General features: G+C 42.3%; 1 protein-coding gene across 7 annotated transcripts; it reads left to right on the forward strand.

The window, feature by feature from the left end:
- The first annotated feature begins 35,089 nt into the window (after nucleotides 1-35,089).
- ptprub (protein tyrosine phosphatase receptor type Ub) lies at nucleotides 35,090-446,332 on the forward strand. 7 transcript variants are annotated; one of them, XM_014169409.3, is made up of 31 exons: nucleotides 35,090-35,343; nucleotides 146,070-146,201; nucleotides 242,154-242,425; nucleotides 260,244-260,325; nucleotides 265,298-265,413; nucleotides 277,971-278,145; nucleotides 287,304-287,597; nucleotides 294,491-294,808; nucleotides 297,286-297,395; nucleotides 299,250-299,451; nucleotides 308,643-308,745; nucleotides 308,923-309,196; nucleotides 337,837-337,873; nucleotides 347,532-347,670; nucleotides 354,671-354,700; nucleotides 354,864-355,021; nucleotides 367,446-367,633; nucleotides 371,522-371,645; nucleotides 393,227-393,303; nucleotides 394,802-394,819; nucleotides 399,037-399,073; nucleotides 399,622-399,719; nucleotides 400,411-400,527; nucleotides 410,645-410,799; nucleotides 411,189-411,324; nucleotides 411,626-411,775; nucleotides 427,323-427,637; nucleotides 428,556-428,681; nucleotides 429,980-430,137; nucleotides 439,696-439,831; nucleotides 442,497-446,332. In XM_014169409.3, the coding sequence occupies exons 1-31, from the start codon at nucleotides 35,274-35,276 to the stop codon at nucleotides 442,563-442,565; spliced, it is 4,416 nt and encodes a 1,471-aa protein (XP_014024884.1). In that variant the 5' UTR covers nucleotides 35,090-35,273; the 3' UTR covers nucleotides 442,566-446,332. The 7 variants fall into 7 exon arrangements, with proteins under 7 accessions (XP_014024884.1, XP_082819933.1, XP_014024902.1 ...); XM_082963807.1 differs by having other exon boundaries at nucleotides 146,073-146,201; XM_014169427.3 differs by lacking the exon at nucleotides 394,802-394,819 and having other exon boundaries at nucleotides 35,091-35,343.
- Nucleotides 446,333-468,134: the final 21,802 nt, after the last annotated feature.

A 468,134-nucleotide genomic window follows, 5' to 3' on the forward strand; every position in this document is an offset into this window, starting at 1 on the left:
GAGAGGGTCCAGATTGTCTAGCCCAGCTGATTTGTAGAGATCCAGATTTTGCAGCTCTTTCAGAACATCATCTGTCTGGATTTGGGTGAAGGAGAAGTGGGGGGGGGGGCTCGGGCAAGTTGCTGCGGGGGCTGCAGAGCTGTTGGCCGGGGTAGGTGTCACGTCCTGACCAGTATAAGGGGTTATTTGTTATTGTAGTTTGGTCAGGACGTGGCAGGGGTGTGTTTGTTTAGAGTGTTTAGGGGTTTGTTGGGCTGTGTTCTTATTTAAGAGGGGTGTTTGTTTAGAGTGTTTTGGCGTTTGTTGGGTTATGTTCTTGTTAGTCTATTTCTATGTTAGTTCTAGTATGTCTATTTCTATGTGGTGTTTGTTGGGTTGACCTTCAATTGGAAGCAGCTGCTCCTAGTTGCTTCTAATTGAAGGTCCTATTTAAGAGGGGTGTTTTTTCTATGGGATTTTGTGGGTAGTTGTTCCTTGTATAGCTGTACGCGTTACAGGACTGTTTATCGTCGTTGTTTTTGTATACGTGTGTTTTGTTTTGTTTTTCCTTCTTTCTGCCTAATAAAAAAGAAGTTCAGTATACACACTCCCGTTGCATTTTGGTATTTTGGTCCAATCCCTACGACACCCGTGACAGTAGGGGTAGCCAGGTGGAAGGCATGGCCAGCTGTAGAAAAATGCTTATTGAAATTCTCAATTATTGTAGATTTATCGGTGGTGACAGTATTTCCTAGCCTCATTGCAGTGGGCAGCTGGGAGGAGCTGCTCTTATTGTCCATGGACTTTACGGTGTCCCAAAACTTTTGGGAATTAATGCTAAAGGATGGAAATTTCTGTTTGAAAAAGCTAGCCTTAGCTTTCCTAACTGACTGTGTATATTGGTTCCTGACTTCCCTGAAAAGTTGCATATCGTGGGGGCTATTCAATGCTAATGCAGTACGCCACAGGATATTTTTGTGCTGGTCAAGGGCAGTCAAGTCTGGAGTGAACCAAGGGCTATATCTGTTCTTAGTTCTACATTTTTTGAATGGGGCGTGCTTATTTAAGATGGTGAGGAAAGCACTTAAAAAAATGTTTATACTTTGTTTTTATTGTAGGAACACAAAGAAAGTACAAATAAAGTAAAATAAAAGAACAACAAAAAAGATCTGGCAGTTACAGTGCACGTCACACCATCATATTAGTTACATTGACATCTTTGAATTAGACCTTTTTGAAGTACGAAACCCATTTTTCCCAGTATTCCTGACCTCTCTCCTCTTGTGTTCTTAAAGCAAAGGTCACTACGCTCCATGTGGTGTATTTCTTTTACAATGTCTATCCATTGTGTCACTGTGGGAGGGTCTTTTTGTAGCCATTTCCCAGTGATAGCCTTTTTATTGGCTGCCAATAGGACCTTCAAGAGGTACTTTTCTCTATTGTGTAAGTTACCAGGTATTTAACCAAGTACAAAGAAATGAATGTTTGTTCTATGTCAAATCCCATTATTTTTCCAATGTTAGATCTTATTTATCCCCAGTAAGTTTCAATTGCTGGGCAGGTCCAAAAGATATGAGAGTGATCCACCCTCGATAGACCGCATTCTATCCAACAAGCATGTAGGGAGCCAGTCTGTTTTGATTTCAGTTTAGGTGTTATGAAGAAACGTATAACATTCTTCCAACAGAATTCTCTCCATGACCTTGAGTTGGTGGAGCTTTGTTGAGTCTCTAATATGTTCAACCATGTTTCATCAGTTCTTTCAATGTTAAGTTCCTTCTCCCATTTCTTTTTAATATAGTTTGTAGAATGTTTCTTTGAGAATTGAATACCCAAGTAGAGATTTTAAATCTTTTTTTTTGTTACTCCCCAAGTTGTATGCATTAGTGAATACTTTGATACATTTTTGAGGTGCTCGAGGATCAGTCACTCTTATCTCCCTTAAGAAATAGTGTCGAACTTCTGTATCTGTAAAAATCTTGTTTATCCAAGCCATATTTTTTACTTAGGTCCTGGAAGTTATCTAGGTCCCCATTCCTTATAATTGTACAGAATGATGTGATGCCTTTCTGTGTCCATTGTTTAAATCTGCTGTCCTGAGTTGTAGGGATGAAGCTCGGGTTGTATGCAGGCCAACTCAGCAGTTTGATCTCTCTGTCTAAATTATTTCGTTTAACTACCCTAAATATCAATAGACAAAATCAGTGGATTAATTTCTCTCTGAAGACATGGTTTAGCCATGTCTTCAGAGAGAAATTAATCCACTGATTTTGTCTATTGATATTTCTATTACCATGCCCTTATTTCCCAAAACTGACTGTATGGGTATCTCTGTCTCAAGTAGTCTCAATGTCTTTCCATTTGGATTCGTATTCTGAATTGCACCAACACACCAGAGGTCTCAATTGGGCTGACACAAAATAATCTTTTAGGTTTGGTTAGGCCATACCCCCACAGTTTTTTGGTAATTGTAATGTTGTATATCTAATTCTTGGTCTCTTACTGTTCCAGATAAACCTTGTTATCCGTTTATCCCATTCCCTAAACTGTTTAGGTGGGATTTCTATGGGCAGTGATTGGAACAAATAAAGTAACCTCGGCAGGATTTTCATTTTGATTGTTTTAATTCTAATACTAAGATCTAAGGGAAGTGAATTCCACCTGTCTAGGTCATCATATATTTTCTTGTTGATGTGATTGTAATTCATGCAATAAAGTTTGGGTGTATCTTTTGGTAGATGGTATCTAATGGATGAAGAGGTCCAGTGGAAGTTACACCTACTCTTCAGCTCTTCCTGTGGGGTATAATTATATACTAGGACTTGGGTCTTGTGAAAGTTAAGCACATACCCTGAATATGTTCCAAATGTTTGTAAAACATCCATCAATCTAGGTACACTTGAGCCTGGGTCTTTAAGGAATAACAGAATGTCATCAGCATACATGCATATCTTATGTTCACTGCCTCTTATTGTTATTCCCTCTAAAGTTGGGTCCTGTCTCATTGCCTGTGCTAATGGTTCGAGGTACAAGGAGAAGAGCTGGGGTGAAAGATTACAGCCTTGTCTTGCCCCTCGCTCTAATTTTATCATTCGTGACAAATGTACATTTATCTTTATTCTAGCGGTCGGACATGAATACAGTGTTTTGATGCACTGTATCACTTCTTTGTTGAAACCAAATCTTTCCATAACTTGGAATAGGTAATCCCATCCCACTGAATCAAATGCTTTTTCTGCATCTAGACTGATAAATACTGCACTTGTCTTATTCTGAGTAATGTGGTCCATGACATGTAGTGTTCTCCTTATATTGTCCTGTGTTTGCCTATTTTGTATGAAACCAGTTTGATCTCCGTCAATCAATTCTGGGATTATGTTCTCCATTCTTTTGGCTATTATTGATGCATATAGTTTATAATCCGTGTTAAGAATTGCGATAGGTCTATATGAACTGCATTCCTTCTTATCTTTACCCTCTTTTGGGATTACAGATATGATGGCCTCTCTCCATGATGGTGCGAGACCCCCCTCCCGCAGAGTCCAGTTAAAACAGGCCTTAAGTAGAGATGTTACTTGTTCTCTGAAGGTCTTGAACCATTCTGAAGGGAATTCATCAGTTCCTGGAGACTTGTTTACTTTTAGTTGAGATATTGCTTTATTCATTTCTCCGGTGGATATTTCTAAATTCAGTCTATCATTTTGCTCTGTCCCAATTGAGGGGAGATCAAGTGAGTTCAAAAAATGCTCTATTGTCTGTGCATATGCCTTCTCTGGTTGCTTGTACAGATTTGTGTAATATGATTCAAATGCATTCTGTATTTCATCTAATTTGCATGGGATCTTCTTTGTTTTGGGGTCTTTTATTTTGAAAATGGTATTCTGTGCTTGCGGTTTCCTGAGTCTCCATGCTAGTAATTTGGTTGCCTTTGAACCTGCTTCATAATATCATTGTTTCAGGAACCTGAGCTTTTTCTCTAATTCTTCTCTATAAATCTGGTAAATTTCCTGTTTTACCTTTTGAATCTCTCATAATATAAGAGGATCTTTGTATTGACTATGAGATCGTTCTAAGTTTCTTAGTGTTTCCTGTAATTTCAGCAGTTTCTGTGCTTTAATCTTTTTCTTGAGAGATGATGTGGCTATGATATTTCCTCTAATAACCGCCTTAGCTGCATCCCACAATGTAGCAGGAGATACTTCCCCGTTATCATTATTCTCCAGATAGACGTTCAATTCTGTCTTTATTGATTCCTTGAATGCTGGATCATTCAGCATGCTTGTATTAAGTCTCCATATAGTATTTATTGGTTTACTATCAAGGTGTAGAGTAAGGTAAACTCCATTATGATCTGATAAGTCGCTCTGCCCGATCCTACAATCCTTAAGCCTGTGTCTATCTGCATTGTACATGAAAAAGTAGTCTAACCTGGAGTGTTCAGTATGGCGGGCTGAGTAAAAAGTATATTCCTTATCGGTCTTGTGGGTGTCACGCCATACATTGAGCAGTCCTAGATCCTGCAATATCCTATTTATCTTTTTAGCAACTAGACTCATTTTCCTATTTTGATTTGTGCTGTTAAAATCCCCTCCGTAGATAAGAGTGCCAGAGGTTTCTGTGGCAATTAAATCAAACACCTTCCAATAGAAGACCATGTCACTCCCTGGGGGTGCGTATACATTAAATAATGTAACTTTCTTGTTATCCAGTTTACATTTAACAAGTATAAATCTACCCTCTTGTCTTTTATTTCTGACATAAACTCAAAATGAACTGAATTTGGGATCAAGACTGCAACTCCCCTTCTACCCATTTGGTAAGAAGAAAAAAAAGTATTCCTATATCCCATTTTCTTGAGTTTCTCGTGTTCAGGTGTGGATAAGTGAGTTTCCTGACAGAATAGTATGTCACCTTTCTCCCGTTTCATCTTTGCTATTACCTTACTTCTCTTGATGGCACTCCCCAGTCCGTTTACATTGAGACTTATGACCTTAAATTCCCGATGATGCATCGATATGAATAAAAAAACCTGTGCACCATATCTGCCTGCTTATAATGAGCCTAAAAATGAACGAAAAATCAAGAACGATAATAAAGTAAACCAAAGTGGGAAAATACTTTGGTATTTGGACTCCCATGTCCGAGGACTGTCTCTTGCCTCTGGGGTTTGATGGGATGAGCCTGTCTGCAGTGGCTCCTCGCTCAGATATGAAAATGCGTGATGTAGTCACAAACAAGACCTGTTGGAACCGAAAATAATAAGGGCGCCTATTTCGTCGCTTATACACATCGGTTAATTATAAGTGTGTCACGTTACACTTGGATAGCAGGAGGGGTGAAGTCAGGCGCAGGAGACTGAGGTCCGTGAACCACACGTTTTAATATATATACAGAAATGCCGCAACAAGGCAGGGCGCACACGCACACACAAGTAGGAGAACAGCTCCTAATACAGCGGAACGGGATGCAGCCCGGCAACCCTAATGCCTAAGAAAGCACAGCGTAGAGAGGCTAAACAATACCCCTTCGCTCAAAAGGAATGACAAAAATAATCCCGCACAAATCCCCAAACGAAACAGGCAAACTAAATACCCCACTAATTAACTAACACAGAACAGGTGCAGACCTAAACAGACATAACCAAAAGGACACAGAAACATAGATCGGTGGCAGCTAGTAGGCCGGCGACGACGACCTCCGAGCACCGCCCGACCGGGGAGAGGTGCCACCTTCTGTAGACGATGTGACAAAGTGAAAACTATATCGGTCATGCGTGCATATCATGAATCTTCCCCTTGATATGCCCTTCTGTCACCCCATTGTCAATGTGTCATTAATCCTTAGCTAATATATATGTTCTTAACGTGACGCTACTTAGTGTGTTCCTAAAGAACACATACTTTTGGCTACTCACCATTGGGGGAAAATAGGGGAGATATTTTACCTATTGCAATGTCAACCGTAACAACCCAACGTCTTAACAGCTCACGGTAACTATTAATTCTGTTAAATCCGATTCAGTGTCTTCCATCTTCCCAATTGGAAATGCCTGAGTCTCTCTCGGATGTGAACGTCCTCTCGCCGAGGTGGTTTCCCTCTTTTTCCATGACTCTGCTTGTCGACAACGATCCATGGGATAGCCTGCTCGAGTCTTTCCGCTGGTGATGTCGCCTTTCTCCTGGCGGTATACTCCACTGGGATGCCCCTCGACTTCAGGTCCTCAACCGCCTCGTCTGCATGCTCGTATGTAACCGGGCCATTTTCCAGAAATACCCGCATTTTTGCCAGGAATGGTGTTTGGAAGCGAATATCCTTCTCTTTATGTGCCTTCTTAATGGGGGTGTATTCTTTCCTTCTTTTCAGTATCTCTCCCGCGTAGTCATGACCAAAGAACACTCGTTGGCCTTGGAAGTTAACAGGCTTTTTCCAGGTTGCATGTAAGACTTTCTCTTTGACTGAGAATTTTAGGAAGCGTACTACTATGGATCTTGGTGGGGCGCCATTGGGGGGTTTTGAGGCCAGAGCTTGGTGTGCTCTCTCCACAAATTTGGGCATAGTCTTTTTCTGCGCACTCTACTACTACTACGTTATAAAGTATAATGTTGTTTCGCCGTGAGAAACCTTTGAGTTCTGTCACTTTTGCCTGTAGTGGGTGTTGGCTTTTCAGTGACTGTTCAAGCATTTCCTTGACCGTTGTGTCTATGTGTCCGTTTCCCCAATGCACTGTTCTGCATCCCCCATTCTAGTAGATATGCTTTGAAGTTCTTCTTTTGTTTTCTTCAGGTTTCTGGTTAATGTCCTTCTTGAACTCATCTAGTTATTTTCTTACATCTTCTCGAAGTTCCTCTCGTAAGCATGTGAGCGCCTCACGCAATTCCTCCTTAATCACCTCATGAAATGAGGGTTCTTTTGCTGCTGCTATCTTATTTGCGCTAGCATTAGCCATCTCGGGTTCATCAACGATTATATCTTCTGCTGTCTTGTTACGGGCTGTTGTTGTAGCTCCACAACCTTTTCCTATTTTCCCCTTTCCCATTTTGCGTAAGTTATTATAATGCTCAGAGTAAATACTTGAATTTAGGGGGGGAAATACCCAACCGATGTGCAGTACGAAAAACTCAGCATCCATTTCCTAAGTTGCGTCACCAGAAGCCCGGAGGAAAGCACTTTTAAAGAACAACCAGGCATCCTCTACTGATGGGATTAGGTTAATATCCTTCCAGGATACCCGGGCCAGGTTGATTAGAAAGACCTGCTCGCTGAAGTGTTTTTGGGAGTGTTTGACAGTGATGAGGGGTGGTCATTTGACCGCGGGCCCCTTACGGACGCAGGCAATGAGGCAGTGATCGCTGAGATCCTGGTTGAAGACAGCAGAGGTGTATTTAGAGGGCAAGTTGGTCAGGATGATATCTATGAGGATGCCCATGTTTACAGATTTAGGGTTGTACCTGGTAGCTTCCTTGATAATATGTGTGCGATTGAGGGCATCTAGCTTAGATTGTAGGATGGCCAGGATGCTAAACATATCCCAGTTTAGGTCACCTAACAGTACGAACTCTGAAGATAGATGGGGGCAATCAATTCACATATGGTGTCCAGGGCACAGCTGGGGGCTGAGGGGGGTCTATAACAAGTGGCAACATTGAGAGACTTATTTCTGGAAAGGTGAATCTTTTAAAGTAGAAGCTCAAACTGTTTGGGCACAGACATGGATAGTATGACAGAACTCTGCAGGCTATCTCTGCAGTAGATTGCAACCCGGCCCCCTTTGGTAGTTCTATCTTGATGGAAAATGTTGTAGTTGGGGATGGAAATTTCAGAATTTGTCACGTCCTGACCATAGAAAGATGTTATTTTCTATGGTAGAGTAGGTCAGGGCGTGACAGGTTTTTTCTTCTTCTATGTTGTCAGGTTCTAGTTTTGTATTTCTATGTTGGGGTTTTGTTTGGGATGATCTCCAATTAGAGGCAGCTGGTCCTCATTGTCTCTAATTGGAGATCATACTTAAGTAGGGTTTTTTTCCACCTGGGTTTGTGGGAGATTGTATTTTTGAGTCAGTGTATGTTTCACCTCTGCGTCACGGTTTGTTGTTTTTGTTCGGTCAGTTTATTTGTGTATGTATTGCAAAGTTTCACAGTGTAAATAAAAAGTGGAACGACACACACGCTGCACTTAGGTCCGCTTCTCCTTACGACAACCGTGACAGAATCTTTGGTGGCCTTCCTAAGCCAGGAACCAGACACGGCTAGGACATCAGGGTTGGCGGAGTGTGCTAAAGCAGTGAATAAAACAAATTTAGGGAGGAGGCTTCTGATGTTAACATGTATGAAACCAAGGCTTTTACGGTTACAGAAGTCAACAAATGAGAGCACCTTGGGAATAGGTGTGATGCTGGGGGCTACAGGGTCTGGGTTAACCTCTACATCACCAGAGGAACATAGGAGGAGTAGGATAAGGGTACGATTAAAGGCTATAAGAACTGGTTGTCTATTGCGTTGGGAGCAGAGAATAAAAGGGGCAAATTTCTGGGCATGGTAGAATAGATTCAGGGCATAATGTACAGACAAGGGTATGGTAAGATGTGAGTACAGTGGGGGTAAACCTAGGCATTGAGTGACGATGAGAGAGCTTGCATCTCTGGAGACACCAGCTAAGCCAGGTGAGGTCTCCCCATGTGTGGGGTGTGTGACAAAAGAGCTATCTAAGGCATGTTGAGCTGGACTAGGGGCTCTACAGTGAAATAAAACAATAACTAACCGAAACAGCAGAAGACAAGGCATATTGACATTAGAGAGAGGCATGTGTAGCCGAGTGATCACAGGGTCCAATGAGCAGCAATAGGTGAGCCCGCGAGCCGTTTGGTAGTCCCTACTATGCTTGGCGAGCGGGAGGCACGGCATTCAAAAAGCTAGCGGGCCGGGGCTAGCAAATGGGTCTTCGGTGATAACACAACGGAAAAGCCTGTTGAAACCACATTGGACGATTAAATCGGCAGGCCAGTCGTGATGGATCGGTGGGGCTCCATGTCGGCAATAATGGGTCCAGGCCAATTGGCAAAAGAGGTATTGTAGCCCACGAATTACCGAGTACACCTCTTCGGCTAGCTGGGAGATGGGCATAGATTGATGCTGGCTCAAGGCTAACTGGTGCTTGCTTTGGGACAGAGGCGTTAGCCAGCGGTAGCCACTTGATTGCAGCTAGCTAGCTGGACTGGAATCCGGTGATGTGGTGGAGAAAAGCTGTCCGATATCGAGCTGTGCAGACTGGCAGGTATTGACCGAGCTAAAGCTGGCTGGTGACCGAGCTAAAGGTGAAGACCACTAGCCGTGGCTAACAGTGACTACTAGCTACTAGTTGACTAGATTCTGGTGAAGGTTCCAGTTATAACGTATTTAAATAGCAGATTCTTACCACATTGGGTGGGGCGGGTTCGCAGGAAAGTATATTTAGATTGTAGGTGGAAAGTGAGATTAAAATATATTCGGGAAAAAAACGATGAGACCGACTATTTACATGGGACAAGACGGGACAAGACAAACACATGTCCGACTGCTACGCCATCTTTGATATGTTGATGATATAAAGAAAATTTGCTGGTCTGTGGTGTGAAATGAGGAGCAATCAGAGGCTGCACTTGACACATTTATGAAATTGCTTATTCCAGATACTAATAAGCATGCACCCATTAAGAAAATGACTGTAAATCTGTTGAATCCTTGTGGATTTATGAGGAATTGAAAATTGATATGGTTGAGAAGGATGAGGCAAAAGATATGGCAAGTAAGTCTGGCATCACAACCGATTGGCAAATGTACTGCAAATTGAGAAATCATGTGACTAAACTGAATAAAAAGAAGAAACTATACTATGAATCAAAGATAAATTAATGATAGTAAAAACCTTTGGAGCACCTTAACCCTTAACACACACACACACACACACACACACACACACACACACACACACACACACACACACACACACACACACACACACACACACACACACACACACACACACACACACACACACACACACACACACACACACACACACACACCTCACTCCCCTTCTTGGCTTCCATGGCAACCCCTACAGGAACCGTTAACCAATAGAATCTTTCCCCCATGGGAACCACACCTGTTGGCATTCTCACAAACCATTGCAATATTGTTTCAATAATATATATATAACTTTTCTCACAGCTCTGGTATATAAAGCTTTTTTGAGGCCTTGCTCACAATTCATTATGTGGCAGCACAATGACCAAAGAATATAATGAATGTGATGCTCTTGATCATATCTTTGATCATGACACTGGTGAGGAGGAGAGAGACCAGGGAACTGACAGTGAAGATGCATTAGAGGAGGAAGGGTCAGAAGTTGAAGACAATACACAATATGATCCAGACCAAGAGACAACCGATGTGGAACAATCCAGTGATGAGGAAGAGGGCCCTGCTTGTTGTTACATTCTGGTCACAGAATGGGAATTTGTACTGGTCTTCATCCCCACCTGAGAGGAGAGGTCGGCTGTTGGCTGAAAATGTTATCAGGATGACCCCGGGGCCAACGAGATACGCCATATCCCGGGTTGATGGCATAAAATCCTGCCACTATTTAAACATTTGAAATGGTTTCAAAACAATATGTCCTTGTTAAACTTTGACACAAAGTAGTCTGTGATAAATAGCACAGTATGTTTAATCTGAGTATTTGTTATAGTCAAAATAATCAACACATTATGCTTTTTTTACTCAAAAAAGAGTTGTATGAGCTCAGGTCAATGAGGCCTACAGGCCATAAATAGCAAATAGAAGTTCAAAACTTGTAATGGTCACAAGAACTTGAGTTGATAAAAATATCTAACACAACATTAGGTGATACTATATGTATTATTATGGATTTATAATCAGCTATAATGGGGTGGCCATTTTGGACTGGGAAACCAGAATGAATTAACATGAAACGAACACAACAGGAGGGTTAAATGATATTTTGGACAAAAAGGAAAACTCAGCTCCATCATTCATTGAATCAGACCAAATCAAATTGTATTTGTCACATGCACTGAATACAACAGGTAGAGTCACCTAACAGTGAAATGCTTACTTATAAGCCCTTAAACAACAATGCAGTTTTAAGAAAAACAATATATATATTTATAACTAATAATTAAGGAGCAGCAATAAAATAAAAGGGGAGAGGCTATATACAGGGGGTTCCGGGACAGAGTCAATATGCGGGAGCACCGGTTAGTCGAGGTAATTGAGGAAATATGTACATGTATGTAAAGTGACTGCATGGATAATAAACAGAGAGCAGCAGCAGCATAAAAATGGGGGGAGACAACTAAAAATATAGGTTAAAAATATGATTATTATTTTTTTAATGCAGATAGTCTGAGTAGACATTTGATTAACTGTTCAGAGTCTTATGGCTTGGGGGTAGAAGCTGTTAAGAAGCCTTTTTGACAGACTTGGTGCTCCGGTACTGCTTTCCGTGTGGTAGCAGAGAGAACAGCCTATGACTAGGGTGGCTGGATTCCTTGTCAATATTTTGGGCCTTCCTCTGACACCGCCTGGTATGAGGTCCTGGATGGCAGGAAGCTTGGCCCCAGTGATGTACTGGGCCGTACACACTACCCTCTGTAGTGCCTTGCGATCAGAGGCCGAGCAGTTGCCATACCAGGCAGTGATGCAACCAGTCAGGATGCTCTTGATGGTGTAGCTGTATAACTTTTTGAGGATCTGAGGACCCATGCCAAATCTTTTCAGTCTCCTCAGCGGGAATAGGTGTTGTCGTGCCCTCTTCACGACTGTCTTGGTGTGTTTTGACCATTATAGTTTGTTGATGATGTGGACACCAAGGATCTTGAAGCTCTCAACCTGCTCCACTACAGCTCAGTTGATGAGAATGAGGGCGTTTTCGGGGCTCCTTTTTCTGTAGTCCACAATCATCTCTTTTGTCTTGATCACGTTGAGGGAGAGGTGTTATCCTGGCACCTCAACTACCAGGCCTCTGACCTCCTCCCTCTAGGCTGTGTCATCGTTCTCAGTGATCAGGCCTACTACTGTTATGTTGTCTGCAAACTTAATGATGGTGTTGGAGTCATGCTTTGCCATGCAGTCATGAGTGAACAGGGATTACAGGAGGGTATTGAGAACGCACCCCTGAGGGGCCCCTGTGTTGAGGACCAGCGTGGCAGATGTGTTGTTACCTACCCTTACCACCTGGGGGCGGCCCATCAGGAAATCCAGGATCCAGTTGCAGAGGGAGGTGTTTAGTCCCAGGGTCTTTAGCTTAGTGATGAGTTTATGGTGTTGAACGCTGAGCTGGGCACTATGGTGTTGAACGCTGAGCTGTAGTCAATGAATAGCATTCTCACATAGGTGTTCCTTTTGTCCAGGTGGGAAGGGGCAGTGTGGAATGCAATCTCACTAGTATAAAGACCTCCTCCATTCCTGCCATTATTGAAAGAGATTGTGATACCTCACATCTCAAAATTGGGTTACTTAATGTTAGATCCCTCACTTCCAAGGCAGTTATAGTCAATGAACTGATCATAATCTTGATGTGATTGGCCTGACTGAAACATGGCTTAAGCCTGATGAATTTACTGTGTTAAATGAGGCCTCACCCCCTGGTTACACTAGTGACCATACCCCCCGTGCATCCGGCAAAGGCGGAGGTGTTGCTCACATTTACGATAGCAAATTTCAATTTACAAAAAAAAAAACAATGACGTTTTCGTCTTTTGAGCTTCTAGTCATGAAATCTATGCAGCCTACTCACTCACTTTTTATAGCTACTGTTTACAGGCCTCCTGGGCCATATGCAGTGTTCCTCACTGAGTTCCCTGAATTCCTATCGGATCTTGTAGTCATAGCAGATAATATTCACATTTTTGGTGACTTTAACATTCACATGGAAAAGTCCACCGACCCACTCCAACAGGCTTTCGGAGCCATCATCGACTCAGTGGGTTTTGTCCAACATGTCTCTGGACCTACTCACTGCCACAGTCATACTCTGGACCTAGTTTTGTCCCATGGAATAAATGTTGTGGATCTTAATGTTTTTCCTCATAATCCTGGATTATCGGACCACCATTTTATTGCGTTTGCAATTGCAACAAATAATCTGCTCAGACCCCAACCAAGGAGCATTAAAAGTCGTGCTATAAATTCTCAGACAACCCAAAGATTCCTTGATGCCCTTCCAGACTCCCTCTGCCTACCCAAGGACGTCAAAGGACAAAAATCAGTTAACCACATAACCGAGGAACTCAATTTAACCTTGCGCAATACCCTAGATGCAGTTGCACCCCTAAAAATTAAAAACATCTGTCATAAGAAACTAGCTCCCTGGTATACAGAAAATACACGAGCTCTGAAGCAAGCTTCCAGAAAATTGGAACGGAAATGGCGCCACACCAAACTGGAAGTCTTCCGACTAGCTTGGAAAGACAATACCGTGCAGTATCGAAGAGCCCTCACTGCTGCTCGATCATCCTATTTTTCCAACTTAATTGAGGAAAATAAGAACAATCCGAAATTTATTTTTGATACTGTCGCAAAGCTAACTAAAAAGCAGCATTCGCAAATGGAGGATGGCTTTCACTTCAGCAGTAATACATTTATGAACTTCTTTGAGGAAAAGATCATGATCATTAGAAAGCAAATTACGGACTCCTCTTTAAATCTGGGTATTCCTTCAAAGCTCCATTGTCCTGAGTCTACACAACTCTGCCAGGACCTAGGATCAAGGGAGATACTAAAGCGTTTTAGTACTATATCTCTTGACACAATGATGAAAATAATCATGGCCTCAAAACCCTCAAGCTGCATACTGGACCCTATTCCAACTAAACTACTGAAAGAGCTGCTTCCTGTGCTTGGCCCTCCTATGTTGAACATAATAAACGGCTCTCTATCCACCGGATGTGTACCAAGCTCACTAAAAGTGGCAGTAATAAAGCCTCTCTTGAAAAAGCCGAATCTTGACCCAGAAATTATAAAAAACTATCGGCCTATATCGAATCTTCCATTCCTCTCAAACATTTTAGAAAAAGCTGTTGCACAGCAACTCACTGCCTTCCTGAAGACAAACAATGTATACGAAACGCTTCAGTCTGGTTTTAGACCCCATCATAGCACTGAGACTGCACTTGTGAAGGTGGTAAATGACCTTTTAATGACGTCAGACCGAGGCTCTGCATCTGTCCTCGTGCTCCTAGATCTTAGTGCCGCTTTTGATACCATCGATCACCACATTCTTTTGGAGAGATTGGAAACCCAAATTGGTCTACATGGACAAGTTCTGGCCTGGTTTAGATCTTATCTGTTGGAAAGATATCAGTTTGTCTCTGTGAATGGTTTGTCCTCTGACAAATCAATTGTACATTTCGGTGTTCCTCAAGGTTCCGTTTTAGGACCACCATTGTTTTCACTATATATTTTACCTCTTGGGGATGTCATTCGAAAACATAATGTTAAATTTCACTGCTATGCGGACGACACACAGCTGTACATTTCAATGAAACATGGTGAAGCCCCAAAATTGCCCTCGCTAGAAGCCTGTGTTTCAGACATAAAGAAGCTCGGACAAAACTCGGACAAAACAGAGATGCTTGTTCTAGGTCCCAAGAAACAAAGAGATCTTCTGTTGAATCTGACAATTAATCTGGATGGTTGTACAGTCATCTCAAATAAAACTGTGAAGGACCTCGGCGTTACTCTGGACCCTGATCTCTCTTTTGAAGAACATATCAAGACTGTTTCAAGGACAGCTTTTTTCCATCTACGTAACATTGCAAAAATCAGAAACTTTCTGTCCAAAAATGACGCAGAAAAATGAATCCATGTTTTTGTTACTTCTAAGCTGGACTTCTGCAATGCTCTTCTTTCCGGCTACCCGGATAAAGCACTAAACAAACTTCAGTTAGTGCTAAATACGGCTGCTAGAATCCTGACTAGAACCAAAAAATTTGATCATATTACTCCAGTGCTAGCCTCCCTACACTGGCTTCCTGTTAAGGCAAGGGCTGATTTCAAGGTTTTACTGCGAACCTACAAAGCATTACATGGGCTTGCTCCTACCTATCTTTCCGATTTGGTCCTGCCGTACATACCTACACGTAGGCTACGGTCACAAGACGCAGGCCTCCTAATTGTCCCTAGAATTTCTAAGCAAACGGCTGGAGGTAGGGCTTTCTCCTATAGAGCTCAATTTTTATGGAATGGTCTGCCTACCAATGTGAGAGACGCAGACTCAGTCTCAACCTTTAAGTCTTTACTGAAGACTTATCTCTTCAGTAGGTCCTATGATTAAGTATAGTCTGGCCCAGGAGTGTGAAGGTGAATGGAAAGGCTGGAGCAACGAACCGCCCTTGCTGTCTCTGCCTTGCCGGTTCCCCTCTTTCCACTGGGATTCTCTGCCTCTAACCCTATTACAGGGGCTGAGTCACTGGCTTACTGGTGTTCTTCCATGCCGTCCATGGGAGGGGTGCGTCACTTGAGTGGGTTGAGTCACTGACGTGGTCTTCCTGTCTGGGTTGGTGCCCCCCCTTGGGTTGTGCCATGGCGGAGATCGTTGTGGGCTATACTCGGCCTTGTCTTAGGACGGTAAGTTGGTGGTTGGAGACATCCCTCTAGTGGTGTGGGGGCTGTGCTTTGGCAAAGTGGGTGGGGTTATATCCTGCCTGTTTGGCCCTGTCCGGGGGTATCATCGGATGGGGCCACAGTGTCTTCTGATCCCTCCTGTCTCAGCCTCCAGTATTTATGCTGCAGTAGTTTATGTGTCGGGGGGCTAGGGTCAGTCTGTTACATCTGGAGAATTTCTCTTGTCTTATCCGGTGTCCTGTGTGAATTTAAATATGCTCTCTCTAATTCTCTCTTTCTCTCTTTCTGTCTTTCTCTCGGAGGACCTGAGCCCTAGGACCATGCCTCAGGACTACCTGGCATGATGACTCCTTGCTGTCCCCAGTCCACCTGGCCGTGCTGCTGCTCCAGTTTCAACTGTTCTGCCTGCGGTTATGGAACCCTGACCTGTTCACCGGACGTGCTTGTTGCACCCTCGACAACTACTATGATTATTATTATTTGACCATGCTGGTCATTTATGAACATTTTAACATCTTGACCATGTTCTGTTATAATATCCACCCTGCACAGCCAGAAGAGGACTGGCCACCCCTCATAGCCTGGTTCCTCTCTAGGTTTCTTCCTAGGTTTTTGGCCTTTCTAGGGAGTTTTTCCTAGGGAGTTTTTCCTAGCCACCGTGCTTCTTTCACATGCATTGCTTGCTGTTTGGGGTTTTAGGCTGGGTTTCTGTACAGCACTTTGAGATATCAGCTGATGTACAAAGGGCTATATAAATACATTTGATTTGATTTGATTTGAATAGAGATTGCATCATCTGTGGATCTGTTGGGGCAGTATGCAAATTGGAGTGGGTCTAGGGTTTCCCATTACAACATTTACCATGCTGGTAGAAATTAAGTAAAACGGATTTAAGTTTCCCTGCATTAAAGTCCCCGGCCACTAGGAGCGCCGCCTCTGGTTGAGCATTTTGCTGTTTGCTTATGGCCCTATACAGCTCGTTGAGTGTGGTCTTAGTGCCAGCATCGGTTTGTGGTGGTAAATAGACAGCTACGAAAAAGATAGATGAAAACTCTCTTGGTAAATAGTGTGGTCTACAGCTTATCATGAGATACTCTAACTCAGGCGAGCAAAACCGTGAGACTTCCTTAATATTACATTTCATGCACCAGCTGTTATTTACAAATAGACACAGACCTCCACCCCTTGTCTTACCGGTGGCAGCTGTTCTATCTTGCCGATGGACCCTGGATCAGGTTACAGTGGGTCCGCTCTACAGCGCCCTCTCTCTCCCACAGAGGGGGAGAGGTGGAGGGGGCCGCTTTATGGCGGTCGTAAAATACTCTGCTTCTGGCCTCTGTAGTATTTGAGATTGGAATGTGACTGTGGAACACAGAGATACACTTGGACATCAAAAGGTTGAGTAATTGAAAAGTATTTCTATATTCCAAGCAGTTGGAGAGGTCCTTGGACACTTAATGAACAGTCATGTCGAGTTTGTTTCATTTGGTGACCTCATGAAGGACAGGAAACACACGTCACTGTTTCTTTGTTTGTATACACTTCTCAATTATGGGGTTTGCATCTGAATGTTGTATAAAATAAATGATGAAGCATAAGAATACTTTTGGAAAGATAACAATGTGATCTTAGTCTTCTAAATGAGAATTGTTTTTCATAGTATCTTGTGCTCAGTCAGTGGCCATGTCTCCTTGAGCACAGACACTATACCCAAACGTCATGGAACGCCCTTTTCCACAGAGTTAATAAAAGGACTCTTGACAAAATGTACATTTAGTCACAAATGCAGGGACGGGAGTTCCCACGTTGAAATGGCTAAGAAATCTACAAACTAAAGACCAATTATTCAGGCTGCAGCTGTTTAAGTACTTTAGTCTAGTAAACACAACCTGTCGAACGACCGAATGGTACTCTGACGTATCCATTATAACAAGCTACAACTACGAAAGACTTTGATCTCTGGTGGACAAACCATAGACTTTCTGTCAACTGACTATCCAGCAGACGGACTGGCGGTCACAGGGAAGGACAACAAAGGCATACACTTGTAAATATGTAAATTGCAATTTATTTTCGAATGAGCGGCTGTTCATATTCAAAGTATTAGCATTTCCATGAGTGTAGTTAGCAACTGTATTACAGTGGGTCCGCTCTGAGTTTCCCACTCTTGAGCTGTCCCCACCCCTTTCCTTTTTCTACCAAGACGTTATATCGGTTTCGTCCACTAGGGACTTTTCTTTGTGTCAGGATAGTAACCAATGTATAACTATTGTGTGTGTGTTTATGTAATTCTGTGATTGATTAGTTAGTTAGTAAATAAATAATGAAGCCAATTTGTATATCGCTGATTCATGATTTATGATGCTAGGGTTGTTTTTTTTAAATAATAATTTCACCTTTATTTAACCAGGTAAGCTAGTTGAGAACAAGGTCTCATTTACAACTGTGACCTGGCCAAGATAAAGCAAAGCAGTGCTACACAAACAACAACAACACAGAGTTACACATGGAATAAACAAGCGTACAGTCAATAACACAATAGAAAAAAAAGAAAGTCTATATACATTGTGTGCAAATGGAGTGAGGATGTAAGGCAATAAATAGGACATAGTAGCAAAGTAATTACAATTAAGCAGATTAAAACTGGAGTGATAAATGAGCAGATGATGATGTGCAAGTAGTGATACTGGTGTGCAAAAGAGCAGAAAAGTAAATAAAAACAATATGGGGATGAGGTAGGTAGATTGGGTGGGCAATTTACAGATGGACTATGAACAGCTCCAGCAATCGGTTAGCAGCTCAGAGTTAGTGAGGGAAATGTAAGTCTCCAGCTTCAGCAATTTTTGCAATTCCTTTCCAGTCACTGGCAGCAGAGAACTGGAAGGAAAGGTGGCCAAAGGAGGTGTTGGCTTTGGGGACGACCAGTGAGATATACCTGCTGGAGCGCGTGCTACGGGTGGGTGTTGTTATCCTGACCAGTGAGCTGAGATAAGGCGGAGTTTTACCTAGCATAGACTTATAGATGACCTGGAGCCAGTGGGTCTGGCGATGAATATGTAGCGAGGGCCAGCCGACTAGAGCATACAGGTCGCAGTGGTGGGTGGTATAAGGGGCTTTGGTAACAAAACGGATGGCACTGTGATAGACTGCATCCAGTTTGCTGAGTAGAGTATTGGAAGCTATTTTGTAGATGACATCGCCGAAGTCGAGGATCGGTAGGATAGTCAGTTTTACTAGGGTAAGTTTAGCGGCGTGAGTGAAGGAGGCTTTGTTGCGAAATAGAAAGCCGATTCTAGATTTGATTTTGGATTGGAGATGTTTGATATGAGTCTGGAAGGAGAGTTTACAGTCTAGCCAGACACCTAGGAATTTGTAGTTGCCCACATATTCTAGGTCAGAACCGTCCAGAGTAGTGATGCTAGTCGGGCGGGTGCAGGCAGCGAACGGTTGAAAAACATGCATTTGGTTTTACTAGTGTTTAAGAGCAGTTGGATGCCAATGAAGGAGTGTTGTTTGGCATTGAAGCTCGTTTGGAGGTTAGTTAACAGTGTCCAAGGAAGGGCCAGATGTATACAGAATGGTGTCATCTGCGTAGAGGTGGATCAGGGAATCACCCAGCAGCAAGAGCGACATCGTTGATATATACAGAGAAAAGAGTCAGCCCGAGAATTGAACCCTGCGGTACCCCCACAGAGACTGCCAGAGGTCCGGACAATAGGCCCTCCGATTTGACACACTGAACTCTGTCTGCGAAGGTTTTGGTGAACCAGGAGAGACACTCATTTGAGAAACCAAGGCTATTGAGTCTGCCGATAAGAATGTGGTGATTGACAGAGTCGAAAGCCTTGGCCAGGTCGATGAAGATGGCTGCACAGTACTGTCTTTTATCGGTGACAGTTATGATATCGTTTAGTACCTTGAGCGTGGCTGAGTTGCACCCATGACCAGCTCGGAAACCGGATTGCACAGCGGAGAAGGTACGGTGGGATTCGAAATGGTCAGTGATCTCTTTATTAACTTGGCAGATATCCAAGAGTTTGCGACATTCAGGAAGGAGACTGATGAGGTCATAATACATTAATAGAAGACCATAATCGATAATAAAATGTCTGAAGAGTTATATTTGAGAAATTGCAACTCAATAAGCAACATTTTCCTGTGGTGCCCCAACATGCTAGTTACTTACTATTCCGTAATTCATTAAAAAACATAAAAAAGACATTACAAACAATGCAAAAAAACGTACAAAAAACTACTTTCATGATTTTTTTTATTGGCAAGATTAGCAAACTTACCCATGACTTGCCAGCAACAGACTCTGACACTACACATCCAACTATATCTGATCAAATTCTGAAAGACAAGCATTGTAATTTCTTATTCCGTAAAGTGAGTGTGGAAGAGATGAAAACATTATTGTTGTCGACAACTGTCACGGTGTCACGGTTGTCGTTGGTAATGGAGGACCAAAACGCAGCAGGTATGTGTACGCTCATCTTGACATTTATTAACTCAGAATGAACACACCAAAACAACAAAACGAAACGAACTTACGAACAACGAAACAGTCTTGAAAGGCACACTCAGCAAAACAAGAAACAATCTCCCACAAATACACAGACAAACACACCCAACTAATATAGGACTTCCAATCAAAGGCAACACCACACAGCTGCCTTCAATTGGAAGTCCACCCCAATTAACTCAACATAGAAACAGATTACCTAGACTAAACATAGAATTACATAAACAAGGAACAGTGCCCAAAAACCCCGGAATACATAAATCAAATGCCCTTTTTTAGAAAAACCACCACCCCGAACCACATAAACCAAATACCCTCTGCCACGTCCTGACCAAACTACAATAACAATTAACCCTTATACTGGCCAGGACGTGACAGTACCCCCCCCCCCCCCCCCCCCTAAAGGTGCTAACCCCGGAAGCACCTCAAAAATAACAAAAACCCCAAACAACAACAAAAAAATCCCCCTAACTAAAGGGAGGGAAGGGAGGGTGGCTGCCGTCAACGACGGCACTGTGCTACACCCCCCCTCCCCAACCCACCTATATCTGGAGGTGGCTCTGGTTCAGGCAGTTCCGGGCAGACGACCCACCCCGGCAGCTCCGGGTAGACGGGCCACTCTGGCAGACCCGGAAGACAGTCGGGCCACTCTGGCAGTCCCGGAAGACAGTCGGGCCACTCTGGCATCGCCGGGCAGTCTGGCATCGCCGGGCAGTCTGGCATCTCCGGGCAGTCTGGCATCTCCGGGCAGTCTGGCCACTCTGGCATCTCCGGGCAGTCTGGCCACTCTGGCATCTCCGGGCAGTCTGGCCACTCTGGCATCTCCGGGCAGTCTGGCCACTCTGGCATCTCCGGGCAGTCTGGCCACTCTGGCATCGTCGGGCAGTCTGGCCACTCTGGCATCGCCGGGCAGTCTGGCCACTCTGGCATCGCCGGGCAGTCTGGCCACTCTGGCATCGCCGGGCAGTCTGGCCACTCTGGCATCTCCGGGCAGTCTGGCCACTCTTGCATCTCCGGGCACTCTGGCATCTCCGGGCAGTCTGGCCACTCTGGCAGCTCCTGACTAGTGGGTGGCTCTGGCGACTCTTCACTGACGGGCGGCTCTGGCGATTCCTCACTGACGCGCGGAATCGGGCGACTCTTGACTGACGGGCAGCTCGGGCGACTCTTGACTGACGGGCAGTTTGGGCGACTCTTGACTGACGGGCAGTTCGGGCGACTCTTGACTGACGGGCAGTTCGGGCGACTCTTGACTGACGGGCAGTTCTGGCGACTCTTGACTGACGGGCAGTTCTGGCGACTCTTGACTGACGGGCAGTTCTGGCGACTCTTGACTGACGGGCAGTTCTGGCGACTCTTGACTGACGGGCAGTTCTAGCGACGTCAGACTGGGATGACGCACTTGAAGCCTGGTGCGTGGTGCTGGTACTGGACGTACCAGACTGGGAACACGCACCTCCAGGCTAGTGCGGGAACAGGACGAGTCGGACTCGGGTGATGCACTTCCGGGTACGCACGAGAGACATGAGCTGGAAACTCAGGGCTATGGAGGCGCACAGGCGGTCTTGATCTTACCTCCTGCACAACCCGTCCTGGCTGGATGGAACTAGTAGCCCTGTACGAGCAGGGTGCTTGTACAGGGCAGACTGGGCTGTGCAGGGGCCTGATGGTAGCCGTGCGTAGAGCGGGAGTTGGGTAGCCTGGTCCTCGGAGGCGTACCGGCGAACAGATGCGCTGCGCAGGCATCCTCCTACCAGGCTGGATGCCCGCTCTAGCACGGCACCTGCGAGGGGCTGGAATAACGCGCACCGGACTGTGCGTGCGTATGGGTGAGATAGTGCGCTCCTCAGCGAAACATGGCGCTCTCCACCTCATACGCTCCTCCATATAACCACGGGTAGCTGGCTTCTGGCTCTTCCTATGCCTAGCCAAACTACCTGTGTGCCCCCCAAAAAAAAAATCTTGGGGGTGCCTCTCGTGCTTCAATGCCAGTCGTGTTCCTCGGAAACGTTCCCGGTCCATACCAGCCTTTCGCCTTTCCTCCCTCTCTCTTACCACCTGTCTCCATGGAAGGCGATCCTTTCCTGCTTGGATCTCCTCCCAAGTGTAGGAGCCTTCTCCCCTCAAGATCTCCTCCCAAGTCCATCTCTCACCATAGTCCAACTCAAAATCCCTTTGCTCCTTCCTCTGCTGCTTGGTCCTTTGATGGTGGGAGATTCTGTCACGGTTGTCGTTGGTAATGGAGGATCAAAACGCAGCAGGTATGTGTACGCTCATCTTGACATTTATTAACTCAGAATGAACACACCAAAACAACAAACGAAACGAACTTACGAACAACGAAACAGTCTTGAAAGGCACACTCAGCAAAACAAGAAACAATCTCCCACAAATACACAGACAAACACACCCAACTAATATAGGACTTCCAATCAAAGGCAACACCACACAGCTGCCTTCAATTGGAAGTCCACCCCAATTAACTCAACATAGAAACAGATTACCTAGACTAAACATAGAATTACATAAACAAGGAACAGTGCCCAAAAACCCCGGAATACATAAATCAAATGCCCTTTTTAGAAAAACCACCACCCCGAACCACATAAACCAAATACCCTCTGCCACGTCCTGACCAAACTACAATAACAATTAACCCTTATACTGGCCAGGACGTGACACACGGCTGTTCGAATGATCGGACCAAAATGCAGCGTCGGTTTCGTTCCACATATTTATTGGACAGTGAAACTTAATGCGATACAAAAAATAAACTGAAGGAACAAAACAACAAACCGTGACGCAGGAGGAACAAACACACTCACAAAATATAATCACCCACAAAACACAAGTGGGACAAACATCAACTTAAAATATGGCCTCCAATTAGAGACAACGACAACCGGCTGCCTAATTGGAGGTCATGCCAAACAAAAACCAACGTAGAATTACAAAACTAGAAACTAAACATAGAAATACAAAAATGGACAAACACCCCCTGTCACGCCCTGACCTACTCTACCATAGAAAATAACAACTTACTATGGTCAGGACGTGACAACAACAATAACAAGCCACCGGGGTCTGACAACTTGGATAGAAAATGACTGAAGTTAATAGCGGACGATATTGCCACTCCTATTTGCCATATCTTAAATTTAAGCTTACTTAAAAGTGTGTGCCCTCAGGCCTGGAGGGAAGCAAAAGTCATTCCACTACCTAAGAATAGTAAAAAACCCTTTACTGGCTCAAATAGCTGACCAATCAGCCTGTTACCAACATTTAGTAAAGTTACAGAAAAAAATAGGTTTGACCAGATACAATGCTATTTTACAGTAAACAAATTGTTTACTTTCAGCGCACTTATAGAGAAGGACATTAATGACTTTTGATTGGCTGAGAGAAATTGATGATATAAATATTGTGGGGGCTGTTTTGTTAGACTTCAGTAGAGGTTTTGACATTATCGATCATAGTCTGCTGCTGGAAAAAACATATGTGTTATGGTTTTACACCCTCTGCTATATTGTGGATAAAGATTTACCTGTCTCACAGAACACAGAGGGTGATCTTTAATGGAAGCCTCTCCAACATAATCCAGATAGAATCAGGAATTTCCCAGGTCAGCTGTCTAGGCCCCTTACTTTTTTCAATCTTTACTAACGACATGTCAATGGCTTTGAGTAAGGCTAGTGTGTCTATGTATGGGGATGACTTAACACAGTACACGTCAGCTACTACAGCAACTGAAATGACTGCAACGCTAAACAAAGAGCTGCAGTTAGTTTCAGAATGAGTTGGAAAGGAATAAGTTAGTCCTAAATATTTCTAAAACTAAAAGCATTGCATTTGGGACAAATCATTCACTAAACCCTAAACCTCAACTAAATCTTGTAATAAATAATGTGGAAATTGAGCAAGTTGAGGTGACTAAACTGCTTGGAGTAACCCTGGATTTTAAACTGTCATGGTCAAAACACGTTGCTACATCAGTAGCTAAGATGCGGAGAAGTCTGTCGATAAAAAACTCGCTGCTCTGCCTTCTTAACAACAAGGCAGGTCCTACGGGCCCTAGTTTTGTCACACCTGAACTACTGTTCAGTCGTGTGGTCAGGTACCACAAAGAGGGACTTAGGAAAATTTCAGTTGGCTCAGAATAGCACAGCACAGCACCTTAAAAGTACATGATATGTGATATGCATACAATGATATTCATGTCAAACTCTCAATTCTCAAAGTGGAGGAGAGATTGACTTCATCACTACTTGTTTTTGTAAGAAGTGTTGACAAGCTGAATGTACCGAGCTGTCTGTTTAAACTATTAGTACACAGCTTGGACACCCGTGTATACCCGTCAAGACATGCCACCAGGCGTTTCTTCACAATCCCCAAGTCCAGAACCGACAATGGGAGGCGCACAGTACTTGCAACACAGACTGAGAGTCGAGAAGCAGGTAGTACATTTAATAAACCAACAAACATACGTAGACGACATAGCAGTGGCGTCTTCACATAGACGAAGAAACAATACTGACTGGGGAAAGAACCTATGGGAGTGCCAGATATAGGGGAAGTAAAGTGACAGGACATTAAAAACTGTAATATCTTATGTTTCACCGAGTCGTGGCTGAACGATGACATGAATAACATACAGCTGGTGGGTTATACACTGTATTGGCAGGATAGAACAGTAGCCTCTGGTAAGACAAGGGGCGACGGTCTATGTATATTTGTAAACAGCTGGTGCACGATATCTAAGGAAGTCACAATGTTTTGCTCGCCACCACAAACCAATGCTGGCACTAAGACCGCACACAATGAGCTGTATATGGCCATAAGCAAACGGAAAACGCTCGTCGAGAGGCGGCGCTCCTAGTGGCCGCGGACTTTAATGCAGGGAAACTTCAATCCGTTTTATCTCATTTTTGAATGTGAAACCAGGGGGAAAAGAACTCTAGACCAACTTTACTCCGCATACAGAGACGCATACAAAGCTCTCTCGCTCTCCATTTGGCAAATCTGACCATAATTCTATCCTCCTGATTCCTGCTTACAAACAAAAACTTAAGCAGGAAGCACAAGTGACTTGGTCTTTAAAAAAGTGGTCAGATGAAGCAGATGCTAAGCTACAGGACTGTTTTGCTAGCACAGACTGGAATATGTTCTGGGATTCTTCTGGCATTGAGGAGTACACCACATCAGTCACTGGCTTCATCAGTGACTGTACGTACATACCCCAACCAGAAGCCATAGATTACAGGCAACATCTGCACTGAGCTAAAGGGTAGAGCTGCCACCTTCAAGGAAGCTTATAAGAAATCCCTCTATGCCCTTCGACGAACCATCAAACAGGCAAAGCATCAATACAGGACTAAGATTGAATCGTACTACACCGTCTCCGACGCTCGTCAGATGTGGCAGGGCTTGCAAACTATTACAGACTACAAAGGGAAGCACAGCTGCGAGCTGCCCAGTGACACGAGCCTACCAGACGGGCTAAATTACTTCTATGCTCGTGTTGAGGCATGTAACACTGAAACATGCATGAGAGCATCAGCTGTTCTGGACGACTGTGTGATCACACTCTCTGTAGCCAATGTGAGTAAGACCTTTAACCAGGTCAACATTCACAAGGCCGCAGGGCCAAACGGATTACCAGAACATGTACTCCACTGACCAACTGGCAAATGTCTTCACTGACATTTTTAACTACTCCCTGTCTGAGTCTGTAATACCAACATGTTTCAAGCAGACCACCATAGTCCCTGTGCCCAAGAACACAAAGATATCCTGCCTAAATGACTACTGAGCTGTAGCACTCACGTCTGTAGCCATCAATTGCGTTGAAAGGCTGGTCATGGCCCACATCAACACTAATCACACGTTTCCAGAAACCCTAGACCCACTCCAATTTGCATACCGCCTCAGCAGATCCACAGATGATGCAGTCTCTACTGCACTCCACACTGCCCTTTCACACCTGGACAAAAGGAACACCTATGTGAGGATACTATTCATTGACTACAAACAGCTCAGCGTTCAACACCATAGTGAACTCAAAGCTCATCACTAAGCTAAGGACCCTGGGACTAGACATCTCCCTCTGCAACTGGATCCTGGACTTCCAGACGGGCCGACCCCAGGTGGTAAGGGTAGGTAACAACACATCTGCCACGCTGATCCTCAACAGGGTGGCCCCTCCGGGGTGGGTTCTCAGTCCCCTCCTGTACTCCCTGTTCACTCATGACTGCTTGGCCAGGCACGACTCCAACACCATAATTAAGTTAGCTGATGACACAACAGTGATAGGCCTCATCACCGACTACGATGAGACAGCCTATAGGGAGGAGGTCAGAGACCTGGCCTTCAACGTGACAACAACCTCTCCCTCAACGTGATCAAGACAAAGAAGATGATTGCGGACTACAGGAAAAGGAGGACCGAAAATGCCCCGATTCTCATCGACGGGGCTGTAGTGGAGTAGGCTGAGAGCTTCAAGTTCCTTCGTGTCCACATCACCAACAAACTATCATGGTCCAAGCATATCAAGACAGTTGTGAAGAGGGCACGACAAAACCCTCAGGATACTGAAAAGATTTGGCATGGGTCCTCAGATCCTCAAAAAGTTCTACAGCTGCATCATCCTGACTGGTTGCATCACTGCGAGGACAGTTAATGGGTGTGGGCTCCCTCTCCAGAGCCTGGCAGATGTCCACATCTACAGCCCAGACCACAGGGGCTATGACTCGGGAGGATGGGATTATTGGTGCATTCTGGACAGGACCCTCTTCCGAATTGTAGAGACGGGACAGGGCATCGGCCTTGGTGTTTTTTTAACCTGGGCGATGGGTCAGCGTGAAGTCAAATCTTGTGAAGAAAAGGGCCCACCTTGCTTGGGGCGGATTCAGCCTCCTTGCTGTCTGTATGTACTCCAGGTTCCGATGGTCGGTGAGGATGACGAATGGGTCCTTGGTGCCCTCCAGCCAGTATCACCACTTCTCTAATGTCAACTTCACCGCCAGGAGCTCTCGATCACCGTAATTCCTCTCTGCAGGGGACAGTTTCTTAGAGTAATATTCACACGGATACAATTTCTGTGGATTACCTTGTCGTTGAGACAGAACTGCCCCCACGCCCACCTCCACCACAAAGGATATCCTGGGATCTGGGTGTTTGAGCAATAGGGCGGAGGTGAAATGTCACTTGAGTAGACAGAAGGCCTCGTCTACTCAACCAGCTGATGCAGGACTAGTGGACGTGCGACTTAAACCTTGTTGGAGGCCTCTTGGATGTACTCCTCCATGGCTTTGGTCTCAGCCACTGACAGAGGGTAGATGCGTCTGCATGGGGGCTCAGAACCTGCAAGCAGGTTGATGGCACAGTCCCAGTCCCTGCGATGAGGAGGAAGACAGGTGGCACGGTCTTGGAAAATACCTACGGGTTGTTGGGCTGAAGGGCAACCACAGGACTCTCAACTGATGTGGAACCACAGGGGATGGGGAAGCAGGCCCTCTGGCATTTGGGTGACCAGTCTGTGATTCTCATCCTCGACCATGAGATGGTGGGGTTATGGCGTTGAAGCCAAGGTAGGCCGAAGATGATCTTGGGAACTGGTGATGAAGGGGATGTTCTCCTGATGAATGGACTCCACGGTGAGGGTGAGTGGTTGGATGATGTGTGTGAAGGTACCGGAGAGTGGGTATGAGATGATGTTCAGAGAGGAGGCAAGGGTCTGGTCAATAAAGTTCCCCGCGGCACCGGAATCCGCTAACGCTGTAGACCCAGTGCATGAGGGACAGTCAACTAGTGTGATGGACACCAAAAAGAGTTTAGCAGAAAGTGATGAAAAGGGAATACTCACTCTTTCCCCAGGAGGTGGAAGATCACGTGACCGTCCCTCTGCTCTTGTGGATCCCAGGTTGGGAAGTACCGGACACCGCTGGAGCTGGTGTCCTCCTTGACCACAATAAAGAGTCCCTGAAGGGCAACCACAGCTGTTTACACAGCTGTTTACACTATTTACATTGACCCCCCCCCCCCCCCCCTTTTGTTTTTACACTGCTGCTACTCGCTGTTTATTATCTATGCATAATCACTTTAACCCTAACTACATGTAAAGATTACCTCGACTAACCTGTACCCCGTACAATGACTCGGTACCGGTACCCCCTGTATATAGCCTCGTTATTGTTATTTTATTGTTTCACTTTTATTTCCCTTAGTTTATTTAGAAAATATTTTCTTTAATCTATTTCTTGAACTGCATTGTTGGTTAAGGGCTTGCAAGTAAGCTTTTAATGAGCACCCTATGGCCCTTCTCCTCCACCTGTGGGATACTACTCAGCATCAGGTGGGGCCTCATCCTCAATAACCCAGTGTGTGGATTATTCGTCTACGTTGGAGTACAAGGGAGTTGCAGCGCCATGTACATCGCTGCATACGCCATATGGAGAATAGGATGCCTGTTTTTACACTATTGAGCAGAATATACAATCTTCACATTATGCAACAGAAGACCAGATCCGGGCTTCCTCTTGTCAGGGGAGCCCTCTTCAACAGGTTGCAGTGGAGAACATGGGACAGTCATATGGAGGACAGCAGCTAGAAGTTGCCTCCAGCCTGTTGTCAGGCATGGCTGCAACTGAGACCGGGGAGGGACATATCATGTCCTCGGCCCCCGCTAGTCCTCAGGAGTTGCCTGCTACGGAGACTGAGCCCACACTAGATGTCCTTTCCCATCTTCCCTCCACTGCTGTGGAGTCTGGGGGAACCTTCTCCTCGGCTCGGGTGGCCTATGCGGATCCAGCAGCATTGCCACCAAGTCATCACCAGCCAAAGCTACCCGGCGAGACGTTGACTATACCGGTCACAAAACTTTCAGTCTCCTTCAAACAGTGGCAGAGAGCACCATCGCTTGTCTGCCAATCTCTGGACTTGTGGGATGGTGGTGTGTGCCCAAAGTGAGCTGTGTGACATTGATTTAATCTAGTCTTTACAGTACCAGTCAAATGTTTTGACACACCTACTCATTCAAGGTTTTTCTTTATTTGTACTATTTTCTACATGGTAGAATAATAGTGAAGACATCAAAACTATGAAATAACACATATGGAATCATGTAGTAACCAAAAAAGTGTTAAACAGATTCTTCAAAGTAGCCACCCTTTGCCTTGATGACAGCTTTGCACACTCTTGGCATTCTCTCAAAAGGTTATTGGTCACATACACATGTTTAGCAGATGTTATAACGGGTGTAGCGAAATGCTTCATGAGGTAGTCATTTCAATTAACAGGTGTGCCTTGTTAAAAGTTAATTTGTGGAATTTCTTTCCTTCTTAATGCGTTTGAGCCTATCAGTTGTGTTGTGACAAGGTAGTGGTGGTATACAGAGGATAGCCCTCTTTGGTAAAAGACCAAGTCCATATTATGGTAAGAAGAGCTCAAATAAGCAAAGAGAAACGACAGTCCATCATTATTTTAAGACATTAAGGTCAGTCAATGTGGAAAATTACAAGAACTTTTAAAGTTTCTTCAACTGCAGTCGCAAAAACCATCAAGCGCTATGATAAAAAATGACCGCCACAGGAAAGGAAGACCCAGAGTTACCTCTACTGCAGAGGATAAGTTCATTAGCGTTACCAGCCTCAGAAATTGCTGCCCAAATAAATGCTTCACAAAGTTCAGTAACAGACACATCTCAACATCAACTTGTGACGGCCCTGAATGTTTCTGAACCGTCTCAGTGCTTCTCCTTCCAATAGGGCAATTTCCCTTTAATTCCCAATTAAATAGCCAGCATCAGCTGCGCAAAAGTGGGGTTGTGATGGAAACGTGAATGGGGATGTGTTCAACCCTCAGTTCTGAAGCTTCTCTCTTCCGTTTGTTGTGTTGCTTTAAAAGTGTGCTTTGTGTAGCCTAATAGCAAGTTTTACCCAGGATCGGATCCACTCTTTGCATACGTGGACTACACCTCTCCGTTGTTCTTCGTGGCCTTTCTCCGCTGGAGATCTGTCGGCGGATTGGCTTGTCTGACAGACCGACTGACTACAACCTTTTTTGTATACGGTATTTCATTTGTTTTGGTGTGATGTATACCGTGATGATTTATGTAGTTAGTTGTAGTTGAGGACTTATTAAGATGTGATACGCTTTACAGTTGTGTGGTAAAATATTTGTTATTTTGATTGTATGATTGACACTGAGTTTACGCTACACTGGGATGAACGGACAAACATTGCGTGACTAAGGTCACTTGAGTTCCCTGAACTTGTTTACCAGGCTGGACTCTTTTTAGGCCCGAGGTACAGGACATTTCTGGAGGAACCAGAGCTGTTTAAAGCTCATTATCGTTATATTGTTGTGTGTGATCATTTATGTTGTTAATACAACCACGCAAAAGAATACAGTTGTTTTGTAAGTTCTTTCCAATGTTTTAAGGGTTTATGAAAAGTGTATTTCCATCCTGACTTTTACATGAGTCCTTTGTATTGGTGTAGACTTGACGGACCAGATGGGACTCATTCCCTCCCAAACTAAAAGGAGAAACCAATATTTTCTCTGGTAGGCACAACCTACCTGGCACCCCTATAAATGATAACCTCAAGTCAAAACCGTTACAAACTGTTCAGAGGAGACGGCGTGAATCAGGCCTTTCATGGTCAAATTGCTACAAAGAAACCACTACTAAAGGACACTAATAATAAGAAGAGACTTGCTTGGGCCAAAAAACATGAGCAATGGACATTAGAACGGTGGTAATCTGTCCTTTGGTCTGATGAATCCAAATTTACGATTTTTTGTTCCTAACATGAAGCATGGAGGAGGAGGTGTGATGTGTGGGGGTGCTTTGCTGGTGATTTATATAGAATTCAAGGAATTTAAGGCACCAGCATGGCTACCACAGCATTCTGCAGTGATATGCCATCCATGCGCTTAATGGGACTATCATTTGTTTTTCAACAGGACAATGACCCAACACACTTCCAGGCTGTGTAAGGAGAGTGATGGAGTACTGCATCACATGACCTGGCCTCCACAATCACCCGACCTCAACCCAATTGAGATGGTTTGGGATAAGTTGGACAGCAGAGTGAAGGAAAAGCAGCCAAAAAGTGCTTAGCATATGTGGGAACTCCTTCAAGACTGTTGGAAAAGCATTCCAGATGAAGCTGGTTGAGAGCATGCCAAGAGTGTGCAAAGCTGTCATCAAGGCAAATGGTGGCTACTTTGAAAAATCGCTAATATAAAAATGATTCCATATGTGTTATTTCATAGTTTCAATGTCTTCACCATTATTCTATAATGTAGAAAATAGTAAAAATAAAGAAAAACCCTTGAATGAGTAGGTATTTCCAGACTTTTGACTGGTACTGTACTGTTCTTAATAGTTGTTGTTGCATTATATACTGAACAAAAATATAAAAACAACATGTTAAGTGTTGGTCCCATGTATTATGAGTTGAAATCAATTATCAGAAAATGTTTACATGTGCACAAAAAGTGTATTTCTATAAAATGTTGTGCACAAATTTGTTCATATCCCTGTTAATGAGCATTTCTCCTTTGCCAAGGTAGTCCAACCACCTGGCAGGTGTGGCATATCAAGAAGCTGATTAAACAGCATGATCATTACACAGGTGCACCTTGTGCTGGGGACAATAAAAGGCCACTCCAAAATGTGCAGTTTTGCCACACAACACAATGCCACAGAGCTCTCAAGTTTTGAGGGAGTGTGCAATTGGAATGCTGACTGCAGGAATGTCCACCAGAGCTGTTGCCAGAGAATTAAATGTTCATTTCTCTACCATAAGCCGCCTCCAACGTTGTTTTATAGAATTTGGCAGTATGCCCAACCGGCCTAACAACCGCAGACAATGTGTAACCAACCACCCCAGCCAAGGACCTCCACATCCGGCTTCATCACCTGTGGGATCGTCTGAGACCAGCTACCCGGACAGCTGATGAAACTGTGGATTTGCACAACCGAAAAATTTCTGCATAATCTGTCAGAAACCGTCTCAGGGAAGCTCATCTGAGTGCTCGTTGTCCTCACCAGGGTCTTGACCTGACTGCAGTTTGGCGTCATAACCAACCTCAGTGGGTAAATGCTCATCTTTGATGGCCACTGGCACGGTGGAAAAGTGTGCTCTTCACAAATGAATCCCGGTTTCAACTGTACTGGGCAGATGGCAGACGCCGTGTATGGCGTGTTAGTAGCGAGCGGTTTGCTGATGTCAACGTTGTGAACAAAGTGCCCCATGGTGGCGGTGGGGTTATGGTATGGGCATGCATAAGCTACGGACAACGAACGCAATTGCATTTTATCGATGGCAATTTGAATGCACGAGATCCTGAAGCCCATTGTCGTGCCATTCATCTACCGCCATCACGTTTCAGCATGATAATGCAAGGCCCCGTCACAAGGATCTGTACACAATTCCTGCAAGCTGAAAATGTCCCAGTTCTTCCATGGCCTGCATACTCACCCATTGAGCATATTGGGGATGCTCTGGATCGACGTGCATGACAGCGAGTTCCAGTTCCCGCTAATATCCAGCTACATCGCACAGCATTAAAGAGGAGTGGGACAACATTCCACAGGCCACAATCAACACCCTGATCAACTCTATGTGAAGGAGATGTATCACGCTGCATGAAGCAAATGGTGGTCACACCAGACACTGACTGGTTTTCTGATCCCCGTCTCCTACTTATTTTTTAAGGTATCTTTGACCAATAGTTGCATATCTGTATTCACAGTTATGTGATATCCATATATTAGGGCCTAATGAATTCATTTAAATTGACTGATTTCCTTATATGAACTGTAACTCAGTAAAATCTTTGAAATTGTTGCACTTTGTGTTTATATTTTTGTTCAGTGTACATACTGTATCAGGGTACTTTTATCCTTATTTAATGTAAAAAAGCTTACATCACAAAATGGCAACTACTTCTAAACATATAATCAATACACATCATGGATTGGTGATAATCCCTGTTGAATTCATTATGTGTTCTGGTCAAATCAGATCACAATGTGTTCTCAACCTCAATCCAATATTTAAATGTAGTTGATTATTAGTCAAGTATAGTTTTCAAACTCGATAGTACCGAAATTAAATAACTGTTTACTATCTTTCTGAGTGGTGAATATAGGTTGAAATCTCATTGATCAATGTCTCTACCAAATATTACCAAGTTGAAATGACGTGCTGTGCCCAGTGGGATGCTGTTGCCTTGTCAGCACTTTTCAGCTTCCTAAAAGATTTAACTTGAATTATGAGTCACAAGGCCCATGTAATTCCAATATAAATATGTGAGGACACCATTTATATGTGACAATATGTGGCAATTCATGAAATAAATCACATTGCAATGTCTTAATACATGTTGCTGTATGTAATCACATGGCAGCAAACAGGTTGGCTGGCAAATGAACTAATCTAAACGTGCCATCATGCCTGACTTAATGGTCCATTAAACTCACAAGATTATCCGTGTCCATGGCTTTGTGTTGAATCAATGACATGTTTGAAAATAGATGTCAGGTGAATGACTGGTAAGAGTGACAGACCAAGCATTCTCATTTAAGTGTCCTTAACCTGTATTGAAGGATTAGCTAAGGGCTAAAGTGTCTGATGGAACATGTAACAATGATTTTGAATCACTAAACAGACCAGACAAGAGAAAATACTTCAATTTGAGACTTTAACAGATCAGTAACATGCAGGAATCTTCTTCTTCAGAATAATACATTGGGAGAATCTCAACGGCCTACTTCTCACGACCTCTCTCCTCGCCTCCTTCTCAAAACCTATTGGAAAAGAAAGCTCCTCCCCTCTGACCTTCTCCTCCAATGGATTTTGAGAAGGAGGTGAGGAGAGAGGACGTGAGGAGCATGCAATTGAGATTCTCCCATAAACAAATGTATTTGTATTTTTGTATTTATTATGGATCCCCATTACCTGATCTTTTAATGTCTCAAATTGAAGTATTTTCTCTTGTCTCTTCCTGGGATCCAGCAATATTAAGGCAGTTATATACAATTAAAAACGTTACATTACATTTCACAACAGATTTCACAACACAAATGAAGGCAGTTATATACAATAAAAAATGTTACATTACATTTCACAACAGATTTCACAACACATTGTGTGCCCTCTACTACCATATATCTACAACAACAAAAATCCATGTGCGTCTGTCTGTGCATGTGTCTCTTCACAGTCCCCGCTGTTCAATATGGTATATTTTTATCTGGGTGCATCCTTTATGGAGTAAAGATATGCACCTCTGAACAAGTCACACATACCCATAGCCTACACAGTAGAATGTCATAGAGACTGAGCTATACAGAGTACATTTACATTGATAGATGGATTAATATTTGGATATCTATGTCCCTTCCCTTCCCCAAGTCATGACATAACAGCCAGCCACAGTGGTTGGCTCCTCACAAGCTACTCCTATTCATGGGTCAAAAGGTACATGGTCTTTTCTTGTGTGCTAAAAAAAAAATGCCTTATCCACTCAGCCTGTGAAGCTGTTAGGATAATTAATCTGTTTCCCATTCTGCAGATAGACTGACAGACTATGTCCATTGTTGCAGATCTGCTCATCTCACCTGTGATCATAAAGCCACCAGTGAATCCATTGTTGAGGCTACTTTGAGTGGATCTGGTGTGACATCTTTTGGGAGATCATCAGGTGGATAACCTCAGCACCCAGAACCAATCAGCTACTATATTTTGATGGAGACTAGGTGGATGTATGTGAATGCTTGGCGAGACACAGACACACACGCACGCACAGAGAGACATGTAGCGAGTTCAATCTCACCTCAGAAAAATCTTCAAGCGCCAGAATAGTTGCAAGAAGGCGCCACTTGGAGGCGTCCGTCGCGTATTTTTAATCACACACATATCGAGACAGAAAGTGTGCTTGGGGGGAAGAGAGAAAATGTTTTGTACTGTTTATCCTGACGTCAGTTAGTACGGCTTGCACTACTGCGGTTGTCTCGCAACTACGTTTGAGCAAGAATTCGGGAATCGATAGGCTGGAGTCCACAACTTGCAAATCGTTCCTCGAGGAGTCACTGAAATGATTTCTGCAGATATTCCAAACTGGACTAAAACAACACAATGAACACCTGTGCTTTTCTGCTGCTCCTGGCCGTTCAAATCTACGCCGAAGGCATAGAGGGACCAACAGGTAAAGAGCCCTTTCTTCCTGTTTTCAAGTCACTGCGCACTTGGGAAGCGATGCATCCAGTTTGGCAAGCTCTAAATCGATGTGTTGAGCCTGAAAAGGGGTGTGAAAGGTGTCGCAGTATGTTTTCCAGTTAACTTTATTCATAGGCGACTGAAGGCTCGATTTATTGCATAATGAAGAGGGCTTACTGAGATAATGGGCTCTTCATAAGAATAGACAACTTTGTTATGGAAACGTGTTTTTATTAGATTGCTTCGAATCTGAGGATAGTGCTTGTTTTGTGAGAAAGACTTTCCCCTCTGCATTCCAGATCAGAATCCACTACGTATTCCCGCTTTTTGTTATACCTTTATGGTATGTAAAGGGACGGATAGTCTAGGGTATGTTATTCGTATATTCGCCTAATCGTTTAGCCCGTATTTCCCCCTTGGAAGTAGGCTATTCAAACAGTGCGTCGGCTACCCTGTCATGATAACGCAATGGTATTGTTTGCTACTTTAATTCTAGATTAACATTTCTGGACCTGAAATCCCGAAATTGCATTCCAACGTGTAAATGTGGATACAGCTTTACCGATGTTTTGTGTTGAGTTTTAAAGCCTCTTATCTGGTGGAAATATGCAGACTGTGGGAAAGTCATGCTTTGATTGAGAACATGTGCTGGCAAGTGTCTATACTGACATGTTCAACCTGACCCAGTCTGTAATACTTATATGTTTCAAGCAGACCACCATAGGCCCTATGCCCAAGAACGCCATGGTAACTGTCTAAATGAATATTGCCCCATAGCACTCACATCTGTAGCCATGAAAGGCTAGTAATGGCTCACATCAACCCAAACACCCTGGACCCATTCCAATTCGCATACTGCCTCCACACTGCCCTCTCCCACCTGGAGGAACACCGACACTATATATACAAAAGTATGTGGACACCCATTCAAATGAGTGGATTTGGCTATTTCAGCCACAACCGTTGCTGACGTGTATACAATTGAGCACACAGCCATGCAATCTCTGTAGTCAAACATTGGCAGTAGAATAGCCTTACTGACGAGCTCAGTGACTTTCAATGTGGCACCGTCATAGGATGCCACCTTTCCAACAAGTCAGTTCTTAAAATGTTGAACCACTAGGCTACCTGCCACCCCCAGATTGGGCTACGATCTGAGGTGCAGTTAACTCTAATTAATTTATCCTCTGCAGCAGAGGTCTTTCTTTCTTGTGGCAGTCTTCATGAGAGCCAGTTTCATCATAGCGCTTTATGGTTTTTGCAATTGCACTTGAAGAAACGTTCAAAGTTCTTGAAATTTTCCACATTGAACGACCTTCATGTCTTAAAGTAATGGACTGTCGTTTCTCTTTGCTTATTTGAGCTGTTCTTGCCATAATATGGACTTGGTCTTTTACCAAATAGGGCTATCTTCTGTATACCACCACTACCTTGTCACAACACTGATTGGCTCAAACGCATTAAGAAGGAAAGAAATTCCACAAAATAACTTTTAAGAAGGGACACCTGTTAATTGAAATGCATTCATGAAGCTGGCTGAGAGAAGGAAAGCAGCCAACAATGTGGGAACTCCTTAAAGACTGTTGGAAAAGCATTCCATGTGAAGCTGGTTGAGAGAAGGCCAAGAGTGTGCAAAGCTGTCATCAAGGCAAATGGTGGCTACTTTGAAGAATCTAAAATATAATATATTTTGATTTGTTTAACCCTTTTTGGGTTACTACATTATTCCATATGTGTTATTTCATAGTTTTGATGTCTTCACTATTCTACAATGTAGAAAATAGTAAAAACAAAGTAAAACCCTTGAATGAGTAGGTGTGTCCTAACTTTTGACTGTTATTTTATACTAAATAATAGAGTTGAAGTCGGAAGTTTACATATACCTTAGCCAACTACATTTAAACTCAGTTTTTCACAATTCCTGACATTTAATACAAGTAAAAATTCCCTGTCTTAGGTCAGTTAGGATCACCACTTTATTTTAAGAATGTAAAATGTCAGAATAATAGTAGAGCAAATTATTTATTTCAGCTTTTATTTCTTTCATCACATTCCCAGTGGGTCAGAAGTTTACATACACTCAATTACTATTTGGTAGCATTACCTTTTTAAATTGTTTAACTTGGGTCAAATGTTTCGGGTAGCCTTCCACAACCTTCCCACAATAAGTTGGGTGAATTTTGGCCCATTCCTCCTGACAGAGCTGGTGTAACTGAGTCAGGTTTGCAGACCTCCTTGCTCGCACACGCTTTTTCAGTTCTACCCACAGATTTTCTATGGGATTGAGGTCAGGGCTTTGTGATGGCCACTCCAATACCTTGACTTTGTTTTCCTTAAGCCATTTTGCCACAACTTTGGAAGTATGCTTGGGGTCATTGTCCATTTGGAAGACCTATTTGCGATCAAACTTTAACTTCCTGACTGATGTCTTGAGATGTTGCTTCAATATATCCACATAATGTTCCCTCCTCATGATGCCATCTATTTTGTGAAGAGCACCAGTTCCTCCTGCAGCAAAGCACCCCCACAACGTGATGCTGCCACCCCCGTGCTTCACATTTGGGATGGTGTTCTTCGGCTTGCAAGCTCCCCGTTTTTCCTCCAAACATAACGATGGTCATTGTGGTCAAACAGTTTCATCAGACCAGAGGACATTTCTCCAAAAAGTACGATCTTTGTCCCCATGTGCAGTTGCAAACTGTAGTCTGGCTTTTTTATGGCGGTTTTAGAGCAGTGGCTTCTTCCATGCTAAGTGGCCTTTCAGGTTATGTCGTTATAGGACTGGTTTTGCTGTGGATATAAATACGTTTGTACCTGTTTCCTCCAGCATCTTCACAAGGTCCTTTGCTGCTGTTCTGGGATTGATTTGCACTTTTCGCACCAAAATACGTTCATTTCTAGGAGACAGAACGCGTCTCCTTCATGAGCGGTATGACGGCTGCATGGTCCCATGGTGTTTATACTTGTGTTTTATTGTTTGTACAGATGAACGTGGTACCTTCAGGTGTTTGGAAATTGCCCCAGGGATGAACCAGACTTGTGGAGGTCTACAATTGTTTTTCTGAGGTCTTGCCTGATTTCTTTTGATTTTCCATTGATGTCAGGCAAAGAGGCAATGAGTTTGAATTTAGGCCTTGAAATACATGCCCAGGTACACCTCCAATTGACACAAATGATGTAATTTGGCCTATCAGAAGCTTCTAAAGCCATGACATCATTTTCTGGAATTTTCCAAGCTGTTTAAAGGCACAGTCAACTTAGTGTATGTAAACTTCTGAACCACTGGAATTGTGATACTGTGAATTATAAGTAAAATAATCTGTCTGTAAACAATTGTTAGAAAAATGACTTGTGTCATGGCCAAAGTAGATGTCCTAACCGACTTGCCAAAACTATATTTTGTTAACAAGAAATTTGTGGAGTGGTTGAAAAACAAGTTTTAATGACTCCAACCTAAGTGTATGTAAACTTCCTGACTTCAACAGTATATATTACAATTATACACTTCAACAGTGTTTACCACTCCTGCTCCTGGGACATCAACGATTACACATTGTGACTATGCAATAGACTAGAAACTAGAGGTCGACCGATTATGATTTTTCAACACCGATACCGATTACTGGAGGACCAAAAAAGCCAGTACCGATTAATCGGCCAATTTTTATTTATATATATATATTTTTGTAGTAATGTTAATAACAATAATACTGAATGAACAATGAACCCTTATTTTAACTTAATATAATACATCAGTAAAATCTATTTGGTCTCAAATAAATAATGAAACATGTTCAATTTGGTTTAAATAATGCAAAAACAAAGTGTTGGAGAAGAAAGTAAAAGTTAAATATTTGCCATGTAAAAAAGCTAACGTTAAGTTCCTTGCTCAGAACATGAGAACAAATGATAGCTGGTGGTTCCTTTTAACATGAGTCTTCAATATTCCTAGGTAAGAAGTTTTAAATTGTAGTTATTATAGGACTATTTCTCTCTATACCATTTGTATTTCATATACCTTTGACTATTGGATGTTCTAATAGGTACTGTAGTAGAGGTCGACCGATTAATCGGAATAGCCGATTAATCAGGGCCGATTTCAAGTTTTCATAATCGAAAATCGGTATTTTTGGATGCCAATTTGGCCTATTTAAAAAAAAAATATATATAATAATAATAATAATAATAATAATAATAATAATAATAAAAAGTATATATATTTTTTTAGACCTTTATTTAACTAGGCAAGTCAGTTAAGAACACATTCTTATTTTCAATGACGGCCTAGGAACGGTGGGTTAACTGCCTTGTTCAGGGGCAGAACAACAGATTTTTACCTTGTCAGCTCGGTGATTCAATCTTGCAACCTTACGGTTAACTAGTCCAACGCTCTAACCACCTGCTTTACATTGCACTCCACGCGGAGCCTGCCTGTTACGCGAATGCAGTAAGAAGCCAAGGTAAGTTGCTAGCTATCATTAAACATGTCTTATAAAAAACAATCAATCAATCATAATCACTAGTTAACTACACATGGTTGATGATATTACTAGTTTATCTAGCCTGTCCTGCATTGCATATAATCGCTTAGGTACACGTTGCTCCAACCATAAACATCAATGCCTTTCTTAAAATCAATACACAAGTATATATTTTTAAACCTGCATATTTAGTTAATATTGCCTGCTAACATGAATTTCTTTTAACTAGGGAAAATGTGTCACTTCTCTTGCAAACAGATTCAGGGTATATGCAGCAGTTTGGGCCGCCTGGCTCGTTGCGAACTGTGAAGACTATTTCTTCCTAACAAAGACAGCCGACTTCGCCAAACAGGGGATGATTTAACAAAAGCGCATTTGCGAAAAAAGCACAATCGTTGCACGACTGTACCTAACCATCAACATCAATGCCTTTCTTAAAATCAATACACAGAAGTGTATATTTTTAAACCTGCATATTTAGCTTCAAGAAATCCAGGTTAGCAGGCAATATTAACCAGGTGAAATTGTGTCATTTTGCGTTCATTGCACGCAGTCAGGGTATATGCAACAGTTTGGGCCGCCTGGCTCGTTGCGAACTAATTTGCCAGAATTGTACGTAATTGTGACATAACATTGAAGGTTGTGCAATGTAACAGGAATATTTAGACTTTGGGATGCCACCCGTTAGATAAATTACTGACAGGAAAAAAAAAATGTTTTCGAGATGATAGTTTCCGGATTCGACCATATTAATGACCTAAGGCTCGTATTTCTGTGTGTTATTATGTTATAATTAAGTCTATGATTTGATAGAGCAGTCTGACTGAGCAATGGTAGGCAGTAGCAGGCTCGTAAGCATTCATTCAAACAGCCCTTCGCAATGCATTGCGCTGTTTATGAATTCAAGCCTATCAACTCCCGAGATTAGGCTGGTGTAACCGATGTCAAATGGCTAGCTAGTTTGCCGGGTGTGCGCTTATAGCGTTTCAAACGTCACTCTCTCTGAGACTTGGAGTAGTTGTTTCCCTTGCTCTACATGGGTAACGCTGCTTTGAGGGTGGCTGTTGTCGACGTGTTCCTGGTTTGAGCCCAGGTAGGAGCGAGGAGAGGGACGGAAGCTATACTGTTACACTGGCAATACTAAAGTGCCTATAAGAACATCCAATAGTCAAAGGTATATGAAATACAAATCAAATAGAGAGAAATAGTCCTATAATTCCTATAATAACTACAACCCAAAACATCTTACCTGGGAATATTGAAGACTCATGTTAAAAGGAACCACCACCTTTCATATGTTCTCATGTTCTGAGCAAGGAACTTAAACGTTAGCTTTTCTACATGGCACATATTGCACTTTTACTTTTTTCTCCAACACTTTGTTTTTGCATTATTTAACCCAAATTGAACGTTTCATTATTTATTTGAGACTAAATAGATTTTATTGATGTATTATATTAAGTTAAAATAAGTGTTCATTCAGTATTGTTGTAATTGTCATTATTACAAATAAACCCCCCCCAAAAATCGGCCGATGAATCGGTACTGGCTTTTTTGGTCCTCCAATAATCGGTACCGGCGTTGAAAAATCATAATCGGTCAACCTCTATACTGTAGTATTGCCAGCCTAATCTCGGGAGTTGATAGGCTTGAAGTCATGAACAGTGCAACGCTTGAAGCATTGCGAAGAGCTGCTGGCAAACGCAGTAAAGTGCTGTTTGAATGAATGCTTATGAGCCTGCTGCTGCCTACCACCGCTCAGCCAGACTGCTCTATGAAATCATAGACTTAATTATAATATAATAACACACAGAAATATGAGCCTTAGGTCATTAACCTGTCTGGGAACCTGGGACGTTTGCGTCCCACCCTAGTCAACAGCCAGTGGAATCGCGTCGCGCGAAATACAAATACATCATAAATGCTATAACTTCAATTTCTCAAACATATGACTATTTTACACCATTTTATAGATACACCTCTCCTGAATCGAACCACGTTGTCCGATTTTCAAAAAGGCTTTACAGCCAAAGCAAAACATTAGATTATGTTAGGAGAGTACCCTGCCAAAAATAATCACACTGCCATTTTCAAAGCAACTAGCATGCATCACAAATACCCAAAACACAGCTAAATGCAGCACTAACCTTTGACAATCTTCATCAGATGACACTCCTAGGACATCATGTTACACAATACATGCATTTTTTGTTCGATAAAGTTCATATTTATATATAAAAACAGCATTTTACATTGGCACGTGACGTTCAGAAAATATTTTCCCTCAAATGCTTCCGGTGATCAGCGCTACAATTTACAAAATTACTATTCGAAAACATTGTTAAAATGTAATATTGTCATTCAAAGAATTATAGATTAACATCTCGTGAATGCAACCGCATTGCCAGATTTAAAAAGAACTTTACTGGGAAATCACACTTTGCAATAAACGAGGTGCAATGCTCAGAAAAATAGGCTAGGCGATACAGGTTAGCGCCATTTTGGAACCATCTAAAATCAAATATACTATTGTAAATATTCCCTTACCTTTGATTATCTTCATCAGAAGGCACTTCCAGGAATCCCAGGTCCACAACAAATGTAGTTTTGTTCGAAAAAGTTAATAATTTATGTCCCAATAGCTCCTTCTTGTTAGTGCGTTCCGAAGGCTACTCATAATGTATGAGGCGCGCGGGACTTGTCGTCACGAATGTGCAAAAAATATATATTTACGTTCGTTCAAACATATCAAACGTTGTTATCCTCTTGAGGATACCGTAGGATAGGGGGCGCCACAGCGCATTTTGAAAAAAAATCGTTCCCATTTTCAACGGCCTACTAATCAAACTCAGAAGATAGGGCATGCATATACTTATTATATATGGATAGAAAACACTCTAAAGTTTCTAAAACTGTTTGAATGGTGTCTGTGAGTATAACAGAACTCATATGGCAGTCAAAACCCCGAGACCGATTGAAACAGGAAGTGTAATTCTGAATTGTGGACTCGACTTCATCACTTTGCCTATTAATCACACCGTGAGCAATGGTTCACTGAGCACTTCCTATTGCTTCCACTAGATGTCGCCAGTCCTTTCACAGTGGTTTGAGCCTTATAGAGTCAAAACTCAGTGAATGACACGAGTTTGAAATTGGTCACAGGGGATGGGCCATCACCATTATGACGCCGGCGGCCATGTCTGCCCCCACCTTTGGATACGGTTTTAAAGGCCATGACATCATCCCCCTCGAATCTTATTGGCTCTCTTGGTGTTAGAGGCCCTGAAGATTTATTTTATACAACGTTTGACATGTTTGAACGAACCTACATGCGCGAGGATTGCATTTATTCTGAACTTCAGAGCTGCGCTTGGAGAGAGCCATAGGACGCGCTACCAACATCAGGCTAATGGAACGTGAAGTATGGACTTTTTGACCGAAAATACATCTGTTGTGGACCTGGGATGCTTTCTGATGAAGACAACTAAAGGTAGGCGATTATTGACAATATTATACAAGATGAGATGGTTCATGCTATTGCGTCCAAGATGGCGCCGAGCTCTGTATATTAGCTCATTTTCTGAGTATCGCATCTCCTTTTATCGCAAAGTGTGATTACCCAGTAAAGTTAATTTAAAATCTGGTATGACGGGTGTTCTCAAGAGATATTCATCTATAAATGTTAGATTGACAATATACATTTCAAAAATCGTTATAGTGTAGTAATTTATTGAAATGCAGCATTGTTTACCGGGACGCTTTTGAGGGGAAATAATGAAGTCAACGTCAGACAGAGATGTAAAATGCTGTTTTTATATATAAATATGACCTTTATTGAACAAAAGAATGCATGCATTGTATAACATGATGTCCTAGGGGTGCCATCTGATGAAGTTTGTAAAAGGTTAGTGCTGCATGTAGCTGTTTTTTGATTATATGTGATGCAAGTGGTTGGTCGGAAAATGGCTATGAAGCTGCTTTTTACGATGGACTCATCTAATATAATCTAATGATTTGCTTTTCCTGTAAAACCTTTTTGAAATCGGACGACGTGGGTCGATTCAGGAGAGGTGTATCTATAAAAAAAAAATATATATATTATTTTTTTTTTTTTTAAATTATGATTTTTTTTTTAATGCTAATTGGCGATATGATTTTTCGCTGGATTTTGATCCCGCTAACGGGATCAGATGCTGAAGAGGATAACATAAATCTTTAGGGCCTTTTTCAATCAGAGCTTCAATAATATTCAAGGCGGACGATTGCATTGTCTTACTAAAGGTTTCAGAACGAAAGGGTACCCACGGGCCCCTGCATCATAGTAGTAATGGCCCTTCCCTTATGACCAACTTTCCAGGCCTCTCATTCGGTCAGTTTTTACCGGATAAGACTCAAACCACTTTGTAAAGGCTGTTGACATCTAGTGGAATCCTAACTCACGGTGTGTTTCACAGGCAAAGTGTTGAAGGTGATTCTTCAAATCAGATTTCCACTTCCTGCATGGAATCTTCTCAGGTTTTTGCCTGCCATATGAGTTCTGTTATACTCACAGACATTATTTTTAACAGTTTTAGAAACTTTAGAGTGTTTTCTATCCAAATCTACTAATTATATGCATTTCTCTTTAATAATACTTCCTGTAGACCCGACCAAGTGACATCTCAACTATGATCATGCTGTGCCCTCTGTCAGCCAGTTCAGATGCGGGAGGGGTTAACCAAAACAGCTGATTTTAACCTAGAGGATTTAGGGAGAAGGGGGAGAGGGATGAAGTGAAGAAGAGAGACTGTTATTGTGTATGTGTGGTCTCACCTGGTCTCCACACTGTGGCTACAGAGTACTTTATGCTGAAAAACAGACGCATGAGGACAAACAATAAAAGATAATGTCAATAGAAGATACTGTATGTGACGCAGACACCTATCAGAGTGTACCTGAAACATTTAAATATAGAGTGCTATGTGTCTCACCGCTTGGTTATTGCAAAGCTAACTCCCAGGGAAATCATGATTTGGCAGCAACAGATGACAACAGATAGTCCGGTGAAAATGGCTGTGTTTATGTGGTGTAAATCTGAAAATTGGAAACAACTTGTGTAGAAAGTAAACATCTGCACCTCGATGGTGTCAACTGTGCTTATGTCTGCGTAATGAAAAAGTAAGGGGGAAAAAAACTTCAGACTATTTCTGGTCTAGCGATCAATGACAAACGAGCACACTGCCCAGACTTACATAATTACGAAGAGGAGATTGTCCTGACCTAAAATGGTGCCCGACTTGAAAAAAACTAAATATACACAGTGAGATATTTGGCGAAATAGACCAGCGTGCCTCTCCATAGGAAAACAATGGGGAAAGCTCAGCGTTCCAAGGGCAAAACGTATTTTGGGGCTAGCATTTGATGACAATCGAGCTAGCTGCCCAGGCTTACATTTCCCCCATAGGAAACAATGGGAAGACTGCCGTTGTAAGGCCAGAATGCTCAAATCAATCTACTCCTAGGCCCGAACGTCCAGTGTGAGCGAAATGGTCTGAATTTACAAACTGACAATCTGACAATGCTCTGAATTTATGAGCGTCACATTGTACAGCACCATATTTTCTGTTTCATCCTAACGGAAACCCAGACGGTTTTTCATTTTTCATGGAGTAGAAACACCATAATATTAATGAAATTAATTAAGCAAGTACCAGTCAAAGGTTTGGACACACCTATTCATTCCAGGATTTTTCTTTATTTTTACTCATTTCTACATTGTAGAATAATAGTGAAGACATCACAACTATGAAATAACACTGGTCTCCTGCGTGCCCTACATTCTGTAGTACAGACATGGCCTGCTCTCCCTTATTTAAGGAATTAGGCACTTTCCCATGTTTACTACAGTATGTATTGTAGACTGCACAGTAGCCTAATAAACGAATAACCACATTTCATTAATAAAATAAAGATAAAAAAATACTCTTTCAAAATGCAGATTTTGATTTAGTTATGGATCCGTAACGAATTACTATGGGAATAAATGTCACTGATTTACAGAAATATTAGAACAAAGTTGTCTAATGAAGGCAAAGAATTTAGAATCCTCTAATCCTGTAGCCTACTCCCGACCGTCACGTTGTACAGCGCCATATTTTCCATTCCATCCTAATGGAAACCCTTAAGGTTTCGTTTTTTGTATTTTTTTTTCCTGAATGGAAACACCATAATATTAATCACTGTATATGCCATGAAAATGACTTTTCAATGTTATTAAGATAGATACAACACAATAGTGTGTCATACACAACACACATATGCAACAAAACCATGTTTGCAAATATGAATTGTTATGAGGCAAATCATTAAGAGGAATGGCTTGAAATTAGAAAATGATTAAATCACATGCAGATAATTAAAAGAGCTCAAAGGGAACTGTGACGCTTCACTAGGAACATCTGATTGTGTCAACAGAGATTTACATGCTATTTATTATTTAGTTGGTGAACTGGGATGTTGCAGCGCCCAACATCAGCATGATTTTCTTCCAATAACCAATTACAGTGGTGTGTTGTCTGTGGATCATCATACAAGTGATTGGACTCCCCCACACTTCTCCATGTGTGTCTGCTGGTTGCACAGATGAGGCGATGTTATGTTGATTCAGCCTTGACTTTAAAGCAAGGGTTGGAACTGGTTCTGGGAACAGAACAGAAAAACGGAAAATAACTAAATTATTTGACAAACAGAACCCGAACCGGAAACTAAAGTATACAGTTCCGCAACAGAACCGTTATTTTATTTATTACATTTATTTAACCTTTATTTAACTAGGCAAGTCAGTTAGGAACACATTCTTATTTACAATGACGGCCTACTCTTGTTTAAAAGCTTGGGAGCCAGTTAATAATGTTCTTATTAACATTTTTTTCAGTCCCACAAAAATTACAACAAAGCGCCTATGCAAAGCCCTCACTCTGCCACGCAGAAACTTATTCCAACGTCTGCCAGGCAGCTGGAAATCTTTGCCTGTGTGTGTGTGTGTGTGTGTGTGTGTGTGTGTGGGCTACCTGCCCCTCCCTTCTGAAGTATAGGTTACTGTAGCCTACTGACAATGTTACAAGCATGATTCAGAAATTAGGGAAATATGTTTATTAAAAAAATTGATTTTACTTTTTCAATGCTAGTTAAGGATACTATACTGTAGTTCTCACGTTTCACATTGGATTTATTAACAACAAAAAGGTAAGTTGTGTTTTTAATACTAGTCCTGCTCTGCACACACAGGCTTGTTAGCTATCAAGCTAATGTTTGCTCTGGTCCAACTTTAAACTAGCTGGGAAGTTCAGACATTCAAAGTTCCTCCATAGAAGCCATTCCAACGTAGGTATAATTCTGTGGGACTAATTCAGAATAATGCATGTCATAACAAAATGCCCAGCGCTTCAAGGCAAGCTTCCTCCATCCTCTCTTGCTCTCTTCTCAGCCACAAAATTTCAGTTGCATCTCACACCCTACACCATGACTGGCAGCACAGTGTACAGTCTTTCATTATGATTAAACCATGCTGTTACGGCAAAATACAATTTGCTCTTAACGACTTTCCTTTACAGATTAAATTGCTTACCTACTCCATAGCAAGCTGTTCTAGCCGCACTGATTGGTGAAGTAATTTAATGTCGAGCTAAATGTCGATTTCAGAGGTTTTTAAAAGAAACAGAAAGGAATGATATAAACCAGTACTTTTTTGGGGTTCAAACCGGTTCAGAACTTTATTTTGCTGGTCGGAACAGTGGAACGAAACCAAAAAAAGAATGGTTCTGTTCAAAATGAAACAATTGGAAAACCAACAACACTTTGCATTCTCTGGGTAGCCTGGCTACTCAGGCTATATAAAATAAGCTGAGAGTCAGAGACAGAGAGGAAGATGAATGGGGCCCCTGGCGAAGAGCGTGCCTGCCTTGACGGGGTATACAAATCACAGCACTTGGTGTCAAGCTGAAATTCATAAAAAACACACATGGATAAGTTAGATTTTCCGCTGCCTGTAAGATGAGTAACCCAGTCGGGGTCTGGCACATTCACGTAGCCCTGCCACATTAATATATCAGTGGGAAGGGGAGCAGAGACAGGACTGCAGAGCACAGCACTCCTCGCATAAGTACATTGCTTAATCACACAAGGCTGGGGAGGACGGGAGGAGAATGGTCTGGGGGACACCTAGGGGGTTACAGCACCACACTGAGGACCCGCTCTGAGACAAAACTGCATGTCACTCTATATGACAAAATCACTCCCTCTGTCTTTTCATTGGCTATCCACAATTCCACCCAGGACCACACAAATAGTGCTGCTTAGATTAAGAGGGAAGTTATCTGATCTGTCCAGGACAAATTGATTTCTCTCTCTTCTCTTGCTTTTCTCTCTCCCTATCTCTCCCTCCAGATGTTGGTTGGTCTAGCTCGTGGTGGAAATGTTTCCCCTCTGTGGGTCCAAAAACAACATTGATAGCTTTTTATTTTGTAATCATTTGTAACCACCTCTCTTATACTTTTACCTCTATTATTAATTCACACTCACTGGTCTCTTTGTAATAGTCTTGAACTAAATTAACGTCTTTCAAAATTAACCCAATATGGCTACAGACCCAGCTGACTCTGAGGCCGGTATCTAAGCTAAACGTGTAGAGTATGATATTCAGTGCATATTTCATAACCCACTCAATCAAGCTCCTCCCAAGAGAAACATGAGTGGATACATAGCATGCGTTTAACTGGCGTCAAGGGGTTGCTCTCATCTAAACTCAGCAAAAAAAGAAACGTCCCTTTTTCAGGACCCTGTCTTTAAAAGATAGTTTGTAAAAATCCAAATAACTTCACAGATCTTCATTGTAAAGGGTTTCAACACTGTTTCCCATGCTTGTTCAATGAACCATAAGCAATTCATGAACATGCACCTGTGGAACGGTCGTTGACACTAACAGCTTACAGACGGTAGGCAATCAAGGTCACAGTTATGAAAACCTAGGACACTAAAGAGGCCTTTCTACTGACTCTGAAAAACACAAAAAGAAAGATTCCCAGGGTCCCTGCTCATCTGTGTGAATGTGCCTTAGGCATGCTGCAAGGAGGCATGAGGATTGCAGATGTGGCCAGGGCAATAAGTTGCAATGTCCGTACTGTGAGACTCCTACGACAGCGCTACAGGGAGACAGGATGGACAGCTGATCGTCCTCACAGTGGCAGACCATGTGTAACAACACCTGCACAGGATCGGTACATCAAAATATCACACCCGCGGGACAGGTACAGGATGGCAACAATAACTGCCCGAGTTACACCAAGAACGCACAATCCCTCCATCAGTGCTCAGACTGTCCGCAATAGGCTGAGAGAGGCTGGACAGAGGGCTTGTAGGCCTGTTGTAAGGCAGGTCCTCACCAGACATCACCAGCTGCAACGTCGTCTATGGGCACAAACCCAACCTCGCTGGACCTGACAGGACTGGCAAAAAGTGCTCTTCACTGACGAGTTGCAGTTTTCTCACCAGGGGTGATGGTCGGATTCGCGTTTATAGTCGAAGGAATGAGCATTACACCGAGACCTGTACTCTGGAGCGGGATTGATTTGGAGGTGCAGGATCCGTCAGTGTCTAGGGTGGTGTGTCACAGCACCATCGGACTGAGCTTGTTGTCATTGCAGGCAATCTCAACGCTGTGCGTTACAGGGAAGACATCCTCCTCCCTCGTGTGGTACCCTTCCTGCAGGCTCATCCTGACATGACCCTCCAGCATGACAATGCCACCAGCCATGCTGCTTGTTCTGTGTGCGATTTCCTGCAAGACAGGAATGTCAGTGTTCTGCCATGGCCAGCGAAGAGCCTGGATGTCAATCCCATTGAGCACATCTGGGACCTGTTGGATCGGAGGGTGAGGGTTAGTGCTGCATTTAGCTGTCTTCTGGGTTTTTGTGACATTATATGCTAGCTTGAAAAATGGGTGTCTGATTATTTCTGGCAGGGTACTCTGCTGACATAATCTGAATTCGTCCCACCTACGCAACAGCCAGTGTAATCCCGTGGCGCGATTTTCAAATACCTTAGAAATGCTATTACTTCAATTTCTCAACATATGACTATTTTACACCATTTTAAAGACAAGACTCTCGTTAATCTAACCACACTGTCCGATTTCAAAAAGGCTTTACAACGAAAGCAAAACATTAGATTATGTCAGCAGAGTACCCTGCCAGAAATAATCAGACACCCATTTTTCAAGCTAGCATATAATGTCACAAAAACCCAGAAGACAGCTAAATGCAGCACTAACCTTTGATGATCTTCATCAGATGACACACCTAGGACATTATGTTATACAATACATGCATGTTTTGTTCAATCAAGTTCATATTTATATCAAAAACCAGCTTTTTACATTAGCATGTGACGTTCAGAACTAGCATACCCCCTGCAAACTTCTGGGGAATTTACTAACAATTACTCACGATAAACGTTCACAAAAAACATAATTATTTTAAGAATTATAGATACAGAACTCCTTTGTGCAGTCGAGGTATCCGATTTTAAATAGCTTTTCGGTGAAAGCACATTTTGCAATATTCTGAGTACACAGCTCAGCCATCACGGCTAGCTATTTAGACACCCACCAAGTTTAGCCCTGACCAAACTCAGATTTACTATTACAAAAGTTTGATTACCTTTGGTGTTCTTCGTCAGAATGCACTCCCAGGACTGCTACTTCAATAACAAATGTTGGTTTGGTCCAAAATAATCCATCGTTATATCCAAATAGCGGCGTTTTGTTCGTGCGTTCAAGACACTATCCGAAGTGTAAATAAGGGTCACGAGCATGGTGCAATTCGTGACAAAAAAATTCTAAATATTCCATTACCGTACTTCGAAGCATGTCAACCGCTGTTTAAAATCCATTTTTATGCCATTTTTCTCGTAAAAAAGCGATAATATTCCGACCGGGAATCTGCGTTTAGGTAAACAGACGAAAGAAAACAAGGCACACGCCTGAGTCTCGCGCCTGAGTCTCACAGTACAATAACCAGCCACTACCCAAACGCGCTACTTTTTTTCAGCCAGAGCCTGCAAAGCCACGATTCAGCTTTTTGCCCGCCTTCTGAGAGCCCATGGGAGCCGTAGGAAGTGTCACGTAACAGCAGAGATCCTCTGTAATGCATAGAGATAATCAAGAAGGGCAAGAAATTGTCAGACAGGCCACTTCCTGCATGGAATCTTCTCAGGTTTTGGCCTGCCATATGAGTTCTGTTATACTCACAGACACCATTCAAACAGTTTTAGAAACTTTAGGGTGTTTTCTATCCAAAGCCAATAATTATATGCATATTCTAGTTACTGGGCAGGAGTAGTAACCAGATTAAATCGGGTACGTTTTTAATCCGGCCGTGTCAATACTGCCCCCTAGCCCTAACAGGTTAAACATTCGTTTTTGAGACAGGGGTGTCACCGAAGTGGAGTTGTATTCATTAGGTTTGTTGTAGCTAATTTCCTGAGATGCATTATAAGCTAAAAAAAATTTAACAAAAATAACCATTATGACAATCGCCGTTGCCATGACAATTAATCGTAAATTCCATAATCGTCACAGTATTTGAAGTAAAAAATACTTTAAAGTACTTAAATCGTTTTGGAAGGGTATCTATACTTTACTACTTATATTTTTGACAACTTTTACTTTTACTACACTACATTCCTAAAGAAAATAATTTATTTTTTAGTCCATACATTTTCCTTGACACCCAAAAGTACTCGTTACATTTTGAATGCTTATCAAAAGAACATGCCTGATCATCCCTACTGCCTCTGATCTGGACTCACCAAACACACACTGAATCTGTATAGGAAAGTCATTAAGAGTAAATTGTATTTTTCCGTAACAGCCATGGTTTAATCATAATGAAAGACAATCACACACTGTGCTTGCCAGTCACAGTGTAGGGCGTGAGATGCAACTGAAATTTTGTGGGAAAGGATGGAGGAAGCTTGAATTAGAATTCTATGGCTTCTATGGAGGAACTTTGAATGTCTTTGAAATTCCCAGTTGGTTTAATGTTGGACCAGAGCAAATGTTAGCTAATAAGCTTGTGCGTGTGCAGAGCAGCACTAGAATTAAAAACACATCTCACCTTTTTGTAGTTAATAAATCGAATGTAAAATGTGATAACTATAGTATCCTTAACTGCCTTGCTCAGGGGCAGAACGACAGATTTTTACCTTGTCAGCTTGGGGATTCGATCTAGCAACCTTTCGGTTACTGGTCCAACGCTCTAACCACTAGGCCACTGATGTTTGAGTTTGTAAGTGAAAAAAACATCAGCCCCCCCCCCCCCCCCAAAATAGCCATGTCCTGCTCCTTCCTTGACTTTTCCTAAATGTTTGTATTTTACACTGCTAATTTGTCAGAATTTTGAAATCACAAACAGAAAAGTATTTAGAGCTTTTTTACCAGTTTTTTTTTTTCACACCTATTCCCAACTTAATCTGCCAAGACAATGTGCTGTAGGACATTGGTACCCAGTCAGGCGCTAATGCGTCTCTCTCTCCTCAGTGAATGAATGATATAGATGAATGGGCAATTATTGTGCACCTTACTTCACAATTTAATTTAAATTGGGCCTAACTGAATGATAAGGAGGGTGAAGAGGTTGATATAATTTCGAAAGACACTCGTGTAATGGTGAATTTGTGTTATGCCTATTTATCAGCAGCAAATGTGACCATGTGAATTGTGGGTTGATACATTCTCTTTTATGTTTTACTTTGTAAAAAGAAGCTGTTATGGGACTGTTTTATTTACTATAACTCTATTTTCTAATCAAATTTATTGTAAGGGAAATGAAAACATGCTACTATGCATACCACCATAGACCGATGCTGGCACTAAAACCACACTCATTGAGATGTATACCTCCGTAAGCAAACAGGAAAACACTCATCCAGAGGCAGGGCTCCTAGTGGCCGGGGACTTTAATGCAGGGAAACTTAAATCAGTTTTACCTAATCTCTATCAGCATGTTAAATGTGCAACCTGAGGGAAAAAATTGTAGACCACCTTTACTTCACACACAGAGACGCGTACAAAGCTCTCCCTCGCCCTCCATTTGGCAAATCTGACCATAGTTCTATCCTCCTGATTCCTGCTTACAATCAAAAATTTAAGCAGGAAGCACCAGTGACTCGGTCTATAAAAAAGTGGTCATATGAAGCAGATGCTAAACTACAGGACTGTTTTGCTAGAGCTGCCCAGTGACACGACCCTACCAGACGACCTAAATAACTTCTATGCTCGCTTCGAGACAAGAAACACTGAAACATGCATGAGAGCATCAGCTGTTCCAGACGACTGTGTGATCACGCTCTCCACAGCCGATGTAAGACCTTTAACCTGTCTGGGCTAGAGTATGACCGATTATGATTTTTCAACGCCGATACCGATTATTGGGGCCCAAAAAGGGCCGCTACCGATTAATCGGCCGAATTATTTATTTATTTATTTATTTATTTATTTATTTATTTGCCATTTATTTATTTATAATAATGATAATTACAACAATACTGAATGAACACTTATTTTAACTTAATATAATGCATCAATAAAATCAATTTAGCCTCAAATAAATAATGAAACATGTTCAATTTGGTTTAAATAATGCAAAAACAAAGTGTTGGAGAAGAAAGTAAAAGTGCAATATGTGCCATGTAAAAAAGCTAAGGTTTAAGTTCCTTGCTCAGAACATGGGAACATATGAAAGCTGGTGGTTCCTTTTAACATGAGTCTTCAATATTCCCAGGTAAATTTTAGGTTGTAGTTACTATAGGAATTATAGGACTATTTCTCTCTATACGATTTGTATTTCATATACCTTTGACTATTGGATGTTCTTATAGGCACTTTAGTATTGCCAGTGTAACAGTATAGCTTCCGTCCCTCTCCTCGCTCCTATCTGGGCTTGAACCAGGAACACATCGCCAACAGCCACCCTCGAAGCACCGTTACCCATGTAGAGGAAGGGAAACAACCACTCCAAGTCTCAGTGAGTGGCATTTGAAACGCTATTAGCGCGCACCCCGCTAACTAGCTAGCCATTTCACATCGGTTACACCAGCCTAATCTTGGGAGTTGACAGGCTTGAAGGGGTGGGTATAATTTGTGGAACGTTCCAACAGGAATCTGTTCCAAAAAACATAAAGTAAAAGGTTGCCAACCAACGACGCATACAAAGTAGCAACGCATACAAACCTAGCTAACTAGCTGCCGAATAGGCATCAACTCACCACGTAGCTTATTCTTAATGTTTGTCTATAGGCAACCAGAGTGAGGACAGACATTTTTCGGAATAAACGTGATGAGTGAAAAACGCAATGAAATAGACCACTCACTACCCGGTATCTTATTCTGCCGCTATACAACTTTGCATGTGTTGTTTTTTGGCAACCTTCTTATTTATGAAGTTTTTGGAATAGATTCCTGTTGGAACGTTCCACAAATTATACCCACCCGGTTTGAAGTCATATGCAGCTTGAAACACAGCGAAGAGCTGCTGGCAAAACGCACAAAGGTGATGTCTGAATGAATGCTTACGAGTTATGTTATGTCAATGTTATGTCATAATTACCGAAAATTGTGGCAAATTAGTTCGCAACGAGCCAGGCGGCCCAAACTGTTGCATATACCCTGACTCTGCGTGCAATGAACGCTAGAGATGTGACACAATTTCATGTTAGCAGGCAATATTAACTAAATATGCAGGTTTAAAAATATATACTTGTTTATTGCCTTTTAAAGAAAGGCATTGATGTTTATGGTTTGGTACATTGGTGCAACGACAATGCTTTTTTCGCAAATGCGTTTGTTAAATCAACACCCGTTTGGCAAAATAGGCTGTGATTCGATGAGAAATTAACAGGCACCGCATCGATTATATGCAACGCAGGACACGTTAGATAAACTAGTAATATCATCAACCATGTGTAGTTAACTAGTGATCATGTTAAGATTGATAGTTTTTAACAAGATAAATTTAATGCTAGCTAGCAACTTACCTTTGCTTCTTGCTGCCCTCGCTTAACAGGTAGTCAGCCTGCCATGCAGGCTCCTCGTGCGTTGGATTGGATTAGTAACCGGAAGGTTGCAAAAACGAATCCCCGAATCCCCCCTGAACAAGGCAGTTAACCCCCATTCCTAGGCCGTCATTGAAAATAAGAATGTTTTCTTAATATGACTTGCATAGTTAAATAAAGGTGTAAAAAATAAAGTTATTTTTAAAAAAAAATCGGTGGCCAAAAATACCGATTACCGATTATTATGAAAACTTGACATCTGCCCTAATTAACCTGTTGGGTCTAGGGGGCAGCATTTGCACGTCTGGATAAAAAAAATGTACCCGATTTAATCTGGTTACTAATCCTACCCAGTAACTAGAATATGCATATACTTATTATATATGGATAGAAAACACTCTAAAGTTTCTAAAACTGTTTGAATGGTGTCTGTGAGTATAACAGAACTCATTTGGCAGGCAAAACCCTGAGACATTTTCTGACAGGAAGTGGATACCTGATGTGTTGTATTGACTTTAAACCTATCCCATTGAAAAACACAGGGGCTTAGGAATATTTTGGCACTTCCTATTGCTTCCACTAGATGTCACCAGCCTTTACAAAGTGTTTTGAGTCTTCTGGAGGGAGATCTGACCGAACAAGAGCCATGGAACGATGATGTCCCATTAGACACCTGGCGCGCGAGTTCATGTTGGGTACCCTCGTTCCAATACGTTATAAAAGAGTATGCATTCGTCCACCTTGAATATTATTCATGTTCTGGTTAAAAAAGGCCCTAATGATTTATGCTATACAACGTTTGACATGTTTGAACGAACGGAAATATATTTTTTCCCCTCGTTCATGACGAGAAGTCCGGCTGGCTTACATCATGTGCTAACGAGACGGAGATTTTTGGACATAAATGATGAGCTTTTTTGAACAAAACTATATTCGTTATGGACCTGTGATACCTGGAAGTGACATCTGATGAAGAGAATCAAAGGTAATGGATTATTTACATAGTATTTTCGATTTTAGATCTCCCCAACATGACGTCTAGTCTGTATCGCAACGCGTATTTTTCTGGGCGCAGTGCTCAGATTATTGCAAAGTGTGATTTCCCAGTAAGGTTATTTTTAAATCTGGCAAGTTGATTGCGTTCAAGAGATGTAAATCTATAATTCTTTAAATGACAATATAATATTTTACCAATGTTTTCTAATTTTAATTATTTAATTTGTGACGCTGACTTGACTGCCGGTTATTGGAGGGAAACGATTTCCTCAACATCAATGCCATAGTAAAACGCTGTTTTTGGATATAAATATGAACTTGATAGAACTAAAAATGCATGCATTGTCTAACATAATGTCCTAGGAGTGTCATCTGATGGAGATTGTAAAAGGTTAGTGCATCATTTTAGCTGGTTTTATGGTTTTGGTGACCCTGTCTTTGACTTGACAAAACATTACACACAACTCTTGTAAATGTACTGTCCTAACATACTCTAAATTTATGCTTTCGCCGTAAAACCTTTTTGAAATCGTAAAACGTGGTTAGATTAAGGAGATGTTTATCTTTCAAATGGTGTAAAATAGTTGTATTTTTGAAAAATTTGAATTTTGACATTTATTTGGATTCAAATTTGCCGCTCTTGAAATGCACCTGCTGTTGATGGAGTGCACCACGGGTGGCACGCTAGCGTCCCACCTAGCCCCAAGAGGTTAATCGGCCATTACGATTTAATCGGTCGACCTCTAATCTGGGCTAGGGGGTAGTATTTTCACGGCCGGATAAAAAACGTACCCGATTTAAACTGTTTACTACTCTTGCCCAGAAATGAGAATATGCATATTATTAGTAGATTTGGATAGAAAACACTCTGAAGTTTATAAAACTGTTTGAATGGTGTCTGTGAGTATAATAGAACTCATATTGCAGGCGAAAATTCCAAGCAGGAAGTGGCCTGTTTGAGAATTTGTAGTTCTTCTTTCTAGTCCCTTTCGAAACTACAGTATCTCTGGGGTTACGTAGCACTTTCTAAGGCTTCCATTGGCTCTCTAAAGCCTTCAGAAAGCGGATTGAGGTGTCTCCTGTCACTGGGCAGAGTATGGTAGCTCAGTTTCTCAGTGGTCTGCCTGGTGACTAAGAGATTGGATATGCGCGTTCATGAGACCACGCTGTTTTTTCTTTTTCTCTTTGAATGAATACACTATTGTCCGGTTGGAATATTATCGCTATTTTACGAGAAAAATACCATAAACATTTATTTTAAACAGCGTTTGACATGCTTCTAAGTACATTAATGGAACATTTTGAATTTTTTTGTCTCGAAATTTGGTATTTGGACATAACTATGAATTATTTGGAACAAAAACAACATTTGTTGTGGAAGTAGCAGTCCTGGGAGTGCATTCTGACGAAGATCAGCAAAGGTAATACAATTTTTCTAATAGTAATTCTGAGTTTAGGTTGCCCCGAACTTGGCGGGTGTCAAAATAGCTAGCCGTGATGGCTGAGCTATGTACTCAGAATATTGCGAAATGTGCTTTCGCCGAAAAGCTATTTTAAAATCTGAAATAGCAATTCTATAAAGCAGTTCTGTATCTATAATTCTTAAAATATTGTTATGTATTTTGTCAACGTTTATGATGAGTAATTTAGTAAATTCACCGGACGTTTTCGGTGGGGATACATTTTCTGAACATCACACGCCAATGTAAAAAGCTGTTTTTTGATATAAATATGAACTTGAACAAAACATGCATGTATTGTATAACATAATGTCCTAGGAGTGTCATCTGATGAAGATCATCGAAGGTTAGTGCTTCATTTAGCTGTGTTTTGGGTTTTTGTGACATATATGCTTGCTTGGAAAATGGCTGTGTGGTTATTTTGGGCTATGTACTCTCCTAACATAATCTAATGTTTTGCTTTCGCTGTAAAGCCTTTTTGAAATTGGACAATGTGGTTAGATTAACGAGAGTCTTATCTTTAAAATGGTGTAAAATAGTCGTATGTTTGAAAAATTGAAATTATTGCAATTTTGAGGTTTTAGTATTTCGCGCCACGCTGTTCCACTGGCCGTTGAATAGAGTGGGACGGTCCCACTAGCCCAGAGAGGTTAAACAGGTCAACATTCACAAGGCCGCAAGGCCAGACGGATTACCAGGACGTGAACTCCGAACATGCGCTGACAAACTGGCAAGTGTCTTCACTGACATTTTCAACCTCTCCCTGTCTGAGAAGACCAAGACAGCCGTGAAGACGGCACGACAAAACCTAGTTCCCCTCAGGAGACTGAAAAGATTTGGCATGGGTCCTTTGATCCTGAAAAGGTTTTTCAGCTGCACCATTGAGAGTGTCCTGATGGGTTGCATCACTGCTTTGTATGGCAACTGCTCGGCCTCCGACCGCAAGGCACCACAGAGGGTAGTGTGTACGGCCCAGTGCATCACCGGGGCCAAGCTTCCTGCCATCCAATACCTCTATACCAGAAGGTGTCAGAGGAACGACCTAAAAATTGTCAAAGACTCCTGCCACCCTAGTCATAGACTGTTCTCTCTGCTACTGCACGGCAAGCGGTACTGCAGTGCCAAGTCTAGGTCCAAGAGGCTTCTAAACAACTTCTACCCCCAAGCCATAAGTCTCCTGAACAGCTAATCAAATGGCTACCCAAACTATTTGCATTGCCCCCACCCCCCCACACACACTGCTGCGACTCTCTGTTATTATCTATGCATAGTCACTTTAATAACGCTACCTACATGTACATATTACCTCGACACCAGTGCCCCCGCACATTGACTCTGTACCAGTATCCCCTGTATATAGCCCCGCTATTGTTATTTACTGTTGCTCTTTAATTGTTTGTTATTCTTAAAACTGCATTGTTGGTTAAGGGCTTGAAAGTAAGCATTTTACCTGTTGTATTCGGTGCATGTGGCAAATTAAAATTTGATTTGATTAAAATGCAAAACATTTCCTTGACTCTTATTTTCAATGACGGCCTAGGAACAGTGGGTTAACTGCCTTGTTCAGGGGTAGAACAACAGATTTTTACCTTGTCAGCTCGGGGATTCGATCATGCAACCTTTCTGTTACATGTCCAATGCTCTAACCACTTGGCTACCTGCGCCTTGCAGGTTAGTACCATTCTCTAACGTTTTAGTTTGTAAAAATAAGCTGTTACAGGACTTTCATTTACTGTAACTCTATTATGAATTACATTTGTGATTCGTTTCAGGAAACTAGGCGTATGTCGCACGTCACTACTTCACAAGAGTGCCATTTGAACGTATTTTTTTATTTTTATCAAAATGCGTTTTTTGTCAGAAATGCCTTCTGGAACATGTGAAGTTTCATGTGCCTTTAATAACAAACTTGTATGCCATCTGTAAATACCAAAAAAAAATTACAATCACAAGCCTAGTTGGTTTAGCGTTTGAAAAAGGCAACAACCTTGACGCGATCCATGATTGGATGACTGGATATCATAAGGTGAATGCACCAATTTGTAAGTCGCTCTGGATAAGAGCGTCTGCTAAATGACTTAAATGTAATGTAATGTAATGTAATGGATGAGATAATGAGTGGGCTGGACATGCCGAGAGATGAGTTTGGATTGGTCTGCCATGTAGGCGCTTCTGTCTATAATATGAGCTGGTCAGTATGTGTAGGTAATCCTTTCTAACGCTTTTTTTTAGAGAGAAAAAAAAATATCACGTAGTAGAAGTGACCAAGTTTTGAAATCAGTGGAATTAGAGTATTTATTTATTTATTTATTTATTTCACCTTTATTTAACCAGGTAGGCAAGTTGAGAACAAGTTCTCATTTACAATTGCGACCTGGCCAAGATAAAGCAAAGCAGTTAGACACATACAACAACACAGGGTTACACATGGAGTAAAACAAACATACAGTCAATAATAGAGTAGAAAAATAAGTCTATATACAATGTGAGCAAATGAGGTGAGATAAGGGAGATAAAGGCAAAAAAGGCCATGGTGGCAAAGTAAATACAATATAGCAAGTAAAACACTGGAATGGTAGATTTGTAGTGGAAGAAAGTGCAAAGTAGAAATAGAAATAATAGGGTGCAAAGGAACAAAATAAATAAATACGGTAGGGGAAGGGTAGTAGTTTGGGCTAAATTATAGATGGGCTATGTACAGGTGCAGTGATCTGTGAGCTGCTCTGACAGCTGGTGCTTAAAGCTAGTGAGGGAGATAAGTGTTTCCAGTTTCAGAGATTTTTGTAGTTCGTTCCAGTCATTGGCAGCGGAGAACTGGAAGGAGAGACGGTCAAAGGAGGAATTGGCTTTGGGGGTGACCAGAGAGATATACCTGCTGGAGCGCGTGCTACAGGTGGGTACTGCTATGGTGACCAGGGAGCTGAGATAAGGGGGGACTTTACCTAGCAGGGTCTTGTAGATGACCTGGAGCCAGTGTGTTTGGCGACGAGTATGAAGCGAGGGCCAGCCAACGAGAGCGTACAGGTCGCAGTGGTGGGTAGTATATGGGGCTTTGGTGACAACGGATGGCACTGTGATAGACTGCATCCAGTTTATTGAGTAGGGTATTGGAGGCTATTTTGTAAATGACATCGCCGAAGTCGAGGATCGGTAGGATGGTCAGTTTTACGAGGGTATGTTTGGCAGCATGAGTGAAGGATGCTTTGTTGTGAAATAGGAAGCCAATTCTAGATTGAACTTTAGATTGGAGATGTTTGATGTGAGTCTGGAAGGAGAGCTTACAGTCTAACCAGACACCTAGTTATTTGTAGTTGTCCACATATTCTAAGTAAGAACCGTCCAGAGTAGTGATGCTGGACGGGCGGGCAGGTGCGTGCAGCGATCGGTTGAAGAGCATGCATTTAGTTTTACTTGTATTTAAGAGCAGTTGGAGGCTACGGAAGGAGAGTTGTATGGCATTGAAGCTCGTCTGGAGGGTTGTTAACACAGTGTCCAAAGAAGGGACAGAAGTATACAGAATGGTGTCGTCTGCGTACCAGCAGCAAGAGCGACACCATTGATGTATACAGAGAAAAGAGTTGGCCCAAGAATTGAACCCTGTGGCACCCCCATAGAGACTGCCAGAGGCCCGGACAACAGGCCCTCTGATTTGACACATTGAACTCTATCAGAGAAGTAGTTGGTGAACCAGGCGAGGCAATCATTTGAGAAACCAAGGCTGTTGAGTCTGCCGATGAAGATGTGGTGATTGACAGAGTCAAGCCTTGGCCAGGTCAATGAATACGGCAGCACAGTATTGTTTCTTATCGATGGCGGTTACGATATCGTTTAGGACCTTGACCTTGACCTCGGCAGATAATTTTAGAAAGCAAGGGTCCAGATTGTCTAGCCCGGTTGATTTGTAGGGGTCCAGATTTTGCAGCTCTTTCAGAACATCAGCTGACTGGATTTGGGAGAAGGAGAAATGGGGAAGGCTTGGGCGAGTAGCTGTGGGGGGTGCAGTGCTATTGACCGCGGTAGGGGTAGCTAAGGAGATGGAGAAAATTCTGTCATTTGATTGTAAATATGCAGATGAAGTCTAAAAGAGAACACACAGAAAGATGTTGTATAAAATACCTGTCTCCGGATTACATCTTCAAACTAAGGGAAACCATGGCATCCGTGACAGAGAGGGAGAAGCGTCCATCCATGTATACGGGTAAGAGAGTCTAGAGTCTACATTTTCAGATATTATACATTTCTAATTTTGTCAGAAAGTGATTTAATTTCAAGTTAAAGCGTACTGTTAGCTAGCTAGCTAACATTAGCTGGCTAGCTAGCTAACATTACGTGTATGATCTGTGTAGTAATATTATTCGTATCTCAGAACCATTTGCTTTGCTAGTTATAGCCTAATGTTAGCTACCTGCAGATTCAGGGTAGTAACGTTATGAGTTGGGATTATAGTTCATTGTTTTGCTAGCTAGCTAGCTTCTTGTCTAAACAAAAGACCCCACAATGCAAGTAAATATTTAAATAGAATGTTTATGATGTCATTGCGACAACTGTCGATAGACAATTCACTCTGGCTATCTACTCCAATTTCAGAGCACTCTCGTCTGAGTGTGCCAGAGCGGAGAATAAATGATACCTATTGAATATGGCCAGTGTCAGTAAATGTTGGCAAAAAAGCGTAATCAAATTGTTGCCAGCAGCACAGTTGCAGTCACCAACGCTCTGAATAACATGAAAACAGCCTAACCAGCTCTGCTAGGGCGAGTAAAATGGTCAGATTGTTCTCTCATTTGTGTCTGGAAGTAGCTAGCAAGCTAGCCAACGTTAGCCAGTTAGCTTTGGTACTTGACTGCTGTTGTTAGGGTCAGAATGCTCGGATCAACCCTACTTTTCCCCCCAGAGACGTCCAGTGTGTACTCTGAACGCTCCGAGAGTGAAATGCTCTGAATTTACAAACGGCCAATCTGACAACGCTCTGAGATTTCACACTCTGGCATTCCAGATTAAATTTACGAACACACCCATAGTATAAACCAGCCTTTAGTCTTGAAATCGTTGGTTGTTTAGTACATAGCCTCACATGTGAATCCTTAAAGAGATGGGTGGGGCTAATGCTGGGTTTGAACAATTCTGAAAGGGTGTAGACAAAGAAGAGCTTCCCAGTATGTACCAAAACATTTTCTCAAAAGTGAGGTTACAAGTTTATCAATTTTCAAAGCAGGATTACTTTCCCATTGTTCCTCAACTGTAGTGTATGATATACCATTTTCTAGCTCGGAGTGTCTATTTTTATCCAATGTATAAAACACCATTTCAAATTTTGCTACATTAGACCGAATCGATCCCGTTGGTCACATTTATTTTAATGAAAACATGCTATGTGTTGCAGTAGGCCTTTAGAATAATGCAAAACATATCCTTGACTCTATCCAAGTTGATGAGAGGGAAACAAACGATGCTTGTCAGCCTGTACAGCCGGCCCATCGAAACTATACCGAAACTAATTTCACACAAAATAAGAGTTACCCTATAGACAAGATTAAATTGACAATAATAGTAATCTGATCTAACATATTAGGCCTATCAATTGTACATGAAGAGATGGGCACATCTTGTAATTGACAGATTCAGGGAAAGGAACATCCCTTTATCAAATCCTCCTTCAGAGTCACATGCAGATAAAACTTTTGGATTTCCCTATAGTATCTGGAAGAGCATATTCTGCTGTTTCTTTGACACCTTGTCAAATAACTCTCAAAATTCAGGTGCAGGTCTATTTCCAAATTTCACTATTTCCAAGAATATATGTCCTGTCCATGCATTCAGCACATGACCACTCGCACGGCAGCATTGCTCTGGCTACAAAGCAAACACGAGTAACATAATAAACTTACAATTAAAATATGCTTTTCTGTCATCATATATGTTTTTTTTTGCCTGGTCACAGACAGCTGATGTGTTGTGCACTGAGGTCCACAAGCGAAGGGAAAAGGTTAGGACAGGAGATCACGTAGATGCGGAAAGGAATTCTACATCGATCAAAGGGATGCCTAGTTAAATAAAGGTTAAATAAAATTTAAAAAATCATGCTTTTTGTATGTGGCTGCTATGAAAGTGAAGTGTGTTTACATGTGATCAGGGCTGTATTCATTCCGCTGATTCTGTTTGTCCAATAGAAACTCTCGTTTGCAGCTGTTGGACAAATGATTACACCCCAGATTCAGCTAGATGCAGGCAAGAGTGTGCAACACGGTATTGAATGTGTCAATGTGTGTCACCTTTATTACTCAAATTTTTCTCGACCTGTTGTCAACTTTAATTCATAGGCTAGGTTGTAGCAACCTCATGCTGGGCATAGGGAAAAGTTGAGTATCATGTAGTAGCCTAAACCTATCGAGGTTACATTGAGCTGGGTGAATGGAATATGAATGACAGTCATCTGATATGCTGTAATAGAAAAAGGCCATTCTCATAAAAAAATACATTTGTCCTCCTACATCTTAAACGTCACGGACCGCCACTAGTGTTCAGTCATATCAAAGCCCAGGGGGTAATTCGACAGGCCAACAAAAGAGGCTCTGAAAGGAACTACTCTAGGGAAGAAACGGAGGAGATAATTAGACGTGGCGCTCTTTATCCTGCCAAGGTCACTTCAAATGTGAATGTATTATGGAGGGGTCAAGAAACAAGACCGGTTTCTCTTCACAAAAGAGTTTAGAGTGTGAAGTATTAGGAGACACCAGATGTTAGGATAGCAAGTTAGCAATACTTTGCACTGAATCCTGATGTGCTGCTGTTGCCATTAGGTTGTCAGCTTTGCCTCAAGGTGAATAAGAGAGAGGCAGAGGAAAATTGTTATTAAACTATTGTTTCATCAGTCTTCAATGGCATGCATAAAACATACATGCTGTCATAAGCCTATAGATATGGTTTCTCTACTCATTATGCATTTTGACTGACTGCCCTTCAATTACAATAGATTTGGCAATAATCTTTCCTCTATCTTTCCTACTCCAATAGTTGTGGATTTTCAGCTGCCCTTTTTGTTGCTGTTTTTTAAGGTGATTTATGCCTTTTCTGTTTTTGCTTGCACTGCATATGCTTATTTGGTATTTGAACAGTGTCGCAATGTTTATCACAGTGCATGCATGTGTGTGTGGCGTGTGCATATACTGTATGTATGTGTGCTCTCACAGGGATTTCCTGTCCTCTCCTCCCTGACACTGATGCTTATTATAGGGTGCTGGAGCTCATGGGCAACTGGCTCTACAAGGCCCCACACAGCCACTCACAGCCCCCTGTCAGAGCTGCCAGCCTGGGGGTAGATTTACTGGGCCCCTCTTCACCCCCCTCTACACAGTCATTGCAAGAAAGCCAGCCTTCCAGCACAGCCATCTAGGTGATATTCATGTGGTATTGATCCCAGGGCCCCGGCAAGTCCATTTCACTTAGATTTCATCCACAATGTGAGCCGGCAGCTTGATGTAGGAGTATGAATTAGACACCGGAGGGGCCGTGAGTGACTGTTTGGGGCCTTGGCGAGCCAGTCGCCCAAGAACTCCAGCACCCTATAATAAGCATCAGTGTCAGGAAGGAGAGGACAGGCTTGCCTGAGTCATTCATGACCAAGGAACCCCTGTCATAGCACACATACAGTACGTAAAGTATATGCACACACATGCATGCACTGCGATAGACATTGCTACAGAAAGACATCTACCTTTGAAATGCTTTTCTATGGCATCATACTACACAGAAAGACATCTACCTTTGTCATACCAAACTGCATTCATGTTAGCAAAAGCTTAACCTGGTAGGGACCAGGTTAGCTCCTTGCTAACATGAATGCAGTTGGGTATGACAAAGGTAGATGTCTTTCTGTGTAGTATGATCCCTTAGAAAAGCATGTTTAGAGATTAATAGAATATTCTGAAATAATCACAGACAAGGCACTCTAATGTCTTTGAAAAGTACTACTTTGGACAACTCATTAAAATAGTTTTAGTTGTAGATGGTGGAGAACTCAATAAAATTATGGTAATATATGCATACATACTAAAAGTGTGCTGCTTATTATGCTACAATTATTGACAAGGTAATCAACATAGTTATTTGATACATTCCACCATCTGCTTCACAGCCAAAATAATACTGGTGGTGGAAAAACTCAATTGTCTTACTTGAGTAAAAATAAAGATACCATAATAGAAAATGAATCAAGTAAAAGTGAAAGTCAACCAGTAAAATACTTCTCCAGTAAAAGATTAAAGGTATTTGGTTTTAAATATACTTAAGTATTAAGAGTAAATGTAATTGCTAAATAAATAATAAATATATAATAAATATAAATAATTTCAAAATCCCTATATTAAGCGAACTAGACGCCTCAATCTTCTTGTTTTTTTTAATTTATGGATAGCCAGGGGCACACTCCAACACCCAGACATAATTTACAAATAAAGCATTTGTGTTTGAGTCCGCCAGATCAGAGGCAGTAGGGATGACAAGGGATGTTATCTTGATAAGTGTGTGAATTGTGACGATTTGTGATAGTTTGTGACCATTTTGCTCAGTATTCAAAATGTAACTACTACTTTTGGGTAGTAGTTGTCAGGGAAAATGTATGGAGTAAAAAGTACATTATTTTCTTTAGCAATGTGGTGAAGTAAAAGTTGTCAAAAATATAAATAGTAAAGTACAGATACTCAAATAAACGAATTAAGAACTTTATACCACTGAATAATACCGATTCTCCATCCTCCAACAGAGGAAACATCCCTCATCTCAAATACACAAGATCTGTGTTTCTCTCCCTGAAGCAGCAAAAGAGGGTCTGCAAGACAGATGCTTCTCGTGCTACTACTTCTCACCCCTACCTAGAGGGAGGAGACTCTCTCGCCTGTGTTTATTTTTAGCATATTGGCTGATTTTGTAAAAACCTTATACTGCAGTTTTTTCCCTTTTATAAATAATCTAATATATTCTGATTCTTGACTGTGATCAGCGTAGTGGCTCGCCCTCATGTATGTACGGGTCAGTAAGGTCACAGAAAGGTCAAAGACCAGTGTTGCAAGATCATGTTATGATATTTTCTGGGCTATAGAGCTGCCCTTTTAACATTCTGTATTGAGATACCGCCACAGTGAAATATGAAATCGACACACTCTCTTGAGACCAAACAGCTACTTGAGGCCTTTCTGTGTGATGGATGCAGGCTTGACATGCCTTGACATGGAACCCTGTCCTCTCTGGGGGCAGGTGGTATTTCTGGTTGGGCCAGTATTTCTGTGGGCAGTGCTAAACACATACAGTATTCTCTATGAGATTCCATCTCCACAGGCATTGTGCAATGGCAAGATTTGAGATGTGTGAAGTGAACTTGGCCCAAGATCTGTTAATGCTTCTCTCTCTCACTATCCCTCTCACTCCCTCTCCTGAGTAAGAGGTGGTGGGGGCTGGGAGTGTGCAAGGGACGGAGGGGTGCCACCCAGTGTGACAGCCGGCTGTGGCAGGTGATGGGCAAGTCATGGCTGGTTCGGTGGCTCCAAGTGCCAGCTGGGAGTAACCTCTCTCGACCTCCAACTGGTTGAGGAATGGGAAAGTGGCGAATTCAAGGCAATGTGTCACTTGTAGTGTGCTAGATTTGCCCACGTATGACTGAGAAAACATGCTAGAAACTTTAGATATGGATCTGTTTCAATTTTGAAATGGAATGTCTCATGAGATTAGGTTGCAACCCCCAACTTCAGCACATCTAGTATAGTGTATATAACCAGCCACAATCAGGTAAGTACAAATGGACCATGTATGGGTTGAATTGAGATGCTTAACGTAAATAAAGAGTGGAAAAGGGCATTAAATATGTAAAGGGAGTGTGAGAACAGAGCGAGCACGAGAAGCTTTGTTCACAGCCAGGTGTGGAAGGGAGACCGAACGAAGGGAGGTCTATCGATTTCACATGCAGGCTGTCAGATGCAGCTTATAGGCTTCCCTTGAGCCTCTCTCTTTCTATCCTATGTCCTCCTGACAAAATCCTCCTGACTTTGGCATCATTCCGCTATCAATCAGAGTAGCCTAGCGGCAGGTAGCCTAGTGGTTAAGAGCGCTGGGCCAGTAACTGAAAGGTCGCTGGTTTGAAACCCTGAGCCGACAAGGTATAAAAAAAATCTGCCTTTCTGCCCTTAAGCAAGGCAGTTAACCCCCAACAACAACTGTTCCCCGGGCGCTGATGACCTTGATTAAGGCAGCCCCCTAAACCTCTCTGATTCAGAGGGTTAAATGCCGAAGACACATTTTGGTTTAATTAATTCAGTTGTGCAACTGACCAGGTATTCTTTCTACCCTTGGCTGACGCATGTAACAACCTGCTTTTTAGTTTGGTTTCGAATTGGGTATAGGTAGTGTGAAAACATTGGTTCTTAGTGTGTTCATAAATGTTCATATGACACATTACGAAGTGTCGATTTCTTTTCACAATGTCGTAGTCTTGCCTGAAGCACAGGAGGATTTCAGACCATATCTCTGTCCGAACTTTAACTTTGTGATGCGCTTGTTAGTGACACAAATCTAGAAGGAAAGGGTCTAACTGGGAGCATCTGGTGTCCTGTATCTATCCATCAGCGGTAATGTACAGATGTAGGCAGCGATAAAGCAAACACTCAATCGTGCCCTTTCATAAGACACTATGCCATTCATGCCTCCAGCAAGCTCATGATCAATAGGAGAAGGTGCCCACATGGCATGCCCCAATGGCCCACTCTCTCTCTATTTCTCTCATGTCTCTATCTGGACAGCTGCCAGGTCCTTGATGTAGGCTGGTGGAACTGTGGCAGTATATTGTTAGTGTCTCACATTAGCATTAGCACAAAGCCCCTAAGAATGCAGGAACACCCCTGTCCTGCGGCCCACAGGGTGCTGTTGACAAAGGGATGGGTCCACAAAGACAAACGGAAGATTATGAGAGTGTGTGTGTTTTGATATTAGTCATGTCATTTGTAGGCAGAATTATTCCCACCTGAGTGTATGGAAATATTTGGGGAACTCCGTGGGACAATGTGAGCATGTGAATCATTGAGAAATGTAATCTTAGTAAATGTTTGGGTTAGCCTTTGGTTGGCTTTATTTGAAGAATATGTGAGTAATTTGCACACTAACAAAATGTACATACCACATGGTCAACCACATTTGCCTACAGAAACACTAGGCCCAAAGTAACCAGCACAGGAGTCTGCTGAGGGGATATTGGCTGGAACGGAGCAAATGGAATGGCATGTAACCATGTATTTGATACCATTCTGCTCCATATTCCATTACCACGAGCCCGTCCTCCCCAATTAAGGTGACACCAACCTCCTGTGGTAAGCCGTCTCTGTAGTCCATCTGAAAGGGTGGTAACAGATCACAGTGTGTGACAATGGCCTGCCTTTTCCCTTTAAGGAGAAAGCAGAGAAAAGCCCTCTGTCTTTCCCATTGTCTGCTTGGTCAGATGGCCCAATGAACAATCAGCTTAGGCCCGGATTATGCATGGAGGTAGGCGGATCACAGGGGAAAGGAGAGAAGGCATTAGAGGGGGAATGGTGGTTAATATGGGTCTTAGTGTGCTTAGGTATGGTATCATGTGACACTGACACAGCTGACAATGGAAGCCTGTTGATGCTGCTGAGTTCTGCATTGAGGCTTTCTTATAATAGGCTTTACCTCAGATAACTGTTCACATGCAGTCCGAGAGTACCCCTCTCTCTCTTAGTCTCTCGTTTCTCAAATTGTCATAATTCGTTTTTACCTAATTGGAACATGGTAATATTTTGCGGTACATTTTTTGACTACATTTTAGTCATTTAGCAGACGCTCTTATCCAGAGCGACTTACAGTAGTGAATGCATACATTTCATAGATTTTTTTTTTTTGTTCTTCCCTGTACTACACCCTGAGGTATTTTAGCAGTGCTCTAAAGTGTTTGGCACAGACGCGCACGTGAGCACACACAGACATGCGCACATACGTATGCACCCACCCACGCACGTACGCACAGACATACGCACGCACCACAAGTAACACACACACGCGCACCTTTTGAGATATTTTGGGGGAATGTAATTAATGTTCTCGTTTGTTAATGTGAATGAGCTGAAGGCAGAATTTAAAGCATGATACCCATGGGGCTGGGGAAGGGAGAATCTCGATCTCTGTCTCTCCTGTTTTGAGAGGATTAAGGTGGTGCTATTGGTTTGGCTTGAGATCCAGACAAAAAGAGGACTAGTGGTCATTTCCCAAAACAGACACATGACCATATTTCTAGTATCTCTGTACAGTTTTTCCCAGTATTTATTGTGGCATATTAGTCTGATCCACATGTCATAGTAATATGATCCATACAGCCTCTGAATCACCTCTATAAGTCAAGCCATAAAAACGGACCTTTAGACAGGATATGGCATTAAGCCAGTCTGAATAATAATGGCCCATGTAGAAGGTTTATTCAAACACAGAGTTTGTGTCCCCACATCATGCTATCCTCATCTAATGTACTGTACAGGGATTCCCATCTCTTTATTTACATTTTACATGAGAGGGATGCAAACAATTTAGGAGCCTGATAATTGTTTGACTCATTAACGCATGACTCCCAGGCTGCCGAGGGGCGCAGCGGTCTAAGGCACTGCATGTCAGTGCAAGAGGTGTCACTACAGTCCCTGGTTCAAATCCAGGCTGTATCACATTCAGCCTTGATTGGGAATCCCATAGGGTGGCTCACAATTGGCCCAGCGTCATCTGGGTTTGGCCGGGGTAGGCCGTCATTGTAAATAAGAATTTGTTCTTAAATGATTTGCCTAGTTAAATAAAAAAAATACTGAATCACGGCATTGTGTAACATTAACCTTAGAGAAGGAAGGATAGAGAGAATGAAAGAATGAAAAAACTTTCAGAGAGAGAGGTGGCACTTGTTTTCCATGACTGATCTGTTAAATCCCCTAACTAGCCTTATCCCTTCAGAGGACCTGTAGAGTGTGGTGCCCTGACAGAGTCACCTCTGAAGTAATTGGGCCAGAACAGAACACAACACCATTCAGACAGGAATGTGTTTTTGTGGCTGCCTGGCTAACTTGGCTTTATTCACTGTCTGTATGTGCTGTACAGGAAAATGGAAAATGTCCTTCCAGACAATTTAATTCCTTACCCCTGAGCCGAAACGGAATAGGGAGGCTGAGTCTGACTCTGAGTTGATATGTCGGTGAGAAGGTGGGTTTGGAGGGTGGTGGTAATGGGTGGGGGAAGGAAGGGGAGGGGGAGCATGAATGATCGGCTTAGGCTGTCATTACACTGCAGGGGCAGGATTAACTTGGGCAAGTTTTACCTCAATTGACGGGCGCTCCCTGGGCCTCACTCCATTGGCCACCGTATCATTGTGGTATTTAGAATGGTGATTTCCTGTGGGGCTAGCTAGCTAGGTTCCTGGCTGGGGAGCAGGCCCATTCAGTAGTGAGACAACAGTCCTCGGGATTTAGCCCAGTCCAGTGAGCCCCAATGGCGCCAGAGGTTCTGCTGCTGAAGTATTTAAGATGGGTTCTGTCTGGGGGCTTTGGACCTGACACACAAACTGGAGGGATATTCTGAAGCCATTCTTTTCAGTTAGTATGTGATAAATGTCTGGGTCTGACTCTGTCTCCGTGCATGGATGTCTGAGTATGTGTTGGTAATGAATGAGTTAGTGTGAAGAAGTGTGTGAGGAAGATTCTCACACACGCTAATAGTCTCGTGCTGTCTGGGGATTTGTCATGAGGTTGCGCAGCAGGAAGCCTGTCTTAGTTTCTACAGTGCTGTTGAACTGATGAAATATAGGAGTCCAGCATACATTATTTCTCTTTGTCCTTTATCCCCACATTTTGTCTATCCCCCTCCATCTTTCTTTCTCTGCTTCTCGCACTTGCGCTTTTTCTCTCTCTCCCTCTCCCCCCTCCATATCCATCTCTCTCTCTCCTCCCTCCTCCTGTCTGTCTGTGGGTAATATGCCCCAGTGTTTCGGAGAAGGGGTTGCCATCAAATGGAAGGTGTGTTTTCCCTAAGGCTACAAGGTAAAAAACACACACACGTTGAGTTTGAAAGCCCCACTACAAAGTCATAACTCCACTCCCTTAGACTATGGGAGAGGGTGACTTCATTAGCCAGCTCTAGCATCACATTAACTTGATTACACTAACTGAGTTTAGATGGTGACATTGGTACTGAGGACACAGCTTACACCTGGAGCTATTGTTTTATTGTGTTTATACTGTGTATGTGTGTGTTCGCGTGGCAGTGCTTGAGGGAGGTCTGACACCTGGGACGTTGGCGTCTCTGTAATCAGTGAGGTTTTATGATCTACAACATAATGAGCAGGTGTCAGTCTGGGAACCCTCTATAATTACACTGAGACTGATGGGGGTAATACTCCTGACACACACACACACACACACACACACCCACACACACACACACACACACACACACACACACACACACACACACACACACACACACACACACACACACACACACACACACTTACTTACTTATGGTTTTCCATCAATGTTGATGTTGACGTTGCTCCTGATTGTTGTGGGGGGGCTTTCTTTGTGCCATTGTATGGGTCTGTGCAGGCCAATTCGAGAGCCACAGGTTTGCCACATGAGGGACAGGTGAATTCAACAACAGAGAGGGGTGCCCCTGCTGCACACTGATGCCGTTGTGCTCACCGTTCAATTCTCCTCTTTGAGATTGTGTCCTGGAGGTGTGTGACACGCAGGTGGAATGCCAGGTATGGCGGTTGTTGTTGCCAGGCACTCCATGTTTACAGGCTGGATCTCACAACGCTTCAGGAGGGTCTTGCTGTGGTCCTTTATGCGTTTTTCTTTTGTCCCCCGGCAGACCTCTGACCATTTTCCAGGTGGCCATAGAGGATCTGCTGGTGAATGCGGATCATATGCCCCAGCAAATGCAGGTGTCTCTGAGCAAGAAACGCTTCAATGCTCATGTTTCGGGTTTGTCTGTTGATGTAGGGTACCCTGTCCTCCTATGTTAGGCCCAGGATCCGTTAAAGGCACTGGGTGTTAAAGGCCTCAAGGATGTTAACATCTTATGGGCAGCGTCCCACCTGGCCAACATCCGGTGAAATTACAGAGAGCGAAATTCAAACTACAGAATTATAAATATTTAACTTTCATAAAATCACAAGTGTAAAACATCAAAATAAAGCTTAACTTCTTGTTAACCCAGCCACTGTGTCAGATTTCAAAAAGGCTTTACGGCGAAAGCACATCATGCGATTATATGAGGACAGCTCCCCGCATACAAAAAATAGCGATATAGTAACTGCCTTACCTTGGATTATCTTCTTCTGTTGGCACTCGAAAAGGTCCCAGTTATATCACAAATGGTCATTTTTGTTCGATAATGTCCTTCTTTATATCCATAAAAACTCAGTTTAGCTGGCACGCTTCAGTCAATAATCCACCCGGTTTCCCTCCATCAAAATGCATACAAAATGAATCCCAAACGTTACTAATAAACTTTTCCAAACAAGTCAAACAACGTTTATAATCAAACCTTAGGTACCCTGATACGTAAATAAACAATACAATTTAAGACGGAGAATTGTTATTGTCTTTACCGGAGAAAAATGCCAAAGAACGCGCTCTCATTCACGCGCTTGGAAACACTATAGCCAAAATGGGAGCCACCTAGTTAAACGACCATTTCTGGCAAATTTTTCTAAAAACATGCCTGAAACTCTTTCTAAAGACAGTTGACATCTAGTGGAAGCCCTAGGAACTGCAATCTGGAAGGACTTCACCTTATAATAAAAGTGACAACCATTGAAAATAGTGGTAGGCTGAATTTTTTTGTTGGGGGGGATGGTTTTTCCTCGGGGTTTCGCCTGCCATATCAGTTCTGTTATACTCACAGACATTATTTTAACAGTTTTAGAAACGTTAGAGTGTTTTCTATCCAAATCTGCCAATTATATGCATATCCTAGCTTCTGGGCCTGAGTAACAGGCAGTTTACTTTGGGCAGTTTACTTTGGGCACGCTTTTCATCCGGATGTGAAAATACTGCCCCCTTACCCAAGAGAGGTTAATGTGTCTTCTGTACTGTGTCCAGGCTTCGGAGCCCAACAAAAGGGTAGACCTGTTGAGGACAGACGTTCCGCTAGCGGAACGCCTCGCCAATATCCAATGGTAGAGTGTGGCGCGAAATACAAAAACCTCAAAAATGCTATAATTTCAATTTTTCAAACATTCAACTATTTTACACCATTTTAAAGACAAGACTCTCGTTAATCTAACCACATTGTCCGATTTCAAAAAGGCTTTACAGCGAAAGCAAAACATTAGATTATGTAAAGAGAGTACATAGACAACAATAACCACACAGCCATTTTCCAAGCAAGGATATATGTCACAAAAATCCAAAACACAGCTAAATGAAGCACTAACCTTTGACGATCTTCATCAGATGACACTCCTATTGGTGTTCCCCCCAATATTAGGGAGGTGTTCTTAATGTTTGTTATATTCAGTGTAGGTCACCTGCTAAAATAATAGTTCCTGTCTGGATTTGATCTAATATAGCTTGAATTCTGTCTACAAACACAAGATTTGGATATACAATGAGGGGGAGGGGTGCAGTTCATTATTGGGAAGGTGTTGTAATGTTTTGTACACTCAGTCTATGTATTTCTAACATATTACATCACCTATTTACACATACACACAACTAGAAATCTGCCCACACACCATGCCCTTTTATATCTCTCAAGTCAAACCTGTTCTGACCTGGGTGGCCTCTTGTAGGTCTCTGCCATGTAAGGTAATGGGACCGGAATGGGGGAGTTGCTGTTCGAGTGCTCTCTATACCTCTTGATCTCACCTGTTGTTCAAAGAGGCAGTGAATCATTAGGAATATGGCTCATAACACTCAAAGAAAGCAGTTCACCATACATTCTCTACGTTCTTACTTACCAACATTGATCAAAATTAAGAGGCACGTGTTTTCTCAAGGCTATTAGATTAGAATCGTCTAAATCTGCCATCTGATGCCGCATGCATCATATTAAACACTTTATCCCCTTATAGTCCAGGTAGCAGATGATGGACCTTTATCAGATATTTATGTACATGTAGTTGGTGATGTATATTAGCTAATATACATAGGATAAAACTTATTTGCAGTTTACAATTGCACAATATATGCTCCTTGCATATAAAAACCACTACAATCTTGCGTTCGGGGCTTTCTGGCAATTTCTGTGACTCACACGGTGAAGGAACATATTGCCTGTAGCCTCCTGTACATGGTAAACTGGTACTTTTAAATATTTTTTTTTATTTAACAAGGCAAGTCAGTTAAGAACAAATTCTTATTTACAATGACGGCCTACACCGGCCAAACCCGGGTGACGCTGAGCCAATTGTACGCCACCCCATGGGACTCCCAATCACGGCCGGTTGTAATACAGCCTGGATAGTATAGAAAAACGGCTGCGAGGAAATGTTGACAACATATTGACACGATTGTAGAATAATAATCTAATTTAATCTATTACATGTGGAAAAACATATTTGAGTGAAAATTTGCAAGCCAGCAGCAGATGGAACCGAAAGTGAATTCTCTCCTCCCTCTCTCCCCGGTTATAGCTTGCGGCTATCACTGTCTATCTAGCTAGGTTTAGGATATTTTCTAACTCATACCAGTGAAAAACCTAGCTATGTTATTGACATATGGCAGTACACAAACAAAATCTAGTTCACTTATTTTGCCAGCTAAAAAGAAATGGCCACAAATTAATTCAGAAATGGAGGAAGAGTATAGCTAGCTAACATTATGTGCTGCCTCTTCAACAAGAAGCAAATGTGACCACATTGACGCTAAGAAAAAAAAAAAAGACATTCCTATGGAGCAAAATCCCCAATCCCCACTCCAAAGAAAGCATGGCTCCGGGGCGTCTCCTAAATGCCACCCGATCTGCGATCGGATCAATGTCCGGAGCGTCACGTTTCAGTTTAGCCTGCGCTCGGCAGGCAGTATTCCGTTGCTAAAATCTGCCCTAGCCCATAGCAGATGTCAGAATAAAATTCTGCTGGTGTCCATCAACCCGCGTGGATCCATCCGACGAACCATCCACACACACACAGACACACGCACACAGACAGACAGCCAGCAGCTCCCAAAACACAATTCACGGCTCCAGCAGTATACTTTCCCATTGACCAAAATCCACCCCTCCAAAGAAAGCCTTGCTCTGGAGCTTCTCCCAAATGCAGAAGCTTCGCATTTCAGTTCGCCAGGCCGCATGGAAAACTCCCCAGAGCAACAAAACAACGAATTACCGCAACGTGCAGGCACAACAAACACCTTGAAAATGACTCTTTCCCATAGGCTTGTTACTATCAATGACAGCATCAGCCATTAGATACCAACAGCGGGCACACATTTACATTTGGTTCGTTTTATCAGTGTTATTTAGCAAACGTTAGCATAGTGGTAGCAAGCTAGCAAGCTAGCTCTTTAATTTACCCTCTTCACTTCCATGCATGTGATAATGCTTGGTCTCTGCTGGGGCTGTTGGCTATTTGAAATGTGTTAGAAGCCATGTTAATGGAAGGGACAGCATCCACTTTGAGAAGCAACTTCTTGCTGAAGCCTCCTTCCATTGTTGATAGCCTTGGAAGTTCTCAGAGATGAAATATGACCCGGAGATTGAGGAGCAGATGCCCAATTTGCCCTCCTCATTATAACGCCTTTATCACACTTTGGAGAACCTTTGGAGAACCTCAAACCCAACTTTTTCATATATATTTTTTAAATGTTTTATTTAGCCTTTATTTTAACAGGGAAGATATATTGAGACCTAGGTCTATTTTCAAAATGTGCCTTGTTATAGTACAAATAAATATACACTATATATAGAAAGATATGTGGACACCCCTTCAAATTAGTGGATTTGAGTATAATATTGCGCACACAGCCATGCAATCTCCGTAGACAAACACTGGTAGTAGAATGGCGTTACTGAAGAGCTCGGTGACTTTCAACCTGGCACCGTCATATGACGCCACCTTTCCAACAAGTCAGTTTGTGAAAATTCTTCCCTGCTAGAGCTGCCCCGGTCAACTGTAAGTGCTGTTATTGTGAAATGGAAACGTCTAGGAGCAACAACGGCTCAGCTGCGAAGTGGTAGACCACACAAGCTCATAGAACGCGGCTACCGGGTGCTGAAGCGCGAGGAGCGTAATAATCTTCTGTCCTCGGTTGCAACACTCAATACCGAGTTCCAAACTGATTGGAAGAAACGTCAGCACAAGAACTGGTCGTCGGGAGCTTCATGAAATGGGTTTCCATGGCCAAGCAGCCACACACGAGCCTAAGATCACCATGCGCAATGCCAAGTGTTGGCTGGAGTGGTGTAAAGCTCACCGCAAATGGACTCTGGAACAGTGGAAACGCGTTCTCTGGCGTGATGAATCACGCTTCACCATCTGGCAGTCCGACTGACGAATATGCATTTGGCGGATACCAGGAGAAGGCTACCTGCCCGAATGCATAGTGCTAACTGTAAAGTTTGATGGAAACGGAATAATGGTCTGGGTTGTTTTTCATGGATCAGGCTAAGCCCCTTAGTTCCAGTGAAGGGAAATCTTAACACTACACCATACAATGACATTCTTGACGATTCTGTGCCTCCAAGTTTGTGGCAACAGTTTGGGTAAGGCCCTTTCCTGTTTCAGCATGACAATGCCCCCATGCACAAAGCGAGGTCCATACAGAAATGGTTTGTCAAGATCGGTGTGGAAGAACTTCACTGGACTGCACAGACCCCTGACCTCAAATCCATCGAACACCTTTGGGATGAATTAGAAACGGCGACTGCGAGCCAGGCCGAATCGCCCAACATCAGAGCTCGACCTCAGTAATGCTCTTGTGGCTGAATGGAAGCAAGTCCCAGCAGCAATGTTCCAACATCTAGTGGAAAGCCTTCCCAGAAGAGTGTAGGCTGCTAAAGCAGCAAAGGGGCGGACTAACTCCATATTAACGCCCGTGATTTTGGAATGGGATGTTCGACGAGCAGGTGTCCACATAGTGATAGTTAGTTAGTTAGTTAGTTAGTTAGTTTTAGTTAGTTAGTTAGTTTTTTATATATATATATATATAAAAAACTATATATATATAAAACTAACTATCTCGTTCAAAAGTTTGGGGTCACTTAGAAATGTCCTTGTTTTTGTCCATTAAAATGACATCAAATTGATCAGAAATACAGTGTAGACATTGTTAATGTTGTAAATGTTTATTGTAGCTGGAAATGGCTGATTTTAACCTCCCTGGGCAAGGTGGGACGTTTGCGTCCCACCTAGTCAACAGCCAGTGGAATCGCGTGGCGCGAAATACAAATACCTCAAAAATGCTATAACTTCAATTTCTCAAACATATGACTGTTTTACACCATTTTAAAGACAAGACTCTCGTTAATCTAACCACATTGTCTGATTTCAAAAAGGCTATACAGCATTAACAGCATAAACATTAGATTATGTCAGGAGATTACCCTGCCAAAAATAATCACACAGCCATTTTCAAAGCAAGCATATATGTCACAAAAACCAAAACCACAGCTAAATACAGCACTAACCTTTGATGATCTTCATCAGATGACATTCCTAGGACATGATGTTATACAATACATGCATGTTTTGTTCAATCAAGTTCATATTTATATCAAAAACCAGCTTTTTACATTAGCATGTGATGTTCAGAACTAGCATACCCACCGCAAACTTCCAGTGAATTTACTAAATTACTCACGATTAACGTTCACAATATACATAACAATTATTTTAAGAATTATAGATACAGAACTCCTTTATGCAATCGCGGTGTCAGATTTTAAAATAGCTTTTCGGCAAAAGCACATTTTGCAATATTCTGAGTACTTAGCCCGGCCATCACGGCTAGCTAATATGACACCCACCAAGTTTGGCCCTCACCAAACACAGATTTACTATAAGACAAATTGAATTACCTTTGCTGTTCTTCGTCAGAATGCACTCCCAGGACTTCTACTTCAACAACAAATGTTGTTTTGGTTCCAAATAATCATAGTTATATTCAAATACCAAATACGTTTTGTTTGTGCGTTCAGGTCAGTATCCGAAGGGTGACGCGCGAGCGCATTTCGTAACAAAAAATGTCAAAATATTCCATTACCGTACTTCGAAGCATGTCAAACGCTGTTTAAAATCAATTTTTATGCTATTTTTCTCGTAAAATAGCGATAATATTCCAACCGGGCGACGTTGTATTCATTCAAAGGTTGAAAGAAAAAAATTGAGAATTCTCATGAACGCGCATCTCCAGTGTCACTGTTCCCAGCCTGACCACTCACAAACAGAGCTGCTGTACTTTGACCAGAGACTGCAGACACCCCATTACACTTCCTGGCGCCTTCTGAGAGCCAATGGAAGCCTTAGAAAATGTCATGTTACAGCAGAGATGCTGTATTTTTTATAGAGATGCCACAGAAGGAGAACAAATTGTCAGACAGGGCACTTCCTGTATGGAATCTTCTCAGGGTTTGGCCTGCCATATGAGTTCTGTTATACTCACAGACACCATTCAAACAGTTTTAGAAACTTTAGAGTGTTTTCTATTATATGCACTTTCTCATTTCTGGGCAAGAGTAGTAACCAGTTTAAATCGGGTACGTTTTTTATCCGGCCGTGCAAATACTGCCCCCTAGCCCCAACAGGTTTAAGGGAATATCGACATAGGCTTACAGAGGCCCATTATCAGCAACCATCACTCCTGTGTTCCAATGGCACATTGTGTTAGCTAACCCAAGTTTATCATTTTAAAAGGCTAATTGATCATTAGAAAACCCTTTTGCAATTATGTTAGCACAGCTGAAAACTGTTGTACTGATTAAAGAAGCAATAAAACTGGCCTTCTTTAGACTAGTTGAGTATCTGGAGCATCAGCATTTATGGGTTCGATTACAGGCTCGTAATGGCCAGAAACAAAGACCTTTCTTCTGAAACTCGTCAGTATATTCTTGTTCTGAGAAATGAAGGCTATTCAGGGTGGGTGAGATGGGAGGGCAGAGGTGACTTCACTAGGGGGGGTCTCTGTAGGGCAGCCCTGGCCAGTCAGATGGAGAGTGGCTACATGGTGACGAGGCAGTGGTACGACAACCAGGCTGAGGAGTAGAAAAGGTCTTAGAGTGTGACCTATCCAGGATATCCAGACATATATTCCTCAATTTTCAGTTTCCAAATTGGACTTTTGGCCGGTCAATAGTATCCCGGAACTGTGCAAAGTAGGTGCATTTCCAAGAAATGATCACCGTAGTCTCTGAAGGTGGTAGCCACCAAACTGGAAAAAGTCACTTTCCCTGTATGGTGGAAAGTGGTAGATGCCATTTTGGAAAAAGTCTTCAAATCCACAAAGTAGGTTGGTGAGGAATCAGCTAAAAGTCAATCACTCCACACAGTTTGTAGGACCACCACAGTTATAGGCACGAAGGCCGTGTTACCAGTGTGATAGCCAGGAGAGAGGCACCTTGGAAGGGATGGAAGCCGGGAGGGAGGCTAGCGCTACACCGGGCAGAGAGAGAGTAAAAAATAGCATATCAAATTTTATTTGTCACGCGCCGAATTCAACAGGTGTAGACCTTACCGTGAAATGCTTACTTACAAGCCCTTAACTCTATTTCTTGAGCTGCATTGTTGGTTAAGAAAATATTTACTAAATAAACTGAAGTAAAAATATAAAAAAGAACACAGGAAAAGTCTAGTACAATAACGAGGCTATATACAGGAGGTACCAAGTCTGTGCGGGGGTACAGGTTAATCGAGGTAATTTGAAAAGTGACGGGGATGTGGCCATTTGATTAATTGTTGAGCAGTCTTATTGCTTGGGGGAAGAAGCTGTTGAGGAGTCTTTTGGTCCTAGACTTGGCGCTCTGGTACTGCTTGCCATGCGGTAGCAGAGAAAACAGTCTATAACTTGGGTGACTGGAGTCTGTGACAATTTTATGGGCTTTCCTCTGACACCGCCTATTATATAGGTCCCGGATGGCAGGAAGCTTGGCCCCAGTGATGTACTGGGCCGTTCGCACTAACCCCCTACCGAGCAGTTGCCATACCAGGCAGTAATGCAACTGGTCAGGATGCTCTCGATGGTACAGGACCCATGCCAAATCTTTTCAGTGAGTGAGGTGAGTGAGGTGAGTAGGTGAGTGAGTGATCTGTGCACAATAACCAGATTTGTTTTTGTTGAGTTTGCATAATTCATGATTTGTTTAACAGTACTGTGTCCACACACAGTAACAGTGCTTTTCACAAACAAATAATAATGTCCAGGGAATACGTGTTGAAATTTACCTAATTGTATTCATCATTGCCTAAATGAGGCTCTCAGACACATTCATTTTTCTTGTAGATGTGTTTTTAAACTAAACATATTTAAAGCACAAATGACTTTCCCTTACAGACGCTAACAAAAATGTATGCAGCTTACCATTTACTCTTGGGAAGACTTAACACCTAACCGACAATTTGATTGATAGGGCCTGGACTTATATAGGCCTATCAGATATGTGTGTTTGAAGGGCGCACACAGCGGTCTGTCTGTATGCAGTGTGTGTATTGGCCCTGTATGGAGCTATGGGCATAGTTTGTCATTAAGGGCAGAGTGGGCTTTCACCTCCCCAGAGACGGGCTCTATAGCCCAGGCCCTCGCTCCCAGGACTAGCATGCGAACACACACTCCTGTATGTGGCTCATAAACAATTTCAGAAATGTCTTTTACGATTCTGAACAGATTTCTCTCTGTAGAGATCCACTACTCTCAACATTATGACAAGTTTGTTTATCCAGCACAGATGTGTGTGTCTGACGGATGTGTATGTGCTGAGTTTTAGTGGCCATTGAGACAGTGCTCTCCCCATTTGTTGTGACATGCATTGCCATTTCTATAGGCAGTTTGAAGTTTATTGTCATACATCTTTCCCTGGAGGAAGAACTGAGCGATTTCTGCTAGATGGGCCAGCTGCAAAGTCAAAATTAGCTTTTTGGTCTTTATTTAAGGTTCGGGTTAGGCATTAGGGTTAGGGGTTAAGGTTGGGTTAGGTTTAAAATCAGATTTTATAACTGTGTGGCTGTGTCAGCTGGTGACCACTCTGCAGAGCTGCCTCCTGGGCAAGATTCATGACAATAAATGCCAACCTCCTTTCTACGGTGTTGCTCTTCTTCCCATGGGGTCAAATAAAATCACAGAAGGGTTTTGGGGTAAAAACATAGTTGTAGCTATCTCCTTTGACAGGTAGATGCTTCCCATAGCTTGTGAAGACGAGTGTCTGTGTAAGCAGTAGCTTGTGAAGACGAGTGTCTCTGTAAGCAGCTGTAGTTGGTAAACTAATAAACATGGCCATAATTACTGTAACCTCTGGGAGAACATGTGACTCTCTTGCTCTCTCTCGCTATTTTATGTGTGTGTGTATAAATATTGATGGTGGCGACATTTCTGTCCTGTCAGAAGCGTGTGTGGAATTCCCTGTTAGGAGGAGTAGCAGGCATAAGGTCCATGTTTAACCACACACACACACACACACACACACACACACACACACACACACACACACACACACACACACACACACACACACACACACCCACACACTCAGGGGCCAATGACAGCCAATGGTGCACACTGCACTCTGACTTCCGCCAGGCTCTGTCATATAACTGTAATTCAGCCTCCAAGCCCAATAACTCATATCCCTAATTCACCTATGTCACTAGTTAATATACTACACCACTAATATATCCAGCTGGTAACACTCTCTCACTACTCTGGTTCTTACCTATATCACGGTGGCTCACTTTCAGACATTTAAAGATATGTCACAGCCTAATAACACTCTTTTCACTCATCTTACCATGCTCAAGCCTTACCTATGGTCCTTCTATCTTTTCATTGTGAATAACTGAGTCATTATGCAAGCAGGGCTAGGGGAAATAGTAATTTGGTATATTGGTAGGCCTATCTCGGATCTCTGCTGTCCTTCTCATGTATTGGATGAGTTAACCCAATGCCACTTCTCCCTGACACATTCCTCTCAAACTGTCGTGCTCTTACAGGTCAATTATTTCCACCGCTAGCTTCGAGGCAAAGACAATGTGTTGATCAATGGTTTAATCTGTGGGCTATGTTTTCCTGCGTTCTCTCTCTCTGAACTGACAGCAGTTCAGGACAGTGTATTTCTGGGGCCGGCTGGATGAATCAGAGTGGAGTAAATAACACATTTGGAACAAGGAGGCGTCAGCTCCACGCAGGGGACTGGGCTTTATTCGCGGCCTCCATCATTGGCTTATTAGACGTGCGTTTTTTCCTATCGACCTATAGGGCCTGCTGTTGCACCGTTCTGCCCTCCTCCTCTTCTCCCTCTCCCTCACTTTCTACTGTATCTCTCTCCATCTCTCTGTTCTGTTCTGCCAGCAGCCTGCTGTTTCTACATGTGTGGAGCACCAAGTCTGTTGGGTTTTGCACAGTGATGGGATGCCACAGGCTGAAGGTGTGAAGTACATGTAGTTGTGATGTAATTTGAGGATGTGAATGGGGTTGATAAGACACAAGTGAAGAATGGAATCGGAGCTGGTATGAGCTTGTAGGTTTAAAGACATTCCAATTGGAATTGGGGTATTGGACTCTCTCAAGTTTATACTACTGTATTCATCAATGATTGTGTACACACGGTCGTTTAGGTAGGAATTTCAGACTAATGCTACCGAACCACACTTCTGCGTCGGTCCAAGTCTGTGTGGTATGATGTCAGTACTACCACAGAGGACTATGTGAGCCATACCACCAGTCCTACTCACACACACCTGTCCGCCTGTCACAACAGGCCTGTCTGGTGCCCAGTCAAACCTGTCTGGGACTGGGGGACGTGACTGGCTCTGACAGGGGGACCCGTCACTGTGAGGACACGCTGTGGCCCCGAACCTGACATTTGATTGACAGGCTGTAAACGCTTGGCGACAGGGTGAGCGCTGTAAAAAGGCATTAAAAGACAGTGCCACACCAGAGGGGTATATGTGATCACCATGCTTTATTTATGGATCTATCAACCTCGGTGGTGTTTTGCTTTAAGTCTTCTTTACTGCTGAAGATTTTAAAAAGGCTAATTGATCATTAGAAAACCCTTTTTGCAATTATGTTAGCACAGCTGAAAACTGTTGTCCTGATTAAAGAAGCAATACAACTGACCTTCTCTAGACTAGTTGAGTATCTGGAGCATTGCAGGCTCAAAATGGCCAGAAATAAAGACCTTTCTTCTGAAACTCATCAGTCTATTCTTGTTCTGAGAAATGAAGGCTATTCCATGCGAGAAATTGCCAAGAAACTGAAGATCTCTTACAACAGTGTGTACTACTCCCTTCACAGAACAGCGCAAACTGTCTCTAACCAGAATAAAAAGAGGAGTGGGAGGCCCCGGTGCACAACTGAGCAAGAGGACAAGTACATTAGTGTCTAGTTTGAGACACAGACGCCTCACAAGTCCCCACCTGGCAGCTTCATTAAATAGTACCCGCAAAACACCAGTCTGAACGTTAACAGTGAAGAGGTGACTCCGGGATGCTGGCCTTCTAGGCAGAGTTCCTCTGTCCAGTGTCTGTGTTCTTTTGCCCATCTTAATCTTACATTTTTATTGGCCAGTCTGAGATATGGCTTTTTCTTTGCAACTCTGCCTAGAAGGCCAGCATCCCGTAGTCGCCTGGGGTGGCAAGTCGCCTAGTCGTTAGAGCGTTGGGCCAGTAACCGAAAAGTTGCTAGATCGAATCCCTTAGCTGACATTGTAAAAATCTATCGTTCTGCTCCTGAACAAGGCAATTAACCCACTGTTCCTAGGCTGTCATTGTAAATAAGAATTTGTTCTTAACTGACTTGCCTGGTTAATTATTTCTGATAAATTTGATGTTATTTTAATGGACAAAAAAAGTGCTTTTCTTTCAAAAGCAAGGACATTTCTAAGTGACCCCAAACTTTTGAACTGTAGTGTATATTGCTCTCGAAACGAACAACGTCACCTGTATTATTGGTTTGTGAAAAAATGACCTCACCTCATGGTCCCATTCTCATTGGAATCATTTTCCCTTGGGATTTTATTCATGTTTATAGGCAGTGCCATCCCCAGAATAACCTGGATAACTGAAGTACGTTCTCCCCCACATGGTCTACCTGTATCTTGCTAGCTAATTAGCCTTTAGAGATGACTCATCTCTTATTTACCCAAATAGGAGACTAGTATTAGACTATTATTACCTTTCCAGGCTCCTGATTGGCTGTCTCAGATGACTGACGTTGACTCTACTTAGTGGGGAGTGGTGACTCGGAGCTGGGGGGCGGGTTTGATTACCCCTCTGTCACAGGCAGGGTTGATGTAATTGCAGGTGCCTGTTTCCCCTGTTAGGCCCCCTGTTCGGTGCTTCTCTGCACGGCTGGTCCCAGACGCAGCGCTAATTACCAACCATAATGGGTAGGAAGAGAAAGAGGAACACAAACCAACCTAAAGTAGAGCGTGTCAAATGGGTGTACATAAATTTACATTTATGAGAATACAATTTCCAGGATCCTGTTGTCTCCGTTTTCATTTCGCTGTCTCTCTGCCTCGTCGTGTGGATCCAGAGATTGCCGAAGGCTGGTATTTATAGCATGCTGGAATTGCCATGGGTATGTAAGTTTAGTGTTGGTTTGTGTGATCCTCTCACTACGGTTGTTTTTGCTCCACCACCACCACCCATAGAGCTGAGAGGTTTTTCTGAACAGGAGAGTACCTATTGCAACATGCCACATTTTACAGGGCCACCTTACTACTCAACTCTCTTCCCACGTCACCTTGTCTATCACCAAGCTCTAATTTCTTGCATTATTGTTCTTTTCTACACATACTACAATTTGTGAAACAGCTTGAAAGGATATGTAATCACAGATAACATATTTCTCATCTTTAGAAACTGTAATGTGTCTGTTTCTTGTTCATTATGCTGGCTGCAGCCTAACAAACAGTGTTACAAAGTGGATTAATAGTGTGTAATTTTAATCAGACTGTGTCTCATAGCACAGCAATTAAAAGTTGTTGAAGAGTAATTGGCCCAAATAAGTTCTTCTCCATTGAAAAATACCTTCTCCATTTTTACAATTTGGTGTACCAGGAATTGGTTTTATGTAAAATGAGTGTAATATGAAGTAGAGGTACATTTTTATTGAATTCTCAACAAATGTCTTTACAACCTAACCACAGGTTTAGCATTGCCATTTTATAGTCCGAATCTTCAAATTCACACTTTTAATTTAACCTTTAGTGTAACAAGCAGTGCTTGGTATCAGCGTCTTTGGAATAATATCAATGAATTTCATGGTAGACTGATGAGTGATCTTTTTGAATGATAAAGTATCAGTAAAAGAGAAAAAGTCAGATTTTTGTTGTTGCATTTTCAGCTTTGGGATTCATTCCAATAGTAATTGAATATCTTGAAAAAATAACACCTGAATCACCCTTTGTGATAATATGTGAGGGCATCGTATTTCATCGTGCTCACCTGCAACATCTGCAGTGCTGCTTGTGGCAACGTCATATCGCTGAGTCGAAGTTTGATAAAAACATTATATCAATGCCGACATTTCACAAAGCCATTTCAAACTGTAAAGAACCTGTAGTCATAGTAGTTTCTCAGCAGCAGTGGAAGTGAGAGTTTGTAGGATGCTTCCTTTGTACAGGGATGCTGACAAGGAAGCAAGTGCTCCGAAGTCTAGACTTGCAATCTCAAAGAAAAGGACCTTCCCCTTCCTTCTCACTTGCCTCTCACCACCACCACTTCTCGATTAGTGTTTGCTCTTGGGCAAGCTAATGATCATTCCAAAACTGACAAACATTCCCCCATCCCCTCCCTGAAGACTAGAGGCCAGGGGTTAGTCTGAGAATAGTACCTCCTAAGGCAGGCCTGGGCAATTATTTTCCATGGAGGGCCACATTAGAATATATTTTTGCTATTGCAGGCCAGAATCATATTACAGGATTATACATCATGTGTATGACTGACTGTGTTGACAGATATATCTACAGCAAATCACGTCCAGATATGCTACTTATTTTACTTTTTTAACATGCACAGAAATAAACCACATCCATGTTCTGCTTTTGCTAGGTATTTTCATTATTAAACATGCAATGAACTACACGAAGGGTAAATTACACTGTGCATTCAGCACCACGGACAGAACTCTTGTTAACGGGTATGCACAAAAACACAAGAAAGAGAGAGAGCTCAACATTACATTGACTAGAGCAGTGAAGTTCGGTATAGTTTCTGACGTCGCTATGCGCAGGATTGCTGAGAGGTGAGAGTTAGTAAGAGATGATCTGTGGCTTGACTTGTTATATTTCATCACTGAAAATGTCTGTTCACATACATAGGTTGACCCAAACAATACAAACATCCTTCTGAGCATGACTCCTAATCTTTGGAAAGTTTTGTTCACCGAGGAGATTCATAGAACATCATCAGTGACATTGTTTTGAATAGTTCTCCAATCACTGCATCAGACTGAAGATCTATAAGCTCAAGTTGCAGGTCAGTGGGAGCGTTATCCACATTGAAGGTGAAAGGAGAGGAAACCAACAGCATGTCATTTTCCAACACTTTGAAATCCTCACCAACAATGAGAGAACTCACCGTTCAAAGCACGCAGCAGCGATGTATAATTCTCCCACTGGTCATCTGTTAGGGAACAGACTAGTGGTGTCAGAAAGTGGGTGAGATTGTTGGCTTCTACTTGGTGGGTCATGAGGAGTAATTTTCCCTTGAAGGCTTTGACAAGCCTGTACATCTGATGTGCAAAAAGGCCCTTCCCTTGTAGTTTGGAATTCAGTTAATTCATGAGGGCCATGATGTCAACAGTGAAGGCAAAATCAGCCAACCATTCTTTCTTGCAGTTGAGGGAAATCCACATATGTTCCTTTCATTTGCAAAAACTCTGAAATCTCCGACTTCACGTCCCACACCCTTTTAAGCACCTTCCCCAAACTCAGCCATCTCACGTTTGTGTGGTAGGGGAGATCTGAATGACCCAACTCTGTCTCTTCCAACAGTGAGACAAACTGCCTGTGGTTTAAAGATTTTGCTCTTATGAAGTTTACCACTTTAGTGACTGTATCCACAACATGGTTCATTTTCAGAACACAATTACAGAGCACCTCCTGATGAATAATGCAATGCAGGAAAATCAATTTCTGTTCTGGGTTCAGCTCAACTACTTGATCTTGTATCCTTTTCAAAAGGCCAACATTTTTTCCTGTCAGGTTTGGGCACCCATCAGTGGTCACACTGGATAACTTTTCAAAACTCAGTCCCAGATTTGCCACACACTTATTAACCTCCTCCATTGACTGCACTGAAGCAAGCTCCTCTTCTGAGGCAAGCTCCTCGTAAGAATATCAACAACTGTGCCATATCACATGCGTCACTGCTATCATCCAGGGCCAAGGAGAAATAGGTGAAATAATTTACCTTGTCTGTCAACTGTTGTTCCATATTCTCTGTGATGTCCTCAACACGCTGTGTCACTGTTCGTCTTGACAGGGAAACATTTTCAAACTGCTCTTTCTTGTCAGGTCAAAGTATTGCTGCAGAGTCAATTAAACATTCTTTAATGAATTTGCCCTCAGCGAATGGCTTGCTATGTTTAGCAATTTTGTAGGACAGTACATAGCTAGCTCTTGCAATTCCGTCGTTTGCTGAATGCAGTTTTGTGAAAAGTCCTTTCTGCTTTTACAACTGAGAAAGCAACTCTTGATGCACTTGCCCTCTGCTCAGAAGACATATTCCTATATTTCTATGCATGCTTTGTCTGGAAGTGTCGGGACAAGTTCTAGTCTTTCAAGACAGTGATGCTCTTTTTGCACACTAAGCACACAGCTTTCCCTGATACCTCAATAAATAAATATTTTGATGTCCACTCTTGCTGGAACACCCTACATTCATTGTCTACCTTCCTTTTCTTTGAAATCTTTGTAAAACACATTTTTGTGCAATTTATAGCTAGCTATTATTTGTAACTGTGACGTGTGTGTCAGCCTGTCAGTCACTGTCTGTCCTCGTGCAGTTGCTATTTATAAGTGCCTTCAAAATAATTGTCCCACAAGCGGTGGGAGTTTAAACATTACACAAAGGTGAGTATTCATTGGGCTTTTAATTTGGATAACAAATATGTTTTTCAAAACTTTACTATTGCAAAATCTTTTATGTGATTTGAGCATTATTCCGCGAGCCGTATTGAATCAGGTCGCGCCCCGCATACGGCACCCAGGCCGGCCTTTACCCAGGCATGTCCTAAGGCCATTTTCTCTTTTCTCCTAAATATGATTGAGTTCCCCCTGGTGTTCTGACTGTGGTAACTACAGTTTTAGCATAGCTAAATTTGACTACAGGCATTTTTCAGGGCAGAAATCTGTAACATAGATTTTTTTGGTTGATATGGGTCCCATATTGGTTGATATGCATTGACTGACATTTAGTGACTAACACTGGTGACACAATTCTGTAGGAACATTTATTGAAGGAATATGAGTGACTGACTTCCTCTGTAGCTACAACTATGAACATAAATAGACTGCTTTTTGAAGGCCCTCTGTGGTACAAAGGCTATTTTTTTATGAACAAAGGGAAATGGCAAACCACACAACCTGCTGGAATGGAAAGATTCAATGCAGTGGACAAACAGAATGTCTTTGTGTTCACCTTAGATTGTGACTGCAGCTTCCTGCAGAGGCAGAGCAGGAGCAGCCAGTAATAACGTCACATACTGACAAGCTGGGAGGATTTCATGCAGTGCATTTTTAACCATGCAAACTCTGGCAGGTAACAATTTGTTTGGTTTGGGGCTTTGACACTGTGTTTGAATATGGAAATGTGTGGGGTGGAACAATATTGGTTGTTACAATCAGGACTTTGGATCAGAAGATAGTCTGTCACAAACAGCATCTAGTATGGTCACCACAATAGTCCCAGCAGCCATATACAGTAGGTGTTGAGTTTCTCGTTGTCCATACAGAGGTCTGGGTGGCTGCCTGTCACACATCCAGCTCCTCACAGAGAATGCATGGGGTTATGCCACAACATCCACCCCATACCCTTTGTTCATGGTCTAAAGCCACTCTAATTTTGGAGGTGACTCACTGCTCCCCAGATTAAATTATGAATCATCCCCTTGGCTGACAAGGAGTCTCGGTGTGAAGCGGAGAGGTGGACTTCTGCGCTGTGTCCTCCACTAACAGATGGCATAAATCATTCTCTTAAATGCTGCATTAAGAATTAATCATTCTCAGCGCTGTTACACAGTTCGCTTGGCCACTCCAAAGTGTGATTAATGGTGTCGGAGATTTGAGGAGCCACGCTCACTGGAGCCCCCTCCCCTTTACCCAGCATCTCTGCCTTCCTGTGCCGCCGGACAGAGGGGGCACCTCCACTTCCAGGACGGTGATCTCAGAAAGGTGGCCAGATGGATCACTTCCAGATAATTAGCAATTTTCTCTCTTCCCTGAAAGATGGAGCACCTGAACTTAGTCTCACTACCGTCACATACGTTTACTGCTGTGTGGAGGAAAAGTTGACTTTGGCTACTGTATGTTGGTTTGGTTTTAGAAATTGATGTTGCGTTGTAGTTGGTTTGCTTTGTGAATATCTTCATGATATCCAATTGCTTTGGCAGGGGGATTTATTCATGATATCACATTTCTATAAGATTAACAGTACTCAGAATTGAAGAAGATGCCCTTCAAGGACACTCAAAACACATATATACAGTATAATCACAACGGAAACTGAAACATTATACTATTTTAAATGTGCAAATATAGCTTATGATGACAAATTTATTGACATGTTCTTTCAGTCCTGCCTTTGGCACCAATTCCGGCACACATTATGCTGTGGTCAGGTGCTTTGTCAGTGTGTATTATCTCTGTGACGAAGCTATGTGACCACCCCTAAGTGTTGGCCCTCTGACAGCCCCCGCATGACAACTCCCATCCCTTTTTACATAATCAAACAAACAGGCGTTTGGTTTACATAAGCTGTGCCTGCATCTCCTACACTGTGATAGTTATGCCCAGAGGCCAGACAGGCTTTACACTCCGACTTCCAGGACTGCAGGCTTAACTGTCACTGTTGCTCCTCCTTCTCAGCCTCACATGCGTCTTGTTCGCTTCAGTTAACTTCCGTTTTCCTATCTTCACGGAAAGAGTTTTGCTAAAGAGGAGATTGCTGGAAAGGCCTAGGGACTTTATCTGTGCTTTGCTATAGTACATTTTAATGATCTCATTGGCCAGGATTTGTGATTCCTTCTGTTTTATTTATTTTTTATTTAACCTTTATTTAATTAGGCAAGTCAGTTAATTACATATTCTTATTTTACAACGACGGCTTACCTCTGCCAACCCCCCCCCCCACCCCCCACCCCGGGTGACGCTGGGCCAATTGTGCACCGCCCTATGCGATACAGCCCGGGATCGAATCAGGGTCTGTAGTGACGCCTCTACCACTGAAATGCAGTGCCTTAGACCGCTGCCCCACTCGGGAGACCAAATGCCATTGGGTGAAGGCAGGTTTCTCTCAATATGAATCATTCTATTGCCCAAATTCAAATCATATCAAACTTTATTTGTCACGTGCGCCAAATACATAATGCTTACTTACAAGCCCTTAACCAACAGTGCACTTCAAGAAAGAGTTAAGAAAGATTTACCAAATAAACTTAAGTAAAAAATAATATACAAGGGTTACAGGTGAGTCGAGGTAATTTATAATAGGGGGGGGGGGGGGGGGGGTTTCAATGTAAAGGTTATTTCTACCCCCATTACTTTTTTGTTATTGTGTACACTCTTAGAACAAAAGTTGCCATCTAGAACCTAAAACAGTTCTTCAGCTGTCTCCATAGGAGAACGTTTGAGTAACCCATTTGGTTCCATGTAGAACTCTTTTTGGATTCCATGTAAAACCCTTTCCACAGAGGGTTATACATGGGACCCAAAAGAGTTATACCTGGAACCAAAAAGGGTTCTTCTATGGGGACAGCCGAAGAATCCCTCAACTGATGTTTAGTGGCAGGACTGGCTTTTTGAAAACATTTTTTTATGCCTCTCCGCTCTTCCCCTCTCTTGCCACCCTTGCCCCTTGGTGCCTTAACTCTGCTCAGCTCTTTGCCAGTGCCCTTCCGTTGATGCTAATGTGAGGCGAAGGGGCACTCGCCACCCCCCACAGAAGCCTGGTATCCCGCCTCAGCTACGGCCTCCTCCGCTGCTACTGGGGCCATAGACCCAGAGACAGTGCTGATGTGATCATGCATGCGAGTGTTAGGGATGAAAGATATAATTATGGTGTCCGACTACATCCGTTCGAGACAAGTGCCAGGAACGTGCCACTCTGCATCCCCCTGGGTGCACCATTAGTGAAATCAAGGCTTGCCCTGTCACATTCTGTCCTGACTTCAGCTGATGATGGGCAAGTTGTTGTTGGTTTTGTTCAGTCTAAGCTGTTTCTCCTCAGAAATACTTGTCAGAGAAGTTGAGAGTTGAGTCTCTCACACACAATATTCTATAAAAGTTATTGCATTCGCATAGGTCATTATTGCATTTTAGGCTCAAATATCTGGTCTGTGATGCACTCTATTCTTCAGATTTATTGTAAAGCATTTTCAACTGTCTTAGAGTAATGTCCTAGTTTCCATCCAAGTCCTTGTTTAAGATATGGATGAGGAGGACTGACTCTGTTGTCTTGTGTGCTAGTCTCATGTGACATCATGGCACCTTGTGACTCCTCTAATGTAATAACCGCTATGGCGAGGCGAGGCAGAAGAACATTTATGAATTTAGTTAAGAAATTCTCATGTTCCACCAAGACCCTACGGCGCTATAAGCAATTAACCTTCAAAGATAAAGTCTGGTAACTTCTCAGGGATTATCTCCTCCCCTCAATGTCGGCACTCTTGATGTGTGCTTTCGCAATTAGGCCATGGACACACTTCGCTATTTCTGGTGAAGATGACTCACTAGGCCTGAGTGCTCCAACCGTAAGACAGCCACAACTTCCGGCTCGGAAGCTGATGGCTAAGTTGACATGGTGTTGTCGGGCAAGGCCTTTTTGTGGCATTAATGAGGACTAATCGGCTTTATATGTGGAGACTGCAGACAAAGCTAATTAGCAGTGGGCTTTGAGATGACAGAGATCATGCACAAAGCACAAACACCACAAATTATGATTCTTACATTGATAGATTGAATCAATAATTTATTTTCAGTGGTGTAAACTTGCAATTACTAGGCTATACTGGTATCGCCTGTCAGTAAATACATTAAGTTACTTAAATATGAAAAAAGTATTGGTCATAAACATCTTTTGAACATTCGTGTAAAGCTGTAGTGGCATTGGTTTTAAATCTTGAACCTCTCAGCCTCCAGACATCTGAGAGTCTAAGAACAGCATAACTGGGGAGGGGAGGGGAGACTCCATTGATTTGCCTGAATTCTACTGAAAGTGTTATCTCATTATGAACTAGACAGACCCATGCTGAGCCAATGTGGGCACTATATTTGTGCCTCGGCATATGAATTGGTGCCGTTTTACATTCTCCCAACCAATTGTGCAATTTAGTTATTTTTTTGCCTTTTGTGTAACTTATTTTTTTAACTTATTGTGTACATAATGTTGCTGCTACCGTGTCTTATGACCGAAAATAACTTCTGGATTACTCACCGCGGACTGGAAGAAACTTTTTCCTTTAACGAATCCGACGAGAAGGATATCCTGCTTTCACTGGAACAGGCCCAGATCCACGCCTTTTGCATAGAGAAAAGACGCCGGAAAAGGGGACGCAGATCGGGGATCCTTCTGAGAATCCGTCGGCGAGCAAGTAAACTCCCAATGCCTTATATTCTTCTTGCTAACGTGCAATCGTTAGAAAATAAAATGTATGACCTACTATTAAGATTATCCTACCAACGGGACATTTAAAAACTGTAACATCTTATGTTTCACCGAGACGTGGCTGAATGAAGAAACAGATAATATAGAGCTGGCGGGATTTTCCATGCACCGGCAGAACAGAGACGCTACCTCTGGTAAGACGAGGGGTTGGAGTGTGTGTCTTTTTGTCAATAACAGCAGGTGCACGATGTCTAATATTAAAGAAGTCTCGAGGTATTGCACGCCTGAGGTAGAGTATCTTATGATAAGCTGTCGACCTCACTATCTACCAAGATAGTTCTCATCTTTATTATTCGTAGCCGTCTATTTACCACCACAAAGGGAAGCTGGCACTAAGACGGCTCTTAACCATCTCTATAAGGCCATAAGCAAAGAAGAAAATGTTCACCCAGAAGTGGCGCTCCTAGTGGCCAGGGACTGTAATGCAGGCAAACTTAAATCAGTTTAACCAAATTTTTACCAGCATGTCACATGTGCAACCAGGGAAAAAAATAATCCTACACCACCTTTACTCCACACACAGAGATGCATACAAAGCTATCCCCCGCCCTCCATTTGGCAAATCTGACCACAATTCTATCCTCCTGATTCCTGCTTACAAGCAAAAACTAAAGCAGGAAGTAGCAGGGACTCACTCAATACGGAAGTGGTCAGATGATGCGGATGCTACACTACAGGACTTTTGTGCTAGCACAGACTGGAATATGTTCTGGGATTCATCCAATGGCATTGAGGAGTACACCACCTCAGTTATCGGCTTCATCGATAAGTGCATCGATGACGTTGTCCCCACAGTGACTGTACGTACATATCCCAACCAGAAGCCATGGATTACAGGCAACATCCGCATCGAGCTAAAGGCTAGAGCTGCCGCTTTCAAGGAGCGGGAGACTAATCCGAATGCTTATAAGAAATCCCGCTATGCCCTCAGACGAACCATCAAACAAGCAAAGCGTCAATACCGGATCAAGAATGAATCCTAGTACACCGGCTCTGACGCTTGTCGGATGTGGCAGGGCTTGAAAACTATTACAGACTACAAAGGGAAACCCAGATGCGAGCTGCCCAGTAACACGAGCCTACCAGACGAGCTAAATGCCTTTTTATGATCGCTTTTAGGCAAGCAACACTGAAGCATGCACGAGAGAACCAGCTGTTCTGGATAACTGTGATAACGCTCTCGGTAGCCGATGTGAACAAAACCTTTAAACAGGTCAACATTCACAAAGCCGCTGGGCCAGACGGCCAATAGGGAGGATGTCAGAGAACTGGCAGTGTGGTGCCATCACAACAACCTCTCCCTCAATGTGAGCAAGACAAAGGAGCTGATTGTGGACTATAGGAAAAGGTGGGCCGAAAGAGGCCCCCATTAACATCGACAGGGCTGTAGTGGAGCAGGTCGAGAGTTTTAAGTTCCTTGGTGTCCACATCACCAACGAACTATCATGGTCCAAACATACCAAGACAGTCATGAAGAGGGCACAACAAAACATTTTCCCCATCAGGAGACTGAAAAGATTTGGCTTGGGTCCCTTGATCCTCAAAAGGTTCTAAAGCTGCACCATCGAGAGCATCCTGACCAGTTGCATCACCACCTGGTATGGCAACTGCTCGGCATCTGACCGTAAGGCGCTACAGAGGGTAGTGCGAACGGCCCAGTACATCACTGGGGCCAAGCTTCCTGCCATCCGGGACCTATATAATAGGCGGTGTCAGAGGAAAGCCCATAAAATTGTCACAGACTCCAGTCACCCAAGTTATAGACTGTTTTCTCTGCTACCACATGGCAAGCGATACCAGAACGCCAAGTCTAGGACCAAAAGACTCCTCAACAGCTCCTACAACCAAGCCATTAGACTGCCGAACAATTCCTAAAAATCGCCACCAGACAATTTACATAGAACCCCCCCCTCTTGTACACTGCTGCTACTGGCTGTTTGTTTGTTACCTATCTATAGTGACTTCGCCCCCACCTACATGTACAGATTACCTCAACTAGCCTGTACCCTTGCACACTGGCTCGGTACCGGTGTCCCCTGTATGTAGCCTCGTAATTGTTATTCTTTTTGTGTTACTTTTTATATTAGTACTTTTTATTTTAGCCTACTTGGTAAATATTTTTCTTCTTCTTGAACTGCACCGTTGGTTAAGGGCTAGTAAGTAAGCATTTCACGGTAAAGTCTACACTTGTTATATTCGGCGCACGTGGCAAATAAAGTTTGATTTGATTTATATCTGGGAGAGGTCTCCACTGTGTAGGGGTAAGTGGACCCATGTAGCGGGTACACAGGCGAGGCGCATAAAAAAACCTTAAGGCCCTAAAACCAGATGTTCACGGCTACTCTACCCTTAGCTCTAACCTTCCATGGCCTAACTTAGGTTTTGTTTTATACAGATATTTGTGCTGACAGTACCTGTATGCAGGGGCGGAAATCCCGGGGGGGACGGGGGGGACACGACCCCCCCCATCCTGGGAAAAATATGATTTGTCCCCCCCAATATATCACTGAAACATAACTATGTAATTTAATTAATATTAATAATACGCAATGAAAGCAATTGTGCTGATTATAGACACTTAATAGCGCGTTTTTAAGTTTCAAACGATTGCGACCCCCCCACCCTTTGCCTCACAATGGTTTGATCCACTGCCAGTTCCTTAGCTTGCTAGGTAACGTAGAGGTCGTATCTACTGTCTGAAAGGCACTCAATGCACGTAACTGACGTGAGGTTAATCCAGTCAATCGCGCACACACACTAGCTGAATATGCAGAGCTAGCACGCAAATATTAACTATTAAGCTAGCTAGTACCTATTCCATTTATGTGGCGTCGTCAAAGATGGAATCTTTGCTATCGTCAATTTATTCCAAGATCAGCATGCATGTAAGTTAGTGCTTCAAAGTCCCTGTGATAAGGTTAGCGATAAACTGAACAGAACTACACTCTTCTACCATTGTTTTAAATATATTTAATGGTCTCGTTGCAAAAGCTAAATTGTCGCAAGGGAACTTTTATATATTTTATTTCACCTTTATTTAACCCGGGTAGCAAAGATTATAGCAAACACCACTGAATTGGTGCACGCTAGCTTTGCAAATTCATCTATTGTTAGAAGCCAGCCAATATGAAACAAACGATTAAAATTACAAAAGGTTGCAGCATATGTTGTGTAAATGGTGAACTCATACAGCTGTCAACTCTTGTCACTGCAATCCGTTTCACATTTGCTAGCTACCTTTTAGATCAAAGCCCATATAGAATGATAGAAGATAAGATGATAGAAGCCCATCTCCTACTGTAAATAACCTACATACTGTGTGTGTGTAGCCAGCCAGGTAGAAAAATGGCAGAAAAATGGCAGAAAAAAGACGGACATCAGAGTATTTTTAAGTACACCAAAACGCAAAGTAAGAACCCTAGTAGCCTAATATCTCAGACTAGTTGATAAAATGTTCATAAGAAAGAAGTGAAATGCTAATGGAATGTTTCACAATGATGTCATTAGGCAGAGCAGGCAACAGATGGCACACAGACAGCAGAGTTGGGGACAGATATGCAGGGACAGACTGGCAGAGACAGGGAGTCTCAGGTAAGTTTGTTGAGTCTTTGTTTGGCAACATTATGAAAGGTTCTACATTTTTTTTTACTTGTAAAATAGGAACATAATTGGAAAATGCCATGGATACCCCCACTCTCAACTTAAACTGGTGACTGAACTAAGATTTGTTAAAGGCAATGGTATTGCTGTTGTGATTAGTTGTGTAGTTTTGGGTACCGGTAGTTAGGAGTACGGCAAACACCTTATTTCTTTGGTTCCTAAATTTACCATATTGCAACGTAGGCTATGTGTTACAGCACTACTTGTGGTGTCCCCCTCAGGAATTGCTCTTGAGAAAATGTAATGTAATTGTCCCTTCCAAAGTTGATATCAGATTTTCGCCCCTGCCTGTATGATGAGGTTGTTAAGGTTAAGAGGAATATACCTCGTTGGTGACCGTCTCATTATGTTTTCATGTTCTGGTTGGTCGTCACAGCCTTTCTGGTCAGTGTGTTTTAGAAACTGCATAACAAGAGGTGGCATAGTCAAACCACTGAACATAATGGCACATGTTGGAGGAATAAAAGCAAATAGGCATGTACATTTCAATTTTATTTTGTCTGTCTCTTGTGTCAGACGAAACATTGAATTGGTTCTGGGTGCTGACATTACCCGTTTGTTGACATTGAAGAGCTTCTAGCACCACCATTGAGCTAAAATGTCCCTTTTTCCATATTCTTTCGAAATGCTTTTATTCGCTTTTTATTGAGTGGAGAACGCCTAATACAATTGTGTCGTATATGTACATGTTGGATACTTAGTGAAGTGTAATGTTTGGGAATCACACGGAAGATACTATATACTTTTACAAATTCTAAATTAAGTTGTTTTCTTCAATGATGTACTTTCACAGTACCAAGGGGCGGCAGATAGCCTAGTGGTTAGAGCTTTGGGCCAGTAACCAAAAGGTTGCTAGATCGACGGACTTATAAATAAAACAATTCTAGTTTAATTTGGTGATGGCACATGGGTCAGACTCTCTTTACACACTCATGAGAATGACTGCCAGTTCATCTGCCTAAAATAGGAGTGAGTCCATGCCTTGTATTACTGCAGCAGGAGAGAGGCTCTGTTTTCTAAATAGTGGGCTGATTGGGTATGTGAAAATAGGAAGTTATATACAGTATTATGTGAAATTTTGAAAATGTAGTATGCTTAAAATGCCAGGATGTCATACTCATTTCTGCTTTTTACCCCCAAGCCATAAGACTTCTGAACAGGTAATCAAATGGCTACCCGGACTATTTGCATTGTGTGCCCCCCCCCCCCCCCCCCCACCCCTCTTTACGCTGCTACTCTCTGTTTATCATATATGCACAGTCACTTTAACTATACATTCATGTACATATGTACATACTCCCTCAATTGGCCCGACCAACCAGTGCTCCCGCACATTGGCTAACCGGGCTATCTGCATTGTGTACCGCCGCCCACCACCTGCCAACCCCTCTTTACGCTACTGCTACTCTCTGTTCATTATATATGCATAGTCACTTTAACCATATCTACATGTACATACTACCTCAATCAGCCTGACTAACCGGTGTCTGTATGTAGCCTCGCTACTGTATATAGCCTCGCTACTGTTTTTCACTGTCTTTTTACTGTTGTTTTTATTTCTTTACTTACCTATTGTTCACCTAATACCTTTTTTGCACTATTGGTTAGAGCCTGTAAGTAAGCATTTCACTGTAAGGTCTACACTTGTTGTATTCGGCACATGTGACAAATAAACATTTTATTTGTATTTATTAGGGATCCCCATTAGCTGCTGCCAAGGCAACAGCTACTCTTCCTGAGGTCCAGACATATTAAATCACTTACATTACATATTAAACAAAGGATAAAACAGTACATCATTTAACATTATTACAGCACTACATATCTACGTTACATTTTTTTTAATAACACCAGATACAACAATATAACAACGTATGCGTATGCATGTGTGTGTCCCTTCACAGTCCCTGTTGTTCCATAAGGTGTATTTTTACCTGTTTTTTAAATCTGATTCCACTGCTTGCATCAGTTACCTGATGTGGATAGAGTTCCATGTAGTCATGGCTCTATGTACTACTGTGCACCTCCCATAGTCTGTTCTGTACTTGGGGACTGTGAAGAGACCTCTGGTGGCATGTCTTGTGGGGTATGCATGGGTGTCCGTATTTTAAACAGACAGCTCGGTACATTCAGCTTGTCAACACCTCTTACAAAAACAAGTAGTGATGAAGTCGATGTCGATTATGGCAGCCCCCCCACACCTTTCTGATTCAGAGGGGTTGGGTTAAATGTGGAAGACACATTTCAGTTGAATGCATTGTTGTACAACTGACTAGGTATCCACTTTTCCTTTCCTTGTTGTTATTAGTCCCACCCTTCAGCTCCATTCAACCCCTCCCATCTATCTCTTAACACCATCCACATTGTATTTCTATTTGCAATATATTCTTCAACTGTGCTGTGACGCTTCACAAAAGTGCTGAACCTTTCTATTCTCATAGTTTCTACAGATTGTAAATTAAAGATACATTTTTTTGCTAAAATAATTATATTATTGATCAATTGACTATGACTTCAAATCACCCAGTATTGTTATCTACAGCGTTAGCTTTAGGTAAATGTTGCAATTCTTCAGTCATTCCTGGACCTGTGACCAAAGACAAGCTACATATGGACAGTACCAAATGAATGATCTAATGATTTTGCCTCCTCGCAGCAAAATCTGCAGAGCTGGGAAGGTTGTATCCTCTATATATATATATACCTAGAATACCTAGAATATATATATATATATATATATATATATATATATATATATATATATATATATATATATATATATATATATATATATATATATATATATATATATATATACCTATTCCATGGCACATGGTTTATGAATTGACATGCAAAAAAAACGCTAGATTAAAAAAAAAAATCAATTTAAATTACACAAAATTCTTGCAACCAATAGAATAGAATATATATATATATACCTACCTAGAATATATATATATTCTATTCTATTCTATTGGTTGCAAGAATTTTGTGTAATTTAAATTGAATTATTTTTTTAATCTGGTGTTTTTTTTGCATGTCAATTCATAAACCATGTGCCATGGAATAGGTATATATATATATATATATATATATACCTATTCCATGGCACATGGTTTATGAATTGACATGCAAAAAAAACGCTAGATTAAAAAAAAAAATCAATTTAAATTACACAAAATTCTTGCAACCAATAGAATAGAATATATATATATATACCTACCTAGAATATATATATATTCTATTCTATTCTATTGGTTGCAAGAATTTTGTGTAATTTAAATTGAATTATTTTTTTAATCTGGCGTTTTTTTTGCATGTCAATTCATAAACCATGTGCCATGGAATCGGTACATGAAAAATCTCTTCCTGTACCGAGTGCGCTAAGAGTCGGGAAGCAAGTACAGGGAATGAGTGATTTAATAAGTAAACAAAACAATAAACACAAAACACAAACAACGCACCGACATGAAACAGAGTCAATAACACCTGAGGAAAGAACCAAGGGGAGTGACAGATATAGGGAAGATAATCAAGGAGGTGATGGCGTCCAGGTGAGTGTCATGAGGCGCTGGTGCGCTTGACTAAGGAACAGGTGTGCTGGATAATCAGCAGCCTGATGACCTAGAGGCCGGAGAGGGAGTATACGTGACACTTGCCAACAATTTTGCAATTTATATGGCAGAGCTGTCAATTTACAAAGATTATACTGTTTTTAACTTCTCTAGGGTAGGGGGCAGTATTTTGACGTCCGGATGAAAGGTGTGCCTGTAGTAAACTGCCTGCTACTCAGGCTCAGAAAGTAGGATATGCATATTATTAGTAGATTTGGATAGAAAACACTCTGACGTTCCTAAAACTGTTTGAATGATGTTTGTGAGTATGACAGAACTCATATGGCAGGCAAAAACCTGAGAAAAATCCAACCAGGAAGTGTGGAAATTTGAGGTTTGTAGTTTTTCAAGTGATTGCCTATACAGTATACAGTGACTTAGGGTTCATTTTGCGCTCCCTAGGGCTTCCACTAGATGTCAACAGTCTTTAGAACATTGTTTCATGCTTCTACTGTGAATAGGGTGAGAATAAGTGCTCTTGGAAGTAGACGACTGAGAAAATGACATGAGCTCAGTGGCGCGCGCTCATGTGAGAGTTAGCTGTGTTCCTTTTCTTTTTTTGAAGACATTGGAATTGTCCGGTTGGAATATTACTGAAGATTTATGATAAAAACATCCTAAAGATTGATGATATACATCGTTTGACATGTTTCTACGAACGTAAATATAACTTTTTTTGACTTTTCGTCGTGACATTTTGCGTGCGCTTCCTGCATTTGGAGTAGTGGACTAAACATGCGAACATAAAGGAGGTATTTGGACATAAATGATGGACTTCATCGAACAAAACAAACATTTATTCTGGAACTGGGATTCCTGGGAGTGCATTCCGATTAAGATCATCAAAGGTAAGTGAATATTTATAATGTCATTTTTGTCATTTCTGTTGACTCCAAAATGGCGGGTATCTGTATGGCTTGTTTTGATATCTGAGCGCTGTACTCAGATTATTGCAAAATTTGCTTTCGCCGTAAAGCTTTTTTGAAATCTGACACAGCGGTTGCATTAAGGAGAAGTGTATCTATAATTCTTTGAATAACTGTTGAATATTTTATCAACGTTTATGATGAGTATTTCTGTACATTGATGTGCTCATTCACCAGAAGTTTTGGGAGGCAAAACATTTCTGAACATTACACGCCAATGTAAAATGTTTTTTTTTATATAAAAATGAACTTTATCGAGCAAAACATACATTTATTGTATAACATGAAGTCCTATGAGTGCCATCTGATGAAGATCATCAAAGGTTAGTGATTAATTTTAGCTGTATTTCTGGTTTTTGTGACGCCTCTCCTTGCTTGGAAAATGGCTGTGTGGTTTTTCTTGTCTAGGCGCTGGCCTAACATAATCTAATGTTATGCTTTCGCCGTAAAGCCTTTTTGAAATCGGACAATGTGGTTGGATTAATGAGAAGTGTATCTTTAAAATGGGATATAATAGTTGTATGTTTGAGAAATTTGAATTATGAGATTTTTGTTGTTTTGAATTTGCCGCCCTGCTATTTCACTGGCTGTTGAATAGTGTGTCCTGCAGGTGGGACGCTAGCATCGATTTTATCGAAAATCGAATTAGTATGTTTGAGTTTAACCACAATATTTGTTGTATTATTTGTTCTGTCTTTTCAGGTGGATTAAACTGAAATTGCAACTAACTTTCTATGGCTTGTTTAAAAAAATTATGACATTTTGGATATGATTTCGTTTTCAAATAACCGAAAATGAGCGGTTGTAATCTGAATAAAGGGAAAAAGGCCATTCTTGAACATGGGGTGAGACATTCTTACAAATTTGCTAGAGAACCAGTTTGGATTTAAGTATAACTTTTGTATGACTGACGCCTTTAAGGAGAGGTCTAATTCTTTAATATTTAATAATTACTGCCCTCCGAATTCATATTCATTACATAAATAGGTCCTTTAAATTTTGTCAGGCTTGCCATTCAAAATAACATTTGATATTATTTGCTCATATAATTTAAAAAACAGGTCGCTAGGTGTAGGCAAAACCATAAGCAAATAGGTAAACTGAGATGTGACTAAAGAGTTAATCAGGGTGATTTTCCCACAAATTCCTTTCCATGGTAGTAAGATCTTATCTATTTTTGCTAACATTCTATAAAAATGTAATGGAGTGAGATCATTTCTTTGTTTCGGGATATGTATACTGAATATGTCCACATCCCGTCAGAATTTTATTGGTAAACTATACGGTAATGTAAAAGTTGTATTTTTTTTGTGAACCAATATGTAATATTGGTTATCATAATCATAGTTATCGTAATACACTTATCATAATTTGGTTTTAATCCATAGAGGTTACAGAAAGTATCTAGGAAGGGATTCTAATTGTGGATTTAAAAGAACATGAATCATCAGCATACAATGATTTTAAGCCCTGGATTTCTAATCCCTTAATATTATTGTTGGATCTTATTTTAACAGCTAACATTTCAATGGCAATAATAAATAGATATGCCGATAGTGGGCAACCTTGTTTTACTCCTCTTGACAGTTTAAAACTTTCTGAGATGTAGCCATGTAACATGATTTGTTAATTTGCAGTACGTTTGCCAATCAGTTGGGCTGCCAGACCATTTGCCTCATCCCTCTCAACCATACAGTTTAATTCCTCATCAATCCAAGGGGATTTAACAGTTTTTACAGTAATTTTATATATGGGTGCATGCTTATTAGTATCTGGAATAAGGAATTTAATAAATGTGTCAAGTGCAGCGTCTGGTTGCTCCCCATTACACACCATAGACCAGCAAATATTCTTTACGTCATCATCATATGAATCACTACGAAACTTATTGTATAACCTCTTATACACTACATTAGGCCCAGCATTTGGAACTTTGGTTTTCCTAGATATCGCTACTATATTGTGATCACTACATCCTATGGATTTGGATACTGCTTTAAAGCGCATTTCTGCAGCATTAGTAAAGATGTGATCAATACATGTTGATGATTTCATTCCTGTGCTGTTTGTAAATACCCTTGTAGGCTGGCTGACTGACAACCTGAACCAGGTTTCAGGCACTGGTTACAGTTTGAAGTTTTTCTTGAGTGGGCAGCTTGATGAGAGCCAGTCAATATTTAAATCAAACAGAAAATATATTTCTCTGTTTATATCACATACATTATCAAGCATTTCACACATATTATCCAGATACTGACTGTTAGCACTTGATGGTCTATAGCAGCTTCCCACAAGAATGGGTTTAAGTTAGAATTTGCTGCTCACTGTTGAGGAAGAGAATAGTCTTTTCACACCCATGTGTGACAACAGCTGATAAGAGGATGGGCTGTAGCAAAATGAACAAATGGCGTAAAACAACGCAATTACGCATTAGAGGATGCATTCTCAGTGTGGGTGAGCCTAGTATGTTTATTTTTTGCATACTTTTTTAAAAACACTACATTCGAAATAGTCTGTAGTATGATTAGTATACCGTTTTTGTAGTTTTAGTAACTAGATGGCAATACTTTCTCTTCTGAGTGGAAGGGGTAATGTTACTCATTGGTTTGAAAAGATTCAACCAGCATGTTCAGGTACTAGGAGCACAACTACAAACATTTCATGAACTGTGTGTAATGGTGTCCCTGCAACTGCGTTATCTTTTCACTCTTCTATTGACAGCAGACTATGCATTGTAACTCTTCATTGTTGGAAAAGGACTCAGAAGTAAGCATTTCACAGTTAGTCTACACCTGTTGTTTACGAAGTATGTGACAAGTAAGGCAAATTGCTCAACCGCTATCTCTGCCTTCTTTTTGTTGTTGGGTTTGTCCTCCCTTGATACACAATGCCGTCATCTACCTCGGTAACTTTAGCATAGATCAGTCTGAATATAGCCCATAGCCAAATGTTTCATCTTTACTGTGGCAATTTGTAGATCTGCCACTTCACAGGACACTGTATGCTGTTGATTATGCCTGTGCCGCAGATATGCAACATTAACGTAAAACCATTAATGACAAAACATGCAGTTGAGCTAAATCGTCCTAAACTTTTCGGTTACAGGCAGATGTAGCAGGGAAAAGCACCAGACACCAGTCTATGAATAGCAAAGTGAAATCATTGTAGATAGGCGTACTTGCCCACAACTCTCTTTTTCGGTTGTCTAGTCAAGTCTCTTAGTTCGAGGGTGTCACGTCCTGACCAGCAGAGGGCGTAATGGTGTTAGTTTTGGTCAGGATGTGGCAGGGGTTTTGTGTGTGTGTGAATGGTTGTGTTGGTGATTGGGACTCCCAATTGAAGGCAGGTGTGTTGAGTTGCCTTTGATTGGGGAGTCCTATATAGGAGTGTGTGTTTTTCTTTGGGGTTGTGGGTAGTTGTTTTTGCACTGCGTTTAGTTAGCCTGCAAAACTGTTGCTGTCTTGTTTATTGTTTTTTCACTGTGGATGCTTTACTCTTTTGAATTAAACTGAGTATCCACATTCCTGCTGCGCCTTGGTCCATTCTTGAAGACAGCTGTTACAGAGGGCGTCTTTATAACTTCTAGTTCTCTCCTCAAGTGCCCTATAGTTTCAGTGGAATATTTATGGCGGAGTTGAAACATGCCTGCACTGTCTTCCCCCAGCAAGGGCGACCCACTGGGGCATGATCAGAACTAAAGTACTGGCGTGGGCAGACATATTGGAAGGCTATGCATGCTGATGTGTACGCCTCAATCAACAGGATTGTAGCATGCATTTATACTGTTGACTGAAAAACTCCCCAAAACAATTAAATATTCATCATCAGAGATTTTTTCATAGAATTAATTAGTCGATAATCCTGTTTGGTTTATCTTGAATTGCAGAATGTAACTAATCTATCTTCAATTACGAATCATAATTTGATTTATCAGATCTCTTCTGATTAAAAAAAAAGACAGCAGGGTTTTCTCTGTCACATTTCCATTGTCGTAGCTCATTCATTTTGTACATGCTTGATTTAAAACAAACTGATTTACTCTGAAACAGAGGACAGAGATTGAGTTTCCATGTCATGTTTCAATGGTAATCTTCAAAGAGAGAAGTGAAAAGAAAAATATACTTATAACTCTTATTGCCCTTCTTATATATCACAGGATGACTTTCACACTAAAAGGCACCATAGAAACACTGTCCAGATTTTAACTGCTGTAGTAATTCCTTTTGTTTCATATACATTACAAGGAGCCAGACAATATCCTGCTGGGCCTAAATCCAGATTAATACGAGCTAAAATAAAATAAAAAAAGTTATGTGGAGGGGAGGGCAGAGTTAATAGTTGTAGGGGATTAGTCCAGCATGAAAGTCTCAGTGTGAATGGGAGTATGGATTCCTCATATGAAGTAAGACCCTTAGCTCGCTGGCCAATGGCGATACATTGTCCAATGCCAAAGCATCTTCTAGACCTAGTTTATTTTCTCTTATCTGGAGTTTCTTCGAAATCCCCAAAATAGTCTGCTCAGCAGAGAAAACCAGAAAAAGTTTTCAAAAGAAAAATAGAAGGGAGTGGAATAGAACCTGCCCAGTGCACACTTCATGCGGTTTGCTTTGATAAGGTCCAAATATTATGCTGGAGGAGTGAAGACAGAAACGTGAACATGAAACGTAGAACATGAAAAGTGGTTGCAGCATAGCGCGGTACCTCAATGCACGCTGCTCAGCAGGAATACCATCTCCCTCAGTCTTACTGTTTGCTTTAGTGTATAGAAATTATTTTACAGTGTACACAAAGGTCTGACAAGCCTTTGTGATGAACTCCTTTCATTTCTGCACGACACGCTTTCTTATTACTAAACGTTATATTTCATATTTTGTGTGCCTAAAAAAAAACCCAAAGGTGTTCTTTTGGGTTTTGAAACTTTTTGAAGTCCAAAAGGCAATACACATTGTTTACATAACACAGTCGAAGGACTCACAGTTACACTATTGGCATTAAAACTACAAACAATAACAATAGTAGTCTACATGGGATCAATGATTTATTATTTGTTTATAATCTTCACAACTATCATGTTATGGGGTATCTCAGGATTGTTGTGTCACCTGTCTGTCATTCAGCTCTTATTCCCCTCAGGCTTTAATTAGCCAATTAACCCCTGAAATAAAAAAATACAGATGTCTGCCAAGCTCGTTGCAACATGTTCCTTGTGCTCCATATTTATTGATGGTCGCCGGTTATGCTGTTGAAATTCATTCTCTGCTGGGCATTTGTGTTCATATTATTTCTAATCTCTGTTATGGGTGCACATCTGTGGAGGTCACCCTGCCTCAAGAGGGCATTTATGGACCAATTGAATTGATTGAAGCTGGCTACATGATAAAAAGGCTTGCTCTTTAAACCCAGGTTTTGAGTTAGTGTTTCAGACAGAGTGTGAATGTGTCAAAAAGGGAAAGAGAGGGGCAGAAAGCAACAGAGTAGGAGGGGTAGAGGTAGGGAAATGCTTTTTAGGCCTGTTAGAGTCAGAAAGCTGACTGGTGAGCGTTGGGCTCTTTGAAGTGAAGAGGGGCTTCCTGGGGTGAGTGCTGGCCTGTGCTTCAGCTTTCACCTCTCACACAGGGCCTGTAGTTTAATTAGCTATATAACAGCAGGTCTCAGAGGCCTCAACTATCCCTCTCCCCCATCAGGACATCACACTGACCCCTGCTGGCCTCCCGGTCTTACACAGAGATTCCCTCCTGCCATACGCTCTCTCTCTCTCTTTCTCTCTCTCTTTCTCTGTTTTTCACTTTCTCTCCATCTGCTTTTTATCATCTCCTTCCTTGCTCTTTCTCCCTTGGCTTACTTTGGTTTTAAGAGTTTGCCCTTCATTGGTGCATTTTTAGGATCTCTGACACAACTGTCATTTGTTCTGAGACAGCTGCCGCTATGCCCAATATCCTCTAAAAACTAAACTAAATAAGTACTGCTCATCCAATCCACCAGACTGCTGTATGGCTGGAATGGGAGACAAGGGGACCACAGTTCAGGGGCATTTTCCACCCAGGGAGCTCAGTGTTTTGACTGGTGCATGGCTAATCACTTTAAACATGCCTTTTTGTTCCTGCTGCCTCCACTCAACCTTACATGAATGGAACATGGTCCCATCCCATCCCCTTCTCTATTCCTGGCTGTCTACCCATGTCACTGTGGCAACCCAATTTCTCCTCCCACTTCAAATGGAGTCAACAGCAGATGCTCTGTCAGACTCGGAATCTCACTGATTAGGCCCCTGGAGACCAGCGCTAACTCCGACTAGCTGACTTTTTATTATTACATTTGAACATACCCTCCCCCAAATCAGCCACCGCAACTCCCCAGATTATGTTTGTGTCTGTTTCCCCTCACTTTTCTGTCTGGAGCTCATCGTGGTTGAAAAGTAACCCTCCCTCCGACTGATGTGGAATGTCAACTGTCTGCAAAGTTCTGAAGCCTTAATAACAAAACAGGAAGGGGGATCACTCAGAGAGCTGGCTCCACATCTTGCTCTTTCCATCTCCATTGTAAACAAAGGTCACATCTCTCTCTCTCTCTCTCTCACTCTCTCTTTACCTTACTCTTTATTTCTCTCTCTTTATCTCACTCTTTATTTCCCACCCTCCTTTTTTCTCCTTACAGCTGTCTCACTACTTCATTCTCACACGTCTCATACTTTCTCCTCTGCTTTTCGCAGGCTTCCTCTTCTCTCTGTGGTTTCCACACTTCCCCTGTGCCTAAATAACCTATTTCACTATATCAGCAGAAGCGAAGTGGTGCGGGAGAGAAAAGGAGTGCAGAGAGATGGAGAGAATTGACAGGGGAGAGTATATGACAAGACGCATTGTGACTCCTGGCTGCTTGTTTGGTGTCTGTGTGGTTGCGTCTCTAGCGAGCCAGCATATGTACATAGATATTCTTGTATGATTCTTGGGTGTCCGTTCCCATCTGTCCATCTCTGCCTGCTGTGTGTGCCCTACGTCTACCATCAATCAATAACATGTATTTATAAAGCCCTTTATACATCAGCCGATGTCACAGAGTGCTGTACAGAAACCCAGCCTAAAACCCCAAGCAGTAAGCAATGCAGATGTAGAAGCACGGTGGCTAGGAAAAACTCCCTAGAATGGCCGGAACCTAGGAAGAAACCTAGAGAGGAACCAGGCACTGAGGGGTGGCCAGTCCTCTTCTGGCTGTGCCGGGTGGAGAACAGAACATGGCCAAGATGTTCAAACGTTTGTAGATGACCAGCAGGGTCAGATTATTATAATAATAATCACAGTGGTTGAAGTGGGTGCAACAGGTCAGCACCTCAGGAGTAAATGTCAGTTGGCTTTTCATAGCCGATCATTCAGAGTTAGAGACAGCAGGTGCGGTAGAGAGAGAGTCCAAAACATCAGGTCCGGAACAAGGTAGCACGTCCAGTGAACAGGTCAGGGTTCCATAGCCGCAGGCAGAACAGTTGAAACTGGAGCAGCAGCATGACCAGGTGGACTGGGGACAGCAAGTAGTCATCAGGCATGGTAGTCCTGAGGCATGGTCCTTGGGCTCATGTCCTCCGAGAGAAGAGAAAGACAGAGAGGGAGAATTAGAGGGAGCATACTTAAATTCACACAGGACACCGGATAATACAGGAGAAATACTCCAGATATGACAGACTGACCCTAGCTTCCTGACACAAACTATTGCAGCATAAATACAGGAAGAATTCTCATTATATCTAGGACTGTGTCAAGCCTCGGTGCCTCTCAATGCACATGTACACACACACACACACACACACACACACACACACACACACACACACACACACTATCCAACTGTGTTAACCTCTATGGGCTAGGTGGGACGCAGGCGTCCCCCCCGTGGTGCACTCCATCAACAGCAGGTGCATTTCAAGAGCGGCAAATTTGAATCCAAATAAATGTCAAAATTCAAATTTTTCAAACATACAACTATTTTACACCCTTTGAAAGATAAACATCTCCTTAATCTAACCACGTTTTACGATTTCAAAAAGGTTTTACGGCGAAAGCATAAATTTAGAGTATGTTAGGACAGTACATTTACAAGAGTTGTGTGTAATGTTTTGTCAATTCAAAGACAGGGTCACCAAAACCATAAAACCAGCTAAAATGATGCACTAACCTTTAACAATCTCCATCAGATGACACTCCTAGGACATTATGTTAGACAATGCATGCATTTTTAGTTCCATCAAGTTCATATTTATATCCAAAAACAGCGTTTTACTATGGCATTGATGTTGAGGAAATCGTTTCCCTCCAATAACCGGCAGTCAAGTCAGCATCACAAATTAAATAATTAAAATTAGAAAACATTGGTAAAATATTATATTGTCATTTAAAGAATTATAGATTTACATCTCTTGAATGCAATCAACTTGCCAGATTTAAAAATAACCTTACTGGGAAATCACACTTTGCAATAATCTGAGCACTGCACCCAGAAATATACGCGTTGCGATACAGACTAGCCGTCATGTTGGGGAGATCTAAAATCGAAAATACTATGTAAATAATCCATTACCTTTGATTCTCTTCATCAGATGTCACTTCCAGGTATCACAGGTCCATAACGAATGTAGTTTTGTTCAAAAAAGCTCATCATTTATGTCCAAAAATCTCCGTCTTGTTAGCACATGATCTAAGCCCGCCGGACTTCACTTCATGAACGAGGGGAAAAAATATATTTACGTTCGTTCAAACATGTCAAACGTTGTATAGCATAAATCATTAGGGCCTTTTTTAACCAGAACATGAATAATATTCAAGATGGACGAATGCATACTCTTTTATAACGTATTGGAACGAGGGTACCCAACATGAACTCGCGCGCCAGGTGTCTAATGGGCCATCATCGTTCCATGGCTCTTGTTCGGTCAGATCTCCCTCCAGAAGACTCAAAACACTTTGTAAAGGCTGGTGACATCTAGTGGAAGCAATAGGAAGTGCCAAAATATTCCTCAGCCCCTGTGTTTTTCAATGGCATAGGTTTAAAGGTAATACAACACATCAGGTATCCACTTCCTGTCAGAAAATGTCTCAGGGTTTTGCCTGCCAAATGAGTTCTGTTATACTCACAGACACCATTCAAACAGTTTTAGAAACTTTAGAGTGTTTTCTATCCATATATAATAAGTATATGCATATTCTAGTTACTGGGTAGGATTAGTAACCAGATTAAATCGGGTACATTTTTTTTATCCAGCCGTGCAAATACTGCCCCCTAGCCCTAACAGGTTAAAACGCATTCAATCGGTTACTTTTCTTTTGGCAGTCACCAAAAAGTGGCCCAAAAACTTTTATCCACATTTAGATATACTTCAGAAGTCGGAGAAGACAGAAATCCCTTGGAGGCTTCATTATGGCTTTGAGAAAGGCTGGACAGATGCATGAAACACACACACACACCACACACACAGGAACACTGAATGCTCAGAATCGGCAGGGGACCTCAGCCCTCCCCTCTCTGTTTGCTTTCAGAAGAGCGGTCCAGAGAGATTGTTGTTGTTTCTGGGCTGACTGCTTGGTTCCAGCCGCAGTCAGAATAATGCTAACACAGAGGGACTGGGTAGGTGGCAGCTGCAGCAGTAAAGGGGTCCGGGGGGGGATTGGGTGACCACATTTAAAATACCCAAATGTGGGACAACATGGACATTTTGCAGGACAGTGTAGCCTACACAAATACAAAATGTTGGCAGCATCGCATGCCAATCATTTAATCTCAATCTGTTTCATGGGAATATGCATTTATATCTTCTTCAGTTACTTTTTCGTGAGCAAATTACAGCACATGGTGATAAACTGTACAGCCTTTGTATTTGTAGGTCATGGGGAGTTTAGTCCGCTCAGTGAATTGGCAGCAAATATAATGTTGAATGAGCAACAATGTGCATGGATAGCCTCAAGATCCCTGTCCAATCCAAGCAAATTCTATCTAGTGGCGCGCTGTTGAGTTTTCAGATAACCATCCTAAAACCTCATAAGAAATGATTAACCTGTTAGGGCTAGGGGGCAGTATTGACACGGCCGGATAAAAAACGTACCCGATTTAATCTGGTTACTACTCCTGCCCAGTAACTAGAATATGCATATAATTATTGGCTTTGGATAGAAAACACCCTAAAGTTTCTAAAACTGTTTGAATGGTGTCTGTGAGTATAACAGAACTCATATGGCAGGCCAAAACCTGAGAAGATTCCATGCAGGAAGTGGCCTGTCTGAGAAGTTGTGTTTCATCTTGGCTCTTTTTATTGAAGACTGAGGATCTTTGCTCTAACGTGACACTTCCTACGGCTCCCATAGGCTCTCAGAGCCCGGGAAAAAGCTGAACGATATCGAGGCAGCCTCTGGCTGAAACACATTATCGCTTTTGGCAAGTGGCCGATCAGAGTACTATGGGCTTAGGCGCGTGCACGAGTCGACCGAATGCTTTATTTTCTTTCGTCTGTTTACCTAAACGCAGATTCCCGGTCGGAATATTATCGCTTTTTTATGAGAAAAATTGCATAAAAATTGATTTTAAACAGCGGTTGACATGCTTTGAAGTACGGTAATGGAATATTTAGAATTTTTCTGTCACGAATTGCGCCATGCTCGTCACCCTTATTTACCCTTTCGGATAGTGTCTTGAACGCACGAACAAAACGCCGCTGTTTGGATATAACGATGGATTATTTTGAACCAAACCAACATTTGTTATTGAAGTAGAAGTCCTGGGAGTGCATTCTGACGAAGACAGCAAAGGTAATAACATTTTTCTTATAGTAAATCTGACTTTGGTGAGTGCTACATTTGCTGGGTGTCTAAATAGCTAGCCCTGTGATGCCGGGCTATCTACTGAGAATATTGCAAAATGTGCTTTCACCGAAAAGCTATTTTAAAATCGGACATATCGAGTGCATAGAGGAGTTCTGTATCTATAATTCTTAAAATAATTATGCTTTTTGTGAACGTTTATCGTGAGTAATTTAGTAAATTCACCGGCAGTGTTCGGTGGGAATGCTAGTCACATGCTAGTCACATGCTAATGTCAAAAGCTGGTTTTTGATATAAATATGAACTTGATTGAACAAAACATGCATGTATTGTATAACATAATGTCCTAGGGTTGTCATCTGATGAAGATCATCAAAGGTTAGTGCTGCATTTAGCTGTGGTTTGGGTTTATGTGACATTATATGCTAGTTTTAAAAATGGGTGTCTGATTATTTCTGGCTCGGTACTCTGCTGACATAATCTAATGTTTTGCTTTCGTTGTAAAGCCTTTTTGAAATCGGACAGTGTGGTTGGATTAACGAGAGTCTTGTCTTTAAAATGGTGTAAAATAGTCATATGTTTGAAAAATTGAATTTTTTTGCATTTTTGAGGTTTTTGAATAACGCGCCACGGGATTACACTGGCTGTTACGTAGGTGGGACGATTTGGTGCCACCTACCCTAGAGAGGTTAAGGTGCTATTTTTGGTATAATAGTAATTTTATACAATGCTATTAGATTTGGTTCTGTTATGTAGAACCTGCTCTTACTCATGCACGTAGCCTACTCGTTTGCTTTGCGCAAAAAAATTGCATATGGAGAAACGAGAGACCACTGTGGCTGTCCTATGAAAATATGGAAATATTTAGCCAAGGAAACATTTCTGGTTGGTCTCAGGGAATGTAAAACAGTTATGAAAGAAGACTTTTAAAATGGGATAGAGTGAAGTAGTAGCGGACTAAACTCCTCTCCATGTTGAAGGACGTTTCTGATGACTCCACCAACAGAGTGGAGCAGAGACCAGGCTTTGTGGAATCTAGCTCAGACTACATGTATTCGCCCATGGTCAATACTTGTATTTTTAATTTTTAATTTTATATGAAACGCCTACGTTGTACTTATATTTGTCCTCTGTAGTTGCGTGCCTTTCTTTGTTTGCTGAAATCCATATTTTTTTTAAATAAATGTTAATCAAATACAACCACTGGCTGTTTGTTCATTGCTGTTGCTCTGAAATGGCAACACTGCGTAAATGCGCTTGTGCTAATTGAATCTCAACAAGGAAACAGTCGTGGTTGTATTTGATTGACGTTTATTGAAAAAGTATATTTCAGCAAACAAAGAAAGGCACAAAACTACATTCTTGTAACATTAACCTTGGCCAAATTGCTAAGTGAAAATAGCAGCAATTAAAATGTTGAATGACCAACTAATGAGCACAGTAAATACTGTAGCCTCAGCAGTTTGAAATTACCTTATCTTTCAGTCTAATACGGCTATTTACCTTTAACATTTTTTACTTACTTTTGTAGAGCTTCATCAGAAGCACGCTTTTCGAAGTTTAGCTGGAATTTAGCCCGAAAGGATTTGAGAAATGTGATTGCTTGACGATAGGCTTATGACATTGGCCTACGTCTAATCTTGCACTGCACAGAATATCAGATCTCAACAGCGATTTGAGAAGTGTTAAGGAAAACTCCACCCAAAAACTATTTTTTGGGGTTTGTTTTATTAGTCCATTGTTGACAGTCCCAAAATGTTTTGCTTGTCAGCAATCAAGTGTTCAAGATATGTAACTTTCAAAAACTTGCTGTGTTTTGCATCATATAGGGATGATTTTTGTATTTTCACAATTGCGTATCTTGAAAACTTAGCCCAGGTTGGGCTGACGGGATGGGTGCTAGAGAATGGCCTTTTTATGTGGGAATTTCTCTCCCTCTTTCTCTCTCTGTATCTCTCACTCTGAGGGACAGTGACTGCACTGAACACATTACTTGACTAATCTACCTGATTTGTTGTGATCACTCATTTGTTTGTGATCACTCATTATATATGTTTGGGCATAATGTTGTGTGTGTATATACTGGCCACATTTGTAAAAGAGACCTAGGTCTCAATATGTTTTCCCTGTTAAAAAAAAAAAGGTTAATAAATAAAAAATAAATAAATACAAAAGAATGGGGGTTATTTTACAAGGTTTACAAGGTTATTTATTTGCATTTGATAGTTCTTACATTTCACTTATGTTTGTGGGAGCAGTTTGAATAGTCACACTTTAAATTATAGGCCTATATCCTTGTATGCTTGATTTGTGAAGTGTTTTGAGGTTATTACTGAATGTAGAAACAGGTCAGAAGAGCTCATGGGGGCTGCTTGAGCTTTTTACCTAGAAGTGCATTTGGGGACATACAGTTGAAGTCGGAGGTTTACATACACCTTAGCCAAATACATTTAAACTCAGTTTTTCACAATTCTTGACATTTAATCCTCGTAAAAATTCTCTGCCTTAGGTCAGTTAGGATCACCACTTTATTTTAAGAATGTGAAATGTCAGAATAATAGTAGAGTGATTTATTTCAGCTTTTATTTCTTTCATCATAATGCCAGTGGCTCAAGTTTACATACACTCAATTAGTATTTGGTAGCATTGCCTTTAAATTGTTTAACTTGGGTCAAACGTTTCGGGTAGCCTTCCACAAGCTTCCCACAATAAGTTGGGTGAATTTTGTCCCATTCCTCCTGATAGAGCTGGTGTAACGGAGGCAGGTTTGTAGGCCTCCTTGCTCGCACACGCTTTTTCAGTTCTGCCCACAGAATTTCTATAGGATTTGAAGTCAGGGCTTTGTGATGGCCACTCTAATACCTTGACTTTGTTGTCCTTAAGCCATTTTGCCACAACTTTGGAAGTATGCTTGGGGTCAATGTCCATTTGGAGGACCCATTTGCGATGGTTTAAGCTTTAACTTCCTGACTGTCTTGAGATGTTGCTTCAATATATCCACATAATTTTCCTCCCTCATGATGCCATCTATTTTGTGAAGTGCACCAGTCCCTCCTGCAGCAATGCACCCCCACAACATGGTCATTATGGCCAAACAGTTATATTTTTGTTTCATCAGACCAGAGGACATTTTTCCAAAAAGTACGATCTTCGTCCTCATGGGCAGTTGCAAACCGTTGTCTGGCTTTTTTATGGCGGTTTTGGAGCAGTGGCTTCTTCCTTGGTGAGCAGGCCTTTCAGGTTATGTCGATATAGGACTCATTTTACTGTGGATATACATACTTTTGGACCTGTTTCCTCCAGCATCTTCACAAGGTCCTTAGCTGTTGTTCTGGGATTGATTTGCACTTTTCGCATCAAATTACGTTCCTCTCTAGGAGGCAGAATTCGTCTCCTTCCTGAGCGGTGTGACGGCTGCGTGGTCCCATGGTGTTTATGCTTGCGTACTATTGTTTGTACAGATGAACGTGGTACCTTCAGACATTTGAAAATTGCTCCCAAGGATGAACCAGACTTGTGGAGGGCTGATTTCTTTCGATTTTCCCATGATGTCAAGCAAAGAGGCGCTGAGTTTGAAGGTAGGCCTTGAAATACATCCCCAGGTACACCTCCAATTGACTCAAATGATGTCAATTAGCCTATCAGAAGCTTCTAAAGTCATGAAATCATTTTCTGGAATTTTCCAAGCTGTTTAACCTTTTAAGACTAGGGGGCAGTATTCGGAAGTTTGGATGACTGAGGTACCCAAAGAAAACTGCCTGTTACTCAGGCCCAGAGGATATGCATATGCATGGTAGTACTGGATAGAAAACACTCTGAAGTTTCTAAAACTGTTAAAATAATGTCTGTGAGTATAACCGAACTGATTGGGCAGGCGAAACCCCGAGGACAAACCATCCAGGAAAATAGTTTTTTGAGGTCATTGGACTTCAATGGTTTTCTATGGGAAAGTATAATAATTAGGACCCAGATTGCAGTTCCCATGGCTTCCACTAGATGTCAACAGTCTTTTAGAAATTGTTTCATGCTTGTTTTTCTGAAAAATGAAGAAGTATTCTAATTCTTTCGAAGTATCCCTCAGAAGGACTCTAGTCTTTTGGTTACGCTCCTCATTCTTTTTCTCCGGTATTGAACACAGTATGTTCCATCTTACATTTGATCGATTATTTACATATTAGGGTACCTGAGGTTGGATTAGAAACGTTGTTTGAATTGTTTGGACGAAGTTTACAGGTAACTTTTTGGATTCCTTTGTAGGCATGTTGGGCGAGTTGGAACAGGTGGATTTCTGAATCAAACACGCCAAATACATTTTTGGGATATAAAGAAGGACTTTATCGAACAAAACGACCGTTCATTGTGTAACTGGGACCCTTTGGATTGCAAAAAGATGAAGATCTTCAAAGGTAAGTGATTTATTTTATCGCTATGTTTGAGTTTTGTGACACCTGTGCAGGTTATGAATTCATGTTAATGCAGGAAGTGGGTGAGGCGCTGTCCTCAGACGATCAAATGCTGTGCTTTCACCGTAAAGCCTATTGTAAATCGGACAAAGCGGTTCGATTACTAAGATTCTAAGCTAAAGAATGGTGTATAACATTTGTATTTTTATGAATGTTTAATATTACTACTTTTGTTTTTTGAATTTCGCGCTCTGCAATTTCACCGGATGTTGTCGAGGTGGGACGCTAGCATCCCAATGATCCGAAAGAAGTTAAAGGCATAGTCAGGCACATAAATAATCTGTCTGTAAACAATTGTTGGAAAAATTACCTGTGTCATGCACAAAGTAGATGTCCTAACCTACTTGCCAAAACTATAGTTTGTTAACAAGAAATTTGTGGAGTGTTTGAAATTTGTGGAGTGTTTGAAAAACACTTCAACTGTATCAGTACCAGTACCTGTACCAATACTTGCTATAGTTGTCTGTGTGCCTCAGGTGGAGTGCCTGCTTTAGGTCAGTTGGTATCACTGCACACTGCTGAGTTATTTTACTCACCAATAGGAAATTGTGTCCTCAAACCGCTGACTCAGGATGAATTTTCCAAACTAAGAGCTAGAGAACAAACCCTGACCCCAGTTCAATGCTGAGGGCCTCTCTCTTCATCTGACTCAGCTGCAGGTGTGCTCTTTATGGCTCATTTGTTAAATGGGAGACTTGTCTGGTGCACCAGAGGTTAGCTGGCCGTTACTCTGGGGTTACTCTGCTCCTCACTGTTTTTTTATGTCTTTTAATAAATCCAGTCCGTACACAAGCAATTCAAAATGTTTCCCTTTTACAAGGCAAACACTGATGTGTTTAAGTACGTAACCTCCATCTGTGTGTAGTGTGTGTAACTGTATTTCACCTCAGCTTTTAGGAAAATAATACTCCAACTGTCAAATCAGCTTTATCTATGAAAGAATTTGTATAGGTGACACCAACTTCTTGTGACTCTAAGGCTGTCCTTATAAACTGTCTATTCCGCCCCCATCAACAACAGGTTCTCACACTGGACTTGACATTCCTTCCCCCTCTAACCAAGTCCAAGCATCGCGTGTGTTTCCGGAACTGGAAAAACATTGACCCAGCCAGCCTGTCAGAAGACATCTTGAACCTGCCTCCTCCTTTTTAATCAGTGGATGAAACTGTGGAGTTTACAACCAATCCCTGAGCAGTGTCCTTGACCTCCATTCATTCCCCCGTAAAAACACGGGACGTCGCATATGCTCGCCCAGCTCCCTGGTTTACTTCAGAACTGAGAAACATGAAATCCACTGGACACATCCTGGAGCGGCGTCTCAGCAACTCGAGCCTCACCATCCACAAACTGGCCTTTCAAGAGCATCAAAGGGCCTATTCGAAGGCCCTGAAAGAGGCACTGTCAACGTTCTACTCCAACCTCATCAATAAAAATCCTGGAATCTCAAAGCACCTGTTTTCCACCATAAACCATATTTTTTGAAACCCCAGTTCCAGTCCCCCATCGAGACAACGAAAGAACAGTGTAACAGCTTCATTGACTTTTCACAAGGTCAGCAACATAAGATCTCTCATCTCCAGCTCTACTACTGTCTCCTATCCCCCTTTGACCCTCCACCAAAGCCACCTCAGCCTCTCTCCTACTTCCTTGAAGTCACCCAGAGAGCTCTCAAGTGGTGCAGTGGTCTAAGGCACTGCATCTCGGTGTTAGAGGTGTCACTACAGACTACAGACCCTGGTTCGATTCCAGGCTGTATCACAACCGGCCATGATTGGGAGTACCATAGGGAGACTCACAATAGGCCCAGCGTCTTTAGGTTTTGGCCGGAATAGGCCGCCATTGTAAATGTATTCTTAACTGACTTGCCTAGTTAAATAAAGGTTAAATGAATAAAATAAACAAATTATTGAGAAGACTATCTCCATAATGAAAACCTCCTCCTGTACCTTGGATGCTATTCCAACAGCCCTGCACAAATCATGCACCCCTGCACTCAGCCCTCTGATAACCCAGATTTTTAACCATTCCTTCCAATCTGGCAGTGTCCCACCTGCATTTAAGACCGCTGTCATCAGCCCCCTTCTGAAGAAGCCCACCCTGGACCTAGAACTGCTGGACAAATACAGGCCAATATTCAATCTCATCTTCCTTTCCAAGGTGTTGGAAAAAGTGTTTGCTCTACAGCTCTATCTCAATCAGAACAAGTTCCAGTCAGGTTTCCCGGCCAGCCAACAGCACTGAAACGGACCTACTCAGGGTCACCAACGACCTTCTGATGGCAGATGATGCTGTCTCCTGATCCTGGACTTGAGCACAACATTTGACACTGTCGACCACCCCATCCTCCTGGAATGCCTCCGGGACACCATTGGACTGTTTGAACCAGCCCTGAGCCGCTTCCACTCCTACCCCTCAGACAGGATGGAGTATATATGCATCTCATTTAAGGAAGCTAGGTGTATGTCGCACGTCACTACTTCACAGGAGAGGATTTTTATTATTTTTTTTTATCAAAATACATTTTTGGGAAGAAATACATTCTGGAACGTGAACTTTTATGTGCCTTAATAAAAAACTCATATGCGATCTGTAAATATGAATAAAACTGTTAAATTACGAGCCTAGTTGGTTTAGCCACGCAAAAAGTAAGGAACCTTCCTGCTAGCCATGATTGTCTGAGATATTGGATGGGCTGGACATGCCGAGAGATGAGTTTGGATTGTTCTGCCACGTAGCATGCTTCTGTCTATAACATGAGCTGCTCAGTTTGTGTAGATAATCCTTGCTACCGTGGCTTTTTTGAAAGATATCGTAGCCATGGAGAACTGCAAAAGTGTTGCTACTGCTCTAAACAACATTGCTGAATTTAGCATACGATATCGACAAAGATTAGTGGGGAAAAGTTGTGTTGGACTACTTTCTGCAGGACAATCATGCCTGCTCACTCTCTCTGACTATGAAATGACTCAGACGATGAGGAAATCCCTGACTTTGGTAAAAACATTTTCCTTGAACCAGACATTGTAGAGTCTAATAATGAAAGTGATGGGGAAGAAACGGCGATCAACAGTGTTGTTGTCACGGAAGAATCTGACCGAGTTTTGAAATCAGTGGAATGCCCGGTAGAAGCAGAGTATGAGAAGGAGATGGTAAAAATTCTGGCGTTTGATTGCATCCATGACAGAGAGGGAGAAAGATAGGATGATTCTTATCGCATTGCACACGGTCAGTGTAAACCGAAGTGACTTGACACAACGGGCCAAGCAAGCTGTACAAACAACACAGGACGTCTTACTTCATTAAAGGGGTTCCAGTCTGCCGTGAAGCGTTCATCCATGTATACAGATAAGAGTCTAGCTACATTTTCCAATATTATACATTTCAAATTTCGTCAAAGTTGCAAGTTAAAGTGTACGGTTAGCTAGCTAGGGAATGTTAGCTGGCTAGCTCGCTAACTAACGTTACATGTATGATTAGTGTAGTAATATTATTCATATCTCACAAATCCATCTGCATTGCTAGTTATAGCCTGTTAGCTTTAGCTACCACTAGATTCATACTACAGCATTTCATGCATGGTGGCTAGCTATGACAATCAGTTTCTTTTTCTAGTTATGTATGGGTTGGGATTATGGTTCATTGTTTAGCTAGCTAGCTAACTACATGTTTAAACAAAAGACTCCACTTCACCAGATGATTACATGACCCATAAAGTTAGCCAAGTGTGGGCCTCCCGAGTGGCGCAGTGGTCTAATCCACTGCATCGCAGTGCTTGAGCCGTCACTACAGATCCGGGTTCGTTCCCGGGCTGTGTCACTTGAGGTGGTGCACAATTGGCCCAGCGTCGTCTGGGTTAGTGGAGAGTTTGGCCGGCCGGGATGTCCTTGTCCCATCGCGCTCTAGCGAATCCTGTGGCGGGCCGGGCATATGCACGCTGACATGTTCGCCAGTTGTACTGTGTTTCTTCCAACACATTGGTGTGGCTGGCTTCCGGGTTAAGCGAGCACTGTGTCAAGAAGCAGTGCGGCTTGGCATGGTCGTGTCGGAGGACGCATGGCTCTCGACCTGCGCCTCTCCCGAGTCCGTGTGGGAGTTGCAGCAAGGGGACAAGACAGTAACCACCAATTGGATATCACAAAATTGGGGTAAAAAGTTAAAAGTTAAATAAAAGTTAGCCAGGTGTGTCTGGGGGTGATTACGGCCATCTATTGTATTGAAAATGTTAACCTGTTGGGTCTAGGGGGCAGCATTTGCACGTCTGGATAAAAAAAATGTACCCGATTTAATCTGGTTACTAATCCTACCCAGTAACTAGAATATGCATATACTTATTATATATGGATAGAAAACACTCGAAAGTTTCCAAAACTGTTTGAATGGTGTCTGTGAGTATAACAGAACTCATTTGGCAGGCAAAACCCTGAGACATTTTCTGACAGGAAGTGGATACCTGATGTGTTGTATTGACTTTAAACCTATCCCATTGAAAAACACAGGGGTTTAGGAATATTTTGGCACTTCCTATTGCTTCCACTAGATGTCACCAGCCTTTACAAAGTGTTTTGAGTCTTCTGGAGGGAGATCTGACCGAACAAGAGCCATGGAACGGTGATGTCCCATTAGACACCTGGCGCGCTACTTCATGTTGGGTACCCTCGTTCCAATACGTTATAAAAGAGTATGCATTCGTCCACCTTGAATATTATTCATGTTCTGGTTAAAAAAGGCCCTAATGATTTATGCTATACAACGTTTGACATGTTTGAACGAACGGAAATATATTTTTTCCCCTCGTTCATGACGAGAAGTCCGGCTGGCTTACATCATGTGCTAACGAGACGGAGATTTTTGGACATAAATTATGAGCTTTTTTGAACAAAACTACATTCGTTATGGACCTGTGATACCTGGAAGTGACATCTGATGAAGAGAATCAAAGGTAATGGATTATTTACATAGTATTTTCGATTTTAGATCTCCCCAACATGACGTCTAGTCTGTATCGCAACGCGTATTTTTCTGGGCGCAGTGCTCAGATTATTGCAAAGTGTGATTTCCCAGTAAGGTTATTTTTAAATCTGGCAAGTTGATTGCGTTCAAGAGATGTAAATCTATAATTCTTTAAATGACAATATAATATTTTACCAATGTTTTCTAATTTTAATTATTTAATTTCTGACGCTGACTTGACTGCCGGTTATTGGAGGGAAACGATTTCCTCAACATCAATGCCATAGTAAAACGCTGTTTTTGTATATAAATATGAACTTGATAGAACTAAAAATGCATGCATTGTCTAACATAATGTCCTAGGAGTGTCATCTGATGGAGATTGTAAAAGGTTAGTGCATCATTTTAGCTGGTTTTATGGTTTTGGTGACCCTGTCTTTGACTTGACAAAACATTACACACAACTCTTGTAAATGTACTGTCCTAACATACTCTAAATTTATGCTTTCGCCGTAAAACCTTTTTGAAATCGTAAAACGTGGTTAGATTAAGGAGATGTTTATCTTTCAAATGGTGTAACATAGTTGTATTTTTGAAAAATTTGAATTTTGACATTTATTTGGATTCAAATTTGCCGCTCTTGAAATGCACCTGCTGTTGATGGAGTGCACCACGGGTGGCACGCTAGCGTCCCACCTAGCCCCAAGAGGTTAAATACACTACCTTACTCACTCTGTATAGCACATGGCCTCACGTAAATCCTTAAAGAGATGGGTTGGGCTAAGGCTTAAAACCTCTTACATCTAGACGTTCCGCTAGCGGAACACCTGCTCCAATATCCAATGATAGTGGGTTAGGGTTAGTGGCGCAAATGACAAATTCCTCAAAAATACAAAAACTTCAATTTTTCAAACATATGACTATTTCACAGCATTTTAAAGACAAGACTCTCCTTTATCTAACCACACTGTCTGATTTCAAAAAGGCTTTACAGCGAAGGCAAAACATTAGATTATGTCAGCAGAGTACCAAGCCAGAAATAATCAGACACCCATTTTTCAAGCTAGCATATAATGTCACAAAAACCCAGAAGACAGCTAAATGCAGCACTAACCTTTGATGATCTTCATCAGATGACACACCTAGGACATTATGTTATACAATACATGCATGTTTTGTTCAATCAAGTTCATATTTATATCAAAAAACTGCTTTTTACATTAGCATGTGACGTTCAGAACTAGCATACCCCCCGCAAACTTCCGGGGAATTTGCTAACAATTTACTAAATTACTCAAGATAAACGTTCACAAAAAGCATAACAATTATTTTAAGAATTATAGATACAGAACTCCTCTATGCACTCGATATGTCCGATTTTAAAATAGCTTTTCGGTGAAAGCACATTTTGCAATATTCTAAGTACATAGCCCAGCCATCACGGGCTAGCTATTTAGACACCCGGCAAGTTTAGCCTTCACCAAAATCAGATTTACTATTATAAAAGTTTGATTACCTTTTGTTGTCTTCGTCAGAATGCACTCCCAGGACTGCTACTTCAATAACAAATGTTGGTTTGGTCCAAAATAATCCATCGTTATATCCGAATAGCGGCGTTTTGTTCGTGCGTCCCAGACACTATCCGAAATGGTAAATCAGGGTCGTGCGCATGGCGCAATTCGTGACAAAAAAATTCTAAATATTCCATTACCGTACTTCAAAGCATGTCAACCGCTGTTTAAAATCTATTTTTATGCAATTTATCTCGTAAAAAAGCGATAATATTCCGACCGGGAATCTCCTTTTCGGCAAACAGAGGAAAAATCACAAAGACGGGGGCGGCCAGGGCACGCGCCTAAGCCCACAGTCCCTTGATCGGCCACTTGAGAAAGGTGATAATGTGTTTCAGCCTGGGGCTGGGATGACGACATTCAGGTTTTTCCCGGGCTCTGAGCGCCCATGGAAGACGTAGGAAGTGTCACGTTAGAGCAGAGATCCTTTGTAAAAGATAGAGATGGCAAAGAAGTTCAAGAAATGGTCAGACAGGCCACTTCCTGTAAAGGAATCTCTCAGGTTTTGACCTGCCATTTGAGTTCTGTTATACTCAGACACCATTCAAACAGTTTTAGAAACTTTGGAGTGTTTTCTATCCAAAGCCAATACGTATATGCATATTCTAGTTACTGGGCAGAAGTAGTAACCAGATTAAATCGGGTACGTTTTTTATCCATCCGTGAAAATACTGCCCCCTAGCCATAACAGGTTAAGAGGGTGTGAATGATGCTGAATGGGTCTAGACAAAGAAGAGCTCTCCAGCAGATGTACCAAAAGATGTAAGGGCCATTTTCTCAAAAGTGGGGTTGCAAGTTTATCAACTTTCAAAGAAGAATTACTTTCTCATTGTTCCTCAACTGTATACCATTTTCTAGAGTCTGTACTTTCATCCAATGTAAAAAAAAAAAAAATGTTTTAAGTAAAAAATCTAATTTTGTAACAAGACTGAAAAGAGGTGGTCGGTAGAAAGTTATAATATTATATGTGCAAAAATATTAAAGTCCATTTTTTTTTATTTGCAGTGTAAGAAATACCAGTTTACTCTTACTGGTGGTCCAAAATATACCTTATCTGAACGCCATGCCCCTAATAGGCCACACCTCCTGAAAATAACCTAAGGATTGCTGGGTCAACTCAACTGATGGTTAAAAAATCTACTGACGGTCAAATTAACCCATGTTTGGATAATACAAACAACCTAAAATGTTGGGTTATTCACACAACCCAATTGGCAAAATAACCCAGCATGAGTTCTGTCCAATATTTACCCAGCGCTGTGTTACCAAATAACCCAAATTGAGCTGTTTTTAACCAAGCAGTTTTTAGAGTGCATGGAATCGCATTCCACTGCTATGCTGATGACACCCAGCTGTATGTAAAAACTGCCCAAAGTCCTTCTGACGCATGTGCCTTGAGGAGATAAGGGCATGGATGAAGCAAAACTTCCTTCAACTGAACAGCAGCAAAAGAGAGGCCCTACTTGTTGGCACCCCCCACCAGGTCCAGCACTCACCAATAACACAGCTCACCATTGCAAGACAGAACATCCCTCCACCTCAGTGTTCCAATCTGGGTGTAAAGCTTTATTCCTCCCTGACCTTTTGACAGCTTGATTCCTCCCTGACCTTTTGACATCAAACAAATGTGTAAAGCGTCATTCTATCACAGCTAGAAATTTGCCAAACTCTGTCCCACCGTCACTCAGTCTGATGCAGAGAAGCTTGTCCAATCCCTTTATCTCCTGAAGGCTGCACTACTGCAATGCACTCTTCATCGGGATCCCTGGCAGGAGTCTCCAGAAACTCCAATACATCCAGAACAGCGCTGCCAGGATCCTGATAAGAGTGCGGAAACACAATCACATCACTCCCATTATGTCATCTCTGCACTGGCTCCCCGTCTCATTCCAGATTGAATTCAAAACCCTCCTGCTGACTTTCTAGTGTATTCATGGCAATGCCCCTTCTTATCTCAAAGAACTGCCCTCCCTTCATAACCCCACCCAAACCCTCAGGTCAAGCGATAGCCTGCTCCTCCACGTCTCCAGGACCAAGCTCCTTGGGGGATCGGGCTTTCAGCTCGACGGCCCGCATCCTCTGGAATGCCCTCCCGGACCCCCTGAAGGCACCACAGACTCTGGCTTCCTTTAAAATGGGCCTAAAGACCTCTCTCTTTAGGAAGGCTTTCTGTTGATAGCTGTGCTGCTTGGTGCGCTTGTCCCTTGTAGCGTCAGCTGTGGTCTTTGTGTCAGTTGCCTTTTCTAGTTGTGTCCATTTATTTAACCTGTTAGGGCTAGGGGGCAGTATTGACACGGCCAGATAAAAAACGTACCCGATTTAATCTGGTTACTACTCCTGCCCAGTAACTAGAATATGCATATAATTATTGTCTTTGGATAGAAAACACCCTAAAGTTTCTAAAACTGTTTGAATGGTGTCTGTGAGTATAACAGAACTCATATGGCAGGCAAAAACCTGAGAAGATTCTGAACAGGAAGTGGCCTGTCTGACAAGTTGTTGTTCATCTTGGCTCTTTTTATTGAAGACTGAGGATCTTTGCTGTAACGTGACACTTCCTACGGCTCCCATAGGCTCTCAGAGCCCGGGAAAAAGCTGAATGATATCGAGGCAGCCCCAGGCTGAAACACATTTGCGCGTTTGGCAAGTGGCCGATCAGAGGACAATGGGCTTAGGTGCGTGCACGAGTCGACCCCGTGCTTTATTTTCTTTCGTCTTTTTACCTAAACGCAGATTCCCGGTCGGAATATTATCGCTTTTTTTACGAGAAAAATGGCAGAAAAATTGATTTTAAACAGCGGTTGACATGCTTCGAAGTACGGTAATGGAATATTTAGAAATGTTTTGTCACAAAATGCGCCGTGCTCGTCACCCTTCTTTACCATTCGGATAGTGTCTTGAACGCATGAACAAAACGCCGCTATTTGGATATAACAATGGATTATTTGGGACCAAACCAACATTTTGTTATTGAAGTACAAGTCCTGGGAGTGCATTCTGATGAAGAACACCAAAGGTAATAACATTTTTCTTATAGTAAATCTGACTTTGGTGAGTGCTAAACTTGCTGGGTGTCTAAATAGCTAGCCCTGTGATGCCGGGCTATCTACTGAGAATATTGCAAAATGTGCTTTCACCGAAAAGCTATTTTAAAATCGGACATATCGAGTGCATAGAGGAGTTCTGTATCTATAATTCTTAAAATAATTGTTATGCTTTTTGTGAACGTTTATCGTGAGTAATTTAGTAAATTTTTTGTAAATTCACCGGACGTTTTCCCCCCGCAAATTGAGAAATTGAAGTAATATCATTTCTAAGGTATTTGAATAACGCGCCACAGGATTCCACTGGCTGTTACGTAGGTGGGACGATTTCGTCCCGCCGGCCCTAGATAAGTTAACTTCTTGGGGCTATGTGGGACGCTAGCGTGCCACCCGTGGTGCACCCTATCAACAGCAGGTGCATTTCAAGAGCGGCAAATTTGAAACCAAATAAATGTCAAAATTCAAATTTTTCAAACATACAACTATCTTACACCCTTTGAAAGATAAACATCTCCTTAATCTAACCACGTTGTCCGATTTCAAAAAGGTTTTACGGCGAAAGCATAAAGTTAGATTATGTTAGGAGAGTACATTGACAATAGCTGTGTGTAATGTTTTGTCAATTCAAAGACAGGGTCACCAAAACCATAAAACCAGCTAAAATGATGCACTAACCTTTTACAATCTCCATCAGATGACACTCCTAGGACATTATGTTAGACAATGCATGCATTTTTAGTTCTATCAAGTTCATATTTATATCCAAAAACAGCGTTTTACTATGGCATTGATGATGAGGAAATCGTTTCCCTCCAATAACCGGCAGTCAAGTCAGCACCACAAATTAAATAATTCAAATTAGAAAACATTGGTAAAATATTATATTGTCATTTAAAGAATTATAGATTTACATCTCTTGAACGCAATCAACTTGCCAGATTTAAAAATAACCTTACTGGGAAATCACACTTTGCAATAATCTGAGCACTGCGCCCAGAAAAATATGCTTTGCTATACAGACAAACGGCCATGTTGGAGAGATCTAAAATCGAAAATACTATGTAAATAATCCATTACCTTTGATTCTCTTCATCAGATGTCACTTCCAGGTATCACAGGTCCATAACGAATGTAGTTTTGTTCAAAAAAGCTCATCATTTATGTCCAAAAATCTCCGTGTTGTTAGCACATGATCTAAGCCAGCCGGACTTCTCGTCATGAACGAGGGGAAAAAATATATTTACGTTCGTTCAAACATGTCAAACGTTGTATAGCATAAATCATTAGTGCCTTTTTTAACCAGAACATGAATAATATTCAAGGTGGACGAATGCATTCTCTTTTATAACGTATTGGAACGAGGGTACCCAACATGAACTCGCGCGCCAGAGTCTAATCGGCCATCACCGTTCCATGGCTCTTGTTCGGTCAGATCTCACAGTAAAAGACTCAAAACACTTTGTAAAGGCTGGTGACATCTAGTGGAAGCAATAGGAAGTGCCAAAACATTAATCAACCCCTGTGTGTTTCAATGGCATAGGCTTAAAGGTAATTCAACACATCAGGTATCCACTTCCTGTCAGAAAATGTCTCAGGGTTTTGCCTTTCAAATGAGTTCTGTTAAACTCACAGACACCATTCAAACAGTTTTAGAAACTTTAGGGTGTTTTCTATCCATATATAATAAGTATATGCATATTCTAGTTACTGGGTAGGATTAGTAACCAGATTAAATCGGGTACGTTTTTTTATCCAGCCGTGAAAATACTGCCCCCTAGCCCCAACAGGTTAAAACATTTAATTTTATGCACTTTAACCTCTATGGGCTAGGTGGGACGCTTGCTTCCCACCTACTCAACAGCCAGTGTAATCCCGTGGCGCGTTATTGAAATTCCTCAAAAATGCAAAAAACTTCAATTTTTCAAACATATGACTATTTTACACCATTTTAAAGACAAGACTCTCGTTAATCTAACCACACTGTCCGATTTCAAAAAGGCTTTACAACGAAAGCAAAACATTAGATTATGTCAGCAGAGTACCCAGCCAGAAATAATCAGACACCCATTTTTCAAACTAGCATATAATGTCACATAAACCCAAACCACAGCTAAATGCAGCACTAACCTTTGATGATCTTCATCAGATGACAACCCTAGGACATTATGTTATACAATACATGCATGTTTTGTTCAATCAAGTTCATATTTATATCAAAAACCAGCTTTTTACATTAGCATGTGACTAGCATTCCCACCGAACACTGCCGGTGAATTTACTAAATTACTCACGATAAACGTTCACAAAAAGCATAACAATTATTTTAAGAATTATAGATACAGAACTCCTCTATGCACTCGATATGTCCGATTTTAAAATAGCTTTTCGGTGAAAGCACATTCTGCAATATTCTCAGTAGATAGCCCGGCATCACAGGGCTAGCTATTTAGACACCCAGCAAGTTTAGCACTCACCAAAGTCAGATTTACTATAAGAAAAATGTTATTACCTTTGGTGTTCTTCATCAGAATGCACTCCCAGGACTTGTACTTCAATAACAAAATGTTGGTTTGGTCCCAAATAATCCATAGCTATATCCAAACAGCGGCGTTTTGTTCGTGCGTTCAAGACACTATCCGAAAGGGTAAATAAGGGTGACGAGCAAGGCGCAATTCGTGACAAAAAAAATCTAAATATTCCATTACCGTACTTCGAAGCATGTCAACCTCTGTTTAAAATTAATTTTTATGACATTTTTCTCGTAAAAAAGCGATAATATTCCGACCGGGAATCTGCGTTTAGGTAAACAGATGAAAGAAAATAAAGCATGGGGTCGACTCGGGCACGCGCCTAAGCCCATAGTACTCTGATCGGCCACTTGCCAAACGCGATAAAGTGTTTCAGCCAGAGGCTGCCTCAATATCGTTCAGCTTTTTCCCGGGCTCTGAGAGCCTATGGGAGCCGTAGCAAGTGTCACGTTATAGCAAAGATCCTCAGTCTTCAATAAAAAGAGCCAAGATGAAACACAACTTGTCAGACAGGCCACTTCCTGCATGGAATCTTCTCAGGTTTTGGCCTGCCATATGAGTTCTGTTATACTCACAGACACCATTCAAACAGTTTTAGAAACTTTAGGGTGTTTTCTATCCAAAGCCAATAATTATATGCATATTCTCGTTACTGGGCAGGAGTAGTAACCAGATTAAATCGGGTACGTTTTTTATCCGGCCGTGTCAATACTGCCCCCTAGCCCTAACAGGTTAAGATGATTCTGTATAATGAAAAGTGCCTTACAAATGTAATCTATTATTATTATTGTTAGCCAGATAGAAGTAATGCTACAGTAGATTCCCCATTGTGATGTAGTGACCAGTACGATACATTGGATTTTCTAGGTGTCAGTTCTGTCTGGCTTTCCAGATATGTACTCCTCAAATATTTCTTGAGGTTAATCTCCTGGAGATGTGCTGTAAAACCTTAAATGACTCTTTAGTTTTGTTGACATTTGCCTTGTACCCTAGGCACTTACAAAGAAACACATGATCAGAGGGAAAGGGGGTTTGAAAATTTAATTAAATACCAAAAGTGACAAAGGCACTTTTGGTATTTTACTTTTCAAACCCTCTTTTCTATGTCAACGAGGAAGTGTTCAGAGCTGTATCAAAGACCACTGACTCATCTCAGCTGGAAGGGGACTTGTCCTTGAACAAAGTGGATTTACTCTGTCACTGTTCTCCCCTTGGATAACATGGGCAGAGGAGAGAAAGAGAAAGAAAGAGACAGTCCCTACAGATGGAGGGAGTGTGAGAAAGGAGTGCAGAGTGAGAGAAAAACAGACATACTCTATACTGACCCCACCAGTTTGTAGTCTAGCGAGAATAAATGCTAGGGGTAGATATTCTGTTATATACCCCTATTACTTGTCTTCTGTCATGTTGCTTGAGTGATTCGAGTGCCACAGCTATGACACAGGCAGACTTGGTGGCGTGTCCAGTAAGTTTTATGATGCTCTATTCAACTTCTTCTTGTCTTTCCCTCACTGTAGATGTGATCTCTTGCAAATAACATTAGTTGACCACTGACCACCTGCAGATGGGCAGAATCAAAAGAGGATAGAGCTAGGGCTACAATGGGTGTCGCACATGCCACAATGTTCTCGACCTTGTATCCTTGCTCTTAGTATTCCAAGAGTTGCTCCGCTCCAGTTGTATTTCTCTCTGCCTCCCAGGAACAGCTGCCAGAAATACATTTTAGCCAGGCATTGAGAGGTCTTCCTCATGGGGTCCCTTCTCAGCCTGAGCCTCAGCCTCAGGTCCTAATATGCAGTCACTGTGGGCACAAAATGCCTTCCTCTGCATATAAATTAGCAAATTAGCTTTTCAAATAGCCTTTGTAGGTGTCTGGTATCGTTCACTCCAAAGAAAACTTCAGCACAAGATACAGTATGTAACAAAAAAGGAAGCAGGTGTTGATGCCCATGCCAGGTGAAACCCATCTCATCTTGATAATTACACGGATTTGTTTTATGCTCCTTAAGATTTACACTACCGTTCAAAAGTTTGGGGTCACTTAGAAATGTCCTTGTTTTTGAAAGAAAAGCACATTTTTTGTCCATTAAAATAACATCAAATTGATCAGAAATACAGTGTAGACATTGTTAATGTTGTAAATGACTATTGTAGCTGGAAACGGCAGATCTTTAATGGAATATCTACATAGGCGTACAGAGGCCCATTATAAGCAACCATCACTCCTGTGTTCCAATGCCACGTTGTGTTAGCTAATCCAAGTTTATAATTTTAAAAGGCTAATTGATTATTAGAATACCCTTCTGCAATTATGATAGCACAGCTGAAAACTGTTGTACTGATTAAAGAAGCAATAAAACTGGCCTTCTTTAGACTAGTTGAGTATCAGGAGCATCAGCATTTGTGGGTTCAATTACAGGCTCAAAGTGGCCAGAAACAAAGACCTTTCTTCTGAAACTCGTCAGTCTATTATTGTTCTGAGAAATTAAGGCTATTCCATGCGAGAACTTGCCAAGAAGCTGAAGATCTCGTACAACGCTGTGTACTACTCCCTTCACAGAACAGTGCAAACTGGATAAGAGTGTCTGCTAAATGACTTAAATGTAAATGTCTAACCAGAATAGAAAGAGGAGTGGGAGGCCACGGTGCACTACTGAACAAGAGGACAAGTACATTAGTGTCTAGTTTGAGAAACAGACACCTCACAAGTCCTCAACTGGCAGCTTCATTAACTAGTACCCCGCAAAACACCAGTCTCAATGTCAACAGTGAAGAGGTGACTCCAAGATGCTGGCCAGCATGCAGAATTGCAAAGAAAAAGCCATATCTCAGACTGGCCAATAAAAAGAAAAGATTAAGATGGCCAAAACAACAGACACTGGACAGAGGAAGATTGGGAAAAAGTGTTATGGAGGAGTGCTTGATGCCATCTGTTAAGTATGGTGGAGGCAATGTGATGGTTTGGGGGTGCTTTGGTGGTGGTAAAGCAGGTGATTTGTACAGGGTAAAAGGGATCTCGAAGAAGGAAGGCTATCACTCCATTCTGCAACGCCATGCCATACCCTGTGGACGGCGGTTAATTGGAGCCAATTTCCTCCTACAACAGGACAATGACCCAAAGCACAGCTCCAAACTATGCAGTAACTATTCAGGGAAGAAGCAGTCAGCTTGTATTCCGTCTATAATGGAGTGGCCAGCACAGTCACCAGATCTCAACCTATTGAGCTGTTGTGAGAGCAGCTTGACCATATGGTATGTAAGTAGTGCCCATCAAGCCAATCCAACTTGTGGGAGGTGCTTTAAAAAGCATGGGGTGAAATCGCTTCAGATTATCTCAACAAATTGACAACTAGAATGCCAAAGGTCTGGAAGGCTGTAATTGCTACAAATGGAGGATTCTTTGACGAAAGCAAAGTTTGAAGGACACAATTATTATTTCAATAAAAAATCATTATTTATAACCTTGTCAACGTCTTGACTATATTTCCTATTAATTTTGCAACTAATTTCATGTATGTTTTCATGGAAAACAAGACATTTCTAAGTGACCCCAAACTTTTGAACGGTAGTGTACTTTGCTTCCAGGATCCACTTATAACTCTGTTCTTATATCCTCTGGATCTAGAGAGATGCAAAGTGTCTCCTTCTCAAACTGGAAATGGACGGCATGCAGGGATGATGAGGAGAGGCAGCATATCAATCTGACCCTCTTTGGAGAAAAAAACAACCCTCCACATCAACTGAAAATAGACCTACTTGAAAAGGATGGGGGAGGAAATGGGATAATTAAAAGTAACTCATCAGTGGTGTTAACTGAGATTTCCTCTTCCCTCCTCCACTTCCCTCCCTTCTTCGCTCCATCCATTCTCCCCTTACAAGAAGAATGATGTGGAATATTTTATGCGCTCCTCATTTCGAGTCCACATTTTGAGAGGAGGAACCAAGCTTGCTGTAATTTTTGTTTTCCATACCATTTCCGTTTTATCTATCATGTTAATAGCAGAAACAACTTGTATTAATCCAATGAGTTTTGGACTTCTATCCCCTTTTAAACACAGTGTATTAGAGCTACAGGGTTGTACCATATACCAACCATTAGTCTGTGTGATTAATGGGGGCTGAGCTAGAGCAATGTTTGTAAGAAAATGGCGGATAATAACGTCTGTAGATTCCGAAGGGTTTGAGCTACAAACTATTAAAAACTAAGTTTTGTTCTAGGACGCTCACTATCCACATGAGTCATTTGAAGTCAAATAGAATTGGTCACATACATGTGTTTAGCAGATGTATTTGCAGGTGTAGCGAAAGGCTTGTGTTTCTAGCTCCGACAGTGCAGTAGTATCTAACAAGTAATGTCTAACAATTTCACAACATACAGATGAAGTCGGAAGTTTACATACACCTTAGCCAAATACATTTAAACTCAGTTTTTCCCAATTCCTGACATTTAATCCCAGTAAAAATTCCCTGTTTTAGGTCAGTTCGGATCACCACTTTATTTTAAGAATGTGGAATGTCAGAATAATAGTAGTAATAATAATGATTTATTTCAGCTTTTTTTTCTTTCATCACATTCCCAGTGGTTCAGAAGTTTACATACACTCAATTAGTATTTGGTAGCATTGCTTTTAAATTGTTAAACTTGGGTCAAACGTTTTGGGTAGCCTTCCACAAGCTTCCCACAATAAGTTGGGTGAATTTTGGCCCATTCCTCCTGACAGAGCTGGTGTAACTGAGTCAGGTTTTTAGGCTTCCTTGCTCGCACACACTTTTTCAGTTCTGCCCACACATTTTCTATAGGATTGAGGTCAGGGCTTTGGGATGGCCACTCCAATACCTTGACTTTGTTGTCCTTAAGCCATTTTGCCACAACTTTGGAAGTATGCTTGGTGTCATTGTCCATTCGGAAGACCCATTTGCGAACAAGCTTTAACTTCCTGACTGATGTCTTGGATGTTGCTTCAATATATCCACATAATTTTTCCTGCCTCATGATGCCATCTATTTTGTGAAGTGCAACAGTCCCTCCTGCAGCAAAACACCCCCACAAGATGATGCTGCCACCCCCGTGCTTCACAGTTGGGATGGTGGTCTTCAGCTTGCAAGCCTCCCCCTTTTTCCTCCAAACATAACGATGGTCATTATGGCCAAACAGTTACATTTTTGTTCCAAAACCACCATAAAAAAGCCTGACTACGGTTTGCAACTGCACATGGGGACAAAGATCGTACTTTTTGGAGAAATGTCCTCTGGACTGATGAAACAAAAATAGAACTGTTTGGCCATAATGACCATCATTATGTTTGGAGGAAACAGGGGGACCCTTCCAAGCTGAAGAACACCATCCCAACCGTGAAGCATGGGGGTGGCAGTATCATGTTGTGGGGGTGCTTTGCTGCAGGAGGTACTGGTGCACTTCACAAAATAGATTGCATCAATAGGAGGGAAAATGATGTGGATATATTGAAGCAACATCTCAAGACATCAGTCAGGAAGTTAAAGTTTGATCGCAAATAAGGTCTTCCAAATGGACAATGACCAAGCATACTTCCAAAGTTGTGGCAAAATGGCTTAAGGACAGCAAAGTCATGGTATTGGAGTGGCCATCACAAAGCCCTGACCTCAATCCTATAGAAAATTTGTGGGCAGAACTAAAAAAAATGTGTGCGAGCAAGGAAGCCTAAAAACCTGACTCAGTTACACCAGCTCTGTCAGGAGGAATGGGCCAAAATTCACCCAACTTATTGTGGGAAGCTTGTGGAAGGCTACCCGAAACGTTTGACCCAAGTTAAACAATTTAAAAGCAATGCTACAAAATACACTCAATTAGTATGTTAACTTCTGACCCACTGGGAATGTGAAGGAAATACAAGCTGAAATTAATCATTCACTCTACTATTATTCTGACATTTCACATTCTTAAAATAAAGTGTTGATCCGAACTGACCTAAGACAGGGAATTTTTCTAGGATAAAATTTCATGAATTGTGAAAACTGAGTTTAAATGTATTTGGCTAAGGTGTATGTAAACTTCCGACTTCAAATGTAAGTCCGTAAACACACCAGCTAGCTGGTCTGCGCATGCTCTGAGGACGCGGCTAAGGATACCGTCTGGGCCGGCAGCCTTGAGAGGGTTAACACGCTTAACCCTTTCACACGTACAATCACACGGGGTGTGATCGTTCTACAGTGGTCCCTGAAGCGTACGATCACACCCCGTGTGATTAAAACACTCATTTAGAACACTCATTTAGAACGGCCAGTTTCGAATGACGCAACAATCAACATTTGAGCTGGCCTCACTTTTTTCAGAAACTATTTACACAAACACAGTCCTTACAAAGTTATGTCCAGAATGTGAGCAGTTTATTTTTGGATGCAATGTTCAGATATTCACAGAAGTATCTATAGCATAACACAATCATCCTAACCGGAAAAATGTAGGCTACATTTGTCCTAGCGCTGAGGAAAGATTGACGCAACACAAGCGGTCATATTTTCTAACTATCGGCTGACATAAACTACACTATGAATTAGCTAATAGCAATTACTATGTACAATTAATCACATCACGGGTGAGCTCACCGTTGATCAAAATAATTGAGTAAAACACTTTCTAGAAATCGAAAGTAATCCGATTAGTTTCAGCGCGCAGCCATGCTTTTTTACCTCACAGAAACCGAAGATAATAAGAAGACAAGATGAGTTGTTGAAGGGGTGTGGTCTACCATCATTCACATCCCACATTCACTTCCTAAAGTTCTCAAAAAATGAGTGAACCCTTACTCACCTCATTTTGTTATAGCATCTTTGGTCCGACAGACGATCAAGTGAAACCCAGAATGCATTGTATGTCAACAAATATGGCTCCATACACAAAGCTGGAATTAGCTTAGCTCATCATAATCAGTACAACCTTCAAAACATTATTTTACACACATACTATGCGCCCTTTACAATTTATGCAAAAATCGGAACGCATGATTTATCACGGGTAATTGAAAAACATAAATAAAATAGTAAATATATCAATAATACCACACAAAACATTTTCTGATAGTGATTTATTGATACAAATTGCGCGTTTAGGCAGTCAATCACGGTAACCTCTCACTCCCACTCTGAGCCATTCAGTGTTGTTGTTTATGTAACAAACACATCCTGGAATGGAGAGAACGTTCGAACATCACGTGCATAAAAAAAACTCACGCTGGGGCGACCGTTAGAGATATTTGGAACTCACGCGTGAAAGGGTTAAATGTCTTACGTCGGCCAAGGAGAAGGAGAGCCCACAGTCCTTGGTAGCGGACCACGTTGTGTTATCCTCAAAGCGGATGAAGAAGGGGTTCTTCTACATAGAATATTATGATATTTTATGTAGAATAAACCCTTACCTTCTAACCAAGTCCCAGGACATAGTGTCTAAAATACTGTTTTAAGCTCATATAGTTGCTGTCACAGACTCCGAACTCCACGCAGTTGTCACTGACTAGTGGGATATTCATTTTTCAGTGAGCAAACCCTTTCTGTACTTACAGCATTCATATAAATTCATTTTTATCAGGTTTTTGCTTTGGTGGAACCTTTTTTTTTGTTGTTGACATTTGCAACTGTTTATGTCAAATTGTTATGCGTTCTACTTGAAGCCCTGGTTGTCCTGAAAATGAAATGGTAAAACACTTAATTGTCAGGTTCAATTTAAGGGTTGTCATACATATGAGTGTATGACAAACCTTCAGGGATTGAGGAGGATTGGAGCTGTCTTTTTAAACTATTAAATGTTTTTATTTAATGTAAAAGCAAATGGCCTCCGAGACATCACAGCAGCATCTGAGGTCACCCCCCATCCTAAATTGGTCGGGGCAGGTCAAAAGCTTTCCACTTTGATGCTTGCCCATGTTGACTCCAATGCGTCCCACGGTTGGGTGGATATCCTTTTGAACCATTTTTGATACACACAGGAAACTGTTGTGTGTGAAAAACCCAGCAGTGGTGCAGTTCTTGACATACTCAAACTGCTGAACATACTACCATACCCTGTTCAAATGTACTTAAATATTTTGTTTTGCCCATTCACATTGCCCACACACACAATCAATGTCTCAATTGTCTCAAGGCTTAAAAATCCTTCTTTAACCTGTCTCCCCCCTTCATCTACACTGATTTGAAGTGGATTTAACAAGTGACAGAAAATAAGGGATCTTTCATCTGGATTCACCTGGTCAGTCTATGTCATGGAAAGAGTTCCTAACTATTCAACTCAAAGACAAAGGATGAGTGCAGGGGAGCAGCCTGTCGAGAGAATTCCCCATCCTCCTTATGAGGTTAGACTGAATTATTAATGCCCGGGGAGCCAGATACATTATTTAATTTTGTATGCAGTGGGGATGGATGGAGAAACCAGGGGAGTGCTGGGAGAGCTCCTATACTGAGAATAAATACACCTGTCTATGGGAGATGCACGAGGAGCCGCACTCTCTGCAATGGAAATTAGACCCACAACCTTGCCAACCACACTCTTCCTGTAACTGCCGCTGGTGTTACACACTAGACACCATCTGGATCCAGCTATATGGACCCCATATAGTGTGATGATGTGTGCATGGGTAAGCGTCCCTATGCACGTAACAGTGAAGAATGTATGAGAGGTAAAATAGGTATTTTGAACTCAATGAGACCTAAAGGTTAAATAAAAATAAATTGAGTATAGACAGACAGTGGTTTTTCCTGACCATCTGATCTGACCAGGAAGTCCTGGAAAAATAGCATGTCTCTCCACTGGTCTCTCAGGTTTTAGTCGTGTGGACAGCTAGGTAGCATATCCTCATTTAATTTATTTCCCAGGTGGCTTGGTGATACCAACATTTATTTTAAACGGTGGGGATTCATTACCTTATGCGCCTGTAAAGTAATTAGAACTAAGGGTGGATGCTGAGAGATGAGAGGGGCATGAAGGCTGAGCAAAAGTTTGTGAATTGGTTAAAGTTGCAAATTAATTTTGTTTGGGCTTTGTGCGCGGATTTGTGTGTGCTTGCGTGTGTGTGTGTATATGTGTGTGTAATTGGGTGGTGGTGGTGTTGATGTTAGGATCTGCTTTGGCACTTGGTTTGTTTTATGTAACATAAGCAGCATTTTCTGCAAGACTCTATCCAAGTGGAAAGTGTCTGTCCCCTTAAATGAGCGAAGACACACTACACCCTGAGTACAGCATATGGAAATAGAGAGGATAATCAGAGATTCACTAACAATGCCCACTGTGCATAGCAGACACCTCATTATATAGCAAGGCAGGGGTGTCACAAAACAGATGAGCAAAGACATATGACATCTAATTTGTGAAGCTACGTATGACATTGAGAATTGACCAATGCAGGGAGACAGACAGCCCAATCCCTGATTGAATGCACATATCAGAGTCGTTTTCCATATCTCCTGGCAAGATAGTGGCAACCTGGAGGTGTTGTTGAACAAATTGCCCCCCTACGACATCTTTATTCAGTGACGTATCCTTGTGAGCTTCTGACAACTTTCTATTTTGTTTGCACCTTGTTCTTTCTGTTGATAATACCTCGAGAGTCATGGCAACAGTACGAGTGGATTTGTGAAGTTATTTTGATTACTGGGAAGCTGAAGAGGTCATTTCTTTTCATAAAGGGGATGAAGGTTAATATATTCTCTTATGAATAGATGGTGAAGTATTATAATTTACACAGAAGACTAGTTCTGAGCATTTTTGAGCAGGCAAGAATTTTAAGATACAGAAACAAAAACAGAACGTGTACAGTATTAATGTGTTCCATTTCATTTGAAGTTTAGAAGGGTCATTTTGTTTTTCTAGGGCAGTGGTTCCCAAACTGTGGGGCGCGCAGTTGATTTATTTTTTAAGAACAGTTCGGCTTTCAACTTACTCTTGAAAGTTGTAATAGTAAAATAGACAAGGTAACATTTCAAAATTGGGTAGTGCATCATCAGTATTCCTCTTGTCATGTCAGTCATTGCATACCTTAGAGAGCTATTAATAACTTGTCGGAAATGGACAGATCAACTAGCCCATATCAGCTAACATTTTTTAGCTAGGTTTGGACATGGCAAACTATATAGAATTGGAAGAAAATGCACTTTAAAACAAAAACAAAAATCTCTGCACCCCATGGGAAAATATGTAGAATTGCAGGAAATAAGCTTTAAACCTGCAAAATGTTCTCTCCGCCAGCAAGAGGGGTATGAACAGTTTGTGTCATCAACAGTTCTTGTGCCCATAGAAATAGACGTGGCGCGGGATGCTGGAAGGGGGGCCTGAGTGAAAAGGTTTGGGAACTGCTGCTGTAGAGCGACGTTTTGTTTTGTGGCTTCATTCTTTGGTCAAATATTTCACACATCTGAATCATATTACACCCATTTTAATCACACACGCTGTTAACAAATATTTAATACTGAAAACAAAGCAGCTCATTAAAAAGGAGGTTGTTCTACGTTAATGAAGAAATCGATGAGTGAGCAGACACAAAACACATCCCCTCTCTCCAGCCAGGAGGCTTTTAACCTTGGCACTGTCTCAAACTTGATATTTAGATTTGCGCTGTGCCCAGTGCCAAATTATAATGTAATTACTTAGCAGGATAGAGACACCCCTGTCTTGGAGAGAGAGAGAGAGGGAGGGAGGGAGAGAGAGAGGGCATAAATGAAACGTGAAGGCCGGGCTGGGCCATACAGTATATACACCAGTCAGAGCAGAAGAGAATACACTCCAGGCCTGATGCCCCAGCTCTCGCATGATGGGTTCCTGTGGGGAGAAATCAGCATGCTCCATTTATAGCTCCAGTAAAGAATAATATACTGGCAGCGTTTGGATGTGTCAGGTCCCATATCTTTGGCTGTTCTATTAGAAATAGATCCCTGTGCAGGACAATTAACCTCTGGCCCTCGCCATGTGGATCCCTGCAGTAACGGCTTAGCATGGGCCAAAAATCAGCTCCCCGGGGTGAAGAAGAGGAGAAACCTAGCCCAACTCAACATTCTGTTGGCTCTCTGGCTGGGCTGATACTGCTCTCTGCTACCCATCAGGCCCAGCCAATCTCATCACAATGCTATAGAGCTTCCAGTTTTAGCATATTATCACCGAGATGTAAGGGAAACGTAATGGTTGGAGGAGGTGAGCAAGGCTGACCACTGCGTTTGTGCTCCACTGAATATATATCGTCTGGCAGACATTCAGCATGTAAGCTTAATATGGAATTCCTTTAGTCCACAGTACGTCTTCTATCTGTTCTTATGGGCTTGGAATGAACCATCTAGTCAGTAGACCAACCCGTTTTTTTATGATTGCCTGTAACATTTGAACTTCCAACAAAATAAATTTGCCAATGATCTGTAATGATTTTGGTGTCCTCTTGTTCATCAGCAGTAAAATTGCATCGAATCTGACTTTAGTCCCTGCTGCTTGATGGCAAAATGGTTACATTTGGACCATTTTCTTAATGGTGGATTATCAAATTTAATTTAATTGTATTTATTTATTTGTCATATACACATGGTTAGCAGAGTGTAGCGAAATGCTTGTGCTTATAGTTAGAGTCCAGAATTAGCATTAATAAAGCAGTGGACCAGCGGGGTGACCTTGAGGGTCTGGTTCTGGTCATCTTCATCATTAGCCCCGATGCGTCTCTAGGCTCTCACTGTCGCGCTTCAACTCTGGCTGGCACATACTCTGGTCTCGTGACTAGGGAATCGGTGGCTGCCCACTTCTAGCCTGTAATTTTCACACCACTGGGTTAATGTGTGAGATGGCAACAGATGCTGCGAGAGGAGACGGAAGCAAATTATGCCCAAGGGCCTTAAAAGCCCTGGCTATTTAAATATAATTTGAGAAGAAAAATTGGTATGTGGAATGTAGCAGGTTGTGATGTATTACAATAATAATCACAGTCCCCTGGTTGCCATCCCTCCCCAACTGTAGTATGTGTGTTTGTGGCTGTGCATAGGGGATGTGTGCTGTAGTTTGTTTGTGTTTTATGGGAAGGGGAATTCTTTACAAAAGCAGGGGGCCATCATTGCCTTTGCCAGGGTGTGTGTGTGTGTGTGTGTGTGTGTGTGTGTGTTGCAAGGTTTGTTTTTTATATTTTGGATTTATTTTAGTTTAGATTTCTTTTAATCTGAAACTGAGTTTAGTTTCAGTTAGTTTTCCGATCCATTTAAAAAAATATATATTTAGCTAAAGTTTTATAAAAACATTTATTTAGTTTTCATATTATTTAGTTTAAGTTTTGGTGTGTGGGCCAGAAAGTAGCTTATGCATGGGAGGCTAGGGGCCATTTATGTATTTTTTTTAATAGTTTTTGTGTTTTGGGGGATGTCAGTCCTTGCCCCTGTGGGGTAGTAGTGTATAAGGTGATGGGTTAGGTAAGGTTTAAGGGTAGACTCAGGAAGATGATGTAGATGCACATAGTAAGCAGTAGTAGTGGGTCAATTACCGCAACAACCAGGAGCGTTGGAGCACAAGGATAAACTTCTCAATTGTTGTGGTTCCGTAGTGTGCACGTTGTAGCAGCGTGAAGTGCACCCGTGCACATGCGCAGATACTCTGTATGACCATGTGAGAGCAAAGTCTTGCATCATGCTGATCTCAATGGGCAATTTTGAGCGGATCACTTTTGCCTTTCAAAGTGTGTTGCATTATGGGGATGAAAATAGTCTGATTTGCACCTACATGCCAACTGCATGAAAAATCCTGTGATCAAAGGTCATGAAGTTTTGACTGCAGCCACTTGCAAGTTTGTGCAGTTGCTCTTCCCCAACCTTCATCCTGCAGCCATCACCTGCATTATGGGAGGCTCTATTGTCAACCAATCATGAGGGTGTTTTTGTTTGACCCATGAGAACGTGATCAAAGACATGACTGAAACAGGAACCAATTAGCTGCGATTTACAGTGCCTTCGGAAAGTATTCAGACCCCTTGTCTTTTTCACATTTTGTTACGTTACAGCTTTATTCAAAATTTGATTCAATAGTTTTTTTCCCCCCATCAATCTACACGCAATACCCCATAATGACAAAGCAAAAACAGGTTTTTAGAAAGATTAGCTATTTTATAAAAATAGAAAATGGAAAAATCTAATTTACCTAAGTATTCAGACCCTTTACTCAGTACTTTGTTGAAGAACCTTTAGCAGCGATTACAGCATCGAGTCTTCATGGTTATGACGCTACAAGCTTGGCACACCTGTATTTGGGGAGTTTCTCCCATTCTTCTCTACAGATCCTCTCAAGCTCTGTCAGGTTGGATGGGGAGTGTTGCTGCAAGGCTATTTTCAGGTCTTTCCAGAGATGTTCGATCGGGGTAATGTCGGGGCTCTGGCTGGGCCACTCCAGGACATTCAGAGACTTGTCCCGAAGCCACTCCTGGATTGTTTTGGCTGTGTGCTTAGGGTCATTGTCCTGTTGCAAGGGAACCTTCGCCCTAGTCTGAGATCCTGCACGCTCTGGAGAAGGTTTTCATCAAGGATCTCTCTCTATACTTTTCTCCGTTCATCTTTCCCTCGATCCTGACTAGTCTGTTAGTCCCTGCCCCTGAAATACATCCCCACAGTATGATGCTGCCACCCCAATGCTTCACTGTAGGGATGGTGCCAGGTTTCCTCCAGATGTGATGCTTGGCATTCAGGCCAAAGAGTTCAATCTTGGTTTTATCAGACCAGCTTCAGTCTGGCCACTCTACCATAAAGGCCTTATTGGTGGAGTGCTGCAGAGATGGTTGTCCTTTTGGAAGGTTCTCCCATCTCCACAGAGGAACTCTATCTGGTCACCTCCCTGACCAAGGCCCTTCTCCCCAGATTGCTCAGCGGCCAGCTCTAGGAAGAGTCTTGGTGGTTCCAAACTTCTTCCATTTAAGAATGATGGAGGCCACTGTGTTCTTGGGGACCTTCAATGCTGCAGACATTTTTTGGTACCCTTCCCCAGATCTGTGCCTCGACACAATCCTGTCTCGAACCACTACGGACAATTCCTTCAACCTCGTAGCTTGGTTTTTGCTCTGACATGCACTGTCAATAGTGGGACCTTATATAGACAGGTGCCTTTCCAAATCATGTCCAATCAATTGAATTTACCACCGGTGAACTCCAATTAAATTGTAGAAACATCTCAAGTATGATCAATGGAAGCAACAGGAAGCACCTAAGCTCAATTTATAGTCTCAGGGTAAAGGGTCTGAATACTTATGTAAAAAAGGTTTATGTTGTAAATGTAGTAACATTTATGGGATATTGTTTGTAGATTTGCTATGGATTTTTAAATTTTTTTTATCCATTTTAGAATAAGGCTGTAAATTAACAAAATGGAATACTTTCCGAAAGCACTGTATGTGTACAGTGGATACATACAAATACATTTCACATTTGAAGCTCTGTCTCACTAATTGATTGTACAATGTACAGTCATGGCCAAAAGTTTTGAGAATGACACAAATATTAATTTCCACAAAGTTTACTGCTTCAGTGTCTTTAGATATTTTTCTCAAATGTTACTATGGAATACTGAAGTATAATTACAAGCATTTCATAAGTGTCAAAGGCTTTTATTGACAATTACATGAAGTTGATGCAAAGAGTCAATATTTGCAGTGTTGACCCTTCTTTTTCAAGACCTCTGCAATCCGCACTGGCATGCTGTCAATTAGCTTCTGGGCCACATCCTGACGGATGGCAGCCCATTCTTGCATAATCAATGCTTGGAGTTTGTCAGAATTTGTGGGTTTTTGTTTGTCCATCCGCCTCTTGAGGATTGACCACAAGTTCTCAATGGGATTAAGGTCTGGGGAGTTTCCTGGCCATGGACCCAAAATATCGATGTTTTGTTCCCCGAGCCACTTAGTTATCACTTTTGCCTCATGGCAAGGTGCTCCATAATGCTGGAAAAGGCATTGTTTGTCACCAAACTGTTCCTAGATGGTTGGGAGAAGTTGCTCTCGGAGGATGTGTTGGTACCATTCTTTATTCATCGCTGTGTTCTTTGGCAAAATTGTGAGTGAGCCCACTCCCTTGGCTAAGAAGCAACCCCACACATGAATGGTCTCAGGATGCTTTATTGTTGGCATGACACAGGGCTGATGGTAGCGCTCACCTTGTCTTCTCCGGACAAGCTTTTTTCCGGATGCCCCAAACAATCGGAAAGGGGATTCATCAGAGAAAATGACTTTACTCCAGTCCTCAGCAGTCCAATCCCTGTACCTTTTGCAGAATATCAGTCTGTCCCTGATGTTTTTCCTGGAGAGAAGTGGCTTCTTTGCTGCCATTCTTGACACCAGGCCATCCTCCATAAGTCTTCGCCTCACTGTGCGTGCAGAAGCACTCACACCTGCCTGCTGCCATTCCTGAGCAAGCTCTGTACTGGTGGTGCCCCGATCCCGCAGCTGAATCAACTTTAGGAGACGGTCCTGGGGCTTGCTGGATTTTCTTGAGCGGTAAGGCTAAAGCAACTGACTGTAGACGACAGTTGAGGAGTAATGATGAAGTTCTTGATGATCCGATAAATGGTTGATTTAGGTGAAATCTTACTGGCAGCAATATCCTTGCCTGTGAAGCCCTTTTTGTGCAAAGCAATGATCACGGCACGTCTTTCCTTGCAGGTAACCATGATTGACAGAGGAAGAACAATGATTCCAAGCACCACCCTCCTTTTGAAGCTTCCAGTCTGTTATTCGAACTCAATCAGCATGACAGAGTGATCTCCAGCCTTGTCCTCGTCAACACTCACACCTGTGTTAATGAGAGAATTACTGACATGATGTCAGCTGGTCCTTTTGTGGCAGGGCTGAAATGCAGCGGAAATGTTTTTTTGGGGATTCAGTTCATTTGCATGGCAAAGAGGGACTTTGCAATTAATTGCAATTCATCTGATCACTCTTCATAACATTCTGGAGTATATGCAAATTGCCATCATACAAACTGAGGCAGCAGACTTTGTGAAAATTAATATTTGTGTCATTCTCAAAGCTTTTGGCCACGACTCTACACACAGAATATTATGTTATCATTTCAGTTTGTGAGTGTGTGTAATATGAGGGTTAGATGCATGTTTATTTCCAACATTATAAACAATGGCAACACTGCCGTGTTGAGCTGAGCCTTGCTGTTGGAAAACCACATTAGTGTCTGACTTTCGGCAGATGCACTTCCCCTGACTTTACTGTCGTCTACAGTCAGTTGCTTTAGCCTTACCACTCAAACGCTCCCAACCAATATCTACAGTGCTGTTCATGGCAACATCATCTCGCCAAGTCTACCTTGAAATTATAAAGTCAGTCTCAATGAGACCTGCCAGATTCAGAAGCTTGATAACCCCATTACAAAAAAAGCTAATCTAATTCACAATGGTTTTTATAGAAAAAATGTTTTGAGTCAAAGATAATGGTTTCAGTATAGTTTGTTTTTCAAACGGGTTTGTTCATTATTTTATTTCAGTTTACAAATTGTTTTTTCAAGATCAGTTTTCAGTTTTAGTTTACTTTAACAACCTTAGTGTGTTGGTGAGTGAGAGTGTCAGGGGGGCTGGAGTGGAGTACAGATTGCATTGCGCCTGGCTATTAGTGTCTGGGTGAAGTGGGAAATGGATTTCTCAGTTGGTTGTCTGGCATCTGTCCCATCTCAGTAATAGAAAGAGGATCAGAAGGGATATCGTAGTGAAATATAGCCCAAACAAGCCACTACACAAGAACACTGGAATAATAACTATAGTGGAAAGTTTCTGAAGTGAAGGCAGGTGTGGTTGGGGGTTGATGGTGGGTTCTCACCTACAGTACTGCAACAACCCCTTTATTCTCTATGGAGCTTCATGTTATCACAAGTGAAATACAAATAAGATGTAAATTCTGATTCATGGTGGCCATGGCTGAAACGTGTGTCCATCTTGGGCAAAATCTATGATTCCTTTTAATCCCAGGAATTCAAATGAAATGTGATTATGTTCAAGCCATTAAAAAATATCATCCATTCATCCCTTGATATTGAATGACATTTACTTCATCATCATGTGTTACCTCCCACTTAATGTCATCTCCTTCTCTCTCTTTCCTCAGCAGCAGGCTGCACCTTTGACGAGGATTCTGAGCCCAGTCTGTGTGACTTCACCCAAGGCGAGGAGGATGACTTTGACTGGCAGCTCTTCCGGACACACAACTCGCCCTACGCCTCTTCTGACCTCCTCTGTGGTGAGTTCCTGCTCTTATTACGCTTCAGACTATTGAAGTTTTATTTGGTGTTATCCTGGTATCCTCTATGGTATCTAACGCAAGTATCACTTTCACTTTGTGGATGGGGTATCTGTATCAGAAAGTATAAGAAACAAGGACTGGGGTAGTATGAGACTTCTCAAGTCTTAATGTGTGATGTTATCCTCCCTGGATTAAAATCCTTAGATAGAATGTCAATGTGCGAGCCAAGGACATACACATTGCCTTTCTAAGCAGCCAGTGCCTGCTCTTCTTAGGTGTGATTTACAGTCTTTGTGCGTGTTCGCACGGGCATGTTTGTTCAAATGAGATGCTGAAGCTGTCCAGAAGCTGGGAGTGTTTAGGAAACACTCCAAAGTGTGGATGCCTTCCTATTCTATTAATGGGATTCAGTGGGAAGTTAGAGAAGCAAAATTAACTTGGAAGAACCCCCTAAGACACCATAACTACATAATAGAATAGGAAATAAAGTGGCAGAACAAACGGTTGGCTGATAGAAAAAATTGATATTACAAAAGACAACATGAGCTGTGCTGAGAGACAGACGACACAATGATAAGACTCACTACAATCAAGCGAATGGAATAATATGACATTTTTGACTAATTTGAGATATATACTTTAACCTCTTGGGGCTAGGTGGGACGCTAGCGTGCCACCCGTGGTGCACTCCATCAACAGCAGGTGCATTTCAAGAGCGGCAAATTTGAATCCAAATAAATGTCAAAATTCAAATTTTTCAAAAATACAACTATGTTACACCATTTGAAAGATAAACATCTCCTTAATCTAACCACGTTTTACGATTTCAAAAAGGTTTTACGGCGAAAGCATAAATTTAGAGTATGTTAGGACAGTACATTTACAAGAGTTGTGTGTAATGTTTTGTCAAGTCAAAGACAGGGTCACCAAAACCATAAAACCAGCTAAAATGATGCACTAACCTTTTACAATCTCCATCAGATGACACTCCTAGGACATTATGTTAGACAATGCATGCATTTTTAGTTCTATCAAGTTCATATTTATATACAAAAACAGCGTTTTACTATGGCATTGATGTTGAGGAAATCGTTTCCCTCCAATAACCGGCAGTCAAGTCAGCGTCAGAAATTAAATAATTAAAATTAGAAAACATTGGTAAAATATTATATTGTCATTTAAAGAATTATAGATTTACATCTCTTGAACGCAATCAACTTGCCAGATTTAAAAATAACCTTACTGGGAAATCACACTTTGCAATAATCTGAGCACTGCGCCCAGAAAAATACGCGTTGCGATACAGACTAGACGTCATGTTGGGGAGATCTAAAATCGAAAATACTATGTAAATAATCCATTACCTTTGATTCTCTTCATCAGATGTCACTTCCAGGTATCACAGGTCCATAACGAATGTAGTTTTGTTCAAAAAAGCTCATCATTTATGTCCAAAAATCTCCGTCTCGTTAGCACATGATGTAAGCCAGCCGGACTTCTCGTCATGAATGAGGGGAAAAAATATATTTCCGTTCGTTCAAACATGTCAAACGTTGTATAGCATAAATCATTAGGGCCTTTTTTAACCAGAACATGAATAATATTCAAGGTGGACGAATGCATACTCTTTTATAACGTATTGGAACGAGGGTACCCAACATGAACTAGCGCGCCAGGTGTCTAATGGGACATCACCGTTCCATGGCTCTTGTTCGGTCAGATCTCCCTCCAGAAGACTCAAAACACTTTGTAAAGGCTGGTGACATCTAGTGGAAGCAATAGGAAGTGCCAAAATATTCCTAAACCCCTGTGTTTTTCAATGGGATAGGTTTAAAGTCAATACAACACATCAGGTATCCACTTCCTGTCAGAAAATGTCTCAGGGTTTTGCCTGCCAAATGAGTTCTGTTATACTCACAGACACCATTCAAACAGTTTTGAGTGTTTTCTATCCATATATAATAAGTATATGCATATTCTAGTTACTGGGTAGGATTAGTAACCAGATTAAATCGGGTACATTTTTTTTATCCAGACGTGCAAATGCTGCCCCCTAGACCCAACAGGTTAACAGGGAATCATTCAGGGCCTTAAACACCTCACACACCTCACACTCACTACATTTCATGGAGGAGACTACAGTCACACTGATGAAGGTCCAACAATTCCTAAAGGGAGATGAAGTGAAGGCACTTTTTTAATCACAATGCAGGATTTACATGAAATCACTTCATACCACCAAGCAACACACACATTACATTCATAATTTATAAATCCAACAATCCCAAACTGTTAAACTGCGTATCTCTGTGCCCTAGGAGGAAGTCCACTGTGAGCAGCTCACCCTGCACTAACATAAAGAACATGAGCACATCTACTGCTGCTAAGCTTCCCAGTAAAGCTCATGAAATCAATAATTTGCTAGTAACAGATAACATTCATATTCTGACTATCTGAAACTCACTTAGATAATATTTTTGATGATACAGTGGTAGCAATACAAGGTTATAAGATTTACAGAAAAGATAGAAATGCCAATGGTGGAGGTGTTGCTGTTTATATTCACAAACACTTTTCTGTGCAGATTAGAGAGGATCTAATGTTAAATACTGTTGAAGTAATATGGGTACAGGTTCATCTGCCTCACCTAAAGCCCATTCTTGTGGGAAGCTGCTACAGACCACCAAGTGCTAACAGTCAATATCTGGTTAACGTGTGAAATGCTTGATAATGTATGTGATATCAACAGAGAAGTATATTTTCTGGGTGATTTAAATATTGACTGGCTCTCATCAAGCTGCCCACTCAAGAAAAAGCTTCAAACTGTAACCAGTGCCTGCAACCTGGTTCAGGTTATAAGTCAACCTACCAGGGTAGTTACAAACAGCACAGGAATGAGAGGTCATAAGAGGTCATACAATAACTTTTGTGATTCCTATGTTATTAATGAAAATAATATCTGTTGGTCCGTGGTGTGTAATGAGGAGCAAACAGACACTGCACTTGACATTTATGAAATTGCTTATTCCAGTTGCTAATAAGCATGTAGCCAATAAGAAAATGACTAAAAACTGTTAAATCCCCATGGATTGATGAGGAATTGAAAAATTGTACACTTGAGAGGGATGAGGCAAAAGAAATGGAAAATAAGTCTGGCTGCACAACCGATTGGAAAACGTATTGCAAATTGAGAAATCGTGACTAAACTGAAAAAAAAAAGAAGAAACTACACTATGAAACTATCAGGTTTCAGGTATGACCCAGATGCAGACAGTGTCGAAGTAACAAAAGTGTATTTCTAGTACAGGGGCAGGCAAACGAGAGATCAAGGGCAGGCAGAGGTCAGTAATCCTGAAAGGGTTCAACACGTCCAGAACAGCAGGTAGTCTCAGGGTCAGGGCAGGCAGGGGTCAATAATCCAGAGAGGTGTGGCAAGGTATAGAACTGCAGGCAGGCTCAGGGTCAGGGCAGGCAGAAAGGTCAAAACCGGGAAAGACTATAAAACAGGAACAAGAACAAACAGGAGCAAGGGGACAAACACTGGTAGGTTTCACAAAACAAAACAAACTGGCAATAGACAAACAGAGAACACAGGTATAAATACACTGGGGATAATGGGGAAGATGTGCGACACCTAGAGGGGGTGGAGACAAGCACAAAGACAAGTGAAACAGATCAGGGTGTGACAGAAACAAAGATAAATGAAATAAAGAATTCTTGTAAAAAGCTTTGGAGCAACTTAAATTAAATTCTTGGAAAATAGGCAAACTCAACTCCATCATTCATTGAATCAGATGGCTCATTCCTCACAAAACCAACTGATATTGCCAATTACTTTAATGATTGTTTTCATTGGCAAGATTAGCAAATGTAGGCATGACATACCAGCTATAAATGCTGACACTATACATCCAAGTATATCTGACCAAATTCTGAAAGACAAGCATTGTAATTTTAAATTCCGTAAAGTGAGTGTGGAAGAGGTGAAAAATGGATTGTTGTCTATCAACAATGACAAGCCGGGGGGCGGAGCTAGCATGTTGGAGTGAACGGCTGTGTGTGAGAGGCTCCTGCAACTTTTTTGCGAAATAATCTAACCTATTTTATAGCACTTTTTACAACAAACGTTTCTTTCTAATACAATATTGTAACTTTCTATGTGAAAATGCCGAGTAATAAGCGACCAAAGGACAATAAATCCACTTCGGAGGCCTACTCCCCGCCAATCAACAAGACAGACATGGCGGATGGCACAGGTAACAACGTGACACTTACAGAACTTACCCGGGCTTTGGGAGAACTACGTGTTGCTATAGCTGAGGATCTTAAGGCTACTATTGCTGAACTGGACACTAAAATTGAGAGCACCATTCTAACGGTCGCCTCGCAGGGCCAGAGTATTGTGGACCTTGAGAAAGCTTCTGAATTCAACGCTGGTAGGATCGACGAGTTAGAGAAGCTATGCACGTCATTGCAGGATAGTGTACAGAGGCTTTCTGTGAAAGTGGTCGACCTGGAGGGCCGATCCAGACGTCATAACCTTCGCGTTGTTGGTCTGGCAGAGGGGGTAGAGGCTGGCTCTCGACCCACCGACTTCTTCGCCAAGCTATTGAAGGATGCAATGGGATCGGATGTTTTGGCTTCAGATCCCCAACTGGACCGTGCACATCGCGCCCTTGTCCCAGTGCCTCGACCGGGCCAACATCCTCGCCCAGTAATCATCTGTTGTCACAGTTTCAAGACCAGGGATCTTATCCTGCGCGAGGCTCGATTGAGGGGCAACCTGTTACATAAAGGGCACCCCTTCCGTGTCTATGAGGATTATGCGCCCGATGTGGCAAAACACCGCGCCGGCTACAGAGATGTCATGACCAAACTCTACAAACTCCATCTTCGCCCAGCCTTGCTCTTCCCTGCAAGACTAAGAATTACCCCTCCTTCCGGAGAGAAGATTTGGCTCTCCTCGGTTTTGGACGCAGAGAAGTTTATCCGGGAATATACGCCAATCCCCCGTACAGGTTAGAGTGCCTTGTCATTGTGTGTTAGGGTCTGCTCATGGACTCGAACCCATACTATTCCATAACGGGTGAAACCGTACTAAACGGTCTCAACAAGGCCTGCCGAACATGTAACACGCTGAGCTGACCAATGGAGGGCGGTTAGAGCTCTCATTTAATGTCAATTTCACTTTAATTCTGACTGGGTTCGGGGTGGTGCCTGTTTGGGAGGCCTTCCAGGTCTGATCATTGACACTTTCGGATGGATATACTTATATTCCCCCATTTTTGTTTTGTTTCGTTATTTATTTTTCAACTCTTACATTATTCCTATTACCATACCAGTTATTTATTGCTTGCGGGGGTCTGGGGGTGATGGCTGGGAAGGGGCAGACGCAGACACCTGGATAGCAAGTTCATGTTTTGTGCTGTTCTGCCTTTGTCATAGCCTGGCCCGCTCTCACGATTAGATTCCCACCAGACCTCCGTGGTGCTTGTGTAGGTGTGCGTACATATAATTGCTATGTGTACTTTATTATTATTTTCTCTTAGCATTTTAGTATTAGGTATGTGTATATTTGAAATTAGTGTAGATTACTTTTCTGGGGTATATGTATGTATATATATATATATATATATATATATATATATATATATATATATATATATATATATATATATATATATATATATATATATATATAGACACACACACACACACACACACACACACACACACACACACACACACACACACACACACACACACACACACACACACACATCCATCCATCCATAATCCATACACGTACATATACATACACACACGTGCACACACATCCACATATATACACATACGTGCATACCTTCCTATATCTATATATCACTATTGTTTTTTTAGTTATTAAAAAGATAATTTGTTCATTTTTCTTTTTTATTATTTATTTATTTAGAAGAAAAAATGTATTTTATATTTTTTTTCTTTTTTAATAATTTTTCTTTGTTTTCTTTTTTAATTTTTAATTGTACTATTTTTTTTATTTTTTTTGGGGGGGGGGGGTACGTTCAATTTATCAAAATCCTTGTTCCCATCTCCTAACCCACAATATGTAATTGTACTGCTGTCTAGGTCGGTTGCTGATGGTTTATGTTTAGACCGGCATTGCTTAGCAATGTAATCTTGTGATGCTATATCTTGCTTATCTCAGGGATTGACCCAAGATTAAGTTTAAACTGTTGGGGCTAGGGGGCAGTATTTTCACGGCTGGATAAAAAAACGTACCCGATTTAATCTGGTTACTAATCCTACCCAGTAACTAGAATATGCATATACTTATTATATATGGATAGAAAACACCCTAAAGTTTCTAAAACTGTTTGAATGGTGTCTGTGAGTATAACAGAACTCATTTGGCAGGCAAAACCCTGAGACATTTACTGACAGGAAGTGGATACCTGATGTGTGGAATTACCTTTAAGCCTATGCCATTGAAACACACAGGGGCTGATTAATGTTTTGGCACTTCCTATTGCTTCCACTAGATGTCACCAGCCTTTACAAAGTGTTTTGAATCTTCTACTATGAGATCTGACTGAACAAGAGCCTTGGAACGGTGATGGCCGATTAGACTCTGGCGCGCGAGGTCATGTTGGGTACCCTCGTTCCAAAACGTTTTAAAAGAGAATGCATTCGTCCACCTTGAATATTATTCATGTTCTGGTTAAAAAAGGCCCTAATGATTTATGCTATACAACGTTTGACATGTTTGAACGAACGAAAATATATTTTTTCCCCTCGTTCATGACGAGAAGTCCGGCTGGCTTAGATCATGTGCTAACAACACAGATCTTTTTGGATATAAATGATGAGCTTTTTTGAACAAAACTACATTCGTTATGGACCTGTGATACCTGGAAGTGACATCTGATGAAGAGAATCAAAGGTAATGGATTATTTACATAGTATTTTCGATTTTAGATCTCCCCAACATGGCGGCTAGTCTGTATCGCAACGCGTATTTTTCTGGGCGCAGTGCTCAGATTATTGCAAAGTGTGATTTCCCAGTAAGGTTCTTTTTAAATCTGGCAAGTTGATTGCGTTCAAGAGATGTAAATCTATAATTCTTTAAATGACAATATAATATTTTACCAATGTTTTCTAATTTTAATTATTTAATTTGTGGTGCTGACTTGACTGCCGGTTATTGGAGGGAAACGATTTCCTCAACATCAATGCCATAGTAAAACGCTGTTTTTGGATATAAATATGAACTTGATAGAACTAAAAATGCATGCATTGTCTAACATAATGTCCTAGGAGTGTCATCTGATGGAGATTGTAAAAGGTTAGTGCATCATTTTAGCTGGTTTTATGGTTTTGGTGACCCTGTCTTTGAATTGACAAAACATTACACACAGCTATTGTCAATGTACTCTCCTAACATAATCTAACTTTATGCTTTCGCCGTAAAACCTTTTTGAAATCGGACAACGTGGTTAGATTAAGGAGATGTTTATCTTTCAAAGGGTGTAAGATAGTTGTATGTTTGAAAAATTTGAATTTTGACATTTATTTGGTTTCAAATTTGCCGCTCTTGAAATGCACCTGCTGTTGATGGAGTGCACCACGGGGGGGACGCTAGCGTCCCACCTAGCCCATAGAGGTTAAGTGCACAATATGTTTAAGTTGCAACTTATTCTGTTTAGGTTTAATAGATGCTATCTGAACACTTTAATCGCGGGAGCCTCCTCAGTTCAGATGTTAGTAGAAGTTCTAGGATAGTGAGAGGTGAACGTATAGTTGGGATTTTATTTTTGTTTTACTTCTTGTTCGAGGTCGCGCCGTGCTTTTTTGGCAACGGCCAGACAATGCGTTTATTTTTTTTATTTTCATGTTTTTTTCTCTCCTTTTTGTGTATGCCTGTTAAATGTGGGTTGATGGGAGGGGTAAATGTTGGGGAAAGTAGGGGAACAGGGTGGAGAGTAAAGGTGCTTGCAGGGGGGGAGGGGTGGGTTGGATACTGCTCGGGTGTAGGTGCTACATATGCTGATCGTGATGGTTTGGTGCGCTTTCTTACCTTTTTAGTATGCAGGCCACCATAGGAACTACAAATGAGAGGAGGGCGGGGCTTACATTCACTTCCTGGAATGTCAAGGGTTTAAATGAACCAATTAAGAGAGGCAAGGTCCTAGCCCACTTGAAAGCACTCTCGTCTGATATTATATTTTTGCAAGAAACCCATCTGAAAAACAATTCTCATATCAGACTTAAATGTAAGTGGGTGGGGCAAGTGTATCACTCTAACTTCTCTGCCAAAACGAGAGGCACAGCGATTCTGGTACGGAAAATAATTCCCTTTCAACATAAAACCACTATTGTGGACAAAGAGGGTCGTTATGTGATCATAATAGGAGAGATCCACTCTACTTCTGTAACTCTACTAAATATCTATGGGCCAAACATTGATAACCCCTCTTTTTTCAAAAGAGTCCTTGCCCTGATTCCAGATATCTCCCATACTAACCTGGTCATTGGAGGGGACCTCAACTGTGTACTAGACCAATATTTGGATAGATCCTCTACCCGGCGAACCCCTACCTCCTATTCAAGCGAATTCTTGAATACCTACATAAAAAATTTGAACTTATTTGATATATGGAGGATCTCTAACCCTACGGGTAGGGAATACTCCTTTTACTCTCATGTTCACAATGTTTATACTCGAATTGACTACTTTTTAGTTGATGCTAAACTACTCCCCTATACCTGTAATGTGAGATATCATGATATTATAATCTCTGACCACAGTCCACTCACCTTCTCCCTGAGATTGGGTGACATCGTACCAAACGAGAGGGTCTGGAGGTTGAATCCTCAGCTCCTCACAGAACCAACATTCTGTGAACATCTTAAAGACCAAATTACATTTTTCTTTGATACCAATGACAACACAGAGACTTCCCCAGCATTACTGTGGTAAACGCTGAAGGCTTATTTGAGAGGCTGTATCATCTCCTTTCAGACTGCCAGGAGTAGGCAAAACAGAAGAGAATTGGTAGAACTGGAGGGACAAATTCACTTACTGGATAGGGAGAATGCTAGACAATCATCTAGGGAGAAACATAAAAAAATTATGTCTTTAAAATTTAAATACAATCAGATCCTCTCTGCTAAAATTGCTAAATCTTTTCTCTATGCCAAGCAAAAATATTTTGAGTTTGGTGACAAACCACACAAACTACTCGCCAGACAACTTCGTAAGAATGTGAGTGACCGAATGATTCACAAAGTTAAATCTGCATCTGGGGAATTACTCTCTTCCCCCAAAGACATAAATGACAGATTCCGTCAGTTTTATGAGACTTTATATACATCTAAAGTGGATCCTAACCCCTTAATTATGCAAAACGTTTTGGAGGACTGTAATCTTCCCGCCCTGAACCAGGAAGACTCTAACTTCCTTAATAAGGAAATATCTCTTGAAGAAATTAGAGAAACAATAAAATCTCTAAAGAGTGGCAAGACCCCGGGCCCAGATGGATACCCGGGTGAATTCTACAAAACATTCAGCAACATGCTCTCTCCCTACCTACACAAAATGCTGGTTCAGGCCAACGAGGATGGAGTGCTCCCATCCACTTTGGATGAGGCGTTTATTACAGTTATACATATCTCTTGACGCTGAAAAGGCCTTTGACCAAGTTGAGTGGCCCTATCTATTCAAGGTCCTACAGAAATGTAATATTGGAGATGGGTTCATAAAGTGGATCCAGCTTTTATATAGGAACCCCTGTGCGAGAATACTCACTAACCAATCATTGTCGCCCCGATTTAACCTTTACAGAGGGACAAGGCAGGGTTGTGCGCTGTCGCCTATGCTCTTCGCCCTAATTATTGAACCTCTCACTCAAGCGATCAGATCTCATGCAGCAATACACGGCTATAATATGAAAGATACTCTAAATAAGATTTCCCTATACGCAGATGACATTCTCCTCTATGTAACAGAACCCCAAGATAGTATTCCAGCTATTTTGGAGGTGATTAATTTGTTTGGTACCTTCTCGGGATACAGAATAAATTGGAACAAGAGTGAATTAACCTCTTACATCTAGACGTTCCGCTAGCGGAATACCTGCTCCAATATCCAATGATAGGCGTGGCGCGAATGACAAATTCCTCAAAAATACGACTATTTCACAGCATTTTAAAGACAAGACTCTCCTTTATCTAACCACACTGTCCGATTTTCAAAAAGGCTTTACAACGAAAGCAAAACATTAGATTATGTCAGCAGAGTACCAAGCCAGAAATAATCAGACACCCATTTTTCAAGCTAGCATATAATGTCACAAAAACCCAGAAGACAGCTAAATGCAGCACTAACCTTTGATGATCTTCATCAGATGACAACCCTAGGACATTATGTTATACAATACATGCATGTTTTGTTCAATCAAGTTCATATTTATATCAAAAACCAGCTTTTTACATTAGCATGTGACGTTCAGACAGCTACCCCCCGCAAACTTCCGGCGAATTCACTAAGAATTTACTAAATTACTCACGATAAACGTTCACAAAAAGCATAACAATTATTTTAAGAATTATAGATACAGAACTCCTCTATGCACTCGATATGTCCGATTTTAAAATAGCTTTTTGGTGAAAGCACATTTTGCAATATTCTAAGTACATAGCCCAGGCATCACGGGCTAGCTATTTAGCCACCCGGCAAGTTTAGCACTCACCAATATCAGGTTTACTATTATAAAAGTTTGATTACCTTTTGTTGTCTTCGTCAGAATGCACTCCCAGGACTGCTACTTCAATAACAAATGTTGGTTTGGTCCAAAATAATCCATCGTTATATCCGAATAGCGGCATTTTGTTCGTGCGTCCCAGACACTATCTGAAATGGTAAATCAGGGTCGTGCGCATGGCGCAATTTGTGACAAAAAAAATCTAAATATTCCATTACCGTACTTCGAAGCATGTCAACCGCTGTTTAAAATCCATTTTTATGCCATTTTTTCTCGTAAAAAAGCGATAATATTCCGACCGGGAATGTCCATTTAGCTAAACAGAGGAAAGAAAACAAAGCTTTCGGTCGACGCGGGCACGAGCCTGAGTCTCACAGTACTGTAACCAGCCACTACCCAAACGCGCTACTTTTTTTCAGCCAGAGCCTGCAAAGCCACGATTCAGCTTTTTACCGCCTTCTGAGACCCTATGGCAGCCGTAGGAAGTGTCACGGGACAGCTAAGATCCTCACTCTTCAATAAACAGAGACAAGAAGAACGACACCTTGTCAGACAGGCCACTTCCTGCCTGAAACCTTGTCAGGTTTTTGCCTGCCAAATGAGTTCTGTTATACTCACAGACACCATTCAAACAGTTTTAGAAACTTTAGGGTGTTTTCTATCCATATGTAATAAGTATATGCATATTCTAGTTACTGGGTAGGAGTGGTAACCAGATTAAATCGGTTACGTTTTTTATCCAGCCGTGAAAATACTGCCCCCTAGCCATAACAGGTTAATGCCCATACGGTTGCAAATCACCTCCTGGCTAGAACATCTTCCAGTTAAGCTATCTTCAGATAAATTTACCTACCTTGTAATTGTAGTTACCAAACAATACTCCTTACTATTTAAAGAGTATTTCCCCTCTCTGATGCAAAAACTTAAGGCAAACATACAATTTTGGAGAACTCTCCCAATTTCTCTGCTCGGAAGAATTAATGCCATTAAAATGGTCTTCCTCCCACAACTGGCTCTACCTATACCAGAACATCCCAATATTCATACCTAAATCCTTTCATAAACAACTGGACTCTTTTATCAATCCTTTCATCTGGGATTATAAAACACACAGGATAGGTAAAAAACACCTCTGTAAATCCAAGATGGAAGGAGGGTTGTCTCTCCCAAACTTTATATTTTACTACTGGGCCGCCAACCTCCGCGCTGTTACGTTTTTGCTGGATGATGCACACCCGCCACCCAGCTGGCTTACTATGGAGTGTGAGGAGTGTCACCCCTTCTCTATTGGTGCTGTGATTTTGTCACCTGTCAATCTGGAGATGTCACTTTACCGTAACAATCCTATTATACATAGCACAGTCCGAATCTGGAAGCAAATTAAAGTCCACTTCGAGCTTAGACCAATATCATTCATGCTTCCTGTTGCCAGGAATCTCTCCTTTGCCCCCTCTAACCTTTATAACACATTTGAGCGGTGGGGAGAGTTGGGGATAAGTACCATAGGGGATTTATACATAGGGGGAACCTTTGCTTCCTTTGAAGCGCTGTGGGAAACCTATAATCTTCCCAGAAGTAACTTTTTCAGATACCTACAGATTAGAGACTATGTTAGAAAACACCTCCCAACATTTGGGAATGCTAAACCTTCCATGTTTGACGGATGCATAAAAATATGCCCCACCTCAGACAAACTGATATCTCGTATATATGACGCTTTTCAATCTGTTAGCACACCCTCTACTGATGCCATTAAGGCAAAATAGGGAGGAAGAACTAGGGACTGATATTTCGGTGGCAGACTGGGAGGACAGCTTGGAGTATATCCACACATGCTCCATCAACTCCAGACATCGTCTCATACAATTCAAGGTATTACACAGATTACACTACTCCAAAACCAAACTATATAGGATATTTCCTGGTACATCCCCTATGTGTGATAAATGTCAGGCTGAGCAGGGCAGCTGTCTAGGCCCATTACTTTTTTCAATCTTTATTAATGAATTGCCACTGGCTTTGAGGAAGCAGTGTCTATGTATGCGGATGACTCAACACTATACATGTCAGCTACTACAGCGACTGAAATGACTTAACAAAGAGTTGCAGTTAGTTTCAGAGTGGGTGGCAAGGAATAACTTAGTCCTAAATATTTCTAAAACTAAAAGCATTGTATTTGGGACAAATCATTCACTAAACCCTAAACCTCAACTCATCTTGGAATAAAAAATGTGGAAATTGAGCAAGTTGACTAAACTGCTTGGAGTCACCCTGGATTGTAAACTTTCATGGTCAAAACATATTGTCACAATAGTAGCTAAGATGGGGAGAAGTATGTCCATGATAAGGCGCTGCTCTACCTTCTTGACAGCACTGTCAACAAGGCAGGTCCTACAGGTCCTAGTTTTGTCGCAACCTGGACTACTGTTCAGTCTCGTGGTCAGGTGCCACAAAAAAGGACTTAGGAAAATTGCAATTGGTTCAGAACAGGGCAGCATGGCTGGCCCTTGGATATACACAGAGAGCTAATATTAATAATATGCATGTCAATCTCTCCTGGCTCAAAGTGGAGGAGAGATTGACTTCATCACTGCTTGTATTTATGAGAGGTATTGACATGTTGAATGCACTGATCTGTCTGTTTGAACTACTGGCGCACAGCTCGGACACCCATGCATAGCCCACAAGACATGCCACGAGGTCTCATCACAGTCCCCAAGTGCAGAACAGACCATGGAAGGCGCACAGTACTACATAGAGCCATGACTACATGGAACTCTATTCCACATCAAGTAGCTCATGCAAGCAGTAAAATTAGATTAAAAAAATAGATTTAAAAAACACATTATGGAACAGCAGGGACTGTGAAGCAACACAAACATGGGCACAGACACACCCGATAACATACTCACTATACACACAAGTACACATGGATTTTGTTCTGTATATATGTGGTAGTGGTGGAGTAGGGGCCTGAGGTCACACAGTCTGTGAATGTATTGTAATGTTTTTAAAATTGTATAAACTGCCTTAACCCCTGGTCGGGCTCCGTCCCGTATGTGGGACGGACATCCAGCGAAAAATCCTATCGCCATTAGCATAACGAAATTGAATATATATTTTTTTCAAATATAGGACTATGTTATATCGTTTTATAGATACACCTCTCCTGAATCGACCCCCATGTTGTCCGATTTCAAAAAGGCTTTACAGCAAAAGCAAAACATTAGATTATGTTAGAGGAGTATATCGTAAAAGTAGCCACATAGCCATTTTCCGACCAACCACATGCATCACAAATAACCAAAAAACAGCTAAATGCAGCACTAACCTTTGACAATCTTCATCAGATGACACTCCTAGGACATCATGTTACACAATACATGCATTATTTTGTTCGATAAAGTTCATATTTATATATAAAAACAGCATTTTACATCGGTGCGTAACGTTGACTAACTATTTTCCCTCAAATGCATCCGGTGAAACAGCGCTACAATTTACAAAATTACTATTCGAAAACATTTTTTAAATGTAATATTGTCATTCTAAGATTTATAGATGAATATCTCTTGAAAGCACCTGTAATGCCAGATTTAAAAATAACTTTACTGGGTAATCACACTTTGCGATAAAAGGGGATGCGATACTCAGAAAAATAGGCTACCGTTACAGGTCAGCGCCATCTTGGAACAATCGCATATCAAATCTAGTCTTGTATACTATTGTCAATAATCCCTTACCTTTGATTATCTTCATCAGAAAGCACTTCTAGGAATCCCAGGTCCACAACAAATGTATTTTCGTTCGAAAAAGTTAATCCTTTATGTTCCAATAGCTTGTTCTTGTTAGCGCGTTCTGAAGGCTGCACCAAAAGTTCCGTCGTGCACGGGACTCCACTTTCGAAAAAAAAAAAAATGTTTTTAATTTTGGTTCGTTCAAACATGTCAAACGTTGTATAACATAAATCTTTAGGGCCTTTTTCAACCCGAGCTCCAATAACATTCAAGGGGGACGATTGCATTGTGTTTGAAACCGTTTCAAAAGGGGAGGGTAGCCAGGGGCGCCGGCGTCATAATGGTGATGGCCCTCTCCGTGTGACCACGTTCCACTGCGTCTCATTCATTCAGTTTTCACAGTAGAAGGCTCAAATCACTTTGTAAAGACTGGGGACATCTAGTGGAAGCAATAGGAAGTGCTCAATGAACCATTGCTCACTGTGTGATTTACAGGCAAACTGATGAAGTTGAGTCCGCAATTCAGAATTCCACTTCCTGTTACGATCGGTCTCGGGGTTTTGACTGCCATATGAGTTCTGTTATACTCACAGACACCATTCAAACAGTTTTAGAAACTTTAGAGTGTTTTCTATCCACAAGTATTAATTATATGCATATCCTAGCTTCTGAGTTTGAGTAGGAGGCCGTTTAAAATGGGCACGATTTTTTTTCAAAAATCGCTGTAGCGCCCCCTATCCTAGGCGAACGACAAGAGGTTAATTTTGCTGGACTCCTGGAAGAGTAGCTGCTGCCTTGGCAATGGGGATCCATAATAAATACAAATACTAAACTTTTCATTCGCATTCATTTGCTGCCATCAGACACCATCCAATTCAGTGCAGGCGTTGTGATAATTAATACTTTCCCCTCCCATTTGAATTAAAACCGGATGACATTTACACCAATCTGGGGCGTTCAGTGAAACTATAGCGGGGGTGAAGTCAGGCAGGCAGGTAACAAAGAGGAAAGAGACAGCTTTGGGAACACATTATCGACCAAGAACAAGACAGATACATGAGTTTATTCACCCAGGCTCCTTTTATCTGGCCCACACCCATGGCAAGATGTAAGGTAGTATATTAGCTCATATTATTCATCTGAAATAGCACCGTGAAAATACCATGGTATACATAGGATCCTAGAACAGAGCAATGCAAGGAAATCCAATCACATTTTATTTGTAACATGCGCGTAATACAACAGGTACAACCTTACAGTGAAATACTTACTTACAAGCCCTTAACCAACAATGCAGTTTTAAGAAAATACCTAAAAAAGTAAGAAATAAAAGTATAAAATAATTAAAGAGCAGCAGTAAAATTACAATAGTGAGGCTATATACAGGGGGTACCGTTACAGAGTCAATGTGCGGGGGCACCGGTTAGTCGAGGTAATTGAGGTAATATATACATGTAGGTAGAGTTAATAAAGTGACTATGCATAGATAATAATAGAGAGTAGCAGCAGCGTGGGAGGGGGGCAATGCAAATAGTCTGGGTAGCCATTTGATTAGATGTTCAGGAGTCTTATGGCTTGGGGGTAGAAGCTGTTTAGAAGCCTCTTGGACCTAGACTTGGCGCTCCGGTACCGCTTGCCGTGTGGTAGCAGAGAGAACAGTCTATGACTAGGGTGGCTGGAGTCTTTGACAATTTTTAGGGCCTTCCTCTGACACCGCCTGGTATAGAGGTCCTGAATGGCAGGAAGCTTGGCCCCAGTGATGTACTGGGCTGTACGCACTACCCTCTGTAGTGCCTTGTGGTCACAGGCCAAGCAGTTGCCATACCAAGCAGTGATGCAACCCGTCAGGATGTTCTTGATGGTGCAGCTGTAGAAACTTTTTATGATCTGAGGACCCATGTGAAATGTTTTCAGTCTCCTGAGGGGGAATAGGTTTTGTTGTGCCCTCTTCACAACTGTCTTGATGTGCTTGGACCCTGTTAGTTTGCCATCGGAAGATTCCCGGAACATATTCCAGTCTGTGCTAGCAAAATAGTCCTGTAGTTAAGCATCTGTTTCATCTGACCACTTTTTATTGTCTGAGTCATTGGTGCTTCCTGCTTGAAATTTTGCTTATAGCAGGAATCAAGAGGATAGAATTATGTCAGATTTGCCAAATGGAGGGCGATGGAGAGCTTTGTGTGCGTCTCTGTGTGTGGAGTAAAGGTGGTGTAGAATTTTCTTTCCCTCTGGTTGCACATTTAACATGCTGATTAGAAATTTAAGTAAAACGGATTTAAGTTTCCCTGCATTAAAGTCCCCGGCCACTAGTAGCACCGCCTCTGGATGAGCTATTTCCTGTTTGCTTATGGTGGTTTACAGCTCATTGAGTGTGGTCTTAGTGCCAGCATCGGTCTGTGGTGGTATCATGAGATACTCTGCCTCAGGCGAGCAAAACCTTGAGACTTCCTGAGATATCGTGCACCAGCTGTTGTTTTCAAATATACATAGACCGCCACCCTTTGTCTTGCGATCGCCTTCTGCGAAATCTCAGTCTCTTTTTCCTGCGAATGACGGGGTGTCTGGAGTAAATCCCTCTCGTCCGACTCATTAAAGAAAAGTTCTTCATCAATTCAAGGTGAGTAATCGCTGTTCTGATGTCCAGAAGCTCTTTTCGGTCATAAGAGACGGTAGCAGCAACATTATGTACAAAATAAGTTACAAACAATGAGAAAAGACCAACAAAATAGCACAGTTGGTTAAGAGCCAATAAAACCGCAGCCATCCTCTCCGGCACCATTACTTATTATCAGTTATCAGGAAGGCAGTTTACTGAGGTTTGCAGTCTTTGTAAGTTGTCTCATATCCTTGTATATCACATCAGGAGTTTACTGTAACAATCCACCATCAGGGCAGAGAAGGTGGAGGATAACTTGTGTTTATGAGGTAAGGCTATTTACAGTGGGCCGGTATTCACTTTCTGGGCTGAGACTTTGGTGCCCAGGGAAGATTTGCAAACATTGCCTGTGGTGTCTCACAGGAGAAATCAGGATTTTCAATGTAGAGGGAAAGCTTGTGGAAGGAATGAGGGAGGACGAATTTAATAACACCACTTATATGACAGCACTTATATAAAGAGTCATACCAGAAACACACAGATCCTTGGGTTTCTTTTGTTATGACCTTCCAGAAGAGATGAATCAGACTTTATTAGATGAATGTATGACAGGACTGTCTGTCATGTTTAAGATGAGAATAGAATTGAATAGAATTTAATGTTGAGCATGGTAAAAGTGATTGCTTTGCTTTTCTTGAGAAAAGAGAGGGGGAGAGACCCCGCTAGCAGATTTGGTTCCTTGGAAGTTGTGGGAATGTATGTTTTTGCTTTCAAATCAAATGTTATTGGTTAGCAGATGTTAATGCGAGTGTAGCGAAATGCTTGTGCTTCTAGTTCCGACCGTGCAGTAATATCTAACAAGTAATCTAACATTTCCCGAACAACTACCTAATACACACACATCTAAAATCTAAAGGGGTGAATGAGAATATGTACATATAAGTATATAGATGAGCGATGGCCGAGCGGCATAGTCAAGGTGCAGGAGATGGTATAAAATACAGTATATACATGTGGTATGAGTAATGTAAGATATGTTATACATTATTAAAGTGGCATTATTTAAAGTGACTTGTGATTGGGTCTCAATACAGTATATACATGTGATATGAGTAATGTAAGATATGTTATACATTATTAAAGTGACTAGTGATCCATTTATTAAAGTGTCCAGTGATTGGGTCTCCATGTAGGCAGCAGCCTCTCTGAGTTAGTGATTGCTGTTTAGCAGTCTGATGGCCTTGAGATAGAAGCTGTTTCTCAGTCCCAGCTTTGACGCAACTGTAAATGTACATTTACGTCATTTAGCAGACGCTCTTATCCAGAGTGACTTACAGTAGTGAATGCATACATTTCATACATTTTTCCCCGTACTTGTCCCCCCTGGGAATCGAACCCACAACCCTGGTGTTGCAAACACCATGCTCTACCAACTGAGCCACACACCATGCTTGACCATGCTCTACCAACTGAGCCACCTCGTCTTTTGGATGATAGCGGTGTGAACAGGCAGTGGCTCGGGTGGTTGTTGTCCTTGATGTACCCATTGGTTCTGGGAACGAAGCCATATGTTTTGGGAAAGCACAATTTTTTTGGTTGCAGGGAGGTTCTGAGAGTTTTTCTATGGTTCCCTGAAAGTAGATTTTTTTGGTTTTATTAATGTAAATTATAGGTTATTTGAAGGGTATTAAATAACATTCTGAGAACATGTTTCTATAAGACTTTTCATAACACTGCTACTTTAGTTTGGGTTAACTGTTTTGAACTCCAAGCACAGATAGGATATATGGAAATTAATTTACTTAGGCATTAATCAGCTGACACGGCATCAGTGAGATTCGAACTTATGATCTGCTCTCTGTCCATGGAATTAGTCCACTGCACCACCAGGATGGAGCATGCCATGTTTTTTTCTCAGTCATACAAAGCTGTTCATTTTAGTATTTTTCAAAGGAAACAAGCACTCATTAAGATCAAATCAAATTTATTTATATAGCCCTTCGTACATCAGCTGATATCTCAAAGTGCTGTACAGAAACCCAGCCTAAAACCCCAAACAGCAAGCAATGCATGTGAAAGAAGCACGGTGGCTAGGAAAAACTCCCTAGGAAAAACTCCCTAGAAAGGCCAAAAACCTAGGAAGAAACCTAGAGAGGAACCAGGCTATGAGGGGTGGCCAGTCCTCTTCTGGCTGTGCAGGGTGGATATTATAACAGAACATGGTCAAGATGTTAAATTGTTCATAAATGACCAGCATGGTCAAATAATAATAATCATAGTAGTTGTTGAGGGTGCAACAAGCACGTCCGGTGAACAGGTCAGGGTTCCATAGCCGCAGGCAGAACAGTTGAAACTGGAGCAGCAGCACGGCCAGGTGGACTGGGGACAGCAAGGAGTCATCATACCAGGTAGTCCTGAGGCATGGTCCTAGGGCTCAGGTCCTCCGAGAGAAAGACAGAAAGAGAATTAGAGAGAGCATATTTAAATTCACACAGGACACCGGATAAGACGAGAGAAATACTCCAGATGTAACAGACTGACCCTAGCCCCCCGACACATAAACTACTGCAGCATAAATACTGGAGGCTGAGACAGGAGGGATCAGAAGACACTGTGGCCCCATCCGATGATACCCCCGGACAGGGCCAAACAGGCAGGATATAACCCCACCCACTTTGCCAAAGCACAGCCCCCACACCACTAGAGGGATGTGTCCAACCACCAACTTACCGTCCTAAGACAAGGCCGAGTATAGCCCACAACGATCTCCGCCATGGCACAACCCAAGGGGGGGCGCCAACCCAGACAGGAAGACCACGTCAGTGACTCAACCCACTCAAGTGGGTTGGATGGCAAGATCAGGTGTGGCCAATTAGTGGGCGTGGCCAACACACCCAAACACACTTATCAAGATAGAGGATGGAGAGAGTTTTGTTGAGGCTGAGAGCAGAATGTAAACTACCGTTCAAAAGTTTGGGGTTACTTAGAAATGTCCTTGTTTTCCATGACAACATACATGAAATGAGTTGCAAAATTAATAGGAAATATAGTCAAGATGTTGACAAGGTTATAAATAATGCATTTTAATTGAAATAATAATTGTCCTTCAAACTTCGCTTTTGTCAAAGAATCCTCAATTTGCTGCAATTACATCCTTGCAGACCTTTGGCATTCTAGTTGTCAATTTGAGGTAATCTGAAGAGATTTCACCCCATGCTTCCTGAAGCACCTCCCACAAGTTGGATTGGCTTGATGGTCACTTCTTAAGTACCATACGGTCAAGCTGCTCCCACAACAGCTCAATAGGGTTGAGATCCAGTGACTATGCTGGCCACTCCATTATAGACAGAATACCAGATGACTGCTGCTAAGTAGTTATTGCATAGTTTGGAGCTGTGTTTTGAGTTATTGTCCTGTTGTAGGAGGAAATTGGCTCCAATTAAGTGGCGTTCACAGAGTATGGCATGGCGTTGCAAAATGGAGTGATAGCTTCCTTCTTCAAGATCGCTTTTACCCTGTACAAATCTCCCACTTTACCACCACCAAAGCACCCCCAGACCATCACATTGCCTCCACCATGCTTGACAGATGGCATCAAGCACTCCTCTGCGTCCTACGAATGTTCTTCTTTGTGATCCGAACACATCAAACTTAGATTTGTCTGTCCATAACACTTTTTCCCAATCTTCCTCTGTCCAGTGTCTGTGTTATTTTTCCCATTTTAATCTTTTATTTTTTTGGCCAGTCTGAGATATGGCTTTTTCTTTGCAACTCTGCCTAGAAGGCCAGCATCCCGGAGTCGCCTCTTCACTGTTGACATTGAGACTGGTGTTTTGCGGGTACTATTTAATGAAGCTGCCAGTTGAGGACTTGTGAGGTGTCTGTTTCTCAAACTAGACACTCTAACGTACTTGTCCTCTTGCTCAGTAGTGCACCGGGGCCTCCCACTCCTCTTTCTATTCTGGTTAGAGCCAGTTTACACTGTTCTGTGAAGGGAGTAGTACACAGCGTTGTATGAGATCTTCAGTTTCTTGTCAATTTCTCGCATGGAATAGCCTCAATTTCTTCAGAATAAGAATAGACTGACGAGTTTCAGAAGAAGGTCTTTGTTTCTGGCCATTTTGAGCCTGTAATTGAACCCACAAATGCTGATGCTCCAGATACTCAACTAGTCTTAACCTCTATGGGCTGGGTGGGACGCAAGCGTCCCACCCGTGGTGCACTCCATCAACAGCAGGTGCATTTCAAGAGCGGCAAATTTGAATCCAAATAAATGTCAAAATTCAAATTTTTCAAACATACAACTATTTTACACCCTTTGAAAGATAAACATCTCCTTAATCTAACCACGTTTTACGATTTCAAAAAGGTTTTACGGCGAAAGCATAAATTTAGAGTATGTTAGGACAGTACATTTACAAGAGTTGTGTGTAATGTTTTGTCAATTCAAAGACAGGGTCACCAAAACCATAAAACCAGCTAAAATGATGCACTAACCTTTTACAATCTCCATCAGATGACACTCCTAGGACATTATGTTAGACAATGCATGCATTTTTAGTTCTATCAAGTTCATATTTATATCCAAAAACAGCGTTTTACTATGGCATTGATGTTGAGGAAATCGTTTCCCTCCAATAACCGGCAGTCAAGTCAGCACCACAAATTAAATAATTAAAATTAGAAAACATTGGTAAAATATTATATTGTCATTTAAAGAATTATAGATTTACATCTCTTGAACGCAATCAACTTGCCAGATTTAAAAAGAACCTTACTGGGAAATCACACTTTGCAATAATCTGAGCACTGCGCCCAGAAAAATACGCGTTGCGATACAGACTAGCCGTCATGTTGGGGAGATCTAAAATCGAAAATACTATGTAAATAATCCATTACCTTTGATTCTCTTCATCAGATGTCACTTCCAGGTATCACAGGTCCATAACGAATGTAGTTTTGTTCAAAAAAGCTCATCATTTATGTCCAAAAATCTCCGTCTTGTTAGCACATGATCTAAGCCCGCCGGACTTCACTTCATGAACGAGGGGAAAAAATATATTTACGTTCATTCAAACATGTCAAACGTTGTATAGCATAAATCATTAGGGCCTTTTTTAACCAGAACATGAATAATATTCAAGGTGGACGAATGCATTCTCTTTTATAACGTATTGGAATGAGGGTACCCAACAGGAACTCGCGCGCCAGGTGTCTAATGGGCCATCATCGTTCCATGGCTCTTGTTCGGTCAGATCTCCCTCCAGAAGACTCAAAACACTTTATAAAGGCTGGTGACATCTAGTGGAAGCAATAGGAAGTGCCAAAATATTCCTCAGCCCCTGTGTTTTTCAATGGCATAGGTTTAAAGGTAATACAACACATCAGGTATCCACTTCCTGTCAGAAAATGTCTCAGGGTTTTGCCTGCCAAATGAGTTCTGTTATACTCACAGACACCATTCAAACAGTTTTATAAACTTTAGGGTGTTTTCTATCCATATATAATAAGTATATGCATATTCTAGTTACTGGGTAGGATTAGTAACCAGATTAAATCGGGTACATTTTTTTATCCAGCTGTGCAAATACTGCCCCCTAGCCCTAACAGGTTAAGAAGGACAGTTTTATTGCTTCTTTAATTAGCACAACAGTTTTCAGATGTGCTAACATAATTGCAAAAGGGTTTTCTAATGATCAATTTGCCTTTTTAACCTCTGGACGGGCTCGGACATCCAGCGAAAAATCCTATCGTTATTTGCATAACAAAATTTAATATATATTTTTTCAAGTATAGGACTATTTTATATTGTTTTATAGATACACCTCTCCTGAATCGAACCACGTTGTCCGATTTCAAAAAGGCTTTACAGCAAAAGCAAAACATTAGATTATGTTAGAGGAGTATATCGTAAAAGTAGCCACATAGCTATTTTCCGACCAACCACATGCATCACAAATAACCAAAAAACAGCTAAATGCAGCACTAACCTTTGACAATCTTCATCAGATGACACTCCTAGGACATCATGTTACACAATACATGCATTCTTTTGTTCGATAAAGTTCATATTTATATATAAAAACAGCATTTTACATCGGCGCGTGACGTTGACTAACTATTTTCCCTCAAATGCGTCCGGTGAAACAGCGCTACAATTTACTAAATTACTATTCGAAAACATTTTTAAAATGTAATATTGTCATTCTAAGATTTATAGATTAGCATCTCTTGAAAGCACCTGCAATGCCAGATTTAAAAATAACTTTACTGGGTAATCACACTTTGCGATAAAAGGGGATGCGGTACTCAGAAAAATAGGCTACCGTTACAGGTCAGCGCCATCTTGGAACAATCGCATATCAAATCTAGTCTTGTATACTATTGTCAATAATCCCTTACCTTTGATTATCTTCATCAGAAGGCACTTCCAGGAATCCCAGGTCCACAACAAATGTATTTTCGTTAGAAAAAGTTAATCCTTTATGTCCCAATAGCTTGTTGTTGTTAGCGCGTTCTGAAGGCCTGCTCCAAAAGTACCGTCGTTCGCGGGACTTCTCTCTCAACAAAATGCATTTTTAAAAAAAAATTAGGTTCTTTCAAACATGTCAAACGTTGTATAACATAAATCTTTAGGGCCTTTTTCAACCAGAGCTCCAATAAGATTCAAGGGGGACGGTTGCATTGTCTTTCTAAACGTTTCGAAAGGGGAGGGTAGCCAGGGGCGCCGGCGTCATAATGGTGATGGCCCTCTCCATGTGACCACTTTCCACAGACTCTCATTCTGTCAGTTTTCACAGTAGAAGGCTCAAACCACTTTGTAAAGACTGGGGACATCTAGTGGAAGCAATGGGAAGTGCTCAATGAACCATAGCTCACGGTGTGATTTATAGGCAAAGTGATGAATTCCACATCCTGTTACGATCTGTCTCGGGGTTTTGACTGGCATATGAGTTCTGTTATACTCACAGACACCATTCAAACAGTTTTAGAAACTTTAGGGTGTTTTCTATCCACAAGTATTAATTATATGCATATCCTAGCTTCTGAGTTTGAGTAGGTGGCCGTTTAAAATGGGCCCAAATTTTTTTCAAAAATCGCTGTAGCGCCCCCTATCCTAGGCAACCGTCAAGAGGTTAAATTGATCAACTTGGATTAGCTAACACAACGTGCCATTGCAACACAGGGGTGATGGTTGCTGATAATGGGCCTTCGTACATATTCCATAAAAAAATCTGCTGTTACCAGCTACAATAGTAATTTACAACATTAACAATGTCTACACTGTATTTCTGATCAATTTGATGTTAATGGACAAAAAATTTGCTTTTCTTTCAAAAACAAGGACATTTCTCAGTGACCCCAAACTTTTTAACGGTGGTGTATATGTTTTTAAATAAGATTCTTAGAACATTCTTTGAACGTTACCAATGTTTCTTGTGTGGGAATACAAGAATTGTACTTTTGATTTCCGTAAAGTCGGTGTGGAAGTGGTGAAAAAATATTGTTGTCTGTCAACAATGACAAACCACCGGTGTCTGACAATCGGGATGGAAAACAATTGAGGATAATAGAGGACGATATTGCCACCCCTATTTGCCACATCTTCAATTTAAGCCTACTGGAAATTGTGTGCCCTCAGGCTTGGAGGGAAGCTAAAGTCATTCCACTACCCAAGAACAGTAAAGCCCCCTTTACTGGCTCAAATAGCCAACCAATCAGCCTGTTACCAACCCTTAGTAAACTTCTGTAAAAAAATGGTTTGACCAGATACAATGCTATTTCACAGTAAACAAACTGGCTCTAACCAGACTTTCATCACACTTATAGGGAAGGACAATCAACAAGCACAGCACTGATGAGTGATGATTGGCTGAGAGAAAATGATGATACAATGATTGTTAGACTTCAGTGCCGCTCTTGACATTATTGATCATATTCTGCTGCTAACCTTGTATTGCTACCACTGTATCATCAAAGTTATTATCTGAGTTTCAGAGTCAGAATATTAATGTCATGTTACTAGCAAATTATTGATGGCTAGCAGCTTGATGGCTAGCAGCTTAACGTCTCTGTCAAGCATGCTTCAACCTGTCTGTCAAGTAGTATTCCGGGACAAGAAATTGCATTCCTAGCTGTTAAAAGCTAACCATGTCGCGGAATCCATGCAAAAACAAGTTCTGTATTCGTATTTAATGAATATCAGTTTTGTTTCAATCAAAAATAACAAACCAAGTGTTTTACAGCATACAATGTTCAGCTGCGCACTCTGACGAAGATGGGAAGAATGCTGTCCATAATAAAGCGTTTCTCTGCCTTTTTAACTACACTATCAACAAGGCAGGCCCTACAGGTTCTAGTTTTGTTGCACCTGGATTACTGTTCAGTCATGTGGTCTGGTGCTACAAAGTGGGACCTTGGAAAATTACAATTGGCTCAGAACAGGGCAGCACGGCTGGCCCTTAAATGTACATAGAGAGCTAACATTAATAATATGCATGTAAGTCTCTCATGGCTCAAAGTGGAGGAGAGATTGACTTCATCATTACTTGTTTTTGTAAGAAGTGTTGACATGCTGAATGCACCGAGGCGTCTGTTTAAACTACTAGCACCCATGCATACCCCACACAACATGCCACCAAAGGTCTCTTCACAATCCCCAAGTCAAGAACAGACTATGGGAGGTGCACAGCACTACATAGAGCCATGGCTACATGGAACTCTATTCCACATCAGGTAACTGATGCAAGCAGTAGAATCAGATTTAAAAAACAGATAAAAATACACCTTGTAGAACAGCGGGGACTGTGAAGAGACGCACACAGGCACAGACACACATACTGTACACATGATAAGATAAGCACTCTACACACACGTACACTTGGATGTTGTATTGTAAATATGTGATAGTGGTGTAGCGGCCTGAGGGAACACACTAAATATATTGGGTAAAGTGTTATGAAATGTAATGTAACAATTTAAAATGTATGTATCGGTCTTAATGTTGCTGGATCCAAGGAAGAGTAATGGGGATCCTTAATAAACACATACATCATTCTATAAATGGTGCTGTAATTTGTTTACCAATATATTTGTGGGGGATTGTTTTAGAGTAGAGGATAGGGAACAGATGTTTCTGCTGAGTAATTGAGAGATTGGTGCTTTTGTGAGTTGCTGGTTTTGTAAAACAGAAAAAGATTGTACAATATGATTGCATCACCTGATCTTTTAACCTTAACCTGACCTTTAAGGTTAAGTTCTCCCATCCACGTCCAGATACAATTATTAAATAATTTTGAGAGGTACCAGGAATGTCCACAATAGTAAACTGGCTATAGGAGCAGTGGTGGAAAAAGTGCCCAATTTGTCAAACTTGAGTAAAAGTATAGTTACCTTAATAGAAAGTTACTCAAGTAAAATTCACCCAGTATACTACTTGAGTAAAAGTCTAAGTATTTTGTTCTAAATATACTTAAGTATCAAAAGTAAACATAATTGCTAAAATATACTTAATTATCAAAAGTGAAAGTATAAATAATTACAAATTCCTTATATTAAGCAAAGCAGACAGCACCATTTTCTTGTTTTTTACATTTATGGAAAGCCAGGGGCACACTCCAACAATCAGACATACTTTACAAAAGATGCATTTGTGTTTAGTGAGTCCTCCAGATCAGAGGCAGAAGGGATGACCATGTGTTGTCTTGAATTAGACCATTTCCTGTCCTGCTCAGCATTCAAAATGTAACGAGTACTTCTGGGTGTCAGGTAAAATGTATGGAGTAAAAAGTACATTATTTTCTTTATGAATGTAGTGAAGTAAAAGTTGTCAAAAATATAAATAGTAAAGTACAGATACCCAAAAAGTAGTACTTTAAAGTATGTTTACTTAAGTTACACCACAGTATAGGAGCTACAGTGAAACACACTCTAGAAACAAGAATACACCAAATGGAAAGGCCTTTGATGAAAATAATCAAAGCAACAAATACCTCCCTGCAATGCAGTGTATTTTTCATATTAAGTCAACATTTACAGACAGACAATTTCAGTATTGGGAAATATATTTGCATCACATAAGAAAACAGTGGTGACTTTTGCAGGAAATTGCTTGAATTGCTTTGCTGCTTTGCATAATGTTGCCGTGCTGACCGATGCCTTGTCTGCAATGTCTGTCAAAATAAGAAATGATATGTCATCACAGAAGCACTGTAAAAATATGCCACATACAAACAGAAGTAATACTTTGTCGGTTTTGTTTGCCCTAAAAACTAAAATCTTGCAATCACATTGGAGAATAAAGCTTTGGAATACTGAACACACATACTAGAGGCTTTCAGTGGTTGCCTGAAGAGTGGCGATTTAATTCACCATTCCATCTGAAGACCTGTGAGCTACCTGCCTGTAAGGAATGCACCAGGTTCCTTTTGAAATAATAATGCCTCCCTGTTTGTCTTTGGAGGGTTGTGTAGAGAAGAAGAGAGGTACGACGTGTGTGTACATTTTTGGGTGCTGCTGAAATGCCAGAGGGAATAAGCAAATAGATGGGGGTGTAAATCGGATATGGCTGACTAAACCTAATGGGAAAGCAGCACATAAACTCTCCAAGTCTATGGGAAATTATGCTGTAATCTACAACTCCTAGACGTGACGTTGATAAAGTATATTAGCAGAAAGATAAAGAAGTCCTGGGTTGACACCAATGCATTTTCTTTTCTCTAAAGGTAATTCAATTCATTTGTTTTATGTCTTCTTGCTTGAGAGGACTGTTTATCTAGCTGAGGGGACTGTAGCCTCATTAGCTCATGCCAAATGAGATGATATTTAGTATTCACCGAGGCCTGATAAAAATAAATACATTTTCCCTGCATAGGAAGGTGTTCTTAATGTTTTGTACACAATGTTGTGTATATGTATGACTGTCACAACTTGTATCACTTTCCAGAAATACTTTTATGGCTTAAAATGTAATAAATAAATACATTCCTATTAAATCATAGGTGCATTAGCCTACATGGGTCAATATTTTAGGCCGCATTGGGCCCACATCATGCCAATGTGGGCATGTTTGCTGAAAGAAGATTGGCTTATTTCAGGCAAAGTGAGGACTGCCTTCACCAGATATCAAATTTTATTGGTCACATACACGTGTTTAGCAGATGTTATTGCAGGTGTAGCGAAATGCTTGTGCTTCTAGCTCCGACAGTGCAGTAATATGGGCTGCCCACATTGGGCCACACTTGGAAAATGCCTTGGCAAAGGTGCATTGGCCCAATATTGGCAGCCAACATGGGGCCAATATTTTAGCCCCCGTTGGGCCCACATCGTGCCAATGTCAGGTCAGGTCACGTTAAGGGAAAAGGAAACGTTTATTGCCCGTATCACTTAGATTAATGCCTAGCAATAAAGATGCAATGTTTAGCGAGAAGGAGGAGACTACACCCAAAGTGGGGTACATACAGTTGAAGTCGGAAGTTTACATACACTTAGGTTAGAGTCATTAAAACTAATTTTTCAACCACTCCACAAATTTCTTGTTAACAAACTATAGTTTTGGCAAGTCGGTTAGGACATCTTATTTGTGCATGACACAAGTAATTTTTCCAACAATTGTTTACAATTATAATTCACTGTATCACAATTCCAGTGGCTCAGAAGTTTACATACACTAAGTTCACTGTGCCTTTAAACAGCTTGGAAAATTCCAGAAAATGATGTCATGGCTTTAGAAGCTTCTGATAGGCTAATTGACATAATTTGAGTCAATTGGAGGTGTACCTGTGGATGTATTTCAAGGCCTACCTTCAAACTTAGTGCCTCTAAAGAAATCAGCCAAGACCTCAGAAAAAACATTGTAGACCTCCACAAGTCTGGTTCATTCTTGGGAGCAATTTCCAAACACCTGAAGGTACCACGTTCATCTGTACAAACAATAGTACGCAAGTATAAACACCATGGGACCACGCGGCCGTCATACCGCTCAGGAAGGAGATGCGTTCTGTCTCCTAGAGATGAACGTACTTTGGTGCGAAAACTGCAAATCGATCTGTAACGGCCGTCTGAAGGAGTAGACCAAGGCGCAGCGTGGTTAGTGCTCATCATGTATTTATTTGATCTGAACACTGAAACAAAAAAAACAAAAAAAAGGACATAGAATGCCCACCCTAGTCACACCCTGGCCTAACCAAAATAGAGAATAAAACCCTCTCTATGGCCAGGGCGTGACACAATCCCAGAACAACAGCAAAGGACCTTGTGAAGATGCTGGAGGAAACGGGTACAAAAGTATCTATATCCACAGTAAAATGAGTCCTATATCGACATAACCTGAAAGGCCGCTCAGCAAGGAAGAAGCCACTGCTCCAAAACCGCCATAAAAAAACTGATTACGGTTTGCAACTACACATGGGGACAAAGATCATGCTTTTTGGAGAAATGTCCTCTGGTCTGATGAAACAAAAATAGAACTGTTTGGCCATAATGACCATCGTTATGTTTGGAGGTAAAAGGGGGAGGCTTGCAAGCCGATGAACACCATCCCAACCGTGAAGCACGGGGGTGGCAGCATCATGTTGTGGGGGTGCTTTGCTGCAGGAGGGACTGGTGCACTTCATAAAATAGATGTCATCATGAGGAAGGAACATTGTGTGGATATATTGAAGCAACATCTCAAGACATCAGTCAGGAAGTTAAAGCTTGGGTCTTCCAAATGGACAATGACCTCAAGCATACTTCCAATGTTGTGGCAAAATGGCTCAAGGACAACAAAGTCAAGGTATTGGAGTGGCCAACACAAAGCCCTGACCTCAATCCTATAGAAAATCTGTGGGCAGAACTGAAATGGTGTGTGCGAGCAAGGAGGCCTACAAACCTGACTCAGTTACACCAGCTCTGTCAGGAGGAATGGTCCAAAATTCACCCAACTTATTGTGGGAAGCTTGTGGAAGGCTACCCAAAACGTTTGACACAAGTTCAACATTTTAAAGGCAATGCTACCAAATACTAATTGAGTGTATGTAAACTTCTGACCCACTGGGAATGTGATGAAAGAAATAAAAGCTGAAATAGATCATTCTCTCTACTATTATTCTGACATTTCACATCCTTAAAATAAAGTGGTGATCCTAACTGACCTAAGACAGGGATTTGTTACTTGTATTGAATGTCAGGAATTGTGAAAACTGAGTTTAAATGTATTTGGGTAAGGTGTATGTAAACTTCCGACTTTAGAACTGTAGGTCTGTAACAGTTTGGGTTAAGAGTGTCACCCCCTTTGAAGAGGGGGATGACCGCGGCAGCTTTCCAATCTTTAGCGATCTCGGGCGATACGAAAGAGAGGTTGAACAGACTGGTAATAGGGGTTGCAACAATGGCGGCGGATCATTTCAGAAAGAGAGGGTCCAGAATTGTGTAGCCCAGCTGACTTATATTTTGACCATAACAGTTTACAATCCAGGGTTACTCTAAGCAGTTTAGTCATCTCAACTTCATTACAAAATGTAGTTGTGGTTTAGCAAATGATTTGTTCCAAATACAATGCTTTTAGTTTTAGAAATATTTAGGACTAACTTAATCTTTGCCGCCCACTCTGACACAAACTGCAACTCTTTAACCTCTAGAGGATACAATCCCGCTAAAGGGATTGGTTGGACAACAATCAGTGAGATGGCACGGCGCGAAATTCAAAAAAATAATAATCTCAAAATTAAAATTCAAGTATTATACGGCATTTTAAAGATACTCTACTCGTTAATCCAATCACATTGTCCGATTTCAAAAAGGCTTTACGGTGAAAGCAAAACATTAGATTATTTTAGCATAGCACATTAGCAAAAAAATATAAAAATAGCAATTTTCCAAGCACGGATAGCCGTCACAAAACCAGATATACAGCTAAAATTAAGCACTAACCTTTGACAATCTTCATCAGATGACACTCCTAGGACATCATGTTAGACAATACATGCATTTTTTGTTCGATCAAGTTTATATTTATATCCAAAAACCCAATTTTTACATTGGCGCGTGACGTTCAGAAAATGTTTTCTCCCCATAACTACCGGTGAATAGGCACATACATTTACAGAAGAACTCATAAACGTTGACAAAATTTCTAACAATTATTTAAAGAATTAGAGATAATATACTCCTTTATGCAACCACTTTGTCAGATTTCCAAATAACTTTACGGAAAAAGCACATTGTTCAATATTCTGAGTACAGAACTTAGCCTTCAATGCTAAGCTATACAGTTAGCCTACAACCACGACGTCGACAAATCTCTAAAAATATGTTCGAAATATTTACTTACCTTTGCTGATCTTCGGCGGAATGCACTCGGATGGGCACCCACTTCCACAAGAAATGTTCATTTGTTCTGCAAAGTCCATAATTTATGTCCAAATACGTCCGTTTTGTTGACCCATCCAGAACACTTTACAATGCCATGTGGCGTGGACGCAAATCCATAGACGAAATGTTCAAAGTTCCATTACCGTTTGTAGAAACACGTCAAACGATGTTTACAATCAATCCTTTAGGGTATTTTTTACGTAAAATTGCGATAATTTTACAACTGAGCAATAGGTATTCATCCCAGAAGAAAAATAAAAACAACGAAGTCACTTGCAAGCGCGTCATAAGACACCTGTCCTCAGACTGGCCAGTGATTGACTGAGCCATAATTTTCTGCCCGGTGACGGATGAAACCAGTTCCTAAAGATTGTTGACAGCCAATGGAAGAGTTAGGAGGTGCAACGTAAATCCCATGTCACTGTAGTTTTTCAAGGGATTCAAAAGAAAAACTACATTTCTAATTTCCCCCACTTCCTGATTCAATTTTTCTCAGGTTTTTTGCCTGCCATATGAGTTTTGTTATACTCACAGACACCATTCAAACAGTTTTAGAAACGTGAGAGTGTTTTCTATCCACATCTATTAATAATGTGCATATTCTATTTTCTGGGCCAGAGTAGTAACCTGTTTAAATTGGGTGTGTTTTTCATCCGGCCGTGAAAATACTGCCCCCTAGCCCCAACAGGTTTAACCTCTTACATCTAGACGTTCCGCTAGCGGAACACCTGCTCCAATATCCAATGATAGGCGTGGCGCGAATTACAAATTCCTCAAAAATACAAAACTTCAATTTTTCAAACATATGACTATTTCACAGCATTTTAAAGACAAGACTCTCCTTTATCTAACCACACTGTCCGATTTCAAAAAGGCTTTACAGCGAAAGCAAAACATTAGATTATGTCAGCAGAGTACCAAGCCAGAAATAATCATTCCTTTACAGGCCACTTCCTGTAAAGGAATCTCTCAGGTTTTGACCTGCCATTTGAGTTCTGTTATACTCACAGACACCATTCAAACAGTTTTAGAAACTTTGGAGTGTTTTCTATCCAAAGCCAATAATTATATGCATATTCTAGTTACTGGGCAGGAGTAGTAACCAGATTAAATCGGGTACGTTTTTTTATCCAGCCGTGAAAATACTGCCCCCTAGCCATAACAGGTTAAGTGTTGCAGTCATTTCAGTCGCTGTAGTAGCTGATGTGTATAGTGGTGAATCATCCGCACACATAGACACAGTGGTTTTACTCAAAGCCTTGGCATGATGTTAGTAAAGATTTAAAAAAGTAAGGGGCCAAGACAGCTGCATTGGGGAAATCTTGATTCTACCTGGATTATGTTGGAGAGGCTTCCATTAAAAACACCCTTGGTGTTCTGTTAGACAGGTAACTCTTTATCCACATTATAGCAAGGGGTGTAAAGCCATAACACATTTGTTTTTCCAGCAGGAGACTGATCGATTATGTCAAAAGCCTCACTGAAGTCCAGCAAAACTGACCCCACAGTCTTTTTTTCATCGGTTTCTCTCAGCCAATCATCAGTCATTTGTGTAAGTGCTGTGCTTGTAGAATCTTTCCCTATAAGCATGCTGAAAGTCTGTTGTCAATTTATTTACTTTAAAATCGCGTTGTGTCTGGTCAAACACAATTTTTTCCAAAAGTTTACTAAGGGTTGGTAACAGGTTGATTGGTCGGCTATTTGAGCCAGTAAAGGGGGCTTTACTGTTCTTACGTAGGGGAATGACTTTTGCTTCCCTCCAGGCCCGAGGACACACACTTCACAGTACTTACTTACTTACTTACTTTATTGTCCCCATGGGGAAATTTTGTTGCAGTGTCATGTACACATTTAACCTCTATGGGCTAGGTGGGACGCTTGCGTCCCACCAACTCAACAGCCAGTTGAATCCTGTGGCGCGTTATTCAAATACCTTAGATATGATATTACTTCAATTTTTCTAAAATATGACTATTTTACACCATTTTAAAGATAAGACTCTCGTTAATCTAACCACACTGTCCGATTTCAAAAAGGCTTTACAACGAAAGCAAAACATTAGATTATGTCAGCAGAGTCCCCAGCCAGAAATAATCAGACACCCATTTTTCAAGCTAGCATATAATGTCACATAAACCCAAACCACAGCTAAATGTAGCACTAACCTTTGATGATCTTCATCAGATGACAACCCTAGGACATTATGTTATACAATACATGCATGTTTTGTTCAATCAAGTTCATATTTATATCAAAAACCAGCTTTTTACATTAGCATGTGACTAGCATGTGACTAGCATTCCCACCGAACACTGCCGGTGAATTTACTAAATGACTCACGATAAACGTTCACAAAAAGCATAACAATTATTTTTAGAATTATTGATACAGAACTCCTCTATGCACTCGATATGTCCGATTTTAAAATAGCTTTTCGGTGAAAGCACATTTTGCAATATTCTCAGTAGATAGCCCGGCATCACAGGGCTAGCTATTTAGACACCCAGCAGGTTTAGCACTCATCAAAGTCAGATTTACTATAAGAAAAATGTTATTACCTTTGTTGTCTTCATCAGAATGCACTCCCAGGACTTCTACTTCAATAACAAATGTTGGTTTGGTCCAAAATAATCCATCCTTATATCCAAACAGCGGCATTTTGTTCGTGCGTTCTAGACACTATCCTAAAGGGTAACTAAGGGTGACGAGCATGGCGCAATTCGTGACAAAAGAATTCTAAATATTCCATTACCGTACTTCGAAGCATGTCAACCGCTGTTTAAAATCAATTTTTATGCCATTTTTCTCATAAAAAAGCGATAATATTCCGACCGGGAATCTGCGTTTAGATAAACAGACAAAGGAAAAGAAAGCATTCGGTCGAAGCGGGCACGCGCCTAAGCCCATAGTACTCTGAGTGGTCACTTGCCAAAAGCGATAAAGTGTTTCAGCCAGAGCCTGCCTCGATATCGTTCAACGTTTTCCCGGGCTCTGAGACCCTATGGAAGACGTAGGAAGTGTCACGTTATTGCACAGATCCTGAGTCTTCAATAAAAAGAGCCAAGATGAAACACTACTTCTCAGACAGGCCACTTCCTGCTTGAAATCTTCTCAGTTTTTAGCCTGCCATAGGAGTTCTGTTATACTCACAGACACCATTCAAACAGTTTTAGAAACGTTAGGGTGTTTTCTATCCAAAGCCAATAGTTATATGCATATTCTAGTTACTGGGCAGGAGTAGTAACCAGATTCAATTGGGTACGTTTTTTATCCAGCCGTGTCAATACTGCCCCCTAGCCCTAACAGGTTAAAGTGGTGTTTTAATACAAAACAAAATTGACAACACAACTTTCATAACAGTTACATACCAATAAAAAATAAAATAATAATAATTAAAAGAAATAAAGAAATAAAACATTTTTAAAAAAAAGACTAGCCTGCTGGCCTTACAGAGTCGATAGGAACATTAGCCTGTGCTATTTAGGAGGGATATCACACCCGCACAAATGATTGTCTGGTTCTGTTTTTCCTGCTGAGGGGTGCCCTATACCTGCGCCCAGAGGGGAGTAGTTTAAAGTCCAGGTACAGGGGTTGGCTTGGGTCTAAAATGATTTTGTGAGACTTACAGAGGGCCCTGACCTTAAAGATCTCATCCAGGCCTGACATTTAAGTCATTTAGCAGACGCTCTTATCCAGAGCGACTTACAAATTGGTGCATTCACCTTATGATATCCAGTGGAACAACCACTTTACAATAGTGCATCTAAATCTTTTAAGGGGGGGGGGTTAGAAGGATTACTTTATCCTATCCTAGGTATTCCTTAAAGAGGTGGGGTTTCAGGTGTCTCCGGAAGGTGGTGATTGACTCCGCTGTCCTGGCGTCGTGAGGGAGCTTGTTCCACCATTGGGGTGCCAGAGCAGCGAATAGTTTTGACTGGGCTGAGCGAGAACTGTGCTTCCTCAGAGGTAGGGGGGCCAGCAGGCCAGAGGTGGATGAACGCAGTGCCCTTGTTTGGGTGTAGGGCCTGATCAGAGCCTGAAGGTATGGAAGTGCCGTTCCCTTCACAGCTCCATAGGCAATCACCATGGTCTTGTAGCGGATGCGAGCTTCAACTGGAAGCCAGTGGAGAGAGCGGAGGAGCGGGATGACGTGAGAGAACTTGGGAAGGTTGAACACCAGACGGGCCGCGGCGTTCTGGATGAGTTGTAGGGGTTTAATGGCACAGGCAGGGAGCCCAGCCAACAGCGAGTTGCAGTAATCCAGACGGGAGATGACAAGTGCCTGGATTAGGACCTGCGCCGCTTCCTGTATGAGGCAGGGTCGTACTCTGCGAATGTTGTAGAGCATGAACCTACAGGATCGGGTCACCGCCTTGATGTTAGTGGAGAACGACAGGGTGTTGTCCAGGATCACGCCAAGGTTCTTAGCACTCTGGGAGGAGGACACAAGGGAGTTGTCAACCGTGATGGCGAGATCATGGAACGGGCAGTCCTTCCCCGGGAGGAAGAGCAGCTCCGTCTTGCTGAGGTTCAGCTTGAGGTGGTGATCCGTCATCCACACTGATATGTCTGACAGACATGCAGAGATGCGATTCGCCGCCTGGTTATCAGAAGGGGGAAAGGAGAAGATTAATTGTGTGTCGTCTGCATAGCAATGATAGGAGAGACCATGTGAGGATATGACAGAGCCAAGTGACCTGGTGTATAGCGAGAATAGGAGAGGGCCTAGAACAGAGCCCTGGGGGACACCAGTGGTGAGAGCGCATGGTGCGGAGACAGATTCTCGCCACGCCACCTGGTAGGAGCGACCTGTCAGGTAGGACGCAATCCAAGCGTGGGCCGCGCCGGAGATGCCCAACTCGGAGAGGGTGGAGAGGAGGATCTGATGGTTCACAGTATCAAAGGCAGCAGATAGGTCTAGAAGGATGAGAGCAGAGGAGAGAGAGTTAGCTTTAGCAGTGCGGAGAGCCTCCGTGACACAGAGAAGAGCAGTCTCAGTTGAATGCCCAGTCTTGAAACCTGACTGATTAGGATCAAGAAGGTCATTCTGAGAGAGATAGCAGGAGAGCTGGCCAAGGACGGCTCGTTCAAGAGTTTTGGAGAGAAAAGAAAGAAGGGATACTGGTCTGTAGTTGTTGACATCGGAGGGATCGAGTGTAGGTTTTTTCAGAAGGGGTGCAACTCTCGCTCTCTTGAAGACGGAAGGGACGTAGCCAGCGGTCAAGGATGAGTTGATGAGCGAGGTGAGGTAAGGGAGAAGGTCTCCGGAAATGGTCTGGAGAAGAGAGGAGGGGATAGGGTCAAGTGGGCAGGTTGTTGGGCGGCCGGCCGTCACAAGACGCGAGATTTCATCTGGAGAGAGATGGGAGAAAGAGGTCAAAGCACAGGGTAGGGCAGTGTGAGCAGGACCAGCGGTGTCGTTTGACTTAGCAAACGAGGATCGGATATCGTCAACCTTCTTTTCAAAATGGTTGACGAAGTCATCCGCAGAGAGTATGGGGGGGAGGGGGACGAGGATTCAGGAGGGAGGAGAAGGTAGGAAAGAGCTTCCTAGGGTTAGAGGCAGATGCTTGGAATTTAGAGTGGTAGAAAGTGGCTTTAGCAGCAGAGACAGAAGAGGAGAATGTAGAGAGGAGGGAGTGAAAGGATGCCAGGTCCGCAGGGAGGCGAGTTTTCCTCCATTTCCGCTCGGCTGCCCGGAGCCCTGTTCTGTGAGCTCGTAGTGAGTCGTCGAGCCACGGAGCAGGAGGGGAGGACCGAGCCGGCCTGGAGGATAGGGGACAGAGAAAATCAAAGGATGCAGAAAGGGAGGAGAGGAGGGTTGAGGAGGAAGAATCAGGAGATAGGTTTGAGCAGAGGGAAGAGATGATAGGATGGAAGAGGAGAGAGTAGCGGGAGAGAGAGAGCGAAGGTTGGGACGGCGCAATACCATCCGAGTAGGGGCAGAGTGAGAAGTTTTGGATGAGAGCAAGAGGGAAAAGGATACAAGGTAGTGGTCGGAGATTTGGAGGGGAGTTGCAATGAGATTAGTGGAAGAACAGCATCTAGTAAAGATGAGGTCAAGCGTATTGCCTGCCTTGTGAGTAGGGGGGGAAGGTGAGAGGGTGAGGTCAAAAAAGGAGAGGAATGAGTCAAAGGTAGACGTGGGGAGGTTAAAGTCACCCAGAACTGTGAGAGGTGAGCCATCTTCAGGAAAGGAACTTATCAAGGCGTCAAGCTCATTGATGAACTCTCCAAGGGAACCTGGAGGGCGATAAATGATAAGGATGTTAAGCTTGAAAGGGCTGGTAACTGTGACAGCATGGAATTCAAATGAGGAGATAGACAGATGGGTCAGGGGAGAAAGAGAGAATGTCCACTTGGGAGAGATGAGGATTCCAGTGCCACCACCCCGCTGGCTCGATGCTCTAGGGGTATGCGAGAACACGTGGGCAGACGAAGAGAGAGCAGTAGGAGTAGCAGTGTTATCTGTGGTAATCCATGTTTCCGTCAGCGCCAGGAAGTCTAGGGACTGGAGGGTAGCATAGGCTGAGATGAACTCAGCCTTGTTGGCTGCAGACCGGCAGTTCCAGAGGCTGCCGGAGACCTGGAACTCCACGTGGGTCGTGCACGCTGGGACCACCAGGTTAGAGTGGCAGCGGCCACGCGGTGTGAAGCGTTTGTATGGCCTGTGCAGAGGGGAGAGAACAGGGATAGACAGACACATAGTTGACAAGCTACAGAAGTGTTGTTTCTTGTATTATTGTCTCTTGTGTCTTTAGAGAACTGTTTCACTTTGATATCCTTTTTCTTCTGTCCTGATTTTCTCTTTCTTTTCTTCTGTTAACTAGATATTCTTTATTGTTCTTCGTTAGCTAGCTAGTTTCTTCCAAAAGAGTCCCTAGCAAATGCTTAGCAACTGGTAAACAATTCAGCTAGCTAAGATAACTACAATTTTATGAAAAATTGTTATTTTTCAAAAGCCTATCTTCTTTGTCTGTTGCTTGTTTTTTCTCCTCTTCAGTCTTGCAGTTTTCTTTTGCTTTTTTCCGATGTACTTCACTCTAAAAACCACATAAATGTAAATATTTGTAGGAGCTCATTTTTCAGCTGCTGCTGCTCAAATTGGAGTTCCGGAACATAGAGAACATATATTTCTCTGGCTGACAGTGGCATTGCCAAACCAACAAACAATACAAAAAGTTAAAATACTCTCAATAAAAGATTTGTAAAACAGAGTCAATATAGTACAGTCTACATTAAAGATCCCAGCTTTTTGAGAAAGTACAGTCTCTGTTGGCTCTTATTGTAGATCAGGTCTGTACATTTACTCCACTGAAGCTTATTGTCCAAAAGGACACCCAGATATTTGTATTCCTCTTCAACTTCTATATTCTGACCTCTGATAGATGTTGCAGAGGTAGGTGTTGTATGCTCCTGAAGTCTATGCACTTCTCTTTGGTCTTGTTGGTATTGAGGACCAAGTGTGATTCCTCACACCGCTCCACAAAGTAATTTAGGACCGGGCCATGATGTTCCTCATCATCATGCAACAGACTAATCAAGGCAGTGTCATCAGTGAACTTAACGAGGTGTAGGCTTAAATTGAAAATATGGCAAATAGGATTGGCAATATCGTCCGCAATTATCATCACCTCTTCCACACTCACTTTACAGAATTCAAAATGACAGTTCTTGTCTTTCATAATTTGGTCAGATATACTTAGATGTGTAGTGTCAGTGTTGATTGCTGGAATGTCATGCTTAAGTTTGATAATCTCACCAATAAGAAAAGTATTAAAGTAGTTGGTAATATCAGTGGGTTTTGAGATGAATGAGCCATCTGATTCTATGAATGATGAGTTTACCTTTTTGCCCAAAATTTATTTTGAAGTACTCCAAAGCTTTTTACTATCATTTTTTATGCCATTTATCTTTGTTTCATATTGTAGTTTATTTTTCATTTTATTCAGTTTAGTCACATGATTTCTCAATTTGCAGTTCGTTTACCAAACGGTTGTGCAGCTAGACTTATTTGCCATTACTTTTGCCTCATCCCTCTCATACATACAATTTTTAATTCTTCATAATTTTTAGTCATTTTCTTAATGGGTGCATGCTTATTAGTAACTGGGATAAGCAATTTCAGAAGTGTGTCAAGTGCATCATCTGGTTCCTTGTCATTGCACACCACGGACCAACAAATATTCTTTACATCAACAACATATGAATCAAAAAATGTATTGTATGACTTCTTATACACTATATTAGGCCCAGCCTTTGGAACTTTGGTTTTCCTAGATATGGCTACTATATTGTGATCAATACATCCGATGGATTTGGATACTGCTTTCAAGCAAATTTCTGCAGCATTAGTAAAGATGTGATCAATATATGTTGATGATTTCCTTCCTGTGCTGTTTGTAACTACCCTGGTCGGTTGACTGATAACCTGAACCAGATTGCAGGCACTGGTTACAGTTTGAAGATTTCTCTTCAGTGGTAGCCTGTTGAAAGCCAGTCAATATTTAAATCACCCAGAAATATACCTCTCTGTTGATATCACATACATTATCAAGCATTTCTCACATTAACTTACATTATTAGCCCAGAATTAGTTTTGTGTTATTACATACAGCCGGTAAGAAAAATGTACAAGCATTTCGCTACACCCGCAATAACATCTGAAAGATATGTGTATGTTACCAATAACATTTTATTTTATTTGTCCACATACTGACTGTTAGCACTTGGTGGTCTAGAGCAGCTTCCCACCAGAATGGGCTTTAGGTGAAGTATATGAACCTGTAGCCATATTGCTTCAACAGTATTTAACATGAGATCTCTAAGCTTTACAGGAATGTGGTTCTGAATATACCTCCACCCTTGGCGTTTTTGTATTTTCTGTAGATGTTATAACCATGTATTGCTACCACTGTATCATCGAAGGTATTATCTAAGTGAGTTTCAGAGATTGTCAGAATATGCATGCCATCTGTTACTAGCAATTTTTTTATTTCATGAACCTTGGATGTCTCTAAGAATATACTTTGTTGATTTATCTTGTTTTTCAAAGTTGCTTTGGTATCCATGACATGTCACTGTGCAGTATGTGTTTTGTCAAAAGGATTCACATTCTTTGTCTTGCTCTCCAAGAAGAGAACCAAGAACAGTTTCATCATATCATTGCCCATATTCAATACCGCATCCCCTCTATGGAAAAACTCAAAGAAAAGTAAAAAGCTTGTACAATAGAACCCTTTAAACATTTTGAGCTTGTTTTGCTGAAGGTTAAACAATGGCATACATCATAAACTTGATGACTGGACATCATCAAATTGACGTTGCTCTCTATCGTATGCTGGGTTTTCATTGTAAGGTTCAGTGCCTTGCTTGGGGGGGAAATATACTGTTACAGCTCTTCACTTTGAGGGTTTAAGCCACCACTATGTGTTTGTAAAGTCAGCGCCCTGTGTAACTTGGGTGCTACTGTACATACTTCAGAGGTTTTGGATGTAAGTCGGCATCTGGTTGAATTGCCACGAGTCCTTGAGGGAAGGGGATCTGAGGCCCGACCCGCTCCATCTCCTCTCGTTCCCCCTTCTCTCTCACTTACTTTTTCTTTCTCTCGCTGCCTCTTAAATGCAATCTATTTCTGGAGTATTACCATAATCACTTGTGTGGCACACAACTCACTGTCAGCGTAATTGATATGTAGATGGGTGGAGTCATTTGCATATAATCATGTTAACTGATATGATAATGGCTGTGGAAGGCCTGATGCAAGCGGAATGCCTCTCAGGAGATGGATGGCTATTTGAATTATACACAATAAGCAATACATCATATCAGGTCGCAGTGATCACCGGCACTTCACATGACTGCCTGTCCTATACCTGATCTATAAACTACACCGTACTGCATTTATCACCTGCTTCCACTCATGTAATGGCTTGGCTGCCTTTCGCCAGAGTTGTTTTTATGACATTTTGCTTCGTGTAGTTTCTGTTTATTAGCAGGTTATCTGTCAACTATGATGCTACCATCAAGAGGTGATAATGAGGTAAAAAGCTTTGGCCATTTGTTGCAGTCGAGGCATTGTGACAAAATGGCTGCTGTGTATCTCCTCGGTTTCAATCCACTTAGTATGCTGCCTTTGTCGTTGCTTTTAACCAGACTGCTGATAATTCACTTCTCAGGCTCCACCAAACTTTATTATTCTCATTAATACGTATGTTAAGCCTATTCACTTTTAAATTAGATTTTATAAAGGCTATATCGCATGTGAAAAAAGCCTCTCAAATTAGACATTGACTATCTACCTGTCTCAGTAACTCTTTGTTCAAAATATCTTTGTGCTTGAACTTCGCTTAAAATTTTGGTGTGAGGGGAGAGAAGCGCTGAATAGCGGTGTGAAACCCTTTTAGAAGCATCCCTTTATGGAGTAGCTCTCTCAAATCCTCCAGTCCGAATCAAGCTATTAATTGAGTATTGAGTTGGCAGACAAAATGAGAGTTAGTGAAATCAGTATTGGGGGGGGGAGTGGCTCAGTAGTAGAGGACATGATGTTTTTAACTTGATCAGTGCATGACCAACTTAAGGCTGTCTATATCACGAGGCACACATACCCATTCTACCTTATATTCCTGCAACCCAGGGCACTCTATAGGGTGGTGCGGTCAGCCCAACTCATCAACAGGAGCACACTGCCTGTCCTCCGGGACATCTACAGCACCCAGTGTCACAGGAAGTCCAAGAAGAGTATCAAGGACCTCAGCCATCCGATCCACGGCCTGTTCACCCCGCTACCATCAAGAACACTGTGTCTCCGTACACAGCTGGGACTCAAGAGACTGAAAAACAGCTCCTATCTCCAGGCCATCAGACTGTTAAACAATCATCACTAGCCAGACTCCGTCCGAAATCCTGCACTGAACTTTAGACAGTGTCACTAGCCGGCTACCACCTGGTACTCTACCTTGCACCTTACACTCTTGGAAAAAAGGTGCTGTTTAGGAGAACCCTTTGAATAATCATTTTTCGTTCCTGCTTCAGGGCTGCTTCAGATGACCTGGCCTCCACAATCAACCGACCTCAAACCAATTGAGATGGTTTGGGATGAGTGGGACTGCAGAGTGAAGGAAAATCAACCAAGTCCTCAACATATGTGGGAACTCCTTCAAGACTGTTGGAAAAGCATTCCAGGTGACTTCCTCATGAAGCTGATTAAGAGAATGCCAAGAGTATGCAAAGCTGTCATCAAGGAAAAGGGTGGGTTATTTGAAGAATCTAAAATCTAAAATATATTTTGATTTGTTTAACACTTTTTTGGTTACTACATGATTACATATGTGTTATGTCATAGTGTTGATGTCTTCACTATTGTTCTACAATGTAGAAAATAGTAAAAATAAAGAAAAATCCTTGAATGAGTAGGTGTGTCCAAACTTTTGACTGGTTGTGTGTGTATGTGTATATGTATTTTTATATATATATATATATATATATATATATATATATATATATATATATATATATATATATATATATATATAAAAGAAGCCATGGGGTTGTGGAAGAAAGGGCTCTGATTGGGATTCAGTAAGAGACGGATAGAGCTCACTTCCCTTAAGAACAAGCGCATGAGCAGCAGTCTTCCTCACGGCTTGGATAATTGGCCTCCTCTCCGCCATGTTTTGACAGTCTATCCCTCAGAAGTGGACTCAGACGTTCCTCTCATTCTCCTCCAGCAACAAATCTCGAGCTGGCTGCATGTGTGCAAGACAAAAAACCTTGCGCGGGAGACATCCCGAGAAACTGTCGAACTAGAGCAAAGCGGAGGATGGTAATGGAGTTGAGGAGATTACATTTGGGAGGAATTGTATAAGCCTGAGATCCGTGCCTGGGAGCGAAATACACTATGCGTCTGTAAATGTCAAGCAAAGAGAGAGAAGTGTGTAATGAGGAGGAGAGGACAGAGTTGGGCACTGTTAATGAGAGTGCTCATTTGGATAGCGATCATGTTTGGCTGTGCCGGTTGGTGCTTCAAAAGTTTGGGAGGATATGGGATTATGTTATTGTGAATCATGGTAACTTTATCATGTCATAATTCTGGTTATATTTATCCTGATTATCTAATTAATGTAATTCCTTGTGATTTACATCTTCTCTCAGGCTTGCAACTTGGCACAATATTTGTGCACTGGCCAGAGATTGAAGTCTTCCAGTTGTTCTTGGAGAAAATTGAATCCAACAAAAACTAGAAAAGCCTTGCAATACTGTTGTTGTTATGTAGCTTAACATCAGTGAGGAGCTAGCTTGTCTCTCTGAGGAGCACTCCCAGGCTGTTACACCAAATGACTGCTGGGGATTCTCCACGAGGAGCTGTCTGAAGCCATTTGCTCAGGCATAAATGCTATTAATATGGTACGATGGGAATTCTGGGCTGATGCATTAAAATAATGGCGTGCACTGTACATTTGTGTCACTCAAACGCAACACTAGTGTAAATAACCACTATATACACATTCAGTCACACACCCCGGGATGCACACATACAGTATTTTGGCATTTAAAAATCATTTGACTCTAAACTAGATGCCAGAGGAGAGTGCTGTGACTGAGTAAAGGTGTTGTTCCTCACTGTCATTTTTTGGAAGTTTGAGCAGTGCCAAAGAGAGACTGCACTAAAGCCTGCATCAGTTTTAGTATGACAGTACAATAATGACGTTCAGTTTACGCTGCTGTGCGCTTAGGCACTAGGCAGCCTCCATGTCACCTTGCTGGGGGTCATACATTCTAAAGCGAGCAATAACAAATGCTATAAACATAACTTCTGGGGGAAACTCAGATTATTTTATACCTTGTGCTTGTAAGGTTTTTCATTGCAAAGAAAATGAGGACTTTTGGTATCAATCCTCTGGGTAACATTGGGTAGAGTGGCAAGAGTTTCACATCAGAGCGGTGACATGGAGCTGCCCAATGGCATCGGAAGCATGTTTTTCTCCTCCTCTCCTCACTCAACGACTCTTTGAGGTGGCAGGGACTGTCTGTGGTCTGCAGCTGGCTGTCCCTCACATGGTCGCAGAACAGTCTCAGAAACAGCTGCTGGATTTGCACGTCGCTTAACTCCTAATTTGCGGGCGCCCACTGGGAACTAGGAGCATAAACACACTCGCTTTTCCATCTCAGTGGACCCTAGCGACATCTCCTCTCTCTCTTTTGCTCGCTCTCTCGCTCTCTCTCTCGCTCTCTCCGAGAAGAAAATTAGGTAATATAGCTAAGCTTGTGGCTGGGGCATTGTACATACTGGCTCCAGCTGCAGCCATCTAGACTGCAGGGTGTGTCAGTGGCCTGCAGCCAGCCTTTCCACAGAGAGACAGGCTCTGCCTAGGAAGGGGCTCTGAGATGCACTATGCCAACTGCTACATGTCTCCTCCTGGCATATATTGCTATAGCTTCAGGGCATCTCTGCTTTAGGGCAGACTTCCCCTTTCCCAGAAGTTTGCCAGGCACCATGGCTCTAAATACCTCTGTACCAGCCTGCTGCCAGCCCTTGCTACAGTGAGGGAAAAAGTATTTGATCCCCTGCTGATTTTGTACATTTGCCCACTGACAAAGAAAGGATCAGTCTATAATTTTAATGGTAAGTTTATTTGAACAGTGAGAGACAGAATAACAACAAAAAAATCCAGAAAAACACATGTCAAAAATGTTATAAAATGATTTAAGTATTTGACCCCTCTGCAAAACATGACTTAGTACTTGGTGGCAAAACCCTTGTTGGCAATCAGAGGTCAGACGTTTCTTGTAGTTGGCCACCAGGTTTGCACACATCTCAGGAGGGATTTTGTCCCACTCCTCTTTGCAGATCTTCTCCAAGTCATTAAGGTTTCGAGGCTGACGTTTGGCAACTCGAACCTTCAGCTCCCTCCACAGATTTTCTATGGGATTAAGGTCTGGAGACTGGCTAGGCCACTCCAGGACCTTAATGTGCTTCTTCTTGAGCCACTCCTTTGTTGCCTTGGCCGTGTGTTTTGGGTCATTGTCATGCTGGAATACCCATCCACGACCCATTTTCAATGCCCTGGCTGAGGGAAGGAGGTTCTCACCCAATATTTGACGGTACATGGCCCCGTCCATCGTCCCTTTGATGCAGTGAAGTTGTCCTGTCCCCTTAGCAGAAAAACACCCCCAAAGCATAATGTTTCCACCTCCATGTTTGACGGTGGGGATAGTGTTCTTGGGGTCATAGGCAGCATTCCTCCTCCTCCAAACACGGCGAGTTGAGTTGATGCCAAAGAGCTCCATTTTGCTCTCATCTGACCACAACACTTTCACCCAGTTGTCCTCTGAATCATTCAGATGTTCATTGGCAAACTTCAGACAGGCATGTATATGTGCTTTCTTGAGCAGGGGGACCTTGCGGGCGCTGCAGGATTTCAGTCCTTCACGGCGTAGTGTGTTACCAATTTGTTTTCTTGGTGACTATGGTCCCAGCTGCATTGAGATCATTGACAAGATCCTCCCGTGTAGTTCTGGGCTGATTCCTCACCGTTCTCATGATCATTGCAACTCCACGAGGTGAGATCTTGCATGGAGCCCCAGGCCGAGGGAGATTGACAGTTCTTTTGTGTTTCTTCCATTTGCGAATAATCGCACCAACTGTTGTCACCTTCTCACCAAGCTGCTTGGCGATGGTCTTGTAGCCCATTCCAGCCTTGTGTAGGTCTACAATCTTGTTCCTGACATCGTTGGAGAGCTCTTTGGTCTTGGCCATGGTGGAGAGTTTGGAATCGGATTGATTGATTGATTGCTTCTGTGGACAGGTGTCTTTTATACAGGTAACAAACTGAGATTAGGAGCACTCCCCTTTAAGAGAATACATATAGCAATGCTCTAATCTAGCAATGCTCAACAATTTCCGTAATGAAATGCACTTTTCTATCTCTTTAATTAAATTAACCAAGGACCAACAATATAGATTTTCCCCCTTCCACATATCTCAGGGCTTCATTACCAAGTTTAACAGAAGGAGATTACAAGGATTTATTGGCCAAACACCAAGACAATTAATTAGAAAGCAGAGTTGGGCTAATCCTGTTTCCTTGGACCCTTAATCGGGTCTAATAATCCCCCTCACACCATGAGAAGTAGTGCAGTAAGGCGAGGCTTAAAGCCGTTCCCACATTTAGGCTTGTGTGTGTGGACAGGAACTGTGTGTATGTGCATGCGTGAGGGTGTGTTTATGTGTGCGTGTGGATATGGACGAGATGAGACGAGGCGCTGTTGTTTACAGTGCTCGGGCGCAGCTGCAGATCTATCTCCCCAACGTCTTAAGCGTGAGAGCTTAACAGGTTCACCAGTTCAAAGGCTTGTGTCTAATGCTGCCGGCTGTGGGCTCCTCCTGTCTCTGCTGTTCCTCGCTGCTCTGCTGCAACCCTACGGCAGTCACACTTGGGTCTCCTTCACATCGGACCATAACTTTCCAAGGCACGGTCCACACAGAGCTACAAGATGTTTTTATTTTTATTCACCTTTATTTTGACAGGGAAGTCATACTGAGACTAGGGTCTGTTTTAAAGATGAGCCCTACATAAATACATTAAACACATGCAATATACATAATTACAAAATATATTAAGAAAAACTGACACATTTATCCACATAGAGGTCTCCGCTCAATACTCTGAACCAGAGTATGTGAGCAACCGCTCCGCTAAAAACGTCTCTACGCTCACAGGGGAAAAAACTGACACTCCAAATTCGCTCCATTCATTAAAATTACTATTTAACCAAAACCAATCTATTTTTCTGACTACCTGGACCTACAGTATTGAAACCAAACCATATGATTTGAATGAAAAGTATTTGAATAACATGAAAAGGTGAATGGAAGAAGCGCACATCATTTCAAATAGGCTACATGTCACATTAAACAGCATATAAAAAATACCTACAAAAAAATAACAATAAGAAATAAAGGTAACAAATAATTAAAGATCAGCAGTAAAATAACAATACCGAGGCTATATACAGGGGGTACCGGTACGAATCAATGTGCGGGGCACCGGTTAGTCGCGTTAATTAAGGTAATATGTACATGTAGGTAGAGTTACTATGCATAGATAATAAGAGAGTAGCAGCAGTGTAAAAGAGGGGGGGCAATGCAAATAGTCTGGGTAGCCATTTGATTAGATGTTCAGGAGTCTTATGGCTTGGGGGTAGAAGCTGTTTAGAAGCCTCTTGGACCTAGACTTGGCGCTCCTGTACCGCTTGCCGTGTGGTAGCAGAGAGAACAGTCTATGACTAGGGTGGCTGGAGTCTTTGACAATTTTTAGGGCCTTCCTCTGACACCGCCTGGTATAGAGGTCCTGGATGGCAGGAAGCTTGGCCCCAGTGATGTACTGGGCTGTACGCACTACCCTCTGTAGTGCCTTGCGGTCGGAGGCTGAGCAGTTGCCATACCAGGCAGTGATGCAACCAGTCAGGATGCTCTCGGTGGTGCAGCTGTAGAACCTTTTGAGTATCTGAGGACCCATACCAACTCTTTTCAGTCTCCTGAGGGGGAATAGGTTTTGTTGTGCCCTCTTCACGATTGTCTTGGTGTGTTTGGACCATGTTAGTTTGTTGATGTGTACACCAAGGAACTTGACGCTCTTGTCGGTGATCAGTCCTACCACTGTTGTTTCATCGGCAGACTTAATGATAGTGGAGTCGTGCCTGGCCGTGTAGTCATGAGTGAACAGGGAGTACTGGAGGGGACTGAGCACGCATCATCTGTGGATCTGTTAGGGCGGTATGCAAATTGGAGTGGGTCTAGGGTTTCTGGGATAATGATTTTGATGTGTGCCATGACCAGGCTTTCAAAGCACTTCATGGCTACAGACGTGAGTGCTATGTGTCGGTAGTCATTTAGGCAGGTTACCTTAGTGTTCTTGGGCACAGGGACTATGGTAGTCTGCTTGAAACATGTTGGTATTACAGACTCAGACAGGGAGAGGTTGAAAATGTCAGTGAAGACACTTGCCAGTTGGTCAGCTATGCTCGGAGTACACGTCCTGGTAATCTGTCTGGCTCTCCATCTGGTCCTGCGGCTATATTATTAAAATTATTTCAAAGCTATAGCCTACAAAGGAATACATTGTGAAGGATTTGCGAGTGCAACACAATAGGCTGGTAGGGACATAAAGCGTTCAGCATTTAAACAACATTTTGTTGTATTAAATCATCACAGTCTTAAAAGTTTGCATATATTCGATGACTTACTTAGATTTAAATACAAATTAAACTAAAAATGACTTATTTGTGCCTTTGGCTTCAGGCTCATGCGATGGTTCCTGGAGAGCAGGCCAGTAGCAGAGAATATCTTCTCTCCACTTGCAGAGCCGCGGTGGATGCTAAACACCCTTTTTGCCACTCTTGACAGGCTGGGCAGAGATGCAGAGTTTTACATTTTTATATAGGTAGGCCTAAAGGTTTTAGGTAAAAATAACCCAATCAAAACGAAAAGCTTCTTGAACGTGGGAATATGCCAGTCCAAAATCATTTATGGCATATTGTATAGATAATAGAACAAAAATGAGCAAAACTTTTGGGACATCAGATTTTTAGTGTATAAATACTTTGATACAATGACACGGTTAGTTATCCCTGAGCTCGTGAAGTGAGCGCTTCTGGAGTGAAATTGGAGCAGGCGAGAAGGCCTACTCTCCAGCCATTGGGAATCTTGCTCCTCGCTCCAGTCAAATTGGGGTCACTCCGCTTCTCGCTCCGCTCCAGCTCCACTCGACTCACATACTCTGCTCTGAACTGACCAAGGGGGCCAGAACATCTCATTTCAGACAGCTCTGTAAGTTGTTCCACATAAAGGCCTCAACAAAACTGAGACCGAAGGGGCCTCCAGTGGTATCCAAGCCTGAGACTGGGTTTGGTAATTTGTAAGTCTAAATTTGAATTAATGTTGATAAATACATAGGAAGTTTCTGCATGAGTGCTTTGTAGATAAACACAATAACATGCTGCTCTCTCCTTACATACAAAGAGGCCCAACCCACTTTTTAATACAAAACACAATGGTGAGCTCTATAACCATCACCAGTAATAAACCTAAGGACACAATGGAAAACAGAATCTAGTGGTTTAAGTGTAGATGCCGAAGCATGCATATAGATAATATCCCCATAATCTAAAAAATACGTAAGTGGCCTGGACAATTTCCTTCCTATTAACAAAAGTCAGACATGCTTAGGGCTGTTGTGGTGACTGTATTACCGCCACACCGGCGGTCACGAGTCATGAAGGCAGTCAAATTCCACATTACCGTTTAGTCGCGGTAATTAGGCTTCTCCAAGCTCTGATGCTCCTGCTGGTCATTAGTAGCCTACCAAACTTGTTAGTTAACTAACTGCCTGGTACTCAGCGCTCTATTGTCCCTTTAATCACTCTGACATCAATGTAAATGTATTCGAAAATGTTATCAAACACTTCATGAGAGCTCATGTTGCGCAACATTTCTATAGGCTATGCAATTGCGGGAGAAAACAGAGTGATGGCTAATAAAAAGAGGAGGATCCCATCAGCTTTCTATAGGCTAGACCTACTATATTTATTTCTCAACTTTCCTAGTATTAAGCACATTAAGCACTTTCCTAATATTAAGCACATTCGCTATTTAACCTCTTGGGGCTAGGTGGGACGCTAGCGTGCCACCTGTGGTGCACTCCATCAACAGCAGGTGCATTTCAAGAGCGGCAAATTTGAATCCAAATAAATGTCAAAATTCAAATTTTTCAAAAATACAACTATGTTACACCATTTGAAAGATAAACATCTCCTTAATCTAACCACGTTTTACGATTTCAAAAAGGTTTTACGGCGAAAGCATAAATTTAGAGTATGTTAGGACAGTACATTTACAAGAGTTGTGTGTAATGTTTTGTCAAGTCAAAGACAGGGTCACCAAAACCATAAAACCAGCTAAAATGATACACTAACCTTTTACAATCTCCATCAGATGACACTCCTAGGACATTATGTTAGACAATGCATGCATTTTTAGTTCTATCAAGTTCATATTTATATACAAAAACAGCGTTTTACTATGGCATTGATGTTGAGGAAATCGTTTCCCTCCAATAACCGGCAGTCAAGTCAGCGTCACAAATTAAATAATTAAAATTAGAAAACATTGGTAAAATATTATATTGTCATTTAAAGAATTATAGATTTACATCTTTTGAACGCAATCAACTTGCCAGATTTAAAAATAACCTTACTGGGAAATCACACTTTGCAATAATCTGAGCACTGTGCCCAGAAAAATACGCGTTGCGATACAGACTAGACGTCATGTTGGGGAGATCTAAAATCGAAAATACTATGTAAATAATCCATTACCTTTGATTCTCTTCATCAGATGTCACTTCCAGGTATCACAGGTCCATAACGAATGTAGTTTTGTTCAACAAAGCTCATCATTTATGTCCAAAAATCTCCGTCTCGTTAGCACATGATGTAAGCCAGCCGGACTTCTCGTCATGAACGAGGGGAAAAAATATATTTCCGTTCGTTCAAACATGTCAAACGTTGTATAGCATAAATCATTAGGGCCTTTTTTAACCAGAACATGAATAATATTCAAGGTGGACGAATGCATAGCCTTTTATAACGTATTGGAACGAGGGTACCCAACATGAAGTAGCGCGCCAAGTGTCTAATGGGACATCACCGTTCCATGGCTCTTGTTCGGTCAGATCTCCCTCCAGAAGACTCAAAACACTTTGTAAAGGCTGGTGACATCTAGTGGAAGCAATAGGAAGTGCCAAAATATTCCTAAACCCCTGTGTTTTTCAATGGGATAGGTTTAAAATCAATACAACACATCAGGTATCCACTTCCTGTCAGAAAATGTCTCAGGGTTTTGCCTGCCAAATGAGTTCTGTTATACTCACAGACACCATTCAAACAGTTTTGGAAACTTTAGAGTGTTTTCTATCCATATATAATAAGTATATGCATATTCTAGTTACTGGGTAGGATTAGTAACCAGATTAAATCGGGTACATTTTTTTTATCCAGACGTGCAAATGCTGCCCCCTAGACCCAACAGGTTAAGTGCATACCGTAATTTCCGGACTATTGAGCGCACCTGAATATAAGCCGCACCCACTGAATTAAATGTTTTTATTTATTTTGAACATAAATAAGCCGCACATGTCTATAAGCCGCAGGTGCCTACCGGTACATTGAAACAAATGAACTTTACACAGGCTTTAACGAAACACGGCTTGTAACAAAAATAAATAGGCTTTAATGAAACACGGCTTGTAACAAAAAAATAATAATTAGCAGTAAGCTTTAGTTGTCTTTTTGCACTGAGTCAATTCCTAACGCTGCTGTTTCCAACGTCTTATCATCGACTCATTAAGACCAAGCTCCCGTGCAGCAGCTCTATTTCCTTTTCCAACAGCCAGATCAATCGCCTTCAACTTGAAAGCTGCATCATATGCATTTCTCCGTGTCTTTGCCATGATGAGGGTGACAAAATGACTACCGTAATCAGAATGATGAGAAGTTTGAGAGCGTTCGATTTAATCTAAACAGTAAACAAAAAAGTTGTTTGACCTTCATTGGTCTAATGAAAGCTTCATGCCGGCAAAAAACTGAGCACGTCACAGAATGTGTTTTTTTTTTGAAAAAAAAATTGAAAGCGGGAAAAATCCATATTAGCCGCGTCATTGTTTAAGCCGCGAGGTTCAAAGCGTGGGAAAAAAGTTGTGGCTTGTAGTCTGGAAATTATGGTAGATGACATGTATTTTTTCCCGCTGCCCCTGTTTCGAAATAGGTGCATGATAATGGTCCATTCTAAATCAAAACACATGTCACACATATATTATTTAGTATATGTAAAGACAAAATTAAATAAAGAACAGTCTGATAGGTGAAAATATTAACCTATCACTTGTGACTTACATATTATCGCTTGTGAATGATGCCCAGCATAAGAAACAATGCTTTTTTTTGCGACTTTTGTGAATCATAGTCACACACCTCATGTAGCCTAGCCTATAGGCCTGTATGTTTTAATAAGGTTTGTATCACAACTAAAGTGGCCAAATAACTTCTTAAAATTAAGCACATTAATCGGCATTACAAGGGGTGCAGCGCGTGAGTTTCAAGTTTGGGGAAGATAATATTCACCATAAAAATCCATCTTTATAATAAAAGCATTACATTCATAATTGCATTTGCAGTCACTTTAGATAATGGTGTTTTCCGCTAATGGAACATTCACACTTATAGCCTATTACCATGTGCACATTGCTGTGCTTATAATGTGAAGAAATACCCTAATCAACATTTTAAGATAATTGTTCTGATCTGTTGCGTCAGCCACATTGCGTAAAAAAGTTTTTTTGATGCTAGTGGTTGAATTAATTTGTGATCTCTCGGATCCCACAACAGTCCCAGACTATGTTTGTAATATTTATTTCTCGCACAGAATATAATAGGTCCACTTTTGTACTATGGGGGATAGCAGATTGACATAGGCTAGTGCTTTTGCTGTTAGTTAGGCCTACTCATCTTGTTGGCTGATGAAAAGTGAATGTGGACAGTTCTTCCAATATCTTCAATATGCACCTCGGAATTGGATAAGGAATGCGCGCAGTTGCGTCCCCGATGCATCTGTCTTCACTTGTAGCCTTTGAGAAAGACCCGATCCCATGACGGAGAGTCATGTGAGTGAGAGGCGCTTCAGATTGCGCAGCACACTCAGGGACAAGGTCACATTGCAGCACTCCGGGCCACAAAAGGCCTGGATTTTCTTAGGATGCATTACGGCAAAAAAGGGGATGCCGTCGTGAAATTCGAAATTGCTTGTCAAATTATGAATGAGAGACTATTTGACTGTGCACAGCCTGCGCAAAAAAAACAAAGCATAGCTCATGCCTTTTCAAGTGACTTTTTTCAAATCATCATTCGAGTCTCATAATGTCTTAAACATAAAAAAACATATAGCCGAACGTTGGTAAAACAACTAAAGTTACATTAATAACTCTAGATTAAGCATATAGGAGGACCTATTTCTTTGTTAACCGCTCAACACAGAATAGCCGCCATGCACACTCCCTCAAATCGTTTGGAGAAAATATTTATATTTTATTCAGCTTTGTTCAGTTGTATTCTTCATACTATAAAATAACAGAAAATAATGTAAGCAAATATCTTCTGCTAAATGAACTAGTGTAACCCACAGCCATTTGGCATAGCCACATCAGGACCTAACATAAGGACAACTCAGAGTATGCTATTATTTTCTTCTGAAATAGACTACATTTTCTTCATATCATGCTTCTTTAGACTTGTCTAAAATTACATTTACATTTAAGTCATTTAGCAGACGCTCTTATCCAGAGCGACTTACAAATTGGTGGATAAAATAAATAATGGAATTATTTTGAAGTTGTTGGCTATATTACATGGATTTATTAGACATTTTAAAATTGCTTGTAGGCGTGTGGAAGCCAGGAAATGCTAAATGTGTTTATGTTCATTTAAAAAAAAAAAAATCTTGAACCTTTATTTAATTAGGCAAGTCAGTTAAGAACAAAATGTTATTTACAATGACGGCCTACCAAAAGGCTAAAGGCCTCCTGCGGGGACGTGGGCTGGAATTAAAAATTAAATATAAATGAAATAAAAATATAGGACAAAACAAACGTCATGACAAGAGAGACAACACTACATAAAGAGAGACCTAAGACAACAACATAGCATGGCAGCAACACATGACAACACAGCATGATAGCAACACAACATGACAACAGCATGGTAGCAACACAACATGGCAGCAGCACAGAATACTATTCATCACAGACAACAGCACAAAGGGCAAGAAGGTAGAGACAACAATACATCACGCCAAGCAGCCACAAGTGTCAGTAAGAGTGTCCATGATTGAGTCTTTGAATGAAGAGACATTAATGGTCAATTACCATGCGACTAATAGTTATTTGCTTGATAATCACCGGCCACAGCCCTAGACACGCTTTGTTTCTTTTATAGAAACCAACCTTTAACTTCAAGCTCTTCACCGGCTAAGTGACATGTTTTTTAAAGGACAGTTTGTCATCAAGCCATATACCAAGATATTCGTAGGAAGGAACTTGCTCAATTTGTCTACCGTTCAAACTAGTCATGACAAATTCATTTAAAAATGGGTTATGGGACCTAGAAAAAAGCATGCATTTTTGTTTTGTTTGCATTTAACATACATTTTAGATACAATAGTGACCTCTGCAGTGCTTGAAAATCAAACTTCAAATGTGAAAAGGCTTAGCCAACCGAAGGAACAATGGAATTCAACACTGTAATTTGCATCCAAATGAACATCACACATTTATTTTGCAGCATTACCAATGTTATGTATATAGATTGTAAACAGTAGTGGGCCGAGTATCAAACCTTGGGTCACCCTTTTATATAACTCAAGGAACTCCAATATGACCCCATCTACCTTGATGGCCTGAGTTATGTCATTGAGATAATTATGAAACCATCGGCAAGCATCAGCACCCAACCCTTTTAGGACATCTTATTCAACAGAATAACATGGTTTACAGTATCAAAAGCGTTTGACAAGTCTACAAACTTGGCGGCACAATTCTTTCTATCATCTAAGGTATTTTCAATATCATTTATAACAAGCATGGTAGCCGTAGTGGTGCTATGTTTAGATCTGAATCCGGATTGATTAACATTAAGAATACCATTTACCGATAGAAAATAACGTAGCTGTTTGTTGACCAATGCTTCTAGTATTTTCACAAGACAAGGGAACCTGGAACTGGGTCAATCATAATCAAGATCACTACTATCCCCACCCTTATGGAGTGGAAGCACAAAAGCTGCTTTCCACACTTTTGGAATATTTCCTGATATTAAAGTTAAATAAAAAATGTGTGTTACTGAGCCAGCAATGAGGGGCGCTGCGTACATAGCCCTTTCCTGCAGTCAATGACCAAAAATGCCCTCTTTGGCCTCATGGGTGTAATGTCATTCATATTTTTCTTAATTTCATAATTTAATAACGATTATTTAAAAAACACGATAAATCTGTTTTTTCTATGTCAAACAGTTTTGTTATATTTCAGTCTTCTGTGATGTACAATACCAGTCAAAAGTTTGGACACACCTACTCATTCAAGGGTTTTTCTTTGTTTTTACTATTTTTTACATTGTAGAATAATAGTGAAGACATCAAAACTATTAAATAACACATGGAATCATGTAGTAACCCAAAAAGTATTAAACAAATCAAAACATATTTTAGATTTTAGATTCTTCAAAGTAGCCACCCTTTGTCTTGATGACAGCTTTGCACACTCTTGGCATTCTCTCAACCAGCTTCACCCGGAATGCTTTTCCAACAGTCTTGAAGGAGTTCCCACATATGCTGAGCACGTGTTGGCTGCTTTTCCTTCACTCTGCGGTCCGACTCATCCCAAACCTTCTCAATTTGGTTGAGGTCGGGTAATTGTGGAGGCCAGATCATCTGATGCAGCACTCCATCACTCTCCTTCTTGGTAAAATAACCCTTACACAGCCTGGAGGGGTGTTGGGTCATTGTCTTGTTGAAAAACACATGATAGTCCCACTAAGCGCAAACCAGATAGGATGGTGTATCACTGCAGAATGCTGTGGTAGCCATACTGGTTAAGTGTTAATTGTTCAGCAGTTTTATAATCTCTTATGGTGTTAGTAGAATCAGAATCACACACTAATTAGCAAGCTTTACTAATTAACCCAGTCAAAGCTTCACGCTCGATCATGCTGCTGATTCACCCTCGTTCACGCCACGCTGATAAGTTGTTATACAAATGCTCCTGCTACCTGTCTCTCCTTAACTTGCTGACCATTGTTTTGGCTCACTGCCCCGCAATTTACTGCTTGCTTCTACAGCACCAACTTGTGAGTTGGTCATCTCCCACTTATATAGTTTATGTGCACGGAAGCCCAAGGTTCACAAGGGCTCAATTCAATCCATAGTGCTGAAGGTCCGTGCTGTAGCGTGTAGCGTGATTGAAATTTAAAGGTAATTTCCAATTGAGCCGATATATGCAGCGTTCACGTGAACTGCAGTCTCTGCGAACGTGGGAACAATTTAGCTAATTTGAAGAATCTCAAATATAAAATATATTTTGATTTGTTGAACACTTTTTTGGTTACTGCATGATTCCATATGTGTTGTTTCATAGTTTTGATGTTCTCACTATTATTCTACAATGTAGAAAATATTAAAATAAATAAAAATCCTGGAATGAGTAGGTGTGTCCAAACTTTTGACTGGTACTGTGTGTATATATATATATATATATATACAATTTTATATATATATATACAATTTTATATTTTTTGGGGTGGCGTAGTCGAGTATAGGGGAAACACTGTGGAGTATATGCAATCAGCACCTGTTCTAGAGGTGCGTGTGTGTGCATGCCAGCATGGGCAATGTGTAATCACAGGTTTTCCTAATGGATTCTCCTCACGTAGAAGGCCACTGACAGTAATGCAGAGTGAAACCTGAGCAAATTCTCTGTCTGTCTGAGTAATTCTCAAAGACACGTCCATTAATGTGGCCAGACTAGATTGATTGATGCCCAGCGCGCCTCGCAGAGAGGAGAGAGCAGATTTTACATTACTGCGTACAGTGGCTATGGGGAGATAGAGAGGGGGAGGCAGACATGTTGAAGGATAGGGAGGGGGAGGTGAACTTTGGATCTCCCTGGACTCATTCCCAGCTCCTTTCCATCCGTTTGGTGCAAGGACCTGTCATGCTTGATTTTCTCCCTGCAAGGGTTATTGGATCTCTTGTGGTCTTGTTTTTCTAGAATGGTCTGTTAGTGTTTCAGCATTGCTATGGTCCAGTCTAAAAGGAAAGCTAATTTGGGACAGAAGAACCATATGTTTAGGAATTAGGATGAGGATTTTATCAGGCATATACAAAATATCTCTGTAGAACTAGTTGCACAACTGATTCGGAACATCGTAAATACAGAGGAATGAGTCGGTGTGATACACATTTCTCTTTACATTCTACACTCTCATAAAGAGCATCGAACAAAGTATTAGTTCTGTTCAACATTGATTTCAAAGCTTCAGGAAGTGACGTGTGGATCATTTATTTTTCAACATAAGATCTTTTTCAAACAAGGTCATGTAGGCTGAGTATAAGCTCCCACAAACACTGCTCATTAGTGCTACTTTAAGTGGATTTCATATTCTTAGGCTAGATTAAAAAACATGCCCTTAAAAATATAGACTTTCTACAGGATGAATCCAGAGTGTAACAAAATAAAAATAGAAAGGTTATTTCAGAACGCTAGCTAGAGTATACCTTTTGGCTTCTTATCTAGTGTGGAGCCAGTCGTTGAAGGCTCCGGTCTCTCTCCATCTGGCTTCATTGTTGATAGTAGGCATGCTTAGCTCATGACATCAGCCTGGTTTCGGAGGCGGGTAGTGAGGCCGGGAGCTCGTCAGCTCTCTCAGGCTGGAGCTTGGCAGGGCTTTCCAACTCCGCTCGCTCACAAACCCTCTGAAGCTCAGCACAGCACTACACTCGCCATGGGTGCCTAATGGCCTTGCTGCTCTTCAGAGTTTGGCAAGTTGACAGTTTCTGATCCTTTTTTAAGAAAGAGGCACAGATGATCCTTCGTAAAGATTAGTGTGTGGAACTTTCCCCTGTGGTTCGCTGACAACACGTCATTATTTATAGAACTGAACCCAGCTAGAACTATTCATAATACTTCAATGTTCAGCAGTTACTATTGTTGTGTTGTTTAGATGTCCATAGCATACTAAACATAGGTATATGTATCATGATTCAGGTGTGATAACATTGAAATGCAGAATGACTACCCTAAACAGTATGCAGTCTCTTTATCCATGCATAGAGGGTTTAGTAAAGCTTCTTTTGTCATGTTCCATATCACCCGTTGTATTAACCTGTCTCTGTGTTCACCACTCGTCACAGGGCAGCCAGTTCTACACAGAACCAGAACCCAGCCCCATCGGTGACTACCTCTAATTAAATCTCACAAGGCATGGCCAACTTGGGAGGCTGAAGCAAACAGAGAGAGGGGGGGGTGAAAGAGGGGGTGGGAGAGAAAGTAGGGGATAAGAGAGTGCGAGACGGAGAAGGACAAAAAACAGACAAGAAAGAAGGTCTCTGCTCCTTGTAATTACTTTCCAATGTATTTAGCTACAAAAGCTTTTGGTTCCCGCTCCGCCCCTTGCTCGGCGGCTGCTAAAATGTTTGTTCCTCTCTTCCCATTTTAACCTCATGTCAGGGCCGGGATGTCACACCATGGAGGAGAGGCACCATGGAGAGGGTGAGAAATACTTTACTCCCCTAACAGCTGGGAGAGACAGCAATCGATAAGAGGTTCAAGAAAAACAAAAGCAGAAAAGCACTGTTTCTTTCGGCGGAACCGCTGGAAAAAATAGAAACCCTTCTGCCTTTATGGTGAAAATCACTTCAAAATGTTCATCTTCTTCCAGCTGTAGAGCACTTTCCTATCCTAGCATTGGATTTTTTATTTTTTTATTTGCAGAAGAGAAAAATGTATAGCCAAAAACAGACTAAAGCCATTTAAGACTGCAGTCAATATAGAGATTGGAGGGAAATGGTCATTATACTAAAAGCGGCAATTACCGTTGCATTATTTTGTGACACATTTGTGTACATGTGTCTATTTCATGTGTCTATTTTAATGTGGACACCAAGGAACTTGAAGATCTCAACCTGCTCCACAACAGCCTCGGGCCCTCCTTTTCCTGTAGTCCACAATCATCTCCTTTGTCTTGATCTGGTGTGGTTGTTGTGGTTGGGAGTGGTTGTTGTCCTGGCACCAAACTGCAAGGTCTCTGACCTCGCTATAGGCTGTCTCATTGTTGTCGCTGATCAGGCCTACCACCATTGTGATGGAGTCGTGCTTGGCCATGCAGTCATGGGTGAACAGGGAGTACAGGAGGGAACTAAGCAAGCACCCCCGAGGGGCCCCGTATTTGTATTTATTATGGATCTCCATTTGCTGCTGCCTCATTCACAGATGTCACAACACACTGTGTGCCCTCAGGCCCCTACTCCACCACTACCACACATCTACAATACAAAATCCATTTGTACGTGTGTGTATAGTGCGTATGTTATTGTGTGTGTGTGTGAATGCATGTGTCTGTGCCTATGTTTGTGTTGCTTCACAGTACCAGCTGTTCCATAAGGTGTATTTTCATGTTTTTGAAGTCGAATTTCACTGCTTGCATCAGTTACTTGATGTGGAATAGAGTTCCATGTAGTCATGGCTCTATGTAGTAGTGTGCGCCTCCCATAGTCTGTTCTGGACTTGGAGACTGTGAAGGGACCTCTTGTGACATGTCTTGTGAGGAAGGCATGGGTGTCCGTAGTTCAGACAGACAGCTCGGTGCATTCAACATGTCAATACCTCTCATAAATACAAGTAGTGATGAAGTTGTGCTGCCCTGTTCTGAGCCAATTGCAATTCAATTGCAATTGCAAAAAAGTCCCTTTTTGTGGCACCTGACCTCAAGACTGAACATTAGTCCAGGTGTGACAAAACTAGGACCTGTAGGACCTGCCTTGTTGACAGTGTTTTTAAGAAGGTAGAGCAGCACTTTATTATGGACAGACATCTTCCCATCTTAGCTTCTGTTGTATCAATATGTTTAATCCTGGATTGTAAACTCATGGTCACTCCAAGCAGTTTAGTCACCTGAACATGCTTAATTTCTACATTATTTATTACAATATTTAGTTGAGGTTTATGGTTTAGTAAATTATTTGTCCCAAATCTAATGCTTTTAGTTTTAGAAATATTTAGGACTAACTTATTCCTTGCCACCCACTCTGAAACTGACTGCAGCTCTTTGTATTAGCTGACGTGTATAGTGTTGAATCATCTGCATACATAGACACACTGACTTTACTCAAAGCCTGATTCTACCAGGATTATGTTGGAGAGGCTTCCACTAACTTCTTGGGGCTATGTGGGACGCTAGCGTGCCACCCGTGGTGCACCCTATCAACAGCAGGTGCATTTCAAGAGCGGCAAATTTGAAACCAAATAAATGTCAAAATTCAAATTTTTCAAACATACAACTATCTTACACCCTTTGAAAGATAAACATCTCCTTAATCTAACCACGTTGTCCGATTTCAAAAAGGTTTTACGGCGAAAGCATAAAGTTAGATTATGTTAGGAGAGTACATTGACAATAGCTGTGTGTAATGTTTTGTCAATTCAAAGACAGGCGTCACCAAAACCATAAAACCAGCTAAAATGATGCACTAACCTTTAACAATCTCCATCAGATGACACTCCTAGGACATTATGTTAGACAATACATGCATTTTTAGTTCTATCAAGTTCATATTTATATCCAAAAACAGCGGTTTACTATGGCGTTGATGTTCAGGAAATCGTTTCCCTCCAATAACCGGCAGTCAAGTCAGCACCACAAATTAAATAATTAAAATTAGAAAACATTGGTAAAATATTATATTGTCATTTAAAGAATTATAGATTTACATCTCTTGAACGCAATCAACTTGCCAGATTTAAAAATAACCTTACTGGGAAATCACACTTTGCAATAATCTGAGCACTGCGCCCAGAAAAATACGCTTTGCTATACAGACAAACGGCCATGTTGGAGAGATCTAAAATCGAAAATACTATGTAAATAATCCATTACCTTTGATTCTCTTCATCAGATGTCACTTCCAGGAATCCCAGGTCCATAACGAATGTAGTTTTGTTCAAAAAAGCTCATCATTTATGTCCAAAAAGCTCCGTGTTGTTAGCACATGATCTAAGCCAGCCGGACTTCTCGTCATGAACGAGGGGAAAAAATATATTTACGTTCGTTCAAACATGTCAAACGTTGTATAGCATAAATCATTAGTGCCTTTTTTAACCAGAACATGAATAATATTCAAGGTGGACGAATGCATTCTCTTTTATAACGTATTGGAACGAGGGTACCCAACATGAACTCGAGCGCCAGAGTCTAATCGGCCATCACCGTTCCAAGGCTCTTGTTCGGTCAGATCTCACAGTAAAAGACTCAAAACACTTTGTAAAGGCTGGTGACATCTAGTGGAAGCAATAGGAAGTGCCAAAACATTAATCAACCCCTGTGTGTTTCAATGGCATAGGCTTAAAGGTAATTCAACACATCAGGTATCCACTTCCTGTCAGAAAATGTCTCAGGGTTTTGCCTGCCAAATGAGTTCTGTTATACTCACAGACACCATTCAAACAGTTTTAGAAACTTTAGGGTGTTTTCTATGCATATAGAATAAGTATATGCATATTCTAGTTACTGGGTAGGATTAGTAACCAGATTAAATCGGGTACGTTTTTTTTATCCAGCCGTGAAAATACTGCCCCCTAGCCCCAACAGGTTAAAGAACACCCTTGGTGTTCTGTTAGACAAAACTATGTTTTCACAATATAGCAGGGGGTGTAAAACCATAGCACATACGTTTTTCCTGCAGCAGACTATGACCGATAAGCAGCTTAGTAATGTCATTTACTTGAGCTCCGGGACAGGACATTGTTTTTGCACCAGGAACGGTCACATTTCTTACCATGGAGCTGCCCAAAATCACCGCTGACGAGAAGGACGAGGAAATCCGCCCACTCCAACATTTTACCGGATTCGGAGAACCCTTTATGGACTGGCGAGAGGCAGGATAACTTGAGCCCGTTGCTCCTGGCGCAGGCCTCCGACAGATGGAGAAGCAGGTCCAGAGCATGGACGGAAGTTTGTCGACTTCAAAATCGTAGAAGTAGGCACTCCGGCTGCAGACACAGGTACCCCCAACGACAACGGTGCAGGAAGAGCAGGCTCCAGGACAGCTATACTATTCGTTGTTTGTATCCGCTCCGGGCCTCTCATTGGGAGTGTAGACTGCTTTGTGGGAGGGCGTTGTCTTCGGCTTCCATGGCTCGTGACATCCGACCATCATTGTTTGCCAAGCTCCTCTTGCCATACTCCTTCGACTCCGCTACCAGATGGGGGAGCTCCGGGAAACAAATGCATCCAACAAGAGCGAATGCTGTCCAGCCACCAGTGTAGAAAAGGTAAATATTCCACTCTGCGTTTACCCCAGTTTCTTACGTAGGCTGGCAACCTGTGTGATCAAGGAAGCCACCTCAAGCCTATAATCCTCGGCAAGCAAACAATTGCCACATCGGAACTCTGAGTGATCCGGTTTATCCTGAAACAAAGCATAGTAGATGCAGCTCCTACAGCGCTGGAACCATTCATTTATTTCTCCAGACAAAGAGGGCTCCATTGCAAGCCTCATCTGGGACTAACTTCGTTAGCTTGATGGCTAGCAGCTTAGGGGCTCTGTCAAGCAGGCTTCAACCTGTCTGTTAAGTGGGATTCTGGGACAAGAAATAGCGGTACTAGCTATTAAAAGATAACTGCGTCACAGAATCCATGTAAAAACAAGTTCGGTATTTATATTGAATGAATATTGGATATGTCTTATTCAAAAATAACAAACCGAGTGTTTCCAGCATACAATGTTCAGCTGCGAACTCTGATGATGTGTAGTAGCTATGGGCAGTGTCGGAGCATCAGGGCATTTCCCTCACAAGGCTAAAGGACTTCCAATGACCCAATGTAATGCAATGGAGTCACAATGATGGTCAATTGAGGATCAGCGTGGTACATGTGTTGTTGCCTACCCTTACCACCTGGGGGAGGCCCCTCAGGAAATCCGAGGTCCAGTTGCAGATGGAGGTTTTTAGTCTCAGGGTCCTTAGCTTAGTGATGAACTTTGAGGGCACTATAATGTTGAATGCTGAGCTGTAGTCAATGAACAGCGTTCTCACAGAGGTGTTTATTTTGTCCAGGTGGGAAAGGGCAGTGTTGAGTGCAATAGAGATTGCATCATCTGTGGGTCTGTTGGGGTGGTAAGCAAATTGTAGTGGGTCTAGGGTTTCTGGGATGATGGTGTTGATGTGAGCCATGACCAGCCTTTCAAAGCACTTCATGGTTACAGATGTGAGTGCTACGGGTTGGTAGTCATTTAGGAAGCTTACCTTGGTGTTCTTGGGCACAGGGACTATGGTGGTCTGCTTGAACCATATAGGTATTACAGACTCGCCCAGGGACAGGTTGAAAATGTCAGTGAAGACACTTTCCAGTTGGTCAGAGCATGCTCAGAGTACACGTCCAGATACTCCATCAGACACTGCGGACTTGTGAATGTTGACCTGTTTAAAGGATAAAGGTCTTACTCACTTTGCCTCCAGCCAGCATGATTACACAGTCGTCCCGGAACAGCTGGTGCTCTCATGCATACTTCAGTGTTGCTTGCTTCATAGCGCGCATAGAAGTCGTTTAGCTTGTCTGGTAGGCTTCGGTCACTGAGCAGCTCGCGGCTGGGCTGCCCTATTTAGTCCATAATATTTTGCAAGCCCTGCCACATCCAACGATCCTCGGAGCCAATGTAGTAGGATTCAATCTTAGTCCTGTATATACGCTTTGCCTGTTTGATGCTTTATTCTGAGGGCATATCTGGGTTAGAGTCCCACTCCTTGAAAGCGGCAGCTCTACCCTTTAGCTCAGTGCGGATATAGCCTGTAATCCATGGCTTCTGGTTGGGGTATGTATGTACGGTCACTGTGGGGACAACTTCATCGATGCACTTATTGATGAAGCCTTTGACTGATGTGGCATACTCCTCAATTCGTTTTTTCTTTTTTCTCTGGTTGCATATGTAACATGCTGGTAGAAATGAAGTAAAACGGATTTAAGTTTGCCTGCATTAAAGTCCCCGTTCACTAGGAGTGCTGCCTCTGGTTGAACATTTTCTTGTTTTCTTATGGCTTTATACAGCTCATTGAGTGTGGTCTTAGTGCCAGCATCGGTTTGTGGTGGTAAATAGACAGCTATGAAAAATATAGATGAAAACTCTCTTGGTAAATAATGTGGTCTACAGCTTATAATGAGATACTCTCAGGCGAGCAAAACCTCAAGACTTCCTTAATATTTGATTTTGCGCACCAGCTGTTATTGACAAATAGACACAGACCACAACCCTTTCTTACCAGAGGCAGCTGTTCTGTCTTGCCAATGCACGGAAAAACCAGCCAACTGTATATTATCCATGTCATCGTAAAGCCACAACTCGGTGAAACATAAGATATTACAGTTTTTAATTACCCGTTGGTACAATAGTCTTGAACAGAGCTCATCTTGTTTATTCTCCAATGATTGCACGTTGGCCAATAGGACAGATGGTAGAGGCGGGTTACCCACTCGCCGACAAATTCTAACAAGGCACCCGGACCTGCATCCCCTGTATCGGCGTCTTTTCTTCATGTGAATGATAGGGATTTGGGCCTGGTCCGGTATCTGGAGTAAATCCTACGCGTCCGACTTGTTAAAGAAAAAAATATTTGTCCTGTTCAAGGTGAGTATTCACTGTTCTGATATCCAGAAGCTCTTTTCGGTCATAAGAGACGGTGGCAGAAAGATTATGAACAAAATAAGTTACAGACAACGCGAAAAAACACAGAAAATAGCACAATTGGTTAGGAGCCCATAAAACGGCAGCCATCTCCTCCGGCACCATTTGTCTGTGTATGGCTGTGTGTTTCTTTAAGAATGTTGCTGGTTTATCTGTGCAGGCACATGTATCTAATTACCTGTGGAAGGATTGTATGTTGTAGCGGTTTCATTTTATTTTCACTGGAACATGTAACTGGTGCCTGGCATGCGCTATTACTGGGACTGCCAGCTCCTTTGTCTTGTAGTCTGTTCCACAATTCTTGAAAATATGGACAGTCGCATCCCAGTAGCACAGGGTTTGGTAGGTTCTCAACCAACCCTAGGTTACCTTGGAACCGCCCTCTGGTGGTTCTTAATCTCTACATCTGCGGTTGGGTAAGTTTTGGTGTCCCCGTGTACACAGGTGAAGTCCATGATTGGGGTGTTAGACCTCTGTGGCTGGGTTAATAGTGAAGGCATGATTGAGACCATGCTCTTGGAGTCTAGAAGAGCGTCAACTTCCTGGAAATGTCGACCAGCAATGGGTTCCTTCTTCTTGGGACAGTCCCATGCGATGTGTCCTATTTCGCCACAGCGGTAGCACTCTTGGATGTCGGTATCCAGCCTTCTTTTCCTCGTCTTTGCTTCACATTGAAAACCTGGTCCTGGCTCCTAGGTTCCCCATCCGCTCTTTGGATTTTCCCTTTCCAAACCTGGGGAGTCTGCAGTTCAGATGTCTTCATTCCTCCTTCTTTGAGGCATCCCTTTTCTGGGGGGATTCTGTCCAGCCGACTGGGTTTGAGCAGCCTTCCATTGCTTGACATCTCTCAACAAGGTCCACCACTCCGTCCACTGTGGTGGCACTGCCCAGGCTGACAACCTTCTTTAACTCGTAAGGTAAGGCCCGGATGTAGTGGTCAATCACTATTCTTTCCACAATGTCCCTAGTACTGAGGGTTGTGGGCTCTAGCCATTTTCTTGCAGGTGGACCAGGTTCAAACATCTGGGACCTGGGTGCCTTCTCGGGTTGATACGTCCACGTGTGGAACCGCTGTGCCCTTAACTAGACCGTGACTCTCAATCGTGCTTATATTTCCTTCTTCGTCATTGTCATTGGCATAGTCATTGTCATTGTCATAGTCATTGGCTTCTGTTGCTTCCAGATCAGACCACGCCTGTTGTGCATCCTCACAAAGAAATAGAGCCAGTATACCTGCCCATTTTACCTGCCTCTCATTCTGCCGTGCGCTCAAATGTCTTTAGGAAGCCTCAACGTCGTCATCCGACATGATTTTCTGCAGATACCGAGTGGCCACGATGGGTAGACCCATGGTCTGTTGAGAAATTTTCACCGCCGTGATGTCAGTAGTTAACTTTTGCATGTCCATAGTCATCTGCAGTTGACACTTCCTCCAATAACAAGTGATTGGTTTCCACTTGCTGCCGATTGGCTTATTGTTGCAGGTTATTGGAAGTGACTAATTGCTTCAACAGATTTTCCATGGTTGTCTGTCCGTAAAACCCCCCCAAAAAAAACAAAAAAACAATTGGTGTGGCTGTATGTGTATCCTCACTGCCTTGTCCTTATTGTGGCGGTTTTGGCGCCATGATCTTGGTAAGGCAGGCTTTTCACATGCAAACACACTCCACGGGAAGGGTTAACACGGTTTATTTTTTATCAGGTACCGGCAGGGTTACAATGTGCACTACTAATTAGTGAAAAAAAAGATCAGAATTGAGCTGACTGTCGAAACGCATCTCATGTGCCTGTGAATGTGTGTCTACTATGTGAATGTATGTGTCATAAGCCCTGTTTATACTTGGTTGTAACATGTATTCTTTGGCCACATTCTGAGTGTGCTCACATTTTAAGACTGGTGTAGACAATTAAAACATTGTAATGTGATTGTGATCAGATCTTATAAGTGTAAACAGACAAGATCAGGACAAGATCAGGATGAAGGATGTATGTTAGAGGCAGGTATAAATGGGGCTTTAGACTGTGTCCCTCTCTGCCAGTGTGCCCTTCTCCTTGCCCAGTGCCCAGCCTCTTGTCTCTATGCCCAGGCTGGACCTCTTACTGGCTCTGACTTAGTCCCAGGCTGTGGTCGCCAAGGTCAGGGGTACAATGCAGTTCCTGTCACAGTGATGAGTGAGCCTAATAGAGACAGAGCACCACTCACCAGACTGGTGGATTGACAGTTAATCACAGACACATTACACAACTGAGCTGAGGAAACAGGTCAGCCTCCTCCTGCCAGTCACGCAGTTCTGGAGCCTATCAATGTCCACCTGAGATTTATGTCACACAGGCAGTGGCCTTGTCTCAGGCCTGGCTTGGCACTCGTCCATCCAACCCTCCTGTGATGGGGTGGACAGCAGCCTGCACCAGTCTATAGTACTTGAGAGCTGGGGAATGGGAGAGCTCAGGCAGTACTCAGACAGCACGTAATCTTTAACCTTCGTTAGATTTAGTCATCATGATTGTCAAGTTAAGAAAGAGAGTGAATACTTCCTTAGATAAAGGCTTGTGATTAATTGAAGGAGATGAGAATGTGGATTAACAATGTAGATGAGGATGCTTGTGGAGCAAGCTAAGGTTTTATATTACTAAAGAATGTGTTAAGTTTGTCTATAAGCGGAATAGAAGTTTGAGAGCTATTATAATTGCATACACACCTCAATGACAGACTTTTTCAGGCCTAAGAGAGAGGGGAGAGGGAGGCAGCTTGCGTGTAAGGTTGTTCCCAGTTGAATATCTTATTATGCTGATTTCTCAATATTGATTTTAATATCCAAGGATATATGCCTAAAGCCACGCAATTAAATCACTGAAACATTGATTTTCAATGGACCCCTAGAGACTACAAATATCTTTAAAGCATAGGCAGTGTGGCAATTATGTTTTTAAAAATAAATAACTTTTAGTGTGTGCTCAGGATAGCAAATGCACTGGCAAGGGATGTCAGTTCATTCCAAAAATCTTCTCGATCGGCCACCTCATTGGCTGCCTGGTTGTGAAAAATGACTTATCAGTGTTCCATGCCGCCGGGCAGGAACTTCTCCCATAATACCCTCTCTGTTTACCAAACCAGCATGTCAGCATGCTGACATTTTAATGGTATCGGCCATTGATAACAAGGAACTAATGAAAAGCTAATCACGACACGGTGGTGGCGTCTCTCTCCCATGCTTTGCATTTCACAACATGACACTGCTGTGCTTGTTGCCGTTACCTGTCGGTGAGATGGATACCATAGCACGCCTCTCGCAATACATCAACTGCAGGTGCAACAACAGTGTATTGTCAGTGACTGTGTCTCCGACTTTTTGAGGATGTTGTTAAATTCTTTGCTTAGAACAGCAGATGGATAGGAAAGGAGACTTCTAAATCAATCCAAAATGCACCCCTCATTGAGTCCCCCAGGGTGTTGGAGTGTTTGTTAGGGTTGTTAGTGATGGCAGTGGCATAGAGTGGCAGAGACAGAGGAGCCAGGGCCAGATCCACACAGACCAAACCAAACGCTCTGGCGGCATGAGAGAACAGCTATCTGGGATAGAGTCCTCAGGCCTGGCCACTGCACTAACACTCATGGGACATAGAGAGTGTGTAGATACCCAATATATTGTAGCCATTATGTACTAGCCTAGTGGGGCTGAGGCTGCTCAACTGCAGCTCCATGTGTACTGTACATTGCATTGAGTGATACTGATTTGCTATTGCTTTGTGAGTTGTCTTAGTGCCAATACATTGCATAGTGTGAAAGCACAGCACAGTACAGTATTTCATCTGTCTTGAGATAACTTATCGTTTTACTCTCTCTACCAGAAGACTACAGCCTATGTGGGGTCAGGGTTTTGGAGATCGAGAAAGGCAAAAAAAAAGATAACAGGACTGCACTGGTGATAACTGCCAAATATGCAGAGATAGACAGTACATGTTTATTCTGTCCTCAATCTTGGGTCCCTTCCTCCTCCCCTTTCCGGACTAAACCTGTCAGCTGTGTCCATGCTGCTGCAGTCCGGAGGACAATTCCAAAGGTCAAGGCAAACAGAGCACCTTTTCTCCTCTCCTCCTCCCACCTGGCAAGACTAACAGCAGCACTCGCTGATGCTAGCTTACCTGCTCTTCCTGTGCCAAGTACATTAGAGTGTCTAGTTTGAGAAACAGAAGACTCACAAGTCCTCAACTGGCAGCTTCATTAAATAGTACCCGCAAAATACCAGTCTCAACGTCAACAGTGAAGAGGCGACTCCGGGATGCTAGGCTTCTAGGCAGAGTTGCAAAGATTAAGCCATATCTCAGACTGGCCAATAAAAATAAAAGATTAAGATAGGCAAAATAACACAGACACTGGACAGAGGAACTCTGCCTAGAAGGCCAGCATCCCGGAGTCACCTCTTCACTGTTGACATTGAGACTTTTTGACCCATTCCCATTCATTTTGGCCCATTCCTCCTGACAGAGCTGGTGTAACTGAGTGAGGTTTGTAGACCTCCTTGCTCACACATACTTTTTCAGTTCTGCCCACAAATTTTCAATAGGATTGAGGTCAGGGCTTTGTGATGGCCACTCCAATACCTTGACTTTCTTGTCCTTAAGCCATTTTGCCACAACTTTGGAAGTATGCTTGGGGCCATTGCCCATTTGGATGACCCATTTGCGACCAAGTTTTAACTTCCTGACTGATGTCTTGAGATGTTGCTTCAATACATCCACATCATTTTCCATCCTCATGATGCCATCTATTTTGTGAAGTCCACTAGTCCCTCCTGCAGCAAAGCACCCCCACAACATGATGCTGCCACCCCCGTGTTTCACGGTTGCGATGGTGTTCTTCAGCTTGCAAGCCTCCCCCTTTTTTTTCCAAAATGGTCATTATGGCCAAACAGTTGTATTTTTGTGTCATCAGATCAGAGGACATTTCTCCAAAAAGTACGATCTTTGTCCCCATATGCAGTTGCAAACGGTAGTCTGGCTTTTTTATAGCAGTTTTGGAGCGGTGGCTTCTTCCTTGCTGAGCGGCCTTTCAGGTTATGTCGATATAGGACTCGTTTTACTGTGGATATAGATACTTTTGTACCTGTTTCCTCCAGCATCTTCACAAGGTCCTTTGCTGTTGTTCTGGGATTGATTTGCACTTTTCGCACCGAAGTACGTTCATCTCTAGGAGACAGAACGCGTCTCCTTCCTGAGCGGTATGATGGTTGCGTGGTCCCATGGTGTTTATACTTGCGTACTATTGTTTGTACAGATGAACGTGGTGCCTTCAGGTGTTTGGAAATTGCTCCCAAGAATGAACCAGACTTGTGGAGGTCTACAATTTTCTTCTGAGGTCTTGGCTGATTTCTTTTGATTTTCCCATGATGTCAAGCAAAGAGGCACTGAGTTTGAAGGTAGGCCTTGAAATAAATCCACAGGTACACCTCCAATTGACTCAAATTATGTCAATTAGCCTATCAGAAGCTTCTGAAGCCATGACATCATTTTCTGGAATTTTCCAAGCTGTTTAAAGGCACAGTCAACTTAGTGTATGTAAACTTCTGACCCACAGGAATTATGATACAGTGAATTATAAGTGAAATAATCTGTCTGTAAACAATTGTTGGAAAAATTACTTGTGTCGTGCACAAAGTAGATGTCCTAACCGACTTTCAACCTAAGTGTATGTAAACTTCCGACTTCAACTGTGTGTGTGTGTGTATATATATATATATATATATATATATATATATATATATATATATATTCATTCTCCGGACTCGTCCTAATATTTATTTATTTCTTAATTCCATTCTTGTACTTTTAGATCTGTGTATTGTTGTGAATTGTTAGATGTTACTGCTCTGTTGAAGCTAGGAACACAAGCATTTCACTACAACTGCAATAACATCTGCAAAATATGTGTTTGCAACCAATATAATTTGATTACATTTTTTATTTGATATGTCCTCGTACCTACCGTTCCATAATAGAGGGGGGATTGTACCCATAGGAATAAAGGTCCTGGAGAGGAGGAGGATCTGATGGTTCACAGTATCAAAGGCAGCAGATAGGTCTAGAAGGATGAGAGCAGAGGAGAGAGAGTTAGCTTTAGCAGTGCGGAGAGCCTCCGTGACACAGAGAAGAGCAGTCTCAGTTGAATGACCAGTCTTGAAACCTGACTGATTTGGATCAAGAAGGTCATTCTGAGAGAGATAGCAAGAGAGCTGGCCAAGGACGGCACGCTCAAGAGTTTTGGAGAGAAAAGAAAAAAGGGATACTGGTCTGTAGTTGTTGACATCGGAGGGATCGAGTGTAGGTTTTTTGAGAAGGGGTGCAACTCTCGCTCTCTTGAAGACGGAAGGGACGTAGCCAGCGGTCAAGAATGAGTTTATGAGCGAGGTGAGGTAAGGGAGAAGTTCTCCGGAATTGGTCTGGAGAAGAGAGGAGGGGATAGGGTCAAGCGGGCAGGTTGTTGAGCGGCCGGCCGTCACAAGTCGCAAGATTTCATCTGGAGAGAGGGGAGAAAGAGGTTAAAGCATAGGGTAGGGCAATGTGAGCAGGACCAGCGGTGTCGTTTGACTTAACAAACGAGGATCGGATGTCGTCAACCTTCTTTTCAAAATGGTTGACAAAGTCGTCTGCAGAGGGGGAGGGGGGGGGGGGGAGGGGGAGGAGGATTCAGGAGGGAGGAGAAGGTGGCAAAGAGCTTCCTAGAGTTAGAGGCAGATGCTTGGAATTTAGAGTGGTAGAAAGTGGCTTTAGCAGCAGAAACAGAGGAAGAAAATGTGGAGAGGAAGGAGTGAAAAGATGCCAGGTCCGCAGGGAGGCTAGTTTTCCTCCATTTTTGCTCGGCTGCCCGGAGCTACAACTTTATCCTGGATAGGGAAGTCCCTGGATAGGGTCTCGAGTGAGAGCGGGAGAAATTAGATTTTTAACGTCCTTGCTAAGGGTGTTAATTCCTGCGGACCTGTTGTCTGGCGATTCCACGTCTAGTCCTAGGGACTTATCTTCCACCCTTTTTTCAAAAATGTTCTCGCTTTAGTTCTCCACGTAGTAGAACTTCTAGAGAACATTCATCTACGTTTTGATCGTTCTTGAACCCTTTTTACCCTTGTGCTTTGACACTTTGTGTGGGTTGGGTGCAGTAACATAGCGATCAGGTCGATTGTAACGGTAGTCGTTTCGATGGCGACGTACTTTAAAGTTATTTCGACCGCGGTGGGTATTGGTATCGTGGTAGAAATCGTTGTTGTGCATCATCTCTCAACACTCCAATACCTGATAATGCACTATTTAGTAGGAGTGCTCCTGGTCAAACTTCAAAACCGAGATATCAGGGCTCTTAGTGTTGTGTGCTTTTGATTCCTCAAAAACTGTGCTTGCAAGCTCTCTGAGTTGTAAGATAGGCAAGCCAACGTGGGCTGTAGGGCCCAAGTAGGTAATGAAGGTGGGATACATGTTCATTCCGAGCTTGTTTGACAGTGTTAGCCAGTGAGCTGTCATGTTTGCGAGTGGCAGAACCACTGAATTATAATTTCAAAGCTGTGGCAAGTTTAGTGTAGTCGTTTTGCACGTGTTGCTATTGTAGATGAATGAACCTTGTAACGTGTCCATCCGACGTTCACTTCAACAGGTAAAGCTTGTCAGAACCTGTAGCGTTTGGGTAGCCATGTCTGCTAGGAACATCTGTGTCGTTTGACTGACCTGGAACAGGGTCAAAGGTGCGGAGGTTTTTGAAGAGTTTGTCAAGGCATTCCGTGCCCAGAGGGCGGAGAGGGTTGGCTTCATCCCGTGGGCAAATTGGGGCCGAAAGGCCAAGAGGAGAAGCCAAGCTTTGGCTTTGTTGGCGAGGAGGCTCCAAATTAAACTTTAATTAACCTGAAAGTGTTGCTGTATCAAGGTTTGAAAAGTTTAAATTGTCTCATTTGTAGAAACCAATCAATTTGGATATTATTCAAAAGATCCACCTGAAAAGATTTGTTCGGCAATTTAACTTCTTTATTAAATTGAATGAGACAATGATATCCAATCAGTTGAGATTGGCTCGATATCAGAAGAGTAACCACTTGTTACACATGTGAGAGAACTTTGGGTCTCCACTGATTTTTTTTCATTTTTTCCCCATCAAATGTCTTTCGACCCTTTACCACCAGGGGTCATTGATCGCAGAAAGCTGAAATCAAACTGGAGTCCAAAGGAGACGGAACTTCCGTTTTTCCCGACACAGGTGTTGCCGTGCGAACAAAGGAAAAAGGGCTGTTCTCCTTGTTAGCCTAGCATTTTGTGCAAAGCTAATCCTACCTTTTACCGGAATTCTCACTTCCGAGTAACATAGGATCCCTTTCAGCAAGGAAACGGTTTTACTAATAACGTCTTACGTTCAAACCCTTTCAGCAATATTTTTTGCAATGTTTACTGGAATGCTCGGTAACAAATAAATACACTGTTTTTCTACTCTCGCTACCGAAACGCTAGAGATGGAGAGATAATTACTCGCTTCGGTTAAGCTAATATATGTACTCACATTTCTCTTGGCCAGCTCATATGTCTGGCTCAAGAATTGAATAATGACCGACCGAGTCTACTCGCTCCTGAAACCCGAGAGACAGAAATAGCAGGTTTGGCCAGACGCTTTTATTCATCAGAATACCTAAACCGGCCAGCCCCTACAGTATGAGCTGGGCCGTAGTATTCAGTAATTGACGTTACACTCTGGCTATGTCAGAGAAAGAACACAGAGGCAACCTCTATGTATCTTTTTCAAATGGCAACACACACTCAACAATTCCTGCCTACAACTCTAATGGTGTATAACCTAATCTGGGTGTATAACGTAATCTGCTTTACAATTTCATATAGGCTGAATGCACATGAAGGCCTCATTCTGTCTTAGATTCCTCGCACGGAGCTCCAATATGTCGTGACGTGACTATCATTAATGTGATGACGGTTATTTTATCAAATCAATTAACTCTGTTTAATTATTACGTGATTAAATGTATCATGTAACAATTAACTCATTAGCAATCTTGGGGCACTATGGAACAAGTTTGTTAAATGAGTTTCCGTTTCCCGAATTAACTCAGAATATCAGAATATATCGTTATCATATTAGTCATTCATTAATTATTATTACCACATATCAGTCTCATTCTGAATGCCGTTGACTTCAAATCTGTATGAACCCTAGTCTAAATGACATGGATTAATGAGGCATAAATTAATAACTGTATTTCATTCATTAAGCGCTTTTCACAATCCCCAAAATGTAAAATTTGTATGTAAAATAAATTGTTGTTATAGAATGAAAGCGTACCAGAACACACTTCAGTAGTTGAACTAAAGGCAAACAATCCACATACCATACTGTAAAGTTGCGAGCTTACACAGTGGGACTTAGAGGTATGCAGCGTCACGGCTTCATTGCTCCAGACCACCACAAGGGGGAGTTAAAGCACTCATTATGCATTTGGGTTCCAAGTTTTTTTAAATGACCAATCATATCGAGTGGTTCCAGTGACAAATTTGACGTGAGCCACCTGTTCCTTGTGACTTTCTTCAGCAAAGATGGCTGACAAAACATCACGGGGGAAGCAAATGTAAGTAGTTATAACGTCTTAACGAGTCATGCTCAAAATGTACAATTGAGAGGAGTATGTTAATGTAGAGACAAACATTTCTGCATATTTTTTGTCAAAGTTAATTTATAAAAATCGCTATTTATCAACTTAGCTGACTAGTTAACATTAGCCAGCTGGCTAGCTGGTGTAATGACATGAGTATGACATTGTAATTTGTGTTGTTTACTGTCTTAGGGACACCTGAGAAAACCAGCAAACCAGGCTGTCGTCTTGGGAAACAGTGGATGTAAATAATCTAGCTAGCTAAAGCATTTACTGCAAATTGAATGTACAATTGTGTAAGCTTTCCTTGCAATGCAGCTGAAGTAACATAGCTAGCTAACTATTTACTTGCTTATTGTGTAGTGGAGGATAAACATAACTGTATGCCTATGGATGTGTAGCTAGTTACAGTATGTAGTCGATCTGTGTATGGACCCCAAAACTTTAGGTTCTGAACTAATATTCATACCAATCTATGAACCTATCATAGTTGTTGTATCAACTTCAAGTCTGAATAGCATTAATGAAGCCTATGGATAGAGTAGAATATAATAACTTTATTGTGCCAAGGATGCAAGTCCTATTTACCACGTTATTACCATGCATGAGATCCCCACATTGTAGCCTGTACATTGAATATATTCACTGATCATGTACTCTTCCTTGGTAAATAAAACAAATATGACATGGCCTGCTTATAAGTTGCCATGAAAGAAAGTTAGATTAATTAAACTGAAAATGTCGAGAACAGGCGTTCGTAGCTAAATGCTTTTGGTTAGTTTGAGAATAATAAATGCATGATTTATCATTCTACGGTATGTAATATAATAGAATGTTTTGAATCGACACTGAGTCGTAGGAGCTAACTACTAGCTATGTAAAAGTTGGACGGAAGAACGCCCAGTGCTGCTTACCTGAGATGCCATTATCACACAGTCCTTCTTCGTAGGTGTCCGCGATGACTTCCTTTGTTTCGGAAAAAAGTTGCTTTCAGAACAATTATTTTTAATTGAAAATAAAAAAGTTTTGCTCTCGATTAAAAGACACAAATGTACCTCCATAGCATATAACAATTTGCCTGTGAATAACCCCCCCCATACAAACTTGATATTTGATCATTCTTGACGTACAACCGATGGTGCTGCCATATCCTGCCAGCACGCCCACAAGCAAGCCACTCATGCGCAGAATGATGACGCGTGGAAGAGGGCGAGGGAACGAGATGGGAGTAACAACAATTTGTTGCAAGGTGGGGAGGGGGGCTAATAGCTGAACAATAGACTATTCAACCTTTACTAAAGAATAGTCTAATAGCTGAGCTAGGTGTGAACCCCCCCCCCCTCCTATCACAGACCAGATTTGCCTTAACGACCAAGGGGTAGCTTGCTACTCAATGTAATAAAGTAATGACTTTTCAAATAAGTTACCTTACACATTATGTTGGTTGACAATTTGTTAGCTACGCTGTCCTTACGAACCACATAGCATATCATTACAGCAGTATGTACCGGTATGTTAGCTAGCTACCTAACGTTAGTAGTGATACATCAAACTTGACAGTATATTAACTAGAGGCTACATAAGTACCCAACATTTATTGACTTGATTATTCCCGTCATTTTTAGCTTAGCTAAATGTTATAGTCGTTGTGCGTTCTCAATGGACATTCGGGTGCTTTTGAAAATTCGTTCTAGTCTAATAACCCCGATTTCAGAGCACTCTTGTCTGAGTGTACCAGAGCGCAGAGTAATGCATTTACGAGCGCTCAACACCTGTTGAATATGGCCGGTGTCAGTAAACGTCGGCAAAAAATAATAATGAAATTGTTTCCAGCAGCACAGTTACAGTCACCAACACTCTGGTTAACACGAGAACTGCCTAACCAGCTCTGCTAGGGCGAGTAAAATGGTCAGAGTGGTCTCATTTGTGTCTGGAAGTAGCTAGCAAGCTAGCCAACGTTAGCTTGGGTGCTTGACTGCCGTTGTCAGGCCAGAATGCTCAAATCAACCGTACTCCTCTGCCCGAATGGCCAGTGTGCGCTCCGAGAGCGAAACGGTCTGAATTTACAAACTGACAATCTGACAACGCTCTGAATTTATGAGCGTCACGTTGTACAGCGCCATATTTCTGTTCCATCCTAACGGAAACCCAGAGGGTTTTTCATGGAATAGAAACACCATAATATTAATCAAATTAATTAAGCAAGTACCAGTCAAAAGTTTGGACGCACCTACTAATTCCAGGATTTTTTGAATGTTCTACATTGTAGAATAATAGTTAAGACATCACAACTATGAAATAACACATATGGAACCAGTTACGAACAAATTCTTATTTACAAGGACAGTGTCGTGTCTTTGGCTATGCCGGATTAAGTGATATGACATGCTAACCTATAAAATGATTTCTCTAATTAATATTACCTGATTAAGCTAATCATGTAATTGTAATTAACTAGAAAGTCGGGGCACCACGGAAGAACGTTTATAGAGCCGTTATCTTCCGAATAAACTCTTAAAATACTTAGTAATATTTTACATCGATAGCAGTCAATATTAACCCTTATCTTATTTTCAGTCTCATAATGAAAGTTGTAAATTCTTGGCTATCTTCACGAACCCTGGCTAACAAGTTGAATCAGCAATACAAAATTGGGTTTAATTATTTATTTACTAAATACCTAAACTTATCACACAGAATTACAAATACACCGAATACATATGATGTCATACAAAAACGTCCTGGTGGACGGAACCTGTATCATGGCTGGTTACACAAAGGAAAGGGGGTTGGGCTTGAATGAAAGAGCGGGAAGATTTAGGAACAAAGAAACAGCAGCTATGCTATCGTAAATACATTATCTTATGCATTCTAAATTACCGCCCATTTGGAAAAGGAAAATGCAATAAATATTTACTCTGAGCTGCACTTCGGTAGATTGGTCGTAGATGCTGGCCGGGTTGGCCAACAGATCTTCCTGTACTCGGAAGAATGTCTCTGGTGGTAAATTGGATACGTGGTGGTATCTTCGTCCGTCTGTTAGACTGGATCCGTCGTCCGTCCTTTCCTAGCCCACGTCTACAGCGGCCGCTGCTAACTCAACGGCTAGGAAGTATCACTTCTGTAGTGAATAAGCTGAAAGTTCATACCAGTTCATACCATAGCTCACGCCGAGGTTGGCTTAGTTGACGTGTGTCCTTCTAACGTAGAGGCTGCAGACCTCACGTACTGGAACAACGTGGTTATCTTTTCGTCAAAGGCTTATATAGTGGAGAGGGGGTGGATGTGTTTCATCGTTTATAACCCCTGTATCTTCACAGGGGTGGGCCACTGATCAAGCAGGGCACTTTCCTTATGAAAACCCAATTCTCTCATTTGGAAGCTAAAATTACATTTAATCTCCTAACAAACAATTTCAATATCAAACATTTCAATTGCATAACAATTCCATGTTACTCTGATAACTAGAGGGTGTATACTTTCTCAGGTACAGTTTATGTCGTCCTGTCATCAGTCATAATGTCTCAGATAACAACGAACTGACATCCATACTCATTACGTTCCAAAGCATATTTCCAACTGGTTTTATTACCAAAATATGGTTCCTTTCCCCATTTGTTTGATGTTCCCAGACTCTCTATATTTAACAGGACAGCAGTCCTTCAGGACAGCAGTCCTTCAGTAGGGTCAGAGAGGGGAAGGGAGAAAGGTATTTATGGGGGGGGGTCATAAACCTTACCCACAGGCCAACGTCATGACAACAGCCTACTCCTTCCTCCCCGTTGGGGGATTGAACCCCGGTCTCCCACATGCCTGCAATATGGAAGACTATCAAATGCTTCTCAAAGATGCCCTCTGGTGGTCAAACTAGCAAATACTTGCATTCCCGGAGAAAATGGCTGACAAATAGATAACGTGCCACAGAATGCTGCAGCAGCCCGCAAGGTGTGTTGCAGTATGACGCAACTTTTAACCTCTTACATCTAGACGTTCCGCTAGCGGAACACCACTCCAATATCCAATGCTAATTTGACACCCACCAAGTTTGGTACTCACCAAACTCAGATTTACTATAAGAAAAATTGGATTACCTTTGCTGTTCTTCGTCTGAATGCACTCCCAGGACTTCTACTTCAACAACAAATGTTGGTTTGGTTCCAAATAATCCATAGTTAAATCCAAATAGCGGCGTTTTGTTCGTGCGTTCAAGACACTATCCGAAGGGTGACGAAGGGTGACCCGCGGACGCGTATCGTGACAAAAAAAATCAAAATATTCCATTACCGTACTTCGAAGCATTTCAACCGCTCTTTAAAATAATTTTTTATGCGATATTTCTCGTAAAAAAGCGATAATATTCCGACCGGGAGACGTCCTTTCTGTTCAAAGACTCAAAATCTAAAATGGACTCTTCACGTGCATGCGTGCCCCGTCTCATTGTTCTCAGATCGACCACGTACCAAATGCGCTACTGTTTTTCAGCCATGGACAGCAGAGTCATCATTCAATGTTCTGGCGCCTTCTGAGAGCCTATGGGAGCCTTAGAAAATGTCACGTTACAGCAGAGATCCTTTGTTTTGGATAGAGATGACAAAGAAGGCCAAGAAATGGTCAGACAGGGTACTTCCTGTACAGAATCTTCTCAGGTTTTGGCCTGCCATTTGGGTTCTGTTATACTCACAGACACCATTCAAACAGTTTTAGAAACTTTGGAGTGTTTTCTATCCAAAGCTACTAATTTTATGCATATTCTAGTTTCTGGGCAGGAGTAATAACCAGATTAAATCGGGTACGTTTTTTATCGGGCCGTGAAAATACTGCCCCCTATCCATAACAAGTTAAAATAGGACCACTGTAAGTGTGGTATGGTAGTAAAACATATATTTTACCTGAGATTTCCACAAATAAAAAAGATGATAAATAAGATTCCTGTTAGGCTAGCATGAAGGCTTAATTAGCTACCATACTATTTGGTTAGGCTTGGAACAGAGAGAAAAAAGGAGAGTAACGGAAGAAGCTTTGCTTTGTGAGACCTACTGTATGTTCACAAATATTCATGACAGCACTGAATAGGTCTATTAACCTCTCTATTTCACTCTTTCATCTGGCACATCAATTGTCTTCCCAATCATTTGCTGAAGATGAGGGTTAGAGAATGAACAGAATACATCTCTTCAGTACTTTTGCCCTTTGCTCAACTTCTGAAATTATGTTTTTGCTTTGGAAGTGGTTTTGTAATGAGATGGATTATAAGCCTTTCTTTCAGACTATGACCATGTTTTCTTACAGAGAGCTACTGTAGCATTAATCTATGTTGTGTAAAGTTCACTAAGGGAGGACAGACCAGATTTGAAAGGAGGAAGAAAGTGTGTGCTAATCCTTGGAGTGTTGAAATTGTGCGTACTGTAAATAATTTGAAATCATAAAGGATTTTATTTGATTGTGGTTGTTACAGTGTTTCCCTTGTGTGTTTAGAAAGTATATTCAGATTATGTTATTATGTATCTAAGGCAAAGACAAGAAGTGATGCCAAGAAACAATAATTGTTTAGTTAACACAATAATAGCTTAATACATTTCTCTGGTAACAATTGTTTCCTGACTCATTTAGCATAAGGGCATACTTATGATTAGCTACAACCTAGTGCTCTAAGAGTTGCACATACACAAGTAATGAGGCATGATTGGATTTTGCACATTTGGGACTATTACATTGGTTTCGTTGTAACAGCGGACGTTTTTGAAATTTTTTGTTATGGCAAGCCTAGATTCAGGAGTAAAAATGTGCTTAACAAGTCACATAATAAGTTGAATGGACTCAATCTGTGTGCAATAATAGCGTTTAACATAATATTTTAATGACTACCTCAGCTCTGTACCCCACACATACAATTATCTGTAAGGTCCCTCAGTCGAGCAGTGAATTTCAAACACAGATTCAACCACAAACACCAGGGAGGTTTTCCTATGCCTCTCAAAGAAGGTCACTTATTGACATTGAATATCCCGTTGAGCGTGGTGAAGTTATTAATTACACTTGGATGGTGTATCAAAACGCCCAGTCACTACAAAGATACAGGCGCCCTTCCTAAATCAGTTACCGGAGAGGAATGAAATCGCTTAGGGATTTCACCATGAGGCCAATGAGTTTAATGGCTGTAATAGGAGAAAACTCAGGGTAGATCAACAACATTGCAGTTACTCTTCAAAACTAACCTAAACGACAGAGTGAAAGAAGGAAGCCTGTACAGAATAGAAATATTCTAAAGCATGCATCCTGTTTGCAACAAGGTACTAAATTAATACTGCAAAAATGTAGTACCACTTTTCATATCAAGCATGGTGGTGGCTGCAACATGTTATGGGTATTCTTGTCATCGGCAAGGACTAGAGAGTTGTTAAGGATAAAAATAAACATAATATAGCTAAGCACTAGTAAAATCCTAGAGGAAAACCTGGTTCAGTCTGCTTTCCAACAGACACTATTAGACAAATACACCTTTCAGCAGGACAATAACTTAAAGGTCAACTATACACTAGAGTTGCTTACCAAGACAACACTGAATGTTCTTGAGTGACCTAGTTACATTTTTGACCTAAATCGGCTTGAAAATCTATGGCAAGATTTGAAAATGGCTGTCCAGCAATGATCAACAACCAACTTGACAGAGCTTGAACATTTGTTTAAATAATAATGTGCAAACATTGTACAATCTAGGTGTGCAAAGCTCTTAAAGACTTATCCAGAAAGACTCACAGCTGTAATCGCTGCTAAAGGGGATTCTAAGATGTATTGACTCAGGGGTGTGAACACTTATGTAAATTTGACATTTCTGCATTTCAATTTAAATAAATGTGTAACGAGTTCTAAAACATGTTTTCACTGTCATTCTGAGGTATTGTGTGTAGGTGAGTGATATATAACATTTTTATACATTTAGAATTCAAATCAAATCAAATTTTATTTGTCACATGCGCTGAATACATGTGTAGACTTTACCGTGAAATGCTTCCTTACAAGCCCTTAACCAACAGTGCAGTTCAAGAAGAGTTAAGAAAATATTTACCAAGTTGACAAAAATAAAAAGTAATAATAAAAAGTAACACAATAAGAATAACAATAACAATTGAGATTGCGTCATCTGTGGATCTGTTGGGGCGGTATGTGAATTGGAGTGGGTCAAGGGTGTCCGGGACAATGCTGTTGATGTGAGCCATGACCAGCCTTTCAAAGCACTTCATGGCTACTGACGTGAGTGCCATTGGGGGGGGTAATCATTTAGGCAGGTTACCTTCGCTTACTTGGGCACAGGAACTATGGTGGTCTGCTTGAAACGTAGGTATTACAGACTCGGTCAGGGAGAGGTTAAAAATGTCAGTGAAGACACTTGACAGTTGGTCCGCGCATGCTTTGAGTACACGTCCTGGTAATCTGTCTATCCCAGCGGCTTTGTGAATGTTGACCTGTTTAAAGGTTTTGTTCACATTGGCTACAGAGAGTGTTATCACACAATCATCCAGAACAGCTGGTGCTCTTGTGCATGCTTCAGTGTTGCTTGCCTCGAAGCGAGCATAAAAGGCATTTAGCTCGTCTGGTAGGCTCGCGTCACTGGGCAGCTCACGTCTGGGTTTCAGTTAGTAATCCGAAAATAGTTTTCAAGCCCTGCCACATCTGATGAGTGTCAGAGCCGGTGTAGTAGGATTCAGTCTTAATCCTGTATTGGCGTTTTGCTTGTTTGATGGTTCGTCGGAGGGCATAGCGGGATTTATTATAAACGTCCGGATTAGTCTCCTGCTCCTTGAAAGTGGCAGCTCTAGCCTTTAGCTCGATGCGGATGTTGCCTGTAATCCATGTCTTCTGGTTGGGACATGTATGGACAGTCACTGTGGGGACAACGTCGTCAATGCACTTATTGATGAAGCCGATGACTGAGGTGGTGTACTCCTCAATGCCATTGGATGAATCCCAGAACATATTCCAGTCTGTGCTAGCAAAACACTCCTGTAGTGTAGCATCTGTGTCATCTGACCACTTCCGTATTGAGCAAGTCACTGGTACTTCCTGCTTTAGTTTTTGTTTGTAAGCAGGAATCAGGAGGATGGAATTATGGTCAGATTTGCCAAATGGAGGGGGGGGATAGCTTTGTATGCATCTCTTTGTGTGGAGTAAAGGTGGTGTAGGATTTTTTTTTCCTCTGGTTGCACATGTGACATGCTGGTAAAAATTTGGTTAAACTGATTTAAGTTTGCTTGCATTAAAGTCCCCGGCCACTAGGAGCGCCGCTTCTGGGTGAGCATTTTCTTTTTTGCTTATGGCCTTATAGAGTTGGTTGAGAGTGGTCTTAGTGCCATCTTCGTTTTGTGGTGGTAAATAGACGGCTACGAATAATATTGACGAGAACTCTCTTGGTAGATAGTGTGGTCAACATCTTATCATAAGGTACTCTACCTCAGGCGAGCAATACCTTGAGACTTCTTTAATATTAGACATCGCGCACCAGATATTATTGACAAATAGACACACCTGCCGGTGCATGGAAAATCCCGCTCGCTCTATATTGTCCGTATCGTCATTCAGCCACATCTCGGTGAAACATTAGATGCTAGTTTTTTATGTCCCGTTGGTAGGATAATCTTAATTGTTGGTCCTCAATTTTATTTTCCAATGATTGTATGTTAGCAAGAGGAACGGATGGCAGTGGGAGTTTACTCGCTAGCATACGGATTCTCAGAAGGCTGTCCGATCTGCAGACCCTTTTCCTGCGTCTTCTCTTCACGCAAAAGGCATGGATCTGGGGCTGTTCCAGTGAAAGCAGGATATCCTTCTCGTCAGACTGGTTAAAGGAAATTGTTTCTTGCAGTCCGCGGTGAGTAATCACTGTTCTCATGTCCAGAAGTTATTTTCAGTCATAAGAGACGGTAGCAGCAACATTATGTACACAATAAGTAAAAAAAATAAGTTACACAAAACGCTAAAAAACTAACAAAATAGCACAATTGGTTGGGAGAATGTAAAACATTAGCCATGTTCTTCGGCACCATCTTGTTGATATAGGCTGTAACATCAAAATGTGGAATAATCAAGGGGTATGAATACTTTTTTTATTTATTTTATTTATTTCACCTTTATTTAACCAGGTAGGCAAGTTGAGAACAAGTTCTCATTTACAATTGCGACCTGGCCAAGATAAAGCAAAGCAGTTCGACAACATACAAAAACACAGAGTTACACATGGAGTAAAACAACATACAATCAATGATGCAGTAGAAAAAAAAAAAAAAAAAAAAAAAATAAGACTATATACAATGTGAGCAAATGATGTGAGATAAGGGAGGTAAAGGCAAAAAAATGCCATGGTGGAAAAGTAAATAAAGTATAGCAAGAAAAACACTGGAATGGTAGATTTGTAGTTTGAAGAAAGTTCAGAGATAAAATATAAATAATATGGTGCAAAGGAGCAAAATAAATAAAATAAATAAATACAGTAGGGGAAGAGGTAGTAGTTTGGGCTAAATTATAGATGGGCTATGTACAGGTGCAGTGATCTGTGAGCTGCTCTGACAGCTGGTGCTTAAAGCTAGTGAGGGAGATAAGTGTTTCCAGTTTCAGAGATTTTTGTAGTTCGTTCCAGTCATTGGCAGCAGAGAACTGGAAGGAGAGACGACCAAAGGAGGAGTTGGCTTTAGGGGTGACCAGAGAGATATACCTGCTGGAGCGCGTGCTACAGGTGGGTGCTGCTATGGTGACCAGTGAGCGGAGATAAGGGGGGACTTTACCTAGCAGGGTCTTGTAGATGACCTGGAGCCAATGTGTTTGGCGACGATTATGAAGCGAAGGCCAGCCAACGAGAGCGTACAGGTCGCAGTGGTGGGTAGTATATGGGGCTTTGGTGACAAAACGGATGGCACTGTGATAGACTGCATCCAGCTTGTTGAGTAGGGTATTGGAAGCTATTTTGTAAATGACATCGCCGAAGTCGAGGATTGGTAGGATGGTCAGTTTTACGAGGGTATGTTTGGCAGCATAAGAATGCACTGTATGTATTTGATCCAGGTTATGTATGTACTGTAACATGTTTTTGTGTGTGTTTCTGTATGTGACGGGATGTTTGAAGGCGTTGCCAGCAGATGATTTGAACACGTGAAGGACTTCAGTCTTCAGTGCTTTGTTGTTCTCCTTCCAGGTGCTTTGTGAAGCTCCTCGAAGCAGAGATTTTGTGACAACGAAGCATGTGAGCTTGTTTACTGTAAAAACAAAGTACTCTTGATGGTGAACAATATGAAAATAAGGATCAAACACCTATGCGGTGTAGAAGGTAGAGATAACCAAACATCGGCCGAGAACTACAAACAAACAGAAGAGTGCATCCTGTCTTTCATGCTAGGGTGGGTGAGGAGGGAGGGAGGTGGCGAAGGAGAGAATGGGGAAAGGTGGAGGTTGGCTAGGATTAATACTCTTGCCATCTATGGTAGTAAATCAGGTTCTGAGCTCTTTAGTGCTGAGATGTCCATTAATAGAAGAGATGAGGCTGGTGAATACCAAGGGAAATAAAATAAAAATGTTATTCACCCACGTTACTCTAAAAGACAAAGTTTGCTTTTAAACAGCAATATGTTCATGGAATATGATGTAAAGGCAGCATTTATGTTTTGTGATTAAAATAATGTTGAAAGAAAAATGACGGCGGGACAGACAATGTCACCGTTAAAGCGAATGTGTGAATGGGTTTGTTCCAGTGAAAGCAGAGCAAACATGAAGAAGAAAATGTCCAAACACGAAAATGGCTGTGCTTTTCTAGCCAATGACCACAGCTCACTCCCTCACGTAGTAGAGAGCTGAAGGTTACTGCAGATGGACGCTCAGAAAAAGAAACTCCTCTGAGATCTGAAATCCCAGGTGACCTCTGAGGAAAAGTGCAGTGTGCAGGATGAAAATTAAGAAGAGCATTAAGGCCGGTCAGCATGACATGTGAGCTGGTCACACAGCCACGGACTAATAGAAACAGCACAGCCAGTACAGCAAGCACCCGATGATCCCTGTAGCCCATTCCGGCTGTCAATGACCAAAAGGGCCCTCTTTGGCCTCGGGTGGAATGTTATTAATATTGTTCATAATTTCATAATTAATACAGTTTAGGTTTTTTTACCATGAAAATCCAGTGTTTCTATGTTTAGCACTTTTTTGTTATATTTCAGTCTTCTGTGATGTGTATAAAGTGTAATATTGGGATGCAAACTCAAAATGTAATAAATGTCACATCTATATCTAACATGGTACAGGTGCCCATAACCATGTGTGAGGTGTATACTTCTGTTTCAAAGTAAATTTGTTTAAGACTACCAAGAGTCACTCTGTTTGACTCTGATTTAGCTCACTGCAGCAAAAGGTTATTAAGAGTCTGAGGCAAAAGCAACTATTGATCCAAATGTTTTCAGAACTCTCTATTGTTCCCGTTTCTTGATATGTTTACGAGTGCCTCTCTTCCACCCTTGATGTCGGAGAGGAACAAAGCCTTGTTGTTGGGGTCAAATAGAGAGAGGCTTCAGAGAATTTAGATTGAAGGAGAAATGAAAAGGAAAAGTATCTCTGCCCTTCTATGTCCCTTGCTCTGAGATTGCCCCTGTATTTATATATATTTTTTCAATGGGAGCATCTCTCTGAATTTTATTTTCACCACTGTTTGCTTTTACATCCATCCACAGTCTTTCTTTGCCCTCTTAACCTTATAAACCTCTCTCATTCGCTCTATTCATAGTTTCTCATACTACTTCTTATCTTAGTGTGGTATTTTTTTATACTTCTACCCACCAGGGATCCCTCTCTCCCTCCCTTCTTGTCATTGTGGCATGCCTCAGATATCATCATCCAGTACAGCCTGTGACCAGGGTCTGGGTCCTGCAGTGCTCCATATGAGTTATGATGTGCTGGATCAGTCCTAATCTTGTTATCTATGTTCTTACGCCCTTGGGAGGATCAGCAGGGGATGAATGTGACTTTATCAGATTTCACGGGCTTTTGAATCATAATTCATAAAAGGTCATAATGGATGATATATCTCTGTGTCTGAGTGTGTTACTGTGGGTGCATGTATGTGTGTGTGCGTGCTTGTGTGCGTGCATGCATGTGGGTGTGTGCATGCATGGGTGTGTGTGTGTACTGTATATTCAGACGGTGGAGGAGTTGTTGTATATGTCTGGATGAGGCTGTGAGTCACATGAAGATGATAACAGAATGCATGAACAGTAGATCAGTAGATCTCAGGAGAGTTCTTTCTTCAACAAGGACAACATGATAACAACACTAATTTACTCCTGATGAACATAATTCAGTTCAGAAGATCATACATACACATAAACAAGCATGCATTCAGATTTTGCTTGTTGGTCCAGTACGCTTATTTCTTCCATCAGTTGATGAGACAGTATGTTTTGGGGGATGGGAGTTCTGTTTTTTGTAACACATTGCCAGGTGTGGAGCTAACACCAGTTATTCAAGCAGTAAATATATATATTCTAAGTACTTACCATTCTCTCTATTTCATTTTTCTCTCTTTTATATAACTGATCGCTGTTAATGTTATTCAGTGAAGATTGTTTTAAAGTATGAACATTATAGGTCAACAGTTCACTGCTTAAATAAAAGTAGGACAAGGCACTTTTTCTCACAAGTGCAGCTTTTCTAACCTCAAAAAGTAATATCCTGGAATTATGTTGAATGGAACTGGGAATATTATTCTGGGTGCTGTTGAATATGTATAACCTGTAATAGACAGAATATGCATAATCTATCCCACTCTTTCAAGTCCATATTTATCAGCGAGATTGTCATGGAGATGGATTGAACCAGTGCCAACTCTTTATTTGAGGATTTTTGTAAGTCTCTAATGCCTATCTAAAAAATATACAGAATGACATTCAAAATCAGTGAATGCCAAAGTGTTCCCTTCTATTTACTTGAAACTGATATTGTTAATTTGGCATAGAGATAAACAGAAGGACACTTTGTTGACGCTAACATACATTCTAAAAAGTGTTTGTTAGTCAATGTGTATGTCTAGCGAGTAAATATTTACATATTTATTTTCCAAGGAGAAAATGACTCTCAGCATGAATGTTAATGAGTGTAAATACTAGCGTTGGTTGGTTAGCTCAAATTATTTTTTACTCCCACAGCAATTTACAAAATATGGCAATAAATAATGTCACTCTAAGTAAAATCCCACATAACATGTATAACACACCTGTCATAATAAGACCTGTCGCGCATACTGTATAGTCCAGTTATAAACTAACTAAATGTTGCTATGGCATTGCTGTTGTCATACGGTATTGAGGCAGACTGTCAAGTCCTTCGTCCTTTTAAGTTTCCATCTTGAGACTCAAAGTTGGCAACAAAGATATTAATTAAAGCATTAAAGCAGGCAAGCTATTATAGAAACCTAAAAACCTATAATCCTCTCTTGTGAATTAATGAATAGGCTAGTATCAGGTGTCAAGCTCATATTAAAGGTGACAGAGAAAGTGTATAATCATCCAGTTGATAATGATAAGGGATGACAGGTTCAGCTTTTCAGAAAAGCCAGATGAATGTTGTTTCATTAGAGGCAGCGGTTTCACCTTAATCATCATGTGCTGCGTTTAAAGGCGAACCAGTAGAGGTTGTGTTGACCCCAGCTCTTTGCTGGGAAAATGAGTTGGTGGAAAATGACATCTAATTTTATTGGGCACACACACATGGTTAGCAGATGTAATGCGAGTGTAGTGAAATGCTTGTGCTTCTAGTAATATCTAACAAATTCACAACAACTACCTTATACACACAAATGTAAAGGGATGAATAAGAATATGTACATATAAATAAATATATGGATGAGCGATGGCCGTATGGCATAGGCAAGATGCAGTAGATGGTATAGAATACAGTATATACATATGAGATGAGTAATGTAGGATATGTAGACATTATTAAAGTGGCGTTATTTAAAGTGACTAGTGATACCTTTATTAAATCAATTTATTCCATTTTTTAAAAGTGGCCAGAGGTTTGAGTCTGTATGTTGGCACCAGCCACTCTATGTTAGTGATGGCTGTTTAACAGTCTGATGGCCTTGAGATAGAAGCTGTTTTTCAGTCTCTCGGTCCCAGCTTTGATGCACCTTTACTGACCTCGCCTTCTGGATGATAGTGGGGTGAACAGGCAGTGGCTCGGGTGGTTGTTGTACTATATTATCTTTTTGGCCTTCCTGTGACATCGGGTGCTGTAGGTGTCCTGGAGGGCAGGTAGTTTGCCCCCGGTGATGCGTTGTGCAGACTGCACTACCCTCTGGAGAGCCTTGCGATTGTGGGCGGAGCAGTTACCGTACCAGGCGGTGACACAGCCCGACAGGATGCTCTCGATTGTGCATCTGTAAAAGTTTGTGAGTGCTTTAGGTGACAAGCCAAATTTCTATAGCCTCCTGAGGTTGAAGAGGCGCTGTTGTGCCTTCTTCAATGTGCTGTCTGTGTGGGTGGACCATCTCAGTTTGTCCGTGATGTGTACGCTGAGGAACTTAACTTTCCACTACTGTTCCATCGATGTGGATGGGGGGTGCTCCCTCTGCTGTTTCCTGAAGTCCACGATCATCTCCTTTGTTTTGTTGATGTTGAGTGAGATTATCTTTCTGACACCACACTCTGAGGGCCCTCACCTCCTCCCTGTAGGCCGTCTCATCGTTGTTGGTAATCAACCCTACCACTGTAGTGTCGTCTGCAAACTTGATGATTGAGTTGGAGGCTTGCATGGCCACGCAGTCATGGGTGAACACTTAGGTTGGGGTCATTAAAACTCATTTTTCAACCACTCCACAAATGTCTTGTTAACAAACTATAGTTTTGGCAAGTCCCTTAGGACATCTAAGGACATTTTCCAACAATTGTTTACAGACAGATAATTTCACTTATAATTCACTGTATCACAATTCCAGTGGGTCAGAAGTTTACATACACTAAGTTGACTGTGCCTTTAAACAGCTTGGAAAATTCCAGAAAATTATGTCATGGCTTTAGAAGCTTCTGATAGGCTAATTGACATAATTTGAGTCAATTGGAGGTGTACCTGTGGGTGTATTTCAAGGCCTACCTTCAAACTTAGTGCCTCTTTGCTTGACATCATGGGAAAATCAAAAGAAATCAGCCAAGACAATTGTAGACCTCCACAAGTCTGGTTCATCCTTGGGAGCAATTTCCAAACACCTGAAGGTACCACGTTCATCTGTACAAACAATAGTACACAAGTATAAACACCATGGGACCACGCAGCCGTCATACTGCTCAGGAAGGAGACGCGTTCTGTCTCCTAGAGATTAACGTACTTTGGTGCAAAAAGTGCAAATCAATCCCAGAACAACATCAAAGGACCTTGTGAAGATGCTGGAGGAAACAGTTCCAAAAGTATCTATATTTTTGCAACTGCACATGGGGACAAAGAACATACTTTTGGAGCAGATGTCCTCTGGTCTGATGAAACAAAAATAGAACTGTTTGGCCATAATGACCATCCTTATGTTTGGAGGAAAAAGGGGGAGGCTTGCAAGCCAAAGAACAACATCCCAACTGTGAAGCACGGGGGTGGCAGCGTCATGTTGTGGGGGTGCTTTGCTGCAGGAGGGACTGGTGTACTTCACAAAATAGATGGCATCATGAGGGAGGAACATTTTGTGGATATATTGAAGCAACATCTCAAGACATCAGTCAGGAAGTTAACTTCTTTGGGATAGGGGGCGGTATTTTGACGTCCGGATGAAAAGCGTGCCCAAAGTAAACTGCCTGCTACTCAGGCCCAGAAGCTAGGATATGCATATAATTGGTAGATTTGGATAGAAAACACTCTAAAGTATCTAAAACTGTTAAAAATAATGTCTGTGTGTATAACAGAACTGAAATGGCAGGCGAAACCCCGAGGACAAACCATCCCCCCCCAAAAAAATTCATCCTACCACTGATTTCAATGGCTGGCACTTTTATAATAGGGCAACATCGTGCCCGATTGCAGTTCCTAGGGCTTCCACTAGATGTCAACACTCTTTAGAAAGAGTTTCCGGCTGGTTTTTGGAAAAATTAGCCAGAAATTGTAGTTTTTCTAGGTGGCTCCCATTTTGGCTGTAGTGTTTCCAAGCACGTGAATGAGAGCGCATTCTTTGGTATTTTTCTCCGGTAAAGACAATAATGATTCTCCGTCTTAAATTTGATCGTTTATTTGCGTATTAGGGTAACTATTGTTTGATTATAAACGTTAATTGACTTGTTTGGATAAGTTTATTGGTAACGTTTGGGATTCATTTTGTATGCATTTTGAAGGAGGGAAACCGAGTGGATTATTGACTGAAGCGCGCCAGTTAAACTGAGTTTTTATGGATATAAAGTAGGACATTATCGAACAAAAGGACCATTTGTAATGTAACTGGGACCTTTTGGAGTGCCAACAGATGAAGATCTTCAAAGGTAAGACATATATTATATCGCTATTTCTGACTTTCGTGTCGCAACTCCCTGGTTGAAAATGATTTGTTATGCATTCATGTGCTGGGCGATGTCCTCACGTAATCGCATGGTTTGCTTTCGCCGTAAAGCCTTTTTGAAATCTGACACGGCGGCTGGATTAACAGCAAGTTAAGCTTTATTTTGATGTATTGCACTTGTGATTTCATAAAAGTTTCATATTTACAGTAATTTAATTTGAATTTGGCGCTCTGAAATTTCACCGGAAATTGTTGAAATGGGATGGTAGCATCCCACTAATCCGCAAGAAGTTAAAGCTTGGTCGCAAATGGGTCTTCCAAATGGACAATGACCCCAAGCATACTTCCAAAGTTGTGGCAAAATGGCTTAATTATTGGAGTGGCCATCACAAAGCCCTGACCTCAATCCCATAGAAAATGTGTGGGCAGAACTGAAAAAGCATGTGCGTGGAAAGAGGCCTACAAACCTGACTCAGTTACAGCAGCTCTGTCAGGAGGAATGGGCCAAAATTCACCCAACTTACTGTGGGAAGATTGTGGAAGGCTACCTGAAACGTTTGACCCAAGTTAAACAATTTAAAAGCAATGCTACCAAATACTAATTGAGTGTATGTAAACTTCTGAGCCACTGAGAATGTGATGAAAGAAATAAAAGCTGAAATAAATCATTCTCTCTACTATTATTCTGACATTTCACATTCTTAAAATAAAGTGGTGATCCTAACTGACCTAAGACAGGGAATTTTTACTTGGAAATGTCAGGAATTGTGAAAACTAAGTTTAAATGTATTCGGCTAAGGTGTATGTAAACTTCTTACTTCAACTGTATGTCCCCAAATGCCTTGCAAAAGTATTCATCCCCTTTGGCATTTTTCCTATTGTGTTGCATTACAACCTGTAGTTTAAATGACCTGTAGAAATGTTTTTCTTCTCCCCCCTCTGTATCTCTTCACATTTGAAAAAGGCTTGCCACAGGCATCTCCCCCTGTGAACTTGTATCTTAGTGCATATATTTACGCTCCTGTGAAAAAAATGGCTTTAAAGCCCACTCAAACTGTTTACTCAAGCCAACAATGACTATGTTTACATGCCGGATAGTAGCTTAAGGTCTTATTCGGGATAAAGCTGTCTACATGCACCTTTCGTATCCCGCTCACGAGTATCCCTGTAACCAGCATGAATAAACAGAATATTCCTAATTTAAGTTCATATGGGTTAAATGAAATAGGAACTTAAATATGGACACTGACTGTAGGCCCATATCCTCTCACATGTAGCGTAATATAATATTAACTCCTGCAGAATTATGCATTTATTGCCGTAAAATGATACAACAAATGTTAATTTTGTGTTGGAAACAGAAATATGATTTCTTACTTTCAGCATCTCTTGAGAAAATGTGAATTTGTATGTAATGTCTTATCATTGACACGTTCATGCAAGTAGACAGTATTTCAACCACATAAAATATGCACCCAAGACAAACTGAAGTCTTATCATATTCCTGTTTCATTGTTTTCTCAGCTTTTCATTTCCTTAAAACTGGTCAAACTGATGATATTTGGACATTTTGCACAGGACAACTTTCCACTGTTTTGTAGTTATTGCATTTTCTCCAAGGTCCCTAAAAAAATGTAAATAATTTCGAGGTGTTTCCCTGCCGGTACTGTTGCCTTTTTGGACCCCCTGTGTATGACCTTCTGCCTGCCCCTGGACCCAGCTACCTGCCTCCTCCTGTGGTCCTTTGCAATAAACACCTGCTGCGTCCTGCGCTTGAAACCAGCTCTCTGTCTCCCCTCGTGTTCATTACATTATTATGTAATTATGGTGGATAGAACTGTGCAGGTAGCCTACTTTGTGAAGTGATTTGTATTTGTATTTATTATGGATTCCCATTAGCTGCTGCCAAGGCATTTTTGCTGGGGTCCAGCAGTTTTATACAATTTTAAAAACATTACAATACATTCAGACTGTGTGCACTCTGGCCACTACTTCACCACTACCACATATATACAGTACAAAATCCATGTGTGTGTATAGTGCGTATGCTATTGTGTGTGTGTGTGTTGCGCCTATGTTTGTGTTGCTTCACAGTCCCCGTTGTTCCATAAGATGTTTTATCTGTTTTTTAAATCTAATTTTACTGCTTGCGTGAGTTACTTGATGTGGAATAGAGTTCCATGTAGTCATGGCTCTATTTATTACTGTGCGCCTTCCATAGTCGGTTCTGGACATGGGGACTGTGAAGAGACCTCTTGTGGCATGTCTTGTGGGGTATGCATGTGTGTCCGAGCTGTGCGCCAGTTGTTCAAACAGACAGCTCAGTGCATTCACCATGTCAATACCTCTCATAAATACAAGAAGTGATGAAGTCAATCTCTCCTCCACTTTGAGCCAGGAGAGATTGACATGCATATCATGCATATAATATTAGCTCTCTGTGTACATCCAAGGGCCAGCCGTGCTGCCCTGTTCTGAACCAATTGCAATTTTCATAAGTCCTTTTTTGTGGCACCTGACCACACAACTGAACAGTAGTCCAGGTTGCGACAAAACTACGGCCTGTAGGACCTGCATTGTTGACAGTGATGTCAAGAAGGTAGAGCAGCGCCTTGTCATATACATACTTCTCCCATCTTAGCTACTGTTGTATCAATATGTTTTGACCATGACAGTTTACAATCTAGGGTAACTCCAAGCAGTTTAGTCACCTCAACTTGCTCAATTTCTACATTATTTATTACAATATTTTGTCAAGGTTTAGGGTTTAGTGAATGATTTGTCGCAAATACAATACTTTTCGTTTTAGAAATATTTAGGACTAAGATATTCCTTGCCACCCACTCTGAAACTAACTGCAACTCTTTATTAAGTGTTGCAGTCATTTTAGTCGCTGTAGTAGCTGACATGTATAGTGTCGAGTCATTCGCATACATAGACACTCTAGCTTTCCTCAAAGCCAGTGGCAATTCATCAGTAAAGATTGAAAAAAGTAATGGGCCTAGACAGCTGCCTTGGAGAATTCCTGATTCTATTATGTTAGAATTCCTGATTCTATTATGTTAGAGAGGCTTCCATTAAAGAACACTTTCTGTGTTCTGTTAGACAGGTAACTCTTTATCCACAATATAGCAGAGGGTGTATAGCCATAACACACGTTTTTCCAGCAAGAAACTATGATCGATAATGTCAAAAGCCGCATGGAAGTCTAACAAAACAGCCCCCGTAATCTTTATATCATCATTTTCTCTCAGCTAATCATCAGTCATTTGTGTAAGTGCTGTGCTTGTTGAATGTCCTTCTCTATAAGCATGCTGAAAGTTTGTTGTCAATTTGTTTACTTTAAAATTGCATTGTATCTGGTCAAGCACATTTTTTTCCAGTTGGTAACAGGCTGATTGGTCGGCTGTTTGAGCCAGTAAAGGGGGCTTTACTATTCTTAGGTAGCGGAATGACTTTTGCTTCCCTCCAAGCCTAAGGGCACACGCTTTCTAGTAGGCTTAAATTGAAGATGTGGCAATATCGTCTGCTATTATCCTCAGTCATTTTCCATCCATGTTGTCAGACCACAGTGGCTTGTCATTGTTGATAGACAACAATAGTTTTTTCACCTCTTCCACACTAACTTTACAGATTTTAAAATTACAATGCTTGTCTTTTATAATTTGGTCAGAAATACTTGGATGTGTATTGTCAGCATTTGTTGCTGGCATGTTATGCCTAAGTTTGCTAATCTTGCCTATGAAAAAAATCATTAAAGTAGTTTCAAATTCAATTTTTTTTTGTCACATACACATGGTTAGCAGATGTTAATGCAAGTGTAGCAAAATGCTTGTGCTTCTTGTTCTGACCATGCAGTATCAGTTGGTTTTGTGATGAATGAGCCATCTGTTTCAATGAATGATCGAGCTGAGTTTGCCTTTTTCCCCAGAATTTCATTTAAGGTGCTCCAAAGCTTTTTACAATAATTCTTATTTCATTTATCTTGGTTTCATAGAGTAGTTTCTTCTTCTTTTTATTCAGTTTAGTCACATGATTTCTCAATTTGCAATAAGTTTGCCAATCGTTTGTGCAGCCAGACTTATTTGCCCTTCCTTTTGCCTCATCCTTCTCAACCATAAAATGTTTCAATTTGTTTGACAATTAGATGATACAATACTCATTATATGCAAAACTTAGCCTGCAAAAAACAACAGTAAATGGGATAAGATGTTTAAAAGCAACAGTATCCTGTCTAAAATCAGCATATCCCAGGCATCTTATCCAGGTTTCTCATAACCATGATATATGCCTTTTCAGGTTATTGTAAACAGGATATGATGTTTGTATGTGTCAACTCAAAAACCAAATACTTGAGTATCCCAAATAATAATGGTATATTGGTGGGCATGTAAACGTTGTCAATGAGGCTAGCATTTGAAGAGAGGTTTCTCAGATTAGGAGGGATATGTCATTGAGATCTTTAGATCTCTGATGATAGATCTATTCTATCATCAGCATAATTTTGAATGATTCCTTTCCAAAAATGGGTTGAAAAAGGCACTTCTACTCTAGTTACATTATTTGGCCGAAATTAATGATACAGTACTTATAAACACATTCAGGATGATTTACATGGTTTACAATTACATTTCAGAACACTGTATGATAACCCAAAGGGAACTTGAAGGATGAGTCAGGTTAATCAGTTCATGTACCCACCAATGGCAAACACAAATGCAAAAACATACATTTTTCTTGTCGCTGAGGTCGGGGTCATGGCATTACAGCATGCATCATCTCTGACCCTCGTGTGACATTACCCTTGTTTCTGTCTCATCCCTCCAGGTTCCTATATGCTGGTGAACTCTTCCCAGCATGCTGCAGGGCATCGCGCCCAGCTCTTACTGCAGACGCTGAGTGAAAATGACACACACTGCGTCCAGTTCAGCTACTTCCTGTACAGCCGCGATGGCCACAGTCCAGGGGCACTGCGGGCGTACGTTCGGGTCAACGGCGGCCCGCTGGGTAGCCCAGTATGGAACACGTCGGGGTCCCACGGACGACAGTGGCACCAAGTGGAGCTGGCTGTCAGCACCTTCTGGCCCAATGAGTACCAGGTAAATCCCTCGCAGTGGCATCACTTCACTGCTACTTTCAGTCGTTATGCAGCATGCTTCAATTTTCCCACTGTGTCAGTTATACATAGTAGTGGCTAGAATCGAACAGGCTCATTCTGATCCCATTGACTTCATGTATGACGTTAATGCAATCCGTATAAGGCTTTATTTAAGGCCTAGTGAAAGTGTTAGTTATTAAAACACATATACAGCATAAGGGTAACCAGCCAATAGCTAAGCCTGATCATCCAGGACTGTGTGTGTGTTAACTTCACTGTTCTCCAACAGTGAGATACTGTACGCCACAGGGAGACCTTGTTCTTAATCACATGCAAAGCTAGCTCAGTTTAATTATCATTGCTCCATTGGTAAATGTAGGCTAGGTTAGCGCTAAAAGGGCCTAACTGGTTTCTCTGTGGCCAGGCTTGTTACAGTTTAACCTACTGAGACTGTCTCTGCTAACATTACATCAGCCGTTGGAATACACAACACAACTTCACTCCCTCAGTAGCAGGTCATTACCCACTCAGACCCAAATTGATTGGCAGCCACTGTGGGTACCTGGGCACTTTCTATTGGTCTTCGGATTGCGTAACCGGGCCATAAATTACATTTATATTTTCTGCAAACTCTGCGGAGCTGTCAAAAAGCAATTAAGGTGAGTAGTGTGTGTTTTTTTGAGAACTGTCATTCCCTTCGACTTAATTAACTTCCATGCGGTTCTGCAGGATCTGACCTTCAAGTGTAAATAATAGTCCAGCTTTGTTCAAACATGAGCCAAAGGTAGGATGACACTGTGGAACTATCACTATATGGCCTGACAATGAGGGGTATTTAAGCTTGACACACACAACACAACACACAAAGGTGTCAACACGTGTGGGTGGGTAGGGGGCCAGGTGAAAAATGACCTCGATAATATCTGACAAATGCAAAGTTTTGATGAGCTCGCTCTTTCTCTCAACTTTATATTTGCTCGGGAGTCATCTCAGTAAATATATCACTAAATGAGAGAATTACAAGTTCTGCCCAATCAATGGCATTGCCAATCACACCACCCTCAGACCAGCTCTCACGTCAATGCTCTCTTTAGCAGAACAATTCATCATTAACGACCATTAATGTGGCCATGGCAGTTTCCTATAGCAGAAAAAATAGAGATAAACGGCATTCATCTGGCTTATTTTTGATGTGTCTTAATTGGCTTGCTTTGCAACACTCCTCTTCCTTCTAATTCTAACTCTGTGATCTCCTTCTCTCTACCCTCTGTCTTGGTACATGCTGCTTCACAGCTTCTTAAGCAGCCCAGTGATGGCTCATGTGTGAGTTAGCATTACACCAGGTCTACAGAAGAGAGGCATCACTTAGGAGAAGGAAGGAATAATGGGCAGATGAGGAGGATGAGTCTGAAGACTGGTTGCAGCAACAACCTGTTAAGAAACTGTTTAAACTGTAGGCTGCGATCATCCATCTCAAAATGACGATAATGTGATGGTATTTATCCAGAATAATCAATCTTCTAGTTTTTGGCAAATTTTTTAAACCTTTTGGCCTATAGGGAAATTAATGAACTGATCGGTACATGAACTGTATGTCTGACCATGGCAAGTATAGTGTAGCAGTAGTGAAGAAATACATCTCAAATGATCTGTCTAAAACATTGTTTCCGCTTTTGAGTCCCTTCTCTGCAAAAAATAATGATGGCCCCTTTCTGCAGTAACATCAACAATCATGCCGATGAAAACGGATAAATAAACTACAAACAATGCTGGAGAAAGTCAAGCGGAGTGGAGTTGAACATGACTCGATCTGACCCAGCATGCCTCTCTCTCTCTGTATTCACCAAGGAGCTCTTTAAAGCATGTTAGCTGCAACCCGTGTCACTTTAAATATTAAAGGACTTTGGTTACAGGAGCCCTGCAGCAAGCTTGATGGAATCTCTTTGGATTTGAAGTGAAAGGTCATCAGATTTGCTCTGTCGCCAGAGAGTCAGGGTCTACTCTTGAAGAATGGATTGAAAGAATAATGTTCCTGTGTCATGCCTATCATGCCAGTAAACCCAATGCACAGTAAATTGACCGTATTATAAACCTATGAAGTCTTAAAATATCACTGCCTTAAATCTTTCAAGGTATTCCTAGATTTACTTTCCCTTCGATGCTGCTATCACAACACTAGTTGATTAAAAATAGATATTTGTAATGAATGGATTAAAGACAAACAAAAAAATCTCTAACTTCATTACAATTACATATTCTCAGGGGCTGTTGATTTAATCATGATCCTTGAACATAGGAGGATAGAGAGCTGTTTTATAGCACACATTGTCAATGTTTTTCTGTAAAATAAAACATTGTCTAAAGCGTGGAATGTAATAAAAAAAAAATCTGTTCCATTCTCTGTAAATCAACAGAGCCAACTATAGTAGATTAACATACTCAAAAGCCACATAAATTCTCTCTTATCATTTGTCAGCCTAGTAATCGATCTGCAATACAATTCCCTCCCCGCTTTCCTTTTCCTTGTTCACGACTTTGAAGGCTTCATGTTTCTATCTAGTGTATGTCTCGCCATTTTTATTGTTGCCTAACCTGAGACAACAACACAGTGTTGGTTGTGGTAAGATTAAGCTTCGATATTTATATCACTCTGGTGATAGGTGCTATGCTACTTCACTTTCTGCTGTTGCTGTTGTGTCCCCTAACATCAAGAGAGGGTTGGGTGGGGCAAGTGGAAAATGGAAGAGAGAGAGTGTGAGATCACTTTAGAATATATTTGATTTGAGATCTTTCCCATCTGCCGTGCTCAGCCATATATTTCTCCCTCTTATTGGTGGAGGTGTCTGCGATAGCTGGAACCTTGTTATCAAATATTAAAGATGTTATCAGGCCCACCAAGTCTGCCAACTAGATCTGGAGCTGTGCTCTCCCCCATCTCCTTCCCTCTCTTCACTATTTTTCCTTCTCTCCCCTGGTGTGTTTTCTCTCTCTGTGCTCCTCCTCATCTTCTTTTTCAGTGTGACAAATACTGTCTCAAGTTGTAGACCTTTTCTGACAGCCTGGTCTCATAGACTAGAAGTAACATAGTAAATGTAAATCCGGAACACTCAAATTAGTATAATATGTGCCTCGTTTCAGGAAATCACCACCTTCCGGAGACACCTGAAACCCCACCTCTTTAAGGAATACCTAGGATAGGATAAATTAATCCTTCTACCCCCCCCCCCCAAAAAAAATGATTTAGATGCACTATTGTAAAGTGGTTGTTCCACTGGATATCATAAGGTGAATGCACCAATTTGTAAGTCGCTCTGGATAAGAGCGTCTGCTAAATGACTTAAATGTAAAATGTAAATGTATGTCACGCATCTCTACTTCACAGGAGAGCCATTTGAGCGTACATTTTTTTTTTTTTTATCGAAATGCTTTTTTTTTTGGCAGAAATGCCTTCTGGAACATGTGAACTTTTATGTGCCTTAAAAACAAACTTTTATGCCATCTGTAAATACGAATAAAATTGTTAAATTACTAGCCTAGTTGGTTTAGCCATGGAAAAAGTCAGGAACCTTCCTTCTAGCCAGCCATCCCCTCCGGCGACACTCGGAATGGCGCCAGAGGGTATGGACGCCATTTTATGGGCTCTTAACCTCTCTAGGGTAGGTGGCACCAAATCGTCCCACCTACGCAACAGCCAGTCTAATCCCGTGGCGCGATATTCAAATACCTTAGAAATGCTATTACTTTAATTTCTCAAACATATGACTATTTTACACCATTTTAAAGACAAGACTCTCGTTAATCTAACCACACTGTCCGATTTCAAAAAGGCTTTACAACGAAAGCAAAACATTAGATTATGTCAGCAGAGTACCCAGCCAGAAATAATCAGACACCCATTTTTCAAGCTAGCATATAATGTCACATAAACCCAAACCACAGCTAAATGCAGCACTAACCTTTGATGATATTCATCAGATGACACCCCTAGGACATTATGTTATACAATACATGCATGTTTTGTTCAATCAAGTTCATATTTATATAAAAAAAAACAGCTTTTTACATTAGCATGTGACTAGCATGTGACTAGCATTCCCACCGAACACTGCCGGTGAATTTACTAAATTACTCACGATAAACGTTCACAAAAAACATAACAATTATTTTAAGAATTATAGATACAGAACTCCTCTATGCACTCGCTATGTCCGATTTTAAAATAGCTTTTCTGTGAAAGCACATTTTGCAATATTCTCAGTAGATAGCCCGGCATCACAGGGCTAGCTATTTAGACACCCAGCAAGTTTAGCACTCACCAAAGTCAGATTTACTATAAGAAAAATGTTATTACCTTTGCTGTTCTTCATCAGAATGCACTCCCAGGACTTCTACTTCAATAACAAATGTTGGTTTGGTCCCAAATAATCCATAGTTATATCCAAATAGCGGCGTTTTGTTTGTGCGTTCAAGACACTATCCGAATGGTAAAGAAGGGTGGCGAGCACGACGCATTTCGTGACAAAAAATGTCTAAATATTCCATTACCGTACTTCGAAGCATGTCAACCGCTGTTTAAAATACATTTTTATGCAATTTTTCTCGTAAAAAAACGATAATATTCCGACCGGGAGTGGTGGTTTTCGTTCAAAGAGAGGGAAAATAAAAACATCTCGTGCCCTCGTGCACGAGCCCCAGTCTAATGGTCCTCTGACAGGCCACTATCCAAACGCGCTAATGTGTTTCAGCCTGGGGCTGCCTCGATATCATTCAGCTTTTTCCCGGGTTCTGAGAGCCTATGGGAGCCGTAGGAAGTGTCATGTTACAGCAAAGATCCTCAGTCTTCAATAAAAAGAGCCAAGATGAACAAGAACTTGTCAGACAGGCCACTTCCTGTTCAGAATCTTCTCAGGTTTTTGCCTGCCATATGAGTTCTGTTATACTCACAGACACCATTCAAACAGTTTTAGAAACTTTAGGGTGTTTTCTATCCAAAGCCAATTATATGCATATTATAGTTACTGGGCAGGAGTAGTAACCAGATTAAATCGGGTACGTTTTTTATCCGGCCGTGTAAATACTGCCCCCTATCCCCAACAGGCTATCAGAGCTTGAGAGGATCTGCAGAGAAGAATGGGGGGAACTCCCCAAATACAGATGTGCCAAGCTTCTAGTGCCATACCCAAGAAAAAAAAAACATGAGGGTGTAATCGCTGCCAAGATGCTTCAACAAAGTATTGATTGAAGGGTCTGAATACTTATGTAAATGTAATATTTCCGTTTTTTATCTTAATACATTTACAAACATTTCAAAAAAATAGTTTTTGCTTTGTCATTATGTGGTGTTGTGTGTAGATTGATGAGGGTAAAAAACTATTTCATACATTTTAGAATAAGGCTGTAATATAACAAAATGTGGAAAAGGTCCAGGTGTCTGAATTCTTTCCAAATGCACTGTATTATATGACTTGTTAACCAAATGTTTACTCCTAAACTTGTTTAGGCTTGCCATAACAAATGGGTTGAATACTGATTGACCCAAGACGTTTCAGCTTTTCATTTTTAATGAATTTGTAAAAACTTCAAAAAATATAATTCCGCTTTGACATTATGGGGTATTGTGTGTAGGCAACTGACATTTTGTATTTTTTTTATCCGTTTTAATTTCAGGTTGTCACACAACAAAATGTGGAAAAAGTAAAGCAGTGTAAATACTTTCTGAAGCCATTGTGCATATTCTTATGTACAGGGCAGTTAAATTAGATCTTTAGAAAGGGGTGGATGGGGAGACATATAACACAACAAGGTTGCATGTTCGAATCTCATCACGGACAACTTTAGCATTTTAGCTCAACTACTTACCAGGTTTGTGGTCAGTTCCATTTCAATTCAGGAAGTACACTGAAATTTGCTTTACTTTCGGAGTTACCTGGAATTAAAATGGAATTGATCCCAACCCTGCTACTTACTAGTTTTAGCTACTTTGCAACTACTTAGCATGTTAGCTAAGCCTTCCCCTAACCATAATCTAAACCCTTTAACCTAACCTTAACCTTAACCCCTAGCCTAGCTAATGTTAGCCACAACAAATTGGAATACGTAACATATCATTCGTTTTGAAAAATATTAACATATTGTACGAATCAAAGTATTTTACGACTCGCATTTCATAACATATCAATCAATTGAAATTCATAACATATCATATGAAATGGATGATGGACATCCACATGAATACATACCATATGAAACTTAACATGTCAAACTAATTGGAGTGTTACGGTTTTTTTTCTTTTACTATCTTACGCCTACCCTTGAGTCCAGGTTGTTTCCAAAGTTCCCCATTGCCACCACAGTTACACATTGCTTTCATAACCAGAGAGGAAAGGTACAGAGTGGGAGGGATTTCTATTAAAAACACACTTGTATGGATCATTGGGCAGGAATGAGGACTCATGTCTACATGCTGTTTTCATGCTCTGTTGTCTTTTATTGATAGATTCTGTTTGTACAAGGAATGGATTGGTTTGTATGAAAGGATGTAGTGGGGGTGAGAAAGACAGATCAAAGAATAGGAAAATAATGACCTTACCAGACCAAAAATAAATTTATGATTTGGCTATGTCTGTCCAATTCCCTTTGTTCTTTCACCACACCCTAGGGAAACACATAGCCACGTTGACTCCCTGGCTTTTATTAAAACCTTTATTTTAACAGAGGGTCTCATTTCTAGGTGAGCCCTGTGTACACAATACACATCGAAATGTAAAACTACACATCCACATACAGTGGGGAGATCAAGTATTTGATACACTGCCGATTTTGCAGGTTTTCCTACTTACAAAGCATGTAGAGGTCTGTAATTTTTATCCTAGGTACACTTCAACTGTGAGACGGAATCGAATACAAAAATCCAGAAAATCACATTGTATGATTTTTAAGTAATTAATTTGCATTTTATTGCATGACATAAGTATTTCATACATCAGAAAAGCAGAACTTAATATTTGGTACAGAAACCTTTGTTTGCAATTACAGAGATCATACGTTTCCTGTAGTTCTTGACCAGGTTTGCACACACTGCAGCAGGGATTTTGGCCCACTCCTCCATACAGACCTTCTCCAGATCCTTCAGGTTTCGGGGCTGTCGCTGGGCAATACGGACTTTCAGCTCCCTCCAAGGATTTTCTATTGGGTTCAGATCTGGAGACTGGCTAGGCCACTCCAGGACCTTGAGATGCTTCTTACGGAGCCACTCCTTAGTTGCCCTGGCTGTGTGTTTCGGGTCGTTGTCATGCTGGAAGACCCAGCCACGACCCATCTTCAATGCTCTTACTGAGGGAAGGACGTTGTTGGCCAAGATCTCGTGATACATGGCCCCATCCATCCTCCCCTCAATACGGTGCAGTCGTCATGTCCCCTTTGCAGAAAAGCATCCCCAAAGAATGATGTTTCCACCTCCATGCTTCACGGTTGGGATGGTGTTCTTGGGGTTGTACTCATCCTTCTTCTTCCTCCAAACACGGCGAGTGGAGTTTAGACCAAAAAGCTCTATTTTTGTCTCATCAGACCACATGACCTTCTCCCATTCCTCCTCTGGATCATCCAGATGGTCATTGGCAAACTTCAGACGGGCCTGGACATGCGCTGGCTTGAGCAGGGGGACCTTGTGTGCGCTGCAGGATTTTAATCCATGACGGCGTAGTGTGTTACTAATGGTTTTCTTTGAGACTGTGGTCCCAGCTCTCTTCATGTCATTGACCAGGTCCTGCCGTGTAGTTCTGATCCCTCACCTTCCTCATGATCATTGATGCCCCACGAGGTGAGATCTTGCATGGAGCCCCAGACCGAGAGTGATTGACCGTCATCTTGAACTTATTCCATTTTCTAATAATTGCGCCAACAGTTGTTGCCTTCTTACCAAGCTGCTTGCCTATTGTCCTGTAGCCCATCCCAGCCTTGTGCAGGTCTACAATTTTATCCCTGATGTCTACACAGCTCTCTGGTCTTGGCCATTGTGGAGAGGTTGGAATCTGTTTGAGTGTGTGGACAGGTGTCTTTTATACAGGTAACGAGTTCAAACAGGTGCAGTTAATACAGGTAATGAGTGGAGAACAGGAGGGCTTCTTAAAGAAAAACTAACAGGTCTGTGAGAGCTGGAATTCTTACTGGTTGGTAGGTGATCAAACACTTATGTCGTGCAATAAAATGCAAATGATTTACTTAAAAATCATACAATGTGTTTTTCTGGATTTTTATTTCAGATTCCGTCTCTCACAGTTGAAGTGTACCTATGATAAAAATTACAGACCTCTACATGCTTTGTAAGTAGGAAAACCTGCAAAATCGGCAGTGTAGCAAATACTTGTTCTCCCCACTGTATATACACAAAATAATGATTTCCTGGAGAGCTACTCTCCTGTAGGTTTTCAATTCACCCCAGTTTTGTAGCTAACCTGATTCAGTTTATCAATCAGCTAATTAATATAATCAGGTGTGCTAGATTAGGGTTGGAGTGAAAACCTACATGACGGTAGTTCTCCAGGAACATGGTTGGAGTGCCCTGCCCTAGGGGCACCAATTCTTCCAACTTTAAAGTATTTTGGATATCATTCCACACATAAGGTGCAAAAAACAAAAGGCCAATTGGCCCTCCTCAGTAATCGTAGGGATCTCCAGAGTTAACCACTCGATACCGAGTCCTGTAGTCTGTACTTCTGTAGGTTAACAATGAAGATAGATACAGTGGAATGTTCTGCAATGGGGCATTATAGACAAAAAGTGTGTGATTAATCGATCTACGAGACAGACAGACAGCCAATTTTAAGTTTAACCAGGGACTGTTGATCTCTTGCCCTCTCCCCCTCTATGTCTGCCCCTCTCATGGAAAGACACATATATTTCCTTAGACAACCTGGTCAGATGTGCCTTACCATGTTGCCATCACTAACACAGAGAGGCGGCTGCCTACATACAGACTCGAATCATTGGCCACTTTAATAAATTGATCACTAGTCACTTTAAATAATGCCACTTTAATAATGTTTACATATTTTACGTTACTCATCTCATATGTATATACTGTATTTTATAGCATGAATTGCATCTTGCCTATGCCGCTCGGTCATCGCTCATCCATATATTCATATGAACATATTCCTATTCCATCCCTTTAGATTTGTGTGTATTAGGTAGTTGTTGTGGAATTGTTAGATTACTTTTTAGATAATACCGCACTGTCGGAACTAGAAGCACAAGCATTTTGCTACACTCGCATTACATCTGCTAACCATGCGTATGTGACCAATAAAATTTGATTTGATGTAATCTGTGAGTATTTAAGGAGTAATTATCTTTCCATGACTTGGTCTAATGGTGAGTGCAAGGCCTTGGCATCTAAATGCCAGTTCCCAACCAAAAAGGAAGGGGTGGAGGCTAGTATTTTTATAGTTCCAAATAAATTCTCTATACATTTGTATATATGACAACCACTTCTAAAGGTCTCGCATTCCAGTGTTATTTAATACATTCTCGTAATGTATATTTTATTTCAGTCTTAAATCACTGCATGCCCAGACATTTATTTTGCTCTGCATTTTTTTTCTCAAAGTAAAGTAACCTCTGATTAGAATAAACTATGCACATATGGAAAGTTGGTAAATTGGTAAAGTGGTCCTCAGTAAAATCTATAGACTGTTGTTTATTGAAACAAATGTTTTGAATGTCTCCCTCTTTAAATAACATGCAGCCCTAATGGCCGAGACAATTAAAGATTAGCCTGCAATCAATCTCTCATTGAGTGCTTTAGCTCAGCGGAGAATAATTGCACCTTCAGTTAAACTGTGAAGGTATTTCTAAGTTGTCTACCATAAAGTCTGATCCCTCTGCCTCTGATTTATTTCAACCTTTCCTCCCAAAAGGCTACTCTTGTCTGCGTTTACACAGGCAGCCCAATTTGGATCTTTTTTTCACTCATTGGTCTTTTTACAATCAGATCTGATGTAAAAAATAAAAATCTGATGTGATTGGTCAAAATACCAATTAGTGGGTCAAATTGGGCTGCTTGCGTGAACGCAGGCTAATTGTCATTCTCTGAGAAATAGCATGAGAGCCATGGTGACTTAGCACACTACCATACCAATTTGTTCAGTGTCACACAAACACACACAGGCATACAGTGGCTTGCGAAAGTATTCACCCCCCTTGGCATTTTTCCTATTTTGTTGCCTTACAACCTGGAATAAAAATGTATTTTGGGGGGGTTTGTATCACTTGATTTACACAACATGCCTACCACTTTGAAGATGCAAAATATTTTTTATTGTGAAACAAACAATAAATAACACAAAAAAACTGAAAACTTGAACTATTCACCCCCAGCAAAGTCAATACTTTGTAGGGTCACCTTTTGCAGCAATTACAGCTGCAAGTCTCTTGGGGTATGCCTCTATAAGCTTGGCACATCTAGCCACTGGGATTTTCCCCCATTATTCAAGGCAAAACTGCTCCAGCTCCTTCAAGTTTGATGGGTTCCGCTGGTGTACAGCAATCTTTAAATCATACTACAGATTCTCAATTGGATTGAGGTCTTGTAACGGCTGTCGGGAGAGAGAGTAGACCAAGGCGCAGCGGAGTTAGTGTTCATCATGATTGTATTTAATTAACGTAAGAACACTATACAAAAACAAGATAACCAACAGCAAAACAGTCCTGTTCGGAAATAATCTAAACAGAAACAATTACCCACAAAACCCCAACGGACAAACAGGCACTTATGTGTGACTCCCAATCAGCAACAACACTCTACAGCTGTGCCTGATTGGAAGCCACACGGCCAAAATCAACGAAACAAACCAACATAGAAAAATGCACATAGAATGCCCACCCAATGTAACACCCTGGTCTAACCAAAATAACGAACAAAAACCCCTCTCTATGGCCAGGCCGTTACAGTACCCCCCCAAAGGTGCGGACTCCGGCCGCAAAACCTGACTCTGAAGGGGAGGGTCCGGCTGGGCCTTCTACGGCGGCGGCTCAGGTGCGGGACGTGGCCTCCGCTCCACCCTCGGCGTCGCCCACTTAGGTAGCGCCCCTGGCCGCGCCGGAGGACTGGTGGGCGACCCTGGTTGCGCCCGGCTGGCGGGCGACCCTGGCTGGCGGGCGGCGATGGCTGCCATCCTGATATTTTTTTCTACCCCAACCCTGATCTGTACTTCTCCACAACTGCCTCTTGCTTAGTGGTGTTGCAGACTCTGGGGCCTTTCAGAACAGGTGTGTATATATACTGAGATCATGTGACATTTAGATTGCACACAGGTGGACTTTATTTAACTAATTATATGTCTTCTGGGGGTAATTGGTTGCACCAGATCTTATTTAGGGGCTTCATAGCAAAGGGGGTGAATACATATGCACGCACCACTTTTCCGCTTATTTTTTTTTCATTTCACTTCACCAATTTGGACTATTTTGTGTATGTCCATTACATGAAATCCAAATAAAAAATCCATTTAAACTACAGGTTGTAATGCAACAAAATAGGAAAAACGCCAAGGGGGATGAATACTTTTGCAAGGCATTGTATACGCTCACACGCATTCACAGGACAGAAATATCATACGTATGTCGGGCGGCCCAGACCCCGAAGTGACTTATCACCTGTATGCAAGATGGTTTATTGTCTTCTCCGGAATTCAGCATTCTCTCTGTTGCTCTCCAAACCCCGTTCTGTCTCACCTCAGCAGAAGTTCTGTTGTCTTTACATTCTGTAGGTCTGATATCTGATTGGAGGTTAACTCTACAGTATTACTATTGGGTCAACAACTCAAGTTTTGAATCCAAACATGGTCAATTGGTAATAAAAGGATCTTCACTCAATTGTCTCTTTCTCTTTATTTGTTTCTGACCTGCTCTCTCTCTCTCCTTCCCATGGACTCTTGGGGCATGACATTTCAGGCTATGACTTCTCCATCTCTGATCATGCCTATAATAAGGTCTTGTAATGCTAGTATTGCCTTGTAATCTTTATGCCTTCTATGTGAATCCATTCATTTTACAATGATACCCCTTTCCTGCAGTCAAATGACCAAATCACACTCTAGTGGCCTCAAGGATGGAATGTTAATATTTTTCATAATTTCATAATTAATACACTTTTTATTTTTTTACAACTCAAAAATCTGTGGTTTATATGTCAAACGGTTATGTTATATTTCAGTCTTCTGTGATTTTTTATAAAGTGTAATATTGGGATGCAAACTCATAACTGAATCTATATCTGACATGTTACAGGTATTTTATTTTTTAAAGCCCATAACCATGTGTGTGAGATGTATACTTTTGTTTCAAAGTAGACTTGTTTAAGACTACCAAGAAACACTCTGTGTGACCCTGATTTAGCCCACTGCAGTAAAAGGTTAAATATCTGCTTTTGATATAGACAATTCATAGACCTTTCTAATACTGTTACTTAACTATAGTGTAATGAATATTGCTAAATAATCTTTCTGGAGTCAGATATTCAGTTTAATAGACTAATTGCATAGTCTTATCAACTGCCAGACCTCCTCTGCCATCTCACCAGTCATTATCACCGGCAGCTCTATGGTAAAAAGCATCTCAGTTCCTGGGGCAAAATCTTTGTGCTATCCTGGGGCTTGGGTACAGGACATTACTAGGTTGCTTTCTACATGCACATTCCAACCGGCAAAGGTAGTTCAAGTTACCTTCTGTATGCCAAACTGAATAAAGGTTTATATCTGTCAATTATTGTACCGGTACCCCCTGTATATAGCCTCATTATAAATATATACAGTTGAAGTCTGAAGTTTACATACACTTAGGTTGGAGTCACTCCACAAATTTCTTGTTAACCAACTATAGTTTTGGCAAGTCGGTTAGGACATTTTTACAGACAGATTATTTCACTTATCATTCACTGTATACAATTCCAGTGGGTCAGAACTTTACATACACTGTGCCTTTAAACAGCTTGGAACATTCCAGATGATGTCATGGCTTTAGAAGCTTCTGATAGGCTAATTGACATCATTTGAGTCAATTGGAGCTGTACCCGTGGTTGTATTTCAAGGCCTACCTTCACACTCAGTGCCTCTTTGCTTGACATCATGGGAAAATCAAAAGAAATCAGCCAAGACCTCAGAAAAACAATTGTAGACCTCCACAAGTCTGGTTCATCCTTGGGAGCAATTTCCAAAAGCCTGAAGGTACCACGTTCATCTGTACAAACAATAGTACGCAAGAATAAACATCATGGGACCACGCAGCCGTCATACCCCTCAGGAAGGAGATGCATTCTGTCTCCTAGAGATGAACGTACTTTGGTGCGAAAAGTGAAAATCAATCCCAGAACAACAGCAAAGGACCCTGTATCTATATCCACAGTAAAACGAGTCCTATATCGACATAACCTGAAAGGCCGCTCAGCAAGGAAGAAGCCATTGCTCCAAAACCGCCATAAAAAAGCCAGACTACGGTTTGCAACTGCACATGGGGACAAAGATCATACTTTTGGAGCAGATATCCTCTGGTCTGATGAAACTAAAATAGAACTGTTTGGCCATAATGACCATCGTTATGTTTGGAGGTAAAAGGGGGAGGCTTGCAAGCCGAAGAACAACATCCCAACCGTGAAGCACGGGGGTGGCAGCATCATGTTGTGGGGGTGCTTTGCTGCAGGAGGGACAGGTGCACTTCACACAATAGATGGCATCATGAGGATGGAAAATTATGTGGATATATTGAAGCAACATCTCAAGACATCAGTCAGGACGTTAAAGCTTGGTTGCAAATTGGTCTTCCAAATGGACAATGACCCCAAGCATACTTCCAAAGTTGTGGCAAAATGTCTTAATTATTGGAGTGGCCATCACAAAGCCCTGACCTCAATCCCATTGACAATTTGTGGGCAGAACTGAAAAAGCATGTGAGAGCAAGGAGGCCTACAAACCTGACTCGGGACAAAATTGGGACAAAATTCACCTAACTTATTGTGGGAAGCTTGTGGAAGGCTACCCGAAACGTTTGACCCAAGTTAAACAATTTAAAGGCAATGCTACCAAATACTCATTGAGTGTATGTAAACTTCTGACCCACTGGGAATGTGATGAAAGAAATAAAAGCTGAAATAAATAATTCTCTCTACTATTCTTCTGACATTTCACATTCTTAAAATAAAGTGGTGATCCTAACTGAACTAAAACAGGAATACTTTACTAGGAAATGTCAGGAATTGTGAAAAACTGAGTTTAAATGTATTTGGCTAAGGTGTATGTAAACGTCCGACTTCAACTGTGTATATATGTGTATATGTATGTATATGTATGTATATATATGTATGTATGATGTATGTGTGTGTGTGTGTGTGTGTGTGTGTGTGTGTGTGTGTGTGTGTGTGTGTGTGTGTGTGGTGTGTGTATGTGTATATATATATATATATATATATATATATATATATCATTTTTTTTACTTTATTTAGTAAATATTTTTATAAAGTCTAATTTCTTAAAACTGCATTGTTGGTTAAGGGCTTGTGAGTAAGCATTTCACGGGTCGGTCTACACATGTGTGACAAATACCATTTGATTTGATTTGTTTCTTGTCTGATCTGGGATATGTTTCGATTTCCCAGCTATCTTTATTTGTAAACTTATACAGGGTTCTCTTGTGAATTTGTTTTATCTCAATTTGACTCCCTGTTTAAGTACTTGCACATTACAATAGAGTGGCCCGGGCATTTTGACAAACAATAAGTCAGGGCTGCACTTTGATCATATGTGTGGGCAGGCTGCCGTCGATGCTGGGAAAACAAACCTTGCTGCCGTGTCTAATAACTGTCTCACTATTACTGGGGGCGGTGATTTGATATTGATTGGATTTCACTGGCGCCCACAGACCTCCACCTTATTCTACCACAGGATGGGTACGGAAGCCACCTGTCCCCAGAGCCACATGACCCTTTCTTTGCTGTATTATCTGCTGTTATATCTTTAGAGCTGCCTGTGGCTAGAATGCTGAATGGGGCCCTGTGCCAGGCAGCACATTGTGCCTCCCGATAAAGCCATTATTTCCCCAAGACCTCAGGGGCTTGTAGAGAACTATAGAAAGTATCCATCTATTCCTCTTTTCCTCTCTCTCTCTCTTCAATTAAAATTGCTTTATTGATATGACACAATGTACATATTCAAAATTAAGTGATTAATTTACAATATTAATATCATTACAATAATAATAATAATCAGGATTATCAACAGGACAATCAGAAACAACAATAATTAAGTGTAAAAATAACCATACATTTGACAATAACAATGGCATAGAGGACATGTGCAGATTGGCTGGGCTCTCAGACGCTGATCATCTTTATTGGGGCGGCAGGTAGCCTAGTGGTTAGAGCGTTGGGCCAGAAACGGAAAGGTTGCTGGATCGAATCCCAGAGCTGAAGGTAAAAATCTGTTGTTCTGCCCCTGAACAAGTCAACCCCGGTAGGCCGTCATTAACTGACTTGCCTAGTTAAATAAAGGTTAAATAAATAAAAAATAAAATCTTATGACAGGCAGCAATTTTGTGCACTGCCAACCCACAGTTCTCTGCTTCCTCCACCAACAGGATGGGTAGCCTATTCTCATCAGAGATGTCTTTGGAACCTTGAATATTGTTTTCACATTTTGGGAAATGACACTTTCATTGTTTTATATTTTTTACTTTTTGTCGTGAAATGCCAGGTTTCGCTGTGTCTACCCTTTTTCAATCGCAAGGCTGTGCTCACTAAGCCTGTACTTTGTCAAGGCTTTTCTAAGGTTTTGATCAGTAACCATGGTCAAATAGTTTGCCATGGTATAATGTCAATTTAGGGTCAGATAGCTTGGCATTTTGCTTTGTTTGTGTTTCCCAATAGGTAATGTAATTTTGTTTTGACTGTGTTATCATTATTTGTATTCTGATTGATTGGATATTCTGGTCCTGTGGTGTTAGTAGAACAGATCTGTGAACTCAGGATCAGCCGGATGAGGTGACTCTTTTTTTTGCTCAGCAGGCCTTGGTAAACCTACATTTTATTATTAGTGGATATTGGCCTAATTCTCCCCTGCGTGCATTGTTTGCAGTTTCCTCTGGACATTTGAGCAATCTTACAGACCTCTGCATGCAGGGTTTCAATGGGGTGTTTTTCCCATTGAGTTAAATCTTGTTTTGCAAGTGGGACCCCACACCTCGCTGCAATGAAGTGCTGTTGGTTCAATGACATATTTAATTAATTTGAGACACATTTTCAAAGGTTTCAATTTGAATTTGTTTTTTAATGTCATAGAACGCTCTGCGTGCTTTCTCAGTTCATTTACTGCCTCATTCACGGTATGTGTCCAGTTGAGCTTATTTTTAAACCTAAGTTATTGTAGTGTGTACAGTACTCTATATATTTTGTACCAATTGAGAACTTTGGTCTAATTCCCTGTGATCTGGATCTTCTCTAGAAAATCATTATTTTGGGGTTTACTGCTAGGGTTCAGATCTGGCAGTACTGCTCCAGCAGGTCCAGGCTCTGCTGTAGGCCATGTGCTGTGGGTGACAACAGGCACAGGTCATCTGCGAAGAATCACCTTTTAGAGTCCAGGTGCTGGGGATTTTTCTAGAATAGTGGTCAATTCATTGATGTAAATATTAAAAAGTGCCAGGCTGAGATTTGCAACCATGGCAAAGGCCCTGCCCCTGGTTAAAGAATTCTGTCCTTTTCTTGCCAATTTTCATGCCGCAGGTATTGCCAGTATTGATATAATTATGTCATATGTTTTACCCCCTATACCACTTTGTAGAACAGTCCTTTATGCCAAATAAAATGAAATGCTTTTTGGAAACCTAAATGTTGGTCTTATTTTCGTGGACATGTTTATCTATCAGGGTGAGCAAGGTGTAAATATGATCAATCGTGCAATGTTTTGTTATAATTCCAAATTGGATTTTACTCAAGACATTGTGCTTATTAAGGATGTTTACAAGTCTTACATGTTAAGGACACCTGCTCTTTCCATGACATAGATTGATCAGGTGAATCTAGGTGAAAGCTGTGATCCCTTGTTGATGTCACTTGTTATGAAAGACAGGTTAAAGAAGGATTTTTAAGTCTTGAGACAATTGAGACATGGATTGTGTATGTGTGCCATTCAGAGTGTGAATAAGCAAGACTAAATATTTAAGTGCCTTTGAACGGGGTATGGTAGAAGGTTCCAGGCGCACCGGTTTGTGTCAAGAACTGCAACGCTGCTGGGTTTTTCACACTCAACAGTTTCCCGTGTGTATCAAGAATGGTCCACCACTCAAAGGACATCCAGGCAACTTGACACAACTGTGGGAAGCATTGGAGTCAACATGGGCCAGCATCCCTGTGGAATGCTTTCGACACCATTTAGAGTCCATGCCCTGACCTAATTGAGGCTGTTCTGAAGGAGAGGGGGATGGGTGGGGTGTGCAACTTCAATTTTAGGAAGGTGTTTCTAATGTTTTGAATACTCAGTGTATAGTACTACAGAAAACCAGGTTATTGTTTATACAAATGCCTCTGTAATTGTTAGGGTCAAATTTGTATCCATTCTTAAAGATTTAGGTCCTCTCTTTTTCCCTAACCTATCTTATGGGTGCAATGAATTGTGTAGAGCTTTGTGATAATAATTAAGATCTCTGCCTCAGAAGGAGGACAGTTTGATTTGATGCAAATGCCTCAATTGTATAAAGGATAACAGCAATCAAATTTGTTTCAAGATTTATCACTCCAAGCTATCTCACTTTTTTGTTTTAATTCTACTTCCCAGGTCCTGATCGAAGCAACTGTTTCCAGGGAGCGGCGAGGCTACATCGCCATGGATGACATCCTGCTCCTGACCTATCCCTGTTGTGAGTACCATCACCGATGTAGAAGAGGAGGGAGGTGGTTGGGGATTAAGGAGCAGTATAAAATAGAACATTTAGAGACCGATACTATATAGAGAGTGAAATGTAGAGAGTTAATTCCATATGATAAAGAGGAGGAGAACGCTAATGGAAGCTTGACCTTTTCATTGGTTGATTTCAATTGGGGTCCAGGTTTGATGTGAATTACATTTTCCCAAAACACTTCAGCTCCAGCCACTCCCTTGTGATTTAGTCTCAAGAGCACTCATAATGTGCCCAACTGACTCAAGGTTAGAGATGTGAAAATAGAAACCTCTTTCTGATTTATCCCACAAAGTAAATGAACCCTCTAAGTATGCAGAACATTACCTCTTCTCTCCTCTCTATTATATACTGTATTATATATAGTGACTATTGTATTGTTGTGTTTGTATTTTTTTTTATGTAGCGCTCATCTGTGAAAGAGACCTTGCTCTCAGCATATCTACCTGTCAAAATAAATGTTAAATAAAATATTATCCATTAGTTGCCATGAAGTTGCTATTTTTTAGATACATTTTCTAGAATGAAATGGCACCAAAAAAAAGTGTATTTTCCAAATGCTGTTCCTATAGGAGAAGACCTGTGGTGGTTTTGTCACTCGGTGGTTTCCCATTGCTGTTATACAGTGGTTAAGGCTGTCCGTGTGTGCACAGTGTACCTGGGATAACACAGGCTTAGTGTGCTATCAAACCTAGAGGAGTAGAAAAGTCATGGGAAAACTGGTAACGACAGTTGCTAACACTACCTGAGCTTAAACCCTGGACAAAGCTTCTCCCTCCCTGTGACATGTTTGCCCCCCGACATACTGCTGATCAAAAGTGATCTGCCAGCTCAGTAATTTGGAATTCGGTTAACACCTTTATTCCAGTTACAGTTGAAGTTGGAAGTTCACATACACAAACATTTTAACTTAGTTTTTCACAATTCCTGACATTTAATCCTAGTAAAAACTGTTTTATGTCAGTTAGGATCACCACTTTACTTTAAGAATGTGAAATATCAGAATAATAGTAGAGAGAATGATTTAGTTCAGCTTTTATTTCTTTCATCACATTCCCAGTGGGTCAGAAGTTTACATACACTCAATGAGTATTTGTTAGCATTGCCTTTAAATTGTTTAACTTGGGTCAAACGTTTCGGGTAGCCTTCCACAAGCTTCCCACAATAAGTTGGGTGAATTTTGGCCCATTCCTCCTGACAGAGCTGGTGTAACTGAGTCAGGTTTGTAGGCCTCCTCGCTCTCACATGCTTTTTCAGTTCTGCCCACAAATTGTCAATGGGATTGAGGTCAGGGCTTTGTGATGGCCACTCCAATAATTAAGCCATTTTGCCACAACTTTGGAAGTATGCTTGGGATCATTGTCCATTTGGAAGACCCATTTGCAACCAAGCTTTAACTTCCTGACTGATGTCTTTAGATGTTGCTTCAATATATCCACATAATTTTACTTCCTCATGATGCCATCTATTTTGTGAAGTGCACCAGTCCCTCCTGCAGCAAAGCACCCACACAAGATGATGCTGCCACCCCTGTGCTTCACAGTTGGGATGTTGTTCTTCGGCTTGCAAGCCTCCCCCTTTTACCTCCAAACATAACGATGGTCATTATGGCCAAACAGTTCTATTTTTGTTTCATCAGACCAGAAGACATTTCTCCAAAAAGTACAATCTTTGTTCCCATGTGCAGTTGCAAACCGTAGTCTGGCTTTTTTATGGCGGTTTTGGAGCAGTGGCTTCTTCCTTGCCGAGCGGCCTTTCAGGTTATGTAGATATAGAACAAATTTTACTGTGGATATGGATACTTTGTATCTGTTTCCTCCAGCATCTTCACAAGGTTCTTTGCTGTTTTTCTGGGATTGATTTTCACTTTTCGCACCAAAGTACGTTCATCTCTAGGAGAAAGAACGCATCTCCTTCTTGAGCGGTATGATGGCTGTTTTGTCCAATGGTGTTTATAGTTGCGTACTATTGTTTGCACAGATGAACGTGGTACCTTCAGGCGTTTGGAAATTGCTTCCAAGGATGAACCAGACTTGTGGAGTTCTACAATAGTTTTTCTGAGGTCTTGGCTGAATTCTTTTGATTTTCCCATGATGTCAAGCAAAGAGGCACTGAGTTTGAAGGTAAGCCTTGAAATACATCCACAGGTACACCTCCAATTGAATCAAATGTTGTCAATTAGCCTATCAGAAGCTTCTAAAGCCATGACATCATTTTCGGGAATTTTCCAAGTTGTATAAAAACACAGTCAACTTAGTGTATGTAAACTTCTGACCCACTGGAATTGTGATACAGTGAATTATAAGTGAAATAATCTGTCTGTAAACAATTGTTGGAAAATTACTTGTTTCATGCACAAAGTAGATGTCTTAACCGACTTGCCAAAACTATAGTTTGTTAACAAGAAATTTGTTGAGTGGTTGAAAAATGAGTTTTAATGACTCCAACCTAAGTGTATGTAAACTTCCGACTTCAACTGTAGATATAAGTGACTTGTGCGTGAGGTGAGGATATACTCTGGGCTTTGTTTTCCTTGTCATGAGGGTTTCGGTACAGTGTAATTGGAGGATAATTTTTTTAGCATGCTTTTTCGTATACTGAACAAAAATTTTAACACAACATGCAACAGAGTTACTCTTCATAGAAGGAAATCAGTTCTTTAGGCCCTAATCTATGAATTTCATATGACTGGGCAGGGGCACAGCCATGGGTGGGCCTGGGAGGTTATATGCCCACCCACTTGGGAGCCAGGTCCACCCTCTGGGGAGACAGGCCCAACCAATCTGAATTTGTTTTTCCCCACAAAAGGGCTTTATTACTGACAGAAATCCTCCTCAGCACCCCCTCCTCCCACTCCTCAGACGATCCTGCAGGTGAAGAAGCCGGATGTGGAGGTCCTGGGCTGGCGAGGTTACATTTGGTCTGCCGTTGTGAGGCCAGTTAATGGTAGAGAAATTAACATTAAATTCTCTAGCACCAGCTCTGTTGGACATTCCTGCAGTCAGCATGCCAACTGCACACTCCCTCAAAACTTGAGACATCTCTGGCATTGTGTTGTGTGACAAAACTGCACATTTTAGAGTGCCTTTTATTGTCCCCAGCACAAGGTTCACCTGTGTAATGATCATGCTGTTTAATCAGCTTCTTGATATGTCACACCTGTCAGGTGGATGGATTATCTTGGCAAGGGAGAAATGCTCACTAACAGGGATGTAAACAAAGACATTTTTTTGAGAACAAGCTTTTTGTGCATATGGAACATTTCTGGGAACTTTTATTTCAGCTCATGAAAAATGTTACCAACACTTTACATGTTGCTTTTATATTTTTGTTCAGTATAGTTTCTACTGTATGGTTTTATAGACACCACATGCCATGGAGACCGGAAGTGATTTCAATCAGAGATGCTGACTGTGTCCCTGCCTAGCCACACATTGGTTCCCCGCATTTCCCATGGAGAACAGATGGTATCTTCTACCCCCCCCAGTGCTACCATTAAATCATTTAGACTGTCATCAGGACCTGCGCACAGTACTGTCTATGGTGGCACACGGCCAGCCTGCACCATTTGTCACAAGGAAATGAGACAAAAGCGAAGAGAAAAAAAAAGGAGAAAAGCCACCAAGCTCCTTCCTTCTTGCAAATTCTGGTTGAAACTGCTAAGTACGCTTGACATTTCTGTTGTAGTCTCCATAGTCCTAGTCTTTTACTCTGAAACCAGTGTTGCAGTCAAATTAAATATTTATCATGGTAAAGAGTCCCCGGGATGTGATCTGACACATTTATACTACCAAGTTTTTTAGTCAACAGAAGGACCTGTTTTTTTTTTTATCGCATTCGTTTTTGTGTTTGTTTATGCTGGCTCATAGCTACGATGAATTATGAATTAACCTTAGACGGGGGACTCGTCCATGGGAAACATGACCACCTGTGGACTACAAACGCAAGAGGCATCCCCGCCTCTCCCCACTACCTATTTACACAAAGTAGATAAACAAATTCTCTCTCTCTCCCAGAAAGTAACAGTGTAATGAAACACTGAACATGGAAGAGCAGGAATTGAAACGTTCGCCTCCCTCTTTTTCATTTCACTACCACTCCACCACTAAAGTAACGTATCCTGACTAGGTTGGGTTGTCCTCCGTTTTGTGGTGATGAGAGCCTGTGCTGGAGGCTCTAACCCAGTGGTTAGGCTCTGCAATTCATTTCTAAGTTGTGTATTGGATGACTTCTCTTTGTGGGTTTATTGTAGGACAATAAAGGGAGAGAACAAGCAATATGTCAGTATGTCAATGAGTCCTTCTCCAACCAGCTTTGAGGTCCTTAATGGGAGACAATTAGTCTCTGATTCGTATCTAATTAAACATGAACGTTTGAATTACGTTGTTGTAGAATGTCAAAAGCTGCCAATGGTGACATTTCATACTTTCACACACATCTCACACTGGCAATGAAGCTGGAACAAAGTCCGATTGATGATCATATACTGCATCTCTTTAGAAATCACGAAATGTAGTATTTCATTTTTTATTTAACTATGCAAGTCAGTTAAGAACAAATTCTTATTTTACAATGACAGCCAACCCCGGCCAAACGCTCCCCTAACCCGGATGACGCTGGGCCAATTTTGTGCCACCCAATGGGATTCCTGATCACGGCCAGTTGTGATACAGTCTGGGATAGAACCAGGGTCTGTAGTGATGCCTCTAACACTGAGGTGCAGTGCCTTAGACCGCTGCGCCACTCGGGAGCCCTAGTATAGCTGCATAACCCTCAAATGGAAGGACATGGGCGTTTTGCCACACATAACTTCGTAAAATGTATTTTTAATAAAAGCATTTATTTTGTTGGTCTGGTTGGCTGACATTGTGATTGGCTGTCTGTCACGGCACAGCAGTCATATGATCTCTGCTCTCTCGCTCTGTTCCAACAGATAAGGCACCCCACTTCTCCCGGCTGGGAGATGAGGAGGTCAACGCTGGGCAGAATGCCACCTTCCAGTGTGTGGCATCGGGCCGGGCATCGGAAGCTGAGAAGTTCCTACTGGAGGTCAGTGGGGATTTAGGGGCACACCTGTAGTATTTATTTTATTTCAAATACTTTTGAGAGTTTGATTGAGTCTGTCTGGAGTGCCAGGTGGGTTTGCACTTTTGGGTTCATTTTCAGCTATTCAATTGGTTCCATTGAGCCAGGCAAGCTCAATCAAGCGCAGCTGAAGTATTTCAAAGAAACCAAATACTATTTGAATGCAGGTCTCTTTGGGAATACTAGCACTTTTGAGTTCTACTGTAAGTGTATTTGTAGTCATGCCATTAAAGAGGGAAACTTGAAATGATAGGTCAGTGTCTTTGAATTATAAACGTGCTTGTGTTAGTTATTCAAATTCAGCAGAGCATTGAGGAGAATTTTAATGCTACGCTCCAGCCTTGAAGACTCTCCAGCCCAGCACCTTTGAAAATCCAGTTTGCTCATGAAATCACAGTGCTCTGCTTTCTTTACAGCCTTCTTCCTTTATCCAAATGCAGGGCTCTGTTTTTAATATCCCTTTTCCCACTTGTATGCTTTATTCATGCAAATTCCATCCCTCTGAAGGTCAGGTAGGCCACTGCAGTGTATGTCTGAGTGAATAACATTCAGTGGTTTTAAAAACATTACGTTTTTAAAGGTTTGAAAGAGCATTGTGATAGTTTTGTTTTCCAGGCTCTGTCTCTCTCAGCAATTACCAGGCAGCCACACATCCACGACTCTTACCACCACCACAGTATGTGTTAATTACACCATGCAAGCCTTGAGGCGCAATGCACAACATCGTCTTCAACTTTGATACCTCTTCTTCCTTCAACATTACAAAACCTCTAACATCCAAGTGAGAATGATATCAAACAAACCATTTTGTCACATCACAAGGACAGATGCCTCCAGTAGGGAGCTGTCATAACGCCACTAACATTCGCAATAACAAAAGTCCTCAAGGCTCTTCGATGCCTGCCTTCCCCAAACTGCATGAGGAGATACATGACTGGGTGTCACGGCTGCCATTTTAGATGAGGTTGCTTACCCTCTCTGTTGTTTTGTTGTTTTCATTTGATTGTTGCATCTGCTGTGTGTACCAGCTGCGACCCAGTCTCACCATGCCAACTCCTGCCAGACTAAACAGATCATTTGGTAGTTTTCTCAGTAATTCGCTCCAGCCTGATAGTTTACATATTCCGTCTCAGGCTTATTTGATTAACCTGATTTCCCTAATATCCTTTTGTGGAGGGAGAAAAAGCTAAATAGATAAAAGAAGTAAGCCAAGGGCAGTAGACACTGAAGTCTATGATTGAGGGTTTGGTTTGTTTTTGGTATGACCACCAGACCAGACTGGTTGCCACTGCTTGACCCTAATCAGAGTTTGGGTGTTTACTTGTGACAGTTGGGGCTTGTGTGGTCTGTGGCTTTCGAGAGTTTACAAACATACAGACACGTCCACTGTGGCTTTGGACAGCACAAAGACTTACACACATCCAGTCATCTAAGCAAACAGAGAAGGGGCCTAGCTCATCCCACTTGCTTCCCGGAGGACCCCGGGCCTACGTCTTCTCTGAGACTGATTCTGTTTACTCACCAGTTGTTTTTCACTGAAAAAGAAAGAGAGAGAAGAATGTGTTGATTGGCAAGCCTGCTATTTCACACACTGAAAAAGGCCTTGGCCTAAACGTTAGACTAATGTTAGGCTCAAGGTGGCCTGTTGTTGAGACTATAGGCTTGAAGGATACTTGTGGTGATAATGGAATAGAACAATGTGAGAAATGCCTTGAAGGGTTCAGTGGGATACCTCCTTTCATTCAACAACATCTCAACTGCAGATTTCTTTCCCAGCACCAGTACTCTCTTTTTGTTTTTGTTATTTTTCCTCCTGTGCTCTCTCTCTACCTTTGTCGTGCCCACTCCTTCTCCGTGGTATATTCTGGCTTTGAAGAGCACTGGTGTCAGAGTCATTTTCTCTCTTTCGTTTTCTTTTGCTCTGTACCAAAACATGAAAGCTTACCCCCTGCTATTCATCTGCAAGACTACACATTAGAGTGACTACATGGTGAAACATTAAGCCCACCAGCCATGCACTTTTAGCTACTCATGTGGATTTAAATGTATTGGCTCCATAGTGTTTTGCAGGACTGTGAGTGCTGGGTGGTGATAACACCCTATATTGCTATAGTATGGACACAAAAGAAGACTGACTACCGGCACCTGCGCTGAATTAACTAATGGCCCTCATAACCAACATTGCTCTCATAATCATTATTATTACATTTACATTACATTTAAGTCATTTAGCAGACGCTCTTATCCAGAGCGACTTACAAAATGGTGCATTCACCTTATGATATCCAGTGGAACAACCACTTTACAATAGTGCATCTAAATATTTTAAGGGGGGGGGGGGGGTTAGAAGGATTACTTTATCCTATCCTAGGTATTCCTTAAAGAGGTGGGGTTTCAGGTGTCTCCGGAAGGTGGTGATTGACTCCGCTGTCCTGGCGTCGTGAGGGAGCTTGTTCCACCATTGGGGTGCCAGAGCAGCGAACAGTTTTGACTGGGCTGAGCGGGAACTGTGCTTCCTCAGAGGTAGGGGGGCCAGCAGGCCAGTGGTGGATGAACGCAGTGCCCTTGTTTGGGTGTAGGGCCTGATCAGAGCCTGAAGGTATGGAGGTGCCGTTCCCTTCACAGCTCCGTAGGCAATCACCATGGTCTCGTAGCGGAAGCGAGCTTCAACTGGAAGCCAGTGGAGAGAGCGGAGGAGCGGGGTGACGTGAGAATTATCTTGACAAGATTTCATTTGTTTGTATTAAAGGATACCTGATTGTAATTGTACATGTTTAAATCAGAGGGATGTCCCCTGCCATTCAAATTTAAATGTTATGCTGCTGGACAATCATCCTTTTTAATCACTCAACTCAAATGGCCTGGATAGCAATAATTGAAACATATTTAGTTATTATGTTGTTAGCTGAGTGTCATGGCTCCACCAAGGGAACAATAATCTTACTATGCAGACTGCCTCAAATATGGCACTCCATTTAGCTGGTTTAAAAAGATGGAGCATACACAAATATTGTGGATGTTGTTTGAAAGCCTAACACTACGAAATGGACAGTGCTTTTAAGGTGATGATTAATTCAGAACACCCATACGAATATTAAACCTTATTGTGCAGCATTCCACAGGAATGTTGATGCCAATCATGTTGACGCCAATGTTTCCCGCAGTTGTGTCAAGTTGCCTGGATGTCCTTTGGGTGGTAGACTATTCTTGATACACACAGGAAACTGTTGAGCTTGAAAGCCCAGCAGCATTACCGTTCTTGACACAAACCGGTGTGCCTGGCACCTACTACCATACCCTGTTCAAAGGCACTTAAATATTTTGTCTTGCCCGTTCATTCACCCTCTGAATAGCACACATACACAATCCATGTCTCAATTGTCTCAAGGCTTAAAAATCTTTCTTTAACCTGTCTCCTCCCCTTCACCTATACTGATTGAATTGGATTTAACAGGTGACATCTATAAGGGATCATAGCTTTCACCTGGATTCACCTGGTCAGTATGTCATGGAACGATCAATGTTTTATACACTTAGTGTATGAGCCCAATCCCCCCCCAAAAAGCCTGAATTAAAATAATGATTGTGCCATTATACAATACATAGCCTAATAGCCAACTGCATATTACGCACGGCAGAAAAACATAATGTGAGGCTAGTTGGACGTACTGCCAAATTCTAAAACGACAATGGAGGCGGCTTAGGGTAGAGAAATGAACGTTCGATTCTCTGGCAACCGCTCTGGTGGACATTCCTGCAGTCAGCATGCCAATTGCACGTTCCCTCAAAACTTGAGACATCTCTGGCATTGTGTTGTGTGACAAAACTGCACATTTTAGAGTACCTTTTATTGTCCCCAACCCAAGGTTCACCTGTGTAATGATCATAATCAGCTTCTTGATATGCCATACCTGTCAGGTGGATGGATTATCTTGGCAAAGGAGAAATGCACACTAACAGGGATGTGAACACATTTGTGCAAAACATTTGAGAAAATAAGCTTTTTGTGTTTTTGGAACATTTCAGGGATCTTTTATTTCAGCTCATGAAACATGGGACCAACACTTTATATGTTGCGTTTATAGTTTTGTTCAGTGTATAAACCCGGACATTTCTATATTCAATCCCGTTTGAAAGCAGAGTTTTGATGGTTGCCCTTAGAAAGAGGAGGATCCAGATGCTACTGTATTTATTCCTCAGTTGCTCATATTAAGCACGTGCTCTACTATAAAACCGGAGTGGTAGCTTACCCGGCATGATTGAAAAATGAACAGTGGCAACGCGGCCTCCATTCTCTATTTGAGTGCATACAGATGACATATATTTTTACTCCTGGCCCTGTTCCTGCCCATTTGACAATGAGCCATTTTAAATTGAAACTAATTTTAGTGTGTTCACACTCTCCACAGCCGATGTGAGTTAGACCATTAAACAGGTCAACATTCACAAGGCCGCTGGGCCAGACGGATTAGCGGATGTGTACTCCAAGCATGCGCTGACCAACTGGCAAAGTGTTAGTAAAGACAAGATTAAATTGAGAATAGTCTGATGGGTGAAAATATGATCATTTGATGAGAGAACAGCGTGCACACGTATGAGCAGCCTGAGGCAAGGAACAGATCACAATAGCCTATAGTCGCATCATGCAGCCCATATACTGTATGTTTTGATTTCTAAGACATTATAATCAAATTTATTTTTTCAAATCAAATTTATTTTTATATAGCCCTTCGTACATCAGCTGATATTCTCAAAGTGCTGTACAGAAACCCAGCCTAAAACCCCAAACAGCAAGCAAAGCATGTGAAAGAAGCACGGTGGCTAGGAAAAACTCCCTAGGAAAAACTCCCTAGAAAGGCCAAAAACCTAGGAAGAAACCTAGAGAGGAACCAGGCTATGAGGGGTGGCCAGTCCTCTTCTGGCTGTGCAGGGTGGATATTATAACAGAACATGGTCAAAATGTTAAAATGTTAAAATGTTCATAAATGACCAGCATGGTCAAATAATAATAATCATAGTAGTTGTCGAGGGTGCAACAAGCACGTCCGGTGAACAGGTCAGGGTTCCATAGCCGCAGGCAGAACAGTTGAAACTGGAGCAGCAGCACGGCCAGGTGGACTGGGGACAGCAAGGAGTCATCATACCAGGTAGTCCTGAGGCATGGTCCTAGGGCTCAGGTCCTCCGAGAGAAAGACAGAAAGAGAGAAAGAGAGAATTAGAGAGAGCATATTTAAATACACACAGGACACCGGATAAGACAAGAGAAATACTCCAGATGTAACAGACTGACCCTAGCCCCCCGACACATAAACTACTGCAGCATAAATACTGGACGCTGAGACAGGAGGGATCAGAAGACACTGTGGCCCCATCCGATGATACCCCCGGACAGGGCCAAACAGGCAGGATATAACCCCACCCACTTTGCCAAAGCACAGCCCCCACACCACTAGAGGGATGTCTCCAACCACCAACTTACCGTCCTAAGACAAGGCCGAGTATAGCCCACAACGATCTCCGCCATGGCACAACCCAAGGGGGGGGCGCCAACCCAGACAGGAAGACCACGTCAGTGACTCAACCCACTCAAGTGACGCACCCCTCCCATGGACGGCATGGAAGAACACCAGTAGGCCAGTGACTCAGCCCCTGTAAAAGGGTTAGAGGCAGAGAATCCCAGTGGAAAGAGGGGAACCGGCAAGGCAGAGACAGCAAGGGCGGTTCGTTGCTCCAGCCTTTCCGTTCACCTTCACACTCCTGGGCCAGACTATACTTAATCATAGGACCTACTGAAGAGATAAGTCTTCAGTAAAGACTTAAAGGTTGAGACTGAGTCTGCGTCTCTCACATTGGTAGGCAGACCATTCCATAAAAATGGAGCTCTATAGGAGAAAGCCCTACCTCCAGCCGTTTGCTTAGAAATTCTAGGGACAATTAGGAGGCCTGCGTCTTGTGACCGTAGCGTACGTGTAGGTATGTACGGCAGGACCAAATCGGAAAGATAGGTAGCAGCAAGCCCATGTAATGCTTTGTAGGTTAGCAGTAAAACCTTGAAATCAGCCCTTGCCTTAACAGGAAGCCAGTGTAGGGAGGCTAGCACTGGGGTAATATGATCAAATTTTTGGGTTCTAGTCAGGATTCTAGCAGCCGTATTTAGCACTAACTGAAGTTTATTTAGTGCTTTATCCGGGTAGCCGGAAAGTAGAGCATTGCAGTAGTCCAGCCTAGAAGTAACAAAAGCATGGATTAATTTTTCTGCGTCATTTTTGGACAGAACATTTCTGATTGTTTCAATGTTACGTAGATGGAAAAAAGCTGTCCTTGAAACAGTCTTGATATGTTCTTCAAAAGAGAGATCAGGGTCCAGAGTAACGCCGAGGTCCTTCACAGTTTTATTTGAGACGACTGTACAACCATCCAGATTAATTGTCAGATTCAACAGAAGATCTCTTTGTTTCTTGGGACCTAGAACAAGCATCTCTGTTTTGTCCGAGTTTAAAAGTAGAAAGTTTGCAGCCATCCACTTCTTTATGTCTGAAACACAGGCTTCTAGCGAGGGAAATTTTGGGGCTTCACCATGTTTCATTGAAATGTACAGCTGTGTGTCGTCCGCATAGCAGTGAAATTTAACATTATGTTTTCGAATGACATCCCCAAGAGGTAAAATATATAGTGAAAACAATAGTGGTCCTAAAACGGAACCTTGAGGAACACCGAAATGTACAATTGATTTGTCAGAGGACAAACCATTCACAGAGACAAACTGATATCTTTCCGACAGATAAGATCTAAACCAGGCCAGAACTTGTCCATGTAGACCAATTTGGGTTTCCAATCTCTCCAAAAGAATGTGGTGATCGATGGTATCAAAAGCGGCACTAAGATCTAGGAGCACGAGGACAGATGCAGAGCCTCGGTCTGACGTCATTAAAAGGTCATTTACCACCTTCACAAGTGCAGTCTCAGTGCTATGATGGGGTCTAAAACCAGACTGAAGCGTTTCGTATACATTGTTTGTCTTCAGGAAGGCAGTGAGTTGCTGTGCAACAGCTTTTTCAAAAATTTTTGAGAGGAATGGAAGATTCGATATAGGCCGATAGTTTTTTATAATTTCTGGATCAAGATTCGGCTTTTTCAAGAGAGGCTTTATTACTGCCACTTTTAGTGAGCTTGGTACACATCCGGTGGATAGAGAGCCGTTTATTATGTTCAACATAGGAGGGCCAAGCACAGGAAGCAGCTCTTTCAGTAGTTTAGTTGGAATAGGGTCCAGTATGCAGCTTGAGGGTTTGGAGGCCATGATTATTTTCATCATTGCGTCAAGAGATATAGTACTAAAACACTTTAGTATCTCCCTTGATCCTAGGTCCTGGCAGAGTTGTGCAGACTCAGGACAATGGAGCTTTGGAGGAATAACCAGATTTAAAGAGGAGTCTGTAATTTGCTTTCTAATGATCATGATCTTTTCCTCAAAGAAGTTCATAAATTTATTACTGCTGAAGTGAAAGCCATCCTCCATTTGCGGAGGCTGCTTTTTAGTTAGCTTTGCGACAGTATCAAAATGAAATTTCGGATTGTTCTTATTTTCCTCAATTAAGTTGGAAAAATAGGATGATCGAGCAGCAGTAAGGGCTCTTCGGTACTGTCTTTCCAAGCTAGTCGGAAGACTTCCAGTTTGGTGTTGCGCCATTTCCGTTCCAATTTTCTGGAAGCTTGCTTCAGAGCTCGTGTATTTTCTGTATACCAGGGAGCTAGTTTCTTATGACAGATGTTTTTAGTTTTTAGGGGTGCAACTGCATCTAGGGTATTGCGCAAGGTTAAATTGAGTTCCTCGGTTAGGTGGTTAACTGATATTTGTCCTCTGACGTCCTTGGGTAGGCAGAGGCAGTCTGGAAGGGCATCAAGGAATCTTTGGGTTGTCTGAGAATTTATAGCACGACTTTTAATGCTCCTTGGTTGGGGTCTGAGCAGATTATTTGTTGCAATTGCAAACGTAATAAAATGGTGGTCCGATAGTCCAGGATTATGAGGAAAAACATTTAGATCCACAACATTTATTCCATGGGACAAAACTAGGTCCAGAGTATGACTGTGGCAGTGAGTAGGTCCAGAGACATGTTGGACAAAACCCACTGAGTCGATGATGGCTCCGAAAGCCTTTTGGAGTGGGTCTGTGGACTTTTCCATGTGAATGTTAAAGTCACCAAAAATTAGAATATTATCTGCTATGACTACAAGATCCGATAGGAATTCAGGGAACTCAGTGAGGAACACTGCATATGGCCCAGGAGGCCTATAAACAGTAGCTATAAAAAGTGAGTGAGTAGGCTGCATAGATTTCATGACTAGAAGCTCAAAAGACGAAAACGTCATTGTTGTTGTTTTTTTTGTAAATTGAAATTTGCTATCGTAAATGTTAGCAACACCTCCGCCTTTGCCGGATGCACGGGGGGTATGGTCACTAATGTAACCAGGGGGTGAGGCCTCATTTAACACAGTAAATTCATCAGGCTTAAGCCATGTTTCAGTCAGGCCAATCACATCAAGATTATTATCAGTGATTAGTTCATTCACTATAACTGCCTTGGAAGTGAGGGATCTAACATTAAGTAACCCAATTTTGAGATGTGAGGTATCACAATCTCTTTCAATAATGGCAGGAATGGAGGAGGTCTTTATACTAGTGAGATTGCTAAAGCGAACACCGCCATTTTTAATTTTGCCCAACCTAGATCGAGGCACAGACACGATCTCAATGGGGAAAGCTGAGCTGACTACGCTGACTGTGCTAGTGGCAGACTCCACTAAGCTGGCAGGCTGGCTAACAGCCTGCTGCCTGGCCTGCACCCTATTTCATTGTGGAGCTAGAGGAGTTAGAGCCCTGTCTATGTTCGTAGATAAGATGAGAGCACCCCTCCAGCTAGGATGGAGTCCGTCACTCCTCAACAGGCCAGGCTTGGTCCTGTTTGTGGGTGAGTCCCAGAAAGAGGGCCAATTATCTACAAATTCTATCTTTTGGGAGGGGCAGAAAACAGTTTTCAACCAGCGATTGAGTTGTGAGACTCTGCTGTAGAGCTCATCACTCCCCCTAACTGGGAGGGGGCCAGAGACAATTAATCGATGCCGACACATCTTTCTAGCTGATTTACACGCTGAAGCTATGTTGCGCTTGGTGAACTCTGACTGTTTCATCCTAACATCGTTGGTGCCGACGTGGATAACAATATCTCTATACTCTCTACACTCGCCAGTTTTAGCTTTAGCCAGCACCGTCTTTAGATTAGCCTTAACGTCGGTAGCCCTGCCCCCTGGTAAGCAGTGTATGATCGCTGGATGATTAGTTTTAAGTCTAATACTGCGGGTAATGGAGTCGCCAATGACTAGGGTTTTCAATTTGTCAGAGCTAATGGTGGGAGCCGTCGGCGTCTCAGACCCCACAACGGGAGGAGTAGAGACCAGAGAAGTCTCGGCCTCCGACTCCGACTCGCTTAATGGGGAGAACCGGTTGAAAGTTTCTGTCGGCTGAATAAGCGACACCAGTTGAGCATTCCTACAGCGTTTCCCTCCAGAAGCCATGAGAAAGATGTCCGGCTGCGGGGACCGTGCGAGGGGGTTTATACTAACGTTACTATCTGTACTTACTGGTGGCACAGACGCTGTTTCATCCTTTCCTACACTGAAATTACCCTTGCCTAACGATCGCGTCTGAAGCTGGGCTTGCAGCACAGCTATCCTTGCCGTAAGGCGATCGTTCTCCTGTATATTATAAGTACAACGACTGCAATTAGAAGGCATCATGTTAATGTTACTTAGCTTCGGCTGTTTGAAGTCCTGACGAACCATGTCCAGATAAAACCTCCGGGGTGAAAAAGTTGAATGAAAAAAGTTGAGTGAGGGAAAAAGTAAAAATATACGGTAATGAAAAAGTAAAAAACCGTCAGGTATCAAAGTAAGATCGGCAACAAAAACGCACAGTAGCGTAAACAAGTCTGCAAGTTGTGACCGGGTTGTGACCGGAAATAGAGTGAGCTGTGCACCTGACCGAGTTCTCAAAGCTAATGATCTAAGGTTTGTATCATTCGCAACTAAAGTTTTCAAATAAGTCTAGCATATAGAGCCTGGTTCAAATGATCACTTTTACGCTCAACATAGCCACTTCATATGCACACTCGCTCCGGAATGGGAATTATATCCTTCTTACTAGAAAATCATATCATATAAAATTATGAAACAGGACTATCTTGTCTCCTAAATGAACTAGCCTACTGCCTATGGCATGGTGCAAAAAATATACACTGCTCAAAACAATAAAGGGAACACTAAAATAACACATCCTAGATCTGAATGAATGAAATAATCTTATTACGTACTTTTTTCTTTACATATTTGAATGTGCTGACAACAAAATCACACATAAATAATCAATGGAAATCCAATTTATCAACCCATGGAGGTCTGGATTTGGAGTCACACTCAAAATTAAAGTGGAACCACACTACAGGCTGATCCAACTTTGATGTAATGTCCTTAAAACAAGTCAAAATGAGGCTCAGTAGTGTGTGTGGCCTCCACGTGCCTGTATGACCTCCCTACAACGCCTGGGCATGCTCCTGATGAGGTGGCGAAAGCATCCGCCAACTCCTGGACAGTCTGTGGTGCAATGTGGCGTTGGTGGATGGAGCGAGACATGATGTCCCAGATGTGCTCAATTGGATTCAGGTCTGGGGAACGGGCGGGCCAGTCCATAGCATCAATGCCTTCCTCTTGCAGGAACTGCTGACACACTCCAGCCACATGAGGTCTAGCATTGTCTTGCATTAGGAGGAACCCAGGGCCAACCGCACCAGCATATGGTCTCACAAGGGGTCTGAGGATCTCATCTCGGTACCTAATGGCAGTCAGGCTACCTCTGGTGAGCACATGGAGGGCTGTGCGGCCCCCCAAAGAAATGCCACCCCACACCATGACTGACCCACCGCCAAACCGGTCATGCTGGAGGATGTTGCAGGCAGCAGAACGTTCTCCACGGCGTCTCCAGACTCTGTCACGTCTGTCACATGTGCTCAGTGTGAACCTGCTTTCATCTGTGAAGAGTCGCCAGTGGCGAATTTGCCAATCTTGGTGTTCTCTGGCAAATGCCAAACGTCCTGCACGGTGTTGGGCTATAAGCACAACCCCCACCTGTGGACGTCGGGCCCTCATACCACCCTCATGGAGTCTGTTTCTGACCATTTGAGCAGACACATGCACATTTGTGGCCTGCTGGAGGTCATTTTGCAGGGCTCTGGCAGTGCTCCTCCTGCTCCTCCTTGCACAAAGGCGGAGGTAGCGGTCCTGCTGCTGGGTTGTTGCCCTCCTACGACCTCCTCCACGTCTCCTGATGTACTGGCTCCTGGTAGCGCCTCCATGCTCTGAACACTACGCTGACAGACACAGCAAACCTTCTTTCCACAGCTCGCATTGATGTGCCATCCTGGATGAGCTGCACTACCTGAGCCACTTGTGTGGGTTGTAGACTCCGTCTCATGCTACCACTAGAGTGAAAGCACCGCCAGCATTCAAAAGTGACCAAAACATCAGCCAGGATGCATAGGAACTGAGAAGTGGTCTGTGGTCACCACCTGCAGAACCACTCCTTTATTGGGGGTGTCTTGCTAATTGCCTATAATTTCCACCTGTTGTCTATTCCATTTGCACAACAGCATGTGAAATTTATTGTCAATCAGTGTTGCTCCCTAAGTGGACAGTTTGATTTCACAGAAGTGTGATTGACTTGGAGTTACATTGTGTTGTTTAAGTGTTCCCTTTATTTTTTTGAGCAGTGTATTTTCTTCATATCATAAGGTTTCTTTAGAGCTGCCTAAAATAAATAATGGGTTTATTGTAATAGTGTATATTTAATGGATTTATTAGACTTTTTAAAATGTAGACGTTCCAAAGGCGCACATCAGTCGCTTGTATGCTGCTTGTATGCGTAGATGCCTTGAGACGCAGTTATTTACATGAAAATAACCGGCTGACAAAATGTCATGACTGCTACAGCGCTACCCTTGCACTGCAAAGGCTGCGACTTTTGTGGAGCAATAGGAAACGATGGTTCGTGTGAGGCAGTTGTTAATGTGTTCAGAGGGTCCCTGGTAAAAGCCCAGGTTGGGGCAAGGAGAGGGACGGAAGCAATACTCTTACATTGGATCACTCATTTGGGCTCTGCCCAGCTGCTGGGGTTGCTGTGGAGAAGGTTGTCAAAGGGGGTTGAGTGTAACTGGCTAGTTAGTTAGCGGTGCGTGCTAGTAGTGTTTCAATTGGTGACATCACTCGCTCTGAGACCTTGAAGTAGCTGTTTCCTTTGCTCTGCTTCATAGGAGGCAGTTGTTGATGTGATTCAAGTCCAGGTTGGGGCAAGGCGGGAAACGGAAGTAATACTGTTACATTTGCAGCTGTGTGTCTGTGTGCAAGAATGTGTTTGTGAGTGTGCTTGTTTATATCTGACCCATCCTGTTTTTTCTGTCCCCTCTCTCCAGAGGCACAGTGGGGACGTGACATCTACAGCCTTGGTCAAGCACCTGAGTCACCGGCGCTTTGTGGCATCATTCCAGGTGGACAGTGTGCAGCGCAACGACCAGGACCTGTACCGATGTGTCACCCAGTCCTCCAGGGGCTCTGGGGTCTCCAACTTCGCTGAGCTCATTGTCAAAGGTAAATACGCTCGCAATCAGTCAGTGGGGGCGAGGCTAGGATCTCTCAATATCCTGTACTGTAGGTCTATGAACCAAGGGTGAACTGAATAAAACTGATTTAGTTATGTTACTTTGTGTTAGCAAAAGCAGTAAATGTTGTAAATGAACGTTTACATAATCTGTCATCAATTTACACATCCCACACACTTGTCAGCTGTGGCATAATTAAATCAACACATTGAAGTGCTTGATTGATATTATCATATAGACCAGGTATTCCCAAACTGAAGTATGTGCAATGTAGTCGGGGGTACGCCAAATAAAAATGTGATTCACATAGAAAAATCATTTTTTTAAATGTTTTTTTTTTTGGTTTAAAAAAATATATATATCTTCACATTTTAAAACAGACCATTTATATTTTCCAACGGGCTATACATTTGGGTGAGGTTTTTTTCTCCACTGAGTAGCCTTGTTTCACTGCCAAAAATAAAAATGTTGGCGAAATAACAACACAATGTCAAATACAGGTAGCCTAGTCAAATAAGTAACATCCAATCACATTAACCGTTACTCTCTCGCAGGAATTCCATTAACGATCCGTATGTAGCCAAATGTAGCTGTTGATCATTCCGTTTGCTCGAAAATGGATAAATGGTTAAAAAAAGTAAGGACCGCGTCCATAGAGACACATACCAGCAGTGCTACACCTGCACCTGTCGACGACACAAGTTGTTCTGCTTCCATGAGCACATCCAGTGCTAGCATCAGTAATTCTATATTTATTGTTTGCCCAGCTAGCATGGACACTGACAGTTGTGAATCTGATGCAGCCGAAGAGCTACTGCCCCCTTACCCGGGAAAGCATCAAACAACAGACCGGGACGTTGGACCATCAAAGAGGTGCAAATATGATGAGAACTACATTGATTTGGTGTTCACTTATATTGGGAGTAGTGCCTTTCCTCAGCCACAGTGTGTTATATGTGCAAAAGTACTATCTCACAACTCGATGAAACTCTTGCGCAGACATTTAGAAACAAAACATGCCAATTAGAAAAATAAGCCACAGGAGTTTTTTTGAGTGAGAATTAAGACGACTTTTGAGTAGTAAGACATGTATAAAAGCAACAGATACTATTAATAAGAAGGGGCTAGAAGTGTCTTATGTGGTGAGCTACCAAGTGGCTAGGACAGGCAAGCCCCATGCTATTGTGGAGGACTTAATTCTTCTTGCTGCCGCGGATATGGTTGGGACAACGCTGGGGGAAAAGTCCAAGAAAACTATACAGACAATGCCTTCATCAAACAACACTGTTTCACGACACTCATCAGTGACATGGTAGGAGATGTTTTGAAACAATTACTGCTTCGCATACAAGCCAGTGAATTTTATGCATTACAGCTGGATGAGTCAACAGACGTGGCGGGCCTGGCACAGCTCCTGGCAAATGTCCGTTGCGTTTATGGGGGTTCAATTAAGGAAGATATCCTCTTCTGCAAACCACTGGAAACCAGGACAACAGGAGAGGATATTTTTAAAGTACTGGACAGCTTTGAGACATCAAATGGACTTTGGTGGTCAAGAGGTGTTGGTACCTGTACTGATGGCACAAAAGCCATGACAGGGAGACGTAGTGGAGTGGTAACGTGCGTGCAAGCAGTTGCTCCCGATGCCACTTGGGTACACTGCAGTATCCACCGAGAGGCTCTTGCTAACAAGGGAATGCCTGACAGCTTGAAAGACGTTTTGGACACTATAGTGAAAATGGTTAATTAACTTTGTTAAAGCAAGGTGAAGATGGCACCGGAGGGTAGGGCTGCTGTCTTATCGGATCTTAACCACCCATGCAATTTTTTTTTTTTTTTTTTGTGTTGTTCATAACTTGTTTTGTACATAATGTTGTTGCTGCTACCGTCTCTTATGACCGAAAAGAGCTGCTGGACATCTGAACTCGGATTACTCACCTCAAATTGGATGAGGAGTTCTTCTTCAATGAGTCAGATGGGAGGGATATACTACGGACACCCGACCAGGCCCAGATCCCTCTGATTTCCCGGAAAGGGTAACATTGGTTTCGGGGAAAGAGATCAGGATGCCTTGTGGGGATCAGGCGACAAGTGACTAATCTGCCCTTGCCTTCCATTCTGCTAGGTCACGTTCAATCGCTGGAAAATAAATCGGACGAACGGAAAGCACGTATATCCTACCAACGGGACATTAAAAATTGTAATATCTTATATTTCACCGAGTCATGGCTGAACGACGACATTAATAACATACAGCTGGCAGGTTATACACTCTATCAGCAGGACAGAACAGCAGCCTCTGGTAAGACACCAGGCAGGGGCCTATGCATATTTGTAAACAATAGCTGGTGCACGATATCTAAGGAAGTCTCAGGGTTTTGCTCACCTGAGGTAGAGTATTTCATGATAAGCTGTTGACCGCACTATCTACCTAGAGAGTTTTCATCTGTGTTTTTCATAGCTTTTTCGTAGCTGTCTACATACCACCACAGACCGATGCTGGCACTCAATGAGCTGTATTCCGCCATAAGCAAACAGGAAAACGCTCATCCACAGGCGGCGCTCCTAGTGGCCGGGGACATTAACTTCTCTAGGGCCAGTGGGACGATTTCGTCCCACCTACGTAACAGCCAGTGGAATCCCGTGGCGCGTTATTCAAATACCTTAGAAATGCTATTACTTCAATTTCTCAAACATATGATTATTTTACACCATTTTAAAGACAAAACTCTCGTTAATCTAACCACACTGTCCGATTTCAAAAAGGCTTTACAACGAAAGCAAAACATTAGATTATGTCAGCAGAGTACCCAGCCAGAAATAATCAGATACCCATTTTTCAAGCTAGCATAGAATGTCACATAAACCGAAATCACAGCTAAATGCAGCACTAACCTTTGATGATCTTCATCAGATGACAACCCTCAGGACATTATGTTATACAATACATGCATGTTTTGTTCAATCAAGTTCATATTTATATCAAAAACCAGCTTTTTACATTAGCATGTGACGTTCAGAACTAGCATACCCCCCGCAAACTTCCGGTGAATTGACTAAATTACTCACGATAAACGTTCACAAAAAACATAACAATTATTTTAAGAATTATAGATACAGAACTCCTCTATGCACTCGCTATGTCCGATTTTAAAATAGCTTTTCGGTGAAAGCACATTTTGCAATATTCTAAGTAGATAGCCCGGCATCACAGGGCTAGCTATTTAGACACCCAGCAAGTTTAGCCCTCACCAAAGTCAGATTTACTATAAGAAAAATGTTATTACCTTTGCTGTTCTTCGTCAGAATGCACTCCCAGGACTTCTACTTCAATAACAAATGTTGGTTTGGTTCAAAATAATCCATAGTTATATCCAAATAGCGGCGTTTTGTTCGTGCGTTCAAGACACTACCCAAAAGGGTAAAGAAGGGTGACGCGCCCGACGCGTTTCATGACAAAAAATGTCTAAATATTCCATTACCATACTTCGAAGCATGTCAACCGCTGTATAAAATCTATTTTTATGCCATTTTTCTCGTAAAAAAGCGATAATATTCCGACAGGGAAATCGTGTTTTAGTACAAAGAGAGAGAAATTAAAAACATGGTGTCGCCCCATGCGCTAAAGTTTTTCAGCCAGCGGCTGGAACAACATCATTAAGCTTTTTCCTGGGTTCTGAGAGCCTATGGGAGCCGTAGGAAGTGTCACGTTACAGCAAAGATCCTAAGTTTTCAATAAACAGAGCCAAGAAGCCCAAGGAATGGTCAGAGAGGGCACTTCCTGTACAGAATCTTCTCAGGTTTTTGCCTGCCATATGAGTTCTGTTATACTCACAGACACCATTCAAACAGTTTTAGAAACTTTAGGGTGTTTTCTATCCAAAGCCAATATTTATATGCATATTCTAGTTTCTGGGCAGTAGTAATAACCAGATTAAATCGGGTACATTTCTTTATCCGGCCGTGTAAATACTGCCCCCTAGCCCTAACAGGTTAATGCATGGAAACTTAAATCCGTTTTACCTCATTTCTATCAGCATGTTAAATGTGCAACCAGAGGGGGAAAAATTCGACACCACCTTTACTCCACACAGAGATGCGTACAAAGCTCTCCCTCGCCCTCCATTTGGCAAATCTGACCATAACTCTATACTCCTGATTCCTGCTTACAATCAAAAATTAAAGCAGGAAGCATCAGTGACTCGGTCTTTAACCCCTGTGTGGCCATCCAGCGAAAAATCATATCGCCATTAGCATAACAAAATGTAATAATAAAAAAATAAAAAAAGTTATAATTATATTGTTTTATAGATACACCTCTCCTGAATCGAACCACGTTGTTCGATTTCAAAAAGGCTTTACAGCAAAAGCAAAACATTAGATTATGTTAGAGGAGTATATCGTAAAAGTAGCCACATAGCCATTTTCCGACCAACCACATGCATCACAAATAACCAAAAAACAGCTAAATGCAGCACTAACCTTTGACAATCTTCATCAGATGACACACCTAGGACATCATGTTACACAATACATGCATTCGTTTGTTCGATAAAGTTCATATTTATATATAAAAACAGCATTTTACATCGGTGCGTAACGTTGACTAACTATTTTCCCTCAAATGCATCCGGTGAAACAGTGCTACAATTTACTAAATTACTATTCGAAAACATTTTTTAAATGTAATATTGTCATTCTAAGATTTATAGATGAATATCTCTTGAAAGCACCTGTAATGCCAGATTTAAAAATAACTTTACTGGGTAATCACACTTTGCGATAAAAGGGGACTCTGAAAATTACCTAGTAAATACAGGTCTGCGCCATCTTGGAACAATCGCATATCACATCTAGTCTTGTATACTATTGTCAATAATCCCTTACCTTTGGTTGTCTTCATCAGAAAGCACTTCCAGGAATCCCAGGTCCACAACAAATGTATTTTCGTTCGAAAAAGTGAATCCTTTATGTTCCATTAGCTTGTTCTTGTTAGCGCGTCTGAAGGCTGATCCAAATCCTCCGTCGGGCGCGGGACAGCTATTTCGACAAAAAGCATTTTTTTCCCATTTAGGTTCGTTCAAACATGTCAAACGTTGTATAACATAAATCTTCAGGGCCTGTTTCAACAAGAGAGCCAATAAGATTCGAGGGGGACGATTGTATTGTGTTTCAAAACGTTTCGAAAGGGGAGGGTAGACAGGGCCGCCGGCGTCATAATGGTGATGGCCCTCCTCATGTGACCAATTTCAACAGCGTCTCATTCATTCAGTTTCCACAGTAGAAGGCTCAAATCACTTTGTAAAGACTGGGGACATCTAGTGGAAGCAATAGGAAGTGCTCAATGAACCATAGCTCACGGTGTGATTAATAGGCAAAGATGTGAAGTTGAGTCCACAATTCAGAATTACACATCCTGTTACGATCGGTCTCGGGGTTTTGACTGCCATATGAGTTCTGTTATACTCACAGACACCATTCAAACAGTTTTAGAAACTTTAGGGTGTTTTCTATCCACAAGTATTAATTATATGCATATCCTAGCTTCTGAGTTTGAGTAGGAGGCCGTTTAAAATGGGCACGAATTCTTTTCAAAAATCGCTTCTTGGCGTTCCCCTATCCTAGGGGAACGCCAAGAGGTTAAAAAAGTGGTCAGATGAAGCAGATGCTAAGCTACAAAACTGTTTTGCTAGCACAGACTGGAATATGTTCCGGGATTCTTCCGTTGGCAATGAGGAGTACACCACATCAGTCACTGGCTTTATCAATAAGTGCATCAAGGATGTTGTCCCCATAGTGACTGTACGTACATACTCCAAGCAGAAGCCATGGATTACAGGCAACATTCACACTGAGCTAAAGGGTAGAGCGGAACTCTAACCCGGAAGCTTATACGAAATCCCGCTATGCCCTCCGACGAACCATCAAACAGGCAAAGTGTCAATACAGGACTAAGATTGAGTCGTACTACACCTGCTCCGACGAACAGTTGCAACTGGAGCAGCAGCACAGCCAGGTGGACTGGGGACATCAAGTAGTCATCAGGCTAGGTAGTCCTGAGGCATGGTCCTAGGGCTCAGGTCCTCCGAGAGAGAAAGAAAGAAAGAAAGAGAGAAAAAGAGAAAGAGAATTAGAGAGAGCATACTTAAATTCACACAGGACACCGGATAAGACACGAGAAATACTCCAGATATAACAAACTGACTCTAGCCCCCCGACACATAAACTACTGCAGCATAAATACTGGAGGCTGAGACAGGAGGGGTCGGGAGATGCTGGCCCCATCCGATGATACCCCCGGACAGGGCCAAACAGGCAGGACATAACCCCACCCACTTTGCCAAAGCACAGCCCCCACACCACTGGAGGGATATCTTCAATCACCAACTTACCATCCTGAGACAAGGCCGACTATAGCCCACAAAGATCTCCGCCACGGCACCCCTACTAGGGACGGCATGGAAGAGCAACAGTAAGCCAGTGACTCAGCCCCTGTAATAGGGTTAGAGGGAGAGAGGGGAACCGGCCAGGCAGAGACAGCAAGGACGGTTCGTTGCTCCAGTGCCTTTCTGTTCACCTTCACACTCCTGGGCCAGACTACACTCAACCATAGAACCTACTGAAGAGATGAGTCTTCAATAAAGACTTAAAGACTTGTCACCGTAGCGTACGTGTAGGTATGTACGGCAGGACCAAATCGGAAAGATAGGTAGGAGCAAGCCCATGTAATGCTTTGTAGGTTAGCAGTAAAACCTTGAAATCAGCCCTTGCCTTAACAGGAAGCCAGTGTAGAGAGGCTTGCACTGGAGTCATATGATCACATTTTTTGGTTCTAGTCAAGATTCTAGCCGCCGTCTTTAGCTGCCTTGCTCAGAGGCAGAACGACATAATTTCCTTGTCAGCTCGTGGATTCGATCCAACAACCTTTCGGTTAATGGCCCAACACTCTAACCACTAGGCTACCTGCCGCCATGTGTATATTGTCTATATTTATGTTTGCCTGATGTACTGTATGTGCTTGTTTTTGTATTGTGCAGGGCTCATTTGTAAAAGTGACTTTAGTCTCAATATGACATCCCTATTGAAATGAAGGTAAATAATAATAATACTGTTCCAGGCTGATCAGTAGAGCAGTTTTGGAGAGCTGATCTATTGGACTCCAATGTTGATCCAATATCTCTGCCCCCTCATGTCATGCTCTGCAGATGGCCCAACCTCAGTCCCATTACTCACTCTAACCCTAGAGCCTGACACTGCTCTGACAGCTCTTTGATGACACGGCTCAATAGGAGGGTTTGATGCCACGCCTGGCCCCAATCCCTAAGCCAGAGGAATGAGATGGAGAGGGAAATAAGGACATGGAGAAGTCCTATTCTCCTCGTCTCCTCTAGTGCTTTATATCTTTTGCATCATCACTTCTTGAAACAGGCCTTGAAAGTAATCAATTGATAGATGTGGCAACACGGATTACGTTGAGTTTAGTGATACGGACCGTTTGGTGGATGACAACGCAGCCCCTAGCCAGACCAGCACTGAGCTCACACGGTGTCGGCCAGTAAGCAACGGCCTCAATCAATTCACAGACAGAGGGCCATACAATCTCCAAGTTATGTGCTCAACTCTATAGAAAACTGTACAAAGAATTCTCAGCTCTAGAATTGTTAGTAGCATTATAGTAGTGACATGGTTGTTGCCGAAGCTTGTTTAAATTCAGAATATGTGGGTTATTTTTGGCATGGTGTGTTCTGTCCTGACTCCTGAGAACTGATGCATAGCCGTTCTGCAACAGGGCCATAACTCATACTCTGTGTTGTATTTCACAGGGACTGCAGTGCGTGCCCCTTAACAAGGCTTTTATAAACACCCCTCCCCCACTGCCCCCGCTAATGAGAGGGTAATCAGCCTTTTAATTAGCTTGATCAACTAATTTCAGATCCCACAAGTGCTCCCCATTTGGCCCATAGATTGCATGCACAAAGTAATCATGTCAAATGCAAAGAGGCCCATGGAGGACAGTGTTCAGTCCCTGCAATGTAGAACACATTTTGTGGTGTGTCAACCCTGAGGTGTTTTTGGCTAAGATTTTTGAGCAAATTGAGCAAATACATAAGTAAATAAAAAGCTACATTAACAAACCTCCAGCTGATACAGTCAGCTGGGTTTGTGTTCCTAAACACAAAATGGTGCTAAAAACAGAAATGCAACAGTAATGAATAATGCCAGTTATAGAATCCTTGGGAAAGTACAGTAAGGGAGTATTGTTGATGTGAGATGAGGTGAATTTACATCAATATAGAGTGTCTCCCTGTGCCTGTCTCACTGTGCTTCCAGAGGCTTGTGAGGCTTGCATAATTGCCTGCAGTGTGTACGTGCTCCGTGGAAGTGTCCATGGGATGAGGCAGGAATAGAGACGAGAGCCCTCTGAGAGGACAGTCATAATAGACACCGGCACCTCTGCAGGAATCAGGGATTAGTCACAGCCACAGATCTAACTCTGATCTTTCTGTCGCTCTTAGTCCTCATTTTTCTGCATTCCCTTCTTCCCCTCACACAGTCACCTTTGTGTGTAATTGCTCAGTGGCTCCAAGAGTCTGCTGTAAGTGACATTCGGACGGTGGCCTCTGAAATTAATCCTGCTTTGGCAACTTGCCCTCGAAATTATGTTGGGTCTCTTCTTTCATCATGGTGACTTCCTCTGTGAAGCTCTTGCATTAATTATGGTGCCAGGGGAGGCACACATCACTCAATTAAGAGAGCTTGTATTCTGAGATCATACACATTCCTTAGACCATATGTACAGCTGTATTTTTCACTCGCGGTAACCTGCTATGTTCATGTATGGCTCGTTAATGCGCTATTAATAGGTGTGTCCAATCTGCTATTTTAACCCTTGATCTGCAAAAAAAGTGGGGGGCTCAAACAAACCTGAAGGTTGTAGATGGAGTAAAAGTATGAAAAAGCTGATAAGCATGTTGTAATAAGATTGATTTGCAATAGTACATAGTACTTTTAAGGACAGTGGAGTGCAGTTCAACCGCTTCTGACCAAGATAGTCCTCAAATGTCACATAAATACAGCTACAGTGTATAGAAGCGAAAATAACATTTAAATAACCTCACAGCCTCCTACCCTGTCTTCTTCCCACAGTTCCCCCCTCCCCTATTGCGCCCCCACAGTTGCTGCGAGCGGGCTCCACATATCTGATCATCCAGCTCAACACCAACTCCATCCTGGGAGATGGCCCTATCATCAGGAAGGAGATTGAGTATCGGGCCAGCCAATCACCTTGGTCCGAGGTCCATGGGGTCAACATGGTCACCTACAAGCTGTGGCACCTGGACCCAGACACGGAGTATCACATAAGTGTGTTGCTGACCCGGCCCGGAGAGGGCGGCACCGGACCACCCGGACCACCCCTTATCAGCAGGACTAAGTGTGCAGGTGAGGGTCTGGGCAGTGTGACAAGGTCTAGATATTCTTGTACAGTATGTGACATTCTCATAGTTGTCAGTGTTTGGTAACACAGAGTATTTTGGTAATATGTAGCGAGTCTCTTATGCACCACAGGAGAACCAAGAAATGAAGAGCGACACCACGGCTGTCTTTTAGGCTTTTATGTTGATCTGCAATAGTATTGTGAAAAGACAGGACAGGAACACATCAGTCTCCAATGCACCACCTGACAAGTTGTTCTTTCTCTCTCAGTGTTTTCTCAGACTCTCACAATCACACTCATACATAAAGCCATAATGTATAGTATAAAATAATAACCAGTCCTTAATACAAAGAATGTATAATCTTAATTCTTAGACAATAGAACCATACCTGCAATAGTATTGTGAAAAGACAGGACAGGAACACATCAGTCTCCAATGCACCACCTGACAAGTTGTTCTACACAGGAGCATGAAGAAAGGTAAAACACATATCCTGTCTCACATCCCCAATACATTGCTAGGTGCTTTCAGTGTTGATACTAGCAAAATACAACAACTCATGTACAAAACCACTGCAACACAAACAAGTTACAACGTAAAATCGCCTTAGAGGGAAAAAACTACATCCCCCATAATGCAACACCATCACTAGTTGGCAGCTCAGCTAGCCGTCTGCATCACAGAAAGAAAGGCATGCTAGCTAGCAACACTTTTAGCACTCTGTAACTATATTAATAACAACAATAAAACTCTGAAAGTTACGTGTTTCGATAGTCTCACATCCCCTTATAACAATATCTACAGCATTAACCTTGGGACGTTTTATTTATTTCACGTTACGGACTTCTACAAAGGAGTAATCTGCAACCCGTACCTTTCTCTCTCAGTGTTTTCTCAGACTGAGGAGAGCGGGAGATATGGGTAGTACCAGAGTGTTAGTAGGTGACGTAAGCACCCAGATAAAATAAAATACATTTAATGAAACAAAACCTGAAGATGTTAACATCATTCAGCTACTGTAGCTGCCTACCTAACATCAACAGGCATCATCAGTAGCGCAACAATTAAAATTAGAAACCAAAAGTAAAGTTCCTGGCGATCATAGCGATCTGACTCCCCCCTTCTGTCTGAACTTGGAATATTCCTGTTCGCGGGCTTTGGCCACTGACCCTCAACCTGATTGTTCTGTTCTGCGTTGTGTACTATTCTAATAATTTGAAGTTTGCTGGAATAACCATTTTAACTCTACTACAAATACATGTTATTAACCACCTGCAAATCCTTGGTAAAGTCCTACCATAATTTTTTTTATGATTTGGAATTTTTATTGTAAGATCATTCTAGTTTTCTTGGTCTGACTGATATGTTTCTAGTCTTGATAAATAGAAGGAAGTGTATCATTCTAGAAGCAGTTTGCTTCGTCTGTGGATTTTATCTACGAAACCTCAAAAATGCTCATATTTTTGGTCATTTTAGAGAGGATATTTCCTCAGACTATTCAAAGTACAGATGCCCAACAGCTAGATGCTCAGACTTTATTTAATCTCAGAGTAATTGCTTGATTATATTATTGAATTAGAAAAGTGGAATAGCAGACCATCGACTGTGGTGATAATGTGGCCAAATTGTATTCCAGACTGAAACCCTTCTGTGAAATGTTTTTATTTTTTATATATTTTTTTTGCTGGAAGAAAACAACTAACACACACATATGTACGAAACCTAACACACACATATGTACGAAACCTCAAAAATGCTCATATTTTTGGTCATTTTAGAGAGGATATTTCCTCAGACTATTCAAAGTACAGATGCCCAACAGCTAGATGCTCAGACTTTATTTAATCTCAGAGTAATTGCTTGATTATATTATTGAATTACAAAAGTGGAATAGCAGACCATCGACTGTGGTGATAATGTGGCCAAATTGTATTCCAGACTGAAACCCTTCTGTGAAATGTTTTTATTTTTTATATATTTTTTTTGCTGGAAGAAAACAACTAACACACACATACACACACACGCACATACACACATGCACACACACACACACTCAAACACAAAATGCATGCCTATTTCCTGTGGGCGTTTGTCCCATGTCTTCTACAGTCATCAGTCTTTAATATGCCCAGCGATCTCTTCCCACCACAAACCATCTCTCACCCCCCCTCCCTGTTCCATCAACCACAGCCTCCATGTCCTGTCTGATGACACATGAAGCACACTCCCTTTTCCCAATAGCCGCAGACACCACCCATTCATCAGTAAAATAGAGAGAGCCCAGAGCCAGCTCTCACTCAAAAACACAGAAAAAAAATAAAATGAGAGAAAGGATACACAAGGAAAATATTATAATATTTTTAAAGAGATAGACATGGAAAGAGGAGAGGGAATTTTATAGTTGTGAAGTGAGAGAGGATGCACACACTGTTCTAATGTACATTTATTTTAGTGGCACCATTTTATCCTGTCTGTCATGCTTTTTTCCTCCAGATAATTTTCATACCAATGGTGACTCCAAATAACTGTCTCAGATATCAAAGCCTGACTTTTTGCCCTGTAATTTCCCCAGCTGTTGTTTTCACAACATAAGGGTTAGGTTGTTGTGTCTACTTGTTTGTTCTGTTGGTGGCCTGATCCTGATTCACACACCTTCACACACTCCTCTCCATCACCCCGTTCACCCTCCAGGAGTCTCTAATCACCACCTGGACACCCTTGAGTTCCACTGACCCATCCCCCAGACCATCTGGTCCAGAACCCACACTGACCCCATACTTCATCATTGCATTATGATCCTCTCACCTTTGTTGGGCTGCTTAGGTCTAAGCATGAGGAAATATATGGTCTTGTCACAGTGGGGATCTCTGGGAGTGTGCTAATTACCAGAGTGAACAGACAGGAGGCTTGGACCCTCTTGGTGTTCTTCTGACTAAAGTTAATTTATTCTCCAAAAAACAGTATTGCCATGGACTGGGTATGTTCTGCTGTTCCGTGGGAACAACGTCTCTCTTCCTGGCTTGCTCTGACCTATATAGTGGAGCCCGGGCGTCCTCCTCTGAGTGCTGTAAAACTAATGGCCGTGAATGTGAACATGGTCTCCGCCCGCCTCTGATGGCCAGCCAGGTGTGCTTGATGAGCCATCACTGTGATTATCAGCAGGGCTGCATTATCGTAGCTCAAAGCCCCTCAAGTAAATCACAGAGGAGACAAGTTATTTCCAAACCTCTTTAATAGGCTTCCACCTGCTTCTGGGTCACAGAGCCCCCTGCCACCAAACCTCTCTGCCGAGCGAGGGGCTTCATACCGGTGCACGACTAAAATTAGGAACATTACAGTGTGCTCATCCCTTTCATGGCTCATCTTCCTCGTCCATCATGGCAGGCCTCTCTGTCAGTGACTGCATTCCTGCTTCATTCCTCCATCTCCCCTGTGGTTAAGTCTCCACAGACTCCCTCCACAGCTCAGCACCAACCCAGGCCAAGGACAACCCTGTCCACAGGTAATCCCATGAATCAGTATTAGTGGGGGTAATAAACCAGAAGCTCTCCCCTTCCTTTCCTCTCACTTCTATACCGTGAGGAACAAGCATGCCACTCTGGGCTCTGGGCCATGTTGGGGATGCTGCAACCCCTCTCCGAAGGCTGACAGGGAGTGTGTGCCGCACACATTCGAACGTGGCATGCAGACAAATAGACTGGGCAAGGGGAAAGGTGTTGGCACAAAAGTCAAATTTGATGAAAATCCACAATGGGCACACTGTGGCCTCTTCGGTGGTTTTGTCATCAGCTCATCAGTTTAAAGCCTCTCTTTATTTAGCTTTGAGATTGTGCAGACTATCAATTACACCATAAAGACAATCCTCAATCAAATTGAACAATTATTCTAACATTTCCTGCCGCGTCTAATGTACCACTACTTTATTACCCAGCCCACATATTTATCTGCTGTCACAAAATGATGTTCAGAACAAAGCAGTGGTCATGTTTCCTTCTAGACCGAGATGCCAGAAAACAAATTAGGAAAGTAAACAGTGACTGTGAAGGGGCTTAAATATAGATTGCCAGTGTCATGAAATTCTGCTTCAGTGAGAAAGATAATGAATAAAAAGGGATAAATGGATAAACTTCAGGGAGAGATATAATGAATAGAAAGGGATGAAGAGATAAATATCCACTAGGAAGAGATAGCCTTTTGAGTGGTGCGTTAGGGTGTGTGTGTGTGTGTGTGTGCATGTGCCTGTTTGTGCTCGTATGTTTCCTTGCATATTCAGAGAGCACCTTTCAAATCCACCCCCTTTGATTACTCCCTTTGTTCCTTTAAGCTTTCCCTCGCTCATCGATGCATTAGCTTCATTGTTTTAGTCCTCAGCACAAATAGCTGCAGTGAGAGAAGAATCCCTTTGAGTGTTATAGTCAGTGCAGGAATGAAGACGTTGGCTGATATAACCTTACTCTTCTCACTGCTGAGCCCTCCGCTCCATATCTCCTCTGTCACTCTCACTCTCCTCTGCCATTAGTCACGAATCCCTATTAAAAGAACAAAGCAATACAATACATTATGTGGAATATTGTTTGACAAAAAGGCATCGATTGTGTTAATAATGGGCTGTGACAAATGCCTCCATTGGTAATGTGTTGCCTGAGATTGTCCTTGGCTTACCCCTGTAGCCTGTATCTCTTACTGCAACACTGACTGGCTTGTGCCTGAAGGCACAGAGGCTTCTCAGTATCTCTGTATCTCTCTATGCCGAGGGAGGAATAGAAAGACAAGGCTGTAGTTCTCTCTGCTTGAGTCAAAGGAAACAGGGTTGACCCCAAACCCAGCAGTGACCAGAAGTAACTGGGTGACTGCTGAAAACAAGCAGCCTGTCAAAATGACCCAGCAATAAAAATATACTGGCGGAATTGAATGTCCTTGGACAGCGCTCTTATTTATGGTTCTGAATTTGGCCTCTGGGAATGGAACTATAGTGGACACTCAATTTGCTAGTTGACACGTAGGCGGGGACTGGCGGTGGTGTGACAGAGACCCGCAGCCTGTCCCATTAATTAGCGTAATTGGCACTAGTCCGTGCATGGCTGGTGGGGGACGTGGGTGTGCCGCGCCCACAGTTTCCCTCTGGCAGGAAAACTGTTGACCTCTATGATGGGACATGGTAGCGCCACCTAGCTTGGATGAACAGCTTCCAACACATCGGCGTGACCGAGAGAACGTTGTCAGAACTTGTCACACATGGAAACATCGGGGCTACTAAAGGATTTCTTAACCTCTCTGGGCTAGGCGGGACGAATTCGTCCCACCTACGCAACAGCCAGTGTAATCCAGTGGCGCGATTTTCAAATACCTTAAAAATCCTATTACTTCAATTTCTCAAACATATGACTATTTTACAGCTATTTAAAGACAAGACTCTCGTTAATCTAACCACACTGTCCGATTTCAAAAAGGCTTTACAACGAAAGCAAAACATTAGATTATGTCAGCAGAGTACCCAGCCAGAAATAATCAGACACCCATTTTTCAAGCTAGCATATAATGTCACAAAAACCCAGAAGACAGCTAAATGCAGCACTAACCTTTGATGATCTTCATCAGATGACAACCCTAGGACATTATGTTATACAATACATGCATGTTTTGTTCAATCAAGTTCATATTTATATGAAAAAACAGCTTTTTACATTAGCATGTGACGTTCAGAACTAGCAAACTTCCGGGGAATTTACTAACAATTTACTAAATTACTCACGATAAACGTTCACAAAAAGCATAACAATTATTTTAAGAATTATAGATACAGAACTCCTCTATGCACTCGATATGTCCGATTTTAAAATAGCTTTTTGGTGAAAGCACATTTTGCAATATTCTAAGTACATAGCCCAGCCATCACGGGCTAGCTATTTAGACACCCGGCAAGTTTAGCCTTCACCAAAATCAGATTTACTATAACAAAAATGTTATTACCTTTGTTGTCTTCGTCAGAATGCACTCCCAGGACTTCTACTTCAATAACAAATGTTGGTTTGGTCCCAAATAATCCATTGTTATATCCAAATAGCGGCGTTTTGTTCGTGCGTTCCAGAAACTATCCGAAATGGTAAATCAGGGTCGTGCGCATGGCGCAATTCGTGACAAAAAAATTCTAAATATTACATTACCGTACTTCGAAGCATGTCAACCGCTGTTTAAAATCAATTTTTATGCAATTTATCTCGTAAAAAAGCGATAATATTCCGACCGGGAATCTCCTTTTCGGCAAACAGAGGAAAAAACACAAAGACGGGGGCGGCCAGTGCACGCGCCTAAGCCACAGTCCCTTGATCGGCCACTTGAGAAAGGCGATAATGTGTTTCAGCCTGGGGCTGGAATGACGACACTCAGGTTTTTCCCGGGCTCTGAGAGCCTATTGGAGCCGTGGGAAGTGTCACGTTACCGCAGAGATCCTAAGTTTTTGAAAGAGATGTCAAAGAAAGACAATAAATGGTCAGACAGGCCACTTCCTGTAAAGGAATCTCTCAGGTTTTGACCTGCCATTTGAGTTCTGTTATACTCACAGACACCATTCAAACAGTTTTAGAAACTTTGGAGTGTTTTCTATCCAAAGCCAATAATTATATGCATATTCTAGTTACTCGGCAGGAGTAGTAACCAGATTAAATCGGGTATGTTTTTTATCCAGCCGTGTCAATACTGCCCCCTACCCTCAACAGGTTAAAACTTTAAGATTTCGTAATTTACACTGTGTTTAAACAGTTTTTATTTCAGCTTTATTTAACCAGGCTAGTCTCTTGAGATAAAAATTTGATTTTCAAAAGAAGACCTGGACCTAGTTGATAACATTGCCTTCTCTCTCTCTTCCTTTCCCTCCCTCCCACCTTCCCTCTCTGTTAGAACCAACACGGGCCTTGCGAGGTCTCACAGCCTCAGAGATCCAGTCCAGGCAGCTGACCCTGCAGTGGGAGACGCTGGCCTACAACTTAACCCGCTGCCACACCTACTCTGTGTCCCTGTGCTACCGCTATGCCACCGTAGGGGGCGGCGGCGGGCACAACACTACTGTGCGCGAGTGCCTGGCGGTGGAGCACAATGCCTCACGCTTCACCCTGCGCGACCTGCCGGCCTACCACTCCATCCGGGTCCGTCTGGCGCTCGCCAACCCTGAGGGCAAAAAGGAGGGTCGGGAGGTTACCTTCCAGACTGAAGAGGACAGTAAGTGATGAGAGAATGTTGGAGACGTATACTGTACGGAGGAGCTCATACAGGGTACATATTCATAGAAACCAGAATAACATGGGAGAATGTTGGAGACATATACTGTGCTTAGGAGCTAATACAGGGTACATATTCATAGAAACCGTAATAACATGGGATAATGTTTGAGACATAAAAAGGAACTGATACATACAGGGCACATATTCATAGAAAGTAGAATGAGAGGAACCATCTTGTGTTAGAGTGCCTTAATGTGAAAATAGTATTTTTCAGTGGTGCAATACTCCAGTCTTGTCAGGCCACATTTCAGGTTGTTGGTTACTATTCACAAAAATGTGTGGAGTCTGCTGAACACTGCTGGTACATTATATCAGTGCTTTTAGATGTACCTGATAGCCTGGCAAGGTCTGTTGGCTGCCATCCAACCTCCTCACATGGCTGTCTACCTTCTCAATCCCTGCTTCCCAGAGATCTGTAAGAAACACTGTTTTAGTGACAGACTGTTCATGGATCACTTTGGTGTCTGTCTGTTTAGGTAGTGGTGAAACTTCTGTGAGACCAAAATAACTCAAAGTACCTAGGGAGTCATCCAAAACTTTTCTCCAGAGGGTATAAACAAATGAACAAAAATAGTGCTGTTCAAATGGAATGAAAATCTAGCTATCTATACAGTTGGGATTGATAACACTGGGTCAGTCAACATCAGTAGTGTAAAGAACACGAGGGGAGACAGAGAGCTGGTTTCAAGCGCAGGACGCAGCAGGTGGTTATTGCAAAGGACCACAGGAGAAGGCAGGTAGCTGGGTCCAGGGGCAGGCAGAATATCATACACAGGGAGTCCAAAAGGGCAACAGTACAGGCAGGGAATAGGCGTCGTTAGTGAGGCAGGCCAAAACTATCATACACTGGAGGAGTAGATCACAGGAAAGCCAGAGCTCTGAAAGACGTGTGTCACAAAACAAACAATACCTCACAGTGATGGGGTGCAAAGAACTGAACTAAATAGTGTATGATAATGACATACAGGTGTGTGAACAGGTGATTAGAATCCAGGTGATTTGGGATCTGGAGAGTGAGCTGCGTTCAGGGGATCTAGGTGTTTGAGAGTGTGAGCGCGAATGTGGGCTGGAAAGTGAGCTGTGTTCAGGGGATCTACGTGTTTGAGGGTGTGAGTTGGAAGCAGACGTTACAAGTAGCTACAGTTTGGTTGAAGGGATTCATAACTATCATGGTCCGTCTCCTTTCCCATACGGTTGTGTCTCAGTAGACTTGAATAAAAGCATTGTGACCATCTCAAAGAGGCTGCATCAGCATACCGAAGGATCCGTCTCCTTTCTCAAATGAAAATGAAATATTAATAATCATATCTGAGGCCCACCAGTAAGCCAGAGGACGGATTTTCCCCCATATCTCCCAATATATTCCTTTTGTGCCAAGGCAGCCAACAGCCGCCTCGGTGCATTGCAGATGCCTGGCTAAAGGACAAATACATTTTTCCATTAAAAAGAAACTAAACAAACGCACTGTTCTCACACCAAAGGGAGAAAAACAAAAGTGTGTGAGAGAGCGAACGAGAATGAGACAAAAAGCAAGGGAGAGAGAAAGAGAAAAATAGAGATACCTGTCAATTATAAACACGCTCTTCAAAAGCTTTTAATCATGAACTCTCTTTCCAAACTCTGTCACTACCGAAATAACACCAGACTCAGCTGTTTCCTCACAGCGCTGAATGGTTGTTGCTTTTGCCCCAGGGTTGATCCCTCTCCCCCAACTACCCCTCCACCCTGCACTCTACACACCCAGACTAATGGGGATTGTGGTCTGGAATACAAAACCACAGAGCACAGAGGATACTATAAAAACAGTTAGCATTGTTTTTATAGGGATGTGTCAAGGCCAGGCTTCCCCCTGGTGTCCAGGCCAGGCAAAGTTTTAACAGCATTCAGCATTTATACGAAGGATCACTGGCCATCAGCTGAGGATGCATTTAATCACCACTATTTCCCTGAGGTATTTTGAAGGCATAAGACTCATGGTACAATAGAAATATCTTGTCCACTATTGTTAAGTAATTATATCATGTCACTGTCAGACTCAGTGCTCAAAGTAATGTCTTTAGGGGTCTCTGTATCACGTAATATTAACCTCACCATCATGATGATAGTATGAACCTGATCAGTCTGAATTGACTCTAAGTACTTGTTATTTACTATAGTGATTACTCTACTTCAGTGGTTTTATATCCGTCCTATTCTCTTTGCTTGTACACTCTCTGACTGGCCCTGACTATATACACTATGGTTAACACAACATATAGTCCTTTATGTCCTACATGGTGCAGAATTCTCAGTTCTAAAGCTAACATTGTAAGAGAGACTCAGTGACATTGACCACTGAATATGATATTGACATTATGAGATGCTTGCCATGATATTACCACTTCAATTTCCTGACCTGTTGCTTATTTCCCATAGTTCCCGGTGGCATCGCCCCTGAATCGCTGACCTTCACCCCCCTGGAGGACATGATTTTCCTCAAGTGGGAGGAGCCAGTGGAACCCAATGGTCTCATCACCCAATACGAGGTAAGGATGCTTCTCACTCTGCTTGATGCCCTCCAATCACCTCTAAACATCTCCTCCCAAAGTTCTCAGGTTCACCCTCCTGGCTCTCGTATCCTATTAGAGTTTGTAGGCATTTTTTGGTGTAGTTTAGGTTAGCAAGAGGAGTGTCACAGGCATTGATTAGTATAGTTAAGTTCTAGGAGAGAAATGTCACAGAACCTTTCAAACAGAGAGTTTGAAACAAGGACAGAACAAAAGCTATATTTTACAGGGGGTTGTTATTTGAGGTAATGGTTTGACTAAGAATACAGGCAGAAGCTATAGTACTGTACAGTACATTTTTTTACAAGCTCATATTCCATCCCCAGAGCGCTCTCTGTTTCTCTCCACACATTTAATAGTACATCTAGAGCTAGCAAATAGTCTGGCACCTTGTCACCAAGAGTAGTTAAGAAAAATATTTATCAGCATATAGCACTGCCATGCATCATCACATTTTTCACCCTCATTTATTAGCACTAATTTATTCATGCTCATTTTGGAGTAGGTCTCCGATGAAAACAGACAATTTGTAACGTTAGTCTCACTTTCACCCTTTTGTCTTCACCTATGGTAGGTGGTCAGTACAGTATTACCTATACCAGCCTCAAGCCTTCACCCAGCCCTCTCTCTTTCAATGTCATCTCAAGGAGGATATTATTAAATGGGATTTGTGGTTTGACATATAAAGTGGAGGCAGGGATGGATTTTCTCCCCGTAGCGTCCTGATCTCTCTGAGCTGACAAAGAGAGCTTTAGACGGAGCCACAGAAGAAATCCTCTTAATTTCTCTCCCATTAAAGCTTTGACCTGTCTCCCTGAGCCCATCGACCGCCACGACTCCAGCCTCACAAGCCCCTTCTTGGACCTCTTTGCTCTTTTTGAAGGCTATTATCGGCTTTTGTATTGGCTTTTTTTATGAGGAACACATAGGTCTCTGTGTGTACCTGGTACAGTCATTGGCTGTCTTCACAGCTACCACGCCTGCATGGGTTATTATGGTGCTTTTAAAATAATCTTCATAGTCAATGGTTTGGTTCAAGTCAGTGGGAAGCAAGGTGTGTCTGTGTTATTTAACATTCCCAGTTTTTACATTACTCTCTGACGCCACATGGGTGGAATCCCATAAGACAGTTTGACTGGGTGGGAAAAAAAGTTGCTTCCAACAGCATCAATATTTCACACAGAACACATTTCTACATTAGCATGAATATCCTTCAGGCTTGGCCATTACGAATGGATTAGCAAGCCAAACAAAATCATTAGCATCTTGTTATTGTGCAACCTGCAGGTTGTGATCTCTGTAAACACACAAAGAAATAGCGTTTTGATAATGATTCCAATTTCATGACAAAATAACAGCATTACACTGGACTGCATCACATATGCTGCTGCTACTATTTCTGTCACTTTATTTCTAGTTATATGTACATGTCTACCTCAATTACCTTGTACCCCTGCACATCGACTTGGTACTGGTACCCCTTGTATATAGCCAAGTTATTGTTACTCATTGTGTATCTATTATTACTTTTATTATTAAATGTTTTACTTTTCTATTATTTCTGTATTTTCTTACTCTCTGCATTGTACACACCTATTGTTTACGAAGCAAGTGATTAATACAATTTGATTAGATTTTGATTTGCAAAAAAAAATTACCAATCAGTACATTGACTTAGAGCAGCAGTACAATTTTCAAAGTCAGATGTGAATCCTCAGAGAAAGTCAATTGAACAAAAGTTAAAGGATAGTTGCTCCACATGTAAATAACTCATGCTCTCAGAAATAATTGCTGTATGAATCATTCTGGTGTCTTTTTTTAATCTGTCCATAGATCAGCTATCAGAGCATTGAGTCGTCTGACCCGGGCATCAACGTGCCAGGACCTAGGAGAACAGTGTCGAAACTGAGGAACGAGACCTATCACATGTTCTCCAACCTTCACCCTGGCACCACATATCTGATTTCTGTCCGCGCCCGCACAACCAAGGGCTTCGGCCAGACCGCCCTAACTGAGATCACCACCAACATTTCAGGTGAGTGTTGGTATGTGTGTGCACACCTGCAGGTGTGTGTGTTCACGCTAGGCAGCAGCTACTCTCCCTGGGGTCAAGCAACATTAAGGCAGTTACAGTGCATTCGGAAAGTATTCAGACCCTTTCTATTTTCCACATTTTGTTACGTTACAGCCTCATTCTAAAATGGATTACATGCATTTTTCCTTATCAATTTACACACAATACCCCATGATGACAAAGCGAAAACAGGTTTTTAGAAATGTTTGCAAACGCATTACCTTACTTGCATCAGTATGCAGATCTTATGCTATGAGACATGAAATTGAGCTCAGATGCATCCTGCTTCCACTGATCATCCTTGAGATGTTTCTACAACTTCATTGGACTCCACCTGTGGTAAATTCAATTGATTGGACATGATTTGGAAAGGCACACACCTGTCTTTATATGGTCCCACAGTTGACAGTGCATGTCAGATCAAAAACCAAGCCATGAGGTCGAAGGAATTGTCCATAGAGCTCAGAGACAGGATTGTGTCGAGGCACAGATCTGGGGAAGGGTACCAAAACATTTCTGCAGCATTGAAGGTCCCCAAGAAGACAGTGGCCTCCATCATTCTAAAATGGAAGAAGTTTGGAACCACCCAGACTCTTCCTAGAGCTGGCCACCTAGCCAAACTGAGCAAACGGGGGAGAAGGGCCTTGGTCAGGGAGGTGACCAAGAACCCGATGGTCACTCTGACAGAGCCCCAGAGTTCCTCTGTGGAGATTGGAGAACCTTCCAGAAGGGCATCCATCTCTTCAGCACTCCACCAATCAGGCCTTTATGGTAGAGTGGCCAGACTGAAGGCACTCCTCAGTAAAAGGCTTGGAGTTTGCCAAAAGGCACCTAAAGGACTCTCAGACCATGAGAAACAAGATTCTCTGGTCAAATCAAATCAAATTGTATTGCTCACATACACATGGTTAGCAGATGTTAATGTGAATGTAGCGAAATGCTTGTGCTTCTAGTTCCGACAATGCAGTAATATATAACAAGTAATCTAACGAATTCACAACAACTACCTTATACACACAAATGTAAGGGATGAATAAGAATATGTACATATAAATATATAGATGAGCGATGGCCATGCGCCATAGGCAAGATACAGTAGATGGTATAGAGTACAGTATATACATATGAGATGAGTAATGCAGGATATGTAAACATTATTAAAGTGGCGTTATTTAAGGTGACTAGTGATACCTTTATTAAGTCCATTCATTGAAGTGGCCAGAGATTTGAGTCTGTATGTTGACAGCAGCCTCTCTATGTTAGTGATGTCTGTTTAACAGTCTGATTGCCTTGAGATAGAAGCTGTTTTTCAGTCTCTCGGTCCCAGCTTTGATGCACCTTTACTGAGCTCGCCTTCTGGATCATAGCGGGGTGAACAGGCAGTGGCTCGGGTGGTTGTTGTCCTTGATGATCTTGTTGGCCTTCCTGTGACATCGGGTGCTGTAGGTGTCCTGGAGGGCAGGTAGTTTGCCCCCGGTGATGCGTTGTGCAGACCGCACTACCAACTGGAGAGCCTTGTGGTTGAGGGCAGTGCAGTTGCCGTACCAGGCGGTGATACAGCCTGACAGGATGCTCTCGATTGAGCATCTGTAAAAGTTTGTGAGTTTGTGAGGAACTTAAAACTTTCCACCTTCTCCACTACTGTCCCATCAATGTGGATGGGGGGGGGGGGGTGCTCCCTCTATTGTTTCCTGAGGTCCACGATCGTCTCCTTCGTTTTGTTGACGTTGAGTGAGAGGTTATTTTCCTGACACCACACGCAGAGGGCCCTCACCTCCTCCCAGTAAGCCGTCTCGTCGTTGTTGGTAATCAAGCCTACCACTGAAGTGTCATATGCAAACTTGATGATTGAGTTGGAAGTGTACATGGCCACACAGTCATGGGTGAACAGGGAGTAGAGGAGAGTGCTGAGAATGCGCTCTTGTGGGGCCCCAGTGTTCAGCGGGGTGGAGATGTTGTTTCCTACCTTCACCAGCTGGGGGTGGCCCATCAGAAAGTCCAGGACCCAGTTGCACAGGGTGGGGTCGAGATCCAGGGTCTTAAGCTTAATGACGAGTTTAGAGGGTACTATGGTATTACATTCTAAGCAGTAGTCAATGAACAGCATTCTTACATAAGTATTCCTCTTGTACAGATGGGATAGGGCAGTGTGCAGTGTGATGACGATTGCATCGTCAGTGGACCTATTGGGGAGGTAAGCAAATTGGAGTGGGTCTAGGGTATCAGGTAGGGTGGAGGGGATATGCTCATTGACTAGTCTCTCAAAGCACTTCATGATGACAGAAGTGAGTGCAACGGGGCGATAGTCATTTAGTTCAGTTACCTTAGCTTTCTTGGGAACAGTAACAATGGTGGACATCTTGAAGAATGTGGGGAAAACAGACTGGGATAGGGATTGATTGAATATGTCTGTAAACACACCAGCCAGCTGGTCTGCGCATGCTCTGAGGACGCGGCTAGGGATGCCGTCTGGGCCGGCAGCCTTGCATGGGTTAATACGTTTAAATGTTTTACTCACGTTGGCCACGGAGAAGGAGAGCCCACAGGTTTTGGTAGCGGGCCGTGTCAGTGGCACTGTATTGTCCTGAAAGACGTCAATGTCCATGACGGGGCTGTTTTTTTTGTTTGTAATCTGTGATTGACTGTAGACCCTGCCACATACGTCTCGTGTTTGAGCCGTTGAATTGTGACTCTACTTTGTCTCTATACTGACGCTTTGCTTGTTTGATTGCCTTGCGGAGGGAATATCTGCACTGTTTGTATTCGGTCACGTTTCCAGTCGCCTTGCCATGATTAAAAGTGGTGGTTTGCACTTTCAGTTTTGTGCGAATACTGCCATCAATCCACGGTTTCTGGTTACGAAATGTTTTAATAGTCACAGTGGGTACGACATCTCCGATGCACTCGCTAATAAACTCGCTAACCGAGTCAGCGTATACATCACTGTTGTTCTCTGAAGCTATCTGGAACATATCCCAGTCCACGTGGCGCCGACAGAGATGGCGCCGACAGAGATGGCGCCGACAGAGATGGCGCCGACAGAGATGGCGCCGACAGAGATGGTCGCCTCGCTTCAGGGCCTTAGGAAACTATGCAGTTATTTGTTTTTCTATGTAATATTTTATGTATTATTTCTTCCATTGTTAGCCCAGGAAACCTCAAGTGTTATTACATACAGCTGGGAAGAACTATTGGATATAAAAGCGATGACAACTTACCAACATTACGACCAGGAATACGTCTTTCCTGAAGCGGATACTTTGTTTGGACCTCCACCCTGGACATGGGATCTTATCCCAGAGGCCGACCCAAAACCACGCGGTCGCCGCAGGAGAGGCAAATGGAGCGGCCTACTGGTCAGACTCAGAAGGCGAGCACACCATCAACCTCTCCCGAGCAAATTACTCGCCAACGTCCAATCTCTAGATAGCAAGGTGGATGAAATTAGGGCACGAGTTGCCTTCCAGAGAGACGTCAGAGATTTTAACATTCTCTGTTTCACGGAAACATGGCTCACTCGGGATATGCTGTCAGTCAGTACAGCCACCCAGTTTCTTCACGCATCACGGTAAGAAGAAGGGCGGGGGTGTATACCTTATGATTACACCATGAGTATTTAATCATAACAACATACAGGAACTCAAGTCCTTTTGTTCACCTGACCTAGAATGCATTACAATCAAATGCCGACCGCATTATTTTTCAAGATAATTATTTTTGATTATAGTCACAGCCGTGTATACCCCCCCCCCCCCCCCCAAGTACCTCGTTGGCCCTGAAAGAACTTCACTGGACTCTATGTAAACTGGAAACCATACATCCTGAGGCTGCATTTATTGTAGCTGGAGATTTTAACAAAGCTAACCTGAGAAAGATACTTCCTAAATTCTATCAGCATATCGAATGCGCGACACGGGCTGCTAGCATTCTGGATCATTGCTATTCTAACTTCTGTGATGCATACAAAGCCCTCCCCCACCCTGCCTTCGGCAAATTGGATCATGACTCCATTTTGCTGCTCCCAGGCTATAGAAACTAAAACAGGAAACACCCGTATATGGTCTGATGAAACCAAGATGAAACTCTTTGGCCTGAATGCCAAATGTCATGTCTGGAGGAAACCTGGCACCATCCCTAAGATTAAGCATGGTCGTGGCAGGCTTATGCTGTGGGGATGTTTTTCACCGGCATGGACTGGGAGACTAGTCAGGATCGAGAGAAAGATGAACGGAGCAATGTACAGGGAGACCCTTGATGAAAACCTGCTCCAGAGTGCTCAGGACCTCAGACTGGGGCAAAGGTTCACCTTCCAACAGAACAACGACCCTCAGCACACAACCAAGACAACGCAGGAGTGGCTTCCGGACAAGTCTCTGAATGTCTGAGTGGCCCAGCCAGAGCCCGGACTTGAACCTGATCGAACATTTCTGGAGAGACCTGAAAGTAGCTGTGCAGCGACTCTCCCCATCCAACCTGACAGAGCTTGAGAGGATCTGCAGAGAAGAATGGGAGAAACTCCCCAAATACAGGTGTGCCAAGCTTAGAGTAGCATCCTACTCAAGAAGACTCGAGGCTGTAATCACTGCCAAAGGATCTTCGACAAAGTACTGAGTAAAGGGTCTAAATATTTATGTAAATGTAATACATTTGCAAACATTGCTAAAACCCTGTTTTTGCTTTTTCATTATGGAGTGTTGTGTGCAGATTAATGAGGGGAAAAACACAATTGAATCCATTTTAGAATAAGGCTGTAACGTAACAAAATGTGGAAAAGGTCACGGGGTCTGAATACTTTCCGAATGCACTGTATCTACAATACAAAATCCATGTGTACGTGTGTGTAGAGTGCGATTCCACGTGTGCCATGTCAACCTTTGCACCTAGCATGAATCAAAGTTGAACATCAACTGTCTGAAGGAGTTAACAGGAGTCTGTAAATACACGATATGCAAAAGTATGTGGATACCCTTTCAAATTTGTGGGTTTGGCTATTTCAGCCACATCTGTTGCTGACAGGTATATAATATTGAGCACACAGCCATAGACAAACATTGGCAGTGGAATGGCCTTACTGAAGAGCTCAGTGACTTTCAACGTGGCACCGTCATAGGATGCCAACTTTCCAACAAATCAGTTCGTCAAGTTTCTGCCCTGCTAGAACTGCCCCTGTCAACTGTAAGTGCTGTTATTGTGAAGTGGAAATGTCTGGGAGCAACAATGGCTCAACCGCGAAGTGGTAGGCCACAGAAGCTCACAGAACGGCACCGCCAAGAGCAGAAGCGTGTAGCGTGTAAAAATCATCTGTCCTTGGTTGCAACACTCAGAGGTAGTTTTGAACTACTGAGTTCAAAACTACCTCTGGAAGCAACATCAGCACAAGAACTGTTCGTCAGGAGCTTCATGAAATGGGTTTCCATGGCCGAGCAGCCGCACACAAGCCAAAGATCACCATACGCAATGCCAAGCATTGGCTGGAGTGGTGTAAAGCATGCTGCTATTGGGCTCTGGAGCAGTGGGAACATGTACTCTGGAGTGATGAATCACACTTCACCATTTGTATTTGTATTTATTATGGATCCCCATAGCAGCTACTCTTCCTGGGGTCTGGCGAAATTAAGGCAGTTATACAATATTAAAAACATTAGAATACATTCATAACACATTTCAAAAAACACCATCTGGCATTCCGACGGACGAATCAGGGTTTGGCAGATGCCAGGAGACTGCTACCTGCCCGAATGCATATTACCAACTGTAAAGTTTGGTGGAGGAGGAATAATGGTCTGGGGCTGTTTTTCATGGTTCTGTCTAGGCCCCTTAGTTCCAGTGAAGGGAAATTTTAACTATACAGCATACTGTACAATGACATTCTAGACGATTCTGTGCTTCCAACTTTGTGGCAACAGTTTGGGGAAGGCCCTTTCCTGTTTCAGCATGACAATGCGCCCGGGCACAATGTGAGGTCCATACAGAAATGGTTTGTCAAGATTGGTGTGGAAGAACTTTACTGGCCTGCATAGAGCCCTGACCTCAACCCCATCAAACACCTTTGGGAAGAATTGGAACGCCGACTGCCAGCCAGGCCTAATCACCCAACATCAGTATCCGACCTCACTGATGCTCATGGCTGAATGGAAGTCCCCGCAGAAATGTTCCAAAAGTTTTCCCAGAAGAGTGGATGCTGTACTACCACTCCCATCCTCTCAAAAGGAGTGACACCATTTCATCGAACACAACAAAGCACAAAGAGCAGAGGGGAAACAGCGGTTGTTATGTGTAAGGATAGATATCTTCATGGGACCATGCAGCATCTCCCAGCCGAGAGAGAGACAGACTCTGAGCTTATTACTGAAGAAGGAAATCCATCCCTGGTGTTCTATTCACTTTTAATGATGCATGTTTCCCTGTGTAAAAAGGCAGGAATAAAAACACCTCAGAGGAAACCTCAATGCAGCTCTCTCGCTCTCTCTCCCCTCTCTCTCTCTCTTTCTCTCTCTTTCTCTCAGTGGGTGTATGAGTGTGTCTTCATGCAAAGGAGAGTACTGAGAGTTCTTTAATTATAGATGTACTGCTTAATCACTCCTTGGTGTCTGTACGTCAGTCAGGGACCTGCTGGTACATGGCCAGAGAGAGAGTCCAAAAGCCCTTATGTATCATCCTCCCCCTCAGAACAGCAGAACATTCACATGTACTGAGCGTCTCTCATTGCTACACTGACAACTAGCTTATAGTGCCTATAACGAACTCCACATAATGTACGTGCACCCCTACTAAGACAGCTACAGAGCCTGCCGTCTAGTCTACAATCTTCCAGATTGAACTACCACAGAGAACACAATGAACTGTACACAACCCTCAAGCTAATTCTTACTTTATCTCCACAAAGCTTACCCCAATAAACCCCCTCAAAACCTACTCCCAACCGACCAACACCTTACTGACATCAAACACCTCACACTCTTCGTAGCACGCTAGAGCTTTTATATTACGTGTGAATAAAATAAGCACACACTTATTAAACGCCTCACTTTAATTGAAGGCAGTTTATTCAGCTAGCTGCTATTTTCCAAACCCTATTTTTTTATACCATAATTGTTGATTCCTCCGTAATAGTTTGCCTTTCCTCCCCTTCACTAATTGACTATTAAAGACACGCCGTGCAGAAGGACGCATCTCCTGGGAGAAACGCAGCTTCGGCCAAATCCCTTTAAATGAGAAGCTCCTACTATTTGTCCTGCATTTCCATTACTTTTAATTGCACTCGGTATCCAAGACAACCAGAACATAGAGAAATTCGGGAGGGACATTTCTGTGGGAACGGGACTCACAAGAGTCAATGGGGCTGCATACCTTTTATGAGAGAATAGGGAAAGAGGCTGTATGTTTATTAGATAGGATGTGTGGATAGACACACCTCAGCTGCTTTTAAAGGGGACTGATGAAGGATGTGTCTGTCTGTGTGCGTGCGTGTATGTCTGCGTGTGTGTCTGTGTGTGGTTTGAGAGTATGTGTGTGTTAAAGTGTGTGTAAGAGCATGTGTATAAGTGCGTGTGTGTGCTTATGTATATTATCTTTGTCGTGTCTTTGGGGTACCATTAAACTGAAGACATGTTTATCAATTAACTCCCTGTAATTATTATCACCCGATTAAACTGATTAATCGTTTAATTGTAATTAACTAGGAGATCGGGGCACCAAGGAAAATATTCAGATTACAAAGCTATAATTTTCCTAATATAACTTTCCTATATTATAACATTATATATTATATTCTGTTATAGTATAGGCCGATTATCTTCTGGTTTAAATGGTGTATTTTACCTCGCGTCCAGTCTCATTCCAAACGTCGTAAATTGTTGTATCTGCACGAACCCAGTCTTTACTAAAATCATCCATACATCAATTGTCTTAAAATCATTTATTTACTAAACTAAGTAATTCACAGAAAGTATACAAACAGTAATTATCATCACAAAGAATTGGTAGAGTAATGTGCCCTAGTGGGCTAAAACAGGCATGGCTGGTGTCTTGTTAACAATGGGTCATAAACGGTCAGCTGAGGACACACAAAGTTCATTAATGTTAACAATTGACATGCTAATCCTTTGCACATGAACGCTCACTCATTTGAGAACAATTGCAATCAATATATATGTACGCTCAGTGTGTCGTCGGGATCCTTGTTGGAGCGTCGTTCTGTTGGAGAGTTTTCTCTCTCTCTCTCTCTCTCTCTCTCTCTCTCTCTCTCTCTCTCTCTCTCTCTCTCTCTCTCTCTCTCTCTCTCTCTCTCTGTTAGAATGGATCTTTCAAAGCGACATTCATTAATGTCGTCATAGAATGGAACTTTCGTTGGTCTTCGCGTTCAATGATATAATTTACTTAGCTGCAGACTAATAATTAATATCAAAGACTTGTTCTTATTCTGTCGGTATCGATAGTCTAAAAGTTAACCACGTGGTATAATTCACTTTCAGTAGAGTACTTGGATGGTCAAACCTATTGGCCAACTCGCAATGGAGTGGAAGCCGGGTCTGAAGAAAGTAGATCAGGGTATAGTTTTATAGTGAACATGTCACATGACGCCTGGTCCTGTCTGTGTCCCTGGGGTCGTGCCGATGACTGAGTTAAGCTTGGTACAGAAATACAATTCTATCACATTAACATCAGTACATAGCATCTCAATGTATTACAAAAGTTTTATCCTTATTAATACATTCTATACAACCATGTGGATGCAAGTCTCAAGGCTGAGGCTATTATATAAACCGTTTTATGGTAATATGGCTATATTGTCTCTTCTGAGTATCACAAAATTGTACCAAGCGGACCAGTTCGTAGCTGGATTCTTCACCAATCTTTCATACCTTCTCCAGAACCTAAATGTCGCTTGGCTCCCCAATTCTGTGAGTTGGAAGAATTTCCTGTGTCTCTCTATGGGCCATGTGGCAAGAGATTCTCCTGGAATTTTACCACTCCTTCCCACAGGGACTGGGTGGGGGAAGGTAGGTTGGGAGATGGTGCAAGGGGGGAGGGGGTCAACTGTCCTCCCTGTACTCAAAGAGGCCAACGTCATGACATCTTGTTTATTACAAGGTCAGTCTAATTGCAATATAATATAACTTTGTCTGTACTCCTGTGCTCTGTCTCCTCAGCTCCTATGTTTGACTATGGAGACATGCCGTCCCCTCTGAGTGAAACAGAGAGCACGATCACTGTGTTGCTTCGCCCCGCCCTGGGCAGGGGAGCACCCGTCAGGTGAGAATACAACAGACACTCACAGATTTGATTTGATATATAAGATTTATAGACATTCGATGTCACATTTACAGCACATACATATTATTTGCCAATGCCCCTATATGATCAAACTTAATGAGAAACATCTTACAATAATTTATACCAACCTCTTGTATTGTGCTCTGTGTCCATCAGTACGTACCAGGTTGTGGTAGAGGAGGAGAGTGGCAGGAAGGTGAAGAGGGAACTGGGGGTTCAGGACTGTTACCCTCTGCCCATGTCCCATGGGGAGGCCCAAGCCAGAGGGACCCCCCACTACTACACGGCCGAGCTGCCTCCCAGCAGCCTGCCTGAAGCCAGCCCCTTCACAGTGGGAGACAACCACACCTACAATGGCTACTGGAACACCCCGCTGGATCCCCGCAAGAGCTACCTTGTCTACTTCCAGGCAATGAGCAACTTCAGAGGGGTGAGTACAGGGCTTGAAGAAGGCTGTGGCTGATTTCTAGATCAACCACTAGCCCTTAGGCGATCTGAGAGTATGGGTAGGTAAGCAATAGGTCGTTATCAATTAAATGTCACAATACAGTTTAGAGCGTTCAATTTGGCTGCTGGGAGACCCCCTGCTTGTTTAAAAGCATTGACAACTACCTGCCGTTTTCAAGGGATTTTTAAATAAATGTTATAACTTTGGTTTTAATATCATCACCTCTTGAAGAGCATAGTCAGAGCTGTACATTTCCGATTATTTTACATTTAGCTCTATGATCAGAATTATACGACAACTAACTCATGCTTTTCATGATCAGTTAACATCATGTACTATATTCAGATACGTGAGGGTAACCTATCCATTTGGCATATAGCTAGCTAGCTACGCAAAAAAACATGTCATTTAGCTTGCTTCGTCAAAGATTAGGCTTTTGGGAAGAGTTTGGCATGGGAAAATCACTTGTCAGAAATTGTAAGAGACACGGCGTGGCTAATCTCAGTGCGAAGGCTCCCGGTGAGAGCAGTTGTCCAATGGAGCTGTTATGTTAAAACAAAAAAATGCCCAATGCCATCATGCACTGATTATAAAACACTTCAACACGTATTATTAGAATGTAGCAGAACAAAGGAAATCTGGGAACAAATGCAAGATTTTGGAAACACTATTCAAATCGAACCAAATGCCATACTATATGGGAAAATCAATGGAATACTTAAAGAGATCTATAAAAATGTTTTTCGCCTCATATGTATAGAGAATGCACAAATGGAAAACCCGGTGCTAAATGGCAATTGAAAATTTCTTGATTCCCAGCTAAACAGTTTTTAAACAAATTAGAACGGAACTGAAAAGGAGAAGAACCAACGAAACGAGGAGGGGGTGAACAATGGTAAGTTATTGACTTTGATTTATTTTTGTATATAATGTAAATGTGATGTAACTTACAATGTATGCTAATAATCCAGTTTAAAAATAATAAAGATAATAATAATAAAGCCTAATAATTGTATTTAAAAGCAAAAAAAAAGTTACAAAACAGGAAATTATGCAAACAACTGATTGTATGTCATGAACGAGAAAAGAAGCAGATAAATATGGTTTTAAAGCTGATGTTGTTTTAAAAAATGTATAGTATTTTGTCGGACTGCTGTCATCACCACTATAGATGGCAAGCAAATCAAACAATATTTTGATATAGCCATCTAGTTTATCCCCTGAAAGTTAGTTTAACTAGCCATATTGAAGTGATTTGTTATTAGCTAGCAAACCAATTTAACATGGTCCATCAATCAATGTAGCTTATCATGGCTGTCAGCAGCAATCATGATTAAACACTCTTAAAAACAATGTTGAAAAGGGGATAATGTTAGCTAACTTCACTAGGTAGGCCTACGTTGGTTGGAGAAAAAAGTACACTATGTCTACTTAACACTATGTTTAGCCAACTGTGTAAAGTTTCTACCGGTAGCTTGCAAACTAAACATTATAATATCAGCTAACAGTACATCAGCAAATGCACCCCTCTGCTGCTTGACAGGCAGAGCCCACAAAATATGGGAAATTAACCTAAACCACTCATACTTGTCAGGTAAAGCTCACATTGATTTCATAAATCACTCAAATATCCAATTAATGGTGGCCATTATTGAGAGATATTATGAGGCTACCATCACATATCTGAAAAAACATGAACAATTGATGTTTACTGATTGTTTTGCTGGGAATAATCTGAAATGTGGAGTTATGACTATGCTCGTCAAGAGGTGATGATGTTACAACTAAATAGTTAACATTTATTTAAAATTCCCTTGAAAATGGCATGCAGTTGTCAATGGTTTTAGAGGAGCTGGGGTCTCCTTGCCCCCCAGCAGGCAAATTGAATACTCTGCACATTATTGAGACATTTCATTGAGACAACCTATATGATAATTGCTTCAGTTGTTAATTGTCTGGGAGGAAATTCTGCCCAATTGCTTATCAATCCTTTCAGATCCACAGGAGTGCCCAGGGAGTAGGGTGCAATTTGTAATTCAATATGTAACGCCGAATTGGTGTTGGTTTATGAAAATGTAGTATTTTTCTAACTTCCATTGTCCTCCAGTACAGTACAGTGCCTTGGGAAAGAATTCAGACCCCTTGACTTTTTCCACATTTTGTTATGTTACAGCTTTATTCTAAAATTGATTAAATAAAGCAAAATCCTCAGCAATCTACACACAATACCCCCATAATGACAAAGCGTAAACAGGTTTTTAGACATTTCTGGACATTTATTAAAAACACATACCTTATTTACATAGGTATTCAGACCCTTTGCTATGAGACACAAAATTGAGCTCAGGTACATCCTGTTTCCATTGATCATCCTTGAGATGATTCTACAACTTGATTGGAGTCCACCTGTGGTAAATTCAATTCATTGGACATGATTTGGAAAGGCATACACGTCTATATAAGGTCCCACAGTTGACAGTGCATGTCAGAGCAAAAACCAAGCCATGAGGTCGAAGGAATTGTCCATAGAGCTCCGAGACAGGATTGTGTCGAGGCACAGATCTGGGAAAAGGTACCAAAACATTTCTGCAGCCTTGAAGGCCCCCAAGACCACAGTGGCCTCCATCATTCTTAAATGGAAGAAGTTTGGAACCACCAAGACTCTTCCTAGAGCTGGCCGTCCGGCCAAACTGCGCAATCGGGGAGAAGGGCCTTGGTCAGGGAGGTGACCAAGAACCCGATGGTCAATCTAGAGTTCCTCTGCAGCACTCCACCAATCAGGCCTTTATGGGTAGAGTGACCAGACTGAAGGCACTCCTCAGTAAAAGGCACATAAACAGCCCGCTTGGAGTTTGCCAAAAGGCACCTAAAGACTCTCAGACCATGAGACACAAGATTCTCTGGTCTGACGAAACCAAGATTGAACTCTTTGGCCTGAATGCCAAGCGTCACGTCTGGAGGAAACCTGGCACCATCCCTACGGTGAAGCATGGTGGTGGCAGCATCATGCTGTGGGGATGTTTTTCAGAGTCTGGGACTGGGAGGCTAGTCAGGATCGAGGCAAAGATGGATGGAGCAAAGGAAGGAGAGATGCTTGATAAAATCCTGCTCCAGAGCGCTCAGGACCTCACCTTCCAACAGGACAACGACCCTAAGCACACAGTCAAGACAACGCAGGAGTGGCTTCAGGACTTGAACCCGATCGAAAATCTCTGGAGAGACCTGAAAATAGCTGTGCAGCAATGCTCACCATCCAACCTGACAGCGCTTAAGAGGATCTGCAGAGAAGAATGAGAGAAACTCCCCAAATACAGGTGTCAAATCAAATCTTAAGCTTGTAGCATCATACCCAACAAGACTCGAGGCTGTAATCGCTGCCAAAGTTCCTTTAACAAAGTACTGAGTAAAGGGTCTAAATACTTACTGTACACTTACTGTACGTGGAAAAAGACAAGGGGTCTGAATACTTTCCGAAGGCACTGTATATCTCCCATAATGTATGCCAGGCTTGAAAGAGCAGGGGAAATGACCTCCTTTAGGCTTGTACCCCATGTGAAAATATTTGTGGTGTGAAATGTGCTTGTTGGAAGGGAATGCCTGGATTGGCATGGTCCCTAGCTGGAATCCATGTAACTGAACGTGTCCAGTGCTTTGATTCGATGCACAGCATTCAAAGGGTGTCAAGGACAGGGAATTTCTTGTGCGCATTACTTCCAGCTAGTAAATCTGTGATTAGCTGGTATTACTCAGAGACAAGTGGGCTCTCCTTCTCTCCCCCCCCCCCACATTATCCCTCCTTCCATTCTCCGTCCTTTCCCTCTCAATCTTTCTCTTTTCATCCCTCTGCTACTGGCCTTACCCTCCTCATCCCTAGCCTTATCCTCCATTCCCTCCATTCTTCTCCTCTATCTACTCCATTTCTCTCTTTTATTCCAAATCAGTGGAGACTCATTAAACCCTGTGACTAATAGGATCCTCAGTAGAGGAATATCCTGATCCAACAGGGCTTTATTCAATACCACTATCCTCTGTTCCTGTTCTCTCACTCCACTGCTCCTCTCCTGCCCAAATAAAGCTGCAGCAGTCCCAATCATACACCAAGGAAGCCCCATTATCAGTCCAAACTGCCATTACAGGATCACCCGCTACCTGGCAGAGACAATTACTTAGGGATAATTGAACACAGGTGCAGATGATCAGAGATAGAAATGTTCTGTTTAAATATTCATAGAGCACGGCAAGGCTTTTTTTTGCAAATCTCTGGTTAGCATGGTATGGTAGGTTACCTTTGTTATTGTAGAGTATTTTAGGTGAAAGTCTGATAAATGGGTGCATTCTAGTCTAGGGCCCATCAGCAGAGCAGCTCACCCCCCTTTTCCTCCAGCGGTGGCGGTGGTGGCTTTTTCCGGCCCAGTGGAGAAATGCTAGGGGCAGTGCAGCGTGAGCAGTTCACACAACTGGGTTAATAAGCGGCAGGATTAGACAGTGAAGCATCTGACTTTACCGGCGGATGGGATTAGGGCTTTGTTTTGGCTGGCAGCGAGCCAGACTCCAGCACTGGGAGCAGCTGGACAATAGAGGCAAAGTGCCCGATCACAAGGCCCAGCCGTAAGTCCCCAGGGGGCTCTGCCAGCCAAGGCCATTCTGGCAACAAGGGTATACAGTAGTTACACAGCCAGGCGATCCCTGTACCAGTTCCAGGGCTCTCCCCATGGGCACAGAGAATCCACACTCCCTTCATGCCAGATCACCTTCTTGGGCTTATATACCCTTCATACAGAGGAAAGGGGGTAGAGAGTTCATGTACACTCTTAGAAGTCAAGGAGCCTGGAAGAAGCATTTGGGGTTCTAAAAATTGTCACACAGGGGGAACCTTTCACATGGTAACCTATTCTAATATAATATTAACATTGCTGATTACACATAGAGCCATGACAGTCATCCGAATGCAATTACATCTTTATATAGTAATAAAGTGGTAACTATTCCAACATTGGGATTTGCATAGGGTCTTAAGGAACTCATACACGTCTGTAATCCTCATTGAAGCTACAAAACTGTCAGTGTTCAACCTTAACATTTACTCTCACGGGTGGCCAACCATAACTATCTGAAAGCCACGCCCCCAGTATTCTCATTTGACCTGCTGGGTCATATCTTAATAACCCAGCATCAATAACTCAGTGTCAACAACCCAACCTGGCTCTTTTTAAAGAAAACAACCCAACTAAGTGACCCAATATCTGCAACCCAGCAACTGGGGCATCCAAACAACCAAGCATTTTTAATAGTGTAGGCAAGGTTGAAGATTTAAGCCAACACCTAATTATTTATTTATTATGGATCACCATTAACTGGTGCCAAGGCAGCAGCTACTCTTCATGGGGTCCAAACACATTAAAGCACTTACATTACATATAAAACAAAGTACATCATATAACATTATTACACCACTACATATATACAACAGTATTAAAGGGAAAGTGAAAAGGGGATAGGATACCTAGTCAGTTGTATTACAATGTATGCGTATGTCTGTACCTTTCTGTATCTCTTCACAGTCCCCCCTGTTCCATAAGGTGTTTTTTTACCTGTTTTTTAAATCTGATTCTACCGCTTGCATCAGTTACCTGATGTGGAATAGAGTTCCATGTAGTAATGGCTCTATGTAGTACTGTGCACCTCCCATAGTCTGTTCTGGAATTGGGGATTGTGAGGAGACCTCTGTTGGCATGTCTTGTGGGGTATGCATGGGGGTCTAAGCTGTGTGCTAGTATTTTAAAACGACAGCTCGGTACATTCAGCTTGTCAACACTTCTTATAAAAACAACACAGTTTATTTTTTTAATCAGGTATCGTCAGGGTTCCTGATATACAAAAGTCAAACAAACAAGGTAAATACATCGTCACGAGTGGAAGGTCCTCCACTCTTGGTCTTTGGAGTTCGCTCCTTGTTGAAATCTTCAGTTTCTTTATTCCGGTAAACCTCATTCTCCACTGTATGCTCAGTCTCTCCAATAGCCTCCTCATTCACCAAAGGAAAGACAAAGAAAGCAAACCCAGGGCGCGGTTAAGTAGAGGCTGATTGGTTTCACCTGTCTGCCGTTTAGTCTCTAATTACAACTAGAGACAGGTGTGGCTGTTCTGCTGCCGTCTGGCAGTTAACCCTGAGGTGTCCATGGTCCTGGCAGCCAGAAAACACAGAAACCTCGCAGGTACATACCGTCCATCCACCACACAACCCCTGAAACCGCTACAATATCATTAATGTTAGCTCTCCGTGTACTTTTAAGGGCCAGCCGTGCTTCCCTGTTCTGAGCCAACTGCAATTTTCCTAAATCCCTCTTTGTGGCACCTGACCACACTACTGAACAGTAGTCCAGGTGCAACAAAACTAGGGCCTGTAGGACTTGCCTTGTTGACAGTATTGTTAGGAAGGCAGAGCAGTGCTTTATTATGGACAGACTTCTCCCCATCTTAGCTACTGTTGTATCAATATGTTTTGACCATGAGAGTTTACAATCCAGGGTTACTCCAAGCAGTTTAGTCACCTCAACTTTCTCAATTTCCACATTATTCATTACAAGACGTAGTTGAGGTTTAGGGTTTAGTGAATGATTTGTCGCAAATACAATGCTTTTAGTTTTGGAAATATTTAGGACTAACTTATTCCTTGCCACCCATTCTGAAACTAACTGCAGCTCTTTGTTAAGTGTTGTAGTAATTTCAGTTGTTGTAGTAGCTGACGTGTATAGTGTTGAGTCATGTGCATACATAGACGCAATGGCTTTACTGAAAGCCAGTGGCATGTCGTTATTAAAGATTGAAAAAGTAGGTCTAAACAGCTACACTGGGGAATTCCTGATTCTACCTGGATTATGTTGGAGAGGCTTACATTAAAGAACACCCTCTCTGTTCTGTTAGACAAGTAACTCTTTATCCACAGTATAGCAGGGGGTTTAAAGTCATAACAGATACATTTTTCCAGCAGCAGACGATGATCAATAATGTCAAAAGCCGCACTAAAGTCTAACAAAACAGCCCCACAATCTTTTTATTATCAAGTTCTCTCGGGCAATCATCAGTCATTTGTGTAAGTGCTGTGCTTATTGAATGTCCTTCCCTATAAGTGTGCTGAAAGTCTGTTTACTGTAAAATATAATTTTACCAAGTGTTGGTATCCGGCTGATTGGTCAGCTATTTGAGCCAGTAAAGGGGGCTTTACAATTTTTGGTAGTGGAATGACTTTTGTTTGCCTCCAGGCCTGAGGCTCACGCAGTCTCCTCTGAACAGTTATGATGACGAGTTAACTTTTTTCCCAGCATGCTCTACTACAGGTAGATTTTTTGGAATTGTTTTTAATGTCTGTGCTTTTGCATGTACATTGAGTGATTGTTTGATTAAATGTTATGCTACACAAAGATAAATCATTATTTTCTAAACTAATCCAATCATTGAATTTTTACACCCGTTACTGAAATGGTTGTTCCAGTTTAAATGGCTTAGGTACTGTCGTTTCTTCCCACTGTTCTTAACCCTGGCAGTCATTATGAATGCAAGTTGCAGGTGAACACAAATTGTAACTTTTAGCTAGCCTAACGTCGTCTAGATTCCAATAGGAATTACACATCACTTTGCAAGCCAGCATAATGTGATTTACAGTTAGGATTGCACAATTCTGGTACATTTCCGAGGTTTTTCAGAAATTGTGGTTGGAAGATTACTGGATTTTTTGGGGGGAAAGTTTGTTGAATTTTGCAACCCTACTTGCAGTCCTGATGTGGCCTGTAAACTGAGTTTCAGTTATGTAAGGCTATATCATGGACTGATTTTAATTCATAAACAAATACATTATTGGTAGCTATGGCTAGACATGTTTATAACAAAATTCATCCCCTGGATTTCAAAGCAAATTATGGTCACAGTAGCTAGCTTATACAACTGTATCAATAGCTTTGAACTAGGGTTTTAGCTGGCTTGATGTTTTAACTTGTCATGTCAAAATGAATGCATATTTTGATTCTGAGTAAATCTGACAGCTGTCAGTATCAAATCAAATGTATTTATATAGCCCTTCTTACATCAGCTGATATCTCAAAGTGCTGTACAGAAACCCAGCCTAAAACCCCAAACAACAAGCAATGCAGGTGTAGAAGCACGGTGGCTAGGAAAAACTCCCTAGAAAGACCAAAACCTAGGAAGAAACCTAGAGAGGAACCAGACTATGAGGGGTGGCCAGTCCTCTTCTGGCTGTGCCGGGTGGAGATTATAACAGAACATGGCCAAGATGTTCAAATGTTCATAAATGACCAGCATGGTCAAATAATAATAATCACAGTTGTCGAGGGTGCAACAAGTCAGCACCTCAAGAGTAAATGTCAGTTGGCTTTTCGTAGCCGATCATTGAGAGTAGCCCCGTTGTCTTGATTATGTCCACATTCTGATTGTGTCCACATTTATCGACAGGAGTAAACAATCAAAAGCTGAATTGTGATCTGAGGTAGTCGAAGACACATCTTGTATGGATATCCTTGAAGTGTTAACTAGTTCCGTGATGAATAGTCTATTTTAGTTGCTAAATCAGATATGAAAATAATGCATTGGTATTATAATGCAATCTAACATGTTAGCTAGCTATCAACCACCGCAACTGCAAAACTGTAAACACAACTCACTGCTTTACACTCAGTTTGCAATTTAATAACACACTTCTAGCAAAACTGTAAACATTTGTCTCTACATTGCTACACTATTTCGCCTTTTGTTGTTTGAGGAGTGTTAGAACATTTTGAGAGAAAAAATTAAATCACATTTCCCCCGTATTTGTATTGATAGTGGATTATGTTCAGAATACACATCCATACTTTACACATTTGGATAGCTGTGTGTTTACTACATGTATGAGAGAACTTAATTGCAAACTGCTGTGCCCTGCACACAGAAAAAGAAAAAGTCACAAGTGTTTTTCATTTATACTATCAGTGCGTAGTTGGTGTTTCATGTGCTTATTCAAATGATGGTTTGTGTGTACTGTATTGACGCAAAAGCAAATTTTTTTAAGAGTTTGAAGAGTTTTGCAAGAATTGTTTGCTTTTGCAAGAGATGTATAATGTTTGCTGGTTTGGTGTAAGGTTTTGTGGTTAGTGTGTAGAGTTTTGCAATAATAGCCTATAGTTTCAAAGATAGTGCCTCAGCAATCAGAAAAAACTGTAAAATAGTACTCATGTAGGAATGGGTCATTGTTTACAAGTTCATAGAAATCCCATAAAGCCAAAAGCCACATTTTCATCTTCTTTAGAGTCTAGCAGCGCAACAAATCCATCAGCAAAATAAATTGAAAGTGCTCTGTACCAGAGGTGTTCATGGATCCACCTGTACCCGAATACTGGAGACCCAATCCAGGACTCAAGTGGGTCTGGATCCATAATTGTAAATAATGTCACGGGTCTAGGTCAGATCTTATATGATTGTCACGGTTCTCGGGTATGTGTAATTTTAACTGACTTCTCCAGAAGTGCCTGCAGAGATCTGAACGCGACTGCTGGAGTAGAGAGAGAAAGTTTATAATTTATGCTTCTGCTCTTGCTTTTAACGAGAGTGAGCGTGGCACATGTAGCTTCTTGTTGTTGTTATCAAGGCTGTATCACAACCGGCTGTGATTGGGAGTTCTATAGGGCGGCGCACAATTGGCCCAGCGTCGTCCGTGTTTGGCCAGTGTAGGCCGTTATTGTACATAATAGTTTGTTCTTAACTGACTTGCCTAGTTAAATAAAGGTTAAATAAAATGTAAATAAATTGTGACCAAAGTGAGTAGTCATTCAGTTCAACCACTTTCCCTTTCTTGGGAACAGGAATGACAGTGAACATATTGAAGCAGGTGGGGTTAACAGCCTGAGCTAGAGAGAGATTGAAAATGTCAGAAAACACAACACCCAGCTGGTTTGCACATGCTCTGGGTGCACAGCTAGGGATGCCGTCTGGGCCGGCAGTCTTGCGAGGGTTAAGATGCTTGAATGACTGACATACGTCCTCCGTGGAGAACGTAAGCATATTGTCCTCAAGCAGACACCACCACTTATTTGTACTGTTTAACCCTACAAGTGTCCCTGGTCTCCTTGCCGTGTTTTTAAGCACCATCTCTCTCCTTCAGTTTCCCGACAAGGCTGCCATCAATCCATGGTTTTTGATTCAGGTACGTTTTGAAAGACACCATTGGTATCACATCATCAATGCATTTTTGTTTATGAATCCGGAGTCTGAGTCATTCATTGGTGTTATCCCCAGAGGCACCACAGAATATATTCCAGTCCACGGGATCAAAACAGTCTTGGAGCATGGATTCTGATTGGTCAGACCAGCATTGTAGAGACCTGACCACCAGAACTTCCCTCTTGAGTCTTTGCTTATATGGGGGAGAAGAGCAAAATGGAGTCATGGTCAGATTTTCTGAAATGAGGACAAGAGAGGAAACTATACCCTTGAGTTGGACAGCCAATATTTTGATAGTAATTGGGCAGCATGGACCTTAAATAAATTGTTAAAGTCCCCCTGAACTTTGCCTCTGGGTACGCGGTCTACAGTTTTTTCATGGTCCAATGAAGATATTTGAGAGCATTTTTGGTGTCGGCTTGGGGCGGGATTTACACAGGTGTGGCAATAATCCCTGAGAACTCTCTCGGAAGGTGAAAAGGGCAACGTTTTAAAAATGTTTTATTTCACCTTTATTTAACCAGGTAAGCTAGTTGAGAACAAGTTCTCATTTACAACTGCGACCTGGCCAAGATAAAGCAAAGCAGTATGACACAAACAACAAGACAGAGTTAAACATGGAATAAACAAGCGTACAGTCAATAACACAATATAAAAAAAGAAAGTCTATATACAGTGTGTGCAAATGACGTGAGGAGGTAAGGCAATAAATAGGCCATAGTAGCGAAGTAATTACAATTTAGCAAATTAACACTGGAGTGATAGATGAGCAGATGATGATGTGCAAGTAGAAATACTGGTGTGCAAAAGAGCAGAAAAGTGAATAAAAACAATATGGGGATGTGGTAGGTAGATTGGGTGGGCTATTTACAGATGGGCTATGTACAGCTGCAGGGATCGGTGAGCTGCTCAGATAGCTGATGTTTAAAGTTAGTGAGGGAAATGTAAGTCTCCAGCTTCAGTGATTTTTGACATTTGTTCCAGTCATTGGCAGCAGAGAACTGGAAGGAAAGGCGGCCAAAGTAGGTGTTGGCTTTGGGGACGACGAGTGAGATATACCTGCTGGAGCGCGTGCTATGGGTGGGTGTTGTTATCGTGACTAGTGAGCTTAGATAAGGCGGAGCTTTACCTGCCGACGAGAGCATACAGGTCGTAGTGGTGGGTGGTATAAGGGGCTTTGGTGACAAAACGGATGGCACTGTGATAAACTGCATCCAGTTTGCTGAGTAGAGTGTTGGAAGCTATTTTGTAAATGACATCGCCGAACTCGAGGATCAGTAGGATAGTCAGTTTTACGAGGGTATGTTTGGCGGCGTGAGTGAAGGTGGCTTTGTTGCGAAATAGGAAGCCGATTCTAGATTTAATTTTGGATTGGAGATGCTTAATGTGAGTCTGGAAGGAGAGTTTACAGTCTAACCAGACAACTAGGTATTTGTAGTTGTCCCCATATTCAAGGTCAGAACCGTCCAGAGTAGTGATGCTAGTTGGGCGGGAGGGTGTGGGCAGCAATCGGTTGAAGAGCATACACTTAGTTTTACTAGCATTTAAAAACAGTTGGAGGCCACGGTAGGAGTGTTGTTTGGTGTTGAAGCTCGTTTGGAGGTTTGTTAGCACAGTGTCCAAAGAAGGGCCAGATGTATACAGAATAGTGTCGTCTGCGTAGAGGTGGATCAGAGAATCACCAGTAGCAAGAGCGACATCACTGATATATACAGAGAAAAGAGTCGGCCTGAGAATTTAACCCTGTGGCACCCCAATAGAGACTGCCAGAGGTCCGGACAACAGGCCCTCCGATTTGATACACTGAACTCTATCTGAGAAGTAGTTGGTGAACCAGGCGAGGCACTAATTTGAGAAGCCAAGGCTATAGAGTCTGCCGATAAGAATGTGGTGATTGACAGAGTCGAAAGCCTTGGCCAGGTCGATGAATACAGCTGCACAGTACTTTCTTTTATCGATATCATTTAGGACCTTGAGCGTGGCTGAGTTGCATCCATGACCAGCTCGGAAACCAGATTGCATAGTGAAGAAGGTACGGTGGGATTTGAAATGGTCGGTGATCTGTTTGTTAACTTGGCTTTCGAAGATTTTAGAAAGGCAGGGCAGGATGGATATAGGTCTATAACAGTTTGGGTCTAGAGTGTCTCCCCTTTGGAAGAGGGGGATGACCGCGGCAACTTTCCAATCTTTGGGAATGTCAGACGATACGAAAGAGAGGTTGAATAGGCTAGTAATAGGGGTTGCAACAATTTTGGCGGATCATTTTAGAAAGAGAGGGTCCAGATTGTCTAGCCTGGCTGATTTGTAGGGATCCAGATTTTGCAGCTCTTTCAGAACATCAGCTGTCAGGAATTGGGTGAAGGACAGGTGATGGGGGCTTGGGCAAGTTGCTGCAGGGGGTGCTGAGATGTTGGCCGGGGTAGGGGTAGCCAGGTGGAAAGCATGGCCAGCCGTAGAAAAATGCTTATTGAAATGATCGATTATCGTAGATTTATCAGTGGTGACAGTGTTTCCTAGCCTCAGTGCAGTGGGCAGTTGGGAGGAGGTGCTCTTCTTGTCCATGGACTTTAGTGTCCCAAAACGTTTTGGAATTAGTGCTACAGTAAGCACATTTCTGTTTCAAAAAACTAGCCTTAGCTTTCCTAACTGACTGAGTATTTTGGTTCCTGACTTCCCTGAAAAATTGCATATCGTGGGGGCTATTCGATGCTAATGCAGAATGCCACAGGATTTTTTTTGTGCTGTTCGAGGGCAGTCAAGTCTGGGGTGAACCAAGGGCTATTTCTGTTCTTAGTTCTAAATTATCTGAATGGGGCATGCTTATTTAAGATGGAGAGGAAAGCACTTTTGACCCATTACGCATGCAGAGATCGCTGAGATCCTGGTTGAAGACATCAGAGGTGTATTTATAGGGCAAGTTGGTCAGGATGATATCTAAGAGGGTGCCCATAGTTACGGATTTAGGGTTGGATGTGGTAGGTTCCTTGATAATTTGTGCGAGATTGAGGGCATCTAGCTTAGATTTTAGGACGGCCGGGGTGTTAAGTATGTTCCAGTTTAGGGAGTTCCAGCTTTTGCAGTTCTATCTTGTCGGAAAATGTTATAGTTAGGGATGGTAATTTCAGGATTTTGGTGGCCTTCCTAAGCCAGGATTCAGACACGGCAAGGACATTCGGGTTGGCAGAGTGTGCTAAAGCGGTGAATAAAACAAACTTAGGGAGGAGGCTTCTAATGTTAACATGCATGAAACCAAGGCTTTTATGGTTACAAAAGTCAACAAATGAGAGCGCCTGGGGAATGGGAGTGATGCTGGGGGCTGCAGGGCCTGGGTTAACCTCTACATCACCAGAGGAACAGAGGAGGAGTAGGATGAGAGTATGGCTAAACGCTGAAAGAACTGGTTGTCTAGTGCGTTCTGAACAGAGAGTGAAAGGAGCAGAGTTCTGGGCACGGAAGAATAGATTCAAGGCATAATGTACAGACAAGGGTATGGTAGGATGTGAGTACAGTAGAGGTAAGCCTAGGCATTGAGTGACGATGAGAGGTTTTGTCTCTAGAGGCACCATTTAAGCCAGGTGGGGTCACCGTATTTGTGGGGGGTGGAACAAAAGGGCTAGCTAAGGCATATTGAGCAGGGCTGGAGGCTCTACAGTGAAATAAGACAAAAATAACTAACCAGCAGTAGACAAGGCATATTGACATTAGGGAGAGGCATGTGTAGCCGAGTGATCATAGGGTCCAGTGGAGGCACGGCGATTCAGACAGCTATCAGGCCAGGGCTAGCAGGCTAGCAGATGGGCCTCAGGGGAACGTCACAGCAGAAGAGCCTGTTGAAACCCCCTCGGACGGTTAAGTCGGCAGACCAGTCGTGATGGATTGGCGGGGCTCCGTGTCGGCAGCATAGGGTCCAGGCCAATTGCCAAAAGAGGTGTTGAAGCCCAGGAATTGTCTGATGGATCTCTTCGGCTAGCTTGGAGACGGGCCTAGCTCGAGGCTAGCTCCAGGCTAAGTGATGCTTTCTTCGGGACAGAGACGTTTGCCAGGAGTAGCCACTCGGATAGCAGCTAGCTAGCTGTGATGATTCGGAGTAAAGGTTCAGATATGCATTAGGAATGAATCCGGAGATGTGGTAGCAAAAAAGCAGTCCGATATGCTCTGGGTTGATATCGTGTGCAGACTGTTAAGAATTGACCGGGCTGAGGCTGGCAGATGTCCTAGTTAACGGTGATGACCGTTAGCTGTGGCTAACTGACTACTAGGTAGTAGCTAGTTGCTGGCTAGCTTCTGAAGGGGGTGCCCGTTCTAAAGTATAAAAAATAGCATATCCATACCACATTGGGTGAGGCGGGTTGCAGGAGAGTATGTTCAGTCCATAGATGGAAATTGAGATTCAAATTTTTTAAAAATATATACGAAGAAAATAGATATATACACGGGACAAGACAAACAAAACAGACATCCGACTGCTACGCCATCTTGGGAAAGAAATTAGCAAAATACATCTTGCCTCCATGGTAATACAAATTGAGCTGGACCCTCCAACCCCAGCCAGTCTCAGCTTGATTCCATCTCGGCTCAAAAGGCTAATGGAAACAAAGCTTGTGACACACTGTTGTATACTCCAGCATATGTGAAATAAGCCACTTATGACTCTAATCCAGTCATGTGTCATATTCTTAGGATCTGGAAACAGATTAGGTATTTTCTTAACCCACTGTATACATTGACAGCCCAATTTGCCTGAATCATGCTTTCCACCCTGCATTGGATGATATGGTGTTTTCACAGTGGAGGGAGAAGGGGCTCACAACAATTGGTAACTTATACATTGATGGTCAGTTAGCTTCATTTCAACAATTAAGGGTAAGTTTAACATGCCAACAACACATTTGTTCAGATCCCTCCAAATCAGTAATTTCTTAAGGACACATATCCCACAGTATGGCATTAAGCCAAATAATCCTACATTGGATAGCCTAATCCTTGTCAAACCCCATTCAAAAGGGTCGGTCTCTAGACTGTATGATGTCCTACAGGCCCACATATGGGTATCCACAGACACTATTAAAAGGGCTTGGGAACAAGATCTTGGTTCAGAAATCTCAGATGAGGACTGGGTAGAAGCTCTCAGGAATAGGGGGCTCGGGGGCAGTATTGAGACATTTTGAAAAAAATATGTGCCCATTTTTAACTGCCTCCTACACCAACTCAGAAGCTAGGATATGCATATTATTAACACATTCGGATAGAAAACACTCTGAATTTTCTAAAACAGTTTGAATGGTGTCTGTAAGTATAACAAAACTCATATTGCAGGCAAAAACCTGTGAAAAATAGATCCAAAAAAAATGTGAATTTTGTGACTGTACTATTTAGTGTCATTGTTTTATAGATACCATAGTGAGAAAGGATTCATTTCGCAACACCTACGGCTTCCACTAGATGTCAACGATCTTTATAAAGTTGTTTGAAGCGTCTATGATAAACAGAGAGCAAATTAGAATCCAAGGAAGTTGACATGTCATCACTTCATTTTTTTGCGCCTGCGCATAAATCTGAGAAACGTGAGTTTTGTCTTCATTGTTTATCTAGACATAGGATAGGTTGTGTGAAAATATTACTGATGTTTAACGTTAAAAATGGACCAAAAGATTAATGCTAAACAACATTTGACATGTTTGAACGAACATAAATAGATTATTTACTAGGTTTTTTTAGCTTTTCGGCGTGATTTTACAGTCCCCCCACCACGTTTTGTGGGAGCATAATGAACGCTAAGTACTTGGTGTTATTTGGACATAAATTATGAACTTTGTCAAAAGAAACCACATTTGTTCCGGACCTGGGATGCCTTCCGGACCTGGGATGCCTGCCTTCTGATGGAGATAATCAAAGGTAAGGGGATATTTACAATGTTATTATCGATTTTAGATGATGCTAACTGTATAGCATAGCCTGTTGTTCTTAGCATAGCACCCCGTTTATTGCAAAATGTGATTTCCCTGTAAAGTTATTTTGAGATCTGGCCATTCGGTAGCAATTACGAGATGATAATATATTATTCTTTGAATGACAATATTATAATTTACCAATGTTTTCGAATAGTAATTTTGTTATGTTCACCGGAAGCATTTCAGAGAAGAAAAAAATCTGAATTTCACGCTACTGTAAAATGCTGTTTTTGGATATAAATATGAACTTGATGAAACAAATAATGCATGTATTGTATAACATAATGTCCTAGGAGTGTCATCTGATGGAGATTGACAAAAGTTAGTGCATAATTCAAGCTGGTTTCTGCTTTTGGTGACGCCTGACCTTGAATTGAAAATGGATGTTTGTACTTTTGTGGCTATGTACTGTCCTAACATAATCTAACTTTATGCTTTTGCCGTAAAGCCTCTTTGAAAATCGAACAATGTGGTTAGATTAAGGAGATTTTTATCATTTCAATTGTGTAAAATAGTTGATTGTTTGAGAAATTGAAATTATTAGATTTTTGATGTTTTGAATTTCCAGCCTTGTTAGCAATCCCGGCTCGGGGTTCATTGCTAACCTGTAGCCCCAACAGGTTAAAGTGGCAGCGCACGGTGAAGGCTCCGTGCAGGGAGTGAGGAACGTTGACAGATGGCCTGCTCAATCAAAAGCCATGAAGGCATATCATTCTGTCGCATCCCAGGTAAACTTTCCCTCCAGAAAGAAACAATCAGATTAGCAGCCCAATAATACAGTTTAAAGTGAGGAATGCCAAAGCCCCCCTCTATCTTGTACTTGCATAAATGCTTCTATGAAATTCTGACTGCCTTGTTATCCCATAAAAATGGAATTACTATTGAATCCAGTTTCTTAAAATAGCTTTGTGGTATGAAATTGGGTAGACATTGGAAGAGGTAAAGAAACCTGGGTAGGACAACCATTTTAATAGTGTTTATACAACCAACCAAGGAGAGTTTTCCAAAAAATCTATATTTTGTTTAAGCTGATAAATTGTCATGTCCCAATAGCTGATCAAGTTCTTGTCACTACAATGCCAAGGCTTGTGAACTTGTCCATCACTGTTCTAAATGGGGTAGATCACAGAAATTTCATATCGACAGGCCGTGATATCGGCATCAATTAACTTTTTTGCCAGTTTATCTTGTAGCCAGAGAAGAAGCCGAATGTATTTATCAAGTTAAGGGGGGAATAGAAGTTTTAGGCTTGGATAAAATCAAAAGAGCATCGTCTCCATATAGGGACATTTTGTGCTGCGTGTCTTTTATTTTAACCAGAGCTATATGGACACATGTACGAAAGAGAGTAGCAAGGGGTTCCATGGCTATAGCAAAGACATCAGGCGAAATAGGGCACCCCTGTCGGCAGCCCTTGAACAGGCGGAATGACAGCGAAATTTCCTGATTGGTTACCACGGACGCCATTGGGTGTGCATAAATGATTCTTATCCAATTAATAAATTCCTTTCCAAACCCGAAATGATCCAGAACCGTCATCATATACTTCCACTCAATCTGATCAAACGCCTTTTCTGCTTCAAGAGCAATTACCACTACCTCAACTTTATGATCATGATATATTACGTTGAAAAGGCATCTCAAATTGTAGTATACAGTTGAAGTCGTAAATTTACATACACCTTAGCCAAATACATTTTAACTCAGTTTTTCACAATTCCTGACATATAATCCTAGTAAAAATTCCATGTCTTAGGTCAGTTAGGATCACCAATTTGCTTTAAGAATGTGAAATGTTAGAATAATAGTAGAGAGAATGATTTATTTTACCTTTTATTTCTTTCATCACATTCCCAGTGGGTCAGAAGTTTGCATACACTCAATTAGTATTTGGTAGCATTGCCTTTAAATTGTTTAACCTGGGTCAAACATTTCGGGTAGCCTTCCACAAGCTTCCCACAATACGTTGGATGAATTTTGGCCCATTCCTCCTGACAGAGCTGGTGTAACTGAGTCAGGTTTGTAGGCCTCCTCGCTCACACACACTTTTTCACACATTTTCAATAGGATTGAGGTCAGGGCTTTGTGATGGCCACTCCAATACCTTGACTTTGTTGTCCTTAAGCCATTTTTCCACAACTTTGGAAGTATGCTTGGGGTCATTGTCCATTTGGAAGACCCATTTGCAACCAAGCTTTAACTTCATGACTGATGTCTTGAGATGTTGCTTCAATATATCTACTTAATTTCCCAGCCTCATGATGTCATCTATTTTGTGAAGTGCACCAGTCCCTCCTGAAGCAAAGCACCCCCACAACATGATGCTGCCTCCCCCGTGCTTCATGGTTGGGAAGTTGTTCTTTGGCTTGCAAGCCTCCCCCTTTTTCCTCCAAACATAACGATGGTCATTATGGCCAAACAGTTCTATTTTGTTTCATCAGACCAGAGGACATTTCTCCAAAAATTACGATCTTTGTCCCCATATGCAGTTGCAGACCGTAGTCTGGCTTTTTTATGGCGGTTTTGGAGCAGTGGCTTCTTCCTTACTGAGCGGCCTTTCAGGTTATGTCAATATAGGACTCGTTTTACTGTGGATATAGATACTTTTGTACCTGTTTCCTCCAGCATCTTCACAAGATCCTTAGCTGTTGTTCTGGGATTGATTTGCACTTTTCGCACTAAAGTACGTTCATCTCTAGGAGACAGAACGTGTCTCTTTCTTGAGCAGTATGACGGCTGTGTGGTCCCATGGTGTTTATGCTTGCGTGCTATTGTTGGTACAGATGAACGTGGTACCTTCAGACGTTTGGAAATTGCTCCCAAGGATGAACCAGACTTGTGGAGGTCTACAATTCTTTTTCTGAGGTTTTGGCTGATTTCTTTTGATTTTCCCATGATGAATCGTAAGATTCTAAAACCATGACATCATTTTCTCGAATTTTCCAAGCTGTTGAAAGGCACAGTCAACTTAGTGTATGTAAACTTCTGACCCACTGGAATTGTGATACAGGTAATTATAAGTGAAATAATCTGTCTGTAAACAATTGTTAGAAAAATTACTTGTGTCATGCACTAATCGACTTTCCAAAACCATAGTTTGTTCAGAAGACATTTGTGGAGTGGTTGAAATATTGGTTTAATGCCTCCAACCTAAGTGTATGTAAATTTCCAACTTCAACTGTAGCTCTGAGTAAAACTGCGCAAAGCATTTATTAATATCCTGCGGATCTGTTACTATTTTACCCTTCTTGTCTTTTGTTTTGTGAGTAGGTCTAGATGCCTGTACATGCCTCAGCCGTCTTGCTAATAATTTATGTGGTGTGTCACCCAGTTCAAAATTACTTTGTTGCCTTCTAGCTAGTAAAGAGCCCACCCGTTTCGTGATCTTTGTGATCTTCTCAAGGACTGCATTCGAGGAATTTGTCCTAAAAATGTTCTCCTGTTCCCCTAACTCTCTTTCAATTTCTCTCAGCCTTGTATTGGCGCGTTTCATCCTCTCTGATGTATAAGAAATAATGTAACCTCTAATCACAGCCTTTAGCGATTCCCAAAGGGTGGATTCGTCAACATCACCCGTGTCATTAGCTCTGAGGAAAAAGGCAATCTGCTCCTTCAAATACTGACAACAACTCTCATCTTTCAACAAGTATGCGTCTAAGCGCCACGGCCGCCGACCTGTAGACATATTGTCGAGTTTCAGCACCATGGACAGAGGAGAGTTGTCCGTAATTAGAATAGGGTGATAGGTAACCGACGCAGCTGCTGAAATTAGTTTTGAGTCCAACAAAAAATGGTCAATTCTGGAATATGATTTATGAACTGACGAAAATAACGAATAATCCCTATCTGTTGGGTGCGTCAGTCTCCAAATATCGACAATATTAAGGGTTGTCATCAATGTATTTAGACAGACACTGGCATTTGATTGTTGAAGTGACCTTGATAGCTGTTTATCTAAAAGAGGATATAACATATAGTTAAAGTCACCTCCAACAATAACACTTGTATCTGAGATATTTGGTATGGCCTTAAATACCCTTTGAAAAAAGAATGGATCATTGAAGTTGGATCCATATAAATTGACCAAGGTTATTGATTTCGAATTCAGTGTACCAGCAACAATAATATACCGACCATTAGGATCTGAAATCGAAGATGAGTAAACAAAAGGAATGTTTTTCCTTATCAGGATTGCTATCCCTCTCGCTTTTGCATCAAAATTAGACTGGTATATCTGACCGATCCAGCCGACTCGTAGCTTGGCCTGAGCAGAGCGTTTAATATGAGTTTCTTGAAGAAGCACTATGTCAGCCCCCAGTGATTTAAGATGAGAAAGAACTTTAGCTCGTTTCACGACATGACCTAAGCCATTACACTTCCAGCTGACTATCTTTATTCCACCAGGTCTACTCTGTGCTCGGTCACTATGTGGCATTTCTTATTTTAGAGCAAATTGTTGCTGTCATACAAAACCCAAAAGAAAAACATCCCGCCATGCGGGAGCTCGTCATGCCTCCTGTATTAAATTTGAACATAAAACACAGACCCCGTACCCCCTCCCGACCCATTACTGAGTGACTTCCCCAAACGAAGCACTCCTTGACTAACACACAAACCTGAGGGTGTCTAGACATACAGCTTGAACTAACTCGTCATCTATAGATTCTCCGCAAATAAACAAATATTAAATAACACTTAACTCTCACGTTAGGGGGTGAGTGGTGCTAAAACATGATAGGCTAATCTATGCTATATAAGCCATAACATTTCACCCATCATATAAGTCCCAATTTCTGATGTTCTGATCGAAAAGACATAGGCAGGAAATTCAAACGCATTCCTGGCCTGTATTTGGCCATTTAGCCGGTCGACACAGCCATTCGTATCCTCATCCAGGGAGCTTGCTTGACAAGAACAGATCGGCCCCTTTTGGGTTGTCAAACGTATGTGTTGATCCATCGATTGTCACCTGTTGGCCGCCCTGCATTTCTTGAGCAACTTTTCATACTCTTTCCGTTGGTTCCTCACCTCCAAAGTAAGATCTGGGTAGAAAGACACCCTGGCTCCGTTGTAGTTAAGGGGGAACTTTTGACTAGCCAGCTTGAGGATGAGATCCCTGGTCTGGGGTTAGTGCAGCCGTGCGATGAGTGACCTTGGTGGCGCGCCCTTGGCCGGCTTCGTTGCCTGTGATCTGTGTGCGCGGTCGATCAGGATGGCCGTTTTGAAGTGTTCAATCCACAGCAATGCCACTATCATCCCCGAGACCAATTCAGTGTGTTTCCCTTTCTCAGTATCCTCCTGGATCCCAAATATTCGGATGTTCTGGCATCTTGAATGCGACTCGAGCATTTCCAATGGGACTTACAGGTTTTTTTTTTCTTCATTTTTTTACGTTGTACACTGTTTCTCTGTTTCACCCTGTCCTTAGTTACCTTCACAGTTTCAGTCAAAGTCCCAATACTCTTTGAGATGTCAGTCAACCTTGTGTCCACCTTCTTGCTTAGTGAGTTTATAGCAGACAGTAGGTCACTTTGAGTAGGTTCTGTGGGGAACTCTTGGGAGCTAGCATCTTCAGCTAACTCCTCGTGGGTCGGCGATGTTGAAATCTCCTTAAAATTATCTTGTTTAGTGCCCCCTTTTTTGGTGCCAGACTATGTTTGAAGTTATAGGTTGAGAGATTAAGATAAATATCAATTTATTTCAAAATTGAGAGGAGCTCTAACAAAGCACGTCTACTCCATAGCACGTTCTCTAGCACACACCCTAAAACTTGTTTTTCAACCACACACAAATTTATTGATAACAAACTATAGTTTTGGCAAGTCGGTTAGGACATCTACTTTGAGCATGACACAAGTCATTTTTCCAACAATTGTTTACAGACAGATTATTTCACTTATAATTCACTGTATCACAATTCCAGTGGGTCAGAAGTTTACATACTCTAAGTTGACTGTGCCTTGAAACAGCTTGGAAAATTCCAGAAAATGATGTCATGGCTTTAGAAGCTTCTGATAGGCTAATTGACAACATTTGAATCAATTGGAGGTGTATGGCATCATGAGGAAGGAGAATTATTTGGGTATATTGAAGCAACATCTCAAGACATCAGTCAGGAAGTTAAAGCTTGGTCGCAAATGGGTCTTCCAAATGGACAAAGACCCCAAGTATACTTCCAAAGTTGTGGCAAAATGGTTTAAGGAAAACAAAGTCAAGGTATTGGAGTGGCCATCACAAAGCCCTGACCTCAATCCTATAGAAAATTTGTGGGCAGAACTGAAAAAGCGTGTGCGAGCAAGGAGGCCTTACAAACCTGACTCAGTTACACCAGCTCTGTCAGGAGGAATGGGCCAAAATTCACCCAACTTATTGTGGGAAGCTTGTGGAAGGCTACCCGAAACGGCAGAAGACTTGTTAATTTTCAAGTGTTTAACTCGATCATTGGTGTTTCCGCTCTAGGTCGTGGTTGTTATCTTTTGGGATCGCACCGGTTATTGGTCGCATGGATTAGTAGCAAGACTGTTGCAAAGCTTTGACATACAAACCATCAGACGGACAGACAGTGCAACTGCAAGCCTGAAGTCAACAGCTAAGACTCTCTCTCTCTCTCTCTCTCTCTCTCTCTCTCTCTCTCTCTCTCTCTCTCTCTCTCTCTCTCTGTCTCTCTGTCTCTCTCTCTCTCTCTGTCTCTCTCTCTGTCTCTCTCTGTATCGCTCCAGTGCTTTACACTGCAGCAGACTTTCTTATTTTTCAATGCGCTTCCCTTTGACGCTCAATGTCGCTGGACTATTATTGCCCTGCCAGACATATTTGGGTTGACATTTTATTAAAGGGAGGTTGCTTGCGAGTTTATTGTGTATTGTTATTTGAACTGTATTGATGTGGTGTGGTACTATTGATTATTGCAAATCCTCTAATGTTGATGACTGGGTTCTTTCTCGTCAAATGTTTCTATGAATTTGCCGTTAAATTGCTCTGACATTATTGTATGAGGTACTATTGGTTGGGTTACCCCTGTGCTGTGATGTGTTTTATATGGGGTGTCTTGTATTTTCTCTCCGCTGGCTATCTGGCAAACCAGCTACACTCTAGGCAGTCTATTCTGCTGATGTGTGTGTGTCTGGTAGTGGTACTCTATCTATACTACTCTTTTCCTTTCGGCAGGGTTAATACCTGCCTGGCGCCCGAGCAAAATCTTTATCTTTACCCCTCTAACAATACCGCTACACTGTATAATGTAAAGCCAGAAGAAGTCTATGGCAGGGCCACTCATGGGATATACATTGCCTTCGGAAAGTATTCAGACCCCTTGACTTTTTTCACATTTGGTTACGTTACAGCCTTCTTCTAAAATGGATTAGCAATCTAGACACAATACACCATAATGACAAAGCGTAAACAGGTTTTTAGAAATGTTTGCATATACACTGCTCAAAAAAATTAAGGGAACACTAAAATAACACATCCTAGATCTGAAGTCATGAAATGATCTAATTAAATACTTTTTTCTTTACATAGTTGAATGTGCTGACAACAAAATCACACAAAAATAATCAATGGAAATCCAATTTATCAACCCATGGAGGTCTGGATTTGGAGTCACACTCAAAATTTAAGTGGAAAACCACACTACAGGCTGATCCAACTTTGATGTAATGTTCTTAAAACAAGTCAAAATGAGGCTCAGTAGTGTGTGTGGCCTCCACGTGCCTGTATGACCTCCCTACAACGCCTGGGCATGCTCCTGATGAAGTGGCGGATGGTCTCCTGAGGGATCTCCTCCCAGACCTGGACTAAAGCATCCGCCAACTCCTGGACAGTCTGTGGTGCAACGTGGCGTTGGTGGATGGAGCGAGACATGATGTCCCAGATGTGCTCAATTGGATTCAGGTCTGGGGAACGGGCGGGCCAGTCCATAGCATCAATGCCTTCCTCTTGCAGGAACTGCTGACACACTCCAGCCACATGAGGTCTAGCATTGTCTTGCATTAGGAGGAACCCAGGGCCAACCGCACCAGCATATGGTCTCACAAGGGGTCTGAGGATCTCATCTCGGTACCTAATGGCAGTCAGGCTACCTCTGGCGAGCACATGGAGGGCTGTGCGGCCCCCCCAAAGAAATGCCATCCCACACCATGACTGACCCACCGCCAAACCGGTCATGCTGGAGGATGTTGCAGGAAGCAGAACGTTCTCCACGGCGTCTCCAGACGCTGTCACGTCTGTCACATGTGCTCAGTGTGAACCTGCTTTCATCTGTGAAGAGCACAGGGCGCCAGTGGCGAATTTGCCAATCTTGGTGTTCTCTGGCAAATGCCAAACGTCCTGCACGGTGTTGGGCTGTAAGCACAACCCCCACCTGTGGAGGGTGGGCCCTCATACCCCCCTCATGGAGTCTGTTTCTGACCGTTTGAGCAGACACGTGCACATTTGTGGCCTGCTGGAGGTCATTTTGCAGGGCTCTGGCAGTGCTCCTCCTGCTCCTCCTTGCACAAAGGCGGAGGTAGCGGTCCTGCTGCTGGGTTGTTTCCCTCCTACGGCCTCCTCCACGTCTCCTGATGTACTGGCCTGTCTCCTGGTAGCGCCTCCATGCTCTGGACACTACGCTGACAGACACAGCAAACCTTCTTGCCACAGCTCACATTGATGTGCCATCCTGGATGAGCTGCACTACCTGAGCCACTTGTGTGGGTTGTAGACTCCATCTCATGCTACCACTAGAGTGAAAGCACCGCCAGCATTCAAAAGTGACCAAGACATCAGCCAGGAAGCATAGGAACTGAGAAGTGGTCTGTGGTCCCCACCTGCAGAACCACTCCTTTATTGTGGCTGTCTTGCTAATTGCCTATAATTTCCATCTGTTGTCTATTCCATTTGCACAACAGCATGTGCAATTTATTGTCAATCAGTGTTGCTTCCTAAGTGGACAGTTTGATTTCACAGAAGTGTGATTGACTTGGAGTTACATTGTGTTGTTTAAGTGTTCCCTTTATTTTTTTGAGCAGTGTATATTAAAATAAAATCACGGATACCTTATTTACATATGTATTCAGACTTTTGCTCTGAGACTCTAAATTGAACTCAGGTGCATCCTGTTTCCAAATATCATCCTTGAGATGTTTCTACAACTTGATTGGAGTCCACCTATGGTAAATTCAGTTGATTGGACATGATTTGGAAAGGCATAAAAAATAGCCTTGCAGCAGTGCTCCCCATCCAATCTGACAGAGCGTGAGAGGATCTACAGAGAAGAATGGGAGAAACTCCCCAAATAAAGGTGTGCCAAGCTTCTAGCTTCATACCCAAGAAGACTCGAGGCTGTAATTTCTGCCGAAGGTGCTTCAACAAAGTGCTTTATGTAAATGGGATATTTCTGTTACATTTTTTGATACATTAGCAAATTTTTTTTTTTTTACTTGATTTTGCTATGTTATTATGGGGTATTGTGTGTATTTTGATGAGAAAAAACAACTATTGAATCAATTTTAGAATAAGGCTGTAACCTAATAAAATTTGGAAATAGTCAAGGGTTCTGAATACTTTTCGAAGGGACTGTCGGCTGGATAGCTGGGTTCATTTTATGACTTTTCCCCTAGCTTGCTATGCTACCAGCAATGTCATGGTGTACCTGATTTGTTTGAGAATGTATGGTCTTTCTATAAGGAACAGGAACCTCATAGTGATTTGGTTGACATTTATTTAAAGGTTATCACTTGACTACAGCAGTACTCTGGTGATCTGAGATAGTTTCAAATTAGCAGGGAGAGCTGTTAAAATGTTCTGGACTTGTATTTTAGGCCGAGGTTGTTTTTACCTGGAAAGTCAGTTTAAACAGATTCTTATTTACAATGACGGCCTACGGGGAACAATGGGTTAACTGCCTTTTTCCAGGGCAGAACAACAGATTTTTACCTTGTCAGCTCGGGGATTCAATCCAGCAACCTTTCAGTTACTGGCCCAACGTTCTAACCACTAGGTTACGTGCCACCCCTGGGTGGTTATTACCTGGGTGGTTTTTGGCCTGCCTCACTCCTTGGCCCAGGTCTACAATATGACTAACCTTTTATTTGTATTTTTTATTTAACTAGGCAATTCAGTTAAGAACAAATTCTTATTTACAATGACGGCCTAACCCGGCCAAACCCGGACAACGCTGGGCCAATTGTGCGCCGCCCTATGGGACTCCCAATCATGGCCGGTTGTGATTCAGCCTGGAATCGAACCAGGGTCTGTAATGACGCCTCTAGCACCTCTTACACCGCTGCGCCACTCGGGAGCCCTAACCTTCAAGGTTAGGGTTAGCATGTTCTCCGCTCCACTGCCTGACAAGAAATGGGTTTGACAGTTGAACCATGGTAAAGCTCTCTACTGATGGTGTTTCTCACCAGGCATAAGTATATTTTTGAATTTAAATCTTCCATTGAGCACCCTGCTTCACTGCATTTCTGATGATCTGGTATTTTTTTGAGTAGAGTTCAGTATTCTTGTTTAGGTCTTATACGGTATACTGTGCTTATCCCTAATTTATTCCTAATTTGTTCCTTAATTTTCTGTGTTTGGTTAATTACATCTCAGCATCACAAATGTTTTATTTTGGTCTGAATAAGCTTTGTTAAGGACCAAGATTACTGCTATAAGTGGCCCTCATTAACATTGGCAGAGACGTTTCAAAAGTGAAGGAGACTAACAATATTTGGCATTTACTCATGCTAATGAAATGGAGGTTTGCTGTCAAGCCTCAGTGCAATTGCTTTGATTGATGCATGTAAAGAGGCACTTGAAAGATGGTGCATTCTGACTGGCTCTTTGAAAACCACAGCATGGGCAGCATTTCAATCACAACACCCACTGCGTCTCCTAATGGCACACTCACACAGGCTAACCTGCGTGTACTGTAGTAGCGATGTCTGCCAACCCCTCTGGCATGACTGGCACAGTTTGTGTGGGCGGCAAGGCATCAGTATCCCTTATGTGGGCTATCTGTTTCTGCTCTCCAGATCACCAATTAACTCCACTCTCCTGCCTTCCACATACAGACCAACGACGTGCCAGTATGGATGGTTTAAGCTGCAATATATCTCCTCTACTTTCTGCGTTAGAAATGTTCCTGTCAAATGTAGTAAACCAAGTCTGCTCAGTCTTATTCCCCATCACCCGGAATGACAGATTTGCTTTTGGAAAGCCAGGTTGGGCATGGTCGCTTTCGTAACTTTGATTGAGTGGAAGGATGCGGGTTTAAGTCCTGCGACAGTGACTCAACAATCAGGGATCAGTCACTATCACACAAGCCAAAGTATTTATATGTGGGACACGTTCGATTGGAGAACCATCTAATGATAGAACATGTAGTTCATCTGAAATGTTCTTACAAGAGTTTAAAAACATTTATGTAGTTTTGCCCGTATTAAGCACAAGTGTTAAATCAGCATGGGATTCCTGCATAGATTTCTGCAAATGATTGCCTCGATGCAGTGAGGAATTACCCCTGAATTTTTATGGTCTGGTTTTTGTCGGTCTTGATAGTCTTCTAAGAGCCCATTGTATTTAAATGTCCAAAGCATCCTGCAATTACATTTCCATAGCGCTTACTGATGCTAAAAAAAGAGAGCTGAATGTGTGTGAATGCTTTAGTCAGTTTGTTTGTGGATCGTTTGTGTGTGTGTGTCTTCAATATGCCTCCCTGCGTGTCTGTTTTTTAGGAAAGAAACATCACCATAGGTTTGAGTGGGTTTAGGAAGAAGTCAGCTTGAAATGGATTTTCAATTAAAAAAGGCAATTTAGCCACAGTTTGAGAGGAGAGCTCTTGCTCCTTTCCGGATGGGCAGATTAGCATAATTGCCCCATAAGGCCTGAATTAGCATCTGTAAATCTTAATTTGATAATGCATCTCTTCGTCGAGGTGGCAAGACGGAATTGGATTAGGGTCTTAATTCTCATTAGTGTTGTTTGACAAAGATCCTTTTCATAACACCAAGATGTCATCAGCTGAAATTTGAAGGAAATTAATTCATTTTTATAGCGGCATATTGGTCCAGGGCCATCTTCACAATTCGGTTAATTTCCCTTTCATCAAATCTTCCTTTCTCTCTTTAAACACTTCACCTCAATTCTTGGCTTTCATATTGTTTGACATTCACTGGTGTCATATCTTTATAAGTGACTATCATTTTAGCTGATTGAATGCCTCCTCAGTATTCCACTCATGGGGCTCTATTTTGAGTGTCTTTCAATCCAATATGCTGGTCCCTAAAGATCTAAGAAAATCCTACAATGAATGTTTGTCTTATTTTCATCTGTTGAAAATAATTTTATTTGTGATTTTATTTTCAAAATACAATTTTCATTATGGTTCAGCCAAAATAATATATCATGCTAGGTGCATCGTTACTGCCTGCATTCTACAGGATGCAAAGCATTGGCAATGTTCCCAACTCTGATCTCTGTATTCTCTCTTTTTTTCAGGAAACCAGAATGAACTGCATCCGAATAGCCCGGAAAGGTAATTCAACATGAATATTTTCATTGACCAAAACGGTGACCTTTTATGGATCTCCCCGAGTCTCTGAAGTCCTGTAGGCTTTACTGTAGCATGTTGACCTTACACTCTAAATGCAACTCCAAAGATGAAAATATGTGTTGGGTTCAGGTCCAAACACTAGTCTTTGTGCTGGTATTCCAGACATGTACTGTAGATGGAGTCTAGCATGTGGAAGAAGCAGGGGGATTTCTCTGAAGATCCATGTTGTTTAGTGATGAGGCAGACTCCTGTGAGCTTTCCTCTCCTTGCCTTCAGAGAAAAGGACAGCAAGCAGGGAGAGATTAGAGATCAGGCTTTGATCATGTTTGTTTGGGGGGGACAACCATAGTTGTACTAAAGGCAGTTCCACTGTTCCCGTCAGACAGGTACACTACTCAGAGGGTGAGAGAAACATCTGAGGGCTTTTGACCCCTGTCTGCTCAAGAAGGGCCCTTCACATCAAAAACACAGATGGAGCTACCTGAGCCCATCAATATCAGCAATGTTTCTCCCCCCTTCCTCCCTCCCACTCTCTATCACCCTGCCACAGGGACTCAAAGGGACATGAAAAGGGTATATAAATTGACTTCTGATGGCACGACAGGCTCTCCCCCTCTGCCGTTGTTCGCTGTCGGATCGTGCTTACTAAAAGTAATGTATTTATAGTTATCATAGCGCTGCAACAGTAAGCTAGTCTTGCTAGTAAATTGACTTGGCAAGGTGTACTTTTCGGTGAAGGCCTCTTTTTGTGACTGAGTAATGAAAGAGACCAGGCTCTCTTGAAGCATGAATCCAAAAGGCAAGGCAAGCCATTTTAGCTCTGCGTCTCACTCCATCTGCTCCTCACAGACACCCAGTTGGGCTCTGATTAATTACGCCTCGACACATTGATGAACATTACACAGTACATGTCTCTTTTCTCTAGCATATACTGTAGGCATTGAGAGAGAGAGGGAAAGAAAACATAAAGGGCCTTGATGAGAACCCTATGAAAATGTATTTGAACATTCAGCCACATTGTGTTTTAACCCCCCAAATAGCTTTGAAATTGGTTATAATCAACTTTAGCTACTTTTTAATCAGCCTTTTAACATCCTGCTTGAAAAACAGGAAATAATATGGTGTCCGACAGGGTTAAGTAAAAAGACCAGCTTTAGAAACTGATGGAACTAAACTGACAAATAGGATACACCAGATCATTTTAAATGTCAAGGTACAACACATCAGTGCCAGTGGTTAGTCATTTTTTATCTATGTGATCCCTCTAACGTTAAAAATGGTTGCTGCTGCATCACCACATTTTACTGGTTTTGAAGCGTTACTTTTAAACAGCCTATGATCAGCAAAGTGCAGGCAAATTATTTGGGTTTAGATAACAAAGCTGGAGATTGCATATCAACTTCCAGGTGACAATTTAATGAACAATCTCTTGGCTGCTCCCAATACAACAATAGACTTCCATTTCTCATCTAAGTGCCAATTTCCCCACTCTCAGCCAGCCGGTAGGTGTATGGATGAATGTGGAAAAAATGTAATGTTTGGCTTAATAGAAATTCCCAGACTAAGTGTGGCAAGACGATCCTATCTGTCCAGGGTGTCAGTTAAATAAATATATTTTTTCCCCCGCAGCCTTGTTATTAGGATGAAAAATATAGGCCTACTCCTGTATTTCACATGATGAATTGAAGTTATATATGGCTTCTCCATCTCTCTGTGTTGGTAATATGGCAAAGAAGGGGGTCGAGTGATAAATGGCAGATATGTGAAAGCAGAACTAATAAATGGGCTCTGCCCTATCACTAAAATGGCCACCCCGGTCAGAACTACAGATCACAAAATGGCTGACTGCCAAAACTACAATTCCCAGAAGCAAGGGGAACCCTCAGAAGGTGGGGCCGACCCACAAATAAAGGGTCAAGACAAACCAGGAAGAGGGAGAGAAAGGGCTGGAAGGATCTGTGAACCATAGAGAAAGAGACAACATATATCGGCTGGATTTACTGTGTATGAGCTGGACTGTTTGGATGTGCCTGTTGGCATTTGGACCTGGACCTACCGGGAACCCGAGTCGTGTACTGAACCCTGCTATCCTTGACCTTGCCTGCGGCCTGGGTGGACCTGTTCGAAATAACTCTCATTCTGGGGTGATTTTGGTGACAGTTTCCCACTTAATTTGTGACAAATGCTCCTAATCTTGAAGAGATTTGCCACACCTGGTGGAGAATGCGGGCAAATGGACTAACCATACCGCTGGTTAGGTAGAGAAAAAAAAATGTTCAGTTAGCACTCCAAAGGGGAGTCAGTTTTTTTTGTGGCTTTGTTTGGTTATGACAGTTTTCTCGGGAAAATTAGTATGGGGGAGCCATACAGGCCCTGTTTCAAGCGGCGGCCGCCCAACAAGAGGCAACTAGAGCTCAACAAATAGCTCATCAGGATGCAATGTGAATGTATCAGGACACATTACAGGTCCAGCACCGCACCAACCAGCTGCTCAGAGAGGAGCAAGAGAGAAATACCCGGGAGTTAAGAGAAGGCCTAAAAGAGCTAGTGGACCAAATTGGGGCCCAGTTACCAGCTGCAAATACCCAGAGGCGGGCCAATCATTTTCTTAAAAAAATGACAAAGCAGGATGATGTGGAAGCATATCTCACCACCTTCAAAAGGACGGCAGAGAGGGAGAGGTGACCGAAAGAAGAATGGGCAGGGCTTCTGGCAACATACCTGGCAAGGGACGCTCAAAAAGCGTATTTCAACCTCGAGTTGAAAGATGCACAGGATTACGATAAACTAAAGGGAGGGATTCTGACTAGATTGGCAGTGACCGATACCGTGAGGGCACACCGCTTCCGCCAGTGGTCCTACCGACCTTGACAACCCCCCCGAACACAGATGTTCGACTTGGCACGGAAATGGTTGCTACCGGAGACCCATTCATCCGCCGAGATCATCGAGACCATCGTACTCAACCAGTTTCAGCGAGGTCTACCCCAAGAAGTTCGACGATGGGTTGGCCAGAATGAGGTACTTTCCACTGACCATCTCGTGGGCCTGGTTGAAGGGTATTGTACAGCAGGCACAGGAGGAAAGATCCCCATTCCCCAGGCCTGGACGAACCAGCGAACAGGGTAAGACTGTTGGAGGGGGAAGAGAGCAGTGTGGGGCCATGAGGAAAGAATCACAATGGGACCGAGACACTACGGAAAAAGCCATAAACCGTCACCGGGGGTTGAGGGGGTCTCCCCCCCCGAAACCCTATTATCTGTTACAATTGTAATCGACCGGGACATATTGCAGCCTACTGCCCTATTAAAGAAGAGCCAAGGTAATGTAACCTCAGTGAAAAAGAAGAAGCTCATATATGGTGTGCATGTCCTTTGGTAACCACTGTACTTGAAAGATCAAAAAACAAACATATGTGAAGGTTGAAGGGATTCCAGCAGTATGCTAAACCTGGTCGTTGCAAACCTAGTGTTGACTCATAAACTGGATACAAGTCAGGATATCAGTGTTACGTGCATTCATGGGGATACCCGTCTGTACCCCACAGCCTTAGTGAGCATACAAACTGAGGACGGTCTGCTGGATTATGAGGTCGGCGTGGTCCCAAAGACACCATATGATGTAATACTGGGTAGATACTTTCCTAACTTTGCAAAGTTAGGCCAAAAGAACAGCATATTTGAGAAGCCAACAACCCTGACCAAGCAGGAAGTAGCATGTAGCCTTCAAGCCAAGAAAAGGGGTATCCCAGGGGCCAACCTCACAGGTGCTAGTAGGGGAGGATGAGGAAGAAGTGGCAGACCTCGTTGATAACGAGCAGCCCGGTACTAGTGGGGCTGGTGATCAAACTGAATCCAAAGGACAACTATCTAAAACCAGCAGACCTGGCAGGGTCCCTGACTAATTTCGGGACGGCCCAAAGCCAGGATCCAACCCTGCAGCAAGCCAGAACAGATGTGCGGGTCGTCGATGGTACCCCCATAAATGATGGGATGATGCCTAATAGTTTTCCCCACTTCATCATGAAAAAGGGTTTGGTGTACAGAGTCTCAAAAATAGGGGTTGATGTGGTGGAACAGTTGTTGGTCCCCACCCAGTACCGGAGGACAGTACTGGATCTAGCTCATGGGCCATTCTGGGTGGACACCTTGGTATCGATAAAACCCGAGACTGGATTGTAAGGAGGTTTTGCTGGCCAGGAATTCAGGCTGAAGTGGCTCGGCATTGTGGAGAGTGCCCGGAGTGCCAGTTAACAGCTCCCCGACCAGCTGTTAGAAGCCCGTTAGTGCCACTCCCCATAATCGAAACGTCATTTGAGAGGATGGCGATGGATATAGTGGGCCCACTACCCAAATCCACAAGAGGACACCAATACATTCTGGTCATTCTAGATTATGCCACTTGCTACCCAGAAGCCATTCCCGTTCGGATGATGGCTTCCAAAAATATCGCCAAGGAATTAGTGCTCCTGTTCACCAGGGTAGGGGTTCCAAAGGAGATCCTTACTGACCAGGGGTCCCCCCTTTATGTCCCGCCTTATGGCGGAGCTTTGTAAATTGTGGCAGGTGAAACAGTTGAGGACATAGTTTTACCATCCTCAGACTGAGGATGAGAGATTCAACTGTACCCTGAAGTCAATGCTCAGAAAGGTAATCAATAAGGATGGGAAAAACTGGGATTGCATGTTGCCGTATCTGATGTTTGCCATTAAAGAGGTTCCTCAAGCCTTGCTGGGGTTTTCCCGCTATGAGCTGGTATATGGGATGCACCCCCGGGGAATCTTAGACATCGCCCGGGAAACCTGGGAGCACCAATCCACCCCATATACTAGTGTCATAGAGCACGTCACGGCTATGCAAGACAGGATAGCCACAGTCATGCCCATCATCAGAGAGCACATGAGACAAGCACAAGAGCACCAGCGGCACACTTATAACCGGCAGGCTACCCTGAGGGAATTTCAACCGGGAGATAAGGTGTTAGTGCTGATCCCCACGGCAGAGTGCAAACTACTAGCCACATGGAAAGGACCATATGAAGTACTGGAGAGAATAGGAGAAGTTAATTATCAGATCCGACAGCCAGGTCGATGGCCCCAGGAACACATCTTTCACATTAACCTGTTAAAAGCATGGAGAGAGAGAGAAACACTAATGGTCACGTACCCCACACACACTCAGGAGACAGCCAAAGTAAATATTCCACCTACTCTGTCCCCAGCACAGGTACAGGAAGTAAAGACCCTGATCCAGAAAAACAGATGTGTTTTCAGAGGTACCCAGCCGAATGATATCGTTTCCCTACCAGGGAGAAAAGTGAGCATGAGGCCATATCGGGTACCTGAGACTCGACAGGCCGCGATTAGAGCAGAGACGGAGAAAATGTTGGCAGCTGGACTGATCAAAGAGTCACATAGTGAGTGGTCTAGCCCAATTGTGATGGTCTCCAAGCCCGATGGGTCTTTGCGGTTCTGTAACGATTTTCAGGAGGGAATGAAATCTCCAAGTTTGATGTCTACCCCATGCCCCGAGTAGATGAACTACTGTAGAAAATTGGTAAAGCTCGGTACATTACGACCCTGGACCTAACCAAAGGGTACTGGCAAATTCCTCTGACCCCCAGTGCCAAAGAAAAGACAGCCTTTGCAACCCCTGATGGTTTGTTTCAATACACCGTCATGCCATTCGGCTTACACGGGGCCCCAGCCACCTTTCAATGGCTAATGGACAAGGTCCTAAAACCGCACCGAGCGTACGCCGCAGCTTATTTGGATGACAAGGGGATCTACAGCCCAGATTCCCACTTACCCCGGATACAGGCAGTGTTAGACGCCCTTAGAAAGGCAGGGCTCACAGGGAACCCTGCCAAGTGTTACGTGGGGTTAGAGGAAACAGAGTATCTGGGATACACCGTGGGAAGAGGGTTAATCAAACCCCAACTTAAGAAGGTGGAGGCAATTAGAGAATGGCTGAAACCAGTAAATAAGAAGCATGTTCGAGCCTTCCTAGGGCTGACCGGTTACTACCGGAAGAACATCCCAAGTTATTCCACAGTGGCCGCCCCACTCACCGACATGACTAGAGCCAGAAGGCCACACATGGTCAAATGGGATGAAAGGGCCACCAAAGCATTTAGGACATTACAGGAGGCTCTCTGCCGTAATCCAGTGCTGGTGGTACCAGACTTTGAGAGTTCGTGGTTCAGATGGATGCCTCAGAGGTCGGCTTGGGAGCAGTGCTATCCCAAGAGGTAGAAGGGGTGAAACACCCCATCCTGTTTTTAAGCAGGAAGCTGGAACCACGGGAGAACGACTACTCAGTCGTTGAGAAAGAGGCGCTGGCAGTAAAGTGGGCTCTAGAAAGCCTGAAATACTACCTGCTTGGGCGCCACTTCACCCTCATCAGTGACCATGGCCCACTCACCTGGATGCATAGGGCTAAAGAGAAGAATGCTTGGGTGATGCGGTGGTTTTTGAGTCTCCAACCGTTTCCCTTTGACTTAAATGACAGAGCAGGGAAGGAAATGGGAAATGTGGATGGTTATCCCACATGCACGCATATTTTGCTGCGGTAGCCCGACCTAGGGGGTCGGATCTAGGGGGGAGATGTGTGGCAAAGAAGGGGGTCGAGTGATAAATGGCAAATATGTGAAAGCAAAACTAATAAACGGGCTCTGCCCTATCACTAAAATGGCCACCCCGGTCAGAACTACAGATCACAAAATGTCCGACTGCCAAAACTACAATTCCCAGAAGCAAGGGGAACCGTCAGAAGGTGGGGCCGACCCACAGATAAAGGGTCAAGACAAACCAGGAAGAGGGAGAGAAAGGGCTGGAAGGATCCTTAACAGCTTCTGCCCCCAAGCCATAAGACTGCTGAACAATTAATCAAATGGCCACCGGACTATTACATTGACCCCCCCCCTCAACTAACCTGTACCCCCGCACAATGACTCGGTACCGGTACCCCCTGTATATAGCCTCGTTATTGTGTTTTTTTAATTTTTATTTTAGTTGGGAAATGTTTTCTTAACTCTTCTTGAACTGCACTGTTGTATAAGGGCTTGTAAGTTAGCATTTCACGGTTTGTATTCGGCGCATGTGACAAATAAAGTTTGATTGGATTTGACAATCCAGGTGTGGAAAGCTCTTAGAAACTGACCCAGAAAGACTCAACAGCTGGAATTGCTGCCAAAGGTGCTTCTACAAAATATTGACTTAAGGGTGTGAATACTTATGTAAATTTGATATTTCTGTATTTCATTTTCAATAAATGTGCACACATTTCTAAAAACATGTTTTCACTTTGTCATTATGGGGTATTTTGTGTAGATCTGTAGCCAGGTCGCAATTGTAAATGAGAACTTGTTCTCAACTTGCCTACCTTAAATAAAGGTGAAATAAAATAAATAAAAAAGATGGGTGAGAGAAACAAATATATTTAATCCATTTTGAATTCAGCCTGTAACTTAACAAAATGTGGAATAAGTCAGAGTATGAATGCTTTCTGAAGGGAGGCTAGCTGAATTAGTTATACCTGTCACCCTTGTATGTCAAGCAAACTTGTGATACACAAAAAGATTACCTGTGATACTCATGTATTGAACTCCAAGGATGTATCCACTTTGTCAGGGGAGACATAAGGCTCAGAGCCCATTAGTCTACGTGATCTGTACACCAATGACATCTATGGTAATTATCTGAATATTTGTGATAGACTGTAAAAACATTAGTGTCAGAGTACATACAATGCTGCTAAAACTTTGGGACTATCCCCTATCATATACAGTATTTGGAGATTTTTCATTTTAAAAAAACTCTCCGCACCAACCACAAACCTCTCCAAAATGTACTGTAAGAGTTCTCCCCCATAGGGATGAGGTTGGTAAAATGCCCCTGGGCCTGGTTGTACAAGGAGAGGGCTAAAACATGGCTTATTTTCCATTTCCTCTGCCCCAGATCTCATTCTGCCCTTGTGAGCCTTTATTCCAACAGCTAGCTAGCTATCTAGACCTCTTTCCTTAGGCCAGCTTTGACTTTCTCCTCCACTAGGGAATGGCTGTGTAACTGTTCCTAAAGGCACAGTAGGGCTGGTTGCAGAGCTGCTTGGGCCTTAAGGAGAGGCTGACACTACACAGAGAAAGTAGATAAGTGGGTTCCTGCTACAAGACATAAAAAGCTTCTTGCTTCTCCTACCATTTCCATAAGTGTAGAGCTTTGTGCCAATGAGTTGAGTAACTTGCTATTATAATAATGGCCTTTACCGTATCTTACAGACACTGGGACACCTTGAAATTATACTGGGGAAAGGGGAATACCTAGTCAGTTGCACAACTGAATGCATTCAACTGAAATGTCTTCTGAATTTAACCCCTCTCAATCAGAGAAGTGCAGGGGGCTGCCTTAATCGACATCATTGGCACCCAAGGAGCAGTTGTTAACTGCCTTGCTCAAGGACAGAACAGCACATTTTTCCACCTTGCCAGTTAGGGGATTCGAACTAGCAACCTTTCGGTTACGGGCCCAATGCTCTTAACGGCTAGGCTACCTGCCACCCATACTCTACTGTACTCGTGTGGATTTAAATTAACCACACTATCATCTTGAATTTAGATTAGTATTGTCTTGGATTTCTTCCACAAAAAAAAACACTTTTTTGATGTGGCATTAAACATACTGAGGTTGTACAGAATGTCTTCTTCTTCAAGCAAAGTCACATTCATTAGGGCACACAGTTGAAAACGAAAAGGTCCAGGTAGGCACTCTATTTCAGTCTGTGTTCTTCTGTTTGGTGCCTGTTGAACCCGAAACAGGTACTCAGTGTGGCAAGTTTGTGAAGACCCTCCACAAAACATTCCCCCAGTCCTAGACAACTTTTATCCCTGGCCTCATACAGTATATCTCATCCCTCCTATCCTGTGTATCACTCGAAGACACAAAGGGCTTTTGTTGTCGTAGGAGACGCAAATCTTTCCCCATGGCTATTAAAAGAGCAGAGAAATAGCCAATATGATTTGCATATTGAAAAGCTCTCACATGACAGTGGTCTGTTTGTGTCTCCCATCCAATTATTTTGTCTAATGAACACAAGGTGTCTATATTAGCAGGAGCTGATGCGCCGGTGAGGTCATGGTGATTCTCTATTGGCTGCTAAAAATGTGGGCACCACACACCCTTTTGTAAATGTTTTTATTGTACATTCTGGTAGCCAGACTGTTTCAATATGTAACAATCGTCCCTTGAAACATACTGCCATAGAAATAATTTCAACAGTGCATATGAATGCACAGATGTGGCGGTGAAGAGTCAGTCTGTTTTGAAACATTGTCTTTTCTCAGCAGTCAGGGTGTTAGTGTGAATGCAGCCATTGTGATGTTACGAGTCAGGATTTGACAGAGTGATGGCTGTTGTGTATGATACGCATTGGTTATTATTGACCTGCATTTTAAGCCTGTATATTTCTTCCTTTCTCTGTATCCTTTTTTATTTTCCCCCCCTCAACCATCTCTGTCTGTATCTCTCCTTCCTTCTTTCTCTTGCTCTCTTTCTTTCTACCCCCCTCTCTGTCCCACCTCCTTTCTCTCTCCCTTCATTCCTCCCCATCTCTGCTTCCCCCCTACTCCCTTCATCACTCTCTCTCAGCGGCCTGTAAGGACCACCGACGGGCTCTGGAGGTGTCCCAACACTCAGAGGAGATGGGGCTGATCCTGGGGGTGTGTGCTGGGGGCCTGGTGGTGCTCATCCTTCTCCTGGGGGCCATCATCATCATAATCAGGAAGGGGTGAGTCACTGGCCCACATTTTTATCCCACTCCTCGGTCCTCACTCAGTTAGCCAAATAGGTAACTTTCCTCAGAGGCACATGATTACCACACAGGGTGGTAAATAAGTTGTTTCCTAACTGACAATTCTCTGGACCACACAAACCATGCTTGTGTATCTGTAGAATGTTGGTGCTATTTTTTAGATTCTACCCTCGAGTCTTCCCTAGAACTCGTATTTGCCTTTCCAAAGGGCCAGGTTGTTTTGGAGAGGGAGAGAGAGAGATGCACTACCGTTCCCTTATGGTGTATCAAAGGGACCACACTGTTCTCATCTGCAGAGCTTATCTTAGTGTGAATTATGTAATTCAATGCAAATACAATTTAATTACACACGCCGGGCAGTGGCGTGACCCATAAATGAGAGGTTAATTGGGAGGGAAAAGGTGTGCTTAAGGTAGATAATTAGCCTAGCCACTAGCTCACAAAGGTCTCACCTTCCCGCAGGTGGTGAAAACGAGAGGGTCGCCCCACACACCTTTTATGGTGGTATATGACCCAGATGTTACACCCTACTCATATACTCCCTTTCACAGGAGTGACTTAACACTGCCCTGAGGGGAGTCTCTGGGTTTTGCCTGCTTTTTAATGGTCCTCTATGATATTTAAATACATTTTTTTTTTGTATCATTCAAATGAATGATACAGTGCCCTCCATAATTATTGGGACAGTGAAGTTTTTGTTCTTCTTTTGGCTGTATACTTGACAAGTTTGGATTTGAAATCAAACAATGGTATTTTCATCCATATTGGGTGAACCGTTTAGAAATTACAGAACTTTTTGTACATAGTCCCAACATTTTAGGGGAGCAAAAGTATTTGGACAAATTCATTTGTATTAAAGTAAATGTGTATTAAAGTAGTAAAAAATAAGTATTTGTGTTCCCAAATTCATAGCATGCAATGACTACATCAAGCTTGTGACTACACATTTGTTGGGTGCATTTGCTGTTTTTTGGTTGTGTTTCAGATGGTTTTGTGCCCAATAGAAATGAATGGTAAACATTTTGTCACTTTTATTGTAAATAAGAGTAGACTGTTTCTAATCACTTCTACATAAATGTGGATGCTACCATGATTACAAATAATCCTAAATGAATGTGAATCATGATGAGTGAGAAAGTTACAGATGCACAAATATCATACACACAAAACATGCTAACCTCTCACCATTACAATAACAGGGGAAGTTAGCATTTTTTGGTGGGTATACAATTTGTGCTTCTGTAACTTTCTGCACTGTAATCTCATAGTCATTGTTTGATTTCAAATCCAAACTTTTGGAGTAGAGCCAAAAGACAAATTATTTACTGTCCCAATAATTTCGGAGAGCACTGTATATACCCCTAATTCTTGAGGGATATATAAATGCCTCATGAGCTTAGTTCCAACCCCATCATAACTCAGTCTGGTCTATGCTTGTTCAGGTGACTACGTCATGAAGCTGGTTGAGAGAATGCCAAGAGTGTGCAAAGCTGTCAACAAGGCAAAGGGTGGCTATTTGAAGAATCCGAAATATAAAATATTTTTGGATTTGTTTAACACTTTTTTTTGGTTACTACATGATTCCATAAAGAAAAACCCTTGAATGAGTAGGTGTTCTAAAACTTTTTACCGGTAGGTGTACATTTACACATATAGCAGGGATGTTGTAGGGAGAACTCAGTTCATATCGTTTCCAGTCTATTAAAGCATCAGTACTGCATCACTCTCTGTCACATTTGCATGGCTATGGAGAGGATATAATTAAAGGTTCCTGTTGGTTCCGGTTAAAAATGCCTTACCAGTGTAACAAACATACTGTGGGCGGCAGGTTAGCAGCTAAAAGCGTTGTGCCAGTAACCGAAAGGTTGCTGGTTCAAATCCCCGAGCCGGCAATGTGGAAAAATCTGTCGTTCTGACCTTTAGCAAGGTAGTTAACCCCCAACAACTGCTCCCCAGGTGCTGATGATGTCGATTAAGGCAGACCCTGCACCTCTCTGATTCAGAGGGGTTGGGTTAAATGCGAAATACATATTTCGTTTACATGCATTGTTGTGCAACTGACTAGGTAACCCCCTTTCCCTATATGTAGCCTATTAAAATACACTATATATACAAAAGTATGTGGACACGCCTTCAAATTAGTGGATTTGGCTATTTCAGCCACACCCGTTGCTGACAGGTCTATAATATTGAGCACATAGCCATACAATCTCCATAAACAAACATTAGCTCAGTGACTTTCATTGGACTCTGGAGCATTGGAAACACGTTCTCTGGAGTGATGAATCACGCTTCACCATCTGGCAGTACAACGGATGAATCTGGGTTTGGCGGATGCCAGGAGAACGCAACCTGCCTGAATGCATAGTGCCAACTGTAAACTTTGGTGGAGGAGGAATAATGGTTTGGGGCTGTTTTTCATGGTTCGGGCTAGGCCCCTTAGTTCTAGTCAGGGACGTCACTAGGCCTATTTTAAAATATTAAAATATTCATTAGACCCCCCCCTAAATAAATAAATATATCAGTCAATATATTTTCTCTGTGATTTCTTTTATCGTCAGCCGTTCCATCGCATCTTAAACTTCTTACTGGGCGTGCACTAGGACCTGGGGGAGGCTGCTGCTGCACGCGCTAGTGACTGTTAGGCCTACTTGTAGCTAACATTTTGGTTAACGTAAGCTACTTCTGTGGCTTGAGACTGCTAGCTAACAGTAAACGAACAGGAAAAGGCTCTGAGAGGACGGATTCATGCAGACAGGCTACGATGTGAATTTGTGGTAAGTTAGAACAGAGAATTCACTACTATAGACTTGTCATAATCAAAGCTTTGTTGACCAATACATTTTTATTTGAGGCTTCCTGTAAGTTACAGTGTAACAGATGTTGCGAGCTAGCTAACGGTTAACATTGTCTTTTAAATTCGACATAAGTTATGTGGCGATGATATCTAATTAACATTGTATTTAATGCAGTTTTGCCATCTGTGCCAGGCTATAAATGAGACAGATGACGTAACCTCGTGCACATGTCTTTTCATACTCAATTGCTTTCATTCAGTAGGCCATTGCAAAACAATTATCAGTAGGAAATAGTGTTGATCACAATGTCATTGTATTATCCTCAATTTCTCAACTGTAGGCTAGCTAACGACTAACGTCAGATGGATATACGGAAATTCTTCGAGAGGCAGTGCCAGCAGCTCTGCCAAAGGCCAATCCGGTGAGAAATGAAGATTTTACCAGTTCAAACAAATTAAAACTTAAACTGATTAATCACCTATTAAGCCTTGAGTTATTGTAAATATGAGTTTAGTAACAATACATTTCAAAACGCAGTAGACAAGAATGAGGGAAAGAAGCTGGAGGCTGACAGGGCTGAGGGAGCATGTCTGATGAAGGTTAGTGATAAAAAAGAGTAGATGTTTAAGCTTTCAGTTAAATTTGTACTGCATATGACAGCATATGTCTTACTTTTGTTAGGCATAAATAAATGATGTTCATGATATCTTAAAGGATCATGTAGAAAGAGAGGCTTCTGTGCAAGGCAGAGATCAACATGCGAGCTGTGTAAGTGAGCGAGAGCAAGCATGCCAAGAGAAAGAGGGACAAGAAACCGATCCAGAGCAAGAGGAACACTGATCAGATCCAGGCAGGGAGGGACAACAAACAGATCCAGAGAGGGAGGGACAGCAAACAGATCCAGAGAGGGAGGGACAGCAAACAGATCCAGAGAGGGAGGGACAGCAAACAGATCCAGAGAGGGAGGGACAACAAACCCATCCAGACAGGGAGGGACAACAAACCCATCCAGACAGGGAGGGACAACAAACCCATCCAGACAGGGAGGGACAACAAACCCATCCAGAGAAAGAAAGTAATCAAGCTGCTGCAGCAACTCCTTCCAGAAATGAGAGTGATTTAGGTGACAAAGACACTGGGCCCAGACAAGTGAAGCTGAATAGCTAACCCCACAAAAGTTTTGGTACACAGAAAAGGGCATTTCAGCACTGCTGGTTTGAGAAATACAATTGGGTAGAGTACTCTGTCAACAAAAGCTTTCTTTTAGATTTTTTGGGGGGCAAAAACATTACATTTCACTCTTGTCAGTAATGGCTGCAAAATTTTGAAAAATGCTTTCTTTAACATCTGCTAGTGATATTGCAGAGAGAAGGGAGTATCTGAGGAGAATTGTTGCGGTCACCTCAATGTTAGGAAGACTCTCTTTCCGTGCCAATGATGAATCTAGTGAAAGCATAAATAGAGGGAACTTTCTTGAATGTATGGAGCTTTTGAAGGAGTTTGACCCTTTCCTGCAAAGGTACCATACTCCATCAAATGCGACGTATCTCTCTCCAGAATCTCAGAATGACATGATCGAATGCTGTGCTCAAGAGATTACGGACACCATTTCAGTTTCTTGGTGAATGTGTATTCGTTTTTCAGTAAATCCCTAGTTAACCACAAGTTCAAACTTAGAATAGCATCAGCAGAACTTGTACAGCTCTCAAACACTCACTGGGCGTGCCAGCTGCGGTCCATAAATGCAATCCTGGACACTTTAACTGCTATTTTTGATTGTCTATCTGCCATTGGGTCCCCCATGGCTGTTGGTCTGAGAGCAAAGCTTCATAAGTTCTCCACCGTGTATTTGCTACTGATGTTTCAGTTCCTTCTTTCTATAACTGAGGGACTACATAAGTTCCTCCAGAAAGAGACTGTAGACCTGGCAGAAGCTTGTTTTGGCAAACAAGCTGTATGTGACACACTGATAGGCAAACGCACAGATGCATTTGCCACAGAACTTTGACAGAACCAAAGCACTCTGTGAAATTGCCAATATTCCAGAGGCAGATGCAGCAAGACTTCCTTGGGTTTACGCACATAATTGTCATGTTCCCAAACAATGAAAACAGAGTTGTTGCTTCCCTGCTTGGACAGGATGGTTTGTGAGCTTGACCAGCGATTCTCGACTGTAGATGCAGGTCTGCTCAAAGGCATACATGCATGTAGCCCCAATAAAAATAAAAAAAAATCCTCGATACATCATGCTGAACTGAGTTTACCAAGCACTACCTGTATTGATGTTAAAACAGAAGAGCTGTTGGTGGCCAGAAACTTTCTTGCCTGGAAAAGAGAGGCTAGATGTCCTCCCAAAGATATGCTTGCTGTGCATAACCTCATGGATGATGATATGGTTCCTTCTCTGAAGGAAATCATTCAGGTTGCCCTCACAATTCTCCTGCTCCTGTGAAAGGTCCTTTAGTGCACTGCGCCGTATGCACTCCTGGTTGCGTAAGACAATGGGTCAGAAAAGGCTTGCAAGTCTTGCAGCCATGTCCATTGAGGGTGAAGTGTTTGGGCCGCTAAGCCACAATAGTGTCATTGACCGCTTTGCCATCTTTTAAAAATAGGAGGTACACTTTGATGCATCCACCCAAAAAATAAGCATCAAATGAGGGAAGCAGGAGGAGCAGTTCCTTAATATAGGTTGTAATATTTGTTTGGGATCTTCCTTTTTTATCAGATTTTATTCCTAATTATTTTGTATTTTAGTTAGCTCATTAGTTGAATTTAGTTTTGCCCCTTTGTGGATGATACTGTTTTTCTAATGGTATAACATGACCTGCATCTCTCTCTCCCGTAATTTAATCCTCCCGTGTATGATAGTTTTGGCCTGCCTCACTAACGACGCCTTTTGCCTATTCCCTACCTGTACTTTAGACTATTGGATTTCCTGTTATCAACCTGATCTCCTAGATGACGTTACTAGCCTTTTCCCTGCCTGTACTGTTGCCTTTTTGGACCCCCTGTGTATGACCTTCTGCCTGACCCTGGACCCAGCTACCTGCCTCCTCCTGTGGTCCTTTACCAATAAACACCTGCTGCGCCCTGCGCTTGAAACCAGCTCTCTGTCTCCCATCGTGTTCATTACACACAAACTATGAGACTGGTATACTTTTAGCCAACCTTGACCAAAAATAACCTTATTTTGATAGATTTTACACCCATTGTTACTTTAAAAATACATGATGAAAATATGTTTTGTGGGCTTTAAAAAAAATCCTGGGGGATCCTGGGAGGCTTAGGCTTAGGCTTAGGCTTATCCATGAATCTCTAGTGACGTTCCAGTGAAGGGGAATCTTAATGTAATGCAGCATACAATGACATTCTAGACGATTCTATGCTTCCAACATTGTGGCAACAGTTTGTGGAAGGCCCTTCTTGTTTCATCATGACAATGCTCCCATGCACAAAGCGAGATCCATACAGAAATGGTTTGTCGAGATCGGTGTGGAAGAACTTGACTGGCCTGCACAGAACCCTGACCTCAAGCTCATCTAACACATTTGGGCTGAATTGAAACACAGACTGCAAGCCAGGCCTAATTGCCCAACATCAGCGCCCGACCTCAATAATGCTCTTGTGGCTGAATGGAAGCAAGTGGAAAGCCTTCCCTGAAGAGTGAAAGCTGTTCGACAAGCAGGTGTCCACATACTTTTGGTCATGTAGTGTATCAAGGCCTATGAAAAATATGTCTCAAGGTATTTTATTTTCAATGAAGTCAAGTCTCAAGTCATATGACTCGAGTCCACACCTATGGCATACACAACCCTGGAGAAGAAAGCAGCTAGTGCTGCTTGCCCCAACACATTATTCCAGATTACTCCACTAAGCCACCATGAAGTTAGCTCTTAGCGGTATGATTGCTACATTTGCTCTGGCAGGAAGCGACATGGTTTACTCGTTAAAGGGGAAAGCAGTGACATTCAATTAGAGGCTGGTCTAGCTGCTTTGGCTGTGGTTTGGTCCTGTCACCATGTGGTAAATGTGTGAGTCACACAGTCCAAGCAGACGTTGCAGAGACCGTTGCCATTTTCACTTTAATGAATCCATCCCTCGGCCGGCGTTTCTTGCATTTTATATCTTCGTTCTCTTGATTTTTTTTCCCTCTGCCCTCCCTCCCGCTCACTCGCCAGAAGGGACTACTACTCTTACTCTTACTATCCGTAAGTGACGCCACCCTCCTACCTTTCCATTGTTTTGCCAATCGGTCATTCACCACTTGTGCTCTCTGGCTGCCAATGAATGGTTTGTGGGCAAATAAAACTGTTGCTCTCTCTATCCCCCTCTCCCCTCCCACTCTCTCTATCTCCCTCTATGTGTTTGTAGGAAGCCAGTGAACATAAATAAGACACCCATAACGTACCGTCAGGAGAAGAGTCACATGGGTTCGATGGAGCGCAGTTTCACTGACCAGAGTACCCTGCAGGAGGATGAGCGCATGGCCCTCTCTGCAGCACGCATGGCACACACCTGCAGCACGCGCAGTAAGACGCACACATACACAGGCATAAACACACACACACACACACACCTGCAGTATGTGCTTTCAAATAAAAACAAGACACCTGTAATCAAACTATGATTAATCCGTGGAAAACCTGAGGTCTAAAATATTCACTCAACATAATCACTTAGGACAAGTTTTTCCCAAAATGTTAATCAAATGCTCCCACAATATTGTGTGTGAACTTCATACCTCCCACAACATCCATTTAGTCTTAGAAAAGCTTCATATACCTCAGAAGCGGCTATACTCCCTGCAGCAGATCCATAGTCTAAAATAATATAACGAGAAAAAGAAAATTGCAAACAGAAGTAAAGTGGAACACCTTCAGGCAAGAAAATGATTTGTAATTCTAGTCGTCTTCCTTCTCGATATCTTGAAATATGAAGGTGCATAACAGAAAAGGAAAGAAATCATCTTGGTTTTCATGTCCTGGGCTCAGTTGCATACAGTGGTTTGTCCTTTAAAAGTTGCAGCATACTAGAGCACAGCTTGCGCGATGCTGCAAAATTCTATGGCAAGTTATTTAAGTGCCAACCACTGGTACCATTAATGCTAGTTTGACCACCAAAGGGTATCTTTGAGAGGCATTTGATAGCCTTCAATAGTGGCTGTACTAGAGAATTTAAAACCTTTTTTGTAAGAACATAGTATATGAGACTGATTTTAAGAAATGTTGCTTAATTAATTTTATGGTGTTTCTATTCCAAGAAAAATGAAAAACCCTCTGAGTTTCCGTTAGGACGGAATGGAAAATATGGCACTGTCCAACAGTGCTGGGCTATTTAGCTAAAGAGTCACTGTGTCGTGCGCGGGAACGCGGGAGACCGGGGTTCAATTCCTCGACAGGGAGGAAGGAGTCGGCTGTCCTTGTAAGAATTTGTTCTTAACTGATTCCATATGTGTTAATTTTTAGTTGTGATGTCTTCATATTGTTCTACAATATAGTAAAAATTAAGAAAAAATCCTGGAATGAGTAGGTGTGTACAAACTTTTGAGGCCATCAAGACATTTTGGCTGGAGAAATTGATGATACTACAATGCAACAAATACATTGATCATCTCGGCAAGGTTTTACCCGTAGTCGTAGAGCAGGGTGGAAGTGCAACTAAAATGTAGTTTAAATAACCATCTGCATTTTGAATGTCTTTCTAGTTATTTTATTAACGAAAGCATAAAGATGTTGATGAAGAAATACTGTACTGCTGTTTTGAGTTACAAATGTAGCACTTCAGAGTACTTAAGCATCGAATACATTGCAGGTAGGGAGATGTTCACACCTAAAGTAGCCGGGCAATAAAGAGTCTATTGTCCTGATAATCGGGCTACAAGTGTTTGAAAACCTGTTTTCAAAATGCCACCAGCTGTCCATCACTACTGTAAATAAAAACACAGCATCTTGTTTACATTCTTTATTGTAACCACAATGTCACAAATAATTTGTATCTACCTTTCCAATTACTTTTAGAGTTTGGGATTCATTTGATTAATATTATGGTGTTTATATTCCAAGAAAAACGAAAAACCCTCTGGGTTTCCGTTAGGATGGAACAGAAAATATGGCGCTGTAGGTACTGTAGGCTACACAGTACTGGGCTATTTAGCTAAAGAATCCCCATCTTGTGCACGGGAACGCTTGAGACCGGCGTTCAATTCCCCAATGGGGAGGAAGGAGTAGGCTGTCCTTGTAAATAAGAATTTGTTCTTAACTGACTTGCCTAGTTAAATAAAGGTTACACTAAGAGCATAACATTTCTACACCATAATTTTAGTCTAAACAATACCCAAACGGAGATTCAGTCAAAATAAAAATGTCATTGATTTATCAAGACCAGTCCCCATGCTTGTCTCAGAGCAGCGCAAAACGGAGATAAAATAGTTGTAGGCTAATGCTTCAAAACCTATTGTTTCTAACGTCAATATGCACTTTAAATAAATAAGACCTACACCACTTTTAACAGAACATTACTCAACACTAGTGAGACTCATGTCACCTACGGTAGGCCTACAGTATATCTAAAAATATGACGTGACTCTCCGCCAATAATTACATATAGAGGATTGGAGGATTCTAAATTAAAACCAAAAGCCACCTCATGGGTATCCCGGTGGCGGTCGGCACGGGTATCTGTAGCAACGGATTTTGCATTGCGATGCGGTGACTTAGACAGCTGCGCCACTGGGGAGGCCCCATCCACAAAGTATCAAAATACAGAGAGGTGTTGGTAAAGGTATATTGTCCTGCTAATAGCCCATAATGGGCCATTATAATACTGTACATGGTGTCCAGGTCAGGATAACCAAAACATTTATTTATTAGACTATCAGAAAGAACGTTGGTACTTATTTATTTTGATCCAAGGCCATGAATGAGTGAGTCACTCAGCTTTATGTAGGTGCCGCATACATGACTGTGCCATCAACTTGATAATATATAACGTTAATTTGGAGGTTATTTAGTTTACAATCGCTCCTTTTTTTCCCTTTTTTTTTATCTGAAAAGGCCAAAATAATATTTGTAAAGGCCAAAACATTTATTTCTGTTTTTTAATACATAAGTATTATTAACTAAGAACCTAACTTAGAAATACATTTGACGATAGAATTCTCCCCCTACCCTCCATCTAGGCAAGTCTATTGTCCAGCTACCTGCTAGAACAGCGGGAACGTTTCCCTAGTCAGCGCCATTATTAGTGCAATGCCCCTTAAAGTGTTGCTTTGTACTACCAAGTGTGGTGGGGTGGGAGTCCACCCCCACTCCCTCCTCCTCCATGGGCTAAGTCTGTCTTCTGTGTGCGGCTCTGCGACCTATGCCGTGCCCCTTGCCCTCATGCCTTGAACCTCGTGCACTTTCAGTGGATACAGCTGGAGAACTGCAAGGCAATCCCATTGTGCGCCACTCAGGGGCTATGACCAATATATATGCTAAAAGCAGGATTAATAATATATATGTGAGAATATCCAAAGGGCTTTTATATAATAATAATAATAATAATAATAATAATAATAATCGCTTTGTTCAAAAAACTATATTTTGGAGATTTAAAATGAGAGAGGAAAAGGGTCGTTCATGAACATGGGGTGAGACGTTACTAATTTGTAAATAAAGCCATTTAATTATTTATTTATATTTCTTCTTCAGGCTAGGGTCTATTTTTCTCCAGTTCCTGTCTGACTGACGTGCCCAAAGTAAACTGCCTGTTACTCAGGCCCAGAAGCCAGAATATGCATATAATTGGTAACATTGGATAGAAAACACTTTTGAAGTTTGTGCAAATTTAAAATAGTGTATGAGACTATAACACAATTGATATGGTAGGAGAAAATCCAAAGAAAAACCAACCAGATGTTTTTTTTTGAGAGCCCATGCTCTTTCAATAGAAAGCTATGGGTCCTATGCAATTCCAATGGCTTCCCCTAGATGTCAACAGTCTTTGTTCAAGGTTTCAGGCTTGTTTCTTCCCAAACGAGGAAGAATTTTGAGTTGCCTGACAAAGAGGACGCGCACTTGATAATTTTGCTTTTCTATTGAACATACTTCTTTGCGTATTAAATATTATAGTTTAATTACATTTTAGGGTACCTGAGGATTAAATAGAAACATATTTTGACTTGTTTTAACAAAGTTTAGCGGTAGCTTTTTGGATTCCTTTCTCTGCACGTTGAACGAGTGGATTACTCAAATCAATGGTGCCAACTAACTGACTTTTTGTGATATAAAGAAGGGTTTTATCTAACAAAACGACCATGCATGTTGTAGCTGGGACCCTTGGGATTGCAAATCAGAAGAACATTTTCAAAAAGTGAATATTTAATCGCTATTTGTGAAATTTACGAAGCCTGTGCTGGTAAAAAATATTTTGATGTGGCGCGCCGTCCTCAAACAATCGCATCGGACAATGCAGTTAGATTAACAATAATTTAAGCATTTAACCGATATAGGACACTTGTATGTACCTAGATGTTTATTATCCATAATTTTTATGATTATTTATTTGAATTGTGCGCCCTCCAATTTCACCGGAAGCTGTCGACAGGTGTCTCGCTGACGGGACGCCTTTCCCAGAGAGGTCTAATTAGAGTGAGAAAAACCTACAGTCATCTCATGGGTCTCCCAGTCGAGGGCAGCACAGGTATTGAACCAGCATCTGTAGCAACACAGCTTGCAACACAGTCTTAGACCATTGCACCACTCAGGCGCTGTACAACGTGACCAGTCGGGAGTGACCTACAGTACTACAGTAAGAGCAAAATAATCCTAATAAAATAATAAAAACCTTAGTGTAACAGTTTTAGTAAGTAATACTGAAGTTGTGAACAATTATCAGTTTCTATTTAGGTTTATGTCGCCCATTCATTGTCAATTGGACACATTAGGACCCAAAAGCATAATCAGTGCTCTAACTCCCCCTTGCGCTGGTCTGGAGCAATGAAGTGGTGACACAGGGTACCGTACTAAACCACAAATGACCTCTAAGTACCGCAGTAAAATCGCAACATTTTTTGTGGAGCAACCACTGTAAAACACCTTAAGTTAATTTCCCCCCCTATCTTCTCCCTTAAAGTTTCCTTAACTTTAAACTTTAAATAAGTGAAAAAGTTAAGGGTGCCCATGAGGTCCCTTAACTGCTTCATTCAGTATCAATGTAAATAGCATTTGTGGAGGTGAATGTTGCCTTCATCTGCTCTGGTTACAAAAGGGAAACGTCAACCAGCTACTGTAGTTAGCTAAATATTGGAAGGTACACAATCCATGGCTACAAAGCTAACTGGCTAGTTATCTTTAGCTGGGTGATTCTGCAACTTAGGGCACTTTGTCCATGCAAGCTTTCAGAAGTGAAACTTACAGAAACACAATTTTACCACTATTATACTTGTCTTTGATTTGTTTAGAAATAATATCTGATAATGGCTGCGATCGTAGTATTCAGGAATGTATATATTTTTGTCATTTTTCTCAGACAGCCATAGACAAATGTCATTTCCATCATGGCAATTTTAGTTGAATTAAATATAATAAAATTAATTTACACATTTGTACATTCATTTGTATTGAATAATATTTTAAGTCATTATTAAACTTTTTCTAATATTAATAATTAAACACAATGTATAAACTGAAAAAAATGTATTTATCATGAAAAATGAGATATTTCCACCCAATCTTTTTGAGAGATTATGATAACAACCATATGATTTCCCTATCTAAAACAATTCAATCAATGTAAATTATACATAATATACTAATTTACCCCAAAAATATGGGTGTGGTGGAAATTACATCAATGTAAAAAAAAAAAAAAAAAAAAACGTATGAAAACAATATCTTATTACAAACAGTTTGAACAACAACCATTGTTAAACTTTTAATTAATTTAAGACAAAGTAAGTTTCCAAAAGTAGCCGATGGGCAGAGCTCAAGGAAGTAGGCCAGTGTTTTTGCGATATGGGCCCAGATTGCATGGGGGTCATTCGCATAGAAGAGCTCAATGAGCAAAGAGAAACTGTATAATTTGGGATATGTCCAACACGGGTGTGGAGTTTCACCTGCTTGTGAGAATCACCAAAGTGAACGCCTGTATTTCACTCGTGTAATTATACAGGCAGTTCTTTGCAATGTCAATATGCACGATGATCTCCTCTTTCTGGAGGTTCTCTTTTAATTCTCTCAGTTTGGAGTATTGATGTTAAATGTTGTACACGTATTTCCCCCAACTTCTCTTTCAATCCTTTGGAGAAGTCCTCCAGTAGAATCTGTAGTGTTCCACACACCTTTTCTTTTACTGTCAAATGTACAGTGAACTTCTCCATGTTTCCCTCTTGGTTTTTCCTTCTCTCTCTTCAGCTTTGTTTTTCAACTCAAACCACCATGTCTGCTCACCAGCAGATGTAAGCTATTTTGCTTGGCAAAGGGAGCACTCTGTACATGCACTTTTTCGTCAGGTTCTCACAGCACAAAGACTCAGTAAGGTTCTCAATGTTGCTGCAGCTGAACCCTTTGTGACGCTGTAGATTTACTGCCATGAGCTGGAGGTTTGCATGGGTTTTGCAGAGGCATGTGTCCCTATCCTGGACTGTTGGCTTGACAACCCAAAAAGGATGCCTTCTGCAGAATTAATTGGACATTTTCATCTCTGAATATTCCCTCTTAAAATTCTGATATAGGTTCTAAATTGTGCCATTCAAGAAGCACTACGGATTTTCTTCTTGTTCCTCATTAGTGTGTCCTTTTTCTCTGTTGCTCTACTGTTGTCATCACGTTCATAGAATCTAGTGATTTTCTCTTCTGTGGCTTTGTAATTATGTTACACTTTTTTCCCTGGAGTATTGAAGATTTGTTGGCCTGTTTTCATTTGCCCTTTGACCAGGCATTTTGAAACAATAAAATCCTTCGGAGTTCCCTTCAATTCCTGTTTTGTCTTTGGGGAATCTTGTCTCTCCATTTACTTCATCAGTTGATCATACATTATTTTGTATTTCTCAGCTTTCCATAAAGTTTATAAAGTTTGACATTTGTCATGCAAAGATCTGTTTTTGAGTGACCTCTTCCAAACCTTTTCCTTCCAGCAAGTATTCAACTTCTCAATCCTGTTGCAGATGATGAGGAAGGGGTATCAGGGCATGCATCAGGGGTAGGTAAGTTAGAGGTAGGTAAGTTAGGGGCAGGTAAGTTAGGGGCAGGTATGTTGACCTCATGCTCTGGCTGCAAGTCATCTGGTGACTAAGGTGGTGTGTTGCCTGATAGGTAGGTCTCCATTGCAACTGTTCTCTTTGAAATCTGTCTTCTATTCCGTTGGTTGCATTTCCATTTCCTTCCCTTGCTTCTTTGTTTTCGCTTTGTAAACTCAGAGATAGATTTCACTTCTCCCTTTTCTTTTTCTTCCTGTATCTCTCCCTGTCTATTTGCAGATGTTCCTGGTATCGAATAGGATATTTATTTTTTATTTTGTTTCGATGCTGTTTTATGTGGCATCTTTTAAAAGCAGAGAACAATACTACTTAAGTTTTTTCAACTTGTGCACACCTTGGAGCATTTTCTAGATTCAATTAATTTAAAGCATGATGAAATAAACCTAAAGTAAAAAAAAAAGTACAAAGTAATAACATAATAGATTTTTGTCATTTCCACCACTGTTAAGTTTGTGATGGAAATGACTGTCATGGAAATGACACTTCTACAGTTTTGGGCAAAAAATGACAGACTGCTTTGGCTAGTATTATGGCTAGCATATAGTTTACACTAAATACATAACATACACTTTTTTTCTCAAAAGTCTACCACAAATTAAAGAAATTATAACCTGTTTGGAAATGACTGACAATAAAAATATTCTCTACACAAGCAATATTTTCCATGATTTTGCTTCAACTTCTGGACATCACATCTGGAACAACTATCCACTGCAGTGATGTGCTTCAGTGTTGCAATACCTTTCCATGGTAACTAAGTTAACATTCTCTTGACAAAACTTTATTAATGAGGAATTTGCCCTCTGGTGGAAATGACACCACTACCAAAGGACAGGTATATGTTGTGTCAACAATATAAAGGGCATACTCACAATAAATATTGATATAGATTTTATTTAATTGACTTTCTCTAGTAGATAACATTATAATGTGCAATTATTGTTTTCTCATTGAAAAACATAGTAGAAACTCAAAAGTTTGGGTCAAGGACAAAGGTAAAACAGTGAAATTGAGGTTTAAAATGCATCTGAAAAGTAGCTAAAATACTTTCATAGAGATGAGTACATAGCTCAGCCATCACGGTGAGCTATTCAGACACCCGCCAAGTTCGAGGCAACCTAAACTCAGAATTAGTATTAGAAATATTCTCTTACCTTTGCTGATCTTCGTTAGAATTCACTCCCAGGACTGCTACTTCCACAAGAAATGTTTTTTTTGTTCGAAATAATCCATATTTATGTGCAAATACCTCTGTTTTGTTCGTGCGTACAGATCACTTATCCAAAGGCATAACACGCGAGCGCGGAACGAGAGACGAAAAATCAAAATGTTCCATTACCGTACTTAGAAGCATGTCAAACGCTGTTTAAAATCAATCTTTATGGTATTTTTTACGTAAAACTGCGATAATATTCCAACCGGACAATAGCATATTCATTCAAGAAGAAAAAGAATGAACGGCGTGCTCGCGTGACCGCGCATATTCAATCCCTTTGTTGCCAGGCAGACCACTCAGAAACTGAGCTCCTATTATCTTCCTAGTGACAGGAAAATGCTCAAACCACTTTCTGAAGGCTTTAGACAGCCAATGGAAGCCTTAGGAAGTGCAACCTCACCCCACAGACACTGTAGCTTCGATAGAGAATCAAAAGAAGAACTACAATTCTCAGACTTTTCACTTCCTGCTTGGATTTTTCTCAGGTTTTTGCCTGCCATATGAGTTCTGTTATACTCACAGACACCATTCAAACAGTTTTATAAACTTCAGAGTGTTTTCTATCCAAATATACTAATACTATGCATATTCTAGTTTCTGGGCCAGAGTAGTAACCTGTTTAAATTGGGTACGTTTTTCATCCGGCCGTGAAAATACTGCCCCCTAGCCCAGACAGGTTAACATGTAAAGAATAAACTTTTTTTTTTTAAATCCCCATAATTGACCCTGAGGACATAGAAGTGATCGTAGTTGCAGAATCACCCAGCTACTCTGTAAGCTAGCTTGATGTACTAGAAAGTAATATAAACAAGTTGAGAAAAAAGTAACTACAAGAAATGTGGTTTATTTCCTTCTGAAGCAATTTGGTTATCCTGTCTTGATTGTAGAAGTTTTGTAGAAGTTTTATTTTGCTATCTCACAAAATGAAAGCAATCTCTTTGAGTTTAGTCAGTGAATCCGGCTGTCTCCATGGTAACCAGAAACGCTTTCTGCCATACATCCCTTCAAACTAAGGAAATATTTGAGGGGCCCTATGCAACACCCTTAAACAATTCCATTAGGTAAGGGGAAATTATTCCTTAAGGTAAACACTTAAGATGTTTTATACAACCGGCCCTAATGTACTTAATAGTTAATCAAAGAGAGATTGGATGGTGTCATCTCAATCAAATATTACTAACCAAACAAACCTATATAACAAACCAATCTCACTTTACTGTCAGCAACTTAAATAATACATACAATAGCTGGGTTCAATCTGACACCATTTTTCTATATACCTATAGCCTATGCAGTGGCGATTTTAGCATGTCAAACAACCCATTTTTTTTCTCTCTAAACAACACATTAAATGCAGTTAATGCACTATAACTGACAAACGGTGCCCACAAAAGTTTAGGTCCACATAAAGCTGTCCCGAGAGCAGAGCTTATGGCTGACTTGATTAAATAAATATGGTTTCTATTGACTCCGTGTTGATTTATGTAACTGGATAAGAACCACATTCTCCTTCAATAATAATGAATGTCGACATGAGTTTTCCCTTTGGAATAATACTCAAACATTATTACATTTATGTTCAGTAAATTCACAATGTTTGTTCTTATATAATTACCGCTTAGCTCTATGTATAAGCAAGTGCAAGAAAAACGAGCTGCGATGAGGTAGGCCAAGTCATTCAGCAATTTTGAAATGGACAGCGACAGAAATTCAGATGTTAGTTCAGATAAATTAAGCAAGATGTTGAGGCCTTAACTTTACTCTTCAAGTCACCACAGAGAGAGAGAGAGAGAGAGAGTCCCAGACTCAGCTGTTGGTCTACCATTTGAAGTATTTTATTAGGCCTATGTGGTCTAAAAAGGAAGGACAATGCAATCATGAGGATCCACTTTTATAGACAATATGCAGACGCACTGACAGCGCATTGTGCAAACAAAACAACCCTCGCAATATGAACTGGAATTACATGGGTCTATTACTGAACTTTTTGTTGAACAAAAGAGACTCACTGGCAAAGAGGGGATACTATAATATGCTGCTCAAAAAAATAAAGGGAACACTAAAATAACACATCCTAGATCTGAATGAATGAAATAATCTTATTAAATACTTTTTTCTTTACATAGTTGAATGTGCTGACAACAAAATCACACAAAAATAATCAATCGAAATCAAATTTATCAACCCATGGAGGTCTGGATTTGGAGTCACACTAAAAATTAAAGTGGAAAACCACACTACAGGCTGATCCAACTTTGATGTAATGTCCTTAAAACAAGTCAAAATGAGGCTCAGTAGTGTGTGTGGCCTCCACGTGCCTGTATGACCTCCCTACAACGCCTGGGCATGCTCCTGATGAGGTGGCAGATGGTCTCCTGAGGGATCTCCTCCCAGACCTAGGCTAAAGCATCCGCCAACTCCTGGACAGTCTGTGGTGCAACGTGGCGTTGGTGGATGGAGCGAGACATGACCCAGATGTGCTCAATTGGATTCAGGTCTGGGTAACGGGCGGGCCAGTCCATAGCATCAATGCCTTCCTCTTGCAGGAACTGCTGACACACTCCAGCCACATGAGGTCTAGCATTGTCTTGCATTAGGAGGAACCCAGGGCCAACCGCACCAGCATATGATTTACATTTTTTACATTTTTAGTCATTTAGCAGACGCTCTTATCCAGAGCGACTTACAGTAGTGAATGCATACATTTAATTTCATACATTTTTTTTCCCTGTGCTGGCCCCCCGTGGGAATCAAACCCACAACCCTGGTGTTGCAAACACCATGCTCTACCAACTGAGCTACAGGGAAGGCCAGCAAGGGGTCTCACAAGGGGTCTGAGGATCTCATCTCGGTACCTAATGGCAGTCAGGCTACCTCTGGTGAGCACATGGAGGGCTGTGCGGCCCCCCAAAGAAATGCCACCCCACACCATGACTGACCCACCGCCAAACCGGTCATGCTGGAGGATGTTGCAGGCAGCAGAACGTTCTCCACGGCGTCTCCAGACTCTGTCACGTCTGTCACGTGCTCAGTGTGAACCTGCTTTCATCTGTGAAGAGCAAAGGGCGCCAGTGGCGGATTTGCCAATCTTGGTGTTCTCTGGCAAATGCCAAACGTCCAGCACGGTGTTGGGCTGTAAGCACAACCCCCACCTGTGGACGTCGGGCCCTCATACCACCCTCATGGAGTCTGTTTCTGACCGTTTGAGCAGACACATGCACATTTGTGGCCTTCTGGAGGTCATTTTGCAGGGCTCTGGCAGTGCTCTTCCTGCTCCTCCTTGCACAAAGGCGGAGGTAGCCGTCCTGCTGCTGGGTTGTTGCCCTCCTACGGCCTCCTCCACGTCTCCTGATGTACTGGCCTGTCTCCTGGTAGCGCCTCCATGCTCTGGACACTACGCTGACAGACACAGCAAACCTTCTTGCCACAGCTCACATTGATGTGCCATCCTGGATGAGCTGCACTACCTGAGCCACTTGTGTGGGTTGTAGACTCCGTCTCATGCTACCACTAGAGTGAAAGCACCGCCAGCATTCAAAAGTTACCAAAACATCAGCCAGGAAGCATAGGAACTGAGAAGTGGTCTGTGGTCACCACCTGCAGAACCACTCCTTTATTGGGGGTGTCTTGCTAATTGCCTATAATTTCCACCTGTTGTCTATTCAATTTGCACAACAGCATGTGGAATTTATTGTCAATCTGTGTTGGTTCCTCAGTGGACAGTTTGATTTCACAGAAGTGTGATTGACTTGGAGTTACATTGTGTTGTTTAAGTGTTCCCTTTATTTTTTTGAGCAGTGTATAATGTTGTTGGGTCAGTAACTTACCACCACTCTCTTGGAGAAAATCACCCTAGCTAATTATAACACACAATGTAAGATTGTGTGTTATAATTACCTAGGGTGATTTTCTCCAAGAGAGTGGTGGTAAGTTACTGACCCAACAACATTATACACTGCTCAAAAAAATAAAGGGAACACTTAAACAACACAATGTAACTCCAAGTCAATCACACTTCTGTGAAATCAAACTGTCCACTTAGGAAGCAACACTGATTGACAATAAATTTCAAGCAATTAAATGCAATTAACATTGCCTAAAATGATTAATAAGATGCTAATATGAGAGACCTATATAAGCAATATAACAATGCAGATGTACAAATTATGCAATGACATATATGACGATAAGCAGTTACGAGGCAAGCTGTAATTTTGATGAAGACATGAGCAAGCTGAAACGGATGTAGCCTAATATGTTGCCTATTTGTTCAGCACTTTTGAAATTGACAGAGCGACATTATTCAGAACATGGGCCGTTCTTACAGTATTCTCCCTGTACATCAAGTCAGAACCTAGGATAAATTAAGGGGGCACATAAGCAGACAATGAAAGCTCTTACAATATTCGATCATTACATTTCTCTGAAACAGGCTATACCACCTTTGTGTGAAGCTCTATGCCTAATGGTGCCCCCTTCCTTTGTCCTCCTCTCACAGGTGAGCAGCGTAGCTCAGTGAACGAGTCCAGTAGTCTTCTGGGGGGTTCGCCGCGACGCCAGTGTGGGCATAAGGGTTCACCCTACCACACTGGTCAGCTCCACCCTGCTGTGCGCGTGGCCGACCTTCTCCAGCACATCAACCAGATGAAAACTGCAGAGGGCTACGGCTTCAAACAGGAGTATGAGGTAGGCAGTATGGGTTGTGGCTGATGTGCATGGTTGTGGCTGATGTGTGTTTGGATGGTATAAGGGTGTATTGCTGGGGAAGGTGTGAGAAAATACAAGTTTGTAGTCATGTCATCATACACTGTTTAGGGGTTTAAAATGTAGAATAAGTCATGATTTACAAGTCAAAATTGTAGACAGGTGATTATGCGTTTAGTAATCAGATTGTGTGAAGTTATCACTCACATCCCAGTTCTTACAGACTGCAGAAATGTATGATCAGGGTTAAAAGACACTTCTTGGACCAAGTTGACTGTGAGACTATTAAATCATCATTGTCTAGAGCTCAAATAGCCCCTCTGTCAGAGTTGCTGTTTGCAGTATAGCTGATGAAGCCCCCTAATCCCCAGGTGTTCTCCAGACCAGGAGGCCCTTTGTTCCCCAGCTCAGTGACCGCCAATTGCCTCAGCGTTGGGGGCTCGGTGGCTCCCAACCCCTGGCTGTCCTCCAGTACCACACTGATAAAAGAAGATCCTCTGTACTCTGGTTGGAGGAGAATTCTAAATAGAGGTTTTTGGGCTTCACCACTGCCAAGTGGCTGTGGTGTGATGTATAGGATGCCACCAAGTTGAAAGTGTTCTTAAGTGGTGCACGGCACAATGAGGGAGACATTTTGAGAAATCATCGCCTACAATTAAGGAGAGAAGCCTTGGGGGACTTATAGGCTCTGTTCCAAACTTCTTTATGCATAAGGGAGCGTGTGTTAAGGAGAGTCTCACTTGGTTCACTTATCTCCTGAGGACTCCCAGGTGGCGCAGCGGTCTAAGGCACTGCATCACAGTGCTAGAGGCGTCACTACAGACCCTGTTTCGATCCTGGGCTGTATCACAACCAGCCGTGATCGGGAGTCCCATAGGGCGGTGCACAATTGGCCCAGCATCGTCCTGGTTAGGGGAGGGTTTGGCCTGGGTAGGCTGTCATTGTAAATAAGAATTTGTTCTTAACTGACTTGCCTAGTTAAATACAATTAAAAAAAATCTCTCGACATTCAGACTGTGGAACTGAGTCTGAACTTTACCGTAGGTAGAGAGGGCAATGTTTTTGTTTTGGCAGAGAAGCAGAACTGAACCCACTTATTATTCCAGTACCTCTGTAACGGCTGATTTCCATGGCTGTCTGGATGCGTCGGGCCACATTTTGGAGGGCACACAGCCCTGAAACATTTGTCCCCGGTGGGATACTTCTCCAGTCAAGAGCAGACTCTGGGGTGAGCTCCATCCCTGTCTGTTGCCTGTGGTTTCCCTGTCACATGTCAAGGAAAAGAGAAAATATCTCACTCCCGAATTTCTCCCTGGCTACATGCTTGCCCTTCTGGAACTCTGCTTGTAGACTCATTAAACTGTCCCCCACAGGCAAAACACTCTCCACTACAAAAATCTATATTCAGCTGCCTGTATTTTTTTCTATCCATGTCTCTCTATTACAATTGAAAACAATGAGGACTACCATGCTCTCCTGACCGCCTAGGCTTTATTTCCCAGTGGAATGCCAATGTAGGACATTCAGAGATATTGATCAGCTCTCTGCAGTGCGTTGTAAGGGACTGGTATGTCTGAGCTGTGGGTGGACCTGTATTCCCACTGCAGTCACTTGCAGGTAAACACTAAGATATAGGGAACTCAGGCATTCACTATGCTGTACAGGGAATCACCTTGAGGCAAAGCTTGAAAGGCATAATCGATCTATTGATTTTATGTCTAGATACAGTAGAGAAGGTTTGTGTGTGTGGAATGAAGTAAACACAACAAGAGCTGTTTTCACAGATCACAGCCAAGAATTGAGCCAGTTTTTCAATTATGTCTTCAGGATGTTGACTTATACTGTCATTATGATTAGGAAAAAGGAAAGTAGTCAAAACCGGTGGGATGGTTGACATAGTAATATTGCACTGGGGGAGAAAAAAAGACAGCGATAATTTGAAAACACTGCAGCAAAATTATTCATGACACAGTTATGTAACGGCTCAGACTGTTCTTCACTGTGTCTTGTCTGTCTTTCATCCGAGTTTTACTCTTCATTTTTTGTGTGATCCTCAGAAACCAATTAACCCCTCCCAGCACCCTCCCCCCCGATCCATGGGCCTCACTCTTCAAGTCTATATTGGGGAATAGTGGGGGGGGGTTGGTGTAATCCTGGGCAGGGTTTGGGTGGTTACTCTCTCTCTGTGGGGAACAGTGGGGTTGTAATGCCCTGTTCAGCATGCAGGCTTGAATTTACCCACAGTCCCCTCTGGTGGCTGAACAACCACAGGTGTGTGTGTGTGTGTGTGGGGTGGGGGGACTTGGCCCCACACACTAGGGGAGAGGAGTAGTTTGGCTGATGAAAGCATAAAAGAGCTGGATCCCACTGCTGGGGTTGCCCTTGAGTCAGGACTGGGATGGCGATAGTGAAGCATGTTGATGAGAGGAGCGTGTTGGAACAGTTGTGCATGGAGCCGTGACTAGCCAGGATATATGGGATTCACTAGAGAGCTTCATGTTGACACACAGAGAGAGAAAATCAAATCAAATTGTATTGGTCACATACATATGGTTAGCAGATGTTAATGCGAGTGTAGCGAAATGCTTGTGCTTCTAGTTCCGACCATGCAGTAATATCTAACACGTAATCTAACAATTTCACAACAACTACCTTATATACACACAAGTGTAAAGGAATGAATAAGAATATGTACATAAATATATGGATGAGCGATGGCCGAACGGCATAGGCAGGATGCAGTAGATGGTATAGAGTACAGTATATACATATGAGAGGGAGTAATGTAGGGTATGTAAACATTATATCAAGTGGCATTGTTTAAAGTGACTAGTGATACATTTATTACATCTAATTTTGAATTATTAAAGTGGCTAGAGATTTGAGTCAGTATGTTGGCAGCAGCCACTCAATGTTAGGGATGGCTGTTTAACGGTCTGATGGCCTTGAGATGGAAGCTGTTTTTCAGTCTCTCGGTCCCGGCTTTGATGCACCTGTACTGACCTCACCTTCTGTATGATAGCGGGGTGAATAGGCAGTGGCTTGAGTGGTTGTTGTTCTTGATGATATTTTTGGCCTTCCTGTGACATCGGGTGGTGTAGGTGTCTTGGATGGCAGGTAGTTTGCCCCCAGTGATGTGTTGTGCAGACCACACTACCCTCTGGAGAGCCTTGCAGTTGTGGGTGGAGCATTTGCCCTACTAGGCGGTGATACAGCTCGACAGGATGCTCTCGATTGTGCATCTGTAAAGGTTTCTGAGTGTTTTTGGTGACAAGCCAAATTTCTTCAGCTTCCTGAGGTTGAAGAAGCGCTGTTGTGCCTTCTTCACCACGCTGTCTGTGTGAGTAGACCATTTCAGGTTGTCTGTGATGTGTACGCCAAGGAACTTAAGACCTTCCACCTTCTCCACTACTGTCCCATCGATGTGGATAGGGGGGTGCTCCCTCTGCTGTTTCCTTAAGTCCACGATCATCTCCTTTTGTTTAGTTGACGTTGAGTGTGAGGTTGTTTTCCTGATACCAAACTCCGAGGGCCCTCACCTCCTCCCTGTAGAAAAGGCTCTTCCACACGTTCTGCATGATCAGTTAATGTGAACAGGTAGCTTGTCATCTATGATGCTTTTGAACGCCCTTTCAGTCCGAATGGTCTTTGAATAGCACTACAGCGTCATGATGTATGCATTGGCTCGCTACTTGACAGATATTGCTGCAATTATACCCATTCATTTTCTATTTCTCCCTTACGTCACTCAAACACAACAGACAACTGCAGGTATAATGGTTTAGAAGAGACACATTGTAAATATGTTTGACACGATAGGGGAAGAGTAGTATTAGTATCATTAACATGTACTTCCCTACACTTCGACAGAGCTTCTTTGATGGCTGGGACTGCACCAAAAAGAAGGACAAAACTAAAGGGAGGCATGACACGTTGATGGGATGTAAGTCATCATGGACATGCCAGCCTTCTTGTGACGAAAGCACTGATCACCGTAAGCAATATTGTCAATCACTAATATGTGGTCTATTCTTTTGCCATGTAATTATTGATATGTGGTATATTTTGGCCAGGTCTTCCATGTAAAATATATATATTTACCTTAGTGGAAGAACCTGAGCTAAAAATGCATATTCTCAGCAAAAAAAGAAACGTCCTCTCACTGTCAACTGTGTTTATTTTCAGCAAACTTAACATGTGTAAATATTTGTATGAACATAAGATTCAACAACTGAGACATAAACTGAATAAGTTCCACAGATATGTGACTAACAGAAATAGAATAATGTGTCCCTGAACAAAGGGGTGGCCACCAGCTGCATTAAGTACTGCAGTGCATCTCCACCTCAGACTGCACCCGATTTACCAGTTCTTGCTGGCCACTCTTCCACCTGCAAGTTCCCAGACATTTCTGGGGGAATGGCCCTAGCCCTCACCCTCGGATCCAACAGGTCCCAGACATGCTCAATGGGATTGAGATCTGGGCTCTTCACTGGCCATGGCAGAACACTGACATTCCTGTCTTGCAGGAAATCACACACAGAACAAGCAGTATGGCTGGTGGCATTGTCATGCTGGAGGGTCATATCAGAATGAGCCTGCAGGATGGGTACCACATGAGGGAGAAGGATGTCTTCCTTGTAACACACAGCGTTGAGATTGCCTGCAATGACAACCAGCTCAGTCCGATGATGCTGTGACACACCGCCCAAGACCATGACGGACACCTCCAAATCGATCCCGCTCCAGAGTACAGGCCTCGGTGTAACGCTCATTCCTTCCACGATAAACACGAATCTGACCATTACCCCTGCTGAGACAAAACCGCGACTCGTCAATGAAGAGCACTTTTTGCCAGTCCTGTCTTGTCCAGGGACGATAGGTTTGTGCCCATAGGTGATGTTGTTGCTGGTGATGTCTGGTGAGGACTTGCCTTACAACAGGCCTACAAGCCCTCAGTCCAGCCTCTCTCAGCTTATTGTGGACAGTCTGAGCACTGATGGAGGGATTGTGCGTTCCTGGTGTAACTCGGGCAGTTGTTGTTGCCATCCTGTACCGGTCCCGCAGGTGTGATGTTCGGATGTACCGATCCTGTGCAGGTGTTGTTACACGTGGTCTGCCACTGTGAGGATGATCAGCTGTCCGTCATGTCTCCCTGTAGCGCTGTCTTGGGCGTCTCACAGTACGGACATTGCAATTTATTGCCCTGGCCACATCTGCAGTCCTCATGCCTCCTTGCAGCATGCCTAAGGCACGTTCACGCAGATGAGCAGGGACCCTGGGCATCTTTCTTTGGTGTTTTTCAGAGTCAGTAGAAAGGCCTCTCTTGTGTCCTAAGTTTTCATAACTGTGAGCTTAATTGCCTACTGTCTGTAATCTGTTAGTGTCTTAACGATGTTCATTAATTGTTTATGGTTCATTGAACAAGCATGGGAAAGAGTGTTTATACCCTTTACAATGAAGATCTGTGAAGTTATTTAATTTAAAAAATCTATCTTTGAAAGACAGGGTCCTGAAAAAGGGAAGTTTCATTTTATGCTGAGTTTTTATACAGGACCAGTCAAAAGTTTGGACACACCTACTCATTCAAGGGTTTTTCCTTATTTTTACTATTTTCTACATTGTAGAATAATAGTGAAGACATCACAACTATGAAATAACACATATGGAATCATGTAGTAACAAAAAAAGTGTTAAACAAATCAAAAAAATATATATATTTGAGATTCTTCAAAATAACTTTGCCTTGATGACAGCTTTACACACTCTTGGCAGTTTCTCAACCAGCTTCACCTAGGATGCATTTCCAAGAGTCTTAAAGGAGTTCACACATATGCTGAGCACTTGTTGGCTGCTTTTCCTTCACTCTGCCGTCCAACTCATCCCAAACATCTCAATTTGGTTGAGGTCGGGTGATTGTGGAGGCCAGGTCATCTGATGCAGCACACCATCACTCTCCTTCTTGGTCAAATAGCTCTTCCACAGCCTGGAGGTGTGTTGGGTCATTGACTTGTTGAAAAACAAATGATAGTCCCACTAAGCACAAACCAGATAGGATTGCGTGTCGCTGCAGAGTGCGGTGGTAGACATGCCTTGAATTTGAAATAAATCACAGACAGTGTCACCAGCAAAGCCCCCGCACACATCACACCTGCTTCTCCATGCTTCACGGTGGGAACCACACATGCGGAGATCATCCGTTCACCTTCTCTGCGTCTGACAAAGACACAGCGGTTGGAACCAAAAATCTCAAATTTGGACAGATTTCCACCAGTCTAATATCAATTGCTCGTGTTTCTTGGCCCAAGCAAGCCTCTTCCTCTTATTGGTGTTCTTTAGAAGTGGTTTCTTTGCAGCAATTTGACCATGAAGGCCTGATTCACGCAGTCTCCTCTGAACAGTTGATGTTGAGATGTGTCTGTTACTTGAACTCTGTGATGCATTTATTTGGGCTGCAATTTCTGAGGCTGGTAACTCTAATGAATGTATCCTCTGCAGCAGAGGTAACTCTGGGTCTTCCTTTCCTGTGGCGGTCCTCATGAGAGCCAGTTTCATCATAGAGTTAAGTTTTTTTCCGACTGCACTTGAAGAAACGTTCAAATTTCTGATCTTCATGTCTTAAAGCAATGATGGACTGTCATTTATCTTTGCTTATTTGAGCTGTTCTTGCCATAATATGGACTTGGTCTTTTACCAAATAGGGCTGTCTTCTGTATACCAGCCCTACCTTTTCACAACACAACTGATTGGCTCAAACACATTAAGAAGGAAAGAAATTCCACAAATTAACTTTTACCAAGGTACACCTGTTAATTTAAATGCATTCCAGGTGTGCAAAGCTGTCAAGGCAAAGGGTGGCTACTTTGAAGAATCTCAAATGATTTATTTAACACTTTTTTGGGTTACTATATGATTCCATATGTGTTATTTCATAGTTTTGATTTTAGTCAGGTCTAAAGAAACATTATTATATGAAGAAAATGTATTTCAGAATATGAGTTGGCCTACTGTAGGCCTATGTTGTTTGGCTATCCTCCATGCCATAGGCTGTAGGCTTGTTCATTTAGCTGAGAAGATATGCTTATGTCCCGTGCCATTATTTTATTTTACATTATTTTATTGTAAGAATAATATGAGTGAACTTAGCTGATTAAATTGGAAAGGATGTTTTTCCCAATACGGTGTGACTGTGCATGTGAGCGTAAAAGTGATAATTTCCTATATACTAGTTATTTGTCAACCTTAGTTGTGAATGATACACACCTTAGAATGTTTTAGAAATCAAAACATATATGGGCTGCATGGTGCAACTATAGGCTATTCACTATTTGAGAAAGTAGCAAAAAAAGCTTGCGCTCTGTTGCTTGTCTCATTCTGCACAGTTGTTCTCTTATCAATTGATCATATTTTCATCCATCAGACTATATTCACAATTTAATCTTGTCTTTATTAATATGCAAAACTAGTTTTGATTTAGAATTGCCCATTATCAAATGGACAGGAATAGGGTGAGGTGAAAAAAGACATGTACTCTATGCACTCGAATAGCGAATTGAGGCCACCCTTTCCCAAACGGATACTTCAGTTTTATAGCGGAGCATGTGCTTTGAGAAATACATTTTAAGAACACTTATTTTATTCCACGCATCAACCACTGTTTGAGGAGCATACTCTCGCTGCCCGACTGGTGATATTCTGCCCAAACTCTGTATGCCATGGGCTCTCCAACCTTGTTCTTGCAGCTACCCAGTGCTTCATTTGAGAAACCAAGTGAAATTTGTTTGGGAACATCGATAGTAACATGTTTTCGCAACAAACAAAAAAGTGTTTGATGTGATTTTCGATTGCATTTGCATTGATTTCAGAGTAGTTAGAGGGACAATTATGACCACTCGGCTAAGCATGCCTCTAATGTCAATTTGCCTTGTCCATTGCTGTTCTGGTTAGTGTTTATTGGCTTATTTCACTGTAGAGCCTCTAGCCCTGCTCATTATACCTCATCCAACCTTTCAGTTCCACCACCCACACATGCTATGACATCTTCTGGTTTCAATTATGTTTCTAGAGACAATATCTCGCTCATCACTCAATGCCTAGGTTTACCTCCACTGTATTCACATCCTACCATACCTTTGTCTGTACATTATACCTTGAAGCTATTTTATCGCCCCCAGAAACCTGCTCCTTTTACTCGCTATTCTGGGCGTCATAGACGACCAATTCTCATAGCTTTTAGCCGTACCCTTATCCTACTCCTCCTCTGTTCCTCTGGTGATGTAGAGGTGAATCCAGGCCCTGCAGTGCCTAGATCCACTCCTACTCCCCTGGCGCTCTCTTTTGATGACTTCTGTAACCGTAATAGCCTTGGTTTCATGCATGTTAACATTAGAAGCCTTCTCCCTAAGTTTGTTTTATTCACTGCTTTAGCACACTCTGCCAACTATAATTAAGAATCCACTATAATTGAGAATTTCAAAAAGCATTTTTCTACGGCTGGCCAAGCTTTCCACCTGGCTACCGCTACCGCGGTCAACAGCACTGCACCCCCCAAAGCTACTCGCCCAAGCCTTCCCCATTTCTCCTTCTCGCAAATCCAGTCAATGGTTTCCAACCAATCCAGCCTTGGTTTCTCAAATTATTGCCTCGCCTGGTTCACCAACTACTTCTCTGATAGAGTTCAATGTGTCAAATCGTATGGCCTGTTGTCCGGGCCTCTGGTAGTCTCTATGGGGGTGCCACAGTGTTCACTTTTTGGGCCAACTCTTTTCTCTGTATACATCAATGATGTCGCTCTTGCTGCTGGTGAGTCTCTGATCCACCTCTACGCGGACGACACCATTCGGTATACTTCTGGCCCTTCTTTGGACATTGTGTTAACAACCCTCCAGACGAGCTTCAATGCCATACAACTCTCCTTCCGTGGCCTCCAACTGCTCTTAAATACTAGTAAAACTAAATGCATGCTCTTCAACCAATCGCTGCCCGTACCTGCCCGCCCGTCCAGCATCACTACTCTGGACAGTTCTTACTTAGAATATGTGGACAACTACAAATACCTAGGTGTCTGGTTAGACTGTAAGCTCTCCTTCCAGACTCACATCAAACATCTCCAATCCAAAGTTAAATCTAGAATTGGCTTCCTATTTTGCAACAAAGCATCCTTCACTCATGCTGCCAAACATACCCTCGTAAAACTGACCATCCTACCAATCCTCGACTTTGGCGATGTCATTTACAAAATAGCCTCCAATACCCTACTCAATAAACTGGATGTAGTCTATCACAGTGCCATCCGTTTTGTCACCAAAGCCCCATATACTACCCACCACTGCGACCTGTACGCTCTTGTTGACTGGCCCTCGCTTCATACTCGTCGCCAAACCCACTGGCTCCAGGTCATCTACAAGACCCTGCTAGGTAAAGTTCCCCCTTATCTCAGCTCACTGGTCACCATAGCAGCACCCACCTGTAGCACGCGTTCCAGCAGGTATATCTCTTTGGTCACCCCCAAAGCCAATTCCTCTTTTGGCCGTCTCTCCTTCCAGTTCTCTGCTACCAATGACTGGAGCGAACTACAAAAATCTCTGAAACTGGAAACACTTATCTCCCTCACTAGCTTTAAGCACCAGCTGTCAGAGCAGCTCACAGATCACTGCACCTGTACATAGCCCATCTATAATTTAGCCCAAACAACCACACCTTCCCCTACTTTATTTATTTATTTATTTTGCTCCTTTGCACCCCATTATTTATATTTCTACTTTGCACTTTCTTCCACTACAAATCTACCATTCCAGTGTTTTACTTGCTATATTGTATTTACTTTGCCACCATGGCCTTTTTTTGCCTTTACCTCCCTTATCTCACCTCATTTGCTCACATTGTATATAGACTTATTTTTCTACTGTATTATTGACTGTATGTTTGTTTTACTCCATGTGTAACTCTGTTGTTGTATGTGTCAAACTGCTTTGCTTTATCTTGGCCAGGTCGCAATTGTAAATGAGAACTTGTTCTCAACTTGCCTACCTGGTTAAATAAAGGTAAAATAAATAAAATAAAAACAATAGTGCCCTGAGTACCAGGCCATTTGGACCTGATGGTAGTTAGCAAGTTGGGTACTTCCAAAGCATATCCAGAGTGCATAAAAGGAGATTACCGTGACTCAACGGTCACATGGAGTTTTACTGCGGTCATGACTGCCTTCATTATCGCAACAGCCCTATCTGTGACCAACAGAAGCATATCTGTATTCCCAATCATGCAAAACCTTTCAAGGCTCAGAAGACCCAGATGCAGATAGTTCCAAAGTAACAAAAGTTTATTACAAAAATAAAGGGGGCAGGCAAACGACAGGTCAAGGGCGGGCAGAGGTCAGTAATCCAGGGTGGTGTGACAAGGTACGGAACGGCAGTCAGGGTCAGGGCAGGCAGAATGGTCAAAACCGGGAGAACTAGAGAAAGGCAGGAGCACGGGGAAAACCGCTGTTAGGCTTAACGAAAAAAAATAGAACTGGCAACAGACAAACAGAACACAGGTATAAATACACTGGGGATAATGGGGAAGATGGGCGACACCTGGAGGGGGGTAGAGACAAGGCAGGTGAAACAGATCTTGGTGTGACAAAAATCCATAGATTAGGGCCTAATTTATGTATTTCAATTGACTGATTTCCTGAGTGTTGGTCCCATGTTGACATGAGCTGAAATAAAATATAGCAAATCATTTTCCATATGCAGAAAATCTTATTTTTCTCAGATGTTGTGCACAAATTTGTGTACATTCCTATTAGTGAGCATTTCTCCTTTGCCAAGATAATCCATCCACCTGACAGGTGTGGCATATCAAGAATCTGATTAAACAGCATGATCATTACACAGGTGTACCATGTGCTGGGGACAATGAAAGCCCACTCTAAAATGTGCAGTTTTGTCACACACCACAATGCCACAGATGTCTCAAGTTTTGAGGGAGCGTGCAATTGGCATGCTGACTGCAGGAATATCCACCGAGCTGTTGCTAGAGAATTGAATCTTAATTTCTCTACTATTGGCTGCCTCCAACGTCGTTTTAGAGAATTTGGGCGGTATGTCCAACCAGAGAGCACGTGTAACCAGGCCAGCCAAGGACCTCCACCTCCACGGCTTCTTCACTTGCAGGATTGTCTGAGACCAGCCACCCAGACAGCTGATAAAAATGTGTTTGCACAACCAAAGAATTTCTGCACAAACTGTCAAACTGTCTCGGGGAAGGTCATCTGCGTGTTCGTTGTCCTCACCAGGGTCTTGACCTGACTGCAGTTCGGCGTCGTAACCGACTTCAGTGGGCAAATGCTCACCTTCGATGGCCACTGGCATGCTGGAGAAGTGTCATCTTCACAGATGAAGCCTGGTTTCAACTGTCCCGGGAAGATGGCATACAGCGTGTGCCCGATGGAGGTGGTTGGGTTATGGTATGGGCATGCATAAATTATGGAAAATGAACACACTTGCATTTTAACGATCGCAATTTGAATGCACAGAGATACTGTGACAAGATCCTGAGGCCCATTTGTTGTGCCATTCATCCGCCCCCATCACTTCATGTTTCAGCATGATATTGTATGGCTCCATTTTGCAAGGATCTGTACAGAATTCCTGGAAGCTGAAAATGTACCAGTTCTTCCATGGCCTGCATACTCACTAGACATGTCTTCCCATTGAGCATGTTTGGGATGCTCTGGGTTGACGTGTACGACAGCGTGTTCCAGTTCCCGCCAATAACCAGTAACTTCGCACAGCCATTGAAGAGGAGTGGGACAACATTCCACATGCCACAATCAACAGCCTGATCAACTCTATGCGAAGGAGATGTGTTGCATTGCAAGAGGCAAATGGTGGTCACACCAGATACTGACTGGTTTTCTGATCCACGGCCCTACATTTTTTTAAGGTATCTCTGACCAACAGATGCATATCTGTATTCCCAGTCATGTGAAATCCATAGATTAGGGCCCAATGAATTTATTTCAATTGACTGATTTCCATATATGAACTGGAACTCAGTAAAGGCTTTAAAATTGTTTCATGTTGTGTTTATATGTTATAGTGTGGAAATAATACTTTGAATATATATTGTACTTACCTGCAGTATAGTATGATTGCTATTCAAGTGTGCATGGATATTATTGGCATTGACTGTGACCTTTTCCCTTGGATGATGTCATCACCCCGAGTTGGATCTGTACAATGCGACTCTACCACATGTTGAGTGGGCTGTATCGTTTGGCTGTATTTGTGCCGTTTGTACATGTCTGTACACATTTTATTTCTTAGGTTGAAAGTAATATTGAAATGCGTGTAGGCATTCCTTCTCAAGTTACTACATCTTTTTGGCGACAAGGATAAAACTTGATCAGCATGTACAGGGCAATGTGCTAGCTAGCTAAGAAACAGTGGAGGGAGTCAGTTAGCTAGCTATCTAGCTAGCTTAATTAGCGACGGAGAGCAGCCATCGCTGGAGGGAAACGCCGATGGTGACGATCAAGGACAAGTTGGCGTTATAATGGCAATGTTTGGGACTCTCACTGAGTTTGTGGAAGAGAACGAGGACTGTGCAAAATATGTGGAAAGGTTGAGACATTTTTTCTTGGTAAATGGAATTACAGATGAGGCTTAACAGTGCTTTATTCTCTTGAGTGTGTGTGTAGGGCTAAAACCTACAAGCTAGTGAGGAATTTGGGTACACCACGGAGACCGGGAGAAATTCATTTTGTGGCTTTCGTTCAAACTCACCCCAATCCAAAGCCTTCATTGATTGTCCATAGGTTCAAGTTTAACTGCCATTTTCAGAAAACAGGTCAGTTTGTTAACTGAATTATGTTAACTCTCTGAACATTGAGTTTGGGGCTATGTTAGAGGACGTGCTCTGTGACAGATTAGTCTGTGGCATTAACCTGTTAGGGCTAGGGGACAGTATTGACACGGCCGGATAAAAAACGTACCCGATTTAATCTGGTTACTACTCCTGCCCAGTAACTAGAATATGCATATAATGATTGGCTTTGGATAGAAAACACCCTAAAGTTTCTAAAACTGTTTGAATGGTGTCTGTGAGTATAACAGAACTCATATGGCAGGCAAAAACCTGAGAAGATTCCTTACAGAAAGTGCCCTCTCTGACAAGTTCTTGTTCTTCTTGGCTCTGTTTATTGAAAACTGAGGATCTTTGCTGTAACGTGACACTTCCTACGGCTCCCATAGGCTCTCAGAACCCGGGAAAAAGCTGAATGATATCGAGGCAACCCCTGGCTGAAAAACATTAGCGCGTTTGGATAGTGGCCGGTCAGAGTACTATGAGACTCAGGCTGGTGCACGAGGGGATCCCATGCTTTTATTTTCTCTCTCTTTGAACGTAAACACGCTTTCCCGGTCGGAATATTATCGCTTTTTTACGAGAAAAATGGCATAAAAATTGATTTTAAACAGCGGTTGACATGCTTCGAAGTACAGTAATGGAATATTTAGAATTTTTTTGTCACGAAATGCGTCGTGCGCGTGACCCTTATTTACACTTCGGATAGTGTCTTGAATGCACAAACAAAACGCCGCTATTTGGATATAACTATGGATTATTTTGAACCAAACCAACATTTGTTATTGAAGTAGAAGTCCTTGGAGTGCATTCTGACGAAGAACAGCAAAGGTAAAAACATTTTTCTTATAGTAAATCTGACTTTGGTCAGGGCTAAACTTGGTGGGTGTCTAAATAGCTAGCCCTGTGATGCCGGGCTATCTACTTAGAATATTGCAAAATGTGCTTTCACCGAAGAGCTATTTTAAAATCGGACATAGCGAGTGCATAGAGGAGTTCTGTATCTATAATTCTTAAAATAATTGTTATGATTTTTGTGAACGTTTATCGTGAGTAATTTAGTAAATTCACCGGAAGTTTGCGGGGGGTATGCTAGTTCTGAACGTCACATGCTAATGTAAAAAGCTGGTTTTTGATATAAATATGAACTTGATTGAACAAAACATGCATGTATTGTATAACATAACTTCCTAGGTGTGTCATCTGATGAAGATCATCAAAGGTTAGTGCTGCATTTAGCTGTGGTTTGGGTTTATGTGACATTATATGCTAGCTTGAAAAATGGGTGTCTGATTATTTCTGGCTGGGTACTCTGCTGACATAATCTAATGTTTTGCTTTCGTTGTAAAGCCTTTTTGAAATCGGACAGTGTGGTTAGATTAACGAGAGTCTTGTCTTTAAAATGGTGTAAAATAGTCATATGTTTGAGAAATTGAAGTAATAGCATTTCTAAGGTATTTGAATAACGCGCCACAGGATTCCACTGGCTGTTACGTAGGTGGGACGATTTCGTCCCACTGGCCCTAGAGAAGTTAACGAGGACAGCATACAGTACCGTTTGCTGGGGGAAGCCACACTGACTTCCAAGAGATTACTTAACTATTTCAAGGGATGGAGATGGCCGCTAGTAATGCTAAAAATATTCAAAAGGCCGAAAGTGGAAGTTGTGCAGTGCACAGGTGACAAAAGAGGTGGCAGGAAAAACGGGAAAAGCAGTGGAATGTTTCAGATATGGGGGAACACATTATGCAAACCATCTGCAAGTTCAAGGATACTTTGTCACAATTGCAACAAAAAGGGACATTTAGCAACAACAAAAAATGCAGGGGTCCTAGAAGCAAGCCAGAGGGTGGGCAGACTGGGCAGGGCAAGTTCACAGCTAAGAAGCTGCAGTCAGCAGCACACCACTTAGAGACCACAGAGGAGGAGGACGAGCGTTGGTCTTACAACATGTTTAATGTGAGTGTGTGCGCAGAGCTATCTATGCTATAGTGGAGGTAGATGGAAAGCAGATGAGGAGGTTGACACAGGGGCCTCTGCCTCTGTTATCAGTGAGGAGACGTATAAAGAAATGTGGGGCTCAAAACAGGCTTCAGCCCTCACACCGGCTTCAGCCCTCACACTGGCAGGGATCAGACTGCGTACGTACACCGGGGAGACCATGCTGGGCACTCTAGAGGTGGACATTGCATACACCAATCAGGAAGCGAGAGCACGGCTCCTGGTGGTGAAAGGGAATGGGCCTAGTTTACTAGGGCATGACTGGCTCACCAAAATACAACTGAACTGGGGTGAGAGAAAACACACGATGGACTGAGGATGTCATTCATAAGTACCCTGAGATTTTCGAAGATGAACTGGGAACATTGCAGTTAAGCTGTTTGTGGATCCTCAGGCCAAGCCTCACTTTTTCAAGCCCAGGACAATGCCTTACGCCATGAAAAAGAAAGTTGAGGATGAGTTGGAGCGGCTGCAGGAAACAGACATCATTACTCTCATTCAGTTCTCCCATTGGGCAGCTCCAATCGTTCTCATTATGAAAAGTGATGGCATGGTGCGTATATGTGGGGACTACAAGCTCACCATCAACTGGGCCTCTAGGCTGGATGCTTACTTGCTGCTGCGGGTGGAGGACCTGTTCGCGACGCTTGCATGAGGTAAGACTTTCTCAAAGCTTGACATGAGTCACGCCTACCAACAGCTCCTCCTGGACAAGGTCTCAAAAGAGTATGTCACAGTCAACACGCACAAAGGCTTGTTCAGGTACAACCGCTTGGTTTTCGGAGTGGCGGCCATTCCAGCCATTTTCCAGAGGACAATGGACAGTCTGCTGCAGGGGATCCCTCATGTAGCAGTGTACCTGGACGACATCCTGGTTACAGTGGCACCTCCACCATCTGGACCAGGTGTTAAAGAGATTCTCCGAGGCAGGGCTGTGCCTAAAGCGTAGCAAGTGCACATTCCAAGCACAGAGTGTGACATACCTAGGTCACAAGAGAGAGCACAGAGGGTCTGTGTCCTATGGAGGACAAAGTCAGGGCAATCAAAGATGCTCCAAACCCCAAGAACGTGTCTGAGCTCAGGTCGTTCCTGGGCATTGTGAACTACTATGGTAAGTTCCTCCCTAAGCTGTCAACAGTGTTGGCTCCACTTTATCAGCTGCTCCACAAAGACGAAATGGAAGTGGGGGCCAGCACAAGAGAAAGCTTTCAAGGAAGTGAAAGCGCTACTACAATCCAGCACAACTGCTGGTTCATTTTGACCAAGACAAAGTGATCATCCTGTCATGTGACTCCTCGCCCTATAGCGTTGGGGCAGTAATCTCTCATTTAGATAGAGGACAGGTCAGAGAAACCCATTGGATTTGCATCAAGCACGCTGACGAGTGCTGAGAAGGGTTAATCACAGTTAGACAAGGAAGGTCTGGCCATAGTTTTTGCTGTGAAACGCTTTCATCAGTACCTCCTATGGTCATCATTTCACCATATGCACTCACCACAAACCACTGATGAGCCTTTTAGTGAATCAAGATGCATTCCTCCCATGGCTTCAGCAAGGATACAGCGCTGGGCCCTAACACTGTCAGCTTACGAGTACACTATAGTGTACAGAGCGGGGAAGGACAATTGAAACGCAGACGTGCTCAGCTGTCTCCCGCTATCAGAGATGCCCGCCACAACTGTAGTGCCTCCCGAGACAATTTTCCTAATGTAGAGATTGTCAAACTGACCTGTGAATGACAAACAGATCAGACAGTGGGCAGACTGGGATCCTATCTGGGCCCAAGTAAAAAGATGCCTTATGCAGGGTTGGCCTCCTGTCATAGAGGATGATGGACTGAGACATTTACATTTACGTCATTTAGCAGACGCTCTTATCCAGAGCGACTTACAAATTGGTGCATTCACCTTATGATATCCAGTGGAACAACCACTTTACAATAGTACATCTATATCTTTTGGGGGGGTTAGAAGGATTACTTAATCCTATCCCAGGTATTCCTTAAAGAGGTGGGGTTTCAGGTGTCTCCGGAAGGTGGTGATTGACTCCGCTGTCCTGGCGTCATGAAGGAGCTTGTTCCACCATTGAGGGTGCCAGAACAGCGAACAGTTTTGACTGGGCTGAGCGGGAACTGTGGTTCCGCAGAGGTAGGGAGGCGAGCAGGCCAGAGGTGGATGAACGCAGTGCCCTTCTTTGGGTGTAGGGACTGATCAGAGCCTGAAGGTACGGAGGTGCCGTTCCCCTCACAGCTCCGTAGGCAAGCACCATGGTCTTGTAGCAGATGCAAGCTTCAACTGGAAGCCAGTGGAGTGTGCGGAGGAGCGGGGTGACGTGAGAGAACTTGGGAATGTTGAACACCAGACGGGCTGCGGCGTTCTGGATGAGTTGTCGGGGTTTAATGGCACAGGCAGGGAGCCCCGCCAACAGCGAGTTGCAGTAATCCGGACGGGAGATGACAAGTGCCTGGATTAGGACCTGCGCCGCTTACTGTGTGAGGCAGGGTCGTACTCTGCGAATGTTGTAGAGCATGAACCTACAGGATCGGGTCACCGCCTTGATGTTAGCGGAGAACGACAGGGTGTTGTCCAGGGTCACGCCAAGGCTCTTAGCACTCTGGGAGGAGGACACAATGGGGTTGTCAACCGTGATAGCGAGATCATGGAACGCGCAGTCCTTCCCCGTGAGGAAGAGCAGCTCCGTCTTGCCGAGGTTCAGCTTGAGGTGGTGATCCGTCATCCACACTGATATGTCTGCCAGACATGCAGAGATGTGATTCGCCACCTGGTTATCAGAAGGGGGAAAGGAGAAGTTTAATTGTGTGTCGTCTGCGTAGCAATGATAGGAGAGACCATGTGAGGATATGACAGCGCCAAATGACTTGGTTTATAGCGAGAATAGGAGAGGGCCTAGAACTGAGCCTTGGGGGACACCAGTGGTGAGAGCACGTGGTGCGGAGACGGATTCTCGCCATGCCACCTAGTAGGAGCGACCTGTCAGGTAGGACGCAATCCAAGAGTGAGCCGCACCGGAGATGCCCAACTCGGAGATGGTGGAGAGGAGGATCTGATGGTTCACAGTATCAAAGGCAGCAGATAGGTCTAGAAGGATGAGAGCAGAGGAAAGAGAGTTAGCTTTAGCAGTGCGGAGAGCCTCCGTGACACAGAGAAGAGCAGTCTCAGTTGAATGACCAGTCTTGAAACCTGACTGATTTGGATCAAGAAGGTCATTCTGAGAGAGATAGCAAGAGAGCTGGCCAAGGACGGCACGCTCAAGAGTTTGAGAGAAAAGAAATAAGGGATACTGGTCTGTAGTTGTTGACATCGGAGGGTTTTTGAGAAGGGTGCAACTCTCGCTCTCTTGAAGATGGAAGGGACGTAGCCAGCGGTCAAGAATGAGTTGATGAGCGAGGTGAGGTAAGGGAGAAGTTCTCCGGAAATGGTCTGGAGAAGAGAGGAGGGGATAGGGTCAAGCGGGCAGGTTGTTGAGCGGCCGGCCATCACAAGTCGCAAGATTTCATCTGGAGAGAGAGGGGAGAAAGAGGTCAAAACATAGGGTAGGGCAATGTGAGCAGGACCAGTGGTGTCGTTTGACTTAACAAACGAGGATCAGATGTCGTCAACCTTTTTTTCAAAATGGTTGACAAAGTCATCCGCAGAGAGGGAGGAGGGGGCGAGGGGGGAGGAGGATTCAGGAGGGAGGAGAAGGTGGCAAAGAGCTTCCTAGGGTTAGAGGCAGATGCTTGGAATTGAGAGTGGTAGAAAGTGGCTTTAGCAGCAGAAACAGAGGAAGAAAATGTGGAGAGGAGGGAGTAAAAAGATGCCTGGTCCGAAGGGAGGCTAGTTTTCCTCCATTTCCGCTCGGCTGCCTGGAGCCCTGTTCTGTGAGCTCGCAATGAGTCGTCAAGCCACGGAGCAGGAGGGGAGGACCGAGCCGGCCAGGAGGATAGGGGACATAGAGAGTCAAAGGATGCAGAAAGGGAGGAGAGGAGGGTTGAGGAGGCAGAATCAGGAGATTGGTTGGAGAAGGATTGAGCGGAGGGAAGAGATGATAGGATGGAAGAGGAGAGAGTAGCAGAAGAGAGAGAGCGAAGGTTGCGACGGCGCAATACCATCTGAGTAGGGGCAGAGTGAGAAGTGTTGGAGGAGAGCGAGAGGGAAAAGGATAAAAGGTAGTGGTCGGAGACTGTGAGGGGAGTTGCAGTGAGATTAGTAGAAGAACAGCATCTAGTAAAGATGAGGTCAAGCGTATTGCCTGTCTTGTGAGTAGGGGGGATGGTGAGAGGGTGAGGTCAAAAGAGGACAGGAGTGGAAAGAAGGAGGAAGAGAGAAATGAGTCAAAGGTAGACGTAGGGAGGTTAAAGTCACCCAGAATTGTGAGGGGTGAGCCATCCTCAGGAAAGGAACTTATCAAGGCGTCAAGCTCATTGATGAACTCGCCAAGGGAACCTGGAGGGCGATAAATGATAAGGATGTTAAGCTTGAATGGGCTAGTGACTGTGACAGCATGGAATTCAAAGGAGGAGATAGACAGATGGGTCAGGGCAGAAAGAGAAAATGTCCACTTGGGAGAGATGAGGATTCCAGTGACACCACCCCGCTGACCAGATGCTCTCGGGGTATGCGAGAACAAGCGGTCAGACGAGGAGAGAGCAGTAGGAGTAGCAGTGTTTTCTGTGGTAATCCATGTTTTCGTCAGCACCAAGAAGTCGAGGGACTGGAGGGTAGCATAGGCTGAGATGAACTCTGCCTTGTTGGCCGCAGACCGGCAGTTCCAGAGGCTGCCGGAGACCTGGAACTCCACGTGGGTCGTGCACGCTGGGACCACCAGGTTAGAGTGGCAGCGGCCATGCGGTGTGAAGCGTTTGTGTGGCCTGTGCAGAGAGGAGAGAACAGGGATAGACAGACACATAGTTGACAGGCTACAGGAGAGGCTACCTTATGCAAAGCACAAAACTGAGCTGAGTGTGCATGATGGCTGCATACTCTGGGGTTCCAGAGTGGTTATTTCACCCCCTGGCCGTTCACAGATCATCTCCCGGATTAAAAATTTAGCCAGATCTTACATCTGGTGGCCTAACATGGATCAGGACGTAGAAAACAAAGTGAAATCCTGTTCTGAGTGCCAGATCAACCAGAAGATGGCGCCACCCGCGCCAGTACATTTGTGTGAGTGGCCTGACCACCCATGGTCCAGGCTGCACATAGACTTTGCAGGCCCTTTCATGGGCCACATGTTTCTTGTCATGGTGGACGTGCACTCCAAGTGGCTGGAGGCTCACATCATGAGCAACATCACAGCGACCACAACCATCGAAAAGCTTCGGCAGGTGTTTGCAACTCATGCCTCACTCTCTTATGTCTGATGAGTCAGACACAACAACCTTTACCTGTGACTTGTTCCAAGAATTTATGCAGAGAAACGGGATTCGCCATGTCCGCAGCACTCCGTTTCAACCAGCCTGAAACGGCTTAGCGGAACGTGCTGTGCTGACACTGAAAGAGGGGCTCAAAAGGATGACTGGGGGAACCATCACAACTAAGCCTTCTCGGTTCTTGTTCCAGTACTGCATCACGCCACAAACAACAACAGGACATGCTCCAGCTGAGATGTTGATGGGCAGAAAGCCTATAGCTCACCTGGATCTACTGCGTCCGAACATCAAAGCACGAGTGGAACGGAAGCAGGAGAAACAAAAAGAGAGACATGACGACAACGCGAGGGAATACCGTTAAAACCCAATGACAGGGTCTACAGCTGCAACTTCACAAGCAGCAAGCACTGGTTGCCAGGTATCATTCAGAGTGGTCCAGTCACCTTTGTAGTCAAATTGACTGATGGTCGAGTCATGCGCAGACACCAGGACCACATCCGCCTGCGCTATGACAAAGAAAATAAAATAAATTCCGACGGAACAGCTGCGGGTGGTAGTATACAAGTTAAAACCCCACAGGAAACTGTGTCTGAGGAACAGGGGCATTCAGTGGTTCCAGCAGAGGGAGATGTACAGAGGGGACTACTACTAGGAGCCGGGACTGGTATCTGTTTTTTTTTTTTTTTTGGGGGGGGGGGGGGATTTAAATTATGTGTTAAATATGTTGGGTCGTAATTTGAATTTAGGGTGGGACCCTCATTTTAAGGAGGGGGGGGGTGTCACGGCTCCTCCTCTGCAGTGCAGGGGCGGTTCCTCCTGCAGGCAGAGGAGAGTCGTGTGTGATTGGAGCCACCTGGGCTCAGGGTATTTAACTTCTATGGGCTAGGTGGGACGCCTACTCAACAGCCAGTGTAATCCCGTGGCGGGATATTCAAATACCTCAAAAATGCAAAAACTTCAATTTTTCAAACATATGACTATTTTACACCATTTTAAAGACAAGACTCGTTAATCTAACCACACTGTCCGATTTCAAAAAGGCTTTACAACGAAAGCAAAACATTAGATTATGTCAGCAGAGTACCCAGCCAGAAATAATCAGACACCCATTTTTCAAGCTAGCATATAATGTCACATAAACCCAAACCACAGCTAAATGCAGCACTAACCTTTGATGATCTTCATCAGATGACAACCCTAGGACATTATGTTATACAATACATGCATGTTTTGTTCCATCAAGTTCATATTTATATCAAAAACCAGCTTTTTACATTAGCATGTGACTAGCATGTGACTAGCATTCCCACCGAACACTGCCGGTGAAATTATTAACCTGTTGGGGATAGGGGGCAGTATTTGCACGGCCGGATAAAAAACGTACCCGATTTAATCTGGTTACTACTCCTGCCCAGTAACTAGAATATGCATATAATTATAGGCTTTGGATAGAAAACACCCTAAAGTTTCTAAAACTGTTTGAATGGTGTCTGTGAGTATAACAGAACTCATTTGGCAGGCAAAAACCTGAGAAGATTTCATGCAGGAAGTGGCCTGTCTGACAAGGTGTCGTTCTTCTTGTCTCTGTTTATTGAAGAGTGTGGATCTTAGCTGTACCGTGACACTTCCTACGGCTGCCATAGGCTCTCAGAAGGCGGCAAAATGCTGAATCGTGGCTTTGCAGGCTCTGGCTGAAACAAAGTAGCGCGTTTGGGTAGTGGCTGGTTACAGTACTGTGAGACTCAGGCTCGTGCCCGCGTCGACCGAAAGCTTTGTTTTTTTTCCTCTGTTTAGCTAAATGGACATTCCCGGTCGGAATATTATCGCTTTTTTACGAGAAAAATGGCATAAAAATGGATTTTAAACAGCGGTTGACATGCTTCGAAGTACGGTAATGGAATATTTAGATTTTTTTTGTCACGAATTGCGCCATGCGCGCGACCCTGATTTACCATTTCGGATAGTTTCTGGAACGCACGAACAAAACGCCGCTATTCGGATATAACGATGGATTATTTTGGACCAAACCAACATTTGTTATTGAAGTAGCAGTCCTGGGAGTGCATTCTGACGAAGACAACAAAAGGTAATCAAACTTTTCTAATAGTAAATCTGATATTGGTGAGTGCTAAACTTGCCGGGTGTCTAAATAGCTAGCCCGTGATACAATACATGCATGTTTTGTTCAATCAAGTTCATATTTATATCAAAAACCAGCTCTTTACATTAGCATGTGACGTTCAGAACTAGCATACCCCCCGCAAACTTCCGGCGAATTCACTAACAATTTACTAAATTACTCACGATAAACGTTCACAAAAAGCATAACAATTATTTTAAGAATTATAGATACAGAACTCCTCTATGCACTCGATATGTCCGATTTTAAAATAGCTTTTTGGTGTACATAGCCCAGGCATCACGGGCTAGCTATTTAGACATCCGGCAAGTTTAGCACTCACCAATATCAGGTTTACTATTATAAAAGTTTGATTACCTTTTGTTGTCTTCGTCAGAATGCACTCCCAGGACTGCTACTTCAATAACAAATGTTGGTTTGGTCCAAAATAATCCATCGTTATATCCGAATAGCGGCGTTTTGTTCGTGCGTCCCTGACACTATCTGAAATGGTAAATCAGGGTCGTGCGCATGGCGCAATTCGTGACAAAAAAAATCTAAATATTCCATTACCGTACTTCGAAGCATGTCAACCGCTGTTTAAAATCCATTTTTATGCCATTTTTCTCGTAAAAAAGCGATAATATTCCGACCGGGAATCTCCTTTTAGCTAAACAGAGGAAAGTAAACAAAGCTTTCGGTCGACGCGGGCACGAGCCTGAGTCTCACAGTACTGTAACCAGCCACTACCCAAACGCGCTACTTTTTTTCAGCCAGAGCCTGCAAAGCCACGATTCAGCTTTTTACCGCCTTCTGAGACCCTATGGCAGCCGTAGGAAGTGTCACGGGACAGCTAAGATCCTCACTCTTCAATAAACAGAGACAAGAAGAACGACACCTTGTCAGACAGGCCACTTCCTGCCTGAAACCTTGTCAGGTTTTTGCCTGCCAAATGAGTTCTGTTATACTCACAGACACCATTCAAACAGTTTTAGAAACTTTAGGGTGTTTTCTATCCATATGTAATAAGTATATGCATATTCTAGTTACTGGGTAGGAGTGGTAACCAGATTAAATCGGGTACGTTTTTTATCCAGCCGTGAAAATACTGCCCCCTAGCCATAACAGGATAACATAATGTCCTAGGGTTGTCATCTGATGAAGATCATCAAAGGTTAGTGCTGCATTTAGCTGTCTTCTGGGTTTTTGTGACATTATATGCTAGCTTGAAAAATGGGTGTCTGATTAATTCTGGCTTGGTACTCTGCTGACATAATCTAATGTTTTGCTTTCGTTGTAAAGCCTTTTTGAAATCAGACAGTGTGGTTAGATTAACGAGAGTCTTGTCTTTAAATAGCTGTAAAATAGTCATATGTTTGAGAAATTGAAGTAATAGCATTTCTAAGGTATTTGAAAATCGATCCACTGGATTAGACTGGCTGTTGCGTAGGTGGGACGAATTCGTCCCGCCTAGCCCAGAGAGGTTAAATTACTCACGATAAACATTCACAAAAAACATAACAATTATTTTAAGAATTATAGATACAGAACTCCTCTATGCACTCGCTGTGTCCGATTTTAAAATGGCTTTTCGGTGAAAGCACATTTTGCAATATTCTCAGTAGATAGCCCGGCATCACAGGGCTAGCTATTTAGACACCCAGCAAGTTTAGCACTCACCAAAGTCAGATATACTATAAGAAATTTTTTATTACCTTTGCTGTTCTTCGTCAGAATGCACTCCCAGGACTTCTACTTCAATAAGAAATGTTGGTTTGGTCCCAAATAATCCATTGTTATATCCAAATAGCGGCGTTTTGTTCGTGCGTTCAAGACACTATCCGAAAGGGTAAATAAGGGTGACGAGCATGGCGCATTTCGTGACAAAAAAATTCGAAATATTCCATTACCGTACTTCGAAGCATGTCAACCGCTGTTTAAAATCAATTTTTATGCCATTTTTCTCGTAAAAAAGCGATAATATTCCGACCGGGAATCTGCGTTTAGGTAAAAAGAGGAAAGAAAATAAAGCACGGGGTCGACTCGTGCACGCGCCTGAGTCTCAGAGTACTCTGATCGGCCACTTGCCAAACGCGATAATGTGTTTCAGCCAGAGGCTGCCTCGATATCATTCAGCTTTTTCCCGGGCTCTGAGAGCCTATGGGAGCCGTAGGAAGTGTCACGTTACAGCAAAGATCCTCAGTCTTCAATAAAAAGAGCCAAGATGAACAACAACTTGTCAGACAGGCCACTTCCTGTACAGAATCTTCTCAGGTTTTTGCCTGCCATATGAGTTATGTTATACTCACAGACACCATTCAAACAGTTTTAGAAACTTTAGGGTGTTTTCTATCCAAAGCCAATAATTATATGCATATTCTTGTTACTGGGCAGGAGTAGTAACCAGATTAAATCGGGTACGTTTTTTATCCGGCCGTGTCAATACTGCCCCCTAGCCCTAACAGGTTAACAAACTGCTCCACTTACCTCTCTCTCGCTTGGCTTGCTCTCTCTCGCCCTGATCCTCCAGGTATGATCCTGTTTTGTTTGTTCCTTTGTTGGTTTATTTAGTTTCCACTCAGTCATGTTTACACACATATTCACGCCTCCATGCACCCTACATACACCCTACATTATGACATTTCCACACCTCATTCCTTTTTCTTTGTTTAGAATTAATAGTTTTGTTTTATAATAAAGAACTTTTCGAATTGGCCTATTATTGACATTGACCGTGACCTTTCCCCTTGGATGATGTCATCACCCCGAGTTGGATCTGTACAATGGGACTCTACCACATGTTGAATGGGCTGTATTTTTTACAATGACGGCCTACCCTGGCCAAACCCGGATGACACTGGGCCAATTGTGCGCTGCCCTATGGGAATCCCATTCACAGCCGGATGTGATACAGCCTGGATTCGAATCAGGGACTGTAATGACGCCTCTTGCAACTAAGATGCAGTGTGTTAGACCGCTGCGCCACTCGGGAGCCGGGTGTACATGGCTGTACTCCTTTTATTTCTTAGGTTGAAAGTAATATTGAAATGAGTGTAGGCATTCCTTGTCAAGTTACTACAATAAATGTGTTATATTATGAATAGGTCTTTTTATAAAATGTAAAAAAAAATATATGGATGTGTTATTTAATTGAGTTGTATATGGTGTGGATGTACTGTAATGTAATTGGAAACATGGCAGAGATGTGATTCTCCCATTGTGTCCGTTCCAGACGACCGCCACAGAGTCAAGCTCCACCCACTCCTGGGAGACCCCAACTCTGACTACATCAATGCCAACTACATAGACGTAAGTCTCACACCTTCTTTTCTGCTCAGAATCCTTTCCAATCAGTGTTATACTGGGAAACTCATCAAGTCATTACTAATCCCTTTCTGAAAAACCACCGTCCATTTCACAGTATTTTGTGTCGCCCTAAGCAATCCGGTGCCCCAGATTTACCTGTGAGAGGATATTCCTGTTCCTGGAAACACCAGGTTCCACCCAACCCCCATCCAACTACAAACCTTCCTCTTGGCATTCTAGCCAGATGCCATGTCTGTTTGGTGACTACCTCTACAGCCCTTATCCAACGCTATTAATAGACAATAAATTAATTTTATAATACCAAGTCCTGGAGGTAAAGCCCTTTGTAAAATCCCCCAATACCTCTGAATTGAATAGACTGGGTTGATGTTGTTCAATCCCTGGATGGATGGGGAGCAGGTCTGTGACATGATCTCTTTGGCTGCTCACCTTCACTTCACTGTACTTCTTGTTTCCATCTGCATCAACTAGAATGTGTCACCCGTAGAGCAACATGCATCATCCATTTGTTGGACTGTACACTCATGAATGTACATTATTCCATCATAAGAGACAAACTTGTCTAAAACGCCTCGTCGGAAAGGTGAAAGCACTCCTTTTACATCGTTTAGCCAGGAGAGATAGAGAGTGGACTTGTGCAGGAGAAATGCTTTTAGGGGACTTCATTAGCATAGAGTGGGCACTTGAGAAGGCCGTCCTATTTTGACTCCTGCCTTTGTGAGGGTGCCAATTAGTGTCAGGGCACAGGGAGACCAAGCATCATTAGAGACATGCGACTCAATGCTTGGGTGCTGCCTGCTGTAGTGCCAAGTTGGCCCCTGACAAGGCTAGCCCTGGCCCTGAATGATGAATACGTTGCCACAGGGGAGTACTTGTGGAGAGCCCATTACTATTTCACCAGAGGTTACATGGAAAAGTTTAGCCTCTCTCTGAAATCTGTTTTCTGTTTGTTAAAGCAGAGGTTGAAGAAGTGCGAGCTCTCAGATTGTTTTTCTCTTTAGCATTTGATTTGATCTCTTTGTCACTCATCGCCTGGCTGTGTGTGTGTGTGTGGGGGGGGGGGGGGGGGGGGTATACACTATTGTGCTGTATGTATAAGCATGCTTGGCAGCTGCCTGTGTTTGTCATGTGTTGTGGTACATACAGTGCAGTATTTTCCATCACCACACTCAGCAAGTAAACCCGGCTGAATGCTACAGTATATGCCTCTAATTTGTTCAATAGGGAGACCGTCCAAAGCAATACACACACGGCAGCATGAACAAATGCACGTACGCATGCTCACACACACACAAAACACACACTCAGTCACACACCCACATACTGTATGTAAACAAGCACCATTCTCTATACAGGTTATCCTCCTGACTGCAACCTTTAACTCCTTAGATTTCTCAATCTTATTTCATTAACTAGCTTCTATCTCTTCTCTCTTCTTTTTCTACTACCTTCCCCACCTACTCGACTTTGGACCCTGTAGATTCGGATTAACAGGGAAGTAAGTACTTCACTGCTCTTTCTTCTGTCTGCCATCCCTTTCTTTTCCCTCTTTTCCAATCAGTACATCCCTCCTTCAAAATTCAAACTCTTCAGTCTAGTGTTTGGGAGCCCTGATTCAGAGTTGGCACAATGCAAGCTGCTCCAAGGTATCACAATGTTCAGATTGCAGCAGAGTGAAGAAACTCTGAGGGTTGCCATATCTTTTCCTTTTATCTGCCATTAAATCTTAGATGTTTGTCTCTTTCTACCTGAGCCATGTTCAAACTTCAAGCCAGTAGCTCATCATGCAGAAGAATAACCAGAGCACCATTGCACTCTGGCAATACCATGTTCAACATTGAACAAATTGGAAGCGTTGAAAGAGGTAATGTGAATAGCGACCCTTTTCTCGACCATACCTGAATCAAAGATAAATCAAAGATAACCATTAAGTAAAGAGGAATGCACGTTTGAAGGAGCTCCCATATCTGCTGAAGATGAGACTGCCTAATGGCCCATTGTATGTGTGACCTGTAAGCAAATAGAGCTGTGTCATCATCACCATACCCACTGGCATGCCATGTCATCTCCAGCATGTGACAAGTGTCCCTGTGTTGTTATATTACTTGTGCTTACATGAGGTCAAAGCTCTTATGGTTGCCACTATGACTGGTTGAGGTGGAGGTGTGTGAATGCCATGGACATGCTGATTGTGCTGCCCAGGGTCCCAGCGAATCGTGGGTAGTTGGGCTCACTGCACCCATTCACTGTGACAGTCATTCAACTCCATTACACACTTGTCCCTTTTGCGTTTCACTGCGTATACCTGCATTTCTGCACTTTTTTTGAGGGTGACACAGAACAGATGCCAGGTTCTCTTTCTAGGGGGAAGTAATAATGAGTTATGATCTGTCGACAAACTACTTCTTATAGCCTACTGTACAGTGATGTGGTCCCCGCCTCTTCACGGCATCGTCACCCATAAACACTTCCACCATAAGGAGATATTTTGGCAGATTGTCAAACATTCTTTGATATAAATGGTCTCCTGTTGATTCACTCTGCATGCAAGTTGTACAACTTCATCTGAGCAATCATTGTGGCTATGAATATATATGTGACCGACCGTCTCGATTCGGGGTTATGTAGCAAAATTTGAAATCGTGTTTTTTACATTGGATAAAAGTAGAGACTCAGAGCTAGAAAATGGTATATCATACAGTACAGTTGAGGAACAATGGGAAAGTAATTCTGCTTTGAAAGTTGATAAACTTGTAACCTCACGTTTGAGAATATGGCACTTGAATATTTTGGTAAACCTACTGGAGAGCTCTTCTTTGTCTACACCCATTCAACATTGTTCTCACCCTCTTAAAACTTAGCACCACCCTTCTCTTTAAGGATTCACATGTGAGGCCATGTACTAAACATCCAAAGATTTCAAGACTAAAGGCTGGTTTATACTATGGGTGTATTCGTAAATTCAATCTGGTGTGCCAGAGTGCACCCTGGGCGTTCGTAAACTCAGAGCGTTGTCAGATTGTCCGTTCGTAAATTCAGAGCGTTTCGATCTCTGAGTTTTCAGAGAGCTCACTGGACGCTCTGGCCGAGGAGTAGGGTTGATCCGAGTGTTCTGACCTAACAGCAGTCAAGCTCACAAGCTAACTGGCTAACATTGGCTAGCTTGCTAGCTACTTCCAGACACAGACAACAGCTCACTCAGACCATTGTACTCGCCCTAGCAGAGCTGGTTAGGCTGTTTTTATGTTATCCAGAGCGTTGGTGACTTTAACTGCGCTGCTGGCAACAATTTAATGACGCTTTTTTTTGCCGACAACGGTCATATTCAACTGGTGTTGAGCGTTCATAAATTTGTCAGTTATTTTGCACTCTGGCACACTCCGATGAGAGTGCTCTGAAATCGTTCATAAATTTGTCAATTATTCTGCACTCTGGCACACTCCGATGAGAGTGCTCTGAAATCGGATTAGATAGCTGGAGCGAATTTACCAGCTATGTGTATCGACAGTTGTCGCAGTGACATCATGAACGTTCTATTGAAATGGTTACTTGCATAGTAGAGTATTTTGTTTAGACATGTAGCTAGCTAGCTAAACAATGAACCATAATCCCAACTCATAACATTACCCTGTATGAATCTGCAGGTAGCTAACCAACCAGGTTCAATGTTAGCTTGCTAACATCAGGCTATAACTATCAAATTAAATGGCTCTGAGATACGAATAATATTACTACGCAGATCATAAACGTAACGTTTGCTAGCAAGCCAGCCAGCTTATGTTAGCTAGCTAGCTAACAGTACGCTTTAACTTGAAATGAAAATGACTTTCTAACAAAATTAGAGACGTGTAATATCTGAAAATGTAGCTAGCTAGACTATCTTACCCATATACATGGATGGACGCTTCTTCCTCTGTCACGGAAGCCATGGTTGCCCTTAGTTTGAAGATGCAATCCAGAGACATGTGTTTTATACAGCCTTCTGTGTGTTCTCTTTTCGACTCCCTTTGCTTATTTGCAGTCAAAGGCCAGAATTTTCTCCATCTCCTTAGCTATCATACTGTAATTCCCCTGGGCATTCCACTGATTTCAAAACTCGGTCCTCCAGAAAGTGGAGAGCAACACTTTGATATCGTTCAAAAAAGCAGTGTTAGAAAGGATTACCTACAAATACTGACCAGCTCATGTTATAGACAGAGAAGCGTGCTACATGGCAGACCAATCCGAACTCATCTCTCGGCATGTCCAGCCCATCCATTATCTCAGCCAATCAGGGCTAGCGGGAAGGTTCCTGACTTTTTCCATGCTTAACCAACTAGGCTCGTAATTTAACAATTGTATTCATATTTACAGATGACATACAAATTTGTTATTAAGGCACATGAAAGTTCCAGAAGGGATTTCTGCCAAAAAACACATTTGGAAAATTTAAAAAAAAAAGTTTCTCCTGTGAAGTAGTTTCCTTGAAACGAGTCACATATATTTAGTGAATCCCTTTTTTTCAAGGTTGCTTTTTCCTCTTTTGGTTGAGCACCGTATCTCCACTGTATCTAGATATTACCCCCCCCCCCCCCCCCGCCCACCACCACCACACACACACACACACACACACACACACACACAAAAAAAAGTTAATCTCAACTTACTGTTGCGAGTTAGAAAAGTAGAATACACAAAGTGCAATTTCAAAATTTGGCTCTGCATCAGCAGTGTTTCTCGTTATCTCAGTCACTGATAGTAAGTCAATTAGCCCATGTCAGCTAAAATGTTGTAGATCGCTAAGTTAGTTTAGCAGCCAGCTATCTAAATTTGTTATCGTGATCGAATTACCAGCCTCCATTGATTTTGTTAGTCAGTCTCACTCAGATATCATATTAAAAACTGCTAACGTTTCTCACCATCCTATTGCAAAATGTGTAGAATTGCAGGAAATTATCTGTCGAACAGCTCATTTTTTTTCTCTCCCCCCAATGGCCAAATGTGTCGAATTACAGTAAATTTGCTTTAAAACTGTCAAATTTCCTCTACATCCCATTGCAAAAATGTTTAGAATTTCTCTAAATCTGCTAAAAACATGAAAAATATTCAGTATATTGGAGCAGTAAACCAACTCTGATAATACAAGGAGAACGTATTATTTTGTGCATTGTGTTGAATAATGAAATCCGATTGCTATTTCTATGGGACTTAAACGTAGCGTAGTATTCTGAAAAGCATAATTTTGATGGGTAAAGTGGATGTTCTGAATCACTCAAACAACTGCTGGGACTACAGTCTCTCTCTCATCTCTCTCAATGCCAGAATGTTGTCTCATTCTGTTATATCGTAACCATGTTTGTTGTGACGTCTGTGTGGGGGGATTTGCACATGCTTTTAGAAGTTGATGGCAGCTTTTAGGTAAAGCCTGACATGCAATGGAACTCTTTTTCTCAGGTGTCATAATTAGCTGTGCTTTTGGGAGGGGTCTATTTAGCATGCACACCAAACTGTAGGCATACTGGGTGTCTGATGGCACATATTTTCTCTGGAATTTTTGTGAGTGGTGTTGGAATGACAGGAAACATGTTACTGAGGGAATTGGACAGTAGTGAGAAGGAAGGGTGATCCTTGCTAGAAGAGAGGGAGGGAGAGGAGAAGGAGGGAGGAGAAGGAGAGAAAGCGCTGTCTGAGGCACAGATGGCATACTCAGCATGTCATCCCTGTTCTCTTTTTCAGGGCTACCATCGATCCAACCACTTCATAGCCACTCAGGGTGAGTATTCCGCCATGTCTGGAGTTGGGTGCTTGTGTGTGGGATTGTGTGTTTTTGTGTGATAAATTGAGGTTCACCAACCTACCCAATGAACTTCCACGTAGGATCTAGCAACAGTGACACATCATGCTCATGTATACATCAGTTTCCTTTTTGGGTGCGTGCATATTTGGATGTGTAGATACACACCCTAGCATCAGTTAGACCCTCTCCTAGTAGAGAGAGAGAGAGACTCTGTTTCACCTGTCACTTCTCATACTGAGCCACTGTTCGCTGGCACAGACCAATGAACACTGCTATGAAGCACTGTACAGCACAAATTTAATTACAGTAGGGCATGTGACCTGACCAGGAAAAACTCTTCGGCCCTACTTATAACCTAGCTGCATGTACCTTGAACCTGTGTCCAAGAAAAGTGACTTAGTACAGTAGTATCGGTTCACGTGGTCAGGAAACAATCCTGGCCCTAGTCATATTGATAATTTGTATTTATAGCAAACTGTTTTTGACTGAGATGGTTGTGATGGTTTTACCTTTCTGTCCCATAGGGCCCAAGCAGGAGACAGTGTATGACTTCTGGAGGATGGTGTGGCAGGAGAACTGCTTCAGCATTGTCATGATCACTAAACTGGTAGAGGTAGGCAGGGTGAGTCTCACACTCACACCTCTCTCATCATACACACCTATCCCCAGCACCATTGCTTCCATCTATCCGGCCATCTATCCGGCCATCCATCCATATATATATATATATAAGCACAAAAGGGGACACAATTCAATTTTCTCTACTGTATTCAGGTCCCTTGCTATTTGCTCAGACAGACATCATTGTTAGAGTAATTGAAACACCAGCAGAATGTAAATGCTATAGTAAGAGTCCCATTATTTTCTTCTGAAGTCATAAACATAGACATAGTGGTTAGGATGACAAAATGTTTCTATCAATATCACTACATGAACTTTGCTGTTCCCTCCTAGCGCTGGATTGTTTGTCAGCTGAATCAAAATAACATCTAACCTAAATTTAAAAAATACTAAATCCTTTGTGCTTTAATGGAAAACATTAGTGGTGGCCCAGTTCTAGATATTATGTTCCCCATCATTAAAGACTATTATAGTTACCTCCTCTATCTATGGAAGAATTGGTTGATTTTGTTGGAGCTGAATTTAAGTATAATTGTTCTGTGTCTTCTTTCCTTAAATGTATTTAATGCAGAGCAGTAGCTAGCATAATTCACCAACAAGGAACACTGGTTGGTCAAACACATGTCAAACACATTTCTGTGACTATCATTGTATGCACGTTTGATCAAATGTTATTTGTCTCTGTTGACCAGGTGAAATGCTGTAAATACTGGCCTGATGACAGTGAGATGTATGGAGACATCAAGATTACACTGCTGAAGACGGAAACACTTTCAGAGTACACAGTTCGTACTTTTGCCATGGAGAGGGTAAGTCCAACCATTCTGTACCTGCACATTTTTTACATTGAGTCAAATCCCAGCTATTACTAAGCATCTTTCTCTCATTCTTTCCTTATTTTGGTTTCTTATGGCTTCACTGCTTAGACATACCATGATGGCATTGTTTCTTCAGCCAGCGTTTCCAGGCAGTTTTCTATTAAAGAGTCTGTGATGTTTATCAGTCCAACTGAACTGAACCAGCATTCAATCTGTCTCAATTAGGTGATTCTGTTGTGAATGCATCCTACCCAGAGAACATGGCTCCACAGAGGCCTTTTTGACTCTGTGTGATAAAGGCACTTGGCTGACAAATAGCAGCCTGTCTCTGACTAGAGAGAGGTGATAGTAAGAAATAATACTCTGGCTCTATGGTTCTTTCCTCTCCTTTGTTACTGAGTTGGCCCCTGTACCAGTCTCCTTCCCAATACTCATAAACATTGCAGAGACAGCAGCAGTTGGCATACACTGATTTGAGTAGACAGTGTCTTACTGCCTGATGATGCATAAATACGATGTAGAGAGATTAGAATAAACAACAGCTCCTGATGTACAGACCGATGTGACTCAGAGACGATGATCATCGAGGGCCCTCTGATTAAATATGCCTGCAGTGAGAGGATTTAATAACTCAAGCTACTTAAACTCCCCCCCCCCCCCCCCCTCTCCCACACCGCTGAGGCACTGCTGCTTCTACAATGACTGCGCTTGAAGTCTTCGTTGCTCTCAGTGGACCATCCTGTCAATCAACGCCAGGGTCTCTCCATGGAGCGGCTCAGAGCAACACTGCGGAGTGACAGTGGCACAAACACAGCATTATTGTTTCACTGTTGCCGCCACTCTCCGTGGGAGCACTACTGTACGCCACTTATCAAGCAGAGATTTTAGGAGAAGTTGACAGTTTGTTTTCAATGAGCCAAGTCTTCTGAGTACATTTTTGGGGGGTCTCTCTCTCTCTCTCTCTCTCTCTCTCTCTCTCTCTCTCTCTCTCTCTCTCTCTCTCTCTCTCTCTCAATATTGTCTTTACTTTGTCAACTCGGCTCATGTAGTCCATGCTTCACTGTAGCTGTACCGTACTGTAGGTGTACTCAACAATAGTGTCAATTTGTTGCTGGATATCTTGTCATTTAGAAAAAATGAAAAGCTGAAATGTCTTGAGTCAATACGTATTCAACCCCTTTGTTATGGCAAGCCTAAATAAGTTCAGAATATAACATTTATTTTAACAAGTCACATAATAAACTCAGCAACAAAAAAAGTCCTCTCACTGTCAACTGCGTTTATTTTCAGCAAACTTAACATGTGTAAATATTTGTATGAACATAACAAGATTCAACAACTGAGACATAAACTGAACAAGTTCCACAGATATGTGACTAACAGAAATTGAATAATGTGTCCCTGAACAAAGGGGGGGGGGTCAAAATCAAAAGTAACAGTGAGTATCTGGTGTAGCCACCAGCTGCATTAAATAATGCAGTGCATCTCCTCCTCATGGACTGCCCCAGATTTGCCAGTTCTTGCTGTGAGATGTTACCCCACTCTTCCACCAAGGCACCTGCAAGATCCCGGGCATTTCTGGGGGGAATGGCCTTAGCCCTCATCCTCCGATCCAACAGATCGAGCAGTATGGCTGATGGCATTGTCATGTCAGGATGAGCCTGCAGGATGGGTACCACATGAGGGAGGAGGATGTCTTCCCTGTAACGCACAGCGTTGAGATTGCCTGCAATGACAACAAGCTCAGTCCGATGATGCTGCGACACACCGCCCATAACGGACCCTCCAAATCGATCCCGCTCCAGAGTACAGGCATCGGTGTAACGCTCATTCCTTCGACGATAAACACGAATTAGACCATCAGTGAAGAGCACTTTTTGTCAGTCCTGTCTGGGTTTGGTGAGTTTGTGCCCATAGGCGATGTTGTTGCCGTTGATGTCTGGTGAGGACCTGCCTTACAACAGGCCTACAAGCCCTCAGTCCAGCCTCTCTCAGCCTATTGCAGACAGTCTGAGCACTGATGGAGGGTTTGTGCGTTCCTGGTGTAACTCAGACAGTTGTTGTTGCCATCCTGTACCTGTCCCGCAGGTGTGATGTTCGGATGTACCGATCCTGTGCAGGTGTTGTTACACGTGGTCTGCCACTGTGAGGACGATCAGCTGTCCGTCCTGTCTCCCTGTAGCGCTGTCTTGGGCGTCTCACAGTACGGACATTGCAATTTATTGCCCTGGCCACATCTGCAGTCCTCATGCCTCCTTGCAGCATGCCTAAGGCACTTTCACGCAGATGAGCAGGGACCCTGGGCATCTTTCTTTTGGTGTTTTTCACAGTCAGTGGAAAGGCCTTTTTAGTGTCCTATGTTTTCATAACTGTGGCATTGCCTACCGTCTGTCTGTAAGCTGTTAGTGTCTCAACGACTGTTCCACAGGTGCGTGTTCATTAATTGTTTATGGTTCATTGAACAAGCATGAGAAACAGTGTTTAAATCCTTTACAATGAAGATATGTGAACTTATTTAGATTTTTACGAATTATCTTTGGAAGACAGGGTCCTGAAAAAGGGACGTTTCTTTTTTTGCTGAGTTTACATTGCATGGATTCACTCTGTGTGCAATAATAGTGTTTAACATGATTTTGAATGACTACCTCGTCTCTGTACCCCACACATACAACTATCTGTAATGTCCCTCAGCCGAGCAGTGAATTTCAAACACAGATTCTTCCGCAAAGACCAGGGAGGTTTTCCAATGCCTCGCAAAGAAAGGCACCTATTGGTAGATGGGTATAAACAAAACAGACATTAAATATCCCTTTGCGCATGGGTGAAGTTATTAATTACACTTTGGATGGCGTATCAATACATCCAGTCACTACAAAGATGCAGGTGTCCTCCCTAACTCAGTTGCCAGAGAGGAAGGAAACCGCGCAGGGGTTTCACCATGATGCCAATGGGAATTTTATAAGAGTTTAATGGCTGTGATAGGAGAAAACTGAGGATGTTTCAACGACATTGTAGTTACTCCACAATACTAACCTAATTGACAGAGTGAAAATAAGGAAGTCTGTACAGCAGGGATGTTGCTAAGTCTATTTTAGGGGGGCTTTAGCAAACAAGCTGTATGTGACACACTGATGTGCAAATGCACAGATGCATTTGCCACAGAACTTGGACAGAACCAAAGCACTGTGAAATTCACAATATTCCAGAGGCAGATGCAGCAAGAAAGCACAAACAAAGGAACATGGGAGATTTTGTGGTGGAGACTTCCTTGGGTTTAGGCACAGAATTGTCATGTTCCCAAACAATGAAAACAGAGTTGTTGCTTCCCTGCTTGGACAGGATGGTTTGTGAGCTTGACCAGCGATTCTCAACTGTAGATGCAGGTCTGCTCAAAGGCATACAGGCATGCAGCCCCAACTCAAACTTCCTAGATACATCATGCTTAACGGAGTTTACCAAGCGCTACCTGTATTGATGTTAAAACAGAAGAGATGTTGGTGGCCAGAAACTTTCTTGCCCGGAAAAGAGAGGCTAGATGTCCTCCCAAAGATATGCTTGCTGTGCATAACCTCCTGGATGACGATATGTTTCCTTCTCCGAAGGAAAAGTTCCCTCACAATTCCTGTGAGCAGCTGCTCCTGTGAAAGGTCCTTTAGTGCACTGCGCCGTATGCACTCCTGGTTGCGTAAGACAATGGGTCAGAAAAGGCTTGCAAGTCTTGCAGCCATGTCCATTGAGGGTAAAGCGCTTGGGCCACTAAGCCACAATAGTGTCATTGACCGCTTTGCCACCTTTAAAAATAGGAGGTACACTTTGATGCGTCCACCCACAAAATACGCATGAAAAGAGAGAAGCAGAAAAGAGCAGTTGTGTAATATAGTATTATTTGTTTGGGAACTTCCTTTTTTTATCAGATTTTATTCCTAATTATTTATTTTTATTTTATTTTATTTAGCTCATTAGTTGAATTTAGTTTTACCCCATTGTGGATGATACTGTTTTTTTCTAATGGTATAATATGACCTGTCTGTCGGTCTGTCTGGTCTGTCGGGTCTGTCGGGTCTGTCGGGTCTGTCGGGTCTGTCGGGTCTGTCTGTCTGTCGACTTTCATTTCTTTATTTGGATAGAATTTAAGTAAGTCATATTAGATCAGTGTCTAACATGAACTAAGACGGGTATACTTTTAGCCAACCTTGACCAAAAATAACCTTATTTTACACCCGTTGTTACTCTAAAATAATTGATGAAAATACATTTTTGGGGGCTTTAAAAACAATCCTCGGGGAGTATGCCCAGACCCCCCTAAAAGAGGATTAGCCTCCCCTATCCATGAATCTCTAGTGACTAAAGTAATACTGCTAAACATGTGACAAAGCAATTAACATTTTGTTCGGAATACATAATGTTCTGTTTGGGTCAAATGCAATACAACACATTACTGAGTATCACTCTTCATATGTTCAAGCATATTGCTGGCTGCAGCATGTTATGGGTATGCCTGTAATCGTTAAGGTCTGGGGAGTTTCTCAGGATAAAAAATAAGCGGAATGCCGCTAAGCACAGGCAAAATCCTAAAGGAAAACCTGTTTGTCTGCTTTCCACCAGACATTGGGAGATGAATTCACCTTTCAACAGGACAATTTCAGTTGGACAATATCTCTTCACAACTGGCTATGTGATTATTGCAGTTCAATGGGTGTAACATTTGTTGACAATTTTGATACGTTTTGGAAACAAAACACGTTTTAGAAAGAGGATGAGATCCACCCAAATTGTTTGGGTTCCTGAATCCTTTCACAACATTATAAGACTGCGTTGAGACTGACTTATCAATGACCCAAGCCCAGCTCAGTTAATCCCTACCATTGTGATGCTGAGTTGTCATAAGGTTTCAGAAAATGTACATTATACCAGGGGCGTTGGAAGACACAATGTATGTAACCTAATTTATGTCCCTCTTACTGCTCTGAATGCCTCTGCTGATCCTACAGCTATTTTATGAAGTAATCATGTCCCTATGAACCAGATTTATATTGTTAGCACTGAGATGGTGTGCCCTAGTAGGAAGTCCACTGTGTGCCGCTCACCCTGCACTAACATAAAGAACGTGAGCACATCTAATGCTGCTAAGCTTCCCAGTAAAGCATTGAAAACAAGTAAGCAATTAGCCCACGTTAACATATGTAGATTAAGAAACCAGGTTCATGATATCAATAATTTGCTGGTAACGGATGACATTCATATTCTATCTCTGAAACTCACTTAGATAATACCTTTGATACAGTGGAAGCAATACAGGGTTATATCATTTACAGAAAAGACAGAAATGCCAGTGGAGGTGTTGCTGTTTATATTCAGAACCACATTCCTGTAAAGTTTAGAGAGGATCTCATGTTAAATACTGATTAAGTAATATTGCTACAGGCTAATCTGCCTCACTTAAAGCCCATTCTTGTGGGATGCTGCTATAGACCACCAAGTGCTAACAGTCAGTATTTGTATAACATCTGTGAAATGTTTGATAATATATGTGATACAGAGAGGTATATTTTCTGGGTGATTTAAATATTGACTGGCTTAAATCAAGCTGCCCACTCAAGAAAAAGCTTCAAACTGTAACCAGTGCCTGTAACCTGGTTCAGGTTATCAGTCAACATACCAGGGTAGTTACAAACAGCACAGGAATTATATCATCAACATTGATCACATCTTTACTAATTCTGCAGAAATTTGGTTTAAAGCGGTATCCAAATCCATTGGATGTAGTGATCACAATATAGTAGCCATATCTACGAAAACCAAAGTTCCAAATGCTCGGTCTAATATATAGTGTATAAGAGGTCATACAATAAGTTTTGAAGTGATTCCTATGTTATTGATGTAAAGAATATCTGACCAAACTATGAAAGACAAGCATTGTAATTTTGAATTCCGTAAAGTGAGTGTGGAAGAGGTGAAATAATTATTGTTTTCTATCAACAATGACAAGCCACCGGGGTCTGACAACTCGAAAGGAACATTTATGAGGATTATAGCGGACGATATTGGCACTCATATTTGCCAAATTTTAAATTTAAGCCTAATAGAAAGTGTGTGCATCCAAGCCTGCAGGGAAGCAAAAGTAATTCCGCTACCAAAGACTAGTAAAGCCCCCTTTACTGCCTCAAATGGCTGACCAATCAGCCTGTTACCAACCCTGAGTAAACCTTTGGAAAAAATTGTTTGACCAGGTACAGTGCTATTTTACAGTAAACAAATTGACAAGGGGAACTGGATGCATTCAACTGAAATGTGTCCTCCGCATTTAACCCAACCCCTCTGAATCAGAAATGTGTGGCGGGCTGCCGTAATCGACATTCACGTCTTCGGCGCCTGGGGAACAGTGGGTTAACTGCCTTGCTCAGGGGCAGAACAACAGATTTTTACCTTGTCAGCTCGGGGATTCGATCCAGCAACCTTTCAGTTACTGGCCCAATGCTCTAATCACTAGACTACCAGACTACTAGACTTTCAGCACGCTTATAGGGAAGGACATTCAACAAGCACAGCACTTACACAAATGACTGATTGGCTGAGAGAAACTGATGATAAAAAGATTGTGGGTGCTGTTTTGTTAGACTTCGTTGCGCTTTTTTACATGATCGATCATAGTCTGCTGCTGGAAAAAACGTATGTGTTATGGCTTTACAACCCCTGCTATATTGTGGATAATGAGTTACCAATCTAACAGAACACAGAAGGTGTTCTTTAATGGAAGCTTCTCCAACATAATCCAGGTAGAATCAGGAATTCCCCAGGGTAGCTGTCTAGGCCCCCTACTTTTTTCAATCTTAACTAACAACATGCCACTGGCTTTGAGTAAAGCCAGTGTGTCTATGTATGTAGATGACTCAACACTGTACATGTCAGCTACGACAGCGACTGAAATGCCTGCAGCATTTAACAAAGAGCTGCAGTTATTTTCAGAGTGGGTGGCAAGGAATAAGTTAGTCCTAAATATTTCAATAACTAAAAGAATTCTATTTGGGACAAATCATTTAGTAAACCCTAAACCTCAACTAAACCTTGTAATAAATAATTTGGAAACTGAGCAAGTGGAGGTGACTAAATTGCTTGGAGTAACCTTGGATTGTAAACTGTCGTATTCAAAACATATTGACACAAGAGTAGCTAAAATGGGTAGAAGTCTGTCCATAATGAAGTGCTGCTCTACCTTCTTAACAGCACTACTGGTCAGGTGCCACAAAAAGGGACTTTGACTTCATTACTACTTGCATGTTGAATACACCAAGCCGTCTGTTTGAACTACTGGCGTACAGCTGGAACATCCATGCATACCCTACAAGCCATTCCATAAGAGGTCTCTTCACAGTCCCCAAGTCCAGAACAGACAATGGGAGGCGCACATTACTACATAGAGCCATGACTACATGGAACTCTATTCCACATCAAGTGACTATCGTAAAACAAATAAAAAAACCACCTTATGGAACAGCGGGGACTGTGAAGCAACACAAACATAGGCACAGACAAATGCATACACACACACACACGATAACATACGCACTATACACACGCGTTTACCTTTATTTTTGTACTGTACAGGAAGTTTACATACATACACCTTAGCCAAATACTGTACATTAACTCAATATTTCACAATTCCTGACATTTAATCCTAGTACAAATTCCCTGTCTAAGGTCAGTTAGGATCACCACTTTATTTTAAGAATGTGAAATGTCAGAATAATAGTAGAGAGAATGATTTATTTCAGCTTGTATTTCTTTCAGCACATTCCCAGTGGGTCAGAAGTTTACATAAACTCAGTTAGTATTTACTAGCATTGCCTTTACATTGTTTAACTTGGGTCAAACATTTCAGGTAGCCTTCCACAAGCTTCCCACAATAGGTTGGGTGAATTTTGGCCCTCCTCCTGACAGAGCTGGTGTAACTGAGTCAGGTTTGTAGGCCTCCTTGCTCACGCACGCATTTTCAGTTCTGCCCACACATTTTCTATAGGATTGAGGTCAGGGCTTTGTGATGGCCACTACAATACCTTCTATGCCTTGGCATTCAAACCTAAAACACAAGGCCAAATCTATACCTGAGTTGCTAAATAAGAAGACAGTGAATGTTCCTGAGTGGCAAAGTTAGAGTTTTGACTTAAATCTACTTGAAAATATACTGCTCAAAAAAATAAAGGGAACACTAAAATAACACATCCTAGATCTGAATGAATGAAATAATCTTATTAAATACTTTTTTCTTTACATAGTTGAATGTGCTGACAACAAAATCACACAAAAATAATCAATGGAAAACCAATTTATCAACCCATGGAGGTCTGGATTTGGAGTCACACTCAAAATTAAAGTGGAAAAACACACTACAGGCTGATCCAACTTTGATGTAATGTCCTTAAAACAAGTCAAAATGAGGCTCAGTAGTGTGTGTTGCCTCCACGTGCCTGTATGACCTCCCTACAACGTCTGGGCATGCTCCTGATGAGGTGGCAGATGGTCTCCTGAGGGATCTCCTCCCAGACCTGGACTAAAGCATCCGCCAACTCCTGGACAGTCTGTGGTGCAACGTGGCGTTGGTGGATGGAGCGAGACATGATGTCCCAGATGTGCTCAATTGGATTCAGGTCTGGGGAACGGGCGGGCCAGTCCATAGCATCAATGCCTTCCTCTTGCAGGAACTGCTGACACACTCCAGCCACATGAGGTCTAGCATTGTCTTGCATTAGGAGGAACCCAGGGCCAACCACACCAGCATATGGTCTCACAAGGGGTCTGAGGATCTCATCTCGGTACCTAATGGCAGTCAGGCTACCTCTGGCGAGCACATGGAGGGCTGTGCGGCCCCCCAAAGAAATGCCACCCCACACCATGACTGACCCACCACCAAACCGGTCATGCTGGAGGATGTTGCAGGCAGCAGAATTTGCCAATCTTGGTGTTCTCTGGCAAATGCCAAACGTCCTGCACAGTGTTGGGCTGTAAGCACAACCCCCATCTGTGGACGTCGGGCCCTCATACCACTCTCATGGAGTCTGTTTCTGACCGTTTGTGCAGACACATGCACATTTGTGGCCTGCCTGAGGTCATTTTGCAGGGCTCTGGCAGTGCTTCTCCTGCTCCTCCTTGCACAAAGGCGGAGGTAGCAGTCCTGCTGCTGGGTTGTTGCCCTCCTACGGCCTCCTCCACGTCTCCTGATGTACTGGCCTGTCTCCTGGTAGCGCCTCCATGCTCTGGACACTACGCTGACAGACACAGCAACCTTCTTGCCACAGCTCGCATTGATGTGCCATCCTGAATGAGCTGCACTACCTGAGCCACTTGTGTGGGTTGTAGACTCCGTCTCATGCTACCACTAGAGTGAAAGCACCGCCAGCATTCAAAAGTGACCAAAACATCAGCCAGGAAGCATAAGAACTGAGAAGTGGTCTGTGGTCACCACCTGCCGAACCACTCCTTTATTGTGGGTGTCTTGCTAATTGCCTATAATTTCCACCTGTTGTCTATTCCATTTGCACAACATTATGTGAAATTTATTGTCAATCAGTGTTGCTTCCTAAGTGGACATTTTGATTTCACAGAAGTGTGATTGACTTGGAGTTACATTGTGTTGTTTAAGTGTTCCCTTTATTTTTTTGAGCAGTGTATATGGCAAGACCTGAAATGGTTGTCTAGCAATGATATACAAGAAATTTGACAGAGCTTGAAGAATTTTGAAAAGAATAATGGGCAAAATTTTGCACAATCCAAGTGTGCAAAGCTCTTAGAAACTTACCCAGAAAGACTCACAGCTGTAATATCTGCCAAAGGTGCTTCTACAAAGTATTGCCCCATGGGTGTGAATACTTATGTAAATTAGATATCTGTTTTTGATTTTCAATACATTTTCTATCATTTCTAAAAACAGGTTTTCACTTTGTCATTATGGGGTATTGTGTGTAGATGGTTGAGGGGAATTTTTTTTTTTAATCCATTTTGAATTCAGGCTGTAATACAACAAAATGTCAAGGGTTATGAATACTTTCTGAATGCACTGTAACTCATCTAATCTTCTTTTTATTCTTCTTCTGATGTTGTATTTCCACAGAGGGGCTACTCAGCTAAACACGAGGTGCGTCAGTTCCACTTCACGTCCTGGCCGGAGCATGGGGTTCCCTACCACGCCACAGGCCTGCTGGCCTTCATACGGCGCGTCAAAGCATCCACTCCCCCTGATGCCGGACCCGTGGTCGTCCACTGCAGGTACCAGCCTCCAATCAACACACACTGCAGTACACCACTCCCTGCTAGCTGTCAATACTCATGCAACCATTAATACTTTGTTTTTAAAGCTTAGTCCCAGTGGGCAAAACTGGTTGAAATGACATTTTAATCAGTTTTACATTCATTATGAGTAGGACGCTATTTCAGCCAGTTTTACCTGCTGTGGTTGAAGCCTTGTATAGGGGAATTGCGTCCATCCCCAGCCCTGATTCTATTATTTTCATGTCATCCAAAGAAAGAGAGAGCCAAGAGTTGCTTTTCGACCCTTATCTGTACACTGTTATTACAGTATTGTATGTGAAGGCTTGTCCTAATGGGTCAGAGTTCAGTGAGAGTGACATGGTGTTCTCCCTGTGTCTCTGTGTCAGTGTGGGGGCGGGCCGCACAGGCTGCTACATCGTGCTGGACGTCATGCTGGACATGGCCGAGTGTGAGGGCGTGGTGGACATCTACAACTGTGTCAAAACCCTCTGCTCACGACGCATTAACATGATCCAGACAGAGGTGACTGGGCTGGCCTACAGTACATAATGATATTTCTCTCTCGCACCCTTCCACACCTCGTACTCTTTCTTTGTGATATGGTCCTATGTTATAACTCTCCCCCCCCCCCCCCCCCCCCCCCCCGTCCTCTGTACCATACCTCGCCCACTTTCTTTGTGATATCATCCTATGTTCTTCATGTTTTTTACTCTCTCTGTTCTGTCTCTCTTCCCCCCCCTTTCGTCCCCCCCTCTCTCTCTCTCTTCTCTTTCTCTTTCTCTATCCATACCCCCTCTCTCCCCCGCTTTCTCTCTATCTGCAGGAGCAGTACATATTCATCCATGATGCCATCCTGGAGGCTTGTCTGTGTGGAGAGACAGCCATCTTGGTGAATGAGTTTGCCCTCACCTACAAAGACATGCTGCGGGTGGACTCTCAGAGCAACTCCTCCCAGCTACGAGAAGAGTTCCAGGTCAGTCACACACCGGAATTAACCTGTTGGGTCTAGGGGGCAGCATTTGCACGTCTGGATAAAAAAAATGTACCCGATTTAATCTGGTTACTAATCCTACCCAGTAACTACAATATGCATATACTTATTATATATGGATAGAAAACACTCTAAAGTTTCCAAAACTGTTTGAATGGTGTCTGTGAGTATAACAGAACTCATTTGGCAGGCAAAACCCTGAGACATTTTCTGACAGGAAGTGGATACCTGATGTGTTGTATTGACTTTAAACCTATCCCATTGAAAAACACAGGGGTTTAGGAATATTTTGGCACTTCCTATTGCTTCCACTAGATGTCACCAGCCTTTACAAAGTGTTTTGAGTCTTCTGGAGGGAGATCTGACCGAACAAGAGCCATGGAACGATGATGGCCCATTAGACACCTTGCGCGCGAGTTGATGTTGGGTACCCTCGTTCCAATACGTTATAAAAGAGTATGCATTCGTCCACCTTGAATATTATTCATGTTCTGGTTAAAAAAGGCCCTAATGATTTATGCTATACAACGTTTGACATGTTTGAACGAACGGAAATATATTTTTTCCCCTCGTTCATGACGAGAAGTCCGGCTGGCTTACATCATGTGCTAACGAGACGGAGATTTTTGGACATAAATGATGAGCTTTTTTGAACAAAACTACATTCGTTATGGACCTGTGATACCTGGAAGTGACATCTGATGAAGAGAATCAAAGGTAATGGATTATTTACATAGTATTTTCGATTTTAGATCTCCCCAACATGACGTCTAGTCTGTATCGCAACGCGTATTTTTCTGGGCACAGTGCTCAGATTATTGCAAAGTGTGATTTCCCAGTAAGGTTATTTTTAAATCTGGCAAGTTGATTGCGTTCAAAAGATGTAAATCTATAATTCTTTAAATGACAATATAATATTTTACCAATGTTTTCTAATTTTAATTATTTAATTTGTGACGCTGACTTGACTGCCGGTTATTGGAGGGAAACGATTTCCTCAACATCAATGCCATAGTAAAACGCTGTTTTTGGATATAAATATCAACTTGATGGAACTAAAAATGCATGCATTGTCTAACATAATGTCCTAGGAGTGTCATCTGATGGAGATTGTAAAAGGTTAGTGCATCATTTTAGCTGGTTTTATGGTTTTGGTGACCCTGTCTTTGACTTGACAAAACATTACACACAACTCTTGTAAATGTACTGTCCTAACATACTCTAAATTTATGCTTTCGCCGTAAAACCTTTTTGAAATCGTAAAACGTGGTTAGATTAAGGAGATGTTTATCTTTCAAATGGTGTAACATAGTTGTATTTTTGAAAAATTTGAATTTTGACATTTATTTGGATTCAAATTTGCCGCTCTTGAAATGCACCTGCTGTTGATGGAGTGCACCACGGGTGGCACGCTAGCGTCCCACCTAGCCCCAAGAGGTTAAATAATACACCTTCTGTTTCGTTGTGAAATACTATTTGTTTTCAGTGACTTCCCATTAAAGGTTAAGACAAAGCAACACAACCCCAACCTAGAATACTAAATTGAAGCACTGTTGGATATTATGACTTTGTTGCTGGTGCACTAGTGGGGATCAGACGGAAGTTGTGTCTGACCTGAAGTCAGTTGATGTAACGATGCTGGATGGCTCAGAAGTCCAACACATTGTAGCAGAAAACAAGACAATTTAGACTGATTAAAACAGCACTCTTGTGGAAAAATACAGTCAATCACTAAGTGGCACAAGCTCTTCAAAGTCAACAGATGGTGTAGAGAGAAAGGAGTTACAATGCGGAAGAGCTGACAAAGAGGTATGTGTGTGCACATCAGAACCAAGGTGAAAATAGTTGTATTTTGTAGTTTATTTGAAAATACCAACTTTTCAAATATTCAAGGTTATCAAATATATTTTATATAGTTTAAACTAAAAGGCAACTATTTTCCTTGATATTCAAATACAGGTCTCAGAAAAACAAATCATTTAAAGTATTTTGATATGTTTCAGAAAACCAAATAATATTTGAAGATATATGAATATATGCAAGTTATTTAAAAACTAAACATATTTATTTGATGTCGAACATTTGATGAAGACTGAAACACTTACAACTGTAAAACTTCAATTAAAGGCAGCATCTCAAATAGCTGCCTGTCCTTTTAATAGCCTGGCAACGACACACATTTCGGCAAATAAACAAATAAACGTGACTAAATTAATTATTTACAAGGTTACCATGAATTACCAGGAATTGTTTGAGGTTAAATGTTTGATTTGTTCTGTTACATAATAAATATCACAATCCTCAAGTTTTATCTCCAGTAAGAAACTACTAGCCATTGGCTGCTAACAGCTGAGAACTGCTAGCTAACTGGCTAGTTAACTGGCAAGCACAAAAATTGTCAACAACTTTGGTTGTACAGACCCCCAGAAATCGTCTGATCGCCCTCTGTTGTTTTGTTTGTAGAGGAATACTAAGACAAAAGAAACGTGACAGTAGGTAAATGAAAACACATTAGTGCAGGGGAAAAAAATGTATATAATAGAATGCTGGAAATGAATGCTGAAATTAAATGATTAACCATACAAATCAGCAAAAGCGGTGTGCATTAGACACCTGGCTCAAATAGACACCTGGCTCAAGTAGAAGGCTTTCTCTGATAAGCAAACTTTTGTGTTCAGTGATTTAATAAAATAAACACCCGGGATATTGATTGAAGTTTTACGGTAGTTGAATTAGTATAAATATATGATCATAAGTACATGGTTTGAATGGGTCTTAGATGTGAATCTTAATATAGCCTACAGCTAGAATAAAATGCACGAGGGACATAAAGAGTAGACCACTTTTGCAGCTTCAAAATGAACAAGACATATTTTCATAATGAGTGAGACATAAAGTAATATAGTAACTTTGTGATTATTACAATAGCAACATTGTTGTTACATAGGACTTTGCTTAATAATGGAATTATTACATAAGAGGAATAAGGAACAGTCACTATTTCTCTTGTGTACGGTAGAGACAAAAACTCTCAGCTAATTGCTCTGAAATTACAATACAGTATTATGTAACAACATGCTAATATCTAGGAAACCCAAAGTTCCAAAGGCTGAGCCTAATATAGTGTATAAGAGGTCATGCAAGTTTTGTAGGGATTCTTATATTTATGATGTAAAGAATATTTGCTGGTCTGTGGTGTGTAATGAGGAGCAGCCAGATGCTGCACTTGACACATTTATGAAATTGCTTATTCCAGTTACTAATAAGCATGCATCCATTATTCAAATGACTGTAAAAACTGTAAAATCCCCTTGAATTGATGAGGAATTGAAAAATGGTATGTTTGAGAGGGATAGGGAAAAAGGTATGGCAAATAAGTCTTGTTGCACAACTGATTGGCAAACGTACTGAAAATTCTGAAATATCACGTGACTGAACTGAATAAAAATAAGAAACTATACTATGGAACAAAGATAAATGATATTTTTATTTATTTTTTATTTCACCTTTATTTAACCAGGTAGGCAAGTTGAGAACAAGTTCTCATTTACAATTGCGACCTGGCCAAGATAAAGCAAAGCAGTTCGACAACATACAAAAACACAGAGTTACACATGGAGTAAAACAACATACAATCAATGATGCAGTAGAAAAAAAATAAATAAAAAAAATAAATTATAATAATTATAATAATAATAATAATAATAATAAAAAATAATAATAATAAAAAAAATATAAGATTATATACAATGTGAGCAAATTATGTGAGATAAGGGAGGTAAAGGAAAAAAAATGCCATGGTGGCAAAGTAAATAAAGTATAGCAAGAGAAACACTGGAATGGTAGATTTGTAGTTTGAAGAAAGTTCAGAGATAAAATATAAATAATATGGTGCAAAGGAGCAAAATAAATAAAATAAATAAATACAGTAGGGGAAGAGGTAGTAGTTTGGGCTAAATTATAGATGGGCTATGTACAGATGCAGTGATCTGTGAGCTGCTCTGACAGCTGGTGCTTAAAGCTAGTGAGGGAGATAAGTGTTTCCAGTTTCAGAGATTTTTGTAGTTCGTTCCAGTCATTGGCAGCAGAGAACTGGAAGGAGAGACGACCAAAGGAGGAGTTGGCTTTAGGGGTGACCAGAGAGATATACCTGCTGGAGCGCGTGCTACAGGTGGGTGCTGCTATGGTGACCAGTGAGCGGAGATAAGGGGGGACTTTACCTAGCAGGGTCTTGTAGATGACCTGGAGCCAATGTGTTTGGCGACGATTATGAAGCGAAGGCCAGCCAACGAGAGCGTACAGGTCGCAGTGGTGGGTAGTATATGGGGCTTTGGTGACAAAACGGATGGCACTGTGATAGACTGCATCCAGCTTGTTGAGTAGGGTATTGGAAGCTATTTTGTAAATGACATCGCCGAAGTCGAGGATTGGTAGGATGGTCAGTTTTACGAGGGTATGTTTGGCAGCATGAGTGAAGGATGCTTTGTTGCGAAATAGGAAGCCGATTCGAGATTTCACTTTGGATTGGAGATGATTGATGTGAGTCTGGAAGGAGAGTTTACAGTCTAACCAGACACCTAGGTATTTGTAGTTGTCCACAAATTCTAAGTTAGAACCGTCCAGAGAAGTGATGCTGGACAGGCGGGCAGGTGCAGGCAGCGATCGGTTGAAGAGCATGCATTTTGTTTTACTTGTATTTAGGAGCAGTTGGAGACCACGGAAGGAGAGTTGAATGGCATTGAAGCTCGTCTGGAGGGTTGTTAACACAGTGTCCAAAGAAGGGCCAGAAGTGTACAGAATGGTGTCGTCTGCGTAGAGGTGGATCAGAGATTCACCAGCAGCAAGAGCGACATCATTTATGTATACAGAGAAAAGAGTTGGCCCAAGAATTGAACCCTGTGGTACCCCCATAGAGACTGCCAGAGGTCCAGACAGTAGGCCCTCCGATTTGACACACTGAACTCTGTCAGAGAAGTAGTTGGTGAACCAGGCGACGCAATCGTTTGAGAAACCAAGGCTACTGAGTCTGCCGATGAGGATGTGGTGATTAACAGAGTCAAAAGCTTTGGCCAGGTCAATGAATACGGCAGCACAGTATTGTTTCTTATCGATGGCGGTTACGATGTCGTTTAGGACCTTGAGCGTGGCTGAGGTGCACCCATGACCAGCTCTGAAACCAGATTGCATAGCGGAGAGGGTGCGGTGGGATTCGAAATGGTCGGTAATCTGTTTGTTAACTTGGCTTTCGAAGACCTTAGAAAGGCAGTGTAGGATGGATATAGGTCTGTAGCAATTTGGGTCAAGAGTGTCACCTCCTTTGAAGAGGGGGATGACAGCAGCTGCTTTCCAATCTATGGGAATCTCAGACGACACGAAAGAGAGGTTGAACAGGCTAGTAATAGGGGTTGCAATAATTTCGGCAGATAATTTTAGAAAGAAAGGGTCCAGATTGTCAAGCCCAGCTGATTTGTAGGGGTCCAGATTTTGCAGCTCTTTCAGAACATCAGCTGAATGGATTTGGGAGAAGGAGAAATGGGGGAGGCTTGGGCGAGTAGCTGTGGGGGGTGCAGTGCTGTTGAATGCAGTAGGGGTAGTTAGGTGGAAAGCATGGCCAGCCGTAGAAAAATGCTTGTTGAAATTCTCAATTATAGTGGGCTTATCGGTGGTGACAGAGTTTCCTATCCTCAGTGCAGTGGGCAGTTGGGAGGAGGTGTTCTTATTCTCCATGGACTTTACAATGTCCCAGAACTTTTTAGAGTTGGAGTTGCACGAAGCGAATTTCTGTTTGAAAAAGCTAGCCTTGGCGTTTCTAACTGCCTGTGTGTATTGGTTTCTAACTTCCCTAAAAAGTTGCATATCGCAGGGGCAGTTCGATGCTAATGCAGAACGCCACAGGATATTTTTGTGTTGGTTAAGGGCAGTCAGGTCTGGGGAGAACCAAGGGCTATATCTGTTCCTGGTTCTAAATTTCTTGAAAGGGGCATGCTTATTTAAGATGGAGAGGAAGGCATTTAAAAAAAATAACCAGGCATCCTCTACTGACGGGATGAGGTCAATATCCTTCCAGGATACCAGGGCCAGGTCGATTAGAAAGGCTTGCTCGTTGAAATGTTTCAGGGAGCGTTTGACAGTGATGAGTGGAGGTCGTTTGACCGCTGACCCATTACGGGTGCAGGCAATGAGGCAGTGATCGCTGAGATCTTGGTTGAAAACAGCAGAGGTGTATTTAGAGGGCACGTTGGTTAGGATGATATCTATGAGGGTGCCAGTGTTTGCGGCTTTGGGGTTGTACCTGGTGGGTTCATTAATAATTTGTGTGAGATTGAGGGCATCAAGCTTGGATTGTAGGATGGCTGGGGTGTTAAGCATGTCCCAGTTTAGGTCACGTAGTAGCACGAGCTCTGAAGATAGATGGGGGGCAATCAGTTCACATATGGTGTCCAGAGCACAACTAGGGGCCGAGGGGGGTCTTTAGCAGGCGGCAACGGTGAGAGACTTGTTTTTGGAGAGGTGGATTTTTAAAAGTAGAAGTTCAAATTGTTTGGGTACAGACCTGGATAGCAGGACAGAACTCTGCAGGCTATCTCTGCAGTAGATTGCAACACCGCCCCCTTTGGTCGTTCTATCTTGTCTGAAAACGTTGTAGTTAGGGATGAAGATTTCAGAGTTTTTGGTGGACTTCCTAAGCCAAGATTCAGACACAGCTAGGACATCCGGGTTGGCAGAGTGTGCTAAAGCAGTGAATAAAACAAACTTAGGGAGGAGGCTTCTAATGTTAACATGCATGAAACCAAGGTTATTACGGTTACAGAAGTCATCAAAAGAGAGCGCCTGGGGAGTAGGAGTGGAGCCAGGCACTGCAGGGCCTGGATTCACCTCTACATCCCCAGAGGAGCAGAGAAGAATAAGTATGAGGGTACGGCTATAAGAATTGGTCGTCTGTGACGTCCAGAATAGAGAGAAAAAGGAGCAGGTTTCTGGGGGCGATAAAATAGCTTCAAGGTATAATGTACAGACAAAGTTATGGTGGGATGTGAGTACAGAGGAGGTAAACCTAGGCATTTAGTGATTATGAGAGAGATATTGTCTCTAGAAACATCATTGAAACCAGAAGATGTCATAGCATGTGTGGGTGGAGGAACTGAGAGGTTGGATAAGGTATAATGAGCAGGGCTAGAGGCTCTACAGTGAAATAAGCCAATAAACACTAACCAGAACAGCAATGGAGAAGGCATATTGACATTAAGGAGAGGCATGCTTAGCCGAGTGATCAAAGGGTCCAGTGAGATTCAGACAGCTAGCCGGGCCATAGGTAGCAAGCTGGTGGAAGATGGGAGGGAGGTCTGTTTTTAGCCACTTCGTGCGTTTCCGTCTGTGGGTTAGTGGGGTTCCGTGTGGAAGGGGGGACCAGTCCAAGTTGGCAAAATAGTTAGTTATAGTGGCCCAAGAAAAGTGTCCGATAGACCTATTCAGATCGCAGCCGAAAAGACAGCTAACGATTAGCGGGCCGCAGATGGGCGATCAGAATCAGATCATATAAAGTATGATAGTAAAAAGCTTTGGAACAACTTAAATGAAATTTTGGGCAAAAAAGCAAACTCGACTCCATCATTCAGTGAATCAGATGGCTCATTCATAACAAAACCTACTGATATTGCCAACTACTTTAATAATTTTTTCATTGGCAAGATAAGCAAATTTAGGCATAACATGCCAGCAACAAACGCTAACACTACACATCCAAGTATATCTGACCAATTTATGAAAGAAAAGTATTGTAATTTAGAATTTCGTAAAGTAAGTGTGTAAGAGGTGAAACAATTCTCTATCAACAAGGACAAGCCACCGGGGTCTGACAACTTGGATGGAAAATTACTGAGGATAATAGGGGACGATATTGCCACTCCTATTTGCCATATATTCAATTTCAGCCTACTAGAAAGTGTGTGCACTCACACTTGGAGGGAAGCTAGTCTTTCCGCTACCTAAGACTAGTATAGCCCCCTTTACTGGCTCAAATAGCTGACCAATCAGCCTGTTACCAACCCTTAGTAGTAAAGTTTCGGGAAAAAATGGATTTGACCAGATACAATGCTATTTCACAGTAAACAAATTGACAACAGACTTTCAGCAAGCTTAATATTATTATTATTATTATTATTATTATTATATTTTTTATTTAACCTCTATTTAACTAGGCTCATTTAAGAACAAATTCTTATTTACAATGACGGCCTACCCCGGCCAAAGCCAGACGCTGGGCCAATTGTGCACCGCCCTATGGGACTCCCAACACGGCCGGATGTGATACATCCTGGAATCGAACCAGGAACTGTAGTGACGCCTCTTGCACTGAGATGCAGTGCCTTAGACCGCTGCGCCACTCGGAAATGTCCTTCCTTATAGGGAAGGACATTCAACAAGCACAGCACTTACACAAATGACTGATGATTGGCTGTGGGGGTTGTTTTGTTAGACTTCAGTGCGGCTTTTGATATTATCGATCATAGCCTGCTGCTGGAAAAATGTATGTGTTATGGCTTTACACCACCTGCTATATTGTGGATGAAGAATTACCTGTCTAACAGAACAGAGAGGGTGTTCTTTAATGGAAGCCTCTCCAACATAATCCAGGTTGAGTCGGAAATTTCCCAGGGCAGCTGTCTAGCCCCTTTACATTTTAAGTCTTTACTAACGACATGCCAGTGTGTGTGTGTCTATTTGTGTAGATGACTCAACACTATACACGTCAGCTACTACAGCGACTGAAATGACCGCAACACTTAACAAAGAGCTGCAGTTGGTGTCAGAATGGGTGGCAGGGAATAAGTTAGTCCTAAATATAAAATAAAAAAAACCGAAAAGCATTGTATTTGGGACAAATCATTCACTAAACCCTAAACGTCAACTAAATCTTATAATGAATCATGTGGAAATTGAGACAGTTGAGGTGACTAAACTGCTTGGAGTAACCCTGGATTGTAAACTGTCATGGTCAAAACATACTGATACAACAGTAGCTAAAATTGCGGGGAAGTTTGTCCATAATAAAGCGCTGATCTGCCGCCTTAACAACACTATCAACAAGGCAGGTCCTATAGGCCCTAGTTTTGTCCCACCTGGACTACTGTTCAGTCGTGTGGTCAGGTGCCACAAAGGACTTAGGAAAATTGCAATTGGCTCAGAACAGGGCAGCACGGCTCGCCCTTAAATGTACACCAAGAGCTAACATTTATAATATGCATGTCAATCTCTCCTGGCTCAAAGTGGAGGAGAGATTGACTTCATCACTACTTGTATTTGTAAGAGGTATAGACATGTTGAATGCACCGATCTCTCTGTTTGAACTACTGGCACACAGCTCGAACACCCATGCATACCCTACAAGGGATGTCACCAGAGGTCTCCTCACGGCCCCCAAGTCCAGAACAGACCATGGGAGGCGCACAATACTACATAGAGCCATGACTACATGGAACTCTATTTCACATCAAGTAACTGATGCAAGCAGTAGAATCAGATTTAAAAAAACAGATGCAAATGCACCTTATGGAACAGTAGGGACTGCGAAGAGACACAGGCACAGACACATGTATAAACACACACGATAACATACACACATGTACACATGGATTTTGTGTTGTAGATATGTGGTAGTAGAGTAGTGACCTGAGGGCACACACTTAATGTCTTGTGAAATCTGTTGTGATTGTGTTGTAATGTTTTTAAAGTTGAATAAACTTCCTTAATTTTGCTGGACCCCAGGAAATATCAAATATTTAGCAGATGTTATTGCGGGTGTAGCGAAATGCTTCTGTTCCTAGCTCCAACAGGGCAGTAGTATCTAACAATACACAACAATACATAGAAATCTAAAAGTAAAAGAATGGAATTAAGAAATGTATAAATATTAGGACCAGCAATGTTGGCGTGGCATTGATTAAAATACAGAATACAGTATATACATATGAAATGAATAAAACAGTATGTAAGCATTATTAAAGTGACTAGTGTTTCATATATATATATAGGGCAGCAGCCTCTAAGGTGCAGGGTTGAGTAATGGGGATCCATAACAAATATAATGTTGCTCCAAAAGTAATTACAGTTTATTACACAGACACAAATAGTTGTAGTCATCTCCAAATTAACTGTTCGTTCCCACAGCAAAATTGTTCTGGGGGAACAAATAGTTACTCTACTATATTTTTTTTTAAATATTTGAATAAAGATCTCAGAAAATTGATACTTTTTTTAAGGTCTGGTGCAGGTGTATGTGCATCAGTGCATGAATGCCTGTCTTCTTGCATGTGTGTGCATATGCATGTGTGTTTGTGAATGGCAAAACATGGATTCCAGTTTCCTCTCACGTTTATAGGTGTGTGATTGTCATTCAAATCTCCCATCATTTGTGGGAAGCTGGGAATGTGGTGGTCTCAGAGTACTTTATTTAATTCTCATTAGGACAGAGGAGCACCAGGTGTGTTCCCACATGCATTCATTTCCTCTCTTAGCCCTTCAAACGGCACTGTCTACTGACTCTACCATAAGAGCAGCAGCATTGATTCAAGGTTTCGCATTTCAAAGTACTGTATTTCATATTGGAATAGGCCCACACGCAAGTTTTAATTTCACGTGCACAAGTACAGTCAAATATTTTCTTGCAAGCGCTAAACCCAACAATACAGTAATCATTAACAATGTAATCCTAAAAATAACATAAGGTAGAACAAAAACACATGAAAAATAAGAACACGAGAAAGTAAGCATACTATCTACAGGGTCAGTCAGTTCCAGTATCATATTAACAATGTGCAGGAATACTGGAGTGATAGAGGTAGATATGTCACCTTAGGGGTAAGATGACTAGGCATCAGGATATATGATAAACAGAGTTGCATGTGCATATTATGTGTGTGTGAGCAAATGAGGAAGTGAGTGTTTGTGTGTGTTTTGGAGTGTCGGTGTGCATGAGTGTGTAAGGCCCTATGAGTGCAGTGCAAAAATAAAATAAAAGGGTCAATTCAGATAATCCATGATGCCATTTTGTTAGCTATTTAGTTACCTATTTAGCAGTCTAATGGCTTGTGGATAGAAGCTGTTCAAGAGTCTGTTGGTATCAGACTTGATACACCGGTACCACTTGCCGTGCAGAAGCAGAGAGAACAATCTCTATGGCTTGGGTGGCTGGAGTCTTTAACGATTCTCTGGGCCTTCCTTTCACGCTGCCTGATATAGAGGTCCTGGATGGCAGGGAGCTCGGTCCCAGTGATGTACTTGGCTGTCCGCACCACCCTCTGTAGCGCCATGCGATCGAGGGCGGTGCTATTGCCATACCATGCAGTAATCAGCCAGTCAAGATGCTCTCAATGGTGCAGGTGTATAACTTTTTAAGGATTTCACAGCCCATGTAAAACATTTTCAACCTCCTGAGGTGACTGTGAGAGTGTGTGGACCATTTTAAGTCACACCGAGGAACTTGAAGCTCTCGACCCGCTCCACTGCAGCTTTCCCCCCCTGTAGTCAACGATCAACTCCTTGGTCTTACTGATGAGGGAGGTTGATGTTCCGGCACCACACTGCCAGGTCACTGTCCTCCTCCTTGTAGGCTCTCTCATCGTCGCCATTTATCAGGCCTACCATCTTCATGTCGTCAGCAAACTTGATGATGGTGTTTGAGTTGTGGGTGAACAGGGAGTACAGGAGGAGACTAAGCACACACCCTGTGGGTCTGGGGCAGAGGTGATGTTGCCTACCTTCACTACCTCAGGTCAGCCCGTCAGGAAAATCAGGATTTAGTTGCGGACAGAGGTGTTCAGTCCCAGGTTCCTAAGCTTGGTGACGACCTTCAAGGGATCAATGATGTTTAACGCCGAGCTGTAGTCAATGAACAGCATACTCACATACTGTAGGTATTCCTCTTATCTAGGGTGGGTGATGGCCGTGTGGAGTGCAATTGAGATTGCGTCGTCTACAGAGCTGTTGGGGTGATATCCAAATTGGAGTGGGTCTAGGGTGTCTGCGATGATGGAGTTGATGTGTGCCCACAACTAGCCTCTCAAATAGAGGTTGACCGATTCAACGGAATGGCCGATTTAATTAGGGCCGATTTCAAGTTTTCAAAACAACCGGTAATCGTCATTTTTGGACACCGATCATGGCCGATTACATTGCACTCCACGAGGAGACTGCGTGGCAGGCTGACCACCTGTTACGCAAGCGCAGCAAGGAGCCAAGGTAAGGTGCCAGCTAGCATTAAACATATCTTATAAAAAACAATCAATCTTAACATAATCAATAGTTAACTACACATGGTTGATGATATTACTAGTTTATCTAGCTTGTCCTGCGTTGCATATAATCGATGCGGTGCCTGTTAATTTATCATTGAATCGCGCATTCGTGAAAAAAGCACTGTCGTTGCACCAATGTGTACCTAACCATAAACATCAACGCCTTTCTTAAAATCAATACACAAGTATATGCTTTTAAACCTGCATATTTAATTAATATTGCCTTTTTAACATTAATTTATTTTAACTAGGGAAATTGTGTCACTTCTCTTGCGTTCTGTGCATCAGAATCAGGGTATATGCAGCAGTTTGGGCCACCTGGGTCATTGCGAACTGTGTGAAGACTATTTCTTCCTAACAAAGACAGCCAACTTCGCCAAATGGGGGATGATTTAACAAAAGTGCATTTGCAAAAAACGCACAATCATTGCACCAATGTACCTAACCACAAACATCAATGCCTTTCTTAAAATCAATACACAGAAGTATATATTTTTAAACCTGCATATTTAGTTAAAAGAAATTCATGTTAGCAGGCAATATTCAACTAGGGAAATTGTGTCAGTTCTCTTGCATTCATTGCACGCAGAGTCAGGGTATATGCAACAGTTTTGGCCGCCTGGCTTGTTGCGAACTAATTTGCCAGAAATGTACGTAATTATGACATAACATTGAAGGTTTTGCAATGTAACAGCAATATTTAGACTTATGGATACCACCTGTTAGAGAAAATATGGAACGGTTCCGTATTTCACTGAAAGAATAAACGTTTTGTTTTCAAAATGAAATTATATTTTCCGGATTTGACCATATTAATGACCTAAGGCTCGTATTTCTGTGTGTTATTATATTATAATTAAGTCTATAATTTGATAGAGCAGTCTGACTGAGCGATGGTAGGCAGCAGCACGCTCATAAGCATTCATTCAAACAGCACTTTACTGCGTTTGCCAGCAGCTCTTCGCAATGCTTCAAGCATTGCACTATTTATGACTTCAAGCCTATCAACTCCCGAGATTAGGCTGGCAATACTAAAGTACCTATTAGAACATCCAATAGTCAAAGGTATATGAAATACAAATGGTATAGAGAGAAATAGTCCTATAATAACTACAACCTAAAACTTCTTACCTGGGAATATTGACGACTCATGTTAAAAGGAACCACCAGCTTTCATATGTTCTCATGTTCTGAGCAAGGAACTTAAACGTTAGCTTTTTTTTTTTTACATGGCACATATTGCACTTTTACTTTCTTCTCCAACACTTTGTTTTTGCGTTATTTAAACCAAATTCAACATGTTTCATTATTTGAGACTAAATTGATTATGATGTATTATATTAAGGTCAAATAAAAGTGTTCATTGTTCATTCAGTATTGTTGTAATTGTCATTATTACAAATATATAAAAAATTTGCCGATTATTCGGTATCGGATTTTTTTGGTCCTCCAAGTATCGGTATCTGCGTTGAAAAATCATAATCGGTCGACCTCTACTCTCAAAGCACTTTATGATTACAGATGTGAGTGCTACAGGGTGTCATGTAAATATCTTCCCAGCGTGAAATAGTTCCAAATCGTTCTGATTGTGATGTCATGTTGTAAACATTTTCAAATGTTCCCAGTCAATAATTGCATGAGTGTCTGTGTGGATGGCTGAGCTCGTTTCTCTCACATCCCCTCGCCCTGGGTTTATCTAACTAACTAGCATAATTAGCTGTAAACTGGTCGAGATGGCTTGTTCTCAGATGTGTGCAGTTTTAACTTGTTTATATAACTAACTAACAAATATATGCACTGTCAATCGAAAACATGGCGCCCAAGTCTTTGCATTCGCAAAAAATCTCTCCTCACATTAACCCTCAACACTTCGACGCGCGAGTCCGGGTATTTATATGCTGACCTCATGCCTCAACAAGCTTCTGATTGGTGAGAGTCAATACTCCTGACCACCATTGATTGGCAGATGTGTAAAGCAAATGCGTGTGCCCATAGAACAGTTTTTCGAGGGAGGGTGTGAGAGAAACATCCGCAGGAGCTCAGCCATCCACCTAGAGATGCACATGCAATTATTGAGCTGGGAACATTTTCACGCTGGGAGAAATGTTTACATGACACAGGGCAGTAGTCATTGTTGCATGAAGCCTTAGAGTTCTTGGGAACAGGAATGACGATGGTCATTAAAATATGTGTGGATTACAGACTAGAACAAGGAGAAGTTGAAAATTACCGTGAGTATGCCTGCCAGCTCTGAGTACGCGTCCTGGAATACCATTGGTCCCTGCGGCCTTGCAGGGGTTGACATGATTAAAGACCTTACTCACGTCGGCCTCGGGAATGCGAGATCACCCAGTCCTCTGCGTCGGTGATGGCCCTCACACCTGGCACACTTTAACAGTTTACTGTGTTTTTCCTTATACACTCCATATCAATTATGCCACTTTCATTACTTGACAATTTATTACTTAGGTGGGGGAAACATTTGGTCTTTGATTACAGATTGTTAGTTCTTACCTAAGTTAGATGGTCAAGTGAATCCCTTTGATCCTGTAATTCACCCAACTGACATTCCTTCTGAAAGGATCCATGCAATGTATGCCAAGTGCAACCTCAATAAAACCTCTAGCTATATTTTGCTCATCTATCACAAAGCCCAGATAGAGCCAATACCAGCCAGTATCACTAAAATCAGCATTTCCCAGATCTGTTATTGATGTGGTGCATTAATGATCCAACTATTCTGTTCATATTGTTTTATGTAATTAGGGTGGAATGCTTGTTAATGTTCATCAAAGGGAATAGGTGCAAAATATTCAGTTTTTCGTTTGTTTTCCCCAAGGTTCATAACATTTGTGTTCATTATGCTTGAGGCTGGCCTAATTTTTCCAATTTGTTATTGAACTCTATGACTATTTCAGAGTGATGTTAAACTATTTAAAGATGCTTCTAACTGGTATTGACAGAGAATAATGAGTGGCCAATCTGTCATTAGCACGCTGTTTCTCCACCCCCACTTCCTCCCCTTCTATCTGTCCACCTCCATCAATTCCCACCTTTCCCTCTTTTTTCTTCATCACCTATTTTTATTTCTGGTACTTCATCTCACCTCTCCTCACACCTCACCAATCTCATAAATTCTCCCTCCATTAAATCTTTATATCCATCCCTCCCTCCCACCCCTCTTTTCTTCCTCCCCTCCATCTTCCCTCCCTTTCCACCTCCCCTTCCTCCTCCAGACGTTGAACTCGGTCACCCCTCACCTGGACGTGGAGGAGTGCAGCATCGCCCTGCTCCCCAGGAACCGGGAGAAGAACCGCAGCATGGACGTGCTGCCGCCCGACCGCGCCCTGGCATTCCTGGTCACCACTGAGGGCGAGAGCAACAACTACATCAACGCGGCACTCACTGACAGCTTCCACCAGCCCGCTGCCTTCATCGTCACCCCTCACCCGCTCCCCGGCACCACCGCTGACTTCTGGAGGTTGGTGTTCGACTACGGCTGCACCTCGGTGGTCATGCTCAACCAGCTCAACCAGTCCAACTCTGCCTGGGTGAGCTATATATTTTAGTATTTATGTATATTAAGGTATACTGTTTGCATGTAATGTATATGTTAATGAATGCAGTTTATTAGGAAGGGACAGTGTTATATATGTGAATCTGCATTTCACTTTTCACAGTGAGAAGTGCTGCAGATCCGAGTCTGAATCTAGTTCTGATTCTACTGGCAGTGTCTGGGATGCTGTGTCTTAGCTCAACTCTTGCTCCTGTGTCCATAGTTCTGATAGCAGAAGACTTAGCCAGTCAGAGCCATGCTGCTCTGCCATCATGTAGTTGTATGAGTGTGTGTGCTTTTGGATTTGTTTTTTCACACCGCATTGTGCCTCTGATGTCTGACCACATTGATATTGTGGAGTCAGTAACACTCCTCGCTTCATTTCGATCTCTAGAGAATCAGCTATATCACTTTTAGTCCTACCCCTAAGCTATAACTCAAGGTTTCTCTTTGTAGGTATCTCACAGTGTCTGCCTGATTGTCTCTTAATGAATTACAAGACACTCGTCACAGGGCATTACCCCATCCCCCTCTGCTCCTGTCTCATCTCCTTAATACCGGCCCAGCTCTGTCTCACTCTCCCACACATACACATTCTCACTCTCTCTCTCTCTCTCTCTCTCTCTCTCTCTCTCTCTCTCTCTCACTCTGCACTCACTCTGTTTCATCATGTGAGAGCCCTTCCTCTCAGAAAGGTCTGCTTTTGTTACCAGTTCCAATCACATGCTGTTGGAACGCTTTTGGAGTCGTAACAGGGTGGTTTTGGGGGTGAATTCATTGGACTGATATTTCCCTTTTGGAATCTTGACAGTGATCTATAGGTCCCAAAGATGCCAAATGAAGTATTTTCTCTTCCTCCTTTTTTCACTCTACCCTCCCTCTCTGTCTCTTTCCCCTCTCTCTCTCTCTCTAGCCCTGTGTCCAATACTGGCCAGAGCCTGGTCTACAGCAGTATGGGCCAATGGAGGTTGAGTTCCTGTCCACGTCAGCTGACGACGACGTCATCACTCGTCTGTTCCGTGTCAAAAACGTGACAAGAGTGAGTCACTAAGAGCATTTATACACACCTGCATGGACACACACACGCACACGTACATACACAGAGGAGATGCTTTCAACATTATAAAACAACCGTCTCCCTTTTTCAATTTCCTGCCTGTCATTACATTGATGGGCATCTTCCTTTTCTTCCTGCCGGGATACTAACGGGGACTTTGACCGTAATGCATGTCACATGCACAATGTGTGATATTCTAATAGGCTCAAATGCATATTTTCTCACCCTTTTTATTTATTCATATAGCATGTCACACATTTAAATCAAATACCTGATGTAGAGAATCAGGCAGAACTCATGAAATAGGCTACATGTCAACCCAACTGAAGAAGATTACAGCTCTGTTGTCAAAGTACAGGGAGTACTGGTGTTGTCAAAGTCCCCCTTAGTATGCCGGCAGGAAGAAAAGGAAGATGCCCATCAATTTTCCCTCCCTACCTCTGTGAAGAACAATAGAGACTTTGTTTGGTGTGCATGTGCATGCATGTCCTTGCTTGTGCGTATGCGTACTTGCCTTCGTGTGTGTCTTAATTATCTCTTTCTGTCTGTCAGAACGGTAGAAAGAACAAAGTGTGTGTACAATACTGTGTGTGGGTGTGTAAATGAGTAGGTGTGTTGCATCACTGTCAACCAGATTGGCACTTCCATGCGAGGCCTGTCCCTGCTGGCAGGCTGTGTGACAGGAGGTGCCCATAACCACCCTCAGAGTGGCATCCTCCTTTCCCCAATCTACCCCTCCTGTCATCCCTCCTCACCTACACTACCTCTCTCCTCCACACTGCACTGTCAAACAGCACCTCACACAACCCGGAACAATGCAACCCACAGATAGCATAGTGTGGGGAAATGATGTGTTTGTGTGAAACGAGGGTGTGTGCATGTGTTTGTGTGTGTGAGAGAGAGAGAAATAGGTCCATAGAGCATCTGAAAATCCCACTTCCATGATTGTAACTTCTTGCATCCTATTTGTTTGTGTTAGTCCAATCTGCATGACTTACAGTGCATCCCTAGCTCCTTACGTTTAGGGCTGGAGGCTGTTATATCTGTCACGTGTGCCCCTGCAGCAGCAGAGTGATATTAATGCAGGTGCTAGTATGGGCTATAGCTCTGAGCACACAGGGACATCTCCCTTTCCCATCCCAGGTCTCAGTCTCACCAGCAGACTATAAATCTCACACACACTTATCGACACACATGAACTAGCAACACGTAGGCAGGAACTCATGCACAAACACACGCATTCAGGTCTCATGAGCTTCATGTTTTCTTTCTGTCCTTAGCTCCAGGAGGGCCAGCTGGTGGTGTGTCAGTTCCAGTTCCTGCGCTGGTCAGCCTACCGCGACGTGCCCGACTCCAAGAAGGCCTTCCTCAGCCTGCTGGCTCATGTGCACAAGTGGCAGAGGGAGTGTGGAGATGGCCGCACTGTTGTCCACTGCCTGTGAGTTTTCCTGACAATCTGACACAGACACAAGTGCTCACATGCACGAATGCAATCACTGACACACAAGCACACACACAGACATACACAGGTAGCCTAGCGACAGGTAGCCTAGTGGTTAGAGCGTTGGGCTAGTAACCCGAAAGGTTGCTGGATCGAATCCCCGAGCTGACAAGGTAAATATCTGTCGTTCTGCCCCTGAGCAAGGCAGTTAACCCACTGTTCCCCGGTAGGCCGCCGTTGTAAATAAGAATTTGTTCTTAACTGACTTACCTAGTTAAATAAAGGTAAAAAAATGCACACACAACAGCAGTACTCCAAGCATAGTTCATCACAGACTGGAGGTCAGCTTGGCCTTCACCTAATCAAACACCAGCCGCCAATCACAGACAATGAAGTAGGCGTTACCACTTGATTAACACCGGTTCATAATGGTAGCAATCAGGTACCAGCCTTCAGGAACGCCCCTGCCCAATCAACAACTACAGACCAACCCTCAGGACATACACCAATCAGTGTAAGAGGTGGTTTGAGCAGTAAGCATGACGCCAGATGGCTTCTTGGCTGCATTGCACTGTACTCTCCTCCTCTCATAAGAACTCAGCTCAGGACCTGACTGAATATGGAGCCTTATGCACATTGCTGAACCATGACACGTGTGCCTCCACCACCACAGTCCAAGAACACATCACTCAGTGCTGTCACACAGCATTACCCACGGCAACCGGGAAAGAGATTATGGCAATGAAATAAATTATGGCTTAATACAGAATGTGCCAGCTCTCACGATAGTAAATTCCAGGCTGCCAAACCGCTGACGCCGATTGATTACCTTAATATTGCCCGTATTGGCTGCCACGGCGACTGGGCGCCTGCCTTCCCAGGGTATATGTCAGGAATGAGAATGTGGCCTCGCCTCCTTTGTTTATTAATGTTCCTTTTGCTTATGATGATAACCCATACTGTCTAGCGTCACAAAATGCCACACACAACAAGCTTACTGGACCCTGTCCTCGCATTTCAAGGCTGCGTTGAGACAATGACTTATCAGTGACCCAAGCCCTGCTCAGATAATCCCTACCATTTTGTTGCTGAGCTGTTGTAGTGCTGCTGCAAATGTACATTTTCCCAGAGGTGTTCACATTCATAATGTAAGTAACCTAATTTATGTTCCTCTAAATGCCTCTGTCAAAACAACAGCTATTCTCAGCAGTAAGCCTAAAGCCTATTCTTGTGGGAAGTTGCTATAGACCACCAAGTGCTAACAGTCAGTATCTGGATAATATGTGTGAAATGCTTGATAATGTAGGTGACATCAACAGAGAGGTATATTTTCTGGGTGACCTAAATATTTACTGGCTTTCATCAAACTCAAGAAAAAGCTTCAAACTGTAACCAGTGTCTGCAAACTGGTTCAGGTTATCTCATGATGTCTTAATACAGAATGTGCCAGCTCTCACGATAGTAATTGATACCCCTACCAGGGTATTTGCAAACAGAACAGGAACTAAATCATTCACTTGTATTGACCACATCTTTACTAATGCTGCAGAAATCTGCTCTTAAGCAGTATTCAAACCCATCCGATGTAGTGATCATAATATATCCATATCTAGGGAAAAACAAAGTTCTAAAGACTGGACCTAAAAAAAGTGTATAAGTGATCATACAAGAGGTTTTGCAATGATTCCTACGTTGAAGATGTGAAAAATATTTGTTGGCCTGATGTGTGTAATGAGGAACATCTTGACGCTGCACAAAATTGCTTCTTCTAGTTACTGACAAGCATGCAACCATAAAGAAAGTGACTGTTAAAAATTCCAAATCCCCATGGATAGATGATTCATTGAAACACTGTATGGCTCAGAGGAATGAGGCTAAGGGAATGGCAAATAAGTCTGGCAACACAGCAGATTGGCAAACATAGAGTAAATTGAGAACTCACGTAACTAAACTTAACGAAAAGAAGAAGAAACTAAACTCTGGAACAAATATAAATTATATGAAGAATGATAGACAAAAGCTCTGGAGTACCTTAAATGAAATTATAGGCTTTTAAACTAAGCTAACTCAGCTCCATGCTTCATTGAGGTTAATGGCTCATTCATAATAGTATCAACCAGGTTGGCACCCGAAAGGACTTTGACATCATTCATGCTGCTCGTTCACGCTGCTCGTTCCGTGGGTAAGCAAATGCTCCTACCATTGTCTCTTCCAAGCATTTTTGACCTGTGTTTTGGCTTAATGCACTGCATACTGCTTGTATCCACAGCACTAACGTGCGAGTTGGTAATCTCCCGCTCATTTAGTAAAGTGCAACCAGGATCCATACAGTGAGCAAGTTGTCCTCTTTCTCTCTGTTTATCGTACTGCTGCATGTGTGTTGCTTGTGTGTGTTTGCCATTTGACTGGCGGAGCTTGTTTTCGGGATGTGGGTTGTGTTTGCAAACTCCTTTTAGCTCACAACAAGCTTGTAGCATGGCTAATTCTAGACAGAAAAACTCAGCAAATCTCAATGTGGAAGAGGAATATGTCTCAAGCAGTACACTCCATGAACTACTTGATCAACAAAAGTAGTTCTATAAAGATCTAATAGATCTGCTGGAAAATAACTTTGAGTCCTTCCTGCAACTCTTTTGTCGATTCTACCAACAAAAGGGTTGATGTTCTGTTCAAGCATGTAATGGAATTTAAACACAGTTTGGAATTTACGCAGTCGGAGGTGGAGAATCTAAAGGGCACGAATGTCATCAGCCAGACCTCATTCAAACCATGTCTGAGGACCTTGTTAGCTCGGGGATTCTGGCCCAACACTCTCACCACCTCTAACCACACCTGCCGCCCCTTCTTCCTTTAAAAGTTTGATTAATATTATGGTGTTTCTAATCTAAGAAAAATGAAACCCTCAGGGCTTCTGTTAGGATGGAACGAAAAATATAGCGCTGTACAACATGATGGTCGGGAGTAGGCTACAGTACTGAGCATAACATTTCCACACCCTAATTGTAGTCTAACCAATACCCAAACGGAGATTCAGTGAAAATAAAAATGTAATTGATTTATCAAGATCAGTCCCCATGCTTGTCTCAGAGCAGTGTGAAACGGTGCTGAAGTAGTTGACCACAGGCTATTGCTTCAAATCCTATTGCTTCTAACTTCAATATACTTTTTAAATAAATACGACCTACACCACTTTTAACAGCACATTACTCAACACTAGTGAGACTCATGTCGACTACAGTAGGCCTACACTATATCGGATTATTTTTTTCAATGATGTGACTCTCAGCTAAAGATTTGATTTAGAGGATTGGAGAATTCTAAATTAATATCTAAGGGGCTATTTTCGTTGGGACAAATCTGTTCTGTGAGAATAATTCAAAATGAATTATTAATAATCGCTTTGTTTAAAAAATAACCATATTTTGGAGGTTTAGTTTTCAAATAACGTAAAGTGAGCGAGAAAAAGGCCATTCTTGAACATGGGGTGAGACATTGTTACTAATTTCTAAATAAAGCCAGTTTGTTATTTAGAATTATTTATTTCTTTTTTTAGAGGGAGAGAAACTAAAACCCTACCTTCGCCTCATGGGTCTCACGGTCGCGGCCGGCACGGTTATTGAACCAGCATCTGTAGCAACATAGTTGTCTTAGACCCTGCACCACTCGGGCACTGTACAATGTGACCGGTCGGGAGTAGGCTACAGTACTACAGTAAGAGCAAAATAATCCTAACATTTCCACACCCTAATTGTAGTCTTAAGTTTCTCTTAGAATAAAAACCTTGGTGTAACAACAGTTTAGTAAGTAATACTGAAGTCGTGCACAATTATCATTTTCTGTTTGGTTTATGTCGCCCATTTGTTGTCAGAGAGACAGCAGCGCCTTGGGACCCAAAAGCATAATCGGTGCTCTAATTCCCCCTTGCGCTGGTCTGGAGTAATGACGTAGTGACGCAGGGTACCGTACTAAACCACAAATTACCTCTATGTCCCGCAGCATAGTTGCAAAACTTTTAGTTGAGCAACCACTGTAACTAGCAAGCTAGCCAACGTTAGCCAGTTAGCTTGGGTGCTTGACTGCTGCTGTTAGGGTAGAACGCTCGGATCAACCCTTAAAGAGATGGGTGGGGCTAAAGCTTAAGAGGGTGTGAACGACACTGAATCTAATCAAATCAATCTTTATTTGTCACATACACGTGTTTAGCAGATGTTATTGCGGGTGTAGCGAAATGCTTGTTTCTAGCCGTAACAGTGCAGTAATATCTAACAATTTCACAACAATACACACAAATCTAAAGTAAAGGAATGTAGTTAAGAATATATAAATATTGGTCGAGCAATATCAGAGCGCATAGACTTATGTACAGTAGAATAGGATATAATAAAGTATATACATATGAGATGAGTAATGCAAAATATCTAAACATTATTAAAGTGACTAGTGTTCTATTATTAAAATGGCCAGTGATTCCAAATATATGTATATAGGGCAGCAGCCTCTAATGATAGTGATGGCTATTTAACAGATTTTAACAGTCTGATGGCCTTGAGATAGAAGCTGTTTTTCAGTCTCTCTGTTCCAGCTTTGATGCACCTGTACTGACCTCACCTTCTGGATGATAGCATTGTGAACAGGCAGTGGCTCGGGTGGTTGTTTTTCTTGATGATCTTTTTGGCCTTCCTGTGACATCGGGTGCTGTAGGGCGGACCGCACCACCCTCTGGAGAGCCTTGCGGTTGCGGGCGGTGCAGCTGCCGTACAAGGCAGTGATACAGCCTGACAGGATGCGCTCAATTGTGCATCTGTAGAAGCTTGTGAGGGTTTTAGGTGCCAGAGGCACTGTTGCATCTTCTGCACCACACTGTCTGTGTGGATGGACCATTTCAGTTTGCCAGTGATATGTACGCCGAGGAACTTGAAGCTTTCCGCCTTCTCCACTACGGTCCCATCGATGTGGATTTCCTGACACCACACTTCCAGGGCCCTCACCTTCTCCCTGTAGGCTGTCTCCTCATTGTTGGTAGTCAGGCCTACTACTGTGGTGTCATCTGCAAACTTGATGATTGAGTTGGAGGCGTACGAGGCCACGCAGTTATGGGTGAACAGGGAGTATAGGAGGGGGCTGAGCACACATCCTTGTGGGGCCCCAGTGTAGAGTATCAGTGGATTGGAGTTATTTTTTCCTACCTTCACCACCTGGGGGTGGCCCGTCAGCAAGTCCAGGACCCAGTTGCACAGGGCGGGGTTCAAACCCAGGGCCTCAAGCTTAATAATGAGCTTGGGGGTTACTATGTTGTTGAATGCTGAGCTATAGTCAATGAACAGCATTCTTACATAGGTATTCCTCTAGCCTAGATGGGATAGGGTAGTGTGCAGTGTGATGGTGATTGCATCGTCTGTGGATCTATTTGGGCGGTAAGCAAATTGAAGTGTGTCTAGGGTGTCAGGTAAGGTAGAGAGGTGATTTGATCCTTGACTAGTCTCTCAAAGCACTTCATGATGACAGAAGTGAGTGCTACGGGGTGATAGTTATTTTGTTCAGTTACCTTTGCTTTCTTGGGTACAGGAACAATGGTGGACATCTTGAAGCATGTGTGGATGGTAGACTGGGATAGGGAGAGATTGAATATGTCCGTAAATACTCCAGCCACCTAGTCTGCGCATGCTCTGAGGATGCGGCCAGGGATGTAGTCTGGGCCGGCAGCCTTACGAGGGTTAACACGTTTAAATGTCTTACTCACGGCAGCCACGGAGAAGGAGAGCTCACAGTCCTTGGTAGCGGGCCTCGTCGGTAACACTGTTGTCCTCAAAGCGGGTAAAGAAGGTGTTTAGCTTGTCCGGAAGCAGACGTCGGTGTCCGTGACGTGGCTGGTTTTCCCTTTGTAGGCCGTGATTGTCTGTAGACCCTGCCACATACGTCTCGTGTCCGAGCCGTTGAATTGCGACTCCACTTTGTCTCTATACTGACATTTTGTCTGTTTGATTGCCTTACGGAGGGAATAACTACACTTTGTATTCGGCCACATTCCCAGTCACCTTGCCATGGTTAAATGCAATGGTTCGCGCTTTGAGTTTTGCGCGAATGCTTCCATCTATCCACGGTTTCTGGTTTGGGTAGGTTTTAATAGTCACAGTCTCCTATACACTTCCTGATAAACTCAGTCACCGTGTCAGTATATGCGTCAATATTATTCTCGGGGGGTACCTGGAACATATCCCAGTCCGTGTGATCCAAAAAATCTTGAAGCGTGGATTCCGATTGGTCAGACCAGCATTGAAATGTCCTTAGCTCAGGTACTTTTTGGGTTTCTGCCTATAGGAAGGAAGGAGATCAGATTCGTGATCAGATTTGCCTAAAGGAGGGAGGGGGAGGGCCTTTTAGGCATCCCGGAAGTTTATTTGATTCGATGAGAGAGCCTACAAGGAGGAGGACAGTGACCTGGCAGTGTGGTGCCGGAACAACATGGTTGAGCATGAAATACTACTTTCTAAATTGCATTATCATGGTTTTCATGATTATACACTACATGACCAAAAGTATGTGGACACCTGCTTGTTGAACATCTCATTCCAAAATCATGGGCATTAATATGGAGTTGGTCCCCACCTTTGATGTTATAACTGCCTCCACTCTTCTGGGAAGGTTTTCCACTAGATGTTGGAACATTGCTGCGGGGACTTGCTTCCATTGAGCCACAGCATTAGTGAGGTCAGGCACTTATGTTGGGCTATTAAGCCTGGCTTGCAGTCAGCATTCCAATTCATCCCAAAGGTGTTCGATGGGGTTGAGGTCAGGGCTCTGTGCAGGCCAGTCAAGTTCTTCCACACTGATCTTGACAAACCATTTCTGTATGGACCTCGCTTTGTGTATGGGGGCATTGTCATGCTGAAACAGGAAAGGGCCTTCCCCAAACTGTTTCCACAAAGTTGTAAGCACAAAATCGTTTATAATGTCATTGTTTGCTATAGCGATTTCCCTTCACTGTACTGTGTGCGAAACAGTACGGTGAAACACATTTCATAAAGCTCCCGACAAACAGTTATTGTGCTGACGTTGCTTCCAGAGTCGGTTTGGAACTTGGTAGTGAGTGTTGCAACCGAGGACAGACGATTTTTACGCGGTCCCTTTCTGTGAACTTGTGTGGCCTAACACTTTGCTGCTGAGCTGTTGTTACTCTTAGAAGTTTTCACTTCACAATAACAACACTTACAGTTGACCGGGGCAGCTCTTGCAGGGCAGAAATGTGATGAACTGACTTCTTGGAAGGTGGCATCCTATGATGGTGCTTTGTTGAAAGTCACTGAGCTCTTCAGTAAGCCCATTCTACGGCCAATGTTTGTCTATGGATTTTATTCACCTGTCAGCAGCGGGTGGGGATGAAATAGCCAAATCCACTAATTTGAAGGGGTGTCCACATACTTTTATATATAGTGTACATATAATTGGCTATATAGTTATGTTTATGATAGAGATCAGTCTGTTTATGCAAACGGCTCTGCATCTACCAAGGCGAAGATATCCTGTGGTGTGCCACAGGGTTTGTTATTCCTAATCTATATCAATGCCCTTGCTGCTGTGTCTTCTACTGTACTTCCCATTTTCTTCGCTGACAATACCAATTTGATCTTATCACACAATCATTTTGATTCACTAATTAATAAAGCCAACTCAGGCATGGCCAAGTTTTCTGAACAAATTATCTTTAAATGTAAAAAAAATCCTACTTTATTGTATTCACTAGTAAGAATAGGAAATATTGTACAACATTTTTTGCCAGAATCCCATTTGGTGGGAACGAATGAAACAAGTCAGTTCCAGAGTTTTAATTGATGAAAAGTTATCCTGGAAAGATCATATTCAATTTGTCTGCAGCAAAGTGATGAAATCTGTTGGTATCATCAGAAAGATTAGTGGTTTGGTTCATCAGGCATGCTTCCTAACTCTATACTATAGCTTAATTTAAACATATCTCATTTACTATAATATTGTCATTCTTGGTCAGGGAGTCTTGGTGGTTCCAAACTTCTTCCATTTAAGAATAATAGAGGCCACTGTGTTCTTGAGGATCTTCAATGCTGCAGAAATGTTTTGGTACCCTTCCCCAGATCTGTGCCTCGACACAATCATGTCTCGGAGCTCTATGGACAATGGCTTGGTTTAGTTTTTTTTACTGTGGGACCTTATATAGACAGGTGTGTGCCTTTCCAAATCATGTCCAATCAATTGAATTTATGACAGGTGGACTCCAATCAAGTTGTAGAAACAGCTCAAGGATGATCAATGGACACGGAATGCACCTGAGCTCAATTTCTGAATACTTATGTAAATAAGGTATTTCTGTTTTTTTTAATAAAACATGTTTTCACTTTGTCATTATGGGTTATTGTGTGTATATTGGCAAAATGTAGAGAAAGCCATGGGGTTTGAATACTTTCTGAAAACATTTTGTCTGCAACAGTAAAATAAATAAATGACACTTTTAGCTCCAGTCAGTTTTAGAATGGGTAACTAGCAATAGCCTGGTGCTAAATATCTCAAAAACTCGCAGCATCATTTTTGGAACAAATCACTCGCTCAACCCTAAACTTCATTTGGATCTATTATTGAATAATGTGGCTATTGAGCAAGTTGAATAGACTAAACTGCTAGGTGTCACCCTTGATAGCAAGCTATCATGGTCAAAACATGTAGAATCAATGGTTTCTAAAATGGGAAGAGGTCTGCTTTCTTGATATCTCAGTCAACCAGACAGGTCCTACAGGCCCTACTTTTGTCGCACCTGGACTGCTGTCCAATTGTGTGATCAGATGCGGCAAAGAAGTACATAGGAACATTTCACTTAGATGTACACGGAGGGCGAATGTCAATAACATGCATGTCAATCTCTCCTGGCTCAAAATTGAAGAGAGATGGACTGCATCACTATTGGTCGTTGTGCGAGGTGTTGATCTGTTGAAGGTACTAACCTGTCTGTTCAAGCAGTTGGCACACAGTTCGGACACTTATTGGTATCACACAAGACATGCAACCAGAGGTCTCTTCACAGTCCAGGATAGAGGCTGGGAAACACACAGTATTAAATCGAGGCATTACATTAATTGAACTCTCTGCCACCCCAGGTAACTCATGCTAGCAATAAAGCAGATTTAACAAAAAAACAAACAGATAAATGACCTTACGGCACGACGGGGATTTTGAAAAGAAGCATAGACATTTTTATGCATTTTGTATTGTATTATGTATGTGATACGTGGTTGGGATACGGCTGTGATATGTGATTGTCTTGCCTGGCAATCTTAAGATGAATGCACTAGCTGTGGGCCACTCTGGATGGGAGCGTCTGCTGAATGGATAAATTGTAATGTAAATGTTGTGCTGCTATGTATATTTATGTATATTATGTCTTTTATCTGTTGTATTGTTTCCTGTTTGGACCCCAGGAAGAGTAGGGCAGCAGCTAATTGGAGATCCTAATAAATACTAAAACCTAGCATCTTAACACTGAAGGTTGTGTTTCAACTCCTCCTTCTCTAACAACTCTTCCCTGTCTTATAGGAGCGGCGGTGGGCGCAGTGGGACATTCTGTGCCAGCACCATCCTGCTGGAGATGATCCAGTACCAGAACATGGTGGACATCTTCTACTCCGTCAAGACGCTCCGCAACTCCAAACCCAACATGGTGGAGTCACTGGTAGGTGCAGTGGAGCTGACCGGCTGCAATTTAGTTTTGCAGTATTTTAGCGATGACTATGAATGTGTCTGCCTTTGAGTAATCAGATTTGTATTAGTGTTATTACTATATCCACTATTATCAATTATATTTCTATTCAATCAATTAGGGGGAGGGGGCCGAGGAATTCCGTCCTGGGTTAAGCGCGACGTAAATGGAACATAATTCCCTTTTTTATGCACTTTTTTGTGTGTATTCTGACCTTGAACTTAAGCATGAGAATAGCATGCTATTCACCCGTTATTCGTTTGAGGTAGAGCTCGACTAAGCTCGAGGTGGAGCTCGAATGGCAGAGGTGTGTCTACAGATACGCTGTATTATGATCTTGACTTAATTCCCTAATAATTCCACCACATTTACATGCGAGGAAACCATGACTAAGGTCGAGTGAACCTATCGGTTCCAAGTGTAAAAAATTATCTACTTAATTATTTTATTGATGGAAATAACACCATTCTCCATGCACTGTAATTCACAACTTGATAAGACCTATTGATAAGAGCTAGGTAAATGAGTAATCCGTTTGGATAAAGTGATAGTAAATATAAATTACACTTATTTTAGATCTATTTTATCTTATGATCGCCGGATACAAATGTGAAACCAGTCATATTGCAGCAAACTGAAGCATGTCAACATATCAACTTTCCCAGAGTAAAGTTTATGAAAGGCTGTGCCATTATGCAGAATTTAAATTGAACGTATGGCCTTTTAACTTTGCAGGGCACTCTCGAATGTCATAATTATAGGCTACCCCGACTTTCTCTGTCTCATGTTAAATTTCAGTATCGACTGTCAGTAGGCCTTAAACCACACATTCAGCGACCAATAACATTATATTTCATTTGATTTACTGTTAGTTCCCTTCAGTTGATATAGCCTATATTATTACATTGTTTTGTTTACCTTCATTTATTTACTCTGTAAATGCTTCACGGCCGTTCGGTTGTTGCTGAGGGTCATTACTAACAGTTGATAATATAAAAAAAAGACATGTAGGCTAATTAAATCAGTATGAAACAGAACGCAGACCAAGCCGTAACAGTTTGAACCCGACGCATGGCGCAATACTTGGCCTTGTTATCACACAGTTCTATCGTTGTCTGTTGCCTGCATTAACCATATTCTCCCTAGTTTAATTCTATGTACACTAATCTTCCAACATTACCATGGGTTGAAGAACTGAATGTGTCAATTTTCAGAAGGAATCAAACCACTGTTTTCTTTCTTTCGTGCGTAAAGGCTCTCCAAACCTGGTTTTATGATTCATAAATACTTTCCTAAACCTAAATGATCTACAAGATCAGAGTATTTTTTTAATCTACCAATTGGTTCTGAAATGGAGACGAATATGCATATATTTAGAAGGTATTCTTTCATTGATGCCTCATATTCTGAACCCGTTCTTTCGATATATTCTAGTCTGTCGACAAAATTCTAACTCTACTGAACAAAAATATAAATGCAACATGTGAAGTGTATGTACCATATGCATAAATTCCATACTTCTCGAAAATTTTGTGCACAAATTTGTTTACATTACTGTTAGTGAGCATTTCTCTTTTGCCAAGATAATCCATCCACCTGAAAGGTGTGGAATATCAAGAATCTGATTAAACAGCATGATCATTACACATGTGCATCTTGTGCTGGGGACAATAAAAGGCCACTCGAAGATGTGCCGTTTTGCCACACAACACAATGCCACAGATGATCTCTCAAGTTTTGAGGGAGTGTGCAATTGTCATGCTGACTGCAGGAACGTCCACCAGAGCTGTTGCCAGAGAATTTAATGTTAATATATGTACCATTAGCCGCCTCCAACGTCGTTTTAGAGAATTTGGCAGTACATCCAACCGGCCTCACAACCGCAGACCATGTGTAACCATGGCCTCCACTCCACATCCGGCTTCGTTACGTGCAAGATCGTCTGAGACCAGCCATCCAGATAGCTGCTGAAACTGAGGATTATTCTTGTCTGTAATAAAGCCCTTTTGTGGGGAAAAATATATTCTGATTGGCTGGGCTTGGCTCCCCAGTGGGTGGGCCTGGCTCCCAAGTGGGTTGGGCCGATGCCCATCCATGGCTGCACCCCTGCCCAGTCATGTGAAATCCATAGATTAGGGTCCCAGTAATTTATTTAAATTGACTGATTTCCTTATGAGCTGTATCTCAGTAAAATCGTTGAAATTGTTGCGTTTAAGATTTTTTGGTTCAGCATAAAAGGAGCACCATATTTAACGGGATGACTTAAGATACTGTAAATGTACTGAAAACACCTATTGAACGAAAACTCAATGAGAAAATCTGTTGGCCAGTGGGATGGTTTTCAGCAATTTAATTACATTTATTCAGAGTGCGCAAGGTAGCCACACCTGCAGAGCGCGTTACGTGAACGAAAAAGGTAAGTCCGAATACCAAATACTGCGAAGTGGTTGGGAAAGGCATCGGGATCGGGCCCAAGATGAAATTGAATTTCAATTCAAGACTTAAAAAGTTACCTTTATTGAATCTTTTTCAATTTTTCAGTTCCTGAGTTGGAGTTTAAATGGATTTGAGCCTAACCCTACATATCACTACCATTGTTGGTCTATGTAACTAATGCATGTATGTGTGTTTTCTGCAGGACCAGTACCGATTCTGCTACGACCTTATCCTGGAGTACTTGGACTGCATAGAAGATAGCATGAGATAGCAATGTTCCGTAGCTGGTGCATCTCGTGGGCTGTGACTGCTGACTAGGTTACATACCCTGTGACCCCCTCAACATTTACTTTATTGTTTGGATTAATGGGCCTAAACTGTTGTGAAGGACAACAATAGATAAAAATAAAAAAGGGGGAAGTGCTCCTCACTTTTAACCCTTAAATGTATAGCTGTGGTTTCGTTCATTTAATTGTTGACGTTGTTGTTTTCATTTCTGATACTTTCAGCTTCGTTTTTGTGTGTTTTTGGTCTTTGCCTCTACTGGAGCTCTTTTGTGCTAAATGTTTCTGTGTCGTCAATGATGGAGAAACATGAGAGAGTACAAAGACCTGTGAAGAGGTCGCCCTGCCTTTCATAATTTTCTTCAAACATGAATGGCCTGGACATTTTTTTTTTGTCTTGCTAAAAACAGAATTTGACTCTCTACATGAAAGTGTTCTAGGTTTCTCCAAGAGCTACAGCAACTGCAGTGTACTGTGGTGAATACAAGATATCTCTACCACAAACTGCCTTACCGTTCCCTAACACTGGGGAAGATATAGTACAACTCAATGGAAGGATTTCAATGGGCTACATGAACAACAATGCTTTGTGTAACAAATTTGGCAGTGCTATGATAAATAGATGAGTCATTGAGACAAAGGAGGATGAAGTACAATTTGATGTGTTTGTCTCTTTTTGTGATGGGCCAACCTAGTATGTCATAAGACTGATCCAATTCCCATCAAAAGGGATGCCTAACCTGTCACTTAATTTAATCGTGCCAATCCCACAGACTGACTTGAATACTGTCTTCACTTTGTTCTACTCCTTCATGTTGATACATGTACAGTGCATTTGGAAAGTATTCAGACCCCTTGACTTTTTCCACATTTTATTCTGTTACAGCCTCATTCTAACATGGATTACATCATTTTTCCCCTCATCAATCTACACACAATACCCCATAATGACAAAGCAAAAACTGTTTATTTTTTTATTTTTGCAAAACGGAAATACCTTATTTACAGACCCTTTGCTAGACTCAAAATGGAGCTTAGGTGCAATCTGTTTCCATTGTGCATCCTTGGGATGTTTCTACAACTTCACTGGACTCCACCTGTGGTAAATTCAATTGATTAGACATGATTTCGAAAGGCACACACCTGTCTATATAAGGTCCCAAAGTTGACAGTTCATTACAGAGCAAAAACCAAGACATGAGATCGAAGGATTTGTCCGTACAGCTCCGAGACAGGATTGTGTCGAGGCATAGATCTGGGGAAGGGTACCAAAACATTTATGCAGCATTGAAGGTCCCCAAGAACACAGTGGCCTCCATCATTCTTAAATGGAAGAAGTTTGGAACCATCAAGACTCTTCCTAGGGCTGGCCGCCCAGGACAAACTGAGCAAACGGGGGAGAAGGGCCTTAGTCGGGGAGGTGACCAAGAACCCAATGGTCACTCCAGAGTTCCTCTGTGGAGATGGGAGAACCTTCCAGAAGGACAACCATCTCTGCAGCTTTCCACCAATCAGGCATCTATGGTAGAGTGGCCAGACGGAAGCCACTCCTCAGTAAAAGGCACATGAAAGCCCGCTTGGAGTTTGTCAAAAGGCACCTAAAGACTCTCAGGCCCTGAGAAACAAGATTCTCTGGTCTAATGAAACCAAGATTGAACTCTTTGACCTGAATGCCAAGCGTAACATCTGGGGGTAACCTGGCACCATCCCTACGGTGAAGCATGGTGGTGGCAGCATAATGCTGTGGGGATGTTTTTCAGTGGCAAGGACTGGGACACTAGTCAGGATCGAGGGAAAGATTAACGAAGCAAAGTACAGAGATTCTTGATGAAATCCTGCTCCAGAGCGTTCACGACCTCAGACTGGGGTGAAGGTTTACCTTCCATCAGGACAACGACCCTAACCACACAGCCAAGACAGTGCAGGAGTCAAGTGGCTTCGGGACAAGTCTCTGAATGTCCTTGAGTGGCCCAGCCAGAGCCCGGACTTGAACCCGATTTGAACATCTCTGGAGAGACCTGAAAATAGCTCTGCAGCCACGCTCCCCATCTAACCTGACAGAGCTTGAGAGGCTCTGCAGAGATGAATGGGAGAAACTCCCCAAATACAGGTGTGCCCAGCTTGTAGCTTCATACATAAGACTCAAGGCTGTAATTGCTGCAAAAGGTGCTTCAACAAAGTACCGAGTAAAGGGTCTGAATACTTATGTAAATGTAATATTTCAGTGTTTTATTTGTAATAAATGTACAAACATTTCAAAAAACCTGTTTTTGCTTTGTCAGTATGGTGTATTGTGTTTAGATTGAAGAGGGTGGGAACAAATGAATCCCTTTTTAGAATAAGGCTGTAACAAAATGTGGAAAAAGTCAGGGGGTCTGAATACTTTCCGAAGGCACTGTATTGGTAAAGCCACTGTTTTAAATGTGGAGATGTGCAATATGATGATCCCCTTATGCAGTGGTCTTGAAAGCAGTGCAGTTGTACAGATAGATTTAAGAGGCCGAGTCATTAGAGAAAGATGTATAAGACATGTAAAGAGTTAAAACTGCCACTTTATCGGTGACCACTTGTCTATATGGGCAGTCCTTGAAGGACATCTGTGTTCTCTATCATTTGATGTGGTTTGACTCCCAGATAGGAATCCCTAAAGGGAATGCAATTGAAGATATACTCAAATACGTTTCAATATAAATTGGACCAAGCTTCATAAATGTGCTCTTACTTTTGTGTACCATAGTGTATTTATCTACCATGTTAGTCAAGTAGATAAGTACTGTACAGTGTGTGCCACACATCTAATTTGTTCAATATGTTTTACTGTGCTGGGGACTCCATTGATGTTCACACCATGCTCCGTAGTTAGAGTTAAATAAACAGGGGGAGTGGAAAACCTGGTTTTCCCCAATCAGGACCTTGTTCCACAATATAGACTGGTGTAGCTAACCCATTAGACCCTGTCTGTATGAAAATGCACAGCTCGTATATGCATGTTGGAATGTGTAGCCTATTATATGATCTGTGCTGAGACCCTGATCTCAAATTAAATGAAAAGTGCCCATAACCCATAAAACACTAACATGAAGCAAATCCCCTTTGGGATTTTAAATGCAAAATTTGGTAACTAAATCAAGGGTCAGTAAACCAGTATTGCAGTCTCTACTAATGCCCACTAAGTGAGAACATAAGCAGTTCTCTATATATTGCTTTTTCTGCATATGATCTCAGGGTCTTACTGTGCTGTAATGGTGGTGCAAATGTCACTCCTATTGACCAGGAGTTCCTCCTCCTCTAAAAACCCTTCTCCTGGGGACTGGGACCTTACAATGAGTGGCATTCACCCCAACCACAGTAGCTAAGACAGACCCAGTCCCTGCTGGTTCTTAAATCCACGGCCTGGTCAAAGCACCAGGATGGAGGAAGTAGAGAAAGAGACAGTATTCCAGACCCCAACAGGGTCTTCAAAATCTGACAGATGTGCAGCTTTTTCATGCAAAACTGGATTAGTAAAATGGTGAGGTTTGCTAGTGCAGTGCTTCCTGGGTTCTGTTGGGCACTTCATGTACAAAAGGCAACATTGCTCGTATTTGGAATCCCTGGACTACAAAAGAAAGTGCCTGGACACTTGTTTGAGAGTATACGTGTACATATAGATGTATATTTACTGTATGTTCTGTGAATAATTCCTATCTGTTTTCCCAGAGTAAAGATGTACAGTAAGTAACCACAAAGCTGAATGTACTGTACATGACCATCATTCTAGTCCTGTCTATACTTGGTTCTAACTTGCATCTTTTGTCCTGATCTTGTCTACATTCTGATTGTGCCCACATTTTGTGACAGGTGTAGATGATCAAAAGACACATTGTGAATAAGATCATCCTGCCCACCTCAGGAGCTAGTCAGACACAATCTATCTGTAACAGATCAACCATTTAAATCATAATTATTCATCAATGAAATGTATTTATGAAGCCCTTTTTACATCAGCCGATGTCTCAAAGCGATGTACAGAAACCCAGCCTAAAACCCCAAACAGCAAGCAATGCAGATATAGAAGCACGGTGGCTAGGAAAAACTCCCTAGAAAGGCCTGAACCTAGGAAGAAACCTAGAGAGGAACCAGGCTCTGAGGGGTGCCCAGTCCTCTTCTGGCTGTGCCGGGTGGAGATTATAACAGAACATGGCCAAGATGTTCAAACGTTCATAGATGACCAGCACGGTCAGATAATAATAATCACAGTGGTTGGTCAGCAGGTCAGCACCTCAGGAATAAATGTCAGTTGGCTTTTCATAGCCGATCATTCAGAGTTAGAGACAGCAGGTGCGGTAGAGAGAGAGTGCAAAACAGAAGGACCAGGACAAGGTAGCACATCCAGTGAACAGGTCAGGGTTTCCTAGCCGCAAGCAGAACAGTTGAAACTGGAGCAGCAGCATGACCAGGTGGACTGGGGACAAAAAGGAGTCATCAGGCCAGGTAGTCCTGAGGCATATTCCTAGGGCTCATGTCCTCCTAGTGAAGATGGAGAGAAGGAGAAGACGAGAGAGAATTAAATTCACACAGGACACTGGATAAGGCAGGATAAATACTCCAGATATAACAGACTGACCCTAGCCCCCCTGACACATAAACTAATGCAGCATAAATACTGGAGGCTGAGACAGGAGGGGTCGGGAGACACTGTGGCCCTGTCCGACGATACCCCCAGACAGGGCCAAACAGGCAGGATATAACCCCACCCACTTTGCCAAAGCACAGCCCCCACACCACTAGAGGGATATCTTCAACCACCGACCTACTACCGTGAGACAAGGCCGAGTATAGCCCACGAAGATGTCCCCCACTTCATGAACCCGAGGGGGTTGCCAACCCGGTCAGGAAGATCACGTCAGTGACTCAACCCGCTCAAGTGACGCCTCCCACCTAGGCACGGCATGGAAGAGCACCAGTATGCCAGTAACTCAGCCCCCGTAATAGGGTTTGAGGCAGAGAACCCCAGTGGAGAGAAGGGAACCGGCCAGGCAGAGACAGCAAGGGTGGTTCGTCGCTCCAGTGCCTTTCCGTTCACCTTCACACCCCTGGGCCAGACTACACCCAATCATAGGACCTACTGAAGAGATGAGTATTCAATAAAGACTTAAAGGGCGAGACCGAGTCTGCTCCTCTTACAAGGATCGGCAGACCATTCCATAAAAATGGAGCTCTATAGGAGAAAGCCCTGCCTCCAGCTGTTTGCTTAGAAATTCTAGGGACAGTAAGGAGGCCTGCGTCTTGTGTAGCGTAGATGTAGGTATGTACGGCAGGATCAACTCATTAAGATAGATAGGAGCAAGACCATGTAATGCTTTGTAGGTTAGCAGTAAAACCTAGAAATCAGCCCTAGCCTTAACAGGAAGCCAGTGTAGAGAATCTAGCACCGGAGTAATATGATCGAATGTTTTGGTTCTAGTCAAGATTCTAGCAGCCGTGTTTAGCACTAACTGAGGATTATTTAGTGCTTTATCCTAGTATCCAGAAAGTAGAGCATTGCAGTAGTCTAATCTAGAAGTGACAAAAGAATGGATACATTTTTCTGCATAATTTTTGGAGAGAAAGTTTTAGATTTTTGCAATGTTACGAAGAAGAAAGAAAGCTGTCCTTGAAATATTCTTGACGTGTTCGTCAAAGGAGAGATCAGGGTCCAGAGTAACGCTGAGGTCCTTCACAGTTTTATTTGAGATGACTGTACAACCATCAAGATTAATTGTCAGATCCAGCAGAAGATCTCTTTGTGTCTGAGTTTAAAAGTAAAAAATGTGCCGCCATCCACTTCCTTATGTCTAAAACACAGGCTTCCAGGGAGGGCAATTTTGGGGCTTCACCATGTTTCATCAAAATGTACAGCTGTGTATTGTCCGCCTAGTTTTGTTTCCAAATGACATTACCAAGAGGTAAAATATATAGTGACTAACAATAACGGTCCTAAAACAGAACCTTGAGGAACACCGAAATTTACAGTTGATTTGTCAGAAGACAAACCATCCACAGAGAGTAACTGATATGTTTCTGATAGATAAGATCTAAACCAGGCCAGAACTTGTCCGTGTAGACCAATTTCCAATCTCTCTGTGGATGGAATGTGGTGATCAACGGTGTCAAAAGAATGTGGCGATCGATGGTATCAAAAGCAGGTCTAGGAGCACGAGGACGGACGCAGAGCCTTGGTCTGACACCATTAAAAGGTCATTTACCACCTTCACGAGTGCAGTCTCAGTGCTATGATGGGGTCTAAACCAGACTGAAGCGTTTCGTATACATTGTTTGTCTTCAGGAAGGCAGTGAGTTGCTGCGCAACTGCTTTTTACTTTTTTTTTGAGAGGAATGGGAGATTCGATATATGCCAATATTTTTTTGTTGTTGATTTTCTGGGTCAAGGTTTGGTTTTTTCAAGAGAGGCTTTATTACTGCCACTTTTATTGAGTTTGGTACACATCCGGTGGATAGGGAGCCGTTTATTATGTTCAACATAGGAGGGCCAAACACAGGAATCAGCTCTTTCAGTAGTTTAGTTGGAATAGGGTCCAGTATGCAGCTTGAAGGTTTAGAGCCATGACTATTTTCATTAATGTGTCAATAGATATAGTATAAAAAACTTGAATGTCTCCCTTGATCCTAGGTCTGGAGGAGTCTGTAATTTGCTTTCTAATGATCATGATCTTTTCGTCAAAGAAGTTCATGAATTTATCACTGCTGAAGTGAAAGCCATCCCATCCTCCCTCTCTAGCTTTCCGACAGTATCAAAAATACATTTTGGATTGTTCTTATTCTCCTCAATTAAGTTGGAAAAATAGGATGATCGAGCAGCAGTGCTCTTCGATACTGCACGGTACTGTCTTTCCAAGCTAGTCGGGAAGACTTCCAGTTTGGTGTAGAGCCATTTCCATTCCAATTTTCTGGAAGCTTGCGTCAGAGCTCGGGTATTACCAGGGAGCTAGTTTCTTATGACAGATGTTTTTTGTTTTTGGGGTGCGACTGCATCTAGGGTATTACGCAAGATTAAATGTAGTTCCTCAGTTAGGTGGTTAACCAATTTTTGTACTCTGACGTCCTTGGGTAGGTGGAGGGAGTCTGGAAGGGCATCTAGGAATCTTTGGGTTGTCCAAGAATTTATAGCACGGCTTTTGATGATCGTTGATTGGGGTCTGAGCAGATTATTTGTTGCAATTGCAAACATAATAAAATGGTGGTCCGATAGTCCAGGATTATGAGGAAAAACACTACGATCCACAGGAAAGCCTTTTGGAGTGGGTTGGTGGACTTTTCCATGTGAATATTATCTGCCATGACTACTAGGACCGATAGGAATTCAGGGAACTCAGTGAGGAACGCTGTATACGGCCCAGGAGGCCTGTAAACAGTAGCTATAAAAAGTGATTGAGCAGGCTGCATAGATTTCATGACTAGAAGCTCAAAGGATGAAAATGCAGTATTTATTTTTTGTAAATTGAAATTTGCTATCGTAAATTTTAGCAACACCTCCGCCTTTGCTGGATGCGCAGGGGACATTGTCACTAGTGTAACCAGGAGGAGAGGCCTCATTAACACAGTAAATTCATCAGGCACAAGCCATGTTTCAGTCAGGCCAATCACATCAAGATTATGATCAGTGATTAGTTCATTGGCTATAACTACCTTGGAAGTGAGGGATCTAACATTAAGTAGCCCTATTTTGAGATGAGATATCACAATCTCTTTCAATAATGACAGGAATGGAGGAGGGCTTTATTCCAGTGAGATTGCTAAGGCGAACACCACCATGTTTAGTTTTACCCAACCTAGATTGAAGCACAGACACGGTCTCAATGGGGATAGCTGAGCTGACTACACTGATTATGCTAGTGGCTGACTCCAGTAAGCTGGCAGGGTGGCTAACAGCCTACTGCCTGGCCTGCACCCTATCTCATTGGGGAGCTAGAGGAATTAGAGCCCTGTTCATAGATAAGAGGAGAGCACCCCTCCAGTCACTCCTCAGCAGGCCAGGCTTGGTCCTGTTTGTGGGTGAGTCCCAGAAAGAGGGCCAATTATCTACAAATTCTATCTTTTGGGAGGGACAAACAGTTTTCAACCTGCGATTGAGTTGTGAGACCCTGCTGTAGAGCTCATCACTCCCCCTAACTGAGAGGGGGCCAGAGACAATTACTCGATGCCGATACATCTTTCTAGCTGATTTACACGCTGAAGCTATGTTGTGCTTGGTGACCTCTGACTGTTTCATCCTAACATCGTTGGTGCCGACGTGGATAGCAATATCCCTATACTCTCTACACTCACCAGTTTTAGCCTTAGCCAGCACCATCTTCAGATTAGCCTTAACGTCGGTAGCCCTGCCCCCTGGTAAACAGTGTATGATTTCTGGATGATTCTTTTTTAAGTCTAATACTACAGGTAATGGAGTCGCCAATGACTAGGGTGTTCAATTTGTTAGAACTAATGGTGGGAGGCTTGGGCGTCTCAGACCTCGTAACGGAAGGAGTAGAGACCAGAGATGGCTCGGCCTCTGACTCAGACTCGCTGCTTAATGGGGAGAACCGGTTGAAAGTTTCTGTCGGCTGAATGAGCGACACCGGTTGAGCATTCCTACAGCATTTCCTTCCAGAAGCCATAAGAAAATTGTCCAGCTGTGGGGACTGTGAGGGGATTTATGCTACTATCTGTACTTATTGGTGGCACAGAAGCTGTTTCATCCTTTCCTACACTTTAATTACCCTTGCCTAACAATTGCGTCTGAAGCTGGGCTTGCAGCATGGCTATCCTTGCCATAAGGCGATCGTTCTCCTGTATATTATGAGTACAGCGACTGCAATTAGAAAGGCATAATGTTAATATTACTACTTAGCTTCGGCTGGTGGAAGTTGTGCAGAACCATGTCCAGATAACGTGTCAGGGGTGAAAAAAGTTGAGCGAGGAAAAATAAAAAATATAAAACGGTAATTAAAAAGTAAAAAACATAAACAAGTCTACAAATCTTTGACAGATGGCACTATTGACTGATTACATAAATATGTCTTACAATAAATAAAAAATATTATTTTGAAAGAATAGATGTGAAATAATTAGCATAAAGCAAGGGACCCGTAAATCTGGTCACAATGCAGACACAGTGGACAGATAAGACAGATTTTATTTGATTTCTGCATTGTTGGGGTTAGAGCTTGCAAGAAATGCATTTCACTGTACTTGAAACTTTTAATACCATGCGTAGAATCATTTCTGGAAGTGTGGGTACAATCAGAATGTAGACAAGATCAGGACAAAGGACCTATTTTAACACCAGGTATAAACGGGGTCTCTGAGTTTAATGCCATCAGATTATTTGCCACATTTTGCCACCGATCGTGGGCGTTTTTCTCTGAGTGCCATTGCAAAGCCCCCATCTAAAAAAAGATGCCTCTGACCATCAACGCATGTGTGAATCCAAATGTTCTTCAAATCAGTTTGCCTTTTTCTTCCACGTCAAAGACATTCTCAATGACATTCACATTTTTGTTACTTGGTGCTCTATTCAATCTGTAAAGCTGAATCAATACAGATTCTGCCATAGAAATGTAAAGGTAATTTCCGATTGTGCCGACATTTATCGACGTTTACCATGAATGCAGCCTCTGCTAAAGCACGAACATTACCTTTAAATTTAAATCACGCTGTAAAGCTGAGTTTCACAGTGCAGATTGAATAGAGCCTTTGATTATAATTCTGATCTGCATCATTACTGTGTATTTCCACATAACTGTCACAGTGTGAACTGAACACAATTGACTTTTACTTTTTCAAAGCTCTCATCATGCTTTTGCAATGACAGTAATTGCTTGAGTGGGCCGCCCCCATTCGTTCCTTCTTGAGTGTTTTTGTATGATATTGGAACAAGAGTACTGTGTTTCTGACCATGTATTTGTGGGACAGGGTGTGTATGTAAAAAGAGAGAGAGAGAGGGAGGCAAAGGAAAGGAAATATATTTGTTGGGTGGGAGTGGGTTTTTGTTCTGAAGAATAACAACCATCAACAATAAAAATGTATTGAGACAAAGGGCTACTTGTATCTTTGTGTTAAGTGTTTCCCTTCATATGGTATGACTTTACAGTCGTGTAAAGACAAATGATGATGTCATTCACTGCACTGTATAGTCTACTGTCCACTCAGCTCCAATGGCAAAGCATCTGTCTGCTTATGATCTCATGTCCTCCTCTCTGAAATGTACAGCACTGCAAATACTCTGTGGTTTTATTATGGTCTCGTCAGCTAGAGTGGAGAGAGCTGACAGCTGGAGAATGACTTCCTGTCTGTCTGTAGGGCCTTGACCCACTGTGGTTTCTCCATACGGATGTGGTCTGTTAGCATCAGTGGCCCTGGATCAGGTGACATCCGATCTCTCTCCCTTTCAAATGTTTTCACTCTTCCCATATTTTTCCCAATAAGTATCCTACCCACCCCGTCTCTCTGTCGTCATACCATTCTTCTCACTCTCTGTGTGTCCTAATCTCACCCTCTCTCTCTTGCCTGCCCCTTATCTCTGCATCTGTCCTCAGCTCTCTCTCTCTTTTCCCTCTCTCCTCTCTCCTCCGTTGGTGCTGTCCTCACGTTTGGTAAGGTATCTGGACCGCAAACTTCCTCCCTCAGTGTGGGCTATGGTGACTAATTCAGTGGGCCTGCAAAGTGATCCAGTGTTTAAGCAGAGAGACAAGCCAGATTAATTAGAGGACAAGACCCTGTTGAGTTGGGGGACAACTCCTGGCCACGTAGACATCGAATGTGATGTTATGTTCACTTAACTTTAAACCACACGGGTATTCGGCCATGTCCGAATAACCGTACTTGCGTTCCAAATAGTAGGCATTTTGGGTTTGCGAAAAAGTGAAGTCTTGTAGTATGTCAAATGTCAACAATTTTGTATGCCTTGAATGCCAGGATGTCATACTAATTTCGGCTTTTCATCTAGTAAAATTTGCTGCACACCATTGAGGAAGAGAATTGTGTTTCGAGACCCACATGGTTTTGACGTGATAATCAGCTGAGGGGACGCACTGTACCACCATGAACAAATGGTGGGAATCAACGTAATTGTGCATTAGATAAAGCATTCTCAGTAGGATGAGCCTAGTATGCTGATATTTGTTCCTTACTGCTGCTTATTCTCTTCCCCTTCTATTCCTTCCTCTCCTACTCATGTTGTGGATCAATAAATGCAGATAAGCTCTGACAGTCAGCAGCTGCTGTGTTGAGGAGGGAGAATGAGAGCTGCTGCTCTAGATGCACTGCGTTCCACTTGTTACCAAAGACAGCTCCGGTGTTCGGCTAGTTGATGGAAGATGGTGTGAAAGTCAGTGATTTCAGCAACTGTAGCATGCTGTGTGTCGAAGTGCATAACGGTGTCAGTTTAACAGCGAAATGTTTGTTATCCCCGAAAGGCTCAACTTTACAAATGCTAATAAAACACCAAAAGTCTCCAAGGGAGATACCGTGAATGCTTTGGAGGTTGACCTTGCCCGAACTTCAGTGGGAAAACAAACAGAAGAGTCTTAGCATTCCTTTTCAAATGGCACTGGGACCCAGGAACTAACGGGTTGCCACCAGGGAGGAGAATTTACACAGCTATACACAGGCCATCACATCCACACGTTGTGTGATTGCTGGAAACAATGTCCCACACCAGCAATCACAATGTGAAGCAATGGGGGATAATGCTTGTCCCCTGGGTTCAGCAATGTACGCTGTTGCACACACACATGTACACACACAAACACACACACACAAGTCCAGCTGTTATCTTGTCCCACCCTCTGTGATATTCATCTTGTTGGATGTGTACAAAGCAGGAGGGTCTGCTGGCTGCAGCAGGTCTTAGCTCATTAGAGCAATGTGGGGATTGAGGTGTGGGCCAGATGGCCACTGTCTGACTGCCTTGTTCCCTCACTGGTTTACAGCTACAGTCCATTTGACTGGATCCCTTATATCACCTGGTGTGTTCTCAGCTCATTGGTTGTCACTGTGCATACACTGAATGCAGAGGTTCAGACTGTTCCAGTCCAGCACCCAGGGGCAATCAGTGGAGCCCAGGCCTGATAACATGATTCAGTGGATGCATGGCTGACTTCCTCTCAGACCTCTTTTTATCACACTTATCCTTTACCTTCCTCCATCTCCCTCCCAATCCTGTGGAGACTTGGCTAACTGACTGACTGACTGACTGAGCTCCTGGATATCTTTGTGTTACCTCTTTTATTGGGGGCAAAGAACAACAAGTGCTGCAGCCCCTTTGTATTTCTTGGCCTCGGTTATTATTTCTCTTTTTATATTGATTTACAAGGTCTCTCACCAGAAAACCTTCAATGGGTAACATAATGAGGGAGATAATGCCCATATATTCAGCCATGGTATTTTTCACAGAGGATACTGTCCTGTCATTAGTACAGTTATAGAGATGTTGAGCCTCGGGTTTGCTGGGAGAGAGCTTGTAAATGTTCGGGTCTGTGGTAGAGAGGTCTGTGGGAGAGAGGTCTGATTCCGGTCCCCCTTGCTCGCTCAAGGATCCCACCCTGCCTCCGAGGAATCCCGGAAGTCCCCGGCATCTACGTTGCCGAGAGAATCCACGTTTACCCGAGTTCCCCCGGGAATCTCTGTCTGCCGACACGCCTCTTCCGGAGCCTATGGAACTCAGCAGAGCTAGATTGTCTCATGCAGAATGTTTACGCAGACTTAACACCAAGAGTTGTCTGTATTGTGGGACTACAGGTCGTTACGTGTCTACATGTCCATTAATAGACCTGGCTCATCAGTAGGTACGAGTACGTTGGTGGTCCACACAGAGAATTTCCCATATCCCCTTACTCGTACCCCTCTCCATGCCATCCTGTTGTGTGGTGACTGGTCGAAATCTCTCCGGGTACTCATTGACTCTGGGGCCGATGAGGGTTTTATGGACACTACCCTGGTGTCAGAGCTGGGTATCACCACTCAACCATTCCACATCTCCATTCCCATGGATGTCAGAGTGCTGGATGGGTGCTCTATAGGCAGAGTCACCCACAATACGGTTCATATCAACCTGCGAGTGTCAGGGAACCACAGTGAGTCTATGCTGTTTATGCTCATCAAGTCTCCTGAGATTCCCGTGGTGTTGGAGTTTTCATGGCTCCAGCGACACAATCCCCTTATCAACTGGACTGCTGGTGCTATCATGGGCTGGAGACCACGACTGCGTGATCGACCTGTCGGGTCCGGAGACCAATGCGCTGGAAACATACATCGAGGACTCCTTGGCTGCTGGGTGTATCTGTCCTTCTGCCTCCCCCGCCGGGGTGGGGTTCTTCTTTGTGGAGAAGAAAGACAAAACCCTGTCCTTGTGTATCGACTACCTGGGCCTGAATGACAGTTACCTGCTACCACTCATCGCCTCGGCTTTCGAGCTGCTCCAGGAGGATACTATTTTCTCAAAGTTGGACCTTCAGAACTCCTACCATCTGATGTGGGAAGGAGACGAGTGGAAGACGGCCTTAAACATGGCTAGCGGGCACTACGAATACCTGGTGATGCCATTCGGACTGACCAACGCTCCTGCTGTATTCCAGGCCCTGTTTAACGACGTTCTCGCGACATGTTGAACCGGTTCGTGTTCGTCTACCTCGACGACACCACCGTCTTTTCACACTCAGCTCAAGAACATGTTCTCCATGTCCGACAAGTCCTCCAGCATCTCCTGGAGAACCAGCTTTTTGTTAAAGCAGAAAAATCTAATTCCATCGCTCCACCATCTCCTTCCTAGGATACATCATCGCTGCAGGTAATGTGCAGATGGATCCCGGAAAGGTGAGAGTGGTGGTGGATTGGCCTCAACCCACTTCCAGAGTGCAGATGCAACACTTCCTGGGGTTTGCCAATTTCTATCACCATTTTATCCGGGGTTACAGCACCCTGGCTTCCCCCCTTTCAGCACTCACCTCTCCCAAGGTCCTGTTCGCGTGGTCTCCAGCTGCTGACCAGGCGTTCCTGGATCTAAAGCATCGATTCACTACAGCTCCTATATTAATACATCCGGATCCGTCCCATCAGTTCGTGGTGGAGGTCGACGACTCAGACGTCGCAGTGGGGGCAGTCCTGTACTAGTGTTCTACCCAAGACCAAATGGTGCAACCCTGCGCCTTCTTTTCCCATCGTCTTAACGCCACTGAGAGGAATTAAGATGTGGGAAATCGAGAACTACTCACAGTAAAGATGGCGTTGGAGGAGTGGAGGCAATAGTTAGCCTATTGAGGACCCCTTCGAGATACAATCCCGCTAAAGGGATTGGTTGGACAACAACCAGTGAGATAGCACGGCGTGATTTTTTTTAAAAAAAAATCTAAAAATTCAAATTCAAGTATTATACGGCATTTTAAAGATACTCTACTTGTTAATCCAATCACATTGTCCGATTTCAAAAAGGCTTTACGGTGAAAGCAAAACATTAGATTATTTTAGCATAGCACCTTAGCAAAAAAGAAAAGAAAAAAAAGCAATTTTCCAAGCACGGACAGCCATCACAAAACCAGATATACAGCTAAAATTAAGCACTAACCTTTGACAATCTTCATCAGATGACACTCCTAGGACATCATGTTAGACAATACATGCATTTTTTGTTCGATCAAGTTTATATTTATATCCCAAAAAATTTACATTGGCGCGTGACGTTCAGAAAATTTTTTCTCCCCATAACTCCCGGTGAATAGGCACATTTAATTTACAGAAGAACTCATAAACGTTGACAAAATGTATAACAATTATTTAAAGAATTAGAGATAATCTACTCCTTTATGCAACCACTTTGTCAGATTTCAAAATAACTTTATGGAAAAAGCACATTGTTCAATATTCTGAGTACAGAACTTAGCCTTCAATGCTAAGCTATACAGTAAGCCTACAACCACGGCGTCGACAAATCTCTAAAAATATGTTCGAAATATTGACTTACTTTTGCTGATCTTCGGCGGAATGCACTCGGATGGGCACCCACTTCCACAAGAAATGTTCATTTGTTCTGCAAAGTCCATCATTTATGTCCAAATACGTCCGTTTTGTTGACCCATCCAGAACACTTTACAATGCCATGTGGCGTGGACGCAAATCCATAGACAAAATGTTCAAAGTTCCATTACCGTTTGTAGAAACACGTCAAACGATGTTTACAATCAATCCTTTAGGATATTTTTAACGTAAAATTGCGATAATTTTACAACCGGGCAATAGGTATTCATCCCAGAAGAAAAATAAAACGAAGTCACGAGCACGCGCGTCATAAGACGCCTGTACTCAGACTGGCCAGTGATTGACTGAGCCACAATTTTCTGCCCGGTAACAGGTGACGGAGGAAACCAGTTCCTAAAGATTGTTGACAGCCAATGGAAGAGTTAGGAGGTGCAACGTAAATCCTATGTCACTGTAGTTTTTCAAGGGATTCAAAAGAAAAACTACATTTCTAATTTCTCCCACTTCCTTATACAATTTTTCTCAGTTTTTTTGCCTGCCATATGAGTTCTGTTATACTCACAGACACCATTCAAACAGTTTTAAAAACTTCAGAGTGTTTTCTATCCAAATCTACTAATAATATGCATATTACATTTTCTGGGCCAGAGTAGTAACCTGTTTAAATTGGGTACGTTTTTCATCCGGCCGTGAAAATACTGCCCCCTAGCCCCAACAGGTTAAAGGGGGCGGGACACCCATTCATTGTGTGGGCTGATCACAAGAACCTGGAATATCTCCGCACCGCCAAGCGTCTCAACTCCAGGCAAGCTCGATGGGCCCTGCTATTCACTTGGTTCAACTTTACCATCTCCTACTGCCAGGGGTCCAAGAATGTTAAGCCGGATGCGCATTCGCGCTGCTATAGCCCCGCTGCTACACCCTCGAACCCCGAGACCATCGTCCCTACCTCGTGTCTTGTGGCTGCACTCATCTGGGGTATCGAGAACTAGTTCCATGAGGTTGTTTGCAGGGGGCCCGGCTAACCGGATGTTTGTCTCAGACGCTGCTCGTTCCCCTGTCCTGGAATGGGCTCATTCCTCCAGACTTGTCTTTGTGCGACAACGTTTTTGGTGGCCCACCATGGTTCCTGATGTGTCTCCACGTTCGTCGCCACCTATGTGGTGTGTGTGCTCAGAATAAGACTCCACAGCAAGCTCCCGCTGGCCTCCTTCAACTACTTCCTGTCCCTCACCGACCCTGGTATCATATATCCCTGCCAGCCTGTCCTCCGGGTTTCACCCCCAGTCTAACGGGCAGTCGGAGTGAGCCAATCGGGACCTGGAGATGACTCTTTGTTGCCTTGTCTCCGCAAACCCCACCACCTGGAGCCAGCAACTTGTGTGGGTGGAATATGCCCGCAACACCCTTCCCTGCTCGGCCACTGGTCTCTCGCCTTTCGAGTGTTCGATGGGATATCAACCCCCACTCTTCTCTGAGGAAGAGGTCAGCATACCCTCGGCCCAGATGTTCATCCATTGCTGTCGCCGTAACTGAATGAGAACCCGGTACGCTCTTCTCTAGACCACTTCCAGATATCGACGACAGGCGGACCACCACCGGACCCTGGCTCCCCGATATAGTCTCGGGCAGAGGGTATGGCTGTCCACTCGGGATCTGCCCCTCCTGGTGGAGTCCCTCAAACCTTCGCCCGTTTTATCGCTCCTTTCCCCATCTCTAAGATTCTTAGCCCCTCTGCTGTTTGTCTTCTGTTGCCCCGCACCCTCCGTATATATCCCACTTTTCATGTCTCTAGGATTGCACCTCTGTCTCTCAGCCCTTTGTCTCCTATTTCAAATGACCCAACTATACTGATGTTCAATTGATTTGTTCTGTAAAGAGTTGGAAATTAACAGTAGTACTCCAAAGTCAAAGATGGCCCATGGATGTGGGGTCTCTCTCTCTTTCTCGCCCTCTCTCCCCATCCCTTCTTTTCTTTTCCTCTCCTTATCCCTCCTGTAGCTATGGAAGACTGATGCAGTGTGGAGAGGACCGGAGGACAGATCTGATAATGCTGTAAAACAATCTATTTCCCACCTATCTGGTGTATGTGACATTAAAACATCTAAAAAGAAAAATACCCGGGGCAACATGGCATGATTGGAGCAGCGGTTCTTCTCCTCTGCCTTTTAATGTATCCTTCATAACAGGCAGTTCAGTATGCCAGGCTATGGAGCCTGCCAGCCAGTGAGCTCTGAACTCCTTCCGCCCTTCATCTCTGCAGACCCGGAACTGCGACCTGTGTGGTTTCCCCAGAGATGATTAATGCCAAGCTGGCCGGACACACTGCTCGCTGCATCCCCAATGAGGGCATGGCCATTCAGGCAGCCACACCTGTTCCCTTCTCCTTCCTGTGCTAGCTGGCTACACCTCTTGGGTTTCTCTCTGCTTCAAAATAAGGGCCTCACTTCACTCACACTGTCTTTTATATGCAGTCAGATGACTTTCATTCTCAATCTTCTCATTTTACAAAACACTCTTTCTCTACCCTATTCCACGCTCTCTATCTTTAAAGTACTTCATTATATTGTAAATAGTTTATCCATAGTGTATTATTGTGCTAATAAATGTTCTATAGATGCTGTGCTGATTATACTTTGAGAGTTAAAAAGCATGTTATCACATGTTATCAACAAACTATTGTCTGGACACAGTTTACAGTGCCTCCGGAAAGTATTCAGACCCTTCACTTTTTCCACATTTTGTGAAGTTACAGACTTGGTCTACAATTTAATAAATTGTTTTTGTTTCTCATCAATCTACACACAATACCCCATAAAACCAAAGCAAAAACAGGTTTTTATATTTTTATAAACTGAAATATTAAATTTACATAAGTATTCAGACCCTTTACCCAGGCAATTACATCCTCGAATCTTCTTGGGTATGAAGCAAGCTTGGCACATCTGGACATTCAGAGACTTGTCCCAAAGCCACTCCTGCGTTGTCTTGGATGTGTGCTTAGGGTCATCAAGGATCTCTCTGTACTTTTCTCCATTCATCTTTCCCCCGATCCTGACCTGTCTCCCAGTCCCTGCTCCTGACAAATATCCCCACAGCATGATGCTGCCACCACCATGCTTCACCATAGGGATGGTATTGGCCAGGTGATGAGTGGTGCCTGGTTTCCTCCACACGTGACGCCTGGCATTCAAGCCAAAGAATTCAATGCTGGTTTCATCAGGCCAGAGAATCTTGTTTCTCATGGTCTGAGAGTCCTTTAGGTGCCTTTTGGAAAACTCCAAGTGGGCTGTTTGTGCTTTTAACTGAGGAGTGGCTTCAGTCTGGCCACTCTACTATAAAGGCCTGATTGTTGGAGTGCTGCAGAGATGGTTGTCCTTCTGGAATGTTCTCCCATCTCCACAGAGGAACTCTGGAGCTCTGTCGGAGTGACCATTGGGTTCTTGGTCACCTTCCTGACCAAGGCTCTTCTCCCCCGATTGCTCAGGTTTGCCTGGAGGCCAGCCCTAGTAAGAGTCTTGGTGGATCCTAACTTCTTCCATTTAAGAATGATGGAGGCCACTTTGTTCTTGGGGACCTTCAATGCTGCAGACATTTTTTGGTACCCTTCCCCAGATTTGTGCCTCGACACAATCCTGTCTCAGAGCTTTACGGATAATTCCTTTGACTTCATGGCTTAGTTTTTGCTCTGACATGCACTGTCAATTGTGGGACCTTATATAGACAGGTGTGTGCCTTTCGAAATCATGTCTTATCAATTGAATTTACCACAGGTGGACTCCAATCAAGTTGTAGAAACATCTCAAGAATGATCAATGGAAACAGGTTGTACCCAATCTCAATTTCGGGTCTCATAGCAAAGGGTCTGAATCCATGCCCTGTGTCTGCATTGTAACCAGATTTCCAGGACCCTTCCTTTATGAAAATTATTTAATGGCTATTCTTTCAAAATAATATTTATTTATTTATTGTAAGACACATTGATGTAATCAGTCAATGGTGCCACCTGTCATTGATTTTAAAGGGCAGAATAATTATGATTTAAGTGCTTTCTCTTTTCAGATCTGTCTACACTTGTAAGATATCCAGACACAATGTCAGATCATAATGTGTATTTTGATTGTCTACGCTTGTCTAAAAATGTGGGTGCAGTCAAAATGTGGACAAGATCAGGACAAAGGACGCAAATATGAACGAGGTAAAAACGGGGCTAGAGATGTTCATACCACATTGGTAGACTGTCCTGCACTGACCTCTCACATCACCCTCCAACTTAATTATGAGTGAAAACATTTTTCTTCCAGGCTATTGTTGTTAATCTCCTTCCCTGTCTGTATCTGGAACTCCAGGCATTGGGGATCCTCTATCTGCATTGGGGATTCCACTGGCATGCTACTGTACAGGCCATGCCCACGAATCCACACATATCCAAAGATGAACTGTTTAATATTTGATTTCTGTACAGGTTACACTTATCGGCAGAGGGGGAACTTTTTGTAAAAATGCCTTCAGAGACTCTTGTCAGACAGGATTGGAGCAGAATAATTCATATATGTGTTTTTCCTTCCTTGCCATCCCCCTACCCTTGCCTCCATCTCCCTCTCTCCATCCATCTCCCTCTCATAGCAGGCGGGGTGAAGGTCACATTTGGAGGAATGGGGAGCTTCTGTTCTGACAGCTGGTGGGAGGTCTGGGGAGCTGGCTGCAGATCTGGGTCTCTCCCCCACACTCCCCCCTGGTCCCTGCCCTCTCGTTGTCTGTCAGCGGTGCCGCACAGCTCCAGGTGACAGAGTCGCAGCCCGCTTTGAGGTGGTGTGTTTTGATGTTATGTCACTCACTGTGTCACTCACTGTTACTCACTGCGTATGCAGATAATTTACATCTGTCTCAGCATAGACCTGCCACACTATAGCATTAATATAGCATGGTAATTTATTATCCAAATGCAGCGTCCGTTAAATAACTAATGCATGCACTAAGGACAATATTAATTGGCACTTTCATTGTAAAGGATGCAAAACTGTTAATGTGTTGTGAGGATGACTTGTTGTGGACATGGCTCTTCTGTTGCCTGGTGTGATAGTTTGAGCCTTCTGTGACAAAACATCCCAGAGTTTGTACGTATGTACAAGTACAGCATGATATGGAGACAATGAACACTATCCGACTTTACAGTGCACTTGACACATGTCTTCATGGATGCAAATACAGACGGTAATGGCCAAATGCGTGCAAGTATTACACACACACAAGAGTAATGACACCTTTATCAATAAGCCTATGATAAGGTCATGGTTTTATAGCCAAGATAGAATGACATTCAGTGTGACAACAATTTAGTGAGAGGAATACAGCCAGTACCTTGAACTAGTAAATGGAATAACCGGACATCATTGATTGTTATCTCTTTCCCATTTCTGCACTTTAATAGGCATACAATAAGAGCGCTGCAGATTAAATGCACACAGACAAATGAGCTGTGCTCAGACTAGACAAACACAGCCAATCATGTCAGTCGACAGTAGGAGTGAGGGTTAAGACGTCTGCATGCATCCCATCTGAAACGGTTAGAAACAATTAGCGCGTATATTATGACAACATATTGTGACGTTTTTGTTCCTTTTGGTCTTCGGCAAGGGTTTTTTCGGCTGCTCGTGCACACAAATGTTTTTCTTGAGTCAAGCCGAAGTTCAGTAGCTGAAGTCTACGCCCCTTAGTCAGTGATTAGTCAACAGTAGGGATTCTTCAATGAAGTCTTTGTTGTCATTCAACGAGAGACCACTCGTTTTCATGCAGATTTTTTCACTTGAGAAATATGTAGGTCGATGTAAAATAGTGCAACTAAGACCGAAATCTTAACTAATTGCAGATTTCTTTAGTTATAAACTATTTTTTAGGAAGTGTACTGTCTACTGCGTCTCAAGAGGGACAAACAGTAATATTGGAGTTTTTAAAAGTTTTTCAAGCTAAAGTCTTTTAAGGGAGGATGCAAGGCACAGACGTTCACTTCAACTAGCCGAGTTCTGCTAGGGGCAAACCTAGTATGTGGGCGCCTTTAGGGTCAGGGCCACTTGCTTTCTTTCACAGAAACACATACACACATGCACACACCCATGCAAGCATTAACAATCTCAATCACACGCAAGCATACACACTGGCTGGCTGGCTGGCTATGCTGTGAATGATGGGATAAAAGTGTCAGAGAGCATCAGTGGATGAGACAGGCCTATGCTCAAAATGCTGATTAGTTGCTTTGTCTGATATGACTCTACAGTATCAGGCAGATTGTCATAAAATAACTGCGTCAGGAGAGGTGGATTAGTGGAGACCATCATAAGAGTTGTGTGACTGAAGTGAAATTCCAATAGAAGAGTGTGGGAAAATATAAATAGACAGAGTTTGGAGGGAGAGTGAGTGAGTGAGTGAGTGAGTGAGCGAGTGAGTGAGTGAGCGAGTGAGTGAGTGAGTGAGTGAGTGAGTGAGTGAGTGAGTGAGTGAGTGAGAGAGTGAGAGGTAAAAAAAGTAGTCTTTTGAGACAGATTCAGTGAGAGACAGTCTTCTCACTGTCTGATGATGCATCATCACACTGCAGCCATGCACCATTAATGGTGAAACTACTGTGGGATTCAACAAATGTCTTTAGAAAAATAATTACTCCATCTGTATTAGGAAAGCCTTTTTGTCTGCTTTGTCCCTGAAATTCATCTTCACATCTTCAATCAGCCACATGCAGAGAGTGTCACTGGCTTTTTGAATTGTAACATCACTAACCTTACGTTTCCTATCATTGTGATGTTGAGGATGATGATCATGGTTACGATTTGAATTTAAAGCCCCTGCTTTAACCCAGAAGGTGAATCTGGGTTAAAGCAGCTAGCTCAGTACAGAGCCTCTCTAGCTAATATTGGAAAGTACACCTCTGTGTCTCTGTCCTACTGAGAGAGTGAAACACTCCCCATCTGTTTCCCTCTGTGAGCTTGAGCCTACACCACCTGCCTAATTACCAATTACCAACTCTGTCACAGCATTGATGAGTCAGAGAGTGCAGCTATGTAAGAAATGACAAAAATAACAAATACATTTACTTTTCAACAAAGCAGGACTCTAACGGCCTCAAATTGCCTCCTCAGCAGCTGCTGTTGATTAAACACGTTTTGAGGACCTGCAGAGCTTTTTGGCTGTCGCTGCCTCGTTGCCTCCTGTTTCTCCTGGCTCCAGGTTTTGACTACATTGTACAGCTAATGTCAGAATTGACTTTTTTCGTAGCAGGTTAGTAGAATTTACGCAGCAGGTTAAGGTTAGGGTGAGCTAAAATGTAAACATTTTATCCAAATAGTCCTGTGTTTTCCCCACCTCCAGCCTCTTAGCTTTTCTTGGCACTCAGGCCATGTGTTGTTTGGATCCTGGCTCGGAGAGATTGTTTGCAGCCCTTCAGATGCTTCCCGCTCAGTTCCAGAGGAAGGAACAAGTAATTCCATGCTTGTGCCACTGAGAATCCGTCTGTCAGTTCCACTGCTTGGTGCCCTCAAATCAGTGTTTCCCCCCACAACCCTTTCTGTCCTGTGATGGGGGACCGACAGCACAGACCGGCCATGGAAGTGAAGTGAGGAGGCGCATTAGCGTGCTCCCTCACCGTTAAATCCCCTCTGATGTTTCTTGGATTTACCTGCTCCCTCGCTCTCTCATTCTCTCTTTCCCTTATCCCCACCCAATCTGCCAGACTGTATCTGCAATGCAAGAGTAGTCACAACCTTGTGTCGTGTCTTGACTATCATTAAGGTGTTTGACTGTTCTTTTATGAAATCAATTAACTATGTTTAATTATTACGCAATTAAATTAATCATATAACAATTAAGTAGTAACCTGGGGCATCATGGGAAAAGTTATGTAACGAGTTACTATCTCCCAACTAAACTCTAAAGATATAAATATCTTTTACATCAGTCACGGTCAATTCATTAATTCTTATTTACTTCCAGTCTCATTCTGAATGTAGCAAAGCTCTTGGATATCTGCACGAACCCTAGCATATACAAATTAGCTTAGTTAAATATTTACTAACTAACTAAATAATCACACATAATTACATAAACACACAAACAGGATAGCTTACATGTTGATTATTACACAATGCAATGAAAAGACCCTAGTGGACTAACCCGATATGATGACTTGTTACAAAAATGAAGAAAGAGCGGGAGAAGAGACAAAGGACTTCACTATCGAATGTACAGCTGATAACTATGCTCATGGAAATGTGAATACTTTGCACATGAACGACCACTCATTCGAAAAGAATAGCAATGTAAATATGTGATCTGATTCAGGAAACGTGGCATATATCGCAATTCATGACTTAACAGGAGAGCCGTTTGAACTTAAAAACATTTTTTTTATCAGAAACGCCTTGGGCAGAAACGCCTTCTTGAACATGTGAACTTTCATGTGCCTTAATAACAAACTTGAATGCCATCTGTAAATAGGAATACAATTGTTAAATTACGAGCCTTGTTGGTTAAGCCACAGAAAAAGTGAGCAAACTTCCCACTAGCCATGATTGGCTGAGATAATGAGTGGGAAGGACATGCCGAGAGAGGAGTTCAGATTGGCCTGCCATAGAAGCTGGTCAGTCTGTGTTGGTAATCCTGTCGAACACTGCTTTTAAAAAAATATATTGTGTAGTGGAGCTGTATAAGTGTGGCCCTCCACTTTCTGGAGGACCAAGTTTTGAGTATGATGGCTAAAGAGATGGATGAAACACCTTTCTCCGGATTTCATCTTTAAACTAAGGGCAACCATGGCATGGCATTCCTGAAAGGGAGACGCATCCATGCACAATTATGTATACAGGTAAGATAGTTTAGCGTTAGCTAGCTAACATTTTCAGATATTACTCGTTTTCCAATTTTGACAGAAAGTGGTTTCATTTCAAGCTAACGTTAGCTGGCTGATTTCCTAGCTGATGTTATTATTCGTTTTCCCAGAGCCGTTTGCTGTTCTAGTTATAGCCTAATGTTAGCTAGCTAACATTGAACATGGTTGGTTAGCTCCCAGTATTATGGCATTGTTGGCACTGTTCATTGTTGTTTGACTAGCTAACGTTATGTGACGTGTGTGAACTTACCTAGCTAGTAAGCTATATGTCTTAAGCTAAAGTGTACTGCTAGCTAGCTAGTGAACGTTAGCTGGCTGGCACCCTAGCTGTCATTAATATTCATTTCCCAGAGCGTTGTGCTATTCTAGTTATAGCCTGATGTTAGCAAGCTAACATTGAACATGGTTGGTTAGCTCCCAGTACTGTGGCATTGTTGGCACTGTTTATTGTTTAACTAGCTAACGTTAGCTGGCTGGCTCCCTAACTGATGTTATTATTCATTTCCCAAAGCTGTGTGCTGTTCTAGTTAGAGCCTAATGTTGGCTAGCTAACATTGAACATGGTTGGTTAGCTCCCAGCACTGTGACATTGTTGGCACTGTTTATTGTTTAACTAGCAACGTTGGTTGGCTGGCTCGTTAGCTAACGTTACGTGTGTACAACACCTATTGAATATGGCCGGTTTCAGTAAACGTCTGCAGACAAGTGTAATGAGCTGGTTAGGCTGTTTTCATGTTATCCAGAGGTAAACATATCATTGGCCAGAGCGTCAAGTGTGCACTTCGAGAGCGAAACGAGATGGGTGGGGCTGAAGCTTAGGGTGAGGGTGTGAACGATGCTGAATAAGTGTAGACAAAGAAGAACTCTTCACTAGATAGTAAAACATTCAAAAGTGAGATTTTCAAGTTGATCAACTTTCAAAGCAGAATTACTTTCTCATTGTTCCTCAAATGCAATGTATGATATACCATTTTGTAGCTCTGAGTCTCTACTTTTATATAATGTAAAAAAACACAATTTCAAATTTTGCTACATACAGTTGAAGTTGGAAGCTTACATACACATAGGTTGGAGTAATTAAAACTCCTTTTTCAACCACTCCACAAATTTCTTGTTAAGAAACTATAGTTTTGCCAAGTCGGTTAGGACATCTACTTTGTGCATGATACAAGTAATTTTTCCAACAATTGTTTACAGACAGATTATTTAACTAAATTCACTGTATCACAATTCCAGTGGGTCAGATGTTTACATACACTAAGTTGACTGTGCCTTTAAACAGCTTGGAAAATTCCTGAAAATTATGTCATGGCTTCAGAAGCTTCCCATAGGCTAAATGACAACATTTGAGTCAATTGGAGATGTACCTGGGGATGTATTTCAAGGCCTACCTTCAAACTCCATGCCTCTTTGCTTGACATCATGGGAAAATCAAAAGAAATCAGCCAAGACCTCAGAAATACAATGTAGACCTCCATAAGTCTGGTTGATCCTTGGGAGCAATTTTCAAATGCCTGAAGGTACCACGTTCATCTGTACAAACAATAGTACGCAAGAATAAACACCATGGGACCACGCAGCCGTCATACCGCTCAGGAAGGAGATGCGTTCTGTCTCCTAGAGATGAACGTACTTTGGTGCGAAAGGTGCAAATCAATCTCAGAACAACAGCAAAGGACCAAGTGAA

This window comes from Salmo salar, chromosome 02, assembly GCF_965601325.2.
Source record: "Salmo salar chromosome 02, fSalSal1, whole genome shotgun sequence".
NCBI lineage: Eukaryota > Metazoa > Chordata > Actinopteri > Salmoniformes > Salmonidae > Salmo > Salmo salar.

Bases quoted from the DNA above. Each gene is read 5' to 3' on its own strand.
- ptprub (XM_014169409.3), top strand. From the start codon at position 35,274: ATGAACACCTGTGCTTTTCTGCTGCTCCTGGCCGTTCAAATCTACGCC. The intron at 35,344-146,069 runs GTAAAGAGCCCT...CTCTTTCCTCAG, and splicing joins AGGCATAGAGGGACCAACAG to CAGCAGGCTGCACCTTTGAC. The intron at 355,022-367,445 runs GTAAGACGCACA...CTCCTCTCACAG, and splicing joins ACACACCTGCAGCACGCGCA to GTGAGCAGCGTAGCTCAGTG.